The following is a 576,716-nucleotide window of genomic DNA, read 5'->3' as shown; positions in this document are numbered from 1 at the left end:
GTAGAAAAGTGAGGAAGAGCAAGAAGAAGAAGAGAGAGAGAGAGGATAAAATAAAGGAACAGGCGACAATCCGCCACAAATCCCCACACAGGGGGTGCTGAAAACATTGCTGTAGAAACCAAAGTCCTGTAACAGAAGATGGCACACTTTGCTGTTAGACGCCCATGGCAATGTCCTTATTCGCCAACCAGCACCGATTGGGGGGTGCGTCAACTCCTTAGCAGGTGACCATAAGTTCACAAGGGAAGGGGGGGTCCCTAACCAGAATCACAGTTATACAGGAGTGCCACGTAGGTCATCTCCACGTGCACGTATGTCGCAACTAAGAATAAACAACAACCCCACCCCAACACCCCTCAACTCCCCCAACCCCCCACCCCCCACCCTTCCCCCGGTGGCGGCGACCAGCATCCATTCATCACAACGTCATACATGTAAGCGGTTAAATTTGAAAGAGGTGTAATGCACGAAGCGCTGAGGGGCAGACCGCAGAAGGTAGACCTCGAGATAAGAATCTAACCAAGGGACCCCAGGTAAACATGAATTTTTCTTTTTTTTTTTTTTAAACCTTTATTGTACAAAGAAAGCTCACAAATACGGGCCTACAACCCCACGGGCTGGCCACCACACGGTAAAAAACGTAGCAAAGGAGAATAGGTTCTTCACAGGATATGGCACCAGGAGCACAGGAGAAACCACAAAGGCCATCGAGCAATTAGCACAAACAGGATAACAAAAGGTTAATTTTCTAATACGGGGCGGGGCAACAGAAGAATAACGGGCCGTGGAAGAAACAACAAGGGAGGGGCCGCGGCAAGCCGCCATTTTATGAACACAGGATGAAACAATAAGCCATACAAACATAGCTACCAAAGAATATACACATAATCGGAGTACAAAGAAGCTACAATGGCATCAGTCAAACCGCGCTCACCCTTCACCGCCCCCACCCAAAATGAGGAGACAGAACCAAAAAGGCCCCCATTGCAAAATACAATACGATACGCACCCCAACGGAAATAAAGAGACCCCCATAAAGGAGGAAGGGGAAGAGGGAAAAAGGGGACAAAAGAAGGGACTCCCACCAAATCACGCACCCCCAGGAGACAAGACAGAACAACATGACCCGGCAAGTGATATACCAAAAAGTCGATACCAAAATAACCAGCGTGCCACAATCAGACACACACCGGAATACGAACGCCACAGAAACTCCCCAGGGGGACACATGAGGAGAAGAGTCCCGAAAAGGTGAATACACAAGAGCCATAGAACAAAAAAAGGAAGAAACAAGGGGGGAAAAAGACCCCCCAATAGAGACAGACCCCCCCCACCCACCCCTAAGCCCACCCTGCGCCCCTGCAGAAGGCTACGGCCTACCCCCCCCGCAGCGTGCCTGTCGCCCTAATTAGAACCCGAAATATAGCGGAGCAAAGTGAAGTCGGAAACAGAAGACAAAAACGGGAAGGGCAAGGGAAGGGAACACGGGATGGGAGACACATACATACACATACACGGGGGAGGGCCGGGAAACAGGAGGAAACGCACCCGGCCACCCGCCTGAGTCGAAGGTCCAAGACCCCGGGAAGCCAAAGATTGTCAGGTTACAGTCCAAGAGCACCAAACAGTCACACATAACCATACCAGGACACGTTGACCATCCAAACCAGTACAAGACTACCGCACGCAGATGCCAGTGCACATCAGCCCTGTCCCTGTTTGTCCAAAGTGGGAACAGTCCGATCCAGCGAGGTCCAGGCCACGAAGAACAGAAGGCAGACAGCAGGAAAATCCAACGGCAGTCCAGAAAATACACGTGAAGGACAACACGGAAGATCCAGGAAAGTCACGAAGTGTAGCAAACGATGCAGGCACAGGTCCAAGGATATGTCCAAAGAAACCGACCCATCTGGGCCAGCACAGGAGAGATCGCCGGGCAGCGGCGGCAAAAAGGAACCGGGAGAGTCATGAAGGTCAGGCCGAGCAAAATCCAGCTCCCGGGCCAGAGGCAAAGGAGGCAGAGCCGGAGGAGGAGGCACCATCAAGTTCCGCACACCCACGGACGCGGTCGCAGCCGGGGCCAATTCCGCCAGGATAATTCCAGCCGCACCCCGCAACGGCAAAGCCACATCCGGCCGTGGGGGCCCGGGAGGCCCGTAGCGAGGAACCATCTCCGAAGTAATGACAGGCGCGGCCACCAAGAGTCGCCAGGAGAGCAGGGCATCCAGGACCTCTTTAAGTGTAGGAAAACCTTTACAGTATTCGTCACCCGGGCCATGCGGCGGGCCTCCAGCGCTCGTCCAGGCCCGGCCAAGACAATTGGGGTCGGTCGCCATTTGAGAGCCCAACAAGGCCGCGCGGCCGCCAACCTCCGCCGGGGCGACGGCAAGGCAAGTGTAGTCGCGCCGACCAGCGGCAGAGCACCCCGGGCAGGAAGGGGGGCCACTAGAAGAAAGGGACCTCACCGGCCACCCAACGCCGCCGGTCCCGTTCTCCGAGTCCGGACGGCAAAATCAAAATGGCCGGGCCGGAGAACAAAGGGGGAGCAAGCCGGATACACGAGGAGCTCCGGCAATGGAAGGCAGCGCCTCCACCAAAGGCCTCCTCACCACGGGAATCAGCCAGGAAGGACCTCCGGCCCACACGAACAACGGCCTTCCGACCACCTCCACCGCGTCCCGAAGGGCAGCACCGCAGGCTCCGTCCGGCCCGGGAGCCGGCAAGAAGATCCAGGCCAGTCCGCCTCCGACGCCCCAATACAATCGGGGGCACTGCACCGGATCCACAGCAGCCAGGATAACCGAAACAAGAGGTAAGTGCCTGCAGGGCGTCGTAGCACTACCACACAGCAAAGAGGGCTTCCCGGGGCAGGATAACAGCAGGATAAATGTGAAAATACAGGCGGGCGAACGGAGCCGAGCTAAAGCGCGGCCATCTCGGTCGCGAGCTAGGCTCCTCCCAAACATGAAATTTTTAAAATTCCCCAAAAATATATCTGACATTCTCTCCATACTCAACAGTCGCCACAACCGCGCGTGCCACAGCGAGATGGCCGGTGCAGACGGGTTCTTCCAGGCGGCTGCCAAGGTCAATTTGGCCGCCCCTAAACACAGCCATACCATGCGTTTATCAGCTTTAGTCTGATGTTCCAGCAACGGGTCCCTAAGCCCCAATAGCACATATTCTATTGAATTTGGAATCGGGTAACCCAGCACATCCTTAATGTGGGACAGGATCTCGGACCAAAAAGGTCGGATGGTGGGGCAATCCCACCAAATGTGGCGGAAGTCACCCAACATACCGCAGCCCCGCCAGCACCTATCCGAGGTAGTCGGAAAGATCCGATGTAGCTTAGATGGGTATAGATACCAGTCAAACAGAAGCTTAAAGTGAGCCTCCCTGAGATCTGTGGAATGATTATGTGCTGCCACATCCCGCCAGAGGCACCTCCACTCGTTGTCAGAAATGTCCCTACCAAGGGTAGCCTCCCAGTGGTCCATGTAACGAGGGCGGGGGGAAATCGCGGTATCTAGTAACATCCCATAAATTAAGGAAATCGTTCCCTTCATCGTGGACGTGCGGAGAAGAAAAGCCTCAAATTTCGTCAGTGGTCTAGTAGCGGCGTTCCCCACCGCCGTTGATGTCGCCCAGTGTAAGAGTTGAAGGTGTCGAAAGCGTTCAGTTGGCAGAACCCCATAATCTCGCATACAATTTTGAAAGGTGAGAGGGGTCGCCCCATGAAACAGGTGAGTAAGGGCTCGGCAACCACCCTCCCTCCAAACGTCAAAGGGTCCGTCATTCAAGGCTGGAGGGAAAGCCGGGTTGAAATGAATAGGGGTAAATGGAGATGGGAAGGTAGTCCACCGGTCATCACCACTGAGTGTGTCCCAGACCTTTAACACCGTGCTAGTCGGAGTGCTAATATATGCATTCCTGGGTTGGTCAGCCTTGGGTTTCCAGGCCAGGTCCCAAATGGATCTTCCTGCCACACACCGATCCATATGGAGCCAATGCTTTTCCGAAAGCTGTTGGGACCATTCCACCAGTATCCTCAATTGCGCCGCTTTATAGTACATGTGCATGTCCGGGAACCCCACTCCCCCCTCCGTTCGCGGACGGCGAAGCACTGCATAGGAAAGGCGTGCCCGGCCTCCTTGCCATACATACTTCAACATCAGAGTCTTAAGCCGACGGAAATAGTCTAACTCAACCGGTATGGGCAGTGCCTGGAAGAGATACAGAAGCTTCGGGAGGAGGACCATCTTGAGTGCGTGAATCCTACCCAGCCAAGAAATGTACTTCGGCTTCCACCTCTCAAGGTCTGCGCGTATCGCCGTCAACATCGGTGGAAAGATGGCCGAAAAGAGGGTGCCTAGGGTAGATGTCAGACGCACTCCCAGATACAGCAAGGAGGAAGTCGACCACGACAGGGGAGTAAGCGCTCGAAGTCGGAGCACCTCCTCGGGAGGAAGAGTCAAATTCAGAATATACGATTTGGCGAGGTTGACTTTGAAACCTGCCGCCATCTCAAAGTCAGAGAGCACCGCATGGACATAGGGCAGCGATAGCACCGGATCTCTAAGTGAGAGTAGCACGTCATCCGCGAATAGCGAAATCTTATGTTGTTCACCCGAGAAGGGGAGGCCCAAGATATGTTCGCTCTCCCGAATCGCAAGAGCTAATGGTTCAATACTTAAAGCAAAGAGGAGTGGGGAGAGAGGACATCCCTGACGTGTTCCTCGCGAGTGACTGAAGCGCCCGGATCTATGGCCATTAACCATCACCCTAGATGTAGGAGTACTGTAATTAGCCTCAATCATTCTTATAAAGTGGGGTGAAAACCCAAAGGCCTCCAGGGTGCGATGTAGAAAACCCCAGTCAACGCGGTCAAAGGCTTTCTCCGCGTTGAGCCCCACTAACACCGCCGGGATATGAAATCTATTAGCCTTCTCGATCAGATGGATCACGCGTCTCAAGTTGTCATGAGTTTGCCGTCCTTTTATAAACCCGGACTGGTCCGGGTGCACCAAGTCCTGCAGCCTCCCTGCGATTATAGATGAATATAACTTAGCGTCCAGGTTGAGGAGCGCTATCGGGCGATAAGAAGCGCACTTGGTATGATCTTTCCCCGGTTTGGGGAGAACGGTGATCAAGGCTTCGGCCATAGTCTCAGACGTTCTTCCCTCCGACGCCATGGTGTTAAAGAGGGAGACCAGGTAGTCGCAGAGGTCCGACGCAAACGTCTTGTAAAACAGGGCAGTGTAGCCGTCTGGGCCCGGGGCCTTGTGAAGTTTCAAAGCCTTGATGGCGTCCAGTACCTCCTCTCTAGTGATGGGGGAACACAGCAAGTCATTCCATTCTCTGGAGACCTGAGGTATCGGAGACCATTCAAAAAAGCAGACTGAGCCTCTGGGTCAAGGGAGTTGCCTGAATAGAGATCAGCATAAAAGTGGCCAAAAAGAGCCGCCTTGTCAGCATCACTGTGCCGCACAGAACCCGCGTGGTCCCTTATGCCCCCAATGTAGTCCTTCTCGCACTTATCGCGAAGTTGCCGGGCCAAGTGCCGCCCCACCTTGTTCCCCTGAGAGTAGGAGACACGTCGGAGGCGTAGGAGGGTGAACTCAGCCCGGTTGTTATAGTGGGCCCTCAATTTCCCTCTCACCGCCGTCAGCGGTCGGAGGGTCACCCTTGATGGGTTTGATTTATGCGCCTGTTCCAAAAGAGCAAGCTCCGCTTCCAGGGCCTCCCTCTCCTCCCTCCTAAGTCTATTGAGGTTGGCATTTAGGGCGAGGCAGGTGCCCCGCAAGGAGGCCTTACAGGCATCCCAAGTGACATATACCGAGGTATCAGAAGGCGGGTTAAGTGCCATGAAGTCCCCTATAGCCTTCCGCAGCTCCTTACAAGACACCTCATCCCGTATCAATGCCGCCGGGAAGTACCACTTTCGCCAACCGTCCCCTCCAACATGCCACTGCAATCCAAGAACCACCAGGCTATGGTCAGATACCGAGATCGGAAAGACACTGGATAATCGGACATCTCCCCTAAGAGCTTGACTAACAAAAACATGATCTATACGGGAGTAAGAACGATGGACAGAGGAAAAAAATTTATAGTCCCTAGTATGCGGGTGTAAGAAACGCCAGCTGTCCACCAACCCCAAAACCTCTATTTGTCGTTGCGTTTCAGCCGAAAAAACCCCCGAGTCTGCCCTGCGTGCTCCCGAACTGTCCATGTCTCTGTCCCACACCATGTTAAAGTCCCCCAAGAGGAACAAGTGCCCCTCCACGAAGTGTCCTACCCTGTCCAGCAATTCCTGCAAAAACCCATTCTGTCCAGCATTAGGGGCATACACAACCACAAATGTACACTGTCGACCATACAATGACCCCTTCACCATTAGCCAACGACCCTCCTTGTCACCGCTCACCCCCAGAGGCTGAAAGTGAAGGGACGCTCTGAACAGGAGGGCCACCCCTCTATGTTTGGTGGACGCTGACACCCTATAAATGAGGGGGAATTGTTTGTGTCGAAGTCTAAGTTCATCCTTCCTAGCTAAGTGGGTTTCCTGGAGGGCCACCACATCCAGATGGTGATCCAACAGGTACTTCCAGAGCTTTTGGCGCTTCTGCGGGGAGTTGAGACCTTTCACATTCCAGGTTCCTACACTAATAGGCATAGTGATGATGGGAGCCTCTGCTCTGCAAGCCTATCAGCGTGAACCGCTCCCACTCCCCGATCAGTGTCACCACTACTCCACATGCACCGGGGCCAGGCCCATCTCCAAGCATCCCCCACCAGCCCCCCCTCCACCCCTCTCCCCCCATCAGATCCGCACTCCCAAGCCTCACAGAGCCAGGCACGCATGATGTCCCGCAAAGCAGACCACACTGATGACATCTGGGTAAATACACCAATACAGGTGACCAGGCAATGTCCCTCCCCGGGAAACAGCACACCGCCCAACCAATGGTTCTAGGTCTCCCATCACCAAACAGCCAGTAATGATTAAATAACCCGCAGTGAGGCATAAGGCAGAGATCGCTCCAACGTGAGGGCCCCTGCAACAGACGCTAAAGAAGAACACCTCCAGGGCCAGCGGTACATCGCACACACAGCTTTGGGACGCCACCACCGTCCCATCCCCCCCACCCCAAACCCCAACACCCCCCCGCATCCCCCTTCCCCAGGACCCCCCACCTCCCGCCCCTCACCCATAAACTGAGCAACAATAGAAAATAACAGAAAGCACTGAACCTGTACAATGTCCTCAACAGTTCCAGTAGATCACAGTCCGCAAGATCCCTTCCGGACTGGGAATGGGGAGGGGGCACCAACTTGGTGACCCCCAGGGCCACGGTCTGGGGTGTCTTCTCCAAAAGTACAAACGCACCCCCGGGACCTTAGGGCCAGAGCCCCTCCGGCGCCAAACTGCCACAGATCCGGGATCACGCTGCTCCAGAGCTTTGCTGAGAATCAGCTAGCGTGGCGGAGGCCACTGACGCCACCGCATCGCCACGTTCTTGCATGCTAGCAGCGCGATCCGGCCGCCGCCGGCTCGGGGACGCACCAACTCTATGCCAAGATGACGACCGATGCTGTCTCCTCGATGCGGAGGTACGCGCTTCCTGGGAAGGAGGAATGTCGTCCAGGCCCAGCAGGTCCTTAGCCGCCTGAAGAGAGCGAATCTGCTCCAGCCGGTTCTGCCAGCGGAATATGATACGGAAGGGGTGCCCCCACGAGTAGGAGATGTTGCGCTCTCGCAGAAAGTCAGTCACCGGGCGGAATTCCCTTCTCTTCTGAAGCGTCGATGCCACCAGATCCTGGTAAAGCTGTGGACGATGGTCCCTAAATTGCAAGGAGGAGATGGCTCTGGCCTTCCGCAGGATGCGCTCCTTCACCTGGAAGTCGTGCACACAAACGAGGATGTCCGGAGGGGGCCCCCCTCCTCTCCTAGGCAAACCGACTCTATGCACCCTATCCACTCTTATTTCCTGCACATCCTCCTCGTCCAAGATCTGTAAGAACAGGGCCTGTACATAGCCACGCAGATCCCCATCTTCACCCTCCCAAGGGACCGCACGAATTCGGATGTTGTTCCTCCGTGACCGGTTCTCCAAATCCTCAGAGTGGGCCTGCAGATCCAGATTCTGTTCAGCGAGGCGGATGATGTCCTGCTGAAGCTGGTGCACGTCGTTTGCCACACTCAAATCATGGTCTTCCAGCGTTGCCACCCGGTCACCGATGCCATCTACATCTCTCCGTACCTCACGTAGGTCCGACGCCAATTGAGCACGGAGCTCCGATATGTCCTCCTTGATGGCGGCGAATAGCTCAGTCATAAAGGCCTTGGTGGGGGGCGCCTCATCGTCCGACTGCCTAGACGATCCACTTGCCCCGGGAGAGCCGTGAAGCCTTCAAGAAGCTGGGACTCCACAATGGCAGGTGACCTGGACCGCAGAGCTTTGTTCCTTGGTGAAAAATGGGGGAAGTGATGCCAAGGCACCTGGTTTGGGAGGTGAGATATTTTAAACGTTGAGCAGCACCTTTCTTGGCTTGGCTACGGAACACCAAGCGTCTACATAATCCATCTCAATTAGATATTGCAGAAGCAGAGGCCTGCAGACCTCCACTCATCAGAAGCCCCCCTGCAACCTCACTTAGCTACACTTTTCTTTACAACTCAAGCTACATTTCCACTGCTAAACCTCAAACCAGGGAGTTCAACCAGCCCTGTGTCTCATACGTTTGCAAGCACACTATCATGGAGTACCCACTGTCAGACAGAGATTAGTTCCATGGACTACTGACCTTCATTGGCACCAGAAGCACTGCAATCAGAGGAGGGATTTACTCATAACCATCTACAAAGGCGCACTGTTCACTGAGTATCTCTTGTCATCAGCCAGAAACGACGCTGAACTGATATTTTGTGCATACATTGGTACATTCTCTGCAGAAATGACCAACAACCCAATGGACATCACGACCTCAAAGGACCATGAGAATGGGACAATGATCATTGTTACTACATGCATCCCCCTGAAAAACTACTAAAATATCAAGTTCTAAATATTGTGCTACAACATTTCATCACAGTATGTAGACGTGGACTTAAGTATAGTTAGCCTATGTGTATTTATATATACTTATCTTGACAATATTTTGGCTACTGTACTATTTTGGTAGATGCCCACTTTCTGTAGAAAGAAAAGGGGTGAACATGGCAAGTATGGCTATGGTGCTCTTCTCAAGGTTCCTTAGAAATGTTATATGTTTGGAGTACTTGGTGACTTCTGCAGAGACATTCAAGCTTATCTATCATCACGGTACATAGATGTGGAGTTTACAATATTACATCTATAATTACCCAGGTATACTTACCGTGACAATATATCGATAATTGATTTTGCTATTATATTTTTGTACCAAGATATTCTTGTACTTTGTATTCAGCCATAATACCATAGGGGTTCTCTAATTCTCTGAACAGTGGGACCCTCCTGCATCTTGCATTAGGAACCTACACCAGTAGCAGCATCCTTTTGTGGTTGCTGATGCCTGTGTGGCACATGAATGCTCGCTGTGGTGTGGGGTTTGGAAAAAGGATAGCCTCATTCTTCTTTACACCTCCTCCTTCCCCTGGAACTCTTTTCCAATTGTCACCTCTCTCTTACGGCACAGTGGTCCTATGCTGCTGCAAAAGATCAGCTCTTTAAGTAGCCTCTGTTATCTAAGAAGGCCTAACAGCACCGCATGACTGTAGCTCAATTCCTTTCAGAGCAAGTCTTAGTAACTGCTTGCTAAGCATGATGTTCATTACCATTCATACAATCAGTGATATCCACTGCTCAATTTGTAAATGAATTAGTGCTTGGGCCCAAAGCTTTCCTCAGAAGCTCCCGGTGTTGCTGCCGAATGTTGGGGGTTGCCAAAAACTAAGGCTGTTGATTCTTGATTCCAACTCATGCCTCTTTTTTCTATCTCCCCTAAACTTCCAGTCTCTTTATCTCACTCTTGCAGATTCCTTTTCATCCCTGCTTTCTCCATTTGTCACAGTTTTCCCGCCTTTTTCTTCCTCCTTCTTTCCCAATTTTCTGTCTTTCTCACTCTTGTTCTGGATCAAAAATTAATGATGAAAAATAAGTCCCGGCCCCAAAATGAGCACTGGTGATACTTCACTTACAGCTCACGGTACCTTTTCTGCTTCTGCATTGGACGTCTTCGGAACATGGCTCTGAAGGTCTCTGAGGGTTGGTTGTAGGTTTTCTCAAGCATAGCCCACATGACTACAAGACATCAGCCCATTCTTGGGCAGTAGGCTTATGATCCTTGCTATCAGCCTACCAAAAGTGCACATTGCCTTTTACCCCTGTAGGGCCTTGTTTCAAACTACTGCTTTGAACAAACTCAAGAAGTTCTTTAGGCTGTCAGTACCCTTCTCCAATGGGAGCATCAGTACCTCCCTTGCATCTGATTAAAAGGGTAGAGGCTTAACAACAGGTGTGCCTTACAAAGATGAAGCATTCTGATCCAGTACCTTCTTCAGGGCCTAGGATCTCCTCTTGATAACTCCTGACATTACGACAAAAAGTAAAATCATGACCTTTCCTTAAAATGGGAAAATGGCCGGATGGAACTTGGAAGCTAAACAAACCGACCTAGTGAATTCCTATGATTATCTGGGAATGACTACTATTATAAAAGGATTCATTTTTGCTGAATGAAAAAAAAGTTACATTGGAAGCCGGGACTCAAATACAAACTTAAACACCAACATTATGTATGAATATAAGCTTCCAAGTTTGGAATTGCATTGCTCAATGAATTCTTTGTGCTGGAAAAAATGTGTAAAGAATACTTTAAGGGATCACAATCGGGCTAGTAATCTACAGGCCCCGATAAACTATAAACACGGCTAGCTTCTGTTTGATATGCACATGTTCGGGCCCCAACAATATCTGATATGTATTTTAAAACCTCAAACACAAAAGAGGTATTTAAGATTTAGGTTTCTGCATATTCAACTACTAAAGTTCAAAGTTCATGGAATTCCAACAATGTTGTATGATTCTGTAGATTATGTGGTGATAAGGTAGAAACATTGGAGTATATAATTTGTCTCTGTCCGAAATTATTACACCTAAGCAAGAAATATCTATGGGACTCTGTTAATGCTGCAAATGTTCGTACGACTAAGAAAGTAATGAGAACTTGCCCTACCCTTCAATCTGAAGATTTTTTGTCTCTTCATTAAATTCCGAGATCTCACATGTAATTTGATAATACAGTGCCGGGTCAAAATTCTAAAACCGATCCTCTTTGTCTGTACATGGTTGGTCAATTTTTTTATCATGGTTTTATTTATTTTCTATTTCGTTTAGTGTAAGTTATTTATTTATATACAATAAAAGTTCCCTTTTCCCTCTCTCAAGACTCCTGACATTTGAAGAGCCACCAAACTCACACATTGTGGAAACAGAAGCAGGCCCCCACAACCCCTTACTCTTTACCCCTCATGGTTTCTGGAAGTCCACAACCTTAAGGCCTCAGTAAAGGCAACTGGGGAAAACCTACACTTTCTGAGCGGAGGGCAGGGTCCAGAAAAGGGAGTCACAAAACTCCCAGATATATTAACAACAGTTTACCCTCCCTATATCATATGCATTCTATCGCGCAACAATAATATTGCATTCACCGCACCCACACCGACCTACCTACTGCATTGCATGGTAAGTATAGTTTACCTGGATGCGAAGGTAAGAATAGTAATTATATTCTTACCGTTGAGTTGAAGGAATATGTGATGAAGATGATGTAATACTGTTGGTGGTCAATGTTGTCAACCTTGATATAGTAATGTAGAACTGTAACAACCACCCAAGCAAAGAACATACTTGTGAGGAGGATGGCTAAAACCAGAGCCTGACTGTTGAACAGTTTTGTGTGGCCTACCATTGTGCACGACCTGAAGACCTACTGCAGGATCTCGCACATGTGTAAACCCTGGAGGGAGGCGCAAAGCAACCCTACTTCCCCCTAAACTGGAAGGATCCCATTTCAGCAAATAGAGATTGACGATGATGAGCCTATGAACTCGCTCAGCAGTAGTGGCAAGTTGTGATCTTTAAACCACCATGGATCCTGAAGCTGCTAGCCTGAAAATATTTGGTAGCTGAGACTCCAATTGAAGTGTTTGCCAGAAAAGGGAGTCACTAAGTAGGCCATCTTTCATCAGGGAGCAGTAGTTGCTACCGCAAAATAATAACTTTAGGAGCAATTCCATGGAATCCTCAAACACAAGTGAAGTCCACTCACAGAAATGTAACAGAAGCAAGAGATTTAGCTCTCCTGCCTTAATTTTGAGTTTTCTGTAGACCCTTCTACGGATCATCGTGAATGACCAGGAATTCACCCTTGGGGACCAAGCTGTACCATATCTTTCAAATATCCTCAAAGGGTATGTATCAGAACATTGATGACCTAACTCTGACATACCACAACTTCAAACCATCAAATTGGGCTGGCCAAAAATGTCAAATCCAAACACTTATATTTTAACGATCAAAACTTCACTCCATAACTTTGGATGAACCTAACCACACCTATTGGAAAGGATTGACATTTTCAAAAGAATATGGCTAAGTAATCATTATTTACATCGCAACTAATGTTTTCAGATTTACATAAAAGAACAGACGATTCAATAAATCTATTGTCAACAGACCATCAGTAGCAGCTTCGAATTATAACTGATCAACTGAAAACTAATTTACCACTTAACAATTACATTTTACATCTCAGTTGTAGATTACCATTATGTTAACAAAGTAATATTTTCTGACCAAAAACATACTCAAGGATAAGTGTGGAGGAAGCTCACGTGGTTGCCTAGAGAGTCGTGGAGAAAGAGGTTATTGATGGAGCGGTGAGTGGTGATCAGGGAATGGCAATGTTGGTGATTGCTTATTCTTGTGGATCTTGGACTGTCCGGGACGGTCTGAGACACAGTAAAGGACTTGGGAAAAGACTGGTGACTGGGTAGAAAACAAAAGCAGAAGGAGGAGCACAGGACTGCACAGGATCACACAGGAAATCAGAGGAGAAATGGGATCCAAATGGGAAAGCTTGTGCAAAGGAACTAGGTAAATAGAACTCAGAAAGGATAGGCAATCAAGAGTTGATTTAGCATTTAGAATAACTACACCCAGGTCGGATGTGAAAGACATACATAAAATAACATTAACAATAAAGGGAATGTTGGTTAAAGCACTCGGGAGCACCACACAGTAAGACTGAAGCTCAGTAAGTTCCTCACCCACAACTGCTGTTACTGATACTGACCCACATATAAGACATACATGCAATGACAGGGTCTGTGGAGCTGATACCTATGGTGATGTTATAAATGTAACTCAAAGACAATAGTCACAGTAGACAGGAAACACCACCTAGGTAGTCAGCTGTGCCCACGGATCCTGGTGATCAAACAGGAACACGCAAGACAGTAATAGCAAGGGTGTAGAACTAAACACAGCCACAATAGACAAGGAGCTAGCAAGGAGGATTGATTAACAGGAAAGAATGGAAATAAGGGCACACTAGGCAGAAAGCAAGTAACAAACATAGAAGGAAACTAGAAGCAAGACAGTAGAACAGGAAGACAGCAACTAAGGACTGACACAGAGGTAATGGGAAGAAAAGCAGGAACTGGGACAAAGGAAATACAGGAGAGGGGATTTATTAGTGCATTAAATAGTAATAGTTCAGGAATAAAAGAAACAAGGAATAGCTAAGGATCAGGAGTCAAGGTAGCACTGAAGACAGCACTAATTCAGGAAAAAGGAATACTATAGCTCAGGAACAGGAATCAAGGAAACACTGAAGGATAACTCTAGCTCAGGAATCAAGAGAGAACTCCAAGCAATGCTAATCAGGAACAAGGAGTAGCTGCAAGTCAGGAACAGGGACAAGGAATAACAAAACCCCAAAATCAAGGAATATCGAAGGCTCAGGAAACAAGGATATCAAAGTTCAGGAAACAAGGTTCGGTCTCACCAGAACACAGCTAAAATACCCAACTCTAGGCTGAGGGGCCCAGCTGCTTAAAAGAGATCACAGTAATCATGTACATCAGGTGTGAGCAGGCTAGCAGCAGCCAGACACAGGTGAACTGAATTCCTCCACCCATTCGTGGCCTGCAGGGGTGGAGGCGAAGCAGTGAGCAGGGGATTATAGTTAATGGAGTTTCCAGCATGAGCAGACTGGCTTCCACAAAACCTGGCATGGATTGGGAATGGCTGTCAATTCCCTAAGAGTGTCCAAATGGCTGGAAGTCAGGATATGCATGCAGGGGAATGTCTGGAAGCTCATTAGAACAATGGAAAGTCACACTATGCGGCCCCCTGGTGGTGGGCACGAGAGCGCAGGGAGCGAATCGTGATAGGGACTCTGTAGATCCTCACCTGTCCTGGGGTGTAAACCCCACCCAGTGACCTTCAATCTGAGGGAGGTGTGAAGGCTGAATAAGTACTGAGCAACTTGAAACTTTGCTGAACCATCAGACAGTCGTGTTATCAGGGCAGTTCTATAATCTTTTCTCTTTAGAATGTGTGATCTCAGAGTGCACCTTAGGGATGCATACCCAGCAACCACTAGAACTCAATCTTAGACCCCATAGTGGCCCTACATCTGAGGAGACCTGACCTGAAGAAGGAAGGTGCTGGTGTGATCTTTGTGCACAGGTCTGGCACCTGTGAGTTTAACTGTATGTCTTGGAGGCCATGTGGGCTACCAAATCTGATTTATGGGGCAGGAGAAAGTTGGCTGCTTGCACCAGAGTTGTGTTTGTAAAGGTTGTTGGGAAGCTTAGGCTCTGGCTCTGCTGAATTTGCCACCTTGCACTTCCCATTGACTTATTGGGTTAACCCTTAGGTTAAGAAAGGTCCAGCATTCCCGTTAGATAATGGCCAGTCCTGTGAGTGCTTAATTTGAGAGGGTGGTTGCCGACAGGGTCAGCTTTAGTGCAGGTGGCGCCCAGTGTAATTAACTTTTTGGGTGCCCCCCTTCTCCACAGACTCTCTCACTACCACCCTCTAGCAGTGCCCCTCATCTCTCCATAGCCCCTCTCTCACAAACTAACCCTTCTAAGCAACATACAATCATGACGTTCTAACCTATACTATGCAGTTTATATACATCTCTTTGACGACAGTTCATAGGTCACTTTGCTACATTAGGATTGTAACTTATGAACTACAAGTAACAAAAGGATCTCTGTGGCAAAAGCAGTAACCCACTGAGCTAGCCACATAAATACATTTCTGTGATCTGCATGGTACACGTTTGTTGCAGCAGGTACATTAACCCTCAGTGCTACTTTATATTGGTCAAAACTCCCCCTTGACAAAACTCCAATCACTCTCCAGCAGAAACATTAATCGAGCAATCTTGACATTTTTTTTGTTGCGTGAAAACGGCCGGACATGCAAGAAATTCAGCAACAGCAGGTGCCTTTAAACTCACAAGGTATTTCTATAGACAGCGTTCTCCCAGAGTATAGCGCCAGGTGGAGCTGCACCAGTCGCACCGCCCTAAAGCCAGCCCTGGTTGCCGATGGGAAGCACCAGCACTTATTTTTAAGGAACTGCACTTGGATTTCTGTATGAGCTATTTAGAAAGTGCAAAAGAGAGAAAAAACAGTTCGGAAAGATGAGGCAAAAGCAAGAGCAAGAAAAAAAGGGGCAGGGAGAGTCTGGTTGTAGTTCAGTTCAAATCACTTTATTTCGGCCACCAGGGCCATAAACGTACAATGTAAAAGAGAATAAAATGGATAAAAACATGCATAAAAAAGTTTTTACAAACAAGACTAAAATAACGGAACTGAATACAATATATAAAACAAGGCTTACACAAGCATATGGGGAAAAATCATACATCATGCTAACGCCCAATAGTTGTCTAAGCAATACATATGGTGGTCAGAAGTAAAAAGGAAAACCTTCCTACCAGGTATTCACAAAACAGTACAGCAAGGTAAAGCCTGGTAGTAAATCTAAGTAGAGTCAAGTAACAGAGGGAGGAAGGGCCTTCCTTCGGAGCACCTAGATAGAACCCAGGAATTTTGCAATAGAAATGGCTATTACTGGACGGCAATCCGCCCTGAGGATGTGAAGGGCGACCGAATAGCTACGTACACCAAGTAGCCTGCATACAGGGGGCTAGCCAAGTGCGACCAAGGGAGGCACAGCCTGAGTACACAAAGAAAACATGTGGGATGTTCTCTTCTGAAGAGTTATAAGTTGGACACATTGGGGCATATTATCAAGAAACGGCGTTAACATTATCTCCGTTTTAGCGGCAGAAAACTGCCGCTAAAGCGGCGATAATGTGCTTGATAATACGCCCTTGTGAATTCCCATAGAAGCCCATGTTCACACCAGAACATGGGCTTCTATGGGAATTCACAAGGGCGTATTATCAAGCCCATTATCGCCGCTTTAGCGGCAGTTTTCTACCGCTAAAGCGGCGATAATGTTAATGCCGTGCTTGATAATATGCCCCATAGTGCCTCTACCTCCAACACAACATGAGGTAAACACTCTGAGGGGTAAGATGCCTACTCAAAACTGGAAGTATAACTTCCTGTCTAATACAACTGACGCCAGATCCCAGAATGGTTCAAACCCACAAGTGGGCTTAAAGTCAATGAAATTACTAGTGAGTTTGGAGCAAACTGCTCTGCGAGATTCCTCAGCCTCTAATCGTGACCAATATTGCTTTTTCAGAAGGGTCTTAGGCAGGAAATTGGTGGAATCCAGATGGTCCCACAAATTGTGCATCCCGAATGAATACAGAGCCAACTTAATTTTCAAAATCCAGGGAACCTTGTTAAATTGATCCGCCTTCATGACATCCTTAAGACTTTTAACATAATGTACAAATTCTAGGGGTAGTCCATAGGCGTGTGTCTCCAGTACATTAAGGGACAGAATCGAATTATACCCGACAAGCCTGTTAGTCCCAGATCCATAAACAGTGGGAACAATGAAGTACTAAGAGGAAGGGAAACAAGATTTCTGAGAAATGTGTACTCCGTTCCAGCCAGTTCATCGTGTTTGGAAAAGCCCCACAGTTCAGCCCCATACAAGTAAGAACTCAGTGCTTTCCCTCGTAGATCTTAAGGGCAGGTAAAATAGGTTTAGTGTAGGACAAATAAAATTCCTTAAGTAACACACCAGACGTCTGATTAAGTTTAAAGGTTACCTTATTAATATGAAGGTGTCAGCACATACCCTCTGTGAATGTGACCCCAAGGTACGCAAAAAAATGAACCTTTTCAAGTGGGACACCTCCCAAAAACTTGCTTCCTGTGTCGATGCCCCGACGTTTGATTGCTCCGGCCGCCGGCTTCTGAGCAGAGCTCCAGGCACTGGCGCTCTTTCTTTCACAAATTAAGCAGACCTCCTAGGATTCTGTGGCCTGGGATGGCAAATTTTGCAGCAGAAAAACAATATTTGTGATCCCAAAATTAGCTGTATTTTTGCGGGAGGTAGAACATGTGCCTGTCACAAAAATACGGTACAAAAGGGGGTGGTGATGGACTGAGCATCAGAACCAATCAAACACTCACACCCAGTCAAAAGATCTGGGTTTGATCCATCACCGTTCTTTAGCCCACTCTGCCACCCCAAATCAGTCTGACCCTGTGCCTCATGGGAACAGTCCAGCCCGAACCTGTCACAAAAATACAGCTTGTTCCTTGGTCTGCACTACTGGAAACTCTGACATGTCAGTCTGTGAGCTGGCAGAGGTGCCAGCAGCACCACTCCTTGGAACTGGAAGGGTGCCTGATGCCAGAGAATTCATTTCTACATTTGAAAAAACTGCTCTCTCTGGCATCTGACAACCACTATTCTAAAGTAGCACAGGGAAGCAGAGGGTTAATGGAATACCAGGACACAAGAGACTCAGTACTCTGGGGACAAAGCAATGGGGGTGAAGAGAAGGGTGGGACAAGTCCCCTGGGGTTGTTGATAGAGAGGTAACTGGGGCTCATATATACATACATGCCAATAGACCCGATTCAGATGGGAGACTACCGATTTTTCAAGCCAAAAAAGGCTTTATTTCAGCTGTCTCCCACCTGAAATTGCATTTTCTACAATAGAAGTCAATGGGGAATTTTCATTCTCCCGATTTTTTACTTTAAATCTCCCACTTCCCTGCCCTAAAATGTTGGCATGTATGCATGTAGCGCAAATGCAGCCAGCATTGCAGCGCTTTACATTACAAAAAGTAAATAAATAAATAGTCAAGGGGTGCTGGGTGCCACTAAACAAAGGGCAGTGGGGAGGGAGGGACAGGGCCTGGCAAGAAAAGATGGTAATCAGAGAGCCTGGGGCCTGTGCTTTTCAAAGAAATTAACAAAGGCAGCTGACAGAGGAATTTAACACCTCTGCCAACTGTCATTCATCCTCCTTTTATTGGCTCATCTCAGTGCAGAGCCAACAAAAGGCTGATCAACCTCACTGTTTTTTTTAAAAAACGCTAACAGTTTGCGTGCACTTTTGTAAAAATGTCAGGATTTGAACAAAAGTGCTAATTTAGAAAATCGCAAAATCGCGATATCCTCGGGGTCTGATTAAGCACTGAGTGCGCTCTATCTTTCCTAGAAAGTGAAGCATATAATAACATAGACTGAGATACATGTAAAGCCACAAGCCCACATCTCCCCTGCCTTGAGGGCCCTACATTGGTTACCAGAATATCCACCTTCAAGCTGCTTTGTATCACCCACAAAGCAATACATGGAACAGGTCCACTTTTCATCAGGAATAATATCCCCAAATACATTAAACCAAGGAACATCCGCACTAAGATTGGCCCCTTGCCTCAAAATCCCATCATACGAGAAAAAAAAACATAGGTGGTACATCTTTCTCTGTTCAAGCAGCCAAACTATGGAATTCATTGCCCCAAACAAAAGATCCACAGATAACTAGCTATCTTATCTTCAGAAGATTACTCAAGAGGTGGTGGCTCTTCCCTACATGACCATCACACTCAAACACTATGGTACAGCACATCCCTGTTTTTGTAAACATTTATAATTTGATAATTATGTATGTATTTAGATACATGTATTTCTTTGTACAAATATGTATAATAACTATGTTTTTCAAAATATATAGATATTCTTTAGGTCTGCTTAACACATGAGGGCAGCCCTCTTGAGTGGTGAAAGTGGGTCCCTTGAACCCCCAAGACATCCCCCTACAGGCGGGTGCAGACACACACTGCACCCCACCTGCCGGGGGCTCTATAGCCCCTCTTTAGGTGCAGGCACATTGCCACCTGCACAGAGAAACAAGGAGCTGCTGTAAAGCAGCTGCTCTGTATTTCACTGTATGCGCTGCCCCCAGGGCAGTGCAAGTTCACGGCTACTCTGAGGGCAGCACATTCATCATAATAAGGCTCGCTTTACCTGTTTGCGTCCGGCACACCTGTTCATTGGCGCAAACAGGAAAGGTGCACCCTATTTGTAATAGGAACCTTTGCAAGAAACTCAGGTAAGTTATTTTGGCTGCTGCAGGGATCTGAACTTATCCAGAATGTTAGCAGATCTAATCTCAAACTGATCTGACTTTCGCTAGAGTTTTCCGACGCCTGTGGAATTCTGCAATGCAGAGTTTACCACACCCTTTACTAAATTTCAGCGAGTCAAAACTGCCAGAATCTAAGAGGGGAAAAGAGTGCACTTGATGGCAAGGATTCACATATTCCGAAACTTGCTTTTATTCAGCCCTCTCTAAATAACTTATAATATATTAACCAACATGTTTTGTTTACTAATATTTACATTTCACAAAATTTCTAGCATCATGGGGAAGCTTGACTATGTGCTTTTACTAACAGTAACTCTAATTCATTAAAATGGCTGCCGAAAACGCGGGAAACCTGCGCATGCGTCTGTCACATCTACGTGGCATGACGTACCTCTCTGCTTGGTGGGAAAACTTTGCTTCTGTGCACTAGTGCCAGAAATGGCTGCTTCAAATCTCACGTGGTAATGCTTATGCTGCAGCTTGTACTAAACTTGCTTGTTCTGCTTAATCATTAATGTTCAAGTTAAAATAAAGTAATGGGGATAGAGTAGACATAAGTGGTATACAGTGCATTCATTTATTTCTGTATTCCAACATGTTTCTTTTTGACTTTGCTACTAGCTCGTACTTTGGGCCTGACCCCTGATACATCTTCCATCTTGGTTGACTCTGCACATGCGCACCCTGACTCTGAATTTGCTGAAGCACTGGCATTGAACCCCTGCCAGCCCACTTCTTACCCACAATGTGCCTGGAAACCTGCTCATCTGACCTCTAGAAAGGAAGCTACCAAATACAATCTATTCAAAATGTGTACCAATCTTGTTGGGAGGAATAAAATCATGGGAAAAGTAAATTGTGGGTGGGGATTCAATCAATATGAATCAAATTGAAATTACATCATCTTAGTATGGTGCGATGACCTCTCCTCGTCTTTCCAACCAATCACTGAAGGGGAGCACATAGATTTCCAACTTTTAGGGGTGGTACATTGCCCTCAGATAGAGAAATTGTCCGACTTGTCCGAATAGCTGACCTGTCACTGACCCAACGCACTCAATAGGCGATCGGGAGCAGAGGTGCTGGTGGAGCACTCTGTCAGAAGAATCGATTACACAATCGGGGTATTAATTGGCTTTCCATAAGAGAGGGTTGTGACGCTGGCGTTTCACATAGCTGAGGTCACCTGTCCTGATCTGCACCTGTCTTTTCCCGTGGGCACCTGATTAGTCGGGAGCCTGGTCCTGGTCCATATTTTGCACCAGCCCGTGGCCAGGATTGGTCATTGTACCATTCTAGGTAAATATAATTTATGTGGTATGTCTTTGTGCTATTTCCCTTTCTTACCCTTTCCAGGTACCAATGTCTAAAGGTGACACTGTGATTTCTTACAAACTTTATGTCTTGCTGATTATATTCTTGCTTGTAAATTTATGGTCACAAGATTGTGGCTCTTTCCCATTTGATTCAGAAAATCTCTCACACATAAATGTTTTAAAACTTTCCCCAAGTCTGTGGTTATTATAAGAAAAGTAAATGTGTTTAAATATTACCTGTTTATGCTAACTCCCTGATCCACAGGACTTATAGTAAGGTGACAAGGATTGGTAAGTCATGGTTTCAGGTATAAATCCTAAATTGGACCTCTGGGCAAATTGATAGAGAGATTAAATTAGTAAATTGGTTTGGCATGAATACTAGTTCAATGTGTGAATGTTATATGGGCCCAAGGTGAGTATGGTAAATTTGAGCTAGTTGATCCCTGCCCACTCTATCCGTATACTTTTCTTGGTAGCAGTAATATGGTCAGGGATTAGTTAATAATAGGTAGTTAGTTGTGTATCGACTATTGAATATTGATTGTTTATTGATTTTTTATGTGCTAACCAATATCCGCTCGTATTGTTATATGTTGTCTGGAATATCCCGGGATAAAGGAAGCGGGTGGTAAATAGAAGCCACACTGCAGTGAGGTTACTTACCTTGAGGAATATGTGCGTAAAGTTGGGTGAAACTTGAAGCACTAGTTAGGGTTTATTTTTCCTAAGTATAATTGTGAGAGTGAATGGTAGCAAAGAAGTTCGCTGATGAAACTTTGGTTTTATATCACCTAGAAAGGGTAATTCTGAAGAAGTAGCAGGTTCTTTTTGCTTAAGTGAAGAGTAAACGGAAGGTTGTTTTACTCGCATTGTCTGAAGAGTAGGCGGAATTAGGTTTACTCGATGTGAAGGAAATTATCTTTTCTTTTAGTCAATCAGGCACAGTAGCAAATGTTTTATGTTGTCAATTAATGAAATGTTTAAGTGAATGTTGAAGGAAATTGAATTGTCATATTACCTTGCAAAGTAGGGAGTCAGTCGCGGTGCTGTATTGACGTCATAGAAAGCCGCGCTGAGATTGGTAGAAACAGTGGGTGTGTAGACATGAGAAAATTGTAAAGGAGGGGTGAGTGCAGAGAGTGAGATTCATGTCACAGAAAAGACACGCAATTATTGGTTAATGCTGCTTGTAAGTCTAAACCTCATTGGTCGTTGAAATTAAGAGATGCGCTGGTATTGGAGAATTATCTCTGCAAAGTAAACAAACTGAGTTAATTAAATTCATTGACATTACGTACAAAATTAAATAGCGGTATATGTGGAATTTAGATCCAGCAGTTCCAGGAAACCGTCCTGATAGAAAGTATTTAGGATTTGCAAGAGAACAACAAATGAGAGGAAGACCTTATATTATGTACTGAGAAAGACGAAAGATGTCGCTTTTCAAAAGAATAAAGAATTATGTAATTGTAATTGTAATTGTAAGACATACTTTTATAGTGCGAGCTGTCACCCAGAGGGTATCCTGGCGCTTTGACTCTACATACAATCACGCAAAGACAGAATCACACTGCCTTAGGGAAAAGGTGGAACTTCAACCCTTTTTTAAAGAGAGACAATTCATCCATATTTCTCAAGGAAAGTGGAAAGGAATTCCAGAGCTTAGCAGCAGTAAAACCAAAGGAATGGCCACCCATCCGTGTCCTCTGGATTCGAGGAACTTCCGCCAGAAAAGCTGAAGAGGACCGTAAAGGTCTGGCTGCTGAATACCAAGAGAAGCGGTCTTGAAGCACGAGAGGTCCCTGTCCATGGAGTGCCCTGAAAACTATACAAGATGCCTTGAAGCAGATGCGTTGATGGATGGGCAGCCAATGAAGGTCCCTAAGCGCCAAGGTAGATGAAGATGTGCGCATCCGGGAAAGAGCCAACTTTGCTGCCATGTTCTGTATCCGCTGTAGCTTTCTAATCAGGAAGCTAGGGGCACCCAGGAGCAGTGCATTGCAGTAGTCGAGTCGGCTGAGTATAATTCTGCGCACTACTTCAGGTCTAGCCGATACGGATAGCATAGGAAGGATCTTACGCAATGTCCGTAGCAGCATCATGCATGTCCCAATGGTCTTGTTAACAAAGACATCCAACTGGAGATGTGGGCCAAACATGACGCCCAAGTTACGGGCAGCGTCCGCTGCTCCGACCGTGACCAAAGAGGAAAATGGCCAAAAGTCCATGGGCAGAGGACGAGGGATTTTGTCTAATGAGCAATGCAGTACCTCTGTCTTGGATCCATTGAACTGGAGAGAATTATGTCGCAACCAGTCCGCCGTGGCTAACAGACAATGATGAAAAGTCTCCTTAGAGACGGCATCTTTACCTTCAAAGGAGAAGATAGTCTCCTTAGAGACGGCATCTTTACCTTCAAAGGAGAAGATAAGCTGCGTGTCATCGGCATAGTTAATTAAAAATTATTAAAAAAAGACCAAGTTATTAAAACTAGAGAAGGTATTATTATTCCACCACCTAACACGCCCGCTTCATAAATGATGGTAGCAAGGGGCTACCATACCTGTGTGTGGTTAGAAAACTGGATAGAGTATACTAAGGAAGACGGGTTTATGGCATTTCCAGAAAATGGTACCTTTAATGGTAGAATTTTGTACAACTTGAGAAATCGTATGAATAAATTAGATCCCAGACCAAGATTAACACAATATGAAGCTCTAGAAGAGTGGGAGACAGAGGCATTTGCGCGAGACAGGTCCAGAAGTGACAGTAATTGGAGTAAGTTTTACCCCAGATTCCCGAAAGAGACCAGAGATAAGCAAATGAAAAGGTGGAGACAATCTATGTTAGTAGAGGGATTATATCCTGATTTTACCACAGAGAACCCTTCAGGAAGTAAAGATACACGGAAAACAAAAAATGTAATGACTAGTGGTGATTCGGATGATGATTTATTAGATGACTTGTTAATAAGAAATCCACCACCTTATCAAGAAGAAACTCAGATAGTTACTCCTAGTGCTCTGTTTTTACACCCACCTTTAGTTCCGCAAGTTATACATGAAACCTCATTAGAAAAGGTACTTCAAGAGAGAGAAAAGGAAGCATTAAATAAACAGAGTAGTGAATTAATTCAGAAAATCTCCCAATTAAATACAAGTCCTGAAGCCCTGACAATACCTGTAACGATAGGTCCCGTAGTTCCTTTGTATGGAGATAAGCAAGTTAATTCTAAAACTGCTGTTCTGACTACACCCATAATTCAGCCAAGAAAAGAAACCCTAATAGTTGATGATCAAGCAAGTGAATGTGAGTTGGTAATTTCCTTAATGGATTTACCTTTACGAGAACCAGTAAGTGACTCAAACAGAAAAATTACACCCACATGTTCAAAAGAGGTACAGATTGAAACATCCTTGGGAACGAGGCATGCAACTGTAGTAAGTCCAGAAGAATTAGACAGATGGACTCAAAACATAGAGAAGCCTAAAACGCAACCAAAGGTATTGGACATATTTAAATTAAGGGTGGAATTAGAGGAAATGGTAGCGGGAAATGTGGGATTCGACAGACTGAACTCATTTGATGAAGACAAATTATTGTTTATATGCAGAAGTATTATTCGCAATACAAAAATATATCATGAAAAATGAATGAATTTGGCTTTGGAAATGGGAATTGACATTGGCAAATCAAAGGTATTGCAGAAACCATATAGAGCTGAATTTTCTGACAAAGATTTGGAAAACATGAATGTGTCAGGTCGTAAATTGCAGATAAAGGATTTTTTGTCATTGTTGGGGAGATTTAGACAAATGGAAAGTTAGATGGACAAAGAAAAAGGAAGAGGCACAGGCAAATAAAACGTCTTCTGAATAATTATTAAAAGAAGCAGACAAGGTCGAAAGGTTGCGTCCGATGAGAGAAGTGCCAGGAGGAGGTTATGTACATGTCCCATGGTCCCGACAGGATATTTTATCATTTACTATTGATTTCCCAAAGATTAAAGAAAAACCTGTAGAATGGGACCGACAAGTCGAAAGGTTCGTGAAGGTGTCGAAAGTATTGATAAAAGATTAGGAGGGTTTATTTGACATTGTTGTTCCAGCTGATTTGTGGTCTGAGTGCAAGATCACTGTAGATTGACCTAGTGAGGAGTACCCTAGAGAACAAAAGACAGGAGCTCCTTCAGGGGAGGTGATGAAGAAATGTAATCAGGTGATAACTTGTTTGAAAGGAAAAATTCCCCCTAAAGAAATGGATTGGACTAAAATAGACAGAACTACCCAAAATAAAGATGAATCTGTGCATGCATATTATGAACGCCTCTTGCCGGTATTTAAACAGTACAGTGGTTTAGAAAACATTGATAATAAGGACATGACACATTTTATTTATCTTTTTGTGTCTGGACTAAAACCTGAAATCTCCCAAACGATTAGAGAGCATAAATTGTGTTGGCAAGCAAATTCTGTCGATGAAATTCTCAAGTATGTAAAATACTGTGAGGATGAAATTGACAATAAACTAAAGAAATTAGAAGAAAACGTAATGTGGGCTAAAGTTAAAATGGCAGAGCAACAGGAACTGCAGTTGAGTCAGCAAGCAAATAATCTGAAAAAAGGGTAAGGCCAAGGGGACAGAAGTGGGGGCAAACCCAGAGGGAAAATGAGGCAAAGAAAAAGTTTCCTTGTCATGGGTGCGGAAAATTAGGGCATTGGAGAAATGAGTGTAAATTAATGCAGAATAATAATGTCCAAACTCAAAATTTAAATCCACAGACGCAGAATGAGGTGTTAATTAGACAGCCTCAACAGGCAATAAAGAATCAATTGTCTCAAGCCCCTATGCCAGATTTTGTGAGTCAACCCAAATGCAGTGTGGACACCGGATTTCGGGAGGGAAGTGGTTAGAAAAATACAATAACAACACAATTTCTTTTGCAGGACACATTTTTTTAATTTGAAGATTGACGGTGCCTGAGAGGGAGGGAGGAGGATTGCGTGCTTGGCGCATCCTTAACGGTAGATCAGTCAGGTCCTTACATTGAAGGGAAAGTGGAGGGAAATGATGTTACCTTTTTGTTGGACACTGGTGCTACCCGTTCTACTGTGAGAACAGCAGACATCCCAAATCTACCCCTCTCGGGAGAAGTGCTCCAAGTAGTGGGCGTTTCTAATAAACAAATTAGGACCCCTGTCACAGAACCTATGGAAATTTGTATTGGCAACTTCTGAGACATGCACAGATTTGTCGTTTGCGAATTGCTGACCATTTAGCAAAAGGTGGACATAAGGTATCTCCGGAGAAATTGCAATACTGTACCACCTCAGTAAAGTATCTGGGACACCAGATAGAAAGAGGGGTCAGGAGAGTGACATCTGAACGAATCAAAATAATCCAGAATATGAAATTACCCCGAACGCAGAAAGAAGTCAGTGTTTCTCGGAGTTGTAGGTTACTGCATACAGTGGATTGTGGGATTTGCAGTACTTGCAAAACCACTGATTCAAATGAGAAAGAAACAAGCAAAAGATCCAGTCGAATGGGACGATGAAAGCATGACTGCCTTTTTAAAATTGCGTAACAGTCTGTGTGAAGCTCCAGCATTAGGGATGCCAGACTATTCAAAAGAATTTGCACTATTTTGTGACACAAGAGACAATTGTGCACTTTCAGTCCTAACCCAGACTCATGGGTTAATGCGACGACCTGTGGCATATTTTTCTGCAACAGTGGACCCAGTGGCATCTGCACTGCCAGGTTGTCTGAAAACAGTAGCTGCAACATGCATGAGTCTTGAGCAAAGTGAATCCATTATTATGGGACATCCTGTAACAGTGTATGTTCCACATTCAGTCATGATTCTGTTAACCAGAACACGTACTCAGCACCTAACACCTAGTCTGATGACTAAGTATGAAAGAATTATCCTTGGCTCAGAGAATGTGACAATAGTGAGATGCACTATTTTAAATCCATCAACCCTGTTTCCCAATTCTCACTTTGAGGAAGTCGGAGAGGAAGTCGAACATGATTGTATCGACTTAACTGAATTCAGTACTAAACCTCGAGCAGACATACAAGAAGAACCTTTAAAAGATCCAGACCATAAGTTATTTGTAGATGGCTCGTGTATGCGCCATGAGGAAGGAGGACTACGTGCTACGTTTGCTGTATGCACTTTATCAAACATAGTCGAAGCATCCTATTTACCAAGAGTCAAGTCTGCAGAAGTAGCCAAATTGATTGCTTTAATAAAAGCATGCAAAATTGGGAAAAATTGGAGAGTAAGCATTTACACTGATAGCCGGTATGGTTACAGGGTTGTGCACGACTTTGACCAGCTCTGAATGCAAAGGGAGTTCATGAATTCTTCAGGAACTCCTGTCAAAAATGGACAATATATGAAGGAATTACTTGAAGCAATTCAATTACCTAAAGAATTGGCCGTGGTCAAATGTGCTGCTCACCAATCTGCAACTGACAAAGTGACAGCCGGTAATTGTTATGCTGATCAAGTGGCTCAACATTGTGCCAAATATGGCTGGCTGCTGTTCCTGGATTGGTCGAAGGCGCTTTAACAGCTCGCGGCCCCCGCTTCGCGGGCGCCGCTCGTAGCTGCTTTTGTGCGCTATCTACTTGGAGTGCTTGTTGCTGCCCTCTCATCGCCTGCTGCCAGCCGCGTTGAGATAGCCAGGAGGAAGGCTATTTGCTTGGTTTCTAATACAACCGAGGCTTACCGACAGGGGCTGGGACTGCGAGACCCAGGGTGCAGCGCGAGGAGATCTGAGCGCACCTGGAGTCTCTTCCCGCCCCTGCTCCGCCTCTGCTACCTGGCTGCTGTTCCTGGATTGGTCGAAGGCGCTTTAACAGCTCGCGGCCCCCGCTTCGCGGGCGCCGCTCGTAGCTGCTTTTGTGCGCTATCTACTTGGAGTGCTTGTTGCTGCCCTCTCATCGCCTGCTGCCAGCCGCGTTGAGATAGCCAGGAGGAAGGCTATTTGCTTGGTTTCTAATACAACCGAGGCTTACCGACAGGGGCTGGGACTGCGAGACCCAGGGTGCAGCGCGAGGAGATCTGAGCGCACCTGGAGTCTCTTCCCGCCCCCTGCTCCTACTTAAGACACACCCTCCACGCTAAGCGGGACGCGAGCGGGACGCCGGGCGAAGCCCGGGCAAAGGGCGGGCCGTCCGTGGCCGTCCGGGGACGTCTGAGGACGGGACGGGCCACCCCTTTAACATCCACGCCTAAATAAACACCAAAATATAGTACACCGTGGAGTTATAATTTCAGAGAAAGGCTACGATCTCCATCTACGTCTCCCTACCTCCAGAGTTGCGATACTAGTGGCTGTTTCCTCAGAAAACAAAAATGGGTCTTAAGAAACTACGTTCGCGGACTATTTTTATGAAGCGAATGGGAACTGAGGAAGCCGTTAGAAAATCCACTGACAACGGAATCAAAGCTGGTCGCAGCAGCCTGACCCCAGCAATCAGTGAATATTTCTCTTCTTTATCGGCAAAAAAGAAACCGGAAAAAACCATGCCCGCTCTCGAAAATAAAACACCAGGAAGCATGGAGGATAGATCTTGCTTATCGGCACCCCCCCATCTGTCTCATAATGTCAGCGATACTGTGTTCAACAACAATAATAAGTTTACACATATAATGAGAGACCAACAACCTGAAAATTCCAACACTAGTGTGGTGAAATCATCAACGCCTATCAAAAACTATGAGGGTGTACCGAAATCAGACGACTTGAGTATTTTAATTCATACAACAGAACAAAATATTCTAACCTCTGAAATCTTTATGACAAAGGGCAATGGGAGCCCTCAAACACAACCACAAAAAGACTCATGTCTATCCAACCAAAGAGACGGAGAAAACAGCCCAGAGCTTAAGTCAACAAATACAGATGCAAAAAAACTTTCTATACACGAACAAGATTCCTTTTTTGATCCATTTTTAATAGAAAGCAATAACCCTGAAAAATCGTCTATTCCCTTATCTAAGGCTCTCTTTACATTACAAGAAATTCTTGAATCAGTTCTTTCCTTCCTAGGAAACATCCTCGAAAACTCTGATCAAACTTTGGATGTGCAAATCGGCATTCTGAAGTTTTTAGTTGAAGAGAAAAGAAAAAAGGAGTCCTTAAAAAACACAGAAGGAAAATCAGAGAATACCAATCAACTAACGAATAAAAACAAGCAAACCATCTGCCATACATCTACTCAGACATCAGAAGATAATCTTAAATCAACTAACAATAGGAGAAAGAAAGATCATCTCAACGAATCCACTCTTTTCTCTCTGAAACGTCTGTTTAGAGAAAATCCCCCAAAAAAAGAAAAACAATACCCGATATTCAATAAAAAAACGGGAAGTGAAAGATCAGACAAGGATTCTACAAATGTAGGCGAGGAATCAAAAATTGAAATCAAATCAGATATATCTGTAAGAGAAAAGACACCTAACGCTACTAAGGAAGTTTCGTGTAAGGAAAAAAATAAAAGGAAGAAAAGACCTATGAGAAGGATTCATAAAAAGCAAGCACGCAAATTAAAATTTCAACAACATATAATACCACAAAAAGAACCACAAGTGAAAAATGATGAGAAAAGTACTCCGCAAAGTAGAAACAAAGAAGAATCCACTAAAAGAATAACAACAGACAGTAAGAAATCCTTGAACCCAAAGGCGGACGTATATCTCCCAGAAAACTTAGTTACTACGACAACAGAAGAAAACACTGTGAAACTCTCTTCTGAAAAAGAAAATTTCTGCTGGAATGCCACACAATCTAAGGTACTTCAATTTGAAGAATTATTCCCCACCGACAATAGCTCCCTTAACAGAAGCAGGATTTTACATCTCTTACAGAACGTAAAACCTCTCCAATTTATGACTAGCAGTGACATTGACCTAGTATCACAACCAATGCGAGGTCAAAGTAAAATTGCAATAGTCTCATTTTGGTCTCCAGTGATACCAAGTATCATTATGAAAGAAAAAGAGATAATATACCGATTTGGTTATGACATCATAGAGAAATCGGAGTACAAAGGTAACAAAAAACAACTAACCTTTAATAGTAACACGACTCTCTATTCAACACTACAATCGAAAGTGGGACAAAGATCCTCTGAGACCTTAAGACACCTTGAGGGTATCCAAAACAGAAATGCAGAACAGGGAGAAGAGACACTAAGAATTCGAGTAAAAAAAGGGGAAAGGGAAGTGTGGCATATGGAACCAAAGGAAGAATATGTAGAAAATAAGATGGAAAACTCATGGACCTGGCTACCAGGGATTCTAAACTATAAGAAAGGTTTTAACTATCTAAAGTATCCCGTTTAACCAAGGTCTAAAGATCATTTCGTGGAACATCGCTGGAAGAACAAACAAAAAAATGAAGGAAGTCCTCAGAAACCAACCTGACATATTGTCCCTGCAAGAAACCTGGGCAATAGACCCTTTTTTACAAAAAGGATACTATGTATACAATATTAATGCGAAAGCCTCGAATCGGGGCCATGCCAAAGGGGGACTGGCGTTTCTAATAAGAGAGGACTATTCGTGGGCCCAGGAGATAGTGGAAACCAGCAGTGAAAACGTGCAATGTATGAAACTGTCTCTGAAAGCCTCAAATTTGACTACAAATAAACCAACATTGTTTTTCAATGTATATGCTCCTCCAGGAAAAAACCACGACAGCTTATATGACGAGACCTTGCAAACTATTATACAAATAATTGAAACCCATACATCTTTACCCTATATAATTATGGGAGATTTTAACGGGAAAATTTCTTGTACAGAAATAAAAAAATGGGGAAAAATCCTGGAAGAAGAAAGCCTGGACCATGTAATCCCCCAATTCCCCAACGACATTCGATCTAATAAAAGAGGGAAAATGTTGTTGTCTGTATTGCTCACTATAAACGGAACAATTCTTAACGGGAATGTGGAAGGCGACATCCCGGCAGGGTATACACGACAAGGAAACGGGAGACCATCTATATTAGACTATATTATTTGTGGTAAAAACCAGCTCGAAACAATGACCCATCTCTGTTCAAATTTCACTCCAGAGAGCGATCATGCTGTTTTGCAACTTGTAACTAATTGTTCGGCTCTGTCTGATGAAGAAGGCTTGATGACCCTTGAGAGAAAGGAAACTTTGGTAAGCAGCGATCAGAGACGAATCTTCTGGAACCCCACCTCATTGAGTAAAATGACAAATCTGGTCGATCGACAACAGTTTTTAAGGAATCTATACTCAGAAGATCCTATAGAAAACTTCGAGACCATGCTCACTGAGCTTAAGGAGGCAATAATCGAAAGGAAACATCAAAGAACTGATATAACCCTAAAAAGAAAAAACAACAATAAAACAGGGAACTCATTGACAAAGAAAACCCTAAACAAATTAATACGCGCGCAATATCTACATTTCTCTCCCACTAAAAAGAAAGAAATAAATAAATTGAAAAACCAACTCAAGAGAGAAAAAATAAGCGAGAGAAAATCTGTTGAAGACCGAATCTGGGTAGAATTACATAACGCTGTGAAAGAACCAAACCAAAGAACGTATTGGTCTATAATAGCCAAGTTATCTGGGACAAAAAAGAAATTACATGCAGTACCTGTTCCTCCGAAAGAGTGGGAAATTTACCTGGCAGAACTGTACAAGAAAAACGGGGACAAACTACAGACAAACAGTCCAGAAAAGGTAAAGGAAAAATCTATTGAAAAAATAATCCCGAAAACTACTACTATAATGGTTGAAACTCATATTCGGAGGGCAAGAAGCTCAGGAGCCTTTGGTCCTGACCAAATCCCTATAAAGGCCCTACAAATAAACTCCAAGGAATGGAGCCTTTTTCTAACTCCACTCTTCAACCATATCTTTTCCTCTGGACTGGTCCCCAAGTCATGGCAAGGGAGTACAATAATCCCCATCCATAAAAAAGGTTGTAGAATGGTAGCAGGTAACTACCGTCAAATAGCCCTGATGGACGCGACCGGAAAAATCTTCGCGGCAGAGGTATTATTGCAATTAAAAAATTGGGCCTTTTCGAAGGGACTGATCCCTATGTTTCAGGCAGGTTTCAGACCCAAACATTCGGTCATGGACAATATTGCAATAATCCAATTTTTTCTGGACAAATACGTTACAATAAGAAAACAAACGGTCTATATGGCCTTCATAGATTATTCAACCGCATTTGATCGCGTGGATCGCCCTACCCTGTGGAAAAAATTGAGGAGGCTGGGAATTAATGAATACCTGTTACAGGCGATAATAAGTCTCCACACAATGACGTGGTGCCGTGTTCAAATGGGAGGCCAGAAAGGATTAACGAAATCAATAGACACCGAAAATGGACTTAAACAGGGCTGTCTACTAGCACCCATGTTGTTTTCGTTATATCTTAGCGATTTGCCAACACAACTGCAAAAGGGCTCAAGTCTGCCCCCGAAAATTAACCAACAAAGAGTGCACCTGCTGCTCTATGCGGACGATATAGTCCTTTTCGATCTCACTCCGTTTGGTCTCCAAAAATCTCTGGATATACTGTCTATATACTCAAATGACAACTATTTAATCCCGAATATAGGAAAAACCAAAGTCGTAGCTTTTTCCGGGAGGAAGAAAAGTGCCAAATATATCTGGAAGCTAGGTGAGGAAAAGGTCGATGAAGAGAAAGAATACATTTACCTGGGCAGGATTCTCTCCAAGAATCTAACAAATATACATCACATCGATAAGTTAACGAAAAAATCTGAAATACATGCTGGTGCTTTATCGAGATTCTATAACGCCACGGGGAGCAGACACTTTTCCTCACTAATAAAAATTTACAAAGCTAAAATTCCTGCGGTCTTGTCTTATGCCACGGAATGTATTCCAATTCAACAATGGGGCTTCATGGATCGTCAAGAGGGAAAAATCCTGAAAAAAATCATGAAGGTCCCTACAGCAACTCCAGTTCAAGTCCTTCGGCTGGAATTCGGAATCACTAGTGCCTTTGCCACGGCTGTGGCTAATATAATTAGATGGGCATACCAGCTACTACACGCTACGGAAGGAACTCTCCGGTTTTTGCTACAAAAAGAGACTTTTGGCACAGATATCGTTAATCAAAGTTTTATAAAGAACATGTCTGCGGCGTTTCAAATGGCTGAAATCTCGAGTGAAATTTTACAGACTTGGTCCACTTCACAATTAAAACTATTTCTTAAAAACTTTACTCCAAGGTTAAGTTATGACTTGGACTATGCTCATAGCTATAGGCTAAAAACATTCAAGCTATTTATAACAGTCATTGAGTATAAACATATACAGCCTTACATTTTTTACTGTCTCTCTCACAATGCAAGGAGGGTAATTTTTATGTATCGAGCAGGGATTTTACCTGTACAAGCCTATAAAACAAAATGGCTACCCGGAGATCACCCCAACTTATGCACGTTATGTTTAGGAGGTGAGCAGACTGTGGAGCACTTATTGTTCATTTGCCCTAATTCTAAGGTGGTAGCAGCTCGCGCCCATTACATTTTACCGATTTACAGATCCTGTAAGCTAACAAAGGAAAAAGAATTTTTAACAATGGCTATAAATCCCCCGAATGAATTTGTATGCTATAATTTGTACAAATTTTTTAAATCCATGTTAGCTTTATATTGATTATTGTAGTACTTATCTTACGTAATGTTATTCTATTATCTCATGTATATTTGTGGTCCTCGGTTGAGTACCAACACAAATAAAATCTTTTTGACTTTTGTGCCAAATATAAAAAGGCAATAAACAAGAAAATTGAAGCATGTGGAAACTGCTTTTGTGTGTTGTGACTACATGGGAGGAAGTGAGAGATTTACAAGGTGAAGCAGAGCTGAAAAAAAGGAAGACTGGCAGAAAATAGGGTGTCAAGTGAGACCTGAAGATGGCACAATAGTCTACCCAGAAGGGAGACCAGTGTTTCCTGACTGTATGCTTGAACCAAAGGCTAGAATGTACCATGGGGACACACACATAGGGAGAGATGCAATGGTGAGGTTGTTTAGAAGAGACTGGTTCAATGCGAAGTTCAGGAACATAGCAGAGAGTCTTTGCCAGAGATGCCTTACATGTCAACAATTAAACCCTAGTAAGAAAACTGTAGTGTGCCCATGGAAAATTGGGAAAGCAGAAGGCCCTTTCATTAGACTACAAATTGATTTCATTCAGTTACCTGCTTGTCGAGGATTGAAATATATTTTGGTCATTGTCTGCCTGTTTTCAAAATGGGTGGAAGCATACCCTACTCGCAGGAACGATAGCATAACAGTAGCAAAACTTTTCTTGCTGGAACTCATCCCAAGATTCGGTTTTCCAGTAACGATTGAATCAGACCGAGGAAGGCACTTTAATAATGAAATAATCAGCTTAATTTGTGAAGCATTAAAAATTGAGCACAAACTGTACTGTGTACTGTGCATATCGGCTTCTGGAGTGGTAGAACAATTGAATGGCACAATAAAAGCAAGATTGGGAAAGATGTGTGAATCTACCCATTTGGAATGGCATGATGCTTTACCTCTTGTTCTAATGGGACTCAGAAGCATTCCAGACAAGAAAACAGGCTTGAGTCCACATGAGATACTCATGGGAAGGGCAATGAGGCAAGCATGTGTGCCAGGACATCAACTGTTAACTATATCTGATGATTTAGATTTGGAGTACTGCAAAGAGCTGGCTGACCAAGTGCGTTCTATCTCTCACCAGGTTGGTGAAGACGCAGAAGCCAAACATTCAACTCCAGCACATGACTTGAACCCTGGAGATTGGGTTGTGATAAAGAATCATACTCAGGAATCTTGCCTAGCACCAAGGTGGGGAGAGCCACAGCAAGTGATATGGGTTACCACCACAGCTGTAAAGTTCAAGGGAATCCCAAACTGGATCCATGCAAGCCATACCAAGCGGATACCAGAACCTGACGAAGTTGAGGCTGAAGGTTGTGCAGCTGAAGATGTTGACAAAGAGCAACCGAGCACCAGTCAGTATGAGTGGATCCCAGTGGTTGACATACCTGAAATCAGAGTGAGAACAAGAAGTCAAACATACTTAGATAGTCAGACTGATATTGAGGACGAGATAGGCATAGAAGAACGTACTCAGATTGCAGAAATCCAAGCCAATGGTAATCGTGAGGAGGACTAGATAAGGAAAGAGCAATGTACTCAGACTACCGACACACCTACCAGAACTCCATTGTCTGAAAAGAGACAGATAGGTACTAGTCAAAACGCAGAAGCGGAAGACAATCAAGAATCTGCAAGACCTGTGCAGGACCAGACAGGATTAGTCAAAAGGATTCAGGACGAAGAAAAAATTCCAGGCCCAACAAAGTCATATCCTGAATCAGGTCAGATTAGGATAGAAGGATCAGTACAAGCAGAAGAGTCAACTGCAATAAGCCCTGGGGTAGGTGAGTTAAAGAGGAAACCTGAAGTTGACGAAAATCAAGTTGTGCCACAACTTAAAGAAAACAAAAGAACACTTGAAGAATCAGAAAGCACCGTACCAGCCAAAAGACTCACAAAAGGTGATAAATTACCTGGTTTTGTTAAAAGACTGAAATATCGCCTAGTGACAATAGATGAAGAACCTGAACAGGTGAACGAAGTGACAAGTCAAACTGAACCATCCACAAACTATCAAAGAAGGAAAAGTCCACGCCTGAAAAAGCTGAATAATAAATTCAAAGGCCCTGAATAGACATACATCATTCTTGAAGATTTCGAAAATCTAGAAATCAGTGATGAAGAATTGATTGTTGATCAAGATTTTGAAGAAGTGAGGCCAACTTGAGATAAAACACAGGAATATTCTGTGAAAATTCTCAAAGAGGGGTTAAGCCTCCTTAGTCAAAAATGGCTGATAAAAGAGTTACTGGAAACTCCAAAATAAGTTGTATAAAGACATGCTGTAGGATATGCATATGTAGTGTATTGATAGTACTTATAGAATGGCTAGGACTGACATTAGCAATACCGTACTTGATGGCTGCTAAGCATAATGACACTAGTATACACGGAAAGATAGCGCACCACAAACAAGATAGAGTAGACTTAGAAGCACTAGATGAGACAGAATTACATCACGTTAAAAACAGAAATGAAACTGAGATGAATGTATTTGCTAGTCTATTAGTATATTATGTAGAGACTATGCAAATTAGTGATTGTTATGTATGTATGAAATTACCTACTTCTGTAGCTGAAGGTGTTGCATACAATCATTTACCCCTGACTTATGGTATTTCCTGTAGCATATTAACAAGTCTGTTTTACAAAACTGGAAGGTTGCAGTATTATTATTCTAACATAGAAGTTATTTTTCCTGAAATTCCTATACGTAAGAGAATGAATCCTGTCCTTAGTGCTAGAGATGCCCAATTCTTTGGTGAATTTTTCCTAACAATGAAAGAAATAGATATTGCTAATGCACACAAAGACAATCTAACATATAGTTTACACAAAGAAGAAAAGGTATATTTTAAATTTAGTAGAGAGAAGGAGACAGGATTTCCATAGAAAAGCCACTGAAACGAAACCCCAGATACCCAAATGGGCTGAAAGGGAGGAATTTATGGCAACTGGCAAACCTCATGCTGCCATGTCTTTGGACTTTGAAAAGATGGGGAAAATCAGTCTCCATAGAAAGAAAACTGAATATAACAATGTATTTATTGGTTCCAGTGAAGGTGAACACAATTTCCTCGTAATTGGAGGTTGGGGAGTAAAAGGGGAACTGATCCAGTATTTCCTGGAGTTTATTATATCTATGCGAATAAAGCTTACTTTAAGCTGCCTGATCACTGGGATGGGAGTTGCTATTTTGGAATAGTATTCCCAAAAGTGTACCATGTAAAAAGAATCACTGAACACGAAAATGAACTAACCCGATATAAAAGAGCTAGTTTTGCAGAAATTTTAGGTGATATTTTTAGTGCATTGATACATTCAGTGGGAGTGGTTCTGAATACACAAAGAATTTGCAAATTATCTACAGTGGTGGATCGCTTATCGACTGACACTGCTGGAGGATTCTTATTGATCAATACAGAATTGGTTGCGATCAGATCAATGGTTTTACAAAATCGACTTGCTCTTGACATATTATTGGCAAAAGAGGGCGGAGTCTGTAGAATGTTGAAAGCACAACATTGTTGCACTTACATACCAGATAAAAGCGTTGAAATTGGAAGATATGTAAGGAACATTACTCATTTGAAAGAAGAACTGAAACTACTGGAAGTTGATAGTGCATGGAAGAGACTTACTGATGGTCTCTCTTCTATTGGTACTTGGATATCTAATGTAGGTAGAAGTATTGTAGATAAAGTACTGATGCCAATAATGGGAATATCACTAATAATTTTAGTGATAATGCTTTGGTGCAAATGCTGCAGAAATAAAAAAAGGTACACCATTAATAAGAAAACGAAGAAACGAAAAATTTATTAAATTCAAATGAAAGAGTTAAAAGGAGACATATATAAGCGAATGAAAGTTTATCAGAATAATGGGGGAAAAAAACGTACCAAAGTAATTGAAGAGATTGAACTGGGAGAGTGTTGAAGTTGGCATCTGGTTCCTTAATTTGTGATGATGTAAAATATCATCAAAGATGGGATTGATGGCGCAAGGATTCACATATTCCGAAACTTGCTTGTATTCAGCCCTCTCTAAATAACTTATATTATATTAACCAACATGTTAAATTTTCCGTAGGACCCTTAAGACCTGGTTGTTTCCTGTAAAACAAATTTGAGTATGTATGTTGGCTGTGCTTGTAGGCCCGTCTGTTCAGAGCACCTTGATGCCCTTGGGTTTAGTCCGCGCTTTTACAAATACTCTTTCATTCATTCATTCATTCATTCATTCATTCATTCATTCATTCATTCATTCATTCATGTTTTGTTTACTAATATTTACATTTCATGACATTTCTAGCATCTAGTGGAAGCTTGCCTATGTGCTTTTACTAACAGTAACTCTAATGCATTAAAATGGCTGCCGAAAATGCGGGAAACAATCTGCGTAGGCGTCTGTCACATTTACGTGGCATGACGTGCCTCTCTGCTTGGTGGGAAAACTTTGCTTCTGCGCACTAGTGCCAGAAATGGCTGCTATAAATCTCACATGCTAATGCTTATGCTGCAGCTTGTACTAAACTTGCTCGTTCTGCTTAATCATTAATGTTCAAGTTAAAATAAAGTAATGGGGATAGAGTAGACATAAGTGGTATACAGTGCATTCATTTATGTATGTATTCTAACATGTTTCTTTTTGACTTTGCTACTAGCTCGTACTTTGGGCCTGACCCCTGATACATCTTCCATCTTGGATGACTCTGCACATGCGCACCTTGACTCTGAATTTGCTGAAGCACTGGCATTGAACCCCTGCAAGCCCACTTCTTACCCACGATGTGCCTGGGAACCTGCTCATCTGACCTCTAGAAAGGAAGCTACCAAATACAATGTATTCAAAATGTGTACCAATATTGTTGGGCGGAATAAAATCATGGGAAAAGTAAATTGTGGGTGGGGATTCAATCAATATGAATCAAATTGAAATTACATCTTCTTAGTATGGTGTGATGACCTCTCCTCGTCTTTCCAACCAATCACTGAAGGGGAACACATAGGTTTGCAACATTTAGGGGTGGTACATTGCCCTCAAAATGGTGTAGCTTAGTTAGGCTCAGATAGAGAAATTATCCGACTTGTCCTAATAGCTGACCTGTCACTGACCCAACGCACTCAATAGGCGATCAAGGCGGAGCACTCTGTCAGAAGAATCGATTACCCAATCGGGGTATTAATTGGCTTTCCATGAGAGAGGGTTGTGACGCTGGTGTTGCACTTAGCTTAGGTCACCTGTCCTTATCTGCACCTGTCTTTTCCCTTGGGCACCTGATTAGTCGAGAGCCTGTTCCTGGTACGTATTTTGCCCCAGCCCGTCGCCAGGATTGGTCATTGCACCATTCTAGGTAAATATAATTCATGTGGTATGTCCTTGTGCTATATCCCTTTCTTACCCTTCCCAGGTACCAATGTCTAAAGGTGATACTGTGATTTCTTACAAACTTTATGTCTTGCTGATTATATTCTTGCTTGTAAATTTATGGTCACAAGATTGTGGCTCTTTCCCATTTGACTCAGAAAATCTCTCATAGATAAAGGTTTTAAAACTTTCCGGAGTCTGTGGTTATTATAAGAAAAGTAAATGTGTTTAAATATTACCTGTTTATGCTAGCTCCCTGATCCACAGGACTTATAGTAAGGTGACAAGGATTGGTAAGTCATGGTTTCTGGTATAAATCCTAAATCAGACCTCTGGGCAAACTGATAGATTAAATTAGTAAATTGGTTAGTCAGGAATACTAGTTCAATGTGTGAATGTTATATGGGCCCAAGGTGAGTATGGTAAATTTGAGCTAGTTGATCACTGCGCGCTCTATCACACTAGTTACAATGAAATTCAGATTTTGCCACGGAACACATACAAATCTGCATGATATTCCCCCAAAAATATGAATAGGTGCAATGGTTCACCTTATTTTCTTTCAGACACACTTTATCAGGTGGAATAAACAGCACCTACCCCTATGGAGTGGTCGTAATCTAAGCTGCCGACGTTCATTTCTCAGAAGAGAAGTGGCATAACTGGGACAATCAGAGGTTTCTTATCAAAGCTGCAATATGTTTACGAGGAGAGTACCAACCCTTCTCAGCAAGGCTGCTATACTTTTAAAGAGACATTACTGGCATGCTTATGATGACTACTATATATTTTAATGGGATTTTAGAGACACTTCTGTTGAGATGGAAAAGTCCTCTGCATACTGATGTACGTGCAATCCTGCCATGAGTGCCTTAACTGTACTAATGTCTGGATTCTTAGTGCAGATTTTTGTTGTCATATGTAAGCACAGATTATTGTGTGTGCATTATGCCTGGCCCCTGGATTGCAGTCTTGTTTAACTGAGAGTGGCGCCCAAAGCCCTACCCTCATAGTGGTGGAAGGCTACTGTTTTTACCAGGAGTTAAGCAGCACAAGTGCAGTGGTGGCAAAATACACTGTAGTGATCAGTAGGAGTAAACAGGCCATTTTTACCTGTGTCCCTGGAGTGAGGCCTGCAGGCTCAATTTTTAAAGTTCTGCTGCTGGGTGCTTAACTGACCCTTGGCCTACATCGGTTTGGCATGTAGTGCTGTGCAGTGCATATGTGGTGAACATTTGCTGGATGTATATGTACCTGTGAATGGTACACTACAGGGTTAGTGCATGTTATATACATATGCTGGGTGTAGGTGTGCCTGTGAGTTGAAAAATTCATGAAGGATGCAGTGCTGTGTTGTACATGTATGGTATATGCATTTGCTAGGTATGTTTGCCTGTGAATGGTGCAATACATGAAGAATGTAGTGCAGTGTGTGTACGCTATATACATGTGCATGTGTGTGTGTGTGCCTGTGAATGGTACAGTATATGACTGACTCAGGGCTCCATTTTAGGAGGCCCAGGGTTGCACAGAGACTCATGAGGAGATAGTGGAATCTCCTCAGACAGATGTATGGATTAGTTGCATTCCTGTAAGCTGGGAGAGACACACTGGAGAGAGGGAGAGTCAGGTTGCCCCAGTACACTTCAAAGGGTGCTCTTTGATTAAGAGAGAGGTCACAAGGAAGGATCCCATGCACATCTCAGGAAGGAGATGGGGCGGATAAAAGAATCATAAAGGGATAGGGCTAATGCCCTGGCTAAACCTTTGATACGCATATCACTGTGGTTGGCACTCAGATGTGAAACCCTAGTCCGTCCCATGCCTGTGTTGTGGGGCTATCAGCTTTGGAGCACTCTTGCTGTGACAGACTGCTATTTGGAGTAAGAAAGGGCAGAGGAGTGGGCTCTTCAAAAGGAAGCAGACCCCCAACGTAAACTTCAGAGACTCACATTTTGTTTCTGGAAGTGGACTATAAGAAGGGGATCTCCCGATCTGGACAGAATATACGCAATGGGAACGCCAACCCCCCACCACCATAGTGATCCACCCATGGTTACTTCGTAACCCAGACATTAGGGATGAACTCCATACACAAACGGGGAATTATTTAACTGAAAACGTGGGGTCTGTGGATTCTGCACAAATAGTATGGGAAGCATTTAAAGTGGTTGTCAAGTGATTAGCCGGTCGTTAAAGATGGGATACCTTATTAAGGAACATAAACTCTTGGTTAACATGGAAACTGAACTCTTGGAACGGGAGCGGGAACACTCGCAGAATCCTTCACCCGACACCAGCCATCGGCTTCTCCTGAAACAGGACGAGTTCAGGATAAAGACTAGGGCGCAAACAGTGGCCAAGTAAAATTATTCAACATAGATTATATGAACTCGGGAACAGGACTGGCAGGACACTGACGTGGCTGGAGAGGTGGGAACAGGGATCTAGATGGGTCCACGCGCTGACGACTGTGGATGAGGACACAGTAACACACCCAAAGGATATAGCGCACCTCTTTGCCGATCATTTTGAAAAGGTATATTCCCCCTTGACAAACTATACAGCTGACGACTCTCGTCAACTTCTCCAGGACAGCAATGTTCCATGTCTCTCGGACTTGAATAGGGACGCTATGGATACAGACCTCTCTACGGAAGAGATTAGCAAGGCCCTGGGACAACTTAAATCGGGAAAAGCCATGGGACCCAATGGCGTGCCAGTGGAGTTTTTGAAAGCTGCAGCCTCCTTGACCATACCGCATCTGAAAGCCATGTAGGATGAGAGCTTAGAGGTGGGGCAACTGTCCCTAGATCAGCGCCTGGCCACGATTGTAGTCATCTATAAACAGGGTAAACCGAAGGACGCTTGCAGCTCCTACAGGATGTTCTCACTAATAAATGTCGAGACGAAGATATTAGCAAAAGTATTGGCTAACAGATTAACATCTGTTATTACATCATTGGTTCATTCGGATCAGTCCGGCATTATGCCAGGGCGTAACACGGCTCTCAATTTACGTCGGGTACATAATGTGATTGCGATAAGGCCATACATTGAAGAAGACGTAGTGATCATCTCCCTTGATGCCTCCATGGCTCCATAGAGTGGCCGTATATATTCGAGGTGCTACAGAGGGCAGGGCTAGGTCCCAAATATGTGGCCTGGGTGAGACTCCTATACACGGGGGTATTAGGACAGGTGAAGGTTAATGGTTTCACTTCCCGAACGTCCAAACTCAATAGGGGCACGCGGCAGGAATGCCCATTGTCCCCGCTGATTTTTGCGCTTGTGTTGGAGCCACTTGCGGCCTGGATACGTAGAGACGTGATGGTGCATGGCCTGCGTTGGGCAGATGAGGTGGAAGATCGTATATCGCTATACGCAGACGATATCCTATTATATCTGTCATCCCCATACAAATCTATTAGTGTGGTTTTAGATATATTCACAAACTTTGGTAAATATTAGGGTTATGCTATCAATTGGCACAAATCAGTCATGTTCATGCTGACAGGGGAGGTGCCACTCCTCCCACCACAGTGTGCAATATCGGTAGCAACAGATGGCTTCCGGTACCTGGGGTTCTTTATTACGCCAGACCCAACCTGTTTCTATTATTCAAATTTGGCCCCGCCTTTAGCCAGACTGCGTGCAGATGTGAAACACTGGAGGACTCTGCCACTAATGTTGGTGGGGAGAGCGGCGTTGTTTAAGATGCAAGCCCTTCCCCGGTTTCTTTATGTCCTCTAGAACTGCTCCCACAAAGTCCCAGACTCGTACTGTAAAGCGGTTGAGAGTGAGATCATCACATTGCTGTGGGATGGGAGAGCCCCGAGAATTGCTAGGCAGAAACTGACGAAAGGCTGGTACGACGGGGACATTGCCCTTCCTGACTTACTACGGTACTACTGGGCGTACAGCTGGTGGCCGTTAACTATTGGCTGTACTACCCCCAGGATGACCCAGCATATGCCCTCGATAGATACCAAACTGACCGCTCTGGATATCTGGGAGCTCTTTACACTTCAGATAAGAAGAACTCAGGGAAATTCTTTGGACCAACTAAACTCACGTTGGACATCTGGCGTATAGTTACAGCTCGACTAGGTTGAGCTGGCACTCTCTCGCTGGTCATGCCATTGTGGTTTACTCAGAAGCTGGGAAGATTGGGGTACCATCCTGGATTCGATAAGTGGGACCTCATAGGGATATCCACAGTGGGAGATCTGGTCAAAAAAGGGGCTATACTGCCCTTTAAAGAGCTCCAGGAAAAGTATCAGCTAGCCCAGGGAGAACTATATAGATATTTACAAATCAGACACGCGTTACATACAGCCTTTCCGTCCCCTGCAGATATACCGGAGTCGTCGCCGCTGGAAGATCGCCTACCGGATGGACCCCTTAGATCTAAGCCAATATCCCTAATTTACAAGAATTTAAGCAATAACCTCCCGGATACCTTTCCGAAACTCAGGGATCGCTGGCAAGTGGATATAGGCCCTCTTGAGGATGAGGACTGACAGAAGGAGCTAATGTCCCCGCGTGAGGCGGCCATACCTCAGAGGTTTCGTTTGATCCAACTTAAAATACTCCACCGATCATATATTACTGGGATAATATTGGCCAAAATAGGGACCAGACCGGATGATGGATGTGTAAAAGGCTGTAGTCAACGGGCCACATACTACCATTCTCTGTGGACATGCCCCAAGGTACGCCCACTATGGGAGGGAGCCACGACTTACATGATTAAGGCCCTGGGAAAAGACATAACACTAACCCCACGACTTGGGATACTGAACATCTGGGAGGCCACTGACTTAATGGAGATCGAACAACAGTTCACAACTCTGGGGTACACACTGGTGAAGAGGGAAATAGCCATGGGTTGGGAAGATAAGAATCCACCCGTGTCACTCTATGGGTCAGGGAAATGGACAAATGCATGTTGGCAGAGACAGAGGTCTATAAGGCGAGGGGCTGCCCAAAGAAATGGGACAGGAAATGGTCACACTGGAACAAATACAGGGGGGACCTGTGTATCTCACCCGCGGTTGAAATGGAACTGCGTAGACAGGAGAGACTGATAGGAGATGCATCCTAAGTAACCTTGAATGATGTTTAACTGGAATATCTGATGGTAATGTGCAATATGTTGTTCAATCATATAATGTACTTCTGATTTTCATTCAATAAACACAGTTTATAAAAAATTTAAAAAAGAAGGGGATCTTGAGACCCCAAAAAAGTAAACTATCAAACAGCGAGTCGGACTGTGCAAGGCGGAGAAACTCTGCAAGACCTCCGCCTGCGACCATATCTAGGGTCCAAAGCTTCCCAGTCTTTCACTGAGTGAGGGGCCATCGCCCAGGGAATCTAAGACCACCTGCCCTGGAGCCTAGAGCACCAGTGCCTGCCTGCCTGCTTGCCAAGCCAAGTATGCCCTGCGAGGAACAGGAGAGCATTGGAGGGAGCAAGGTCCAGTGGGGAGTCCTACTGTGAGGTCTCCCTGTGCGAGGTGTGAGGATTCAGCTGTTCACCGATCAGGCTGTAGCCCTGTGCAGGACGGTTTACAGTGACCCCCGTATGCCAGGAGGGAGCAGCCGTAGACTGAGACAAGTTCTTTTTATTACACACAAAGGCAACACGCATAGACAGTGGAAAACACAGGGTTGGGAATAGACTGCAGCATCATGTCCATAGATCAGATGAAGAATTTATGTAGAGACAGAGGGTGAAGGATTCCCAGGAGTAGGGACAGAGAGGTCCTTTTTAATTTCAGTAGGAACCAGTTTGAGACACTGGACGAAAGGGATGAGGGTGTGGTTGACTCTGGGGAGGGAACCATGGTAGGAAAGAGAGCAAGCTCTAGAATCCCCTTAGTACAGATCTATCCCAGACATATGCAGAGTGTGTCCCCTAATGCATTTTCCAGAGTTTCACCAATAATTTTTTTACCTTTGGGGCCATATGTACAAACCACCCACAGGGGGAAGCATCATATGAGCTGAGGTAAAAGAAAAAGTAGTGCATCTGGATTTTTGTTGTATCCTTGTGCATAGTAAGGTCATTATTTACTATGCTTTAAAAGCTAAAACAATTCAATAAATAATGTAAAATTTGTTGTACAATGCACCAGGTGCACCAGGATACAACAGTCTTTTGTCAATCTTCAATGATTGTTAATCTTCAATGATTCCCTCACTACTACCCACCAACAGAGCCTCTCATCTCTCCATAGCCCCACTGTCACATGTATTAAATTTATTTTATAGCACCTTTCATACCACTATAGGGTGTCAGAGCACTTTAAATCACATAAAAACAACTAGAGAGTGAGGAAAGAGTATACCTGTTCTTTTCCCTGGGTAGTATGCCAATAAACAATGTGGACAAGTCCTTTAATGGGTTTGGGTCATGGTTTTTTGCCTAAACTCTCGAAAAAAGGAGCGCAAACAACAGAACGTTGTTTTAGGAAACCCCTCACCCACCTACCTAGTAGGTGGCATGCTTCATCATCGGGGCCCAGCTGGATCACCTAGTGCAATCCAGCTGTGCTTCAACGCCTGAATTACAGCGGAGCTGGTTGTTTGTGTGAGAAAACTGAAGTGCTATGTGAAATGCAGTTATGTGATAAAAATGTCTCTAGGAATATCCCTTATAAAAGTTTTAATGGAAGGGTCCTAGGACATGAATAAAAACATCATCAGGATCAGCGTGAGGTTTTAAAATGTACCTCTGTATCCCTTAAGGATTTAGGTCTAATAGTTTCAGCCTTCTGATATTTTAAAGAGGCTTTCGTCAGGACCAGTTGAGTGTTTGGCAAAAAACGGGAAAGCCACAGTGGTGGAAATATCAGCACACACCCTGTGCTGTGAGTGTGGTGGGATCTTATTACTAAGGGGTATTAAGGGATACAGAGGTATATTTTAAAACCTCATGCTGATCCCGATGATGTTTTTATTCATGTCCTAGGACACTTCCATTAAAACTTTTATAAGGGATATTCCTAGAGACATTTTTATCACATAACTGCACTTCACATATCACTTCACTTTTCACCAAATAACCTATTCCTCTGTAATTCAGGCGTTGAAGCACAGCTGGATTGCACTAGGTGATCCAGCTGGGCCCCGATGATGAAGCATGCCACCTACTAGGTAGGTGGGTGAGGAGTTTCCTTAAACAACGTTCTGTTGTTTGCGCTCCTTTTTAGGTTTCGCCTGGGCCCGGAGCTCCTAGCTCCGCCCAGGAGAAATCTTATGTCTCTACAGTGTACTCTTAGTCCCGCCCTCTGTTCCATTGGCTAGCTCCATAAATGGAGGCTAGCCATTGGAACAGAGATCTGTCCGTCAAGGCCGGACCAGATTCGGGGGCGTTCCCTACATTTTTTCCCTCTCCACCCACTTCTGTTCGTCATCACGGTGGTGGGTGGGTGTTATTTTTTTTTTTGGAGTCCGCCTGTTTTCTTCTTTTGCTAAGTGTTTGTTGTTGGAGTTGGCTGCAGGATTCGAGTTCCCACGAGGCGATCAGGTAAGGAGCATTTTGTTTGTGCGCCGTGATCCTTCCCCCCCTCGCTGTCCTGTGCACGTTTCCCGCCTCCCTCCCGCCGTCCGTGTCCCCTCCCGCCGTCCGTGTCCCCTCCCGCCGTTCGTGTCCTCTCCCGCCCCCCTCCCGCCGTCCGTGTCCTCTCCCGCCCCCCTCCCGCCGTCCGTGTCCTCTCCCGCCCCCCTCCCGCCGTCCGTGTCCTCTCCCGCCCCCCTCCCGCCGTCCGTGTCCTCTCCCGCCCCCCTCCCGCCGTCCGTGTCCTCTCCCGCCCCCCTCCCGCCGTCCGTGTCCTCTCCCGCCGTCCTTGTCCTCTCCCGCCCCCCTCCCGCCGTCCGTGTCCTCTCCCGCCCCCCTCCCGCCCCCGTGTCCTCGTAGGTGCTTGTTTACGTGTGTCATTCATTATTGACCTTTTTTGACCCCCCTCATGCAAATAGCTGGGCCCCGTCTGTTACATCCTCGGGGGCATATGCATTTTAAGAGCGACTCTTCAGCCTCCTCTGCGTGGCTCTGATTAAACTTTAATGTGTGTTTGGACGGATCTTGGCATCTTCTGTTCTTTTATTTCTGTTGGGACGAAATTTGAATCCAGTCGGATTCCAGATCAGGCGAGTAATTATTGTGCCCGATCTCGGCCCACAACACCACAGGCCGGTCCCAGTGAAATGTGCTGTAAACTAGTACCATTTGTAAACACAGGACATATCGGGGCCCTGGCCCTCACCCTGCATGCGTTGAGGGACAGGGTCTTATTTTCAGTTCCAATTGGCCTCATTACAAATTCCTCTGCACCCCTTCATCCTGGGCGGGACCTTGCTGGAGCCTGGAACTTTGGCGCCGAGACCACCGAGAAAAAAACCCAGCTTTTAACTTCACAAGTGAGAGGATGTGGCCAAGCGCCCAGAGCTGCCGACTTTAGAGCTGGGAACCCTGGTACAAGTTTCGGTGTCCGCTCAACATCATTTGATTCTAGGCAAATCGCGTAATCTCCCCATGCCTACCCCCCCCCAAAAATGTAGGCGATCTTGAGTAATGTAACTGGTGCTCATGTAAAGCGCTCCAATCCCTTCGGGTGGAGTTCGCGCTATATAAAACTGCACCATGAAAAAGGTCTTTAAAAATAAGCTATATTTGGTGGCGGGTCTATATGTAAGAGATAACATGCACTATAAGAATTCAAGAAGTATGTGATCGCATGGATAGTTACACTAATAACTCTTTACATAACTTGCGTAAAAGTGCTTATTTCTACCCAAAAGGAACCAATTTAGCATTTTTAGAATAACAAAAGATTAAGAAAAAACGGAAAGGTTCTAATGTATGCCTTGCAGTTTCCATACGGCTCCTTGATGTTGGTTTCATAAGTCACTAAATTGTTTTACAAGGACTGGAAATTTTAATATGCACGTAAAGCTCGGGTCTCTGCAACAACAGCAATGTCCTACTGAGCTATCTTGAATTGAATTCAAATATGTGGCCTGCATGTTACGTTCGTTACTGTGAAGCGGGCACATTGATATGATATGCTATTTCATGACGAGTCAAATCTGCACTAGACTGCACTCAAATCTATCCAGTAAGAACATTAACTACCAGAGTTACCTTACCACCATATATCCTGGAACTTCCTGGGGACACACAGATCTCTGCAGCAGGTGCCTTAGTCGCATGAGATAAATCAGAACAAAGTTGCTACCACATATGTTCTTTTTTGTTAATTACTCTGGTGGAAGAATTGAAGAAAAAATAAGTGCACTGTCAGAGTAAGCGCCTTATGTCTGCTCCTATTCTGTTGCCAGCCCTTCACGGCCAGTGCTTAATTTGTAAAAGAGTGCCAGTGACCAGGCTCTGATCAGAAGATATTGCCAGTGCAATTAAACATTGGTGCGCCACATACCAAGGCTGGTAGCCTTAAATCCACCCCGTGCCTCTTTAATCCACTACCAAACACACCCTGCCCTTTCATTTTACTCTTGCAGTTCCCTGCATTCTCCGTTTGCGGCGGTTTTGCCGTCTTTTTCTTCCTACTCCTTTCCGAACTTTGAGGCTTATTTACAAGATCCTTTCTCCCATATTCAAAGTGAGGCACTCGCGGCGCAAAGCTTGTAAGCCCCTTTGTGTTTTTCCATCTCCTGCGCCCGCTAAGTATCTGATGTGGAATCATAAGGGGTGGTCCCCAAAAATAAGTGCGGGTGGTCCCCGCCGGAAAACACAGCTCAAATTATGCAAGATGTCGCCTAAATTTATAGCATCGGAGAGTATTTTCCCCATTTCAAGGACTGATGGTCTTTACCTAGATGATATACTTTCTTGTACCAAGAAGAAACGACTTTTATTTTATCTTAAAAGGACACAGCCAAGCTAACTGAAGATATATATTGTATCAATAACCGTAGGACAAAAATACGAGTTGTCGTTATACAACTGTACGTTCAAGCTTTACTATCAATCAATTATAGTTGCAAATATCTTTACCAAAAACGTTTGTTTTGTCCTTTAAGGCAAGGACGCCGATGCATTCAGTTATGCCACTGAATGATTAAAAAGATAAATATCCACACGCAACGCCACTCACACACGCAACGCCACTCACACGCGCAACGCCACTCACACACGCAACGCCACTCACACACGCAACGCCACTCACACACGCAACGCCACTCACACACGCAACGCCACTCACACACGCAACGCCACTCACGCACGCAACGCCACTCACGCACGCAACGCCTCTCACACACCCAACGCGACTCACACGCGCAACGCCTCTCACACACCCAACGCCACTCACACGCGCAACGCCACTCACACACGCAACGCCACTCACACGCGCAACGCCACTCACACGCGCGACGCCACTCACGCACGCAACGCCACTCACACACGCAACACCACTCACACACGCAACGCCTCTCACACGCCCAACGCCTCTCACACGCCCAACGCGACTCACACGCGCAACGCCATTCACATGTGCAACGCCACTCACACACGCAACGCCACTCACACGCGCAACGCGACTCACACGCGCAACGCCACTCACACACGCAACGCCACTCACACACGCAACGCCACTCACACACGCAACGCCACTCACACACGCAACGCCACTCACACACGCAACGCCACTCACACACGCAACGCCACTCACACACGCAACGCCACTCACACACGCAACGCCACTCACGCACGCAACGCCTCTCACACACCCAACGCGACTCACACGCGCAACGCCTCTCACACACCCAACGCCACTCACACGCGCAACGCCACTCACACACGCAACGCCACTCACACGCGCAACGCCACTCACACGCGCAACGCCACTCACGCACGCAACGCCACTCACACACGCAACACCACTCACACACGCAACGCCTCTCACACGCCCAACGCCTCTCACACGCCCAACGCGACTCACACGCGCAACGCCACTCACACGCGCAACGCCACTCACACACGCAACGCCACTCACACGCGCAACGCGACTCACACGCGCAACGCCACTCACACACGCAACGCCACTCACACGCGCAACGCGACTCACACGCGCAACGCCACTCACACGCGCAATGCCACTCACACACGCAACGCCACTCACACACACAACGCCACTCACACACGCAACGCCACTCACGCACGCAACGCCTCTCACACACCCAACGCCACTCACACGCGCAACGCCACTCACATGCGCAACGCCACTCACACGCGCAACGCCACTCACACGCGCAACACCACTCACGCGCGCAACGCCACTCACGCACGCAACGCCACTCACGCACGCAACGCCACTCACGCACGCAGCGCCACTCACGCACGCAACGCCACTCACACGCGCAACGCCACTCACACGCGCAACGCCACTCACACACGCAACGCCACTCACGCACGCAATGCCACTCACGCACGCAACGCCACTCACGCACGCAACGCCACTCACGCACGCAACGCCACTCACGCACGCAACGCCACTCACGCCCAACGCCACTCACGCCCAACGCCACTCACACGCGCAACGCCACTCACACGCACAACGCCACTCACACGCGCAACGCCAGCAGCAGCATTTCTCCTGCGCCAGGCCACATCAAAGGCTCTGTGCCACTTTCACCCACACAGCAACACTTAGACACGCAACGAATAGAACAGGTACAGCACAGGCAGCAGCAGTGCAAGCTTCCCTCACACACAGAGCAGGTACAGCACAGGCATCAGCAGTGCAAGCTTCCCTCACACACGGAGCAGGTACATCTCAGGCAGCAGCAGTGCAAGCTTCCATCACACATAGAACACGTACAGCACAGGCAGCAGCAGTGCAAGCTTCCCTCACACACAGAGCAGGTACAGCACAGGCATCAGCAGTGCAAGCTTCCCTCACACACAGAGCAGGTACAGCACAGGCATCAGCAGTGCAAGCTTCCCTCACACACAGAGCAGGCACAGCACAGGCAGCAGCAGTGCAAGCTTCCCTCACACACAGAGCAGGCACAGCACAGGCAGCAGCAGTGCAAGCTTCTCTACACACGGAGCAGGTACAGCACCAGCAGCAGTGCAAGCTTCCCTCACACACGGAACAGGTACAGCACAGGCAGGAGCAGTGCAAGCTTCCCTCACACACAGAGCAGGTACAGCACAGGCATCAGCAGTGCAAGCTTCCCTCACACACAGAGCAGGTACAGCACAGGCATCAGCAGTGCAAGCTTCCCTCACACACAGAGCAGGCACAGCACAGGCAGCAGCAGTGCAAGCTTCCCTCACACACAGAGCAGGTACAGCACAGGCATCAGCAGTGCAAGCTTCCCTCACACACAGAGCAGGTACAGCACAGGCATCAGCAGTGCAAGCTTCCCTCACACACAGAGCAGGCACAGCACAGGCAGCAGCAGTGCAAGCTTCCCTCACACACAGAGCAGGCACAGCACAGGCAGCAGCAGTGCAAGCTTCTCTACACACGGAGCAGGTACAGCACCAGCAGCAGTGCAAGCTTCCCTCACACACGGAACAGGTACAGCACAGGCAGGAGCAGTGCAAGCTTCCCTCACACACAGAGCAGGTACAGCACAGGCATCAGCAGTGCAAGCTTCCCTCACACACAGAGCAGGTACAGCACAGGCATCAGCAGTGCAAGCTTCCCTCACACACAGAGCAGGCACAGCACAGGCAGCAGCAGTGCAAGCTTCCCTCACACACAGAGCAGGCACAGCACAGGCAGCAGCAGTGCAAGCTTCTCTACACACGGAGCAGGTACAGCACCAGCAGCAGTGCAAGCTTCCCTCACACACGGAACAGGTACAGCACAGGCAGGAGCAGTGCAAGCTTCCCTCACACACAGAGCAGGTACAGCACAGGCAGGAGCAGTGCAAGCTTCCCTCACACACAGAGCAGGTACAGCACAGGCAGCAGCCGTGCAAGCTTCCAACACACACAGAGCAGGTACAGCACAGGCAGCAGCAGTGCAAGCTTCCCTCACACACGGAGCAGGTACAGCACAAGCAGCAGCAGTGCAAGCTTCCCTCACACATGGAACAGGTACAGCACAGGCAGCAGCAGTGCAAGCTTCCCTCACACATAAAACATGTAAAGCTCAGACAGAAGTTCTGCTTGTTTCTTCTCTCTCACACTCACACACACACACACACACACACATGCACAGATATAGCACAGGCAGCATCAGTGCAAGCATCCCTTGCATAACCGGTGCAGCACAGGCAGCAGCAGGGTGCGCGCGCACACACACACACACACACACTCCCCCCCACCCCAACACCATCCCCTGCATAGAGAACAGTTACAACACAGGCAGCAGCTGTCCAAGCTTCCCTCACGTCGAATATTCCAGCACTGACAGCAGCACTGCTTGTTTCTCTCACACACCAGGATACAGCACAAACCGTAGCAGACAAGCTTCCATTAGTCTCAGTACAGGAAGAGCCTCCTTCATATTAATAATTATAATCATTATTAATGCAATTATTTTTAAATGAACATTCGTATAGCGTTAACAAACACTACCAAAACAAAATCTCTTGGTGCTATTAAGTCAACAAGGACTACAAGTAGAAAGGGCGTGTTTTATGCACCGCTTGCAGGTTGTCAAAACACATAAATTAAAGGCATTGTCATTTAGAATGCCAGTAGCTCTCAAAATCTCGCAAATACGAGACCTATTGCATTGCAAATGCTTGTTTCATCTGGTCAGTGTTTTAAATAAATACAGAAACGTTTGAACACCGGCTTTATTTTGCTTCCCAGGAGCAGCAGTCTGTTCTTTTTGTCCATTTGTTTCCCTTTCATTGATTTAGATTGCATTTTGTAGCGTCGTGAAAGTGTTTTGTGTGTGCTTTGTGCTCTTTCCTCGTAATTGTTTTCTGTTCTGTGTCTTGGATAAAAGGTAGTTGGCCTACAACCGGTATGTGACAATAGTGGTAAAATCCCCTGGCATAATAGTTTCTCAGTAATACATCTTTTCAATGTCTCAATGTGGCTTCTTTCATCTGATGTGAGCCCGCAAAAGCTGACCTCAGTAGCTCCACAGTTTTTTTTATTTCCATTACATCGCTCAGTTTCTTGCCATATAGATTATTCTGATATTCGATTTTATTCATTTGATTGATTTGGGAAACAAGTTGGAAATGTACCAACGGAGAACGATTCTCATATTTTCAGCCTGTTTCCGATTTTTTTTTAGGCTATTCAAGGAGTATTTTCTAAAATATATCTTGGTTTCATATTCCCAGGTGTGACAACACGTGTACAACGGGCACACGCAGAATTTCTCCCTAGTGGAAGAATTCTCTGCCAGAGTATACATCGTGTAACTTCTCCTGTGCTTTTTTCCTCCATGGGGAAAACATTAGAAATTCCCTTTCCTTAATCTCGATCGAGCAGGTTGCATGGCAAGGGGGCGAATGTAGCCGCAAAGTATTTAACGCTAATGTCTTTGTCGTGCCAGAACCTGTAAAATTGACTCAATTATCATAGAGAGACGCGAGTCAGGAAATAAATGAGATGTTTGACTAGCTAATGGGGCACATAGGTTACCACTCAGATCTATAGGTGTATGTGCCTATATAGCTATATATACTCGGTGTAAGTCTCAGCCTCCCCTCTCTGTATGTCTGAATAATCCATACATATATTGAGATTTGAATACTTGCTGCAGAAGTTACATCCATGCCATGTCATTTCCAGTTGCACACAACGCGACAGACACAACATATCTGCAGATGGGCTGGCTGTCTTTGCGCCAACGGCATACTAATGTTTCAAACTATTTGAAAGTTTATTCTCCCAGTACGTCCTGTCTGGTAGCTTAGATCTGCTACACAATTACAACGGCTTGGTTTGTTTTATTTATACGAAAGCAAACCGTTCTTGACTGGATAAAATGCGTACCACAACCGCCCGCGATAATAACGCTTGTCATTTACAGCGCTGTTGTGTTATAGAACTCGTCTGCAAGTAATTGCTGCCTGCTGAGCTCGTCCAGTAGGGTACCATAGGTCTCACATTTGCGAGAGATTAAGCTATTGCCAATGTAAGTGACAATGCCATTTATTTATCTGTATTCAAAACCAACACATAAATCAAAATTTTGTCATTTACAATGCCAATAGCTCTAACTTTTCAAGAGGCGAAACCGTTGCATTGTAAATGCTTGTTTTGAGAGTTTGGGCAAAAAACCATGACCCAAACCCATTACAGGACTTGTCCACATTGTTTATTGGCACTTTATATCACATACATACAGTGACAATGAATCATACATGTGTAGATCAGTGAATAGAAAATGTTACAAAAAAAGGCAAAGGGAACTACAAGGTGTTCGATTCACATGTCATCCATACTGGTAAGCATTTTATTAAGAGTGCTTGGTCTGGAGAAGCACAAACTCAGGATTCAAAACATAACACAGGGGTTATCATTGACTTTAATAATAAGGATCTATTTATGCACAATACAAAATACTGTTTAAAAAAAAATGCATGGTAGACATTCTTCGCGGCAGGTATATTAACCATCTGCGCTTCATTAGATAAGTCGGAGTTTCCACCGGACAAAACCCATATCTTTCTCCAGCAGGTACATTAATCAATGGAGTTATCTTGACACTTTTATTGCTGCCCAAAAACTGCTGATTATACAAGGAACTTCACAGTGCTTTTAAAACTGCTGCCTGCGGACCCCTGGGGGTCCACGGACCCCAGTTTGGGAACCACTGCTTTAAATCATTCAGAACAGTGCTAGGCTTCTTATCTGAGATGGCTACATCGCCATGCCAGTTCTTCTCACCTTTCTGCTGTCTGCTGGGTTTTTTGTCCGACACCCTCTATCTGCAAGGCACTATCCAATTGTCACTGTGCACTGCATTAAAAAGGTTCTCTCTTTTTACAGCACTCCGTACTGTTCATTCCAGAATCCTATACTCTGTTCCATTAAAAATTTAGATAGCCCTGATTGGAGGCAAATCCTAAGCCTTTCTAGTTGTGAAGGACTGGAACTCTCTCCCTCTTGAGCTACGGTGTACTCCAATCTTTGAAAAAAACACTCAAAACTGTTCTTTCTCCACTTTGGTAGGGAATGCACCTCTCCATTAGACATATCTTATTGCAAGGATGCCCGGTTTGCATATCATTTTCATTTATCTCATTAAAGAGAACAATAACTAAGCTCAATTCATTTAATATATTTCCACTCATTAGAGATTTAAAATATATTTACTTATTTTATTAGGATTATTGATGCTATTTTTCACCATTTTACTGATATCCAAACTAGGTAAGTAGCTTCTTGCAAAGCGGCTTCAAACAATACCATATAATTAATGGCCAATTGATATTACCTCCTGTGATGTCACTTCCTGTCAGGTTAATTTTTATTCAAATTATAGGGGCCTCACATGTTCCTATTCCGCCCGGGGCCCCACAAATCCTTGGACCGGCCCTGGCGGTATGGGTGAATGGTTATGGCGTCATAACGATGGCTAGACAATATTTTAATGGCTGTATTTAGACACACCACTGAGGTTCTATCACAACTAGGATCGCACAAAAATGCAGAAGAGTTCTGGGTGGGGATGGACAAGGGATTGCCGTGGCCATATATAATCATGTTGACACCTGACGGTTTGTGACGTCATCACTACGGAAGTTGCGTATAGGAGTCTGTGTCTGAGGTGCAGACGAGTAAGGGTTGTGACGTAGGTTCGTTGCGGTGACTAGCAACAGTGTCCTAGGTGACTTTGGGTGATGCTTTGTGACATTAACACTGCTGAGGACGGGAGCCGGCATTGTGACGTTACAGATTTTTATACTTCCGGAATCTACTACTTTGTCACTCCTTTTCACAGGAGACCCGCTTAGTGGATGCTGGCGTCCATGGAAAAGGAACCAACGAGGGAACACGTGACACCAATGCCTGTAAGATGCACGAGTGAGACCGTGTTGGTTGACATGTATCCTGATCTGGAGGGAGGTGACAGAATCCTGAGTACAGAGGGTGGTTTCAGGAGGCAGACTTCAGGACTGTAGCATGCTGGGTGCGAGTAATTTCCGATGGGTTATTGTCGTTTTTTGGAAATAATGAAACAGACATTCCATTTCCTTCTGTCTGAATAGTTATCGTTCTTCTTAGGATGGCCAGAGTAGGCAAACTGGCGCCTAAACGTATTGGTTACCTTCCCCTTGTCCCCTTGTGTGACTGCTAATTTTATAATGATGTCGGTCCAGCCCTTTTCCCCGCACCACCTGTTCTGTCCTTATTTCCTCTAAATTGCACAGCTTTTTAAAGCAGCCTTTTGTCTTTCAGCCATGTGGTGATGACATCAGAGCTTATCTCAGAAGGCCATCATTTAACATGGTGCAAGGACCAGCAAGCAGAAGGTCTGAGTCAAAAGCAGGGAAAACCAGGAGCTAGCAGAAAGTATGACCTCACTGCTAACTCAGTCTGAATCCTGAGGGTCCAGCAGAGAGCAGAGTCTGAAAACTCCTCTCACCTTTCAGATCAGGTATGATACATAATAGTATATACAATGTCACAATGTTGGACTGATGTGCCGCAAATCTAGTGATAGCGCCCCCAATGTAACACATTTCATGACCTACCCATGCCTGTAAGTAATTGGCCAATGTTGGCAAACCTCTATCAAACTATCAGAGGCAAAGTCCAGTTAAAAACCTCTGGAATTCCATATAGGAGAACCTTTCATTAGGGCTAAGGCAAGTCAGGTACATCTTAGATTTAAAAAAAAAAATATCTATTGATTTTTTTTTTTTTTAATAAGAGCCAGGAAACGTAGGGAATTACGACAGTTCGTCACCTTTTCCAAAAGTTAAACGTGACTGCAACGTAATAATTATGGAACAAGACTACTGATAACATTGATAAGAAATAACATTTCCTCTTTCTTGGCTAGAGAGTCAGACACAAGGAGTTAAGCCAGAATTAAACAAGCATTGGCATAGCCAATAGGTCTCGCCCTTGAGACCTGTATCACATTTTGGATAGCCATTTCATCAAAGAGCAGAACGAGTGCAAAAAGGAACTTTGTGGCCTTCTGCAGTTTAAGAAGACGTGATCAGCGCTTAATTTGAGCTAGTATTTGCAGGTTGGGCCCACCTGCACTTTTTATTTCCTCTCAGACTTTGATCCGGAGTAAGTGAGAGAAAAACACAAAAGGGGGAAAGAAGAAATAAGAGAAAGATGAAAAAACAAATGCAGAAAGTATGGATGGAAAATAATCTGCAAGACTGGGGTGGCCATTTCTTTGAACATTTTTTCATGTGAAATGCAAACACCAATGAAAGATAAGATCATCTTGTCCGATGAACGTGAATCATGCAAATTGATAAAACACACAAATGTTTCAATTTATAATTTTTTTAAAACTTGGATGTCAAACAGATGTAGTGTTTAATGTAGATGTATGTAAGGAAGAATAAATAGACTTATTTGATAGTAAAGCTCAAAGCGAAGAATAACAAGATATAAACACATCGGTGCCAATACATAAACAGAGGACAAAGAATGCTTTATTATGTAACATCTGCACACTAGTTAAGAGTGCATCCGACGACTGCTGGCTGCACTGTCTGAATAAATAATGCAAGAATGAGGAATGGTGCCAGGAAAATCTCCTAGGGCCCTAGCTACATAGACGTCCATCCTCTGATCAGACAAGACCTGCACATCGTTTATTTACAGTGGGCCAGAATTGACATCTCTTTGCGTGGCCTTGAACAGCACTAGTCATGTACCAGCACGGCAGCGATGTGAGACAACACAGGCCCGAGCGAGCTGCTCTGGATACAATCTGTAACCCGCTTTATTGTGCAGTGCAACAAGCGCACCAGATCTCTCTACACTGACACACAGCCGACTTGCTCACCTAGGGATGCTAGATTTCCACGTTCACATACTGCTCTCACACTCCTGCACCGAGGGGACTGCGCCCTGTTCACCCTAAGGGGGTCATTAGGATGACGGGCGGACTTTGCCCGCCCGCCATCCTCACGGGGATTGGGACCGCCCGCCATATAAGGCCCGCCATATAAGGCGAGGGTCCTGGGGGGGTATTAGGATGCGCCCGCCACTGTGGCAGGCGCATCCTGCATTTTTAGCATTGTGGCGGGCGGTGCTCTCAGCACCGCCCGCCACAATGCTAAAAATGCACATATGCATTTGCATAAACAAAGTGGCAGGCACCGCGCGGTGCCTGCTGCTTTGTTTATGCAAATGCAGGGGGTACCACAGGTACCCCCCGTGTGCACCCCCACCTCTCCTTCACTCTGGGGGCCCGCAGGGGACTCCCAAAGTGAAGACCGCATGCCTTTCCGTGGCGGTAGGCATCTGTTTTTGCCCATGTTCATATTGCTGGCAGTGTCTAATAGACACCGCCATCATATTAAACCTTTTCCGCCCGGGCCGCAAGGCGACCGGGGCGGAAAAGCGGCGGACGGTCTTTCTGTTTGCCGCGGTTCCCCCCCGCCATAGTAATATGGGGGGGGGGGAAACTGGGTGGCGGGCAGGTATCGATGTTTGACGGATCGCCACCGCCCACATTGCGGTGGTGATCTGCCAGACATCCTAATGGGTTTTATTTACAACAAGGGGTGGTGATGGACAGAGTCTCTGAATTAAGCAGAGTACTCTCACCCAGTCAAGAGATCAGGGCTAGATCCAACACCGTTTTTTAGCTCATTGCACCATCCCAGTTTCAGAACCTGGCTGTATGCAAATTAGTCTGTCCCTGGCCCAGTGCATCATGGGAACAGGGCAGACCAGACTACAAAAGCCAATTCTTACACTGGGAAGGAAACAAGCTTCCGGGGACATCCTAATGGGGCCCTAAGTTCCTGGGTTAGTCAGACGTTCTTCACTACAGAGTCCAGCAGCACACAAAAGCGTTTAACCATGCGATAACCGAGACCAACCACTACAAAGTGGAAAGCAGTCAGGTGGAACCTGGAGCGAGAGAGGACTGGACACAAAATAGACAATGGAGCAGGGGAGTACTTATTAATTTAGCAAGAAATAGCAAATAGGGGACAACACCCTCTTTGGGAAGGGCTGGGTGGCAAATGTCTGCGAGCAACATATTATTCCCAAACGTTTCCGTGACTAGGTTTCCCCAAAGAGTCCCAGATGTTGTTGTGCCTGTCACTGCGTCCCAACAGATTTCCCAGATCAAAATACAGGTCTCTGTTGTGGGGAAGATTCGGGAGACCTTGAGCACAGCAAGTAAAACCCTGCTCACGTTTACATCTCAAGAGGTCTTTCACCATGCAGAGCGGTAGGCAGCTGCCTTCCCTCGGGCCTCTCCGAGACAAGTGTTATTATCAGTCTGCATGCAGGGGCGGCTCTAGGCAGACCTGAGCAGGGAGCGTAGGTAGGGGGCCCTGGAAGAGGGGGTCCGGGCGGGGCGGAGCGCAGAGGCCAGTGAAGAGGGGGGGTCAGGGTGTTTGGAAGTGGAACAGAGCGGGGGGCGCCAAACCCCTGCCAGGGGCCCCCACACAAATATGTATCCATTCTCCGAGGATTATTATATTAAGGATATATATTGGCGTGGTGGCCCTTGGGGTTTGGTGGCCCTGTGCAGGTGCACAGCTTGCACATGCCTAAGGCCGCCCCTGCTGCATGGACGCGGGGCTGTGTGGTTATGGCTCATACAACCAGTGTGTGCTCTGCATTTTATTAACGTTTTATAAACAGGTTGTCGTTTTGTTCCATGCGAATCAACCGTCATATTGCTAGAAAAAGTGGGCTGGGCAGGCCAGACAGCATCACAGGCTCACCAGCCGCCTGTGGCCACATAACTCTAAGCCGGGCAGCATATCACAAGATGTGTAGTTCATGAATTCTATAGGATCACCGAGAAATGTCATTGTTTTTGCACTTCTGATGCCAGTATATTGTGTCTAGCTTTAAGGTTGGTATGCATATACCATATTGTGTATTTGTAAAGCGCACGTTCTTCCCCAAGGGTATCTTGGTATGAATAACAGATGGTTATTGTTACCCAACTCAATGATGCTCATTTATCAATCTCAGAAGGATGAAAGGCTGAGTGGACCAATCGGGATTTGAACCTGTGACCTTGAGGCCGAACACAGGTCCCTATAGTGGACGCACTAGACCGCTAAGCCACCAGACCCGGAGCGTGTTTAACCACAGTGCTTCGTTGGTGGCTGTTATTAGTGGAGCCTCATGCTAATACTTCCATTTATTAGTCCGACTTGTAGGCATGGGCGTCCGCAGAAATGTTTCCAGGGGGGCAACATTTTCACTTCATCACCATCCTCCGACATGATTGAGCATAAGTATTAAATACATTGTAAAAAAATCTAATAAGCTTAAATAAACAAAGAAACCCATAGGGGGAAGAGAAAAATCTTGTGAGGCGCCACAGCAGACGACCTGGCAACTACAATAAAACAGAGGGAAAAACTAAAAATTGCCGGAAAAAAACAAAAACATTCTAAATCAGGTTTATGTCGTTCTAGAGCATGGGTACTCACAAACTTTCTCTCCGGGGCCAAATTTACAGTGTGGTTTGTGGCCGAGGGCCGCACCGGTGGGGGCGGGGTCAGTGGGGGAGGGGGGTGGACCTAGAGCAACAAAAAAAAACTATGACCATGAGGTTGAACACATCCCCCTGCAGCGGATGCCTTCGTTCACCGAGCCACCAGACCCGGCATACACACATCTCTCTCTCTCTCTTTCTCTCTCTCTATCTCTATCTCTCCCTCTCACGCTCCCTCTCTCACTCTCTCTGTCTACCTCTGTCTCACTCACACACTCTCTCTCTCTCTGTCTCCCTCCCTCTCTCTCTCTGTCTCTCTCTCTCTCTGTCTCCCTCCCTCTCTCTCCCTGTCTCCCTCCCTCTCACTCCCTCTGTCACCCTCCCTCTGTCTTCTGTCTCCCTCCCTCTGCCTGTCTACCTCCCTCTGTCGCCCTCCTCCCTTTGTCTCCCTCTGTCTGTCGCCCTCCCTCTGTCTGTCGCTCTCCCTCTGTCTGTTGCCCTCTGTCTGTCTCCCTCCCTCTGTCTGTCTCCCTCTATCTCCCTCTCTCTCTGTCTCCCTCCCTCTGTCTCCCTCCCTCTGTCTCCCTCTCTCTCTCTCTCTGTGTCTCCCTCTCTGTCTCCCTCAGTCTCCCCCCTCTCTCTGTCTCCCTCCCTCTGTCTGTCTCCCTCGGTCTGTCACCCTCGGTCTGTCTCCCTCGGTCTGTCTCCCTCCCTCTGTCTCCCTCCCTCTGTCTCCCTCCCTCTGTATCCCTCCCTCTGTATCCTTCCCTCTGTATCCTCCCCTCTGTATCTTTCCCTCTGTCTCCCTCTCCCTCCCTCTGTCTCACTCTCTCTGCCTGTCTCCCTCGGTCTGTCGCCCTCTGTCTGTCGCCCTCTGTCTGTCGCCCTCTGTCTGTCGCCCTCTGTCTGTCTCCCTCTGTCTGTCTCCCTCTGTCTGTCTCCCTTTGTCTGTCTCCCTTTGTCTGTCTCCCTTTGTATGTCTCCCTCTGTCTGTATCCTTCCCTCTGTATCCTTCCCTCTGTCTCCCTCTCCCTCCCTCTGTCTCCCTCTCTCTGTCTCCCTCTCTCTGTCTCCCTCTCTCTCTGTCTCCCTCTCTCTCTGTCTCCCTTTCTCTGTATTCCTCTCTCTGTATCCCTCTCTCTCTCCCTCTCCCTCTGTCTCTCTGTCTGTCTTAGTCTCTGCCTCTAACTGTCTGTCCCTGTCTCTGCCTCTTTCTGCCTGTCTGTCCATGTCTCTATCTGTCCCTGTTTCCCTCCCTTTGTCTCCTTCTCTTTCTCTCTGTCTGTGTTTGCCTCTGTCCCTGTCTCGTCCTCCATCTGTCTCTGTCTCCCACCCTCTCTCTGTCTCCCTCCCTCTCTGTCTCCCTCCCTCTCTGTCTCCCTCCCTCTCTCCCTCTCCCTCTGTCTTCCCCTGTCTCCCTCTATCTCACTCACTGTGTCTGTCTCACTCTCTCTCTCTCTGTCTCCCTCTCTCTGTCTCCCTCCCTCCCTCTCTCTCCCTCCCTCGGTCTCCCTCTGTCTCCCTCCCTCTGTCTCCGTCCCACTGTCTCCCTCACTCTGCCTCCCTCCCTCTGTCTGCCTCCCTCTGTCTTCCTCCCTCTCTGTCTCCCTCTCTCTCTCTGTCTGTCTCCCTCTCCCCCCTCTGTCTCCCTCGCTTCCTCCCTCTGTCTCCCTCTGTCTCTGTCTCCCTCTCTCTGTCTCTCTTTCTGTTTCCCTCTCTTTTCCTCTCTCTCTGTCTCCCTCCCTCTGTCTGTCTCTTTCAGTCTCCCTTCCTCTGTCTCCTTGTCTGTCTGTCTCCCTCCCTTGTACCCCTGCATCTGTCTGTTACCCTCTGTCTCCCTCACTCTGTCTCCCTCCTTCTCTCTCTCTCCGTCTCCCTCTGTATCCCGCCCTATCTGTCTCCCTCTCTCTCGGTCTCCCTCTGTCTCCCTCTGTCTGTCTCTATCTCCCTCCCTGTCTCCCTCCCTCGGTTTCCCTCCCTCTGTCTCCCTCCCTCCCTCTATCTCTCCCTCTGTCTCCCGCCCTATCTGTCTCCCTCTCTCTCCGTCTCCCTCTCTCTGTCTCCCTCTCTCTCTGTCTCCCTCTCTTTCCCTCTCTCTCTGTCTCCCCCCTCTGTCTGTCTCTCTCCCTCTATCTCCCTCTATCTGTCTCCATGTCTGTCTGTCTCCCTCTGTCGCCCCCTTCCCTCTGTCTCTCGCCCTCTATCTCCCTCCCTCTGTCTCCCTCCCTCTGTATCCTTCCCTCCGTCTCTTTCCCTCTGTCTACCTCCCTCTGTCTCCTGCCCTATCTGTCTCTCTCTCTCTGTCTCCCTCTCTCTCGGTCTCCCTCCCTCTATCTCCCCCCTCTCTGTCTCCCTCCCTCTGTCTTCCTCTCTCTGTCTCACTCCCTCTGTCTGTCTCCCTCTGTCTGTCACCCTCTGTCTGTCACCCTCTGTCTCCTTCCCTCTGTCTCCCTCCCTCTGTCTCCCTCCCTCTGTCTCCCCCTCCCTCCCTCCCTCTGTCTCTCTCTCTGTCTCCCTCTCTCTCCCTCTCACTGTCTCTCCCTCTCGCTGTCTCTCCCTCTGTCTCCCGCCCTGTCTCCCTCTCTCTCTGTCTCCCTCTGTCTCCCGCCCTATCTGTTTCCCTCTCTCTCTGTCTCCCTCAGTCTGTCTCTATCTCCCTCCTTCGGTCTCCCTCCCTCTGTCTCCCTCCCTCTGTCTCCCTCCCTCTGTCTCCCTCCCTCTGTCTCCCTCCCTCTGTCTCCCTCCCTCTGTCTCCCTCCCCCTGTATCCCTCCCTAGGTCTCCCTCCCTAGGTCTCCCTCCCTAGGTCTCCCTCCCTAGGTCTCCCTCCCTAGGTCTCCCTCCCTCTGTCTCTCCTCTGTCACCCTCTGTCTGTCACCCTCTGTCACCTCGCCCCAGCTTCTCAGGCGCACACACACAGCCGCACCAGAGTACTTCACAGATCTTTAAAAGACCATTTACTTATTAATGAAGCTTTGATGTGAATCACCCGGCCCTCATAGAGCAGAGTGTCAGGCCGCGCTGCTGCGGCCGGCGGTGTTTGCTGACACTCTTTAATTAAAAAAAAAACACAGGTAGGATGTCTGCAAGGCACATTAAAGGCAGACGGCCTATTGCCATTCTTTATGTGATGTAGCAGAAAAATGACAATGGGCCTGTCCACAGTCTGCTCGAGGTCGGGGAGGGGCTGCTGCAGCCTCTAGAGTTCAAAGAAAAGTGGGAGAGGCCCCAAGTGAGAGAACATTTAAACTCCTGGGGCTTCTTGCAGGGGAACAGCACAGCCTGCTGTAATTGTGAAAATTAAGGGGACCAAAGTCGTCCGTAAAAGGAATGTTGATGGCCTCCCTGCTCAGAACACATGGGCGTCCGCTACAGCAACCTGCGCTGCCTGAGTGATAATACCACATTGTCACTGGGACCAGCACCAGACGGACCAGCGATCCAGGGGGAGGCAAGCGAACCCCCTTGTCCTCCCCTGCGGACGCCCATGCTTGTAGGTACGCAGCATCTCCCAGTTTTTGTATCTGTGCCCAGTGCTGTAGCAAAGGGTCAAGCACACTGCAAGGGCTGAGGCACGCTCCCCTGTAGGGCTCTACATGTTCACATGCTCACTTCACGAGAGCCCGGCACATTAACCGGACGGACAATACGCATAACCTTTGCTCTTTAAAAATGCAGCAGTGTTAAATCGGAGCCATTTTATCGCTCCGTGGAGTAGCAGGTTCCCGATAATTTTTCCTGGTGCACAATTCGCAGCAACTGCTCGGTGTTACTCCACGACGAGAGGCCGATCTACTTTGGCAGCAGCTCATGGGAGGGAGCGAAGTGCAGAGAGCCCAGTGGGCGGAGCAGCTCAGGGGGCTTGTTTAGTTTCCATGGGGACTCTGCTAGCATCTCTTGCCTACGGGAGCCTGCAAACCAGGAGAATATCACTTCCTGCAAGAGTAAAGAAAGGGCTCCCTGATGACTGGTGCTGCAAACAACACCAAGGGACGCACAGGAAGCGCGGCTGCTTCCGAGAGGTGTGGCTCCCTAGGCCATGAAACACAGGCAGGTCTGCGCCATCTGCGGAAACAATGTGAGACTCCTCATTATCCAAAAATATGAATTCCTTTGCAAAGAATGAATGCCAGGCAGTGTTTCTGTCCTAGTCTGTCCGGCTTTTACTTACTCAGACACTGGAGATTGCTAGCATCTTCCTCACATGGACTCGATCAGTGCCAGTGCCAAGTGCTCTTTCTGCGTCTGTGTATTTATGCTGCATGCCCCGGCCGAAAGGCAGCAGTCAGAGATGGTGAATAAAAAACATTAATAAATATCGGAGCCTTAGTTCAGCTCTAGAAATAACGAGTTCTAGGGTGATTGACGAAATGCCATGGAATAGTGTTTACTGTTTTAGCAATTGGCCTATGTCCTGTCGGGTGATTTATACTATGGTATGTATGTGTGCGCTTTCACAGTTGCTTTACAAACTATGTTGTTTTGCCAACTCTGCTTGAACAAGCACAAGCGCAGCAGGGGGAGGATCGTGCGCGCCTCGTGTGGCAGCGGGGGAAGGAGGGGTGCCTGGGCAATTCTCTTGCGGGAGTGATAATTGCTACCATATGACAGCCCTCGCTCCCGCAAGGGAATAACCACACGCGCCCGCGTTGCCATTGAAGGCAATGGAACGCGTGCACGTTTTAGCCTGAAAAAGGCAATCCATGGCTACAGGTATCTTTCCTATGCAGCGCATGCGCGCTGCGTAGGCGAGACCTAAAAAGGACGTGAAAAAAGACGAAAGACAGGTAAACAGTAATCCTAATTGTTAAGCATACAGGGGCACATGCATCAAGCCTGCATTTTGCGATTCCCAAATAGCAAATTTTACTGATTCGCTATTTGGGAATCAGTAAATGCTTTGCATGTAGGAATCGCAAAACAATTTGCGATTTCCTAATATTACCTAATTGCGATTCGGAAATTGTGAATTGCTATTAGGTAATGTGACTCCATTATTTCCTATGGGCTAGGCCCATAGGAGTGAATGGTATTGCATTCGCTAATTGCGATTACCAAATTTGTAATCGCAAATAGCAAATGCAAATCCAAGGGTGCCCGGGGGGCTAAAGCCCCCCTGAACCACCCCACAAAAAAAGGTAAGTGTGCACATGTAAAGAACACACATGCCATAAGGGCATGTGCACTACAGAGCACTTTGAAAAAAGCATTTTTGTGCATTTTTCAAAGCATGCCCATATTACCATCAACTTGAAGTTGATGGAAATTAGCATTTTCTATATGCACAGTTCGCATTTAGGAAAGGCTACATGCATCGACATTAGGGATTTGACAATTGCGATTCCCTAAATGCATTCGCAATTTAGGTAATCACAATTAATTGTGATTACCTAAATTGCGAATTCCAAAATCTCTATGCATAGAAAAAGGCCTTTTTCCATACGCAAACATGAAAAGGCTTGATTCATGTGCCCCACAGTTCTGTAATACGTATTTCTCACTTGAATTTAGGCAGGTACATCTAAAATTTGACTGACACTGCTTCATTTTTACAGGTTTTGAGAGACAATGGCCTGTTGTAAAATGTAGCTCAGTGTGTCACCTACGCAGCTATAGAACTCTTTATTTACTTTGGGGGATAGTCATGGTTCATATTACAAACAATGCCCTTGGGTGCAATGGGCAGGTGTGCCCGCTTTTTGCGCCCTTGTTGCACTTGGGTATTACAGAAGGGTCTGCAGACCCTTGGGCGACCCCTTCTATAATACATATAGCACTGATGCACATGTAGTGCCAGTGATATGGTGGGAGGGGGTTCCCTCATTTGCATGGAGATCTGGCCCCATGGAAATGAGGGAATCACTTTGCCTCTGAAACCACAGGGTATTACAAAGGTGGGTGCAGAGTAAAGTATGCACTTAGGAAACACAGTGACAATATGTCCCCTGAGGACAGCTCTCTTGAGGGGTGGAAGTGGGTCCCTTGGACCCCCAGACATCCCCCTACAGGCGGGTGCAGTCACTCACTGCATCCTGCCTGCAGGGGGGTTCTCTAACTACTCTTTAAAGTGCAGGCGGATTGCCACCTTCACAGAGAAACAAGGAGCTGTTTCGAAGCAGCTGCTCCGTATTTTACTGCATGCGCTGCCCCCAGGGCAGTGCAAGTTCCCGGCTACCCTGAGGGTGGCGGATTCATCATAATAAGGCTCGCTTTACCTGTTTGTGTCCGGCACACCTGTTTAAAGGCGCAAACAGGGAAAGTGCATCCGTTTGTAATAGGGGCCTTTGCAAGAAACTCTGGTCAGTTATTCTGGCTGCTGCAGATATCTGCACTTACCCAGAATGTTAGCAGATCGAATCTCAAACTGACCTGACTTTGGCCAGAGTTTTCTGACCCCTGTGGAATTAAAGCTATGCAGAGTTTACCACACTCTTTGCTTAATTTTAGTGATTCAATATTGCCGGAATTTAAGAGGGGAAAAGGGTGAGTAGCCAAAATATTGAGTTTAAAATATCGATATACAACAATATCGATGTTTTAATTTCGATGGTACAGAATATCGATGTGCAGTAATATCGATGGACAGAATATCGACTTTAAGGTAAGTAATATCGAAGTTAATAATATCAATATCCAATATATCGATGTTACTAATATCGAAATTTTGTTTAGTGTTATGTATTTTTATATGTATTTTATATATTTGTTAAACATGTTTTTTAATGTATGTTTAGAAATTAGTAATTTTGTTTACATCTTGCGTTTTAGTATCAGAGCAGGTTGTGGGTTTATAGGGGAATAGGGTGGGAAGTAATTTAATTATAATTAATTAATTTTTTAAAAAATATTATTGATTAATAATTAATTGTTAATTAATAATTAATTGGTAATTAATTATTATTAATTAGTTAATTAAATTAGATGTAATGTATTAATATTTATAATTTGTTGTTATTGTTAATAATTAATTGGTAATTAATTATTATTGAGTGATTAAATGATAATTAAGGCTCCCGGTTTTCCGTTTAAACTGATTTTTACATATAAATACAGACGGAAAACTTTTTGGTTTATGCCTGTATTTATATGTAAAAACGGGAAAATACTTATAAAACAAATGATCCTCCTGCCTCTGTGCTCCTCTGTAAAATCCGAGTCAGAGGTGCACAGGGGCGGCCAAAAGAAACGGGAAACTGCTGCCCTGAAACTGCTCCAGAGAGGGAGGAACTGAGAGCACCGTGTCTGCAGAGACACTCAAGCACCCCTCACAGCAGTAGATCACGCAAGATAATCGTCGGAGCAGTGCAAGCAGCCGATGTCCATTAAGAGGTGTGAAAACACCCCAGGACATCGTCTGCAGCGCCAACAACATTTTGTTTTGTGTTGTATGGGAGGGGGAAGGAGGTTGATGTGGCAGGGTGGGGGGGGGGGGCTGGGGGCCGAAATGCCTCCCAACTATTAGCACAAAGCTTTTAGGGTTCAGAAGAACTTCACCCTTTGTCTTTTATTTGTAACCATTATTTTATGTTTAGTACACAGACAAGGCATGCACACTGTCACGGCACCAGTCAGTGCAGGCACGAGCAGGGGGCTCTCTGATGCAGAACTATAAACATGGACATTCCTTTCCTGTGCTGACAATGGTGATTTTCATCCTCCCCTTAAAAAATGTCATTTTTGGAACCGTACCGATGGTGGGTAACAGAACAACGACCCAGGTTCATTTGAATGATAACTGAAAACGATTGCAAGGCAGCAGTGCAAACAAACACTAATGGGTTTATCATTGGTTTCGCGATTCTTTGGGTGAGTTGATACCCGATGTCCCAAAAATTATTATCAAATGTTTAGGATTGGAGAAGTCTAGTGTATTCTGTTTGCTTCTTTGCTAATATTATGCCTGGTGAGAACGTTTTTATACTTTTTGTTTCGACATTCCACCTTACAGCTGATATACATTTGAAGTAAAGTTGCTTTTAGGGGTCAGAAGAACTTCACCCTGTGAGAAGAGTGAAGTAGTGTGGCTCACTGGTTAGAGGCGGCAGACCCGAGAGCAGAGGACGGCCCGGGACCATGGTTCGATTCCCGGCGCGGCAGGTTTCTGGACCAGGGTCAGCGGACTCGATAATTCTCTTGCCTCGGTTCCCACTCTGATCAGCGATCACACTCGGCAACTCTGGGCATTAGCTTGCCTCATCTTCACTAACGGCCCCACCAGACCGCCGGGGATGCCTGGTCTCACCCTGGAGATACCCATTAAGGGACCATCTCTCAGGGAAGCCAGGAAGGGTTTCGCAGCGGTCGAAGCGCCTTGGGACCCTACGGGTAAGTAGTGCGCTATATAAATGCCTATACATTTACACATTTACATTTACACCCTTTGTCTTTTATTTGTAACTTTTCTTCTTTAGTTTAGTACACAGACAAGCCATGCATGCGCACTGTCCTGGGGTCTAGTCCGTATATGACAAACTTGGCCTGTGGGTCAATCAAAGTAAAGTGCGTGGCACGCCACAATGGCCTCTCGGGTGCCTTTCCTCGCCTTAGCCCTCTACCCTTTCTCCCCCCATCCCCTCCCCTCTCCTTCCATTCCAGCACTCGTGTAAAACAAGGAAGAGAACAACAGTGCTCCGAAATCGGACACTGCCAGTCTGCGAAGACACTGACAAATAAGGCTGCTTTTTATCACTCAGTGCTTTTCTTTTCGCTATCACACTGGTTGCTAATGTACAATGGCCACTCAGGCGCCTCTCCTCGATTCTTGCGCTGGTCTGTGCCTTACAGACGGTGTATACACTTGTGCATTAATTGCTAAGCTGCATATCCAAAAATAGTATTTATGTATGGACGGCATGTTTTCAAAAGGGACATTTTTACATTAGACGTGTTTAAGATGTTTCATGTACACCACGTTTTGTAAACACTCTTTAGAAAGTTGTTATGGTTCAAGGGGACATGTGGTTAAAAAGTGCAGTGCATTCTTAACAATTAGAAAGGGCAGAGCTGAACCACGAAAAGCTATACATTCAATCCATATATTCCATTTAAAGGCATGGTGCAAGAAGCCCACAATATTCAGGGAGCCCCCATTTCTTTAAAGGCCTATGAATATCTGAGATATGGGATGCTGTGGGGACCCACATATTAGACAGGGAAGACCCATGGTTTGTGTTCTGCCACTGGTCTCATTATTGTGAAAACGTGAGATCAATATTCTCCTCTTTCATACATATTTGTTCGTGTGAACAGACATTCACATCTGCTTATATATTAAATGTATTCTGATTTTTTTCTTCAGTCTGTTCTGTATTGACATTCCGATTCTCTTTAATAATTAAGGACACTCCGACCCTCTTTTTTAATGTGATGTCTCTATGGCATACTTTGTAATCACATATCTTTTGTTTACCAAATACGTACTCCCATTGTCCTGTCATCTTTGTGTGCATTTTGTGCCATAGTAGCATACTTAGGTCTCGCATTACTAAAAATTAGAGCTATTGGTGTTGCATTAATATTTGCAACGCCAAAAGCTCAAACTTTTACTAATGCGAGACCTATTGCATTGCAAATGCTTGTTCTATTTAATGTTTATTTAAGTGCTACTGAAATAAAAATAAAAACAAGAAGAGAAATAACTGTTGCACCACCTGTGCTCTGCATTTTCCCCATAGTGTCCATATCAAAGCACTATTCTGTACAGATAAAGATGCAGGATTCTTTAGATATTTTGGCGATTTACAATGCCTCGTGGGGTAGGTCGTCTTCTAGTGCACACTAAGAATGATCTGATATTCTTCAAGCAGACACTCTCTGTGATGGTCGATTAAATGTGAGTAAAAGAGGTAGTAATGCGTTTACATTTTGCAAGACAGCTGCGCAAATGGGACCTAATCAAAATCACAAATTAATGCATCTTTTCTTAGAGGACAGGGAAGAAATTGACTCCCAATATGTAAAGTGCACTAAGAATAGGCTCCAATAAAAAAAACCCAGCTATAACAACCTAGTGCAAGTGTGCATGTCAATTTAAATAAATATGGAAAAATACAAACTTTAGCTTTTTTTTTCTTGCGTCAAAAAATAAATGTGGATAAATACAGATAACATGACCCAAAAATAAATATGGATAAATACAGACGGAAATGTGAAAAAAATAAATACCATAAAACTGAGAGCCCTAATGATAATTAATATTTTGATGTGATTTATTTATGTGTAGTGGGTTTGGGTTTATAGGGGAATAGGGTGTGAAATAATTAAAATTAATTAAAGAGATTGTATTTATTTATTGGTATTTAATATTGATTAATTGTTAATTAATTAATTGATAATTAGTATTGTTTTAATTATTTCATAATAATAATTATAAATAATGTATTAATAAACATTGCTTATTCTTATTGCAATTTTGTTGTTAATTAATTAATATTTGGTCATTAATTATTAATTGGTAATTAATATTTGTTAATTCCTTAATTTATAATTATATCAATTGAATAATATTAATTGTTATTTATTTATTAATTGATATTTTGATTAATTGTGTTTGTTTGTATGTGTAGTGTGTTGTGTGTTAACCCCTTAATTGCTGCCGTCGGCCAACGGTCGTCACGGCCACTACCTCCCCAGTGCTGCGCACGACCGTTGGACGTCCATTCAGCACTAGTTCCAATGGACAGCGCAGCACTGGGGAGGTTTATTTACAAGCTCTAAAGGGGTTAAAGGGGGTAGCGTGTGAAGTAATATTTTGTTATTTAAGTAAATATTATTTATAAATATTTGGTATTTAGTAATATATTTTTGTAAATAAAATATTACATTTTTTTTTTTAAATATGTCATTGATAAGTATGTTAATATAATGCTTACGCTATCCAACGCTTTCCCTACTGTTGCACCCTCTGGAGTGCGAATAGTAGTTTTTACCCCTATGCTATCCAACGCTTTCCTTACTGTTGCACCCTCTGGAGTGGGAATAGTAATGTTTACCCCTACACTATCCAACGTTTTCCCTACTATTGCACCCTCTGGAGTGGGAATAGTAGTTTTTACCCCTATGCTATCCAACGCTTTCCTTACTGTTGCACCCTCTGGAGTGGGAATAGTAATGTTTACCCCTACACTATCCAACGTTTTCCCTACTATTGCACCCTCTGGAGTGGGAATAGTAATTTTTACCCCTACGCTATCCAACGCTTTCCCTACTGTTGCACCCTCTGGAGTGGGCATAGTAATTTTTACCCCTACGCTATCCAACGCTTTCCCTACTGTTGCACCTTCTGGAGTGGGAATAGTAATTTTTATACCTACGCCATCCAACGCTTTCCCTACTGTTGCACCCTCTGGAGTGGGAATAGTAATTTTTACCCCTACGGTATCCAGCGCTTTCCCTACTGTTGCACCCTCTGGAGTGGGAATAGTAATTTTTACCCCTAAGCTATCCAGCGCTTTCCCTACTGTTGCACCCTCTGGAGTGGGAATAGTAATTTTTACCCCTACGGTATCCAGCGCTTTCCCTACTGTTGCACCCTCATGGAGTGGGAATAGTAATTTTTACCCCTAAGCTATCCAGCGCTTTCCCTACTGTTGCACCGTCTGGAGTGGGAATAGTAATTTTTAACCCTACGCTATCCAACGCTTTCCCTACTCATGCAATATGTGTAAGTATATATATTAATTTATGTGCAGAGATTTAAATTTATTTTAAATGTATTTGTATTAGTTATTATTTTTTAAATATGTTTTAATGTTTATATCTATAATTTTTTTAATTATATGTATTTTTAAATTATTTTTACATTATTATTCATACATTTAAAAAAACAATATTTTTTACTTCGATATTTTTGTACTACGATATTTTTTTCTTGATATTTTTTGTACTTACCTTTATGTAGATACAACTTCGATATTTTTTATGTCGATATTTTTGTGTCGATATTTTTGTATGTCTATATTATGTCTGTCGATATTATGTCATACATTCGGGGAAAAGAGTACAATATTTATAATGGCATGCAGATTTTGCCACGGTATACATCAAAATCTGCATGATATGCCCCAAAAAACTCAGAATAGGTGCAATGTATCACCTTATTATCTTGAAGTCACACTTTTTTTTTAACAAATGTTATTGATTTTCATACAAAGTGCATGAGGTCGTTATTCTACAACCCTGTGAAACTGATAGAGATCGTGGGTCACCCGACCAACAATTTCACCATATAGTTCTCGGGCCCACAAATTTCAATTCACCATATACATTAATCAGGCGACCTCACAAATCTACCATCAGCAACCCTGATTCCTTCCTTTTATTTTAGTGTACCCGACTTACCAATCCACCGTTAAGGGTACCTATGACCACAATGGATCAGGGAGCTAGCTGTGAAGAAAAGTAGACAAAATACAAAACCCAACTTTAAATACCTTTGATTTTCATAAAATGACCATGGACAACTGAGAAGTTTTAAAGGTTTTATCTAGAAATCAGTTTCTGTGAGTATTAGGCTTACAGTTAAAAGGCAATCGATAATCATGATAACAAAAAAGAACATAACCATACAAGAAAAGTGTAAGGGCAATCATCTAAGTTGTAAATAGTGCGACAGGGAACACACTAAGTAGACCTAAAACTCAAAACTCAAGAATAGACATCTATAAATGAGCAAACTTATTCATGTACTAGAATTATACTATTGGGACGTACTTCATGAAATTGAGTGGAAAATTCGGAATCCTATACATCTATCGGAAGGGTGAGAAGTGGAACACGCTATAATTCTAATATTATTATTTCAAGAATAGAATTCGGGAGAAAATATAAACCACATCTAAATTCATAAACAGTATGGAGAGAATTGTGCTCTAAAAGGTAAGGTAACATAGGAACATGCTATGAAAAATTCAATGGTCATTCATATAGTAGATTGCGGAAAGCATGGAAATGATAACATGTGCAGAAGTATGTCTTTATTAAAGCAAAAACAGAAAATAGAGAGGTGCAGTATAGAGTTCTCAGCCCTATCTATATATTTACCTAGAATGGTGTGAAAACCAACCCTGGCCACGGATCAGTCAAGCACAGGAAATACCCCAAGGAATAGCAGTCATCAAGGGGACAGCAGGTGCAGAATGGACACCCCAGGACAGGACAGGAAATCCAGATTAGGATCAGGACAGGACCACCAAGGCACGACCAGCACCCGCAGTTTGGAAGCAACGCCTGCGCTCCACCCTCTCTGCAGCTATCAGTCAGAACCCCGATTGGGTTAGCGAACTCCCCAGCAAAGTGCTCCGCCAGCACTTAAGGTTTAGTAAAACCCTTAAAGTCTATGGTCAATTTCGGACAGAGTGCTCCGCAGCGCTCTGTAAATTCAGTCACCTATTGAGTGCGTTGGGTCAGTGACAGGTCAGCTATTCAGACAAGTCGGACAATTTCTCTAGCTGAACCTAGGCTAGATATACTGTTTTGGGTCAGTGTACCACCCCCAAATGTTGCAAAGTGTCAGAATCCCCAATTTCGATTGGGCCCAAAGTAGGCTAGGTTAACACACCAATCAGAACAGACTACTGTAAGCCTAAATTTACATTCTTGGGTACCGCCTAGCAAGATTGGGGTTCCCATGAGAAGTCACACTGAATACAATAGGAAGAAATACATTGTTAATAATGTAACACATTTCAGCTTCTCTGGCGGGGTGAAGGTGCATCTTCCCAGGCCCGTCTTGGCAGCGACTTTCTCTTGGCGCTGTGTCAATGCCACCTCGCTACTTCTGGTCCTGCGCAGTACTGCACTCCAAAATGGACTCCCAAGCACCCCATCACCCCTCCATACCGAGGATACATGAAAAGTAAGCGAAAACAAATTAAAACATAGAAATAAATGAATAAACTACATAACATGATTGTGTACTTATGATTTATCACTATAAAAATATACTATGCAATTATATATTAGTGCAATACACAATAACACGAGAGCATCTGCACAAGCTTCACCACATTATTACACAAGCAGCCATCTTGTGGCTATTACGCATGCGCACCCTTTCCCTCCAAAATTACAACTACGTCACGTCACGTGAGTGTGACTAACGCATGCGCAGAAGCAATATTCTAAACGGCGGCCATTTTAAAGACACAAATTAATCGTATTAGTAAAACACATAGGCAAGCATCACTAAGATACATGTATATAGTAAAAATAAAGGAAATTAGTAAGACGTACAATTGGATTACAGAGTTATACATGAATCGAGGTTCTTGATTTCAGCAAGTCGCGTAATGTGCGAAATCTTGCTTCATCAATCCCCTCTTTGATGATATTTACTATCATCACAAATAAAAATGGAACCAGATGCCAACTTTTTCACACTTTATGCATCTCAATCTCTTCCAACAAGCGATTCAATTTCTCTTTCACATCTTTGCTAGGGTGAGAATTTTTCACCTTTTTGTAAATCTGATTATTCATTTCTTCCAATTCAAGCTCATCCACACTCCGTTTCACACCCCTTCTATCCACCGTGTATTTCTTTGTGTTTTTGCGACATTTGCAACAGATGAATATGAGGAAAATGATGAGACCTATCACTCCAATTGGCATCAGCACCTTAAAAAATAAACTTCTACCTAAATTAGCTAACCAATGACCTACATTGGAGAGACCATCGACAAGTCTCTTCCAGGCACTGTCAACCTCCAGTGGTTTTAGTTCCTTTTCCAAATTAGTAATGTTTTTCACATATCTTTTGATCTGTACACTTTTGTCCGGTATGTAAGTGCAACAATGTTGCGCCTTCAGCATCCGGCAGACTCCGCCCTCCTTTGCTAATAAAGTGTCCAGCGCAAGTCTGTTCTGCAAAACCATTGATCTGATCGCAACCATTTCGGTATTGACCAGCAAGACTCCATGAGCTGTGTCAGTAGACAGCACATCCACTATTGTGGACAATTTGCAAATTCTGTGTGTGTTCAGAACCACTCCCACTCCAGGTATCAGTGCACTAAAAATACTACCCATTATTTCACCTACGCTTTCTCTTCTACTACGCACTAAGCCATTAGTGTTTTCATTGCTTCCAGCAATTTCCTTCACATGGTATATTTTCGGGAAAACAATGCCAAAGTAGCAGCTTCCATACCAGTGATCCTGCAATTTGAAATAAGCCTTGTCTCCACATATATAATAAATTCCGGGAAACACAGGTTCTGACCCATTTTTGAAACCCCATCCTCCAATTACCTTGTAATTGTGTTCACATTGACTGGAACCAATGAAAATGTTATTATAATAACTAGTCTTCTTGCGATGAAGACAAAGTTTCCCTTTCCTTTCGAAATCCAGCAACAAAGCAGGACCACTCCCACCATTTGAGGTGCCTTCCATGTTTTCAGCCCATTTAGGAGTTTTCTGTCTTTTGTCATTAGCTTTTCTTTGGAAACTCTCCCTTCTTTTCTCTGCCATGTTTAAGAATATTTTTTCTTGTTCATGTAAAGAACAGGTCAAGTTATCTCTGTGTGCTTCATTCAAGTCTATGGTACCTATAGTCAGAAAGTATTCTCCCATATAACGTGTAACGTCACTTTTTGTATTTACAGGATTCAGATTTCCACGTATGGGCAGTTCAGAAAATATCACGTCTGAGTTAGAGTAATAGTACTGTAACGGTCCTCTTTTGTAAAATAAACTAGCTAAAATGCTACAGGAAATTCCATAGGTCAAAGGTAGGTGATGATTAGTCACGCCTTCAGCTACAGAAGTAGGTAGCTTCATGCAGACATAGCAGTCTTCTATCTCCATAGTTTCTACATAGTAGCTTGGAACCGCTTCATGCAGACATAGCAGTCTTCTATCTCCATAGTTTCTACATAGTACCTTGGAACCGCTTGCTCGCCCAGGCTATAGCGCTGAGCCTGCGCTTGATTGATGTTGTGACTGCAATATTGTAATCTTGTTTTTACTCATCTGTACCTAAAACGGAATTTTAAACTTAAAATTGGATTTCCGCATTGCCCACACTCACCACCACAACACCCTACTGATTGGTGCAAGCCGTCAGAGGACACGCTCTCTGAATCGTCTCCCCGCGGAGCTAGAGGGAGGACACCACTTCCTGTTCCCAAACTGCTGGGCGGTTAGCGCTCTAGCAGCTGGGTCTCTCGGGGCTACTTAGCCCTCGCCTTCCCCGAGCGCGCAGCGATCGCGCGCAGTGGAGCCGAACCTACGCCGAAGAGTAGCCAAAGAGTGGCCCGTCTGCGCCCGTCCGCGACAGGACGGACGGGACCAGGGGCCACGCACCCTGCTCACATGTCCTCCCATCCCTCCCCCGTCCGGGTCTCCTCTACAGACTCTCTTATCAGGTACTCTTCTGATTTCCTACGTTCGCTTCGTCCACGGGATCAACTCCAATGTTTAGACAGTGGCTGGCCCTACCCAGAAGGACCTCTCTCATGTCGTCAGTGCGGTTTCCAAACCTCTTTCAATACAATTACACCAGGGCATCTTACTACTTCTAAAGCCACACATAAAGGCTGGAAAAGTTTCCTGCTTAATGTTCGATCCCTTCCACGTCACTGCATCGAAATATGGGATACCATTCGCTGCCACAAACCGGACATATGTTTCCTAACGGAAACTTGGCTAAAGCCCCACACTATCCCATCTGTTATGACAGGTATCCCCACAGGATACAAAATCCTGAGGCAAGACCGCCCGATAAAAACTGGTGGTGGCACTGCCATAATACATAAAGACAGTCTCCGCATCACCATATTAGAACAAGCTCTACTTCCTTCTATGGAAATTATGATCTTCAAAATAAATACTAGTAACAAACACCTCTGGAAGGGCGCTTTAGTCTACCGCCCTCCTGGCACTGATGCTAGTTTTACCCTGGCTCTCACTGAAATTCTTGCTCCTCACATGAAGGCTAAAGAACATTTCATCCTACTTGGTGACTTTAATTTCCATGCAGATACACCAGAGGACCCTGATACCAAGCTCTTATTGGAGGACCTTGCCCTACTTGGCCTACATCTACGAAATAGTGGTCCCACCCACAGAGGAGGCCATACCTTAGACCTCATTTTCACTAACGATCCATCAGTTTACTGTCATCCCCCCAAATTAGTATACTGGTCTGACCACAGCATGCTGGAATTTTCCTTCATGCAACTAACTAAACCTTCCGAACCCTCTGCTACTAGGAGCATCAAACGTAGACCATGGCACAAGATTTCCCCGGAAGCATTTGTAGAAACTTGGAAAACACCAACCTTTTCCGACTCTGATAACCCTGACTCGGCCCTGGCCAAACTTAACAACACCCTCCTCGACACAATAAACTTCTTAGCCCCTCAAAAATTGGTCAAACTACCTACGACTAATAACAAAAAAGAAATCTGGTACACTGAAGCTCTAAAAACTGAAAAACAAAAGTGTAGAAAACTAGAAAAACGATGGAGGAAGAACCACTCTAGTGAAAGTAAAGAGCTCTATCAACAAGCTGCCTCCTCTTATTACAACAATATAAAAAAGGCAAGGAAAACTAGCTTACAGTCCCAAATAGATGAAGCAGACAATTGTACCAGAGAACTGTATAAGATTCTAAGAAGCTTCACAAATCCTACAGCCTGCGAAAGCCCTGATACTTTTTCACAGGATCTGTGTAACAAAATATCATTATACTTCGAGGACAAAATTGATACCATCTATAATAAAATACTGGCCAAACACCCCAACAATACAGAGACGGTTGACGTTCTCTGCTCACAAACCAATTCTGAAACTTTCACTGACATTCCTGAAATTTCTAAGGACGAGATAAAATCTTTACTAAACACCACTAAAACAGGGTCCCCCCTTGATCTCCTCCCCCCGAGAGTGATGAACATGCTCTGCACTGATCTCTGCCCCTCTATCCAAAAAGTCTTGAACCTCTCTTTTACAGAAGGTAAACTCCCCCAGCAATGGAAAGAGGCAGTGGTGAATCCTATTCGGAAAAATGCCACCTCCCCATGGACAGAGCTCTCTAACCTCCGTCCCATCTCTCTGCTGCCGCTCCTGAGTAAACTGGCCGAGAAGCATGTTAACATCCACTTGTCCAGGTTCATAGAGGCGACAGGGGGCCTGGACCACTCTCAATCTGGGTTCAGGCCCAACTACAGCACCGAATCAGCTCTCCTCTCCGTGACCGATAACATCAAGATGTCACAGGATAGAGGAGGCTCAATGATTCTGGTGCTGTTAGACCTGTCGGCCGCATTTGATACTGTGTCCCACAAGATCCTCATGAGCCGTTTACAGGGAGTGGGCATAGGAGGTCAAGCCTTCTCCTGGTTGGAGAGTTTTTTGTCCGGTCGCTCACAATCCGTCAGCCTGGGACCATACCGCTCCTCTTCCAGGATGCTCACGAAGGGGGTGCCACAGGGCTCATGCCTAAGCCCCACATTGTTTAATGTGTATGTGGCACCCCTTGCTGAGATTGTGAGAAAATACGGATTCACCCCGGTGTCCTACGCTGACGACACCCAACTTCTTTACCCTTTCCATTCCTTCAACTCCAATGTTAGGGACAACTTTGCGGAAGGCATGAGGGCCATTTCCAACTGGATGGCTGTAAATCGCCTCCAATGTAACGTTGGAAAAACGGAACTAATGCTCTTTGGTAAAGCGTCCTTACTATGGTCCCCCGACTGGTGGCCCTTAGACCTGGGACCAGTACCCACCCCTAAACTAACAGTAAAAAATCTGGGGGTGAAGTTGGATCAAAATCTTACCTTGAAGGAACATGTGAACGCAGTTGCTGGGGCATGCTTTCACACTATTGGTCTGTTAAGAAGGGTCTTCCCTTACCTTTCAGACAATTATAGAAAGACCCTAGTGCAGACTATGGTGATAAGTAAAATCGACTACTGCAACGGACTCCTCATACAAGCCAACGAGAGCGCTAATAATCGCCTCCAGGTAGTCCAAAATACAGCAGCAAGAATGGTCTTGAATGCCCCCCCCAGAACCCCCTCTAAACCCCTGTTGCGAGAACTGCATTGGTTGTCAATACGACAACGCACCAAGTTCAAGATCTGTTGCATTGTTCACAAATGCCTGTTCGGGAAAGGCCCTAACTATCTGTCCCAAAAGCTACCCTTCTATAAACCTGACAGAGCCTTACGGTCAAGCAACCAACTGCTACTTAAAACCCCACTTGTCAAAAAAACCAGACAAGGTGGCAGAGCCTTTTCCCTGGTAGGGCCCAAGCTCTGGAATAACCTTCCTATTGGCCTAAGACAAACCCTTAACCATTCCTCTTTCAGGAAGAATCTAAAAACCGTCCTATTCCAGGAAGAATAAACACTCCATACATCTGCCTATAACATCAATTTCTGGTTTACAGCAGCCTTTCCATCTTGCGAGCAAAAGCGCGGAGATACCTCGTAAGGGGTCGATTCTTGCGCTATATAAGAATATAAAATAAATAGTGCACTAAAAGATTAGCGAAAACATTTAACTGTGTCTGGTTTCTAACTCCATGATAATGTAGTCCTTCCTCATCTGATGCTTCTAAGTCTCGTTTTGTTTGTCTGAGTGCTTTTTCACGTCTTTCTACACTTCGCGTTGTCAGTTCTTCAGTGTCAGTGGTCACAGTCTGAGTAGGGTCAATATTAGTATTTTTGCTTACCATAAAAGGAATGAAAACTGTTAGTCCTATCCAAATTATTATCACTATAGCTATACTACATATACATATTTTGCAGCATGTTTTGCAACAACTGCGTCTAGGCCTTCCATTCACGTTTGAATCAGACATTTTCGTTCAGAAGAAGATTTCTCAACCCCTCTTTGTAACTTTGCACAGTTAGCTTACTCTGCGCACTTCCTCTTCCTCTTCTGTAGATTGATCAGCAATCGGTTCTCCGTCACTTTCGTCAGTTATATCAAGATCCTCAAAATCCTCCAAAATTAAAAATGTCCATTCAGGATCTTGGTATTTTTCGTTCAGTCTTTTTATTCGATCACTCCTTCTTTTGGAGCTTTCTCCAGCTTGTTCTGCAATGCGAGGACTTTTTCTTCTTTCTGCAAGTTTTTCTTCTACTGTTTTTCTTCTCAGTCTTAGTTTTTTTTATATATCCTGGTTCAATATTTTTCTTTTTCTTGAGTCTTTTAGTGGGCACTGTGTTTTGGCTTTCTTCTAACGCTCTTTTATTTTCGTTTGTTTGTGGCACTTCTGTTTCTGTCTCTTCCTTTCCTATCTGACTAATCCCAGGTCTTGTATCTATTTCTTCTGCCTGGTTACTAAGCTGGCCTGGTTCAGGTGAATTTTGATTTTGGCTTTCGAGCGTCTCTGTTTCTGTTTCCTGAACACGTTCTTCTAATTCTATCTGATCCTGTTCAAGCACTTCGATCTCTTGATTTTCTTCTGCTCGAACTTTTGTACTAGTTCTAGTCTGTCTCTTTTCAATTTCAGGGGTCAGTGGAGGAGTATCGATCACCTGTTCTGTTCCTGTCTGACCTTCCTCTTCGTCCTCAGTTTTGATGTGAATCTCAATGATCTGAGGGTCTTCGCCTGTGCCTATCTCTTCCTCTCTATTCCACTCTCTATCTTCTTGGCTCCGCTCTCTTGTTCTGATTGGGTCTTCAGTTAAGTCGATTATGGGTATCCAATCATCTTGGCTGGTGCTCGGTTGTTCGTCATCAGCTACGTCAGGACCGGCGTCTGCAGACCCCTCAGCTGGACAACCTTCAGCTCCAGGTTCCTTGTCTGGAACTACTTTCTGTGTATGGCTGGCATGGATCCACTTGGGAACGCCTGCACACTTCACTGCTGTCGTGGTCACCAGTATTATCTGGCGTTTTTCTCCCCACCTCGGTGCAAGGCAACTTGAACGAGTATGCTTCTTGATTCTAACCCAGTCACCAGGAACCAACTTGTGAACTGGAGTTGTCGGGTTGGCGACGGCGTCTTCCCCAATCTGGCGAGAGATAGAACGCACTTGGTCACCCAGTTGCTTGCAGTATTCAAGTACCAAATCATCAGTAATGCTTAACAGTTTGTATCCTGGTACCCAAGCTTGTCTCATCACTCTTCCCATCAGGATCTCATGGGGGCTTAGGCCTGTTTTGCGGTCTGGAATACTTCTGAGTCCCATCAGTACAAGAGGCAAAGCAGTTATCCAGTTCATGCCAGTAGAGTCACACATTTTTGCTAATCTTGATTTTATAGTGCCATTTATTTGCTCTACTACTCCAGAAGCCTCTGGACGATGTGCACAGTGCAGCTTTTGTGTAATTCCAAATGCTCTACAGAGCTGAGCGATTATCTCCTTCTGAAAATGTCCGCCTCTATCTGATTCAATAGTGACTGGAACCCCGAACCTAGGTATCAATTCTTTCAGTAACAGTTTGGCTACGGTTATGGCATCATTCTGTGTGGCAGGGTAAGCTTCCACCCATTTTGAAAACAGGCAGACAATGACAAGGACATACCTTTTTCCCTCACAACGAGGCATGGTGATGAAGTCAATCTGAATTCTTACAAAGGGACCCCCTGATTTTCCAATTTTCCCCAGTTCAACTACTGTTCTTTTACCAGCGTTGAACTGTTGACATGTTAAGCACCTCTGGCAGAGTGATTCTGCTACCTTCCTGAACTTCGGATTAAACCAGGTCTGCTGAAACACCAGAACCATGGCATCCCTACCAGTGTGTGAATTTCCATGTATTAGTCTGGCCATAGAGGCAAGCAGGTGCCTAGGTAACACAGGCATACCATTTGGGCCCACAATGACACCATCCTCACGTCTTGGTCGACAACCAAGTTTCCTCCACTTTTCTTTCTCTCCCGATGGCACAGCATGCTGCCACTCTCTCACTTCATCCCAGGTAGGCACTTCTTCAAACACCATAAGTTGGCAGCTGTTTCCAGTCCCTTCCAGTTTGATATTTATGGACATGCGATCTTTAGCACACTGTTTTGCCACTTGATCAGCAAAATCATTTCCCAAAGATACAGCGTCAAGGCCTTTTTTATGGGCAACACATTTGACCACTGCCAATTCTTTTGGTAATTGGATTGCTCCCAGTAAATTTTGTACAACCCTTCCATTCCGAATGGGGGTACCTGATGAAGTCGGGAATTCTCTTTGTAGCCATAATTGGCCAAAGTCATGCACAACCCCATAACAGTACTGACTGTCAGTATACACTGTTAATTTTTTGTCTTTTCCCAATTTGCAAGCTCTTATCAATGCTATTAATTCGGCTACTTGTGCAGACTTTACTCCAAATAAACATGATGCTTCTTTAATGCTGTCTAAAGAGACTACAGCATAAGCAGCACTTAGGCCCACCAGTTCGTGTCTCATACATGAGCCATCCACAAAGAACTCCTCATCATGTACAGGCAAAGGGGTTTCTTTAATGTCTGGGCGGGGTTTAGTACTGAATTCTGTCAGGTCAATGCAGTCATGCTCGTTCTCTCCCTGGTCTTCTACAACCATTGAGTCAGGGAGTAGGGTGGCTGGGTTCAGTATATTACACCGAGTAATAACTACATTTGCAGCACCCACGAGAATCCTCTCGTATTTAGTCAGCCGACTAGGGGTGAGATACTGAGTCTTGGTTCGGGCCAGTAAAATTACAACTGCATGTGGAACATACACAGTTACAGGATGTCCCATTACAATGGATTCACTCTGCTCTAAGCTTGTGCAAGTGGCAGCTACCGCTTTCAGACATCCAGGTAATCCAGCAGCCACTGGATCCAAAGTGGCAGAAAAATATGCCACTGGGCGTCTAATCAACCCATGCTCCTGGGTTAAGACTGACAATGCACAATTGTCTCGTGTGTCACAGAACAGGGCAAACTCTTTAGAATAGTCAGGCATTCCTAAAGCAGGGGCTGTACACAGGCAGTCTCGTAATTTAGTGAATGCTGTTAAGCTTTCATCATCCCATTCAACTGGGTCCTTCGCTCCTTTTTAGGTCTCGTCCTGCGATTGCAGGCCAAAGGCCTGCTGTCGCAGAGCGAGACTATTGCAATCATTCTCCCTTTCAAGGACTGAAAGGGAGAGGACAAGAGACTGGCACGCGCACGCATGAAGCAGCCGGCCGGGATCAGGTCGCGCGCGTCAACACGCGCTCCGATTCCGGCAGGCTCTTCAGTCACCATGGATCACTCTCACGCACGCGCACACATATAGACCCACTCCCGACCCCCCTCACCAACTCACCAACTCACCGTGCTCTACACACAGAAGACACATGTACACAGACACACGCACACACACATCTCCCCACTCACCGGTCTCTTTCTCCGTGTTCCGTGTCTCTCTCTCCCGCACTGGTATCTGCTGGTCTTCACCCGGGCCCCCTCCTGGGACCCGGGACTTCCGCTGCCACTTCGTTTTCGCTCCGGGGCTCGCTCCTAAAAACGAAACTTTGGAATGACGCGCATGCGCAGGCAGCCCCCGCCCTCAGTTACAACCCAGTACTGAGCTGCTTTCACTTTCGTAGTCTTCCGTGTTCGCTGCGGTGGCTGCTGTTGTTTATACTTGTTGGGACAGCGTTGGACTTTTAAATTTGCATTATATCTGATTATCCTGCGAAGGGCTGTTAAGTTGAGTTCTGCGGCTTTTGAAACGTTTGGCAGCGTGGTTGGTAAGTTTATTTTTGGTAACTTTGGGCTTTTTAAAATGAAATGGTATGTTGTGGGGTTGATATGAAATTTTAGCGCTAAGGATTTACACATAGATTAGTTGGTATGTTTAGCGCATGATTAATTATTTTTAGTTATTGAAAATGTAATCCAACGTATATTTTTGAGCGGTTGCGAAAGTTTAAATGCGTGTAAAACCATTTTTCGAAGACTTAGGAACACGCTTTCAGCCGCTGCCGATTGTGTGCCTGCTGACGCTTCCCTCTTAAAATGGCAAAGATAGTGCCCCAGGGCCATGGGCTCGATGAGAGAGGCAGGCTCGTTCCGTTGTGCCCAGAGACAAGCTCGCCCTGTTGACCCCACAGACAGTCTTGCTGCACAGCACTCTGCTCAAGGGCAGACAATGAAAGAATCGAGGCTCATCAAATGTTCAACAGACAGTGATCCTGCTCACGTACCAAAGATGAAGGGTCCAGGGCCCCGAGAGGGCCGGGGTCTGTCTAAAGGCAGCAGGCGCCTACAGGCCACTCAAAACCAAACCCGTGGACACTAGCAGGGTAACCCCAGAATGCACAAAGTGTCACATCTGCAAAAAGACACACAGCTCAGATGCTGTGTGTGCGTCCTCTGCGCCATGCATCAGAGTCAAGGAAATAAACATCTCAAACCTGGCGGGCGGCTTCAAGGCACTGTGGCACTTTCTAGGTCGTGCACCAGCCTGTGATCTTGGGGCTATGTATGGAAAAGCAGGGCTATGGAGAGGAGTACTTGCGCGTTCCTGGCATTTAAACAGGGCCCCCTCCGCCCCCCACTTCACCTGGTAAAGCAGCGTGCAGGAGGGTGTAGCTCGCCGACAACAAACATTACATGTCTACAGAAGCTGCCAGAGTCGGAAGCTGAGATTCACAGCCTGCGCCCCGCGTCCTCAGAAGGACGTGCAAATACCCGTCCCCCTCTAGCACCTCGAGGCTGGTCACTCGGTCATGCAATACACTAACTCTCTCATCTGATGCCAGCCTGCGCCCCTTAACCCAGGAAATAATGGAACCTTTCACCCCAATGTAGGTGTTTGACGTTCACTTCTCTGCACGTCCACCGTGTTGCCTCCTAGACTTGGATGATGCTTTGTAAAGCGCCTGGAAGTTCCTCCTGTCGATCTAGCTCGCGCTACATCAAGAAACAAGAGGACTAGCAGCGCTGTCACGGGTGAAAGCCTCTCACCAGGACCCCAAAGGAAATAGGACCAGTAATCAGCACAACGCCCAACCCCGGTCAAAGGCCAAGAAACCAGTAGCGATACTCATGGAACCAGGCAGCGCTGTGAGGCTTTATTCTGGCTGGATCTGTGGAGAGTTACTACTTCCAAAGCGCGGTTTGCCAAACCTAGCTAGGATTACTAGGCACTATCCATAGCGCCAACGCTCCTTTACCACTGGTGCCCAGGACAGGTATGGCCCGCCGTCAAGGCACCAGTGGAAATCCCAAAGTGGACCCGGTAAATGTTTAGGGTACCGCCTGGTACCTCAAAGTTATCACACTACAGAATCAGGCAAACATTACAGCCAGTACCTTTAGGAGGGTGAATCAGCACACCAGGAATACTGGGGTGGGGGGGGGGAGGGGGGGTGCCCGCCTAGCGTCTAAAGCTCTGTTGTAGTGCTTGCTCACACTCTACTACTCACTCTCTACTACTCACTCTCTACTACACACTCTCTACTACTCACTCTACTACTCACTACTACACACTTTACTACACACTCTACTACACACTCTCTACTACACAATCACTACTACACAATCACTACTACACACTCCCTACTCTACTACACACTCACTACTATTCTACTACTTACTCTCTACTACTCACTCTACTACTCACTACTACACTCTCTACTACACACTCTACTACACACTCTACTACACACTCTACTACACACTCACTACTACACACTCACTACTCTACTATTCTCTACTACTCACTCTCTACTACACACTCTCTACTACACACTCTACTAAACTCTACTACTCACTACAACACACTCACTACAACACACTCACTACTCTCTACTACACACTCTAGTACACACTCTCTACTACTCACTAGTATTCTCTACTACTCACTCTATACTACACACTACCACACACTCACCACACTATACTAAACACTCTCTACTACACACTGTACTATTCTCACCTACTCTCTACTACACACTCTACTATACACTCTCTACTACACACTCTCTACTACACACTCTCTACTACACACTCTCTACTACACACTCTACTACACACACTCTACTACACACACTCTACTACACACACTCTACTACACACTCTCTACTACACACTCAATACTACACACTCAATACTACACACTCAATACTCTACTACACACCCTCTACTACTCTACTATTTTCTACTACACACTACTAAACATGCACTACTCTACTACACACGCTACTACTCAATCTCTACTACACTCTACTACTCCACTACTCTCTACTACTACTCTCTACTACTACTCTCTTCTACACACTCTACTACACGCTCTACTACACACTCTACTACACACTCACTACTAGACACTCTACTGCACACTAACTACTAGACACACTGCTCTCTAATACACACTCTCTACTACTCTACTACACACTCTACTACACACTCTACTACTCACTCTACTACTCTCTACTGCACACTCACCACTACACTCACTACACTCTACTGCACACTCTCTACTGCACACTCTCTACTGCACACTCTCTACTGCACACTCTACTACACACTTTCTACTAGACACTCTCTACTACTCTACTACACTCTCAACTACTCACTCTACTAGTCTCTACTATTCTCTACTACTCACTCTATACTACACACTACCACACACTCCCCACACTCTACTACACACTATACTAAACACTCTCTACTACACATTCTACTACACACTCTCAACTACTCTACTACTCACTCTCTACTACTCACTCGACTTCTCTGTACTAGACACTCTACTACACGCTCACTACTAGAGTCACTACTCTCTACTACACACTCTCTACTATTCTCTACTATGCACTCTACTGCACACTACTGCACACTACTGCACACTCTACTGCACACTCTCTACTACACTCTCTCTACTACACACTCTACTACACACTCTACTACACACTCTACTACACACTACTACACACTCTACTACACACACTCTACTATTACACACTCTCTACTACACACTCTCTACTACACACTCACTACTCTACTACACACTCTCTACTACTCTACTATTCTCTACTACTCTATACTACACACTACTACACATGCACTACTCTACTACACACACTCTACTACTCAATCTCTACTACACTCTACTACTCTACTACTCTCTACTACTACTCTCCTCTACACACTCTTCTACACAATCTTCTACACACTCTCCTACACACTCTCCTACACACTCTACTACACACTCTACTACACACTCTACTACACACTCTACTACACACTCTACTACACACTCTACTACTCAATCTCTACTACACTCTACTACTCTACTACTCTCTACTACTACTCTCCTCTACACACTCTTCTACACACTCTTCTACACACTCTCCTACACACTCTCCTACACACTCACTACTCTCTACAATTCTCTACTACTCACTCTACTACACACTCTTTACTACTCACTATCTACTACTCACTCTCTACAACTCACTCTCTACAACACACTCTCCACTACACACTCTCTACTACACACTCTCTACTACACACTCTCTACTACACACTCTCTACTACACACTCTCTACTACACACTTTCTACTATACTCTCTACTACTCACTCTACTACTCTCTACTGCACACTCACCACTACACACTCACTACTCTCTGCTACACACTCTCTACTGCACACTCTCTACTACACACTCTCTACTATTCACTCTACTACACACTTTCTACTAGACACTCTCTACTACTCTACTACACTCTACTACTCACTCTACTACTCTCTACTATTCTCTACTACTCACTCTATACTACACACTACCACACACTCCCCACTCTCTACTACACACTCTACTAAACACTCTCTACTACACACTCTACTACACACTCTCAACTACTCTACTACTCACTCTCTACTACTCACTCTACTACTCTGTACTAGACACTCTACTACACGCTCACTACTAGACAGTCACTACTCTCTACTACACACTCTACTATGCACTCTACTGCGCACTCTACTGCACACTCTACTGCACACTCTACTACACTCTCTCTACTACACTCTCTACTACACTCTCTACTACACTCTCTCTACTATACTCTCTCTACTACACTCTCTCTACTACACACTCTACTACACACACACTCTAATACACACTCTCTACTACTCTACTACACTCTACTACACACACTCTCTACTACACACTCTCTACTGCACACTCTCTACTACACACTCTCTACTACACACTCTCTACTACACACCCTCTACTACACACTCTTCTACTCACTCTACTACTCTCTACTGCACACTCACCACTACACACTCACTACTCACTCTACTACTGTCTACTATTCTCTACTACTCTCTCTATACTACACAGTACCACACCCTCACCACTCTCTACTACACACTATACTAAACACTCTCTACTACACACTCTACTACTCTCTACTACACACTACCACACACTCACCACTCTCTACTACACACTACCACACACTCACCACTCTCTACTACACACTCACTACTTTCTACTACACACTCTACTATTCACTCTACTACTCACTCTACCACTCTCTACTACACACTCTATACTACATACTCTCTACTACACACTCTCTATTAGTCTCTACTACACACTCTCTATTAGTCTCTACTACACACTCTCTACTACACACTCTCTACTACTCACTCTCTACTACTCACTCTCTACTACTCATTCTCTACTACTCATTCTCTTCTACACACTCTCCGCTACACACTCTCTACTACACACTCTCTCCTACTCACTCTCTCCTACTCACTCTCTACTACTCATTCTCTACTACTCATTCTCTTCTACACACTCTCCACTACACACTCTCTACTACACACTCTCTCCTACTCACTCTCTCCTACTCACTCTCTACTACTCATTCTCTACTACTCATTCTCTACTACTCATTCTCTATACTCACTCTCTACTACTCACTCTCTACTACTCACTCTCTACTACTCACTCGCTACAACTCACTTTCTACAACTCACTAACTACTGCACACTCACTACTACACACTCACTACTCTCTACTACTCACTCTCTACTACACACTCTACTACTCACTCTCTACTACTCACTCTCTACTACACTCTCTACTACACACTCTCTACTACTCACTCTCTACTACTCACTCTCTACTACTCATTCTCTACTACTCATTCTCTACTACTCACTCTCTACTACTCACTCTCTACTACTCACTCTCTACAACTCACTCTCTACAACTCACTCTCTACAACTCACTCTCTACAACTCACTCACTACTACACACTCACTACTACACACTCTCTACTACTCACTCTCTACTACTCACTCTCTACTACACTCTCTACTACACACTCTCTACTACTCACTCTCTACTACTCACTCTCTACTACTCATTCTCTACTACTCATTCTCTACTACTCACTCTCTACTACTCACTCTCTACTACTCACTCTCTACAACTCACTCTCTACAACTCACTCTCTACAACTCACTCACTACTACACACTCACTACTCTACTACTCTACTACACTCTCTACTACACACTCTCTACTACACACTCTCTACTACTCATTCTCTACTACTCACTCTCTACTACTCACTCTCTACAACTCACTCTCTACAACTCACTCACTACTACACACTCACTACTACACACTCACTACTCTACTACTCGCTCTACTACACTCTCTACTACTCACTCTCTACTACTCATTCTCTACTACTCATTCTCTACTACTCACTCTCTACTACTCACTCTCTACTACTCACTCTTTACTACTCACTCTCTACAACTCACTCTCTACAACTCACTCTCTACAACTCACTCACTACTGCACACTCACTACTACACACTCACTACTCTCTACTACTCACTCTACTACACACTCTCTACTACTCACTCTCTACTACTCACTCTCTACTACTCACTCTCTACTACTCACTCTCTACTACTCACTCTCTACTACTCACTCTCTACTACACACTCACTACTACACACGCACTACTCTCTACTACTCACTCTACTACACACTCTCTACTACACACTCTCTACTACTCACTCTCTACTACTCATACTCTACTACTCACTCTCTACTACTCACTCTCTACTACTCACTCTCTACAACTCACTCTCTACAACTCACTCACTACTACACACTCACTACTCTCTGCTACACACTCTCTACTGCACACTCTCTACTACACACTCTCTACTATTCACTCTACTACACACTTTCTACTAGACACTCTCTACTACTCTACTACACTCTACTACTCACTCTACTACTCTCTACTATTCTCTACTACTCACTCTATACTACACACTACCACACACTCCCCACTCTCTACTACACACTCTACTAAACACTCTCTACTACACACTCTACTACACACTCTCAACTACTCTACTACACACTCCCAACTACTCTACTACTCACTCTACTACTCTGTACTAGACACTCTACTACACGCTCACTACTAGACAGTCACTACTCTCTACTACACACTCTACTATTCTCTACTATGCACTCTACTGCGCACTCTACTGCACACTCTACTACACTCTCTACTACACTCTCTCTACTACACTCTCTCTACTACACTCTCTCTACTACACTCTCTCTACTACACACTCTACTACACACACACTCTAATATACACTCTCTACTACTCTACTACACTCTACTACACACACTCTCTACTACACACTCTCTACTACACACTCTCTAATACACACTCACTACTACACACTCACTACTCTCTACTACTCACTCTACTACACACTCTCTACTACACACTCTCTACTACACACTCTCTACTACACACTCTCTACTACACACTCTCTACTACACACCTCTACTACTCACTCTCTACTACACTCTCTACTACTCACTCTACTACTCTCTACTGCACACCCACCACTACACACTCACTACTCTCTGCTACACACTCTCTGCTACACACTCTACTACACACTCTCTACTACACACTTTTTACTACAAACTCTCTACTACTCTACTACACTCTCTACTACTCACTCTACTATTCTCTACTACTCACTCTATACTACACACTACCACACACTCACCACTCTCTACTACACACTATACTAAACACTCTCTACTACACACTCTACTACTCTCTACTACACACTACCACACACTCACCACTCTCTACTACACACTCTACTACACACTCTCTACTACACACGCACTACTTAGTACTACACACTCCACTATTCACTCTACTATTCACTCTACTACTCACTCTACTACTCTCTACTACACACTCTATACTGCATACTCTCTACTACACACTCTCTCTTAGTCTCTACTACACACGCTCTACTTCAGGCAGCAATAAAAACGTCATGACAACTTGTGATTAATGTTCCTGGTAGAGAGAGATCAGAGGTTTGTCTAGTAGCAGGTTTGACTCACCATAAAGTAGTGCAGAGGGTTAATCTGCTGCAAAGAACAGATCGGTGTTTGGGTGGATATCTGAGCGGATTCGTAAAGCCAGCCTTTACCAGCACTATAAAGCAAATGAAATGTATGTGAGAGAGGGCCTAAGGGAAGATGAGGTCCACTTTTTACACGGTGGTAATGATGGAATCAGAGGAGGAGGTGGGGGAAGAGGGATGCGGGGGTGTCCAAAAAGTATGTCACACCGGGCAGCACCACTGCTAAAGCTGGCCCTGTTTCTAGCTCAAGCGGCACCGACACCCATAGTCTAAAGATAATACCTCTGCCTTAAGTGAAGTACTCTGGTACCCAAGGATGACTAGCAAACAATATTATTCACAACGTTGCTTACTATTCAGCAACATTTCACAGTTTGCAAATCATCTTTATACACCAATTCAGAGTTTGCTAACAAATTAATGCAACACATTGTCATATACAATGCCAATAGCTCAAACTTTAATGCTGCGAGACCTATTGCATTGTAAATGCTTGTTTGGTCATGTTTATCAAAGGCTTTGCTAGGACTGCGAATCCCACAATCCATTGCCTGCAGTAACCTACAACCCCTAGGAACATTCTGATCTCTTTCTGAGTACGGGGTAACTGCATCTTTTGAATTATTCTGACTCTCTCTGAAGTGACTTTTCTGATGCCTTTTTCTATCTGGTGCCCCAGATATTTCACTGACTTTGAACAGAACTGCAATTTTTCAGGGGCCACTTTATGTCCCTTTTCACCTAGGTGATTCAGCAAGGCAATGGTGTCAATCACACAATCTCTATGACTTTTAGACGCCACCAAAAGGTCATCTATATATTGTACCAAAACAGACTTTCCAGGTAAGACTAAGGATTCGAGGCATTTTTTCAGGATCTGATTAAAGATAGAGGGGCTTTCGGTGTACCCTTGGGGGACCCTATTCCAGAAGTACACGTGACTATTGAAAGCAAATGAGAAAAGAAATTTGCTATCTGGATGCAATGGGATTGAAAAGAATGCATGACATAGGTCTATCACAGTGAACCACTCAGCATCCCAAGGAATCTGATACAGGATTACTGCGGGGTTTGGGACAATAGGACAGCAAGGAACAACGATCTTGTTTACCTTTCTCAGGTCCTGCACTACTCTGTACTTGCCACTAGGTTTCTTGATTCCAATTATGGGGGAATTACACGGGCTGCTCATCACTTCTTGTATGATGTTTGCTTCTAACAATTTCTGTATTTCAATGGCAACTCCTGCTCTCACTTCGGCACTCATTCTGTAAGGCTTGGTATTGGGGTAAACTGCATTTTCTTTCATGGCTATTTGTATGGGATCTACATTTGCCATTAATCCTACATCCTTTCCAGTAAAGTCCCATACTTCTGATTTTACTGTCTTTTGAAGTTCTTCGGGCAAGTCTTGTACAGTCATTCGTTTAATCTCTGAGTCAGGTCTGATTAACATTAACTTATAGATGCCATCTTCGTCTGGGGTCTGAATTTCGACGCCCTTTGGTGTGCAAAAGATAGTACAGTTCATTTTGCACAACAAATCACGTCCCAGTAAGTTTACCGGACTAGTGTCACAAACGACAAATCTATGCATTTCTTTAAAGTTCCCTATTGTAATCTCCATGGGCTCAGTAACTGGGGTACTAATCAATTGATTAGATACACCTACTACCTGGATTGCTTCTCCCGAGAGGGGTAGGTTTGGAACGTCCGCTGTTCTCACAGTAGAACGGGTAGCACCAGTGTCCAACAGAAAGGTGACATCATTTCCACCAACCTTTCCTTCAATGTATGACCCTGACTGGTCTACCGGCAAGGAGGCGCCAAGTACACACTCCTTGTCCTCCCCTCTCAGGCCCCGTCAGTACTCGTCGTCACAGAGAAAAGTGTAATTTAACAAATACTGCGAAGTTGCTGCATTTCTGTTCTCATTGCCCCCCCAGATCTCTATGTCGTCACCCTGCGGTGATTTTCCCTTAAAATTAGGTTTTGGCGCTCGGGGCACTTGGATTGTTTTTACCTGCTGCTGGGTCTTTCTTGTTCTTTCATTCTGCGTCTGTGGAATTAAATCAGGGGTTTGGGTATTATCATGCTGTAAATACGGACACTCGTCTCGCCAATGTCCAATTTCCCCGCACTGGTGGCAGGGAAATTTCTTTTTAGCTTCTTCTCTGCTCATTTTTACTTTGGGCTTTCCCCCACCCCCAGGGCCTTGATTTTGGGTACTCTTACTCAATTTACTTAATTGCTTTTCCTGCTGTTCTGCGAGCTTTACTTGTTCCCACATCACCTTTTCCTTGAGTGCTTTTTTCTTATCTGCCATCTCGTCCTCACAGTATTTTGCATACCGTAGGACGTCGTCTATTTTCTTAGACTGCCAACAAATTTTATTATCTTTAATCCACTGACAAATTTCGGGTCTTAAACCGTTTACAAACCTGTAAATGAAGTGAGTCATATCCTTCATCTCGATGTTATCTATGCCGCTGTATGTTTTAAACACCTGTAACAGTCTTTCATAAAAGGAGTGCACAGTCTCGTCCCTTTCCTGCGTGGTTCTATCTATTTTTGTCCAATCAGTTTCTATTGCGGGCACTTTTAGCTTTAAATGTTGAATTACTTGTTCGTATTTTCTCATCACTTCTTTAGAGGGTTCCCCTGTTCTAGAGTCCCTCGGGTACTCCTCACTAGGCCAAGCTATGGCTATTTTACACTCGGTCCATAAATTTACCGGAACTACGATATCAAAGAACCCATCCAAATCTTTCCACAGGCATTTTTGAACCTTTACAAACCTTTCCACCTGCCTGTACCAGTCCACAGGCTTCTCTCGTAATTTTGGGAAATCATTTGTAAAGGACACAATAGCCTGTCTGGACCATGGAACATGTACGTATTTTCCACCTGGCACTTCACGCATAGGACATAACTGTTCGGGTTTATCAGCTTCTTTTAGAACGAATTGAGGAGTCACTTGTTTAGATCTAGCCTCCTCTTTCTTCTTGGCCCACCTGGCTTTCCACCTGTCCACATCTCCCCATTTTTGTAATACTGTCAATAACTCTTTGACCTGTGCCTTCTTCCCTGACATGTTCAGGTTTTCCAGATCCTTGTCTGAGAAATCTGCTCTGTACGGTTTTTGCAAAGGTTTTGATTTCGAGATATCTATTCCCATACTAGCTGCAGTGTCAGTTAATTTTTCATGGAGTACCCTGGCATTTCGAGTAAGGCTCTTGCAGATAAACAACAGCTCTTCTTCTGTGTAGGTATTTAATCGATCTAATCCTACATTTCCTGCCATAAGTTCTTCTATTTCTACTCTCAGTTTGTAGAGATCTAGAGGTTTTGACTGAAGAGTTTGTTTTTCTAATTCTCGACTCCATCTCTCAATTTCTTCAGGAGTTACTACCGTGACACTCTTAGTACCCGAAGTTGATTCCATTTGAATCTCCCTCGCATTGAAAGGATTATGTCTTTTCTGCATCCTTTTTTCTGGTTCCCTAATGGGCAGATCCATTAGCGACACTTCAGACTCACATTCACTTGTTAAGTCGTCTACAATTAAGGGCTCTGATATCGGTCGGGCTACAACTGGGGTAATAACTTGAGTTCTTGGACTTCCCTGTCGATCCCCATACAAAGGAACCACTGGTCCAATAGTAACCGGAATTGTTAAAGACTCAGGACTTGCATTTAACTGAGAAATCCTCTGAATTATTTCGGCTCTCTGCTTAGCTAGTGCCTCTCGTTCTCTGTCCTCCAATATCCTTTCGACTGTATTGTCATGTAATACTTGTGGGGTTAAAGTTGGAGCACAACTCGGGGCAGTGGGAAGTGTTTCTCTGGGTCCTTCACCATTACTAGGTCTTGGGGGCAAAGTACCTGTGCCTAGGGATCTTGGTTCTTCCTCATATGGAGGGTTTAGGAACGGCATTCCTGAACTGGATGGTCTTGCCTCACCTTCGTAGAGAGATCTGGGAAAAAAGTCTCTTTCGCGGGAGTATCTTGCGTCCCCACTAGCTGGCATTCTTGGATAAATATCCCTTGCATCTACGGGACCTAAACTCTCGGTATAGGGAGGTATGAAGCAACCCCCTCCCACACTGGCAGATCTGGCCTCTTCCTGAGGCGGAGGTCTTCGAGAATTATCCCCTTCACTAGAAGGTCTATTTCTTTCATTGTAAGGAGGCGGACTTCTCATAAACAGGTCATCTAATAATTCATCATCCGACTCTCCAATAGGCACCCAATGTTTACACTTTTCGGTCTTCTTTTCCCCCCCAGGAGGACCACCCACTGGCATCATTGGAAACAGTCCTTCTACTATCATATTCTGTCTCCACTGTTTCATCTTTTTGTCACGGGTCTCTTGTTTTAGTTTCGGATCAAATTTAGTCAACCCTTTATCCATCCGGGGCTTATCCCTTTCAAAAGCTTCGATTTCCCATTCCTCTAGTGCTTCGTACTGCGTTAACCTAGGTCTGGGATGTAAATCATTCATTCGGGTTCTCAAATTAAATAAAACTCTGCCATTAAATGTACCTTCTGATGGAAAAGCCAATACTCCGTCGTCTTTCGTGTACTCCACCCAATTTTCCAACCATACACACGAGTGGTACCCTTTATCAAACATCATGAAAGATGCGGGAGTATTCGGTGGTGGAATGACAACACCTTCTCTGGTTCTAAACGGTTTGTCCTTTTTAAAATAATTCTTCACCTTATTTACAAGGGACAGTTTTCTCTTATTTCCGTACATAATGTCGTTTTTAACCCCTTAATTGCTGCCGTCGGCCAACGGTCGTCACGGCCACTACCTCCCCAGTGCTGCGCACGACCGTTGGACGTCCATTCAGCACTAGTTCCAATGGACAGCGCAGCACTGGGGAGGTCTATTTACAACGCTTTAAAGGGGTTAACACCTTTCCACTGATCGTTCTCAAACCCCAAATGTCGTGTATCAGGTCTAGTATGCGGTCTGTACGAATGCCACATACGATTTCTTCGAGTGACTTTGTTTACAAAATCACCCCAATCCAAGTGCGTCTCTTATTTTCGTGCGACCAATGAAATGCACGAATTCAAATAATTTAGACCAATGGGTGCGCGGCCTTTCGCGAGACAGGTTCTCACGCTTCGGCACTCACCCCTCCTTTACAATTCCAGCTCCGCTACGCACCCGCTGCGTCTACTAATCCCAGCGCGGCACAGAGTGACGTCAGAGCAGCTTTGCGACTGACTCCCTCCTTCACAAGGTAACGGAAACTTTCTTTCTTTCTAAAGTGCTAGTGCTTGGTTATTTAACAACGAATACACATTCGCCACTGTACTCAAGTGGAACACGCTATAATTCTAATATTATTATTTCAAGACTAGAATTCGGGAGAAAATATAAACCACATCTAAATTCATAAACAGTATGGAGAGAATTTACTCTAAAAGGTAAGGTAACATAGGAAATGCTATGAAAAATTCAATGGTCATTCATATAGTAGATTGCGGAAAGCATGGAAATTATAACATGTGCAGAAGTATGTCTTTATTAAAGCAAAGATAGAAAATAGAGAGGTGCAGTATAGAGTTCTCAGCCCTATCTATATATTTACCTAGAATGGTGTGAAAACCAACCCTGGCCACGGATCAGTCAAGGACAGGAAATACCCCAAGGAATAGCAGTCATCAAGGGGACAGCAGGTGCAGAATGGACACCCCAGGACAGGACAGGAAACCCAGATTAGGATCAGGACAGGACCACCAAGGCACGACCAGCACCCGCAGTTTGGAAGCAACGCCTGCGCTCCACCCTCTCTGCAGCTATCAGTCAGAACCCCGATTGGGTTAGCAAACTCCCCAGCAAAGTGCTCCGCCAGCACTTAAGGTTTAGTAAAACCCTTAAAGTCTATGGTCAATTTCGGACAGAGTGCTCCGCAGCGCTCTGTAAATTCAGTCACCTATTGAGTGCGTTGGGTCAGTGACAGGTCAGCTATTCAGACAAGTCGGACAATTTCTCTAGCTGAACCTAGGCTAGATATACTGTTTTGGGTCAGTGTACCACCTCCAAATGTTGCAAAGTGTCAGAATCCCCAATTTCGATTGGTCCCAAAGTAGGCTAGGTTAACACACCAATCAGAACAGACTACTGTAAGCCTAAATGTACATTATTGGGTACCGCCTAGCAAGATTGGGGTTCCCATGAGAAGTCGCACTGAATACAATAGGAAGAAATACATTGTTAATAATGTAACACATTTCAGCTTCTCTGGCGGGGTGAAGGTGCATCTTCCCAGGCCCGTCTTGGCAGCGACTTTCTCTTGGCGCTGTGTCAATGCCACCTCGCTACTTCTGGTCCTGCGCAGTACTGCACTCCAAAATGGACTCCCAAGCACCCCATCACCCCTCCATACCGAGGATACATGAAAAGTAAGCGAAAACAAATTAAAACATAGAAATAAATGAATAAACTACATAACATGATTGTGTACTTATGATTTATCACTATAAAAATATACTATGCAATTATATATTAGTGCAATACACAATAACACGAGAGCATCTGCACAAGCTTCACCACATTATTACACAAGCAGCCATCTTGTGGCTATTACGCATGCGCACACTTTCCCTCCAAAATTACAACTACGTCACGTCACGTGAGTGTGACTAACGCATGCGCAGAAGCAATATTCTAAACGGCGGCCATTTTAAAGACACAAATTAATCGTATTAGTAAAACACATAGGCAAGCATCACTAAGATACATGTATATAGTAAAAATAAAGGAAATTAGTAAGACGTACAATTGGATTACAGAGTTATACATGAATCGAGGTTCTTGATTTCAGCAAGTCGCGTAATGTGAGAAATCTTGCTTCATCAAAACAGCCTTGTTACAATCAACTACTTGGGATACAAGTAGGGCGGCACATAACAGACAGAGTAACAGTCCGTTTAACATGTTGGATTAGCATGATAAACATTCTCAGGTTTGCATATGTATTTGTATTCAGCTCCCGCTGCAACCACCCATCCCCCAACTACCCTCCTCCCTTCCCTCCCCCAGGCGTGTCACTTAAGTCCAAGTCGTTAATACTTTGTGTTCTGTTCCAGCACTTTCGTGCTGTGCTGAGCTCTGTGGTGAGGGTTTTGATCTTGACAGGAAGTCGCAGGACGATGCAGGATAGTGTCCGTAGGGACCCAAACTCTTCTCTCCGTTTTTCTGCCCCCCTGGTAATGGGAATTTTACGGTGAGGCCCCACACTATCTGTTGAATGGACTGTCTCCATACACTCAAAGAGGGCTCTTAGTTCCAACAACAGTTGCCTCCTGCGGATCCCAACATTTTTGAAGTCTCACCGCGGCGGCAGTTCCTTTACCGTGTGGATGGCAAAACTATGGAACAGTCTTCCTTTTAATCTACAGCAGGTTCTCTGTCATCCTTTAAAAGGCAACTCGAAACTTGGCTGTTTGACTCTATTTAGTCCCCTGTTACTTTGGCCTGCCTTTTACCGTCTGCTAGAGTGCCAGGACACTTCTGTTGAAGCAGTTGTGTGCTTTATTAAGTCTCATTTGATTTGATTTTGATTGATTTCCCAGGAGTTAAGCAGCACAAGTGCAGTAGTGGCAGCACACTGTGTAGTGATCAATAGGAATGAACAGGTCCTTTTTACCTGTGTCACTGGAGTGGAGCCTACAGGCTCACTCATTTAAAGTTCTGTTGCAGTGTGCTTTACTCACCTTTGACCTACATCTGTTGGTGTGTAGTGCTGCGCAGTGCATGTGTGATGTACATGTACTGGATGTACATCTGCTCGTGAATGGTACACTACAGGGTTAATGCAGTACTGTGCAGTGTGTATGGTATATGCATGTGCTGGGTGTATATTTGCCTGTGAGTAGTACAATACATGAAGAATGAAGTGCAGTGTGTGTATGCTATATACATGTGCTGGGTGTATGTGTGCCTGTAAAAGGTACAGTACATGGCTGACCCAGGGCTCCATTTTGAGAGACAAATGGCTGGCTGAATGTTGAATCATGAGGAGGTAGCGGAATCCTTTCAGACAGATTTGTTGATTGCTTAATTTCCATAAATGTGACACACTGGAGAAGGGAGAGATAGGCTTCTTCAGTTCACTTTAAAGGGTGCTCTTTGATTCAGAGAGAGGTCATAAGAGAGGGGCCTGGGCACATCTCAGGAAGAGGTGGGGGCTGATAAGAGAATCGTAAAGGATAGGGCTGATGCCCTGGGCTAAATAGTTGGTACACTTTTCACTGTGGCTGATATCCAGGTGGAACTCCAAGTCAGTCCCATGGCCTGTGCTGTAGGGCTATCAGCTTTGGAGTCACACCTGAGGTGACAAACTACTTTCAGGAGGAAAAGAGGTCAAAGAAAAGGGCACTTAAAAAGGAAGCAGACCCCCAACATACACTTCAAAGATTCAGATTCGAAGTCACATTTTGTGACTGGAAATGGACTATAAGAAGGGGAGTTGAGACACCAAAAAGTGTCACCTGTCAAGCAGCCAAACAGACTGTGCAAGGAGTAGAAGCTCTCCAATACTTCTGCCTGTGAACAGAACTGGGAGCCAAGGCCTCCTAGTCTCTCAGCTGATTGAATGGACGTTACTCTAGGAATCCAATACCACCTGCCATGGAGCCTGGATCCCCAGAGCCTGCCTGCTTACTAAGACCAGGGAACCACTGTGAGGATCCTTACAGATCTACACCTTGACTGAGGACCAGTGTCAGGACCTTAGCACTACTCCCCCTCACCTCACAATCACTGTTGTAAGGACCAAAGAACTTACCAAGCTTAGAGGAGCCACAAAGAACCTCCAATCGCTGTGGCAGCACAACTACGTGTGAGGAACTTGAGGACAGCCAAGCCCAGCCCACCTGGGCCACATGCAGAGAACTTGGTGGAGACAGCCGCTGCAGTTCCTGCGCCCATGGAGGGGCACGCTCATAGACTCCAGCTGTGTGCTCCAATCCCTTGTGTGTAATACTGATTTCTGGCTAGTGGGCCTTAAGAGAACTTGCTTGTCAGATAGAGCTCCAGAGCTGGAATACTTTTGGCTCTAAATGCAGAGTCGGAGGAGGACTGCTGAGACTCCTATTACTAGTGAGGCTTCACCTGAATGTCGCCTATAATGAATGGGGAATAACTACTATCGCTTGAGCGATGAGGGAGTGTGACTCAGGAAACCACCCAAAGAAACACCCGAGCCCATAAGACTGTGGAAGCTGTTTGTGTATGTTGCATTTCTCTTTGTGTTGGTAGCAGTAAAAATACATATTTATTTTTTCCTTAAAGTAAATATTTGGCACAGCAATAATTTTTTGCTTCTACTGCACATATTTTAAGTTGTGAGTCTTGAGTTCACCCCCTGTATCAATCACACCCCTGTGAAGCCTTGGACTGCTCGGCCCACGCTATTTCTGAGTCAAGCGTCGAAGGAGTACTTGGCCCAGCTGCTTAGGATCCATAGAAGGCTGGGGCTCAGGGACTTCAGGAGTAAAAGGCCTCAGCGCCCATGGCTGGGACCTGTAACTTCTGTTTGGCAGTGGTCCTTTGAAAGGGATTCTGAAAATTCGTGGCAGAGGTGGGACGCCTAACGCTTTTTTTTTTAAATTATACCCTAAGGCGACATGCATAGACAATGGAAAACACAAGGTTGGAATAGACTGCAGCAACATGTCCATAGATTTGCCCTCCCCAACCTTTCCCCTCACTTATTCCCTCCACCTCCCTCCCTCCCTCGTGCCACTCACCCCTCCCCCTCTCCTTATCCCTCGCTATTCTCCCACCCCCCCTTCCCGATACCTCACCTTATTCCCCCTTTTACCATTCTTCCCCCTTTCCGTGGGTATGTCCTCCCTTCACCCCGTCCTCCCATCACCCCTCCGTTATACCTCTTTATTCCTCGCTTCGATCACTGGCTTCCCACCGCCCTGTCGTTCGACTTCCCTCTCCACGTTTTCTCTTTTCCTCACCCTCTTTTCCCCTCTGTTGCCTTCCACCTCTCCCTGCCTGCCCTCCACCTCCCTCCCTCACCCCTCTCTCCTCACTCCTCTGGAGACCCTTCGGGGAAACAAAAGAGCAGCCCTTTATATAACTGGACATTTGGAGCAAAGCATGAGATGCCCCCTTCACTTTGAACTGGAGGAGGGGTGTCAATTTCAAGGGGATTTCATGTTAGCCTTTGAATGCCCCCTCCCACCCCCCCCCCCCTATGGAGCGCGCTGCTCTCGGCCCCATGTCTTGACTTTATGCCTCCAATAAAACACTCAAAGAATCGGCAATAATCCAGAAATAGAGCAGTTTATAGGGTGACAATGTTGTATACTCCACCCGCAATTTACTTACTTACAGATGACAGTATCGTGTGGCTTATGGCATTTTCTGCGTTGTCCCCTCTAGTCCCCCACCCCACATGTGTTTTGATGGGTGAACCGGAGCATGCTCTTCAACACAAAATACCAATTTTCAAGACGTATGTTGAACATTAAGAATGGAACACACAAATCTCCAAACGTGTTGGAATTATGATCCTTCTATTGTTAAGAAGATATTGTCATTTGATTCTTATAGTGCCAAATATTGTCTTATGAATATAGTGGGCGCTGTATGCAATGTTTATGTTATCACTGATATTTTCCAGGGATGGTGAGTTAGGTTTCTAAATTGTACTCTTTACGTCTCATGTTGCTGTTGATAGAAACAGTGTGTGCAATTTTTTTTGTGGGAAAGTGTCAATTGTATTTTTTGTTGTTTTTGGAGAGCATTTGTTGCATGTAGGGTGCACGGTGTGTACTAGGGCTCCCGTGGCCTTATGTAGCGCGGACCTGGATGTTGTTGTGGCGCTCCCGCTATCGCGAACCTGCATCGGCTTTCAGCCCTGCTACGATAAAGGTGAGTAAGCATGGGCGGATTTTGCGAATTGGCAATCCACGAAATTGCGTATTTACGGATTCGCAATCCGCAAAATCCGCGAACTCTCGCGAATTTGCGGATTTTTTATTTTTTTTTGTGTTCGCAAGTATTTCTGCCAGTTCGCGAGGATTTTGTACCAGTTCGCAAACGCGAACTTACTTTTCGGGTAGCAACGGTCGCGAACATGTTGTTTCTACATCTGGTTCATCACAGCACCCTCTGTTTTACCACTGCCACCCTCTGTTTCACCACTGCCACCCTCTGGCTCACCCATGCCACCCTCTGGCTCACCCATGCCACCCTCTAGTTCATCACTGTAGATTATGGGTGGAAAAGCACACCTGCCCTGCCTCAACTGACATAAATGAATTAGGGGCTGATTAATGTGTTACTGAATTTGAACTTCCTGGCTGCAACCTGCTTCCTTATCTGTAATTGCTTTCTCTGAGCCTGCTGTGAGGGTCAGAGCAGGGTCATAGGATAGTTGCAAGTAGGCAACTGAACTCTGAAGGGGCCCCTCAGGAAGCACTACAGGGAATGGTTACTAATGATAAGATTGAACTTTTGCACCTGCTGAGTGCTTTCAGTTTTGCAAAAATCCAAATATCCAGCAGCATCCACAAAAAGTAATCCTTCCAGGCAGTACAGGGAATGGTTACTAATGATAAGATTGAACTTTTGCACTTGCTGAGTGCTTCCAGGTCAAGATCCAAATCAAAGTGACCAGCACATGAAGAAAGCACTGAGAGGAGCCTGCTGGACAGGAACAGGAAGTTGGAGACTGTGGGGCACTTCCTTCCTCCCACCCCCCCCCAAAATGGACTCCTTGCAAAAAAAAGTGCAGGCAAATGTCAACCTGAGGAGTTATTCTGATAAAAATCATAATTTTCAAGGTTCATGCTGCCTGCTGGTGGATTTCTTGTGCGAAATTGCAAATTTTGCAATCTCGCAATTGCGAGATTGTCACTGCCCGCCGCATCTACGTTTTCGCAAGTGTTTACTCCCGCGAAATTGTATAGTATTCTAGTTGGCAAGTGCGACCAAGCAAAAAAATCCGCTTCGCACGGATTTACGAATTTTCGATAAGTTCGCGAGAGTTCGCGGATTGCGAAATTACCGAAAATCCGCAAAATCCGCGAGCGGAACGGATTTTACGCCCATGCTTAAAGGTGAGTGGTTAATCTACAGAGGAGAAGTTCCACCATTCTGTGGTGATGGGCTTGTCCTTGTCCCCCTTCCCTGACCCGTTTTCAATCTTCTCTCAGTGGAGAACTGCCACGATTTACTAACTGGGTTCGGGCTTAAGCTGCCTGGTACTCCCCACCCTACGGGGGTCTGACACAGCCAATCACATTGGCAGTAAAGCGGCTTTTTCGCCATCATTTTGAAAATTGAGATTTCATTTAAATGTTTGCTTTCCTTCCAATTCTTGCTCAAACTTCAGCCTTGGAAACCCTAATTAACCGAGCTGCTGTGCACAACTTGATTGTCGCGCTATTTGTGCCCCAGCATTATTATTAGGCAGTGTCCCTTACTTCAAACTAAAATGCCCCCCTGGAAAAGTCTAGGTGCAGAAGTAATTGTCCACGTAAATTATAGCCCCCGCTGTTCCTTAAGATGACCTTGTAGCTCTGTGTTTAGATTTTGACTAATTGGTTAACTGGTATCAAGCCAGCCTCAAATGGCATTCGGTCAGTGCATGCTAATATTGAACCCAATTATAGACTGCGTCGAAGTGGTATGCATGTCTTCAAAGAGAGCTATTTTATCTCAAAGCACAGTTATGCGACCTGAAAGGACTCTTCCACTGTGCAATAGAGTGGTATTTCTTTTCTTGCTGCTTAGATGTATGTACATTGGCAGACATTGCCCATTGCACGCCCAATATCTTATTTTGCTCAAACTGGAGTCTTGTGTTGCTGAAAAAGATCAACATTTCAAGAATAATGTGTCATCATTAACATAGTACATTTAAAATGGCCAGTGTTGGAGTGTAAAACGCTCGAGATTATAAAGGCTTGTGTCTCTTGGCCCTCCCCATAAGTCATTAAAACGAGAAAAGAGGAACTGCCTGCACCGCAGCCATTTATAGTTACATACTTCACCATATGCATTTTACACCCCCTCCCCGCCCCTCCATGTTTATCAGGAATAGTCCGGGTTTTTGTCAGACGTTTTGGCCCTTGCCACTGGAATGAATTGCCGCTGCCCTTAAGGCAGTGTTCAGACCACCTACAATTCCGAAAGCAGCTGAAGACCATCCTTTTCCTCGCCTATTAACTCACTAGAGGTACTCCACCACCCATATCTCGCTGAAGCGCAGAGATACCCCTTCGGGGGTCGATTCTAGCGATATACAAACAAACAAATAAATCGGCAGAAATTGTAAACACCTTCATCTCCCACCCGTTCACCCCCCCTCCCCCCCGCCACCCAATGTGATTTTTCGGTCCCAGCATTTTCAGTTTAGTTACTTGGATTTCTATAGGTGTTTGATACATTTAAATAGTAGTCATAAACAATATAGGTAGTCAGAATGTGCGTGTGGCTCTGTGTGTGTGGCTCTGTGTGTCTGTGGCTCTGTGTATGTGTGTGGCTCTGTGTGTGTGTGGCTCTGTGCGTGTGTGTGGCTCTGTGCGTGTGTGTGGCTCTGTGCGAGTGTGTGGCTCTGTGCGTGTGTGTGGCTCTGTGCGTGTGTGTGGCTCTGTGCGTGTGGCTCTGTGCATGCGTGTGGCTCTGTGTCTGTGTGTGTGTGGCTCTGTGTGTGTGCAAATGCAATACGTCTCGCATTTGCGAGAGATTAAGCTATTGGCATTGTAAATGACAATGCCATTTATTTATCTGTTTTCAAAACCAACACATAAATAAAAATTTTGTCATTTACAATCCCAATAGCTCTAACTTTTGCAAAGGCGAGACCGTTGCATTGTAAATGCTTGTTACTGATGTTGCATAATGTGCTTAAAAGCACCATAGTGCCACTGTTTCTAAAATATTTGGATGGAGACAGCCTGAATTCCCTGTAAATTTGTCCTTAAAGTCTATCATTCCCTCACATTGTGCACTGAGCTATTGCTTGTGTGTGCGTTAAAATATACCATTTGACTTACGTTTTGCAATAAATCCTTGGAGTAGAATAACATCAATAAAAAAAGCAATATGTTTTCTGTGCTTTAAAACACAACATATTGTGTTATTTTCCCCATCGTGAGTGCCAATTTTACATGTTGTTATCTCCATTTAGAGTCAGAACCCCTATACTTCGCGTTATGGGCCTCTCCAGGTCATCTTAGGACAGGTGTGGAAAGTCGTGGCTACTCAAAAGAAAAGTGATAAATGTGTGTAAAGGATTGCAAAGTATACATACTAACAGTATTGCGAAAGATTACAAAGTGAACTGACAGCAGAATTAAATCGAAATGTAAAGTGATAGCTAAAGGTTTTTTTTAAATTGCAAAATGGGCACTGGAAAAATACAACGTGTACCAGCTGGAATAGTATTGAGATTACAAGGTGTGCTAATTGGGACATAAGAGAAACTGACTGCTGAAACCATGGGAAGCCCCAGGTATGTTGAATGATTCCCCTGTATATTTTACATTTTGCCCCGCCTATAATTCTGTGCTGAGGCCTGCTAAGCAGAATTCTGTCTCATGTGTTCTTCTACAATTGTGTTTCTTGGTAATCCCAATACAGCGCCTGCTATTGTGGGACTGGTACAATAATGACCCGTCAGAGTTTCAGGTGGACACTGGGGAATAACGTCATATTAATATCTAGCTCATTTTAAGGCAAAGGTGAAGTCCAGTTCCGTCCCTGTCTATTGCATCTAGATCAGTCAGTTCCTGAAGGACAGCCTGTGCGACAGACGCCATAGCACCGCCACCGCCAGAGCAGGCTGAATCACTCCACTGTTACCAGAGGGAGACATGTGCCGACACCCAGCACCAGCTTACTGGTGCTACGTCGCCTCCCCAGGCTGATCAACCCGTACAAAATTAAGTGCCAGGACCCTTATCAGGAGGCCACTGCAGCTTGTCCCACCCATTGCCCCTGTCAGCGCTGCCAATGACAGTAGCAAACCAGCTACTAACCATCACACTCATACAAGTGCGACAATTCAGACCATTCCATGCCCCTAAAGCTATAAGTATAACATGAGCAGCAGGTAATAGTCATTTTTAATGTATATTGAATTAGTAAACAACTATTGTTTTGCTCACTCTAAATCAGACAAACAGCCCACCATGTGGCAGACTGTCATAAGTGCTGGTGCTGCCAATTAAGTGCTGGTGCCGAGCACCGGAACCCACTGACTCAAATTAAGCACTGCTTAATTGGAAATGTTAATGGAAACTTAATTCCTTCTTCTAGTTCCTCTTTAGATTGCCTGCGCATTCCATTGCCTGTCGCTCTTTTATTCCTAACTAGAGGCTCAATGCTGACTACCCAAAGTGCACTAGTCCTGCATGTGGAGGTGTGTATACGATGTTTCAGTGGAATGTGACAAAACCGACAAGAAAAATAACGACCTGCAACATTATTGCATCCAAAATATATATTACCAATATGTCACCAAAGTATGTATAGATTTACTGGTCCTAACACCACATCACCAGAAATCTTGGCGTGATTTTCGACACCTCACTCTCCTTGTCCCTACAAGTCAACAGGACCGTGGCCACATGCTGGGGTGTGATTAGGATACTTAATAGAATCCGTGGTTATCTCTCTCCCCAGGCGCGCAAACAGGTTGCAGTCGCTCTTGTTGGCTCCAGATTGGACTATTGTAACTCTTTGTACATGGAGTCTAACAAGAGCCTTATCCATCGGCTGCAAATTGTGCAGAATGCTGCTGCACGCTTTGTTTTGGCTCTGCCTAAAACATCATCTGCCACTAAGGCCAGGAAAGACCTTCACTGGCTTCCTGTGCAGCACAGAATTTCTTTTAAAATTCTCTGCTTGGCGTATAGAGCAATGGCGGAGGGACCAACGAATGTGATTGGTTCTTTACTCACTCGCTACGCTCCAACAAGATGTCTTCGGTCTGCTGGACTTTTCCAACTGGTTGTGCCCCGTTTTAGGCTGATGAGATGGGGAGCCAGAGCTTTTTCAGTTGTTGCTCCGCAGCTTTGGAACTCCATCCCAATTGAGATAAAAACGCTACCCTCAATTGACCTGTTCAAAAAGGAACTTAAAAGCTGGTTCTTCAGGAGGGCCTACCCATGATAGAATGCTACATGTAGTGACGAGCTGTTATTTTGATATAGGCGCCTTGACGCCCATTGGGCAAAGTTTGCGCACAATAAGAATCCTTTCATTCATTCATTCATCTCCTTACAGTGACGATATAGTGGCAGACAAAAGTCTGGATTCCACATTGTTGCAAGTCAATATTACGACCACACTATTCTAATTACTCCCCATTGCTTCCTCCTTTAATCTACCTCCTTGTTCATTCTTTTTATATGCTCTGTTCTCCTTCAGCGCTTTGAGGCCTTTTTAGGGCGGCATAAAGCGCAATAGGATAGGTAGCAAGTCATTGAGACTGTCTCTTTTACCTGCTGGCCTGTCTAATATCCTGATGTACTTTTGTGAGGTTCTCTGTGAAACTGGATCCCTCTGTTTATTTAAATAGGGTCATGCACCCATGCTTTGAAAGGTTCACTCAAGTAGACGTGTCACCCACAGATTGCAAAGTAGTGTTTGCGTTCTTGATGACATCATTGCATTCCAGTGTAAATGATATGGTGGTGGCAAGATATACTTAAATGAAAGAAATGTTGCTTTTAAGACAATAACATAAACATGTAAGTAATTGCTTTTCAGAAGATCAGTAATTCAATCTGTCGCATACAAAATATGGGGTGTGTTGTTTTCACTTTCCGGCTATGGTGATGAAATTACTCAAAGTGCAGAACTTGTTGCACGGACTTTTCATTTTCACCCACCTTCACATCCGCTGTAGGACTAATTTCCCATGGAGAAGAATTCTGGGAATTTCCTGCCATTTCTCACATCCTCAAAAAATCATGACTTGGCGTGGGCAACAAAAAAACTTGCAAATGAGTTTACTATTAGGCAGACACGTTCCATGGAATTAACCCGTGACACGACGAACACCCAGCTCACTGTCGCTAGCTCATCATCACGAGTCTCCGGCACGTATCACGGTACGTGAAAGGCAGCCTCTCCCTGGGTGTATTGCACTATATTTGTTATGAGTGCGACAACAAGCTGGAAGCTTGAAATGCGCCCTTCTGCAGCGTCACATCTTCAATCGTATGTAAACAAATGATGCAAGCACGTGGCTCCCAGGCCGAAGCAAACTGTAATTGAAGGTGGGGGGTGGGTGGCATAGAAGAGTGTCTGATTCCGGAGCCAGCCAATCAAAGCAGGAACACGTTCTTAGCTTGTTATTACTCTTTATTTTAAAGCACACTAACACTCATCCAAGCTGTAGAGCGTTGTAGCAAAAACTTTACAATAAAAAAAATGGGATGTTAATTGTTCGTTTACTTTAACAGAATACAATAAGAGGCTAGCCGGGTGCACAATTCACAATTTTTTTTATTGTGTGGCTGTGTATCGACAACAGAGATCGGACCATTGGCTTCTTCTTACTAAATTGCTTGGGTTCTCTTTTCCTTAAGATTATAGAAGCTATGTGGCCTTTAATTAAGACGGTCCATTGGGCTTTCATTAACAAAAATGTATACATTCACTTAAAACAAGCATTTGCAATGCAATAGGTCTCGCATTACTAAATGTTTCAGTTATTGGCGTTGCATTATTATCAGCCACGCTAATAGCTCAAACTTTTACTAATGCGAGACCTATTGCATTGCCTTTTATTTATATTTTGGTTTATAAAACATAAATAAAAGGCATTGTCATTTACAATGTCAATAGCTTAAACTCACGTAAATGCGAGACCTATTGCATTGCAAAGGCTTGTTCCCTTCTGTTAGGGAGCACTGAGCTTCTTTGCTCGGCATGTGGTTGGCATTGATGTTTGAGGGCCTCTTTACTTATGTTGCGGTGGTGCAACTTTATAGGCATGTAGAATTTCCATATTTAAGTTATCCATCTTCTACATGGTTGGTTTGTAGATTGGTGAAGTGATATAGAAGTGGGGTCATGGTGACAAAATTAACAAGCTACGCGTCCTGGAGTCCTACACATTTACCAGGCTTCATGCGTATGTTACACAACAATGTATTCACTCTGGCAACCTTGAAGTTTGTGCAATCATATATAATTACTGTTTTCTAGTTTACATCTGAATCCTGCCCATGAAAAAGTTACATAAACACCTCACTGTGCCCCTTTATAGATGTCGATAATGGTCTTAAAAGCCGTAATTGACACATTTTAAACCCAATATCTTATATGAAAGGCTTAAGAAGAAATGGCCTGTAAGAGTGCACTCCCTGGGCGGAGCTAGCGGCCGCGGAAAATGGCCGCATAGTCCCTGGGCTCCGTCGGCACCATTTAAATATCCTACTTTATCCTGCATCGACCTACCTTTTGTGACTCCCCCTACACCCCAGCGCATAGCGGATCGTGTGGAGACCTGGCAGACCCGTCCTGGGAGACATCCCCCCTGATCCGACGACGTTGGCGAGCCGACTCGCTGAGGCGCTGGGAAGGCCCGTGGTCCGCGACCTCGGGTAGCAACGAGTCCGCGTTGCGTGAGGCGACGTGCGGCAACGACTGGGCGAACACGCCGGAAGTGGTCGGAACTCCTGCTGGGATCGGCGCCGGGCCGGAGAAGACGCCGCGGTGAGTGCGGCTGCCTGTGACTGCACCGCGGACCCGGACCTCGCAATAACGGCCGGAGGGGCTGCGGGGTGAGTGTGGGGAGCACGCGAGGACTACACCGGACCCGGGGGGCCGAGGGCACACAGATCGACAGGCACGAGGTGTGCGCACCGCTGGGCAGTGGGTGAGAGGCACGGCAGAACTTGTGGCCCCCCCCTTTCCTACTAATTACAACAAAAGGTATCCAGGAGTCACAAACCTGTTATCGTACTTTAGACTAACCACTATATGACTAACAAATTAAATTGTGAGTTAAATACAGTTTGTATGTAAACACCATTTAAACACTCATACATATGAACATGCAACCAAGGTAGGAAATTTTCCCATCAGTTGTCGTTCTGTGCCACCACTGTTACATCATTTGGGTTCTCCTTACCCAGGAGTTAGTATGAAGGCAGTCACACTAGTTGAAAAGTGAGGACTGTGTGAGTCAGGAGACTGATGTTAGTTTTAATATTATTACTGGGTGGTGTCAGTATGGTGTTGGTATTTACAACTGAAAAGAAGCAGTGCAAGGCAAGTGGAAATAAGTGAGGTGAGTAAAATTAGGTGGAACTGAGTAGAATAAATATTTTTAATGTTTTCTCTCAGACCCCCAAGTTTAAAAACAAGTGAACAGTGAAAGAAAGTAGATTTGACATAATATCTACTCAGCAAGTGGTCGACATGTTTCTGCATATACCCCTACTGAGAGACATAGGCTGAACGCCCGGCTCGGGGTCTGTCCGTCTCTGGAGGCCGGTGCACAGGTACACACGGGACTGCTCGGCCCCCCCGCTCTCCCGCTCCTCGCTCTACACGTGGCCCGGGCCTTGCCGGGTTGCTACAAGCGCACACGATCTCTGGCGGGGGCGAACCTGCAGCTCCCCCAGCTAAGCTGAGACGTGATAGGATCTGCGACCCCTGCCTGGTGGCGGACAATCCTCATAGTGTGCCAGGCATGCCACCTTAGTGGTCAGACAGCGGCACCGGCAGTGTGTTTTTGTGGGCTGATCCTTATTCAAGCTGAAGCGCGGGCATTGCAGGACCCAGGGCGACATGGGGAAGGGAGACAGGACCCAGAGCAAGCTCCCATTCTCACAGCGAAGAGTGCAGGTGCCGAGTCCCCAGATACACCAAGATGAGGTACAGACAGCAGGGGAACAGCCGGAGGAAAACTCTGATATAAAGTCAATGCTTAGGTCCATGGAACTAAATATCCAAACGAATATCACGGCGCTGGGGACCAAGATGGACGCCATGTCATACAGAATGGACCGCATGGCGGAACGTCTCGATAAACACACGGAGAGACACGACATGGCGGAACGGCGCATAACGGAGGTGGAGGAGGCTCAATCGGACTTGGACACAGCGAGACGCCGGGCAGAGACGCTGATCAGGACTCTGCAAGACAAAACGGAGGATTTGGAGGCGCGGTCGCGTCGCTGTAACCTCCGCATACTTGGCCTGCCGGAGACCACCCAGACCGGACGAATGGAGCTATTTGTGGAAAACCTGCTCACTAAACTGCTGGGAGAAGGAGTGTTCTCGGCAATGTTCGTGGTCGAACGCGCACATCGGTCGCTGGGCCCACAACCTAATCCGGGTCTCCCCCCACGGCCGATAATAGCGAAGTTGCTGAACTACAGGGACAGGGACACTGCGCTTCGGCTAGCGCGGTCCAAGGGTGATCTGCACTTCGAGGGATCAGTGATTTCCATCTTCCCAGACTTCACGGCTCGGGTACAGGAGGCGCGCAAACACTTTGCGCCACACAAGAAACGACTCAGGGACATGGGGCTCGATTACGCGATGCTGTACCCGGCCAAGCTGCGTGTCAACAGGAAGGGACACTCGCATATCTTCACGGACCCTGCGGAGTTACAAAAAGCCATGAAGAAGTGGGCCCGAGACAAGCCGGAAGAGCAAGCAGATAGCCAGGAAGAAGCTGATCAGCAACATATGAACGACCAGGAGTGACTCGGCGATATAGGCTCTGTGGTACAGTGATTGCTAACTCTTTGTTCAGAGGTCGTGAGTGACTCGAGAGACTTAGATCCGGAGAAGCTCTACACAGACGTGATGTTACAGATAAGAGGGGATGGGGCGCTGGCACAGTTATTGTACATTTATTGCGTTAGTCTACACCCACAGTAATTGTTACATTCCACTGGACTATTAATGTTGGGTGGGCTATGATGGCCGCATTTGGGGGGGCGGGGGGGGGGGAGTCACTCCTGACATGGCTGGGGAACATGCAGATGTTGTTTCTAAGGTTGATGTGATGACACATTTTTGGTGGTGTGCGACGGGGGGTGGGGGCACAGGGCACCAGAGTTGAGAATTACTAGTTGAGACTGTGTTGGCTGGCTACCTTTGCCCACGAGCTTTGGCTAATGGGGCATTTGAACTGGTGGTTGGGGAGGGGCGGGTGGGATGGGGACCTGCATGGCCGAGTTGGGGTGGGTCAGCTGTGGGAGGGGGGTGGAATGTTGGGGTTTGTTTTTTAATTCGGGCTGTTTTTGTTGATGATCGAAAATGTGCTTTGCCAAGCTCTGCGGGGACCTCCCACTGTGTATGCTGCTGCTGCTCCCCCTCCGAATCACTTACTTGAGTGTGCTCTTGCAGTTTACTTGAATCTATCACACAATCTTATTACAATCTATCATGGTGGATAGGAATGTTACTGATGCGCTCACATCATTGAGGGGGCCGGAACCTACTCACTTAAGAGTTCTGACTTGGAATGTGAGGGGCTTAAATGACTTCAGAAAGCTACGTAAAGTCCTTATTTATTTGCGCAGACATCATATAGATCTCGCCCTCTTACAGGAAACACACTTACCTTTGACCAGCAAAATGCTCACTCACAAGGGTCTGGCGGATTGTAGTGTAGCTTCGGGCTTCACAACACACTCTAGGGGGACTCTCACTTGGGTTAACCCTGGCTCCAAACTCCAGTTAACACCCTTGGAGACCGACACAGAGGGTAGATATGTACTCTGCAGATGCAAGGGCAGGGGGCTGGATTGCATGGTGGTGAATGTGTATGGCCCAAACTTTGACTCCCCGGAGTTCTACGCAACGCTGGCTCAGAAATGCAGGCTGTATGAATGTTCTGGGATGATTTGGGGTGGGGATTTCAATCTGGTGCTTGACCCGATGCTGGATAGATCAGCGGGCCCTCACAGGAGCCCGTCGGCAGCCGCCACGGTGCTACAGACTGAAATGATGCGCCTGGATTTAATGGACGTTTGGCGCAACAGACACAATACCAGAGAGGGATACACGCACTACTCCGCCTACCATGAGATCCACACAAGAATAGATTATTGGCTTGCGACACAACTTCTGGCTAATAGGGTGAGGGATTGTCGGATTCTGCCGCGCACGCTGTCAGATCATTCTCCTCTCCTCCTGATCCTCGAACTACCGACGCCTAGGCTCCCCCCCTTCACATGGCGCTTCCCCCCCATATTCCTTACTAGATGACGTGTTCAGGGGTGAACTCGTAGATGAGATCCAAAACTTCTTTGATATTAACGTGGGCTCCGTGGAAGACTTCCAAACGCTATGGGAGACATTCAAGGTGTATGTACGCGGTGTGGCGATGGCAAAACACTCCAGCGTCCTTAAATCCATTAGACAGAGGCTCAAGCACCTGGAAACACAGCTGACGGATCTTGAACAGACATTGCAGGCAGACCCTAGCGGGGACGCTCTGGATCAGATTAAACAGCTGGTGTCGGAGTATAATGCGGAAGCTGACAGGGAGGTCCAACACATGGGTAAATACGCCACTGCACGCACTTATGGTGAGGGCGAGAGGCCTAGCTCCCTACTGGCCAACCTGGTCCGCAGCGAAAGATGTCAGCTTGTAGTTGGCGAATTAGTATCGAGCACGGGAGAGATCCTGACAGACGAAGAGCAAATAATTGACGAGTTCCGACAATACTACACCACCCTTTATGAAGCCAAATCTACCGGTATGGAGGGGGCGACAGACGATTACTTAGGTTTTATCAAAATGCCACAACTCTCGAACGCACAGAGAGAATTCCTCATGATGCCTATTCAGAGGGAGGAAATAGTGGAAGCACTAGACAGCATGAGATCTGGCAGTGCCCCGGGGGCCGACGGGCTGACTGTTGGCTTCTACAAGGCCTTCAGGGACCAGTTGATACCCTACCTCTCGACACTGTTTGACGACATATGTCTGGAGGGTAGTATGCCCCCAACCGTGCGTGAGGCACTCATTATCACTCTCCTTAAACCAGGGAAACCTCCGAATGAACGGAGTTCGTATAGGCCACTCTCTTTGATAAACGTCGATGCTAAACTGTATGCCAAGGTCCTGGCGACGCGTCTCGCTCTCTTGGCCCCGGAACTGGTTGCTCCAGAACAAGCCGGCTTCATCCCCACTAGGAATCTCACATTTAACATACGCACGGTGCTGGGAACAATGCAACACGTTAAGCCAGAGTGTAGGGCGCTGGCGGTATTTTTAGACATGGAGAAGGCGTTCGACTCCGTCGAGTGGCCATTCATGTCGAGAGTGCTGCGGAAGCTGGGATTGGGTGAACCCTTCTTACAAATGATAGGAGCGTTGTACTATGAACCATCAGCCAGAATCCGACTGGGCAACAGAGTGACGGACGCCTTTGCAATACGCAGGGGCACCAGACAAGGCTGCCCTCTCTCTCCGCTGCTATATGCACTTGTTGCGGAACCCCTGGCGTGTGCTCTGCGAGAATATCATAGTCACGAGGGAATCAGCTTCCCTACATACAAGATCTGCATATCCACGTATGCAGACGATACCCTTTTATACGTCAGGGACCCGGAGCTCAACCTATCCTCTGTGTTACGTGAAGTAGTGCAGTTTGGAGCGTTATCAGGACTGAGAGTAAACTGGAATAAATCTGTTGCATTTCCGCTGACCCCGGCGACGAGCAAGTTTGGGATGGATTATCCACTACAGTGGTCGGATGACCCGGTTCGCTACCTGGGTATACAATTACACCCTGACCCAGATATTCTGGTGAGGGAAAATTATGGAGTGGCATTTTCTAGATTGACCGATGATGTGGACAGATGGTGCAGGTTACCGTTATCTCTGTCGGGTCGCATTGCCCTGATGAAAATGATCGTCCTCCCACGGTTCCTGTTCCTGTTCAATAACATCCCGGTGACATTACCGAAGGTCTTCTTCAAGACACTGACACAGGCACTCACAAGGCTGGCTTGGGGAGGCAAGCAACCGAGAGTACAGTGGCAAGTTCTAACGCTTCCATATGAACAAGGAGGTTTAGGGGCTCCTGACCTGGAGAGATACTATAGGGTCGCACAAGCTACACATTTGCATACTTGGACGCACGGGGATCGCAATATCCCGCATGTGATACTTGAAACCCTCTTCACTGCCCCTCTCCCTCCGCCGGCTACAGTGTTTGAACCGGCTCCACGTCGGATTAGTACGTTGGACTCCATCACCGCGACAAACCATGCGTGGCATTCGTTGGCCCGGGGACAGGGACACGAATTACTGTATTCCCCGCTCGTCCATATAGAATGGGCAATCTGGCTCTCACCGCTACGAGAGAAGGGGGTCACGTGCGCACTTCGACAATTAGGCATACTCAAGCTGGGAGATCTATTCCAGGACGGGGCGGCGATTACCTGGACACAATTGGTCCATTTCCGGCCACCTGCCATGCTAATGCAGCGTTTCCACTATCACAGGGTGCGAGCGGCGTTACGGGCCTTGTTGGGTCCGGCCATGCGGGAGCCTCCTGAAACACCGGAACTAACGTACGTTATTAAAACCCCGTCCTCAAGCCACCTTATCTCCCGGATGTATAGGGCGGGCCAGCTTGGCGGGAAACAGCCTATCTCCAAAGCCCGATCAGCGTGGCAACGAGATCTGCAGGCGGATATAGGCGATTCCATGTGGGAGTACTGCTGCCGCAACACTAAAAGGGTGTCCATTAACGCTCGACATAGACTCATCCATTTTAAATTTTTACAAAGAGTATATTATACTCCTGAACGCTTACATAGGTACGGCCTCCGACAATCGGCGGAGTGCGAACGCTGCCACATCCAAGTGGCGGACTTCATGCATCTAGCGTGGTCCTGCCCGGGCATCAACAAATTCTGGGCAGACGTTTTTGAGGAGCTAGGTCGCAAACTGGAGTCCGAGTTGCCAGTTGACCCAGCGTTGGCGTTACTGGGTTATTCCAGAATTCTCCCACCGGCGATGCGTCGCCTGACAGATTTAGGACTAATTATAGCCCGGCGTCTGGTGGCACGGTGCTGGATGCGGGGACCTCTCCCGACTAAAGGTGGTTGGACCAGAGATATGTTGTATGGGTGCACCCAGTCACAGCTCTATAGCGAGCTTCTACCACCTGTCAGTAGACCGAAAAATTTCTGGGACCTGTACCTGACGTATGCTACCAATAAGGACGACGCGGATTCGGAACAGGAGGGGACGGAGGAGAGACAGAACAGGGACGAGAGCACTGAGGTTTGAGGTTCAATGTAATCGGATTGAGCGACTCGTGAGGGCCTGAGTGCGTTGCTGGGCGAGTCTTCAAGGGCCTTGAGGGTTTAGTGGATATGTGTCACTAGAGAACACTTAACAGTGAGCCACTTGCAGAGCGGGTCGACACAGGGTGAGGGGATCACCGAGGAGTGGGGCGGGTGGAGAGTGGGTTGCGGTCTGGGAGGGCGGGGAGAGGAGGAGCTATGGCTGTGGGAGTGAGGCAGAGGTGAGCGCAGGGGCAGTTAAGGGGGGGAGGGGAGGGGTTTGGGAGGGGTAGTTGTAAGAGCGGTTATAGAACTGGGTTTAGGGGTCAGACAGGAATACCACACCAATACATCTGACCGCACAGTGACGTTGAGTATGCACCAACAGAGGGAGGCGAGGTCGGAACAGGGAGGCCATGACACCTTGGGAACGTGAGTTAGGTAGTAGGGAAGAGGGACTGCGTCTACTTACCCCTGGGGGGCCGCTATTCTGCTTGATCTTCTGATCTTACTGTGATGGTGTAGATGTTCCTTTACATTGCTGCCGGCCTCAGGGTTGTAGGCGTAGAGCTGTGTGTATGTACTGACACCGAATAAAAGTTTATAACCCCAAAAAAAAAAAAAAAAAAAAAGAGTGCACTCCCTGTCTTTGCCACAAAAAGGTCAGTACAGAGATCTTAATAGCTTAACAGTAAAGAGTTAGTTGTAAGCAATGGCGGTAAACAGATGTTACCAACCCATTTGAGTTGTCTTCCTCGGCTATTATTTAAGCAAATGTTTCCTATTTGTAACACTATAACAATAAAGTTCTATTTTTTTCCATCCCAAATTCTCACTTTTGTTTATTAACCTTTGAAGGATGAAAGGTTAAATAAACCTGCTGTGATCCAAGAGTGTGACCTCAAAGGAGCAACTCAACTTCACTGTATCCTTATGCAGCTCTATGAGCAGTGATTATTAAAAAAACAAATAAAGGATAGAATGGAAATATCACGAAACCTTAAAAAGGCCCACAAATAAACCAATTCATTTCTGATATTCCTATTACAATCTCTATTGCATTTGTTTTTAAAACAACGGCGTTATAATAATTTATTGGACTATTCTTACTGTGTGCCGTTTTAAAGAGATATCTGCAACAGGTTAATTGCCATTGGTGTCATTTTGTCAGATTAAATGTAAAATGTACTTTGTTTTAATGACTCCCCATTGCTTCCTCCTTTAATCTACCTTCTTGTTCTTTCTTTGTATGCGCTCTGTTCTCCTTCAGCGCTTTGAGGCCTTTTTAGGGCGGCATAAAGCACAATATGATACGTAGCATGTCCTTGAGACTGTCTATTTTACCTGCTGGCCTGTCTAATATCCTGATGTACTATTGTGAGGTTCTCTGTGAAACTGGATCCCTCTGTTTATTTAAATAGGGTCATGCACCCATGCTGTGAAAGGTTCACTCAAGTCGACGTGTCACCAACAGATTGCAAAGTAGTGTTTGCGTTCTTGATGACATCATTGCATTCCAGTGTAAATGATATGGTGGTGGCAAGATATACTTAAATGAAAGCAATTTTGCTTTTAAAACGATAACATAAATATGTAAGTGATTGCTTTTCAGAAGATCAGTAATTCAATCTGTCGCATACAAAATATGGGGTGTGTTGTTTTCACTTTCCGGCTATGGTGATGAAATTACTCAAAGTGCAGAACTTGTTGCACGGACTTCTCATTTTCACCCACCTTCACATCCGCTGTAGGACTAATTTCCCATGGAGAAGAATTCTGGGAATTTCCTGCCATTTCTCACATCCTCAAAAAATCATGACTTGGCGTGGGCAACAAAAAAACTTGCAAATGAGTTTACTATTAGGCAGACACGTTCCATGGAATTAACCCGTGACACGACGAACACCAAGCCCACTGTAGCAAGCTCATCATCACGAGTCTCCGGCACGTATCACGGTACGTGAAAGGCAGCCTCTCCCTGGGTGTATTGCACTATATTTGTTATGAGTGCGACAATCAGCTGGAAGCTTGAAATGAGACGAACATTCTTTTAGAAAGCAATGTAAAAACCTGCCAAATGCTTATAATAAACTCGTACAAACACGAGCATTGCAGGGTGTTGCCGTTAAAATAGAGAGGGAAGCAAATGCTGTCCTACGCACCGCTAGCTCGCAAGAATGCCCTCTAGGCACTGCTAATTGAAGCACATACCGCCCACACTGCGATCAGCCTGCCCTGGGGCACCTCTGAGCAGGGCGGGGTCTCCAAGGGCGCCCCACACACCCGGTCTACAGTTCGTTTGACCGGGCCTGGTTTGTGTTTAACCCTGTGGTTGATCCTTCAACCCCTTCATCATCCTCCAGTCCACCACAAAAATGGTGACGGGAGGGTTTAAATTGCCATCATCCTTTGTGATCCCGAAGGGCATGCTAACACGCACGTAAACAACAATGACCGGGTGTATGTGGCACTGCTTCATGCGAATATATGACTTTACCACGAATACAAATACTCCGCATGGCATTACCACGCGAATTTTACTTCGCAAGTGGCTTTACCACGCAGCTTTTTAGAACGCAAGTTCTAACATCGCATTTAAAAAACGTTACGTTCAGCAGCTCTTACTTCCATCCACCATGGAAATATGCGTCAAAACACGTCTACCAAAACTAAAAAAGGACTACAATTATGACGTACACGCCACGTCTTTGGTGCGGCTCTTTTCTTTTACTTTTAAATGACACTGTAGTGCGTTTTTTTAATGTATGTAGCCTGCTCGTTTTATTTTTTATTTTTTTATGGGGGGGAGACCCCCCCAAACCCACGCAGAACTTACAAGCAGGACGACCAAAAGGAATACCACTTGCGTGGTAAAGACGGTCGTGGAAGGCACCCGCGTTGAAGAGACGTTTGCGGGGTAAGTGGATCGTTGATAACGTCATGCGTGGAAAAGACTTCGTTGTAAATGATGTTTCCCCTTCATGCCAGGTTTCGGGGCGTCGCACTGTCTGCTCGGCCAGACCTTTTTTACCTCCAGCTGCTTCCAGTGGAAATAGGCCCAGCGGGCATTTGTCGTCGTGGGAATTGTTTGGTTTCATTGCCGGTGAACAGAGCAGTAGCTTTATTCCTCACTCAGAGCTGTTACTCGCAAGCCCCGAAATACCCACGCCTGGCTGGGCCGTGTGCTGAGGTCGGGAGCACATGTATGTAGCAGTGTGGAGGTTCGGACGATCCAGGAATAAGACTACAGGGTCCCAGCTGTACCATGTGCTAAGGTTGGGAGCACATGTATGTAGCAGTGTGGAGGGCCGGACGCCCCAGGATACAGGGTCCTAGCTGTTCCTTGTGTTGAGGTCGAGAGCACATGTATGTACTCCTGCGTAGGGTCGACAGACTATTGGTATCATAACATAGTGCTTGTAATGAAATAAGCACAATGCACACTTCCAGAAAGTACAACCCACAGAAGAGATCAGTACCAACGCGCAGTTGCAACGGTAGTGGTACTTGTCCAATGTGTGTGTTCTGTAGTACGTTGAGGTCATGGAATAGGGTGGGGGGTGGTTTGGCTAGCTGCGAGAATCGGCGTGGGGGTCTAAGAATATTAAGTGTATTACGAGGGCACGTGGAGGCGGAAGTGTCTTCACCAGGCGCACTTGAATGTTTTTTCTGAAGACGAGTAAAAGCTCTTTGTTCGGTTGTGCAACCCATTAACACTTGACTCATAAGCCATAGAAAACAAATGTGTCCCTTTTAATGACACTGGCTTCCCAACAAAATATTTGAATGCTAGAGTTTGATTCCTACACAAGATTGATGAAATGGTGCTCTGGGCCAGAGACCTTGGCCGAACATGGAGTCTTATACAGGTGTCTTTTTATGGTCGAGTGGATGTTCTCACCCTAAATCATTTTGGGAAGAGTGCAGTCTGGTCCGTAGTGAAGCACACTGTCGAATACTATTTGTAAGTTGATGTGGACGGTCATTGTGCATATTTATGCCCACAGTCATTCTGATTGAGTCAGACATTGCCGTTCACTGGTAAAGTGTGTTATTTGCTTGCGATCTTGTATCGACTCATGATCCGGTTCACAGAAGGTGAAGTGATTTGCATCAATATATATAACATGCCATAAAGCTGTGAAATGTATATTGTAAGTGCAGCACCTCCCATTTATAGTAAACAACACAATGGGAAATGCATTCTAAAATACGACATTCTGAAGTATGAGCGACTTGGTTTGACTAAAAGATCCCTGATTCTTCCGTCAGTGTTTAGGTCTCGACTATTTATCACTTAAGTGATAAATGGACGACCACCACAGCACCACTCAGCACCACCTCTGCACCACCCCAGCATCACTCAGCGCCACTCCAGCATCACTCAGCACCACCACAGCATCACTCAGCCTCACAACATAATCACTCAGCGCTACCCCAGCATCACTCAGCACCACCATATTATCACTCAGCACCACCACATTATCACTCAGCACCACCACATTATCACTCAGCACCACCACATTATCACTCAGCACCAACACAGCACCACTCAGCACCACCACAGCACCACTCAGCACCACCACCACAGCACCACTCAGCACCACCACAGCACCACTCAGCACCACCACAGCACCACTCAGCACCACCACAGCACCACTCAGCACCACCACAGCACCACCACAGCACCACTCAGCACCAACTCAGCACCACCTCAGCACCACCACAGCATCACTCAGCACCACCACAGCATCACTCAGCACCACCACAGCATCACTCAGCACCACCACAGCACCACTCAGCACCACCACAGCACCACCACAGCACCACTCAGCACCACCACAGCACCACCTCAGCACCACCTCAGCACCACCTCAGCACCACCTCAGCACCACCTCCACCACAGCATCACTCAGCACCACCACAGCATCACTCAGCACCACCACAGCATCACTCAGCACCACCACAGCACCACTCAGCACCACCACAGCATCACTCAGCACCACCACAGCATCACTCAGCGCAACCCCAGGTTATAGGTGTCACATTTGCGAAAGTTATAACTATTGGCATTGTAAATGAAAAAGCTATTAATTTAGCTATTTTCAAAACCAACACATAAATTAAAAAATGGTCATTTACAAGACCAATAGCTCAAACGTTCCTAATGCGAGACCTATTGCATTGCAAATGCTTGTTTTTATTGTGTGACTGTGTATCGACAACAGAGATCGGACCATTGGCTTCTTCTTACTAAATTGCTAGGGTTCTCTTTTCCTTAAGATTATAGAAGCTATGTGGCCTTTAATTAAGCCGGTCCATTGGGCTTTCATTAACAAAAATGTATACATTCACTTAAAACAAGCATTTGCAATGGTCTCGCATTACTAAATGTTTCAGTTCTTGGCGTTGCATTATTATCAGCAACACTAATAGCTCAAACTTTTACTAATGCGAGACCTATTACATTGCCTTTTATTTATATTTTGGTTTATAAAACATAAATAAAAGGCATTGTCATTTACAATGCCAATAGCTTAAACTCACATAAATGCGAGACCTATTGCATTGCAAATGCTTGTTCCCTTCTGCTAGGGAGCACTGAGCTTCTTTGCTCGGCATGTGGTTGCATTGAGGTTTGAGGGCCTCTTTACTTATGTTGCCGTGGTGCGACTTTATGGGCATGTAGAATTTCCATATTTAAGTTATCCATCTTCTACATGGTTGGTTTGTAGATTGGTGAAGTGATATAGAAGTGGGGTCATGGTGACAAAATTAACAAGCTACGCGTCCTGGAGTCCTACACATTTACCAGGCCTTATGTGTATGTTACACAACAATGTATTCACTCTGGCAACCTTGAAGTTTGTGCAATCATATATAATTACTGTTTTCTAGTTTACATCTGAATCCTGCCCATGAAAAGATACATAAACACCTCACTGTGCCCCTTTACAGATGTCGATAATGGTCTTAAAAGCCTTAATTTACACATTTTAAACCAAATGTCTTATTTGAGAGGCTACAGAAGAAATGGCTTGTAAGAGTGCACACCCTGTCTTTGCCACAAAGGTCAGTACAGAGATCTTAACAGTAAAGAGTTACTTGTAAGCAATGGCGGTAAACAGATGTTACCAACTCATTTGAGTGGAGAAATGTGGCTCAATGGTTAGAGCGGCAGACCCTGATGCAGAAGTCTGGCCCGGGACCAGGGTTCAATTCCCGCCTCGGCGGGTCTTGGGCTCAATTTCCTCGGACCTGTTAATTCTCGCCTCGGTGCCTATTCTAATCATGGGTCCCACTCTGCAACTCTGGGCAATAGCTTGCTTAATCTCCACAATGGCCCCAACAACACTAGGATGCCTGGCTTCACCTTGGGGGTGCCCAGGAGTGGGCACTTCGGAGGGAAAGGCCAGGAAGGGTTCCTCAGCGGTATTCGTACAAGCGCCGAGATGCCTCCGGGTAGTCGTGCGCTATACAAGTACCTCTACATTTACATTTCCTCGGCTATTATTTAAGCAAATGTTTCCTATTTGTAACACTATAACAATAAGGTTCTATTTTTTTCCATCCCAAATTCTAACTTTTGTTTATTAACCTTTGAAGGATGAAAGATTAAATAAACCTGCTGTGATCCAAGCGTGTGACCTTAAAGGAGCAACTCAACTTCCCTGTATCCTTATGACGCTCAATGAGCAGCGATTATTAAAAAAACACATAAAGGATAGAATGGAAATATCTCAAAACCTTAAAAAGGCCCACAAATAAACTAATTCATTTCTGATGTTCCTATTACATTCTCTATTGCATTTGTTTTTAAAACAACAGCGTTATAATAATTTATTGGACTATTCTTTTTTTTTTTTAAACATCTTTTTATTGAAAAAACAAAGAAAAACCAATAACAGGTGACTTACATCGCAGACTGAAAGGGTGAGCAATATACATACAGGGCATAATGGATGGAGAACTATCAATAAAGCCTACTCATTAGCTACATCGGGTATGCGGCTGCACGACATTCAGGATAATCAAAAAAATGCCAACCACCAACCCCACCTCCCCTGGAAACAGGATAAACATTGAGCAGCAGTCCAGAGTAGAAGGGAGGGGGGGGCGCAGCAGTAAAAAGGTTACGAGACTACAGCCGCATCCCGAATACAATAACGGATGACGCAACAGTTGGCTAATTTATGCTAATAATACCCCCACCAGAGCCCATCCACCCAAAACACAAATTCGCGCCTCAATAAGACCACCTATATCAGGATTCGAAAGGATTTCAGACATAAAAACTACAAACACTAACAAGACGAACACCCCTCCTCCCACCCTGCACCCCTGCATATGGCTTGCGCCTGTCCCCAACTAGCAGTGTGCCTGTCGCCCCATCTAACTAGGTACTAAAAGTAGAAAAAGTGGAGGAGGACACCTCAGTACGGGCCCCTGGTCCCCACTCCCCAGAACCAAGAATCCCCCAGGATAAAACCCACAACTCTATTAGAGCGATAAAAACGAAACAGGGGGAAACAGTAAACACCACCCGACCTCCCGTAAATACAATGGTAGCGAATCCCACTTCAGCAAGTCCATGGTGCTAAGCCCCAACAATCAGTCTCATCCTTGACCCTGCTGATCAGTCATGCAAGCCCCTTCCGGACGGACTGTCGCCTCCGCAGGATAGTCAAAATGCCGAAACAGTTCAGTAAAGTTCCTTCCGAGGCGAGGCAAAGTTTTAAAATCACTGGGAACTCCATTGACATCGACAATGTCCCTCACCGCCATGAGCTCCCAACGTCGTTGTCTCTGCGATCGTAATTAAGGTGTCGGAGAGGGGTAAAACGCGGTTTCATCCCGTAGACAGTTCCCACCAAGAGTATCCGGAAAGGAAGCACCAAGTAATCCACACACAGTAGGCAATGATGGTGGGCTTGACAATCCAGAGAGAGCAGCAAGTACACGGTTGTCGGCCATCACACTGCCATGAAGCTCCGACACCCCTCGTGGCACAGGGCCCACTGCCGTTACAAGGACCTCCGTGGGTGGTATAGGCCGATCAGGATATTGCACCGGATCAGGATCCGGTCTCTCATGCCCATGTCCATATGTGACCGCTATCATTTTCTGGACAATGGACTCCACATGGGAATGTAGTGCCCCGATAGCTGCCAGTACAGTCCGCATCGATGGTTCAGACTCAGTCCGTCCCACCACATTTCGTTCCGAGTCGACCATAATCGCGTCCCCCAGAGGCACCGGACTTCCCCGGGGGAACCGGCAAAATTGGGACAGACTGTCACGGAGGGAGACTCAGGGCGTACCAAGGCCACAATCCACGCTCCGCTACCGCAAGCGAAGACCGGCGGCGGTAAACCGGGTCTCCGGGTCAGGGACCTCCACCCACAGCCACAATCGTGCCTCGTCAACCCTCCGTCGATTTTTAGGCCAGAGCAACAACCGCCGTCAAAATCGGGCTTAGAAAGTTCTCCACATCCAAGGACCGGACCCTGTCGATCACCCACGGCCGATGTTATTCAACTGGAACCCGGCTGGGCCAGTACTCGAGTCCCCGGCTCACAAGCTGGTGTACGCCCCAAACTGAAACTCGACATAACTCCGTCCACCAAGCTGGTAAAAGTCCCAGGATTGCTCCAAAGTACAGCACAGCAGTTCACACGCCCGGAGGCAGGGTGTAAATTCAGGATTAGTAGCAGGATCATCTGGCGGGGGATGGAGGTCGGGGGAGCCGGGAGCCTAAGCGGCCATCTTGGTTGCTAGCGTAGCTCCTCCCCCTATTGGACTATTCTTACTGTGTGCCGTTTTAAAGAGATATCGGCAACAGGTTAATTGCCGTTGGTGTTATTTTGTCAGATTAAATGTAAAATGTACTTTGCTTTTTTATTGATCTAAAATTGAAAAAAATAGTAACAAGCATTTACAATGCAACGGTTTCGCCTTTGCCAAAGTTAGAGCTATTGGCATTGTATCCCGAGCTACTATAAGTGATGTGATAGTCCATCAAAGACTGTCAGTAGTAAATACATCAGTGCATTAGGCAGGGTTGCCAGCAGTAAAGTAAATAAACACTATACATTTGCATTGCATCTACATTGCTTATGCATAACAGCCATAGCAGCAGTCACCATGCACCAAGGTAACAATATGAGTGATACATCTCTCCAACTTAAATAACAGCTTTAAATTTATTTTGAAGATGTAAATGCTTTTTCTCCAAACATCGCCCTGTCAGTTCTGAAAACACACACATTTTCGTCTCAAATATATGCATTTAAATTTTGACAAACTAATAATATTTCGACCAAGCAAAGGCTTTCATGTTTAGTAGGCTGCACATAAGAGAACTACTCATTGGTAGGCGGCGAGCTACTGGTAGCTCACAAGCCACTTGTTGGAGACGCCAGGTTTAAGTAGAAGGGAAAGCACTGTTGTGGAACTTGGCTGGTTCAATGGACTATGGGAAATAGGGTGGCTGCTGTCAGTCCCGGTCTGAGGCTAGATTTACAGTACAAAGAAAGGGGAAGTGAAAGGCCAGGCCATGGCTATTCTGAAAACGTTTCACCAGGGGTTACACGCCCTCTGTATCACGATCACCCGTCCCCTCACTCTCTTGTTCACTCTCTCTACACTCCTCCGAATCTCTTCCGTTTCTATCGCGATCTCCCATCTTCTCACCCCCCTCTCTAAGTCTTTTCCCCGTCGCTCTCTCTCTTCCCCTCTATTCACTCTACCCTCTCTTCCTCGCCGCCCCTCTCTCTCCGGCGTTATTCTATTTCTATCCTGCAAGCCTCTCTTCTTGTTCCGCGGTATCCATCGGGGATTCACCTGTTATCGAGCGAAGCTGGCCTGTTCAAACCTTTTGGATTCCAGCGTACCGCAACAGCCCAGTGAGTACTGACCAGCGGTACCAGTGGGGTCTACAGTATGAGCACAGGAGCACTTGCAACTCTACAGTTTGATTTCACACGCGCAGGAGCGCGCTGTCAATACTACATATTGTCGAGCGTAGGAGCGCTTAAATTCCTGCATTCATTTTTACACCTGCAGGAGCGCGTTGTCCTTTGTTGCCAATTGAGTGAGCACAGGAGCGCTCACCTTCACACATTTTATTTCTCACGCGCAGGAGCGCATTATCATATCTACCTATTGTGCAAGCGCAGGAGCCCTTGCATTCCTGCATTTGTTTTCACAAGCGCAGGAGAGGGTTGTCATTTGTTGCCGTTTGGGTGAGTGCAGGCGTGTTCACATTTACACATTTGATTTCCCAGCGCAGGAGCGCTTGCACATTGCATAAACCCTTATCAACCCTGGGGGAGCCTGAAGTGCCAGCACAGGAGCGCTTCCATGTATACCTTTCTACTCACACGCCCACAAGCACATTGTCTTTATTGTAGGAGTGACTCCAGAGGCTGTTCTCTTCACTGCTCATTTCCTACTTGCACAGGAGCGCTTATCCTTTCTTTATACACAACCTCCAATGGCTGTGCTTGCTGCCTTTCCCTACTTTTTGTTTTCTGGTTCCTTTTCCCCTGAACACCAAACCTCAAGTTTCCTTCTTAGTGGATTACTAACTGAGACACCAGAGAACAACCCTGAGTTTGATGTCAACCATTTTTGCAGGTTGCTGTTCCCAGATGGGTTCCCATATAGCCACGTAACATATACAACCAGGCCTACCTACAAGAGAACAGGCACTACAACGTTTAGGATTTCCTCTCCCGACCCCAACCTACAACCTGGTCGGTGCCATTGCTATCACTGGAGGACGGCAAGGGACGGTGGAGGTTGTTCATTTCGCATCTGTGGGACTGCTCCCTGAGCATAAGGTAAGGCTCGCAGAGCCCCTTCCAGGTCCCTGCGCTGTTAGCTATGCACTCAAATAAAACCGGGGGGGCAACAGCATACATTAAAGATGCATACAATCATAACACAAAATCACGCTAAATAAATGAGACACAATCAAGAAATATACAATAAATATACAATCTTCAAACAATTAGTACTGCTCTGCCCGTAGAGTGCGAAATACAAGAAAAATGTTAACTCAGTATTAACACATCCCAGGGTCACAGGAGTGTTGAAGGGAGGCTCCGTGAAAACTGGACTGTAATCTCTAGGCGAGAGGTAAACACTGTGAGAAAATGAATATTTTAGTGGTGTGGCCGCCACACTTTATCACTCTGATCAGCTGATTTACAATTCATCAGAAACGATTCTCAACTACGTCACATGAAGATTTAAGGAAGCGGGTCAAGGTTACTTAACAGACAGCAGCTTGCTCTTGATTTCTCCCTGAGCTGCCGTTACTATTCCTCTAATAACCTCTAAATCCGGCAAAAGGCACCAGCTGAGGATTTTGCATGGCGGACACAGTCTGCATTCAGATGGAACCGAGCTGCAGCGACTGGAGGGAGCCATCATAAAACAATATTAATGATTCCTTTTCTTGAAAGTGCATTTCCTCTGGAACTTCCAATTTGTATGGTAACATCAGGCAAAGGACATTCTAATGCGTCGTGTGCGTGCCCCTGCATACAAAGAAACCGCATTTACGGGCGGGAACCTCGTCCAATATCTTATTGCTCTAAACAGAACTTGGGTAGATATACTTTTTTTGTTTTCCAAACACCCAGATCGATAGCACACCTAAGTGTTGAAGCATTTTTGAATCGTAAAACTACAGTAATAAAAGACAGCTACTACATCGATTACCGAAATCCAAAAATGTCCTACCTGTATATGAGATCACTTCAAAAGCAGCAGCAAGAATGATGCAATGGCATCTTTCCCAAATTGATAAACTCGTGCACTGGCGCTGACCCGGTTTTATTGCATGTTGTCTAGCAAATCTGAAGATGGAAAACTAATTTGCAAAAGCACACGCTCTGCTAAAAAAGAGTCTTTTCTTTTTCTAGATTAGGCAAATAAGCAGAAGACGCAATTTTGCTGCACTCCCATGATAATGCAGGTGGGCTTGTACAACGTGTACATATCGTTAGACCCTCTCTTCAGTTACATAAAGATATGCATCGTCTGATGCTAAAATTGGAAGAACAGATAGTGTTGTACAGGATCTGGACAATCTTTACATACTTTCTGAAAACCCCTTCTCCAGGGAAGAGGGCGTTTTGAACTAAACCCTGGAGCACAAACGAGCCCAAGTACACAGCACTAGTATACAAAACAGTGCAGCAGAAACACCTGCACAGAAGCGAAGATTAAAGGTCGGGCTCCTTCAGGCCCCACTCTCTCTGCAATGCGTCAAATTAACTACATTTGTAGAGCACCTCATTCCCTACATCACACATGGTGTAAACTGGTCAACAGCTGTAAACCCAAGAGTAATCCTCATGTGGAGAAAGATAATGAAAAGGAGCGAGAGTGTCCTGAAAGGGGGGGGGTTGTCGGATATTATCAATGCAGTGTAAACAGGGACACTATTCCTAAAAGTATGAGTGGGGCGAGCGAAAAAGCATCCCTCAAAGAAAAAGGTGGAGAGAGAACCAAGAGACGAGAAAGCAGAGGAGTGAACTCTGCTGGGAGGGAGGAAAAACATCACATGAAACGATGTGGGAGTGAACATAATCGCAGTCGGACAAAGAACTATCCGCAGTAGTGAAAGAATAGAAAAAGTAAAAAGAGGAGAATGAAAAAATAGGTCAAGAAACAGGAAAATATAAAAAGGATCGATCAAAAAGATAACAAGAAACAAGTCAGGTCCCGGGCCGGCAGCCAATCACAGCGCGGCCCGGGGAATGACATACCCGGGGGTGTCCCGGGCCGGCAGCCAATCACAGCGCGGCCCAGGCAACAAGGGGCGGGACTTAAAAAAAGACACGGAAACGCCTCTGAATCGCGTCTTGACGGGGGAAAGAGTGATTGACAACCATGTCTTCCAATGGCTAGCCTCCATTTATGGAGCTAGCCAATGGAAGACAGAGGCGGGACAGAGCCCCATAGTGTAGATCAACAGATTTCGCCTGCGCCAACGCTGCTGTGCAGCGGACGCCAGGCGAAACCTAAAAATAGGTAGTCAGTAAATACAGCTAAAAACACACAAGTAATGGGCACTTTAGAGCGCAGTTAAAAAAAAGCGATTTAACTAACCAAATGCATTTGTATAGCTTTATACACAAGGGTTTCTAGGTGCTGGTCATCACACCCTACTGTCCACACACCACATGGATACTTTGCCTGGAGTGTGCGTTGCTGCAAAGCTCAGGATCATGTTCCATTGAGGCGTTGCCCAGTGCGTGCTTGTTGATGGACAGGAGAGTTTGTAACTTGGGGCTGGTGATTAAATCTTATTTAGCGTTATTAAACAAAGATAGTGCAACAAACTACTGCGTCCACTGCACGGGTCACAGGTGTGAGGCTCAGTTGGACCACTCGGCCTGTCATCATTCGTGGGTCGATGTACCCTGAGTTGGGCTTCTGTGTTTCTTTTCACCTGTAAGGCACCTTAGCTTTCCGCCTCAGTCAATCAAATTTTTGGTACAAGTTATAGTTTGCTTTGAAATAGTAAATATTGAGGGCGGCTGGTCATCTTTAAATAAATAAAAATAACTGTAGGGCTAGGTTTGGACCCTGCAATGAGCTCACATGGGAACTGTGCGACATTTACAGTGAAACTCTGCCAGTATTTGGCTCTCTTGCCTGTGCCACCCTGCTCTCTCCCTCCTCCCCTGTGACTCTCCCCTCTCGGTGCTCCCAGGCCCCACGTGTTCCCATGGAGACAACTTGGTCTGTGCAGCACTGCAGCACCTGGATGGGCAACCTGAGACAGCTGCCAGCCCACGCCCACAGGCAAGCCTCCCGGAGCCACAAGCCCCTGCGTGCGGGTGCACGCAGCGGGCACACGGCACTGCAGCCACTGAAGTAGGACGGTCCGTTTCATGGTGGCCTCGGGTTTCATTTCGCACACGCCCTAACCCAGGGAGTCTCGAGAAAGATGACGCTTGACCAAGGCAGCACAAGGGGCATTTTAGCTCAAGGGCGGCACATGTTTCGCAGAGAGCACACAATATATTGTTTTCAGGAAGATGGCATTTTATAGACACCTGTAAAAGTGGTGCTACTGAGCTCACAGGTTAAGAACGTTGGCATTGAGCGCGTTCAGTGTTATCGGGGAGGGGGTATAGAAACAAAGGAGGCCAGTTAACAGAATAAATTATTTTTAAAGATTGATGTTTTTTAGAGCACACTATCGACGCAGGCAGAGATCACTAGCCAGCACAATGCTTCGAGCCCACGCTGGGCTTTGTGCTTTTGATGTTTACAGCTAGATTCGTCTTCCCAGATCTGTAGGACCGTAGCACTCTGCTACAAATCAGTGGTGCGCTCGCATCACAGATGAACGGGGCGGGAATCGAAACCAGTGGTGCGCGCGCACCACAGAGGAGCGGGAGCGAGGGAGCCTGTGCTGCTGCTGCTCGTAACAGACACCACTGGGAAATGGGCGGTTTCATTTCTGAAGAGGCTGGGACATGCACACGCCTTTCACCAATGGCGTGCTGCCTTTTTTACAAAGACGCACGCAAAAGCCAATACCAGCTGACGAAAGCAAAAGCACACGCACGAGTGTGGTCAGCTATCAAAAGCCCCTACATGAGGTCTCTCGCTGCACAAATAATGCTGCGCACTGCAACACTAGGTGCGAGACCTAAAAACAAAGGTTTCAGGGATGTTATAATTAGGCTCAGACATCACTCGTACAAAACCAGAGAAATTCAGCAGTTATAGTTACCTGAGTTAACTATAACTTACGCACCCGCAATGCCCTGCTAATGACCTCACATATTACAATACTCATGACATAGTCAGTGGCATCACTCATGACATCATCCTCAGAACCACTCACACACCCACTCACACCTCTATACAACCTCACATACACCCACTCCCACACAACCACTCACACTCATTTACAGGCCCATACAATTACTCACACACCAACTCACTGATTCATAGTCACTCACTCATACAACCACTAACTTGCCCATACAGCCACTCTAGCACCCATTCACTCACCAATACATCCACTCACACATCCAGCCATAGACACTAAATCACCCACTCATACACTCATATACCCACTCGCAGTCAGTCACCCATACAGCTACTAACACACCTACTCACTCACCCATAGTCACTCATACAGCCACTAACTCACACATAGTTATTCCTACACCCACTCACTTACTCATACAGGTATTAACACATACTCACTCACCTATGCAGTCACTGACACAAGCAGACTCACCCATGCTGCCACTCTCACATTCACTTACCCACACACCCACCCATACACCACTTATGCACCCACTCACTCACCGATACTGCCACTCACACACCCCAGCACTGACCTATACAGCCTCTCACATACCCAGTTACTCACCCATACACCACTGACACACCTACTCACTCACCCCACAGTCACTGACTCACCCATACAGCCACTCACTCACCAATAGAGCCACTCAGACACCTACTCACACATTGATACATAGTCACACAGCCACTCACATGTGTTACAAATAGTATCACTTATTAGTAGTTCACAAATGATACTTATTTAACTTTTGTAGTATCTTAGTATATATCTTTAACACTCAGAAACCTTTAGGAAACACTCACAATCACTGGATGATGGCATCAGTGATGTCACTGACAATGTCATGTGTGATGTAATATGTGAGGTCATAAGCAGTGCACTGTGGAGGCGTAAGTTATAGTTAGCTCGAGTAACTATAACTGCTGAATTTCTATGGTTTTGTATGAGTGAAATCTGAGCCTAGCTATAATGTCCTTGTAACCGTTTGTTTTTTCAGTGAATTTCTATGGTTTTTTAATTCTATATCCGGACTATAACGTCCCTGTAACTTTTGTTTTTTTTCAGTGAATCTATACGTGTGTGTGTGTGTGGGGAAAAACAAATTAGGATTTATTAGCCCCCTGTAAAGTGGCCAATCAGAGAAAATCTGGAAACTAACAGCCTAGATTTCACTAAATTTGAACGCCAGTTTCTCAAAAATGGCAGATTGGATTACACCAAATCAGAAAAAGCACACTTTCTGGGTAAAGCTCTAGCTTACTGCCAATTTTGGTGTAATTCTGTTCAGCCGTTTTTAGGTCTCGCCTAGCGTTGCAGCGCATGCGCTGCTCGCTCTGCAAGATCTATTGTTGTCGGTTTGCTTTTGGAAATGGGGTTGAAGCTCCGCCTCTGCTTTTCATTGGCACGCGTCACACTTTATGTTAAACAAGCGCTTTTGATTTGCAGTGAGGCTTTATGGTCCCCTCCCTGTCTCCTTTTAGGCTCGCCCATCTAGACAGGAGATTTTGCTTGTACACGCTTGCGCATCTTCTGCCTTGTTCAATTTGGTGCAAGCTTTGGCGGGATTAGGGTTGTCAGCTGTTGTCAGGCGTGTGGTGACAGCTGAGCGGGAGCTGGCAAGTCAGTTCCTGAAGGACAGCCTGTGCGACAGACGCCATAGCACCGCCACCGCCAGAGCAGGCTGAGTCACTCCACTGTTACCAGAGGGAGACCTGTGCCAACACCCAGCACCAGCTTACTGCTGCTACTTCTCCTCCCCAAGCTGACCAACCCACCCAAGTCGTCGCCGATATGTATGTCATCAACACAGAGTCTCTTCTGCCTTAATTTGGTGCGATCTTTGGCGGGAGTCGGGTTCAGTCAGTTGTTGTCAGGCGTGTGGGCACGGCGTCTCTTCCGCTTTGTTTAATTTAGTGCGAGCTTTAGTGGGAGTCGGGTTCAGTTAGTTGTTGTCATGCATGTGTGCACGCTCGCGCACAGTCTCTCTTCCGCTTTGTTCAATTTAGTGCGTGCTTTTGCGGGAGTCGGGTTCAGTCAGTTGTTGTCAGGCGTGTGGCGACAGCTGAGTGGGAGCCGGCTAGTCAGTTCCTGGAGGACAGTCTCCGTGATTCAAAAGCCAATCGGGTTCCTGCCAAGGCCTCGCAGGAAGCGCATGCTAAGTAACTCTCCCTCCCTCCCCCTGGCTGTTGGGAAGCACTTTATATTTTTAAAGATACATTGTTCCTGCAGTCCTGTGAGGTTTCCTCCGGTTTAAATTGACTTGCCCTTTAGCTTTTGGCTACCTACCTTCTCTTTGTTAAAACCACCAACATGCTCTTTCCCTGGGCTTAGAAAATATTTATCTGGTACAGTGCCAACTTTGAATACAAGCCCCGATCTGCTCCTCAGTTTTTAAAGTTAATGACCTAATTTTGCATGCAAGGAGCCCCCCCTCTCCCAAAAAATCCCACTGTGAGGTTTGGGGTTTGTGGTAACTCTGCTGCAGCCCCTACCTCTGCGGTTCGCGCGCTACCTTGACAGGCGAGAACAGCGGATTCTCTGGAAGGTGGCCAAGATCACATGCACAGTATAAACATTTACACAATTTTTTTTACTTCATTTCGCCTTTAGAAATTCTCATGGTCTAATACCAACTAAACGTAATCATTGTATACCAATACCATATTTCTAAATTATTGCATAAATACAAAAACTTTTTTTTGTTAAATTTGCCATAATAGTGACTGGCGACTGATTGCTTCTTTATGTCCTTTTGTGGAGCAGCGCACAATCCTGCGCCGTTCGTTATTCAACCTCCAGCATGAGCTCCTGCATCCTCCTTGCCCAGCCAGAAGCAGCCATCTACCAGGCATATACTGCCTTGGTCTCGGCTCTTTTGTTAATATACACCCTACACAGAAAAGGTCACATCTGCTGTGACAAACGTTTTTTTTTTTTTATTTAGGGGGGAACTGAGAAAGGAAGCCCAGTATTGTATATTCTAGATAGTCCTACTTTTGTAGAAAGTTGAGGGATGTGCGAGCCGCACCAGAGCAGTTAATGCAACTTTAGAACTGGAGAACCAGGTTTGAGTCCTGGCGTCACTCAACATCTCGTGATTTTGGGCACATCACTTATTTTTCACGTGTTTAACAAATAAATGAATCCGAACTTGTGTAATGTGACTAGTGCTCATTTAAAGCGCTACGAATCCTTTAGGCCGTATTTGCGCTACATAATAATGCCAATAAAGTTACCCACTCGCCTCCAAAACCGCAATAAAATCATTCTACCCGTCTGTACTGCGCCCTCCAGGCACACGTCACACAAGATAAGTATGCAATAAATAACCAGTCCAGGTTGTGAATTTAGTTGCTTTAGGTTATTGGGCAAGGTGTCACCTATTGTGGCGGCTCGCTGCCATCAGACCCCAGAAGTTTAGCAGAGCCCACTTGCCTGCTATTGATTTATTTAGTATCTGAAGCTGAAGGACCTCCTATACGACACCTACCAACACTATTCACTTGTGACAAACATCTGTGAATTTGGGTAACTTAATCCCCGATTATTAAGTTCAAGTTATAAACTTTATTCGATTGTTCATAAAAACATCATAAAAGTGTACAGAATAAAAAGGAGGCACTTATGAATTAGTACAAAATCGAGGAATACAATACATAATAGTACTCGGATAAGTAAGAACATGGACTAGTAGCAAGGATTTGGGCCAACACTAAAAAACCATGCTTTTTCTGGCCCATACTGATTTTAGATTAAAGGTTGCGATAAAAAAACAGATATCCAGGGTGGCAAGTGCAAATAAAATTCTCATAGCATTAGCAGTTGTGGACACAGAATATTTCTTAAACAATGGTTTGAGGTAGAAAATAAGCAAAGATTTATACAGAGGGCATATTAACATGAAGTGCAACGTGCTTTGTTTAGTAATTCCGTCACACGGACAAGGGGTGGCAGAGTATATTTTCAGCCTCGGAAATGCCACCAAATTATGCACAATACCTAATCTCAGCCTCGTTAATACATATTGGTGAGGCTGTCTAGTGATAACATTTAGGTACATAGGAATCCCAGTCCCTTCTTCCTTGTTTGAAAAATAGAAAGCATGGGTAGAATAATCACTAGATTGTTCTTTACGTCTTTTATTTTTGTGCCTCAAAAAAACACCTTTAACCTCAAGCTTCGGTAAAACAGTAGCACACCTGGGGTCATCATGAACATCCAGATCAAAAAGTTCCTTAAAGGATGAAATGACATATTTTAGCCACGGAATCCGGTGGACATTGTCCAGGCGTAAACAGTCTTGAATTATTCCCCTGGTGAAGCCAGTTTCATCCTTTGACCAGATAGACCTCCAGGCCATTAAGGGCCTCAATCCGGTTAAGTCAGCTATATAATCCAACCCTAGTTCTTTATGGGTCAGTTCAATGGATGCCGAAGATGGAAGGCAGAGGAGTCTCTTAAGAAATAAGTTTTCCAATATTTGCAAATCCCTTTGAGGCCTGTGTCCCCAAACCCCTGAGCCGTAAAGGGCAATAGATGCACACCTATGTCGATAAACATTCAACATATCTGGTATGCGGCGGCTTCCTAATTTGGCAGCAAAACGAAATACACTTAGGGAAACCTTGCCCATCCTAGCTTTAACATTATGTTGTTCTGGGGCCCAAGATCCGCCATTATTAAAAGTAATGCCCAAATAACAAAAGTTATTCACAACCTCAATACGGTTTTCCTTAAAATAAAATGATTTAAGATTATTCACCTTTTTTCCACATGCCATGATGTAGGTTTTAGAATTATTAATTTTTAATTTCTTCCCCTGTATAAAATCATAAAAACTATTCATACGTTTCTGGAGGCCTATGGGGGTTCTCGAGAGTAAGACGGTATCGTCTGCGTAAAGCAGCACCGGGATTGGTTGTTCCTCGACTTGCGGGGCATCCGCTTGCACGTTTTTCAGTTCAAACTCCATCAAATTTATAAACAAGGAAAAAAGTAATGGAGCCAGGACACAACCCTGTCTAATGCCGGATTTTACCCCGATCTTCCTCGTGCACTCTCCCTCTTGACCATAGCGAATCTGGGCTGATAGATTATTATAAAGTCTTGCCAAAAAATGGATTATCGCTGCCGGAGCACCCATTTTGAGTAAGGTTGTCCACAGCAAGGTGTGATCAACCAGATCGAAAGCACTAGAGAGGTCCGCAAAACAAAGGAACAAAGAACCCTGTTTTGCTTTGGTGTATTTTCCTATTACAAGGTCTAGGTTGATACACTGCTCAATAGTGCCGAGGCCCTTCCTAAAACTATATTGGGAAACTGCAAGGATATTATTGGTTTCAGCCCACTCCTCCAAGCGTAGCAATAAAACCCTGCTCATGATCTTTAATGAGGAATCCAGGAGGGAGATAGGGCGGTAGTTCTTATCCTCTCCTGTATCTCCCTTCTTATAAATTGGCAGGATTATGGATTCGCTCCAGGTAGGAGGGGTGGTAACGTTAACTGCAGCATTAAACACTTGGGTCAATAGGGGGCTCCACAAGGCCAGATCTGTTTTGTATAGATCGACCGGCACCCCATCCGGTCCTGGGGCTTTCCCTCCTTTACTATTTCGAATTGCCATGGCGACTTCTTGAAGGGTAATCCCCAATGATTGATTGGATATGCTGAAGTTAAAACTAGAGCTATCCTGGGCCTTACAAGTTGGGTCAAAAATCCCGGTAAAATATTGGACCCAGCTATCCTCGCTAACTTGGGCGGTTAAAACTGGGAACTCCTCCTTCTGGAGGAAAGGGCTATTGACAGTGCTCCAGAATAGCTTACAATCCCGTAGTGCTGCCGCGTTGGTCAGGTCCTCCCAGGCTTGTTCTCTTAGTTCCTGTTTCCTACGCTTCAGCTCGTGTTTGTAAGTAGCCCTCAAAAGTATTACGACATCCCTATCTCTCGGGAGATTAGATAGAGCCCTCTTAAGATCTTGTAGCGCAGAAGTACAGGCTTTATCAAACCAGCCTAACGTGGCACGCTTGGTTATGCCCTTGGTGATGGTGAGACTTTTTAATTATGTTACCAAGTTCTTCGAAGTCGGCTATAATACAACTTGGGGCGGCATCAACTTCAAGACAACGAAGTAGCACTTTGTGACCTGCGCCCACAATTTTCCTTAGTAATTTATCGGAATTATTTCCACACCATTTAATCCGGATGCCATTTTGCCTACATGGTATAATCTCATCAATTTGCCTACATGGTATAATCTCATCAACAATCCTACCGTCACGACGGGTCATAGGACCCCAGATGAGAATTGACAAAGTAATGGCATTGTGGTCACTAATTCCAAAATCCACAATAATGGGGACCGTACAAAGGGGGACCATCTGTGTTGATATCAACAAGTTGTCAATAACAGATGCAGAATTTCTCCCTGTAAAAGTCGGAATAATATTACCCTCGTTATCCAGAGCAGGTTGATGGATAACCAGATCGAGTTTTAACAGGAGGGTATTAAGGGAGTCACCATAAAGAGTATGGGTGAAATGAGGCCGGTTCTCCCCATTGTCCCCATCATACCCACATACATTAGTATATGAGTAGGGACAAGTTCTGATATTGAAGTCCCCCCCCCCCCCCCAGATAATGTCATATGGCTTGTGGGTATCATTGCAGATTTTATTTATAGCTGACTCTAGTTCATCTACAACAAGGGTACTCACTGGGTCAAATGAATTGTTATAATGATTAATCAACAAGGTGTTCCGGCCCCCTTTATGTTCCAGCCTAAGTATTTGAGAGTGTGAGCCCACAGTGGAGTGGGATCTCACACGTACTCAGAAGTGCACAGACAATAAAATCAACAATCCACCTTTTGCCCTACCCATGGAGGATTCTTGCGCAGGGCAATTATAAGAGACAAAACCATCATGATGAATATCAGTCGTGGACCGGGTCTCCTGGAAACAGAGGATGTCAAACCCGGAGATAGACTCCTTCCAAGGGGGGTTGGTCTGCCACTAAAGTGGTGACGGTATCAATTGGTCTTTCAGGTGTTTTTGCATTAGCTAGTGTCCCCAAGGAGGATATTTTAATAGACAACAATTCCTTGGACAAACATTTCTCAAGAGAATTAATTTCAGTGTCAATGATAGTATTCGTCCTGATGAGGAATTTGTCCATACCTCCAGTTATAGATCCTCCAGCAAGCGAGGACTTACTCCGTGTTTCCCGGACAGCCATAGAGTCCGATGATACGTACAGGTGGATTAGGATCAAAGTAAGGGAGGTGGTCCGGTCACTACTGGTCACGAACGGGCACAAACGGGCCCGCCCTTGGCCCGGGCTTAGCCCGGCGCACACCCGCGCGCGTCCCGCGTGCGAGGATGAAGCTAAGTAGGAGTGGAAATGGAGAGAGGCGGGGCGGGAAGAGGAGCCAGGTGCGGATGATGACTCGCCGCTAAGCAGCCTGGCCCTCGCAGTCCCGTATACAGCAACACTCTTCAGCCCCTCGTCACGATTCTGCAGGGAAGCCCCGGAGTCAGGAAACAGACAGCTTCAGCACAATCCAATGCCTCGAGCGGCTCCCGCGGAGCGGGGGCCGCGAGGCGCTATAAGGTGGAGAGAGGCGGGACGGGAAGAGGAGCCAGGTGCGGATGATGACTCGCCGCTAAGCAGCCTGGCCCTCGCAGTCCCGTTTACAGCAACACTCTTCAGCCCCTCGTCACGATTCTGCAGGGAAGCCCCGGAGTCAGGAAACAGACAGCTTCAGCACAATCCAATGCCTCGAGCAGCACCCGCGGAGCGGGGGCCGCGAGGCGATATAAGGTGGAGAGAGGCGGGGCGGGAAGAGGAGCCAGGTGCGGATGATGACTCGCCGCTAAGCAGCCTGGCCCTCGCAGTCCCGTTTACAGCAACACTCTTCAGCCCCTCGTCACGATTCTGCAGGGAAGCTCCGGAGTCAGGAAACAGACAGCTTCCGCACAATCCAATGCCTCGAGCGGCACCCCCCCCTCGATTATTACATTTCCATCAGGGGTGGTAGGGAGTGTTTTTGCTTAGCTACTAAAAAATTTGAAATGTTTAAATAGAAACAAATTGCTCCCGACGAAGTACATTGGGGAAGAAAAAGCACTGAACTAATCACAATGGATTGTGCGGATCTGAGTACAAACAAAGTTTAAGGAAAGACAAAGTACATTTCTGAACGAAAATAGATGCTTAAATTGGACTAAATGGGATTAAACATGGCTTAGAGTTCAATAATGAGCATCCTTCTATGCGCCTGTGATAGAGACATTACAGAAAACATGTCTTTCCCCGGTCTGACATGCTTGGTGGGTTTCATTGTATGACGTCGTTAGGAGGCTGGAGGGGGAATGTGAGGGGACATCTCATACTGCACACGTTCACACCTGATTTCGCTCAACGCATAAACCAACAAATATGTAGAAGACAACCGTGCTGCATTTAGCAGTGCTATTCAAGCTGAGAAGTGCCTCCATCTTATCGGTAGAAGCTACATTCTATCTTTTGACTTAATGCACTACATAATATGGACTTGTGTTTATGTTTCTGTCCGTCCCCTCTTCCCAGGGTGATTTTGAAGGTGCATTAGTAAACAAGCATTTGCAATGCAATAGGTCTCTCATTTGCCAGAGTTTAAGCTATTGGCATTGTAATGACAATGCCTTTCATTTGTTTTCAAAACCCACACATAAATAAAACGCATTTACAATGTCAATAGCTCATACTCTAGCAAATGCGAGACCTATTGCATTGCAAATGCTTGTTTTCTATATTGTTGTTAAAATCCTATGGAAACTTACATGGGGAAAACATGTTTTGGGGCCCCCTTTTTTTCTCACCCCCACACTTGATAGATCACCCTGAACATTTCCAGGAAGGTGCTGAGGTAGATTTTTTTTGTTTTGTGTAGATTCGTCAAACGGCGCCAAAGTTATTAGCAAAATAAAAAACACTTGTCTTATGGAAATCCTGATATACCTATAACTACTATACATATATGTATGTAGAGTTAAATAATTTTGGAGTATAGGTAAAGAATACTACAGCTTGCTATAGAGAACTTGAGGCAGGGTGCAAGTTTTCCAAAGCCATGCAGGGGACTTTCTCCTTTCTAATAGGGAGCGTGATGAAAAACTAAGAGCCAATGTATCCAGCCAGCTGGGTGGCCTGTATTAGTAGGTAGAGATTTATAGCCAGTGGATCATAGGTTGATCAACGTAAGGCAGTGGCATAATCAGTCCCCTACTTTAGCAGCTTGAGCAGGGCCCCTCAGAGCACAGGGCACCGAGCCAAGTGGAGCTTGACAGAATGCCTTTCAGCTCCAGCTCGATTTGCTTGTTGCAGTGAATACGATGCGCTTTATGAGGGTTGTTGTACACAGGCCAGTTCCTCTTTAAGGCGGCCTGTCTGTTTAGGACTTAACCTCCAGAGGGCATCCAAGGGCTGCTTATTCTCCCAAGAGAGATAACGAGACGCAGCCCAATTGACTAAATCCCAACTCCAGCTTGCATCAGGGGATGTTTTTCTATTTTGATTGAAACTGTGTGTAACAAGAGAGCAAATCGGTAACTGTCTTTCTCTCTCCTCTCTTCCAATCACGTGCGTCTGCTCGGGTGTTGTATTCATGTGAGAAGGCGGGCCTGTAGGTTTCAAACCTAAATTTCTGTATGCTAATTTCTTTTATAAGTTTTAAAAGTACAACTGATTTCCCTATCAGACCTTTACATGGCAAAGCTTTGTGAATCACTTATTTTTGTACAGTAAAAATGCATACGGGCCAATGTAGAAAGCCCTGCCACGTCGGGTTTACTTTAACCCTTTAACCGCAACGGCCGGCGGCCGTCCGACGCACGCAAGGGGTTAATTTGAGCTCTTACAAAGGAAGAGCACCAAATGTGCTGTTTTTTTAGTATAAAACATAACTTTTTGATTAACCCCAATATATGTTAGTCTAAATTGTGAAAACAAATGGCACACATGAGGGTTAGTGCTTATCCAACTGAATGATTGTCTTGGTCCAAACTAGTGACATGCTAGCCAAGACAACTTTATTCTTGATATTTCAACTGTTCAGAAGGGACATATAGTGAGAGAGGAAGGCAGGGACAGAAGGAGGGGTGAGAGATTTAAAGGATAAATGGGCATAGGTGTTAGAAGGGAGAAAGGAGAGGGAGAGACAAAGGGATTTGGGAGAGGGTGAAAGGGTGAGACAAAAGGGGTATGGGAGAAGAGGGAGGGGAGTAGCGAAAGAGACGTGAGGCAAGAGGGAGGAAAAAGGCAAAAGGAGGGGAAAGGAGTGCAATGGGAAGAAAGAGACAAATCTGGAGAAGGAATACATGGGGAAAGGAAGAGAAAGGAAAATGTGGTGATTAGAGAGAGGGAGAGCGAGTAGAAGAGGGAGAAAATGGAAAGATAGGAAGGATTAAAGGATATGCCTTATAGTGAGACACAGGCTTGTTCGCTCACAGACATTCTAAATGAGCGTCCAAGTGCAGGGTATTTTTGTCTGGATACTCCCCTGACGTAAAGGTCCAGAGAAGAGGGAGAAAATGGAAAGATAGGAGGGATTAAAGGATATGCCTTGTAGTGAGACACAGGCTTTTTCGCTCACAGACATTCTAAATGAGCGTCCAAGTGCAGGGTATTTTTATTTGTCTGGATACTCCCCTGACGTAAAGGTCCAGGCCAGGTCATGAAGAACCGTTATACGATTGTATAAGAGGGCGTGTTGAGTCCAAGTCCATGAGAAAGAGTATAAAGCTTGGACCTGTATCCAGACTTCCATACATTACCAAAGCTTTAACGATACACTATTCAGTTTAAATATATTAAAAATGGTATCGCCCCAATATTGTGCTCAACATCTACTTTGTCTCCTAAAGACTGATGGTAAATTGATGGTGCTGAAAGGCAAAGGCATGAGGCTGAACTAAAAATAGGGAGCCTTGGTATTCGGGAACACCAGCATTTGCCAGTGGCAGGCTCCTGAGAAAAACGTTGAGGCCCTGCCCTAACGCTGTCACAAAATTAAACACTGCAAAGGAATACAAAGTTCTTAGCTGTGTCCCTGAAAAAAACAGTTTATAGCTCCTTTAGCTCAGGACTACGGCACTTGGTTGCTCTTATTATTTACAAGTGGAGCTGCCCCTTTATCGTAGCGGCAGAGTACTTTGTTATGTCGCAAAAGACTAGTGATTGATAAACTCCTTAAACTCCAGAGTGGAGCATTTGGTCGTGTGTGTAAACGAACGGGGATAATGAAGTGGCTGACGATTAGGGTGATTGCATTATTCTGTCTGGGGATATTGAGAGGAAATGGCCATTTCAATCCTCGGCAGAGTTCCTACCTACTTAGGGACCTCCTACGGTTTGAAGTGTAAATTTCAGTTCCTCTTTACTCCGGAATAATCGGTCCTAGGTCGCACCCCCTTATCTCCCCCCCTGCCGCTCGCGTCCGTTAGTGGTAGAGATAGCGGTCGAAGTTTTGGGCAACAACTTCTCTTTTCTGCGGCGGAAGAAAGCGCTCGCGAGCGACACGAGCAAGTGACAGCGACCCAGTCACACCGGGGCGTGCTCGGAAAGGTGGAAGTGAATCAGCCTCTCCCCGGCGAGAAGCTGCGAAGACGGGGCAGGAAGAGGTGACCCCGCACTACCCGGAACCAGCCGCATGCACTCTGCCCTGCTCGTAAACAGCTGGCCGAGGGGAGCGCGCGTCGAGCGGCCCTGCAGGTGGATACCTTGAGCTGCAAGTGTTCGGAAAAGCTTCTGTCAGCCGAGGCCGCGGGCGCACCAGGGTGGAGTCGAGAGTCGGCTCGCATCAGTTAGTCTCTTGGTGCTGTCGGCCCTTTCCCGGCTAGGCCTCTCTCTAGTCAGGGAGCAGCGATGGCTCGCGAGACTCTGACCTCAACACAGGCGCGCGGGGCCTGCTAGGGCCTCAGATGAGCCCGCAGTGACGGATCTTGCCTCCGGGATGGTGATTGGCTGACGACCGAACTGTTGTGGAGGACCATGGGGGACACACGTATGGAAGAGCTGGTGCAGGCATTCATGGCCAGCCCTCTGGTCACCTGGGTGAGTGAAGCTTGGCAGGCAGAGTTGTGGGCAATGCTTGAGACTTGCAATGCAGCTTTGACAGAGGGCTTGTTGTATATTTTTTATAATGGAAGATGCTGTATCTTTAATACAGGGCCTATCCTGAGGTGCAACATTAATACAAAGCACGAGGATTAGCGTTCAAAATTATATGATGTGCATCTTTATTTCATACAGCCCAGAAAGTGCAGAACTGTCAAATTTTGAGAATTTGTAAGAGGGAGAACTAACTAGCGTATTTAATAATGTTGCTGGAAGTGACGTCAAATAGTCTTCCATGTTAACGATTGGATTACGCACGAAGTAGCATGTAAAGAAAAAAATAACAAAAAAGAAATAAAAAAATTGCAAACGTAATTAAAGTAGACTCTTAGTCCTAGACTTTCTAACAAAGGTGTGACACAGCCTGTTGTGAGTGAGAGATCAACTCAGCCTCCAAATGTGTGCCACTCACAGTGTATGAGTTTTGAGGTCTCTGAAAGGTGCATAATAATGTGTTGACAGTACCATCTTTTATATGTGGCCTGAGTGTCAGCAGTAATACAGGCAGTGTGGTGAATGTCTGATACATACAGGGCCTGCTGTGGAGGTTTAATAAAAAGATATTTGTTTGGGGGACAGTTTTATTGCAGAGTGTCATGCAGTTTTCATACATGTCCTATATTTCTACTTATAAAAGCGACATTGCTTTAATACTGAGACTCAATGCATACACCGGTGGCATAACGCAAAATGATAGGACCCCCCTGCAGAATGTGACGAGAGCCCCAAGCCTTCCATATGTCACAGATATTCATTGGCCTTAGGCTGATTCGGGTTCTCTTGAAGGGTTGCCCCCACCCCTCTGCCCCAGGGGCCGCAGGGCCCTCAGTTATACCCCTGGCATACGCTGCCTCCATTGAGCTTTAATACAGACATAAGGTGCTGCTTTGGGACGTGACCTGTTGTACATCTTTAATACAGATTATGCAATGTAATAAATAGTCAGCTGTGCAGTCCTAGATCTAGATTCTAGACCAAGGTTTCCCAAATTGTGGGTCGTGACCCAGAGCTGATATTTGGGGGGTCGTGAAAGTTCAAGCAATACATAAAGATGTATTTAGATTCTATATGCATCCTGTCCCATTTGCTGCGCTTCAATAACAGATGTCAAATGTCAGGCAACGTCTTCTGTCAATTTGTCCTTCATGATTTTTTAGCACATTAATGTTTACAAACTTCTATCACTTTACAGTCAGAAAGAAAATTAAAGTGAATTATGTGACAATTTTCCTAGGGCAAGGCCAGCTTTAGCGTTGGTGGCGCCTGGTGCAACAATCATTTTTGACCCCCACTTGCCTCATACACCCTTCTCTATGGATTAACTCCCTACCACCACCCAAACAGGGCCCCTAATTTCCCCATACCCCTTCTCCCACGTTTATTTCATTTGTTTTATAGTGCTACTCATAGCAGCGTAGGGTGTCAGAGCACTTTACATTACAGACACATTATACTGAGACAAAAATAATACATGTGTAAATCAGTCCATTGGGAATGTTACATAAAACAGTAAGGATTACAGGGTGGAGGAATCATGTCATCCATCCATACTAGTAGGCAGCATGTTTTAAGAATGTTTGGTCTGGAGAAGCACATGCTCTAGATTTAAAATGTACCACAGTGCTTAGGGTGGCCTTTCCAATAAGAATGTATTTCTACCCAGACAAACCCTTTTTTAGCAACATTAGGATAATGAAAGACTGGGAAAAACCAAAATGTTGTAACCTATACCACACTCTTTAATGACAGTTCATAGGTCATTGTACTATATTAGGATTGTAATTTATGAACTGCAAGTAACAAAAGGATTTCTCTGACAAATGCAAGAACCATTGGGCTATCCACATTAACTACAGTTATATGACCTGCATGGTACACGTTCTTTGCATCAGGCTTATTAACCCTCTGTGCTACTTCATTTTGAGCCAAAAGAGCCACTAGACAAAACTCCAATCTCTCCCCAGCAAGAACATTAATCACCAGAGTTATCTTGACATTTTTATTATTGCCTGAAAACTGCTGAACAAGGTAAAAGCAGCAGGTACTTTTAAAGCCATACATTATTTCTAAACAGAGCGCCTCCACAGGTCAGCACCAGGTGCAGCTGTACTGATTGCACCACCCTAGAGCCAGCCTTGTTCTGGGGGTACAGAGAGTGTGAAAGGCAAGGCTGTATGATGTTATTTTTTGTTACACACAACAAAATGTAAATACCTGTAAATGAACTGTACACATTCTGCAGTTCAGATGGCAAAAATGAAATACATTTTTTTGTAACTCTGAAGTGTGATGGAAACAAATAATAGGATCAAAACAAATCAATACACTATATCTTAGTGGTGCGCAAATAATAAATATTTACTGAAACCCGGTTTCCCTAAATTATCATTGTATGCAGTATAGTTTTAGCAGTAAAACTTAAGGTCTGTGCAAATTTAGTGGCCATTTCAATGGAAAATGTGCTGTCTGTAAATGACAGCTCACTACCACACGCTTTAGTGACATAAAAAGATTGCATACCTCATTTACATTAAAGCCAGGTGGGTTGCAAAAATGTGTCATCCTAAAAAGTGGGTTGGTGTTTCTAAAACATTTGGGAAGTAAAACTTTAATACAGGGCCTGTGATGCAACTTTAATTCTGGGCCTTGTATTCATGCATTATGTGTTAATGTATGTCTTTTAATCATGTTTAATTAGCGGATTTCCATGATGCAACGGCATGTGGAGCGCAGCCGGGTCCTGTGATGCAGCTTTAATTAAGGACTTGTTGTGCAACTTTCATGCCGACCACTCGAAGCATTTGTGATTTCAGGCTTGCCATGCATCTTAATAAGGGCCAGTAAAGCAGCTGTAAAGTAGGGCCCAAAGTACAGAGCATTAGTATAGGTCTACTAATGCAACATTAGTACAGGGCATTATTGAACTCAGAGTATATAGCGTTACAGCCAGAGCTGTCCACTTTGAAACTGGGGAACCAGGTGTGAGTTTCTACGTCGGCTCAACATCCTGTGATTCTGGGCAAATCACTTAATTTCCATGTGCAAAAATAAATAAACGAATCTGGTCTTCTGTAATGTAATTGGTGCTCATGTAAAGTGCTCTAATACCTTTGTATTGAGTTTGAGCAATATAAAACTGAAAAAACCCAAAATAAATAAGGGGATGCGCAGCAGCTTAAATACTGCGCCTGTTCTGCATGTTAAATTCTGGGTTTGCGAATGAATCCTTAATACCAGGCATCTGGAGCAGGTTTGAAATTGAAGGTGAAGCTTTAAAACACTACTGCTCTGCAACTTTTAATACCGGGCATCTTGGACACATTTGACATTGGAGATGCAGCTTTAATAAGCACCTGTGGTGCATTTATAGGTCTGGCTTGACAGCGCCGTTGTCTGAATGCGTATTTTACCAATATTTTAAAATACGCAAAGTGGCTTTAGCTCAATCCAGAGGAGTATTCCTTTAACACTTCATGCTGTTTGCTTTTTGGGATTTCGTTCCACCACCCTGGAAGTGCTTCTATTGGAATGCATGAGAGACTATTGTACACTTAAAAGTTCACTCAATCTTTTCTCACTGCATACTGTTGGCTTTTTGGTATATTGTTTCACCTTCCAGGAAAGTGCTTCCATTGGAATGCATGAGGGACTATTGTACACCTACAAGTTCACACTGTTCGTAACATACAATTCTTTTATCTCCTTTATGAACTATCTATTGAAAGCAATCCGTTTTTGCTACTGTTTTTCTCAGTATTAGGAAAGTTAGTAGGCCAGATTTACTGTCATAAACTGCATGTGTAAATTCGATGCATGTAAACATCATTGTGAATGCCTTTCTTTACATGTGTCGGCCGACTAACCCTATAGGTGCGGGTGTCAGCCAATAGCCGACACCTCCCCAGTGATTGTGTCGGTCATAGGCCGACACTGGGCATGCACTTAATGGGAGTCCTATCTTTTATGACGATCAGGGCACTGGGTGCGCTGACGTCCAAATTATAGTAAAACGAGCCAATGGTGTTGTTTTTCTTCCACTGAATCAGTGCTTGGGCGGCAATCTCAACTCCCGAGCACTGATTATAACAAAAGAGGTGTTGTTGGAAAGAGAATCTCCTTTTTCCAAAAATACCTCTGCACAGTCTATCCCTGCTTGGGGACCGTCACAAGAGAGCGATCCCCAAGTAGGGTTCCACCCACTAGCCACCAGATGGGGGAGCGTCCCCTTCGACAAGGGCTTGTGCTCCCCCTAGCTATTTTTTTACGGTGTAGTCTTAAAGAAGCATTGTGGGGCAGATGGGAGCAATTGCCCCCAATCTGCTGCCCTGGGGGGAGGCAGAAAGTCCACTAGGCACCAGGGATTTCTTTTTTAAATAAAAATAGAGGGGTAGGGACTGCCCAGAATGGGCAATGCCATGCCCCCACCCCAAAAAGAGGAGAAGCAGTCTTGTCTGACCCCCGGGGGGACAAATAGGGGTACAAATTCCTACAACCCAGAATTGCCCCACGTTTGTCAATAAAAACGTGTGCCTCTTGTGTAGTGGGGCCTAGTGACAGCGACAGTAACTGATCAAACCAAGGTCAATGGGAGTCCATATGCAAGGGCTCCCATTAACCTTGGTTTGATCCGTTCCTCTCGCGGGCATTAGGCCCAGCCACAGAAGTGGTGCAGTGTTTTCATCGGCACAAGTGGGGTAATGCTAGGTGGTAGGAATCTTGTGGATTCCTGTGGGTTCCTGAAGTTTCCATCACAAAAATGTAAAGAAAATGTGTGAATTCAGGTTACGTTTGAGGTTTGCAGGGCATTGTGTTGAAAAAATCTCATGGGATGTACACAAGTCACCCCATCGTAGATGCCCCTAGGTGTCTAGTTTAAAAAAAATGACAGGTTTGCTAGGTTTTCCTAAGTGCTGGCTGAGTTAGGTCCAAAAATCTACAGCTACCCATATAAACAAGCATTTGCAATGCAATAGGTCTCGCAGCATTCAAGTTTGAGTTATTGGCATTGTATATGACAATGTGTTGCATGAATTTTTTTGCAAACTCTGTATTGGCTGGTGGTGTTTGTGCCTCGTGAAAGCGTGCACTGACAGATGGTGGTGTTTGTGCCCGGTGAAAGCGTGCACGAACAACTTATGGTGTCTGTGCCTGGTGAAAGTGTGCACTGACGGCTGGTGGTGTTTGTGCCTGGTGAAAGGGTGCACTGGCGGCTGGTGATGTTTGTGCCCGGTGAAAGCGTGCACTGACCGCTGGTGGTTTTTGTGCCTGGTGAAAGCATGCACTGATGACTTATGGAGTCTGTGCCTGTTGAAAGTGTGTACTGTCGGGCGGTGGTGTGTATGCCTGATGAAACCATGTACTGATGGCTAGTGGTGTGTGTGTGCCTGTTGAAAGTGTGCACTGATGGCTGATGGTGTGTGTGCATGGTGGAAAAGCGTGCACTGACATGTTTAAAAGTAAAGTGCGCCATACTGCGATTGCTACAATAGTTAATTGTGGATGTGCTAACAATTGATGCGTGCACTGATGGCTGGTGGTGTGTGTGTGCCTGTAGAAAATGTGCACTGATGGCTAATGGTGTGTGTGCCTGGTGGATGTGTGCACTGCCAGCTGGTGGCGTGTGTGCCCGGTGAAAGCGTGCACTGACGGCTGATGGGGTGTGCCTGGTGAAAGTGTGCACTGATGGTTGGTGGTGTGTGTGTGCGCCTGGTGAAAGCGTGCACTGACGTCTGGTTCTGTGTGCGTGTGGTGGAAGCGTGCATTGATCGCTGGTGGTGTTTAAATAGCAACATACTTGGGTCCAGCATAAAGAGCACTCTTTTTAAACGGGCATTAAGAGTGAGACAGCACACAATGATCCAATGGTAATTACTAGTTGAAGGCAAATCGCATATAGAACATTAGGAACACTGCAATTCTTTACATTGATTCAGACGGTCCTTGCTGCATTCAGGACATTATCAAAAATCAGTCTGTTTCGTGAGAAGAAATACCTTACATCCTAAACAGCTGTTTTAACAGAATGTTCCCGACTTTAAAAAGAGATGCCTAAAACGTTGGCAGGGAGGCAGCATCCTGAATTTAGGTTGTATGAATGTCACTTTATTGTTTAACTGAAAGAAAAAAGCTCAACTATAATAAACTCCTAGCCAACGCTCCAACACCATTCTGCCAGCTAAGCAAGCTGAGTAAGAAGGGATGTGCGGACTTTACCCGAAGGTGTCAGAGCTAATTCACAATAGAAACAGAACTGATACATGAGAACATTACTAGTGAACAAAATACAAAAGCAAACGTTACATTACATGAGGCAAAAGTGACAATGGTGAGCCAACAAAATACAAGAGGTAGCAAACGGTGCAATACAGGGGGAAAGTGACAAGTGTGCAGGTTACAAAAGCGTCAATAAATGGGGACACTCAAACACAAAAACAAACATTACATAGGCAATGGTGGCACTTGTGCAAGTATCTAAAGCAAACAAAATGTAGGAGGTAGCAAACGGTGTGATACAAGAGAAAAGTGATGTGTGTATGTTACAAAAGAGTTCACAGGTAAAAGGATAATACTGCAATACATGGCAGACTCACACACCACAAGAACACACTGGGAAGGCACTTCCATACACGGCTTAATTTGTGACGGTGCTTAGCACCAGCACTTAATTAGCAGGGCCGGGTCTACGCAGCTTTAGTGCACGTAATTGATTTGAAAGATTTTCCTCATTATTACGGCACTTGGCAGTGGCACTGTTTGATGTTGAACCTGTTTGTTTGTGACTCTGATTCTTCAGGTTCTTGTTAAGTTCTGTCTCCTGTTCTTTTCAATAAATGTTGTGCGACCCCGGCTCAGTGTTGCCGGTCGCCCAGTGGGTAGGGGCGTGGGTGGGACAATGATTTTGGCAGCGCTGGATTTTGATTGGTTGGGCGTTGGGGGCTGTGCGCGGAGCGCGGTAGGAGGCAGCGTGCGCAGATTTTTGGAGATTGCGCGCGCATTGGCTGCATTGCCACCAACGTAGCAAGCATACCCGCACGGCCGAGCCCCACTGAGTCGTCGTGGTTCAACAGCTGCCAGGAGCAAGCTTGATCGGCCAGGCCGGATGGACGGACGGCGTTGTTGAGGACTGGACTCGAGTAGCGGCTGCCAGCAGTGACTACTACTACGCCTACTGGCCATTAACAGCACTAGCAGCCACCAGGTAAGGCACGGCCTTGCAGGCCTAATCAGTTAGATAAAGCGTTCTGGGTCCTCAATTCCCACTGACTGCAGGTGTAAATGGGCAGGGCAACATGGCGGGATGGGTAGGTACATACATGCCGTAAACCGGATCCAATGCTAAGGTCTGTAAATTATATATAAACGTCATAGGAAGCCATGCTGGAGGTGGCGTGGCGGTGCCTTTTGGGAGCCAGTATGGTAGGTGCACGCATCTTTCTCTGACATGTGTAGCTGCCATGATGATGAATATGCGACTATGCCGCCCCGTGGGTGGCGGTGGCGTGGGCATGTTTGATTAATCATGAGTGGACGGATCCACAACCACTCATTAATTTATGGATGCTTGAACTAACTTTACACACTAGGCCCACCGGCCCAAAGAAGGCTTTTTGAAATGTAGTAAGCTGCACCCACATGTATCGGCAATCCCCTAATATAGCAGCGCAGCGAGAGCGTGCATGTTTGAGGAGTCTGCAGGGGCTATTACAGGCCAAACCAACCAACGCTGCTTTCTGTTTGGGTGCGTGGCAGTGGAGCCTCGTTCTGGGTCCTCAATTCTCCCTGACTGCTTGTGTAAGTGGGCAACATGGCGGGATGGTTAGGTACATGCCGAGAACCGGCTCCAATGGTAAGGTCTGTAATACTAGACAAACTCGAGTGTAGTGCTGGAGGTGGCGGTGCCTTTTGAGAGCCAGCGGGTTGCTGCCCAGCCAGGCCTGACAACACCGTGGTTTTATTGTGGCAAAAGTTTGCAAAGTCCTACGGTGTCCCACGAGGTCTAGCTTTCCTGCTTCTGCAGTTCAGGGATCTCTGTTTGGGGAAAACTTTCACTGGTAGTTTATCCCGCGGACCCAAACTGTCCTGAAGCAACCGATCTCTTGAGCAAGGCCTTGTAAAAATGAGTAACTTAATACCCATGCTGGACTCAAATAAATCTATCTACTAAGTAATTCCATGGCCTGGGGCTCAGACGTCCATGTGCTCCATCTTGGACTGTGGCTTAGTAAGGGGTGAGCAATGAGCATGAGTTACTGTGGCTGGCCGACACATAGAATCTCTTCTCTGTTGGCTGGTCCAGCACTGCGGCACCAGCTGGGCAAGGGCCAGGAGCTTGTAAATAAGCCATTTTGTTTTTCTCCTTTTGTTGGAATGTATCCAGTATGTTTTTTGATTGTTGAAAAAAAAGTACAAATAGTATATTTCCACATTTATTTACCGTATAAATGTACGCACACACTTTTATGTGTGTAGGGTTTTGTTATGCTAAATAAACTCTGATAGTAAAACAAAATACTCCTCAATACATTAGCATTGTACTACTTATGCACAGAGGTATCAACTTTTATGCCACAGTGATAATCACGTGCCATGGCCTTGAGTGCTTTACACGAAGAGCTGACTCCATGGAAATAGGAAGTGTGGACCACCTAGTCTCTTACAACCCACTCTAAATTCAACCAGGCGCCTGGAGTCGATTTAGGCACAAAATGCGGTCTGTGCGGCACAGCGCAAGCTGCCGGTGCACTGTCCTGCTGTCTGGAAACTTTGCATTAACTAGTTGAAAAGAAGGAATGAGCCTCCGTGCATTTCTCAGTACAAAGTCTTTGATCTTGGCAGAATAAATGAAAAAAACTTATTCTGGCTTCAAAGTACCAACTGATAGATGAAGAACCGTGTTTTTGTTTCAAAACAAGATGCTGCGCTCTGTGGGCCTGCATCCCTCAGGAGCTTAGTGCCTCCAAGTACCACTGCAGAGCATCTCCAATCTCAGAAAGAAACTGCTCCAGAGATAAGATACTCTTCTGTGGATCACCCAGGAACCGGAAGTACATTATGCCTGAGCAGTCTTTATACACCTAAATAAATATTACGTTATTATTAACTGCATCTAGATATGGATTTAAAGGAGTGCCCGGCATCCTAAAAAGCAGTATAAAAAATCAGAAGCAAAGATTTGCATATATGCATATAATTGATGATCTGTATATCCTCAAAATGTAGTTTGTGGTCCGTTGTATGTTTTAATCTAGTGAAGGAGAGCTGGATCAAAGCAAACACAAGGAGATGATGGACGGAGCTCTGAAACTTTTCAACCATTCACCCCAGACACAGATCTGCGTTTAATCTATCGATCTTTTGCTCACTGTGGCACCCCAGTTTGCAACCAGGCATATAAAGTCTTGACCCTGCTCCCCAAGGGAATAGTCCAGCCCGAACTGCCTGGCCCTCTCCTCCCTGGACTGGAAACAAGCATCCTGGACCGGTTTCGGGTTTTCACCCCTCATCAGCCAGGATAGCTTGAATCCACTGGCACAAGCAACCATTGCATGGCTTGGGAAGGGGTGCCGCTGTGCCTTTGTACATTTATAGGACATATCTGCATTTTCCTCCTGTGAGACTGACTGTCATGAAACCCAAAGTGTGCAGTCATTCCGAATGGCTACCTCTTAATCCGAGCTACACAGTGACTGGAGATGGTGGCTGTGAGTTTCTAGTGCAGAAGTGCAGGCCATTTTATCTGTGCCCTGTGGACAGACTGCTCACTACCTCTCTTCAGTAAAAGGTCTGTAACTCCCCATAACTGGTGTCATTTACTTACATGTTATATGGGACATCGATGTGTGTTTGTGTTTTGTATGTTGTGATTCACACATGAATAGTTGGCTTCATTCGGACCCCTACTTGTGTGCCGCACAAAATGGTGGACTCCTGTATGTGGGAATGGTGATGTCCAACTTGTGCAGCTCAGCTTGGCTGAACACCATTCCTGTTCCCACCTGAGTGACTGCCTGGAATCAACGTGTCCTTAGTTATTTTGAAGGTCATAAGAAATAACTTTGCTCGTAACTGAAGGGAACAGAATGTAAATGGGTGTGCTGTTTATTTTAGTATGAAACGAAGCAAACTAGCGAAGTACCTTTTCGAAGGCATAATGTGCAGTGTGGTGGTGGCGTGATGACGGTTGCAGCAGGTCACGTCACCGCGTGGTAGTAGTCACGGAAAGAAGAATTTTCTATAATGGAAGGTCTTTATTCAGGTAAAAGAGAGGGCGTGAATTAAGTTTTGAAGTGTCTTTGAAGGAGGAGAACTTTGAGGTCAGTTTTGAAGGCTGCCTCTCTCTCTTGCTCTCATACTCGCTCACACTCTCTCTCTCATATCGCGGCGGCAGCAGCAAGCACTTGATTGTAAGGGCCAAAGAAAGTAAAGTAGTTTAAAAAGTCCACCGCACCATTCTTGTAAGTGCATGAGGTGGCATCAAATTTACAGGTCCCTCTCGCGGCCTGCATGACTCCGGGGGAACGCGCGTGGTGGGGGGGGGGGGGTAGGAGGTCAGGGGTAATGAAATAAATACCGTAATAAAAATATATAAACTAAACTTACTGGATGCGGCACCTCCTCTGCCGGCGGCCGATCATGCGTCATAACATCACGTCTCCCTCAGCCCCCTCTCTGCCCGATGTCCCATCTGCTGGAGCCCCTCAGCGATGCTCTCCTCTTCTTTCTCCCATCCTTCCGGCGCCAGACCACTCACCCCAGCCGGCCCGGTCGGATTCGAGTGATTAGTTTGGCAGTACAAGCCTCGCACCCGCAAATAAACGCTGGCGTCGTTCTCCACAATGCACCGGTGTCCTCTGATTATGATGACCACCGCCACCACTCTGCCTCGAAAACCTCACACCGGCATAGTTAGGGGGTGCGGGGGGCCGGCACTGGAGGAGGCCTGGCCGAGGCCCGTTGCGGCCGCGGAGGCCTGTGAGCTGTGACTAGGGCGGCGCGGTGGCGCAGGGCAGCGCCTGCTTTACACATAAAAATCAGAGTTTTACAGTGCGGTGACACCCGTCGGACTGGACGGGACGCCAGTGACAACAGTAAATCAGAGATCAGGCCATCTCCCATTCGATCTAAGCAGTCAGTAGCACACACCATGATGCATTTAATGTACACCTGTCAGTTCGGTTGGTTTCACTTCCGATTATCACGACGTCATCAACAGGGCCCCCACCTCCTAGCCTCGCTCACAGAGGCCAGGGCCGTCAATCAGGTAGCGTGCGCGGTGCGCACAGCCGCAACCAATGACGGCCCTGTAACATTTTGGGCCAGCCTTCTCGCCGCCGCACCAGTGTGACCTGTGACGCATTACGCGCTGCGGCTGCGCGCTCACGGTCCCAGCCCCTCCCGTGACCCGTCTTGTCGAGGAGTGCGTGGACTGTGGAGAGAGACAGCCACCACCATTCAAGTTCTTGCCTGGCCTGGCCGGGGCCCTGCTGCCCTCAGCCCTGCCCTGTTCAGCGCTTTACAGTACTCACTGACTGTACTCTGTGTCACCCAGTACTGTGTGGCTGCGGGCGGCACTCTGCGCAACACGACGACACACACCACAATAATTGAGGTGAGAGAGAGAGAGAGAGTCGGTCGTAGCGGGGCCCGGGGGGAGTCGAGTCCAGAGAATGCCTTAGTAATTATTTATTCCAGAAATACTTTTGTGACAAGTTGTGCCCATCAGCCAGGATCAAAAATCACAGCTGTGATGACAATGCATGATATCTTCTTTCTGACTTCAAGCACAATTAGAAGCAAGACAGTCGATGGACGAGCTTGAGGATAATACAGTGCTTAGATAAGGTCAGGCTTGCATCCCCAAGAAGAGCTCTGCCAACACAGCAGTGTACAGTACTTGGCAAACAAACGCCAGGTGAAGAATTCTTAGATCGACGTGTAGTAGTGGGGGCATAAGGATGAATCAAGTGCTGGATACATCGTTGGCCAGAGCCTGTTTTTTGTAGCTCGTGCCAACTCTTTTCTAACAGTGTGGTTTATTTTCTACCTGAAACCAGAAGGCAATATGGATTACATTACTGACTTCTTGTTTTCACGGGTGTTGAGATGGGGGCAGACATACCAGGGTGGTGGGGCTTGATTTTATAGCTGAGTTTCAAATCGCTATGTGTGACTGTGACATCTTCATAATTTCAGTGTACTATGAGTGACAATGTCTTGCAAGCATAGCTGCCAAGGTTTCAGATTGCTATGTGTGACACTGTCATAATTTTAGAGCAATTATGAGTGACATTACGAGGACTATGAGTGACACAATATTGCGAGCAAAATCAAGCAATGAAGACAAGGAAAACATTTAAATATCAGAAATTATCCCCATTTGAACAACGAGAAATTCTATGATCATCTTAAAACTTATGCAAAACACCAGAAATGGAAGGGCACTAAACAGACACAGACTGTGTGACTACCGTATCAGAGGTCAGGCAGGCACAGCAGCTGTTAATAAGATGATATCATTGATCTGCTCATTCATGACCTGCGCTAGCCTAAAAAAGAGAAATTAATAGCATAGCAAGTGCAACTAGGTTGGTTATACCATCACTCATTCTCAGGCATTATTGGTTGCTAGTGCAATAAGATCAAAAAGAATGCTGGGAAGTGTCAGCGCAAAACCCAGTGGTGTTTTGCTCTTAACATGCAATCGTGCAAATAAATGAATAAATACAAATTGCACTATCACATAGGTGTAAAGTGAAGTCCTAAAAAAAGTTATACATTATATTATACTGGTTTTACACATATTAAAAGAAAGAATGGTGAGAGGCCCCGGGTCCGGCGCACAAGGAGGGGTTATCAAAGGGTGTAGCCCCCTTACTCTGACTTAGGAAGAAGGGTCCCCACTTCAGCCACTGTCAACCAGAGACCCCCATTTCTAACAAATAACCATTGCAAATTTGAGAAGGGTAAACATCTCAATGCCCATTAGATTCCCCATGTTAGACTATTGTTCTGATTTGTTACCTTTTGCCTCAAATTGTAAAGCGCTCTGATATACTTCGGGTTCAAGTTCGCGCTATATAAAACTATAAATAACTAAATGTAACTTTCATGACCGAGGTAACTGTTAGCAGCAATACTACGTGTCTCTGTCTCTCCTCGGACATCTTTGAAGTGCTCACCGTCCTTTTTCCCCAGCACCCACCGCCCCCAAGGGGCGGCAATCTGAGGGGTAGCCCCGGGCGCCACAAGCTCTAGCTACGCCGTTGATTAACCTCATATCTGCCAGCACAGAGATGCCACTCACTCACCACACCACTGCCACGTGCCCCATACGCCCGTCTCGCCTAGTTGTACTTGCAAAGGTCTAAACAGAGGATTAAAATCCCATAATACTAACAAAGGAATTTAGGGTAGTTGTGCTATGGAACGGCAAATGTTTTTGTATTGAAAATAATGGCGTCTAAAATATCCCCTAATGTGTGAAGGTGTTTGTAATGTCGTGGTCTAGTCTTTCTGTGGTTTAATTTGCTCCTCTTTGCGTGTGACGTATGCCGTAGCCAATCAGATTGCTTCTTTTGTTACGTAACGTAATGTAGCAATCACCGCACGTGTAAATGTTATATTGACGTCGGCGCTGAAGGTGTAAGGAGTGTCGCGCTAGTAGGGAGCTTCGCTTCGCGCATAATGTAAGTGCTTTTATTAATTGTAATGTGACTGTATTTTGGTAACAATGTCTCTAATTGTAATTGTTATTCTTATGTGATTATGTATATATAATGTACTTGTTATTTCGTGCTGTTTCAATAATATATGTTATCGTGTCATAATATGTGAAGTTATTTTTATTTGTAGGGACGGTATTTCGTTTGCAATGCATTAATAGGTATATAGAGTATATATGGATTAGTATTTGCTATATTTGTATTTTGCACTTGCAATTTTGTTACCTATGAAGGTGGCTAAACTGCTCTATATTTTATATGTAGTGCTTATATTGCGAGTACATTTTCAAGGTATTTAATTTATTACGTATTCGATATATTTGATATGTCTTTTTAAATGTAACATTGTGTGTTGTGTGTTTTTATTGTTATCACGGAGTGGTATTCGGCCATGTAACAAGATAATAATTTGAAGTGAGCATTTGTGTATTTTGCTGTAATATAGTAATAATAAGACATTAGATGCTAGTTTTTACAGTTGCAATTTTGCATAATGCAGTGTGTGGCTTATATACATTGGTGTTGAAACGCAAAAGTAATTGTGTTCACAGTGTTTAGCTTTAAGGCTACGAATGAAAATAAATTGAAGTACATTTGTATTGTAATAATGTTTTATATGGTATGTTAATATTGAAAGTGCAATATTTTAAAACGCAATGTTAGTGGTAAAATGCGCTGTGTATATAGTATTTTACTTTAAGGTATATATCAAAATAATGGTAATGTGCTGTTGGATTTGTTTTGTATTGCTTTAGTTAGTTGGCCGTTTTAAAGTATTCTAGGTACATAATAAATGTGTATAGTTGTGCTGTGGAGCGCTGCGCTGCAGAGTGGAGCGCTGCGCTGCAGAGTGGAGCGCTGCGCTGCAGAGTGGAGCGCTGCGCTGCAGAGTGGAGCGCTGCGGAGTGGAGCGCTGCGCTGCGGAGTGGAGCGCTGCGCTGCGGAGTGGAGCGCTGCGCTGCGGAGCGCTGCGCTGCGCTGTAGAGCGCTGCGCTGTAGAGTGGAGCGCTGCGCTGTGGAGCGCTGCGCTGCAGAGTGGAGCGCTGCGGAGCGCTGCGGAGCGCTGCTCTGCGGAGCGCTGCACTGTAGAGTGAAATGCTGTACTGTGAAGTGCTACGCTGTAGAGTGGAGTGCTGAACTGAAGTGCTGCGCTGTAGAGTGGAGTGCTGAACTGAAGTGGCTGCGCTGTAGAGTGGCTTGTTGGGCTGTGGAGCGCTGCGCTGTAGAGTGGAGCGCTGTAGAGTGGAGCGCTGCGCTGTAGTGTGGAGCGCTGCGCTGTAGAGTGGAGCGCTGCGCTGCAGAGTGGAGCGCTGCAGAGTGGAATAGTGCACTGTAAAGGGAGTGGTGCGCTTTGTGGAGCGCTGCGCTGTAGAGTGGAGCGCTGCGCTGTAGAGTGGAGCGCTGCGCTGTAGAGTGGAGCGCTGCGCTGTAGAGTGGAGCGCTGCGCTGTAGAGTGGAGCGCTGTATAGTGGAATAGTGCGCTGTAAAGTGAAGTGGTGCATTGTAGAGTGGAGCGCTCCACTCTACAGCGCAGGGCTCCACTCTACAGCGCAGCGCTCCACTCTACAGCGCTCCACTCTACAGCGCAGCGCTCCACTCTACAGCGCAGCGCTCCACTCTACAGCGCTGGACTCTTCAGCGCAGCGCTGGACTCTTCAGCGCAGCGCTGGACTCTGCAGCGCAGCGCTGGACTCTGCAGCGCAGCGCTCCACTCTGCAGCGCAGCGCTCCACTCTGCAGCGCAGCGCTCCACTCTGCAGCGCAGCGCTCCACTCTGCAGCGCAGCGCTCCACTCTGCAGCGCAGCGCTCCACTCTGCAGCGCAGCGCTCCACTCCGCAGCGCAGCGCTCCACTCTGCAGCGCAGCGCTCCACACTGCAGCGCAGCGCTCCACTATTCAGCACTCTATTCCACTATTCAGCGCTCTATTCCACTATTCAGCGCTCTATTCCACTATTCAGCGCTCTATTCCACTATTCAGCGCTCTATTCCACTCTACAGCGCTCTATTCCACTCTACAGCGCAGCGCTCAAACTCTACAGCGCAGCGCTCCACTCTACAGCGCAGTGCTCCACTCTACAGCGCAGCGCTCCACTCTACAGCGCAGCGCTCCACTCTACAGCGCAGCACTATTCCACTATTCAGCGCTCTACTCTACAGCGCAGTGCTCTACTCTACAGCGCATCGCTCTACTCTACAGCGCAGCGCTCTACTCTACTGCGCAGCACTCTACTCTACAGCGCAGCGCTCTACTCTACAGCGCAGCGCTCTACTCTACAGCGCAGTGCTCCACTCTACAGCGTAGCACTCTACAGCGCAGCGCTCCACTCTACAGCGCACTATTCCACTATTCAGCGCTCCACTCTACAGCGCAGCGCTCCACTCTACAGCGCTCCACTCTACAGCGCAGCACTATTCCACTATTCAGCGCTCCACTCTACAGCGCAGCGCTCTACTCTACAGCGCAGCGCTCTACTCTACAGCGCAGCGCTCTACTCTACAGCGCAGCGCTCTACAGCGCAGCACTCCACAGCGCAGCACGCCGCTTTACAGCTCAGCACTCTACAGCGCTCTACTCTACAGCGCAGCGCTCCACTCTACAGCGCTCCACTCTACAGCGCAGCGCTCCACTCTACAGTGAACTATTCCACTATTCAGCGCTCCACTCTACAGCGCAGCGCTCCACTCTACAGCGCTCCACTCTACAGCGCAGCGCTCCACTTTACAGTGAACTATTCCACTATTCAGCGCTCCACTCTACAGCGAAGTGCTCTACACCGCAGTGCTCTACTCTACAGCGCAGCGCTCTACTCTACAGCGCTCCACTCTACAGCGCAGCGCTCCACTCTACAGCGCACTATTCCACTATTCAGCGCTCCACTCTACAGCGCACTATTCCACTATTCAGCGCTCCACTCTACAGCGCAGCGCTCCACTCTACAGCGCAGCGCTCCACTCTACAGCGCAGCGCTCCACTCTACAGCGCAGCGCTCCACTCTACAGCGCAGCGCTCCACTCTACAGCGCAGCGCTCCACTCTACAGCGCAGCACTATTCCACTATTCAGCGCTCCACTCTACAGCGCAGCGCTCTACTCTACAGCGCAGCGCTCTACTCTACAGCGCTCTACTCTACAGCGCAGCGCTCTACTCTACAGCGCAGCGCTCTACTCTACAGCGCAGCACTCCACTCTACAAAGCGCACCACTCCACAAAGCGCACCACTCCACTATACAACGCTCTACTCCACTATACAGCGCAGCTCTCTACTCTACAGCGCAGCGCTCTACTCTACAGCGCAGCGCTCTACTCTACAGCGCAGCGCTCTACTCTACAGCGCAGCGCTCCACTCTACAGCGCAGCGCTCCACTCTACAGCGCAGCGCTCCACTCTACAGCGCAGCGCTCCACTCTACAGCGCAGCGCTCCACTCTACAGCGCAGCGCTCCACTCTACAGCGCAGCGCTCCACTCTACAGCGCAGCGCTCCACTCTACAGCGCAGCGCTCCACTCTACAGCGCAGCGCTCCACTCTACAGCGCACTATTCAGTGCTCTACTCTATAGCGCAATGCTCTATTCTACAGCGCAGTGCTCTACTCTACGGCGCAGCGCTCTACTCTACAGCACACGCTCTACTCTACAGCGCAGCGCTCCACTTTACAGTGCACTATTCCACTATTCAGCGCTCTACTCTACAGCGCAGCGCTCTACTCTACAGCGCAGCGCTCTACTCTACAGCGCAGCGCTCCACTTTACAGTGCACTATTCCACTATTCAGCGCTCTACTCTACAGCGCTCTACTCTACAGCGCTCTACTCTACAGCGCAGCGCTCTACTCTACAGCGCAGCGCTCTACTCTACAGCGCAGCGCTCTACTCTACAGCGCATCGCTCTACTCTACAGGGCAGCGCTCTACTCTACAGCGCAGCGCTCCACTCTACAGCGCAGCGCTCCACTCTACAGTGCAGCGCTCCACTCTACAGCCCAGCACGCCACTCTACAGCGCAGCGCTCTAGCGCAGCGCTCCACTCTACAGCGCTGGACTCTGCAGCGCAGCGCTGGACTCTGCAGCGCAGCGCTGGACTCTGCAGCGCAGCGCTGGACTCTGCAGCGCAGCGCTGGACTCTGCAGCCCAGTGCTCCACTCTGCAGCGCAGCGCTCCACTCTGCAGCGCAGCGCTCCACTCTGCAGCGCAGCGCTCCACTCTGCAGCGCAGCGCTCCACTCTGCAGCGCAGCGCTCCACTATGCAGCGCTCCACTATTCAGCGCTCTATTCCACTATTCAGCGCTATATTCCACTATTCAGCGCTCTATTCCACTCTACAGCGCAGTGCTCCACTCTACAGCGCAGCGCTCCACTCTACAGCGCAGCGCTCCACTCTACAGCGCAGCACTATTCCACTATTCAGCGCTCTACTCTACAGCGCAGCGCTCTACTCTGCAGCGCTCTACTCTACAGCACAGCGCAGCGCTCTACTCTACAGCGCAGTGCTCCACTCTACAGCGCAGCACTCTACAGCGCAGCGCTCCACTCTACAGCCCACTATTCCACTATTCAGCGCTCCACTTTACAGCGCAGCGCTCCACTCTACAGCGCAGCGCTCCACTCTACAGCGCAGCGCTCCACTCTACAGCGCTCCACTCTACAGCGCAGCACTATTCCACTATTCAGCGCTCCACTCTACAGCGCAGTGCTCCACTCTACAGCGCAGCGCTCCACAGCGCAGCGCTCTACTCTACAGCGCAGTGCTCTACTCTACAGCGCAGCGCTCTACTCTACAGCACAGCGCTCTGCTCTACAGCGCAGCACTCCACAGCGCAGCACGCCGCTTTACAGCTCAGCACTCTACAGCGCTCCACTCTACAGCGCAGCACTCCACTCTACAGCGCTCCACTCTACAGCGCAGCGCTCCACTCTACAGCGCAGCGCTCCACTCTACAGCGCAGCGCTCCACTCTACAGTGAACTATTCCACTATTCAGTGCTCCACTCTACAGCGCAGCGCTCCACTCTACAGCGCTCCACTCTACAGCGCAGCGCTCCACTTTACAGTGAACTATTCCACTATTCAGCGCTCCACTCTACAGCGCAGTGCTCTACAGCGCAGTGCTCTACTCTACAGCGCAGCGCTCTACTCTACAGCGCTCCACTCTACAGCGCAGCACTCCACTCTACAGCGCAGCGCTCCACTATTCAGCGCTCCACTCTACAGCGCAGCGCTCCACTCTACAGCGCAGCGCTCCACTCTACAGCGCAGTGCTCCACTCTACAGCGCAGCGCTCTACTCTACAGCGCAGCGCTCTACTCTACAGCGCAGCGCTCTACTCTACAGCGCAGCGCTCTACTCTACAGCGCAGCGCTCTACTCTACAGCGCAGCGCTCCACTCTACAGCGCAGCACTATTCCACTATTCAGCGCTCCACTCTACAGCGCAGCGCTCTACTCTACAGCGCAGCGCTCTACTCTACAGCGCTCTACTCTACAGCGCAGCGCTCTACTCTACAGCGCAGCGCTCTACTCTACAGCGCAGCACTCCACTCTACAAAGCGCACCACTCCACAAAGCGCACCACTCCACTATACAACGCTCTACTCCACTATACAGCGCAGCTCTCTACTCTACAGCGCAGCGCTCTACTCTACAGCGCAGCGCTCTACTCTACAGCGCAGCGCTCCACTCTACAGCGCAGCGCTCCACTCTACAGCGCAGCGCTCCACTCTACAGCGCAGCGCTCCACTCTACAGCGCAGCGCTCCACTCTACAGCGCAGCGCTCCACTCTACAGCGCAGCGCTCCACTCTACAGCGCAGCGCTCCACTCTACAGCGCAGCGCTCCACTCTACAGCGCAGCGCTCCACTCTACAGTGCACTATTCAGTGCTCTACTCTATAGCGCAATGCTCTATTCTACAGCGCAGTGCTCTACTCTACGGCGCAGCGCTCTACTCTACAGCACACGCTCTACTCTACAGCGCAGCGCTCCACTTTACAGTGCACTATTCCACTATTCAGCGCTCTACTCTACAGCGCAGCGCTCTACTCTACAGCGCAGCGCTCTACTCTACAGCGCAGCGCTCTACTCTACAGCGCAGCGCTCCACTTTACAGTGCACTATTCCACTATTCAGCGCTCTACTCTACAGCGCTCTACTCTACAGCGCTCTACTCTACAGCGCAGCGCTCTACTCTACAGCGCAGCGCTCTACTCTACAGCGCATCGCTCTACTCTACAGGGCAGCGCTCTACTCTACAGCGCAGCGCTCCACTCTACAGCGCAGCGCTCCACTCTACAGTGCAGCGCTCCACTCTACAGCCCAGCACGCCACTCTACAGCGCAGCGCTCTAGCGCAGCGCTCCACTCTACAGCGCTGGACTCTGCAGCGCAGCGCTGGACTCTGCAGCGCAGCGCTGGACTCTGCAGCGCAGCGCTGGACTCTGCAGCGCAGCGCTGGACTCTGCAGCCCAGTGCTCCACTCTGCAGCGCAGCGCTCCACTCTGCAGCGCAGCGCTCCACTCTGCAGCGCAGCGCTCCACTCTGCAGCGCAGCGCTCCACTCTGCAGCGCAGCGCTCCACTCTGCAGCGCAGCGCTCCACTATGCAGCGCTCCACTATTCAGCGCTCTATTCCACTATTCAGCGCTATATTCCACTATTCAGCGCTCTATTCCACTCTACAGCGCAGTGCTCCACTCTACAGCGCAGCGCTCCACTCTACAGCGCAGCGCTCCACTCTACAGCGCAGCACTATTCCACTATTCAGCGCTCTACTCTACAGCGCAGCGCTCTACTCTGCAGCGCTCTACTCTACAGCACAGCGCAGCGCTCTACTCTACAGCGCAGTGCTCCACTCTACAGCGCAGCACTCTACAGCGCAGCGCTCCACTCTACAGCCCACTATTCCACTATTCAGCGCTCCACTTTACAGCGCAGCGCTCCACTCTACAGCGCAGCGCTCCACTCTACAGCGCAGCGCTCCACTCTACAGCGCTCCACTCTACAGCGCAGCACTATTCCACTATTCAGCGCTCCACTCTACAGCGCAGTGCTCCACTCTACAGCGCAGCGCTCCACAGCGCAGCGCTCTACTCTACAGCGCAGTGCTCTACTCTACAGCGCAGCGCTCTACTCTACAGCACAGCGCTCTGCTCTACAGCGCAGCACTCCACAGCGCAGCACGCCGCTTTACAGCTCAGCACTCTACAGCGCTCCACTCTACAGCGCAGCACTCCACTCTACAGCGCTCCACTCTACAGCGCAGCGCTCCACTCTACAGCGCAGCGCTCCACTCTACAGCGCAGCGCTCCACTCTACAGTGAACTATTCCACTATTCAGTGCTCCACTCTACAGCGCAGCGCTCCACTCTACAGCGCTCCACTCTACAGCGCAGCGCTCCACTTTACAGTGAACTATTCCACTATTCAGCGCTCCACTCTACAGCGCAGTGCTCTACAGCGCAGTGCTCTACTCTACAGCGCAGCGCTCTACTCTACAGCGCTCCACTCTACAGCGCAGCACTCCACTCTACAGCGCAGCGCTCCACTATTCAGCGCTCCACTCTACAGCGCAGCGCTCCACTCTACAGCGCAGCGCTCCACTCTACAGCGCAGTGCTCCACTCTACAGCGCAGCGCTCTACTCTACAGCGCAGCGCTCTACTCTACAGCGCAGCGCTCTACTCTACAGCGCAGCGCTCTACTCTACAGCGCAGCGCTCTACTCTACAGCGCAGCGCTCCACAGCCCAGCACCAACCAGTAAAGCAAAAACGAAACTTTTAAACTGCAACAAAGTAACATAATGTAGAACTGCTCATGGAAAACTGAAACTGACATGCTGTTCACAGTGGATGCGCGTGACCTAATCCAAGTTGAAGATCTGCACGTTCACATCTCTTGTCTCTTGTCTGTTCCCCTTGAGTCCTTGAAAACTGAAATGATCACAATAAGTCTCGCAGCGACGGATCGCTTTGCAATCCGGTTCGCAGGTGCGAGACCTAAAAACTGGTCAGTTTTGAATGGAAAAAATGTGATGTATCCATGTTGAGTTTTGGGCCTGTTCCTGATGCGGGCATAAGGCCTACCCTCACAAGTGAGGCCCCAGTTTTATTGGAAGACTTAGAGGAATGCTGGGTAGAAGGAAGTTTGTGGCTCTCCGCAGATTCCAGAACTTCCCATCACAGAAATGTGAGGAAAATGTGTTTGTTTAGTCAAAGTTTGAGGTTTGCAAGAGATTTTGGGAAAAACAGCCTGGTGAGAGCCACACAAATCACACATCCAGGATTCCTCTAGGTATCTAGTTGTCAGAAATGTACAGACTTGCTAGGTTTTCCTATGTTCCGGCTGAGCTAGGGCCCAAAATCCACAGCTATCCACTTTGCAAAAAATTGGTCAGTTTTGGTGTGATGTATCCATGTTGTTTTTGGGCTATTTCCTATCGCATCCAATAGGCCTACCCGCTCAAGTGAGGTGCCATTTCAATCAGAAGACACGTGGGAGCCTAAAATAGTAGGATATATGTTATTATAAAGTGGATTTTGTTGCATGAGTGCCTCCCAAATGTAATCCAGTATGTAAAAAGAAGACATTTTGAAAAATAACCTCTAACATATGCTCCTACAGGTACCCACAAATTCAGAAATGTCCAAATAAACACTGCTCCTAAATTCCATATCCTGAGTCCAATTCAGAAATGCATAGGCTACCTTGATACCTATTTTTTCTCTACATATTTCACCATATGAATTGATCGGTACTCAGTACACAATGAAAAATCATAGTATGGAGCAGGTCAATTGTTGGCTCTGGGTACTTTGGGTTCTTGGAGAAACAACAAACCCTATGTATCGCCACAACCGAAAGGGCCTAGCGAACGTAGTGGTACATTGCCTTTGTAAATCGGACATTGTGACAAAAAGGTAAAGATGAAAACATTGTCACAACTGGCAGTTTTTCCCTACTTGTTTTCAGTATTTATTTATTTCAACACTCAAGGCTTAATTATTAGTCTGGCGAGTAGAGGACCACCAGCCTCGCAGGGCGTGACCGTGGCGTTCCAGCCACCGCCACACAGGCGTTCTAATCGTCATATCACAACTTTGGGCTTTGGACATCCATTGCACTGCCGCAGCCTCCCGGGAACTGCCATTCCCTGGTGATGGCACGTGGGCGAGGGCCTCAGTAATTTGCTGGTGGTGCCACTGCAGCACCACCATGCATATTATGAGTTTCAAGACCCCCAGCGGTGCCATGGAGGGCTTTACTCCATGAAAAGGCTGATGGTCCTGAAACAAACGGCCATACAGGGCCCCCTGATGCCTATTTTCATGGGATGCATGCAGGGGTGCACAATCTGTGCCCCCTGTGTGTATGCACCCACGTTCCAGCATGGCTTGGATTTTACATCCCATGCCGTGCAAAAAGTTTTTGGGGCGTTCCCATTACGGTGCACATTTTCAGAGGCATGGCCGTGAGACCACCCAAAAAGCCCTCCACACACCAGGAAACTCGTAATCTGGCGGGCGGTGCGCACACTGTTTTTGCTCCCTCACCGCCAAACTTGTAATCAGGCCCGATAGTTTCTTTGGGAAAACCTTTCGGGATGTACACATATCACCCTTTGCTGAATTCAGATATGTGGCCACTTTTCAGAAATATAGAGCTTTCCTGGATCACCCTTGGGTTTCACACTAGTTTCCACCACAAACTGGTAGTAGGCTGAAAGAACAAAAAATAGGAAAAATAGGCTACCTCTTTGAAAAATGTCAAAACTCTGGTTAACAAAAAGAGATTTTTTGATTCTGCTCTGCATATCTCTGAAAGCTGGGGAAACTGTGACTTTAGCACAGCAAACCATTTGTTGATGCCATTTTTATTAAAAAAAAAACCAAACACTTTTTAACTTTGGCACATGATATGACTACAAATGATGGCTCTAGGTTTTCTGATAAACACAGAACCATACTAGCCCCATGCATTTTTGAAAAATTGAGACTCGGGGGAATCAAGAGAGGGTGTAGACTTGAGTGAATTGTTCAACTTCTATTCCCTATAGTGCCCTGCACATTGCAAACTTGCAAAAAAGTAAACTATTTCACTTACTTCCACCTACTGGAAATGACCGAGCTTTGCTGCTAGCAGAAGATCCTACCATCCTTAATTCCCATCCATTCGCTGTTCATGAAAAATTACTCACATTTGTGCTTGAGCATTTCATACAGGACAGGAATGGGCGAAAAGCGTGGTCATCGTGTAAAGTCAAATATTGAAGGCCATTGTTTACACAAATGTATAGCATAAAGGATGGTTAGGGTTTTTTCCTCATGGTCACCTGGCATTCAGCAAACTCCATCCAACCCCAGACATTAAAAAAAAACTAGAGGCCCAGGAATACCCATGAAGGAATGACTTGCAATGCTCTAATGCCAGAATTTAGTATAGAGAAATATATTCTGCCATAACGATGTCTAAGATAATGTTTACTAAAATACTGTCCCATTGGGTGTAGATATTCTGTCACTAACTCCATTGCAGAGATATTTTTGAAGACAACATTTGGGGCATGACATTTAAGTTGGTTGATAAAATGACAATTATATTCTGGTACCACACCACTTGTAGAAATTGCACCACTGTTTTTTAATCATAATGCCAGACAGACAACAGATTATTGATACAAAATGCTATTCTCTCAAATTTGTGTGCTTTAAAAGTCTGAAATTTGCACTCAACAGCAAACGTTTCACCACCCTTTGTTCCCATAATTATCCCAATAAAATTACTATCTCTCTTGTGTGGGTGGGCATATCATACTGGAGAGGGACAGGTCAAAACACAAACCTGCATTTTTCAAGCCTGGTTTAACAGAAATTTGATAAATGGGTTGGCTGCAGTTTTTGATTGTGGGATCACCGGGCCCACAGGGAACCTTACCAATTCTAGACATTTATGAAAAGTAGAGACACAGAAAAATCCAGGGAGACATGACTTGCAAAGACTGCACTAGCTTGTGTTACTCAGAATGCTTTTGAAACGTCAGACTAGTGCTAAATATCACTGGGGCAGATTTACAAGCCCCTTGCAACACTTTTACGCCGCCTTTGCGTCACTTTTGTGACACAACAGCGACGTAAACAATGCACCACGTTGCGACATATTTACAACGTGACGCATCTAGTGAGATGCGTCACGTTGTAAAGCCCTGCGCTACATTATACCTGTTTCAGGTATAATGTATGCAGGTTGGGCATTCCGTCGCAAGGAGACCCCATAAAAGTGAAGCAATGAAATCAACAAGATTTCACTGAGTCCCTTTTACGTCCCCGCTGCGGAGGGACGCAGCACAGCAAGTATAGGGTGCCCCTAAACAGTGCTGGAGTTGCGTCGCTCTTGCGACACAACTCCAGCACTGCGTCACCTTTACGGCATCAGATGCGTCACGCATCTGTCTGATCTTGCACCATTGTGCGCCGCAATAGAAATGTGGCGCATCCATGGTAGGAAAAGGGGTTTCTGCAGTGACGCAAAATAACTGGCGCATCCCTGCTGATATGCAGGGATGCACCAGTTATTGTAAATCTGCCCCACAGTGTCTTTACATGCACGTCATAAACCATTGACATGTACAACCAATTCCAAGCTGCCTATTATCCGATATTCCCACTCTCATCATGATAAAACCAGCACACCACATGTGTGTACGGGCACAGTGTGTGGCAGAGGGATGACAAGAGGTCTTGGTTATGTTGTGTTGATTTTAGGGTCTACTTTTTTACAGAATTGTGCCATGCAGATAGGCTGCAGGATTTGATTTAGGCGCCAAAGAATCAAATGAGCCACTGGCATTTTTTAAAATCAGAGACTTGGTAATATACAAAGAGGTGGGATTTGTGTGGATATTACAAGAAAGAAGTCTCCCTCTAGACCTATATTCCTTTTCACTGATTTAGCACAAATTCAAAAAGTGGGCTAACTCTCTATTAACAACAAAGTACTAAGACAATTTACAAAATATATTTTTATTTCATTTCTTTTATCAAAAAGTTTTCATCATATTTCTCTTTTCTTCAATTATGCTGTATATAATGAACTCAACACATTGTTTTCAAACAATTGTATAGTCATATACCAGTGGAAAAGTACAAAGGAACAATAAATAATGAATAACCCCAGGTAGAGAGACAAATAACAAACTCACATTCTCTCATTCATACATTCGGGGGGGGGGGGGGGGGGCAACTACTGCTTCATTTCCACTGTCATTTAATTTGGTCGACTTGGCTGTGTCAATTTATTCAGTTTATACTTTTTCAGCATACTCGAGAAAATTGTGGGCAGTGTGTAGCAACTTCTAATGATAGGTGCTCCAATATTATAATCTGCTGTCCTTTTGGAAAGCGAAATTGCAATACACCGTAACTCCTCTTGTTTGTACACCTGGTGCAAAAAGTTATTTTGCAACAGCGGTACGCCGTGACTTTATTATCTCCGTTCGGTTCTGCACTCACTCCTCCCAAGAATAACTCTCCTGTGGCTGATCCAAGCAATAATTATTTCTCCGTGAGCCTCAATACATATTTTTCTTAAAGCTTCATTACAAACTTTGCCTGTCTTCACATCGTGCACCAACACCCTCCAGTCGACACTGCTTTTCTTACAAGAATTTTCCCCAAAACATCAAATATTGTTAAAAATTCAATGTTCTTACATTCATGGACATATACATTTGTTTGTAATCTCAACCCTGTCAACCAGCATAGATTCCTGGATGTGAGATAAAAACGTACTCTGAATGTGTGGATGGGCATTGTACTTGGCAAGTGAATGAGTAAATGATGTGGGAAAATCAACTTCTTTTTGGAGGTTTTTCTTTACTCCGTTTTCCTTGTTTGATCGCTACAATGTTGGGCCCTAGAGTCACCCAACACTGAGTAAACCATATCACATCCCCCTCCCTGCCCCACCCCCGAAAATTTCAAAAATTCTAGACCCTGGTAAACAATGGAGGAGTGACTTGCATGGATCTCACAAATTTTTCACAATTCACCGCATAATCCACAATCTGCTGCATAATTTGGAGATGTAACAAAAAAACTGTCACGCTTAAAAGGATCACAGGTAACTAAAGTACTGGTTCACCCTCTTTACTCTCCATTCCCTGTTCCACCAGCTATCAATCACCCCTTCTTGCCCTCGTTCATCCCGAGCTCTCTTCCACTAAGATCCACCCATCACTTTCTCCCCCATCGTACTAACTAACTCCATGCCCACTCATTCCTTCACCCGTTCTGTGTCTTCTGTGTTCTACGTGTAGCACGTGCTCTGCGTTTACCTTGTATTGTATGCTTAACTCTGTGTACTCTCTTCTACTGGTACTTGATTTACGTGTACTCGATGTTTCTTTGTCTTTTCACCCTTTTTAAACGCGCTACCACCACCTGAATGACTTCCATGTCAACCTTGCATGCTGTACGTGTACTCTAAGCCATGTGGCAGTCGTGTGCGTGTACTTTGTGCTCGGCATGTTTTCTGTACAATATACTTTTACCTTGTGTTTCGTGGCCTGCCTTGTTCTGTGGTCTCGGTGCTGTACATCTACCGCCTTCTTACCTGTGTTTTTCATGCACCCTTTCTACCCCGCGCTTTGCGTACACTAAGCTCTAAATATGGATTGCGACAACAGAGCCCTACTGTGAACTCTGCTGTGCATATACTTTTCAACATATTTCCATGTGCTCCATGGGAAACGGCCACTACAACGCGGCCGTTTCCACGGAAACATTAACCATGCATGCATTACAACGCATGCGTGGTTACCACGAAAGCCTTTACCACGCATACCATTACTACGAGGTACGTAGTAAAGGCATGTGTGGTAAAGGGTAACAAAAAAAAGGGGGGCTTGGGGGGGGGTCTCCCCCCCATAAAATGAAACTCACCTAAAAAAATGGAGAGATGTGCAGGCAAACGTCCGCTTCCTCTTAACGACGTACGACGTCACCACGGAAGTATTAGAGGAAAAGCCTATGCGAAGAAAAACCATTCCGTTGTAACGCATGCGTGGTAAAGGCATGCGTTGCAACGGAATTCGTTGTAAGAACACATATTCGTGCTCCATGTGTGGTGTATATTCTGTGTTCTACACTTACTCTGTGCTATACACACATGCACTCTGCTCAATTTACACCATGTTTCCCGGGTTTTACATGTATTTGTGCTCACTGCAGGGGACTGTGTTCGACCTCATGGTCACAGGTCCAAATCCCAGCATATTCACTCAGCCTTTCATCCTTTCCGAGGTAGAGAAAATTAGTACTATTGAGTTGGGTAACCAATAGACGTCTGTTATTCAGCGCCAAGATGCCCCTTTGCGGGTGAAAGTGCGCTTTAGTTATGCTATGTTACTATGATGAACTGCCCCCACCTAACAATGAAAACTATAACAAAAAAGCATTAGAACAGGCAGGGAAAAACTGACAGCATTACATAAACAAAAATACTAGAACACAATTTTGGTGTTAATTCTGGTTTTTATTAGGGTACTTCAGTGGTATATAATGTTTTCTAGGTTATATATAAGGTGATAAAAATGGTTATAACACTTTTTTTTATTATAACTTATAACTTTTAAACATGCTGCACAACATTCACAATGCTCTACAAAACATAATAAAAATGTTAACAAAGCCAATAGCTCTGTCTAAACACTTATGAGGCCCCAAAGGCGAGACCTATTGGCTATGCCAAAGCTTGTTCACCTTGAGGTGAGAAGTCAAAAAAATTCAATAGCATAAAGCCTAATCCTTTCTGTTTTAAATCCTTCTGCATTACATTATCTGTTACTTCAATATTGACATTGTTATCATCAGCGAAATCAAGCTTTTAAGCATGGACAACACCTTTATTTCCACAAGCAGGTTGGTCGATGCATAGGCTCAATGTAATCGAACATAAATGGTGAGCATAACAAGAATCACTGCTGTTGCCGTTTCAACAATTTTCATTCTCCATTTCCCAAATCATCTAGATGTTTAAGACCAGTTGACACTCCTGTTTCTGTTGAATTTTGGGCAGTTCCTTAACACTATTCTTTATGTGATCCATGTGTTCATGTATGATGAGATAAGTGTTAGGCTATGAGTGTAACATCCTGACCATACTGTAGCAAACCCCACCCCTTGGGCGACCATTCTACCATGTAAAAACATACTTTTCTGAGAGTCTAGCTGATTGGCTAACAGGTCTAAAGAGATGGTGATTTCTTCCAGTATCTTGGCATTGTGTCTAGTTTACCAGATAGCTTGCTCAACACCATAGTTGGGAAATAAAATGGAAAAGAATAGGCTTGTTTTGAAAACCTCGCTGCATCTCCACATTTGGTGGAATGGATATTCTGCAGAGTGTCTGAATTCAGGGACCACGTATCTGGCATAACAGGCTCCAGCCAAGTCTCAGGACAGAAAGGGGTGCATTTTCCTGTCACAGTTTAAATGAGCATATTCAGTTCTATGAAAATGCTTATGAAATAACATTTTGGTAGAGAAGAGGTGTTTGTAGGGGTTGGCAACAAAGGATATAGTCTCTAACACTCTTTCACTGACTTTGGCCCACAAAGATGCCCCAATTAGTTGAGTCGTTGTGTTTACAAAGCTGTCCATGCTCTGAAAAAGCAAGATGTAGAGTGTCTGCCATGTAGAATCTAGAGGGATTGTTAAAGTAATTTATACCATATATAGATGATGGGGATGTTCCTGCACCCTCTGGCAAACATGTCCATGGTAGCACAGATAACTCGGTTTTAATTTGTGCTGAGCGGCACTCTGATGAAATGCACCCCCTCCTGCCCCCCACGGAACGTGAGCAGGCAAATAAGTGCAAATCCAGCAGGAGGAAAGATCTATAATTTGGTGATTTTTCTCTAGCTACAGCAAGTAGGAGTTGTTCTTGTATACAGAACAGCAACTTCATTCAAGACAGTTGCAGTACAGTTTGGCTTTCTGGCAACTCCCCATTCCGCAGCCATGAGTTATCCCACCAGGAGCCAGAGCTTGAAGGTAGCGGCAAAGAGAGGAGATCAGAACCACAGAGGGATCCAGTATCTGGAAGACAGCTGCTGAACTCAGACTGTAGTAATGAAAAGGGTCAATGGATCCATCATTATGCAGCTGCAAGAAAGCATGCAGGGTTAGCTGGCCTCGGGTGTGCGGTTCAGGTACTTGTGAAGCGGCAGTAGGAGTGGTTCCAGCAGGTGGCTCTTGCCTAGGGCCCGTTGCAGGTCAGGAGGTGGTCACTTGTGGGAAGGCATTTCACTGGGGTGTACCACACTTGCATTGGGAGGAATGAACCCACGTCAGCAATCCAGAACCATTCAGGACTGCGTTGGTGATGAGCAGCACACTGTATGGTCCTCTCCAACTTGGCTGTAAGTCAGACTTCCTCTGATGCACCTTCATGTACAACCACACGCATGGCTGAGTGTGGCAGAGATTGGATGGGCAGTCACTTTAGGAAGCTTGAATCTGAGAATAAAAACTGCAGAGACAGCAACTTTTTTGCCAGTACTGAAAAACATTATCATCATTTAGTTGTAAGTCTAACTTGGTAACTGAAGCAGGAGTGTTTGATGGTAACATCATAGGGTAACTTTTAACTATTTCTTAGAGGCTCAGTTTGGTTCTCGGAGTTGGAATCACCGTGATTGAGCATACCGCTAAAGGCAAGATGTCTGGCCAAATCAGGTGGGTTTTGGAACAGATTTTTGCTATCGTATTCTTAAATATGGTGTTATTTCTTTCTACCTGTTGTGTTGGCTGGGGGTGACCAGCACCTGAAATTACTGATTGATCCCTAAAGTTTTACATATCTCCTGTGCTACTGTTGAAACAAAAGGTGTCCGCCGATCACATCAAATGCGACTCAGGATTCCGAAACTTGGGATGATTTCCCTAAGAAAGCACTTAGCTACAGTTATGGTATCTTCTTTTGCTCATGGATATGCTAACACCCACCTTGACAACATACAATCACAAGTACAGAAGAAAAAGAAGCACATTTTGTCATCTGCTCAAATGGGTCCAATGGAGGTGGGTGAGCAGCAGGGGTGGTCACTATTCCCTTTCTGATATTTTGTGCTTGGCAGAGGACACGGGGCTGGCAGTACTTCTGGGCTATGGAAGGAAAGAAAGATACATACAAGTGGGTTGATGTGGCACAAATATTATTGTCTTGTAACATGGCAATCTTCATGATACAACCATGTGAGGTTTAGGAGTAGAAACTTTGGTGCACCCACATACACTGACTGGGCTGGGTCTGTTGTACAATTTTATTTGATTCTGTATTCCATTTTGATTTTAGAGGCTTGCTCCTGTAACAAATACATATCTTTTAGGAAACAAACAAATCTGCCTGTACAACATACATTGCAGCTTCATCGGTTTGATAAAGACCAGCCACTATCTGTGGAATCAGAAAGTGCATGCCCTCAGGAAACTTCATCATGCAAATTATGGGTTGCAGCACATTTGACAACCATGCATTAGTGTGGGGCAAAAGCAAAACTTTCAGTAAATTCAATACATTCAATCCTTTTTTACACAGGGTACCGGCAAAAAGTTAGAAAACGTCTCTGTATCAATAGAAGCCCAAAATTGTGTGTGAGTTGAACTTATACTTTGAGTATGTGAACAGAGTTAGAAACTTTTTCTCGACAAGGGCACAAACTCGGGTGAGGGCAACAAGTTCAGTAACTTTTGCAGATCTCACATTGTGTAAAGGCAGACTTTCAGCAATTTTATGTATAATACCTACTGCATATCAGTAACAAACTCATCCACTTCCCTCCTTAGACATGATCGATCTACATAATATATAAATTTAAAGTTTGGTATCAGTACTTCTATAAGATTAATACGTGGGCTTTGTCACATGTTCAGTTACCACAAGAGCCCCAACAAACTCACTCTGAGGTGAGTTCCTTCCTGGGTCCCACAGGATACTAATGGAGGTTTCTGGAGGGGTATGGCACCATTGTTGCCCCCTTGACTGATCTGACTTCTAAGAAGTAGACCAAGAAGGTGACCTGGACGGAGGCAAAAAGGTGACCTGGATGGAGGCTTGCCAGAAAACCTTTGACTCGCTCAAACAGGCTATGTGTACAGTACCTGTGTTAAGGCCCCTGACTTTTCTAAGGAATTCATAGTCCAACAAGATGCCTCAGAGCATAGCATAGGGGCAGTTCTATCACAGCTCAATGAAGAGGGACTAGACCAATATTAAGCTTTCATCTCTATGAGGTTACTTCCCTGGGAACAGAGATGGAGTGCAATTGCAAGAGAACCCTTTTTTTGCTGTAATCTGGGCACTGAGGGAGCTGAGACAATTCTTGTTTGAGACTCACTTCCAGGTCCAGACTGACCCATGTCCCTCAGGTGGCTAATGCAAATTAGGGGTGAGTATTCAAAATTGTTGAGGTGGTCCATCTCCCTACAGTGAAACACCAACCTTGGTCAGACCACTCCAATTCTGATGGTCTATCCAGGATCTTCCACCTAAGTGATGAGAACGGTCAGGAGGTTGGGTAGCTCTCTCCACTTTCAGCTTGGGGTGACACATGTTAGACCTGTCAGCCTTAGGGTGGTCTTCCCTTAGACGTTTTGCCTACTTACCTCCAGTACTGGTGCTGAAATTTGTTTTTATTGGACTTAGGACATTGTGCACTTTACCACTGCTAATCAGTGCTATAGTACTTGTGCTCACTTCCCTACACATGCTTTAATTGGCTTACACCTTATTGGATATTTAATTTATATATACATCCCTTGTAGAGTGGTATACCATATACCCAGGGCATGTAAATTAAATGCTACCCACTAAAGTAGTACTTTAAAAAATGTCCCAGGCCTGCCACTGCAGCCCGAATGCAGTGTTAAACTGCCAATTCAACCTGCCTATATATAACCTTCTACGTTTCACATGTCCTGGTAGTGAAAAACTCCTAAATGTGTTTTTCACCACTGTGAGGCCTTACCCTCCATAGGATAACATTGGGGAGTCCTTATTGCATTTAACCACTTGGATGCTAAAGCAGTTCTTTATTTAGTACTTCATTTCCATTGAAATGAATGGCAACTCCATGACGAGTTACCCTTGTCATTAGCATCCAAGTGGTTAATACGCTGTCATTTCCAATTGGAAGCAGGTAGTTACATGATGTTTGGTATCTATGACAAATCAGAGTTTTCATTACAATTTTGAAAATGCCACTTTTAGAAATGTTGTCATTTTCCTTGCCTTAGCCCTTTATGCCTGCAGCCTGTCGTGGAGCGCATGACTGGGCATAGCTGATAGTTAGACTTTGTGAATTCCTCCCAGGCAGTCACACAATGTCTGGAGGCTTTAGACCATCTCGTAATGCAGAAAATCTACTGCTTGAACCCCCCACTTTCAAGAAGGAAAGATCGATGGCCCAATCCTTTTCAGGCAACGCTGTGAGAATCTGGAACTCACTTCCGCCTCAGCTCCGGACCACCTCCTCCTCCCAGGCCTTCAAAATGGACCTCAAAGTTCTCCTCCTCCAAAGACACCTCCAAATCTAATTCATGCGCTCTCTATCATCTGAAGGAAGACCTCCCATTATTGAAAATGCTATTGTCCATGACTATGGAAGTGCCTTCCCAGTGTGTTCTGGCAGTTTGAGTGTTTACCATTTATTGCAGTATTATCCTTGTACCTGTGTATAGTACCCTTTTGTAACTTACACACGTCACTTTTCTCTTGTAATACACTGTATGCTACCTCTCACTTTTTGTTTGCTTTAGATACTTGCACAAGTGCCACCATTGCCTACGTAACGTTTGTTCTTGTGCTGGAGTGTCTGCCATTTATTGCAGTATTATACCTCTACTTGTACTTTGTACGCTTTTGTAACCTGCACACATATCACTTTTTCCTCCTGTAATGTACCGATTGCTACCTCATGTATTTTGGTTGCTCACTATTGTCACTTTTGATTCATCTAACTTAACGTTTGCTTTTGTAATTTGTTCACTTGTAATTTTTCTCCTCATGTATCATTACTGTTCCTTTTGTGAAGCGCTCTGACACCTTCGGGTAAAGTCCGCGCTATATAAAATCGCATAAATAAATAAATAAACACGATAGAAGGAGTAGGTGTGACTCAATGGTCCATCTGCTGGCAAAATGAGGGTGACAAAGCTGAGCACAGCCTCACTTGCAATGAAATAGGGTGTGCTCTGCCTTCACACAAAGGGTATAATAACCCCACATTGTCACTGCAGCCAACTTGGAGCCTGGGCAGGGGAGTCAGATAATTCCATGCATGTAAAAGAGCCTTTCTAGAAGCTTCTCCTGCCTTCCAAAAGAAGGGCACCAGGGCATAAAAATATGACCTTCAGACCCACTCTTCAGCTCACTACTGGACCTGTGGAAGGACTCTGAGAGGGCTGCCTGCTGCTGTAACCTGATGTGCACTCTGCAATACTGCTGCTATACCTGGAAGGACTGCTTTGCTGTCTGGAGCCTGCCTTGAACTCCCAGAGACTAGCCCTGCTGTTGAGTCCTGCATCTTCACCTGCATCCAGGATTACCAGAGTGACTACAAGGGCTAGTTTTTGGACCTCCTGGTCAGAAACATAGGGACACAAAAGACTCCCATGATCTTGAATTCACACCTGGACCCAGCCTGAGTGAGTCCTGAACCCTCAAAAGGTGTTCCGCCAGTCCTGGACCCTAGGTTGTGGTGCTAAAGGTGCCCAGCTTGCAAAATCCGCAAATGAGGACTTGGAATTGCTCACCTGTTGCTTTTTTTTCATTTACTGAAGGCGTTCTGGACTGCGAGCACCAAGGACTCGCTCTTCCTGTTGCTGCTGTTTTTTAATCTTGTTTTAGCCTTCACACCTCGCGGAACCCGCTTCGCGGGTCCCGCTTCGCCTGCATTCATCTGGGACAGCGCTTTGGAAACTTTGGCGCTTGAGCTCCTGAGGCGGTGGTGATAGCAGGGCTGCGAGCAAGGGGAGGCGCAGGACTTCCAGTCCCAGGAGCGCCTACCCCCGGCACCTACACCAGCTGACCCGCTCTCCCTGCTGGCTCCTCCCACACCTCAGCGCAGCTAAAGGCAGCTCGTTACTTGCCCTGGTGGATTGCTCACCTGTTGCTTTTTTTTCATTTACTGAAGGCGTTCTGGACTGCGAGCACCAAGGACTCGCTCTTCCTGTTGCTGCTGTTTTTTAATCTTGTTTTAGCCTTCACACCTCGCGGAACCCGCTTCGCGGGTCCCGCTTCGCCTGAATTCATCTGGGACAGCGCTTTGGAAACTTTGGCGCTTGAGCTCCTGAGGCGGTGGTGATAGCAGGGCTGCGAGCGAGGGGAGGCGCAGGACTTCCAGTCCCAGGAGCGCCTACCCCCGGCACCTACACCAGCTGACCCGCTCTCCCTGCTGGCTTCTCCCACACCTCAGCGCAGCTATATATCTTTCACTTGGTACCGCAACGCGGGAGCGCGCCGGGAGAAGCCCGGGACAAGGGCGGGACCGTCTGAGGCCGTCAGAGGCTGCAGTAGGCTGGGCTGGGCCTTCTCCCTTTGATTTCTGTTTTGTTATATTTTCGTTTGGTATTTATTCTTGCAGGCAAATATTGCATTTTGGGGAGTCTTAATCCTGGTTATACCTTTACTACACTTCTCTTATGACGGCCAAAAAATTACGTTCTGGTCGCGTCTTAGTAGGGAAATCTGGGTCTAAAACGAAATCTAACCCTTTACGCAATAAAATTACGTCCTCCATGCAACTGAAAGGCCAGTGTCAGCTTTTTAACTTATGGGACAAAGGAAAAGATAAGTTACCTGAGTTGCATCCCCCGAGTGAGGGTCTTGATTATAATGTTTCGGAAGCCGCTAATATGGTTTTTAACGTATCATCTTGCCTGAGTGTAGTTCCTAGTCAATCTTTGTTAATACCTCTTAGTCCGGAAACATTAAGGGGTTCATGCTTGATTTCAAATGGCTTACAACCGGGCCCAATTTGTCCTTTTGAGTCTGTGAGTGGTAAGGATTTGAAATCTGATAGTATTATTTTCCCCCAAGAGTCTTTGGTGGAAGTTCCCAATGCTATAGTAACTACTGGCCCTTTGTCAGTTTTGCCAGTTAATTTGCCGATCCCAGACAGTGATTTTACATTACCTGACATCGATTTAACAGCTCACAAGAATCGGTTGATATCCCTTCAGGGGAAAGCTAGGGCTATTTTAAATTCTAATGAAGTTATAACTATCTCAAGCACGGGTCCCTTAAGTAGTACACCCTCTAATAAATTGGATTTTTCCCCCGCTCAATTAAACTTTTCCTCTTGTTCTGGTCCTATTCTGAACAATGCAGCGGAGGGGTCTCCAAATGCTGATGGGAGGTTATTATCTAAATCTTTATTTTCTTTGGAATCTATATTTTCTTCGATTCTGAGTCTACTTGAAAAATTTGTTGGAGGTTCTGAATGTATTTTTGACACGGTAAATCAAATTTTAAAAGTGCTTTTGCAAAGTAAGAACGGTCCGGTGTCTGATTGCCCTCCTACATTTGTCAACTCGATGGAGATCTCCAAAAAGATTCCTCCAAGTGTTCAAGTGGAATTGGATCCAGTTCGTCCTTCTCTCGTTAAGGACGGCCAAAAAGCTATGAATTCAGTAGCACTACCAGCTGATCTTAAGATCCGCAAAGCGGCATCGGCTGGTATTAATTGTATAGCTTCTATTAGTGATAAAATAGAGGTAGTACCCACGTCCCCTACCGATCATAAAATTGATACTCCCTCTCTGTTTCCTATATTTTCCGTACAGTCAAAAAACGAGGAGATTTTTATGGCAAATACTGGAATGGTTAATGAATCGATCCCCTTAAAACATAAAAAGATTAAAATAAAGAAGAGAAAACCCATTCGAAGATTCTCTAAAAAAAGACAGAGAAAACTCTTATTTGACAAAAGTGTGGAACCAATTTTAGAAAATTCCCCTCAGGTTGTGCAGTTGCCTGCCCCTGTAGAAGTTATGATTGCCTCCCCCAAAGTGGAGTTTATCTCCTCAGGTCTTGGTCCTATAAGTTCCACTAATCCTTTTCTCCCCAGGGTTACTTCACCCGCTGTTAATCCTTTCCTTTCCTGTCTTAACCCATCAGCAATACCTTATCAAGTTGCTACCAAGGTTACTTCTCCTTCTGCTATTCCTTCTTGCTCCTCTTTTAATCCTTCAGCACGACCTCTCCTAGAGGCACCCCCAATTGTAGTCAGTCCACCCAAAGAAAAAATAACTGTAGATACTTTTTTTCTTGATTTTTTGCCCTTATTTGATACTGATTTAATTCTAAATAGATCTGCCCTACTTATTTGTTTCAAAGAGATTGAAGGCTTAAAATTAATTCAAACATCTGATTTGGATGTAGTATTCCTTCTTAACTCTTTGTTAGGGAGATCCACAAGGGTGAAATTTCATTCTAAAGTAGTGTTAAATCTTATTCTACAGTGGGCTGCGGAATTGCAAATTAAAGGAATAGATGTTATTCCATATTTTGGGGAAAAACGAAATCCACAGGCATTCCCCAATCAGTCATCTTCTCCCCATCAGGGTTTGAAGTTGTCGGATTGGTCTAGCTCTCGATCAGAGGATTTAAAAATATGTGTGTCCAGGAATGAAAGGCAAGTGTTGTATAAAAATCCTCCTTTGAAACAAACGTTGAAGGATGATCAATCTAAATGGAGTTGGTTACCTGGAGTCTTAGCAAGCAAAGCTACTTCCGGCCTCAATCCGCATTTAAATTTTTAACAAAGAGCTGAAGATTATTTCGTGGAATACAGCAGGTTTTAAAGATTATAATCATCATTATATCATTAAGTTAATTCGTGCACTCTATTCAGATACTTGGTGTAGAGTTCTACTGGGAGGTGAACGTGATTTGTCTAAAATAATTTTTACCTCTAATGGGTTAAAGCAAGGCTGCCTTTTGGCTCCCTTGCTGTTCTCCCTTTATACAGTCGACTTACCTGTTGCTCTTTCAGCGTGCGCTGGTATTGCTCCGTCCTTGGGGGGGGTTCCAATTGCCTGCCTTATGTATGCAGATGACATCCTGATCCTGGACCTCACCCCGAAGGGCTTAAATAATCGCTTGCAGGCACTGTCTGAATACGCCGAAAACCATTACCTACTGATAAACACGGCAAAAAGTAAAGTGATGTGCTTCTCTGGCAGGAAGAAACCTAAATTTCTTAATTTTCCTTGGTGTGTGGGGGAGCAAAAATTGGAAACAGTAAAATCATATACCTTCCTTGGTAAAATTGTAACAACTAATCTAAGTGACAAAGCCCATATAGACAATAACTCCCGAAAGGCTATTTCACAGGGAAAGAGTTTAGTAGCCTTGTATAAAGCTACAGGGAGAAGGCATTTCTCTATTCTTTTAGATGTATTTAGAGCAAAAGTCCCTGCCTCCTTGTTATACGGTTTAGAGTTAATAGAGCAAAATAAATGGAGTGTTCTTTCCTCCACGGAAGGGAAAATCTTGCGTAGTTTACTATCTGTTAGTTCAGCAAATTCAACTGTTTCCATGAGACAGGAACTTGGCCTTCGTAGCAGTTGGGCTCAAGGTTTAGCTGGCTCTATTCGTTGGGTAGTAGGCATAGCAAAAAGTGAGTCTAATACCTTGAGATGTCTTATAAAAAATGAATTGCTGGGAAATCTAAAGGAACATTCCTTGATTGTAAAAAACTTTAGATTTGCTGTGGCTCAATTGAAATTGGATGAAGAAACTTTATTTTCGTTATCCTCTTATCAATTAAAATCTTTATTGAAGACTTCTTCATGGGAATTGGGGTTTTGTCATGACAGAGATTCCCGGCTGTTAAAAAAAGGTTGTACTCCTGTTATTGAGTCATGCATCTTGCGGAAAGCGCAACCTTATATGTACTGGAACATCCCTCATGGCGTTCGTCGCTTAGTGTTCTTGATAAGACAAAACTTGCTTCCGCTGAAAGTTCTTTATGCCAGATGGTATGGTCACTCTCCACTCTGTGATCTTTGTCAGATGCATGTCCAGGACTTAAATCATGTCATTTTTGTTTGTCCAGTCCTGATGCCCTATAGGCGTAGATGGTTACGTCCAATTTGCCTACAACTTAATATTCTTTCTGCCCTGTCATTTCAGATGGCCTTGATTAACCCTCCTAATGAAATGTTTTGTTTTAAATTGTACGGCTTCTTTAAATGTTTTTTGGATCTTTATTAATATGTTATTCTTTATTTGTGTTTAATGTTAAAAGGACATTCTATGCATTTTTCTTTGTATGTATATTTTGGTTTTGTGTGGACCTCGAAAGAGTTCCTTTATCATAATAAATAAAACTTGAAACTTGACTTGGAAATTGTTTGGACAAAAACTGCACTGAGAACCAGGAAGAGACTGGGACCAACCAGCTCCCCTAACCTCTTAGGTGTCTTCACGGCTTCCCCCGCTCTGTTCTTCTCCACAGCTACAAATTCTTTTCAGCATTCCTTCGCAAAAGGAGTATCTGACCTTGTGGAACTGGTTTTGGCTATAGCTCCATGACTCGTCCCGCTGAAAATATTCGACTTCCATTTTGACGACTAAGTCCTGACGTAGAAATCTTCAACACAGCTGCAACCATGGCAATCTGAAGACGAAGCTCTCTCCTCGAACACCTTCTGTAGACTTGTCCCGCTGCACTTTACCTTCTCAGACACTTTTTCTCATAATTTCTTGTAAGTCTGAGGGTAAGTGGTGACCAGACACAATCCCCTTCTTGCATCCGAACAACGCTTTATCACGGTCGGCTATATTTTTCGACTCTGACCTTAGGTCACAAGACGAGATGTTTGTGGTTGGCACTTTGATCTTTTAGGTGCTAGTTTTCACTAAAACTTTTTGAAAATTCATAACTCTAGTTTTATTGATTGGTGTCAAATAATTTATTAAAATGTACTCTATTTTTCTAAGTTGGTTTGTGTGCTGCATAAATTCTGTACACATTGCCTCTAAGTTAAGTTAAACCTGACTGCTTTGTGTGCCAAGCTATCCAGGGTTAAGCCCAGGTTAATTTAGTGACGTTTTGGGGTTCACTTTGCAAGGGATTGTGGCTGTTGCTTGACCAGGGTTCACACCCTAGTCAACCGAAAACCCAATTTCTCACAGCCACACTCTGAATAACTAACAACACAGGAGTGGGTCTGATCACTGTGCTGGCTGAGAACAGGAAATCTGTTTTTTACACTTAAACTGTGCTCTCATTTTAGTTAAGTTTGCAGAGGCAGTGTGAGATTGATTTAAGTACTTGGATTCGATGAAAGCTCGTTGAAAGCAGCGTTTTCCTCTTCTCCAGCCAGTAACATGATGGCATGCAAGAGGTGGAAGGAGCAGGTTTGTCCTGCTTTGTCAGAGAAGCAGATGGCGGAAATTGTGCAAGAGGCCCAGTGCAAAGCTCTTTCAGGCAAGAGAAAACAAATGTACGTCACAACAAACTTCGTCGTTCTCATCTTCTCATGACTCAACATCTTGGCTGTAGGAGAAAGGGGAAGCGCGAGAATTGCAACCTAAGAGAGAATAAACTTAAAGACACTAGCTCCTCGACTTCTGGTTCAACATTAGTGAAACTAGCCATCGCAGGTTGATCTCCCTTTGCATCAATCCATTACAGATGTGATCCTAGAGAGTGGAAAGAGAGCCAAAAGATTTCTCATCCTAGGTTTGTGTACAAGGGGAGGCGTAATTGATTCACCTGTTGCTGCCCACGGCCGGGCTTGGCTCCGCTGTTTGTTTTCGGCCGGGCTTGGCTCCGCCATTCTTGGTCCCTTGCTGTGGGTGCTCCTGGCCGGGCTTGGCTCCGCCGGGGGACGCTTGTAACTACATCCCCCAGCAGCCCCATCGCGGCAAGGACGCCGCCGCCGCACTCGCATTGAGGAAGCGCCGGGAGGCGCATAAAGGAGAGCACGCCTCCTCGTCCCGCGGGACGCGCGCGGGCGCGCCCGGGAGAAGCCCGGGACAAGGGCGGGGCCGTCTGTGGCCGTCCGGGGACGACCAGGGACGGGACGGCCCATCCCCCTTGGCTGTAACTGTGAGTACCAGCCCATACTCTTAGGGCTGAAAAACTGTTCATCAAGCATCTGGCAAGTTTTGTGTGGGTCTTGCACTTCTGATCCCTTGAGTGCTGTTTTGTAACTGTTTGCTGCTTTGACCCGTTAGCAACCATGTCAATCCAAACTACCAACTATCTGCTGAAAGTTGTCAGCAGAATTAACTGCGACAGAAGAAAATCGCTAGGGAAAGGCACCTTACCTGACCTTCCATCCGACCTACCAGTGGATTCCACTAATGAGGGCAGTAACAATATGAATTTGGTAGCTGAGATTGATAGCATCAGTACTAATGTTGATTCCGTTTCTGCAGAGGCCCTAGATGATCTCACTGTAGCGGAAGACTTATCTGAACTAACTGAGACTCTCAATGGTACCCCACAACAATCTACTAGGGCTACACGTTTTATGAGAGCATGTAGGAAACCTTCTCTTAAACGGGGGAACCACTCGGCCAGGAAAAAAAAGGACACCGCCCCAAGGAGAATATTGGCGATCAAGGGACCTCTACCAAGGACAATTGTGTTACTATTAATATTAACCAATTTGACCTGTTAGTAAGTTGTATCGATGACAAACTGAAGTTGGTTGTGGAGCCTTTATTAGTTAAAATCGATGCACTGTCGGCTGAAGTATTTAGACTAGGGGCTATGGTGGATCAACATGTAGCCAAATTGGATAATCCCGTATTACCAATCAGAGTTGATACATGTTCCCACCCTGCACCTAAACCAGATAAGGGAAGGCCTCACTATGTCAATACTGCTTCCTCTGGCCCAAATGCAGGAAGACAACCACCACAGGCGAAACCTGTTTCGACTTGCCCGAAACCACTCCCAGCACGTAATGCGGGTCGTTCTGTGCAGGCACCGGTGGTTATACCGGCGGCCCCAGGGCCTGCAGGTGTAAATTCCAGTGCAAGTACATTACCAGCACCAAATAGAGCTTGGCCCATGCAATCGCCAGTTGCACCAACTGCTGTAGCAGGGCCCGGTGGGGTGTATGTAGGTATAAATGGCCGCCTAATAGACCTCCCACCAGAGTGTGTACCTTATGTTGTGGTTTTAACTAATGTCCCGCCTTTAATCCAGGCTCCACACCATCAGGAGTCCGGAGATTCTTTAAAAAATAAAACGGTCTCATGGTTAAACCGTCATTGTGGCTATCCAGTCAACTACTCTGACCAAATTATAGCTATCAGAAGGGTTAACTGGATCGGTAACACTAGGAAGACCTGTGGGGGTGACTGTGTGATAATTAACTTTAAACACCCCCAACATGTTGCAACGGTCTTACTCAGAGCAGCTGCCTTAACACAGTCCGAGACTGATGTAGCCGCAAGACCTTTGGGCTACTTTTACAATCATCTTAACAGGTTGCCTTCCGCTAGTTGTAGAGACGGGGTTTCCAACTCTAACGTCATATCCAATGGCAACAGGCCTTTGTTACCTACTTTCAACCCTGGTTTTCCTGATGGCAGCTCTGTCTTGCCCTCGCCCTTGTTGAATCCTGTCCCCAGTGGTAATAGATTTGTAACATATACTACTAATCATGCACCTAACTGCGATAACATTTTCTCGCCGGTTAATGGGATGGTTTATCAAGTCCCAGTCCAGAATAGGTACCAGTCCCTGAGTTTTTTGGACCAAAATGATTGACATCAGATGGGGCCTGGGACTGGGAGGGATGTTACTCTGAGTTCCATCAAGAACAATGCAAGTGAGGCGAGAGAGGACTTATGTTCTGCAATTATGGGCAATCCTGAAAGTGGGACAGTAGTTCATTGTGTAAATGAGATTGTGGAGGATACAGTGATTGCTACAGGGATTGCCATAGGCAGTTGTATAGATGCACCAGGGTCAGACCTGAGTAATAGAGGTAATTGTTCTAATAATACTGTTGATATCGCCAATGATTGTCATCCTGTGGGGGTTTCTATGGCAAGTTGGAACATTGCCGGGGGGGGCATCTAAGGCATTTACAGTAGAATGGGAGGAAATTGTAAGATCCTACGATATTTTATGCCTGCAAGAGACCAATCAATCAATCAATCATGCCATTTGTATAGCGCACTACTCACCCGGGAGGGTCTCAAGGCGCCTGGGGGGAGGGGTATGCTACCGCTCGAACAGCCAGGTCTTGAGTTGTTTCCTGAAGGCGAGATGGTCCTGGGTCAGCCGAAGGTGGATGGGGAGGGAGTTCCAAGTCTTGGCAGCCAGGTAAGAGAAGGATCTTCCTCCGGCGGTGGCTCTTCGGATGCGTGGTACGGCTGCGAGGGCGAGGCTGGTGGACCGTAGCTGGCGGGTGGGCGTGTAGAAGGTCAGGCGGTCGTTGAGGTACTTGGGGCCCAGGTCGTGGAGAGACTTGTGTGCGTGGGTGAGGAGCCGGAACGTGATCCTCTTGTCGACGGGGAGCCAGTGCAGGTTCCTCAGGTGGCTGCGTCGGGGGACATCCAGGATGAGTCGGGCGGAGGCGTTCTGGATGCGCTGGAGTCTTTTCTGTAGCTTGGCTGTGGTTCCGGCGTAGAGGGCGTTTCCGTAGTCCAGTCGGCTGGTGACGAGTGCCTGGGTGACAGTCTTCCTGGTATCGGTCGGGATCCATTGGAAGATCTTGCGAAGCATACGCAGGGTGTTGAAGCACGATGAGGAGACGGCGTTGACTTGTCTGGTCATCGAGAGGGAGGGGTCCAGGATGAAGCCCAGGTTGCGTGCGTGGTCGGTTGGCTTGGGTGCGGTGCCCAGGGCTGGGGGCCACCAGGAGTCGTCCCAGGCGGAGGGTGAAGATCCCAGGATGAGGACTTCCGTCTTGTCCGAGTTCAGTTTCAGGCGGCTGTCCTTCATCCACTCGGCGACGTCTTTCATCCCTTCGTGTAGACAGGTTCTGGCGGTGTCGGGGTCTCTGGTGAGGGAGAGGATCAGCTGGGTGTCGTCGGCGTAAGAGATGATGTTGAGGTTGTGCTGGCGTGCGATGGCTGCGAGAGGTTTCATGTAGATGTTGAAGAGGGTGGGGCTGAGTGAAGATCCTTGCGGGACGTCGCAGATGACTTCGGTGGCCTCGGAGCGAAAAGGGGGAGGCGGACTCTTTGTGTTCTTCCGGCGAGGAACGAGATGATCCACTCCAGTGCCTTCTCTTGGATACCGATGTTGCTGAGGCGCTGGACTAGGGTGCGGTGGCAGACCGTGTCGAACGCAGCGGAGAGGTCCAGGAGGATGAGGGCCACTGTTTCCCCCTTGTCGAGCAGGGTCCGGATGTCGTCGGTGGCTGCGATGAGGGCGGTCTCGGTGCTGTGGTTGGCTCTGAAGCCGGACTGCGAGGGGTCGAGGGATCCGTTCGTCTCGAGGAAGGCGGTCAGCTGTCTGTTGATGATCTTCTCGATGACTTTAGCAGGAAAAGGGAGGAGCGAGATGGGGCGGAAGTTTTTGAGATCGGTGGGGTCCGCTGTAGGATTCTTCAGGAGGGCGCTGATCTCGGCGTGCTTCCAGCTCTCCGGGAAGGTGGCGGTGTTGAAGGAGGCGTTGATGATGTTCCGGAGTTGGGGTGCGATGGTGGAGTCGGCCTTGTTGAAGACGTGGTGTGGGCAGGGGTCGGTCGGTGATCCGGAGTGGATGGTGTTCATCGTGCGGGCTGTGTCTTCGGTGGTCACCGTGGTCCAGGTGCGAAGGGTGGCGGTGGGGGGCATTGGTTCGACGGTTGGGTGCGTGGGTGGGGCGCCGAAGCTGTTGTGGATGTCGGCGATCTTGCGGTGGAAGAACGAGGCGAGGGAGTCGCAGAGGTCTTGTGACGGAGTGATGTCGTTGGTGCTGGTGCTGGGGTTGGAGAACTCCTTGACAATAGTGAAGAGCTCTTTGCTGTCATGGGCGTTGTTGTCCAGTCGTTCCTTCAGGGATTTCTTCTTGGTGGTGCGGATGAGCTGGTGGTGCTTGCGGGTAGCGTGTTTGAGGGCAGTCATGTTGTCGGTGGTCTGGTCGAGGAGCCAGGCTTTCTCGAGGGTGCGGCAGGTCTTCTTGGAGTCCTTGAGGTCGTCGGTGAACCAGGATGCCTTCTTGCTTCTGGGTCTGCTGGGAGGGTTCTTTAGTGGCGCGAGGTCGTCGGCGCAGGCGGTCAGCCACTGTGTGAAGTTGCGGGCTGCTTCGTTGGGGTCCGTTGTGTTGGCGGGTGGGCTCTGGCTGAGGGAGGTAGTGAGCTGGTCTGCGGTGATCTTGCTCCAATTCCTGTGAGGTACCTGTTGCGGGTGGTGGTGGGTCGTGGATCTTTTGAAGCTGAAGTGGACGCAGCTGTGGTCGGTCCAGTGGAGTCCGGTGGCGTGGCTGAAGGTGATGTACTTGCTGGAAGAGAAGACGGGATCAAGCGTGTGGCCGGCGTAGTGGGTGGGGGTGTTGACCAGTTGCTTGAGTCCGAGGTTGGCGAGGTTTTCCAGCAGGGCAGTGGTGTTGCGGTCCTTGTTGTTCTCCAGGTTGAAGTTGAGGTCCCCGAGGAGGATGTAGTCAGTGGAGGGGAGGGCGTGCGGGCTGATGAAGTCTGTGATGTCTTCGCTGAATTGTGTGCGTGGTCCCGGGGGTCTGTAGACGAGGGTGCCTCTGAGGGTCGTCTTAGGGTCGGTGTGAATCTGGAAGTGGAGATGTTCGGCTGCGGCGAAGGAGTCGTTGGCGTCGGTCGTGATGCGGATGGTGTTCCTGGGGACGATGGCGATGCCACCTCCGGTCTGGTTGATGCGGTCCCTCCTGATGATCTTGTACCCGTCCGGGATGGCGATGGCGATGTCGGGTGCAGAGGAGGCGTTCATCCAGGTTTCCGTGAGGAAGGCGACGTCCGGTGATGTAGCGTCGAGGAGGTTCCAGAGTTCCACGGCGTGTCTGTGGACGGAGCGGGTGTTGATCAGGATGCACTTGAGGTGGTTGCTGCTGGTGTTTGTCTTGGCGGGTGCGGGGCAGGTTCGGAGGCAGGTGAACTTGCAGGTGCAGCAGGTGAAGGGTCCGTGGGTGCGTCTCGGGGTGGCTCGGCAGCAGGCGTGGGTCCGGCCGGCATTGAGTGCGTTGAGAGTGGCGGCGTCGTAGGTCAGTCGGGTCGTCTTGCCTCGGCGGGGAGGGCCAGGGGTCCTGGCGCTGGGCGCGGGCCAGGCGCGGACGGGCGCAGACGGGCTTACCTTTGGCGCACCTTCGGCGCTCAATCGGCGCTCCCGCTGCGCGCGTCCGCTGCGCGGTCGCTCTGGGGGCGTCATAAGTAAGGAGCCGGGAGGGAGGAGCAGCTGGGTGGCGGGAGCGGGGCGGCAAATGGAATCACAGGGGGGCGGGGCCGCAGGGAGGCAGCGGCGGGAAATTCCAAGAAGCAGCGGGCAACGGGAAATTCCCAGGAGCAGCGGGAAATTCCCAGGAGCAGCGGGCAGCGAGCAAAGGAATCTGCAGGCAGGAGGCGGCAAAGGCAGGCAGGAGCGGCAGCAGTGAGTGGGGCGACCAAGCCCTGTGGAGGAGACGTGGTGTGTTAATAAACCCAGCCTCGAAGGGTATACATGTTACAGTTTGGATGCCTCTGAATCTAGACATGGTAGGGCAAAGGGAGGCCTCCTTATTCTTATCTCAGTAGATGTTAAGTTGACTATCATTAAACACTTGTTAGTCGAACCACACTCACAAATCTTGTGGGTACGTCTACCGGATAGCACTAATGTGCTTTTAATTAATTTTTATAACAATATTTTTACTAATTTTCGGCACCAAGTGATAGATGAGTTATCCTGTGCCCTTATGAAGCTGGTAAGCGAAGCAACATGCACTTTTATTTTTGTTTGGGTGGGGGATTTTAATTTACAAGTATGTAGTTTATCCTCCTCTAGGGTCTGCGGGATCCTAACTAACAATGGGGAGAATATGGCCCACTTTCCACATAATGCCTATGGAGAGGCAATTAATAGCACTATGGTCTCGCATGATCTAGAGCTATTGAGTACTGTCCAGGAGGGAAGTGAGTGCTCAATTCCCACCTTTACTGGAAGGAACGTGAGCTCCATCATCGATCATATTATGGTCTCATCTAACTTGGTACCCCATTGCATAATCAAAGTAAAGGATACATCCTCCCTGAGCAACCATAACTGTGTTAGCTTGCAAATAACTACATGGATGATTAGAATTGAACCACCCACTAGAGTACTGGTAAATATAGAGCCGCATAGACCCAATGGGGTTAGGCTGAGATGGAAAGGTGAAAATTCGGCCACAGTGGAACCTTTAATTATAAATAAATGCATGATGGACATTGACATTATCCTATCTCAAGGATGCCCGTCTGCTCAGGTTATGACTCGTTTTCTTAATATCAATACTGTCATTAATAACATCTTCACGGGGAAAAAAGTAGGCAGAGGAGGGAAAGGGATTGGATGGTTTGACCATGCCTGTACGTCCCTGCTCTCACAACTCAAACAAGCTTTGGCCAATACCCCAAGGGGCAAGGATAGAGTCAAACTCTTAAGATTTTGTGGTAAATAAATAAATAATACCCTATTTTTGACTAGGCATATATCATAACAGATAGCTCAATAAATAAGAGTCAAGATTCGAGGTAGTAGGAATTTCTGCAGGTTTATTACAGCATAAGGACAGGATCAGGACAACCTGCATAGGAACAGGGGCCCAGCAGCTGCTGGGGCTGGGTCTGGGATGAGCGCGCTAACTTCTAATAACAATGCATGAACTTATATACATAACGCAAACACATAGCATCACATTGCAGTAGGCGTAGCAGTGGGTGGAGCAGAAGGCGTGACGCGTAGCAGTCGCGAAAGATAAGAGTAAAAGTAGGTGTAACTGGGCGTATACATAGACATGTGGTGCAAACGAAACAGAATATGTCATGAATGGGGCGGAAACATTGGAGGGGGCTACCTAAAGAGCCGGGACCTCTAACCTGATGGTGCGCGCAAACTGGCAATGACGTGTTACGAGGAGAAGCTGGGGGCTATGAACTCTGTGCTAGGAGCAGAGACTAAAGTCTGGAGGGTCGGAGCGACATGTACCTAAACCCTATCTAGTATCTGATGTTTAGGGAACATGTTGATATAAACTAGAAGTCAAGAGGGGAAAGGCTAACTTGATTCTAAGACTGGACCATGCATTATTCTACATGTAGTGCGTGATGAAGAATATTAAATGACCATTAAATGCAGTATTTCTCTTAACATGGAGCCGCATTGGCTAGACAATGACGGAAACTATTGATGCAGTTCAGTAGCTTAGGAATGCAAAGAAGGAGGACTAAACTGATAGCTGGAATCATAACATACTCTTGGCAGACTCAGAGGCAGAGCCAGGCTGCACCGGGCACTGCGAGGCAGGAAGTAAGTGAAAGGTCGAGGATACAGGTGGGGGCTGCATCGCTCCTTAGCGAGGCTTCAGGAGACAGGAGCTGAATCTGATGTCCAGGCCCTGTCGAGGCCTGGAAACGAGGACTTTATAATGGAATAACGTGCACACTGAGAAACGTGGCAACGTAGCTTTACATAGGCCTGGTATTCGTAGTATTCACGAGGACTGGAAACTAACATACTAGAGGAGGACACAACTGTAATTGCGTCATTAATCAGACATGGGGAATAACATATGCATATTGGTCATGCACACATAACATATGATGGATGAGGCGTAGGGACACAGAACATGGCAAAATTTACTTTTCCACATTCCCTCCTTGTCACTACGTTTCCATCAGGAAACATCAATATTCATGATACCATCTATCACTTCATATAGTATCATTTGCTCGTCTCGAATTGTCTTGGAACGGGATTTAGAACGGGGCTTGGGACTAGGAATACAAGAGGTAGCACAAATGCCGCAAATCGCAGGGCCACATTGTATACAGAGGCAGCAGCTGAATATGATCGCTACTGCAATACTTAGAAAGGACAGGACTTTCCATCCCCATGCGGAAATTATATTCCAGAACCAACCGGACCATGTCCAGGTGCCTGGATCTTGGTGTAACAGATGGGCAATTTTATGAAGTCTGGTTATAGCTGAATAAACAGACGGCGCGTTATTTGGAATGAAAACGCAACAACTGGATCCGATGAGTCTACAGGCCCCGCCCCTATCGGCCAGTATGACGTCAAGGACGAGACGATTCTGGAGCACAACAATTCTCATAAAGGATTGCTCTTCGGTTAAATTACCTAGAGCGGAGGCAGTCTCATCTACTACTGCTTCAAGGGTTCTTGTTAACCTACGGATTAACTTACTGTTTACAACTGTACCTAAATAAGGGAACACACCTTTGTCTATATCAATGAATTGCTCTGCGGCAGTTTCAGTATAATCGACAATCGGGAGGTTTCTCTTGTGTCTAGTATGTACTAGGAAGGAATTCCTATGGTAGTCAGGTGGGGCTAGAAAAACAGGTGGCAGTAGGAAGGCAATGTAACAGGTTCCCTCCCAATCGAGGGGCAGATGAACATATGCAGTTTGACCACAAACAAAATAAGAATGACGTGAAGCTTTAAAATTAGATTTCCCACTGTCACTATACTGGATAATAGTAGTACAATCACTATGTCCTACGTGTACAGAACCATGACTACGGACACATAATTCGCCTTTGACGGGTAGTACTGAAATAGCAGGTGAGTCTGGAGTAGTATCAGACTGAACATTCAGGACCATGAAATTCGACGAATAATTACCTAAATTATACACTTCATTTTCTAGATCTAAACCTGTTCTGTGGGGGAAACCTTGCTTGTCTGGGAAACATGTACTGTTAAGAAAAGACATATCTGTTGAGGAGGACGTTAACGTGGACCATGCTCCACACGAACCATTATGTGAAAATGGATAAGGAAAGAGTGGCAGAACTCCCTTCGGTGTCTGGAAAGGGGGGAGTCGACCACACACCCAACAATTAGTGGCATTGCTGGTCTGGTGTGAGTAATGTAACATACGGATAAATGAATTGTTACGCATAGCGAGGCGGTATGAATATTCGTGAGGAGGCAGATCACTAAACGTGTGCTCTACTGTAACATTAGCAGACTTATTTACATGAGGAATTGGAAAATACAGGAAAAATGCGTAACTGGTGCAGGAAATCATTATGCTGATGAATAATATGAAACTTAGAAAAACGATACATTGAATTGAGTTTTGACTAACTCTCTCACTATGGGGGTCTTTTTTATACATGTCAGAAACAGTCTAACCGTTTCACCTAGGGGAGGACTTATACAATCAAACTGACTGACTTAATTTACTAGACCTTAACTTTTGCTTATACTCCTGCTGCGGAGTTTTCTCTAACAGGGAAGGGGTTGTAGCAATGTCTTTTGCGGGACAGTCCTTGAAAACAATATTCTGGCAGTCCTTCGAATCCTGGGAAATGTTCTTTAAGGCGGGTTTCAGTCCTTTAAAAAGTTTAACGTGAGAAAGGTGTATCCATCCTTTTCGGCCTTCCAACTTCACGGCTGTACGGGTGGTGAGGAGGACCTGACGGGGCTCCTTCCAACGTGGCTCCAGCGGACTTGATCTGTCAAAGTTTCGGATCATCACCAGCGAACCTGGAACGATTTCATGCGGTGCCACCTCGGTATTGTCTGGAAATGCGGCAGCAACCTGTGAACGACATGAGTTGAGGGCAGACATCAAGGAAGCTAGGTAATCTGTCAGCATATTACATGAAACATCAGTAATACTTCGGGGTCTAGGAGTACCCCACATGTTAGGGGGGCGGCCGAATACGACCTCATACGGGGACAGACCTGATCTGGAATGTGCGACCATGCGCATATAAAACAAAGCGACTGGCAGAGCTACTAGCCAGTCCACACCCTTTTCTTTACAAACTTTGGCGATTCGAATTTTCAGAGTCTGATTATGTCTCTCTACGAGACCGGCTGCTTCAGGATGGCGTACACAATGGAACTTCCACTGGTACCCTAACAAAAGGGAAACGTGCTTCATGAGTTCAGATGAGAATGGCTGACCGTTATCAGAATATACGACTCTAGGGAGTCCATATCTGGGGAAGAATTCACGAACCAACTGCTTGGCAGTGGTCGCGGCTGTGTAATCTGGGACTGGATATGCTTCTGTCCATCTGGACAAAGCGCATACAACTACAAGGACATACTTGAAACCTCGACATCGCTCCATCTGAATATAATCCATCTGGAGGACTTCAAAAGGGTGGTCAGGAGGCTGGAAACCACCTTGTTCCACCGGGACACTTTTACCTGGGTTAAACTGACAACATATCATATAGGTACGGACTTTCTGTTTGGCTGCAGCTCGTAAATGCTTGTTGAACCAAATGTTCTGGATACTGTCTAACATAGCTTTTTCTCCTAAATGTGCTGGACTATGTGCGGTATTAATAATGACTTGAACCATAGAGTCGGGGAGAAACCATGTGGCTCTACCCTTCGTTAACCATCCTTGATCTGTCTGGACCCCTCCTTGTTCAGACCATTTCTTGATTTCTTCAGGAGTAGCATGTAACTGGATGTCTATGACATCTTGTGTAGGGTCCTTGACTGTCATACATGTAGTCAGATCTGGAGTATGTGTCATGTTAACTGGACTGTCTGGAGTCTGTGCTGTAAGCTTGGCTGTGCGATCTGCTAGATCATTACCTTGGGAAATAATGTCAGTAACTTTCGTATGTGCTTTGCATTTCATGATAGCAATGGATGTTGGTAAATGTATGGCATCTAACAGAGCTTGGATAAGGAAACCATGCTGAATCTTGGTTCCATGAGAAGTCATGAAACCTCTCTCTTGCCAGAGCACTCCGAAGTCGTGTACAACTCCGAATGCGTAACGTGAATCTGTGTAAACATTAACTTTCAGGTTCTTGGCGTGTATGCAGGCTTGTGTCAGAGCAACTAGCTCTGCTGCTTGAGCGGACAGGGTATCAATACGGTGTGTTTTAATAACTTCAGTGTCAGTAGTCACTGCATACGCGGCGACTAGTTCTCCTGTACTAGTTCTCATACATGAACCATCCACATAAAGGGTCAGGTCGGGATCTGGTAATGGAATATCTGTCAGGTCTTGTCTTGGCTTTGTCGTAATGTTAACTATTTCCACACAGTCATGTGGGTCAGGATTTGAATTAACTGATGGTAACAGTGTAGCAGGATTCAGGACGTTGCAGCGTCTAATTTCTATGTGTGGCTGAAACAGTGTCAATTCATAACCTGTTAAACGTGCAATTGTCAAGTGCTGAGTTTGTGTTCTGTTTAAAAGAACTTCTACGGAGTGTGGAACTTGTACTGTCAGGGAGTGTCCTAAAACTATGGAATCACTTTGTCTGATAGCTAGTGCTGTGGCTGCAACTGACTTAAGGCACGCAGGCAACGCCTGGGCGACTGGATCTAATGTGCTCGAAAAATAAGCACAGGGCTTGTATTGACCTGCTTGATCTTGTGTGAGAACAGATAATGCTGTACCTTCACGTTCAGTAACAAAAAGTGTAAAAGGCTTACTGTAGTTCGGTGTAGCTAGAACTGGAGCTTGGCATAAAGCTTTCTTTAACTCGTTGAAACTAAGTGTATGTTCAGATGTCCAAGGGAGGACAGTCGATACGGCTGCCTCCTGTGTCGTTAACTGTATCAGTGGCTTGGCTAGAAATGCATACTGGGGAATCCATTGTCTACAATAAGAAGTAAGGCCGATAAAGGCACGCACCTCCTTCTGGGTTCTGGGCTGGGGAAGACTCGCTATTAACTGGATACGGTCTGGTGTCAACTGCCTACCCCTCTTGGACAGCAAGTGTCCTAAGTAGACCACTTGCTGGACACAGAATTGAAGCTTCGAAGGGGACACCTTGTGCCCCATCTCGGCTAGAAAATACAAAACTGTAAGGGATGCTCGCTCGCAATCACGTTCAGAACGGGCTGTGATCAGTAGATCATCGACATACTGGAGCAGGGCAGTGTCAGTTGGCATGTGAATATTATCTAGTTGTCTCTTAAGTGCTTGACTGTAAATACTAGGGCTTTCTGTGAAACCTTGAGGAGCGCGTGTGAACATATAGCTCCTTCCATTTAAACAAAATCCGAAAAGAAACTGGCTGTCTGGATGAATGGGAACACTAAAAAATGCGTTCTTGAGGTCTATGACAGTAAAGAACGTGGCTTCGGAATCAATGGCTGTCAACAGGGAAGAGATATCTGGGACAACTGGGTACTGTGGAATAATACATTTATTAAGCTCTCGTAAATCAATCACTAATCGATATACTGGAGGTGCATTTGGATCAGTACGTTTCATGACTGGAATGATCGGAGAGTTACATACATTGGAGTCAGTTTCTACAACTACTCCTTGAGCGATGAGCTCGTCTATAATTTTGGATAAGGCTGCTACAGCCTCAGGTGGCAATCTATACTGCCTGATTCGTGGTAACACTACACCTGGTTTGAGAGTCACACGATGGGGTGTGATTTGCATGTAACCTACATCAGTTGGACCTTGCGCCCATAAATGCTGCGGAACATTAGACAGTCTTGAATCAAAATCTCGTAATACATAGTGACCCTTAAAGTCACGTAGGAACAATCGTATTCCCTCTGGGGAACAGCAAATAACTGCACCTAACGCTTTCAGTGTCTTAATGCCTAACAGATTTTCTGGACATGACTTAGTAAGTAACAGATCAGTAGTGCGGGACAATGGACCTACTTCTAGAGTAACTGGCTTTGAAATTTCGTTAACTATCGGTTTTCCTGAAAATCCAAGGGAAACATTTCTTGAGCCTGAGAGCGGAGCCCCTGGAACTTCGGCATGACTAATTGTGGTCCTACTTGCCCCTGTATCAATCAGAAACTTTCTGTCTTTCCCTAATACTTGACTGTGTACATAGGGACCTTCTTGATCTACAGGTATCTCGATGAGAGGCAAGCCTACCTCCCTCTCTAGGCTGTTTCATGAATATGGCTGGTACTCTGGATACTCAGACTGTGCATACTGGTACATCTGCGATGTGACATGCTGTGTTGCAGCAATAGGCTGCGGTGCTGTAACTGTCTGTGGTGCATTCTGTGACTGAGGAGTCTGTGAAACTTGTTCTTGTCTAGGCGGACGTGGTCTTTCTTTAGTCTTACCAGTAGCTATGTTGTGTTTCAGAACTGCACACTCATTTATAAAATGACCTGGCTGTTTACAATAATTGCAGTTCCCTTTAACGGGAGCTGCAGGATGACTGGCTTGATTCAGACCCCTCTTCTGACTGTCTTGAGGAACAGATTGTGCAACTAGCACTTTCATTTTCGTGTCTTTCATACGTTTTCTCTCGTGTTCTTGCTCTTCCCTGATTCTATTCTGGTGATACTGAAGCATCTGGAGCATCTGGGACGGAGTATTTGCTTGCCAGGTGCTTTCGACTTTCAAAACTCGATTTTTAATTTGTGGGCTTGAATTCTCGACTAATTTAGTAACAAAAAGGTGAGGGTATGACTCACTACTTGTCTTGAGACCACTGTTGATACTAAAGCACTTTTCAAACCTAGAATAGAAATCACTAATATCTTCATCTTGTTTCTGTTTACAGGCTGAGATTGCATCCCAGTCTTCTTTTCTAGTTGTCAATAATCTGGGTAAAACTTGAATTAATAATTCTGGTAATTCTTTACATTTATCTCCAAGACCAGTACCTGGTACTCGTGCCTTGTCCTCAGCTTCTAGAGCTGTCCAATCGATCTTTTTCTCTCCCACCTCCCATTCTTTTTCCTTTAGCTTTTCATACACCCCTGCGGGCAACAGGACTTTTAACATTTTAATGATATCTGGGTAAGTGTATTCTCCCATTCGGAGCATGTCTTTTAATTCTCGATGGAACCCTGCTGGATCTTTGTCATGACAAGGAATTAATTTCTTCATCTCGAGAAGTTCCATCTTTGTGATTGGAGTGTATACAAACACTCGTTGCATTTCGCCACCCGTTCCTCTGACTGGGTGGACTTCTCGTAACGGATTCTGTTTCTCTATGTAGAATGATTTACTTTCTGGGGGTGAGACATGAACAAAATGCGGATTCAAGAACGTTCTATATTTGTGACGTTGTTCTAGAATGACACTAATTAAATCGGTACCTAGACCTCTCCATTTGTACTGGAGTAACTCGTTCAGGATATCATGTAACGGGCCTGGATCAGAATGTTGACCCTCATACAGAGTAATGAGGTGCTGGATCATATACATACCCACCAGTCGCTGCTCGGCTGGGGGCAATTTCAGAAACATTTGTGCCACTATTTCGTCTGGAAAAGTGGTAGAATCAGTAATCCATCGGACTGCTGATCGGGCTATTTCTTGTTCATGCATGGTACTTAACTCACTATAACCGATTCGTGATTTCAGAATGTGATCGGTAGCTTGAAATACTTGTTCTAGAGAACCTTGTTCTGGTGCTGAATGATGGAAAATAGACTTGTGTTCTAGACGTAAATGGCGATCTGGAAATCTGGGTTTTCCTACGTACGCTATTCTGGCGGTATTCTCGTCGTCTTCCTCTTCAGGATCGGAGATACTTTCTTTCTCGCTTACTTGTGCTGCTTTACGCTGTTCGTGTATCTTTATTATTTCTTTACGGATTTTCTTGTACATACTTTCCATGGCACCGACGGTCTTGTGCTTACCCTCGGCTATATTATCACTCCACCTTGTCAGGATTCTCATTTCGGCAGAATCTTTAGACGGGTAATCTTGTTCTCTTATTAGACAATTAATCAGAAACTTTAATATCATGAGCTGAATCTCGGCTTTCCTTTGAGACATGGCATCACTAATACTTTCTGGATCATCCCCTGTACGGATGAAACGATATATTCTGTCTAGATCTTCTTTCATATTCGGTAAGGTGACTAGATACTCGGCCACCTTTCTTACGCGGAACGAATATAAAACCATATTATCCTCGCCTGGGACTGGATCATAGACACATTCGGCAAGGGATTTTCTTATTTCTGCTACAGTCTGATGTCTAGGCGTACGCTGTGACGCTTGTGCATGTAATTCGGCTAACGTTAAACGCTTGTGTGGCGGCGGGGTTTGAGGAGGACCTCCTCCTGCGGCCCCTAAACTAGAATCATCGACGGACATTCTTCGTGGCGGAGCAGGAAGTTGAAATGCTGGCTGGACCGGGGGTACCGTAGCAGGTACTCCGGTGTCTGGAAGAGCGGGAAGTGCCTGATTTACAGGGATTGGCGGAGCGCGAACAGGATTTGCATATTCTGGGACTGTGTCGTCCAAATAGGACGAAATAAAAATATCAGCTGCGGTCTGTTTGTGACGTAGCTTGGTCGGAACTAATGGTGGCGGGAAATTACTGGATGCCTCTGGGGTCGCTTTTGGCAAGCCCTCGGCAAGAAGAGGATACATACCCTTAATAAGGGCATGCCTCTGTCTGTCTGACTGTTCGGCTTTGACTTGTTCACCTATCTCGATTAATTCTCTTTCTTGGGCTCGTTCTTGGGATTCTCTACTTAACTCTGACCTTCTGACTTCCTTTTCGGTTCTTCTATGCGCTTCTTTACGCCATAACTCGATGGCATCTTTCTGTGACTGTCTGGCTTTCTTTTTCCATAATGCTTCTTCTACTCGCATGATACATTCGGCATCCCATGTACCCGATACAGGCCATCTATACTTTTCTTCTAACTGTTTGGTATACTCTACCCATAAATCTAGATACAATATGGCACTTATGCCATGTTTCTGATACATAAAATGACCTGGACTGTCCCTCGGCGGAACAGGAACTGCTTCTTCTAATAAACCCTTTCTAGTTTTTAACTGACGTAACTTGGAAAAGAGCGGCATTGTAAACTTGAATCGGAACACAATACAATACACAAAGAACAATAACAATTGGGAAAACAATTCAGGCATACCACGACATTGAAAATACATTAAACAATATCATAACATAACAGTTCGAACAGAATATTACCTGGAATACTGAGAACAGAAATACAAGAATTTTCTCGAGAACGGAACAGACTAGAGTTACTGGATGCACTGCTGTAACAGTACGGAACATACCGGTCCCATAAAGGGACGCATCAAGACCCGTATCCACCTAGGTGAACACTTCGTTTGTGAGTCTGGGTACCACCAACCCACGGACCAGGAGTCAATTTAGATTGGTCCTGTCTAGATACTACCCCAGCAATGGTACTCACCGGGCAGCACGGAACGGAAGGCCTCGGGCTGGACTGGACTGATGACGACGACGGACGACGAACTTCGGACTTCAGTTACGGGTGGGCCTCCGGATACCTCGGACCTTGGACTCTTGGCTTGGGCTCTGGTCGGGACTCGCCGCGTTCCTCCACCGTCTCGTTTGGATGCTGGACCGCCTCCTCCGTCTCCTCCGTGGGCCTGAGGGATACTTGAAGCAGAAATATCTGCACTTGGCCAGTATGGTTCCGTCACGACTGCAGAGGGTCAGGGGGTCGGCGTGGCTTCACCGACGCGTGGGGAAAGGGCAGGTCCCTGTTCGGGCGCCATTATGTGGTAAATAAATAAATAATACCCTATTTTTGACTAGGCATATATCATAACAGATAGCTCAATAAATAAGAGTCAAGATTCGAGGTAGTAGGAATTTCTGCAGGTTTATTACAGCATAAGGACAGGATCAGGACAACCTGCATAGGAACAGGGGCCCAGCAGCTGCTGGGGCTGGGTCTGGGATGAGCGCGCTAACTTCTAATAACAATGCATGAACTTATATACATAACGCAAACACATAGCATCACATTGCAGTAGGCGTAGCAGTGGGTGGAGCAGAAGGCGTGACGCGTAGCAGTCGCGAAAGATAAGAGTAAAAGTAGGTGTAACTGGGCGTATACATAGACATGTGGTGCAAACGAAACAGAATATGTCATGAATGGGGCGGAAACATTGGAGGGGGCTACCTAAAGAGCCGGGACCTCTAACCTGATGGTGCGCGCAAACTGGCAATGACGTGTTACGAGGAGAAGCTGGGGGCTATGAACTCTGTGCTAGGAGCAGAGACTAAAGTCTGGAGGGTCGGAGCGACATGTACCTAAACCCTATCTAGTATCTGATGTTTAGGGAACATGTTGATATAAACTAGAAGTCAAGAGGGGAAAGGCTAACTTGATTCTAAGACTGGACCATGCATTATTCTACATGTAGTGCGTGATGAAGAATATTAAATGACCATTAAATGCAGTATTTCTCTTAACATGGAGCCGCATAGGCTAGACAATGACGGAAACTATTGATGCAGTTCAGTAGCTTAGGAATGCAAAGAAGGAGGACTAAACTGATAGCTGGAATCATAACATACTCTTGGCAGACTCAGAGGCAGAGCCAGGCTGCACCGGGCACTGCGAGGCAGGAAGTAAGTGAAAGGTCGAGGATACAGGTGGGGGCTGCATCGCTCCTTAGCGAGGCTTCAGGAGACAGGAGCTGAATCTGATGTCCAGGCCCTGTCGAGGCCTGGAAACGAGGACTTTATAATGGAATAACGTGCACACTGAGAAACGTGGCAACGTAGCTTTACATAGGCCTGGTATTCGTAGTATTCACGAGGACTGGAAACTAACATACTAGAGGAGGACACAACTGTAATTGCGTCATTAATCAGACATGGGGAATAACATATGCATATTGGTCATGCACACATAACATATGATGGATGAGGCGTAGGGACACAGAACATGGCAAAATTTACTTTTCCACAATTTGACTATAAACAGGCGCTATCCAAAAGAAAGAGGGAATTACAGCAGGAAGCCTGGGAGCATCTTACCCAGGCAGCAGAAACTGCCGATAGTCGCTTGTTTTGGTCCACTGTTAACTCCCCTTTCCTCCAAGATGATAAAATCCCGCATCTTTCATCTAATGTAGGCAGCGAGGACTGGGTGAACCATTTTTCTGAGATTTTTCAAGATAATACCATGACGGCCAACGAAAACAGGACTTGGCCGGTAGTACCTTTAGATATTACGTTGGGAGAGGTGGAAAACGGTATTAAAAATAGCAAGGGGGGTAAGGCCCAGGGGCCAGACGGGGTCCCGATAGATGTTTACAGGTCTCAACCGCAGCTTTGGGGACCAATACTCACATTGGTACTTAACGCTGCTGTAACCACCATGATTCCATCAACATGGGGCGACTCCATTATAGTCCCAATTTATAACAAGCATTTGCAATGCAATAGGTCTCGCATTATTTAAGTTTGAGCTACTAGTACTGTAAATGGCAATGTTTTTATTTTTATTTATGCGCTATTTTAATTTTCTTTGCATAAAAAGGTACATATAAAATATATGTGTTGTAGAAAAGTCATTTATGCAGTATTTACATTTTCTTTGCATAAAAAAGTACATATACAATATTTCTTGTAGAAAAGTTAAACATTTTAATGATGTGCCTAAATAATTTTTATATGTACATTCTATTTGCAAACGGATGGGGTGGGGGGGGGGGGGGGGGTCTGAAAACTGAAGGAGGGCCTCGGGCCAGAACATCCTAACAATCATATTTTTTCATGTTTCAAATTATTTGTGGACACTTTTTCCAAAACAACATACTTGCAATTTAACAGCGAACAACAGGCTGACTCTATTTGGCCCCACCCCCTTTTGCGCCTATGACCCCTGTCCTCACGCCCTTCCCAGTGGAACTCCGGGCAATTTGTGGTATCCCTTAGTAAATCTTTTTAATTTCTAGCACACGAAAGGAGACCACAGTCACTTATGTGCCTGCGTCACCGTGGTGGATTCAAGAAGCTTCCCACGGCGTCCAGTTCTTACTGGAAAGCCGCTGTTATTGGCGAGCTTGCACTGATCCTAAACAAAGTGGTATTTTCTGTGTAACTGGTCCCCCCGGCCAGGGCAGACTGAAGTGGCTCTAACCAGATTTCTACTGCTCCTTGCTCAGTAATTGCTGCTTCTACATGCCGGCTGCAAACCTGAAAACACCTGGAGATCTTTTCCGTCCGTCTGAATTTCTTGAATTTAGCGGTTGTGTTTTTAATTTGCTACATTAAAATATTAATGAAGCACTCAACAAGAGGAACAATAAAAAAATACACCCTTTACATTTGTTTCACACCATACTATCCCACTGAGACACCCACACTGCCTTCAGCTACAACCCAGTTGTGCCCGGCTATATATACCTGGATGCAGCTCAATTCAAATTATGCACAAGAGTGATATGCTGCCTGGAAAAAAAAATACCTTCCTGGAAAAAGCACCGTTTCAGCAAGAGAGACAGAAAGAGACGGGGCAGCTGACAACGGCAGATGAGGAAAAGCGGACTTCAAAATGAAATTAATCATACCTGAATACACTGGCACCTGAAGAACCTCCGCAACAGAAGCAGGCTGCACGATCGGGCACCGACCAGTTCTTTGCTTGCCGCTCCTGAGATGCATGCTACACGAATCACGGGCAGCCCCCCTGGTCCCCCCACATTGGCAGGCCACAATCAGTGATGGATGCGTGCCACACAGAGACGGTACAGACCTGGCTGCCTTCAGCTCGAGGGGTGGGCGGGGTAATCATGTGCCTGCGGCTGCGCAGAGGCAGGCCCATTAATCATCGGACCTCCAGGCTCCAGTTCGTGACTGCTGTGCGCGAAGCGCTCAGAGAGGTGTGTGATTGTGGGCTCGTCACCCAGTTCAGCAGTAGAATTGTCCTGCGACCAGGAAGTCAGGCAGGCCGGGGGCGGTACTGCGGGACACCTCTGTGACGTCATTCCCGGGCCGCGCTCTGATTGGCTGCTGGCCCGGGACCTGACGTGCAGGAAGAGGAGCCGGCAGCAGGAAGTGGCGTGAGCTTTGCGGCCCCGGGGCTCCCGTGACCAGAAAGGAGCCCTGGATACTGTTTCCCTTAAAGTCCCGGTCCCGAGATGGGGGACCGGGTGAAGACCCGCGGGGCGAAGCGGGCGCACTGAGGAGGCGGGGCTCCCATGCGGAGAGAGAGCCTGCAGCTGCGGAGGAAGGGAAGGAGCCTGGAGACCCGGGGAGCGCCCGCCAGACACCGGTGAGTGGAGCCGGGAGGAGAGGGGCTGGTGTGTGTGAAGGGGTCTCTGTGTATGCGTGTAGGTGCGGCGGCGGCGACGGGGGGTGTGCCTGTGTATGCGTGTGTATGTGCGCATGCGTGAGTGCTGTGTATGCGTGTGCCTGTGATGTGCGCATGCGTGAATGTTGGTGCGCGTGCAAGCAGCTGAATCCAGCCGGGGAGAAGCGCGTGACAGTTTTTTGTCCGTCATTCCCCCGTGTCAGCTCGCTATAAGTCTCCAGCCCTGGGTTTCAGGGTAGCTGTGCTTGGCGTTTCATGCAGTTTTTCCACCGTCTGTTTCGTTGTTACATGAATCTGTAATATCATAAATAGAGTCACGGATATATATGCTTTGTTTAGTATATATTTTTCTGCCATTGTTGGGGGCTTCGAGCCTTTCTTGCTTTCCTCTTCTTCTTCTCCTTGATTTTCCCAATTGGGGTACACATGTGCATAATAGTATGCTACATTTTACTGGCCATCAGTCCATTCCCATTAGGAATTATATATGAATTAAATGACAGTTAATTGAAGGGGATCTGGCCACCATAGTAGATGTAAATCACTTGCTAGTAAATATCGGATTTGGGATTCAGGTCAATAGTCCTCTCTCGTGCTCCATTGGGAGAGATGATTTAGTTAGATTATTGTCACCTTATTATTTTAGCATATGCACTTTACACATACTACTGTTGGCTTCATCTATAGTTTCCATCTAGTTGTGACAACTAGTGGGTCAGAGGCACACATAGGCGATTTGCAGATGATAGATGTAATCAGCATATCGGCATGGGCGGAGTGAGAGACAGACACACGTATCAAAACTGATATTCCCGGGGGGTTGAGTTAATTTGGCGCTGCGCCTTTGGGAAATATACACAGAACCAACCATGGAGAGCTACTTGGACTGTAAGTACATGGGTACTGTACTTACATGGTGGAAGGCAAACAACAGCATTGAGTAGCGCATTTGAGCAGTTAGAGCCACCTTGAGTAATACGGAGGTTCCTTAATTTTGCATTTGTGCGGATATTGTTCATGTTTTATCTGTGAAGCTATGTATTTTCCCGTGGTGCCAAGTTTTGTAGCTGCACATATTCGATCCGTATTTCAGCGTACATGATATGTGTTCCATAAAAGTATTATTATCAACTGACGCTGTCAGCAGTGTGCAATATTCTTCAGCCTTTGCTTTGTTTTGCTTCACTTTGGATATGTATACCTGTCACTGCACTATTTACACTGTGCTGTTCACACACGCCTATATTTTTTATAGTGAACAAGAGCTTTGGTAATGGGCGACAGTCGGAAATGGGGCTCAAGCGCCTAACTGTTGCTCATCAGCACTGAGTTGTGTGCCTCGATTGCAAATCATTGTAAATAACTTACATTTTGTTGTAATTATTTTTTTAAATGCTGTTTAGTTACCCACTATGCAACAAGATTAAATTTGTGACGGATTTTAATACTAGACGTACAATTTTGAGGGATGTATGCCAGTAGTATGTTTTCACGGTTTACTTAATTTGTAGTTCTTGCACTATCACGTGATAGGCACTCGGGTGTATTTAATCAGGTTTAGCCAACAACGCAATTATGTGAGCAAGGCCACCCTGCTGGCCGAAACGCGTCATCCCGTCCTGCATGTTGCGCTGATGGAATGAAAATAAATACATTTTGAAGTATTCCAGCCTGCGGTGAATTATATTTCCTGTGTCCGTTTCTCGTGGTTGGTGAATTTCAACACCAGGAGAGGGTGTCTGTGCGCTGTACATACAAGAGAATGAGGTTACACACTTCAACAACACACATTAAGACTCACCCGCGAATGAAGCGCGAGTGATTATTAATATGAGAACAAGGTTTTCAATCCCGGGCGGAAGTCAGGCAGGCCGGGGGCGGGACGTGAAGACACACCGGAAGCCCGGGCGGGCTCCCGTGAGGTGAGAGAGCCTCGCACGCACAGAAGGAAGAGACCGCCGCCGCCTGCAACGAGCCCTCGCCTGAAGACAAGTACCGGTGAGTGGGGGCCTTTACTGAGCCTTTACTGAGCTGCGAGGGCGCGGGGCATGTGTGTGTGCGTGGGGCGGCGGGGGGCTCTGTATGTGTGTGAGCGTGCGTGTGTGTATGTGTCTTGGAGTCTGTGTGTATGCGTGCGTGTGTGTATGCGTGTGTGATGACTGCGGGGGGGAGGGAGAGAGTGTGTGCGAGCGAGTGTCTCTGTGTGTGTATGCGCATGCATGCATGTGTGTATGTGTGGGGATGTGCACGGCGCGGGAATTCTTGTGAATGTGGACGGAGCCGACGTGCGCCTGCAAGCAGCTGAATCCAGCCGGGGAGAAGCGCGTGACAGTTTTTTGTCCGTCATTCCCCCGTGTCAGCTCGCTATAAGTCTCCAGCCCTGGACGCATCCTTCGGATGCGAATTCCAGGGTGAGACCTAAAAAGGGAGATAAAGCCCTGGCAAGTAATTACCGGCCCATCAGCCTGCTCGACTCGTCTGTAAAAATTATGAGCAGAGTTCTGCTTTTCAGATTAGAAGAGTGGGCTGATGAGAATGGAATACTTGCAAACTCACAATATGGATTCAGGAAGGGTAGAGGGACCCTAGACCAGTGCCTGAATTTGGAGTTGTTGATAGGCAAGTATACCAGAGCCAAACCCGGTAACATCTATCTTTGCTTTGCTGACCTTAGCAGTGCTTTTGATTTAGTTAATCATTCACTTCTTTGGACAGTTTTGCTCGATATGGGTGCCCCGAAAGAAATTATCTTTTTTCTCGCCAGACTATACAGTAAGCTGAAAACATGCGTTCGGTATGGTATCAGTGGGGAATGTACTAGTAATTTTAAAGTTCAACGGGGAATTAGGCAGGGTTGTGTCCTTGCGCCCTTTTTATTTACCCTCTTTGTTAATGGGGTTGAAGCCGCCTTGAAAACCATCAAGGCTGATGCGCCACAGGTTGCAGGGGATAGTGTCCCAGTTCTGCTATATGCAGACGATGCGGTACTCCTATCCCGGACACCCCTTGGTCTGCAGCGTCTGATGGACAAGTTCACTGAATTTATTGGGAGCAGGAGACTGCTGGTCAACAAGAATAAAACTCATACTATGATCTGTGGGACCAAAGTGGGCAGAAATCACCCCTTTTTAGGTCTCGCCCTGGAATTCGCATCCGAAGGATGCGTCCAGGGCTGGAGACTTATAGCGAGCTGACACGGGGGAATGACGGACAAAAAACTGTCACGCGCTTCTCCCCGGCTGGATTCAGCTGCTTGCACGCGCACGTCGGCTCCGTCCACATTCACAAGAATTCCCGCGCCGTGCACATCCCCACACATACACACATGCATGCATGCGCATACACACACAGAGACACTCGCTCGCACACACTCTCTCCCTCCCCCCCGCAGTCATCACACACGCATACACACACGCACGCATACACACAGACTCCAAGACACATACACACACGCACGCTCACACACATACAGAGCCCCCCGCCGCCCCACGCACACACACATGCCCCCCGCCCTCGCAGCTCAGTAAAGGCTCAGTAAAGGCCCCCACTCACCGGTACTTGTCTTCAGGCGAGGGCTCGTTGCAGGCGGCGGCGGTCTCTTCCTTCTGTGCGTGCGAGGCTCTCTCACCTCACGGGAGCCCGCCCGGGCTTCCGGTGTGTCTTCACGTCCCGCCCCCGGCCTGCCTGACTTCCGCCCGGGATTGAAAACCTTGTTCTCATATTAATAATCACTTGCGCTTCATTCGCGGGTGAGTCTTAATGTGTGTTGTTGAAGTGTGTAACCTCATTCTCTTGTATGTACAGCGCACAGACACCCTCTCCTGGTGTTGAAATTCACCAACCACGAGAAACGGACACAGGAAATATAATTCACCGCAGGCTGGAATACTTCAAAATGTATTTATTTTCATTCCATCAGCGCAACATGCAGGACGGGATGACGCGTTTCGGCCAGCAGGGTGGCCTTGCTCACATAATTGCGTTGTTGGCTAAACCTGATTAAATACACCCGAGTGCCTATCACGTGATAGTGCAAGAACTACAAATTAAGTAAACCGTGAAAACATACTACTGGCATACATCCCTCAAAATTGTACGTCTAGTATTAAAATCCGTCACAAATTTAATCTTGTTGCATAGTGGGTAACTAAACAGCATTTAAAAAAATAATTACAACAAAATGTAAGTTATTTACAATGATTTGCAATCGAGGCACACAACTCAGTGCTGATGAGCAACAGTTAGGCGCTTGAGCCCCATTTCCGACTGTCGCCCATTACCAAAGCTCTTGTTCACTATAAAAAATATAGGCGTGTGTGAACAGCACAGTGTAAATAGTGCAGTGACAGGTATACATATCCAAAGTGAAGCAAAACAAAGCAAAGGCTGAAGAATATTGCACACTGCTGACAGCGTCAGTTGATAATAATACTTTTATGGAACACATATCATGTACGCTGAAATACGGATCGAATATGTGCAGCTACAAAACTTGGCACCACGGGAAAATACATAGCTTCACAGATAAAACATGAACAATATCCGCACAAATGCAAAATTAAGGAACCTCCGTATTACTCAAGGTGGCTCTAACTGCTCAAATGCGCTACTCAATGCTGTTGTTTGCCTTCCACCATGTAAGTACAGTACCCATGTACTTATAGTCCAAGTAGCTCTCCATGGTTGGTTCTGTGTATATTTCCCAAAGGCGCAGCGCCAAATTAACTCAACCCCCCGGGAATATCAGTTTTGATACGTGTGTCTGTCTCTCACTCCGCCCATGCCGATATGCTGATTACATCTATCATCTGCAAATCGCCTATGTGTGCCTCTGACCCACTAGTTGTCACAACTAGATGGAAACTATAGATGAAGCCAACAGTAGTATGTGTAAAGTGCATATGCTAAAATAATAAGGTGACAATAATCTAACTAAATCATCTCTCCCAATGGAGCACGAGAGAGGACTATTGACCTGAATCCCAAATCCGACATTTACTAGCAAGTGATTTACATCTACTATGGTGGCCAGATCCCCTTCAATTAACTGTCATTTAATTCATATATAATTCCTAATGGGAATGGACTGATGGCCAGAAATGTAGCATACTATTATGCACACGTGTACCCCAATTGGGAAAATCAAGGAGAAGAAGAAGAGGAAAGCAAGAAAGGCTCGAAGCCCCCAACAATGGCAGAAAAATATATACTAAACAAAGCATATATATCCGTGACTCTATTTATGATATTACAGATTCATGTAACAACGAAACAGACGGTGGAAAAACTGCATGAAACGCCAAGCACAGCTACCCTGAAACCCAGGGCTGGAGACTTATAGCGAGCTGACACGGGGGAATGACGGACAAAAAACTGTCACGCGCTTCTCCCCGGCTGGATTCAGCTGCTTGCACGCGCACCAACATTCACGCATGCGCACATCACAGGCACACGCATACACAGCACTCACGCATGCGCACATACTCACGCATACACAGGCACACCCCCCGTCGCCGCCGCCGCACCTACACGCATACACAGAGACCCCTTCACACACACCAGCCCCTCTCCTCCCGGCTCCACTCACCGGTGTCTGGCGGGCGCTCCCCGGGTCTCCAGGCTCCTTCCCTTCCTCCGCAGCTGCAGGCTCTCTCTCCGCATGGGAGCCCCGCCTCCTCAGTGCGCCCGCTTCGCCCCGCGGGTCTTCACCCGGTCCCCCATCTCGGGACCGGGACTTTAAGGGAAACAGTATCCAGGGCTCCTTTCTGGTCACGGGAGCCCCGGGGCCGCAAAGCTCACGCCACTTCCTGCTGCCGGCTCCTCTTCCTGCACGTCAGGTCCCGGGCCAGCAGCCAATCAGAGCGCGGCCCGGGAATGACGTCACAGAGGTGTCCCGCAGTACCGCCCCCGGCCTGCCTGACTTCCTGGTCGCAGGACAATTCTACTGCTGAACTGGGTGACGAGCCCACAATCACACACCTCTCTGAGCGCTTCGCGCACAGCAGTCACGAACTGGAGCCTGGAGGTCCGATGATTAATGGGCCTGCCTCTGCGCAGCCGCAGGCACATGATTACCCCGCCCACCCCTCGAGCTGAAGGCAGCCAGGTCTGTACCGTCTCTGTGTGGCACGCATCCATCACTGATTGTGGCCTGCCAATGTGGGGGGACCAGGGGGGCTGCCCGTGATTCGTGTAGCATGCATCTCAGGAGCGGCAAGCAAAGAACTGGTCGGTGCCCGATCGTGCAGCCTGCTTCTGTTGCGGAGGTTCTTCAGGTGCCAGTGTATTCAGGTATGATTAATTTCATTTTGAAGTCCGCTTTTCCTCATCTGCCGTTGTCAGCTGCCCCGTCTCTTTCTGTCTCTCTTGCTGAAACGGTGCTTTTTCCAGGAAGGTATTTTTTTTTCCAGGCAGCATATCACTCTTGTGCATAATTTGAATTGAGCTGCATCCAGGTATATATAGCCGGGCACAACTGGGTTGTAGCTGAAGGCAGTGTGGGTGTCTCAGTGGGATAGTATGGTGTGAAACAAATGTAAAGGGTGTATTTTTTTATTGTTCCTCTTGTTGAGTGCTTCATTAATATTTTAATGTAGCAAATTAAAAACACAACCGCTAAATTCAAGAAATTCAGACGGACGGAAAAGATCTCCAGGTGTTTTCAGGTTTGCAGCCGGCATGTAGAAGCAGCAATTACTGAGCAAGGAGCAGTAGAAATCTGGTTAGAGCCACTTCAGTCTGCCCTGGCCGGGGGGACCAGTTACACAGAAAATACCACTTTGTTTAGGATCAGTGCAAGCTCGCCAATAACAGCGGCTTTCCAGTAAGAACTGGACGCCGTGGGAAGCATCTTGAATCCACCACGGTGACGCAGGCACATAAGTGACTGTGGTCTCCTTTCGTGTGCTAGAAATTAAAAAGATTTACTAAGGGATACCACAAATTGCCCGGAGTTCCACTGGGAAGGGCGTGAGGACAGGGGTCATAGGCGCAAAAGGGGGTGGGGCCAAATAGAGTCAGCCTGTTGTTCGCTGTTAAATTGCAAGTATGTTGTTTTGGAAAAAGTGTCCACAAATAATTTGAAACATGAAAAAATATGATTGTTAGGATGTTCTGGCCCGAGGCCCTCCTTCAGTTTTCAGACCCCCCCCCCCCACCCCATCCGTTTGCAAATAGAATGTACATATAAAAATTATTTAGGCACATCATTAAAATGTTTAACTTTTCTACAAGAAATATTGTATATGTACTTTTTTATGCAAAGAAAATGTAAATACTGCATAAATGACTTTTCTACAACACATATATTTTATATGTACCTTTTTATGCAAAGAAAATTAAAATAGCGCATAAATAAAAATAAAAACATTGCCATTTACAGTACTAGTAGCTCAAACTTAAATAATGCGAGACCTATTGCATTGCAAATGCTTGTTTATAGAAGGGGTTAAAGTGCAGAATGTAAATAGTTTTTGCTACTTGGGGGTTACTTTTACTAGTGATGGTAGGTGGGGGTACGAATTAACGAATGTCCGAACTAAAATGAGCAAAAGCTCTTCTGGCATTTTTAAATTTGCGTCTAAGCTGGGGGATAGGCGAATCAAGGATATGCTGGAAATCTACAAGGCACGCAGTGTATCCATTGCCCTTTACGGGGCGGGGCTTTGGGGCTACTGCAAAATTGATTGTCTACAGATAGAAGAAAACAACTTTCTTAAGAAATTACTGTGCCTCTCTAAATCTGCTCCAACAGAGTTGATCCATAGAGAGGCAGGGGTTTTTCACCTAACAGAGCTCGCCTCACTTAGGCCTTTATTGCTTTATCGAGCAATTTGGCTTAAGGAAGAGACCGAGTTCAATCAACTTATAATTAGGGACTGCCTTGGATTAGACAACTGTATGCAGATACCGTGGCTTAAATATGTTGTAGATTGTTATAAAAGTATCTTTGATATCAATTTGTTGTTAGAAAACTGCCCCCCTAGAGGTCTTGCGAAACAGGATCTTAAAAAGACTTTCATGTCACATAAAGCTCTTAAACGTTCAGCAATAACCAATTCCCTCGCTACTGTTAAAACTTACAATAAATATATTGCTGTCGAGGGATTCCAACGTTATCTGAACGTAGTAACCTGGCCAACGCATAGGTTTGTATTGACCAGATTAAGAGTTGGCATTGCTCATGTACTAGTGGCTTTCCCACATCCTAAAAAGCCCCCTGTGGGTCCGTGTCCCTGTGACGGACATTCCAAGCAAAGCACAATGCACTTTATGCTCATCTGCCCCCTATTTCAGAACGTTAGGATCTCTTTTTTAAAACCATTATTTCTTAAGTATGGAGTCTTAAATGTGGAGGATGCTATGTGTTTGTTGTATAATTTGGACCACCCCGATATATGTTTTTATACTGCCAGTTTTATATGTAAATCTATGGCTTTTAGAAAAAGTATGAGTTTTTAATTATGTTTGTACTTTTTAACTCTGTTGCCTGTATGCTGTGCTTTTATGGTCATTTCTACCATGAACCGAATAAAGCTTCATGAACTGAACTGTGTACAAGGTGTATTGATTTTAGGGATCAATGGATCATTCCACGGGTGGTGCAAATTGATTCTCTATTCCAGTTCCACTATCATCAGCATAGGATTGCACAGCGAGGATCCCAGTGGATAAGAAGCAAGCCCCAGAAATTGCATGCATGATGCAGCTAGCAAACTTGCAAATGTGAATGCTTCTTACATTATCAAGGATGTTAATTCTCCCTTCAAAGCAGTAGATATATGTTTGAAACTGGGTGCTTTTGAAATGTACCTGTCATTTCACCCGGTTACAGAGGCTTTGCGATGATGTGAGGAGCTTTCTTTGCTGCCAGAGTACACCTACATACTCGTTTACCACATAGTAATACAACTTTTCTTCTGGGGTGTCTATTCTTTGGGAAACAACGTGAGAATGGAGTGTAAATAAACTTTAAAGAAAAGAAGTATGCAGGAACTTTGAACAAAGGCACTGTCAAAGTCCTCTCATTTCTGTTCTCCATCTCACAAGTACTCTTCATTGTGCATGAGTTGCCAAGTCCCATGATTGATTAGCATATTTTCAGGCTGTCCCGAAAAGCTACATTCCACCATCAAAATTCAGTGCTCCTGACTATGCTGAGGATTGGTTAAGCTATGTGATTGAATGTTGCCTACTTTCTTCATAGATACTAGATAACGTCTATTTGAGACATCTGAGCTTGTAAATGTAAATGCCAGAAGGGTTAACTTATCCTCTTTCCCTCTAGCATGACGTCCTTGAATCACTGTATGTCCACTGAATACAGCACGAAATGTCTTTTATGGAAAAGTATCATGAAGTGCAAGCCAAACACACACACATTCTATTGTTTCTGTCTAAAGGGATGTGAGAATATTATCCACTAATATTTCTAGCTTCAAAGTGTACCCAGCCCTGAAACAAGCACACTACATTGTGACAACAGGACCCTCCAGACCCTCCAGAAAGTCTCCTGTGTGCCTTCCCTGGGTTACTTAATTGCTTTTCCATACCTGATGGGTTCCTGAATCCACATCCCCCATCAAACTGTTTCACCAGAAGTACCTGAGATTTGTGGTTCATTACAAGTATGCAGTAAAAGCATTTAGCGTAAAGGCAGTCTCGCAGGTTTTAACCAAGCCCTGGCTATGTTTATGGATCTTCTTCAAAATTGTTTTTCATTGGTCTATACTTTGAAGATGGATCTTTGCATTGACCACTCTTAGACAGCCACTCAGGAGTCTGTCAAGTACGTCCAACCCACTGGTTCTTGATCAGTTGAGTGACGTCCCAAAACTTGATTTTCATTGGGGCATGTTTTTTGCACTCTGCAATACTCAGTGTTTTTGTCAGATGCTCAGGCTATGCAGCTCAACTTCTACTATAACTTCTTCAAATAAGGCAATGGCGTTGAGTGCAGAGTCATGTGGTGGTCTGTGTTTTTGTCAATCGCTTGGCAGAGCTTTACCTGTACCCTCGCAGTTTCTATCAGAATGTTCTTTAGGTCCTGAGCTCAAAATGATATTGAGGCATCAAATTCAGTCCTGAGCTTTGTCAAGAATGCTGTTCAGGGGGTACTCCCCTGAGCCAACCTCATTTCTTTGCTCCCTCCCTTTCTTATGCTTGTGATGCAGATGCCGTAGAGCAGTGAGAGATTGTGGCATTCCATGAGATTGTGTTTACATTATCCATCGAGGAGCAGAAGACATCCTTCAGTCAGGATAAATTAAAAGGAATATGTGAACTTTGCAGGCATTTCTTCCTTCAGTGGCTAAGCGAGTAGTTCTGGTAAGGGAGGTCAACCTGGATTGCTCAGCCTTGCAACAAACTGATGAGTATACTGCCAGGATATTGAGTTTTAAATATCATGTTGCCAGTAGAGGCTCCTGGAGGGAGTGCTGCCGGGCTGTGATGCAGGGCGGGGGAGGGGCAGGGTGGGGGTTAGTAAACTCCGGATTATGGTGTAACAGAGGTAAGTATACATATAAATAAATAAAACGAATTTCATTGCGCACGCTTCATCGCATTTGGCGATGCAGCGCGCGCAACGAAATTTGTTTTATTTATATATTTGTATACTTACCTCCAGTAGGCCATAATCCGGAGTTTACAACCCGCCACCCTGCCCCTCCCCCGCCCTACGTCACCGCCCGGCAGCACTCCCTCCTGGAGCCGCTACTGCATGTTACCAAAATCTTGTAACCAGAATATCGACTTCCTAAATATTGTTAAGGTACGCATATATAGGTTAGTATATTTGAATTCATTTTAATTCCCACTATAGGTACCTCGACAATATATACATCTTTACGGTATGAAGGTGTGAATTTATGAATCGTATGTCTATTGTTACCTATGTATGTGTATGTGCATATATATATTCATCTTTATATATATATATATATATATATATATATATACACACACACGCACACACACACACACACACACACATATATATTGCTTCACAATATTCAGTGGTTGATATTCTGGCTGGGATAATTTTGTTTGACAATATCGATATTTTTGTGCTCGACATTCTGACATACAACTCCGGTCATGGAGACCAGATTCAAGGTCTTTTTGATCCTGGTCTTCTGTTGGAGGTCCAGTTGCTTTGGCTTTGAGCCACTCGCATTTCGAAATGACCATTATAACAAATAAGCAGAATCCTCTCTCTGAAGCCTCTGAGGCTTTCAGAGTCTTGGTGAACATCCACCTCTTGAAACCACTCCACAAGATTTCCACATCCTCATGTTAGGGAGTCAGAGTCTATTTTCCTGCAGTGGCAGAAGTAGCTACTTCAGACATCTTCACATAGTTATTGTGGTGGTCCTATTTTTGTAAAGGGAATAAGTCTATTTGTTGAGGCACATGGAATTGGCTGTAGACCCCATCAATGTTGACTTGGTTGTTCAGAAGCTGGGGCAACTTAGTCCTGTGTTTATTAGTTGGATGTTGGGCATGCAGTCCTTGAGGTACAGGGCCTGTGAAGAGAATTACCCTCTGTAGTTCTACCTTTCCATTTATTACTGGGTCACTGGAGATATTTATCTGTGTGATATACTATCAAGGAATTTAAGCCGTTCTTATTGCATTTTTTGCATTTAGCATGACTTTATTTTCCAGGTGTGGCACTTTCAACTCTTCATCGGTAAAGTGTATAGTAAAACAAGTAGAATCTATCTGTGGATGTGAAATTCCACATTCTTGGTGACCACTACTACAGTCAGGAGGCTGGGAGCATTGGGAGATCTCTTCTAGGGATCTATTCTTTTTTATTTGTTGTAGGATTTAATTGTAAAGCCTGATCCTTCATTTAAATTTAGAGGATTTTCTGTTCATTGTTCCCCAGGTGGCGGTGTTGCTATCATGTTTCCCTTCACATTGCCTGAATCTGACAAAAGAACAGACTCTCTGGATGTCAGAGTATCAATTCTGGTGCACTTGGAAAGGTCCGTTAAGTTTTGAAAGTTAGATAGTTTGTCACTTTTGGGTGAATCAGGTTGGGGTACATAGGTTTCAGCTGTGACACTAATCAGATGGACCAAGTCATCCATTACTTTTGAATACAGTTTTGGGTATGTTTTTTTCTTGAGGGAGTTCATAGCAGATCGATTAGACTGATTTCAGATTCCTGTTTAGAGGTGCTGATAGCTGCATTGGTTGACTTTAGTAAGGCACAGATCTTTATGGTTCATCATGCATAGATTTCTAATTTGTGTACATGCAGGTGAGGTGCTCAGGGACTCACAGTTTGTTGTGGGAAAGGCTTCAAGTGGTATAAAACTTCCCAGCCGCAAACCCAAAGCAATACAATTGTGTGTGGCGATCCCTCTGCTAACATGGATTTGGCCCTTTCATACATCATGGTTCTCTTGATTACAAAAAGTCACGGTGAATGATTTCAATGAGGTCACATCTTTGAGGTTCTTGATGTTGTCATCAATTGAATTGAACAGTAGAGTTGATGATGACCAACATCCTTTACCATATCGACCACCACCACCTACCACAGCTAGCGGCACAGACATTGGTCATAGCTATTGTCAATGAAAATGGTCAATGCTACTGACCTTTAGGAGCACCAAGGTCATGAGCAATTTCATTGCCCATAACAAGTGCCACTGATTAAGGACATCGCCTTGGACCACGAACAGCATGGACCATGAATATCACTTTTGCCCATGACTATCTCCTTTGATTTTAGTGCTGCTATGCCTTACCAGTGGAATTCACACTCTATATGAAGGGCAATTAGCCCAACATACCCTCTAATATCAAAACCTCTAGTCATTGTCAGCACCATGTAACAAGACCAACACCATTGACAATTCTTACAGATACATTTCTTGATGTATTTTCTTTGATGTTAAAGCATATTTCCTTTCTGCATCTGCTGTTCATATTCCATGCAGATTTAGAAGAAAAACTCGATGCAGAAAATAAGGAGTTCATATTCCGGACTCTGCTGCCGCTTACGAAAGGAGAGCGCATTAATTCTTCTGCCATAGTAACAACTTCAAACAAAGACAAAAACTTAAGGATGATGTTAGATCAAACTTCATCATTATGCTGTCAAACATAAAATATCAGCTAAAGTTGTACATCCCAATCAACAGGGCTGTGACTTTCCATGACTGCAGATTTACAGCTTTCTGAAATTTGAAAAACATTTCCAGTTTACACCAGGAAACGTGACCCATTCTCCGCTTTTCAGGTCTAATCCATGAAACATTGTCTAAATTCTATTCGGCGGAGGCACTTCCTGAATGTGTAATTGTACGCATTGTACAATTTCTGATGGTATCATGGAGTTGCCTTTGGGCAGTGGCACTATTTTTTCTTTACAGGAAAAATATTTTTGCCATACACAAATCCTTTCACTGGTTTCTTTTTGTAAACGATATTTAGGGCAGTATATTTCTATTAGACGATATTGTGGATATGATATCTGGCATCGTACCCTCTTTTGCAACATCAAATCTCTTTGAAAGTCACCTCTGTTCACTAATTTGCTTCACATGTCCAGTTGCCGGCTTTAAAGTGAACAGTTCTTATACACAGGATACTTTATAAGCTGCCATACATGTGTTATCATATTTTTTTCTTATTTTCATGGCTTTTTGTAGCACGGTCCATGCTTCAAGGGCGTGAGGGCTGCGTATAGAACAAGCACTTGCATTACAATTTATTTCATGCAGTCATTCCATGCACAAAAAACATATTTTGAGTCACTGACTGTTTGCCAAACATTTCTGATTCTCCGCACAGTAACAGATCGCCCAGTTTACCCCTTCCTGTATTGCATCGCAATCGCATTTACGCAGCAATACATACCCATGACGAGGTACCTAAGAGCATTAGTGGACTGGTAGCACCCAACACCATAGATTGTGATTGGTTGGAAATGTGTTGGTTTCCAGTGTAGCCTACGTAAGAACATTTTTGGAGGCATGCTTGATACCCAGAGTGATGCTCTTCTCCTGTCATATGTTTGTGTACTTAACATGTACTGAAGAGAAGGGAAGAATAGAATGCTTGACCTTCCGTTATTTTCATGTCCAGTTGAAAGGGTGTGAGTTGTAAGTATGGCCTATGTGGAAAGTGTTTTAATGTATATGAGGTTTTTGAGAGCCAGTAGTGGGTGTATTGTTCTCACCATCCTTGTGGGAAGAAGAGGTTCTTCTTCTTGGGTTGCTGAGAACCCAGTCATCTGATGTCCTTGCTCTTTTTGTGGGGGAGTTTGGATCAGTTTAGTGATTGGTATAATCCTGCATAATCTGTTTAAGAAGAGACAGGTTTTATCCAGACCACGCACCATTTTTGTGGCAATCCTAACCATGTGACTATTCGCCAGTCCTTGCAGTCTTCCAGGACTGATGGTGCCATTTGATTTTACCACACCCTAAGTCTGCCCATCTGTGCAAATGCATTCCTTTGTTCTAAACAATATAACAACGTTGCAATCAAATCTGGCAGCGCTTGTGCTGTCTCATTCTCTGCAAGAAAAAGAGAAATGGAAAACAGAATTAGGAAACTTTTATGCAGAAACATTTGCTATTTTGAGGTTTTAGCATCAATTTCAAACTTATTTTAGAAGCATAACTTTTTTCCAGTTTTGGGTTACTTTTTATCCAAAATAACATCGTGATGATGTTGGTGGTGGGATTTTATTTTTCTAATGTAGAAGGAGCTTCTTCGCCTAATTCAAATTCTGGAAATAGAAAAAAAATATTTTACGGATTTGCAGGGACGGCAACAGTCCCTCTTTGTTGGATCCAGATGCACACTGTGGGGCGGGGCTGGGCTCCCCGTGATCTGCAGGGCAGTGGCTGGTCTGAGGCAGCCGGAAGAAGGACGCTGCTGTTCTGACCCCTTGTGGTTTTCTTGCAGAAGCCGAGACAGAGAAACAGGAAATTGCTGTCACGACATAGGGACGTCACGGGGCAGGGTTCAGACCACCTGCAGCTAAATCAGCAGGCCTAAAAGTAAGCCCACCAAACTTGCGGAGGGGCTTCGTGACGGACACGGCCTGACGTCATCTGTCAGCACACAATTCAAAATGGACGTCAACTGAAAACTATCGTGCGTACCCAGTCGGATACATACACTCTGAACCCTCACTTGTCATTTAGAGAGTCATATAACTCGGAGCGAGGGGAATTGTTAAAGTCGTGAAAACAACCGAATTAAGACCTTTCATTGTAAATCCCAGTTGTTTTATAGATAATTAGATTGATTGTTATATTAAGTTCTATAATAATGTATTGGGATATTTTTTGAGTGACAATAATCCGAACTCCCGTATACAATGTTTTGTAAATTAGGCATATTTATATAGTCATCCTGATAAGGAGACTAACATGGATTGTAATGGTACTGTTTATGCCAATAATAAATCGAAATGTGGCCTATAAGGGAATGCATGGATGATGAAAATGGGCTTGCTTTCCACAAGAGCCTAAATGTTTATTCCAGGTTTATACATGAAAATGCCAATAAAAATATATATAAAAAAAAATACTGAATAAATGTTGTAGTGCCCCGGTGTGGGCCTGTAGAAATAACACGCTGGGACACATACGCTTAAAGTGGTGGTTAGCTACGTACTGACCACGCCCAGAGCCCTGGGCTATTTATTTGCTCAGTGGCGCTACCGCGCTCACGTAAGGGGGATACCAACACTCTGCACGCCTCAGGGGGAAACACACACGAGTCAATGGGAGGGGGCGTGTGCTGCAGTGGTACGCCCCACTGGCAGCAACACTACATTCCTCCTTTACCTAGGGATGAAAAAAACAGGAATATACGAAACATTCAAAAGCTCAAAGTCTATCTCTCAAAGTCCATCTGGTCGGTGACCATGTTGTAGTCAGGGGATGGCAACATCCATGTGATAGCTTACAAAATGTCTCTGGTTCACTCTCTGATTAACCTGCAACATGATATAACAATTTAACTACAAAACAGAACAGTCTTACTTCAGTTCTCGGCGGGGTCAGCCATCTCGATCACTTCAACGCCAGCACTGTGCCACAAAGTCGCGATATCTCTGGGAAGGCTTTGGGCACGGACGTAGGCTGTATCTCGTCTGGCTTCGGCTTTCCCCTGTGGCTGCAGGTGGTTCTTCCAAGTTGCTGGGTTCCTGAGTGGTGGAATTCTCCACTGGTCTCTCTGTGATCTGGATGCTCGGGACATCGTCCTCTGCTTGGTTGGCTGCAGTGTTGGTTTCCACGGAACTTGAGGGCCGATGAGGAGGGGCCGGGTACCACTCATCTTGGTCGCAGTCTATGTTCTCCTCGGGCACTTGCTTGAAAAATGAAACATTTCTAGTGACAGACTCGCCGTGCCTGGTAGCTGTGATCATGGTCCCATTTACCTCCATCACAGTCCATGGGTCTAGTTCAAAAGGCATGCGGAACTTTCCTCCGGGGTGACGGTCTTTCACTAGAACCTTATCTCCGACTTGTATTGGACTATCCATTGCTCGCCTTCGTCGGGACGCCTCTTGATTGGTTTTGGTGCGCTGCTCCATGGACCGGTTCTTTGGGTGAGGGGCGTGTTCCCACGTAGGGTGGTGCGGGATGGTGTCTACTACGACTCTGTTGAAGGAGAGTCGGCTCGGAGAGACTCCTGTAGTGCAATGTGGGGTCAACCGGTATTCTCTGAGGAACTGGTAGATTGCTAGTTCCAGACATTGGCCGTCGGCGACTGCAATTTGTATGGTCTTGTTCAAAGTCCTCATTAGGCGTTCGACCTCTCCATTAGCCTGAGGCCACCGGGGCGTGATCCGTCTGTGTTTGATACCTTGGCTGTGGAGGTATTCCGTGAACTCGCTGCCGTTAAAGGGGGGCCCGTTGTCGGTGCGGATTTCTTTCACAAGCCCATGGGTGGCCAGTATCTTTTCGAACTTCGGTATCACTTCCCACGTTGCGGTTGACGACACGATCTCTACTTCCGGGTATCGGGAGAAGTCATCCACCACCACGAGCATGTACTTGCCTCCAGGGAGGCTACCGAAATCCGCGCTCACTCGCACCCACGGGGACGTGGGGCCCTCCTCGGTCACTATTGGTGCCGGAGGGTTCGGGAGGCTCGTCGCTAGACACACTGGACACCTGTGGATCACTTCCTCCACAGCTTTGTCTAGCCCTGGAAACCACACCTTGCTCCGGAGCCTGTTCTTGGATTTGACGATTCCTTGGTGCGATCCGTGTGCCAGGACCGCTGCTTGTTGGGTCAGACTGCTGGGCAGCACTAGGCGAGGGCCACGCAGGAGGCACCCTTCTGTGGAAACGGACAGTTCGTGTCGGACTTGATACAAGGCCTTCAAGATGGCTTGGGCATCCAAGGTGCGGAATGATGCCGGGCTCTGGAGCGCCTTCCAGTCACCGCTCTCTATGGCATGGATCGCGATCTGGAGGCAATCATCGTCCTTGGTGGCACTTGACACCTCGTCCAGAGACATGGGACGTGGTCTTGACCTTTCGACGATCAGTCGGACGTACTCCTCGGTGTCTGCTGCTTCAGCTGCTTCTGCATCAGAGACAGGTCGGGCGTGCCTCGATAAGTAGTCCGCAGGGTTGCGCGAGCCGGGCCGATACTCCACTGTGAACTGGAACTCCTGCAACTGCAGCACCCACTTCTCGATCCGTGGTGGAGGGCGAGAGGAAGAGCCTTGGAACAGTGGTATCAGGGGCTTGTGATCAGTCACTACTGAAAAGGGGTGTCCATAGAGGTAAATGTGGAAATGGCGGCACCCCCACAGGATTGCAATGGCCTCCCGCTCTATTTGGGAGTAGCGTTGTTCGGTGGGTGTGAGGGTGCGGCTGGCGTATGCAACGGGGGCCCACTCCCCGCATGGTTGACGTTGCGATAAGACGGCGCCCAGGCCAGTGGGGCTGGCGTCTACAAGCAGTTGTGATTCGTTCTGAGGGTTGAAGTACACCAGCGTCGTGTCGGCTGAGAGAGCCGCTTTCGTGTTCTCGAACGACTCCTGTTGGTCCGGACCCCAAGTCCAGGCGGTGTTGGATTTCGTGAGATCCCGGAGTGGTCCAGTTAGGTCGGACAGGTCCTTTATGAAACGCCCGCAGTAGGTCACCATGCCTAAGAAACTGCGGACTGCGGTCACTGAGGTGGGTGCGGGCGCGTTGTGGATGTCCTGGACCTTCTCTGGGTCTGGGCCTACTCCTTGGTCGGAGAACTTATACCCGAAGAAGCTTATGTCTCTTCGCAGGAACTCGCACTTGTCTTTGTGAAGAGTCAGCCCTCTCTCTTTTAGGCGGTCGAACACTGCGTGGACGCGCCGGATGTGTTCCTCCAGAGTCGGGGCATGCACCAGGATGTCGTCACTTACGTTTAGCACCCTGACGAGGCCTTGAAGGACATTGTGGATAATGTTCTGAAACACTTCGGCGGCGCTTGAGATGCCGAAATTTAGCCTCGTGTATCTCCACAGGCCAGCATGGGTAGAGAATGTGGTGATTGGGCGTGAGTCTGGGTGAAGCGGGATCTGGTGGTATCCTGATCTCAGGTCCATTTTGGAGAACCACTTGGACCCTGCGAGCTCCCCGATGATGTCGTCAATGGTCGGCGTTAGGTGACGTTCCCTCTTGATGGCCAGGTTGGGGAGTCGCATATCCACACATATCCGTACCGCATCGGGCTGCTTCGGTTTTTTCGCTACCACGATGGGGGACACCCACGGGGTGGGCCCGGTCACACGTTCGATGATTCCCGCTTGTTCCAGCATTCTCAGTTCAGCTTCTACCTTGGGTCGGAGGTGGAACGCGATCCGCCTGTGTCGTAGAGCGACAGGGGCCACGGATTGGTCAATGTGGAGCTGGACAGGAGGCCCACGGAGGCATCCGATGCCCTCGAACAGCGAGGAGTGTTCAGTGACCAGATTATCCAGGCCTTGAGCTTGTACGGTCAGGGCAAAGTGTATGAGTCCAAGTTCACGTGCCGTCTTGCAGCCAAGGAGGAACCCTGACCCTTCTTGGGACACATAGACTTTTGTCTGCAGTTGCCTGGCGTCGTGGGATATGGTAGTTCTGAATACCCCGCACAGGCGTAGGGGCCGCCGAGTCCCGTAGGCAAACACCTGCACTCTGGTGGGGTGAAGGGCGGGAGCGTCCACCAGGTCCCGGTACACGCTGGCCGCCATGAGGTTTATCGTTGCACCGGTGTCGATGAGGGCTCTGACCGCCTGGTCGTGGACTTGGACAGTGCACATCGGCTCGGATGATGATGCGGCAGTCAGGGAGTTGAGCATGCGCACCACGTGGACAGACGCAGCATCTTCTTCGTCGTCGTCCATGTCGCTGCCGGGTGACGTGTCCGGGAGTGGCGCCACCTGTCGCGCCCTCCTGGGTGGGCCGCTGAGCTTCTTCCGTTGAGACGACAGACAGACACTCGCGAAGTGGTTGGCCTTGCCGCATGCACTGCAGATTTTCCCTTGAGCTGGGCAGGCTCCTTTGTGCGGAGTGGCACCTCCACACCACATGCAGTTTCGATCCCGGGTGGACTGGGAGTGATGGGGCTGAGTGGTCTTCTGAGGCCTCGACCGGCTATCTGGACGTTGCGTCCTGACTGCGCACACTGGCTCCGATTTGATCTTGACGGCCGGGCCTGGCTCCATGTGGGCCGCTCGGGCTTTGGAGAGCTCTTTGGACCGTCCTAAAGTGAGTATGTCTCGCATGGGCATGGCGTCCGTTTCGAGGACTCTCTCTCTCAGCTTCAGAGATGCGCACCCCTGAATGAACTGGGCGCGAATTTCGTCTTCCGCGTCCGGGAGTGCACACCTGCTCGCCAATTTCTTAAGGCGCGCGTAGAACACATCAACCGACTCCTCAGGGAGTTGGCGCGCTTGTCGGAGCAGGAAGCGTTCGTAGTCTGCGCTGGTGAAGGGTTCGAAATACCTGGTGATAGCATCCCGCAGGGTGGCGTACGTGTGGGGCGGGTCGCCTTCCGTGATGTCCTTGGAGATGTCGTGGATTGCCTCTCCACCCAGGTGTAGGAGCATCGCCCTGCGTCTCTCCACTGCGACGTCAGCCGCAATAAAGTAGGTCTCTAAACGTTCCACCCACTTTTTCCATCGAGAAGCCTGGGAGGGTGGCGTGCCGGTGATGGAAAGGGGCTCCAGGGGGGGCACATTGGCCATGCTGGCGGCAGGAAGGTCAAACGGGATACACCCACAGCACCTGTGGGCAGAGGCAGGTCTCTCAGGGCCACACAGGTACAACAGGAAGGAGCAGGCACCTCCGGGGCACTGGCAGGCTCCACTCCGCCAGAAGCGTGAGGAACGGCAGCCTCACAGCCTTGATGACACGCCAGATGCGTGAGGTAGGGCCGCCGTGTGAGCCGCGCATGCGCGGGATCGCTGGGCCGACGTGCGGGCCTGGCGGCGCGCTGGGAGTGGATCGCGGGCCCTGGGCGGCAGTAGCGAGACGGAGGCAGGGCACAGGGGCAGCCGTGCGGAGCGGCAGGCAGCAGCCCGTACCTTGTGGAGGCCACGTGGATGTGCCGGAAGGCAGCGCCGGCAGCCGGCAGGTAGGACGATGTGTTGTAGGGTGGCGAGGTAAACGCTGGATTCTCCTCCGCTGGAATCTCCTCCGCTGGGGAACGGGCGGGCCAGGCGAGGGCAGGAGACGTGGTTGAGGCTGCGGGGCGGCCTCGGAAAGCAGGGAGGCGCACCGGCCGTCAGGAGGCGTGCCGCGGGGCAGCGGGGCCGGGTGTGGGTGACCGGCAGGGTCACGGAGCAGTAGGGCACGCGAGGGGCAGGGGGCAGACCCCCTCGTCGCCAATGTAGTGTCCCGGTGTGGGCCTGTAGAAATAACACGCTGGGACACATACGCTTAAAGTGGTGGTTAGCTACGTACTGACCACGCCCAGAGCCCTGGGCTATTTATTTGCTCAGTGGCGCTACCGCGCTCACGTAAGGGGGATACCAACACTCTGCACGCCTCAGGGGGAAACACACACGAGTCAATGGGAGGGGGCGTGTGCTGCAGTGGTACGCCCCACTGGCAGCAACACTACAAATGTGAGCCGTCTGGTTGATGTTTGCATAGGCACAATCTCGAACCCTCTAGTCTAGCCAACAGAGACAAGGAAACAGGAAATGCAATTTGTAGTTCGGGCCTGATAGTGGACTGGCTATCATACTTTGTAAAGTCGCAAATCTATTAGTCTGAAGTCTGTTTGTCTAATTGGGCTTCGTCCTCTAGATCAAAAGGCTCTCCCACCCGGATCTAAATTGCTGCCCTTCGTGCATATGTAGGAAGCATTGGCAAAACCATTAGTTCTCGCCTTTGCAAGAGCTAATACCTTTGCCAATGTGTTTTAGTCATGTTGTACACCAGCACGGCTGCTGTTCAGCATAGCTAAACGTTTATAATATAGAGGAGAGTGGGAGAGTGGAGTGGACTGTTACGGAGTGGAGTTTCATGGCTCAGTGTGAAGTGGGCATAGAGTGGCGTAGAGTGGAATGTCATGTCGTGGAGTAGAGTGTCGTAGGGTGTAGTAGCTTAGAGTAGAGGGACATAGACTAGGGCAGAGTGTTGAAGCGTGGAGCGGCGTAGTGTGGAGTACAGACAACACATTTTCAATTGAAATGACAATTACTTTTGCACATATAGTTTTACTGATAAAACTATGCAATGCGCAATCGATAATGTGTGGAAAAGGCATCACCTACTGTGCTGATTTATTTTGATAATTTAAAAATATTTGTTTCTACCACACTTCTGAATTACAAAACATCTAAATTGTTGTGTGCTAGAAAAAAAAACCTTTTCTTTCCCAGTACCCAACAAGATTGTCACAGAAATCATCTCACTTTGAAGTCAGAGAAAGAAAAGTAAACACCAAGCTTCCTCAGAAGACCGAGCCTGACATTTGACCTCTGTCTTTCAACGCACAGCAAATGTGACAAGTTAAGAACAAAATGGAAAGGCCTGTTTACAGAAAGCGAGTACTCGAGGAAGAATACAAGGAGCGATGATAAACAAGGTTTGCTCCTCATGAACGACAAAGACATGCTGGAAAGCCTAAAACAAATAAAGCCAGCAAATAGAGTGCCAGAAAATGGGAGTTACTGTTGGCAAAGCCAATGGTAAGAAATGGCAGAAAAGGAAGCTTTCAGAATGCCCACAAAATGTATTTTCGCAGCCAGACAGCTGTGCTGTCTGTTAGGCTTCGACCTAAAAAGTTGTTTTGTATGGTTGGCCTCTCCATTTGCGTTTAAGTCTGCTACATTTACACTATGGTAATCCTTTTTAGGCTCTTTTAGTAAGGATTTTATCTTGTTTTGACAACTGGATTTTGTACATATTTGTAATGTTATTACAGTATACCTCTTGGTTACCTTGTAGGAAACCTTATGACCAACACAGTAGGTTTGAGCTGGTTACGGTGACAGCCAATAATACAATTTATAGACCTGATTGTTTAAAATAAATATTATTATTATATTCGTTATGGTAAGGTAACAATAAAGGCAGAAGTCCTGACTTGTTGATTGTGAAAAGCATATGTTAAACTGAATAGGTATTTAAGGGTAGATTATTATTAATCCGTATCAAGGGCTACATAGAGGTATTTTGTTACATGAAATGTCATAATTAGCTTTGTAGGGAAGGATGTTGATGATGGTACCAACTAAGACAAACCCTATGGGGAGAAGACTTGCACTGTAATAATTCTTGCTAGAATCCTTTCTTAGCTGGCTTCCAGGATCTTGTAATCAAAGAAATCATCAAGTATTACATACATCCATATATATAAATATATATCCATATAGATACATAGAAGCCCTTTAAGTCAGCTCTGGTCTGCCATCCGTGTGTCTGTCATTTACACTCTGCTTCCATCCATAAGAGCATACTGCTTGGTGTAATTATTCAGTCCACATAATTCATTGGCGCTTTTTCCCTGTGAATGATAGCATTTTCTGATCCATCTGAAAATTAATGTGCTTCAGTGTCAGGGCTGGTTGGCCAGTTTTTTAGTTTTTAGTGTTATTCTTTTGTAGTTTCCCTCTCATTTCTTTGCTTCTCCCCATTTTATTTAAATTGTTCTTATGAGGAAACTACAGATTCCAGAAGGCAGTGATAATGGGTCGCTTGTTTGCCCCTCATTTCATCTACAGTGTCATGCATCCTATGTGGCCACTTCCTCTATACCAGGAGATCATTATTGAACACTGTGTCCATAGAGTATCATTGTATTACCATTCCAAGATGGCCAAAACTTTGTTTATAAATGTGGCAGCTATGCTGGGACTTTAAAACAGCAGTAAAATATGTACAATACCTCTGCAAGCTGGACACCCGCTTATATGTTTAGTTTAGTTATTGCAAGCATACACTCTTGATGTTTAAATGGCACCCTGTTTTCTATTTTAGATCTCACCTAGATGGGCATGGCCTGACTCTTCGAGACCTTTTGTTTTCTGTCAGTGAGCTTAGAGACTGTCTATTGCTTACCTCTGGTTGACTTTATTGTCACTCTAATTTGCTTGCTTCTAATTGGTCAGCTGCCATGGGCTTCCTACCTCTTTATGTGTTTGTGCCTCCCCAGGAGCTTAGAAGCATTACATTCGACCTTCTACAACTCATTTTTGTAGGTGCTACATATTCCTTTGATTTTAAGCACTCTACAGAGTGGATCATTTTCAGCAGGCTCCTTTTGTGTACTTCTACTCCTTCCGCTGCCCATTTTCTTGCTCCCAAACCCCTTCCTTCCAATTGTTGTTGCGTGCCATCCTTCAGTTGTTGTGTGCCCCCTCCTGCCCTCCCACCTTCTGTTGTTGTGTGCCACTAGCCGCCCTCTCTCCTCTGTTGTGTGCCCCCACCCGCCCTCCTTCCTTCCATTGTTGTGTGCCCCATCTCCCCTCCTCCTTCCATTGCTGTGTGCCCCCACCCTCTCCATCCTTCTGTTGTCGCTTGCACCCCCACACACTCTCCCTCCTTCAATTGGTGCTTGCCCCTGCCCTCCCTCTTTCCGTTGTTGCTTGCCCCATAGCAAAAAAAAGCTCTATGATCTGACAACATTGGCCTCTTCAGAACACTTTTAAGCTCCACCCGCCCTCTATGTTGTCTTCCTCCCCCGTCCTTCCTCACACCAGTAATCAAAAAGGCTTTATGACGCAGCCAGCGCTGGCCGCATCATAGAGCTTTTCTAGTTTTTAGTCATGCTGTACAGCAACCGTGCTGTTATAGAACGTGGTAAAAACATTGACAAAGCCAATACATCGCATAGGTGAGACCTATTGGCTTTGTTAATGTTTGTTCTGCTTATATTCTTTTAATTTATCTAGCATATGTTGTTGAGGTTGTGTGTGTTTTATTGCAGGTGTATCAGAGGGTGAATGAAAGAATGAATGAGTTAATGAATGGATGTATGAATACAAGATGAGTGACAGAGTGCATGTATGATGACTCATTGAGTGCCTAAACCCAACAGTGACACAAAAGGCACTTTCATTCATAAGCCAGACCTATTGGCATTCCCATTACTTGTTGTTTCAAGGATTTGACAGTACCTGTGTATGATCTGTATTGACATGAATCATGAGATTACCAGACGAACCACTGGGTGAATGCACAAGTGAAAAAGGGTTACATTGAAGAGCCTTGCAGAGATCCCCAACAAAAAAATTGGGGTTCGGAGGTGAAAGAACTTACTTGAACGGCCGGCTTCGGCCCACTAAGTCAGGATTTAATCTAAGACAGTGCCCTAAAGTGCACCCTCCAAAAGGCATTGAGTGAAAGCTGGTGATGTACAGTTGTATGCTGCTGAAAGATCCGACAAAATCAGCATGCCAGTACCCATTTCCATGCATGATCTTCCACAAATCATTGATGTCAGTGTCACTACCACCTCTTTGACAATTCCAGGCCAAACCCCAGCTTGGAAATTTCCAAGAAGACCTGGTGCTTCAACATAGCCTAGTAGCTGACTTGTAGCGAGATTTTCTGGATAAGGAATTAATGATATTAGCTTAAAATTTCTGACTCATTGGCATCTAAAGGTTATTCTTGTTTTAGGACTGAGCAGAACAACACAGCTTTAAAATCTGCAGGTGCACATCCCAAATGAAGTCAGATATAAATTATGCATTAAAGTAACAGGCCACCTTATCTTTCATTGTCAGTAACAGAAGCAGATCCTTTTCTTCTACTATGGGTGAACAACCTCTCCTAGTGCAAGCTGGTATCCATGACCTTTTATAGCTAATCCATTAATCTCTTAATGCAGCCCAACACATCATCCAGCAGGCACAAATGATGTTCACAGTACTTTACATGCTGTGGTATGATAGAAGCAAAACAAACAGATGATGGACGGTATGCTGAACAATGCAAACATTCACCCCCAGTCAACAGATCTGGGTTTATTGTTTTTTTGCCCACCACGCCACCCAGTTTGGACCTAGTCATTTGCAATTCAGTCTTGACCCTGTTCCTCATGGGAACAGTCCAGCCCGAACTGCCAAGCCAGGTCCTCCCTGGACCAGAAACAAGCATCCTAGAACCGGTTCTGGGGTAGCACCCCTCATCAGCCAGGCTAGCTTGAGTCCAGTGGCGCAGTGTGCACGGGACCCACGTCTGGGCATACCCTTCCCACTTAGGGCGAAAAAAGCAAAAAAGAACAGATGATGGACGGAATTCTGAACAATGCAAACGTTCACCCCCGGTCTGGACTGTCCCCATGGGGAGCAAGGTCAAGACTGATTTGCATATGGCTGGGTCCAAACTGGAATGGCTTCGTGAGAAGAAAAACGGTGGATTAAGGCACATATTTCTGTACTGGGGATGAATATTTGACATTGTTCAGCATTCTGTCCTTCAATTGTTCTTTTTGCAGTTGTGTAATAGAGGTACAGAGGTACAGAAGTGGTTATCCCCCAGTTACCTAGAAAGTCTTATTTGAATCTCGTATTGTGATTTGATAGTCGTGCATGTTGGTGTCATCCAAAATCCGCAACACTTGCAGTCTTTTGGGGCATTGATGCCATTGAAGCTCTTTAAATCTCTACCAAGGTCATCTATAAGCAGACTCTATTGTTTTCTTGGACCTTTCTGTTTTCTTGAGCAGTTTTAGCCTGGCTACGTAATCCTATTCAATTTTCTGTTTTTTGTATCTCCAAGCAATCGGAAATACATTTGTCTCTAGACACTGCAGCACTCCTTTAGTCTTCCGCTTTCTGCCACGCTTTTCATCATTTCCTTTGACTGTTTATTTACCGGGGCTTCAGGAAAGGTCTTCCATACTTTTTTAGCCTGCTTTAATAAGCCTGCATACTGTAAGAATTGACCAGCCCCAATCATGAAACACTTCTGTGCCTTCACAGAAGTGACAAACCAGCCACTCGGAAACAGATCTCAGTGTGTCACCTCCTTCCCACCATCTTGCCGTTCACATATCCCGGGCCATCTTTATCAGTGGCCAAATAACCACAATTTAATTTCCATTCAAAAGAGGGGTTTGTCTCTTGACCGTCTTTTCCACTCTGTACTATACCAGCTCTACCTGACAGATAACATACAAGCTCTGGGAACGCATAAGTCCGCCTCATAGGGCGTTTTTCCCAGTTGTTGCCCCTCTGGTAGTCAACTGAGTGCTTGAATTGAGATGCCTTATAGTACAACTCAGTGTCCAGAAATCCAAAGCCTCTCGTTCCCATAGTAGTTTCAGAGTATCCTGCCTGACTCTGCGGCCCAGACCATGACACCAGGAAGTGATCAAGCTCTGTGAATAAACAGACCATAACATCAGGAGGTGATCTAGCTTTCTGAACCTTGCGCAGTAGGGGACATGTATCACTGCAAATCAGAAAGGCAGCACAGTAAAACACATTTTGGCTGAGGAAAAGCTGCTTTCACAGATAATAGGGCTTATCGAGTATTATGATATTTTGCTAACAGACAAAACATTATTGAACTGGTTTAAGATGTAGAGGGAATGATCAAGAACTGTCTGCGGTTTATGTTCTTCTCAGCTCCAGAATCTCCTCTACTAAATTGGCCATTCCCTTCTAAGCGGATTCTGACATCAAGTATTTATACCTTTTCACAGGAGAGTGATTGTGCATATAAAATACATAAATGCAGACCCTACTACATCAGGATGTAGCTCTAAAAACCTTTCTGCCCTGCCCAATAGCTATTGTGGGATGATGAAAGTGGTGAGAAAATTGCTCTTTCTACACAGATGAATGTGCCAAAACCCTCAGCTTGTGCCTGTTTGCTTCTATATAGGGGCCGATTCCGATCTGGGTCGTAAAGCACTCCAACCGAGCCGGATCCGGGCTGTTTTCCGACCAATCCGGACCTCCAGTCCGACCGAGCGAGTACGATGCGGCCGTATGCCGTCGGACTTGCTTCGGTCGGACTCCCATAGAAGTCAATGGGAGCCGGTCGTACGACGCGTACATGGGCTCCCATTGACTGAATGGGTACGTCGCGGACAAGTGCGCCTCCTACAGTGGGTACGCGTCGGTGCCATCCGCACCGTACTTGCCTGTGTTGGAGAGACCCATGGGTCTCCCCTGCGTCCTAGTTGTAAGGCTGCGGCTAACAGGGGGTCTGACGTGGACCCCCGAAGTCCGACTCTGGGAGCTATTGCGAGCCGGACGCTCTGACTCGATCCGGCTGTCCGAATCGAGCATCGTACTAGCTCGGTCGTGAAACGTCTCCATTGCGTGCCACGGGTTGCTTGTGACCGAGTCATCAACTCCTCAGACCCATAGGAACTGCTCAGATCCTCCCCTCCGAGCTGTTCAAACAGGTGAAGGGAGTTAGCATGGGGGCCGCTTGTGCCCCCAGTGTAGCTAACCTGTATATGGGTAATTTTGAGCAAAAGTCTCCATTGCGCGCCACGGGTTGCTTGTGACCGAGTCGTACGGAGCGGTTTCGGACCCGGAAACGATTCGGGCGGAGATTTCGCGCTTGTTCCCATCGTACTTTGACGTCCGGACCTATGAACCACTCAGACGGAAATCCAGCCTCCGAATCGGATCCGCTAATGCCGAACCCGATTCGGTGCCATTCCTACCGAGATCGGAATCGGCCCCATAGTATTCACAACATACCCCCAGTATCACCTTTGCCTCATTGTTTTATGGATTTGTCATATTTACACTGCACAGGTTCCGTTGGTTTTCTTTTTTCTGGTGGCTGTTTGCCTTTTATATTTGAATAGGCTTTTCTCTTTGCTGCTTCTGTGCAGCCAGTTCAGGATGCCTCTGCCTTGTCTGATCAGCTGCTGACCACAGCAAACTTTGGCCTATAAATGTCTGCTTCAAGAGAACTTTTGGAAGCTGTTTTTCAAGGTACTACTCCTTCCTCAACCTTGTGTTTTTTTCTTCTTTTTTGCATCCTGCTTGTCTCTTTGGATATACTGTACATGCCTTTTTAGGTTGTGCACTCTTTTTTCCTCTGCAGCAGTCTCCCTCTCCTTCTTCCATAGTTGCATGCCATCATTGAGTACATGAGTCAGAACTTCCAGGTGCACTTCCACCAGCTCTCAGGCCAGAGACCCCTTAAATGACCTCTCCACCGAGTCCCAGAGAGCTCATGCGATGGGATTCTTCTTCACTGACCCTCCAAGCATGTCTGGAATTATGCTTCTGGTTTCTCCATTCCCTTTTGCTTTAGAGTCCAATAGGTGGGTGTTGCCACGCACGTCTATGGAGCTAGTTAGGGCTTGTTACTGCTTCCCCAGAACAGTCCTTTGGGGGCCTTGCCTCTGATCTTACTACTTCCAATGTCAAGGTCATGAAGGCAGTGGCAGGAACAGATAGTTCACTGCCCTCTAAGATTACTGTTTACTGCCTGTAGTTTCCACTGCTTGGCCTTCTGATGGCCCCCTCACAGCAGATAGGCTGCAACGGGTCAACCTTTGTGATGTCAAGGTGATGAAAAGGGTCATGATGTCAATTTTGCTACCCCAAGGTATTTTGACAAGTCAACATTCATGCATCCTGCTTTAAGTTCTAAGCCTACTTTCGATGCCACCACTGTCTACTTTCTAGTGTCAAATAGGCTCCCTCAGATTCCACCCTCTTGATTTCAATGTTCAAACGATTGGTAAGATCTCTTATGGTGCTTTTCCACTGCTACAGTGAAAGTTCTCTGTGCTGCCATTTATAAAGTGGGGAAAATTTAACTCTGGAAACCCTCCCATGCAAAGGCGTGACAACTCCCATAGGCGCCATATTGTTTAATATAATTATTTATTAAAAACAGCTGTAAAAATCAAGCATCTCTAAGATCTTCTAAACAACGGCAGATATGTGTGCTACAAAACGTACAGCAGTTAAAACGTTAGATGATTACATCATGGAGGGAAATCGCTCACTATGAATTTTTGGTACTTTGATGTACAAAGAGCTGCTCTTAACGAGAATGGCGCTGTATCTTCAGAGGATTTTTTATAAACAAGCTCTCTTTTGATTCAGGCATATTTTGGGGTCTGATTCAAGGTACTGAATGATGGGGTCTTTGTTCGAGCTGTTCATGTTCTCATCAGGAATGCAGTGCCTCTTTCACACAAGATTTCACGATGAGCTCCACTAATAACTCTTGTTTCTAATTATTTAGTGTACAAGGTTTGTTTTTTAAAAGAAGCGTTTGCTCTGTGATATGCTTCAAGGTGAATTTATGTGTCATATTCCCGATCTGCACTAACATACAATTGTACATAAAGTAGACGGGTCGTCAGAGAGAGCCTTTGAAACTGAGACAGACTTTCACTTCCCCAGTTAAAATCTCAGCCTTTTCTTGTGAGTAAAATTGATCTCCCCTTTTCACTCACTGGCGAGGCGCCACTTAATTAGTAGATGGCCTTCATATATTCTGAAATGTAATGCTGGCCTACCAGGTCTGAGACTCTGACCCTGCAGATAGCTTATCCTGCGCTGCCCACAGCGCTCAGATTGTTTTGTGATGCCTCTGTACCTTTACACCTTCGAATCCCAAGTCTGTGACTTTCCTCATACAAAATGATTTCACTAACGAAGGCCAGTAATCTGTATGGAGTTGTATTTCTGCTTGATTTCTGTCCCAAACTCTATTGACCTGGGTGCTGGTTTCGTTTGGAGGACCCTGAGCTCTTGTTGCATTTTTACTATAGTATATATTTTTTAAATGATTTTTTTTACTGTTGATGCTGAGCTACATCACTCAACTTGATCATCACGAGTGACGATGACCATGAGCATTAATTATGGCTTTGAGCATCCTAATGGACCATGACCAAAGCCACTGAACAGAAGAACAACATCACTCAAAACTTGTGTCATTGACCATGAGCATCAGTATGACCATGTTTAATACCGTTCACCAGTGCCTTTGACCTTCACCAACACCACCAAGCATGTCCACCTTGACTGATTATGAACAACATCATGGACCTTAACCTACCATTAATTCCAGCACTGACAATGACTAACGCCAGTGACACTGCCTATTACCACTGGTCACGGACAATATCGTTGACTGTAACTAACATGTCATCCAGGACCATTGAGCATGCTTAAAACCATTTACCATGACCAGGTCCACTGCCCAAGGTCAGCACCACTGACAATCCACAGCAAAGTGCATCACAAACATGATCATTCACAGCAAACAACATAACTGACCATGCTCTTGGTGTCTTTCTTTTTCAGGTGAGGACATTCGAGGATATGGTGGAGGACGGAGATGAACCTCCCTCTCCCTACCTGGAGGCCCAGACAGCACCCACTGAAAGTCAGCAGGAATTTCTCTGGTTATCAAATGGGGCCTTCCTCAACAAGGTGATGAGAACGATGTGAGTACAAGCAAGATTATCGCTATCCAACCTTTCCCGGTTCTATCCTTAACTTTCTGCCTCCTTGTCCTTTGCCATGATTCTGCAGCTCTGCCATTGCCAACTCCTGTAGGTTGCTGTGTGATCTCATCTCAAGTAATCAAGCAAATGAATGACATTATAGCCATCTGTGGCAGCGTTGAGAAAAAATGAATCCACTGGCAGCCACAGGGGGAAGTTCCTTCACTCTAGGGTTAGTAGGGTGGAAATAATTCTGCCTGCAGGTTTTTCTCCGGATTTAGCACTTAATTCACAAATCAGAGAATTTTTCAATTGTGCTGAGCTCTAAATCATACCATTACCAAACATCATAATGACAATTGAAACCCGCCCTTCCGCTTTACATCCCTTTGCCCATATATTTTATTTAACTTCTGTTTACTTGTTTGGTACAACATATCTTAACTAAGGCCAGATAGTTTAGTTTTAATACTTCACTATCAGTTGTATGTCTCCATGTCCTGCTTTCCTGCACTGTAGTGGAGGAAATTCTGCAGATGGATGTTTCTGTGAAGTTAGCACTTCCTTCAGAAATCAGAGGCTTTCCTTTATCTGTCTGCTCAGACTAGTGACTGGGTTAGAATATAACAGCTGGTTGATCCTGGTAATGGCATCAGATGGTCACATGAGTTGATGAAAGCACAATTCAAAGCAAAATATATTCGGGAAATGGAATGAATTTGTAAGTTCTCGTTTAGCTTGTGCAAGAACTCCTTAGTGCTGAGCTCAGAGGCAGCCAGAGTCTTTCTTTGACATGTTATTTTCTTTTATTATCTATAAGGAGCCCTCCCTAATCTTTTATCAGCTCGTAATGGCTATAGGTTTCACAAGAGTAAGAGATCTATTACATAAGAGGTAGTCTCAAACTCTGAAGCAAAACACATTTACGAGCTAAGTCAGATTAGGCTCTTCTTTTCTCTAGGCTGGGAACTCAGGGCCTGATTTAGAGTTTGGAGGGCAGGTTGTGTTACAAACGTGATGGATATGCTGTGCACCTTATTAGAAGTGCCGTATGATATAATGCACAGGTAATAAGACAGATAGGATATCTGTCTTGTTTGTGATAGAGTAACCCATCCACCAAACTCTAACCCACGCCCTCGAGAGTCTGCCTTGACCCACAGCAAATCATTTAATTGTGTTTCTCTCTTTTTTTTCCATTGAAGAAAAATCCCTTTTCAAGAAGAGCTTAGGTAAGACCAGCCTCCATGGTTACATTATAACCATAGTGTGCAATATGAAGCATGACATTTTTGTCTTTAATTCAAGACATAGAAGAAAACTGGAAATCCTTTACTGATCTTCCTTGTAGGGCTACTTTACCACTGACATCTATAAGGCAGGCTGTTTCCACTGGCTCGTACACTGGCCTATCCAGGTCAGTGGGTAAAAGCTTGACAAGCTGTGCTCCATCAGGGGCAAGGATCTGTCCATGAATGAAAGACAGGCTAACCAACCCTAAATTCTAGAACTGCAGTTTCCCCCAGAGTCCTGGTGGGACTGTTAGACGAGGAGCGGGAAGGAAGGGGAAAGTTAGGGAGTTTCTTTCAGGAGCTCATTGTCTCTCCATCCTATATGGCCCAATCATGTGAGTGGCCACTGGTCACTGTCTAACCACAAAAAGAGATGTGGTCTGAGGCCAGGTAGGAGCAAAGAATATCATCTATTCCTCTCCGCCTACTGCCCTCTCGTAGGCGCATTCGATGGTCTAGTATGAGAGTGGCAGCCCATCCCTTCTCTTCCCTTCCGAGAGTCAGGCCTTGCAACTGGTGTATTTCTCACTTGTCCTCTGTCTTCTTTTTCTCTTGCAGCGACCCAAATCCAAGGACACTACGGAGGTGTCCAAGAGCGCGAACCCAGCAACAACTTTTCATCCTGCGCCAGCACCTTCAGGCTTTCTACCAGGTAAGTGACCCAGCATGTCCCTGCATTAGAGGGAGAGCAGTGAGACTCTAAGTTCAGAGGGTTTTTACCAACGGGGAAATCAACTCAACAAAGGGCTATAAAGTTATCCCAGCCCTAAAAAATCAATCCAGACCCCTTAGAGAGGAATCGATAAAATCAGAGCGAGAAGGAAGTCCATAATCCCAGAAAAACAGGGTCCAATCAGAGAAAGGCGTACAGACCTACAGAAAGGAGAGCACAGATTCTCAGGGAGAATGCGAGTAGAACAAGGCCTCAGAACACCAGAGAAACTTAAACCCAATTGCCCAAAGGAGGGAGCCAGGAAAGAGGCAGCAGGCAGAAGGGCAGCCACAACAAAATGTCATATAATAGGGTCAGTCCAGACAACAGAGGCTAGGCCACCATAGGGTGAATCCTAGAAGACTTCTAAAGAGGGATACACAGGCTTCAAGAGAGACTGAGAGAGATGCTCATTTACATAATATATTGGTCACAGTTCGCCCACCCTCCACTCCCATATTCCAAGCTTTAGTCCACAACTCTCACTTAGAAAACTTTGTGTCTGGAGCAAACGGTGACTAAATAGAGGGAGCTCACAACCTTGCAGCCATAGAAAGAAGGGAAGCACTTCCGTCACTGTGTTTGAATGAAGAGAGCACACACGTTTATCAACAGTTAATGGAATTGGTAGGCACTTAAAAGATTTTGAGATTAAGCCATGTGGAGAATGTGCACATATTTTGTCAGCTTGTGGAGAGCTTAGGTTAGGCTGCCAAAGATTTATAGGTGGATCTTCAAGCTCTGAATGGGTGCTCCGATGTCTCTTTAAAGCAGGGAAGCAGGGACTGGGACGGTTTTGAGGACCAGGTGGTGTGTGAGATCAGTCTTTCACTTTTTGTGAGATGACAGCACTCTCATCCTAACACTATTACACTATAGCACTTAGGTCATCATACTAGGAGCGGCTCTTTTGTGTTAAACATTATAGTTTGGAGGCTGCCTACTCCTAGCACCCTGTGCCTCTAGTTCCCTTCCCCAGGTCACCCCTGAGGTTTTGTGGTTAAATGGTTTTGAGCCTGCCCTCGACCGATATTGGTGCAGGACAATGCGACGCTCCTCAGGACACTGCACTCTGGGGTCTTGCAGCTGAAGAAATGCAACTCTTAAAGTAGAGAGCTAATAATGCTTTGAAGCACAACCCATTTAGAGACGGAAAAGCCACATTTTTTGGTCTCTCTGATAGCGGGTTACAGATTATATTTCGGCAGGAGGGATAGGGGAAGAAGATTCCTTTTAGTGGCTGAAGTCACTGAAAGTGCTCTACCTCCATTCATAGACTGTTTAGCTTTAGGCACTTGAAGAAGAAAGAGTCCACTGATCATAATGAACTTCAAGGTTTATACCAACTGAAATGATGAGACAACAATATTTGCCTTTGATTATTTGGGGCTTTATGCACAAAGCAAAGGGGTCTGTATAAGACCTGTTCTTTCACAGTAAAACAGTCTGACTATGTCATAGCCGGTGAGATATGGTCTCTTTTCTTCAGACCAAGCATTAACCTGAATATAGAATTTTTAATCAATTGTAGGTTCTGCAAAGCATAGTGTAGAAGATCTAGGTAAAGCTTATTGCATTAATCTGTTTCAGTAGAGACAGATGCATTCATAGTTTGGTCCTTATGTGGCAAGGAGAAGAGGCGAAGAGTTTGTTTTTGAGTTCTTTTTTGAAAAATAACTAGTCACTGTGTTGATTTGGTGATTCATTCTCCACTGTGAGTCAAATCTGATACTATATATACTCAGTTTATTTTTTAAATAAGTGCTGGTTTGTCACTGAGAGACAGCAGCCAAAACAGACGCTCCCAAATAGGAGATGATCTGAAAAGCCAGAGGATTTCTGCCTTATCTCTGTTCATTTAGGTTGGTTGAAACACAACCAGTTTTCAGCCATGTACATTGGGCTAAGTTGACCAAAAGTTTTAGAACAATTTGTGTGTTATTCGTGTATGTGTAAAGTATAAAACCAAATGATTGGATGAGATGAGCCAGTGAAATGAATTAAAGATTGAAATGTAGCAGAGGAAGAAATGAACGCCAAGGAACTTGTTAGAACAAGATGTTGGGTTCTCTTTGTAAGCAAGTGCCTGAACCATTTGGGGCTAAGTCTTCAACAATGAGATTATCCAGTCTAGACAAAGGAATATGATGGTCTGTCGTGCCAACTGCAGCCAACTAATCCAGTAGGACCATTGCTGCATTAAAGGCCCCCAACTGCACACTTAGGCTTCCATCAGAAATACCGTCCACAATGGACTTAGTACTATGTCTTGAGTGGAAACCTACTTGCATTATATGTAGCAGGCTGTTTTCCTCAATATGATCGGAGAGTTAGGGAAAAACTATTTTTCCAGCAGTTTGGTCACAGAAGGAAGTTGGGAAATTGGTTTGTCATTTGAAATATTGGATCTAGTAATGGTTTTTATGCAGAGGGGCATTTCAGTTTACAAGGGACAAGTCCATGAGACATTAATTAAGTTTCTTACATGGTATCATCTAATAGCAGTAAGCAGATAAAGCTTGCCCGGGAAGTTGTCTGCTGAGGAGCCAGACATTCTTGTATTTCGTACAAGTTGGGCAGTGTTATCTTTTCCAAGAATAGACAGTAGGAAAACGGCTGGTCAGCTGTAAGGAGGAAGAGTACTAGTTAAAGTGGTGGTGGTGTTGGCTGTACGTACAGCAATCTTTGATGTAACAGTTGAGATTATTTTCCTAAAAGAAATCCACAATTTGATTGCCTGTGGGTGTAAAGCCAGAGAGTTGTGGCAACATGTGAAGGTCTTTCAATTCCTTAATGGTAGAAAATATGGCAGCAGCCATGTTAGGGGCAGAAAGATATTTTGGGGAGTAGAAAAAGGCAGTGGTTGACTTAACAAGTTTGTATTTGTACATTTGTCATTTGAGTGTGAAAGAAAGAATTTAATCTCAGCGTTGTTGGTGTTCAATGTTTGAGGTACTCACCCCATTTCATGTAGCTCAGGGGAAAATCAAGTATTTTTAGATATGATTAACACCTTCCATGCTCATGACGAGCTCAGCTCGTCATGCAGTACACTGCTCGTGTGCTCAAGAACACTGGGAATCAATGAGTTCCAGAGCTGAGGGAGAATTGCTGTAGCATTGATGTGGTTAATTTCATAGAAACTTCCCTCTGAGCAGATCAAACAAAACGTTGATTGTAAGCTTCTAATAGTAATTGGGCATCAATATCTAATTCAGATTCCTTAGGAGCTAGCCAGAAAACAAGGTGCTATATCAAAACATCCTTCCATTTTTTACATATCATTCTTTGAGAAAACCGAGTATTGTGACTGGCGGCTGTGTCATAATGCCAGACGAAGGGATTACAGAAATGGTCAGCGGAGGATTGACCATAAAAGATGAAGTTTCTGAACAAACACTATCCAGAGCATGACCATAGTTCACAGTTCATATAAGCTCTACTGCGGTGCCTTTCATGAACTTTGATACTACCCATATTGAGCACCCAATGGATACTGACACCTTTAATTATCGGTGGAATGACAAGAATGTAGATCAGCAGTTACCTGAAGATGAGGCACTTAAAGATCTGTTACATGCCTGCCCTGAGAATCAGGGAGCCGATGACTAAAGAGTCTCTATGTCGAAACAGCGGGGTAAGGGCAGTTTGCTACATGCTAGACCATTCCATCTAATGATTTGTCATACTTCTCAGAACTGAATATGCTTACTTTACAAAGGTTTAATATCCCTCTCCAGACTGCTTCAATGCAATTGTTGCTTTAATTTCAGACTGATGTGTTTTAATCCACAAAATGGAGCTTTCTTTTTACTTTAGGAGTAATCACAGTTATTTTTCATTTTAAACTTGATTCATTTTAAAAGAGTCGTGGGGCCTCACTTTTACAAGTCACATTTTATTGGGTGTTGCTTTTACAAAGAAACTTTAGGGTATTTCTCTTTACGGATGCACTGTACCCTACAATGCCCTATTGGGGGTAGTGTTGGCTAATGGTGTAGACCCTTTTCATGTGTCAATCAGTCCGACCCTACAAAAGTGCATCATCTGCACGGACGCGCAGCGGATATGCTCAGCGAATGCGCTGACCAGATGCAACACTGATAAGCCTATGGCAAACCAGTCTTTGCCTGTCCGTGCCTGGTCACCACCTGGTACACTATATGTCTATCAGCAGACTGGACATCAGAGTATTCAGGTATGGGCAAAACTGTTTATTCTTAACTTGAACCTATGCCTGATCGTTTGAGGTTTACGATTTTAACCTTACTATCGATCTTATCTTACTAACTACAGACTGAGTCCATTCTCAGTCCTGTTATAGCATGCACATTAAACCAGGAACCTCGTTTTATCACTCAGCAATCTTTAGAAGCTTTGTCAATACCCACAAAGAGTAAGTCCTCAAACATCTCTGGCATGCTCTGTAATGTTCACTCATCAGTGGAGCATAGGGCTGAAATCTGCTATTTATCTTGCAAATGAAATCTTTAGATTTTCATTCATTATTGAACCCAAACTAACCTTGGATAGTTCGTCAATTTTGGACAAACTAGTTCCTTAGGCTCATAAAATCCTTCATGTTATGAGGTAAAATAGTTGGGATAGTCACTGCTCTATATCAAGGCTTTTTGTTGTTAAAACAGAACTACTCCTTATCCCTACAACAATGTGACAACATGATAATTACACCGGATAATTAGTATTCCCAAGTAACTCTCATTTTAATTTACCTTCCCTCTCACTCTTCTTCTGATCCACTCAATTTTGTTAGAGTTATCTCTGTCTTCAAAAAGATAAGGTGTGTTGCTGGGTGACCTTTAGCTGTGGTTCGAAAGCCTCCAGGTCCTTCTTAAAATTTTGAAGAAAACATGGTTGTTTTGAAACTAAGATCAAGTTAATCAACACCTTGGTCTGATCATTTTTTATACCCCATATTTGCCTCACTAGATGACTTACTTATTCACAGAGCCTTTACTTTTTGTTGGATTGATCATCTAGCAATTCCGTTTGCTGTCCATCTTCCCTTGATCAAGAAATATATTCAGAGTAGAGTGATCATTGTTCAGCGAAAGCTTATTTTCTACCATAATACAGAATGCTTCCCTTTTACCTAAAGAGTATTTTGTCATCTTCATTGTGCTCCAAAAACCCCATTGCAGTGTAAAATGAAATCTTGGCTTCTCTAGAACTAAATTCTTCTTAGACAACATTACTACCATGATTGCTTCTGTCATTTCAAAACCCTCTAGGAAAGACTGCTGTGACACTAGAGACATTTCTTCCCCTGGAGTTGTCTCAATTTATTGAATTAATCTCAAACTATTGTCCTTCCAGGTCACCATTAGACCTTGTCCCAGCAAAATATATGCACAAACGTGCAGCTGCACCAGTAGAAGACTTTCTCTAGCTTTTCAATCGTTCTCTGAAATGGGTCTTGTTCCTCAGGCTGAGAAGAAAGTTGTGATCAGACGTTTACAGAAAAAACCTTGTTGGACCCCTCACATCCTTATACTTTTAGAGCCATTCCCCTCTTCCCTGTTTGTTAAAGCTAGTAGAGAAAATGTTTTTTGTCAACTTCAAGATTTTCAATCTATCTATCAATCAATAAATCCGTACTTGTAAAGCACAGCTTATCACCCTTGAGGGTATTCAGGTGCTGGGTTGCTGGGCTCAGTCAAAAAGCCTGGTCTTGAGTCTCTTCTTGAAGTTCGTCAGTAAGGGTGATATTCGGAGGTGGAGGGGGAGGGCATTCCAGGACATGGCGGCGAGGTGGGAGAAGAAGTGGCCTCTGCTGTGGCCACAGTTGATGCGCGGTGTCCTTGCGAGGGAGGCGGAGTGAATGTTTCTGGATGGTTGGTGGAAGTTCAGGTGTTAGTTCATGCATGCTGGTCCTTGTTCATGGAGGGATTTTAGGCATGAGTCAGCATCTTGAATTGGCATCTTTTCTGGATGGGGAGCCAGTGCAGGTTCCTCAGGTGTGGGGTGATGTGGGTCCATTTGGACATGTTGAAGATCAGTCTGGCTGCTGAGTTCTGTATTGTTTGGAGCCTTCTCATGAGTTCAGTGGTGGTTCCTGCATACAATGCTTTGCCGTAGTCCAGCTGGCTGGTGATCAAGGCTTACATGACTGTTTTTCTCGTGCTGATGGGGAGCCATTTAAAGATTCTTTGGAGCATGCTGAGAGTGTGGAAGCAGGTGGAGGAGACTGCATTGATCTGTAATTTCATGGTGATTTTGCTGTCCAGGATGATGCTGAGGTTGCAGACATGGGCTTTCGATGTGGGAGTGGGTCCGAGTTCAGCGGCCACCAGGTGTCGTTCCAGGGGGAGGAGTGATTGCCAAAGATCAGCACTTCAGTCTTGTCATTGTTGACCTTCAGCCAGTTGGCCTTCATCCAGTCTGCGCCATTCTTCATTCAGTTGTGGAAATTGGTCTTAGTGGTGGTGTGTCTGCTGAGAGTTAGAGGATGAACTGGATATCATCTACATTGGATATGATGTTGAGATTGTGAGATCTGATGATGCACGCTAGAGGTGTCATGTAGGTGTTGAAGAGGTTGGGGCTGAGGAATGAACCTTGAGGGATACAGTAGATGGTGCTTTGGGTACTGAGATGAAGGGAGGCAGGTGGATTCTCTGCGTTTGGCCAGTGATGAATGATGCAATTTTGTAGACTGCATGAATATTCTCACATCCCTCTAGGTCTGTTTTGAACCTGGAATGCTCACTGAACTGCTACTGGTCGCTGCCTAACACAACATTTGAAGATTTATGAATGCAAAAGTGTCTGGGGCTTTAGTCCTCCTGGACCTTATTTCAGCCTTTGATAGCAATATTTTTTATGTCAGACTGAAAGACTTTGACATTACCCGTTTAGCACTAGCTTGGCTGAAGGATTTTCTGAGTGAGCATCCTCAGACGGTAATGATTCACCCTTTTACATCTGAATGTAGAACCATTGAGTGTGGCATGCAACAGGGCTTGCTTATATTACCCTTGCTTTTCAAAAATTAAATGAGACCATTAGTGTACCTTTTCAACTAGTTAATAGTAAGATTCTACATGTACTCTGATGATATTCAACTTGTATTCAACTTATTGTCTCATTCAAAATCTGATTCCCTTCTCTCAGAGTATAGACTCGTAGATCGTTGATGGATGGCCATTAACTTTTTAACCCGTTTGGTGCTGCGGATGGCCCCCGGCCGTCCCACGTGACGGTGGACCTGTGCGGAGGACAGCCGGGGGCCGTCCAAACCCCGTCCACTGATTAAATTGCCCGCACCACAGCGGAATTTGCGCTGCGGTCGATTGGGGAAAATTAAATGTCAGCAAAACAGAAATTCTTTTAACCTCCCCAAAAATACAGTTCCATGATCTTGGCATACAAATTGACTCAAAACTTAGATTCAACTCCCTTGTAGCTAAAATATCTAAGACGAGTATCAATTGTCTGTAAATTTTAAAGAAATGTTTCTTATTCTAAGATAAGGAATTCAGCACCTCTGTGATTATTGCATTAATACAATCTTGATTGGACTTCGGGAAAGTCGTACTCTTAAATACACCTAAGAGTTTGGTTACTCAACTCCAACTTTTTCAGAATGCGCGCACTCTCCTACTTTGTGATTCTAAAAATTTACTCCATCTCTCCTGTCCTCAAAACTTTGCACTGGTTACTAGTACACAAGCCCTGAGGATTATGCATAATGCAATTTTCATACATAAATCTGTATTTCTTGAGACAATTTTACTTGGTACAAGCCAACCAGACAGCTTTGTTATAAAAAATAAATTCTTGCTATAAGCTCCCAGATTTAAAACCGCTCCCTTCTAGACAATTCTTTTTTGGCCTCCGCAGTAAAAGTTTGGAATTCTTTACCTTTTTACCTAGAGAGTTAGCCATCACCTCCTTTCTTTGAGAAAGCGTGAAAATGTTTCTTTTTAAAGCTTATTTTTGGATTAGCAGTTTTGTTATTTTATCTTCATTCAAACACTTAGCTCACCCAAAGGAAAAAAAGTTTTTAAAGAGTAGTTGGCTAGATCCCCTCCCCAAACTCTGCTGTTATCACTGCAAGTATCCTTCATAGATTACATGTGACTACCGGAACCGTGTACGTTTTCAAACATTCACTGTCATTAAGTATTTGAAATTTTCAGCTGACTTGTTGCATTTTGTGCATAGCATTATGGGGGACTTTCTCAACTTGCGCTGAGAATTCTTTAAAGTTTTCAAGCAAGAGAGATCTATTAAAGTCTGCTGACTTCAGAAGTTGTTCAAAGTGTGTTTCTGGAAACTACCAACAGTGAGAGGGGTTGGCCTAACTGCTAAGGCGCTCGACCTCGGACCTGGGGATCTGGGCTCGAGTCTCGGTAACGACGCCAAAAACCCCCTGTGATTCTGGGCAAATCACTTAATCTCCCCGTGCCTAAAATGAAAGTGTATTACCAAAAGGGGGGTTGACCCATGAAAGTCACTGGGACCTGGGTAGACAATGAAAAGAGCTGAAGGGGCCCCAGTAATCACACACACAATTTGATCAACAATTATTCAAAACATCAAAAACCATACATAAATGAGCTAACATTGTTTCATTGCAATGAAGCTAAGCAACAATAATTTGCTATGAATTGAGGTACAATAAAGGTCTATTCTAGATATCGGTGCCCTGGGAGGGGGAAGGGGGTACGTGCAATAGGTGAGTGTAGGGGGGGATAAGTGACATAAATACAGTAGCCAAAAGGGGGCTACACAAGATTAGGCACATGGATATGCATAAGTCAGACCCATCATAACGTTAAATCACGTTCCCGTGATCGGCAGGACCAATCCTCTAGTGTCTCACAGGACGTGTTGGCGTAGCGTGATAAGGAGATATGACCGCATCTAATGTTCGGTTCAATATCTGCAATTACTTCCTCCGTGGCTGCTAGTCACACGGGAACGTGATTTAACGTTATGATGGGTCTGACTTATGCATATCCATGTGCCTAATCTTGTCCAACACACATACGGTCAAGTGGAATTTTGGACTTCGTCCCATTTGAAAAAATTGGAGATTATTGTCCTTGGTGCCAGACATATCTGGACCTGCCATCTTTCAATCTATTGAGGACAATATCTGTGTTTGGAACACACTGTCTAAGAGGCCCTTCTTCCTCCACCGTCTACAAACAAGCATCCTGGTTGGTGTCCCTATCTCTGTCCTGATGAAGACCCCACTGCAAGGGAACTAATTAAGCCTGCGTTTCTAAAGGGGTCGAAACGTCGACTACTTTTGTTTCCAACTTCATTCTTCAACATTGTGTTATTGATTACACCTTTTTGAAGTCTGGTTTTTTTCGAAGCTAAACAACAGAATGTATGAATAGCCAGTCTATAAGTTGTAACATAGTTTTGTACATAGTAGTGTGTAGCCCCCTTTTGGCTACCGTATTTATGTCACTTATCCCCCCCTACACTCACCTATTGCACGTACCCCCTTCCCCCTCCCAGGGCACCGATATCTAGAATAGACCTTTATTGTACCTCAATTCATAGCAAATTATTGTTGCTTAGCTTCATTGCAATAAAACAATGTTAGCTCATTTATGTATGGTTTTTGATGTTTTGAATAATTGTTGATCAAATTGTGTGTGTGATTACTGGGGCCCCTTCAGCTCTTTTCTTTAAAATGAAAGTGTGTCCTCATGTAACGTAACTGGTGCTATGTAAAGCGCTCTGATAACTGATTCGGTTCGGTTCTAGTTCGCGCTATATAAAACTCTGCAAACAAAACAAAAATAAATAAATAAATACATCTGAAAATAGCTGGAGAACTAATATAACAGGTAAAAAGTGTTCCCTTGCCTTAACTCAGCTCTGTGCATTTTAGAATATCAAGGTATCTGTTTCATGGATTATTGTTACAAGAGCCACAATGAAATAAGAACGTTTTATTTTCTTTAATGATATTAGCGCTTTCCACATGGGTCTTTTTGTTTTGAAGTTTTCTGTTGTTGCTTATGAAATTCATCTGATCATGAATATATGTTATACTGCCTGCGAAGAGCAGAACATGACAACTATACTTACAATTAATCCTCTGGCAAGCATTGAATATGAACGGGAAAAAATATAGGATTTTTTATGAGACTTGTACCAACAATGGGATTGAATTTTCTTTAAATCGCCCTAGAATCAAAACATTTACTACCTACCTCCAATTGACTCGGAACTGTGCATTCAGTTGACGTCAGGACAGTAGACTAACATTCCATTTTGAGAACAGAAGAAGATACAGTTTGAATGTTTGTATTTGAATTGTGATTTAGGTTGGTTAGTAATTTCTGCTCAGTTTACCATTTTTACTGTTCAACATAATTAGCTGAGCTCATTGAGAGCTCCTTTGGTTTGATTCTGGACAAGGAAATGCTTCTTTGGATTAATCTAGTATCCATATAATAGCACTTTCAGTTTGATTTTTCACACAAGTACATGACCTGCAAAGGGATTGTTAATCTATATCTTTTGGTGAGAAATTGCCTTTACGCACGCCTTTATTTAAAACAAAAACTGAACACCAAGTTCTTTCACTAAATGCGCATACTTAGGAAGATAAATTGATTATAGAAAACATGGATGGTAAAGACTGCCAACAAACAGAAAATGTAGATGCTTTCTGGCTGTTTACTGTCTATAAACTCTATGCTCAGAGTCCTGTTTCTCTCTATCTCCTTGGCTCTCAGGAGGACCTTCAGCAGCTGGTTTTGATGCCCTTCCCTGATATTACTGTTTTGAGCCAAGATCCACTGTCAGGTAGGAACGTATGGGCCATGACCATTTCCTACATGTGTTGCAACTCTTTGTGTGGCTTTTGTACGTTTCTTGCTGTGGAAAACCCAACCTAGATGCTTTGCGATTGTCTTCCTGTGGTGATTTTCTTCTTTTCACTGTTATCATGAATGCTAGGCTCATTCTTTATTCTTATTTACATCTATGTCTCCTATCTTGCCTAATTTTTTCCTGAATTCTCCCTTAAGTGATTGTTTTTCGGGGATGTGTTGCTGTTCTTTCTGGGCTTTTGGTATCCTCACTACTGCATTCATTAGTTATACTTTCTTTCCATCCTCTTTTTAATTTTTTTTTTTATTGAGCAGAGCATATAGGAAAGACAATTCATGGTTATATGTTATAGAAAAGAAAACGAATAAAAAGAAAAAGATTAAACTCCTTAAATACATTTCAAAAGAAATCATCCTTTGATATACCTCATTATTCAGTTTGTTAAGCATAATTCAACAAGTTTATGAACCTGAGTCCTAATCTTTAACCAATCTTTAACCAATCGATAATGCTTATATCATCTATTAACAATGACAATAAACTTAAATTGCGCAGTCAGCAAAATATTTCCAGATCGCTGAAAATGTTTTAGTTGCCCCCACATATTTAGCATAAGCTTCTTCAAACTTTTTAGTACGCCTCAGCTTATTGAACCATTTCTCATAAAGCGGAGCTTCCAACAATTTCCATTTTTGTAAAATTAAAGAGTGAGCCCCCAACATTAATATAGCTAAAAAATACCCCTCTGATTTATACAACGTAACCTCCGACTTGTTATACCAAAGAGGGTGGCCTCTGCTATTGGAGCATACATTTTCTGAATTGCCCGGCTAAAATCCCCAAAAATTCTTTCCCAAAACAACCCTAGTTTAGGACAGGGGAAAAATATATGCCGCCATCCCCTTCAGTTGGGGTGAGACAACGAAAGCACCTATTTTCCACTTCAGGATAAATTCTATTTAGGGCCTTTGGAGTGTAGTAGGCCATCCAATCAGAAAGCAAGGCCATTCTTTTAAAATTGGCGGCCTTATGAGCCCTCTTTCCATCCTCTTCTCAGATCTGTTCCTATTTTTTGATGCAGGGAATTGTACAATAGTCTTTTCCAAGGAACTATCAGCACCTAGTCCTTCATGTAGGCATCACAGGCACTGGGTGCATTGCTCATATTTTGTTTACTTCTGCTTCTTCACCTGTTCTCTTTTTGCTTCATTACACACAGTAAAAACTGCACTTCAACCCTGGCCTAGGTTGAATATATTTGGTAATTACTAATAACTGAGCTGACCATCTGGTATACTTTTGAGGCAAGGGGCTACAGCTGTACATGGCGAATCTGAGGGTCACTTTACAGTATTAGGTAGAGCCACCTGTTCACTCACTGTTAAGTGTTCCAATATATATCAGAGTACCCGATTAGCTTGCAATGAACCAAAAACTGAGTTTAAGTGCCATATGGTATTGTTAGCTGTTAGCTCTCAGGGGTATCCATGGATTTTTGTGTGAGGAGGAGCATGTTTGTGTCTGTTATTCACTCTGTCTCTATCAGAAGTAATCGCTGGTCTTTTTCCCTATATTTCAGAGCAAGGTGTGGAGGAGATGCGCAGACTGCTACTGCTGCTGCTGGGCTGTGCTGTACAGGTTAGTCCAGAACTTGTGTTATGTGCATGAACTTACTTTGAGTGTCTGAAAGTACTAACTCACTTCTATATCTTTCATTTTAAAGTGTGAGCGAAAGGAAGAGTTTATAGAAAACATCCAGGTTCTGAATATCGAGACGCAGAGAGCCATTGCATCCCACATCCAGGAGGTAAGGACAACCTGACACAGAAGCAGCAGACCTATTCACCCTCCCCCCCCCCCCCCCCCACACACACACAAATCTCATAGGCCTCGAGTATCCAGGGTATATTTCACCTCCACTCATTCGATGCAAATATTACATACAGGTTCAGGAACTTAAATTTAACATGTTCATCCAGCAGACATATCCCTTGGGTTACACAGATATTACAGATTGAGGCACTCAAGAGCAGCTATATCACTCAGCATGCTTATAACTCACAGGCTTCGGACGGTATACATTTTGTTTTTGATGCTCAGATAGCTTTTGACATGGCCTATAAAAGCAGAGCATTCTCCCAGATTGCCCAGATCTCATTGACGTACATCTAAGACAATGTTACCGTTTTTCATGTCGCGCGGTGTACAATAACAGAACAGTCTTTCATTTCACATCTTCTCTGCCAGAGATCTTATGTGTAACAGATGCCTGCCTCAATTTCAGTATTAAGAAAGATAAGCAGCACAACACTTGGACAGAACAGTTAATCACACTATAATTAGTATGATTACACCTGCCCTCTGAATGACTTCTGCCTTTAGAAAATCATCTGTAAAGGACTCGATCCAACCAAAAATAGGTCAAACCTAGATGCACAGCTTTGTATTTCTTCTTAGCAGTGTACTGGACACAGTAATATTGGAGAATGGAATCAATGTGAAGTGCTGCAAAGCGAATTAGTTATAATTACACCAAACTGATGTGTACAGTTAATTACAATTGATGTAGTCTGGCATTCTGTGAAGCTCATGCTGAGCAGTGTTTATTTAACATCTGGGGTTGAAACATTTGCTAACATATTAGTATTAATCCTGAGATACTCACTGGCAAAATCATGATTTTTTTGTCGCACAGAAACACAGTTTGATGGTGATATCCAGGCATCACAAACAATTGACTGGATCTGGTGATGCAAAGCAAGCGGTGCAACTCCTTTGCACTGCTGACAGTTTGTCAGAAATAACTTCATATATCCTTTAAAAAAAGTGTGTTATGTCATTCGGACTGTCAGTGTGGAGATTCCAGTGAGGTGACAATGGAGTGCTCATAGACTCGACTGGAAGACGAGTGCAGGGGCTACTCTGGGAGGAAGGTAGTAATAGCCTCCCTCTTCTGCTGTTCTGCCCCACCAGCAGAGGAATACAACAGCGCACAGTACCTGCTGTGACCGGTGGAGGCTGTCTCTCTTGAACTTGGTCCCTCAATGGGCGGCTGGTAGCACCAAGATTACCAGAGGCTGTCCAGAAGCGCATAGGAGTAGTGAAGCATAGGGCCATGGCATGACTAGACCTGCATGAGTACTTGGATGGTTCCCCAGAGTACCCCTGGAGGGCATGAGATGCCAAAGGCATGCCAGTGGGTTCCCTTGAGTGCGTTGTCATTGGTATCTCTCTGCAACTGTGTATGTGGTGCATGTGCTTATGCCTCACTGATTGTGGCACCCTTGGTGGTGGATCAAAGTGGCCGGCGGAGAGAAGAAGACCTAACCTGAGAAGTCATAGAATCATGGCAGTCTAGAAAAAGTGCAAGGAGATGCCCTAGTGAGTTTTAAATGCTTTGTTGTGGACAATATCTTGAAATTGAACTTTCAGTAGAAGACCTTGAATATTTTATGGCGGGAGGCAACCTTCCATGTCCTAGGAGTCCCATCAACAGCCTGCCACATGATTTAACATGCAAAACAGAGAGTAAGCTAAGAGAACTTCTAGACCTACATCGGATCCTCAACAAAACTTGGTAAAATGTACCTACTGAGTTACAAACAAATAACGACAAGGTGGAGAACACAGATGATGGACGCTAGTGGTCATCCCTTGTTCCGCAGAGCTGAGAGAGGGAGTTCTTCGGATTCTTAAAAAAGAAGGTGTTCTTGGGTGAGAATAGACTTCAGCTCTTGCCTTATTTGCACTCTGACACATTGTGTAAAAACTTGAGCTTCTAGCAGTGAAAAAGGTGTTGATCGCCATGGATCTTTTTGCATCTTTTGGCTTCTCCCTGAAACTGAGAGTTTAAATAGGGGAAATCATTATGTTTTCATCCTGGTGGAAGCTATCTGAACCTTTTTAGAGGATCTTCTCAATGGCCATTGGTGATATGTTTTCCTGAAAATAATGTTTGTGGTTCACTGCTGGGGATTGTGGTGTGGCAAGGGGCTTAAAATCCTCCTTCCCAGGGACCCTCTGGAGGGAGGTGGTATGGGACTAGCAGTGTTTAATGCTTGATCTAAATAGCTTTTCTGGTGTCCCTGCTTTCTCTTCGTCCTTTGTCCATTTTTTTTACGTTACAATGATTTGTCGGTAGCGTTACGTATTTATAAAGGGTCTGTGAGTATAGTCTGAGATCACACCTATTTGGGGATTCCTAATGTTTGCAAATGGTGTATTGAGACTGGTTGTGGCGCCCCATGTGGTTGCCTAATAGATCGGAACCCAAAAAAGCTTGGCAGAAATATCAGTTTATATAGTAATATAGCAGTTTATATAGCGTGTGCAAATTTCTGACTTAAGTCTTCAGAAACATGCAAAGCTACCGGCCCATCCGCAAATGACATCTGTTGTCTAATGCGGATTTTAATTTTTTGGGCACTCTTTCAAGGAACTTTTTGAATAAAATTATAAGAAAAACACACCACAGCAAAAGATTTATCAATATGAAACATAATTTGGTGAAACCAGCAAGTTTGTCTTTAATGTGTCAACTCGTGCAAACATAAACATTCACTGACTATGCATTCGCTAACATATTAGTGAAAGAACTGTAGTGTTTGTCAATGCTGGTTCTTATTTATATGAAGCCAGATTTGGGTAATGATGTTTTTAATTATAATGACTGATGATGCAGTGCTTAGCGAGTGCATTTTAGATCTATCTTTCAAGTTTTATGTGAAATTGTATTGGTAAATGAATGCTTCACACCACTTATACAGAGTGTATCAACATTTACTAAGGAAGGGCTATGACTGCGTTTGCCTTTTGTACCGCTTCTTCTGTGAAGTTTCTACTGACATTACTTCATTATTTTTAACTATGAGGTTGAACTCATCAATCAGTGTAGCTCTCTTAATTATAAATTAGTGTTTAGGAACCTCTTTAATCACCCACCTCATATGATCAGTACATTTGTTTGTTTCCAAATGCCTTGCTCTATCATCTAGCCGCTTATTGTTGACTTTTGTTTTATAAAAGCCAATCAGACCCACTTTACGTTATATTTCTACATTAATTATAGGTCAGGATTGTTTAAATTCCTGCCCATTAGGTCAAGTGACAATCTGCTGACTTTTTGGACATATGTTTTAGAACATTAGAAATGTAGTCTTTTTACCTCTCACAAATTGACTGTACTTTAATTGGTACCATTACATCTTAAAATCTACAGGCCAACATATAAAGGACTGGGGCTCACCCTAGCTTTTTAACTCATGCTTCACAGGGACCACGTAGTCACTTATCATCCCAAGTTCATATTAAAAAAACAGAATTCTTAAATATATATTAATTTATATCTATAATATATGAATTAATGTATTGCAAACTCTGCAGTAGAATGCTTTCGTCCAAAAACCAAAGCTATCATATCTTTCCTCCCCTAATCCATGTTTAGAGCCGACCGCCTTATTTCATGAGTCATATTTCTGGCTGGAACAAAGCTTGGCTGATCTGGGTGAATGAGCACTGGTACTCTACCAAACCATTTGTCAATAACTTGGTGCTACAGGTATCTGGGACTAGGTATATATGAGGCGAGGTATATCCAAAGTCCATTTGGCATTAACTTTATCTGATTTGAGTCATACTGTTAGAAGAGACTTACACATTTAACAAGGTTGAAAGACCTTCTTTTCTGCTTCATTCTATAGCAAAGTGCCTGTAGCAGCATTTTTCCCATTGCCTCTATTCCTGCTGCTTTACTTCAAGTCATATTGTTAATGATCTTTCAGACCTCAGGTTCAATTATGACTCCTTTTAGTCCCTGAAGAGTAGCTAGCTCAATGCTGGTCAGCTTACACTCCTCTTGTGGTCTATCCACACGTAGCCTTAGTGTCCTCATTTTTGTGATAGCAGCCTCTTCAGGTAGTATTTCTGTTGAACTAGCACCAGCAGCAATCTTCGTCTGGTGTACTACCATTCTAATTTTTACAGATATACTTGTTACATCCATTCTGGTTTTCTGGTTCCAAATCTATATACATGTCTCACACTGGTGCAGTAAAAACACATGCACAATAAGCATAACCATCAAAATAAATTACGAGTTGGCCTTGATTTACATTTTGGGTCAGTGCTGCTTCCTGAATCTTTAAATTGGCCTTATTAAAATGTACACATGTGAACACATATGGTGGAGCACCATTCTGTGCTTTGTGTTTTCTTATCTACATAGAAGTGGTGTTTGGAACTTGTCTGAATTTTAAAATAATTAGTCTCTTTCAGGATGATTTTCTTAACTAAATTATTGTAAAAATGTTTAAAGGGATATATTTAAAATATGCCCCAGGATCTTGCATGTGCACAGAAATATTCTACTTTTTACAAAATCAAAGAAAACATCCTGGAAGGGTAGCCCTATTGAAAATGGTCTCCCTGTCCAAACTGTTATATGGCCTACAGAACTACCCCTTTGAAATCCCAAAGCATTTTTTATCTGAAACTAAATGAATACTCCCGAGCCTTTTTTACTCTCCCATAAAATACTCAGAGTAGCATTCAACAAATCTGTGCACACATAATACAACAGGGGACTAGGAATGGCATGTAGATTGAGTTGACAGAACTGAGAGAACCAGTCTTGCTCAGGGTTCTCTATGGAGGGCAAGGTTCACCGTCCTTCCTCCAAGTCACTGAAGTGGTCTTTGACTGTTAGTGCATTGCACTGAAAGGGACAGGCTGGAATTAGCATGTAACCCATCAGATATTCTGGCACACGACATGTCTCGAAGAAGTCAATGCACTGGATGGATTCTCAATTTGGACATCATTAGTATATAGAGGGTGGGTGACAAATGGGATCACTACCATATGAATTCCTTCCTAGAACTTCCTGATGAGTTTGAATTGCATAAATCCCAATCTTATAAATATCTTGAATTGAGACCTGCATTAAACCATCACGGAAAGACAGCGATGTATATTCCAGAATATAGGCCACAGGAAAAAACGAACAATGTGACCCCTAGAAAGGAAATTAATTTCACAATATACTCCTGCCTTACAAACATTAATACCCGAAACAGTTAAAGTAAGGCTTGGCCGAGTGATCAATGCTGGCTCCGCAGAAGAAAGTGACTGGCAAGATGCCAAAATAGCCACTGGTATCATCACAATTTCAGTAATGCTCCGACTCATACAATTCAAATGTATGCACAGGGTATAGTTCACAGCAGCGCATCTCTGGAAAGCGAGCAACATTTCTTCTCCATAGGGCTTTAGACGTTGTATTTCCTTATTTGATATTAGTTCCTCCAGGCCTTCTAATAGGATTCGGGCGAGGTCCGGAAAAAAAACACCCTCAAGACATTGTTCCTGTAAAATTGGTTTGCATGGTTCCTCAATGTGTTAGAGCATGTGTACACATTCAATGTTTCCCCAGCTGATATTCTGAGATCTCTATTGGCTGTTTTTATAGCCAGGTTATATTTCTGAACTGGTTGTTAGCCTACTTTAATATGCTGAAAGCTTATCAGCTTTGTTTCCTCTCTCAGAGCATACTTGTTGAATGCTTAGTCATGTATGGGCCTCATCGCTTGCCACCAACATTGCTTCTAGCTGACGACTTGTACATCAGAGGTTTCTATAGTGAGCCTTGACCAAATTCTCTTATTTTCTTGTTCCAATCTGGTTGCCTCAGTCTCAAATTCTAGATATCTCACTTTGGTGAATTTCACAAATGTGGTTTTGTGTTAAATTTTTCCTGCATCACTGCTTTATCTGCCTTCCATATCACTAACCACGGCAGGCCCTCTGTCTCATTCTCTTTAAAATAATTATCTACAGCTTCACAAATAGTTGTGTCTCGTAGCTCGATTTTGTTCAATCGCCAGATTTCTTTTGGAGTAGACCCCCTAGGGGTGGCCCTCCTTGTCAATATTACTGGGGTGTGGTCAGAGAGCACCTTAAAAAAAGTATTTATGTTTTACAACAGCAACACACATTAGTTACATACAATTTATCAGTTGCATTCAAGAAGACAAGCCATTTATCTATCTTACAGATGCTGTGCTGCACATTTACTGCATGTCTAAATGTGTCTTTGATATGCTTGTTTAATTATAAATATCACATTTTAAATGCAGTTACCATGTGGGTATACCAGATACTGTCACGTTGCTTACATTGACTGGTTCATTATGATAGATGCCCTCCCAAATGGCTCACTTCCTAGTTCACTTATAGGTAATGTAAAGAAACACAGAGGGCCTGATTCACAAAGGTACACTTACACTTTTGCACAGAAGCTTTTGTTATCCTCATTAGGGCCATAGATTGAGACTATCAAGGATGGATATGCATAAATTGTGCCCTGACATTCTACCACTTAGCCCTCACTATCCGTGTGTGATGAACCAAGATGGCATGGGACACCTGCTTTGATGAGTATAGCCTCACCTTTAACCTTAGATGAGGCTTTGGAATGAATCTGTATAGGGTTATAATTTGAAGCATTCAAAATCTGAGGACAGATGATGGGTTTATTGAAGAAAGACGACATATGAACCCAGTGCAGAAAAGCCTTATGCTTCAATTGGGGATTCAGCGTCTGGGTGTTAAGTGTCAAAAAGTTTAATTTTCGGTTTATGTGTGCAAACTCATTTTTCAATGAGAGGGATGTCTCTAATCTTGAATAATCTTAACACCCTCTGTAGAAGCTAGAACCTTATCTATCCAGTCAATAAGTGTTAGTCTGAAGAGTACTTGTTGGTACGATTTCCCAATGTCACTTCTCACCATAGTTTTTGCTTTGACTTGGTGTTAAATAAATAAAACAAACACAATTATCAGTAACCACCACAGTTAGCAGTAATCTAGCATACAAAAGTCCTATTGTGTTAATATCAAAGTGTAGAAACAAAACAAAATACCAATAATAATCTTTATACAAGTTGGGTTAATCTTACCTAATGTGGGTCAGCTCCCAAACTATCCATGCCTGAAAAGAAAGACCCACAGCCTGACCTTTTTTTATTGATTGTGTAGTGCCAAACGTAATTTGACTAATGGATCTTTTTGTTGACCTTGAAAAAGTGGATATGAGGCAACGCATCTGGTTTCAGCTTTTTCCTGATTCGACTCTGTGGGTCTTCTTTAGAAGGATACAAGTCTCTTCCGATTTTTCTATCGGTTACATGAAGAGCCCTTGTACATTCTTTTCCAAATACTCATCTGGAATCATTTCTGGTACTCCTCAAATTTTCATGTTATTGCAGCAGGTTGTATTGCCATCATTGACTCTGTCCAGAACTGTCTAATGTAGTTTCTCTAAATATTGTATCCTGATCTCCACTTCATGTTAAAGGTGCTCAACATTCTGGTTTGAGTGATCGAACTCTGTCAGTGATATAGTAAAGTTCTGCCGTAAAGCAGACATTTCTGTTTTTTCAACTCTCCCTTTAGGAGGCAAATGTCTGCTTTTGTATTAGAGACTTCCATATTTCTACCCAGATTTGCCTCCATTAACAGTTCTGTTATCTGCAGAATCTGTGATGCTGGGCCTCTTGCCTGATTGTCTCTGGACTACCAGTAGGTCTTTAATGCATGACGATTTCTGCACCTTAGGTTTGACTGCCAACATATCTCATTGTGAAGCTGCCTCCATGTTACCGTTGGTGGCCCCCCAAAAAAGTGGCTAATTGTTAATGCTCAGAATTTACTGGACCCATGCTAGTGTTAAATACCAGCTAACGGTCCTGGGCAGTGAGCCCTTTCCCCCTGTGCATACACTGTTCTTCTGTTGTACTCTCTGTGGGTAAGGGTTAGCCCTTCCTGTGCCACCCAGGACATCCTCCCTTCAGGTGCCACCTCCAGTTTTGTCTTTGTTTTCGGACTCTCATTAGTCTCTAACGATTTTGGGTTCTCTCACACTGTACGATGGGGCAAGCCTGGCTCACTCATGTTGTCCAGGGACTCCGGAGCCCCCCTCCAGGTCCAGTCTCCCCATCAGGTCCAAGTGATATTTGCTCCAGAGCATCAATGGGCACTCATTAGCCTCCAATCATTCGACTTCTTTCACTGTCTTGCGGCGGGGCATACCCAGCTCAATTTCCCCAGTCTAGAACTCGGGTGCTAAGGTCTGGGTCCGTCTCTCTGGCTTGTCCAGGTGGCCTTACCTGTGACAGGGCCTCCTGTCTCTTGGTTCTTTCAATTTTAAAGGCCCTCTGTATTCCACTAGAATTAATTTTCATAAGTGCTTCGCTGCTTCATCCCCTCAGGGAGACAGTTCACATTCCAGTTGGTTCGCCTCAAATTCATTTAGGCTAGAGGAAGAATGCCCGGTATTGGGAGTTTGGCGAGGACCCAGCTACATGGGTTCTCCTTGCAGCCACACTCCTGTGTTTTAGCCTCTTTAGTCGCAGTAAGGGGAAGTTTTCCCTAGGATGGCACTGGATTGGAGAGTCCCAAGAAATTCTTAGAGTTTATAGCCCTCAGACCGTAGAAACTTTCTGAGTTGAGTGATCCAACTCCATCAGTGCAATGATGAAGTCCTGCTATAAAGCAGGCATTTCTGTATTTCATCTCTTACATTAGGAGTGGATTGCTTGTTCAATTCTAGACCCTGTCCCCATTCCTTGTAACCCAACTATTTCCTATCAAGTAAGTTCTTCTGTCTTCTCATGTGATTGGTAACTTGACCTGGCCATGGTGTGATAGAAGGCACAGATTGTGGAATAATTGACTGCTTGAGCAGAACCAAGAATAAAGTGTGCTATAACTATTCTCATTCTCATACCCTGCCATTTCAGCCCTGTGATTGAAAGGATTCCTAAATGTTAATTACAGAGACATAGATGCACAAAGTGATTCAGTCAGATTAATTTTCTAGTGTGGTTTGTGTGACAGAACTGTATGTATCATGCGAAATATCAAACTGGAATGAAGCATGTGAAGTAGTACAAGTATACCTTACAGAATAGATTTGCAGAAACAGAGCTCTGTAATGCAAAGCAGATCTGTTTGTGTCTGGGTTGTGCAAGTATGAATACTTTCTTAGGTGGAGAAATGTCCTTACAAGATTACCTTTCCAGATATAGGACGTACTCAACATCCACTAAAGGTGTCATGCACTTCATTATTACAAGACCAATACATTAGAAGAATATAAAAGATCCTCTATGTAAATGTAGCATTTTATTTACCTCAGTGGAATGAATGCCTTTGGATAGGATATTGGTCCCTTCCTTCCATAAGGAGGACTGAAAGTGGTGGCATGACCTGGGGTGTCAAATAGGAGAGTTCTTCCTACCATGAGAGAGGGTGATTGGAAATCAGACTACCCTATGTGCTATCTTCGCCTAGATTGATAGCCCATCACAATGACTCCACTTAGTTTCATGACTGTCCAGGAACTGCATAAGTCTATTTCCTTTTCATAGAGCAGACACAAAATTAGGTTGCATCTAGTTAGAGTAGATTGCACTGCCACATTGGACAATATGTCAGGGATTTGTTTTGGGGTATCATGCCTACTGTACCGTTCAGATACACTCTTTGGCTCTACTACACAAAGGTCAGTCATAAGAGGTAAAGCTTATACAGGTGTCAATGTTTTTTTCAAATACATGTTAATTATATGTTATAACTGAAGAAAGCTGGAGCTCGTGCAGTGGTTGGATGGCTCGGAGGAAGTGTCTTGAACATACTTAGACTCTGCTTTCTCCTTGACTGCCCTCACAGACATGAGGGATGTCTTGAGGGCAGATGTCAGGTTGGTAATGTAGGCCAGTTCAAAATTTATTAGCAAATATGTGGTCTCTAGTAGCAATGGCGTTAGCATTCTGTCAATGTTAATCATGCCCCCTTCTGCCTCATCATCATCATCATCATGACTTGTGTTATTCATCTCCCCTTCCTTCTTAGACATGGTGAGGCATCACCCCATTGTAATGGTGTATTGTAGTGTATTGAAACATTTATATAATGCTTACTAACCCTGTGTGGGGCACCGCAGTGCTTGCATATAACGGCAGCAAGCTGTGCCATGTAGGTGTGTGTTTGGAAGGGTGTTGTCTTTGTTTTTGATCCTGTGTGGCATGTGTTTCCTTGTCATGCTTGATAACCACTAAGGTACTGTTATCCTGTTATGGGACATAGTGCTTCACTGTGTGGTCGTTAAAAATGTGTGTGAGACAGACACACACTTTATGGTTTAGCAACAAATTAGTACTGTGAGACACAACTTTATTGTATATCAAAGCTCCAGTGGTTTGGTAGAGGCACTGGAAAATTCCCTTTTATAGTCTAAATGCACACTCAGTTACTTTTTATTTATTTTTATTTATTGCTTTTTTAAATTATACATTGTACACATTAGTTTCACGTGTTACATGCTTCACAGTTATCATACGTATGGCAAGACATCCCAGGAGGTGACTTGTCTGTCATCGTTGATAGTCACAGCTTGTGGTTCGGGTGGGAGAAACTATAGGCGGTAGTAATGAGTGGTTTATATTTGAACTGAAAAAGGATCATAATACAATACCTTTTGCTCAGCCCAGCACTGTTTGGGTTTACACTGTAGCAGGTGCAGGGCTCACGGTGCTCGTTGATAGCTGCTGACCATCGAGGCCATCTCACATGGTTCAGTTGTAGTTGACTGCTTAGGTAGTGCTGCTCCTGCCGACCCCTTCTTGGCGGTTCATGGCCGGTGGGATTACTCTATGGTTGTGTTGTGGGTTCTTCAAGTCAGTTCATATCAGTGGTCTGCAATTGGGTACTTACAGACCCCCAGCATTCTTCTGTTTGGAGGGCCGTACTATCAGCGCTTGCCCATCTGTGGCCTTCCTCTCTTCAGCAGGGATGGGGGGTCTCTCGGATGATCTCCAGTGCATCACTGTGGCTCAAGCCATAACTGAATCTAATTCCATAAATCAAGACTGCACGACAGAATCTGACCATGGACGAGCACGTCCATGTCATGTGTATAAAGGCTGTGTCTGTCGTGTGGAATCTGGGGCATTTTTTGTTCATTGTCAGGACAATTGTGTTTTGTCTGTGAGGTATGTGGTGTGCAGATAGTTGAATTGTGTATATCAAAATCTAATGTTCCTGGATAACCTATGTGGGCAGGACAGTATGTAGTCTCACTCTTTGTCTCTCAGTTCTTGTACTATTACTCCCTCCCAGGAAATCATCTGTTTTGCCAGTGAGTTTGCAGTCATCATCTGTAGTGATCTATTTAGCCAAGATGTAAGCTTCTGTCCACTGCCAACGTTAGTTGAACTTGTTGGACATAATATTTTGGGGGATCTGTGTGGTTGCCCTCCCACATAGTCTGTAGAGAGCATGTCAGTGTCCCATAGATTAGAAATTGTGATGGACAGGGGTCTGTAGGAGGATACATCTACCTCCAACTTTTGATCTATGACTTGGGATTCTTGACTGAGGTTGTGGAAGTTCTTAGTTGGGTTTGGATATCCTCCGCTAATTTAGAAGTTCTGACTTAGCTCTGTGGTCCTGAATGGGATACAGCTTCCTGGGTAAGCTGGGCTATAGGACTGTGCTTAGAGGTACGGTCTGGCTGTAAAAGAGATTGTTGACTGTGTTTGGGGATTTTGGTTGGGAATGTGGGACATTGCTTGAAGTTCCTGACTCTGGAGTTCTCTCTGTATAGTCCAGACTGGAGAGGATGGCGTGGAGAGAGATGGAATCAGCGTACTTTCTGGGGGTACTGGTTGGATTGTTCTGGCTTGAATTAGAGTTCTCACTTTAGGAGCATTTTGTTGAGTCCCGGGTCATGAAGGAGAGGTCTTGTTGTTTCTTCAAATGCCAACCTTCTTCTTTATTCTTGCAGATGACCCAAAACTCCAGCTATATGTTCCCACTACAGTGCTCAGACCTGGCAGATGTCTCCCGCGAACACCTGGAATTCACATTCGAAACACTGGTACATCACCTGCAGCGCCTCTTGCGGGAGGCAGAGGAAAGTTCAGAGGTGAGAGGTTGAGGCTCACAGTTTGTGTCATTTCTATTATATGACCTTTATGTCTCAAATGTGTAAGATCTTCTCTTGTAACTGGGTCTAGGGTGGGTTTCCTTTCTGGCACCTGTCCCTCAGGTGCATTACTTCCTTTGGTGGTACATGTCCTTTATGTTGATTTTCCCCCATGTTATTTAATTTGTTATTCAGATTCCAATGGTATATTATGTTGATTATGGGACCCTATCCACCTATATGATTTATTTTTGTTACTGTTCTCTTAGTTGTTTTTCTTGATTTGTAGTATCTTCACCCCAAGTGTATTATTAGTTCCTTTGTGATGCACACCCCTCACATGTGTTAGTTCTTTTGTGACATCAGTTGATCTATTGTGCTTATTCTTTTATGGCATCTGTCACACCAGTGTGTTTGTTTTTGGTGGTACATGTCCTGAAGGTGTGTTACATCTCTTGTGTTGACTTTCATTCTGGTGTGTTTTCTTTGTGGTACATGTCCATCAGGTGTGTTTTTTCGTTTATTTTATCTGTCTTTCTGGTATGTGTTTTTGCCAGCTGTCCCTGATATGTTAGTTCCTTTGTGATACCTATCCCTTGTTGTGCATTTTAGTTCTTATTGCCTGTCTCTCCTGTTTTATAGTTCTTTATGACACGTTTCTCTCAGATGTATATGTTGTATTACAGTACCTAAACACAGGTCCCTTTGTTTGGTCTGTCTGTCCTCAAGTGTGTTTCCGTCGTAGCTCTCCCTCATGTGTGGTGGTTTCTTAGCGGTGTCTGTCTCACATGGTTTTTTATGTGCTGTACCTGTTCCTCAGGTAGTTTTGTTATTTGTACATGTCCGTCATTTGTTTCTTTTGATGTACATGACCCCTAGGTGCATTAGTTCATTTGTGTAGTGCCTCTTTTAAGTTATTTCTTTGTGGTACCTGGTGTGTGTGTACATGCCAGCCTTTGTGACACCTGGCCCTCAGGTGTGATATCATTTTTTGTTTTACTTGTCCTTCAGTTATGTTTGTTGACTTGTGTTTTCCTTGGCATGAAGATGTGTCCTCTGTGGTGCCTGCCAATCAGTGGTCTCAGTTCCTTTGTGAGGTCTGCCCCACAAGTGTGTTTAATTGTTGTGTTTGTCCCTTAGATATGCTTCTTTTATGGTGCTTGTGTCTAAGATTACTGACCTGATTTTGCCCCATTGTCTTCTAGAGTATCGCAGAGCTGACCCAGGAGAAAGAGCTTTTTCTTTCCCAGGTGCCCTCTTCAATCCTGAGCTCAGACGTGCCACTCTTCGACTCCTCAGTAAGGGAGAACCGGCAGCACCTAACCGTGCAACTGGCCGATGCCAAAGCAAAGCTGCGGCGTATGCGCCAGGAGATGTGAGTAGAACAATGCTGATGAGCTGCTTACCTTAAGCCATGGGTGCATTCTGGAACTATTAATATTCCTGCTTATTGTGGATACTTCATAATAGGCCCATCTTACATTCCCTTGTGGAGAAACCTAAGTGGCAGGCTCCCTCTGTTAAATGAGAACGCAGAACTGTCACCAGTCTTCCTTGTCATGGAGATTTAGGATTAGAGAGACAGTGTATCTTTACCCTGAGGCTATTTGAGAACAATCTCCTGAGTCTCTGTGTAGTAGAACACTCATAGAAAAAGGTACGTGAGCCTTTTCCAGCTCACTTTGAGCTCTGCTCTGAGAAGACCCCAGATTGGTGGTGTGGTGAAATGTGAGCGCTGAGTTCGGGACTCCTGTATAGTGGTATGACTTTCCAGAGTTTGGTAGTAAAAGTTATGAGAGGTTTCCAGGACATCTTCTGTTGGATATAGGATTTTTGAACGAGAAATTCCTGGGCCTACACATTAGCTATAGTGTTACTCTGACATGCCCCATAGATGAAATGGGATTCAAACTGGACTTAGATTGTTGACTTGGCTTCTCTCCTGTACCGTTATGAATGTAACCACTTCCTTCTGATTTTATCTCTAGGGAAGAGAAAGGAGAACAGCTTTTGGACTATGAACAGGAAGTACAAGATCTGCAAGAGGAGCTGAAAAAGCTACGACAAGAGGTAACCTTCCTGTCACCCCTCTTTTCTCTAGAAAACCTCTAACCATATGAAAGCTCATTAGTCAAGTGCACCATGGGAATTACAGACATGATCTTCTAAACAGCTCCCCGTTTTCCATCACACAAATACATATTTCTTTGCCTCTGAAGATATGGCCATACCAATGAACTCACTGTTGTACACATAGCTTCAAAATTGGGCACAATAGTAAATATACGGCATCCAGACCTTGACATAATGCTTCAAATGTTGTCTCCATAACCAAACTCAGTACTCCAGAAACTATCTTTAGAACTGGATACCAATCTCCAGATGTGAACAACAGAACACCTGATGAGTCTTGGAGAAGAGGACAAAACATTGCAAATGGAGCCTGTAGACCTAACCACAGTATTTATGATGCAGCCCAAGAATCTAGCAGTTATCTCAAGATGTGGCCTTGAGAACTGGACTCAGTACTCAAAAAAGCAATGCCCAGAATTGGACAAATGGCGTATACGTCTGGATTGTTTTCAAGAAAAAATGTCATAACAATGGGCTTCAAAGAGCTAAATTATCTGCCCCGCCTTCTCTTTCTCTACTCTGTTTTTTTAATTCGGGTCCTGTGATTCAGAGGCTTACCAGCAACAGGTACTCCAATACCATATACTCACCTGGGCCCATAAACACATACACACAACCTGGCAATGAACCGCTGGGGTCAATTGTTTATGATTTCCTACTATTTCAAGATTAGTCACTTCTTATTTTCAACTAACCTTTCACTGATCAAAAAGTTTTTTCCTCTGGTCGATGAAGTATTTTAAATCTTTATCTAAATTAATTTCATGTGAACCATTTACAAAGTACAGTACAGTCTCGTCACTCATAGGAAGAAAAATGTGATTAATTAATCATCAAACACTTACTTTTATATCTTGCAATGACATATGCTCAGAAAGGAGAGGGTAGAGAGAAAAGAACATTGGCATATACACAGGAACTATTTACCCAGGATGGTGTGAAAACCAACCCCCTAGCCAGGGAGCTGAGAAGGGCCCCCGTGAAAGATCAGGCGACAAAGGTTTCAGGACAGGAATCAGGACAAGATAGATTACCTCTCTATCACCGACGCTCACGTAGCACCCCTCTATGACACTCTCTTCCTCCTCAAGATTCTTCCACGATCTTCTTCTAAGTAAATTAATTTAAGATAGATGGGTCTGCAATCGATTCTTCATCAGCATTTCTCGTCACTCCAACAGAATCCCGAGCTCTGCAGCATTCAGCAAATCTCCGTCTCTGGTTCACTCGGACAGCATCCCGATCTCATGCTCACTAACTACCTAAAACTACCTCAATTATACCCTACAATATTCATGTACCTCCCAATAATGTTTCGATATCATGAAACTACTAACTCAGATTGGACAGGCAAGGGGGGATGATCATCACACCATACTTAGGGGTCGATTAGGATCGCGGACGGACTTGAGTCCGTCCGCGACCCCTGAGGAGGAGGGAACGTCCGCATGGGCTGCGGCGTTCCCTCGATCTGATTAGGATGTGACCGCCAGGGTGGCGGTCATATCCTCTATCTCTAACATTGCGGCGGGTGCAGCTTCAAGCTGCACCCGCCCCAATGTAAAAAATGCATGCACAGCATTTGCGTGCACAAAGCGGCAGGCACTGCGCGGTGCCTGCTGCATTGTGCACGCAAATGCAGAGGGGTACCATAGGTACCCCCCATGTGCACCCCCCACCACCCCTTCACCCAGGGGGCCCGCAACGGGCCCCCGAAGTGAAGGTCCGTATGCTTTTTCACGGCGGAAAAGCCGCCGTGGAAAAGCATAGAATTGCAGACATCCTAATATGCCTGGCAGTGTCTGATAGACACCACCAGACATGTTAGTGCTTTTCTGCCGCGGTCGCCTTCCGACCGTGGCGGAAAAGCTGCGGACAGATTATCAGACCCACCAGCCATCCTAATTTGGCGTTGGGTCTGTGGAGGCTCCGCTGCGGTTTTCCCGCGTCCTCCGGGCCGGCGGTGGCTTCCGCCGGCCCGGAGGATGCGGGAATTCCACAATCATAATGACCCCCTTATTTTCCAATTTATTCTTTTCAGTCCATTGTTAAAAATTCCCACCCCTTTATTTTTTATTCATAAATCTTTATTTCCCACCCATATTTACAACATATTTGAAACAATTGTAAAATTTCTCATGTATTTCTATTCATTCAGAGGGCTTGAGTACTGGTTCCCAGGGTATGTATTTCTTCCGTTCTTGAACTGTGTTCAAGAGTCACATCACTTCTTCCTGCTCAGTCACACCGCGCATGTGCGAAGATCAGGTGGTTAACAGACTGATTCATACAAACAAAACTACTTCAGTGCACTATATAAACACAGAGGGAGGCTCTCAATATCTTCCCCTGTCCAAGAAAACTTTAAGAATATGGGATTAGGCCATCAAGCATCAAATTCAAGTGACTGCGGAGCAAGCCCCAGGAATAGACAATGCATGGGCAGATGCCTTGAGCAGGACATACATGGAATATAGCGAGTGGGAACTTAATCAGACTCAATTCAATACCATTTTTCAACTCTAGGACAAGCCTAAATGTTATCTCTTTGCAACAAATTGCAACAAGACATGCCTCTGTTATGCCAGTAGACATATACTACCGGGTCATAGGGGAATGTGTTTTTGATAACTTAGTAAGAGACATTAGCTTACTGTTTTCTCCCTCTACCTTTGATCTCAAGAGTCATAAACTAGATGAAAAACGAACCATGTGGACTGATACTAAACCCCTGTGGTAGCTAAAACAGTTCTGGTTCACAGAGCTTCTTCTCCTATAAGAGCAATTGCACATACCCTTATTACCCCTACTGAACCTGCTTTCACGCTATTAGGTCCAAATACTGCACCCGGATCCAGCATCTCTAAGCTTACCAGCATGGCTCAGGAATTCAATTAATTTCTTCGTTTGAAAACTTCAGATGATTGTGGAGAACATTTGGCACAGGCTAGAATAAATATTATGAAGTTACATAGAAGAGCTGTGGTTTGTGCACTCATCAGAATCTATATGTAGTTCACATCATATTCTTCCATATTATTCCTCTCAGGCCCGAGTCTTACTACAGTTAAAGTACACTTTGCTGCAGTGTCACGTTACAGAAGGAGACAAAATCAGCCTACACTTTGGTTGTAAAGAATTATAAAAGAGCTCCTGAACTGATTATTTCGTGTTTTTCCACTGCTGCAACAACCACCAGATTAATGGCAGCTTAATACTGTACTTTCTCAACTCATGAAAAGTCCTACTGAACCGATGCCCAAAGCATACAAAAAATGTCTTTCTTGGAATCCCACTCTCCTCTTCACTTCAATCTCCGCAAGAATAGTAGGAGTAATTCTGTTTTTTACAATTAAAGAGCCGTATCTGCATTTTCCCAGCAATGTAGTCATGTTACAAACTAATCCATGCTTCATACGGAAAGTACCATAAGACCTGTTGTCCTGCCATCCTAAAAACTTTTTTCAAGAATCCCAGTATGCCAGCAGAAAAAAACGCTTCACATGCTGGTTCTGTGGAGGTGTCTAAAGTTTTACTTAGAAACAACTAGTAAATTCAAAAAATAGGTGCCATCTCTTGTAGTTAATGTTTTAGGTAAGGGCAATCTATTTCCAAGCTAATTGTAGCTCTTAGAGTGTCTGCTGCCATTACATACTACTATGATAAGGTGGACCACTGTTTATGAGGAAGGGTTTTAGCCCCTTCAGTTAGAAGTGTATCTATATACCAGCAGGACTGTTTGATGGTGTTTCATTGACAGGCATTTGCCTGGCTGCAACCTGGATGAACAGGCATATGTTTACAAAACACGGTTTAAAAAATATATATATATATATTTTATTTATAAACAATAGGATCCACCCATGAGGGATTGCGATACAGAATTTAGATCAAGGGTCATGTGTGTTTCCTACATCGGTTGGAAGCACATCATGTTTCTTAAATACCCCTCACACACCAAAAGGGCCTGTGGTGTCATGCTTCATCATAGGGGTCTTCGCGTCCCTCTACGGAACGCTGCGTGCTACTACCAGCGAATTCGCGGGAGCACTGATGTTTTTCACTATGTGTGGTGTGAGAGGGTGAGTGGTAGGGTAATGAGTGAGTGATAAGTGAATATTAAAAGATACCTATCGCCTGGGGAGTAGAAAAATGTAATATTCCATGGTGCCGGTATTATTAAAAAGGTGTTAGGCAGAGGTGTGTTGTGTTGATGTACAAGACCTCCTGTGTGTGTCAACATGTTTCGAAGCGTGCTGCTTCTTCTTCGGGACGGGTTCACAGATCCCTACCCATCTCACATAGAATGTGTGACAATGTCAACAATGTATATATATGTCCCACAAACATAGACACATATGCCTAGGTGGTAAAAACCTGGGACCTGGAGCAACTCATTTATCGTGTCCTCAAGCAACTAATTCATCAGGTGAAGACTTACATTGCAAAGCCACAGAATCAGCACAGTTCCAGCACAATACTTCAGCATTAGATCTTTAATAAATTCACATAATTGATTTATTCCCTGACATCAGGCTGGGAAACTCCTCTAGTCAATGTTAACATAGCAGTATTTCAGTACAGCAAATGGTCAAACATTCATAGACTACCAGCAGCCATCCACCTTATATTATGACCTAAAGTCCATCCAATGAGGTGCAAGGGCACAGAGTTTCAACCCTCTTTAGAGCTTCCAACTGATGCATTTTGTACTGCACGTATTGAGGATGGCAGAGAATCTCCAGAGTTTTGCTGTTTACTCGCAAACCTTCAAAAATGCCTTGTTTGGGAGTCGAACACCCCCAGCCACAAAAGTAAGAAGTGCTTGTTCCTTTCTTTAGGTTACTGGGAAGTTGATCCCTACATGTGTTCCTTATATTTACCTGTCATCATGGCTGAATCCTTGAGATCCTTGTTCAACCCAGCTGACCCTGGTGGGACACAGAAGATCTATGTTGAGGAATGTCCAAATAAAATGAATTTACTGCCTTCACAAGTCAGTTCATGTACCTAGTGAATGTTTCATCATTGGGGCATGTAGTGGCAAAACTCTGAATGACAGAGAGGGTCACCTCCTGAGAGCTCTGAATGCTGTATCCACTGGTAAATCTTCATTCACAAGTGTTGCTTCTATCACATCAGGAAAGGCTAAAAACACAAAATAGCCAAAGAAGCTAGTTCTTCAGCCGAGCTACAAATTAAAAGCCCTCCGCAATCTGCCTTAAAAGCCCTCCGCATCTGTCTTAATGACTTAGACGTCTGCCTTTTCTGGCTCAAAATCTTAAAAAAGTAACAGGAAAAACCCTCTTCTAAGGTAGTTCCTACCTCTTCTAAACATGTGAATAAATTAACGTGGCCATGTGCCTTACTGTCCAAGTCAAAGATCAGGCTTCCTCAGTTGAAACTGCTGACAAAAGCTACTACACTGACAAGCTCATATTGTCGAACACACTACTGTGTTCGACAATATGTCACTATTGTCGAACACACTACTGATTACCAAACCGTTACATCCGTTAAAACTTTGTATGCCGATGAAGTCTACCCCATTACCAGCTAACCCTCAGCCACAGAGATCTTCATCACCATCAACAAGAAAGAGCTCATCAAGGATAGCTGCACCGTCATTGATGCCCTTATCAATGAAGAAACTGTTGATGATATTTCCATCGACGACGATAAAGAGGACAGAATCGTACATCTGCAAGAACAGCTTTTTCTTCAATATTGCTAACCACATCGTTGACAGCAGTATTTTCCACTTCAGCGACCACTTTGTTGACTCTGTCTATTCCACAGATACCCACTGCCTACCACTTTTGTCTTTGGTTTCTCCCATTAGAATCACACTTGCACAACCACCATACCTGCTAGATGACTGGTCGACCTCACAAAGTGATTAAAAAAGAGAGAGTGATGGGGATAACTTTTGTTCCAAGGAGGAAGGACTTCATTCTAACGCATGCTTCCAAGCAGAGTGTCCTAATGATATTGATGTACCAGGTGACATGGATGATGAGGAACAGCTTCCATGTTGGGCCTCAGACATTCAGGGTGCCTCCAAGGTACCCATAACTGCCTATAGTTCAGGTTCCGTTGTACTTTTCAGACATAATGAAGCAAATAATTAAACACTTCCATGAAAGAATGCAACCACCTTCTCCTCAAATACATTATGTGGCATCAGGGCAACCTTGTCAATTCAGAGACCATTTTTTTTTTTTTAAAGAAACTTTATTGTTATAGTACGGAGATACAAACATGGGCCTACAACCAGTCCGGCCGGCCGCTATTCAAATCGATTAAAAAAGTAATGTAGTATAAAAACATACAGCGGTCCGGAGTTCAAAGGCTGAGTAGCATCCAGGATATATCATATAATGAGAGTACCATGCAATAATAAGGAGCTGAGACGGTTCATTTTATAATAACGAAAAATAAAATGAAAATCAATGTCGCATAATCACACACACCCCTAATACAGCTAACTAAAGCAAAAGATTTACGCCAGTGATGTACATAGATGAAAAAGATGGGGGAGGGGGTATATGAGTCAGGATAGATGCAATAAACACCAAGCAATCATGGCGAACTGGCCCCACCCCTCAAGGCGAAACACAATATGGGAGACATGGAAGACGACGACATCGAAAAAAGAAAAGGGCAAAGGGCCATAGAAACAAAGATAGAACAAAATAACAAACCCATCCCCCAACCCTCAACCCTGCACCCCTGCAAAAGGCTATGGCCTACCCCCCGAGCAGCGTGCCTGTCGCCCTAAATAAGAGACCCGAAATACAGAGAAGAAAAAGAGAAAAAGAAGAGAAAAAATACAGGAGAAGGGCCCTCGATCTGGTCATCCGGCCCCTCCCACTTCCGCGTGCAAAAATCGTATAAACAGTAATGGTAGAAGAAATACAGGTAGCAGCAATCACGTATAACGCAATCAATGACATCCCCGCTAAGCGCCCCTCAAATCACCATCAACCAGTCATGAGTCCCTCCATGTTCCAATCGAATTCACCCCTGGCCTCGTTTGTCAATAGTACCAACGTTGAACCATCCGTCAAACGGGATACAAAGTAGCACAGAGGGTCCGATTACACCGGGAGGGTCAGGCAGTGTCGCCGCTCCATAGGAAATTTCGCCGATGATGCATGGCGGAAGTCTGATTGGAACAATGTCAACACCGCCAACAGTCTCGAGTCCGAACACAGTCCCGCCAGACACGGAAAGGGAAACACACGATGCGGGAAGCGCCAAAACCCCGACGGGGCCGCCCAAGCCGTGTATCGATGCTGTTCCTCCACTTGCCGATCAGAGAAAGGCCCCGGTGAGACAATCACATGCGCTACAGGTGCATCCACAGTAAGCTCATGAACCAAATCTATCCACGTCTCTAAGAATGTAGACTCATCCGGGGAATACGTCGATGAAGCAGAGGCAGACACATCGGCGCCTCCTTGAGAGCGATCCGTGCCGTTACAAGATGGCGGGACAACAATGGCGGCCATCCTGTGTCCCAAGTCTCGGGCCTCCCGGATCAGGGCTGTCTGCAGGGTTGTTAGTGCAGCCAGTATATGTTTGGGCGTGGGCGGTTTCTCACATAGCCAGACCCCGGGATTCTCTTGTGCACTGGTTTCTCTGCCCGGGTGAGGGGTGCACGGGAAAGTATCATCCGCCATTGCAGCCATCACGTTCTCTTTCCCTTCCACCGCACCTCAGGAGCGGGTCCGACCCCCGGGATCAGCAGGATTCACAGCGGGATCTCAATAGCCAGGGCAGGCTGCAGAAAGGAGAGTCACCGAAAGGCTAAACAAGCTCCCTGCTGCCCGGGAGTCACCCACCGGTGCCCAGGGAGGGCTGTTAACATAACCGGGTATCACACCGAGGGGGAACTGGGCATCATGGACTCTCTCAGTCCCAGCTATTTCGCACCTCCCGCAGGGCAACCCACTAATGGGAGTGGGTTGGTATCATCTCTTCCGGCTCGCAGATCTCAGGTTCACTCCGACCGGCGTCCCATCGCGACCAGAGGCCGCTGGTGTTGCAAGCACGGCCGGACACTCCCCTCACTCCAGATCCCGGCCTCAGCACCTCGAAGGCCGCCAAAGAGACGGAGACAGTTCTTCGGGTCTACTGCGCGGTGGAGCCTCAAAAGCAGATGGTAAGTGAATGCTTCCCTTCACCTACTAAAATTAGCAAATACTGCTCAGGTTTATCGCCAGGATATATGTGCGGGGCGGGAGGGCTCACGGAGCCAAGCGGTTATGCAGCCATCCCGATCGCCATCTTGGCTCCTCTCAGAGACCATTTTTTAATATTATGACTCTGCCAAATGTTTAGGAACCTTCAGGGGACATAGCACCACCTAGGCCTCTAGAGACATCTCAGGACATGGATTCTAATGCTGATGATGATGATCATTCCAGTCATCGTAGGACAATATTCCAGATGATTCTTATCAGGAATGGGATTTATATGTTTTTGCTAAGGATCCTAGTCGAACAACCACAAAGAGCATCCCCAACAGATGACATCCATCAGTTCTGTTATCTGTTCGATAAAGCCTCACAGAAATGTAATTGACCAGTTGCTAATGTAGAGAAAACTTTATTCCTGTTCAATTTCATTCAAGATCTGTAACATCTATTCTGAGTTTTCAAAACTGAACCTTCTGTGTGGAGAGGGTTTGACCTGAATGCAAAATCCAGTGACTGGAGCAGAACTCATAATCCAGCCAGAATAGAAATACCCTTCGCCTGTCTATTTGCTAAACCAAATACAAACTGACTGAGTGATATCTGCAATTGGGCAAATAAGATCACACAAGCCACCTGCACCATGCGTGGTCCCTACTGACCATGAGGATAAGCTCACAGCTACAAAAGGGCTAGAGACTCTCTGTCTTTTCTGCAACATCACTGAAAATAGCCATTGCCACCGCTGTGCTATCCAGATACAATAGACTAGTGATACACAAAGTACGGCCCGAGGGCCCCTTGCAGCCCTCTTGACCTTTACATGTGGCCCCTGGGCAGCAGCAGCACTGGGCTCCTGTTTACTTGACTCAGCACTAACATGGAAAAAATGTTGAATATACAGCAATCACTTATGTAAAGGTTAATTGCATGTAGGGAAAGGAAGTAGCTAGGGCCTTAACTTTAGAAACACCTTTATTTCTAAAGACAGCCACTAGATATACATGTTTGCTTCCCCTACATCCAATTTACACCCCCCGCTGGCATCAGTGTGATCCCTGCGAATCACAAATTCCGAGTCGCTAAATGAAATGTACAACAGTGTGTTTAACACTGTTTGCGATTCCCAATGGGGTCGCAAATTGCGAGACTCATTAATATTAATGAGCCTCTCGCAATTTGCGAGCCCATTGGGAATTCCAGGCCTCCCAGGGATGGTGGCCCACTGGGCACAGCAGACCACCATGTCAGGGACTGCTTATAAATAAAGCTGTTAAAAAAAAAAAATGCAGCCCGTATTCCATGCATTTAAAAAAAAAGAAAATGAAACGTTTTCGTTTCATTTTTTAAGGGAAGGCAGTGGAACCTGGAACCACTGCCTGCCCTCACAAAAATAATTTTGCTTGCATTTCCCTTGGGGACCCCTTCCCATTTGCGAATGCATTACCATCTACTTGAAGTAGGTGGTAATTGTGAGTGTTTTGCGACCGCAATTGCGGTCACAATACATTTGTACATGGTTTTGAGACAAGCTATTTGGAAGGGAATGCCCCTTCCAAATAGCGAGTTGCAAAACCTATTTAGCAAGTCGCAAAAACATTGTGACTCATGAAATAGGCTATGTAAATGGCCCAATAGGTTTTTGCATGCTCAAACCGGTTCGCGAACCCATTTGCGCATATAAATACGGGTCGTACATCTAGCCCTTAGTATTTTATATTGAAGGAATTTGCAAAAAAGGAAAAAAATGAATGGGAAGGTTGGTGCTGCATCTCAGTGACTAACTTTTAAATTGTTGGTTTTATTTCCCAGTACGAGGCTCCTGCTCCTGCCAGGGCCAAACTGGAAACCCAAAGTAGCCCTGGCAAATGGTTTCAGATCAGTCCCCACACGGTGCACCCAAGTGCGGGAGTGTGCCAGACCACTACAAAGGGGGCTTTGGGAGGCTCTCCCCCTCAAAATATTTAGGAAACAATGGTGCATTCTACAACACATTTTTCATTATATATTGAATTGTATTAGCTTTTAAAGAATAGTAAATGAAGACCTTACTATGCATCAGGATGCGACAATCTTTGTTGGGGTTCTTCAAAGATTCCCTTATTATCACCCTCCAACAGTGCCTCTCCTCTCTTCTTATCCCCTCTGTCACATGTATTTCATTTGTTTTACAGCATCTCTAATACCATTGTAGGATGTCAGAGCACTCTACATCACACACATATAGAGACAATGAATCATACATGTAAATCAGTGTATAGACAATGTTACATAAGGTAAAGAGGACTACAAGGTGTAGTATTCACATGTCATTCATACTGGTAGGCATTTTTAAAGAGTGCTTGGTCTGGAAAAGCACAAACTCAGGATTCAGAATATAACACTGTGGCTAGCACTGACTTTAACATTAAAAAATTATTTCCACCCAAATAAACCTTTTTAGCAGCATCAGGATAATGAATGACTAGGAAACAAACATAAGTTACTATCTGGTACCATGCGGTTTGCAAGCAGCTCTTTGATGACAGTTTATAGGTCCCTCTGCTAGATTATGATTGTCACTTATGAAGTGCACAGTAACAAAAGAATCTCTGTGATAAAAGCAGTAACCCACGGACCTATGCACATAAAATACTTCTTTTTAAAATGCATGTTACACGTTCTTTGCAGTAGGAATAGTAACCCTTTGTGCTACATTAGTTAAGTCAAAGCTGCCACTGGACAAAACTCTCGTCTCTCTCCAGCAGGTACATTAATCACTGGCATTATCTTGACACTTTTATTGTTGCTCAAAAGCTGCTAATTATACATGAAACTTTGCTGTGCTTTTAAAACTGCTGCCTACGGACCCCCTGGTGATGTTTTACGGACTCCTGGGGGTCCGCAGACCCCAGTTTGGGAATCACTGTCCTACATCATTAGGGATCATCATCAGGACATAAGGAATTATGCCTCAGAGAATTTTTTGCCAGTAAAGCATCCACAGGAGAGTGGAGGAAAAGTAGTTATCAAAAAATCAAGGGATGTTCGAATAAGGTGGTCAGCAGTGACTGAACCCTGGTATCAGGTAAGTGGAGGAATCCAGATGGAATGAGGGTCATAATCAAATTTTCCATTACGGAGACCGCAAGTATCAGGATTGTTGTCTCCGTAATGGAAAATGTGATTATTTCCAGTGTGTTTAAAGTTCTTTCTCTATGGCAGACCATGCTGTTTTCCCCAGACCCAATTGTGCGGTTAATCAATAAGCTGCTCTCACCAGGGGCTTCCCGGTGGATGACATATGCCAGGTCACAAGGTCATGTTTGCATACTTTTGCTGAACATTGTTGCCTCACAGCCTTTTACGCAGGATAGATACTTTGCAAGGGCAGTGTTGCATGACTTCCTTGATTAATCAGCACTACTTAGTCCCACCTCCCAAAGGGTGTTGCTATGGAACTCATTTGAAAGGGAGGAACCTGCTGGAAGATGTATCTACCCAGAAGAAAAAGTTACTTACCATCAGTAACAATATTTCTGGTGAATACATTATTTTTCCGCTGATTCCTCATTGTCCTCCCTCTTTGCTGAGGAGGCAATGTCATGATTAATAAGATCCCCTGGTCTAAAAACATATCATCTGCTAAATGTGTTGCTATCATTGATTCTCTTTCTGTTCCTGTCTGCATGTCTAAGTGGGGTTCAGAAAAAGAACCACAAACTGACTACGTCATACAGGTTGCCCCCTTATATGCTAGGATGTCTGGGGCAAGTGGAGTTGCATCGGAGTGACACTGGAGAGCTAGGGAAAAAAGTTTTCAGATTCCGTCTGGTGTCTTATGATATTCAGAAGGTGAGGAATCTTGTCGGAAGATAATGTAACCACCAAAGATATTGTTTTGGAAGTTAAGTAACACTTTCACTTGCACAATCAGGCTATTCCTAGCTTACACCATCCCAGTTAATCACATTTTACACAACCCCATTATATTCCAAGTTTGCATAACCACAGTATATTCCATTTCGCAAGATTTTCCCGATATCACAATTTCATTGTTTTCCTAGTTTGCATAATCTCAGTTATTTCCACTTGCACAACCCTTGCATTTCATATTTTACATAGTCACATTATATCATACTATGTACATTTATAATAAATTTCCAGTTTGTGCAGTGTCCATCTAATGAGGTTTGCACAATGGGAGCATATTCCCGGTTTGTAAATACGAGTATGTTCACAGTTTCTCCACCCAATGATATTTGTTGTGTATTTCTAATGGAATAATCCAAGTGTTTCTCAGCTTCCTCATTTTATAAATTGAAATTACTTAATTCCCAGTTTTTCACCTTTGATCTCTCACAGTGAGGATAGTATTCTTAGAGTAAGACTCTGAGAATAATAGTAAATACGTTTTGACAACAATAACTGTGGCATTTCGAGAAGGCAGCAAAGCCTTTGTGTTACATTTATCAATCATACATGTCCTTATTTTCATCCATTGCATCCTTATTTAATCTGCATGCATTCTGTAACATAGCCTTCTATTTACGCAGCAATCAAAGATAATTCGTTTTTCAAGGGGGTCGAACATCTGGAAGATTTTTCAACATTTGTATAGTCATCAGGCATGTTTTTATACTTTCTGTTGGATCAGTAGACAACTTATCATTAAGGATGGAAAGTTTCATATGTATATCTCAGCAACGGTCCATTCTTGCATATATGCAATCCAATCAACTATATTTGGTGTAGTTTTTTTTAATGATTAGTGATTATTGATCAAACACATACAGTACAAGTACATTAACAGAGGCATATTAGTAATCTGAATGTTTGAGAAAAGTCAATCAGCATCACAGCAGAACAAGTATTGTCTCCATCCAATCGTAACCATATGTTTAGCCGGTCCTCTTACTCCGTTAGCACAACGCACAACACCACAGGGTTAAGGATTAACAAGTCCCTGACATCCCCCGCTGAGACATCCCAGCTCTGGGTCCTCCCCATTGCAAATGATTATGTCGGTCTCAGGTAGTAGTGTGGGATCATTGGTCGCATCCGGCACCGAGGCGCCCCCATCCCAGCAGTATTTTTCCATAAGCTTCCATGTCTTGTTTCGCTACATACACCCTAAGGAGGCCCCATATGTGTTTTGGTTGTGAGGTAATCGGGCGCATCAGTTGATAGGTTTCAATTTGATCATTGCAGACTGTCAATTCTCGAAGCCAGTCGACAAGCCTGGGTGTACTACGGCCCCCCAGTGCATTGCCACCTTTTGTTTGGCCAAGACTAATGCTATCGCTATGAAACGCCTGGGTCCTTTGGGAGTATCTTTGACGTGGGCCAGTAGTGTTATGAGTGGGTGGGCTGGCAAACAATGATTTGTCATCTGAGCCAGCAGGGCTAAAACCACCTCTTAGTAAGCCAAAACAGGATGACACCCCCACACCAAGTGGAGGAAGCCAGCATGTTACACCACACAGTTCATGCAGCTGTGAAAGCGTGATGGATCTACATAGTGTTGGTGAGCTGGTGAAGTGTTTCCTCTGTGTGAGTATTTTCAATGTAGCAGTTTATGTTGATTCTGGGATAGTCATCCCGTTTGGGCACACTAATATCGCCAGTGCATGTCTGACAATGGTGCACCCAAGTCCTCATTCCATGCTCACTGAGCAGGCACTGCCCAATCTAATGCTTCTGCGAAACAATGACATATAGAAGAGACACCCATCTCATCATATCAGATAAGGTTATCAGCTGAGTCACTGGTGCATTGTCCATAGGTTCCACAGAGTAACCCGGAATTCCTTCCTGAACTGTGCTGCTGGGCCTGGCAATTGCTAAACTATGTAAGGTTGTAGGATTCCCAAGTGCCTGAAACTGGTGCAGTGTAAGGAACTGTCTGCCCATGTACAAGTGGCCAAATTCTGATATGACCATTTTATGCAGGATTTTCTGTATCGCCTGTTCAGGGTGAGAGGTAGCAAAGGGTTGATTAAAAAGGGGAGTGCTGGAGAGTATACAAAGGAGCCACCCATTCTTTTGCGTAGTGTTCCCCATGATCAACACGCTGTAGCTTCTGTTTTCACCTCCTTCTGAGGCCTTGGCAACCCCAGAGTAAGAATCACTGCTAAAGGGGCATCATCCACCTGGTCTCGTTCAGGTACTAAGTAAGGAAGACTTGCATCAGGATAATGTCAATGATCGCAGAGTTACATTGTGCTGCTTAATAATAGAGTTCCACCGCAGTGACTTCAAATCCTCCATTCTCAAAGGGGAGAGTTATCATGTCCCAACATATCCTAGCATACCAGTTGGCCTAAAGAAGGTCTGATCGAGAAGGATTTAAGTGTATGAAAAAAGCGCTTGTTAAGTGCGATAGGGATATTTTGGAATAAATAAAGCGGTGTAGGCAATACCAATATTTTAAGCAATGCCACTCTGCCAATCAGGGATAATGTAAGTCTGAAGCAAGTGGCTATTTGATGCTGTAGCAAGTTAATGGTACAACCATAGTTTAGACGAAGGATGGTCTCCATCTCTGTGTATGGAAATTCCCAGGTCTAGGGCTCTGTGCTATTAGTTTTTGGGAATATGTGTGTTTTGTCCCATCCAATGCCAATACCCAAGGGTCTACCAAATCTAACAATGTCCCTTATCAGTGGGAATACGTTGTTTATCTGACATTTCATGAAAATCGAAATATCCTCCATATACAGTGATAATATTTTCCCAGAATGGAAGGAAAGCCATCTATGTAGGTACCTTTTGGGAAGGTGTTTGGTCAGGGGGTCCATGACTAGGATGAAGATAGTGGGGATATGGGCTATCCTTGTCAGAGAACCCAATATATCGAGAATGGGTTGGATAATAGACCGTTTACTGTAACTCTAGTGGTGGTGGGGTTTGCATAGAGCAGCTTGGCCAGTGGCAGGAATCCCATCTAAACATCACAGCGCCTCAGTGTTTCCATAAGAAAAGGCCACTACAGGGAGTCAATCACCTTTACAGCATTTAGTAACAGCACCGCCCTTTAAAGCTTAGGACTCAGCTGGTGTAGAATTATGAATACTGTGTGCAAATTGTTTGACGTAGACCTGCGAGGAACGAAGCTATACTTCCCCAGGGAAACTGTCTTATCGAGTAACAGGGACGGTCTGTTCATAATCGCCTTGACAAGGATTTTATTATTGCAATTGGGCAGCAATATTGTCCTGTAGGAGGCACATCAAGTAGCATTTCTCCTGGACTTGGGGATCACATAAATCACTGTCTTGCTTAGTGTTGTAGGGAGCATTTCATCAGTGAGTGCCTCTGCGTATACCTCCAGGAGATGAGGTGCCAGTGTATGTTTATAAGTTTTGTAAAAATCAATTGTGAGGCCATCCGAGCCCTGTGCTTTTGCCCCAGCTAAGGCATCAGTGGCCGCCAATACCTCTTCCACCAAAATTGGGTGACTTAAGATTTTTTTTTTTATATAAGCTTTATTTCGATACATAAATATCTTAAAAGCAGTACATACATTAATAGAAAATACGTTATCAAGGCCAACAATAAAATACATTTGTAATTTAAAAAGGATAAAACAATCGGACTGTTACAATAAATAGTTAAAAAAGAATCAAATTGAAATGGAGAGCCTTTTTGAACGAATCAAACATGACCATTTTAAAAATTTTGAAACACCACAGACAATAGGGGAGGATGTATCAGTCAATAAGATGCGGAGGGCCACCAAGTGCTGGCGTGTACCTAAAAGTCTACACAATGGTATGAGCCAGCGCCTCCTTGGTGCACAATAGTCCGGGCATTCAAAAAGAATTTGTGCCACCGTCTCTACCCGTGTCAAACACAAAGCACAGAAGGGCGAGGACTGGGAAGATGATTTCCACCTGGACACCAGGTTGCCTAGAGGTAAAATGCCCACTCTGAACTTAAAGTAGAGAGCCCTATCCATTGAAATAGTGATGAGGTCCAGATAAGGCTCATATGCCACCACGTCTTTGATTTTTAAGAATGCTGCAGTCGAATTGCAGTGTCGTGGGTTGCCAATGAGTTTGGAAGATACCCAGTCCCAGTATAGTTTCTTCAGGGTGACCTTGGGAGGAGCAGATCGAGTAGCCCAAGAATCATCCAGACCCAGCTCCCCCAGGAGACTCTTGACATCCCTCAGCCATTTTATTCGGCGCCATCCCTCCATTGCAATCACCTCAGACAGACCTGCTGCATATGAGGCTAGCTCAGGGATCCTCCACAAGCGAGCCCACAAGAGCAAGGGCCGGAGTCGCGCCTGGTCCGCGATTGGTCTGCAGCCCGAGTCGAGAAACACCGGAACTGTGGGTGTGCTCAATGGAAGAGCCATAAGTTCTTTCAGGAATTTACTTTCCACTTTAGCTAATACCTCAAGGTTAGAGGTGCCCCACAACTCCGCCCCATACAGGGCGGCAGTAACCCCTCAAGCTTTATAAATGTCTATAACCGGGGAAATGCAATGTTTAGAACTGTTAGTGGCTGCTGCCCAACCAAACCAAGGCCACTTCATCTGGGAAGTTGGAGAGAGAGTCAATAGGTCCTACCACTCGAGTCTCTTATAAGCGCGTATAGCAGGTCAAACTCAGCCAATATGTGGTGCAGCGTTTGTATTTCTAACATTAATATATCTTTTCTTCCAAGTATTTGTAGATGATTCTGAATGCAAACTGATAAACACTTATCTGACTGTCTGTAATCTGCTCTGTTCCCCACTTTTTCTACAGAACCGTCAGCTGCTGAGCGATGCCCGCCTGGTCAGAGTGTATCGGGACGAGATGGATGCCTTGCGTGAAAAGGCTGGCCGTGTAGACAAGTTGCAGGCTGAGGTCAAGTCTTACAAGGAACGCCTGCCCAGCCTAGAGATATACAAGGGAAAACTGGAGGTGAGATAGTGAAAAGGGTGTGTAAATAGGTGGAGAGACAAGAAGAGGTGTCAAAATATTTATTGGTAGGTGAATATTAATATGAACCTCAGGCACACCCATTTTTGACTAGACCTGCCATCTCTAGGTACACACACCATACATGTTCTACACCTTGCTTCATTCTCCACAGTTTTGTGAAGTGAGTACTAAGTAAAAAGAAAATATTCAGTACATCAATAATAGGTGTGGTCCCTAACCCACAACCTTTGCTTCCAGTAACCTCGCTTTCAATGTGCATCAGTTCTCTGAGCCTTTTCTCGCATGTGGTTGCCTTTATGGTACTCATTACGAGCGACCCAGTTAATTGCGATATGTGCTCTAATTGCTGTTACTGAACATATTGCAAATATTATTTTTGTGACAAATATCAGTTGGTGAAATCTGCTGATATTTATCAGGGAAGAATGACAGGTATTTTTCGGAACATGTGGCTTTTGTTACGGTAAGCACCAATATCTGCACATATTTCTCCCAAAATTCAGGATTGGTTGGTATTTATCACATCCAATAAATTTCGACTCAGTAGAGTCAATGTTTATCAAGTGCGATAAATATCAAACATTTACCGTGCCATTCCATTCCTAATGAGAGCCTTTATGTATTCATAGTACCAGAGCTAATACAATGAACTTGCCTTCATGGTTGTCTTGCTTTTTTGTTTGACAGTATGCCAGAAAATGTACCTTGCAAGTAACTAAAGGTCTCACTCTGTCTTGTGTAATTTCTTGTGATATATTGTGGATCAACACACAATTTTGAGCCACTGCCCAATTGGTTGAATCTTTATGCTGGTGGGCTTTGCAGAAATGTTTTGTCTAACAATTACTGGATGTCTTGCCCTGTATGGACTACTTACCTTGAGCAATGTTATATTGTGTGGGCCTTGCTCTACTGTTTACCCGTGCTACAGGTCTAAAAATCAATAAAAACGTGTTTCTCGAAAAAAAATCTAAAAGGTACTTTTTCTTCAAAACATCCATGGAGGCAGTTGATGCAGAGTCCCATGCACCAACAAACAAATATGAATTCAAATCCAAATACACGTGTAGCTTGCCGTTTGTTGAGAATGATGACCCTCATTTTCTAGAGCTTCAGTGTGTTTGCACTAGAGTTTGCACCATTTTCTAAATCAGAAATATGTCTTTGGGCAGCATCCAACCTATGTGCCTGTTTATCCAGCCTTACCTGCTGGACTGCAAGACTGGGTGGTCCCTTGATAACATAAACACCGGTTTTAAATCAAAGACATGCATTGAGCCTCTGTCCAGAACGTTTAATCCCTTTATCCAACTTCTTTCCCTCTGCTTCACCACCATGTGTCATGTTTTCAGTATTTCCTGCTATCCAATGAGGATTCCGATTACTACTTGTCACTTTGCCAAAAGTTTGCTAAAAACATTTAAGGTAGCTAACTTGTTTCTCCGTTGTAAGCATGTCCTCCCCATTTTTCACTATGCTCAAGAGCGCTTCCATCTTGACCTCCACTACTTTAATGTCATGTTATATGTTGCCTGTTTTAGCATTAAGATTAATCTGTGAAGAGTTAATGGGTTGCTGCACCATCCTCTTCTCCCTTTTGTCAGCTCTCTCTCATCCACAGAATCGTGCTGATTTACATTTCCCTTCCATTAATCTTGACACTACTTTTCCATTTGTGGTGCTTATTTTATATTTCACATGTCTGGATCCCATAATTTCTATGTTTTGTTGTGTCGCCATGTGCCTTAATGTGCATTGATGTCGCACTTCGTTTATGGTGTGCTATTTCATGCTTCCCTTTTTTCTTATCTCCTTGTGTTGATTTTAAATGTTCATTCTCCTTTTGCTCTGATAAACATTGTCCTACTTTTGTCTGCTCCACTTTTCTCTTCTGTCATGCCGATTCCACTTTCAATTTCTTTCTTATTGAGTTTATCTTCCCCTTCTCTTGGTATTCTGTCATATTTTTTGTGCTGTTTCCATGTTTCCTTTCCTGTTTACAGATTCCACATTATCCAGTCATTAAGATTTCACATTTTCTGTCTTTTTTATTGATTTACCCTTTCCCGTATCTCATGCTGATTCCAATTTTCTCTACTCTTAAGCTGATACACATTTCCCATCTAATTCTGATTCCTTCCACCTACTCTTATGCTGATTTCACCTTTCATTCTCTTATTGTTCTGATTCAAGGTTCTTTTGTGTTTAGTCCATGGTTTCCTTATGCATTCTGATTTCACATTTTGGCTCTTTTCTTCTGATTCCACCTTTCTCTTCTCATATACTAATTCCACCTATACCGTCTCGTGTTGACTCCACCTGTTCCTTCTGTCAAGTCTTTTCCAGCGCCCACATTTCATACTGATTTCACAATTCTCTTCTATTGAGCTGGCATTTTCTTCCTCTTGAGCTGATTTCTCATTTTCTTTTACACATGCCAATTGCACCTTTCTATTATTTCATGCTTTCTCGACCTTTCCCTTGTCTCATACTAATTTCACTTTTTCTTGTTTCAGCTTTACTTCCGCCTAATATTTTGACTTTTTAGTCCTATTCTGCTGAATAAATGTTTCCACATTTATTTTCTCTTGGAATTCTATTCTCTTTTTTATCTGTTACTCATTCCTAGATTCCCTTCTCACATATTACCCATGTGCTCCCTTCTCTTTGGAATTTCTTATCGACGTTTGCCTTCTCTTGTGTTGCTTCTGTACTTCCATTCTCTCATGCCTAATCCACATTTCCATTTTTTTTCCAATTTTTGTGCACTGATTTAATATATTTCTTCTCCTATACTGGCTCCACCTTCCCCTTTGTTCTTGGTGCGGCCTTTCCTTAACTCTTGCTGATTCCACCTTTTTTCTCTACTGCTCATTCCATATTTCCTTCTCACAAGTAGATGTCTCGATTTCCATCTCTATTGCGTATTCCTTGTTTTCTTCCCTCTAGTTGATTTTATGATTCCCTTTTCTCATTGGTCTTTTGTAACACTGTTCTCCTTGGCTGTTTCCAGGAGGAGAGAGAGTACTCACAGGCTCTGCTGGAAACCAAAGCCATGCTAGAAGAGCAGCTGGAAGCTGCCCGCCCCCGCTTTGATAAACTGCATGAGATGGAGAAAGAAAACCTGTTCCTGAAGTCCAGACTGCGGGACCTAGAGCTGGTGAGTGTTCTCCCTTACACGCGTTCATATCACTTGAGAGCCTGAATCTTCACTTCGTGTGCACCTGATGTGAATGCTTGAAAAGTATACCTTAAGAGTGGGCCTAACCCCCATTTCAGCTTATGGGAGAATCTGAGCACCTCCCTCTCCTCATGTGGGTGTCTAGAATCTCTTCATTAGCATAATTGGAGGGCCTACATTTCCTCTCTTCTCTCATGAGGTGCTTTAAACTCACCCTGCACACCAGTGGCGTAACGCAAAATGGTGGGGCACAAGTCTCCCATATCTCACAGATGTTTATTGGCCTTGGGGCTGAATGGCACCCCCCTGAATGGTTGGGGAACCCTTGAGACTTGGGGGCCTTGAGTGCCACAAGGGCTGCTGGGGTCTGCCTTGCACCCCTGCTGCACACGTGTCGGCTTAGAGCCCTTCGGTACATGCCCACCCCCACTGTGTACCTCATGTGAGTGAAAGGTCATCCTAAGCCTACACACAAAAATTGATGGGAGGAATAATTAAATTAAGTAGAATAATATTCCAACCAATCGTTCTTTTGCCCTCCATGCCATCTTAGTTTGGACGCAACCATATGCAAATCAGTCTTGACCCTGCTCCAATAGGAACAATCCATTCCAAACAACCAGGCTAGGTCCTCCCTGAACCATAACACAAGCAACCCAAGACAGGTTTTGCCTTGATTGGGGCTGGTCGGTCGGGTGCAGCTTGATTCCAGTGGCACAGTAAGCATGGTTCCCATGTCTGTGCATACCATAATCCTAAACCTATCATTTTAAGGTTTACCACCACTACTCTTCAAATGAGAGCCCGAGATACACCCTGTGTTTAAGACCTGCTACCTCTACACCTCATTTGAGGGTATGATGTTCCCCATACACCTCATATGATGGCCTACAATACCCTGCAACATCATCAAGGGTCTAGAAACACTCATATGAGGGCCTACAGGCGCTCTGTATGTCTTTTATGTTATGGCCAGGAACCATCTGTATGCCTTACTTTACAGTCTAGAGCCAACCTGCTTCAATAACGATGGGACCTTAACACACCATAAACTTCATGTGAGGGCACAGGGCTCCTCCTCTAACTCCTGCCAGGGACTACTGAGCTGCCATAGATCAAGTTCATGGCACTGTAGCTGAATTCATCACTTACCGGCATTATCTTCCACCAAGGCCAAGGACAACATCTGAAGTGGCCTGGAGCCTGAATGCTTCCCTATGCTTCAAAAGATGATGGTGTTGCGCAGGGATTTGTTATTTGCTTTTGGGTTGCTGATTCTCTTCTCTTTCTGCGATCCCTAGGAGCGGGAATCTGACCGTCAGAAGGTGGAAGATCTGATGCAGGAGAACCTGTCACTGGAGGTGGAGCTAAAGCAGAGCATAGGAGAGACCATACACCAGCACTGGGATGGAGAGTCAGATCTGGAGACCTCCACAGAGTGTAAGTAAGCCCAGTATACTTGTAGCATGAGGGTAACTATTTAGCAGCACTAGGACATAGACTCTGATTTCTTAACCACAACAGAGGGTAGGTAATACCTCCCCAACACAGAGGTGTGAAACTACCAATGTCTTGTACCATGTGAGGGAGTCTTACTTAAAGGTTGAGTAAAACATTAGGAATTTAGGACAAGGGGGTGGGTAGAAGGGTAATCTATATCATTGTGATACTGGAAGAGCTGAGGCCCTAGGAAAAGAGACATTGAAGGGAGTGAGATACTTTAGGGAGACAACTGGCTGTGTTACAAAGAATTTGACAGTAGGTAGTCTATGAAGCATTAAAAGACTAGGGTGTGAAACTATTGGTGGTGAGAAAAACTGCAATAGTGGTACATAGGGATAACGGGGTCAACATCCTGATACAAGTTTCTAATCCCAAAGTTTCAACTGACAGCTTCACTAGCTGTGGTGAACATAGATCAAATAGAGCAGAGTGGGCCAAGTCCTAGAAAATTTAAGCTACAAGAGCGAAGCGATAAGTGTATATGTAAGTACATAAGTATTAAATAGGTAAGTACCATCAAGGTGCATCAAAGTGTAAATCAAGACAAACCGCCATCTGTGCAAAGAAGCAGAGAAAATATAGTGAGCCAGATGGACCCAACTGTTTGTAAGTAGAATGTGCTCAAAAGTTAGCCTACTGTTAATAGTTAATGGGGCCTGTACTGCTGGAATATTCTGTGGCAATTGATTCTGTAGGCTAACACTTGCAATCTTTATTGAACTATCTCCTGATTGAAGACAAAGTATATAGGAAGGACTTGGTGGCCTTAACCACCACTTTTACCATAAGAGAGGGTCCTATCAAAACTCACAGGACAGAGTTACAGGTACTGGTGATTGACTCAGGTCCAGTGGCCTTCCAGCAGAAGAGAGCCGTACGAAATGGCACGCAATAAAAATACTCCTTTTTACCGCCCCTTTAATTCAGAGTTTAAAAGCCCCCTGACCGTCTTACACCAAAAGGCATCATCAGACCTTTCACGTATGTCAAGTAGACCTGACTGTTTTTAGTGTATATTTGATTTCCTAGACCACATTATTTGATTTTCTGGGCCTGGAGGAACATGTAGGCATTAAAGAAAGAGATTGCAGAGCCTTGGGGGTCTGTACAGGTTAGTGGGGGAGTTATAGACCTACATTGTTCCAGCTTATTCTTTGAAACTCTGTCTGATTAAAAGAGTACATCTAGATAGACATGTGTCCCCTATTCCCAGCAACTGGCCTAGGCAACTGAGTAGGAAATCAAGATTTGAGTAGCAAGTGCCACAAACTCACCAAATAGAATCAAAACTGCTGGACATGTACTGTCCCTTAAATAAAGAATATTCTCCCTTCTGTTCATGATGACCATCTCCTTTCACTTAAAGGAAGACAAATCTGATTGAATTTAAACTCAGAGGATGAACCTGTAGGAAAAGAATAAAGAAGAAACATATGACATGTGTTCCCTAAGGTTAAAGTGCAGTGGAGGTTCGATGAATAAAAAGAGTAACATGCTGTTTACAGAGCTGCACTTCAGAGGCTTACTCATTTGGTGAACACACTTGCTATTTCAATTTTTATCAGAATTATGACAGCTTCAATCTCTGCGTTCTTGAACATTCCTCTCCTTAAAGAAGAAAATAATTATTAATAGCTTTTGTATTAACCAGGCACTTTTACAGGATTATACTTAATCTGCACCTGTACAAAGCACCATAACTATCTTGAATTCCTACCTGTTAGGCCATGGTTATGAGTGGGTTAGTGTTTTCTGACCCCCTGTGCAAACTCCTGTTTGTGCATGGGTTGGATTTGCCAGTTGGGTAGTATTTAATGCACCCGGGAATTACCAACCATGTAACCTAGGTTTGCCCACTTTCTTGGTGAACTTGAGTGCTTCTTTACGAATGCTGAAGCTATGTGGGTGGTCCAATAGCTGCACACAGAGCCAAGCCGGGTAGAGCATAGTGTATTTGATATATTTAGCTCAAAGGAGTTTTTAGTGTCAACGAATGCAGGGGACCCTTCTCTTGTGCTAGCCACAGAGCGGTGTCCTAGTTGCAACAGTTCAGCAGTTTTGCAATATTTGGCATGGAGGGTCTCCCGCTGGTGGGCTGGGGCCCAAAGACCTGTGTGCCCTTTCCACCACTAATGGTTCAGAGAAACTATTTCTGCTAATGAGTTCAGTCAGTAAGGATTCGATAAAGGGCTCTGGCTTACACATGGCCGTGGTTTCTGGAAGGCTTAAAATGCGAATGTTATTTCTCCACGATCTGGATTCCAAGTCTTCATGTTTTGCTATGACCTTCATGAGATCGTGTTTGAGTCGCTAAACAATATCTTTGATGATTGGGCTCTCGGCTTCCAGATTTTAGATCCTGGATTCGGATGTCTTTAAGCGTGCCCCCTGTTTCTTCAACCTATCTTTCATGAGGTCCATATTTGCGTTTAGTTGGTCTATCTTAGTGTCAATTCCCTTAGCGCTGGATTTCATCTCTAGAAGGATTGCCTTTATATCCCCTTCCTCACTGTCGCAGTTGCCTGGTGGCACCAGGTAAGTCTGTCTAGACCATGTTTACTCTGTTTGAGGTCAGATTTTCCCATTTCAACAGCTATGGGTGGACTTTCTGTGTTGCAAGTGAGAGGAGCTTACAGGTTCTGGGAGGTGTTCTTGAGAAGGGGTGCAAGTTCCTTCGTCCTGAGCTTCAATAGATAGCCAACAGTTGGGGGCTACTCTGTACTCCACCAAGCTCCTCCAGAACCTCAGGGTTATGCCTTTTTTTGTAGCCCCAATTTGCTCTCTAGTGCATTAATCATGGCGTTAAGATGTTGATTCATAACCCCTTGCAGGCATGTGACCCACTCCGGTGTCACTTACTGTGCAGCAAAGGGTTCCCCCACAAGGAGCAACAGCAGGGATGGCCAGTCAGCTGTAGTTAAATTGTAGGCACTAGGTAGTGTGAGCCCCTTGCAGTCTCTCTTCTGTGACCTTGAACCTAGTAGGTTCTAATAGGATTTGGCCTATGTCATCGCCCAGGTACTCGGGCGGCTCCAAAGACCATTAAATCTTTCCTGCAGTGCCTGTGGTCTTAAGGGGAAGCAGGGGACAGGGGGATGAGGTAGTGTGCCGCCCACTTTTTGCTGATTTGAAGGGCTGTCTCTCCTCACCTCTTCACGCATAGCCCCTGGCAGCCTGACAGAGCAGCTGTGGGCCAACTCCGCTGCCACCATTGATAGGCCTGCTGCAGCCAGGATGTAAGTTGCAGGTCCTCGGTTGTACAGTAATCAATGCTCCGTTGTCTGCGCCGGTCGAGATCGCCTCTTAAAAGGCATCCCAAGTGTAGTATGTAGGATTTGTAAACCTAGGCGGCCAACTGGCTGGTAACTAGCCCCGTCCCTATTTATATATAATTTTAACATTAATCTGTATTTATAAAAAGAAAATATATATATATATTTATTGACTGTTTTAAATAATGTAATTAATTTAACATTATTTCCAATAGGGTTTTATTTTAAGTCCCTACCTACATTATTTTCTATCAGAGGGTGTTGCAGTGCCAGTGGTAGGGCATGTGTAGTGCTGGACTTACTAAAAGAGTGTAAGTTATGACAAAAGTGTAAGTTACACGTGTAAGTTATTACAAAAGTGTAAGTGACTACAAAGGTTCAGTTTGTGAATACCGAAAAGTAGTAAATTTACTCCAAAGTATAAACTTACTCAACAGTGTAAGATACCTTTGTGAATCAGACCATAAGGAATTAAATATTTAGAGAATAAAAGAGCTAATGATTGATGGTGGAAAATAACACAACACCCGCAAAGAGGGAAGCATGGAGTTTAAAATGAGGCAGACAAGTTCAAGTAGCGAGAGAAGTAAAACAATCAGTAAGAAAATGGGCCGAGAGCCAATCGTGGAGTTGAAGCTTGCACTGAGCATGCATAAACAAAGGGCCCTGTCTGTGTCACTTTTCGAACCTGGCATTTTCCTCCCCAGCTGTTATGGCATGTGTCTCCTTCTCCTGGACCTCTGTAACACCTCCCCCTCCCATTCTCTTGTGCTCTCTCTATCTTGCTGTTTGTCTCCATCTCTCACGTTATCTCTCCCTCTCTTTCTCGGTCTTCCCAATTTACTCTCTCTTCTTTTCCTGTTCGATTTTTTTTAATTGTTTTGAGTTATACAATTTGTCATTTGCTCTGGTGCTACACCCACTTTGGCAGTTACAAAAGTTACACAATGAGTAGAATGTTTCTCTAAGTCATTCCTTTACCTGTTCCCTATTGCGGCCTTTAACGTATTTCTTTCTTTTCTTCATTCCTCTTCCCCAACTTCTCTAAATATACATCTCTTTACTCTCACACAGCCTATGAGGAGATGAAACCTCTGAGTTATGAGGTAAATGAGGTGTCATCTGGCCAGCTGCTGAGTCTGGAACGAGAGAACCAGGAGCTGAGGAGGCGCCTACAGGCTTTAGAAGAGATGCGTGCCTGCCAGGACCAGAAGGCGACCAGTGCAAAAACCCAAACTCTTGAGCAGGAGAACCGCAGCCTGGCCCAGTCGGTAAGCCTAAAGGAGCCGAGTCATTGTCTCCTCTTCTGTCTGATGGATTATATCTCTGTTCTAATTGCAACTTGAAGGGGGTTCTTAAGTTGTTTCTTTCCCTGTCTTATGCAGCTATGTATTTGTCTGTGTATTGATTGATGTTGTCTTGTGCTGCTTTCTAAGTTTAATATTGGTTTTATAATTTAGCTGAGATTAGCTTGTTTTACATTTAGACTTCATGCGTAAATCTGCTGTATTATGATAGCAACGCTTGTATTTCTATGAAAAGTTGAATCATGGAAACATCTGCACTACAAATAATTCGTCCTGTATTAAATATTGAAAAATAATGTCATTTTTAATCCTAAATATCCATTTTGTTGTTGAGTTAGAAATAAAAAATAAGAGCAAAATTACTTTAGTGGAATTTAGGTTTAAAGAATTTTATAGGTGCAACACAAATGAACACACATACAAAGCGTGTAAGGTATTAGGTCACTGCGGCTAGGGCCACGCTCTTGACGTTACATCTACAAAAGGACACTCCGGCCACACACCAGTCTGCAGCGAGATCTAAGAGCATTTGACGTTGCTATAATGGAACAGATTTTTCTTCTCGAACTGCCCCTCCCCCCCCCCCCGACCACAACTCCCGGATCCCCTTCCCCCCCTCCGCCCTCCCCCCCTTCGTCCAGTGCACAGGTCCGTCCCTTGTTGTCCACCCAGGACACTGTCGGCCAGGGAGATTGATCTTGTGTCTATTCAAGTGGCTGGTTCTGCAGGGGCCGTGAGCCGCAGGAGGCGAAGGTATTTGGGACAGGTGAGTTCCTTGAACTCAGTGACCAACAAGGACTGAAACGGCTGCCAGAGATCGTCAAACTGTTCTATATCCCCCGCCACTGTGAGCGATAGTTTTTCCATGCCCAAGATATGCCAAAGCCTATGGAGCCAGCCCGTGATAGAGGGTAGTGTGGTAGTGCGCCAGAGTTGCAAGATGTTTTGAACCGCCGAGCCTAATGCTATGGCTATCTGTCTGCCTCTGCGGGATTTGAGTGGATACATCAACCTGTTCGGGAGTCCCAATAGGATGTATGCTGGGAAGCGCGGCAGTTCAGTGTCGTAATGGGAATCTACCTCATCTAGCACTTCCTTCCAATAAGATTCTAACAGTGGACAGTCCCATAGAATGTGTGTCAGTGTGCCTACTTGCTTGCATCCCCTCCAGCAATCGCTGTCCTTACTCCGGTCCATTTCATGTACCCGTTCTGGCGTATAGTACCAGTAGGTAGAGACCTTCGTTAGTGTTTCGGTGAGTCCCATATGAAGTCGAATGCCTTGCTCTGTAATAAATCTGATCCCATTCTTTATGGCTCAATGTCCTGACCAGTTCCCGTTCCCAGCGCTCCCTCCCAGTGTTGAAAAATTTGAGGAAGGTGGTTGCAATAGTTTGTAGAGGTCCGTAATCAATTTTGTATCCGTCTTGCGCGTCATGAGCCACCTTTCATACGGGAGTAGCTGCCTATCAGCCGCGTCCCGCACCTGCGGGTCTAGCGCCCAATGGCGAACTTGCATGTAGCGGAGTCTTTCAGACTCTGGTAATGAGTATACCTGTCGGAAATGCGGAAAGGGAATGACCCCTTCTGGGCCATATAGATGGCACAGGGCCCGGCACCCGGCCGCTCACCAGTGGGTAAAGGCGCCCCTCTCCATTCCCGGAGTAAAGTCCGGGTTGTCCACCAGTGGCGTAAGCGGGGACCGAAACGTGGTAAGGTTGTAAGCGGTGTTGGTGGCATCCCAGACGCGCAGGGGTACTCTGGTGACGAAAGAGGCGTATAAATTCGCGGGGCGATGAGGTCTGTGCAGAAACGGCACCTCCTGCAGGGGGCGGCCCGCCACCGCTTGGTCCTGGAAAAAGCCAGTGCTTATCTGATTCCCACCTGCTCCATTCTACGAGATATCGTAGCTGAGCTGCTTGGAAATATTTGCGAAGATCCGGGATTCCAAGCCCTCCAGCCCCAGGGGCCAGCATAGAGAGCGTCCTATGCATTCTGGGCTTCCTTCCCTGCCAGATAAAACGCGAAAGGTCTGCTTGTGTCTGTTGGATCCACCCAGTGGGTGGTTAAAGCGGTAGTGCCCTGAACAGGTACAGAACCTGGGGCAGGATCGTCATTTTCACCGCCGCTATTCTGCCCAGCCAGGAAAGGGTGCTACGATTCCACCTCCCCAGCTCCTCCCGGATCTTTTTGCCCAGCGCAGTGTAGTTGGCTGTCACCATGGCTGGCAAGGTGGGAGCAAGTTGGATCCCCAAATAGGGTACCAAATCCGATGACCAGAGCATTGGGAACATGCCTTGCAGGTAGGATCTAGTGGCCGGGGCAAGGGAGACGTCCAGGGCCACCGATTTCCCCATGTTCATTCTAAAGCCTGCAACCGCAGCAAAAGAGTCCAGCTCCTCAATGCACGCCGGGAGAGCAGACCGGGGGTCATCCAACGACAATATAACATCGTCCGCGTAGGGGCTTATAGTGTGAGTAAAAACCTCCGAGCCGAACCCCCGTCACCGCCTGGTTGGTACGTATCCGTTGGGCGAGGGGCTCCATATAGAGGGCGAAGAGTAGGGGCGAAGGCGGACATCCTTGTCTAGTACCCCTCTCAATGTTGAAGCTCCGTGAATTGTACCCATTCACCCGTACCACTGCGGTCGGAAACTTATAGCAATTGAGGCTCATGGATCGAAATTTCTCCCCTATACCCACCTTCATTAACACTTGTTCAAGATAGGGCCAGTGGACTCGGTCGAACGCCTTTTCAGCGTCAACCGCTAGCATCATTCTCTCGCCAGGGATTCGGGAGGCTTTCTCTATGAGGTGGACAATCCTCTTGGTGTTATCCACCATCTGACGTCCAGGAACAAATCCCGCCTGGTCCGGGTCTATAAGTCCCGGTAGGTGGGGGCCTAGTCGGGCTGCGAGGATCCCGGTGTACAGCTTGAGATCGACATTTAAGAGAGATATCGGTCTGTAGGAGCCGCAGAGTGATCGGTTCTTCCCCGGTTTGGGAATGACCGTGATAGAGGCCCTCAGAAGGTCAGGCGGGATGGCTCCCGGGGTGGCGAACGAGTTAAATAGGCGGGTGAGGAGTGGAGCCAGCGACGCGCAGAATGTTTTATAAAAGAGAGATGTATACCCGTCCGGTCCTGGAGCCTTGCCATGCTTAAGTTTGGCGATGGCAGAGATCCCCTCCTCAATCCGAATGTCTCTTTCCATGTGATTTGCCTGTGGAGGGGTAAGGGACGGGAGGGTGACCGAGGCCAGATATGCCGATGTCGCGGACTCATCCGGTGGATCCCCGGTGTAGAGATCCGCATAAAATCCGCAAAAAGTTTAGGCAATATGGGTGTCTTCCGTGACCATTGACCCTGTGGGGTCAGAGATCTCCTTCACCATCTGACACTGGTGCGTCACACGGAGCCTGTTGGCCAGTAGTCGGCCACAGCGGTCCCCCCCAGTGTAGTAGGCATGGCGCAAACGCAGCGCAGCATACTCCGCTCGATCCATGTCCAGGGCCGTTAGGAGTTTCCTAGCCTCTTTAAGCTGCTTCCAAATATGGGGGGACCCCGTCCGACGGTGTATCTGTTCGAGCTCGCAGACCCTTTGGGTGAGTTCCTCCCTCTTGTCCTGTCGTTCTTTATTCTCGGCTGAGGAGATGGCCAGAAACTCTCCCCTGAGGACCGCCATCAGGGCCGCCCACCGTGTTGCCAAGGAGGTATCGGGGTTATCATTGTGTGATATGTAATCCTGGATCGCATCTTCTATACGCTTAACCACCACCTTCCTATGCAGCAGGGTATCCCTAAGGCGCCAGACTCTGGGAGGGCGGGACACCGGCGGCAGACAGAGCGTGGCGGTGACCGGGGCATGGTCCGATAAGGATATCACTCCCAGCTCGGATGAGGAGACCAGAGCACGCACCGGGGTCGTGACCAGAAGGTGATCGAGCCGCGCGTATGGTTTATGTGCGTGGGAGTAGTAAGAATACCCCGGATCAGCGGGATGCATGGAGCGCCAGAGATCGTGGAGGTCCATTTCCGACAACAGTGCCTTACTTCCGGCTGAGAACTCCCCGACCTGCGGGGAGCGTTGGGCGGATCTATCTAGGGCCGAGTCGAAGACCATGTTGAAGTCTCCCCCCACAATAATGTGCCTATCTGGTGAAGCGGTAACATCTACCATAGCCGATCGTAAGAAGCGGTCTTGCTGGTCATTAGGGCTGTACAGGGACCCAATCGTAAAAGTAACCCCCCCGATCCAAAACCGATAGACCAAAAGCCTGCCTTTGTGTTCTGCATGTTTGTGAAGGACTTCTCCCTTGAAGTGTCGGGCCACCAGGATTGCTACCCCCGCTGTCTTAGTAGTGCTAGAGGAAACAATTGTGTCGGGAATTTATGGGAGCGCAGCCTATGAGAGTCGCGGGCCAGCAAGTGGGTCTCCTGAAGAAGACAGATATCTGCGTGGGTGCTCTCGAGGAGAGACAACACCGCTCATCTCTTGACCGGGTTATTTAGGCCCCTGACATTGAGAGTTACCACCTTAAGAGTTGTGGGAGGCATGAGACATAGTGGAAGTGAAGGCGCAGAATCTCCCCCCGAGTGGGGCGAGGAGCAGAAACGCCGCTGAAATTAGTAAAACCTTTACGGTGCACTGGACGACCCACCCTCCCCTCCCAAAGCTTGTACCCGGCACAGCACACTGGACGACCCACCCTCTCCTCCCGGTTCCCCTCCCCCCAACCAGAACTCCCCCAACCTCCCCCTTCAACCCCCCCCCCGCAACCCCAACTCGAAATCCCCCCAACTACCCCCCACCCCTCCATCCCGTCTCCCTAACTGGTCCCCAAACGCCATTGTCCAAGTCCGGTCCTCAACGGACAAGTCTGTGGTAAGTTACTTAAGTGGACGTTCAGCCACTACACACCCATCCACCACCCCCCCTCCCCCAGGACCCCCGAACCTGCATTGTTGTGAAAGCTGTGTTGGTCTCCCCCCGGAGTTCTCTCAGGCCGTCAGGGCAATATCACTAGATGCCGTGTCTCTGGCCACCTCCCGGACCACACTGTCCATCTCTGCTCGCTTTAGTGGAATTTAAAGTATTGGTATACTTTAAATTCAATTGCAAAGGAAATGGAATGAAATCATATCTAATCTAGCTTGTGAGATTGCAGGAATGGAATTTCGTTTATATAATACTGGGGGGAATAGAGACTTTTTCACTATGGAAAAATGCCCAGCGTTACTTCTGATCAATGAAAGTGACATATTGTTCCTTCAGAATAACGGAGTTAGAGTCTGATTTAGAATTTGGCAGATTAGATACTCCATCACACAGGTGACGGATTTCCCAGTCACCTTATTTTACAAGTGCATGATATGCAAAGTCACGTGTAATAAGGTGGACGGGATATCCATCATGTTGTAACTGAGTGACCAGTCAGAAAAATTCTAAATCAGTCTCCAAGTACCTTTTTATGAGTGCCCCTTTAATTTCACCCTGGTAGTACAGCAAACTAGAACTTTGGCAAGTCAGATCACTCTATCCATGTCCTGTTTTCCCTGTACTCGACCATTCTAAATTATCAGTATAATAATTTGTCAAAATTGTTTGTAAGAGACTGAAAAACAGAGAGTTCAGACGAAACTTGAAGCTTGGGGTTTCCTTCTGGAGGCTGCAAGGATGTAGCCTCCTCCATACATAGACTTACTGTGATTCAAGCGGTCAAGGCTTGGAGTCATTCTGAATGCAAGCATTATTCCTGTATAGGAAAGGCATATTCTTATTGCAATTCATCGAGCGAAGGGTTTCACAAGCTTATACAGCAACGTATACTTCCTTACTTCCGGTGTGCCACTGGAAATTAAGTTAGAGTTTTAGCTGTGCACTTCCTTGCCAGCTATTTAAATCCGATGCTGGCGCTGACATGCAGCATATGTGTGCAACTGACACGCTGACAGCAAGCCAAGGCAAGCCCATCTGTGCCCGTCTGTATCTGGCCGTCACCAGGAGCCAGGACCCCTGCTCCTTCATCACCAGAACTCAGGCACTCTGTAGGAATTATCTATTTTTCGGATAATCTGCATAAAGTTGATAAATTGCTTAAGGCCTGTGCCTCTTCATAAACCTATTACTGTGGTCTCTTTCCTCTCCAACTGGAGGATCCGTTAGCTTGTCTACACTATAGAGTTAATTGTTCTTACAAGGTTTTAAATGATATAAGTGTATCATCTTGGCCGGTCTTTTCTGGTAAATCTAAGACAGCTGACATCCCTACTGCTGAACAAAGTATTTCTAATTCCACTGATAAGTCCTTAGCTTTTAAGTGGCTAGACAGCATTCTAATAAATGTCGATCCCTTTCTAAGCACGTGGTTAACCTTTGGGTCTTTCCTCGACATCACCTGAGGTTGGGTTCCTCACCGAAACCTGGCCGAGCCCTTCCTCTGCCCCTGACATTTCACTGGCTCTCGCTAATAACTACTGCATTTTTAAAGTGAACAGACTGGGTAGGACAGGAAGGGGAATAGCCATCATTTTTAAAGACACCTTTAAATTGTTGATAATTGATGCATCACAGGTAGACTGAGCAGAGATATGTATATTGAAATTGAAACTTTCTTCTAAGGTTTGTTGGAAAGGCGCCAAAGTAGATCATCTCCCAGGGCCAAAAAAGGAGTTCAGTCAGCATCTTATTGAACATATTGCACATCATGTTTTGGCCTCTAATCAATTTGTTCTTCTGGGTGATTTCATTTATCACGTGGATGACACCACCAATTTAGAGGCAAGCCAATTTATTTCAGATTTAGTTACACTTGGCCTGCACCATGGACCTTCTCATGCTGCAGGACACACTTTAGATTTAATCTTTACTAAGGCCTTATCTCTGACTTGTGAAACACTGCAACCTTTACATGGTTGGACCCCCCTCAATGGTTTCAGGATTCGCAATCTAAAAGTGACGGATAAACTACCTAAAGTTCATAAAATGCTATCCAGACACTGGTGCAAAATCACTCCAGACTCTTTTGCTCAGGACTTTGTTTACTGCTACTTCAGCAGTGTCATATGTTGACCAAGCTCTTTCTCACTGTCACACAGGCTTTCATTTGGCCTCTGTCAAGATTGCCCTTCATAAATTGTACCCCAATTTCAAACAGGGTTTCCATACACCTTGGTGCCTAGCTGATCTAAGGACAGAAAGCATCTTGTGAAAAATGAGAAAGGCGGTGGCGGCACTCTAACACTATGATTGATAGGGAAGTCTGTAGAGCAGCCTTAAAACTGCACCATCGCAATATAGACACGGCTTGGAAAATTTCCATTTCCAATCAAATCTGTCAGGCCGGAAATTTGTCTAAAGTGCTTTTTAAAGTGCTTAACGATTTCCTTAATCCAAGAGCTGGTGCACCAAACATGCAAGTGTCACAACCCCTCTGTGATGCTCTGGAAAAGCATTTCGATGACCAAATCAAAGTCATCTATCAGAACTTTCCCAGTTCGTCTGGGGCGCCTAATTCTGCCTTGACCCCTTCTGATGGGGCCTTAGGCTTGGGAACGTTCAGGGCTTTTTCATTAGAGGCAATTCAAAAGGTGCTTGTAGCTGTCAAATCTGGTTCTCCTTTAGATATCTGTCCTTCCAAGATCCCTGCTGCTCTCGCTAATCAGCTTGCCCCTGTGGTTCTTTCCTTATTCAAACTGTCAGTAAATACTGGGAAAATTCCTTTAAGGTAGAAGGTGGCTCAGGTCATGCCGATTCCAATAAAGGTTAATATGCCTCCTTTCGTCCTTAGCAACTATCGCCCAACCTAGTTGCTCCCTTTGCTGGTCAAACTATTGGAAGGCCTAATAAATGATTAACTCACGGAGTACCAAGAGACTAATAAGATTCTCAATCCGTCTTAATCTGGCTTTGGACCATCATATAGCACAGAGACAGCTCTGGTTTGCTGTCACTTGAGCGCCTCAGATGCGCTCTTGATACTAATGGTCCATCTATGCTTCTGCTATTGAACTTGCCCGCCTCATTTGATATGGTGTCCCATCCTAGGTTACTTTGCAGGCTGCAAGAGATTGAAGTCCACTGAACTGCTCTTCAATGGCTTGGCTTGGCGATTTCCTTTCCAATGGAACCCAAACCATCACCTTGGGTTCTTATAAATCTTGCACTCTGTTGGTGGACAAAAGGATGTCCCAGGGCTTTGCTTTTGAACATATATATTGCACCTCTTGCCAAGATGGTTAAAGCTTTTGGGTTTGATATTATCTCTTATGCAGATGACACCCAGATTATATAATCTCTCTGGACAACGATTTAGCCAAAGCGAAAAAAAACTTTTCCACTGGGATGACAATAGCTACCTGGTTGATGGAAAACTGTCTTCAGCTGAACGCCGGGATAACTGAGATCATGCTGTTTGGCCGCGCCCAACAATATGGAAATCTGATTGGTGGCCCATGGAGCTTGGCACAGCCCCTACAGCTAAACAGGTCGTCAAGAGCGTGGAAGTCTGGCTTAGTCAATCTCTGACTGTGAAAGAGCAGGTCCGTTCAGTTACTGCTCCTGGTTTCAAATGCTGTGTCTTTTGAGGAACGTCTTCCCACTTCTTCCAATCACAGTGAGGAAAACTTTAGTGCAGGCTCTTGTTATTTTCCGTATGGACTATGAAAACGCCTTATTGGCCTCAGCTAATGAGATACTGTTATCAAAACTACAGGCCATTCAGAATACGGCATCCCACCTCATTGGTAATCTCCCATCTGGGACTTCTTCTGCTCCCCTTCTTCGTTCCTGTTTTAAACATTTGCTGCCTTACGTATAAGGCCCTTACAGGAAAATATCCTAGTTATCTTGACTTGAAGCTTTCTCACTATTGCCCTCCTAGACTTCTCATATCCAGCGATTAAGCATTGTTAACTGTTCCCCGGGTCAGAAAGTCCCTTTCTTGGGACAGGTCTTTCTCCTACCTACTCCCTCATTATTGGAACGAGCTACCGCTACACAGTAGAACATGTTCAGATTACTTTCTTTTTAGGAAGAGACTGGAAACAATACTGTTTTAACTAGCTGGCCCTTTTTGTCTTGACCTGTGGTTGTGCCGAGATACCCATGCCAAAGTGATTCAGGCGCATTATACATTTTTATAATATAACATAGCATACAGCTGTTAAAATGTAGTGTGATGCTTACCCATTTTACCATATTGGTGGTTGCATTCTATTAGCTGACAATTATTAGGATTTCAGAGTTATGCTGAGATAATTCTGCGGGAGAAATGTTTGTAAGCATTTTTCACTGATATCGCTTTTAGCATCTGTAAAGTTTTAGTAGCTGCAGCAGAGCAAAGCGAAACATAATTGAGTTGCATCAAGGCTGCTTTTAATTGTATTTACTGGAGTTTTACTAAAGAGTTCTTGTGGAGACCTAAGTAAAGCTAATTTGCACAGTGTAAACACAATATAAGGGGAAGACAGGGTAGTTATGATATGGAACATTTAGCTATTTGAACATTGCGCTAAGTGCGCCTGAAACTGTGCTTGAAGCAGGGCAGCGTATACAGAGCTGAAACACAAACTGGTCACACAGCGATGGAGTTAAATGTTCGTGATAGTTGGATGAAAAGTGTCAGCCTGCTGGCTTGAGGAGAATGCAAATGAAAGCCTTACCCCTACCCATGTCTTCTGCAGTCTCCCTAAAGACAGTAATAAAGCTTAAGGTCCCATAGTCTTTCCTTTTTGTTGATGTAGTAGTTTTGAGTCCTTATGCTCTTTATAGAATATGTGCTTGAAGATGGCCCCCACCTTTGACAGTTGATATGTCACACACTGATATGAGTGTACTTTTCCAGGTGAGGGTACCGTTAAGATACACTGAACAACAATCACCAGAGCCTTTGTTGACCCCCTCAGCTTCACCGACTCTCCTGCCCTCCACGGCACCACTCAATTTTTTTCCATGGACAACATCTACCTGTGGTCATCTTTGATGTTTTTGTATTGAATGCAGAACATATTTCATCCTCATAAGGTGGAGCAGAGATCTGGTGCGCCTATCCTTTTAGCTGAAGGAGTACCTAGTGACTCTCCTTGCCCTAATATGTTTCTTAGCCATCATTAGATGCTGTACATAGGCTGAGATTTGAATGGATAGGTTTGGTACCCCCTCAGTAGGTGTGAGATGCAATTTGGTGTGAGTGATAAGTGAACGTAATTTCCAAAGGTGTTACTCCTACTACTGGTAAGTGACACTGTGGGCCTCTGTCAAAGCTAACAGTTCTCCAGGACTGGATATTTCAAAGCACTGCTTCCTACAGTGCAAAACACCCTGTTGTGGTTTGAATGGACAGTACTAGCCCCGTGTATTACATCCACAACCGGGGAACAAGATATGTTCTGTTGTCAAAGGAGATACAAAGATTTTGGATATGGTCAATAATAATGTGGAGTTGTCAGTAGAGAGTGTTACAGCAATGCGCAACGATGTGGCAGATTGACTGAGGAGGCAATACTCAGACACACGAGAGGGAGATAGGCGACAGGCAGTTGCATGTAGTATTTTAAAGATGGGGCACTCCACAGTGGGACTTGTTTGCAACGGACCAAAACAAGAAGTGTTTCAGGTTTGCAACCAGATAGGATTGCCTAGGATCGGGAGGTGCATTTGCATTCAGCTGGACAGGAAACTTACTGTACGATTTCCTGCCAATTCCTCGGATACCTAGAGTAATATGCAAGATCAGGAGGGAGCAGTGCAAAGAAATGATTGTGGCCTTGGCACGTCAATATTGGTACCCAGATTTATAGACCGTGTCTGACAAACACCAATACAATTCGAGACAGATTTATAACTACTTTCAGGGTGCAGCTAAAGGGTACTTAACCACAAACCTTGGTCCCTTTGGATAAGAGCCTGGCTCATCAGGACCTGGAGTTTGGGCATTTATCAGTACACAAAGATTGTTAAAGGGATTTTCAAAGCAGCTAAAGTCCTTTCAACCATCAAACTAATATGAAGTGTAAATGCTTTGCTACATGGGCAGAATAAAGAAAAGCAGTGTTCCCTGGAATTGTCCTCTCACCCATTACTACCATACCTTTTGCAATTGTTCAAGTCTGGCCTATTCTTGGCTTAAAACCTGGCTGCAATTTTGTAATTTCTGAGATCTACACAAAAACTACTTGAATTCTGAAAAGAATTATTAAATAATTCGTGAAAAGGTTATTTAGGGCATTCCCTTCTAAGGTTAAATTGTCATCAGAATGGCAGCTCAATACAGTGTTGGTGGCATTGTTGTGTGCACCCTTTGAACAAATTCACTAAGCTTTGATACAGTGTCTCTTTTGGAAAACAGCGTTATTACTACCAGTTACATCACTCTTTCCTGTTAAGAATCTTTTCTGCATTTTTTCAAAGATGGATAACATTGAATACAACCCCAATGTGTATTCAGTAAGTGCCAACAACGTTTCACATACAGCTAAATATTTTGCTTCCAACTTTTTTCCAAATCCCACCGCACAAGCTGAAGGAACTTTACATTCTCTAGAGTCTAGACATTAAAATATATCTCAGATTCTGCCTTTACAGCACAAAGCATTTCTTTCAAATTGATCATCTATTCATAGCTTTTGACCCTTAGAATAAGGGCTGGCTGATAACAAAACAAACTCTTAATGAAATTAGTTGTTGCTTGCATTAGGTTAGCTGATAATTCCATGAACAGATCTCTTTCAAAAGCAGTCAGAGTTCATTCAACTAGGGCTATGGCATCTACAGCAGCCCTTTTTGCAGAAATACAGCTCAAAGAGATTTGCAAAGCTGCAATGTGGAGCAAAAGAGGCTTAAGAATGAGATTCCCTTTAAGGCATCTCTTTATAAAGACAAGAATCTCAAAATGCTGAGATTTTTAAACCAGGTATGCAGAACTGAGCGCCTAGAAAATATCCTTTAATTAACTTTTCCTGCAATTTGTTTTTAAATATTTGTCTGATTCCTCTCGTGCAAATGTGTTGTTCATAGTAAGAACAATACTGATCCTGGCAGCACTTGTGCATCCACATCCTTAGATGTTTCCAGACGGTCCTCACCTATTACTTATGCCACAGGCGAGATTCTTGTACAGACCAAATGATCTGTTTCGAATGACCAGCCACATTAAGCTATGTGCCAGGGCGGTCCCTCCGGTCTTGGGATGCTGGTTTGCTGGCTTGCCCCCGCTTTAATATCTCCTCCAAAGGGGGCAAAGCCTTTTCCACAATGATTCCTAAACTTTGGAATAAGCTGCCGGCAAGCCTTCGTAAGGAACCTGTCCTCCTCCCACTCAGGAAGAAACTATAAACACTCCTTTTTACTGAAGCCTGGGGTAGAACCTAGGCCAGGTTGGGATGCACACTCCGGCAGATGTGCCTAGGTTGGGCTCTCTCTCATAGCGCTTAGAGACCAGTAGGTGATAATGCGCTCTAGAAATCCCAGTTAACAATAACAATAACATTCACCATCACATCCTCCCTATGCTGAAGCTGACAGCATTGCCTCTGGATAACTGCAGTACAGATAATTAAAACTTCCTCCAGAAATTGTATGGACCTCCTCACTGAGGCTAAGGCTCAGTCTGCAAAATCTGTGTTTATGGTGTTTGTGTAAGAACATCGACCCAAGGGTGTACTAAGGTTAAATGGTACCGCCACACTTTCCTAATTTAGCCAAGTTGCCCTACCATTCTCTTCCATTAAGATTCATGCCTTGTGGGCTTTTAGTCTACACTCAGGTGAGAAGTGTTTCTCCTCTATGAAAACTGATTATGGTCCTTTCCAAACTGATGCCTCTCCATTTGAACCCAAGTGCAAGTCTGATCTCCAACACCTATCTTTAAAATGAGCTTACTTGGTGGCCATTGCATAGCCCAGTCGGTTGATAAGATTTCCTTTGAACTAACCCTTCTTTCATACAGAAAAGGCTTTCGGATTTTCGCAAAAATGATTTCTTTATGTGTCTCTTTTACCTTGTCATTCCTCTCTTGCAGAGATAATTTTGTACATCGTGAATGGTAAGATAACCATTAGACATTACCCTTATAAATCTAAAACATTTGTAAATCCATGCAACTATAGAGCAAACTCTACAGAATTTCTAATCATTTTTTATGGAGGTGGATAGTGTCAGGGTGTTCCATTTGGTAGCAAAAGGCTAACAATCTCCAGCTACGCTTCATGCACATTCAGCTAGGAGTAGGCCTGGAACTGCTTCTCTTCTCAGAAATGGTCTCATTGGTAGATCTGCAGACTAGCCACATTTATGTCTACCCATCAGTTGGCCAGAAAGTACTATTGTGACCCTGACTCCAGAGTTCGCTTTGTATTTAAGCATCATTTTGTTTGCTTTGCCCATCAAATTCCTTGTGTAGTGATTCTCACCAAACAATTTTCAAGAAGGAGCTTGCTATTTTCTTCAGTTCCTATCTTATGATGGAAGAAGAAAGACAGAAATGTAGACCGGTAGCAGTCAATTACCAGGGTTGGTTTGCAAAAAGGATTTCATAGTAACATCAAATCTACTCTTGTTGTCTGTAATGCCACTTGGAACTCTGTGTTAGAAACCCTTTATTGAAAACTACCCATCTAAAAGGTTATGTCATTCTCCCGCATCCTCTTCCATCCTATGTGTCTTCCTGCCCTGTATGTCCTCATATTAAACATATCCCTCGCCACCAGCGCATGTGCATTTCCTCCCACACCTCACCCACAGCTGCAAGGGCTGGAGCTGCACAAACCGCAGTTCCTTGAGCGTGGTCTGGAATCCATTGTGAGCCCAATTTTCTCAGGCCTGTGTCTGAAGGGAAGGCAGGCATTTCCTGGTGTCTCTTAGGTCCATGGCAAGCTGAGAGAGGCAGGAGTGAGGAGTGACAGTGAATTGCTATTGTACCACCTCTCTAGAGTCTCTTCAGAGCCCAGGGTGTTGGGGAGCGGTGTCTGTCTGAACACTTGTTTCAGATCCTGGTTTTGTACTGCTCTGATGTCAGAGCAGTGAAAACATTAACTTGGGTTACACTTATCTGCCATCAGAGCAGTGAACAACAGCTTTTTGAAATCCATGTTCTCAATAATTGTTTCTTATGAAAGCCATGCAGTGCCAGTTACTTCTACGTCATGGATGCCGCTGTTAAATTGATAAGCTTGCCATCTGCTTCCACAAAAGAAACCAGACCTCAGGCACAGAGAAATCAATGAATACAGCCCTCTTGTTTAGTGAAAAAAAGAACTGAGGATAATTGATACTGCATGGTTCTGTGGGTTTCTGGAGTAGTCTAACTGCCTTAAAGTAAAGAATGCAGTTCTTTGAATTAGGGTTCTCTGTCTGTATGTTTCATTTGTTTACTTTCCCTTTTTCAGATCTGGTGTTTGCACAAAAAACTGAAATTTTCAGCATAATTGTTACTGACCTTTTTACTGAAACTGAAATATTTTACTGGCAGGTTAATAAAACCGACTATAAGTTATGACGTTTTGACTGAGGACAGTGTGGAAAATCAGGGAAGGACCCTATATGCTGCAACGCGTCTACTGGTGGGGCTTCCCACGGTTTGGGGAGGACACCTCACTGCCCGGCAGCTGGCCGAATGCACGGACGCTGGGATACTCACTATAGGGGACTGCTATGTGAATAACACACTGGATAGCTTTGCAGACCTGATGAGCGAGGAAAGCCTGCCAGGCTCCCAGTTTCTGACATATGGAACCTTCATGAGCACAATACGGCTATTTGGGGGAGGGGGCTAACCCCAATCACACAATACTGTCCAGACACTGCTTACGTATGGAGGTGGGAGGTGGGAGAAAGCTGGTCTCTTGGCTATACAAGCCTATCCTCTCAGTGGCAATGATGCTGATGAATAGGGTCCAGATGTACTTGGAGGATAAACTGGGATGTAAGGTGATGCCCAGGGAATACATATCAGCCCTACAGCCCACATGCCACATTTCAAGAAACACCAGATTCATATATATATATACACAACTCAATTACCTCCATGCTACATATCTCACCCAACACAGACTGAATGTCATAGAAGGCACTACGGACAAGGCATGCCCCTGATGCTCCATGATTGATGCAGGATAGTGGCAGAATGTTCTAATAGCCTTATAGCCCTTCGTAGCAGGGTTATACCGGCTATTAAAGTCCTGTCCCTTGTTAAAGTCCCTCGCCTTTGGCTCGGGCCTTTATCACGGGAGCAGGCCTTTAATAGCCGGTATAGCCCACTACGGTGGGCTATAAGGCTATAATAGAATATGGGTCTGATTTAGGGAAGGGTGGTACCTTGCAATTCTCTGAAACACTGTTGGTAACACAATTTTCTCCATTTCCACTGGCACTACTGGCGGCACAAAATCCTCTAGTGGACATGTCATGTACGGTGGAAATTATGCTATCAATACTTTTCGTAGGAATCAACGTTACTACACATCTCAGTTGTATCCCATATCTTTCAAATGCCCTTTTGAAATAATTGGCATTAACATGAGGAAAGATCATTTGTCAGGGACAATCTTCCCATATCTAAGTCTTCTGTTCTGTTCAGTTCTGTCATTCCCCCTCCCTTCACCCGGGTCCTCCGCATCACTCGTAGGTGCTTATCATGCCAGTAGTCATGGTAAGTGAAGTTTTGGGGATGAGTGAATGAAGAGTAAAATATAGAAGAGACAGTATCTAGTTAGAGCCGATGATTACAGGTGGGGCCACCCACCTGTAATCACAAAAGGGTGAAAAAAGAGAAAGATAGAATAACTGTGATAAAGGGATGGAAATGAGCCATCAAGAGTGAGATAAAGGGGCAGGGAGTTTCTGATGGTGCATTAAAGATGAATAAAGTGAAATCGAGACTAAGCAGCCCTCATATCCGGCACCCTGATCTCCGATAGTCCCAGCACCGGCCTTCTGAGCAAAACTTTGGGCACAGGCACTTATTATATTAAAAACCTAAACACTGCAGTTTTTTTCTTAATATGTATTTATCTATTAATAATCTTTGTGGGAAATACATTTCTTTCATGTATTCTGCTATTCTGCTGTAGTTTTAGATTTGGTATGTCTTGCGACCTTATTTGCGATTATATTATTTGTTTTATTTTTATATTTTTTACATCATACAGTGCTAACTTCTTTTTGATGAAGATGTTTGTTGTACTGTTATTTGTGAATTTATCTGTGTTTTCTTGTTCTATTGCCTCTAGGATAGACCTGAGAAGTGGGTTTTTGGACAATGATTATGAACCTATGAATTACTTGGTTTTCACAAGTGTCTTTTGTGTTTCTCAGCAGATGTATTTGCAAATGTTTTTGATTTTGGTGTGCGTCAGATATGCACTTTACTTTGGTCTATCAGTTTGTTAGGGTGTTGTGCCTTGTGTACACATGTGTTTTGCTTTTTTGAAATATGATTTTTGGAGGTTGTTAGTATGCAGGTGGCTACAGTGTCTATGGCATTTATTAGAAATAGACTTGAACAACAAATTATCTTTTAAATGGTGCAAGAGAGTGAGTGTTGGTTGCACATGTTTCCTCCTATTTGTTTGTGTCTGTGGAGTTGTTTCTGATTTGGTGCTATGCTAATTTACTACACCTTATCTCCATTCTTGAGATGGATTATCTGAAACAACGAATTGTCTGCTTTTCTGAAATTTCTCTTATCTCCTCTTCTTTTGTTGGGCCTTTAACAACTCTTTGGATGTAGGTGGAAAGAATAGAGGAGGACCTACGCCAGGAGAGGGCAAGTAATGAGTCAATGGAGAAACTGAATTCCACCTTACTCTTGGAGAAGGGCAGACTGGAACGAGCCTTGCAGACATTACAAGACCAGGCCAACCGGGAGGTGAGCACTTGATCCCATCAAAGGGCCAGTATAGACTTCAGAAAATGTTTATTTGAAATTATAACTAGGTTTTACATTACTCTAGAGTTGGATGTCTCATAGTTTAAGGGATGCCCCTTTACAAGATGGCTTGAGATCTCTGTACAGGCCTCCAATAACTAACTTCAGTGAGGAGTCCATGGTCTCTTTGCAAATTTAGATTCTGCAATTTTTCCTTACTACTTCTGCTCTAAGGTGAGTACAGGTGAGTACAGTCACACTGAAGCGAAGCACTGAGCTGGCTGCAGAGGTCTGCTCTGTGCTCAAGTGCCATTCTGGTTTCTTCCATGGGGAAAGGGACATGTAGTCTGCTGAGGATAGTCTTCCTAATAGTTCTTGTGCTCTGGATTGCACCCCGGCTTCGATGGGCCTTACAGCTAAAGACATGAACAGTAACTTGAGACCAAATGTATCGCTGATTTGTCTCCAGCCTTTCTTCCAAGGCTGCGTCTGCACAGTGCTCAATAGTTCCAAAGAACTTGACATTTTTAGTCACTACCCAAACCAAAAGAACCAGGTCCAAGTCTATTCTGTTGTGTGGGTAACCCCACCACTGCAAAACATGACCACAACGGTTGGCTTTCAAGATACAGGCACCTAAATGTAAATGAATACAAGGACCACCCAAGTTAACTCTCATTAGTCCGTCTAGTACTACCAAAAACCAACAATGCCAAATGGACCTAACTTGTTGTTTGGGCTTCAGTGACTTTGGACTGTAGACTGTCTCCCTAGCCAGGCACCAGTGACCAGACACAAGGTAATCAGGACAACACCACCACTAACATATGGAGTGTACCAGGACTTTTCAGGGTGAGGTCCTAGTTGGCACGGTGTGAGTCTTAGGGATCAATAGTTTTAGAGTTGGTCCATTTTCACTCTGGCCTCTAAACAATTTTAGAGGGACACACCTCTCATTCTGACCTCAGTGCCTATGTGCCACTTCAGATTGGTCTTGAACATACATTGGGCCCAGAGTACCCTGTTCTGTGTCACTTGCTGACCTTTCATCCAAATTTGTGGGAGATTACACACATTCTCCCACTAAATATAAGACTGCAAGTGTTCTGAGAGATCTTTGCACTGACCTGAGCAAATCATACATCTAGTTCAGTGTACAGAAGATGTTTTTTTCATATGAATATATACTTACCTGCTAAATAAAATCCTTTCCTTTTTCTGAAGTAAAGCATTGAGTGGATAACGATATTACTTAGTATGATTAACTTGGCCATCTTGAATCTGAATTTCTAGCATCCTCCATGTTGCCAAATAAACTTTACCTGCTTAGCTCTGCTAACCTGAGAGCATTAAGTGACCAATTGTTTAGTCATTTGCAGAGTATCACTATTTGGCTTGGCACACTGTACAGCAACCACTGACTGCCACATGACATCAAGAAAGTGTCTCACAGCACTCCACTCCCAGAGACCCTCTCCAGCTTTCCAGACATCACCCTCAGCAGCCCAAGGCGGAGGAATCATAGGAAAAGTGAACATGTGGCGTTGCACCACGATCTTTCCTCCTGTATTAGACACTCTGTATAAGTCAGATCCGGTCTTTAGGGCTCAAACCCTCTTAGCACTAGAGACTCAGTTACAATATTTAGTTAAGCCAGGGTTGGTAAAAATACCCTTGCCTTATGTTGCAGAGATCCAAAGTTGTCATTGCCTTAGGTAGTGAGCAGGTGCATTCTTCTGGGAACAATGGTGTATTCCCTATGTACAGTGAGGTTAAGGAAGTCTCACTCCCTGGTGGAGGTCATGGAACCATATCTTAATTTGCTCTGGTGACTCTCAAAACTTGCACAGGGCAGTGAAGCCTAGCTCCTCTTGTAAGTGGTCTCTCTCGCAGCCCCAACCTGACCACGCAAGTCCGTCCCCTGATTCTATCCTCACAGTCATCCCCAGCTCCCATGCTGTGCTGGTGGTTGTTTAGAAGGAAGTGACTGAGCAAGCAGCAGTCATAGAGTCTCACCACAAACAAAATGTGAAGGAGGTCATTGTCCCCAGTGCTCAGGCATATTTGCACTACCGATGCTTTTTGTAGGCACAAAAATACTGGAAACATCTATATAATCTAGCCCTCACTGAGCCTCCTTTTCAGGCCAGATGGCTTCTACATCATTTTTGGAAAGTTGACCCAACACCAGAGTTCATGACCTTGCCATGTTTCCTGTCGGTCTATATCCTCTGGGCTCAAGGCCCGAGATAGTTTGTCAGACAGGGTACTCCATTCCAAAAGTAACAGAGTGTCCTGCCCACCAAACCCTCAGTCAACGTGCCTCATTTAGAGATGGTCAGACATTAGGCATTCTGTCTGCAAGCCCGATTGCCTCCATAGAGCCAATACTTCCTCCAACAACCCAAGAGTACTCCAAGATTGTGGGGATCCTTTCTATTTTATTTTTCAGAAACAAACTCCTGCTTTGGAAGTTTGTTTCTGAAAAAACGAATACTTTTTAAATGTTTAGTCAACGACTGACTAAACCATTGGCTACTGTCCACCAAACTTAAGTACACTGTAAAAATCCACTATCACAGGGGTTCTTTTCAATGTACAGAGAAGACCGCTGGGCTGGTGGTCATCAGTAGGTTTGGTGGACAAAATATTCTCGAGACAGTGAAAGTAATAACCTCCACCATCCAGACGGACACTGCTCCGTCCACCAAACTATAAATCAGGCCCTCAGTTTCTGCTTGATTCCCCCTGTCTGTTTCGCTCTTAAGGAAAGTATGGACCATGGTAGTCTGGTCAAACTCATCTGATGCTTTGGACGAGGAGCAGTCGGATATGAAGTTCCCAAAACTCCCATAACTCACCTCTGATTCATGCATTGTTTGATCCTTCACGCTGTACTACATTTTAAGCTTAGACTCCATGCCTAATGATGTAAGTTCGAAGCTTACTGAGATGGGGGCCTGTCCAGTCCTTCCTCCTCAGCTTTCCAGGGTCTCTGGTGCAATTCCCTCTAACGCTACACCATCTCTTGGTGTCCTAGCACCAATCCCAGTTTTCAGCATGCACTACACTCTACGGGCGCCACCTGCCCTTACTCAACTTCTTGCTTTGGACCCGTTCCAGCCATTCCAGCAGTGATCTCATGAATCTATCCGTGAGGCCGGCCCAAGAGGCCATGTTTGAGGGAAGCAAGCATGGACAATACGGTATACTATAAAGACCTGCACACAACAGAGGCTACTATTAGATCATGGCCAAACATGTGGAAACACTGCTCCTCAAATCCCCAGTGTCTCTATAAGAATATTGGCCATTATACAGCAGACTCCAATAGGCTCTGAAGGTCGAGGGAAAGTATTCCCTCTGAGCCAACAATCTCAAAGTCTTTGGACAGTAGTTATCAGTCTCCCAAAGAGTGCCCAGTCACCAGTAAGTCTCAGCCAGTGATAGTGATGGCCATTTCACCACCCTTCCAAAAGGGCAAGGAGTCAATAATGAAGAATCATCTTTAATGTAGGCAACACTTTCAAAATCAACATTATTGCATGCAGCACAATGAACGGCACATATGACAAGAGTTTTCCCCCAAATGCAGAGATCTCCGTATGGTAATCTATAGGGAAAAGTTCCCTATAACTTTACCACATGAACATCTCTGCCTGACTTTTAAGTCTCCCTATGGTAAAGTATAAGGAAAAGTAGAAACGTTTATTAAACATAGAAATAAACATAGAAAATGCAGTAAACATATTTTTTTATTAAATATTAATGTACATTAATTGTATGGGTTTATGCCCAATGTAGAACAAAAGAAATATTGATTCAGCATTAATAAACTTAATTTTCGATTAACAATGTAATACATTAAATATATAACAGTAAATTAAGATTATGTTTCTCAAGTTTAAGTTAAAAAATAAAGTCACACCTCTGCGCCCATCTCAACACCACCTGATTTGGAGGATAGACATTTAGATAGCATAGGCAAGGGTTTTTCCACAATGGCAGCCACTACTGTTAGAGCGAACAATTCTCTAGCAATCCTTGGCTGCTATGACTGGCAAATGTGGTCAGAAATTGCTCTGTTCATAGATCACCTGTCTGGGGATTTAAGGATGGAAGCAAAAATGATTCTGCAGGAGAGTGAAAGAACCTCATCTGAAGTTAGTGACTGTGCATTGGATATTGCTTCTACTAGTTTTCGGTAATTAGCCAGTGCTGCTGTCCTCTGCAGGCCAGAGTGGCTAAAAGCTACTTCCTTCAGAGCTATTGTCCAGAGTGAGATACTAGATTTGCTTTATGACAGAGAGGCATTATTTGGTAAACATATTGACGGTGCTTCACTGTGAGTAAAAATGAATACATCAGCAAAATCATTGGATACTCTGCAAATGAGGCACATGCCTTTTCGAGTAATAAGAAGCAGCGGTCTATTTTCCTATAGATGGATATCAGCCTTATTGACCTCAAGAATACCAGCCTTTCAGCAACAATACATGCCGCAGTACCCTCACCATTACAGCCAGCTACTGTTACAGGCTTGTAACAAACAAATGATAAGAAGGAAGCAAACTTCTTAAGGACGGGATACAAGTACAAAGCTGTGACAATGTGAAATTACCCAGCTACTCACAAACTCTGATTGCAAATTATTTGGAGTATTGGAAATTATTAGCAATTGACAAGTGGGTTTTAGATTTAATAGCCTACTGCCATACTGTAGGGTTCACAAGAAAACCACCTCATGCACCTCCAAGAGGAGCGTCCCTGCCTCATCTCCAACAATACAATTGTAAATATCAACAATGCTCTGCAAAGGTACTATAGAAAGGGTACTCCCCAACTAGAACGGGACGGGGTTCTACTCCTGATTCTTTTTAATCAAGTAAAAGACGGGGGAATGGAGGCCCATCTTGGATCTGCAGAGATTGAACAAAAACATAAGATAGCAGTCATTTTCCATGGTCACTCTTCAAGAGATCCTCTAACTTCTCAATCACAGAGACTACATGACAACTCTAGATCTCCAGGATGCCTATTTTCACAACCCAGTTCACCCAAAGCATCAAAAAGTTTAGAGATTCATAGTATCTATATCAGTTCAGTGTCCTCCTTTTTGGACTCAAATTGGCCCCTCACATTTTCACAAAATGTGTGGCTTCAGTGGCAGTTCATTCGAGATAGAAAGGTTATCAAATATTCCCATACCTCAACAATTGGTTGATACAGGCACCTACAGGTTGAGATACAACCAACGGTCTAAGGGGCTGTCGGACTTGACCCTCAACCGCAAAAAAATCGTCACTTCATCCATCACAAACTATAACATTTTTGGGAGCTATTTTAGACATCATATGGGACAAAGCATATCTAATATAGGACAGACAGGCCAGACTCAAATTCTTAGCAGGGAAATGACTGAAAAGAAGGCATGTTTCAGTTTGCCTCTTCAAATCCCTTCTAGGGATAATGTCATCTTACATTCCTCTGGTCACATTTTGCTGTCTTCAAATGCGAACTCTATGGGAAAGTTAGACAAACAATGGCTACAAACTAAAGGCTCTTTCGAGAACATCATTCAGATCACTCTGAGCATGAAATAGTCCCTTCCCTGGAGGACTCAAGACAAGAATCTTTCCATAGGATTAAGTTTCCTACCTTAAAGGGATGATCCTTGACAGGCGGTGGGCTCCCCTTCAGGATTTAAAAACCAGGGGGAAGTGGGCTACACAACACAGAACTCTTCACATAAATCTATTGTAAATCAAAGCAGTGACAATGAGTCTGCAGTCCTTCCTTCCTAGAATAAAAGGATCATCAGTGCTGATACGCACAGGCACTACCAAAATCCATGCATTACATCAATAAACACAGTGGCAGAAGATGTCAATCACTGTCTCATGAAGCTCAGAAGATTTGGACGTGGGCACTGAAACAGTAAGTGAAGTTAAGAGCAGGACATGTTCCGGAATAAGGAACGTTATAGTGGATACATTAAGCAGAACCAAAATCAGAGCTCAACCAATATACTCTAGACAATATCTTCGCTCTTTGGGACAGACCACATCTAGACCTGTTTGCGACTCATCAGAATTGAGCATTCTAGTTCTAGGTAAGTTAGCAACTAGAGCTGGGGTCATGAGGAAGTGCATTTTTGATAAGATGGTCCAGGATCTTTGCTTACTTTTGTCCCCCAATCCCATTGATCCCGAAGCTTCTGAACAAGATGAAGTGAGAGCAGTGCAAGATAATTCTAATAGCCCTAAAATGGCCCAGACAGTATTGGTTCACCAGACTAATCCTGCTATCAGAAAATCTGCGCATTTCCCTAAAATCATTTCCAACTTTAGTATCAATGAACCACAACCAAATACTTCATCCGGATCTGACATCCTTACACTTATCAGTTGTTTGCAAGCCTGAATATCCAAAAGGAATGTAAGGAAATTCTTGCTAAGGCCAGGGATGATTCCGCCAACCAAACTTTTCAACTTCAATCTGTTTATGGTGTCAAAAGTCACAAGCAGCTCCGCCTGAACATATTCTGCCCTATGTGCTATATTTAGCCAATACAGGTCTGGCTCATACTTCATTTAAAGTACACTTAGCAGCTATATCAAGATTCCGAAATCATCTGGTTCAACATCTCTGTGATCCAATAGGATTTATTGAAGAAATCTTTAAAAATTATTTTCCTAGCCTTCCCCCCAATAAACAGCCTGCCCCATCTTGACATCTTGATTTAGTCCTTTCACAGTTGATGAGGGCTTCATTTGAATCCATTCACAAAGCTGAGATTAAATTTCTGTTGTGGAAAATAACATTTTTATTAGCCTTGATGTCTGCAAAAAGAGTAGGTAAAATATATGCTTTCATTATTAAAGAACACTTTCTATAGTTCAGAGATAATACAGTGATATTATGGACCAACCCCAGATTCATTCCAAACGTTTCAACATACTTTCATCTTAATGAACCTATAGTACTGAAGACATTCTTTCCAAACCCACAGCATGCTGTGGAAAGGACGTTCCACACATTAGGGGCCCGATTACGATGTCGTTAGGAACCTGTCCCGAACGAATCGGTTCTGGAATAGTTTCCAAACGAATCAGGTCCGGTGAGTCTGGACAACCGATTACGATGCTTCCCAACATCGTTTGGTCGGACTCGCATTGACTTCAATGGGAGCCTGTGTTCCAAACGAGAACACAGGCACCCTTTAATAAAAGGCGTGGTTGGGGAAAACCTTGCACTCTGTGGCAGGCACCCCATGGTGCCTGCCACATTAGGTATGGTTGGGAAGAGGGGTCCCTTGGGTACCCCCACGGGCTACATTTGTAAGTCTCAGTATGAAGGGGGGCCTGCAACGAGCCCCCAAAGATAGATTCTGGCAGCTGTTTCGTCTCGAGCAAACCAAATCGGTACGGGTGTCCAAATCGGTCTTCGTAATTGCTCGTCCGGAAACCGTGTCCATAGAGCTGTGTGAATCAGCTATGAAAGACTCGGGCTGTCCGAATGCCTTTCAGAACTGTGTTGATCTGCACGAACGGTTTCCGAGGAGCGTAATCGGTCATTGGAAAATCTGTACAATTTTGTAGGAAACAAGGGTTCCGAATCGGATTCTGCAATACCGAATCCCATCTAGAGCCTTTCCTAACAACATCGTAATCGACCCCTAGATGTTAAAAGGTGCCAAATATTATATGAGCACCATACACAACAGTCCAGAAAATATGCCCGATTATTACTGGTTGCTTATGGTAACCTTCAAAAATGGTTTCCATTCTCTAAACAGAGTATTGCACTGTGGATTGCTCAGGCTATCCAGTTTTGTCATCGTACAGCCGGAAAACCTCTGCTGGCTACGGTACAAGCGCACTTTACAAGAAGTGTCTCTAGGTCTACTTCTCTTTTTGCTGGAGTGTTTCTTCAAGACATTTATAAAGCAGCTTCTTGGAAGAGCAGCACACGTTTACGCAGCAATACTGTCTGGACGCAATGGCGCAGAGGAATGCGGCAGTGGGATGAGCAGTATTGTCTCATTTATTGCAACAAGTTGAGCCTTTATTTCTTCTGTTATCCTACCATTCACTACTTTGTGTTCATGATTATTACTGTGCATTGTTTTAACTACTAGTTATTCTGATTCAAGCATGTGAATCCTTTAAAGATCCAATACTGGAGAAGAAAATAAGTTACTTATCTGTTATTGTGGTTCTCCAATATTGGCATCTTTCATAAATTCACATGGGACCCATCCTCCTCCCCTTGGAGGTTCACCATATCTGATGGGATGATATTTCGTTCCCACTAGTGCTTCAAAACCTAAGGAAGTGAAGCCTCTGTAGGCAGTGTTCTTGAGGGGCCTGTCGCCCGATTGGCTGGAGTTTAGTTCTTATAAAATGTTGTGGATAAGTTACTGTAGGGAGTGTTTTCTAGCCCTTTTGGGCTTTGTATAATCTGTACTGCTTTTTCAATTGCACCATGTGACTCCCACCTTGACAACGGAGAATGATTCACGCATGTCGATCTATGAAAGATGTCAATACCTGAGAACCACTATTACAGGTAAGTAACCTATTTTCATATAAGGCAATACAGTATATATATATATATAGATATATTTTTTTTTTGGGTACTGCTGTACTCCTTAGGCAGTACACAGTACTATATGCATTTTCTTTTTAATGTATAGAAATGTGTAAATATTTGTCCCTATCTATTACCACTTTAATAAAGTGGTAATAGGTAAGGGAAAAATATCAAACCTAATACTTACCTACATTTAAGGACGGAACTCAGAACATAAACAAAATGTACCTAAAAACAACATGGCTGCCTTAAACTTATGTAAAGGGAGTCATTAGCCAATCCCATAATCGAAATGTATAGCAGTACTTCTGCATAATACCAGAAAAATGTGCAAAAATACTGTATCCTCAGCCATAACTAATTTAAAATGCCTTATAACTTAAAAATTACTTACCTGTAGCAAAGTGATCCTCTGCGCAACATAATATGTAATTCTGCCAAATTTCATGTAAATCCTTTCCTAAATTTTTGTGCTACGCAAATACAAAAGACTATGGAAAATGCATTGTTGGAAAATGCGTTTTGGAACCCCCCTTTTATCGCTGCACCCCTATGACCAATCACCGTGAAACTTTGCATCGCCCACTAATTATAGAAGGAATAATAGGTCTGCTAAGTTTATCTATATATGTATATATGCATGTGTGTATATATATATATTTATATATATACATACATACATATATACATACATTTATATGTCCCATTGTGGAGGTTTGACAGGAATGGCAAACCCAACCTGTTATTAATTTCGGTTTCCTGCAAAGGTTACTCAGCACAGCATACAAGCCTCACGCACGAGTAGGTTGTTCACTCTTTATTACTGCTCACACTGATAGGGAATTTGTCTGTGTGAGCATTAATAAAGAGTGAACAACCTACTTGCAAGTGTGGCTCGTGTGTTATGCTTAGTAACATGTGTAGGAGGCAGAAATATATATCTAGTTATATTTTTCACTATTTAAAATAATTTAATTTAAGATTATTTCCTTGGAATTTAAATTACAACTCTAACTCCATTATATTTTATGAGAGGGTGGTGTAGTACCTGCGGTTGGCCATGTGTGATGCAGAACTCACTTCAGCTACTGTTTTAGTTCCCTTTTTAGCTCCCTTCTTGGCTATTGTAACAGCTTGTGAATAGCAATGGGCTTACTCTTTTGTATAGTGGCGGCTGCTCCCGGGAAGCAGCAGTGGGGCGGGGAGGGGGGACGAGGTGGAGGAGGGGAGGTTAATAAAAAACACTTACCAGCTGGACGGCCATTGCCTCTCCTCCGTCCTCTCTGTCCTCTTCCTGGCTTCTTCTCTGAAAATCGGAAGCAGGAAGCATCCAGGCTCCCAAGTTCCTTATAGCCAATCACAATGCTGCAATGCAGCATTCTGATTGGTCTGAGCGCTGTGGTTTGGCACTCAGCCAGGGAATGGGAGCCTTGGCATGTTCTCCACCCCGGCAGGGTAAAGAACAAGCAAAGTGTGCATGAATGTTTGACCGGCAAACATTCATGCACACTTGCATAGTGCCCACCACTCCTTCCTCAGCTCTGAGAGCAGAGCAGATCCGCCTGCCCCGCCAAGACACCGTAGCAGGAACAAATAAAACGATAATAACGTTGAGTTATTATCATTTTATTTTTCCATTTTTTTCACTGCGAAAAGTAGTGGGGCGACGTTCCTCTGCCTTAGCAGAGGAGCTGCCACTGCTTTTGTGAGTGGGTAGGCCTCCTCTCCTAAACCCCTCTCTTACCCTTATTTAACCCTACCGCACTCCTTCCTAATCCCTTCCCCTTTAGTCGTATGTATATCCCATTTTACAGTCACGTCCCTATGTCCCTCCTACATTTATCACTAACATGAATACCTACGTATGTAGAATCTCTGCTGTTGGGGCGAAGAACTCCTTACAGAAAAAGATAGTAGAGGTGGAGACGGAAACTCGTAGTTTGTGAACAGCATTTAGTGATACTTTTGTAGTACTATTGTATTATATAAGACATACTACAAAATTCGGTTTTTTGAATAGACCCTGCAAGCATAATAGTGACATTAATCATTGTATTATTTTTTAAACCCCTTATTACATTTCTTCAAAAAATTAAGGGCCTTATTTATGAAAACTGCTGCATTGCTGCGTGAAAACAGCAATGCGACAGTTTTCACTGCGCCCTCCTTGTGACATGATTGATGCGCCATATTTACTGTATGTTGCATCATGTCGCAAGGAATGACAGATACGTCAGTATTACTGTAGTATCAGTCGGCGCAAAACTGATGCATTGCTTGAGTTGTGACGGAAGCGTGACGCAGTCCAGCAATACGGGGAGGCTATGACTATAGCACTGCGTCAGTCTTACGCCTGCAGTGAGGCAGGCATAAGATATTGACACAATGTATCCTAGAAGTGGCGCACTGAAATCTTATAGATTTCAATGCGCCACTTCTAGAGGCTTTTGGCGGGGAAACGCCCAACCTGCATACATTATACCTGGCACAGGTATAATGTGGTACAGGGGTTTAAAAAGTGACCAATCTGCCTAGATGCGTCACTTTGTAAATAGGGCTCAACATGGCGCATTTTTTTAGGCAACCGATGTGTCACAAAAAGTGACGCACCTGCGGCGCGAAAGTATCACAAGGCCTCATAAATGAAGCCCAAATTGTACATTTTTACTTCATATAATTGACGCATCTTACACAGTTAAAAGATACAGGATATATAGTTAAAATAAACAAGATAAAACATTTAACATAGATAGGTTGACACACTTGTGAAGTTTTCCTGATATGTACATCTCAAGTTTTCCTTAGGACTACGTATCAGCTATGTTCTTTTTCCTGTGATATATTTAAACATTCATGTGTTAAGAGCCTTTCTGTGTTATTTTATGTTTTATAAGGAAAGTGGATTCTGTCCTGTTTGTCCCATCTCTTACTTTAACCTTAACAGGGACAATATGTTTTGCTTTGCACTCTGTTTAAGGTTATTCCTCTGTTATTATTCTTCAGTTATTGTATCCAGGTGGATAGTTTCAAAAATAATTTTCCACTGAGATGTATTTCCTCGCTGTCGAGGTATGGGCTGCTTTCCTGTTTTCATGCTGTATTTTCTGTGACTATTATAGTACATGCCATGAGACTCACTCTACATCTTGCTCATGCAACCAGTAAAACAGTTCCACGTAAGCTACATCAGCTCTCTATAACATTGAAAAACACTCACATGAGAGACAATAATTGAAGTATAACGATTGAGTAACTAACCCATCAAAAAGAGCTCTCAGCAAAAACAAATTGCTGTGTCATACCTAACATAATCGATGAATCCAAAGGAGACACTTTAAATATTTCATGACAATTAAAAAACAAAACAGAAAGGATCCTTACACAAGAACATTAAGATATGCTACAATGACAGAAAGAATAGTATAACTTGTATATTCTTATGAGCTCATCTGTCTGTCTGTTGTCTCCTATTGTTTTACGGGTATTTAAGAATATTGCCTTTTCTTTCAGTCCAAAGAGCTGACACTGCAGAATGAGCACCTGAGCCGAACCTTGGAGTCGCTTCGCCAACGGTCCCAGGTGGGCACTGACATCCGGGTGAGGGACCTTGAAATGGAAAATCAGGTATTACATGATGCCATGGCAGAGAGCAGTGTCCGCACCAGCAAGTTGGAATATGAGAGGACACAGTTGCAGAGAGAAATGGAGGAGCTGAAGGAGAGATCGGCCCAAGCAGAGCAGGCTGAACTGGCTGTCCAGCATCTAGAAAGCCAAACCAAGCTGCTGCAGAAGAAGACCCTTGAGCAGGAGGTGGCTTTCAAAAAAGCAAGCTTTCTGGAGCAAAGAGTTCTCGAGCTTGAGGGGAAGAACACTAGTTTACAGCATACAGTAGAAAATCTGAAACGAGTTGCTAATCAGCTGGAGGTCACAGAAAAGGAGAACATCCAACTTGAAGAAGAGTATCTTCTTCTGCAAAAGATGATGGAGCAGCAAAAGCTGGAAAATGTTTTGTTGAGGCAGCTTGAGGAAGAGAACCAGGAGCTGGAGAAGGAAAGGGAGAGCCTGAAGAGGAGCCTAGAGGTACTCAGGACTGCAGCAAAGAAGGGTGAGCAGAGGGAACTGAGCCTACAGGCTGTCCAAGCCGAGAGCCAGAGGATGCAAAAGCAGCTGGAGAGTAACCGAAGGAAAGCAGAAGAGGCTGAAGCAGAGCTACAGGAAGCAGAGGATGAAATTCAGTGTCTTCGGAAAGGCCTTGAAGAGCAGAAGAACTTTGTTCAGCGCCTGGAGCAGGAGAGGGAGACCCTGGAGTTGCGGCTGACCCAGGCAGAGAAGGACAGAAAGCAACAGGAGAAGGAGAGCCGTCGCCTCAGACAACAAGCTGAGGCCAAAGAGGCAGCTTTGGAGGAGCAAAACGTGAAGCTTACCTCCTTGGAGCAGCAAAACAGGCTTCTAAATGCGGAGGTTGAGCGGCATAAAGAAGGCTGTGCCCAACTCAAGGAGCTCCTGCAGGACAATCGTGAGCTGAAACAACAGGTCTCCTCAGATGGCAAGACTTTGGCTGCCTTACAGGAGGTGAGTCAATGCTTTGGCCAATATTTCATGGTGCATTATCTTTGGCCTGTTCTAAATGTCACTAGATATCTGCTAATATGTCAGGGCACATAACTAAGGGTGGCAAGGTGCATAAACACAGCCATGTTATAGTGGGGAATGATGCTGGAACACTCAGGGTGTTATCTCTCAGGTTCTTCAAGTGATAGATAATGCAAGGAGCATTCAAGCTCTAGGTGAGTGGTAGTAGAGTGCAGAAGCTCCTTCTGTTAGTGGCGTGAAGAGAAATGTGCACAGGTACAGGCTGATAGGGAGTTGTAGGAACAGTGCATGAGCTCTGGTTGCTAGGACGATGTAAAGAATAGGAAAGAAAAAAAAGCTCTTGGGGAATTCTATGGAATAGTACAGGAGAGTTGACTATCAGGAGCTGTAGCCAATTTTGAAGAATTGTTTTCTTTTGAGAACTATGGTCTGAAAAATGATTTTTTTCTTATGTATAAAGTGCTTCATACAGTAATTCATGCTGTGTCTAAGTACTTTAGGTTCTTACTATTACCCAGTGTAATACTATTTGGTACTCAATGTATCTACCTTCAAAGGACACAGGCTGAGTTGGCCTTTGAATGATTGAACTTCTTGACTTCCCAGTCACAACACATGTCAGCATCAACTGCCCACCATCAATGAGGCATCACAGATAGGAGCAGGAAGTTACACCAGTTCTGGGTTAACCAGGGCAGATGGTTCCCTTGTAATCTTCTAGTGCACAATAAATGAACACTTAATGAGTGCAATGTGTACTTATAGCATTGTTTAATCAGCTCAAACATGTTTGTTAGTACAGTGTTACAGAGAAAGGAGTCTCAGTGCTAATTTGAAATAGGAAAAGCCATTCATACTTTGCACTTACTGGTGCTAACTGGTCTGAAAAGGAGATGGGGTCTCACTCTTGAAGTAAACCTTTGACTACAAAAGCCTGAACATTTGACTCCTATGCTCATTTACATCTAATTTGATGTAAATATACATATTTGTGCACCACGTTTACACTCTGCTTTTTAAAATAAATTTTCAGATTACTCCATCATTCAAGATGGGCTAAAAAATCATTGCTATAATTATTTACACCATGAAGTTAGAAAATAATAAAACACTTTCCACTCCTCTAGATCAATGTAACGCATTCATTTATTTAACCGTAAAAGGCAACTGAACTACACAGGATGAGGAATGAACATTATATACACAATTCTCTCATATTACGTGTAAATTAGCTCTAAGCTTTATACAAATTTATAGTTGCAAAGAATCTTTTGTTACAAGGTTTGGATGTAATTTGAATGGAGTTGGTTACAATAGTACTGTTAACATATAACCTACCTCACAAAATCAGATCATTTTGCTTTGATTATTAGTAAATTCCCATGTTGACTTTAGTTTGTACTTTGATGTCTATGCACTAGAACTCTTTAAGGGAGCTGTTTTTCATCAAAGCCTCTCCTCCCTCCTTTCTGTGATAGGACTGAGAATTTTAGGTATCTTCTCTTAGTTATCTTCTACACATCACAATCATATTTTCTGACAGTCCTACCTCACATTCCTTTGCACCAAGCAGGGAAATGATGTGCTAATCTTCAGAATCCTGCCATTTCACCTGAGGCATATCATTTTTTAAACTCTCTGTATTGAGGTTTTTTACACAGCTTATCGCGGTTACATTTGCACAGGCTACATAATAGTTACAACTTTGGTAGTCAGTGATTCCGGTTACATATTCTACTCCACAACAGGCAGCGCAGTACAGGTAGCGTGTCAAGGTGGTGTGGCATTGTAATGGCCCCTTGCAGGGACTTGTGATGGTGCCCACTGACCATGTGGAGCAGGGCTTGGCTTGTGGCGTTTGGGACTCAGCAAACACAACAAGATGATGGAAGAAGTGCTGAAACTTTTCAACAACCAAAGGAAGCCCATTAGCAACTCGAATAAACATGTACACAAACATGAATACACCACTGCCCTATACACAACATGCAGTCCATGAAGTAATTGCATCAAAACCATCACCATGAGTTTATTGTTTGAATTGTGTTTTGTTTGTCACAATGGGATTGTACATTAGTCATAGTTTAGAATGGGGTTTATTTTAAGTATGGTGCCATGATACATTCATTTATCACTGTGCATTTTTTTTATTTTTGTAAACATAAAATGTTTGTTTAAAGTGAGCACGCATTTAGTGGTGAAGTGGGTAGCACTTTGACTTGGTGATGGTGTTGATGCAATTACTACATGGACTGCATATAATGTATAAGTCAATGGTGCATTTATGTTTGTGCAGATGTTTATTCCAGTTGCTAATGGGGTTCTTTTATACTACAGCCACCCCTGACGAAGGGCTTTGTGCCCAAAATGCATGGGTGAATGAATGACTCTACAAATATCCAGGTTGTAAAGGTAACTCTAACATGTTGCAGGAAAAGGCCTGGAAGGCATGTCTTCAGCATTAAATGAATGGAATCATGCTGCCTCCCTGTGAACTTTGTAGCATTTGGGAATAAAATGGATCACTTTGGATTACTTCGTGAAAAATTGGATTCATTGGTTAATTCTTGATGGCTTATGCCTATATAGAAGTACAACTTCAATCTGGTGGCTTTTAAGGATGCCAACAATTTTTCTTACCCAAAATTCCCTGCCAAGGTGAAAAATTGGTTAAAAAATGATTTTCTTACATATCTGTGGCAGAGAATTACATAATGCCTGGGAACAGCAAAAGCCCCATCACCCAAGGTTTCCACACGTCTGCTCAAAAAATCCTCACCACTGTATGGGTGGGCCTATTGTAATTGACAGGAACCGTACAAATTGGTGACCATGTGAAGTCAGTATAGTCTAAATGTATTCTTCACAGGTTCTCATTTTTGGGTTTTCCTGCCCCATGCAATAGGCCCACAGACACAAATGGCCTACTGTTTTTAAAAATAGTTAGTCTGGGAACATTGGATGGTAGGGCTTGTATGATTTCTCAGAAGTTATTGAAATATGTGTCACATAAAAGTGAAGAAAATTAGTTTTTTCTGTACCCATACTTTGAAATTTGTGGGGAATTCTGTATGATACAGATTCTTAGAATGTATGCAAGAGACATCGCTGTGGATTTCCCATCTCATGTACATTTCAGGAATGTCTAGGTGTGATAGAATTCCCTGAGTTCAAACCAACATTCTGCCCAATTACTGCAGAATTCCCTTATGGACTCTCCCTTATCAAAAGCATTGCTTAGTGTAAAGAGTGTAGATCCCTGTTCAAGCCTATGGAAAACCCATCCATGTGTTTAATCCCACATATTTTTCAATTTAGTTTTGGGTTGATATCTACAACCAAAACACAAATAACCTAAACTAGCTTTTCACTTGCAGCTGCTTTCCAGATTTCCAAAATGCATCCATATGTCGTGTAACAAAGTTTGGGGTAAAGTCTTGGCAGGAATGTGTTCTTGTGTGAGGGCGAGCGGAGGAAATGACCATGTTTTAGAAAAAATGCCAACAATCGGACAAACTTCATGTTCAACGCAATCTCCTGGCCAACAAATCGGGGTGTGGGAGATGTTCCACCCGATAATAGAAGCCTAAAGAGGTTACATTTAAACAATATTTGGTTGTGTTATGTTTCCATACAGCCCAGGATGACAACTGTGACCAAAAGACAGGTACCCTGAGTGAACAGTTTCCTAGCTATCGTAACAGAAAGTTTTAAATTCTATTAATAACACAGAGGCAAGGATTAGGCTGTTCTTTCTTTATTTACTTTAGCACCAGCAGCCATTAACACTACACAATGCAACTATAAAACAACATTTCCCAGGATTCAACAGGAAATAACAGAAAAACATTCCATCCTACAGGCAGCATGCCCCTCAAGACCCTGCACCACCGCTCTATCCTCCTCTTTCTTTGTGCACAAACATCCCCATCATCCGAAATTCACCTATGTTTCGTTGAGCCTGTCCCTGACATACAAGGCACAGCATAAGTCCTCACTTGGAGAAAGAGGAATTGATAATGAACATAATAAGTCTATCAAAAAATATGTCCAGTTATGTTTGATATAACATGACTGTCTCCATAAACCACAATGTATGTATACTCTAACATTGACATGGCTCAAAACGGTGTGTATCACTTACAACGCAACTTTTACGTCGTAATGCTGTTACAACGCAGCTATTACAACGCAGGATCCATTACATCGGATGCCATTACAACGCATGGCATTACATAGCAGATGGTATTACAACGCATACCATTACATCGTAAGTATTGGTAAGTATATAATTTTTATTTATTTTATTTAATATTATATAATTGATTTAATTATTATTAATTATAAATAAAAATAAATAAAAATATTTATTTATGTTTTTAAATATTATAAATTAAATTTATTAATTTAAGTAATTTTTTAAATAAGTATGAGTATAGGAGTATATGTTTTGGGGTACTGAGGTATATGTTTTGGGGTGTTTGGGTATTTTTAGGTTTTAGGGCAGGGTTTGGGTTTTGGGGTACAGGGGTGTTTTTAGGTTTTAGGGTTTTGGGGTACAGGGGTGTTTTTAGGTTTCAGGGTAGGGTTTGGGTTTTGGGGTACAAGGGTGTTTTTAGGTTTCAGGGTAGGGTTTGGGTTTTGGGGTACAGGGGTGTTTTTAGGTGTCAGGGTAGGGTTTGGGTTTTGGGGTACAGGGGTGTTTTTAGGTTTCAGGGTTTGGGTTTTGGGGTACAAGGGTGTTTTTAGGTTTCAGGGTAGGGTTTGGGTTTTGGGGTACAGGGGTGTTTTTAGGTTTCAGGGTAGGGTTTGGGTTTTGGGGTACAGGGGTGTTTTAGGTTTCAGGGTAGGGTTTGGGTTTTGGGGTACAGGGGTGTTTTTAGGTTTCAGGGTAGGGTTTGGGTTTTGGGATACAGGGGTGTTTTTAGGTTTCAGGGTAGGGTTTGGGTTTTGGGGTACAGGGGTGTTTTTAGGTTTCAGGGTAGGGTTTGGGTTTTGGGGTACAGGGGTGTTTTTAGGTTTCAGGGTAGGGTTTGGGTTTTGGGGTACAAGGGTGTTTTTAGGTTTCAGGGTAGGGTTTGGGTTTTGGGGTACAGGGGTGTTTTTAGGTTTCAGGGTAGGGTTTGGGTTTTGGGGTACAAGGGTGTTTTTAGGTTTCAGGGTAGGGTTTGGGTTTTGGGGTACAAGGGTGTTTTTAGGTTAAATTAAATTAATTATATTATATTAATTACATTTCTTAATTAAAATAATTAAATTAAATACATTATTTTAAATAATTTAATTTAATTACAATCAAAAAAATATTTAAATTAAATTAATTTAATTATATTAATTAAATAAAATTAATTACAATTTTTATTAAAATTAATTTAAATAAATAGATTTAAATTTATTAAATAAAATTAATTACTATTTTAAAATGTATTTTAATTAAATTAATTAAATTAAATTAATTAAATTAACTTAATTACATTTTTTTTAAAAAGGTATACTTACCTATACTTACGATGTAATGCTATGCGTTGTAATAGCATCTGCTATGTAATGCCATGCGTTGTAATGGCATCCGATGTAATGGATCCTGCGTTGTAAAAAATCCGATGTAACGGAATGCGTTGTTATAAACAGCGTTGTAGTGACACCAATCCCTCAAAACACATGAGATGATACTTAACTCTAATGAAGGGAGGCTAGTGCGTCACCCTGTTGCGCTAAATAGGGTAGGACTAATCCTCGCCTCCGTGTCCTTAATAGAATTTAAACATTTTGTTACGATAGCTAGGGCATTTTTTATTCTATGGTAGAACCCGGAGACGAGGATTTGGCTAGTTTAATGCTTGTCCACCACCAAAGACACCATATTAGGAAAAGGCTTGAAGTAAAACCTCTAAAACATAGACTCTGAAGACCAATGTGCCACATTGAGGATATCATCTAAAAGTGATCCAAAGGAGTATGTTTTGTAGGCCATGGCCCCTCAAACTGAATGAGCTCTAAACTTGGAAATATAAATGCCAACTTCCTGCATGGCTCATCTAAAGCACCTGACAATAGGGGGAGAAACTACCGCTCTATGCAGTTTGGTAAGGACAATGAGCAGTTCCTCATGTTGACAGAGGTCCGATGTCATAGATTCATAGGCCTTAATTGACTTTACTTCACACAACTTTGGAACCGGTAGAAAAATGGGGTATGACACAATCCTAGAATTACATTTGGTTCTCCTGGAAACATGAAAAGTCACTCTATCCCAAGTAAATACTCTACCTGTAAGGTCCAGAACCTGTACATCAAACACTCTGCGGCATGACACCTAGCAAAGCAAGGTAGCTAGTGTCACTGACAGTTGTTTCTGCGATATGTATTTATTTACAGGCCATGATTTAAAAAGACGTAAGACCTTATTGATGTCCCATAATGTAGAACACTTGGGCCCAGGAGCAAAGGATAACTGAATACCCCGGAGAAACTTTCATAACAAGGAATGCTCACATACTGGACGGCCGCCCATGGGCCCACGACCCACTGAAATAGCTTATCTAAAAGTATTGATGGACCTGTAAGCTAAACCCTCAGAAGCTAAAGAGGCTAGGAAATTCAGAATGTGGACAATGTCAGACCCCACGGATCCACTTGCCATTGGTGGCCCCAATCCAACCATCTAGACCAGGCTGCTTAGTTCACTATATCTCTTATTGTGCTATCCGCCGAAGACTTGGAGAGAAAGGTTGCAACTTCTTGTGAAATCCCTGTGACCGTCCAACGTTCCCGGTAATCCACCAAGCCATGAGGCAAAGTGACCCTGCATGGACCAGGGGGTGTGGATTCCCCAGGGGATCATAGAGAAGATCCAGAAAAAGGGGTAGAGGGATTGGAAAATCCCAAAAAAGTTACATCAGACCTGGAAGCCATATCTGAGACCTCCAATTCGGGGAGATCACAATAAGGTCTGCCTGCTTCCTCCGAATCTGGAAGGACAGTCTCATGATCATTGAGAATGGGGGAAATGCATATCCGCTCTCCTTGCTCCAATCCTGGAGAAAGTCATCAGTCTCTACCGCATTCGCGTCCAGGCGCTAACTGCAATGCCAATCCAATTAATGGTCTAGGTGTGAAGCAAACCGGTCCATAGTAAAAGGACCCCACTGTGACTGAAGAGCCTGAAACACATGGGGATTGAGATTCCATAGACTGGCGTCCTGCCAATGCCAGGAGTGCCAATCTGCCACCTAATTGGATGTCCCTGGAAGGTGTTCCGCCAAGACCGAGATGTGTTTCTCTGGACAGTAATTCCACATGGCTCGGTCCAGGTCTGAAAGGGCTTTGGATCTCATTCCCCCGTGGTTGATGTACCGGACTGCCGCTACATTGACCATTTCTAGAAGGACAGAACACTGAACCTTGTCGTTGGCCCAACATTTCACTGCAAAGGAACCTGTCATCAATTCTAAGCAATTGATATGACCATTTTCCTCTGGTGGAAGATTCCCCACACCGCGCCCCCCAACCCGAGGAGCTTGCACCCGTCTCTATTACGAGGTTGGGTTGGGAACCGAATATAACTCACCCTTTCTACACTTCCATGTGGGTGATCCGCCATTGTAACTCCTCCTTTGCCTCTTCGGAGAGAGGAACCGATTGGGAATAAGTGAGACCCCGCCGTAGGCTGGAAATCTTGAGATGTTGTAACTCCGATAATGGAGAGGACACGAAAATCCGGCGTGTGTTGATGAGGACAGTAACCCCACTATGTGGGCAATCTGTCGAAGGAAACTACCTGCTTGGCCATGGTTTGCTTTAATTCATGTCTGATCTTCACAAGTTTCCGCGAAGGGATACATAGGGTGGTCTTCACCAAATCCACTAAAAATCCCAGGAATTGAATCGAACGAATAGGGGTCAGGGAAGATTTCCGCTCATTGATCACGAACCCCATGGATTCTAAGAGACTGACAGTCATCTGTAGGTGAAGGGACAGACGGGCCGGACACTGGTCCATAATCAGAATGTCATTCAGGTGTATTATCAATCGGAGACCTCAAGACTGTTAGTGTTCTACCACCGGTCTCAACTCCTTGGTGAAGGACCAAGGAGCTAACGATAAGCCAAAAAGAAGGATATCGAACTCGAAAACCTGGGAGTTTCATTGGAACTGCAGAAAACGCCTGTGAGGTGGAAAGATGGGGATCGTGAAGTAGGCATCCTTCAGATCCAAGCAAACCATACAGTTGTTGGGTTGCAATAAATCCCTGAGAAGATGGATGCCCTCCATCTTGAAGTGGTGGTAAACCAGCCACTCGTTGAATTTCTTCAAATTGATGATGGGTCTTTAGCCTCCGTTAGCCTTCTCCACTAAGAAAAGGCTGCTGAAGAACCCCCGATGGTGTAAGGACGTGAGTACAATGGCACCATTCACTAAGAGTTGAACGATCTCCAGTTCCACCAAGGTCGCTTGACTGTGGGAAAAAAACAGGGGTATAGGTTTGCATAGATGGTGGGAGGCCCAATATAATTCTATATGGAAGCCCTGTATGGTCGGAAGAACCCACATATCCAATGTGAGGTTTTCCCACCAGTGAAAGAATTCTGCCAATCTCCCTCCAAGTTTTGCTCCTTCGGGAGAACTTACTCTCACCTGTAGTGTTGTTATAGGGCCCATTGCCCCTGGAAGCTCCACCGGAACACCACTGTCAGGGGTTCCAGAGTGCCCCCTAGCACGACCAGCGCTGACAAAAACACAAGGGCAGAAAATGTGTTTAATCGAGGACAGAACCTTCTAAAGCTAATTGAAAGTATTCACAAATGTTCCTAGTTTGTGACTAAAGGGCTCACCAAAGAGGTTCCCTTCGGCAGTGGGGCCTTCCTTGTAGGTAGCTAATTCCTCCAACTTCGGGTCAATCTTTATTAAAAGAGACCTGCAGCTCTCCGTTGATAGGGCGCGATTAACATTCCCCAGGACAATCAGCACACGTTGCGCCCAACCTGTGAGAGCCTTGGGAGAGATTAGGGTGCCTGAAGTCCTGGCATCTTCAGTTCTGTAGTAAGGGATCTCTGTGTATAGTCATAATCTAGTGAATAGTCCCGCCCATGTGCGTGGACCCCGGAGCAATCAAAAATAATCTCTTAAGGTGTCGTAAAATGCAGAACTGCGCAGACACTTAAGAGAGAATTAAAGACAGATAATGCAGCCTATATCCACAGGCTACACTGTCCAGTACTTCAACTAGAAATTCCACCAAAAATCCACAAACAGCAAAGCCTGTCCAGATTTCCCTTGCTTTAACAGCAACAACCCTCTGGAATGATAGAGAGAAAGACCTGGACAGACAAGCCCCATAGGCTGCCATTATGTGGCTCAAAACAGGATACTGTGCCTTTAAGAGAACCTTCCAGAACTTCACAGTATCCCAGAATGCACTGCAGGTCCCTTTTACTTTCAGTTCTTTTTTCTGGCTCCTGCTAGCAGGACCCTGGAGCATTGAGCTCTCCCTTTTGGGATTTATTTTTGTGATTTCTCACTTTTTCAAGTGTTTTTTGGTACTTTGTTCAAAGTACTTTGGTTAATTCTTCTTTGGTGTGCTTTTGGGGCAGTCTTTTTGTCGAATATGCCTGCATTATTTGACAAATGCCCGGAGTGTTCCAGGAAGAAGGCCAAGACTGACCCACATGAAGTGTGTATCCTCTGCCTTCCTTCCTCTCATAACCCTGATGAGTGTGAGATCTGCCAGGGATTCACAACCAGGACCCTGAGAGACAGAAAGAAGATCAGGCTCCAAGGCATGGAGGAGAGAAGACTGCAAGCACGAGGTGGGTCTGGAGGGGCTTCATCTGCCCATGCTGAGGCCTCTGGGGGGCTCCCCAGAGGCAGGAAGTCCAGCAAGCGTCCCCATTCTCCGTCGGCGTCGATTGCACCAACTACGGCGTCGAGAGGGATGACTACAGTCTGTTCCCCGTCTCCCCAGGGCTCTGGGTCGAAGCGGCATCGACGTTCGACGTCGAGGGTGCTGAACAGACAGCCGTCGACGTCACCGGTGACGGTTTCGTCGTCATCCTCGTCGGCGTCGAGGACTCGACGTCGACGGGTGGCCCGGCGTCGGCGCTCGCCGTCGTGGCGACACCGCCGTTCGCCGTCGGCAAAAAGTAGAAGAACGTTATCGAGGGGATCCTCGGCGTCGAGGGGGCGATCGCCGTCGAGGCGCAAGAGATCGCCGTCGAGGCACAAGAGATCGCCGTCGAGGAAGAGGTCGCCGTCGAGGCACAGGAAGCCGTCGAGGCGAAGTCGATCGACGTCGAGGCGATGCAGATCGCCGTCGAGGCGGAAGCGTTCGCCGTCGAGGGACAGGCGTTCGCCGTCGAGGAAGCGCAGTTCGACGTCGAGAGGCCGACGCTCGCCGTCGGGTCACGTTCTTCGACGCAGGAACGGCGCAGAAGGCGTTTGGGCGCCAGGAGTCAGTCTGACAGGCGTGTAGTGCCTAGGAGAGACTCTCCCACATCCCAGCCTGATAAGGAGGGTGGGCCACCGGGCTCGGTGTACTCCCTTGTTTATACCCCTCCTAAGCCGGGGACAGTGACGCCTCCTCCTCCGCCTCCTTTGCCGAGAGGGCTTCCTCCGCGGGTCCCTACTCTGCCACCTCTACCACCTCGGCCTCAACCTCAGCTGCCGGTTGACAAGCCTCCACCGCTTCCTCCGAGGTCGGTTTCCCTGCCCAGGTACCCGACTCCTCCGAAGGGGACCCCTCGGCCGAGGGGACCACTCAAGCCACAGTCTCCTGTCCCGGTGGAACCGGCAGGACGACCAAGGCCACGGAAGTCGCGATCCCGCTCCGGACGGAGAGGGAGGTCACGCAGTCGTCACAGATCCTCGACGAGGTCCAGACGGCGCCACAGGAGGCGCAGATCACGGTCCCACACGGGCTCTTCCAGGACGAGGTCCTACTCCCCGACCTTGTCAGACTCCCCGGGGACTAGGGTGTCTCCCGTGGATGACATCAGCACGTTCCAGGATGTTCTCCTGAAGGGGTGCGGCGAAATTAGGAATCACGGTGACGGCTCCCACACCTACGACGTCCGTGATCTTTGAGACACTTCACAAGAAACATTTGTCTCGCCCTCTGCTGCCGCTCGTGCCAGGCTTGGTAGAGCCAGCGGAGGAGCTGTTCCTTACGCCTGCAGTAACGAGAGCTGCTCCATCCCGTCTGCTGAAGAAATATAGGGCTCCGGATTCCGACCCAGCTTTTTTAAGGTCTGACCCGGTTCCGGATTCCGTTATAGTGACGGCAGCCAGAAAACAACATTCTACCTCTCCGTCTTCTACCGTGCCTCCGGATAAGGAGAGCCGATGGATCGACTCTAATGGCAGAAAGGCTTGTGGGACCGCAGCAACGGCCATGAAGACCGCTAGCGATACGGCTCTGCTGGGACGGTACGATCGTTCCCTGTGGGAATCTCTCCAGCAGTTCACGGAACTCCTGCCACGGGACAAGAGGGAGGATTTCCTAGAGATCCTAAAGGAAGGAATTCTGGTTTCGAACCAGGTTATTAGCGCGGCTGCGGATGGTTCCCTGTTGGCGGCCCATGGTTACTGTCATGGGATCAACCAGCGAAGCCATGCTTGGCTCAGGCTCACATCACTCAAGCCGGAGGCCCAGCAGCGAGTGGCTAATCTGCCCTTCTCGGGGGAGACCCTGTTCGGGAAACATGCAGATGATGAGATGGCCCGCATGAAGGCGGAGGCAGAGACTCTGACGGCTGTGGGTTTGGAGAAGCCCAAAGAAAAGAAAGCCTACCGCCCGTTCCAGAGACGGTTCGGAGCGCAGGGCCGAGGGCGAGGACAGGCTTCGGGACTGCAGCAGCAACAACAGCAGCAGTTCCGGAGGCCCTTCCAGAAGCGCCAGAAGGGTAGAGGAGGTCAACAGTCCTCTACAGTGAACAACGGCGCGGCCGGGTCTCGACCCTGAGCTGTTACTTCCCCTTCATCCGTTACCCGCTCCGGTGGGGGGAAGCGTCCAATTTTTTTTGGCAGAGTGGAGAAAAATTACTCAGGACAAGTGGGTGCTGAATATTGTTTGCAATGGATACAGTCTTCGGTTCACCGGCCCGCCTCCATCGATCCCTCCAGTCAGCTCGCAGTTTCAGCTGCGCGAGCTTCAGGCGGAGGCCGATATCCTGTTGAGGAAAAAGGCGATAGAAGTCGTACCTCTGTCTCAAAGAGGAAGAGGTCTGTACTCCCGGTTCTTTCTGGTCCGCAAGAAGGACAAGAACGAGTTCAGGCCCATTCTGGATTTGCGACAAGCAAACAAGTGGATTCGCAGAGAAAAGTTTCGCATGCTGTCGTTGCATCAGATTTATCCTCAGCTGCAACAGGGAGACTGGCTGTGTGCCATAGATCTACAGGATGCATACTTCCATGTGCCCATTGCACACAAACACAGGAAGTTCCTGCGATTCCAAGTCGGCGCCAATCATTATCAGTACACAGTACTGCCATTCGGATTGAAGTCTGCGCCCAGGACATTCTCGAAGTGCATGGCAGTGGTAGCCGCACACCTACGGAAGAACAGGGTGTTTGTCTACCCGTACCTGGACGATTGGTTGATCAAGGCCTCCTCCTTCTCGGAAGCTCAAGCGCACTTCCGGAAGACGTACGTTCTCTTGAACAGGCTGGGGTTGCACATCAACATGTCCAAGTCTGTCCCGACTCCGGTCCAGTGCATACAGTACTTGGGAGCCTCCATCAATACGCTGTCAGCAAGCGTGTCTCCTTCGGAGGAGAGACGGTTATCACTCCTTCGGAAGGCTCAGGCTCTTATGACCGCTCCATCTACAACAGTGAGGACGGTGTCTTCTCTACTGTGGTCGATGGCCTCTTGTATCTTCCTCACGCCACATGCTCGGCTGCACATGAGACCATTGCAGGAGTGCTTGGAGGATCAGTGGGATCAGAGGAAAGGATCTTGGGACAACAAGATACGACTGTCTCTGCATGCTCTTCAGTCTCTGAAGTGGTGGTGTTCAGCGGAGAATCTCCTGAGAGGGGTTCCCTTCCACAAGGACATTCCCACACAGACTATTGTGACGGATGCGTCTCTCCACGGCTGGGGGCGCATTCCGGAGACCTACAGATTCAAGGGACGTGGTCCCAGATGGAGTCCACGTACCACATCAATTTCCTGGAACTCAGAGCTGTTCACTTGGCACTGAAGGCCTTTCTTCCGTCCTTCCGGACCAACTCGTTGCTTGTTCAGACAGACAATACGACCACGATGTATTACCTCAACAAGCAGGGGGGGTCGAGATCGCGCACTCTGTCGCAGGAGGCGCAGGCGATCTGGCACTGGCTTCTGGCCAGAGGACTGACGATAACGGCCACCCATCTACCAGGTGTGCAGAATGTTCAGGCAGACGCACTGAGCAGACTGATCCAGGAAAACCACGAATGGGTCATAAATGACGAAGTACTAGGAGAAGTCTTCGCAAGGTGGGGGACTCCAGACGTAGATCTGTTCGCCACCGCCGAAAACAGCAAATGCCGAGACTTCGCCTCCAGGTACTACCAACCAGGGACGCTGGGGAATGCGCTATGGATCAACTGGTCGAACAGCTTTCTGTACGCTTTTCCACCCATTCCCCTGATTCCGGCGGTGCTCATCAAACTGTCCCAGTCCACGGCACGGATGATCCTGATTGCCCCGGAATGGCCCAGACAGTGGTGGTTCACGGACCTGCTTCACCGGTCTCTCCTTCCTCACATACGGCTGCCGTGCAAGCCGGACCTTCTCACGAAGTTCGGGGGCAGATGTTGCACCCCAACCTCTCGTCTTTGAGTTTGGCGGCATGGCTCCTGAGATAGTGCAATATGGCCATCTGAATCTACCAGAAGATTGCATGGACATACTGAAGGAGGCTAAGCGACCTTCCACTAGGACTTCCTATGCTTACAAGTGGAAGTGGTTTTGTATCTGGTGCAAGTCCAAGAACTATGACCCAATGACGTGTAAGGAAGATGTCATCCTTCCATATCTTCTACATCTGGCGCAGTCTGGCCTTAATGTCCATTCCATTAAGGTTCATCTGGCTGCTTTGACTGCCTACAGGAAATGCCCTTCACAGACTTCCTTCTTTCAGATCCCTGTGATCAAAGACTTTTTGGAAGGCTTGAAGAAAGTGTTCCCTCCTGTCCGGCTTCCTTTGCCTTCATGGGAATTGAATGGTGTGCTGTCCAGATTGATGAAGGAGCCTTTTGAACCTATTCCTAAGGCTTCGTTGCAGCACCTGTCCTGGAAGGCGGCGTTCCTCGCGGCCATTACATCGGCCCGCAGGGTGAGTGAAATTCAGGCGTTGTGTTGCCAAGAACCTTATACTGTATTTCATGCTGCTAAGGTTGTTATGCGTACTCACCCTAAATTTCTTCCTAAAGTTATATCTGACTTACATGTTAACCAGACCATAACTTTGCCTACGTTTTTTCAGAATCCTTCCTCTCCAGCGGAAAGGTCCCTGCATTCCCTGGATGTCAGGAGGGTGTTGAAATTTTATCTGGATAAAACCAAGGATATTCGTAGGTCAGACCAATTGTTTATCAATTATGGCTCAGTCAGGACAGGTCTTGCTACCTCTAAACAGTCCATTTCTAGGTGGATTGTGTCCTGTATACAGTTGTGTTACCAAAAAGCTGGTAAGACCTTAGGGGGTAAACCTAAGGCTCATTCCACCAGGGGTAAAGCTGCCACGACTGTTTTGCTCCGTAATGTTCCTATTGCAAAAATCTGCATGGCGGCCACTTGGAAGTCGGTCCATACCTTTGCTAAGCATTACTGTCTGGACACTGATGCCAGGGCAGACGCTCAGGTTGGGCAGGCTTCGCTGCGAAATCTGTTCGCACAGTAGTGGTGTTATTTCTCTTTTCTCCACCGCCGCTTTGGTGTGGGCATGGGCTTGCCATTCTATTCACTAGATTATGACTATACACAAAGATCCCCTACTACAGAAGGAGTAGGTTCTGTCCTGTAACTCCAGATCTGTAGTAGGGGTATCTCTGTTATAGTCATAAGCGCCCGCCCTCCTCCCCGGTGGAGAGAGATATTCATGTAAGGAATGCTACAGGTCTGGCGTGTTACGCCTTCAAAAAGAACAAAGTAAAAGGGACCTGCAGTGCATTCTGGGATACTGTGAAGTTCTGGAAGGTTCTCTTAAAGGCACAGTATCCTGTTTTGAGCCACATAATGGCAGCCTATGGGGCTTGTCTGTCCAGGTCTTTCTCTCTATCATTCCAGAGGGTTTTTGCTGTTAAAGCAAGGGAAATCTGGACAGGCTTTGCTGTTTGTGGATTTTTGGTGGAATTTCTAGTTGAAGTACTGGACAGTGTAGCCTGTGGATATAGGCTGCATTATCTGTAATTCTCTCTTAAGTGTCTGCGCAGTTCTGCATTTTTCGACACCTTAAGAGATTCTTTTCGATTGCTCCGGGGTCCACGCACATGGGCGGGACTATTCACTAGATTATGACTATAACAGAGATACCCCTACTACAGAACTGGAGTTACAGGACAGAAACTACTCCTTATGCCCAGTACTTTGAACAAGGGGCCTGCAACATCTAGCAACTTATCCTGGCATGATCGCCAGGATCTATCTATCCCCTTTTTGGGTTCCCTCACAAATTTCGCTAGAAAGGTGGACACTTTTGAGTCAATCTTTGGAGTGAGGGCGACTTTGCCTTCAAGAGACTGGCAAGGACACTCCTTCCACGGGCGATTGCGCACCTCCTTGTCCAGTGGCTTGCACAAACTGGTTGCCACATAGGAAACCACTTTTGGGGCAGGAGACCAGTCCGCTGAGCATGGATGTACCAACTCATCATCTGGATCCAGAAAGTCTGGGTCTTGGGAGGAGCGTATGTGGACACGTCCCCAATCGAGCCCGAAGGCCGCTAAGATCTGGATCGGTCTGATTCTCCATCCGAAGTATTTGGTGAGTCATCCCTGTTCCGAGGCGCGGGTGGAGGTGGGGAAATGGAGAAGGACGCTGAGGTGCCAGGTGTTGGATTTAAATCATCCCACAGCAAGGTTTGCGACTCCATAAAGACCTTTTTTAAACATGCAAACGTGTCAAGGTCGACCCCTTAGTCTTCTGCACGCATGTGTTTAGTGTCTGCTACATGTACCTCTGGCTGCCCTAGAGGTAGGGGGCCTGGGGCCCAGATGGTTCTTCCCTTGGGGCAAGGGGTCTTTGGCACAGCATTGCAATGCAGAGTATTTTCTGCTCCACCGCAGAAGGACGACAGGTCCAAGGAGGATCTAGACCGGCACTCCCGGTCTCTTTCTCTGCATGGTGACGAAAGGAAGCTTTCTACAGCAAATAGCCTGTCAAAGCAAGAGGGAGTCCCCCTCTAACATATAAACGCACCTTAGGGAGTGCGACACATAAGAAAAATAACACAATCACTATAATTTAGTATTTTATCTTTTATTGCACTTTATTCACATACTCACTTGGTCCTGAGGAAAGCCAGTTTAAAACAGAAGGCCTGGCTGAAACATGTAGACCACACAGGACGCTGGAGGTCATAATCCGCACTCCACCACGTCCGTCTGCCTTTTTAGTAGCTAACAGGGGCCCAGTCATTAAAAATTTTACTTACCCTCGGGTACTGGCACCCACTGTATAGCTTTTTAATCTTCACCTTCTCACCCATTACACTGCACACTCAGCAGCATACCAGCTCCGCAGTAATCTGGCGTTGAAGCACACCCGGGACACATTCGGTGTCACTGTGGTGGGCCCGATGATGGAAGCATGCCACCAACTAGGTTGGTGGGTGAGGGCTTCATGAACAAACCAATGGGTTTGCTGGCACGCGTACTTCATTGAGTCTCCCCACCTTTCCCTAAATTGCTAGTCCTTTTTGATATTGACTGCTTTAAGTATGAAATTATCCATGATCTGGTAGAAGTTATTATCAATTGGGAGCTAAGTAACCTCCCCCTCTTCCGCATACCCTCAGAGCCATACATGATGGGGAACCACAAACCACTAGTCAGTCGATAGAGGGCAATAGCAATGGGGGGTGGTGGAGGGGGTCTGGCCCCACAATACACAGATCCTTAGAGGAACACTTTATGTTAGGCTACAGAGGCCCAAAGGACTCAAACAATCTCTTCTGACAGTGTAGGGATCAGTGATAGCCGCCTGGGACGCGTCCCAGCAATTCATCTTACCCTCCTCGTGAGTATCTGGGACGAGTCCCAACTAATTTGTCTTGCAATCGCCAGGCGGTGGCTCTGAAGCTCAAACGAGTTGCATTTGCGATAAGGTTCTCAAGTCAATCAAAAAACTAAAATTATTCAGCCCCCATAATTGCTTGCAGCCGGCCACGTCTCACTGACAGTTACAGGTGAAACAGACGCGGGGAGGGGGTTCTAAAGCTCACTGAGCACAAAATTGACAGAAGCGCGGGCCCTCTAGCGGCCGGAGGGTGCACCACCCTACAAGGCTTTCGAGAGCAAGAGCGGCCGCCTAGCACGCTGAGAAACATTTCCGCGGCCGCGTTAATTAACATTTCAAGATTAACGCACTGCTCGAAAACCAATGTAAAACACACAGAAATCGTTCAACAAAAGCAATTCGAGACAATAAAGGGTTTCAAATAAACATGAGTAAACAGAACGTTATGCGGCACTTAACCCATGCTGCTGGAGCAGTGAAGAAAGAGGAGGATGGAGCAGAGGCACCGTGTCTTGAGGGACATGCTGCCTGTTCATTGGATGGAATGCTTTACTGTTATTTCCTGTTGAGTTATGGGAAATTTAGTTTTATAGTTGCATTGTGTATTGTTAATGGCTGCTGGCGCTAGAATAAATGAATCCTCACCTCCGGATCCTGAAATAGAATTGGGATTTCACTTGCAACAGCTTTCAAAGTTTTCAAAATGCATTACTCTCAGTATATTTGCTAGCACCCTGAATCCACAGAAACTGATGCATGTCGTTTACCAACAACATACATAGAAGACCCAGAGGACCAAAGTTGGGGGACAACCCTTGGCAAGAATTTGTTGCGGTGTGCATGCGACTGGTGGAAATTACCATGTTTTAGAAAAAAATGCTAAAAACTGCTGTTTGTTCAGGCCAATCTTGCAGCCAGTCTTGCAGCCAGCCAATCAGGGTGAGGGAGTTATGACACCTAGTGATAGAAACCTTAGGATGTTAAAAATGTGTAGTGTTATTGTATGTTTCCTTGCAGCCAATGAGTTAGATACCTGTAATCAAAAGACAGGTTCCATACATTGACATCTTGCTTGCTTTCAAAATTTCCAAAATGCACTACACCCAGCCTGTGGGCCCCCACTATTCAATGAAGAACGTATATGTCCGAAGACCCACAGCAACAAAGCTGAGGGTCTAATCTTGCAAGGGGTATCTTCCTACATGAGGGAGACTGGAGGGAATTACCGTATTCTAGAGAGCAAAAAATGCATTTGTTTTCACAGTGTTCTACTGATCTCTCAGTCAGGGCTGCAGCGGTCTGACTTACACCAATAGATTCCTTGGGTCGTTCAGAATTAGAAAATAGGTTTTATTTCTTCCATAAAGTCCTGAGTTAGAAATCTCTCATCAAATGAACTGTGCCCCTTAAACAGTGATTCTTCCAAATGTCATCTGTGGCAATATTTAATGATTGATTGTGCAGACTACATTTCCTAAGAAAACCTACACGTATTAAACATTTTCAGACTCTAGACAAGCAACACTGCATTTTCTTGTTTAATGTTCAATATTCTGTTATGTTTGTCCACTTGAGAAATGCACAACATATTAAGCAAATTTGTTTAAAAAGATTAAACTATCTCCACATTTTGCCTTATAGCTTCAAACTACAATGAGATAGATATTAATGCAGGGTTTGCACCAATACATAGCCCTGAACGTATTGAAAAAAAAAGGTAGCTTTTCACTTTTCTTTTTAAAATGCACCCTGTTTTCCTATACGGAAAACGGGCTGCATTACAAAATAAATGTAGGTTTATTTAAAAAACAATCACAGACATTGGTGGTCTGCTGACCCCAGCAAGCCACCATCCCTGTGAGTGCAGGACATTCCCAAAGGGTCTCAAAACGAGACCTACCTCATGAATATTATTGAGGTAGGTCTATTTGCGCCCCCTTGGGAATCACAAAGTGTGTCTAAGAAACATTTGTACATGTATGTTTGCGATTTCCTAATTGCGAATCGCAAAAATTCGCAATTAGGAAATCACAAACTGACTTTTATGTACATCTGGCCCATAGAATCTATGGAAGTGCAAAGAGACTAAAGTGCTATAGGTGCTTGACCAACTTCATGCCGATTTTTCTAAAGAAGCTCCAGCACAGAAGTGTGTAAACACCTGTCAGTTATGGAATTTAGGGGCTAATTTAGAGTTTGGCAGAGAGGTTACTCTGTCACAACCCGATTTAGAGGTGAGCCGACCGACAATATGATGCCAACTTAGACTATTTTGTCTGCGTCGCCTGCTGGAGTCTGGTCTGATGGAGATAAGCCATCCTACTGGCCGCCCAATTTGGAATGGGTGGGTGGATGGCTTTTTTTTTGCTGTTCGTCCCTGCCAGCAATAAAAAAAAAAAAATTACCCCCACCACATGGGATAAGACTCTGATAGCTTGGGGGTCATTAGTCTTACTTTTTTCAAAAACTCCTGCTTTGGGAGTTCGTTTTTGAAAATACATACAACTTTGTAAAAGTTTGTTTGTCGGCATCATGTTTGACGGTGCAAGTGTTCAAACTTTTACAACATTGACAGGAACTGCCATGACGGGAGTTCCTGTCAGTGTTAAGAGATGTCTGTAAGGCTGGCAGACTTCTCTAAATTTAGGGGGGTCGGATGTCAATCAGGGTGATTGTGTAATTTACTCCATCGCCCTGCCGGACTTTACACCATCCTCTAAAGTCTAAATCAGGCCCCAAGTCAGGAAATGCTTCTATACGTCCTTCATGTAGAAGAGTCGGGATTTAAGTACTTTTTCATCAGAGGTTTCTTGCTACAGAAGGATAACTCACTTCAGAGCCTCACATAGAGATCAAGCATTTATGAATGTTGTGTTCAGAACATTTCTAACAGTTACCAGACAGACCTGCTTTACATATATCAATTAATCAGGTGTTTGTTAAGCGCGACTACTCACCCGTAAGCGTCTCATGGCACTGGGGGGGGGGGGGGGGGTCGCAGGTTCCAGTCCATCAAGGAGGGGTCTGTTGAAGATCCAGGTTTTGAGGTTTCTTGCGAAGATGGTGAGCAATGTTATCTGTCTGAGGTGGAGCGGAAGGTTCCGACCGCGATGAAGGAGAAGGAGCGGCCTTACGATCTGGTCTTTCTGGTGCGGGGGACCACGGCATAGGAGAGCTGGGCTGATCGTAGGGTCCTTTGGAGTGAGTGGAATTTGAGTTCGCTGTTCAGGTATGCTGGTCCAGTGTCGTGGAGGGCCTTGTGAGCATGGTTAGAATCTTGAAGGTGACTCTAGCTTCAATGGGGAGCCAGTGGAGTGTGCGCTGGTGCTGGGAGATGTGGCAGTGTCTTAGCAGGTTGAGGACCAGTCTTGCAGCGGCATTTTGGATGTTCTGTAGCTTGTGGATGACGTTTTTGTTTATTCCGGCATAGAGTGCGTTGCCATAGTCAAGCCTGCTGGTGACCAAAGCGTGTGTGATGGTCTTTCTGTGTTCGAGGGGGATCCATTTGAAGGTCTTACATAGGAGGCGGAGGGTGTGGAAGCAGGAGTACGAGACAGAGTTGATCTGGCGGTCCATTTTGAGCTCTGAGTCCAGGATGATTCCCAGGTTGCGTTTGTGGTCCGTGGGGTGGGTGGGCTTTCGAGGGCGGGGGGCCACCAGGTGTCGTTCCAGGCATCGGGGTTTGGGCCCATGGTGAGTACTTCAGTTTTGTTGATGTTTAGTTGTAAGCAGCTGTTTTTCATCCATTTGGCGACGGCTTCCATGACTTCTCGAAAGTTGTGTCTGGCGGCGTTGGGTTCGTTGGATAGGGAGTGCATGAGTTGGGTGTCGTCTGCGTATGACACAATGTTGAGTCCGTAGGTTTTGACGATGGGGGGGAGAGGAGCCATCTAGACGTTGAAGAGCATAGGGCTGAGGGAGGACCTCTGGGGAACTCCGCAGGTGTAGGATCGAAGAGGAAAGGGGGGAGTCTGACCCGCTGCGTTCTGCCGGAGAGGAAGGAGCGATCCAGTCAAGGGCCTTGTCTTGGATCCCTGCGTCGTGAAGTCTGCGTATTAGGGTGCAGTGAGAGACTGTGTCAAACACTGCTGAGAGGTTGAGGAGGATGAGGGCTGCTGTTTCTCCTTTGTCCAGTAAGGTATGGATGTCGTCTGTTGCGGCGAGGAGGGCGGTTTCCGTACTGTGGGTTTTTTTCTGAAGCCGGATTGGGAGGAGTCGAGGATGTTGTGCTCTTCGATGAATGTGGCGAGTTGGCTGCTGATGGTTTTCTCAATGACTTTCGCTGGGAACGGGAGCAGGTAGATGGGTCTGTAGTTTTTGAGGTCGGTGGGTTCCGCCGAGGGTTTCGTCAGGAGGGGCTTGATCTCAGCGCGGTTCCAGTCATCAGGGAACAAGGCGGTTGCCAGAGAGCGGTTGATGGTGTGGCAGAGCTTGGGTGCGATGGTGTCGGCGGCTCTGTTGAATGTGTGGTGAGCTAAAAAACGGTGATGGATCAATCCCTGATCTGTTGACTGGGTAGGAGTGTTCTGATTAACTCAGATACTCTGTCCATCACCACCCCCTTTTTGAAATTATTTTGGCCACCATGAGTGTGGAAGGGTATGCTCAGACATGAGTCCCTTGCTCATTGCACCATCAGGATTCAAGCAAGCCGGGCCGAAGACGGCTGTAATGCCAGAAACCGGTCCCCGGAAGCTTGTTTCCTTTCCAGTGAAGAATTGGCTTGGTAGTTTGGTCTGCCCTGTTCCCATGATGCACTGGGCCAGGGACAGACTAATTTGCATATAGCCAGGTTCTGAACTGGGATGGTGCAGTGAGCTAAAAAACGGTGATGGATCAAGCCCTGATCTGTTGACTGGGTAGGAGTGTTCTGATTAACTCAGATACTCTGTCCATCACCACCCCCTTTTTGAAATTATTTTGGCCACCATGAGTGTGGAAGGGTATGCTCAGACATGAGTCCCTTGCTCATTGCACCATCAGGATTCAAGCAAGCCGGGCCGAAGACGGCTGTAATGCCAGAAACCGGTCCCCGGAAGCTTGTTTCCTTTCCAGTGAAGAATTGGCTTGGTAGTTTGGTCTGCCCTGTTCCCATGATGCACTGGGCCAGGGACAGACTAATTTGCATATAGCCAGGTTCTGAACTGGGATGGTGCAGTGAGCTAAAAAACGGTGATGGATCAAGCCCTGATCTGTTGACTGGGTAGGAGTGTTCTGATTAACTCAGATACTCTGTCCATCACCACCCCCTTTTTGAAATTATTTTGGCCACCATGAGTGTGGAAGGGTATGCTCAGACATGAGTCCCTTGCTCATTGCACCATCAGGATTCAAGCAAGCCGGGCCGAAGACGGCTGTAATGCCAGAAACCGGTCCCCGGAAGCTTGTTTCCTTTCCAGTGAAGAATTGGCTTGGTAGTTTGGTCTGCCCTGTTCCCATGATGCACTGGGCCAGGGACAGACTAATTTGCATATAGCCAGGTTCTGAACTGGGATGGTGCAGTGAGCTAAAAAACGGTGATGGATCAAGCCCTGATCTGTTGACTGGGTAGGAGTGTTCTGATTAACTCAGATACTCTGTCCATCACCACCCCCTTTTTGAAATTATTTTGGCCACCATGAGTGTGGAAGGGTATGCTCAGACATGAGTCCCTTGCTCATTGCACCATCAGGATTCAAGCAAGCCGGGCCGAAGACGGCTGTAATGCCAGAAACCGGTCCCCGGAAGCTTGTTTCCTTTCCAGTGAAGAATTGGCTTGGTAGTTTGGTCTGCCCTGTTCCCATGATGCACTGGGCCAGGGACAGACTAATTTGCATATAGCCAGGTTCTGAACTGGGATGGTGCAGTGAGCTAAAAAACGTGATGGATCAAGCCCTGATCTGTTGACTGGGTAGGAGTGTTCTGATTAACTCAGATACTCTGTCCATCACCACCCCCTTTTTGAACTTATTTTGGCCACCATGAGTGTGGAAGGGTATGCTCAGACATGAGTCCCTTGCTCATTGCACCATCAGGATTCAAGCAAGCCGGGCCGAAGACGGCTGTAATGCCAGAAACCGGTCCCCGGAAGCTTGTTTCCTTTCCAGTGAAGAATTGGCTTGGTAGTTTGGTCTGCCCTGTTCCCATGATGCACTGGGCCAGGGACAGACTAATTTGCATATAGCCAGGTTCTGAACTGGGATGGTGCAGTGAGCTAAAAAACGGTGATGGATCAAGCCCTGATCTGTTGACTGGGTAGGAGTGTTCTGATTAACTCAGATACTCTGTCCATCACCACCCCCTTTTTGAAATTATTTTGGCCACCATGAGTGTGGAAGGGTATGCTCAGACATGAGTCCCTGGCTCATTGCACCATCAGGATTCAAGCAAGCCGGGCCGAAGACGGCTGTAATGCCAGAAACCGGTCCCCGGAAGCTTGTTTCCTTTCCAGTGAAGAATTGGCTTGGTAGTTTGGTCTGCCCTGTTCCCATGATGCACTGGGCCAGGGACAGACTAATTTGCATATAGCCAGGTTCTGAACTGGGATGGTGCAGTGAGCTAAAAAACGGTGATGGATCAAGCCCTGATCTGTTGACTGGGTAGGAGTGTTCTGATTAACTCAGATACTCTGTCCATCACCACCCCCTTTTTGAAATTATTTTGGCCACCATGAGTGTGGAAGGGTATGCTCAGACATGAGTCCCTTGCTCATTGCACCATCAGGATTCAAGCAAGCCGGGCCGAAGACGGCTGTAATGCCAGAAACCGGTCCCCGGAAGCTTGTTTCCTTTCCAGTGAAGAATTGGCTTGGTAGTTTGGTCTGCCCTGTTCCCATGATGCACTGGGCCAGGGACAGACTAATTTGCATATAGCCAGGTTCTGAACTGGGATGGTGCAGTGAGCTAAAAAACGGTGATGGATCAAGCCCTGATCTGTTGACTGGGTAGGAGTGTTCTGATTAACTCAGATACTCTGTCCATCACCACCCCCTTTTTGAAATTATTTTGGCCACCATGAGTGTGGAAGGGTATGCTCAGACATGAGTCCCTTGCTCATTGCACCATCAGGATTCAAGCAAGCCGGGCCGAAGACGGCTGTAATGCCAGAAACCGGTCCCCGGAAGCTTGTTTCCTTTCCAGTGAAGAATTGGCTTGGTAGTTTGGTCTGCCCTGTTCCCATGATGCACTGGGCCAGGGACAGACTAATTTGCATATAGCCAGGTTCTGAACTGGGATGGTGCAGTGAGCTAAAAAACGGTGATGGATCAAGCCCTGATCTGTTGACTGGGTAGGAGTGTTCTGATTAACTCAGATACTCTGTCCATCACCACCCCCTTTTTGAAATTATTTTGGCCACCATGAGTGTGGAAGGGTATGCTCAGACATGAGTCCCTTGCTCATTGCACCATCAGGATTCAAGCAAGCCGGGCCGAAGACGGCTGTAATGCCAGAAACCGGTCCCCGGAAGCTTGTTTCCTTTCCAGTGAAGAATTGGCTTGGTAGTTTGGTCTGCCCTGTTCCCATGATGCACTGGGCCAGGGACAGACTAATTTGCATATAGCCAGGTTCTGAACTGGGATCGTGCAGTGAGCTAAAAAACGGTGATGGATCAAGCCCTGATCTGTTGACTGGGTAGGAGTGTTCTGATTAACTCAGATACTCTGTCCATCACCACCCCCTTTTTGAAATTATGAATGTGTGGTGGGGGCAGGGGTCTGTGGGGCCCCCGGAGTGGATTGACTTTATCGTCTTCAGTATGTCTTCGGTGGTGAGGGCTGTCCAGTTGTCGATCGCTGGATTCAGGGTGTCGAGGGTGGTTGGTTAGGGTTCAGTCTGTTGGTTGTCTTCGTCGAAGTTGTCGTAGATGCTCTTAATTTTGTAGTGGAAAAAGATGGTGAGTTTATTGCAAAGGTCTTGTGAGTGAGGGATGTCGGTGGACTCGCTGGTGGGTTGGGCAAACTCCTTGATGATGTAGAAGAGTTCTTTGCTGTTGTGTGCATGAGTGGAGATTCTGTCTTCAATCGCTTTTTTCCTCGTTTTTCTGATGAGTTGGTGGTGGGCGTTGGTGGCGGCTCTGAAGTTGTTGTGGGGTTCTCTGGATTTGGTGTTCCTCCAGGCCTTTTAGACTCTCGAAGTTGGGTGGCGAGCCATCTAGCTTTCTTGGTGTGGGTGTTGTTGTTTTTCTTGAGCGGGACTATGGAGTTTGCGCTGTTGGAGATCCATCTGTACAGGGTTCAGGCTGCGGTGTTGGGGTCGTCATTTTTCGTGATGGTTGGGGTGGAGTTGCTGAGTGATGAGGTTAGCTGGTCGGTGGTGATTCTGGTCCACTTTCTTCATGGGAGCAGTTGCTGGTGTCTGTGGATGGTGGGTGTTCTGAAGGTGAAGTGGACGCATCAATGGTCAGTCCATGGGAGTTCGGTGGTGCAACTGAAGGTGATGGAGTTTCCTGTTGTGAAGAGGGGTTTGAGGTTGTGTCCTGCTGAGTGCGTGGGTTCGGTCACGATCTGGCATAGTCCAATGTTGTGGAGGTTGTCCAAGGGGGATGTGGTGCTGGGTTCCAGTTGGTTGTCGAGGTGGAAGTCGAGGTCTCCCAGTAGGGTGTAGTTGGTGGACCCAATGGCATGCGGGGAGATGATGTCCGTGATGGAGTTGGCGAAAAGTCCGCGTGGTCCAGGGGGTCGGTAGGTGAGGGTTCCTCGGAGGATGGAGGTAGAGCTGGCCAGTATCTTGAAGTGAAGGTGTTCCATCAGGTCTGTGGGCTCGTCGGGGAGTGTGCTCAGGCGGAGGGTGGATTAGTGGACAATGGCGATTCCTCCTCCCGGGTGCCTGGGGCGATCCTTCCTGGAGATCTTGTATCCTTGGGGAATGGCGATAGCTATGTCCGGTCCTGAGGTGGTGTTGGTCCAGGTTTCGGAAGAGAATGCTACGTCCAGGGTGGTGCTGTCGAGGAGGTCCCAGATATCTGTGGCGTGTTTGTAGAGGGATCGGACGTTGAGGAGGATGCATTGCAGGGTCTTCGGTTCGGTTGTGTTATTGCGGGCGGGTTGCACTGGGTCATTGGTCTTGGCGGTGCTGCAGGTGTGCCGGCAGCGGTGATAGCTGAAGGGTCCGTGGGTGTCGGCTGGTGATGCTAGCTTGCAGTTGTTGTTGGGGCCTGGGTTGAGAGCGTGGAGTGCCATAGAATGTCAAATCAGGGTTAGCAACTGTAAGGAGGTTTCCATTGGCGTCATTTCACAGAGTTGACCTAAAATACCTACTTTTGAAAACAGCCTTCTTGTTAGTAGTGATATTTGTGAAAAGGGTCAGTCATAAACAAACTTTATCGTGTACCTTATATCGGATCTTATGAGGACATAATTGTTTTGCAGATAAACCTACCATTTATACTCAAGATAACTGCAGACTTTAACTTGATGCAGCCGGTCTTGCACCCAACTTCTTTCCACATACAACCATCACTACACTAATAATATTTATGCCGTTTGGACATTAAGAGATGTCACAAGGTTTACATGGACAGTTCAAAGGACTTATGTTAAGCGAAGACAAGGAATCCCAAGAAAGGCTAATCCTTATCGAAAGAATTGATTGCTCTCCAGTTTGGAGCCTCTGTGACCCCTGTTGAGCCAAAGTTGTTGAAACTCTTTGTGGTGCAGTTGGAGTACACTCTACCAGAAAGATGGCTGTGGAGTTTTTTTACAGGAGTCCTGTTTACAGATATCTACAAGGCTGCAGCATGGAAATCTTATCAGCCTGCACATAACACTAAAGTATATATAACAATGCAAGATCTGAGACAGCATTAGGACAAGTGGTGCTGCTGGAACTTTTCAGTTAAGGAGAGCCTCATTTCTAGATTGAACACAGAATTTGCAGGCGTTCGTGGCACGACTTGTTTCTTATGAAGAACTTAAAATGCAGTTCTAGCGTGACCACACCTAGGCCAATGATTCAGTATTAGTCACTCCCAGGGTATAAACCTCATGTCAGGTTAAGCTTAAGTAGCCTCTTACTCAAATCATCTTGGTTATCATAGTTTCTAAGAATGCGTCTCCAGTAAGACTGGTTTCCAGCATAGTTTTGCATTTTATAGCCATTCCATGAAGTTGGCTAAGTAGCCTTAGAATTGCGACAGTGTTTATTGGTAATTCATTCACACTTTTTTCTCTCTTGAGTTAATCAGGAGGACATAACCACACTTTCAATATATATCTTCCAGTAATTACTTTTCATAGGTCCTCCTCATAAAGAGTGGGGCGTGTTTTTTCTGATCTACGTGCAGTTAGTTTCCTGGTTATTACCTTATCCGTTTGGTTTACCTCAGGTGGAATTCACAGGTGAAGCCTGCTGAAATGTACTGGGGATACATGCTCGGCAAATACATTTACATGGGAATTTTGGTGCACAAAAATACCAAATTCTGCATGTTATGCCTCATTTTGAAGCGCACTGCTTGTAATAGGCAATAATTATTGCACCTTTTAAATTCCAAATCCTTGGGTATCAGATCTTAAAAGGTGCAATCATTATTGCACCTTTGGCCGGGCTACAGGTAAATAGAGCCCTAGTAGCCTAGTGCTAAAGTACCTTGTAAGCAAGGACTGTGAAACTATGGGCAGGTTATATACATTATGAGGCATTAATATGACACTTTCTGTGGCATTTTTATCTGGCTATTATCTGGGAAACGCTGTGCCACAAGAACCTCTAGGCCTGCTCTTATTGTGCATAGCAACAGGCTCTGGAAGCCTAAGAGTCACAGACAGAATGCTGAATGTTTGGCCTCACATGTCAAGAGACTTCTTCCTGCTGCCTAGCCGAACAACCCTGCTGGCATAAAACTAGAAAGGAAATGTAGCGCGGCTGCACACAATACATATGTTTCAATATTAGTTATTCCTAGATAATATTGCTCATGTGAAGTTGAGCTTAAGTTCCCTCCTTGCCATCTTCCACTCACTTGGCACTGCCTGGTAGTCATAATTTAAGCATGTGATTCTATGAGAGATCCAGAACGTAGAAGAAAAAGGGCCCAAAACGATTCCATCCTATATTAGTACCTTCCCTAGATTAACATGGGACCCTCCCTTTTCTCCTTTCCATGATTTTGTTCTTCTTCTTTTCACTTTAATGTGCTTTGAAACTCTTTAGGGAATCCGCAGAGGGCATTTGCCTAGAGCAAAGATTCTTAATCTGTAGTCAGGGGACATCTGGAGATCCACGACATCTACTCAGGGCGTCCACTACTGCATCAAATAGAATATAGTATGGACAATGAGTTGCCTCAATTCAATTTAAAAAGCTCCAACCTTCCCATTAAAATTAAAATTCCATTTTTTTAAATATGTGTTTGTGAACTAAATAAAATGTTTAATCGTTTTTGTATTCATTAGATGAATGTTTGTATCTCTATTTTTGTTACTAGTTTTGCTATTCAAATCATCAAATTGCTTAGGTAGGCGGTCCCTGGCTTTCAGCAATGACTCAATGGGGGTCCTTGGAATCCAGTAATATTTAAGTAGGTATCCACAAAAGTCAAATGGTTAAGTACCACTGGCCTAGAGGGAAAATCCAGATTATCTTGACTACCCCAGGACTTCAGATTTATCCTCACAGTCCCGCAGTCCTTTACACAGCACAGGCTAAAGTGCAGTTCTACAGAGACTGTGCAGGACCTGCGTAAGGAAAAGTGCAGAGATGCCAGCAAACGTTTGGGCACAGTGCAAGAGCTTTTACTATTCATTATTTTGCCATATCTTTTGTTTCAGGACTTGATGACGGAGAAGGTGAAAGTCCAAGAGCTCGAGACAGACCTGACCAAACTGAGAGGACAGCTGGAACGCCCCTCTCTATGTAAGGAGCAGCAGAGCTCAAACAGCAGGTGAGATAGCATCCTTGAGGGTGTCACAGGTCGCTTGGTCCCAGGCATAGATGTCAGGGGTAGATATTGGTAGCAACTTCCATCCTTGGCTTGATTTCTTGGACCCCTGGCAGTGCCCTTGTAGACTCACAGAGGCCATAATGGAGGTAGCAGGAGTGCTTAGTTTGTAAAAGAATGAGAGCTGTTGCAAATCTCTGCTTAGAAGCATGCACCCACACTTTTAAGTGTTAGCCCACCGAATACCAAGGCTGTGTAGTCTTCAATTCACCTCATGCCTCTTTAATCCACTACCAGACTTTCCGTGCCCCTATATCTCACTCAGATTCCAAATTTCTTGTTTTGTAAAGTTTTTCCATCTTTCTCTTCCTCCGTCTTTAAACTGCTTTTCCCTCTCTTTCTCTCAAAAAATGTCTGATTCAGAAAAATAACTGATGGTCCCCAAAAATGAGTGCCAGTGGGCCCCACTGGCACTACCAGCTCAAATTAAGCACTGGGTAGCAGGAGCAGAAAGCAAACAGGGCTCTTTCTGCTGTGTTCACTTTCTGCATGTCACTGTTGACCCAGCACCAACACTGTAAAGTTCTGCCCCAGCCCTCGTAAGTTATGCTCATTTAATGCAAGTGCCTTCACTTTTCATAATACAAAATCCAAGGATGAGTAACATCATCCTCTCTTCATCACACACTCCTGGTCAACCAAGAATAAAACAATTCTGTATATGCTTTTATAAACATATACAGAAATTACTAGGAGTATCATCTGACCCCCTTTACGTGTCGTTTCCACCATACTTTTTTACGTGATCAATGAAAGACTCTTTGAGCCTGAACAGTTTATTTTGACCATGGGGCACTGAAAGAGCCTCTCCCTTCCCCGTCTTTATGGGTTCCATGAGGGCTTTCTTCCTCTCGGGTGTCTTCTCAAGCAATATGGGCTAAACTACCTTCCTGTCCTTATTGTAATTTGCATTGTTTTTCTCTTGATTCTCTATTTCCCTTAGTGAGTATGGGTTTCACTCAACCCTGGGCTGAACTTTCTGTGGGTGTTTCCACGTTCCATAAATGTCCTAAGGTTCTCCCCTGAGTTACAGTGAGTCTGAAGATGTTTCCCCTATCCAGACCGTTTGACGCTTAACTCCTGTACCAATCTAGCCATTCATTGAGGCATGGGTCCCTATGTAGTCCTCTTTAGGTTTGTTCAACCTTCTTAGTATGTGACAAACAGTTATCTGCAACAAAGTATAGGATTCATAGTCAGAATGTCATCGATGAGGAACTGCATCTCACCAGACTAAGCAAGAAACCTTTCCCCAAAGGCAGCTACATTATGATTCTACCTAGCATCTGCCCTGACTGGGTATTTAGGCAAACAGAAGTTCTTCACGAGCAAGTACTCCACATTCATGCATTATTCTTCTTACATACTGTCAGTCACATGCCTGTCATAGGTCACATATAAGAACCATAGAGCCCACCAGGATTAACTCAAAAATCTAACACCTATTTGTAGCTCGGGTTAGGAGCGGGTCAGGAATGACACCATAAGCCCGGTATGCTCTCTAATCATTGATGGTGCTTTCATCAAGTGCTTTCATATATGTTTTTCTGAAGAAAGATTCTTATTCCAGACTTCAGGCAAGACAGTGGGTCTTGTTATCCTACTCCTCGGCTCCAAGTTTAAACTCTCCCTTGCATCTTCACTCCTACAACTTCTTTCAAGCAGACTATGCCTCTTTTATTATGTCACCTTCTTATCAACCCGTAAGACCTGATTACATGACAGAACAACAACTCTAAAACTGTTGTGCTAACCTCAGTCACCCAACATCAATCCTCCACAGACAGAGTTAATAGCATATAGGCAGGCCCCAGGCCAGGTGCAACCCAAACAAACCCTCAGCACTAGCTGTGGATAGATATTGTTTCCAATTCTTGCAATTTCCGCAGTCCCTTAACAACAAATAGGAGGCAAAAAGTGTGACAAAGAGTCAGCCCTTAATTGTATCAGGGCCAAAGTGTGTGTGCCCCAGCCATTTTGGTGAGTCAATGTCTATACTCCCAGAGTTTTCAGTGACGTGGTTCCTGTGTATAGTTCAGTTGTGCAAAAACACTTCTGTAGCAAAGTGTGCTGCACTATGCATTTACTAATGTCTCTTGTTTTACAGAAGTCAGTATCAGAGCCTGGAGAAGCGGCTGGAGGTCTCTTTCAAAGCAATGCTGCAGATGAAGGAGGACCAGCTCAGTGTGCAGCGTGAGCAACTGGGAGAGCTTCTCAGTGTCAACCAGCAACTGTCTGAGGAGTTGCAGCGGGTGAGGGAGATACAGTCTGTGTTCTTGTGACCTTCCACCAAAACCAATACTTGTGCAGCATTATCCTCAACTTGTGCTATTAGGACCCCTAACCACAAGCAGCACTCCACTACATCACCTCCAGCCATCTACCTCCCAGCATAGCCAGTGCTTAACTCCCACCAGTAATCTCAAGTTCTCTTGCCACTGTCATGTCTCCAACACTATCACCCAAACTAGGGCTCTTTAATCCTGCACAGTGCAAGATGAATTGCAAACCATAACTTACACACCATTACACCAAATGACCTCAAATGTGACATAAATGATCTCACTAATGACTATTAACTTACCATTAAAATTATGAATGAGACCACTGTGGATATAATATAGCATGGACATTTAAAGCTGTAGTGTGAGAACCTCTTTTTAATAATTAAAAAGGATCACTGACATAATATCGAATACAAAAATATAGGCTTACCAAAATATCGATGCCAAAATATAGAATGCAAAAATATCGAATTCCTATCTACAAACAGATAAGTACAAAAATATCGAATCAAAAATATTGTTTTAAAAAATGTAGTTCGTCAAAATATCAATTTTTTTTAAATGTCTTAAAAGTAATTTAAAATTAATGAAATAATAAATATAATTAACTAAAACATACTTAAAAATACTTAAAAAACTTTAAAATTATTAAATAATTAATTCATTACCACTCCAGTGAGTGCAACAGTAGGGAAAACGTTGGATAGCGTAGGGGTAAAAATTACTATTCCCACTCCAGTGAGTGCAACAGTAGGGAAAGCGTTGGATAGCGTAGGGGTCAAAATTACTATTCCCACTCCAGAGAGTGCACCAGTAGGGAAAATGTTGGATAGCGTAGGGGTAAAAATTACTGAATCGATATTATATTACTTACCTTCAATTCGATATTTTTCACCACTATATTCTGTCCATTTGATATTTTGTCCATTCTATATTTTGACTTCAATATTTTGGTAATTCGATATTTTGAATTCGATATTTTGACTTGTTACCAATTATGGATAGTGTGAAATCATAGTGATTGATTTTGGTGTGTGAGTTATGGTTTGCATAGCAAGTGTTTGCCCTATGGTCTATAGAGTTAGCCATAGCGGGAGAGTTTCAGGGGCTTTCAGTTTTATTTCATAAAATAACTTCACTTTAACTGTATCTTTAAGTGAATTTCAGATAATTTTAAAGACAATTTTATGACCGAAGCTAACCAAACCTTCCTAATAACAATATTTTGTAAATGGAAGGGAAGAAGTGCTTCACTGGTGACTTGATAAATGTGGTAGGTTCTTTGAAGTTGTGATCATGAACGATAGAGCCTCTGTATCATGCAGCAGCCAACCTTTGTTCTGCCTGACCTTCAACTGTGTATAGTGGGGGTTGACCATGACCAGGCCTTGCTCAACCCCACCTTGAGGTGAATCACTGTTGCACGTAGTGTCCCATGTAGCCAGCAGCCACCTGCATATGTAGTGGGCAAGTTAAATCCAATTTTAGTATCTCAATTGTTGTGCAAATCTGTCTTCAAATGGTGCCAGAGTTATTAGTAAGCCAATTTTTTTTTTAGTCCAGTTCCCCTTTGACTTCAGCCCCTGTCCCACCTTGTTAGATCTGCATGACACCTGGAATCCCTAAATGGGCTCAACTTGATATACTAGTAGAAAACTTGACATGTAAATCCCTGATGAAATTTGTGCAAATTTGTCAAAGGGTGGCAAAATTATTAGCAAATCAAAGTTTTTTGCCCAACGTTAACCGTGTTCCCCTTGACTAGTATCTACTTGAAACTAAACATATCAGAAGTAAGCCAAATATGCTGATCTACAAAATTGCACTGAATTTATTTTGGTGCCATTTTCAAAGATTATCCCCTCCTCCCCCTCCCCTGTGCTCCCTCTTTAACCTTGCTTCCCTTATCAGATCTCATTGAAAACTGAAAACCCTGTGCTGGGCTTAAGTGGCTAACAACCTGTAAAATGTCAGACTCATTCATTAAACAGCACCATCGTTATTAGCAAATTAACATTTTGACTTCCCACTCCTAGACTGTAACGCCCTTTATAAGTTTGCATGAAGCAAAAACTCAAAATCAGTGGCTTGCCCCTCTAACTTTGATCCCTCGACCCCAATGCTGGATCTGCATGAAATTTGAGATACCTTCATTAGTCTTAACATGTTATCAGCCTACCCAATATCAAGCATTAAAAGGGACTACCGTTATTGGCCAAGAAGTACATTTTGACCCCCCCTTCCCTTTATCTTTGCCTGCTTTTAAGGGATCGTCCCAAAACCTACCATACATACCTACGAATTACTAAATGCATTATATGTCTGCCAGATTTAAGATGAATTGGTCAAAGGATACCACAGTTATTAGCAAATGAAAAACATTTGACACCAGGCTTTAACTGTTCCCTCCCTTGATGGGACTTCACAACTTTTACCATAGCAGTGACCAGCCTGACATACACCAAAGTCTCAGTCTTAGGCCTGAGCCTTGCATGGCCCCCTAAAACAGGCAAACACAAAAAAAGTCTACCTCAACTCTGAAGAAGCAATCTAAGAGAAGTGCAGAGCTTATTTTATACCAAAGAAGAAGCCTGGGAAACCCACACACCATTACCTTCACTCTCCCATCACCGCCCAGTCTGTTCAACTAGACTCAGACTAGGAACCCTCTGTAAACCTCCCAGATCCATATGAGGACCACATTCTCAAGTATGATGGTGAAAACCCCTGCAATGATCATAATGTAGACCCTCCAGATGACCTACCTTTGGAGTCAAATCCTGTTTTACCATCACAACGCGATGACACAGCAGTATATCATACAGTCATGCGACAAGCGACAGATCACCATAAAGTTAAGCTTCATGTGGTTGAAGAGGAGAATGATCCTTTCTAAAAAAGAGTGGTATGTACAATTGTTGTCTATGCCGGAGGGCATACTCAAGTTCTCCACAAAGAACATCAAGGATCCAATGAAAGTATAGGTGATCACACCATGATTGGAGAAAAATAAAATCTCTGTAAATACCCATACATATTCTCAGAAATGTTCCACCTGATTCTCTTGCTGTCCACAAAGCAAGCAAAAGGGCATTCATGCAGGGCATGGGGATAATACTCCACCAGATAGGCAGAGCAAGAAAATTAATGCTGTGGTTAAGAGAGTAGTGAGTGGTGAGGGCTGCATGCCGTGGCAACTCACCAACTCCATCTCCGGGTGTGATAGACACCAGTGGAAAGCGTTAGAGGTGCTTGTCAGGCACCTTCCTGTAACTTACAAAAAGTGGGGGAACAACATTTACCAATGGAACAAGATCATTTCTAACGTAAACATCAGTTGTGTCCAGTAGCAGCAGGTGTGCCATCGGAGTGGAGGGGCGGGGATGACGGACTAAGAAAACAATAAAACAAAATGTCAAGACAAAAAGAACTTACCTGCCGCATCGCACCCTCCGAAGTGCTGCACTTCTCTTTCTTCCTCCTGCAGCTTCCCAAGCCTCCCCTGCTGCCAGGCCTAACACTGCTCTCATGCATGAGAACAGTTTCAGGATTGGCCTTAGTGTCCTTGATTTGCACTCCCAGGGAGACTGGGAGACTGTGACTTCTGTTTCCAACCCAGCAATTCAGCCGGGGTTGGAGAAAGCTTCACTGCGCATGACGCTTTGGCGAGCCTGAGACAGCCGTCCAAATCGCCATGCGCACTGAATCACAGTACTATCCACTCTCCCTCGAACCTTGCCCCGCAACAGCCCTGCCCTCCTGCCTCATTGAGTGGAAGAAAAATAAAACAATAATAAACATGTTTTGGTATTGTTTTATTTGTTGTGGTGACACTCCACCTCCATAGCCGAGGAGCTGCCCCTGGGTGTTCCCAAAAAGCTGTCAATACTGCGTCACCACACTAACACTAACATCCTTCGTTACCACCATGCCTGGTTCCAGAGTATTTAGCTTCCAGCAAGAGGCACCACAGCATTTCATCAGCTTGCTCTTCAGTGGTTAACACCTCTTTGGACTACAAGTCGATCCCATTCTGAAAAAAATTAAAAAGGACATCGACAGCAAAGCCCATGGGAGGTTTCCCAAAATAGTAATGCAAGGCAGGGTTTTGTCACTAACAAGAAAGGGCAGCAGCAAAATCAGCAGTTGCCTCACAACTTCAGCCTTAACAGGCACAGTAGCTAATTAAAAAAGTTCTGGTGTCCAAGCCTTACACCAAAGACGACTTCTGTGGCTACAGCCGCGTTCTGTCCCTTGCCATCCACGCCGAGCTGTAAAATGACAAAATACTGTGCCTGGAGTGGTAAAAGGCTTTTGTCATTTTACAGCTCAGCCTGGATTGCTCGGTGCTGATCCTGTGTTAAACTCGTAGATAGAAAAAGAGACATTTGAGGTGAGCAAATTGTGAGTGTCGCTGGTGTTTTAGGGTGTTCTACACAGGAGCTGCTCTCCACCTAAACTTGAGAACTACCCAGAGTTCTCTGCCTCCTAGCCGGATGTATGTCAGTACAACGCGATCTAAAAGATCGCTGTACTTGACAACGCGGGCATTACAACGCAAGTCGTTACAACAACTTGCGTTGGAGGGCGCGGATTTTGGAATATTATAATTTTATATTCCAACTCCAGTCCACGTAACAGTAGGGAAGGTGTTGGAATATAAAATTACAACATTCCTTGCCCAACAGCGCCATCCAGCACAAGTCGTAGTAACGACTTGCGTTGAAATGGCATCGTTGTAAACGATGTTTACCTCCTAGCCAGTAGGTAGTCATAGTTAGGACCAAAGTTTCCACAGGAAGATAATTTTTTATTTTGCCAATAACTTTGGCGCCGCTTGATGAATCTTCATGTAATGTTTCCAAAAACGTCCCCTTCACGGTTCAGCTGCTGTGTTGAAAGTTTCTAGGTGATCCATCAAGCCGTAGCCGAGAAAAAAAGGGAGGTCACAAAATGCTTTTTTCCCGTGTTATGTTTATGGGGCCTTTTTTTAACATAACTACAGCCCAAACCACTGAACAGAATTACACCAAATTTAGCAGAAAGCTAGATGTTGTCCCAGTAAGCTTGCTTCTTGTCATTTGGTGTAAATCCATTTAGTAGGTTCAGAGATATTTAATTTTAAAAAATGTAGACACCTGGGGACGCGAGTGGACTCTTAGATCCTACTAAAAGTATATATATACCCACTACAATCCTGCTCCACACACATTCCCCAAACAGGTACAGACATGCTGGGTGAGAAGGATCTTAATTTGTTTTACAGTTGGCTCATGAATATATATATTTCAACCTAGTACCCTCTACCTAGTACACTCTACCCTATTTCACTGTATGAAGCTTTATTCTATGCCACTGTACTATACGCTATTCCACTATATACCACTCCACTCTGTCACTACCCTGTACTCCAGTAACACTCAATGTTATTCCACTCTACACCACTCCACTTCACACTACTCCATGGTATGACACGCCACTCTACGCCACTAAACTCTGCGTTATTCCACTGTATGACACTCCACTCTACACCACTTTACAGTATGCTATTTTAACTACAGTCTACCCTACTCCACTCTACCCCACCCCACTCTGCAACACTCCACTGTACAGTATTCCACTGTATGGCACTATACTGTACGCCACTCCAGTCAGCCCTATTCCACTGTACACCACTATACAGTACCTCACTCTGTGCTACTCTACTGTATGGTATCCCACTCCAGTGTACACTTTTCCACAGTATTCCACTCCAGTGTACGCCACACCAGTCTACCCCACTCCACTGTACGCTACTCCACTGTACACCACTACACTGTACTTCACTACACTCTACGCTAGTCAACTCTAGAACACTCCACTCTACGCCACCCCACTCTATGCTGCTCCACTGTACGCCACCCCACTCTACGACAAACTTAAAATACACAAACATTAGAAATTCTTCAGTTATAGTTATACCTTAAATTTACGCACCATTCTTAAATTTATAAAACTTTGTTCTTTACCTACATACAAAGGTTAAAGTACACACTTAATTAAATGTCTAAACTTATACTTCTACCTTTAATTTATGATTTATGAGATACCTTCAAACTATTATACCTTACATACCTCTGTGCAAAGTGTATTCAACAGCATAGCCACACTACATTAACTATAACTCGCCACTCTACCATACACTGTGTTTTCACAAAAGATTTGATTTGCAATAGCATGACTGTTATTCTCAATAACATTATTTTATATGGTATAACGGATACAATTTAAAAGGTTATAAGCAGTGCATGGAAAAGACGTGAGTTATAGTTAACGTAGTGTGGCTAGCAAGTTGAATTCACTGTGTATGGAGATGCTACACCATCCCGCAGAGAACTTCTACGTGTTTGCCTTTAGCAAGCCCTTTTATATTATCTTCGCACGCAGCAATCCTATACCATCCTGCACAACTAGTGATTCTGTGCCATTCTTTCATGCCAGCATTCTTACACCAATGAATACAACCAACCATTCAACACCAAATTCCACAGCCAGCACATATACACCATCCCCTAAAACCAGTGCACTTATACCATCTTCTACATCCTATGCTCCAACACTATTCTATGTAACCTGTACTTCAACCCTTTCTTACTGAGATAGAACTCACCACCTCCCACAATCAGCCTTTCTGCACCATTGTACACAACCAACTGTCATACATAATCTTCCAGTCTGTACTCTTACACTATCGTTCACAGCCAACACTTCAACACCACCCTACATCATCTCCCATTCCAAGGTCATTTACAGTGCCCCCCACAAAAAGCATTAATACCTCACTTGCCAAAAACAGTGCTTCCACATTATTCTACTAACTTAGTGGTTCACCTATCCCACACAATCAGCACTCATACAATTCCGTAGTCAAAACTATGTCAAGAACTTATACTACAGCATCCAGTGCAACCAGTGTTTCAATCACATCCCTGGATGCTAGCTCTCCTTACCTGTTCTCAACGACCCCTCCAAATGATTTCTTCTAAATGTGCTTTATTGTAAAATGCCCCACTGTCTGCCTTTTACACCATGATGATCTTTTCTTCTTGACAGGTCAAACGTGCTCAGCATGCCTGGAGTTTTTTGCAAGAGACACAGAAATACACCAAGCCTGGGAAGGAGCAAGTTACCAAAGATCTTCATTACCAATGTGCTGGGGAGGAGAAGGGCGTTGAAAAGGACCTTGCCAGCTTGGCTTCAGAGAAGGAGGTGGTGGGCCAGATTCACATCAACCAGTCTGGAAATGAGAAGTCAGCTGTTGATACCAATATTAACCATCCTGTGGATGAAGAAAGTGTCAATAAAGAGTCATCTGGACCATTTGGAGAAGAGAAGATGCTCGAGAAGGAATCCTATAGTGGCCTTTGCAGGGTCGATCCTGGGACTGAAGCTGTAGGCGGCCGTCTGATTGAGCTGGAACGCAAAGTAAGGAACACGCTGTATCTCAAAGGAAGGTTTTGCAGGTCTAGAAAACATCCATCACCCAACCACTTCAGCAAACCTCCATCTCAGTACTGGCACATGCAAATAACCCTGCCAGTGCCTCTTAATCCTGCATAACACCCTACTCATTTGTAACTAATGCAACTGAACTGCTTTGCTAATGCACCTGAATTCTGACCTGCAGCAACACCTGCTGTTCCAGTATTTCGTGCCTCACTCCCAGTCTTGTCAAAACACATTAATTTAGATCTGTAACATCCCTGCATTTGTATTTTGGCACACTGCTTTGACATTGCACATCATTGCTGGCCTGCCTTATCACATAGTCTTCCCATTTTGGATCCCACATGCAGCTCTGTCAGACCACCTTAAGACACTTGCTATTCTAACAAAGGGCACACGTGCTATTCTAACAAAGGACACACTTGCTATTCTAACAAAGGACACATGTGCTGCTCCACCAGACAAGTGCATTCTCATAAGTTTGTCATTTCTCATATAAGCTATATATTGGTGACCTCTCTCTTCTATATGCTTGACCCTACTGACCCCTCATTTCTGTGTTTCCTCTCTATGCAGAATGCAACCCTAGCAGCAGAGAAGAATGCCTTGTTGTCACAGGTGACGCAGCTGGAATCACAGTTGGGAAATCTGCAGTCACAGATTTTGATGCTCCAAAAGCACAGCCTGTCCCTCCAGGAGCAGACCGGTGGCCTTCAGGCTCTCAATACCAGGCTACAGGTGAGGAATGAACTGTTGTTGCAAAGGTAACAGCTGAACTCTCCCCTTTAAGTAATTTAAATTCAGAATCTTGCATTTCTTTGGTTTTCCCCAGTCTAGACAGCTAATGCTTTTGACTTTTTGCTGTAATACAATTTATTAGAACTTCCTAAATTCCAGATTCAGTCCCTTAAATTCATTCTGAATTCTACTCATGTGTGTTGCTGACATTTGAGAGGCAAGATCACCTCAACTCCTATCTGTTCTCCTTGCACTGGTTACAAATGCAAGAGCACGTAAAGCAAACAGCAGTATTCTCAGTCCACAGAGCACTTGAGCTACCTCACTGTTCGTTTTTAGCAGCAACGTTTTTTGTTTGAATATTTTTATTGGGTTTTAGCATTCGTTACAACATTGTTAGATTCGTGCAGTGGTGTAATGTTACAAAGGGTACATTAACAAACAATTCCACAGTCACAATGCCATATAGATGTATTGTACTGTCCAACCGTGATTGGGGTGATTGGTCCACGTGTACACATTACATGTCGCTGCACCGTCCATGTCATGCACTGCAGATGGGGGATTGGGCAGCTGCCTACACTGGAGCATCTGGAGTCTTCTGTGCTCCACTGGGTATTTGTGCTGGCCGAAGGAGCTCACCACCCAAAATAAGTCTGAAGAGCCCATCCAAGTAGAAACAGTGTTCTTCGAGGGAAATGAGGAGATTGGTAGGTGTATGTGTAGGACCAAAGATGAGAACAATTGCCCATGCACAAGTATCTCTGGTCTCAAGAGGATGTTAGTACAATGGGGGAATCTGTGGATACGAGTTTCATAACAATCACCCATAGTCAGATAATGCAAAAGATTGGAGACACTAGCACTTGTATAAGGATTCATTGAATGTGGTTACACAGCCATTTCAGCAATGTAAATGCAGACCTGAATATATGACGTTACAACTCAAACAATTACAATGCATGCTTTTACAACACAGTTTTTACATCGCAACTACCATTACATCGCATGATTTTACAATGCATGCCATTACAATGCATTTTTTGAACTACCATTCCAACGCATTCCAACACAACGCATACCATTACAACGCGTAATACTTTTAGGGCAACAGTAGGGTAAGTGTTGGATACTGTAGGGGTAAAAATTACTATTCCCACTCCAGTGAGTGCAACAGTAGGGTAAGTGTTGGACAGTGGTGAGGTAAAAATCACTATTCCCATGTACCCCAAAACCCAAAACCACCCTAAAACTAAAAAATCTCCATTACTTATAAGCGTTGTAATGGCATGCGTTGTAATGGTATTGCATCAAAATATCTGGCCACTCGAAATCATTGTTAGACTTGGGGCCGATTCACAGAACTAACTTAAGACAAAATCCTACTTACTACCATTTTGGTATTCCCAGAAGGCACCTACTCATTTTGGTATTCACAGAAGGCACTTACTCATCAATGAGTAAGTGCCTTCTGTGAATACCAAAATGGTATTAAGTTTAGGATTTTGTCTTGTTAGTTCTGTGAATCGGGCCCTTGGTTCACATATCATTCTACGTGATTGGTTATTTTATACTTTACTAACCCTCCAGTTACTCTTTTCCTCTTATTATTATAGGTGGAAAACTCTGCACTGAGCTCCCAGAATGCCTCTCTCACCTCCCAGGCTTCACAGCTCCAGAGCCGCCTGGCTGTGTTGGAGGGGGAGGAGCGAGCAGCCTCAAAAGAGCGGGATGAAACCAGGGCCCGGCACGAGGCTCTGCTGAAGGACCATGAACGACTGGCCCAGCTTCACGATCGCCAGGGCGCCGATCTAGAGGGACTGATGGAGAAGCACGGCAAACTGAAGGTGGCTCAGCGTGCCCTGGAGCTCGAGCACAGGGACCTGGAGGGCAGGTATGACCATAGTACGCCTGAGGGTCCTGGGTCACATAATGGCCGAAGTGACAAAGAGCAACTCACTAAATTCTGTGCAATATTTTATAAACAGTTCTTTGTACTCAAAAAATATTTCACTTTTTAAATTAATTCAATATGCTTTTTAAACAAATTTGGTGCATTTAAGAAATCTAAATCTGTACACTCGTAGGTTGTATCACTTCTGTGCATTATCTACACAAATCAGTGCACTATTTTAGCCATTCCCTGCCCCTCCTTATTGATTTTGTGGAGTTTGTTAATTGTATACATATTTTTTAATTCTTGCGCACTTTTGAAGTGGCCTGTTATTTTTTAAATAATTTGGGTTTGAAGAATTCAATGAAGAATAGTGCACATTCTAAAAGAATTATGTATTTTAGATAACAGTACTATAACACTGATATTGACCATGCCATAAAGTGTTGTGGAAATCATATACCTGGTATTAAAATTATCAGCCGACCATATTCCAATATTTTAAACGTGGCAGATTCTTAGGTATAACCTGCAAAAACGTATATATCTTTAATGTAAGGAAACACAAACAATCTCCACCCACTTACAGGATCCCAGGACGTTTTTTAAATGGTACCAAAAGAAGAACAAATGAAGGGAAAAAAGCAATGCCTATACAGTCATCAATTGTTTCTATTTTTTATTTTATAATTCAACTGTAGAAGAAAAAAATCAATCAAACATGAGAAAAATAAAAACGTGTTTCAGTCTAATTTAGTAGCTTTGCTGCTCAAGTTAGTTAGTTTGCTCCTTTTAACAGTAAAAAAGAGGAATTTATTTTCATAAGTATGCCTTGCAATATAGAAGAAAAACTGAGCTATTACTTTCAAAGGACCACCACAATCCCATCATGCAGCACAATGACGGAAGCATCTCAAAGCATGCTGTTTTACCTCAGAAATTCATCCCTGCTGAGAACCCCTGCTGATGTCCCTAAATCCCTTAGCTGATACCAAGGAATCCGGACAAAATGGAGAAAAGGGGTTCGAGAAACCAGGACTGGATTCACCCTCTAGGTAGCTTTGTCTCAGCAAGCGATGCCATTGAGCCCCTCTATCAAGCAAACCCAGGACTTCGGGTAATGGGAGACCAGCGGTAGTTTAAGAAGATGGTGACAATCAGGAGCTTGCAAGAGGGTTCATTTAAACAAGTCAATAATGGGTATACAGAGAGCGAAACGCTTACCCATCATAGTGACAAAATGTGCTGTAATGATCTCCTGACCAAGCAGGAGCCCCAGAATGCCAGAAGACTGTCACGTCACCAGTTAAATACTAAAGCGTAAGCAATCATAAACAAGAAGACAACAGGACAGGCAGACCTTGGAAGTGGAACTAAAGGAAAACCTTATCTGCGGGGTGGTGAAGATAGCAAGAAAGGGAGAAAATAAAAAGGTGCATAGATGGTAAATTGGTTTGAGTAAAACAGTGTGGGAAGCTACAGCAACTATGCAAAACATTGCAAAGTGCCTGCTCCACGTTGGCAGTGGCCTAAAACCTGACCTTTGCTCCTAGTTAACTCGGAAGTGATCAAGTAACCCAAGAAGTGAATGTGTGTGAGGAAACTGTCTTGTGCGGTCAAGTTTTGCTGTAAGCACAGTTTCCAGAGCTCTGTTCTCCAGACTTTTCACCTTTTCCCGATCCTGCAGGTGACTCAATGTACCTGAGCCATTTTAAATTTTTACAAAACGCAATTCTTCCCTTATGTGGTAATGACCTTCACATCATTCTCCCATATAGTTGGTTTCTAGAGTCTGGTCCTAAATGATATATGATGCTGTTGGACATTCCAGAGAACTTACTGTTTCTTGACAGGCAGAAGTCCAGACTACAATACCTCTAGAAGGCCACAACACCACGCTTCCAAAGGGACAAACACTTGGAGCATGCTCAAAGTCGTAGCTCTAACCATAATTGGCAAATTTCACTAGATGGTGGACTGAAAGCCTTTTTCTGTCATTTCATTTAAATTGTGCTTGTTTCAGGGAAAACACAGTTAAAGTGAAGTTATAGATATGATTACACCTCTGATATTCACCAGTTAGGAATTCCTCTGCAACCACAACTCACCCCCAGTGCACTTACTGCTCATGAAGGCACACGACGTTCCAGCTCACATCACAGACAACATTATCAATGCCATCACTTGTTACATCACATATAACCTCACCACTGAAATCGTTGATGGCCTAGGCAATGTTACTCTGTACAACCATAACATTTACGTAAATCACACAGCATCTCTTGCTACAGTTATTTAAATGTCACTGGGCTCACCATTGAAGGTGAGCCAGCTGTGAAGCTAAAATCATTCTTCAAAGAGACTCATAATACAAAGTCTGCCTTTCTGAGAACTCCTGAGAAGGTGATGCAGCAGAGAGAGCTTTGTTTGGTAATGTTGAGTGGGACCTGTGTCCACACAGGAGCTGGGTGCAGGGCTTGGCAGAAAGCCAGGCCTCCCTTCAGCCCCCATTCATATGGCTGAAGGACATGCACTGTGGGCTATGTCCTCAATGAGGCTTGGCTGAGAAAGTTAATGAATGAGAGCCCTATGCTCACCTACCTCTGTGCACAACCAAAGGCAGTGTGAAGGGTTTATGTCCATACTGGGCTCTGTAGAGGTCAGGCGAAAGGAAAGCCGAGCTCTCACTCCCCAGTATGAGCGTCTGATAGCCATGTGCAGTGGGCTGTGTCCACAAGGAGGCCCTGTGGCCATCCTCCAGCTGAGGCCACATGGGTATGGTTCACAAAAGGGCTGGGCATAGTACTTGGTCAAAGGTGAGGTCATATATCAGAACAGTTAAGTCATCTGTAACAAGTGGAGTTGAGCAATGCATTGGGCAATGGGTTTTAGCTGCATAGATATCCATAACTGTTGAATTTCAGTGGTTTTTCAATTGAAAATCTTATTTTTAACTTCACTTTAACGGTGCTTGTTGGGTGAAACCCAAGGTTATCCAGTATTGGGGTATCTTTCATAGATTCACAAGCTTAGAATCATCCCCACCGACGAGGTGGGAGTCTCGCGGTACAATAAAACATATACATTATAGTCATAATAACATCACACCATAGGCTATAGTAGATAGCAAAGTCACTATAGTAGCCGATATTAGTCCTTTTGCAAAAAGAACCAAACTTGGAAACCAGCCAATAAGGCAGCAGCCCCCTCTTAGAACCTTCCCCACAGAGAGGCAAACCCTCAGATTTTCTACCGTACCTCGTGTTAAAGGGAGTCTCCCTGAGCTCTGCTCAGTTTTTTCCTTAAACCTTTCTTCTTGAGAAAAAGAATGTCTGATTCCAAGAAAAGTTTGTTTTTGTCCTGTTCTTCATGTGGGAAGAAGAGATTACACTTTGAGGATCCACATAAAGAAGGTATCTATTGCTTCTACCCAGCTCACAAGGTCAAGGACTGTAGGATCTGTAGAACCTTTCCTGCCAAGACCTTGAAGGATTGAGAAGGACGTCTGCTGTTTTGGTTGGAGAAGTTGAAGGCATCATCTGAGGTGGTATCTGAAGGTGAAGGCAGTATAAGTCCTCAAGCCTCCACCCCCTATCCAAGAAGAGGGATAGATCTGGGGATCCTCCTGAGAAGCTGAGTAAGACCCTGAAGAAATCTCATTCTGAGGTCGGTCACTCTTCCTCAAAAACAGAGAAATCCTCATTCTGAGGTAAAATCTGGAGAAAAGGTGAAGGTTTCATTGAAAACGACCTCAAAATCTCTTCTTGAGCCTCCGTCTACAGGTCAAACATCTTCGTCGACGAGAAAATCTCCACAGAAGGTGAATGGATCTTCAGTGTCGAAGAAAATTCTATTGTCGACGAAATCTCCGTTGACGGCGCCATCGACGATTGCCCCAACACCGTCGACGATTCTCATCACGTCGATGCCTCCTTCGTCGTTGATGATCCCATCGACGATGCCTCCGCCGTCGACGACGATTCACCCTTCGTCTACAAGTATCCCGTCGACGATGCTACAAGTTTCGCCGACGGGCCTGCCGTCGACGACGCTTCCGTCGACGAGTCCACCGTTGATGACACTATTGTCGACGAGCCCACCGTCGACGATGATTACACTCTCAACGACGAGTCCACCGTCGACGACAACTTCAACCATGACGTCGACGACCACATCGTCGACGATGTCTTTTCCGTCGACGACATCCATGATTACAAAGTCGACAATGCCGTCTATTACAGCCAACTCGGCAGAATATTAATCGCCATCCACGTATATTTCAGCTACATTGAAGTGTAAAAAACCCGCACCTTTACAAATTACGCCAATTTTGAGCTCCAAATTATCATCTACCAGGCAATTTTACCATGATGTGTCTCACATTTCACCTTTACCTCCTAGCCATTATTTGGAGGAATCTGAAGTTGATGATGATCCCTTTGGACAGGCGTATGATCCTTCTCAACTCAGAATAAAATATCAAGAGGATGACGAAGAGGAGGAATTTTATGAACCATGTAAGTCTTTAAGAGGACCTCAAGAATTGTTCCATCAAGAGCCAATGGTTCAAAAGCCTGTAACTTTGCTTCAAGACCTTACAGCAATGTTAAAAGACTATAATAGCTGTTTTCCTCCAGTCGCAGCTCCACAAAAAGCTTCTGCACCTACAGAGATGCAACCTGTGGCCCCTGCAACACCAGTTTCTGAGCCCCAAGTAATGTTGTCTTCACAGTTGCTGCAAGATGATGACGGAGACACGGTAGCAGAAGATGGAGAAATTCCTAATTCACCCACTACCGTAGATGAATGGGACAAATACCTGATCCCAACACCAGCTTCACCAGTTCCTCTAGCTGTGGACTCCCCTCCTGAAGACATAGGAGGTTTCCATGGCATTATGGAAAGGGCAACTTCTAGATTTCATCTTTCCATGCCTGTACAGAAAACAGAGTGTTTTCTGTATGATTTTAAAGATTTGAACAGGAAGTCCACCCATTCAATCCATATAATTGATCATATATGGGAGGAGGGAGTAAAGATCATGAAAACTCCATTTTCCATTCATGCGATCCTCCCTAGGATTGACAAAAAATACAAAGCGCCAGATGATGCGCCTGCCTGCCTTTCGGGTCACCCTAAACCAGACTCCATTATCTCTCAAGCAACGCAGAGAAAATCTCGGAATCCTTCCTCTCCAATAATAGCTCCACCTGACAAAGATGGTAGGCGCCTTGACATCATAGGCAAACGCTTTACCACCATGGCAGGCGCTACAGTTCGGGCTACAAATTGTTTCGCTATTTTAGGCAGATATGATCGACAATTGTGGTCAGACATTTCGCCTTATATAGAATATCTGCCTGATGACAAGAAAATAGAGGCAAAGAAAATTCTCATGGAGGGTGAAAGAGCCGCTTCTGAAGTCATAGATATCTCTATGGCTATAGCCTTTCTTGGATTTCGTCAACTCGCCGGGGCAGCTACCCTTAGACGTCAGGGCTGGCTGAAATCCACAAATTTTCGCCCTGAAGTCCAAACAAAAATCCTGGACATGCCTTGTGATGGCGACCTCTTGTTTGGCAAACATATTGATGAGGCACTGCAAGAAATAAAGGACACAGATACTGCCAGATCATTAGGTACCTTGCAGTACAGAAAGACACCTTTTTGAGGAGCAAGGGGTAGAGATTCTTACTCCTTTCGTGGAGGTTACCAGAAGTACCAACAACAAGGGAGCCAGGGTCGATACGGATATAATTACCAACAACAGCAGCAAACCTATAAGAATCCTCCGGCGGCCGTTTACGGGCAACAAGACAGGAAACGTCAACCTCAGGGCAGAGATTCTGCCAGAAAACAGTGTGCACCTGCACCAGATACGCCTCAAGCATTCAAAATTCCAAAGATTTCCCAACATCTCAAAAATTGGATGAAAATAACCAAAGACAAGTGGGTATTGGATATAATAAAATTCGGACACACCCTGGAGTTTACCAAATGTCCCCCTCCTCATCCACCTTTAAAGAAAAGCCCACTGCATCTTTCTCTATTCAGAAAAGAGGTGAAAGCTATGTTGTCAAAAGGGGCGATAGAAAAAGTTCCTCGCGCTCAAAAAGGAAAGGGATTTTATTCTCGCTTTTTTCCGATAAAGAAAAAGTCTGGGGATTGGAGACCAATCTTGGACTTGAGAATGCTAAACAAGTACCTTCAGAAGAAATCCTTTTGCATGGTAACACTCCAGGAAATTCTTCAGCTTCTAGATCATGCGGATTTTATGACAACTTTAGATCTCCAAGATGCATATTTCCACTTCCCAATTCATCCCAAGCATCCAAAGTTCTTGAGATTCACTGTGGCAGGTGCACATTTCCAATTCAAAGTCCTCCCATTTGGCCTGCGCTCGGCTCCAAGAGTCTTCACCAAATTTCTAGCTCCTGTAGCAGCTCATCTCAGGCTGCAAGGCATCCAACTATTCCCATATCTGAACGACTGGCTTATAAAGGCTCCATCCTTTCGTCAAGCTTCTCTCACAACAACAAAATGCCTGGAAATGTTTCATTCTCTGGGTCTCTCACTAAACGCCCAAAAGTCAAGCCTCTGTCCTTCCCAAGTAATTCAATTCCTGGGAGCAAAACTAGACACTATTCAAGACAAAGCAAACTTGTCCACAGACAGAATATCTCGCCTCATCTCTCTGGCATCAGATCTTCTAAAAAGAAAGTTCGCTTCAGTGAGAATTATCAAATCTTTTCTAGGGATTTTATCGTCAGCAATTCTGCTAGTGCCTCAGGCGCGGCTAAAAATGAGGCCAATTCAAGAGGAGCTGGACAATGAGTGGCTCCAAATCCCAGGTTCGTTCGACGACACAGTTCAAGTAACTCCAGTTATGAAAGAAACGCTTTCTTGGTGGAGGTTTTCCAAGAATGTCTACGTAGGGCTCAGTTTTCAGCCTCCAATTCCGGATTTTATCATCACTACAGATGCTTCCCTAGAAGGTTGGGGTGCCCGTCTTCAAGACCTCAGCATAAGAGGAAAATGGTCTTCAGCAATGGCAAAAAGCACATCAATTTATTGGAGCTTCGAGCAATTTCACTGGCCCTGCAGTCTTTTCTACCTTGACTCCAAGGGTCTACAGTCCTCATCAGAACTGACAACACCACTTGCATGCATTATTTAAACAAACAAGGGGGCACCAGATCTCACATTCTGTCCCAGGAAGCTCAGAACATCTGGAAGTGGCTTCTCTTGCACAATATTGCAATCAAGGTGTAACATCTTCCAGGAGTCCAGAACACCTTGGCAGACACTCTTAGCAGAACAGCAAAATCTTGCCACGAATGGGAGCTGAAGTAAATGATTCTGGACATTGTCTTTCGGAGGTGGGGCAGACCAAATCTGGATCTCTTTGCCACCAAGAGCAATCGGAAGTGCCCTTTCTTTGCGAGTTGGGAACCAGAGAAGTGCTCCTGGGGAAACGCTTTCATGATGAGATGGACGGGAATTTTTGCTTACGCGTTCCCTCCTTTTCCTCTGATTCCGAAACTCCTACACAAGATAAAGAAGGAACCATGTCGCATGATTCTGATTGTACTGAAATGGCCACGTCAGCACTGGTTCACAAAACTTCTCCTTCTCTCCAAGTGCAAGCCATTCCGCCTTCCAATACTACTGGATTTGTTAACAATGAGCAAAGGCCAGATTCTTCATCCTTGCCCAGCTCAATTACAACTCCATGCTTGGTTTCTGGATTCACGAACTTCCAGGATGTAAACTTACCTCAAGAAATTAGAGACATTCTGAATAAAGCAAGAGCCCCTTCGACATTACGGACCTATGCCTTAAAATGGAAAAGATTCTGTCACTGGTGCTGCAACAACAATTTGCATCCGCTGGAATGTTCTTCTGATAAGGTTCTGCCTTATTTATTGTCATTATCTAAATCTGGTCTAACGTTCGCTTCAGTTAAATTGCATCTGGCCGCAATTTCCACATACAGATGATCCTCAGGGGCGGCATCACTTTGTTCCAATCGTCTCATTAAGCAGTTTCTGAAATGCCTTTTCAGAACTTTCCAGCCTATTAGAGCTCCTCTTCCAGAATGGAGGCTAAATCTGGTTCTACAGCAACTGATGAAACATCCGTTTGAACCCATTCATAAAGCAGACTTAAAATATCTCTCATGGAAGACAGCGCTCTTATTAGCACTCACCTCTTCCCGTCGAGTGAGTGAAATACAGGCGTTCACTATAAAACAACCATATTTGAAGTTCACCAATGATTATGTCCTTCTGAGAACTAATCCCACGTTCATACCTAAGGTTCCTACTTCATTTCATCTCAACGAACTTGTGATCTTGCGGACTTTCTTTCCTAATCCGTCTTCAGCAGTGGAAAAGTCATTGCATGCTTTGGAAGTCAAAAGATGTTTGAAATTCTACATATCCCGGACTGTGTCCATCAGAAAATCTGACCAGTTATTTCTCTCGTATGGTGGTCACAAGCCAGGATCAGCTGTGTCAAAAGCTACTATTTCAAGGTAGATTGCATCCGCTATTCAATTCTGCCATTGCAAGGCAGGCCATCCATTGTCAAATAAGCCTAAAGCTCATTCCACCAGAGCAGTGTCCTCATCTACAGCATTGTTCGCCGGTGTGTCTCTGGACAAGATTTACCGGGCTGCAACCTGGAAAAGTGTGCACACTTTCACTCGGCATTATTACCTGGATCTGGCAACAGAAGCTGAGTCAGCAGTCGGGCAAGCAGTACTACGAAACCTTTTTAGATAAGGTAAGCCTTATGATAAGAGTATATTGTCTCTGCCATTGTATATACCTATTGTTGTGTACATGTATGACTTACTCTTTATGTTAGTACAGATATGTATATGTGTATGTATATATATATATATATATTTATTTTTTTTGCACTGGTTTGGTAGGGTGTATTTTGGATTCTTCTTATGGTACCCACCATCCACTATGCATATATAGATATTGTTTACTGCTAGCTACTCTGATTCTAAGCATGTGAATCTATGAAAGATACCCCAATACTGGATAAGAAAACAAGTTACTTACCTGTAACTTCAGTTATCCAGTATTGGTATCTTTCATAGATTCACATGCGACCCTCCCTCCTCCCCGGAGAGGCTTACCTTATCATTATGACATACTCATTGTCACTTGTGCTACGAAAATCTAAGGGTGCGTAAAAGAAGGACCTCAGACTCCACCGATGCAGTACACTCCCGGACCTATGGATACTCTGCCTGGAAGAAGGACTGCTGTGTAGCATAAAGAATTGCCACTCTGCTGGACTCCTGCTTTGCTGAGCTGGCCTACTGCCTGATGCCCTCTTACCTGGGAGTGAGAAGGACTGGACCTGCATCTTTACAACCCAGAACCGGAGTGACTCCAAGGACTTGTTGGCTTGGCTCCTGATTGAAGTCTCAGTTACATAAAAGATTTCAAAGCCACCTTCTTCAGCACCTGGACACTGCCATCCGTGAGTCTGCCCTGTCAAGTGGTGCAACCCAGTCCTGGACATTGCGAGGAGCAACTCTTATGCATTGCCTACTGTGCAACGCATCAACTCCATTCTCGGCGCATCATGGCCGTTGCGCTCCTCGGAACCAACAAATCGCTTCTACAGTGTGGACCGCCATCTACGCATTGCCTCCCATTCACTACGCTACTCGTCTTCGATGTCAACGCAACCAGGGTACTCTGCAGCGGGCCAAGGCTAGTTCCTGTATCTGGCCCACACTCCATCGTGGTCAGCCTGAACGTTTGCTTGTGATCTGGTCTGGGGTGACCAGATAGCCCGGGTTGGCGCTTTATGCTTTTAAGTACTACTTTTCAGTTTATTCTTAAAGAAATAAATAACTCTGATTCTCCTTATTGGATTTTTGTTGTTTTGGTCTTGTATTGTTCATTAAAATAAGCTCTATATATTCTAACCAGGTGTGGTATCTTTTTGTGTGGTGTGTTCACTGTTTTATTTTTGTAAGTGTTGCTCAAATACTTAACACATTGCCTCCAAATTAAGCCCAAGTGCTCTGAGCCAAGCTACCAGGAGGTAAGCTCACTTAGGGTGTGTTTGTGTCTTACCCTGCCTAGGATTGTGGTTCCTGTGCATACCTCTGGCTACCAGAAACACAATTTCTAACATTGGTGATCAGCAGTGAGGATAGGACTTGTATTTGTTTAGTGCCATAGTGTGACTTGGTGTATTCTACCATTCCACATTTAAGACCAATTTGAGTAAAGTCTCCCTGACCGGCCTTTTGGCTTTTTCAAATACATTTTAATTGGCTGATGTGTCTGTGACCCCTACCTGCAGAGATGGAGTTTGAGCTGGCCAACATGGTCAGCTACACCATGGCCCACCTTAAGGAGTTCGATCAGGACAGAGGTCTGCCTGCTAAGAGGAATACTAAAAAATCAGAGCTCAAGAAGGCCACTCGTGGAGCCTAATTGCTGCCAAGACTGCTGTTTGCCCGTTTCCCCTGCTACAGGAGTAGCATTGCTCTTTGTTAAAGTGCCGCTGAGAGACCTGTACCAACGCGAGGCCGCAGAGGAGGACGAGGCGCTGGCCCCGGGACTGCGAGGACCAGCAAACACCATCTCCAGCTGGTCCTCTTCCCGTGAGCGCCGCGCCCCCTTCCAGTGCCCCGCCCCCAGCCTAGCACTACAACTGCACGCGGCTAAGCATGAGCGCAAAATCCGCTCCGATCGCGGATTTTGCGGATTTTCGGTGAATCCGCGATCCGCGAACTCTCGCGGATTTACCGAAAATCCGCAATCCGCGATCGGAGCGGATTTTGCGGTCAAAAGTTCAAGCGAGCCTAATTAACGATGGCGCCGGCAAGCTGCCAGCGCCATCCTGCAATAGTTACTTAATTAGCTTCAACAGGAAGCTCTAATAGATAAGATACAGCAGGGGCTCGAGCGCCTGCTTTATTTTAACAGTTGGAGCTTCCTGTTGAAGCTAATTAAGTAACTATTGCAGGATGGCGCTGGCAGCTTGCCGGCGCCATCGTAAATTATTTCAACGGTGGTGTCTTCTTGAATAAATATGAAGGGCAGGGTTCATTCGGGCACGACGGTCCTGGCACAAAAAAATAAACCTCAACAGGAAACACTTGCAGATATCAATAAAGCATGTGCCCTAGTTGAAGCTTAAATTCAGTGACTCATTCATCAGCCCAAAAATTAATCTGCTGCTCTGATCGGTCTCTGCCCTTTTATACACACAAGAGGCATGCTCGCATGGACGCCCCGTCCGTTTGGCCCCGCCCACACACTCGAGGTGTGCACCGTCTTCCTGCCATTTACCCACTATGATGGACATTTCACTCAAGGGACCCCTGCGCACTTCGGCGCGATTGCATAGTAACACACACTTGGTCGCTGGAACTAGTTGAAGCGCAAATGCAGTGACTCATTAATCAACCCAAAAAAAATCGTGAGCGTTGGGAGGCTGGGCAGATGTGCCTTCTTCCCAAATATATCATCGAAAATCCGCTGTGATGCTGCTCTGATCGGTCTCTGACCTTTTAGACACACAAGAGGCATGTGCGCTCGCGTGGAAGCCCCGTCCCTTTGGCCCCGCCCACACACTCGATGAAGCCCCGCCCCCAAATCCGCAAATCCGCTAAATCCGCGGATTTTGCGGATCCACGATCCGTGGATCCGCTAAATCCGCGAATCGTGGATCCGCAAAATCCGCCCATGCTTACACGCGGCACCCGCTTCGCGGGTGCCACTCGTGGAGCCTAATTGCTGCCAAGACTGCTGTTTGCCCGTTTCCCCTGCTACAGGAGTAGCATTGCTCTTTGTTAAAGTGCCGCTGAGAGACCTGTACCAACGCGAGGCCGCAGAGGAGGACGAGGCGCTGGCCCCGGGACTGCGAGGACCAGCAAACACCATCTCCAGCTGGTCCTCTTCCCGTGAGCGCCGCGCCCCCTTCCAGTGCCCCGCCCCCAGCCTAGCACTACAACTGCTCGCGGCACCCGCTTCGCGGGTGCCACTCGTGGAGCCTAATTGCTGCCAAGACTGCTGTTTGCCCGTTTCCCCTGCTACAGGAGTAGCATTGCTCTTTGTTAAAGTGCCGCTGAGAGACCTGTACCAACGCGAGGCCGCAGAGGAGGACGAGGCGCTGGCCCCGGGACTGCGAGGACCAGCAAACACCATCTCCAGCTGGTCCTCTTCCCGTGAGCGCCGCGCCCCCTTCCAGTGCCCCGCCCCCAGCCTAGCACTACAACTGCTCGCGGCACCCGCTTCGCGGGTGCCACTCGTGGAGCCTAATTGCTGCCAAGACTGCTGTTTGCCCGTTTCCCCTGCTACAGGAGTAGCATTGCTCTTTGTTAAAGTGCCGCTAAGAGACCTGTACCAACGCGAGGCCGCAGAGGAGGACGAGGCGCTGGCCCCGGGACTGCGAGGACCAGCAAACACCATCTCCAGCTGGTCCTCTTCCCGTGAGCGCCGCGCCCCCCTTCCAGTGCCCCGCCCCCAGCCTAGCACTACAACTGCTCGCGGCACCCGCTTTGCGGGTGCCACTCGTGGAGCCTAATTGCTGCCAAGACTGCTGTTTGCCCGTTTCCCCTGCTACAGGAGTAGCATTGAAGAGGTGTGGCGCCGCGGCCAGGGCGACTGACGCTGGAATCTGGGGACCACGGTTCGATCCCCGGCTCCGGCGGCAGGTCAGCCCAGCACCATGTGACTCTGGGCAATAGCTCGCTTAATCTTCCCGACGGCCCCCCAGCGCCTAGAGACCCTTACGGGTGATTAGCGCTTTACAAATGTGGACTTTTACTTTACTTTGCTCTTTGTTAAAGTGCCGCTGAGAGACCTGTACCAACACGAGGCCGCAGAGGAGGACGAGGCGCTGGCCCCGGGACTGCGAGGACCAGCAAACACCATCTCCAGCTGGTCCTCTTCCCGTGAGCGCCGCGCCCCCTTCCAGTGCCACGCCCCCATAACCTCGCACTCCACATAAGCGCCATCTTGACCGCGCATCGCGGGACGCGCGCGGGGCGAACACCGGGGCGAAGCCCGGGCAAAGGGCGGGCCCGTTGTTGCCCGCTAGTGCCCGATAGAGACCGGACCGGGCCATCTCCTTTCCATCACTGAACTCGAAATCAGGTAACATCATGCCACCAAAAACAAGGAGCACCACTAAGCCAAAATCCAAACACGCACAGGAGGTTGCACAAGTAACAGGTCCCATCTACCTATTCATTTCGCGGGTCCATGAGACAATAAGTAAGAAAAAAAGAGAGGGGCTCTTAATTACCCAAAGGGAAATGGAGCGCCAATATACTTGAAAAGTAAAACAAAAGATTTCCCAGTGGGATATACTATTTCCTGCTCATAGATCAGGGCTCAACTTCTCAAACACCATTCACACCATTCATTTTCATGGAACGGGAAAGCACTCACCAGAAGGAAAACCACCTAATATAATACAGTAAAAAATATAGTAAAAAATGTACACTTTATTCTAAAATATACAACACTAATCGATAAATCAAAAGATAAGAGAACACTTAAAAAACACAATTGAATACACAGTTAAAAAGCCACCTAATGTGGACGTGGAGAAAATTAATCTAAAGAGACACTTGAATCTGTCATTAGTCCGTCATTTCAGGCCCTCTTTTGTCAACACTACGAGGAAAAATATTCCTTTCGTTCAGTTAGAATGTTGGCAAGCCGAATATGACTTCGGAGTTGGCGTCGACGCGTTTCGGAAGCTTAAGAATTGATAAGGGCTTCCTTCCTCAGGACGGTTTGTATACGTTTTCTCCACAAATTGATAGACAACCTAATGTGTAAATAACATAAAATATGGCTATTAGTACCCTCTTCTATTTTACACTTATTACTATTTTTGACATTGCTATTTTGGTTACACACAAAGTTTATGCTCATTTTATAAATCACGATAAGGGCGATAACAACAGCAACAACAGTTCATAATCCCTGTGGGTTTCTCAGTAATATTGAGGCCTTGTTTTTTACATAATTGCCATGCGAGATACTAGATACTAAGCATCTCTTACACAGAGTTGGTTATACACCCAGTTACGTTCATAGGAAAATTTTTTTTAAAAGTAACATAAACACAAAATAACATGTCAGGCTGACAACCAATTTATGTGTCTAGATCCTCTTTTTGCACACTGCTTCCATTGCGTTTTCACCCTGCGAGATTAGCATCTACCACACGGGGTCCTAATTTTTTTAAAAAACAACAGAATGGCTACACATCAGAGCAGGATAACTACACATAAACGTTCCCAGTTAAAACACACATCTTTACATCTAAAGCCATATGTCCATCCATTTTCAAACCTAATTACAACGTAAGAGACCTTTGTTCTTTTTCGCTTTCTATAAAAACTTTTTGCCTTTTGGTTCATGTTATCCACGTTCTATTACAAGAAATACCACATTCATACTTCAATCATACTCACTGGCAGCGATAATACACTAACCGGAATGATTGTTATTTTCGTAAAGGGGTCACCCAATGTTTGATGATCCTCAATTTTGCACCCGTCACAGTCACCTGGCTTTTCTTTCCTGCCCCACCTATGAGTTAGAGCAATATTAAATTAGGTATAAACTTACATTTATTCGCTTATCCCCTAATGTGCTAGATTAGAATTATATTCACCTTCATATTTTGAACGATGTTTTTTATCATGACACTCGTCTTTTTCAAAAAAAGGGGATATTTTTCATCAGGAGGAGGCTTTAAACAATCCTGCATTTATAACAGAAATACACCATATTATGATTCCCTATATAGTTAACGATTATTGTTCTAATCTCTGCAAGATTTAAACAGGGGAATACCTTAACAGTCGCTCAATGCGATCTTTATTTGGAGTTATAGGTCTTATAGAATTTTCAGGTGCTGTTCATTGCTGCAAAAACGGAAAAAGGCGCATTGCGTCAGCTTAAATCCAGGGCGTAGTTTAACTTATCACCCAAGTGTCAAAGTTACGTGTTTCATCTTACCCGAATTATGTTGGGTTTCTATCCATAAATGGGACTCTTATCTTGCTGCTGGTTAAAATAATACACGGTGCTGCATGCAAAAAACAAATAATGAGAGTTTTACTAAGGAGTAAATTTAGAAAGGAAAGTTTAGCATATTCGAGTCTAAACACCCATTCCGCTTCCGGTATTTGATCTTACCCGGAATACGGCACTCCCGTTCCTTAATTGGAGTTCTTGCTCAGCAACCGGGTACTTTAATACGCGTGGCTGCATGCAAAAAGATTAAAAAAGTTTCACTAAAAGTTCCGCTCGGTAACGGAGGCTTCGTTTGTTTTAGTCTGAACACCCATTCCCTGGCTGTCCTTACCTAGTGGATGCACACGGCTCGCGTTCCCGGTGCTCTGTCTTGTGGCGTTTTTTCAATCACCGCTGTCGTAGGAAAATGTTTGCACGCCCCATTCGACGTCGCATTTTAATCTCGTATGGAGATCACGTGATTTAAAAAAAGGTGCAACATAAATAACATATCGAGATAAAACATTCTGCGTTTAGCTAAAAAATGTATCAAATAATATTAGTTATTTTTGGATTATTTTTTGCTCAATTTTAATCCGGACCTTTTATGAGGGGATAATTTCCCGATTCGAATACAGCCATGAAACTTGATACAAATTATATTCATAGCGATGAACAGCCAATAAAAGAACACCACAGCTTAACAACATCTAAATAGAACGGAAAACACTGTAGTTATTGTCCACTTAGAACAATAAAGTTCATTCAGGAACAGTCGCTTTCGCTTTATAAATAAATAAAAAAAACAGACCAAAGCGGGCGAACCCATTAATACAGACCCACCCTTTTTTTAAATCACGTGATCTCCATACGAGATTAAAATGCGACGTCGAATGGGGCGTGCAAACATTTTCCTACGACAGCGGTGATTGAAAAAACGCCACAAGACAGAGCACCGGGAACGCGAGCCGTGTGCATCCACTAGGTAAGGACAGCCAGGGAATGGGTGTTCAGACTAAAACAAACGAAGCCTCCGTTACCGAGCGGAACTTTTAGTGAAACTTTTTTAATCTTTTTGCATGCAGCCACGCGTATTAAAGTACCCGGTTGCTGAGCAAGAACTCCAATTAAGGAACGGGAGTGCCGTATTCCGGGTAAGATCAAATACCGGAAGCGGAATGGGTGTTTAGACTCGAATATGCTAAACTTTCCTTTCTAAATTTACTCCTTAGTAAAACTCTCATTATTTGTTTTTTGCATGCAGCACCGTGTATTATTTTAACCAGCAGCAAGATAAGAGTCCCATTTATGGATAGAAACCCAACATAATTCGGGTAAGATGAAACACGTAACTTTGACACTTGGGTGATAAGTTAAACTACGCCCTGGATTTAAGCTGACGCAATGCGCCTTTTTCCGTTTTTGCAGCAATGAACAGCACCTGAAAATTCTATAAGACCTATAACTCCAAATAAAGATCGCATTGAGCGACTGTTAAGGTATTCCCCTGTTTAAATCTTGCAGAGATTAGAACAATAATCGTTAACTATATAGGGAATCATAATATGGTGTATTTCTGTTATAAATGCAGGATTGTTTAAAGCCTCCTCCTGATGAAAAATATCCCCTTTTTTTGAAAAAGACGAGTGTCATGATAAAAAACATCGTTCAAAATATGAAGGTGAATATAATTCTAATCTAGCACATTAGGGGATAAGCGAATAAATGTAAGTTTATACCTAATTTAATATTGCTCTAACTCATAGGTGGGGCAGGAAAGAAAAGCCAGGTGACTGTGACGGGTGCAAAATTGAGGATCATCAAACATTGGGTGACCCCTTTACGAAAATAACAATCATTCCGGTTAGTGTATTATCGCTGCCAGTGAGTATGATTGAAGTATGAATGTGGTATTTCTTGTAATAGAACGTGGATAACATGAACCAAAAGGCAAAAAGTTTTTATAGAAAGCGAAAAAGAACAAAGGTCTCTTACGTTGTAATTAGGTTTGAAAATGGATGGACATATGGCTTTAGATGTAAAGATGTGTGTTTTAACTGGGAACGTTTATGTGTAGTTATCCTGCTCTGATGTGTAGCCATTCTGTTGTTTTTTAAAAAAATTAGGACCCCGTGTGGTAGATGCTAATCTCGCAGGGTGAAAACGCAATGGAAGCAGTGTGCAAAAAGAGGATCTAGACACATAAATTGGTTGTCAGCCTGACATGTTATTTTGTGTTTATGTTACTTTTAAAAAAAAATTTCCTATGAACGTAACTGGGTGTATAACCAACTCTGTGTAAGAGATGCTTAGTATCTAGTATCTCGCATGGCAATTATGTAAAAAACAAGGCCTCAATATTACTGAGAAACCCACAGGGATTATGAACTGTTGTTGCTGTTGTTATCGCCCTTATCGTGATTTATAAAATGAGCATAAACTTTGTGTGTAACCAAAATAGCAATGTCAAAAATAGTAATAAGTGTAAAATAGAAGAGGGTACTAATAGCCATATTTTATGTTATTTACACATTAGGTTGTCTATCAATTTGTGGAGAAAACGTATACAAACCGTCCTGAGGAAGGAAGCCCTTATCAATTCTTAAGCTTCCGAAACGCGTCGACGCCAACTCCGAAGTCATATTCGGCTTGCCAACATTCTAACTGAACGAAAGGAATATTTTTCCTCGTAGTGTTGACAAAAGAGGGCCTGAAATGACGGACTAATGACAGATTCAAGTGTCTCTTTAGATTAATTTTCTCCACGTCCACATTAGGTGGCTTTTTAACTGTGTATTCAATTGTGTTTTTTAAGTGTTCTCTTATCTTTTGATTTATCGATTAGTGTTGTATATTTTAGAATAAAGTGTACATTTTTTACTATATTTTTTACTGTATTATATTAGGTGGTTTTCCTTCTGGTGAGTGCTTTCCCGTTCCATGAAAATGAATGGTGTGAATGGTGTTTGAGAAGTTGAGCCCTGATCTATGAGCAGGAAATAGTATATCCCACTGGGAAATCTTTTGTTTTACTTTCCATGAGACAATAAACCAGAGTATAGCCCTCATGGAAAAGAGAGTGTCATTAGATCTCATGACCGCAAATGCGAAGCGTTCCTCCCTGGGTGCTATAGCAAACGCTACCTCTCCCATTCATCTTAGCACACAGAACTGTTCTCTTCCAATGACTTTATTAGCTCCAGAATTAAATACAGTACCGTCGGTAGTTAATCTCTCCGTCACACAGTCTGAGTCAGATCTTTCCGTAACATTTGACGACCTGGAAACCACTCCTGACTTAGCCGTTTCCCATACTCAGGGGGCCGCCCAGCTAAACGATAACTCGTTCCAACAAGATGAAAGGGAAGGAGCAATCTCAAATAAACATCCACAAATCACTGAAGAATTAGGAACTAATATCTCGAGCTCAGAACACCCGATAACTCATCCAAATCCCACTACGTCACATAGCACACTACTTCTCCCAGTAACCGACCAACCACACAAGGCAATTTCAACTGACCATCTCGAAAACCAATGTAAAACTTGCAGAATCACCTCGCAAGTCCTTACCACAACGAAAGATCTACTATACCAATACCTAAAGCCTATCCAACTCAGCATTAGGAATCTTGAAGCTCAGCTATCTGTAATCTCGGCGATTCTTCTAGACACAAACACCCGTATAGATACAAAGGGTCAGCGGAATGTCTCACAGCCACCTAAAAAACAACACCAAGAGCAATTACAGAAAACAGTGAAATATGCTAATCCAACGCCTTTAGCACAGAAAAATCACAAACAAAGTACTTCACTCCCAAAGGCGGTAGCCAAAGCGCCCCAACCCCAGAGAGAGAAACCTCCTCCTATATCCACCCAGCAAACAGTAAATGTAGATCCAGACATGACAGATACCCCAGGTCCGTAGACAAATACAGACTCCAGTAGAGCCTGCCCAGAAAAAAGGGATGACATTTTTCCATCGAAACCATTGCCCTCTCAACTGACTCCTAAAAACACATCCAAAAAACCGGTAGCAACTAGACGCCCTGCCCACTTGCCTCCGGAAGCCACCCCATACACAATAGTCCTCACAGGTGTACCCGAGTTAACAGATGACACACCCGAAACGGCATGGTCACTTAAGAACAAGGCCATGCAGTGGTTAAGCATCAACAGACCTCTCGAATCCCACCTATCCGGAGGGGTCACTACAGCCCGCAGGGTAGCCTGGATAGGCAAAACTACAAAAACAATCCGCGGAGATTGCATTATTGTAACATGTAGAGATCCCTCAACAGTGGACTACATCTGTGCCTGGCCTCAGCTCGAAAAAAAAGGGGGGATTGACGCTTGTCATCTCTCCTTTTTCTATCCCCCAGCTAAACAACAACGCAACCCCCCACCCTGGTCATGGCACCAGTTCCCTAAAGAACCTTGGAACCAAGAGCCATGGTATCAAGTGCCATGGAAACAGACGGAATATTCATATGACTATGAAGGTAGGGGTGGACCGAGAAATAGGCCCAGAGAACACCAGAGGCCCTACTGGCAAGAAAGACCTTATCAAACCTACGAAGGCTGGCAGGGCCTCCCAACTCGAAACCGTTTTGATTGTCTCGAAATGGTCGATTGACCATTCAGGGACAAAACGTGCCATCAGCAAGTCACAGCCATTGAAGTTTCATCTGAATATTCCTGTGTCAAAACACGACAAACACCAGGCATCACGTCTGCTAACAACTTGATAAGACCAGCACCCATCATGACGGAACCCTCAACCCAGAGACTTGCCATCGCTTACTGGAATGTTGCAGGGCTAAACACAAAAATAACTTCCTCATCATGGCTGGATACAGCAAAGAGTCACCAAATTCTGTGTCTACAAGAGACCTGGTGTACAACACCACTCCATTTAGCTGGCTACAAAACTTTCTTCACTCTAGCACTATCAGGTACTATGGGCAGACCCAAAGGTGGTCTCATGACCTACATTTCCAATACCCTCCCCCTCACCGTGAAACTGTTAAAGGAAACACCCGTCTTCCAAATCGTACAAATCACACAGACAACAGCATCGAAAGGAAATCTATATCTTCTCATAAACTACTACAATAACTCACGTCCTCTGGAATGTTGCTCACATCTAGACGTGATAGGCACATACTTATCTTCATTCCAAAAAATCAACAATAATCGCACAATCTACTTCATCTGGGGTGGAGATTTCAATCTCACACTGTGCCCAAAGCACAAAAACGGGAACTGCGGTCTTTATAACGAACTTGGAAACCCCATTGCACACTTTGTGCACACCATAGGTGGTAACAAATTAAACGAAATTCTGTTTACTCTAGATCTTGACTTTGTAAACGAACTAGTGATCCCGGAACAGGCTTTTCTACCCACCTTTCATGGGCGAGGATGTTCGTCTACCATTGACTATATTCTAGCCTCAAACTCGTATAAAGGGCAATTAAGCAACTACAAGATTGGGTCTAATCCAATCAGCGACCACTACCCACTTAGTGTGGAAATACACATAAAACAAGTCGAGATACTCCCCATAAAATCTAGTTCCCTCGATCAACAGTCGCTGGCGTTGAAGAAGTTGAACGGATATGCAATTAAATGGACTAAGACCGACCCGAAAGAGATGACTCAAAGGATCCTCGAAAAAACACACATCTGGTTAACCAACTGTTTGTCCCCTGTGACACCCCCAGAACTAATTGTCACCTCTTTTCAAAACATCCAGGTTGCAATAAGGGACGAGCTATTCATTAATCCAAAAAATAAGCCCAGACTTCGCACCACGAGATGGTTTGATTCCGCCTGTCGGAAGGCCCTCACATCTCTCAAAGAAGCCTTACACCAGCAACCGAGAGATCCTCAAAAAATTTCCCAATTGAGGAAAAAGTACAATACTGCTCGAAAAAACTGTAAAAAACAGATTAAGCAAGACCTATGGCTCCGATTACATGAGACTGCACTAAGGAAAGATAGTACTGCCTTCTGGCAGAACATAAGATCACCATTCTTGACCAACACCAGTGATCTCGACCATCTCGACGTGGCAATAACTGAGAACGACTGGGTCTCTCATTTTTCAAAAATCTTTGAAATACCATCAGATGTCGTACCAACAATCCAAATGCATGAACCCGATCTGGTTAAGAGTAACATCTACCCAATCAACCTACGTTTTAGTCTAAATGAGGTTAGAAAGGCAATTAAGGCTTCAAAAACAGGCAAGGCTCCGGGTCCAGATGGGGTCCCCATGGATTTGTTTCTATATGACATCGATTATTGGTCGAAAATAATTACACGGGTCATGGCTGCAGTAGTTTCAATCGGTCTCTTCCCCTCATGGTCAACATCAACACTACTGCCTATTTTCAAGAAAGGGGACCGAAACGACCCCGCGTGCTATAGGCCGATCTCCCTTCTGGATTCCACTGGCAAGATTGCAGGCCGAATACTCCTGGACCGACTACAATCCTGGGCCCGGGAGAATAACATCATCACGGATCTGCAATATGGTTTCCAGAAGGGGCTCGGAACGGTTGAGCAGGCCCTAAATCTCGTCCTCCTGGCCGGAAAGTACGCACGCGCTAAAGGAGGCAACATCTTCCTGGTCTATGTAGACTTAAGCGCGGCGTTCGACTGCGTACAACACGCTAAGCTTTGGCAGATCCTAGCGCACCTCGGAGTGGATCCACCTTTATTAGCCTTCCTAAGAGAACTATACACCAATGCAGAAGGCCGAGTTCGATTTGGCACCGGCGGTGAACTTTCACGACCCTTTAAAATCTCGAGAGGAGTAAGGCAAGGATGTGTACTGGCTCCCTTCCTGTTCAACCTATATACAAACGGGCTTGAGCAGGCTATGCTGGAAGGGAGCCAGGACCTCCCGCAGATAGACCACCGCCCGATACCCATCCTCCTGTACGCCGACGACTCTGTAATTCTTGCACGGACTTCTAACCAACTCCAGCTGCAGCTTAATAAGTATGTGAGTTTCATGGATTCACTTGGCCTTAAAGTTAATATCAAAAAGTCTTTTACAATGAACATTGGCCCAAGGCCAAGAGTCTCCAAGCCCATACTTATAAACAACACCAGATTAGAAAAAACACCTGTGTACCCATACTTGGGCATCCTAGTAGACGACACAATGACCTGGCGCAAGGCAGTGGAAGCTAGAAATCTTAATTTTCGCCGCGCTACCTCAGCACTAACTGTTTTTTCAAGAAAACTAGGCAAACCAGCCCCAGCGGAATTGCTAACTATATACTATGCAAAATGCCACAGTGTGGCTACCTACGGAGCAGGTATCTGGGGCTATGGATGTATTGATCAATTCCAGGTCACCGAAAACGACTTTATAAAATACATTCTATCTCTCCCCCAAAGTTCCCCGATCTTAGCCTCGCATCGGGAACTTGGGATGGAATATATTGTTGACTCCATACGAAGCCAGCCCATTTTATTGTGGCAGCGAATATGGTGTAATCCCGAAAGTCACATTACCCGCTCCCTTATTTCCGACTGTCTTGGCCTAGCGCATTTGCGGAAAATTCCGTGGCTGAATTATATCTATAAATTCTTTGTAGATCTTGACTGTGAGCACTACTTCCTCGAACCACCCTCAATTGAAGACATCTCGAAGAAACAGTTGAAACGAATATGTATGGGCCATCTAAGGGAACTCCGCAATCAAGCAGAGATCACTAAAATTCAAAATGAAAGAATTTGTAAACTGCAGACAGGGAAACTTATTCAGCCCTATTTAACATACTTCCTATCGAACTATGAAAAGCTCCTAATTACAAGGCTCCGGTTTGATCTTTTCTATCGACTGGTCTCATTTCCGGAAACGAAGAACTGGTCCCGTAATCTAATGAGCTGTCCCTGCGATGGAGTTTCTGCACAATCTACGATCCATGTAGTCCTTTTCTGCAAATATTACAGATCAGCAAGAAAAACATGGATCATTCCTATTCTCCGATCTAATGGACTTAGACAATCGCATTCAGCACTTTCCCATTTACAATCCCCGAAATCTCCACAAGAAGCGAAACTGATAGCTACCTTTCTTAAAGTAGTTATATCAACACGTCGCAAAGTTTCTAACTAAACATGTATTTGTTTCTCAATTTAGAGAGACTATATTACCATCCCGAAACTCCATCTCTGTGATTTTATCTGTATACTATTTTTTTTATTTATTGATTTAAGAAAAAATCTTTTCTCCCTTTTTTCTTAAAAAATGTACTTTTTATGATTATATGATTCTATAATCAAATAAAAGTTTATGAAATAGAAATAAATAGGCCTTGAGGTCATGGGCAGAGGCCCTTGAGACCCCAGCAGATGAGGAGGAAGAGTTGGATGAGGAGGAGGAGTTGGAGCAGGAACCACAGAAGGGTATTGGACTGCAAACCTGTTGAGGAGGGGGTAACATACTCCCAGGATTAGAGATCCCTCCCAGGGCACTAAGCAGTGTGCCTTCCAGGAGCCTGTCCCCAGAGGAGCTGGAGGACAGATGGCAGGAAAGGAAGCTCAAGTTGGAGATGGCCATATTAAAATTGGAGAAAGAAAGATAGAACCTTAGAGGAAAAAAGGCTGGTCACGGAAACAGAGCTAAAGAAATTGGCTATGGGGGAGAGAATTGCTTTGGAGTGATTGACTCATGAGAGGAGCTGGATCTCAAGACCAGGCAGGCATAGTCCAGCAGTGATGGTGGCAACATGCCTGCAGTGCCTTGTGATGGCAAGAGGGTCCACATTCCTAAAGGTCTGGTGACTCCCTTTGTGGTGGGAGACAATATTGATAAGGGGTTTTAGGCATATAATATTGCCTTATTGATGCACATGATTCCTGAGGATGGCTGGGGTGCTAGTCTGTGGGGGCATATCCCTAGCGAGGGGAGGAACACCCTACAGGCCCTGGAGAAGAAGGACCGGATGAGGTATCCCCCATAAAAGAGTTCCTTATCAGGAAATATGGTTTGACCTAAGAAAGGTATAGGCAAAAGTTCAGGGACAGTCAGAAGCTGGCCCAATGGACCTGGGTGGATTGTGATGAGTCTTTTTGGAAAGCACTTAATGGTTGAGTGAAGGGCCAGTGAAATGAAACATTATCAGGGATCGGATAACTTGATTGCAAAGGGGCATATTTTAAATCTTTGTTTTCAAGATTTACACCGACATTTGATTGACAGTAAGCTTACTGACCCCAGGGAGCTTGGTAAGGAGGTGGATCCCTGGATTTGCGCAAGGGTCTAAAAGAGGGTACCTGGGAGTGACCCCAAGAAGGGTGGATCAGGTTCCCCCAGCAGAGTGATATGGGGGTCAAGGAAGCTACTGACAGGTCCCATACTAAGGGGGGAAAGAAAGGGTTCCCATGCCCCTTCTGTGAAACCTGAAGGAGCTTCTGGTTGGCAGTGGCTCAGGGCACCCCATTTATGTATTTTTTATTTATATAGTTTTATATAGCGCAAGCATGACCCAGGTGGGTATCAGAGCACTTTACAAATGATCAAGGACAAAAGAGAGGGAGACCAGTGGGTCAGTAACAATAGTATGCAAGATACAGGTGTACACAAGATGAACAATATATCGCAACACTGCAAAAGTATATACATGAGCATATAAGAGTAAAAACAAATAGAGGTGTTGAAAACAATCATGCGTTGCACCCCCAAAGGTTTTGCCTTCCTCCTTTCCTTTTCTGTTTCATTCGTTTTTGTTGGCGTTAGCACTTTACCACTGCTAACAAGTGCTAAAGTGCATATGCTCTCTCCCTAAAACTCTTCCATAGGATAACATTGGGATTACCATATTACTTTTTTAAGCATACTTGCTATATGGGACGATATGATTGGTTCATCTTTGGGGTCTCTAGACTCCAAATTTAAAATCCTAACTTATGGTGAAGTCGGATTTTAAATTACAGTTCTAAAAATCTCACTTTTAGAAATTGGTCATTTTCTTGCCTTAACCATTTGGTACCGGTCTATGATTGCATTTCTGGTGTGGGTGACAGTTGGGATTTGTGTATTCCTCTAGACAGCCACACACAATGGGAGCTTAGGTATGACTTAATGGGACATCCAGAGTAGGATGGGATGGAGGAGCTGGCCCCAGGCTCATTTACACCTGAATAGGCTGTGTCCTGTCCACACACAATAGGACTTATCTACCCTACATTGTCACTCCAGCTAGCTTGGAGCCAGGGCAGGGGTGGAAGAGTATCTGCATGCTTCAAAGGTATGCCTCTAGAAGCTTTTCCCCACTTCAAAGGCATAACTATGTATTAAAAAAAGGACTTCAGACATCACCAACTCATTACACTCCTGGACGTGAGGATACTCTGCCAGGAAGGACTACTGTGCTGCTACAATGACTGATACTCTGCTGGACTCCTGCTGCCCTTTTGCCTGGGAGTGAGGAGGATTGGGCCTGCATCTCTACAACTCAGAAATCCGAATGACTCCAAGGGCTTGTTGGCTTGCCTCCTGATTGGAGTCTCAGGGACATAAAAGACTTCCAACTTTCCTGCTGCAGCACCTGGACGCTGCCATCTGTGAGTTTATCCCGCAAAGTGGTGGTAGCCCAGTCCTGGACTCTGGGGAGTGGGTTTGAAGTGCTTCTCCAGCAGAATCCACGCTTCAACGTTGAAGCAAGGACTCGGAACCGGTGCATATCATCCACTGCGGTTGCATCCCCGCCATTGCTAGGATCGACTCTGACACATTACCGGCTGCACTTCGCATCGACTCAATTCCCGATGCATCATTGCCTTTGTGTGGCTTGGAACCAACGCGGCCACTCTACAGTGTAGACAGTCATCGATGCATTGGGAAACATCCTAAAGCACGATCATTGAACCACGACTCACCTGAACAACGAGGACAGAATAACGAAGACTGCTGAACAACGTCAGCCGGAACAACGAAAGGCTGAACAACGAAGTATAACGTATCCTGTATAACGTCACTCCTCAGAATTAAGGGAAGATTAGTGGGAGTGTGGGGGGTCTCCCCCCAACAAAAAGGATAAATAAAAAAATATATATAATGGTATGCGTTGTCAAAGCATACTAAAATAGAACATTTAGATCAGTTTTTTTTTTAAAAAGTGGTTCACGCAAGAAGTATTGCAAGTACAATAGTGCCATCTAATGGCCAAACACGAGATGTTTAATTTCGTGGTTTAGGAAGTCGTGCTAAAAAAGGTAGTGGTTAAAAATAGCTTGTGGTTAGGCTTTCGTGGTTAAGGCAGTCGTGGTTTAGGCAGTAGTTGTTTAGACATACAACCAGATGCATTGCCTCACCTGCACTCCGCATCTCGTCTTCGACGCAACCAAGATACCTTGCAGCGAGCCAAGGCTGGTCCCAGTATCCGACCCACGCTCCATTGCAGTTGGCCTGAACTTTTGAATTTGACCCGGTCTAGCGCGACCAGATAGTCCAGTTTGGCATGTTATGCTTTTAAGCACTACATTACAGGGTTTTTTATTCATAACTCTGGTTCTACTTATTGGATGTTTTTCATTTTGGTCTTGTTTCGTTCATTAAATTAAGCTCTAATTTTCTAACCAGGTGTGGTATCTTTTCTGTGGTGTTTTCACTCTTTTACTGTTGGAAGCATTGCACACATACTTAACACATTGCCTCTTAAGTTGAACCTGGCTGCTCAGAGCCAAACTACCAGGGGGGGAGCACAGGTTACTTTAGGGTGTGTTTGTGATTTATCCTGACTAGGATTGTGGTTCCTGCTTGGATAGGGTGCATACCTCAGCCAACCAGAAACCATAATTATGTTCTTTTTTAAGTAGCATTATGCACATTTAAGAAACAAATATGTGAACATGTGCAATTTTTCAGTTCATGGTATTAAACAATGCTTGATTCCTTGTACGTTTATAGAATATTGTTATACTTTGTTGACTCTAAGTTTCTCTGCAAACTCATACAGTGATTTATGTTGTTTTATTCAGAAGGTTCTCAAGTGTGGATTTAATTGGCATTTTCTTCCTGATATCCCCCCGTTATGCTTGAAATCTGTCTATTCACCACCAAACATCCTGTTAGTGTCTTAGAACACAACAGATTAACCATTGTTCAACAGGCTCAGCCACTCCCCGAGGGTCACTAGGTGAGTGATCAGACATTTTGATTGGTGGCTACAAGTTTTTCTCACTGATGACATCTTTTACTTGCATGCAGGTGCCCCCAGAAAGTCATCTCTTGCTCACAAATGACTGCTAGTTTGCCTAAAAGCTACACTTAAAGCCCCACAAGAGTCAAACAATGTGTTATCTAACATGGTGTTGTCTTTCGAGTCTTTTGCAATACATGTCCTTTTTTGTTATGTAGGTACAACCAGCTGCTGGCTCAAAAAGCCCACTTAGAGGAGTTGGAAGGGTCCTTGAAGGAAGAGCAGGAACGTCTACAGCTGGATGCTCGGAGGCAAAGAGCACTCGAGGAGGACCACTTAAGGCTTCAAGAGGACATGGAGAGGTAAATGTCACACAGCTTCAATCCTTCCCACACCCTCTTGGTTCGTGTTCGATTTTCACTCGAGGCCCTTCTGAAATTAATATGGTCCTTCATCCAGGGATGCTCTGTAAAATTCATAAACAATAGAATATCTTCGCACATGTATATTGCACAGTGGCCATCATTGTTGTGGAGGTATGGTTCAGGGACACTTTCCATTGACAAGGCATTTTTGATTTGCCTATGACCTTAGATTCAGTGGCCAGCTTTGCAAGAAATTTGGCATTCTCTTGGCTTTGTGGTTAAAATCCTGCATGTCAATTTTCGTGTAGGTCCTTGCAGGGGAATAAAGTTAGAGGGGGCAGGGGTGCTTTGTGAAAATAGTTGTTTTTTCTAATTTTGACTCCCATAAGAAATCTTGCTTATGCCTACAGGTCACACTGCTGAATGGATTTATACCAACCTTGTTATTGAACTTAATATTTACTCACACATTGTGTTTCTTTTGGTTTGCCATAAATCTATTTAGTAGTTTTTTTCAGATAGAATCATTGCATACAATTGCTGCACAGCCTCTAAAGGACTCAGACAAATATGTTGTTCGCAGGTGTCTGGATGCTATGAATGGCCCGGGAAGGATAGTCAGTACTTCTGTTGAACTTTGTCGACGCGTGCTTGCATTTCACAGAATTCTTCAGTGATGGATATGACATTTGGATATTACATTTGATTGCTCCCACAGGTTCAGTGAAAAGGCAAACTGTTAAACGCTATAAGAACAGTAGAGCTAATGCATGCTCTTTGGGGCTATTGACCCATACTAGACAGTTTCTGCATCAATTTAGAAAGTTTAGAGGTTATTCTAGAGAGTTGATGTATAGACAAAGCCTTCCCAACCAGTTCAGCAGGCACCCTAGTCCTTTCAAAACCATGGACATGGATTTGGCAGGCACTGTGAGGGTCAGGAAGGGCATTATTACTCAAATTCCTCTTTCCATGCTACAACGGCCACTAAACAACTTTAGTTTGTTTGCCATTAATGGTGGCTGCCCAACAAATGGGGGACAGGATTCAACATTTCCTCCCAGGTTGGCAATCTATCATGTCTGACAGATGGTTCTTGAGAATAGCTCAAAATGGCAATGCCATCATAGCTTTCCTTCAGCCACACCCACTATTCCTTCCACACCAGAGCAGATTTCCAATGAGCACCTTTCCATTCTGTTATAGTAGGTACCACTGTTGCTCTCAAGAGGTGCCATTGAGAGGGATCTGGACTAAGAAGAGTAGGAGGTTGTTACTCTCACTGTTTCCTCGTTCTGAAGAAGGGTTGGATCTCTAGCCTCTGAATACCTTCCTGTTGAAGGACAAATTAAAGATACTCACCTTGCCCACCTAGGCGACTGGTGGATGTCCTTAGACATGCAGGATGCTCTTTTTCATATATCTTTCCTGCAGTCCCACAGACATTATCTGCAGGTTATGGTAGGCCAGGAAGATTTTCCGTTTGTTATGTTCCCTTTCGGCCTCACCAGTGTCCCTTGGATGTTCACAAAAGTGATGACAATGACTGCAGTCCATCTTCGGAGGTTAGGGATATCAGTATTCCCGTACTTCGACAACTGGCCGTTGAAGGCAGACCTGCTAATGTTAGCCTGGGACCTCCTCTGGACAATGTAAAATCTCTCAACATCATTAGGGTTCATTATCAACGAGCCAAAGTCCCACCTGACGCCTTCACAGAGGCTTCCATTCATTAGAGAAATCCTGGCTACAGTGGAGTTCAGGGCTTTCCCTCTGCTGCAGTGAGCCCAGGACATTCAGGCTATGGTCTTGAAGTTTCTGGCTCGGTCTTGGATCATGGTGGGAGTTGCTCTGAGGGTTCTTATCCTCTTAGCCTCCTGCATCATTTTTATCAGTTATGCCAGGTGGCACCTGCATGCGCTGCATTGTACTTTGAAGTTCAGAAGGTTCCTGCGCCCAGGAAATGTGGCCAATACCATCTAGGTCCCAGAGGAGACAGATTGAAGTTTGCAAAGGTGGCTGCTTAAATACAGTTGATCCAGCAGCAGGTGCATCTCCCTTCCCCTCCCAGAGCTGATGTTGGTGACAGATGGCTCTTTTCTGGGCTGGGGAGGTCATGTTGGGGAGGTGGAGATCGGGACTGTGGTCTCTGGCAGAGGGCTGACCCCACATCTGCTGGAGTTGCAGGATATTTGTTTGTCTTTGAAACCTTTTCTCTCATCCATCAAGGGTAGGCTGGTCTAGGTTCACACGAAGGACACCACCACCATGTGGTACTGCACCAAGCAAGGCAAATAAGGGGCCTTGCTGTGTCAGCGTTCCCTTACCAATCATCATCCCATGAGAACACGTATTTCAAATTTTCAGATATTCCTGACCTTATGAACATGTAATGTGTTTATATAATGGATGCAAGCATTATTGGCAGTTTGTTTTTCACTTCGAGCTTCTAAATAGCTCAGGGAAAATACACCAAACCAACGAAATGCATCAAATGAAAGTTCACTACAAACGTTTGTGATTTGGTGTACTTTCATTGAAATGTTTTTCTTGTTTTCATGGCTAAAATTGTCTCTGGGTTATTCCATGTTAATGGTTAAAAAAAAACTTTGGGAACCGCTGTCATAGCTTTTATCAATTTGATCAGTTTGCAAATCTCCACCATCTTTGGGAACATGAAAGTCAGTATGTTATACTGTATTTTTACAAAATGTGTTACAAATTGTTTAATGAGCAAAAAAGCTTTCCTTCTATAAAGAGAGAGTGCGTGTCCCTGTGTGTCCCCATCTGTCTGTTTCACCAGAAGGCATGTGGCTCATTCCTGATAGTAGGTCTAGATACTTCCTACATATGAATCTTCTTTGCCGCTCTTTTACCTTTCACTGATCCTCTTGATAACTCCTCTTTTACAAGATGTTTTTCTTTTAAGGCAGCTTGATGAGCCATCTGCAGCCCTTGCATGCTGGTATACATTATTTGTATTTCATTACTATACACTTGTTTGTATTTCAACCCTCTTCGTTTTCATGTATAGTTTTCATATTTTTTTCCTTTAGGTCGATCAGTTTGTCAGTGATATGTTCATAACATGGTAGGGATAGGAAGCATTTTGGTTTTCTTACTGAAACCAAGCGTGTTGTATTCTCTAATCTAATGCTTGTATTCTGTGGGCCAAGCCCTGTAGGATTACCTAATGGGTAGCAGTGCATCTTTATCGTTAATATTGAGAAGGCTTTAATATCCAAACTTGAGTGCATTTTTGTGAGGAAAATTATTTGTTGATACCATTTCCAGTAAGGTCTTAATAGGGATATTTTCAGCAACAATCCATTAAGTTCTTGAAAAGCCTTTACAAGCCTCACTGTCCTGGCTCTACCTCAAAATAGGTTCTTAGGTGGGTCCAGTTTTTTAAGCAGGATGTAGCTGTCTGTTTCTTTCCCCTAGTTTTCGAGTTGTCATCTCTGTTTTGTGCTAAGTTCCATGTGATGTATTTCTTTAGATTGGTAAATTTCCATTCACATGTTTCGAAGCTATAAGTGAAAAACAAACTGTCTATTGTTTTCTGGTCAGTGCTTCTGAATATTCAGAGGAAACCATGATGGGGAAAGAAGACAAACTGCCTTGTAACCCTGGTTTTCCATGAGTATCTTCATTAAATTTATAAACAATTCATATCCTACCTGCCCGAAAGTAAAGAAAAAAGGAAAGATCCCTTATCTAAGTTACCTGACACTATGAATTAAGGTCCACTTTCACTACCATGCCCTCTGAAATTCTGGTGCAACCTTTGTGACATCGAGATTTTTGATTAAGAAAATCTTGGTAGGTGGAGGAGTGTACGGTGTAGGGAATCAGATTCTTTTGGGTGTCTATATGATCGGTTTGTAAAACCCAAGGGGCTCCAGCTTGGTTTAAAAACCATATCTTTTTATATTATAGTGGATATTGAAGATCCATGCTTTTTATTTTGGTCAGTGTACTTTTTGATGGCCACGTGGCAGTCAAGGTATAGCTGGTTTAGATGGATTAGGGTAAGGATTGTTTGGTTTTATAGATTTTCTCTTGTGAGGATTCACAATTCACATATTTTTGGTGACCCCTTGTATGTGATGTGACTTTTCATGGCTTATGAAGTAGATGTCATTCAAATGTTGAAATTGTTATCCATATGATTCAAATGTATTAACTTTGGCTGATATTTTTTAGAGTTGTGGATACCTTTAGAGACTTTCCTATGTGTGATGGTTGTCTTCTGCTGGTACTCGCATGATTTTGTTGGGGTATCCAAATGCTGTAATTAGGTTATCCTTTCTGGGTGTACATAGGTTTTTCTTCTTTACTGTTAAGTCGCTATGCAAGTGGTTTGTGGTGGTTGCATTTGGTGGCTTTCCATTAGTTGGTTATGGCTATTTTTGTGGCATATTCATTTGGTTTTTGGTTGCCTTCTCAGAAAGCTATTTTATGTGTTTGCCGCATTGAATGTTAGGGTATCAATAGTTTATTTGGTGATTGTGTTTGATGGTCATCTTTGTTATTTTTAGTGGTTGGATTTGTTCTGTATCCATACAATATTTGGGCATCACCTTTAATGTGCTATTTGTTTTTTCTGGTAGGACAATCTTGAAATTCTTCCTAGTCGCTGCATTGTCCTTTACCGGAGGACTTACCTTTTCCCAGGCCTTAGCAGATGTACTCTACCACCATGTATGTAGCATAGGCTACCTCCTTCTCTAGCTTTACCTTGTAAGTAACTGAGTTAGATTTAACTGTCTCTCTCTCTGCCATTTCAGGTTGAAAAGGTCATTTAGCCAGGCAGGACAGGAGCAGGAGGAGTTGCTGGTCGAACACCGTGCTCTGAAGAGCCAGCTTAACACTCTGCAGCTAGAGAAGACCCGCATGGAGGCAGAGTGCAGTGCCACCAGAGAGCAAAACCAGCAGCTGGACATCCGTATCACTAAACTTGGAAATCAGTGTGAGGTACGTACGGGGTCATATGTTAGCTGTGGAGGAAGAGAAGAAATATGATAAAAGGGAGTACAAAGGACAAAAGAGAAAAATGTGATTTAAATCAGGCAAGTGTATAGAAGGTGCACTGACCCAATCCATTAATTACAATAACCAGAAGCAAACGTAAGTTCTGATTACCCCAGTATTGGAACTTTCATAGATTCCCATGCTTTGTATCATTCCCCGTCGTCGGACTGGGAGTCTCGGTAATAAAAAATATCATAGTAGTAGGTACAAAAGAGAAAGGAAAGGCCTAGGCCTCATTCCCTTTTGTAACATATCAGCCTCTTTTTGTAAAAGAGACCAAACTGTAGGCGTCAGCCAATCAGAAGAGCCTCACCCTTAGAACCTTCCTGAAGGAACCTCAGAGCCTCAGATTTTCTACCGCACGTTGTGCTAGGGAGTCTCCATTGAGCTCTGCTCTATTTCTACTCTTTAAAACTCATTTCTACAGATATTTCTTCAGAATTTTCTTCAGGTTTCTTCAGGAAACTCTTTCTTCTTCAAAATGTCGGAGGTTGAGAAGAAGAAAGCCCTTTTCAAGCCCTGTTCCACCTGTGGGAAGAAAAGGCTGTTTGTGGAAGACAAACACAAGGATTGCATCTACTGCCTGTATCCAGATCACAAGGCAGAGGACTGTAAGATTTGCCGCACTCTCTCCACCAAGACCTTGAGAGATCGTGCTGGAAGGCTTCTTACATGGTTGCAGAGGCAGAAGGAAAGGAAACATGGAGTTTCCAGTGATGAGGAGGAATCGGCGTCCTGTGCTTCCTCTAGCAGGTCAGTGAAAAGGGGTAGAGGTTCCCCATCTTCCTCTATTGGGCGCCCCTCTAAGGCTTCAAAGAAGACCCCCAGGGAGTCTGATGGCCGGGGTTCAGGAGGTTCCCCCCACCACAGTGGGTCGGGCAAGGCAGAACTGGTTTCGCCTCCTAAGGGTGAGAAGACTGACCCAGCCTTCAAGAGACCCTCTTCACACTCTTCAGAGAGGAGTTCCAAGTCCTCTACGACGAAGACTTCGTCGACGGTGGCTCCGTCGACGACGAAAATGAAGCCCAAGCTCCAATTGGTCCCGTCGACGGGCTCGTCGGCGGGAGCGTCGACGACGAAAGCTTCGTCGTCGTGTAAGAAGAGCTCGACGACTGCAGCGTCGACGGGAAGTATGCCGACGACATCGTCGAAGACATCGTCGACGAAGAAACCATCATCATCGTCGACGACGGTGTCGACGACGGCAGTACCGACGACGACGTCGACGACGGTGTCGACGACGGTCATGTCGTCGACGAGTGCTTCGACGACGACAACAATTTCTACATCGACGGCGGGCTCGTCGTCGGTGGCGTCGACGACGACATCTACTATTCCTATCTCGTCGACGAGGATTTCACCGGCGTCGACGGACCAACCAACGATACTGGCTGCAGAGAGAAGGGTAACAATATCTCTCACAAGGATCACGCCTGAAATGACATCCCCAAGGAGGGTGACCTCATTACCCCCAACGATGTTGCTAGACCAGGAGTACTCTGAGGGAGACGGTCAGGATGGCTTTGATTATGCGAATAGCCCATCTCAGCTTCTCATTAAAAGTCAAGAGACGGACTCAGAGGAGGCATATGAACAAGGTGGAGGTGACTACCCACAAACAGACCACTTAATGGACTGTGAATCACAAGACATGGTTTCAGTCCCGACGTCCTTCCTGCATGACCTGCACAAGATGTTGCAAGACTACAAGTCCAAGGCCGAGCGACCAGCGCCGAGGAGGTCTACTCCGTCAACACCAGTAAAGGACCACTCTTCAATTGTCCCTCCTGTACACCCAGTGCAGACTCCTCCTCAACCACAGCGGCCAGTGCCCCAGGCTGCGTCTGGAACAGCGGATGATCCGGATGGGGATCATGATAATGATACGGATGCGTCATCCGGTGATAATCAGGACTCGGATCAGGAAGGGGATGAATACAATGACTACATCATCCCGGATCCAGCTTCGCCCCACCAGGACCTAGGTGATTCTCCTCCTGCTGACATTGGCAGTTTTCACCAACTGATGGAACGTGCAGCCGGCCGATTTAAGTTGGTATTGCCTGCGGAAACCACAGACTGTTTCTTGTACGATTTTAAAGACACTCACCGCAAGACTACGAGGTCCATTCCGATTGTGGAACATCTATGGAAGGAGGGTTTGAAGACCATGAAAAACCCAGCGACGGTGGTCCCTGTGCTACCGCGCCTTGACAAAAAGTATAAAGCGCCGGAGGATGGACCGGCTGCCCTGACAGGTCATCCCAAGCCGGACTCTGTAATCTCACAAGCGGCGCAAAGGAAGTCACGGAACCCTTCTGCTCCCTTGACAGCCCCTCCTGACAAGGATGGACGGCGGCTGGATAACACAGGCAAGAGATTTTCATCCATTGCTAGCCTTCTGGTTCGCGCCGCCAATGCTTTGGCAATATTGGGACGATATGATCGCCAGTTATGGTGCGATATAGCTCCCTATTTGGATCAGCTTACACCAGAAAACGGGCTGGAAGCCAAGAAAACCTTGCAAGAAGGTGAAGCGGTCTCCATGGAGATAATAGACTGTGCCATGGACATTGCCACAACGTCCTTTAGAGCTTTGGCAGGAGCGGCAGTATTAAGACACCATGGGTGGCTAAAAGCGACTTGGTTTCGGCCAGAAATCCAAAACAAGGTCCTTGATCTACCTTTTGATGGCGAGGCACTCTTCGGCAAATTGATCGACGACACGCTGCAAGACATCAAAAAGGACACGGAGACAGCTAGATCGCTGGGAACACTCCAGTACCGCAAAACTCCTTTTAGGGGCACAAGAGGCAGAGGTGGCACCTACAGAGGCGCATACCAACAACAGCGCTATTCTTCGAACAGCTCTGGGTACCAGCCGAATCGCCAGTCATACCAACAAAGGCAGGGCCAGTCCTCTGGTTATTCACGGCCTTACAACAAAGGCAAGCAAGCGGCCCGTGGACGAGACTCGTCCAAACGCCAATAGCGGCCTTCTGGCTCTGCCTACTGCTCCCTCCTCCGAGAGATCATCAGTTGGAGGCAGGGTGTCAAAATTCCTTCTGAACTAGTCCCAAATTACATCGGACCGTTGGGTGCTCAACATCATCAGACGGGGACATACTTTGGAGTTTACGGAAGTCCCTCCACCCAGACCCCCATCAGCCATCCCTTCAAAACATCTGCATCTCCTGCGGCTAGAGGTACAACAAATGCTCCGCAAAGGAGCGATAGAGCCGGTCCCCTCCAATCAACAGGGCCACGGTTTCTATTCCAGGTTCTTCCTGGTGAGAAAAACGCAGGAGAAATGGCGTCCCATCCTGGACCTCAGGGAGCTAAATGCCTATCTCATCTCCTTATCCTTCAGGATGGTATCCCTACAGGACGTTTTGGAAATGGTCAACCCGGGGGATTATATGGCCACACTCGATCTGGAGGATGCGTACTTCCATATCCCGATTCACCCAGCGCACAGAAGGTTCCTACGCTTCACAGTAGCCAAGAGCCATTTTCAGTTCAGAGTCTTGCCGTTCGGCCTTCGCTCTGCTCCAAGGATTTTTACGAAGGTGCTGGCACCTGTAGCAGCATTTCTGCGGAAAAACCACTTCCAGGTCTTCCCTTACCTGGACGATTGGTTACTAAAGGCCCCGACCAGAGCATTAGCGCAGGACGCGGTGCAGGCTTGCACCACTCTGTTCCAAAATCTGGGTCTCACCTTGAACATGGAGAAATCCACGCTGCTGCCGTCACGGACAGCGCGGTTCCTGGGAGCGATGTTGGATTCGCGGCTCTCAAAAGCATTTCCTACTCGAGAAAGGGTACAGAAACTGCAAAGATTAGCAGGAAGCCTTCAAAGAGAAAAGTGTCTTTCTGTACGCAGCTACAAGTCGCTGTTGGGGGTGATGTCATCTTGTATACCCCTGATCCCGCACTGCAGGCTCCGGATGCGCCCCCTGCAGGAGCAACTGGACCTCCAGTGGCAGCAAGTGCACGGATCGTTCGACGACAAAGTAATGGTCACTCGAGAGATGAAGGAGGCGGTGCTTTGGTGGTCGAATCCACAGAACTTATGCCAAGGTCTATCCTTCGCAAGCGTTCCATCACCTCACATACTGACGACGGATGCGTCATTGGAGGGATGGGGAGCAGTGATGCAGGACCTGCAGGTCAGCGGCCATTGGTCTCCAAGCGACCAAAAGCTACACATCAACCTGTTGGAGCTGAGAGCGATCAGGCTAGCCCTTCAAGCCTTTCTTCCGCGTCTCCAGGGTTCACAGGTGCTAGTCAGGACGGACAACACCACGGCTATGCATTATGTGAACAAGGAAGGAGGGACGAGGTCACTCCCCTTGTCGCGAGAGGCTCAACAGATTCTGGAATGGACCATTCTTCACGGAATTTCTCTAAAGGCGGAGCACTTACCAGGAGTGCTCAACGAGGGAGCCGACAGGCTGAGCAGGCTCGCCTCAGTCAGTCACGAGTGGGAGCTGAAACAACAAGTAATAGATCTACTCTTTCAAAAATGGGGCACACCAGAGGTGGACCTTTTTGCAACGCCGACCAACAAAAAGTGCCTAGCCTACGCCAGCAGGTTCCATCACCAAGGCTCATTGGGCAATGCCCTATCGATAGCCTGGACGGGGAGGTTTCTCTATGCATTTCCACCGATTCCCCTGCTTCCTCGTCTCCTCAGGAAAATGAGGACGGAACCATGCAAGCTCATCCTTATAGCCCTGGCATGGCCAAGACAATTCTGGTACACCGAGCTCCATCTGCTATCGCTAGTACCTCCGATAAGGCTGGAAGATGTTCCGGATCTCCTGGCAATGTCCGAAGGACAAGTTTGGCATCCAGACCCAAGATCGTTGCACCTGACTGCATGGCTCCTGACCAGCGAGAATACATGAATGTTCCTCTTTCTAATGAGGTCAAAGACATCCTCTCTCAGGCAAGGGCTCCGTCCACAAACAAAACATACAGACTGGGGGAGGAGCCAAGATGGCGATCGGAACAGTCGCATAACCGCCTCGCTCCGTGATCCCTTCCTCCCCGCCACCTATCCTGTATTTCATCCTGTTCGGGGTGTTCCGAATTTGGTCACCAGGGAAGAGCCTTCACTTACCATCCTTTTCCGGGGCTCTGGCGTGCAGTCATTCCGGCGTTCTGCCCTTGTCGCCTTGCTGGCCTTGTCGCCGGGGCCTCGAGTGCTGCGCCTGCCCGGAGATGTTCGGAGTGCCGGCGGTCCGGAACCGGTGGAGAGACCCGATGGTGGGAGCCTGAGAGCCGCGGGCCGGAAGCCCCGGAGCGGACCCACCCCCGCTGGTGGGCCACCCCGTATGTCCGATTGCCTGCCGGCCCGAAGAAGAGAAGCCGCGCTGTCCGGCACCCCTCAAGTGGGAAGCCCACTCCTGTTGCTTGTCCCGCCCGGGGTCCGGTGCTGGGCTCCCCCCGAGTGTTGTGGGGAGCACGCCCGTTCTTCTGGTGACTCTCCTTTCTCCGCCGAGCGCCATCCGCCGCGGATCGGCTGTGTGCCCTGGGGCTGCCGGTGATCCTGGTGGACTTGGAGGCGCCCGCGACGATGGCGGCGGGCGCTGTGCTTAAGATGGCGGATGGCCCCTTGGAGTGTCTTTCTCCTGGAGACGGGGAAGTTGCTGCATTTGCTCTCTCCGGCCCTCGTTTGATTCGGGCGGCCCCTACTCGGAGTGCTGTCTTGTCTGCCCTGGCTGCTCTGCGGATCGACCTGTCCTCGAAATGCCGAGACTTGGAGTCGCGGATCGCCGCCATGGTTGCTCCGCCATTTTGTGACGCGGTGTCGTCTCCCCGAATTGTGGTGGTTGAAACTTCTCCGGCTGCTGTGCTGGGATCTCCGGCTGGGTGTTTGATTCTATGGGATCAAGTGGACCCGGTGCCGATGCTGCAGTGTTTCCTACATCCTGATTTCTTTGCTTCGTGCTGGACAGTCCAGGTATTGTGCTTGGCCACGTGGATCGTTGAGGTACTTTTGCATTCTGACTGCTGCCGAGTTCTCCTGGTTGCTTCTTGTTGGCCGGGACGGTGTTTTGCGGAGATCCCACTGGCTTTCCTTGACTGGTATGGACCCACTGTATCATGCTGCTTTTCGGCCGTGGCGAGGTCTGGAAGCTCGACTCTTCATAAAAGTGGACAGGGGTGATTGCGCCTGAGTACCTGTGGGACCCTTTTAAATGGCATCTCCAGGCCTCGTTATTTTGGTTAGTTCTTGTTTCCATCCTTGTGCGGGCTCTTCTCACTGTCCTTTTCGCCCTCGATTAGTGATCCGTTGTTGCGAATGGGGTAGTGTTCTATGTTTCGATCGCTGGCTCCTCTCCTCTCCCTTCCCTTCCCTTTTTTTTTTTTTTCCCTCTCTTTCTCTCTCTTTCTCCTTTCTCTTTCTTGGTTATTACTCCCTTTCTCTTTCTTCTATATTTCGGGTGACTCTGGGCGACAGGCACGCTGTTTAGTGGGGTAGGCCGTAGCCATTACAGTGATGTAGGGTGGGGGGGTGTTTGTTATTTTAGTTTGTTTTATTCTATGGTCCCTTTTTGCCTTTTTCAGGGGGTGGGCTATGTCCCTTTGTTTTAACTCCTTTGTTTCGTACGTGTCTGCACTTTCTCCTTTTTCGGGGCGGGAGGGCTGTACATGTGGCGTCCACTTTATTTGTTTGCTGAAATTTGTCCTTTATTTTTGAACCTTTGATGGGCGTGGGATGTCTTTGGGCTTCGCCCTACTAGGGTTATTTGATTGAGTGGGGGGCTGTCTCCCTCCCGCCCCCCCCTCTCTTTCTGTATATGTTGCATGACGCCCCGGTAGATGTGGTTGCTGCCTCCTCTATAAAATGTAAAATGAAACCTTTCTTATCCTGGCGCTCACTGTTTAACGTCTTTCTTTCACGTTTCTCCTGTATTCATTTTATTGTACGCATTGATGTTGCCTTTTTGAATCTCCTGATTTTGCGGCCGGCCCCTGTGGTTGTAGGCCTGCGCTTGTACTTATACGTGTCTTTCAATAAAGGTTTAAAAAAAAAAAAAAAAAAAAAACATACAGACTGAAGTGGAAAAGATTCTGTATCTGGTGCAAAAAAGAAAAGATTGATCCTTTCACGTCAAAACCTCATCAGCTCCTACCTTACCTACTCTCGCTAGCTAAGTCTAATCTGTCCCATTCTACTATCAAGGTTCATTTAGCGGCAATTTCGAGATTCAGAAGATCTGATTCTGGTCCTTCGTTGTGGTCTGCAAGAATTGTCAAACAATTCCTCAAAGGCCTGTTCAGGGTCTATCCGCCAGTGCGATCTCCTCCTCCAACATGGCATCTAAACTTAGTCCTGGCTCAACTAATGAAGGGACCTTTTGAGCCGATTCACCGCTCAGACCTAAAATTCTTATCATGGAAGTTAGCTTTACTCTTAGCCCTCACATCAGCGAGGCGAGTGGGGGAGATGCAAGCCCTAACTATCCAAGAACCGTTTTTGCAGTTCAAAAAGAACACTACCATCTTAAGGACGAACCCAAGGTTCATTCCCAAGGTCCCCACCGACTTTCACCTAAATGAGCCGGTCATACTAAAGACATTTTTTCCGAACCCAGTCACTCCAGCAGAAAAGACATTGCACACTCTGGATTTGCAACGCTGTCTAAAGTTCTACATGGACCGAACCAAAGACTTTAGAAAATCTTCACAATTGTTCATTGCTTTCGGCGGTCCAAACAAAGGTCTCCCTCTGTCTAAACAGGGGATCTCGAGATGGATTTCAAGTGCCATTCTGCATTGCCACAAGTTAGCAGGAAAACCTCTAGTGGGCAAGATCCGTGCTCACTCGACGAGATCAGTGGCTTCTTCTACGGCCCTCTTTGCGGGGGTACATATCAAGGACATCTGCAGAGCTGCTACCTGGAGCAGCGTGCACACGTTCACTAAGCATTATTGCTTAGAGTCATTGCAGCAGGATGACGCGGCTGTGGGCCAGGCTGTCCTGAGAAACCTCTTCAAGTGATGGGTGAGCTTTCCTTTCTATCCCACCTTCCATGGGTGACACATTTTGTACTTTTCTGGCTAATGTTATGGTATACTGCTTTACAAAATGTGTTTATGGTGTTTACTGCTTGCTATTCTGATACAAAGCATGGGAATCTATGAAAGTTCCAATACTGGGGTAAGAAAACAAGTTACTTACCTGTAACTTTGGTTCCCCAGTATTGGTAACTTTCATAGATTCCCATGCGCCCACCCACCTCCCCGGGGAAAGCTCAGCCTTCAGCAAGTATGGTGTCTAGCACACTACGGCTACGAAAATCTGAGGCTCTGAGGTTCCTTCAGGAAGGTTCTAAGGGTGAGGCTCTTCTGATTGGCTGACGCCTACAGTTTGGTCTCTTTTACAAAAAGAGGCTGATATGTTACAAAAGGGAATGAGGCCTAGGCCTTTCCTTTCTCTTTTGTACCTACTACTATGATATTTTTTATTACCGAGACTCCCAGTCCGACGACGGGGAATGATACAAAGCATGGGAATCTATGAAAGTTACCAATACTGGGGAACCAAAGTTACAGGTAAGTAACTTGTTTTCTTCCCTTAGAAACCCTCCCTGGTCACCAAGTCATGATATGAAGTGTGTAGAAGAAAGGGTGTGCGAGGCACAGGGGATTGTGTGTACACACCGACCATAAGTCCAAGGTCTATTTATTGGTTCACATGGAAGTTGGGTTGCCCAACTCACAAATTTCTGCAAATTTCCCTTAACCCGAAGGTAGGGCAAAATGTTTTTGTTTGCTTGATTAGAGAACATGTTGTGCTAGTCTGAGAGTCACATATTGTTTTATCTTTTCTTTAATGATTGAGCAATTTTCTGACCCTGGTGTCTTTTATGGTTTATCCAGAGTTGGTGTGCACTTTCACTGAATCAATGTGGCATCAGGATTTTTTTAGGTGGGACGAGATGTATGCTCAAAACTTGTAATGTAAAAGATTTTTTTGAGTATCTGCCAATCAGGTCCGGTATTTCATTCTAATTTTGGTCCTCCATGTGATTGCTGTTGACATAGCACTATTTCGTTTTTTCTTCTAACATTTGAAACCTCTTCAGAAAAGTAACCCAAGTCGGACCAACCCTTACCTTCCACTATTGGTGTAATTTTTTGTGTTGTATGGTGGGATGTTTAACAACCATAGTAGTGCAGTGTGAATGGAAAGCGCAACATTTGGGACCTGCTTATACCTTTTGGCTCGCTTGACAAAGCTGCATGAAATTTGGCAAACAAGTTCTAAGATGGATTGACGTATTTTAGGAACGGTTCAGGCTATTTTATCGAATTTGGTCATACTTAATAGCCATCAGAAACACTATTCCTGTTTAAGAGCAATTCTACCGTAATGCAAAATCTCTATCACCAATTTCGTAAAGTATATAAAATAAATCTCATTAAAATTTCAAAATGTTTTAAAAGGCTGACGGATCTGACTATCAAGTAATTCCATTTTATTTTTCCCCCTTTTTGTAATTAATATTTAGGAAAAAATATTTAATTTGATGAAATTTGTGTCTACAATACTCAAACAACCATTAAAAGACATAGAATAAAAGATAATTGTCTCCATGGCCATGCAGTCTCACATAGAGGAAAGGCTGAATGGTCTATAAAAGGCAGCCAAGTAGGTGGGAGACGGAATGCGCACGGGAATGCTCCCCAAAAGAATGGCAAGACATTGTACATAGAGCCAGGGCCTCCTCCAGTAACAGGGCAGGCAAGGAGATGTTACTTAAAATAGAGCATTCTTGGTACTATACCCTGGACAGGGTGGCAAGCTGGAAAACAGGGGCAGGTGCTCATTGCTGGTGTCACTGTGGCCAAATAGGCACCTTGACCCATCTGCTGTGGGAATGCCCTAAGATACAGCCGTTTTGGGATGCCACACTGCATGACGTCAACTCTACACATGACACGGACCTGCCACGATTTCCCAGTTACATATTATTAGGCCTTCCGAATACCCTAACGTATCCCCTTCAATCATTCCGGGGACGATCTATCAGGCTGACTTTGGGTCGACTAAGCAAGTGCTGCTGGCTAGGTGGGGTGGAGAGGATGTCCCAACCAGATTAGATTGGCTACATAAGCTATGGGATGTGGTGGGAATGGAGTAAATAATGGTCAACATATCACAAGGACTCTCCCGCTTTGATAAAATCTGGAAATCCACATTGAAATTCTTATCTACTGAATTTAAGAAGCTCACATGCCCCATGTATCTCTGTGTGCTCGGGCTTACCAGAGATCCCACCCAAGACTCCAAGACATCCCCGCAGCGGGAATGCAACCCACAAGATGAAGCCCACTAGAGACATAAGACAGTAACTGGAACTGGTCCCCTTGCCCCCTTCCTCCTCCTCTCTTCTTCCTTGGCTATCGTCTCCTTTTAATTTCTTACTCTATAATGTTTTCCCACCGGCCGGTTGGTTGAAGGTGGCGATTTTTGTTCTGAAAATACAATAAACAGATGTTAACCATAAAAGGCAGCCCATCTCCAGAGCCCCAGAAATTAGCACAGTGGGGGTTAGGCTGTTGTTAATTTTTTTGTCTCTGTGAATGGCATCCCTTTCAACAGACATAAGGGGTCGATTACGATGGCGGAAGGACCGTCACCACCAGCTATTCGGTGGCGGTCCTTCTGTACTCTGACCGCGAGTCCCCCCCCCCCCCCCCCGGCAAATTAGGATGGCGGGGGAATTTCACCGCGACCATGGCGGTCACAAAGACTGACCGCCACCGAACCACCACAGGCAATCATTATGATTGCCTGGTGCAGCGGTATTCATTGGTAAAATGGTGGCGGTTCCTAGCAGGCACCCTCCGCCAAATTACGATGATGGCTGAAGACAGCCTTCCCACGGCGGTGGAACCGCCATGGAAAGGCTGGCAGGGATTGGGTTTGGGGGCCTGTTGCAGGCCCCCCAGTGTAAGGGGGGACGCATGGTACCCCCTATATTTCACAGCACTACGTGGCAGGCACTGTGCGGCTGTCAGCAGCAACCACCGCAATGTTAAAATGCAGGATCCGACCGCCACATGCATGGCGTGTGCAGTCCCGGTTTATACCAGGCTGGCGGACGGACTTCAGTCCTTCCGCCATCCTAGTGAGCCCCATAGTTTTTCTGAAGCGCTTACTGCATCATATAAAATTATTTATCATCATCATAGTTGTTCTTCATGGATAAAATAAGTCAGATTTTCACTTTGCCTTTATCCTCTGAGCTAAAACCTTCCTTTTGGTATGAATCTGGCTAAAACATGGGCCAGGCTTTCTTCCCCAATATATCTTTAGTGAAGTATATGGATAATCAGAGTATCATACAGTGTATGACAATAATCAAGTATTACTGATTATGTTACAAGCATAGCATATGCAATCAAGGTAAATGTTATCAATTTAGCATATCAACATCAGGGCCGGACTGGCTACCGGGCGTTATGGAATGCTGCTGAGCTGGGGGCTGATTTCGTTGATGGGGACCTGCGTGTACTGAACGAAATTCGTTTTGCTTTAATTATTTTGCAGTACACGCAGGTCTCCATGAACGAAATCTGCCCCCACCGCAGTGAAATCAGCCCCCAGCTCGGCAGAATTCCAAAACGCCCGGTAGTTAGTCCGGCCCTGATCCACATTCAATTTTATTAGAACTTCTAAGGAAATTTAGAACTATTGCCAACTAACCCCCGTTACCCTCCTGGTTCCCCCATGCCTGGTTTTCCCAAGTCTGCCAGTCTTAAAAATATATTTTGTTTTCACCATTGTCTTTTATTTTTGAATTGTGTTTTTGTATGCAAATATTTTTTTCTGTAAGTCTGGATCTAAGGAAAGAAACATATTGACAGTCCTTGCTAGGCTGTTGTGTTGCGGGACTCTACAGCGACTGCAAGGTGCTATTCCCTAGATTGCTACCAGCCAGTGCATTGAAAGCACCAGACCCCAATGTGAGACTCCCAGAGATCCTCCAAGGCTATCCTGCCTTTTTATTGAACGTTTATAGGGTATCTCAAAGTTTACATGAGATCTTACCATCAAGAAGGTTCCATGAGGTCAAGAGGACCTTCAGTGTCGAAAGATGATGAAGTTGAGTGGGTTCTGGGTTTCAATTCAACTTGATTTGTAAAGGGTTTTAGATGGCCTTCCATGCCATTAGGGCAATGATGTCAAAGCATTGTTTATTTCAACCATAACATCATGGAAAGGTATTCCATCAAAGGTGTCATCACAGAACTTTAGAGGCTATGAGGCCAGATGTGCACCATGTTACTGAGAGGTCTGTGACATGTTATGTTACGCAGATTTGTAGAGCTCACTATTACCTGGGAGGGTACCCTGATGCTGAGCAGGTGTGAGTCGAGCCACACCTGTGGGGCTTAGTCTTCAGTTACTTGCAGAATTCAAGAAGTGAGGAGGAGGCTCTTATGTGTAGCAGCAGGTCATTAAACGATTTAGTGCAATGTCAGAAAAGGCTCGACCGCAGAATGCGGTTTTCCATATGTGTGGGATTTGTGCAAGTAGGAGTTTGGATAAACAAAGATGTCTGGAAGGTTTGTGAAGGCAGATGCAATTGTTGAGGTATTCTGGGCCAGTGTTATGTAGTGCTTTGAAAGTGTGGGTGAGAAATTTGAATTGTGCTCGTTTGTGAATGGGGTGCCAGTGGAGCTCCTTCCAATGTGGTGTGAGTGTAAGTGCGGCAAGGGAGGTGAGAGTGAATCTGAGTGGTCTGCAGACTTCTGGTGAGTTTTTGTTTGATCTCAGCATAGAGGGTAGCCTATCTTGCTTGTGACCAGGGCTTGCATGACAGTTTATGGGGTTCTGAGTGGGAGCGATTTAAAATCTTCCTCAGCATCTTCAGGATATGGAAGCATGAGGCGGTGATGGGAATTACTTGGGCGGTTATGTTGAGTTTGCTGTCAGTGGAGATCCTGAGGTCTTTGGCGTGGGTATTGGCAGTGGGTGTTGGTCTTAGCTTTGTTTGTCACTAGGTGGATTACCACGTTGAAATGCATATCCCAAAGATAATGTTTTGGTCTTGGCTGTGTTTAGAGCTAGGCAGTTTGTTGTTCTTCATCCAGTAGGTGATTTTAGTCATGCAGTATTGAAATTGATCCGGGTACTGGGCGTTTTGTCCATAAAAGAGAGAATGAGTTGCGTGTCATCGGCGTAGGAGAGGACATTGATGTTGCGAGAGCAGATTGTGCTGGCGAGAGGGATCATGTATGCGTTGAAGAGTGTCACGCTCAAGAAGGATCTATCATATCTCAGCAGATGAGGTCGTAGGAGTTGGAGGTGTACGTTTCCAGGCTGACTATCTGGGTTCTTATGGTCATGAAGGAGCAGATCTGTCGGAGTGTATGTCCTTGGCGTAGGCATTGGTTAAGGATGGGGTAAAAGACTGTGTCAGATTCCGTGGAGGAGTCCAAGAGGAGGCCGCCATGCCATCTCGAGCCATGCAGATTTCATCTGTGGCGGCAATGAGGGCAGTTTCCATGCCCTGCTTGGGTCTGAAACCAAACCGACTGGTATCGAGAGCTGTTGGTCGTTGAGCTATTCGGTGAGGTGCCTGTTAATGATTTACTTTAAGACCTTGGCTAGGAATTGTAGCAGGAATATCGATCTTTAATTGGCGAACGTAAATTGGTCCGCAGAGGGCTTCTTCAGCAATGAGTTTCATGTTTCCAAGCATTTGGTAAGGCCGCAGAAGAGGTGGAGGCATTCTGAATAGGTGTGAGCATGGCGCTGATGGGTTGAAGTCCTTTGGAGGGATCACTGACAGAATATAGGAAACGCAAATATTGTGTGGACAGTATATTGTGTCAAAAATATTGAGACCAAAATATCGAGATGGGAAGTGCAAATAGGTAAGTATAAATGTACTATTCTTAAAACCACATCTATGTACCTTGAAGATGTACATATCATCAAAGTACATATATGTAGAGTTGTATATAGTAAAACTTTACGTACCTATAGAAACTTATCTTCACAATGTTTTTGTCCTCGATATTTTTGACACAATATTTTGTCCCACAATATTTGTGTTTCCGATATTTTGTCTAAATACCGGATGGATGAGTAGATGGCAGAGTGGATGGCAAGATGGATGGATGGCAGAGTGGTTGGATGAGTGGATGGATGGCAGGGTGGATGGATGGATGAATGATGAATGGAAAGCAGAGTGGAGGGATGGATGGCGGAGTGGATGGTTGAATGGATGGCAAAGTGGATGGCAAAGTGATTGGGTAGATGGATGGAAAGACGGACTGATGAATGACAGAGTGGATGGATGGATGGAATAGAGAAAGATTGAATGATGGATGAAAGAACTAATGGATGACGGAATGTAAAGGTAACATGGTTGACATCAGCGGGTGAATGGAAAGGTAAAAGGATGATGGATAGATGCTTGAATGGAAGAGAGAAGGGAGCTCTTATGGGGAGGGTTAGGCTCACTTGCTTCGCTTACTTTGTGCCATCAGAGGTTTAGTTCAAAGTGGGCGGCATTTTAAGTCTCTGAAGGTGTCACATGACATGGAGTAACATGCTGTCAGTTGTCGGGATTGTCTATGAAAAACGGGCAGAGCAAATTCATCATATCTGCAGTACCGTTGGCAGGCTGGCAGGAGTGAGCAATAGCGGGTCACATTCCAGGAGTGCCCCTTAAGAGCCAGTACCAGGACAGATTTGCCTCTGAAAGGCTGGTGGAGCTGGTTGAAATTTAATCACATGTAAGACCAGTGACTGAATTAGTAGTAGTGCTGTACACATTGAGTTTCATGTCTAAAAGACTGTCTGAGATGGGGTAGATTCAGCCATTTCTCAGCCTTGCATCCGAAAGGTCAAAAGAATTGGGGCAGAATCCCTCACATCCCAAGCACCATCATACATCTGATTGACTGTGATTTATCACTTTGTGAATAAAGTAAGTAAACATAAAAAACAGACCCAAGTATTTTTAGAGCACACACTCCCAGAAGGGATCATAGTGCTATTAACAAATAAAGCATTTTTCTTGTTGCTCCCTTGAATGGTTATCATTTTATCCTTCTCTCAAGGATGACAGACTAGGTAAAGACTCTGAGATACGACACTGTGAATGCAGAATCAAACATTAATCTCTGCAATGGATACATTAGTGTCAGCGGGGAAGTACAAGTGGCTATTTCTAATTATCCAGTATTATGGGTGTCTTTCATAGATTCACATGCCTGAATCATTCCCCGTCGTCGAGATGGGAGTCCCCGGTACATAGAAAAGTAATGTCCTATAGACATTCATAGAGAGAAGTAGGCCTAAGGGCCTTGGCTTAGTAGCCTATCTATGTCCTTTTGTAAAAAGGACCAAATTCTGAAGGTAGCCAATCAGCTACCACCTCCCTCTAGAACCTTCCTGCCAGGAGCCTCAGTCTCTCAGATTTTCTACCGCACGTTGTGCTAGGGAGTCTCCACCTGAATTCTCCTCAGGTTTCTTGGATTTATCTCTTTTCTTCACAAAACTTGGATATTTTCTTCAACAAACAACAATGGCTGATCAGCAGAAGAAGGGTCTGTTCAGAGCCTGTTCATCCTGTGGTAAGAAGAGACTGCACGTCGATGACAAGCATGAAACTTGCCTCTACTGTCTTTATCCTGACCATTCTCCTAAAGAATGTAAGATTTGTAGAACATTCTCTACTAAGACTCTTAAAGACAGAGAAGGGAGACTGCTCCTCTGGTTGAACAGACTAAAAACCAAGAGATGATGTCATGTCCTCAGATGGCAGTGAAATGGCTTCAGTTTCATCGAAACTGTCCTTGAAGAGGCCAAGGGTTGCTTCCCCTAGCCCTACAGACGTTCCTCCTAAAAAGACTGCCACAAAGTCTTCTGAGGCAAAATCTGTCACGTCTGTGAAGGATGTTCCCACCTTCAGAAAGCCATCGCAGTCATCGTCGACGAGTTCGTCGACGTTTTCTTCAAGAAAAACCACCTATGTCTCCACATGGAGGACGACGGTGTCGACTACAATGGCGTCGTCAGCCTCTTCATCAACGACGACGACCACTCAATTGTCGACGGCGGGTAAGTCACTATCATCGATTGTACTGATAAAAAAGCAATCGACGTTGATCAAGGTTCCGTCGACGTCATCGTCGTCGACGACGACACCGTCGACGACGAGACAAAAACCGTCGACACCTACACCGTCGACGAAGACGCCATCGATATCTGGCGCACCGTCAACGAAGACATCGGCGACGAGTATGCCGTTGACGACGAAGGCACCGTCGACGAGCACACCGTCGACGGCGAAGCCACCGTCGACGAGCACGCCGTCGACGAGCACGCCATCGACGACGAAAGCACCGTCGACAGGACCGTCGACGCAGACAGCACCGTCGACGATAACATCGCCGACGACCGCGATGTCGACGAAGGGACCGTCGCCGACCTCATCGTCGACGATTGCTACACAGTCGACGCCAGCACCGACAATGACAGCAACGATGACGAAGTCGTCGACGACAACGTCGACGCCATGGAAAAAAATCAGAATTACTACCGCCAGAAAAGTTTACAAAAAGCCCTATTACACCAGATTTAACATATCCAAGTAGGGTACAAAGATTACCCCCATCTTGTCTGCTACAAGATGATGAATCAGACGATGACCAGTTCGATCAAGCTACTAGCCCATCGGATCTCATTGTGAAATGCCAGAGCACAGATGACGATGGAGATGAGGTCATCTTTACGGAAGAGACCGTTCAGGCATAAGTCCAGACACAAGTCACTCCTATGATCTGCCTTCCAGCATCTATAGTCACCGATCTACAATTCTTGATCCAAGACTATAAAAAACGATTCCCTGAATCACCAACGGCCCCTTCTACGGAGAAATCTCCGGTATCATCCGGACCGCAACCATCTCCAAAAACAAGACCACCTCCTTTGGATATTCCTCCAGAGAGGGAAACAATTCATCACGTTCAATCTTCTGATGAAGAAGGCTATGACCCAGAAGAAGGTGAGGTTCAAGACGACCTGTCCAATAACAGAGACGATGAAGATTATATCGCTCATTCTCCAGCTACGCCTGAACCCAACACTTCGGAATCTCCGCCAGTGGATATTGGCGGATTCCATAATTTGGTAGAGAGAGCAGCCACTAGATTCCACATGACTATGGAATCACATGAAACTGACTGTTTTCTATACGATTTTAAGGATCCAATCAAAAAGACGGCTAGATCAATTCCCATAATAGATCAAATTTGGGAACAAGGTCAACAACTAATGCAAACACCTGCATCGGTTTCAATAGTGGTACCTAGACTAGATAAGAAGTATAAGGCACCAACAACAGCACCTACCTGCCTTAATGCACATCCCAAGCCGGATTCTGTAGTCATCCAAGCCGCACAAAAGAACTCTAGAAATCTGTCCTCTCCTTTGTCAGCACCACCAGACAAGGAGGGTAGGAAATTGGACGGCATCGGCAAACGTTTTTCGACAACGTCAGCCATGACTATCAAGATAGCCAACGCCATTGCGCTACCAGGCAGATACAACAGACAATTGTGGGAAGACATTGTCCCGTACCTAGCAGACACACCTGAAAACTTAAAGGATGAGGTTCAATCGCTCCTTAAGGAGGGACAACTGTCAGCATCGGAGATCATCGATTCTGCTGTAGATATCGCAATGACAGGCTTTAGACAGCTAGCAGGTGCAGCAGTTTTGCGCAGACAAGGATGGCTCAAGGCAACATCCTTCCGCCAGGAAGTCCAAACCAAAGTATTGGACATGCCCTATGACGGACAACACCTATTTGGAGAAAAAATAGATGAAGCCTTACAAACAATCAAAAAAGACACTGACACAGCACAAGCTCTCGGCACATTACAATTCAGAAATCAGTCCTTTCGAGGGCACAGGGGCAGGGGCCAACCCTCTTACAGAGGATCATATCAAGGAAAATCCTCCTATTCCTACAATCAAAGCCGTTCACAATATCAGCAGCGGCAACAGCAACAAGGTCGTTAAATCTCCTACGGGAGATCAAACTTCAGGGGGAAAAACCAGAAGAAACCAGCCGGCGGACGCCAATGACCGTTTTCAACGGCCAGTCCCTCCACCATCTTGTTCTTTCAAAATTGGAGGAAAATTGACACACTTCCTCCACAATTGGAGATTAATAACGACGGATCGGTGGGTACTCCAATTAATCCAACACGGACACTCATTGGAATTCAGTTCAATCCCCCCGTTAACTCCTCCTCGCAAGATTCAACACAGACACCTATGATTACTCCTTCAAGAAATCTCTTCCATGTTAAAAAAAGGAGCAATAGAGCGAGTTCCATCAGCTCAAAAAGGGAAGGGATTTTATTCCCGCTTCTTTCTCATACAACAGAAAAAGAAGAAATGGAGGCCCATACTAGATCTCAGGGCACTCAATACATTCTTGAAGAGCCAATCGTTTTGGATGGTAACCATCCAGGAAATCTTGGGATCTCTGGAGGAAGGAGACTTTATGACGTCTTTAGACCTGCAAGACGCATATTACCACATCCCAATACACAGGCGCCACAAAAAATTCCTAAGATTCGCAGTAGCAGGTCAACACTACCAATTCTGTGTCCTCCCATTCTGCCTCAAATCAGCGCCTCACATTTTCACGAAATGCCTCGCTCCTGTGGCAGCTTTCCTCCGTCAGCAAGGACACCAGGTCTTTCCCTACCTGGACGACTGGCTGGTGAAGGCGCCATCTATGACAGACGCACTAATGTCTTCCAACGCCTGTCTCGATATTTTCAAACGTCTAGGTCTAACACTCAACTACAAGAAGTCAACTCTACAGCCCTCCAAGGTTATAACGTTCCTGGGGGCAACTCTAAACACGACCTCTTCCAAAGCATTCCCATCTCAGGAAAGGAAACACAAACTAATCACTCTGGCCACCACAGTGTCTTCAAAGAACACCATCAAAGTCCGTACTTTCAAGTCCCTCCTAGGGATGATGTCCTCTTGCATACTACTCATTCCACACTGTCGGCTCAGAATGCGCCCCCTCCAGGAGGCCTTGACCAAACAGTGGGCACAATGTACAGGTTCTTTCGAGGATCACATCATCATTACTCGACAAATAACCAAGACATTACTCTGGTGGAGGACAGCCAAGAACCTATCGAAAGGTCTAACGTTCCTGATGCCTGCAACTCCACATGTCATAACTACAGATGCTTCTCTAGAAGGATGGGGGGCAGTCCTTCAAGAATTACGAATCAGTGGCAAATGGACAGAACAAGAAAGGAAACTACATATCAACCTCCTGGAACTAAGGGCAGTTCTCCTATCTCTCCAAGCCTTCCTCCCTCGCATCAAAAACTCAGCAGTGCTTGTAAGAACGGACAACATGACAACAATGCACTACTTGAACAAGCAGGGAGGGACACGTTCGCTGACACTATCTCGCGAATCGCAAAAACTCTGGAACTGGCTAGTACACAACAACATCAAATTAACAGCAGAGTATGTCCCAGGCAAGGACAACGTCATAGCGGACGCTCTGAGCAGACAGAGGTCTCTGTTCCACGAATGGGAACTCAACCAAAAAGTGCTGGACGACATTTTCTCGGAATGGGGGAGACCGCAAATAGACCTCTTTGCCACCAAGGGGAATGCCAAATGCCACAACTTCGCAAGCTGGCATCTCCAACCACGGTCACTAGGAAATACATTTTCCATCGCATGGCGCAACGTGTTTGCGTACGCATTTCCGCCATTTCCCCTGATAACAAGAGTCATTCGGAAAATGAAAACGGACCACTGCACCTTGATCCTCATTGCCCCATACTGGCCGAGACAGCATTGGTTCACAGACCTCCGTCGCCTCTCAGTCCAACCAACAATCCATCTGGGACAACATCCCTCTCTACTCTCGATGTCCAACGGCCAAGTACTCCACCCGAATCTGAAATCTCTCAGATTATCGGCATGGCTCCTGACTACCGAGAGTTCTACCACCTAAACATCCCGCAGGACTGCAAGGAAGTCCTATCTAAGGCAAGAGCTGTCAGCACAAACAAAACTTATTCCTTGAAATGGAAACGCTTTTGTGTTTGGTGTATGGCCAACGATCTCCATCCCTTACGGATCACTCCAGAGCAGTTACTACCATATTTATTACATTTGGCACAATCAGGACTTGCCCATGCCTCTATCAGAGTTCATCTGGCAGCAATCTCCCGCTTTACAAGAACTTCAAAAGGACCCTCTCTATGGTCCCACAGATTAATAAAGCAATTCCTTAAAGGGCTCTATAGATCATTTCCACGGCCACGAAGGGTTCCACCAACATGGCACCTTAATGTGGTACTCAACCAATTGATGAAACACCCGTTTGAGCCCATCCATAGGGCTGATATCAAATACATTTCATGGAAAACAGCACTTCTTTTGGCTTTGACCTCAGCGAGACGGGTCAGTGAGTTACAAGCCCTTTCCATACAAGCTCCTTTTATGCAGTTCAAAGAAGACAGAGTGATTTTAAGAACTAATCCTTGCTTCATTCCTAAAGTCCCCTCGGACTTCCATTTAAATGAACCACTCGTACTCAGATCATTCTTCCCAAATCCCAGTACTCCAGCCGAAGGATCCCTTCACTCTTTGGATCTAAAAAGATGTCTTAAATTTTACCTAGACAAAACAAAACATCTCAGAAAAACGAATCAGCTTTTCATCGCTTTCAGCAGACCAAGAAAAGGCATGCCACTTTCCAAACAAAGCATTTCACGATGTATATCATCTGCAATTGCCTTTTGCCATGACAAAGCCGGACGTCCATTACACTCCAAAGTCCGAGCTCATTTCACAAGAGCTGTGTCCACATCGCCGGCACTATTTGCAGGGCAGCGACCTGGAAATCGCCGCACACATTTACCAGGCACTGCTGCCTGGATACGGAACTGATGCAGGATGCAGCTGTGGGCCAAGCTGTACTTCGCCATCTATTCCAGTAAGATGAGCCTTCCTCCTTCCCACCATCCTGTACTGGTATGCACATTTATTTACTTTATTCTTTGTACTTGTTGATGGTTACTAGTCGCATGATATGTATTATCTCAGACTGCTCATAATGTTCCATCACAAATGTGCATAATGTATTGCTTGCTACTCTGATTCAGGCATGTGAATCTATGAAAGACACCCATAATACTGGATAAGAAATGCGTTACTTACCTGTAACTGCAGTTATCCAGTATTGGTGTCTTTCATAGATTCACATGCAACCCTCCCGCCTCCCCAGGAAGGTCTCATCTCTCCCTCTATACCATATATTACGTCTACCTAGCTTGGTGCGTACGAAAATCTGAGAGACTGAGGCTCCTGGCAGGAAGGTTCTAGAGGGAGGTGGTAGCTGATTGGCTACCTTCAGAATTTGGTCCTTTTTACAAAAGGACATAGATAGGCTACTAAGCCAAGGCCCTTAGGCCTACTTCTCTCTATGTATGTCTATAGGACATTACTTTTCTATGTACCGGGGACTCCCATCTCGACGACGGGGAATGATTCAGGCATGTGAATCTATGAAAGACACCAATACTGGATAACTGCAGTTACAGGTAAGTAACGCATTTCTTACACCATTGCTCTTTTTCAGATTACGCGTGACATCCCACAGGATTCCTCGTCATCACTCCTGTTTAATATGTGTACCATCCTGTTAGCTTATCTGATTGAATCATTCAGATTTTTTATGTTTTTTAATATTTACAGGCAACAAAATCGTCAGGCACATAGAGGCTGCTGCCGTTCATTTGCACAATTGTATAGCAGACATAAATAGATGATGGCACAATAACTAATTTAAATTAAACAGTGACAAAACTAAATTTCCGCTCTCTGGGACACAACCACCTTACTGGATTAAACTGCAAGAAAGAGAGGATGGCATCTCACTCTACGTGGGTGACATGCTCCTGCACCTCCCCGCCGCAGACATGGGAATTTCCTGGTACGTCCGACTACTGTAGGAACTGGGGAGGGTATCTGGCTTATACACTACCTGGGAGAAAATCTGCACATTCCCTATATCTTTGAAAAAAAAGGAGAGGGGCTCCCCTACTCAAAAGGGACAGAGCACCAATAGACTCAAAAGTCAGAAATCAATTCTCCCTTGAGATACTTCAACGTGTGCATACACAAACAGATATCCGCATCAGTCATAAACAGTCACCCACACCTCATCAAGGTAACACACCACTCAGGATGTTAAGGTACTTATAAAAATATTTAAAGAAAATCCCGCAATATTTTAAATAAAAACATACAATTAAAAACGTTCCAAAACACATTCAATATAAAAAAGACATAATATATTACAATTTTTCAGAATGACAAAAACTCCTACCGCCCCCTGGAAAGGAATACAATGAGACACTCAAATGTGTCTTATAGGTGTTAATGTGTGATAATAGACAGCACACCGCAGAGGAATTAATTCTCGGTCCCTGTATATTTACTGCCTTTAACAAATTTAACAAAGATGCTGGAATTTTTGTTAAATTTGTTAAAGGCAGTAAATCAAATAATTATCACAAACTAAAACCTATAAGACAAATTTGAGTGCCTCATCGTATTCCTTTCCAGGGGGCTGTAGGAGTTTTTGTCATTCTAAAAAAGTTGTAATATATTATGTCTTTTTATATTGAATGTGTTTTGGAACCTTTTTAATTGTATGTTTTTATTAAAATATTTCAGGATTTTCATTAAATATTGTTATAAGTGCCTTAACATCCTGAGTGGTGTGTTACCTTGATGAGGTGTGGGTGACTGTTTATGACTGATGCGGATATCTGTTTGTGTACGCACACTTTGAAGTATCTCTTAAGGGAGAATTGATTTCTGACTTTTGTATTCCAGATATCCCTGAGCTACAAAAAGCACCGACTGTGGTGGCACTGCTGGGCATTTAATGGTAGACATCCGTGCTCAAATATCTGGGCGTAAACATCTACCATAATGACACAAACACTTGAGAGGGTAACTTGGAGGAATACTTTGGGCTTTGAAAGGAAGTATAGCCTTTTGGATTGGCTCAAACTCTCCATCATGGCCTATTTTGTCTGATGCAAAATGCTGATGCTGCCGCGTGTGCTCTACTAATTTGCAAATTTCTCGATTTGGATTCCTCAAAACTGGTTTGAAACCCTAACTTCACTCTTCAGGGAATTGATCTGGGATGGTGGGCACCATTGGATGTCACTGCGTGTACTACAACACCCAGTGTGAAATGGGGGACTGAGGGACCCAAATTTCAAGATGTACTATCTAGTGGCCCAAATGTAGTGGCTGACTAGGTGGATTGTGAAACGGAATCTCGTGGAACTGACAACATTACTCAACCATGCCAGTAGGAAACGCTAGTCGCTATCTTGAAGGGTACACCCAATTCAACAAGCTAAGCTTCTCAAAATAGTGATATATTATTGGAAGCGAGCAGTCAAGAAAAACCTTATGCGCCTGTCACTCAATCTAATTGCATTATCAACCCCCATGGGCAGGTGCTTGGCTGCAGGATGACTACGGGAATAGACTGCTGTGCTGTACGACTAGACACTGTGGGAGATTGGTTTGCCGATGGCACACTTAGAAGCCTGACCTGTATGGTCAATGACAGTGGGCTGCTGGACACTCAATTTCTGGTTCATGGAGCCGTACTACACTGATTAAGGCATATTTCGAGTGACAGGCTGAACCACAGACACACAAACTACTGCAGGCTCTTCTCACCTTTGGAACTGACACAGGCTGAAATATAAAACACTTTTATTAATGACCGTAGACACACTGGGGATCATGCAAATCAGTTGGAAAGATAGGGTAGGTAGACAGCTCGGGGATAAGGAATCGGTTTGCAAGAACTAACTTGCTTTAACACTTGTGTCCTGAGAAGATTGGTGCGCTGTCCAAGAAGACTTTATACTGTAAATGCACATGGCTTCCTTTATCTAAGGAAAAGGTAGCATATGAGACAGGGCTGCACATGTTACTAGAACAACAGTTATTGTAACATTTCATTTGATCATTATTTCCTACCTAAAAGCGGGAGTCCACTTGACTTGATGAACATAATATTGTGTACGTGTAATGTAATACTGAGCGTAATTGTGCATCTTGAAAAGTCATATGTTTTATGACATTAAAAGCTGGTACAGAAATATTGGTACAGACCAAAAAATATATATATTTAGAAAAACAGATTGGATGATTGTAATGCCAAACTCCATTGGCTGCAGCAGCCAGGCTTATATGATGTCTCCTCCACCAAGAACATGTGACTTCAGCAATGCAATCGTTGAACTGGGCTCTAGTGAATGGATGGAATAAGTTAAAGTCGCTCTGCTTGGTCTAAAAAGTTATGTGTTGTGACTTTGAATCCCATGTGACAAATCAGGTTCAATAGCACAAGCACTGTGAGCTGATCAGCATGCTGTATACATTCCATCATTCAAACGGACGAGGGTTGTCAGCAAAGGCTTTTCTCCTGTGTCTGCCTCCTTTTGGAATATGCTGCCTCTTACTACCCAACAGAGCGTGGTCATTTAAAGCTCAGAAAAGGGAAAAAACCTGCTTATATCATTAACATTGCAGTCTTGTTTATGCATTAATGAGTGTTATTGTTTTTGGAAGTCCAACAGCGCCTTGAAGCCTGAATATAGAATGTCATGTTTGATAAATACCCCAAAATGTAAATGATGAGCAATCAGCCCTGGTCACATGTAAGGATTTTAACAAATTGAAAAAACTGTAACTAAAATATATACATCTATATATATTTATCTTATTGCTACTGTTATAGAACAAGGCTCAGTGTACACCTTCCATGTCATGTAACTTTTTGAGAGTTACGCAATATATTCTTCCAGTTAAAGTTTATAGATTTTTTGAAGCCATCTCAACGGCTAGTGTCCCCTGCTGGAGAGTAGGACTACAGAAGTGGTCAGGAAATTATAAACCTATTTAGTAGCATTAAAAACCGTCCACCATTACACAGATGCTTCCTGTTGACAGGCAAGCAGGCCCAAAGTAGCTGAACCAGTATTCTTCTCTCAGCACTGGAGTGAGCACTTATCCTATGAAGTGACAAGCAAATGTGCACCGTTGGGCAGCTATGCCGTGGATGCAGCCAGTGAAAGCGGTGCTGCAAAGCTAGAACGAAGATTAGGGGACTGTATCCTTCCACCCAGACAGAGGAGGGATGTACGCTGCTGCTGTGGTGGTCTACTGCCCGCCACATTTAGAGATCTCAGCTTTACTGGCATAGGTCGGTGTGCCATCACAGTAGCTCCCGCTCTGGTGAATCCTCTGAAGGGGCTAAAACAGTGCTTTCTGGGCAACATGTTTAGTAGGACCTCACAGCAAAGTTTTGAATATTTCGCCTTCTTTCCTGTTATGTTATATTAATTTGCATAGCTCACTAATCACCTGAGAGGGTATCCAGGCGCTTTGGCAGGTGTGTAGGGTTGTGTTCTCTAAGGTGCTTTTACGAAGAGCCAGGTCTTCAGCTTCTTGTGGAACTCAAGAAGTGAGGAGGAGGCTCTTATGTGTTGAGGGAGGTCGTTCCATGTCTTGGGTGCGATGTAGGAAAATGAGTGACCTCCAGTTTTGCTTTTGTGGCTGCAGGCAATGTGTGCGAGTGATAGTAAGGCAAAGCTTAGGTGTTTGGTGGGTTGGTGACAGTGTATGCAGTTGTTCCGTTATTCTGGCCCTATGTTGTGTAGGGCTTTGTATGTGTGCGGGTGAAGTTTGAATTAGCTGCACTTGTGAATAGGGTGACGGTGAAGCTTCTTGAGGTGCAGTGTGATGTGGGTGCGGCGTGAGAGGTCCAGTATGAGTCTTGCAGCCGTGTTCTGGATAGTCTGGAGTCTGTGTAGAATTTGTTTGGAAAGTGTTGCAGTAGTTCATGCTGGTGATGAGTGCTTGCATGACTACTTTGTCAACCACGCAAACTCTGTTTCTCTCCAAAGCTCATGGCCCAGCTGAAGGGGAACCTGGAGGAGGAGAATCGTCACCTGCTGCAGCAGATCCAAGCTGTGACTCAGGAGAACCGGACACTGATGGAGAGGACAATGGAGAGCAAGGACCTGTTCCACGAGGAGCAGCGGCAGTACCAGTGAGACCACTATACTATGATCCCACCAGACCACAACCTATGAGCTTTCTGTTGCCCTCTTTTTCTACCACCATAACTGTCTAGTGACCCTTATTTCACTCTGATTTTCTCTCACCCAGGGATAAGCTGAACGAACTACGCAGGGAAAAGCAGAAGCTGGTGGAGAAGATAATGGATCAATACCGTGTTCTGGAACCTACTCTTCCCAAGTCCAAGTGAGTGCCCTCTCTAACACACACCTGCAGGGAGTATGTGGTTCTCCTTCATCTCCATACATAGACTTTTATCTACTTTTTTCCTCCTGAGGTGTAGCATCACTGTCATTTTGTCATTAAGAGCATAACTTCGGTGGTAGGGTCACTTGGTTGCATACTCCAGCCATCTTCTGTTTGGATTCAGAAAAAACTTTGTAGCATGGAAAAAACGTTGGCCAGCAATAGAGGGAGTACTGTAAGCAAATCCTAAGTCATCAGAAACTCAAAGATCATCCCTGGCGTATGCTACTCACAAATGTAATTCTTTGCAATGCATTCCACCCAATTATTCTGGGCACTACACATTTGGCATCTGTGCTAAGCAATCTCAAATTTCATATTGACAGCACTTGCCATTGGTTGCAAAGTTGTTTTCACAATTAAAAGTTACATTGCCTATATTTCTTCTTATCTTTTGTTAGATTTCGAGGCACTTGACATAGAAAATCATCTGTAGCAAAGATGTCCATTGTTTGCCCTTAGGACATAAGCTGAGTATGCTTAATGCTAATTGGTCATTACCAACAAACAATACTGTCAAGAGTGACATCCATGTTGACACTTAAGTGGATAAGAAGGATTACACAATAACACTTTCCTCGGATGATGCCCCTATGTCAAATAGTTTTCGCTCTCTTCAACACTTTTCTTACAAGTGCAGGCCTCATCCCAAGAAAGTGTTTTTGGTTTCTAAGAAATGGACAGCTAAGACATGGATGGTGCTGCCTCCAAAAAGGTCAAAACAGTTCTAGTACTAAAGAGTATAGCTGATTGGACTAATTTTTCAGTGCCATCAGGCTTGAATGCACGTTTTACCCATGAGAAAGCACTTAAACATTTTGGACCTTGAACAAAGCTCCTTCTTCTTCAGCTAGCATGTCAAAGTCACTATACAAGCATATCTTGTGCTCGCTGTAAATCTGCCATACCTACGCAACATTTAACAAAAGATGTCTCAATGTTGAATCCTGTGATTGCTGCCGGAGTACATCTTGATGAATCTTTCTCAATTCAGGCTCTCTTGTGACAAATGCTTCTGGAGACTTTGTATATGTGTAGAGTTTCGGTTTTCAATGAAAATTGATTATGACCAGTAAAAAACCACCAAGGGTAATTTTTGCTTATCTTTAGATACTGGAAAATACAGAATTTTCCTGCAGGTTTACTGCTTTGGAGCTCTCTAGTGTCAAACAGTATAAATGCAGCCACTACCTTTAACCACTTTTCTGTGATGGATGCTTGCGCTATGACCCACTCAGGCCATTCTAAACCAATTAATATGCCCTCGTGGCCATCCGCAAGGCCCCTGAACTCCTACGACCTACGTTGACTCCCTTTTTTGAAGAATGGCTCACATCACACGGCTTCAGATCACTGTTCACAGCATCATACTGCAAAGTAGACTGCAGGTTCCCACCTGACCTCTGGGCAGATTCTCCCGCCAGAGTGGTATAACAATTATGCCATTCTCCTTCACTGAGAGAGGGACAACATTTTGCTTTCAAAAAGCTCAGGATCACTGTGCATACATATGCCTGCAGGTGACGAAATTTCTTTAACTATAAGGACTTTGGGGACAGCAAAATGTGCTGCTGTATGAATAAGCAGCTAACAGTTTTCATATTAATTTCTTAACAAGCATATCCCTTATGACCAGCTAGAACAGGAACAGGATCAATAAAACTACATTTATTAGCCTACAACTTTCTTTTGATCTCAAGGCAAACAAAAGTTCATAGTGACACTGCCTTGCAATATCTGAGCTGGCTTGCAAATTCTGAGCATTATATTTATATGTCTCATGTCCTAAGTAAACAATCGGCATTCGGCAAATTGCTGCCATTTGTCCAACGAACAGAACACAGGAACGTGTGTTAAAAACCTACCATTAATCTTTTATTTTTAACAATGGAATCTCTATGCGTTGTAAACATATCTCCATTCATTCACATCCTTCACAGGTGGTGGGACTGGACTGCTAGAAAAAGGGATTTGAGTGTTGGAAAATTAGTCAGGCAGGGGGGTTAACAGAAATAATGCAAAGGTATTTGAAAGAGTAAATTCCTTTGAAAGGATTCAAACAAGAGGGTTAAGAACAGGAAAGAATGTAGGAATAATTGAATACAGGAAAGTGTAAGGAAGGAAGGAAATAAAGGCAACTTTCACTATAAGTCCTGGAAAAACACCATCCCAAGATATCCTTTGTCTTCCCAACTTTTATTCTTCAGTTACGGAAAAACGAGCCATGCCGATGAGTTGTTCAGCAAGATATTTTTACTTGCCAGTAAAGCAGAGGAAGACAATGCATTTCGACCCCACTCGGTCTTGATCACGTGATAGCAAACTGCCGTTATGTGTTTTTAAAGGTATTATTACATTGTGAGAAAAATGAAAGACATGCTCATCAAAACAGTGCATTTCAGAGCTTCAAAATTCTCATAATTACAAAAACCAAAACAATAAATGCAATCCAAACCTCTTCTTCCAAATTTAGACACTTCATTTTGGGAAGTGGTTCACATGGAATTCTCATGATTAGTATATAAATAAATAACGAACAGAGACAAATTTGTTTGTTTTAAATACAAATTATTCCAAACTGTGATGTTTATCATTTGTTAATTCATTTGCAGTTAGAATATAGATGTCATTCACTAATTGTATCAAACATTAATGACAATCAAGCTACAGTAACCAATGTTTACTGCTCCTACAGTCTTTCCATGTAAGATAATGCAAACATTAAGTAAATAGATTTTAAATTACTGTTTAGTACTAACAGTTAGAAATGGGAGAATGAAGCCGTAGTGGCAACATTTGACATTAATAATTTTTCTGAAATCCCTCAATTTAATATATTTTGTTGTTCCCAAGGTAAAGTGCATGCAATATAAACAACTTCTGAATTCTATCCAATGTTCCCAGATCACACAGTAGTAGCTAATATAATGTTTCATGATTATTCCACTGCGATCCCCACATATTTCCTAACAAACTTCGAAGAGGGTGGAATTGTAAATCCCCAAGAAAGAAAAAAAAATGATAAAACAAGTTCTTAATCTCGAAAATCAAACCCTAAAAACAATAGCTACAAATAACTCCACTAAGGTCAAACCAGGTTATGTACTTCCCAAATAATCTCATAGATCTACTGATAGTTCTGCGTCTGCAGTCATCCCCACTGGGGTCATACTACCTTCCTCCAAAATCATTTGTGATTTCAGTCTCCTCAAGATGACTTGCCTATTTCCTCTTTTAGGATGTTTGGGAATTGTATCTAAACCAAAGAATTTAACAACTTTCTAATCCCCTGCATGACATTGATTGAAGTGCCTTGCTGTGCTGTACGTTTCATCATTGTTAGTAAAGGCACACCAATGTTCCGGGATTCGTTTTTTTACTGGGAAAATGGTAGAACCTATGTACCACTTTCCACAAGGACACACAATGGCATATACTACATAGTCAGTGCTGTAAATTTTAAATTTGTTAATTTTACATATTATTGTGTGTGCTGTAATATCACAGATTCAATATTTTTGCTGAACTTGCAGGCCTTGCAGCGACCACATGCTTTTAAGCCTTTAGGTTGTGGGAGCCATGTTGCTTCCTTAGGTTTTAAGTAACTATGTACTAACATATCTTTAAGTGAGGTGTTTTTTTGTTACGTAATTATAGGGCCCTCCCTTATGTTGTTCTTCAAAATTGGATCATGTTTCAAAATGTCCCATCAATTCACTAGAATTTTACATAAATCTTGTTCCCCTTCTGAGTATTTTGTGAAGAAACGTATCCCGATTTTTTCGTTGATTTAGGGTTTCAGTTGTTCAAATAGGATTTTTTCCCTACGTACTGAGTCAGCTTTCTTTTTAGCAATATCAAGATGTTTCTTGGAGCATCCTCTCGCTTTAAACCTAGTAATCATTTGATCACAAGCTAATAAATATTCCTTATCTGAGCTGCAATTTTGTTTTGCTTAAAGAAACCCCCCATAGGGGATACTCCACCTAAAATTTGGTACATGACTACTGTGACATGAAGAATAGCACTCCCTGAGGTCTTTTTCCTGAACAGTTTTGACTGTAAAGAATTGTTAATTACTGTTAATTTCAAGTCAAGGTACTCCACACTGTTTTACTGTGGGTCATTGTGAAACGTAAATTTACATTATTGGAATTTAACTTGTGTAAAATCTTGCAATTCACTTTCCTAACCATTCCAAATGTAGAAAACGTAATTGATGTACCTGAGCCAGATAACTGTCAGACCACCAAGACATCTCTGTTCGCCAGAGGACCAGTTCCTCCCACCAGCCAACCAACAAATTGGCATAACTGGGGGTGAAACAGTTCCCCGTGGCAGTTTCTTGTGTTTGCCTGTAAAAGGACCTTATTGAATAGAAAGATATTCTCATTCAAACCGATGTTAATCATATCCAGCAACATATGGGTATGTGCCCAAAGATTAATGTCTCTTGCCCTTAGTAAAGATTTACATGCAGCCAAACCTTCTTCATGACGAATGCTTTTATATAGACTCTCGACATCAAAGCACACCATTGTAGACTCTCAACATCAAAGCACACCATTGTGTATGATTCTTCCCATTGTAGGTTCTCGATTTTTGCAAAAAAATATTTTGCCTCTCTTAAATAAGATGTTAGATCTTTCACAAAAGTGGCAAGAAAATGATCTACATACATGGAGGTGTCTTCAAACAAACTTTTCTTGGAGGAAATTATTGGTCGACCTGGTGGACGAGTTTTGTGTTTGGGAATTTTCTGAAGCAAATATAATGTTGGTAAGACTGGGAAATCATTTTTCAAAAATTGCATCTCCTCCCAAGTCTCTCTGGCCAGAGAAGTGCAAACCTACATAGAGGTGGAGAGGGGCAAGGGAAGAGAATTAAGGAGAACATTATCAGTTTCCACCAGATAAAATGGTGAAAATCCTTGGAGCAGTACTTGGATTTTCACTGTTGCAGAAATTATGCCACTTATGAAGGGGTTTACATTTGATTATGGATATAGAGCAATATAGGTACAATTTTAAGCACTATATGCAAAGGTCCTATTTTTTTTAAATATCTTTTATTGCTTTTTCTGGTACGTTGCTCACAATACATAACATCCGAAATGACATTGTATCATTACAGCACATAACCATATTAGAACATTTGTATGGACGACACAGCGTATATCTACATGCTTTCTATTGTGTCCAGCAGATGCTTATCCTAGGGCGCAGCCTCTGAGAAGTCACTCATCATAAAAGTGACCTGCCCCTCTGGGGAAGGGGAAGAAAAGGAAAATAGCAAATAAAAAGTAAAAGTGTGAAAGACCTGTCCAGGATCAATGCAGTATAGGAAAGTCCAAGGTGCAGTGCCAACAAGGAGCTACATGAAGCAATATATGTGTCTAATCCTTCTATCCGCCACAGCGTTGGGTGGTACAACATCAAAGGAATTATCCTGCTTATGTGTCCTCAGCAAACTACATCAGTATACAGTTTTACTTCAGAATATTGATAATATGCAGCAACAACATCCAAGTAAAGGCAAGAGATAAGATATGCATATCTCGATACTCAGCACATTGAAACCAATTTCCAAACGAAACAACAGTGGGACACTAAACAAGAAAGAAAATCAAAACATAAAATAAAAAGTGGGTCCATAATTGAAAACTCAATCGTGCAAGACAACGCTCGTGTGGTATGTACCGTGTGGGGCTAGGAGGTGTGTAGACATCGCAAAGGCAGGACTAGCATGGGAGGTGGATGGGACAATAGCTCATGCAACGACTATGTCTCGCCTGCGGCATATCGGGAGCAGAGCATCTGGTACTCGGAATAGATGCTCTCCAGCATGACCTAATAGAGGCGGCTCGCATATGGATGCGGGACATGCAGGGGTCACTCGGGGGCCACCGTCACCAGCACTGCCACTCTCTCCGGTAGGGTCGGCTATGGTGTGTTTATGGAATGCTGAGCCTATGACATGCATGGTGAAAGGCCTTCAGAGTGTCATCCCAGGACTGTGCTATGGGGTATTTCCTTAATCCCGCTGTGTTAAAACCTGAGTCGGGTCGGGGACAATCGGTATTTGCCCGGCGGTATAGCCTCTGTGACCCTCTAGTTATTTAATCAATGAAGAGGCAGGCGCTGGAGACTGGAAGGCAGGAAACAAGGTTTTTATTCTCTCCGGAGGAGACAGAGACTTTCGTCTGTTTCGTCCTTCTGTATACGCCCAATATGCATATCTCCCAGGTGTGCTGCAATACCTCCCCGACACTCTCCGCCAGAGAAGCCGTTACTTTGCGCCAGTATGTTTGCAGCAAGGGGCATGACCATAGCATGTGTAAGAGGTCTGCAGCTCCAAGCGTACATCGTGGGCATGCAGATGTTGTACGTTGGAAATCTTATCGGGTGACAAATACGCGCGGTGAATGATATAGAACTGTGCAAGCTTGAAGTGGGAGTTGCGCGGAACATTCGTGGCGCCGGCCAACACCACTGCCCATTCCTTATCCGTCCACGCTCGCCCCCTGTCCTCCGCCCATTTGTCCCGCAGTTTCTGGGAAGAAAACTGTGTATGAGTGAGGAGCGCCTGTGCGAGCCAGTGTACCACATGAGACCCACTTCCCATGACATGTATATATTGCACTAGTAGGTGTGTCGGCAATTCCCCGGAGAGGTCACCCCAAGCATGTGTTAGCGTGCATACGAGCACTGCATGTAGAAGAAATTGCCCCGCTGGAAGGCCCGTGTCAGCAAAGGGAAATAGCGATCCTTCCTCATACAAATCTACTAAAGTGTCTACCCCTGCCCGTGCCCACTGTTCCAGCGCCACCTCTGTGACTATTTCCCGCTCTTTGGGCGTACCTATCAACGGGAGTACCGGGGCATATGGCAGCACTTCTTTGGTGAGTCTCAAGCTTCGCACATAGCAGCGACGCGCAACTGCTAAATGTAGCATAGGACAAGGAGTCTTAGTCAGCGGGTGAAACAGGGTGTGCACCTGTGTTAGCATCAAGACCGTGGTGTCTGTAGCAGTATCTCCCAAATTTTCCCCGCTTAGCCAGCCGGCCACCCACTGCAGCTGTGCCGCCAAGTAGTAGAGTTCCTGATTGGGAACTGCTAGGCCCCCTGCATCCGTTGATGCGTATAGCGTCGTCAGCACTACTCGGGGTCGTCCTTTATTCCAGATAAGGCTCCTAATGGAAGTTTCCAGCTCGTGGAAAATGCGTGTGGGGACGTAGACTGGAAGATTGGCATAATAATATAATAGCCTTGGTAACACTATCATTTTCGCTAGCGTGATCCTACTGGGCACATTCAGGGGGAGGGTCTTCCAAAACGCCATTTGTGCTTGCAAGGAGGAGATCGCCCGCACTAGATTGCCTTCCAATACATCCGTGATGGTTCTATAGATATATATTCTCAGATATCGGAACATGGTAGGGTGCCAGGTCAGGCGCCCGCCATTAACTGTGATGGCACATTCGGGCTTATCTGCGTTGAAGGAATACACTCCAGATTTGGCCCAGTTGACTTTAAGTCCTGACATTGACTCAAAGGTGCGGAATATATCAGACATGACTAATGGGAAATGGGTCAGGTCCCTGACATACAGTAGTAGGTCGTCGGCATACAAGGACACTGTATGCAGACCGTCTGCTAGGGGGATCCCCCAATCCATATCGCGTTCACGTAGGATGGCCGCTAGCGGCTCCATCACGAAGGAAAAGAGCAGGGGGGATAAAGGACACCCCTGCCTGGTCCCCCTCCGAACACGAATGGTATCCGACAGCAGCCTACCGGTGCGAACCCGCACTGTGGGCCTCCGATACAGTAGCTCCACCATTTGGATATAGTCGTCTCCAAGATCATACTTCTGCAGCACTGCTACTAGGTAGGGCCACACTACAGAGTCGAAAGCTTCCTCTAGATCGAGCACCAAGCATCCCGAGTGAGGCCATTGTTTTGTGGCGAAACTCTGCACCCTAAACAAGAGCCGGATATTAAGAGAAGTGCTACGAGTTGGAACAAAGCCATTCTGGTCGCCATGGACAAGGCTAGGTACCAGAGGGGCCAATCGCTGGGCCAGTGCAGAGGCTAGGATTTTGTCATCTGTGTTTAGGAGGGCCAATGGGCGATAGGAGCCCAGGCATGTGCTGTCTCTACCAGGCTTCGGGAGGGATATTAGGGTGGCTTCATTAAGCGTAGACAGAAGGGAAGAATCAGCGATAGCTGCTGCATACACCCTGAGGAGTTCCGGAATCAGGATTACAGAATAGGCCTTATAGAACTCTGCAGGCAGTCCATCCGGGCCAGGGGACTTACCATTAGAGAGGGAGAATATGACTGTGCGCAATTCATCCGGTGCAAGTGGGGTCCCTAATTCATCGCGCTGCGCATCTGTCAATGTGGGCATGGTAATATTAGAGAAGTACTCAATTATGCTAGCAGCAGGAACCTGTAACTTAGAGCGGTACAGAGCCTCATAATGCTCCACAAAGGCCCCATGAATGTCTCGCTGCGTGTACACTGCAACACCCTGCATGGTATTTATTGACGTCACCGGTGATGCCATAGCGTCCTGCTTGATCAACCACATCAGTAGTTTGCCTGGTTTGTCTCATAGATGATGAGTGCGTGCTGAGTGGGCAGCATAGTTTAAATGTTTCAGCCTGTCTAATAGACGCTCGTGTTCCGCGTGGGCTTGCAACAGTGACTCATCGTCGCCCCCCTCCGCTTCTTGTTCCTTCCCAAGTAAGTCGGCTTCAATGTGCGCTAGTGCCCCATCCAACTGCTTCTGCATGCCCGCCTGCGTGCCCAAACAGTGACCCCTAGTGAGAACTTTAAAAGCATCCCATTCAATTTGGGGGGTAGAAGCTGTATGGGTGTTTTCCTCTAGATAGTGTACAATGCTGGACGACAGCGAGTCGCAGAACGGGGCATCCAACAATAAAGCAGGTTGGAGCCTCCAGGTGGGTATAGGCGGGTGTGGGCGCTCTCAAGCTAAGTCCAGGATATGAGGGTTATGGTCAGAATGTGTTCGGCCCATGTAGTAAGTGTCCCCAACGTGAGGGAGCAGGTCGCTCGTTAACATGTATCTGTCCAACCTTACATGCAGTGTATGCGCACCTGAGTAATAAGAGTATACTTTAGTTTGTGGATTACGACTCCGCCAGGCATCACGTAGGTCCCATTGTGCGGCCCAGGCCTTTAGTGCTTTCATGGCCCCATGTACCGGTGCTCCAGCAAGGGGTGGAAAGGAGCAATCTAGATCAGTGTCTAGGATGCAGTTGTAATCGCCCCCCAGTACTAAAGGGACACCACACCGTGCCAGGGCGCTAGGATCATAGACAGGCGTGTGAAGAAGTTCTCCTGGTCAGTATTTGGGGCATACAGTGATGCAAGAACAATCAGCTGGCCATCTAGCTTACCATGTGCTACAACATATCTGTCGTCGGGTTCCACCTGGGAGTGCGTGACCGCGAGTGGGGTTCCCGGGCGCACCCATATTAGTGCCCAGCGGGCATATGCCGAATATCCAGTAGCAAACAGTTGCCCCCGCCACCTACGGTGCAGCACCTGCAGTTCCACGCCCGCCAAATGCGTTTCCTGTAATAAAGCTATTTGAATGTGATGTCGTCTAAGGTAAGAGTAGATCTGATAACTACGCGCTGGTGTGTGCATACCGCGTACATTCCATGTACAAATTGTAATCGCTGACATTATGCTTCCGATGGATCATCTTACCTCTACCCTCCCTTCCACCCGCGACATGCAGCCAGCCCAGCTCCCCCACAGGCCACACTTTCAATGTCATAGGAAATAGTTTAGCGAGCACTCTCAAGGGTTGCACAAAAGAAAGAGAATTGAAGCACAGTTCACCCAACGCGTAAGGCAAAAAGGAAAACGAATACATAATACCAAAAGGGCGACAGCGTAACATGCCATCGTCCAAACTCTCTAATGAGGCAATGAACATCTAGTTCCAGGGGGGTTGCCGTGCACTTGGCGCGACCGTCTCCTGTGCGTCCGTCACTCAACTCCTTGCTCAGGCAGTTCTAGGCAGCCAAGGGGAAATGTACACATCGTGGTCAGCCGAGGAACCCATGTTTCGTAATGCACAAGTCTCAATGTCCGGGTCTCGCTGAAAGGCGAGGCTCCTCCCATTTCACCTCTCGCATCAAGGGAGGGACCGGGCCTGTCATTGTCGCCCAGCTATAGGACAAGTCCACTGCTCTGCAATCCCCCCAATGACCATATCAGTACTTACTGCTCAACACAACGTCATGGCAGAGCGTAGTCCACAGCTGGTCTCCGAGTGGTAAACTCTCCGTAACCAGAAGCCACTTGATAATAGTCCGCTACACAATCAGTGAATCAGATCAGCCGTTTGTGGAGTGACGTCTGGGGGCTCCGTGGGCATTTGCAAGTCCGGAAGTCCATAAATGTTCTCATCATCGCGAGGGCATCTTGTTGTTCACTATGGATCAGCTCCGCTGGGGGGCTTATCTCTGCCGCTGTGCGCACCCGTCGCGCTGGTGACAGCCTGTTCCTGCGACGTCACCGGGGCCCTCTGATTCTCAGTAGAGGGGACGATGACTGCGTCGTTCGGGAGTCCGCGGCCATCCCAGCGTCTAGCCAGGTCTCGACTTCTTCCGGAGTGGCAAAGAAGTGGGTTCTGTCCTGTGCCACCACTCTCAAACGCGCGGGGAAGAGAAGATAATATTTCAAGCCCAGTTGACGGAGCCGTTGTTTAACAGCGAGGAAGGAGTGTCTTTGGCGTTGTACTTGAATCGTATAATTGGTGAAGAACATGATTTTAGTTCAGGATTCTGAGGAGCATTGGGCGGGGGTTAGAGCCCGCCGGAGGTGGCCTGGTCTGCACTCGGTGTGCACGCTCCATGACAAAGTGTGGTGACAATGTTCCAGGTGGTAGGAGGTTTCGCAACCAAGCTTTCATGTGTGCCGCAGGATCCCTGCCCTCCCAGCGCTCTGGTACTCCTACGAGTCATACGTTGTTTTCCGCGCCCTCCCTTCTGCATCCTCAGCGCGGTCTTCTAAAAATTCTGCTCTGGTGAGGAGGTCCTGTACTTGCTTATCCGCCTGCGTGACTCGGGGGGTAAGATCAACCATAGCATTCTCCAGGGTGGTGGTGCGTTCCGCCAGCTTCTTATGATCAGCCCGCAGGTGCGTGAGGTCAATGGCAACGCCATCGATTTTGGTTTCCCGGGAGCGCGGGTGAGTTGTACCGACTCTTCTAGGCGCTCCATAGCCGCCAGCATCGTGTCCAATTTGGACGCCGTCTGGTCCAAATCCGCCGATTTCATTAACTTTTCGCTCTTCCCCTTTGTCTGCCATCGCCAGGTCTAGTTCTGGTGCCCCCACACATGAGCAGCGAGACAAGTTGCGTGCAGGCGGCGCGCGTGTAAAATGCCAATGGCCTACACCGATCCGGACTGTCTCAGAGATGAGCCGCAGGGGGTGAAGAGTTAGCAATCGCTGCCCTCCAGCGCAGCAAGGGTGCCGATCAGCAGTCAGCATGAGTCTTCGTCCGGGACCTGGCAGGTATCTCCAGGAGGCAGCAGGCCAGCAGCCTCACACATGTGCCGCACTAGCGTGTGCTGTGGTATAGGCCCCCCCCGTCTGCGCAGGCAAGTCTCTGGGGTGCATAAACCTTTTGGCGATGTCAAGGCCGCGTGGTGGTGGCAGTGTTTCGCAATGCCCAAGTGTCCCTGTCAACAAGGCGGCCTCTCAGACCAGGGGAGGCATACCTGTTAGGTGTCCGCTCTGCTCGTGTCCCAGCCTCAATGTGCCACCTCTACCACAGCGCCAGGCATCCCCCGCCGGCGACAGCCGCCGCGAGCTCCCGCCTCCGCTCCGCCGCAGTATCAGGGTTTTGTGGGTGGAGCTGATCCTCGGCACCGCGTAGATTGGCAGGCCGATCCAGGTATCACGAGGGTGTTGGCAACCTGAGCGCCAATTGCAGTGCGGCCAGCAACGTCCAAGCGCCTCCAGATTGCACAGGGCACTAGCTCATCACTGCCTTGCCGGAATGGTAGGCTGGGACATCCGCCCCGTGGTGGCCGCAGCGTGCTCTCCGGCACAACCCTCAGTGAAGGTGTTATCCCGGTCTGGGGGGGGGCACTCTCGCTGGGTGTCCTCACAGGGGATAAATTTGGCTCCAATTAGCCATCCCCCCTTCAGCGCCGGGATCCTGCGCTGGCGACGGTGTCTTCATGCCCTCGCTACCGCTCCGTTCCGTGTGCCGCGGTATTGGGGCCTTGTGGGCGGAGCCAATCCCCGGCTCCTCGTAGACTGCCACGCCGGGCTGGGCACCACCTGTGCGGCAGCAACACTCGCGGCGGCCCCGGTGCGGCCAGCGACGGCCGATCAGCACCAAACTTCCCAGGGCAGCTGCTGGAACCCCAATGTTGCTCCGCCAGTAGTTTAGGCCGGATTAGGATAAGTGTGGCGGAGATATGGCCTGAGCAAGGGGAGCTCGGATCGGAGCTCTACCCAAAGACGGCCGTCGCCATTGCGTGCTTAGCCACGCCCCCAATATGCAAAGGTCTTATTTTAATCTTATGCACTGGTCCACCAAACATACACCAAGTCACACTTACTGCATCTTTTGCGCAATTGGAGGAACATGCTTAATTGATACTCAATTACAAGTAAAATATTATTGTTGCAAGACCAAAAAGACATCTTGACCCAAGCTCAAAAATCAATGCTTTGTTTTTATTTTGCTTGTACACACTTGGCAACTTGATCTGTCCTCCAGTTTTTCAGAGTTTAATGTTTAACTCAACATTCTTTGGTATCATGAGGTCCTTAAATAGCTGAAAATGGGCAATAAAGTCAACGCTGTGCTGAACAGTTTGCTCCAAAGTATTTCTTGCCCTTGGCCCCAAAAATCTTTAAGATGGCACTGCCCAGTTATTTCCCCAAGGTCACTTTTTAAATGTTTAAATGTGTTTTTTTCTGAATCGAGCCACCAGCTGGCAGGATTATATAAGGCATTTTTAATAGACTCAAATGTACAAACAAATTGTTGGTGGTAAGTGTCACCTTCATGCATGCCTCCTACTTTCTATCAGAAATGTGTTTGCTTTTTCTTCCCATATAGGAAAACTAACTGGATTGCTGATAAAATGAAGAAACTTATCAAGCCACGGAAGGAGGGGGGGCGCGACAGGTGGCGTGTCCCAGCCATGGAGTTGGGGAGCACTGATAATCTGGTGACACTGCTACACCAAGAAGGAATGGAGCATACACCAGTACAGAGAGAAAGGGGTGAGTGGTTATCTGTAAGACCCTATTTATCTGGGAATTTCGCGCATCTGCTACCTGTGCTGTATATATACACGTGGGAGATGGCAGTTGGCTTTGGTTGCTGCCTATGCCACATTTTTCTTCTGTGTGAGGAAGCTTTGTCTGTGGCTTCTGCACTTGTGTTTGCATAAGGTAAGCTTGAACCGATTTGAATAAACATAAGGAAACCCTTGTAAAACGTAGTTTTTTTTCTAACTGTGGGTAGATCTTGTTCACATGGGCTCAGTAATAACCACCTAGCCCGCATTCTGCAGCCTCTCATGGGTCCGTCTCTGTGACCCCTGCATATTGCTGAAAAGGGAAAACATTAATTCCAGGAACGTATATATTGGCGTTTAAGGTGTGGCAGTGAAAACGGTATGGAGTCACAAGGGGCGGACTCATCTCATAATGTTGTTTTAGGTTTGTAGATTAGAGCCAGTCAACCTCTGGCCAATCATTGGCAGTTGCAGGGCTCTTGAGTCTCCTGTAGCTCAGGACATGGGATTCCATAGAGGCTGTGCAGCAATGGTCACGCCCCACCATTGTTCTAAGTGTTGCACTTGGCTTCATCCAGGAAAGTAGAACACACCAAGGCCTCCCTGCAACATCAACATTGAATCCACACCTACCACACAAACTTGACTTTACAGTGGTTTACGGAGAGAAGGGGAAGGAGAGGGGCTCAAGTGGATGACGTGTGATTGAGACAAGCAACTCAGGCTACCAGTAAACATCAAAAAGCAGGCTACAAGCGTGGACTGTACATACTAGTATGTATGTAATATTTCTATAGTGCAAACCCAGCCAAGAGGCAGCGGAGCATTGTACATGGTCAAAAACAAGCATAAAGTCACAAGCGACAGGAGAGGTAGCTGATTTGTGAACTGATGCACTGTGATGTGGTGTTCTTTAAAGAGGTGTGTCTTTAACTCTTTCCTAAATTGGAGCAGGATCACGACGATCCAGATGGGTACGGGGATATTATTCAAGATCGGGTTGGCATGATGGAAAAGGACTGCTGCCCTATTTTCCTCTAATTTTACTTATCGTAGTCTGCAGTCTGATGGTTTCTTCGCTGCAGGTGTGCCGAGAACCGTGTAGGATAATGAGCTTGTCTGCAAGATAAGCGGGGGTTCTGGTTTTGATGGCTTTGTAAAGTATGCAGCTGGTTTTGAAGATGGTATGGGTTGCCAAGGGAGCCACTGGAGTTTCATCGGGATGGGGGTGATGTGATCATATTTCTTCCGGCCCTGGATGAGACATGCTGCAGCTTGCAGGATGTCCTTTTGTGGTGCCAGTGTGGAGTCTGGGAGGCCATGAGGCCATGAGGCATGGCATTACCACAATCCAGATGCAGGAGTACGAGGGCTTGAACAGCAGTTCTGAACTTACTTACTGTAAGAAATGGTTACACTTTCTTTAGAAGAGTTAGCTGATACCAAGTTCTCTTTTTATTTGGCAGTGTGTTCCTTGAGGGTGATGTTGGTATCCAGGATGATTCCAAGTGATATGGCATTCTGTAAAAGTTGGGGTTCAAAGCATCAAGTTTAGCTATTATTCCTTACATATATTCATCAAAGCTAACTTAAACTGTAGGTGTGCCACCACTCAGGCTCTACTGTTAAACAACTCTTAAACTCAGGGAGAGAATTGGAGGGGCCAATCCAGAGAAACTATAGAGATTTGCAGGAGGAGCCCCAATTGTCAGTCTCCCCCATGGAATATGTGTCAGAAAATCAGTGTCAGACATATAGTCTGACGTGGCTACAGTGCCAAGGACTATCCATTCTACATATTGTTGATGGAAGAAGAGCAGAGGAGTATGGCCCCGGGAATTAAGTGGTGAATTGACTAGTCACTCATAGCAGACTAAGGATTGAGCTGGTTGCTTGCTTGATGGAGTAGAACATGAAGACTTGAATTCTGGCCAAGTCTAGTGAAGCCAGATTTGGATTGATCATTAAAGGTCAGATGAAAGCCCTGTCATATCTCCCAAAAATCTTTCCTGGCCGTTTGTGATTGTGACATAAAGTGTTACACTCATGGCCTTCCACCTATCACATTACCGTAAGTCTGAAAAAATATACTTTTATGGTTACTAGTGAGTAATAGTTTTCTTTACTATCTTTCTTAACTCGTTGATAACAGTTTATTGCAGAGTTTTGTGTAGCACAAAATTGCCAGGGACTCTACACAGCATACGAATTTAGTAAAGTTTGCTTGTGGAGAAAACACAGGCTAACTACAACACATTTTCAATGCCTTTTCTGTAGCTGTGCCCAGTCGGGACACAACATTGTGTAACAACTCTGTATTCATGAAGTAGTTGTTTTGTGCCTAATTTGTGTGTGAAATATGCTTGTGCTATCTATTCTGGTGCTGTGCTGTACCCATACTTGCATTAAGTATTTTTTGCAGACAATTCCGTCTTCACCCAGATTCTTGCACTAGATTTTTATGTACCTTCACCCAGATTCTTGAACTAGATTTTTATGTACCCTTTTTCCAGGTGCCAAGGGTGGGCCTTTCAGTGCCCCCAGCTCCCCTGTCATTCTGCGCCGGGCCAGCACTGCTGCCATCACTTTGGACCCACACCGCCTCCATGCCCATGTGCATACTCGCAAGCTCAGCTCTCGCTTGTCGGGTACGCAATCCTTCAGCCCAGGCGACAGGGCCAGCATACCTCGAGAGCGCTTCCGGCAGAGGCGACAAGGCTGGCAGGAACGTTCGGGGGAGGAGGCTGCACCAGGTGCTCCCCGTCCAGTCAGCGGGGACAGTGGTGTCCTGGAGGAGGAAAGAGGTAAGGATCACATTTGAGGGTTTCATAGACATGGCTTTTCAACTCACCCACATCCCTATTATAAATAATAATTACTGTGGCCAGTCTCTTTTTAGCCTTGTTTCCCCTTTGTCTGTCTTGTGGTTCCTGTTGCTGTTTGTAACCTTCGTTCTGGGAGAGAGTACGGCCACTTGCCGTGCCATCCAAAAGAAGGCCATTTCCCGTCATCCCTCCTTTTCTTAAGTCTCATACATTGATCAACCTCACCATCCGGTTGTAGGATGTTTCTCCAGCATCTTCTCTTACACAAACTCATAACCCTGGGAAAAGTTACAGAAAGGAAGCTGTTTGTGTTAAAAAACATATTGATTTGAAGTGAATCATGTACTAGAAACAAAAATAGAAGATGCATTTTTCGATCAATGGTATCATCTTCAGGACATCCTTGAATCTAAATCAACAGTGCAGTAGTTTTAATAATTTATGAATAAGTGAAAATTGTCTTTGTTAGTAAATGTTTACTAAAGGTCTGAAACCTTTCTTTGTCTTATAAGCGTTTTCGCCACCAAATTCATATCCTTTGAATACTTCTCCCACTTTTTGTATCAATTTCTGTTGTGTGCCTAATGTTGGTAAGGTATTATTATTATTATTATTATTAGCACTTTTAGAGCTTATGGCTACCCATAGGCATCCTTACGCTGGAAGTAACCGCACATAATTCTCAACGGGACAGGTATCCTGTTACTGCAATATGTTTTGAAAGAGCCATGTTTTAAGCCCTTTCCTGAAGGGGAGCAGCCGGTTTTCGGAACGCAAGGGGAGGGCATTCCAGAGTAAGGCAGCTCTGTATGAGAAGGATCGTCCTCCCACTTTTTCCCTTTGGATGCGGGGAATAATAGCTAGATGAACAGAAGAGGAGTGCAGTGTTCTGTGAGGGAGATTGAAGGAAAGCTAGGATGGAGAGATCACAGGACCATTGCCCCACAAGGCCTTGTGGGCAATGCAAAGAGACTTAAACCTAATTCTCTCATCTACAGGCAACTAGTCCAGGGAATTTAAGGCCTGTCTGACAGACTGCGACCTAGGGTTGTCAAGCAACAATCTGGCAGCACAATTCTGGACCACCTGAAGTTTCCTAATCGTTCCTTTTGGGATCCCAGGTAAAGGCGGTTACCATAATCCAATCTGGATAAAATGAGGGCCTGGACCATTAGTCGCCTAGCAGTAAAGGGCAGAAAAGGGAGTATCTTCCGCAACATTCTGAGTAGACCATAGCAGGTGGCCGCAAGCTTTACTGCCTGATGGTTGAATTTAAAGGACTTATCTAGCCATATGCCGCCAAGACTCTTGATGGAATTTGTGGGTGGAGGGGAGGGCCTAAGCAGCTTGGCCAGTCCAGTACCCGATCCAGCTTAAGATTGTTGCCCAGGATCATAAGCTCTGTTTTGTCTCCATTGAGTTTGAGACAGGAGTGTTCCATCCAACTTGCCACCTTCTCGAGGCAGACCTCCAAGGAGGGGGTCTTGTGCTGGGTTTAGAGAGAATATCAATTGAGTTTCATCAGCATAGGTGACTATCAAGATCCCAAATGGTGAACAATGTCTGCCAAAGGTCTCATATAGACGTTAAATAGTGTGGGGCTCAAGTAGGATCCCTGAGGGACTCCACACTTGAGTGGCAGGCTGTCGGAGAGACTACCGTCTTTGAATACCTGAAAAGCCCTTTCTTTCAGGAAGGATTCAAGCAATGTGAGGGCAATCCCCGAGATTCCCATGTTCATTAATCTTTACATAAGTGTGTTGTGATTAACCGTGCAAACGCAGAGTTCAGATCGAGCCGGATGATAGCAGCCGATCCTCCTTGGTCAAGTAATCTTTTAGATTCTTCAACCACTGCTAAGAGAACAGTCTCTGTGCTACGTTGGGGTCTGAATCCCGTCTGAGTAGAGTGGAGTAGGTTATGACTTTCTAAACGGTCAGAGACAATCTGGTTGACATATTTTTCCGATTTCTTGCTAATCAATGGAAGGCAAGAGATGGGCTGGTAGTTCCCTAGCATCAAAGGATCCAGGTTCGTTTTTTTTAACAACGCTTTGACCATAGCGAGTTTCCAGGCCACAAGAACTTCGCAAGTGATAAGAGAGATTTATAACTTTGAGAACAGCAGGAAGAATCACTTCAGTGACTTTGGCTAAGACGTGCAGGGGGCCGGGTCAGAGGGGAAGCCTGATTTAATTTGGTGGAAGATCTCTGAAAGCTTGAGAGGATCCATTTCCAGAAATTCCACGAGTCTAATATCAGTGGGGAGCAGGTGAGGGTCTTCACACCCAGGCAATACTGTGGGAGTGGCAGAGTGAATTAGATAATAACTGTATTGAATTTTCTTGTGGAAAAAGCTGGCAAATCATTGCATAATCTAGGTTGCAATGCTGAGTTAATACCAGTGGAAGGATTAAGTATTTTTGGCAATGTGAAAATTTCCCGTGGGGAGTTTCCTGCCAACTTAATTTTTTCTTCAAAGTACAGTCCTTGTGCTTTAACAATTTCTACTTTATAGATTTTAATGGCAAGTCTATAACTCTGCTTACTTGCTTCCCCCATACTTTTTTCTCCATATTCTCTCTGTTCGCTTAAAGTTTTGTTTTAGATCACGCAACTAGGGATTATATACCAAGTGGACGTTTTTTCCTTAGCTCATCTGGTAAGAGTTCATTGGGGAATTATCTGATCCAGAGAAGATGCAATCCAACGAGAAAACTTGTCATATGCAGTGGTAGGATATTCATCTAGAGAGGGTCTGAGGTCAATAAGGGATTGTTTCCAATGTTCTAATGACAGTCTGGAACACATGCGGTCCTTGCCATGAACGGAATTGTAGTAACACGATGATGACCCCACTTCCCAAGTTATTGGGATCAGGAAATGGTCCAACCAGATTACTGGAAATGGGATCAGGAAATGGTCCAACCAGATTACTGGAAATGGGAAGAAAACTCTGAGTCGTTCGTCATTAGACAAAACTGTGTCAAGCATAGGCCCTTTGTCATGAGTGGGCCCCACCGCCCTCTGTGTGAGCTGAATGACTGCCATATCTGGAAGCAGAGAGGAGGCTTGTGGATGCAGGGGCTCATCCACATGTATGTTGAAGTCTCCTAGTAAAGGGAAATTGGGTCTACTAGCCATATTAGGGGTCACTCTGGCAGAGAATGAAGAAATTTGCCATAAAGGCCCAGAGGTTTATAGATGAGGATACCTGAGAATGTGTTAATGGGCGTTAATGAAATAGCGAACGACAAGCTTTCGCAGTCAGCCATTAGGTCGGTTTTAATGCTGCAGTTACAATCATCCTTCAGAATATCTGTGCCTCTACTGAGTTCATGATTTCTATGTTTAAGGGGGTAGCCTTGAGGAAGAGTTTGGACAAGGTCCGGCTCAAGTCAGCATGTTGCCATGTTTCCGTTAAAAGCAACGCATCAGGTCGTTCTTCTTTGAGGAAGCTAAAAATTTCTAATTTGTGTTTGGGGATAGATCTACAATTGATTAAATACATTCTGAAGTTAATTTAGGACTTAAGGGGGGGTTAGGGGTAGTGGTCAGTTGGGGTGAAAATGAGCACTGACAGCATGATACTGCTTCCTTATGTAGGCACATTGAATGGAAACAATTATTATTCACCAATCCCCGCAATGCTAAGAGTTGATTAATGGAATACATAATCTTACTTACATTAGAAGATGTGGAATACCTGTCCCCTTGTCCTGGTTGGACGTGCGCAGACGGGCTTGCCCATGGCGCGGCTTCAGCATGCCAGCGGCGCATCCAATCATCCGGTCTCATTTTATTGAAGACCCTGGGAGACTGGAGGGCTAATGAAAATGGCATCTCCAAGTGTCTAAGTAGTGAAAAAAAGCAATCTGCCGAAGCAGTAGCTTTCAAGTTAAAAAGGTTCAATAAAAACAGTGCAATACAGATTTTTAAAAGCAAGGTGAGCAAATTCAATTCCCAATGTATTAGCCTGAGTTCCCCTTCCCCACAATGAGAATGGAGGTCATGTGCAGCGCTAACCATGCATCTGTGCATAGGGTCTCGTTTTATATAAGACGCCAGGAGACTGGAGCGATAACCAAAATGGCGTCTCCAAGTGTCTCTGTAATGCAAAAAGTAGTCTGCCTAAGCGGTGGCTTTCAAGTTAAAAAAGTTCAATAAAAACGGTGCAATATAGATTTTTAAAAGCAAGGTGTGCCAAATTCAATGCACAATGTATTAGCCCAAGTTCCCCTTCCCCACAATGAGAACGGCATTATAGGGGATTGACTGTAGGGAGTTAGAGAGGATACCCAGGCTAGTGAGCTATTGTTACAGAAAAGAACCCTTTTCTTCTGAAATGGAGGGTGATGTCTGATGGGCTTACTGAGTTGCAGGAAGAGTAGGTGTGGAAGTCTCTCAAGGTCTTGCATAACTGCAGCATGATTCCTACTGGGAAACAGGGGGTTGCAGACTTCAATGTATATGAGTTAAATCTAGAGAGAGAAAGAACAGGTGCAACATAGTCTGTAAATTATGTGAAAACCCAATGTGGGAGGTGAAATTATGTGCAATATATGTCCTAGAGCTTTCCCATCAGTAGATCATGTTCTCCAAATAGCATTACTACCGTTCTGCATTGACCTACTATTATGTTCCCCCTGCAGTATCTCCAGAGGACCTGGATCACACCCTGAACACAGAGAGTTCTGGATCCAGCAGGGAAGGTAAGACACGGCAAACAGCACCGTAGACTAGTTTTGACAGTATGGAAGCCTGGATGTGACATACAGTGGTGGAGGGCGATAGGTCAAAAGAATAGTTGTGACAGAAGGGGCAACTGGTACATGAATGTGAAAGCATGAGAATTGGAAACTGTGTGCAAGCACAGGACATAAGGTGTGCAGTATGAAAGACCAGATATGAAATAATTGAAGACGGGCAGTATGTTTCAGTATAAGGATTTGTTCTTTAGATACATATAATGTACAAACATAGCACCCACTATGGCCAGAGGGCTCCTTTGCATGGGTGCTAACTCACATGTCTAGGAGCACCAGCTGACAAATCCTGGTGCTAAAGAAGACTAGAAGTCTCCCTAAAAGGGAGAAGTAACACATACTTAGGGCCCCATTAGGATAACGGGCGGGTCGCAGTGGCGATCCGCCCGCCAAAAACCTCCGCCCGCTCTGCATTTCCCCCTGCCACATTACCATGGTGGGTGGACCCGGTGGATGGAAAGACCGTTCCATGCACAACATGGCAGGCACTGCGCGGTGCCTGCCATGTTGTGCATGGAAGTGCACAACATGCCTTCCTGGCATTGTAGTTGAAGACAAGGTGAGAAACCCAGTATACCCTTGGGCCAGCAAGGGACTTTGTTCAATTTGTTAATAGCAGCAAATAGGGGACTCTAATTTATTAAGAACCCACACTACTAAACATTAGTGGCTGAGAAAATTATTTCTAAAACAAGACAATAATGTTACCACACTAACAGAGTAAATGAATACAATAACCAGGTTTTTTTAGTCAAAAGATTATTATTTTCTTGAAGACAAAAAAAATGTATATTTGATTTAACAGGGTACAAAAAAATGCATTTCAAATATACAAGGGGTATTTCATACACTCCTATAATACATAAGAAAGAGAGTCCAAACTGCTGAAATAAAGCAACACAATGACTTCAGCTCCAAGATAAAATGAAAATCAATCGTGATTGATGACTAACGTGCAGAATTGTACTCAATAGTCGACGTTTCGGTCTTTGCGAGATTATTTCATAAGACCACTACTTCAATTGTAGCTGGTGTGACGTCACGATTTGTCAAGTTGTGTAGCGAAGCAGCAACGTTGTCTGCATCTGCGGCGAACAGCGTATTTTGGCAATAGCAGCTAATAGCTAGCCAAAATACGCTGTTCGCCGCAGACGCAGACAACGTTGCTGCCTCGCTACACAACTTGACAAATCGTGACGTCACACCAGCTACAATTGAAGTAGTAAACCTCTTGAAATTGAATGGTGGCTGTTTCTTTCTAACTACATCCTAAGTACTTTCTACATTTATGCTCCTGAATCTAATATTGACAGTGTCCCCACCACCTGATTTACATCAGCCAATACCACTGACCCAATTAGGAAGTGGACTCTACATGGTGTGCAAGGGTCATCACTTAGATGCATAAAGCCTATGTCCTGATGATGGTCTTATGAAATAATCTCGCAAAGACCAAAACGTCGACTATTGAGTCCAATTCTGCACGTTAGTCATCAATCACGATTGATTTTCATTTTATCTTGGAGCTGAAGTCATTGTGTTGCTTTATTTCAGCAGTTTGGACTCTCTTTCTTATGTATTATAGGAGTGTATGAAATACCCCTTGTATATTTGAAATGCATTTTTTTGTACCCTGTTAAATCAAATATAAATTTTTTTTGTCTTCAAGAAAATAATAATCTTTTGACTAAAAAAACCTGGTTATTGTATTCATTTACTCTGTTAGTGTGGTAACATTATTGTCTTGTTCCTGGCATTGTGGCGGGCGGTGCTGAGTGCACCGCCCGCCACAATGTTGGGAATGCAGGATGGGCACATTAGTATGGCGGGCGGACTTTGTCCGCCCACCATACCTGTGGGAAATGGGTGTGGCGGTCCCCTACATCCCATGTTGTGCATGGAACTGCAGGGGGATACCATAAGTACCTCCCATGTGCACCACCCAGAATCCCTGGGGGCCCGCTACGGCCCCCAATGTCAGAAACTGCCTGCCTTTCCGTGGCGGCAACGCAGGTCCCCGCTTGCCTGGTAATATGGATGGCGGTGTCTACCAGACACCGCCACCATATAAACTGCTTTACAGCCCGGTAGGCAATCGGGCGGATTGCCTACTGGCGGAAAACCGGTGGACGGTCTTCCTGTCCGCCGGGGTCCACCCCCCGCCATGGTAATGTGGCGGGGAAATGCAGAGCGGGCGGAGGTTTTTGGCCGGCGGATCGCCACTGTCATACGGGCTGGTGGCGATCCGCCCGTTATCCTAATGGGGATTTTTCAGCAGGAATCAAGGCAAGTATCTCAGGGATGTGGTTGCGTTTTTCTACGGTGCAATAGAAAGACATACATTTTTCATAGCACGAGACAGCAAAACATAAAAAGGACCATAGTATGTCATGTTATGTTTTGTCACAGATATTTTGTATGTTACACATCTGCTATTTTCACTGGATCGTTGGTGCTGTTTGGTGTATAACGCCTTCTGATAAGTCAGCCCAAAAAGTACAATACTCTGGGAATGGGAGTTGTGAGGGGGTGGGCCTTGTTACCCTCATCCCCAGTCTGTTTCGGTGATTTCATACACTTATTTTAATTGGGGTTGTTGGATCTCCAGAGTATGCATCAATTAGTTTAGCATCTATTGCTTGCTCTTTTTGTTTAAGCATTCTTAGGTGGTTGTGTGTCTTGGCTTTCAAACATCATGGTCTCCCTGCCCCTGAACTTGATATCTTGTGGTTGTAGATTATCACCACGGAATTCTCATTCTCCACCTACTCACAAAGAACAAGGAACAAATACTTCACCATAACCCAGAGTCCCTTCAGGGTGGTGGAGAAAAGGACGTGGCCTCCGACCACCTCTCAGCAATCCTACTGTGTGGGGCTTACTGCAGGCAAAAGGATGTCTTCTTGGCCCCTAACGACCCTCAGCAGACAAGGGGACTTCATCCCCCAACCAGGAGTACGACAGGAGGCGCGTTTGCAGAGTAGTGTAGAAAAGGGGCGGGGGGGCCTCCAGCGAGTTGCCGGCTTTTTAAAATATTTTTATTTTTTAGGATTTTTTTCTTTTTGAGGAAGAGGGGCCATGTGGCACCGCTTCCCTCAACCATTTTGGGCTCCAGGGACCCCATCCCTCATTTTTCATTTCAAATCCATTTTAATCCGCCAGGGCCCAGCCTTAATTATTATTATTTTTTTTAATTCAAAGTGAGGGGGGTTGAGTGGCCCCCCCTCTAAGGCTATTTTCAGCCCTGGGGATCCCATCCTGCCCTTTTTCTTTTTTGTTTAAGGGGAGGGGGCTGGGAGGCCGCCCTCTCAAGGCTCATCTCGGCTCTGGCACCCATTCCCCGGGGCATGGCCACCTCGTTGGCGACCGCAGGGGAGTGTGAAGGCTCCCGAGGTCACAGCCACCTCCCTCCTCCTGCAGGAGCTGACATTGCTTTTTACACAAAAGGAGCTGCTGATATGCAGCTCCCTGTGCAATAAAACAAACTGTTTGCTATGGCATGGCGGGAGCAGTGTTCCCGCCATGTCATAGCAAACTGCAATGTTCCAGGGGTGGTCACACCTGGACATATCTGGAGCAGGCCCTGAGGGGTGATAGTCCTCAGGGCCATGTAGGGCTCCTGGAGGGGGGCCACGCGGCCCCCCTTCTTTATTCAAATTTGCCCCGGGGAAGTGGTGGGCCCCGGGGTCCGCAAATGACCCCCTTAATTATTGTATGTGTGCCCCAGGGATGTGGCAGTCCCTGGGGCTGTGTGGGTGGCTATAAATTAGCCCCGGGGAGGTGGTGGTCCACGGGGCAGGGGTGGTCCGTGAGGCTCCCCCACATAATTGGAAATAGCCCAGCAGAAGTGGCTGTCCTAGGGCCGGCAGGCGGGCGCATTGGGCCCGCCCGCATTAATGATGAAAAGTGCCCCAGGAAGGTGGCGGTCTCCGGGGCTTTGATGAGCCTTATGAGGGGGACACCATGTGCTCCCTCCTATATTTACCTAAAGACCCCAGGACCTGGCCCACCTGGGGGTTATTTCAGAGCAAGCACAGGAGCATGCGCTTTTTTTTTTTTAAACATTGCCGCGAATTCGTGAATATCGCGATTTTGCATTAAAATTTTAAATCTGCGAAGTACTGAATGCTGCAGAAGGGAAAGCCAAACTTCACAGGAAAGAATGACAACCTATCAACTCTAGCAGCCCAACTTCATAAACAACCAACTGTCACAGTTCACTTGTTTAAAATAGTTCTGGAAACGGGCTGTTTTTAAAAACATTGTGGTACAAAACTATTTATAAAATATTGACATCAAAAATATCGACTTTACATACTCATAATGTAAAGCATCAAAATAATGACTACAATAATATCGTAGTCCAAGATATCAATATTATATTATTAAATGTATGTATATACGTATATTTATTTGTAAATTATTTACATTTAAAGGTACATTATTATTTAAAAAGAATATATTCAAAAAATGTATACAATTAAAAAATATTTAATAATTAACATATATAAAGTAACAGATACTTCTTAAAATACATGTAACCTGATTTGTTAAACAATTATATAAAGAAATATGTATAGTGTTAATATATAAATTCAATGAATGTGTATATAAATTGTATCTATTGTATGAATTTATGTATGTATGTATTGTATGCATTTGTATATAAATAGAAAGTATATAAAAATATTAAAAATATAACGTTAATAGTTTAGGGAAAAATGGAACACAATACAACATTAAAATATTGTTAATTTTGATTTCAAAATATAAACCCAGTCATAAATTATTTAACTATTATATCTTTTTAATGAACTATAACAAAAGGGTATGTTTTTAAAAAGTTTAAAAGTGGATAACCTAAAATAATTAAACAATATTAAATAACGAATATATAACAATATATATTTAAGATATATTTAAATTTAACATGCTGAGTGCACAGGAGCTGACATATTTTCTTTTTATTGTAGATCTGGTGTTTCCAATTCTGTTGATAAAATAAATAAACAGAAGTTGACAAAATTAATTTGCTGAAAATATGTAAACAAATCTAACTCCAATTCAAAATATATATTAAAATCATTACAGATTAAAACAATTTAAAATGATGTAATGCAAACCCAATTTCACAAATAAGAAGGAAAATACATAAATTGGCAGGAGGCAGAATTACTTATTCTAACTCCAATCCTGCAAACGTTGTAAAGTGCATATGCTTGGAAATCTAGTTCAACAAACACCGAGGACAATGCAAATATATAGGAGGATTGGTTTTAATAGTCTAACTACATTCCAACAAACACTTGAAAAAATTGATATATTTTGGGGTAGTGGTGAGATTACCTTCCTAACTCGAGTTCAACTAACATTGAGGAAAGTGCATACATTTTGGGGGTCAGATTTATTATTCTAACTCCAGTCAAACAAACATTGTGAGGAGGGCATATGTTTGGGGTGGCGGGTGCGGATAGTTAGATTTAGCATACTATCTCTAGTACCAAACATATTTGGAATAGTGCAATATTAATAAAAATGGTTATAAAATTAGTTACAGAACCAAAAATGTTTCAATTCATTTCTATTTTTTCAAGAAGCAATCATTCTTAATTAATATTCATTTTACATATTTATTTGCCCCTCAATAAAACTTCAACTCTAAACGAAAAATATATTTAAATACCTTAAAAATAACTAAAGATGTAAAAAAATGAAGTATTTAACAATTCACATAATTATTGTAATAATCAACTAAGATGAAATATTATATATTATATTTAAAGTACCATGCAGCCAATGCCCCCAATAAAATTCACACCCCAAAACAAAAATGGATTAAAGTAATTAAAAATAACTAATCTTGTAAATAAATATTTACAATGTAAACATTTATATAATGGATCATTTAATATCAGTCTTATATATGGTAAATAAAATATGTCCAACCCAGACCCCAATAAACATCATAACCCCAAAATGAAAAGAATTTACATTTTTTTTAAATAATTAAACATGTAAACAAATAATAACTATTTAAAAATTGCATAATAATGTATAAATCAATGAACATTACAAATATACCATAACAACGACTACCTGTCCAAGCCTTCAACAGACTCAACTACCAAACGGAAAGAATACTTAAATAATTTAACATGTAAATAAAAAAAACTACTAATCGAATAATAAACATTATTAATAAAATAATCATTAAACATCATGTGATCTATATTTTAATTAAAATACTTCCTTCACAAATTCCCATAAACCCAGCAATCAAAACGATAGTTAAATTTAAGATAATTTTAATATAAAATTATTAAATTAAATCTCACAGTAAAATAAAGAAATAAAAGCATAATAGTTTATATTAAAACAGTATTATAGTAAATAATATTTAGTAACCATTTTTAAAGAGCTAAGCTTACCTATACATACCTTTGCTATTTTTGTCCATAATACATTATCAGTCATGATATTTTTACCACAGTGATTTGGTCACATGATATTTTGGAGTCAAATCAAGGTGGAATAACCTGGTAATTAAGGGGTTGATTAGGATGGCAGGCGGAATCACATCCGCCCACCACCTTATCGGGAATTGGGACCGCCCGACAGGCTGTCAGGCATTATGATGCAAATGCCTATACTTTGCATTGCTGCGGGTGCTACTGGCTTCAGCACCCGCCGCAATGCAAAAATAGGGATACCTGACATATCTCTGCACTACGTGGCAGGCACCATGCGGTGCTTATCGCATGGTGCGGGGATATGTAGGGTGGTACCATAGGTGCCCACCAGTGCCCATATCAGAGGGCCATGGGAGAAGAGGGGCCCGCTGCGAGCCCCCAAAGTCAGTTTCCGCTTGCCTTTTCTTGGCAGGTTAACCACCATGAAAAGGCAGGCGGAAAGGGACATCATAATCGCTACGGCGGTGTCTGGTAGGCACCACCACCGTTGTAGGGATATGATCTGCCTCCGAGGCACTGATTCACCGGTGGGCTATAAATGAAAGCTCAACAACAAGACACTGCAGATCGTGTTCAACACGTTGGAGAATTCCAATCAGATCTTAAATCAACAAGAAATGGCAATTTTATGCAAGTAGACAAGCATAGACAGGATTGTGGAGGAATGTGTTTTTGATTCTATGGTGAGGACATATGCCTACTGTTTTCCTACTTTGTTCTTGTCCCCGAAGTTTAGGTGAAATAGGTTCATTCTGATTGCTCCAACCTGACCCGAACAATATTGGTTCACAGACCAACTTAATCTCGTAGAGGTGGCTCTTATTTCTGTAGACTGTATATTCCTGTAGACTCTAAAGACATTGTCATCTACACAAGGGCATAATCTACCAACAGCAAATACAAGGGCAAAATAGAAAAGGTTCTGTATCTGATGTTCTTTTAAAGGTTTTCTCCCTTTTTCCATCCACATCATCAAATATTCCCTTCTTTCTGGAGTTAGCACAATTTAAGCTGGGTTGAAGCACCTACCAGTTTAAGCACGTCTCACAGCCATAGCAGGTTTCAATGCACTCCTAGCTGCTAATCCCTAGATGCACCTTTAAGAGTTTGTCCAAGGTCCTTTCGGAGCTTTCACACTGACTTGATGTCTACCTGCGAGATGGGAACTTAACATAGTCTTGTTAGACTCGAAGTGAAGCCCATTTGAACCAATCCATAGCGCAAGTGTTAAATACATGTCATGGAAAACAGCGTTAATTCCGCGACAAGCACCAGTCATGTGAGTAAGTGAAGTTCAGCTTTCATAGTGAAAGAGTTCCTCCTCTTTATCACTATAGGCAAAGTGATATTATGCACAAATCTGCATTTCTTTCCAAAGGTACTGTGGAATATTCATCTTAGGGAACTAGTCGTACTCAAAGCTTCCTTCCCAAAACCCATGTAGATGCAGCAAAGGAAGCTCTGCGTGTTTTTCATTTGTAGTAATATTTGGAGTTTTACTTTAATAAAAAAAAGAATTAGATCTTCAGGAAATGTGTCTGGCTATTTCTGTCATTCGCAAAGCCTCAGAGAGCGTACCCTTAATCGAAGCAAATAATTTCAAGGTGGGTGGCAGTAGCCAATATATTCTGCTATGCGAAAGCAATTGTTACACTCTAGGAGGAGTGTGGCAGCCTCAGCAGTTCTCTATGCTGGGTACCCCTTTCGGACATTTGTCAGGCAGTGACTTGGAAAAACCACCACACATTTACCTAACAGTACTGCCTAGATGCAGGGCTAGTACAAGCACTTTTTGATCATCCTTCGATAAGGTGAGTCTCTTTCTATTTTTCCTACCATCTGTCATATTGATGTCTACGATAATGTTTTCGTACAGGTGAAGCATGTGAATATATGAAATATCCAGTGCTGGAGAAAAAAATTGCCTATCACTGCAGTTCTCCGGCATTGGTATCTTTCATAAAGATTCACATGCGGCCCTGGCTCCTCATCTGAAAGAGGCTCACCTGCAACTAGATCTTCTTTGCACACTTGTGCTTCACATCCGAAAAGAGATGACCTGTGGGAGGATGAACCTCAGGGCACTTTCACTCTATTAGCTGAAGTGCAGGATTTTCATTGAGGTGAGTGTGCTACTAAACTGACCCTGGTTTAAGTTAAGTTAGGTAACTTGTATTCTCATCAGTGGCGGCCACTAGTTCGGATAATCAGTGGGGCAGGGCAGAGGGGGTTTGAAACGGGTAACCGTGGACTTAGTGTTAATTTGTTAGAAATAGAACATGACAGAGAGTCCAACCTCACAGTCCATAATTGCTCATAATTCCCTTGCCTCGCCCTCTCCTGTTTTGTTGGTCTCTGTTGAGGACTTATGGTAGCCTGGCACAGTCTCACTTATGTAATTTTTTCTGTGTATCAATCTAGCTTTGTTGTGATGGTTGAAGACTAGATATCTCCATAGGGAGAGCTCTATTTCAACCATTCTGCCTCTTATCCTCATAACAGGTGACAGTCACCTCGTGAGGGAGTCATAGTCATAGGCATAGTCAAAATCCTTTACTCGATCAAATACAAAATGATCATAAAAGTACATTTAAAAAAGAAATGAAAGGATTTTCAATATTCAATTTCATTTAACATCCGAAATATAGTAGTTCATTTTCATCTTACTAAAAACATTTTTAAATTAGATCTATAAAAGATTGACCATTTACAAGGTTTTACTCCTATTACATACTTTTCATCCAGTGACTGGTTCTAGTGCAGACTTTTTCCTTTTTTTTATGCTGCCCAGAGAAACGAAGCTAGAGTAAAACAAGTCAAAGGATCTGATAGACTCTTTAAAATATATAGTGCCACCCTACATTGTTTAAAATTAATTTTCTGCAGTATCGGTTTTAAATAACTGGTCCTCTCCTTCTTATACATCGTGAGAAAGTCGCATTAGAGAATTAGTCAGTTCAGGTAAGACAGTCTTTTGTCAAAAGTTAGTAGTTCTCTATGTGGTGATATATGTCTCGCCTTCACTAGGCTCTGCTGGCGTTTTCTAAACTATATGAAGCTGCTTTGGTGAGAGAGATTACCTGAGCGTTTGTCCACAGGCATGTCCTCAAGGCGATTTTTGAAAAAGGTTTATGTACTTCTAGTTGTTCTGGACAATGAGTTTATGTTATGAAACAACAAATGGTCCTGCTTTGATTTGTCCTCTTTCCACTACTGGACAACGAGTGAGCTATGCACTCCCTTGATGTATATAGGGCCGTCTTGCTATGCTTATTTGCTACGCTTATATAGAACCAGGGCCTTCGAGCCCTCAAAGTCATCTTTTGTTACATCTGGGCTAGTGTGGAAAATAAAGAAATCTCCTTCGGCAGTCGCTGTCAGGAATAAGTCTGCGGGGCATATTATCAAGGGATTTATCTCCGCTTTTTTGGCTTTAAAAGCCAAAAAAGCGGAGATAAAATTATCTCCCTATCAGCAACAGGGTGCTAACACGCAAATTCGCATGTTAGCACCCTTTTTCTCTACGCTTCCCCTCGCATCTCTAAAGAGATGCAAAGGGGACGTTCCAGAGAAAAATAATAGGAGAAATGTTGTTAAGCGACATTTCTCCTATTATCAAGGATATCGCTAACCCTGTTAGTGATAAAAAAAAAAGCAGCGCTAAACACGGTTAGCGCTGCTTTTTTTACACCTGGTATTTTCCTGACTTAGCCATGATATCCTATGGAAGGTGGATATCATGGCTAAGTTTGTGAGCCCCTATCATCAAGCTAACGCCAAACTTCGAGAGATTATCGTTGGTTTTCCAGCGATAATCTCTAATTTGGCAGTTAGCGCGAGGATTTTTATCACTTCTGAGATAAGCGTTGCTGATAGCACGCCATCTCAGTGATAAAAATCCACGCTACCCGGCGATAATTATCCTAGCGCTAAGTGCACTTAGCGATAATTATCGCTGGGGCTTGATAATATGCCCCTGCGTTTGTCGAATGTTAGGGTTTATCTTTTTTCCTCTTCTGCACAGATTCAGGCTACCTCCACTAGGGATATGTTTGCAGCTTGAATAGAATCTAGAGGGGGTTCCTTCCATAAATTTGGAGTTTGCAAATTTGGTACCCCAAACATTTTTGTCCAGCATTACCAAATTGCTGTATCCCCTGGTCTGGAGTTTGCCTTTGTTGAATTTGTACTTTTTTATATGGCCGATTGCATCCATCACAACTGATTATTGTTTCCAGAGTGTTGTGAATATATTTGCTTTCCATTCTCTGTGTGTAAATCAAGATCAGCTTGGTGTGTCCAGTATACCTAAGGATTGTGCTGATAACGTTATACGAAGAGATAATGGCTCAATTATTCACCCGTGATCTTCATTACTCATAAAAAGTGCCTCTTCTCACAACTCCACAACCTTCTGTCCAGCTGTATGCTTCACCACTCAACAGATGTTTGGAAAAAGGAGGGAGACAGACAGTGTCTTAATATGTGCAGGTGGGGAGCACCAACACTCATTTGTGGTGACCTGGGCTTATTTTGAATCCTAAAACCAGGGCACGAGTCGTAGGTACATGACGTGCACCCACTATTTTCACAGGGTAGACGCTGTTCACCCTGCCAAGATGTTGGGCCCCATAGAAATATGTTGAACTTGTTCCAGTGTAATTTTCAGACACCTGGACATGTTCAACAGCTCCTGCGCGTTGTTGGCTTTCCATTCCCAGTAGCAACGTGTAGGCGGGTAGGGGTTTTTTTTCACCTCCAGCTGGGCAAAAGACAAAGGCAGAAGTTAAGGGGTCATCAGGCCTCCTTTTGATCGAGTATCGGACTGGAGGTGTCCTGGAACCTCACACTTACATGCAAAGGAAAGGAAACAAAAGCACACAGCTTGTTATCTCTTCACAGGTACTTAAGAGATGCATGCTTTTTACTTTGTCCAGTCCCTGTATATAAGTGCACGCACTGTCAGAATGTCAGATGGGCTTGTCTTTCCTAGTATTTACACAAATAGCAATTGAAATAGCACTCTTTTATTTCTTTGATAGTGCTACTCATTTCAATACAGTGATAGAGCTCCTTATATAACATACACCGTATCCATTCAAAACAAATCATGTAAGTGTGCAAATCAATGTTTAAGATGTGTTTATATGAGATAGTCAGGGTTGCAAGGTATAGGAGTCAAATGCCCTTCATAGCTCATTGTGGTCTACTAGAAGGATTACAATTTATGAACTGTGAGTAACAAAAGGATATTGGAGTTCAAAGCAGTAATCCACTTGCCTATCTGCATAAAATAAAAATCTGTGATCTGCATGTTACATGATGTGCTTTGCAGGAGACAACCATTTTTTAAAAACATATTTTACTGAATTTTCAGCTGGCATATGCTATAACATACACATATCAGAGTACTATTGCATAATTAAGTGGTACATTTATGCTCACAACATTTTATAAGATGTACACCATATGTGTTGCAATATCATGAATAACAAACCCGAATAAGGTAGCAACAAAATAGGGGTTAAACAATCCCCAAATGCCCCCCCCCCCCCCAGAACAGTGGGTGATTATGTTTTGCAAGAGACAACTTAATCTTCTATACTTCTTTGATTCAAAATTGGGACTACACAAAATACAGATCTCTTCAACAAATGTGTTAACCTCCAGAGTTGTCTCACCATTATTATTATTCCCTGGGATGTATTGGGCACCTCTGCAGCAGATGCCTTAACCCCATAAAATATTTAAAAATGCAGACTTTGCAACCAATTAAGCAGAACAGATCTACTACCATGCTTTTCCTTGTTGCCAATTTCTTTGTGGCAGGGCTTTAAAAAATGTATTAGTTGAGGCCCAGATTTTGCGCTAGGATTGCTCCTCTTTTTTTTCGCACAACCCGACTCCAAATCTCAATTGTTAATTATCATAATGCACTTTAATGTACTCATGGTACACCTGATAAACATACGTGTGAGATCTTAGTTTCTGATGTCACTTCTTGTGATGTCACTTCCAGGGAGGTCCCTTCCTGTGGTGCCACGTGGAATGTCACGTGTTTCGTGACATCATGTGCTATGATGGCACACGTCATGATGTCACTTGCATACTGCCTAACTTGATAATAAAGCAGAAGGGAGAAAGGTAGAAAAGAATATGAAGCAAAAGATACAAAAACGGTGACAAAGGGAGAAAGCAGGGGGTGAAAAAACCTGTAAGACTAAGGTAAAATGGCAAGAAGTGAAGAATGGTGGAAGGGAGGTATGAGATGGAATCAAAGCTAGACAGCCTTGATATTTGGCCCTGGCATTCAGCACAGCAGATGGTAGGTTCTTAAGGAAAACGATGCACCCCTTCATATACATATTTAAAAATTATGCACTGAAGACCAAGGCTCATGTAGGTAATGATAAACAGAAAGGTAACATGGCCTCTCCTGGAGGTTCTCTGTCTATTTCCAACAAAAGGAATAACACACAGAGGTTGCTTGTGTCCTGGCTGAGGCAGAGCCTCGCTAAGTAAGGGCTGTGGCGAGGAAGTTCGTCGTCAGGCTAATAAAGACTAGAACTAAGTAATGGGGCACTTGGGCTGGTGGCTGACTGATGGGGTAGTGGCTCATTCGGAGTCCGCTGGACGCCACCCCGACTTGCTTGTGTTTGTTTCTCTCGATTCCCACATCAGAATCTCATGTGTACACCCATTTTCTCTTTCTCTCTCTCCAGCCCTGTCACTTAGTGAGGAGAACAACTCGCCGACAACTTTGAAGCTGCCACCGTGAACTGGAGCCCCGTTCCCAAAAGACACTGAGAGAGCCTTCCTGCTTCGGATCGAGTCATTTCGAAGCCTAAAGGACTTGTGTGCCCCTGGGAAGTTGATATGCCACTAGCATGGAGAAGATAATAACCAGCTTTGCCTTTCAGCAGTGGGCTCAGGACGAATTTCCTAATTGAAATGGAAAAACTTTCCGAAAACCAAGATGCAATCTCTCCAAATTTAAGGAGAATACTTGAATTCTGACTTACAGAAATGTGCGACAGGCCAGTCCAGAAAAGAGATTGTTTGCTTTGAACATTCTTCAATGAAAAGCAGCTGTCACTCAAATGGAGATAGTTATAAAGCACTTCAGAATTTTAATTATTGGTGACATTTATCAAACCGTATCACACAGTAATTGTGAGCATGCGCTATTAAACTAGGTTTGTACTTCAGCTGCAGTCCCTGCCCCAGTTAGCATGTGTCTTCTCACAGGGCTGTTTGATTAATCAGTATTACCTTTCCCTGCCAGCAGATGTCCCTGTAAGAGCATTAATTTATATTTATTTTTTTACTTTGTTTTTTCTAACGCATGAAAGGTGTATGAGGATTGTATTGACTCACTGTGGGTGGCGCCCTGAGCTTTTTCCTTCATGGGTATCACTCTGCACCATGACGGGTGCATGGTTGCAATGGCCACAGAGGTGCAGTTTGGTGTTGTGTGACGCAGCGCTTAGCAGTGCGATGGATGGAGAAGTGTGAGACAGAGGTGCCAAGTTTATGTTTTGTGGGTTTTATTAAGCCGGCAGCATTAATCAGGTCTTCACTTCCCTTCATGGTATTTCTTTTGCTCACAGTCCACTAAGCTTGTTATTACTGTATATTGTTGCCCATTCTGAGATTTGTATGTTTATTTTTTGCAGTGTTATATAGCGCAAACTCGACCCGAGGGCATTGGAGCCCTTTACATGAGCACCAGTTACATTACTACACATGAACACAGTCACTGTTTGGTAGGCACGGGGAGATTACGTGATTTGCTTAGAATCACAGGAATCATTGTTCAGCGCTGACGCAGAGACTCGGGTTTGGTTCCCCAGGTCCAAAGTTGGCAGCTCTAGTTGTTACGCCACACCCCAAGCAGGTAGAGGTTGGAAGGAGAGATGGTCGAAAGATCATATGGGATGGATTTTGTTATTATCATCCCATATATCATTGACATTGTGCGATGAGGAGGGGTCATACCGTGGTCGGTTGGGACCTGCGGTGGTGGACTATATTATAGTCCTTTGTTGGCCAGCAGTCAGTGGCACATGTCTACAGTTATCTCATGGCTGTTCAGCTGATGATGGATTGTTGGTTGTTGGGCACTGGTACAGTACTGGGTGACAGATATGACCTGTAGCAGTTTTGTCTCATGTGAGCATGAGAGGCCAAGAAGCCTAAAGGAATTATTATGCAGCCCGTTTGAGCAACAGGCAGCAGCATCATTTCTGGGTGCCATGCTTTTGGTATTAGCAAAGGACAGAAGGATTATTTAGGAATTTACATTACCATATAATACCAAGGCTAGACACAGGTCAGCCCTTTATAACTTATCTGGACATAGAACGTTGTATGCTGGTCAGGCTGTTCCATATCTCTGCACTGTAGACTCCGCATTGTAATTGAAGGACTCATTATTGTTCCAGGGCTTGTCTCACAATTAATAAAGGAATAGGGGCATATTAGCAAGAACCTTGTTAAAATTATCGCCGTAAAACGGCGACAATGGGCTTGCTAATATGCGTTATAGAATTCCAATAGAAGCCCAGGTTAGATGTCCTGCACATCTAACCTGGGCTTCTATTGGAATTCTATAACGCATATTAGCAAGCCCATTATCGCCGTTTTGGCGCCAGTTTCCTGCTGCTAAAACGGCGATCATTTTAAGGAGGTTCTTGCTAATATGCCCCATAGTTATTTGGTAACAATCATGTTTTTACCTCTCTTCTGAAATGTAATTGTTCCTCGATGCTTCAAATCTTGGCTGGTAGTTAGTTTGATACTGACTTGTACCGAGAAAGCAGTGCCTCCTATGAATTTCTTACAGTAAATGGTATGACGATCCGCGGTACAAGTGTGTAGTGCAGTGTCTTAATTTGTTTGCAATGCTTGAATTTAATTTATAGTTATATTGGTCCTTTTCTGTGGGAACATCTGTTGATGATGCAATGTGCCTTGAACATTGCTCATCTAGCTACCAACTAGCTAGTTAGCCCATGGCTTGCTAGTCGGTCCTTCGTGGTCGCTGGGGTGGAGAAGTAATCCTACAGCAGCAGTTTTGAAGCAGCATTTTAGATTAGTTGCATTTTGCATACAATAAAACTGTGGGTGCCGAGGTACAGACTATTGGCAAAACTGAGCTTAGAAATTATAAGTGTGAGGGAAGATGTGCCACAGTGTTTTCATTGTGTAGAAGATGCTTTTTATGACCTTCTTTATATATATCAAGGATAGGTCTGAATCATTGGTTACCCCTAGGTCTCTTACCTCTCTTGATGTCACTGGAGGGGCCTCGAGTTTCTGGGTTCATATGTTGGTAGGAGGGTGTTTGGACCATTGTCCACAGGTCATGATTATTGTCTTTGTGGTGTGAGCTTTAGATGGTTACTCATTATAGACATGCATTTAAGGAACAGAGGAAGTCATAAAGTCTTGACTTGTAGCCGTCTTCCAGGCCATCCATTTTTTAATAATGTTTCACATATCTTCTGAGCTGCAGCAGGGAGGTCAAACAAACTAATCAGGGCAGACAAAGGGGTTAGGTACATTTTGAATAGAAGAGCAGATACGATATACCCCTGAGGAACACCACAATGTTGGGTATTATGTCTGATGTGAAAGGTGCATTTATAATAGTAAACATGCAATAATAATTGCAACAAAACAATGAGTACAAAAATACAGTTATGTTAACTGAGGAAAAAGCGCCAGAGTCAACACATTATTACAGAATAGATCAAATAGGGAGTCAATCTAGCTAAGAAATAACATAAAGAAATGTGCATTTGATTTTTTTTTAAATCTGGTAATTCATTTTACCCCTAGGAGAAGAAAGTTCCAAAATGTCACATTTCTTGTTAAAGTCTTAGCAAAGGTTGATTGATTAAAGAAAGTTGGAGTTTATCAAGGCAAAGGATGTGCAGCTCACTCCTGGAAACTTCGGCGCCTCCTTGATGCAAATCAGGAATGTTTTTACAGGTGAATAGTTTATGTGCCTGGGAGCAAATCACAAACAGCAACCTGGTCTCCGTGAGAAGCCAGTAGACTGTGTCCAGGAGCAGGTGGCATAATCTAACTTGATGTCACCAACCCCTTCTCTTATTACTTGGCTTTCCCTCTCAAGGGTCATGCTATGTCAGTAGAAACCCCAAACTGCCAATCGTTATCACTGTAGAATTTTTTTCATTTCCCTCCGAAAGGACTGTGGTACATTAGCTGCACTGACAATGCCCCCTCCTTCCTCCTAACATAACCCATGCCCCAGGAGTTATCATAATGAGAACAGAATGTAGGTTTTCCACAGTAGAATGGATACTTTTGCAGTGCTTCTGGCCATCGCCAACAAGGTTTAAACCTAACAACAAATTGGGATCTCCCTTCTTCGAGACACTTTCTTCAGCAGTCCTTCAGTCTTTGGACAGCAGGTGGCATTATATAAACCAAAAGTACTCAACGCCCAATATGTAAAGTCCTATATGTTTTATATGCATCCCTTGCATGTCACTTTATGTACTGTTTGAGAGAATATATGTCTGTTAGTTTATATCTGAGAATATTAATAAAGCAAGGTCTGATTTTAATATTGTCTTTCAACTCATTTACTCATTTGACTTGTGAATCTCATTTGAGCTCACACTGAAGTTAAGAACGGTTTTCCATGTGTACACACAAACCCAACAGCGGCGGACGACAATTGTTTGCACCTAAACCAGTAAGTGACATTTAGTGTCCTGTGCATATGCTTCCGGCACTTCCATCCGTTCAGTGCCACTGGAGACCAGAGAACCAGAAAACCTTCAAAAGGAAGGTGTACCAGGAAACTAAAAAGCCTTTACAATTCGCAAGATTTTTACAAACGCAGACCGCAGGACATATTCGTTTACCGACAGGACGCGGATCCTGAGCAGGGGCATTGTTTGGGCCTCTTACACCATCTATGGATGGGATGAATAATACCCCTTGATATTATGAATGCCATAAATCATATAATATAAATATTGTGAATACGCTACACTACATGCTAAGCCCTGATGAACTTCCTAGGCATCCAGGAACGAAATGCATTGGCTGATTTTTAGAAAATAACGGTTTTCCATGTGTGAAGGCATCCTCAGTGTTATGCCACGCTAGTAATTGCAGCTGCTATGTGATCAACTTGCGACTTTCCATTGATGTCTGTTCGGAGGCCATCTATTGTGAAATTGTCGGTGAACAATCATAGCCAACACGTATTTACCAAATAAGTGACTGGTTCATCAACTACAAATTATCTACTGTTTGTCCTAGATAAACATAATAATCAGTTATTGCTGTTCATATAATACAGAGACATTACTGGAATTAAAAGTCTAGAGGAGTGAAAAAATAGTAGACAGTGATAGCCATGTGTTCCTTAGATGCTTTTCTTTATAAACAGTTTACATTGTTAGTATAAGTAAAGATCAGACAAAAAAGTGCCAGTTGATGGTATTTTACTTTCCTCTGTAACATCATCTGTCACTGTTGTGAAGCACCTATCTGATAGAGACTTCTAGCTGCAGATTCCTTACCTTAGAATATTCCTCAGAATGGATCAGGAAAAGCTTCAAGAAGTACTGCACACTGGTGGGTGGGTCATTCGGCATGGCATTCACGCCGGAAGTGACGTGCGTGGTACATATATAGGAACCGCCCGGTATGCTGACATCAGTTCTTTCCTTTCCACACCAAATAGCACTGTCTGGTCTGAGCCATTCCTCAATCACTTTTTGACCGGCTCTCTTCAATGTTTTGTTGAATTGTTTTGAGAATTTTTCTCCTGGTGTGAGGTGTCACCCAAGAGACCAGTTGGTTTCAAACCATCTGGGTCTGTCACAGGCAAATGTCGGTGACAGACCCCCACTTTGTCTGTTTGTGGTGCTTTGAGCAGGACCACGACTCCAAGACTTGTGAGCCCTGCCATGCCATTCATCGAAAGGTACTGAGGGAGCGCTCTTCTAAGCTTCTGGACATCCAACATTGGTTGACTCTGTAATGCTCGAGGTCACAGTCACGCATAAGGTACCAGTATCGTACGCAGAGCCCTCCCCACAGGTCGTCGATGCATGCCAAATCGTTGGGGAAGTCAGACAAACATAAAAAGTCCAAGAAGTCAAAGGGGTCTTTGATTCTTCTGCGTCCATCGAAGTCTGCCAAGGAGACGCAGGAGCGTTGGCACTCCAAACCACACAATTCAGCAGAGCCGGAACCTGGGTCCGCTCCGCACTTCCCCTATTTTCCCGCAGCTGGAGCAACCCCGCCCAGTTGAAGAAGTTCTATGAGGCCATACACTTCATATTTGGGCACCTTTGGGCCCCATAGGCACGCTAAGAGCCCTACTTGATCGACGACCGGCAGGTTTGCCCTCCGCACCAGTCGGGCTCCATGAATTCCATGCTGAAGCCAACCCCCTTCCGAACCCCTACTTCCCTTCAATGAAGCCCTTACAGACATCCTACTTGGGGCCTGGTCCAAGCCCATCACAGGGGCTCCTGTTCATAGAACGATTGCCCTCCATCATCGCCCTGCTCCTGGGGACCCTAGTACCTTTCCCAGCACCCCACCCCGGAGAGCTTGGTGGTCCAAGCCTCCACATCCAGAATTAACCTCAACTCATTCCCTACCACTCCACTTGATAGGGAATCCAAGAGGCAGAATATCTTTGTTAAGAGAATGTTATCTTCCACCACCCTAGCACGGCTGTCGGTGAACACTACGTTCCAGGGTCGGATTGGGAAGGTGGGCAGTCGGGCATTGGTTGAAGGGCCGGTGCCTAAGGTTGACATGTGGGCCGTTTTTCTAAGGGTCTCTGTTTCATTCCTGCCCTGCCAGGCCATCGCACTTCATTCAATGGTATGCCGGCGAGGGTGGCAAGATTGTCAATCGGCCTTACTTGGGGCCAGGTGTTGCTCCATTTGTTTGGCCATTCTTACCTCGGCCCCCCTTAGCCCGTGGGGCCGGCTTGGCCCAGAAGCAGTGTCTTGCACCTGTCCCCTCCCTTGCCGGACCATCACATTCAGGCAATGGAGGGTGGGATTTTCCTGAGGTTCAACATCCTGTGATTCCGGGAAATCACTTACTCTCCCAATGCCTAAATTAACAAACAATAGGTTTCAACTATGTGATTAATGATACTTTTTTTGTTGTAGTAAGTATTAGCTTGGTGAGCACAAATGAAATGCATCCGACAATGTTTTTTAGCCTTATTGTGACCCTTTAATAACTTTAAGAATGTCTCTACACTGGGGAGGAGCCTAGCTCGCGGCCGTGATGGTCGCCCTTTAGCTCGGCTCCCGCAGCCCTCCATCCTGACTGCCTATCCTGTCTTTTATCCTGCCCCGGGACGGCACACTTTTGGGGAATTGGAAACATTACGGCTTGTTTGTGCTTACCATCTGACCCCGGGGTCTCGGCGTGCAGTGGCTCCGGAATTCTGACTTCCGAGAGATCGGGGCCTCTGCGAGACCTGGACCGGGACCTGGCCGGTGGGATCCGACGGCTCTCGGCCCCGGCCGAGAGCGAGAACCAGTGTTGGGAGCCGATGTGCGAAGATCCCGGTGATCCTGACCCGGACCTGCCCTGGTGGTCGCGTGGTCGACGTGGGTGAGAAGCCCCGGGACCTGATTCTGAGAGGGGGTCCCCCCGCCGCTGCTTTGTCCGGCGGCCCTGGTCCTCGGGGCCCGGACTCCGCTTGTTTGGGGCACCGGTGCTGGTGCGGGCGGAGACCCGTTTTGGGCGGACATCCTTTTGGCATCGAAGCCGCCCTTGCTGGGACCCCCGGCGCTTGTAAAGTCCTACATTTGAGAACTGTTATTTCCTGGGGTCCTCGTGGGCGGCGATTGGGCTGATTCACGAAATGGCGGCCGGCCCTCTGGAACGAGAGTCACCCTGTGGCGGCGGGCCCGAGTTGCCTGATCATGTGGGGATCGGATCTGGTGGGCGTGAGCCGACAGTCAGAGATGTCCTGGAAGCTCTCAGATCCCTGCACGCTTCCCTCGCCCTGGGCGTCTCGGTGGGTCCGCCACGATCCGCCGCCATTTTGGGCGGCCGTTTCTTCTTGTCGCCCTCTTGTTTCGATGCCTCCATTGCCTCACCCCCCTCGATTGACCTGAGTGTCTCCACCACTGATCGAAGATCGTGTAGTATGCTGGTGACTTTGGGGCGCCCTGCTTTTCAAGGTTCGGACCCCGGGGACTCGGATGCTGTACAGCGACTCTGTTCGACATTGTTGCCTGGAATTGTGGACGGACTTCCTCCTGCGCCTGCTTCGATGACTTTGCCTGTGTTTAAAATTGGGACCACCTCGCCCGCTTTAGTGGCGCAACTGAACTCCTGTTTCTCATGGCTCGTGCTTCGATTGTTGATGCATCGATACTTTCGATTTGGACTACAGCTCACTTGTCGATCTATCTACCCCCCACGTAACTATGCTAGTCACCATTCCACTCGATTATATACGGACTTCATATTTAGTATGTGGTTGTACATTTCCATGTGGTGGGTGGGGTTTGTCGCTCGGAAGGGCTGGGGGTGAAAGGTACGACTTCTGCTTGATTCCCGGTATGCGATTTCGTTGCACAATTGTCTCTGATCGTAGAGGGGTGGGGGGTCCCCTTCTCCTAATATTTTGTGGCATGTGATGGGGTGTCGTCCTGGTCCGTTTTTGATTGTACTTGTCGGGTTGGGCGGAGGGCTGTGGCCTACCGTTTGTATTATAGTTATTCTGCTCCTCCCTCCTGTTTTCTTTCTCCGCCTTTGTGGCCTTTTTGTCTTGTTTTTCTTTCTTTCTTCTTGCTATATTTCGGGTTCTGGTTTAGGGCGACAGGCACGCTGTTTGAAGGGTAGGCCGTAGCCTTCTACAGGGATGCAGGGTGGGTCGGGTTCTGTTTTTTGTTTGTCTTCTGGTTCTATGGCCCTTTTGTATCTCTTTTTCGTGAGGCCGCGTCTGTCCCGACCTCCGATGGTGTGTTTCGGGTGGGGGTATGGCATCGTTACTCCTCCTGCTACATTTCGGCTGTCCTTCCTTCCGATTGCCATGCCCCAGTTGGACCGCTAATCCTTTTGTCTCCTGTCCTCTCACCACGGGGGGCCGTGTCGGCGTGTCTTTTACCTTCTTTTGTCTTATTCCTTATTCCCTTTTATTGTTTGGTTTTTCTTCCCTCCATTTTCCCTTCCCTTCCTCTTCCCCCCCCCCTACCTAGTCCCCCTTCCCTTTTTCCTTCCTGCGTCCCAGGGGATACTGTGACGGGCGGGTTTTCATGCATTGTCTTCCGATCCCTCTGTTCTGGCTTGGTGGTGTCCCGGGTGGTGGGCGTGTTACGAGGATAATGCTCAGGGGCTGACTGTATCTCACATATCCTGATTTTTTGACTGCGTTGTGTTGTCCCCCTGATATTTTGCCCCATGCCCCCTTCTTACTGTTGTGGTTGATTATGGGATGTCGGATGCCTCCGTATTGCGAGTGTGCCTGTCATGTGTCCTCTCCCCTTATTGTAAAATTAAGCCTTCTTTACTCCTGTGTTTTGGCCCTTTAGTTTCTGTATTTCTTCTCCCCTATTACGATTGTACGGCCTCTGCTTTGTATTGATTGAATATGTACTATTTGCCTGATGACTCCTGACTGTTTTATACACTGCGGCTGGCCGGCTTGGTTGTGGGCCTCGATTTGTCTTTTTTTGATATCAATAAAGGTTTAAAAAAAAAAAAAAAAGAATGTCTCTACACTAACAAATGTTAAACTAACTCCAGCTGGAAAATACCGTCTAATATTTTGAAATGAAGGCGGCAAGAGCTTTTAAAAAAGAAATGTTGAAAGCAGCAATTCCTGTTTTTGGGATAATATTGTGAATGTCCTAGGGGCATTAGTTATGGGTAAGATCATTGCCAGAGAATAACAGCAAATGCGGACAGCTTTATTGGAAGCAAAGCAAAGAAAGTGAAATGCAAGCATTGTTGCTAGTGTTACTTGTAGATGGTTGTTTCCTAGGAAGAGATCTTATCATATGTTTTAAAAGTTATGGAAGTCTTCAAACTGATGGCCTGTAAACAGTGAAAATGGCTCTACATTAACAAATGTTAAACTGATGCCATTGCAAAAATAGTGTTCAATACTTTGAATTGAAGGCCCCATGTGCTTAAAAAAAAGTAGTATTGAAAGCTGCAATTCAAGTTGTCGGGCTAATAAATGTCCTGTGGGCAGCAGTTACAGGTGGAATGTTGTCAGAGAACCTCAGCAAATGTGGGTTGCCTTTTTGAGATTATCTACTTTGTGTCATTAAAGTGTGTTGTATGCAAAGTAAGATCTAGCAAAAAGTTTACAAACACAGTTATGTAGATTTTGTGCTATTTAATCGGAATCGGGGTGAAAAATAGTGTTGTGCATGAAGTAATGAAACAACATACAGTAAATATGGACAACTACGAATAAATTGACTGCAAAATGAACTTGTACACCAAGCTTAAGTAGAAACAGAACCCGAATGGGAAACTACAAAAGCAGTTATGGAACTCGAGAAGGTTCACTCTCTAGCTACGGCAAGCAGCAATGGGAAGGAGCCTACAAAATGACCAAAAATAAACATTAAACGCTTGAATACCTTCGGAATGAGATTGCGATATAATACAAGCATTGGTAATGCATAGGTTTAGACTATGTGATGAATAATGAGCTGGGTCTGAAACAGGGACGAAAGAACGAACGAAAGAGGATAGCTCCCTGCAAGCATCACAGGAGTAGACAGGATGTGGGCCGCAGCCAGAGCTGCTGACTCGAAAGCTGGGGATCCTGGTTAAAGTCGGTCGTGCAACATCCTGTGATTCTGGGCAAATTACTTAATCTCTCCGGATAACGTATGCTATATAAATCTGCTGCAAGGCGAAAGAGGCAACATTTTAAGAAAACATAGTTCCACCACATTTCAGCTACGAGAAACTGATAAGAGAAGCAGACGAGGAACAAGCAATGGTAAATGCAGGAAAAATGCTACAGCGAATAGAAATGGAGGAAAAGTAGGTGGCAAGCACATGAACCAATGAAAAGCCATGAAAGAGAGGAGGCGGGATGTAAGCCCTTTTTAAGTTTAGATTTTACAAGCACTGCCCAGGCGAAACCTAAAAAATACTTACCATATGTAAAACTATTAAAAAAATAGCAATTAGAAAAAAACTGCAATTTATACTTTATAAGATTCTGAAAGGGCCAGAGCATGATAATTAGAGAGCAATCTTTATATAAAAATACTCATGTTCTTTTTTGACATTAACATGGTGTAGCGACCTGGGACAGCGACAACAGAAGGGGTGGACACAGAGTTCAGTGAAACAAAGGTCCGATACCACATCTCATTCATTATACCCCCCACAGAACGTCAACAGTGACTTTGAGATACAAGAAGAGGAACCAGATCACTGGCCCTTTAAGGGAGAGTGGAGCCGAGAGTGGGAGGAGTCACGACAAGAGGAGGAGACGTCATATACCAGGGACAACGAATCAGGTGTGTGCTTGTTCACCAGGAGGGAGCGGAGCGGAGAGGAGAGAGAGCGTGGAGAAAGGAGGGCGTTGGCGGAGTTCGAGAGGACGGAGTTCGAGACGACAGAGACGAGGCGAGGAGAAGACGAAGCGGACGGAGAGAAGCCAGGAGGCCACCGACACCGCGGATCGCCCAGCCATACGCCCGCGGGAGGTGTATGGCTCAACCAGGTACGCAACACTATTAAGGGTTGGGTCAGCCGTAAAGGAGGGCTCTGGGAATAACTGCAGTGTTTACCCACCTTTTTGGTCTGGTGTTCCCACCCCGAGCACAAACCCCTCACAGCCGGCACTTTTAGTAGACGTGGAGCACAAATGGTTATTCCCCTCACTCCCTACCCTTTAGTATTGTAAGACGTCTGGACATCCCACTCATACTGTGTATTTCTCCTTCTGTTCCGACTGAGAGACAAAGACGGAGCCAGACGAGAAACCACCTCGACGGACACCCGAGAGAGGCCGTCGACCAGAAACAGTGGAAGCCTGTATTAAAAGAACCGCGAGGAGTAGATCGCCAAGAGGAACTGTCAATAGAGGAAAGAAAAGCTCTGATCTTTTGTTTGCCAAAATAAAACCTAAGAAGACAAGAATTCACGTTTTGCCTATCTATCCCGACCCCGTTACAGTGGTGGAGAATGCGGGCATAGGCACCATCTCTGAAAAAAAGATGGAAACAGTAGTAGAACAACTTGTAAAAGGTCAAGAAAAACTCGAATGGGTTCTAGAGCAACATCTGGTATCCGCCCAAGCAGATAGGGAGGTATTGAAAAAAGCAATTGAGGGACAAAGGGAACCACCCTGGGTTGATCCCGCGGTTAGGTCTGGAGCAACTGAAAGAACGATGTCACACGGAACACCGGCCATTTCTCTACAAAAATATAGAACCGGAGAAGATCCGGATGCTTTCTTATTAAATTTTGAAAGAGCCGCCCGAGCTTGTGGCTGGCCAGTAACGAAATGGCCTTTCTTTTTAGCACCACTACTGGGAGGAGAAGCTCAGGCAGCTTATCAAGTGGCCAATCCAAATGGAAACACTGCCTACGCCGACATAAAAAGAATCATTCTCGATCATTTAGGTCTAGACCCCGAAGCATATCGGCTTCGCTTTCGTAAAGAAAGGGGCACAGTGGGAGAAAACCCCAAAACTTTATTTGTCAGGTTAAAAATGGCCGCAGACAAGTGGCTTACACCTACTACTAGCAGCAAAGCGGAGATACTCGACAGAATATATTTAGAACAATTCCTAGAAGCCCTCCCCTACGCCACGCAAAAGTGGCTTCGACAACATCCGGGTATAACCACCGCTCAAGCAGTTGAAATGGCCTCATCATTTTCAAGAGCACAACCGAAAAAAATTTCAGCTGACTGGGAGAAAGAGAAAAAAATGGTGATCCGACCGGAAAGAAATGTTCCGAAAGGAAGAGAGCCTGCACGACCTCGCACCTGGAGAACTGAGAACCCGGGAATATCGGGACCGCAGTGTTTTGATTGTGGACAGTGGGGCCACATCGCTCGATTGTGCCCCAAAAAGAGACTAGAAGAAGAACCCATGGAAGTTGGGTATCTCCCTAAATCGGTGCTTTACTCGGCGGGATTGGGCGGATCTTTCCGAGTAAGTGTAAAAGTTGGCCAGAAAACCCTAATAGCATTGTTAGATTCCGGCTGCCGCCAGACGGTTATACAATCTCAATACGTAAATCCAAACCAATACATCACTAATGGGAAGGTTAATATTAAGTGTGTCCATGGGGATGTCAAAATGTACCCTATAGCCAATATCACCATAGAACACACAGCAGGACCCCCACACATAGTAAGGGTGGGTGTAATGTCAAAGTTGCCTGAAGACTTAATCATTGGGACTGATAACCCCGATTTCTTGACTATGTTTAAGAAAACCCTAGAACTAGGTCAGGCAGGTACACTTAAAAGACTGCCCATCGCAAGGGAGGAACACTGGGATCCATCTGTACAACCCCAGAAGGCCACTCTAAAGTTTGTAAAATTGTCGAAAAATGCAACTTCTCCCAAAAAGGGTTTGGCTAAAGCCGCCGGATACGATTTATGTAGTGCTTACGACTATGAATTGCCGGCCAAAGCAAAGGCATTGGTCAAAACAGACCTACAAATCGCAGTACCACCAGGCTGCTACGGTAGGATAGCTCCTCGCTCCGGTTTGGCCGCGAAACACTTCATAGACGTAGGAGCTGGCGTCATTGACGAAGATTACAGGGGTAATGTAATGGTCCTTCTATTCAACCTGGGAACGGCCACCTTTTTAGTACACAAAGGAGAACGTGTAGCCCAGTTGATATGCGAAAATATCGCTTCCCCTACTCTTCAGGAGTTGGAAGAGTTGGACGTCACAGAGCGTGGTTCAAACGGGTTTGGGTCCACGGGAGATAGAAGCCATTCAGTAAACGCAGTTATTTCCCCCGACCCTTGGGTTCTCGATAAGAGCTTCAAATTTGCGCAAATCAGTGACTCCACTCTTTTTCATGCGTGGGAACAGGCCCACCAACGGTCCGTTGAATCTACAACATACCCAGCCTTCGTGATTCAGGAAGAGTTGCTATATAGGATAGGAAAAGAGGGAGACTCTCCTCAGCTCCTGGTCCCCGTGTCGTTCAGAGAACAGGTCCTTTTTTTTGGACATAGCCACTTAGTTGCAGGACATAGCGGCACAGAAAAAACGACCCAAACTATCCTTCGAAATTTTTTTGGGCCAGGGATATACAAAGACACAGAAGAGTATTGTAGGACTTGCGACATATGTCAGAGGTTGAACATGAGCAGACCCCCGGCTGTTCCTCTGCAGCCTTTGCCGGTCATTGGTAAACCTTTCGAACGGGTTGGAATGGACCTGATTAGACCATTGCCAAAATCGCGCAAAGGTTTCCAACACATATTGGTTGTGGTTGATTATGCCACTAGATTCCCCGAGGCTTTTCCCTTATCTACGGCCAATTCCAAACAAGTGGGTGATAAGATGATCGAACTATTCAGTAGGGTGGGATTTCCGAAAGAAATTCTGACGGACCAGGGCACTCCGTTCGTTTCTAAGTTGATGAAGGAAATATGCCACACATTGCAAATCCACCAGATCCGCACCTCTGTTTACCATCCCCAAACGGACGGACTGGTGGAACGTTATAATCGTACCTTGAAAACCACACTCCGTAAAATGATGGAAGTCAGCGGGGCTGAGTGGGACAGGATGTTGCCGCTAGCATTGTACGTTATACGGGCTCAGAGACAGTCCAGCCTGGGAGTATCGCCCTTTGAACTCCTCTACGGGCGTCAACCACGCTCCCTCTTGGAAATGACTAGGGATGCTTGGGTTAATGAAACCTCAGAGGAGACTTCGGCGACTCTTGATTATGCCCAGAACCTGAAGTCTAAAATAGGCAAGTTGAGGGAACTAGCGATGGTCCACCTTGAGAATAGCCAACGTAAACAGAAGTATGACTATGATAAGGGGAAGAAGTGGAGACAGCTCCAGGTCAACGACTGGGCCTTGGTTCTCCTGCCATCGTCTTCGCAGAAATTCAAAGCTGCATGGACAGGTCCATATAAAGTGGTTGAGGTGATAGGTAGAACTAGTTATAAATTGCAAATCACTCACACCAAACAACAGTCTTATCACATCAACCTGTTAAAAAAGTGGTTGGGTCCCCCGCCTGCACAGGTTAACTTAACTGAGGCCGCCTCGAATCTAGGTTCTACAGTTGAACTACTTCTCCATAACGAGGAACTGACGGTAGGACAACAACTGGAACTTAAACAGATTCTTGAGAGTCACGCTGGTGTTTTCTCGAACAGACCAGGGCGTACATCACTTACCGAACACTGCATTGTAACTCCACCTGATAAAAAGATTAGGATGAGACCATACAGAGTCCCGGAGGCTAGAAGGGCCGCCATTAAGACTGAAATAGACGAGATGCTTCGCCTTGGGGTTATCCGACCCTCAAAAAGTGATTGGTCTAGCCCCATCGTAATGGTCCCTAAGCCTGATGGTAGCAGGAGATTTTGTATGGACTTTCGCGCCCTTAATGATATATCACTCTTTGACGCATATCCCATTCCTAGAGTGGATGAATTGATTGAGAAACTTGGCCACTCTCAATACATCACTACCCTGGATTTAACTAAGGGTTATTGGCAAGTTCCACTCAGACCCGAGGATGCCAAAAAAACGGCGTTTTCAACAGAGGAAGGTCATTTTGAGTTTACGGTACTCCCCTTCGGACTTCATGGGGCACCGGCAACTTTCCAACGCCTTATGAACACTGTCTTAGCCGGATTATCTGACTGCACGTCAGCTTATCTGGACGACATTGTAATCTACAGTCCAGATTGGCGTACCCACTTAGAACATCTGACCAAAGTACTGATGGCTCTCAAGAATGCGGGACTCACTGTGAACGCAAAGAAGTGCAAACTGGCCTTTCAGAAGGTGAAATATCTTGGCTATGTACTAGGCCACGGGTTGATTGAACCGCAAATTGAGAAGGTCCGGGCGATTGCCGACACTCCTTTTCCTGCCACTAGAAAAGAATTGAGGTCTTTCCTCGGACTTGTCGGTTACTACCGGCGGTTTATCCCACAATTTGCAGACATAGCGGCCCCTCTTACTGATGCCCTGAGGGTTACCGGGAAATCATCTACGCCGGTACGTCCATCAGTTGGAATGTTGGAAGCCTTTCGGATACTGAAATCGATTATCACATCTACACCGGTACTCTCTTCACCGGACTTCTCACGGCCGTTTTCGCTACATACGGATGCATCTGATTTTGGGATTGGGGCGGTCCTATCCCAAGTGGGTAGCGACGGTCAGGATCATCCAATACTGTATGTTAGTAGGAAACTGTTTCCTCGTGAACTTAAATATGCTACGATTGAGAAAGAATGCCTCGCTATAAAGTGGGCTATCGAAAAACTGGCTTACTATCTAGAAGGCCGACGTTTTGAACTGTTTACGGATCATGCCCCACTGTTATGGATGGCTCGCAACAAGGCGAATAATGCTAGAGTCATGCGCTGGTAACTATCACTACAGCCTTACGTATTTTCGATCCATCACCGAAAAAGGCGTTGATAATGTGGGTGCTGACTTTCTATCCCGTCACCCACTCACCGATCGTGAGTGTCCAGGGGGGGAGGTGTGTAGCGACCTGGGACAGCGACAACAGAAGGGGTGGACACAGAGTTCAGTGAAACAAAGGTCCGATACCACATCTCATTCATTATACCCCCCACAGAACGTCAACAGTGACTTTGAGATACAAGAAGAGGAACCAGATCACTGGCCCTTTAAGGGAGAGTGGAGCCAAGAGTGGGAGGAGTCACGACAAGAGGAGGAGACGTCATATACCAGGGACAACGAATCAGGTGTGTGCTTGTTCACCCGGAGGGAGCGGAGCGGAGAGGAGAGAGAGCGTGGAGAAAGGAGGGCGTTGGCGGAGTTCGAGAGGACGGAGTTCGAGACGACGGAGACGAGGCGAGGAGAAGACGAAGCGGACGGAGAGAAGCCAGGAGGCCACCGACACCGCGGATCGCCCAGCCATACGCCCGCGGGAGGTGTATGGCTCAACCAGGTACGCAACACTATTAAGGGTTGGGTCAGCCGTAAAGGAGGGCTCTGGGAATAACCGCAGTGTTTACCCACCTTTTTGGTCTGGTGTTCCCACCCCGAGCACAAACCCCTCACAGCCGGCACTTTGAGTAGACGTGGAGCACAAATGGTTATTCCCCTCACTCCCTACCCTTTAGTATTGTAAGACGTCTGGACATCCCACTCATACTGTGTATTTCTCCTTCTGTTCCGACTGAGAGACAAAGACGGAGCCAGACGAGAAACCACCTCGACGGACACCCGAGAGAGGCCGTCGACCAGAAACAGTGGAAGCCTGTATTAAAAGAACCGCGAGGAGTAAATCGCCAAGAGGAACTGTCAATAGAGGAAAGAAAAGCTCTGATCTTTTGTTTGCCAAAATAAAACCTAAGAAGACAAGAATTCACGTTTTGCCTATCTATCCCGACCCTGTTACACATGGCTTTTCTGTCTTTGTTTAGTTTAGCAATTAGTCACGGATGAGTGAGGCAGCTTTAGAACAAATTTTAAAGTGCTTTTATCTTACATTGACTGTATAAAATACATACTGATCAGAGGAAAAAATACAGCCTTTTGGTGATTTTCTTAGTTTTCACACTGGCCAGGATATTAAAATACAGGTAACGTCAGTAAAAAAACAGCCAGGTGGCAACCCTAGCCAGATCAGGCATTGTGCACATTAGGCCATTTTTTTTCACCTCGCCCACATGGCCAAAATGCAGTGCTTTTAGTTTTCACCAATCTTACTGATTCTATAGGATTTAAAATGCTTAGGTTACCAAACATTTCTCTAAAAATTAGTCTAATGAGACTAACCAAATTATGTTTCATGAAAGTGCTTGATCCGTAAATGTGGGCCACTTTTTTGGCACTGCCCAGGGTTAATTTCAATCTCAATTCTAAAAAACTAAATGTGTGGCTGACCATGGTTAGGCACCTCAGTTTCAAAGTACACCTGTTAATGTTTGTGCACAATGCATCCGGAGTTTGCCACACATATGCTCCACTGTAGAGACAGATACAAACTTTTAGGAACAAGGATTGTGCACCAAAGATGGTGCACCAAAGATAAAAGTCCAGAAAGCTTCAGATTTTGTCAAAATTAAGTCCTGTATTTTTCAATCTCTAAAAAGCCTCAGCCAACGCGTTTCGTTCCTTTCGGAACTTCCTTAGGGCTCGATAATCTCTTAAGGTTCCAATACAGCGATCAGAGGGATAGAATAGTCCAAGTGTTTTTCTCAAAGAAAACACATATTCTTATATATGTCTCTTATTCTGCATCCAAAAAGAATGTGTACAACTTTATAAATAAGCAACCTTCTTTCTCCAGGGTCAGAGAGAGTTCCAATATGTTGATTTGTGATTCAATCATGTTGAAATATAATATCTATTATAATATTTATGGACTTGTATAAATTATGAAAAAGTATTTTACAAAATGAAATGAAAAATTGTACTTTTTTCAGTGATGTTGGCAGTATTCTCTTAGTGAGTTTATAGACTAGCCTTGGCGCTCACATTGGGTTTCTATGATTAATTCTTATGTATAAATAATTGTGGTCATGAGGGAGTGTTTTCTTTAGATTACCTAGAGTACACTATACAGGGGCTCACAAGGGTGACCCAGTAACCAATCTGGTACGTACCTAAAGTACATGGTATCAATTTAGAGAGAGAACAGCTAGGCTCTGGGCCTGATTAGCAGGGCCACAGCCATACTAAAGTTGAAAAACCAGGGAATCACAGCAAAAAGTGGGGCTAACCATAGGAAGCAGACCCTACTCTCCTACACCTCCTTCCATCATGGGCACCCAGTGGGAGGTAGGATACGCCATCACTTGTCCCAGTGGTGGTCAGTGACATCAGATTGCTGGATTCTACAGATCATCCAAAAAGGCTACTACCTCCACTTTGCAACTACCCAACCATCCATGCCACCCACTTATGTTCAACTGATAGAGGACAATAATCTCCATGCTCCATCATGAAGTGCAGGTTCTTTTGGCCAAGGGAGCCATAGAGAGGATGCCTGCATCAAAAGTAGGTCATAGTTATGTTTCCTGTTACTTTCTGGTACCAAAGAAGGATGAAGGACTTTGTCCTGTCCTAGTCCTGCACCTTTCCAACCTTTTTCTGAAAAAGGAGAAGCTCAAAATGCTCATGCTTGCCCCAATCCTGTCTGCCCTGGACCCGTAAGACTGGATGGTAATGTTGGACTTGCAGGATGCATTTTTCCACATCCCCTCCTGCCTGCCCACAAATGTTACCTGTGGTTCACAGTGGACTAGGAGCACTCTCAGTTTGCCACGCTTCCTTTCGGCATTATCAGCCCCCTCGGGTGTTAACAAAAGTAATGCCGGGGTTGAAGCACATCTACGGAGGTCAGGGGGTCTAGTCTTCCCTACCTCAATGATTGGCAGTTGAAGGCCTGCTCGCCCCAGGCAGTCGTCTCTCACCTTCAGACTATGGTGAACCTTATGCCCTCGCTGGAGTTCACTATCAATGTACCGAAGTCACACCTGACTCCCTCTCAGATGCTTCCTTTCATCAGAGCCATTCTGGAGACGTGTCATTTCGAACCTTTCCTCTCAAGCGGCGAGTTCAGGATATTCAAGCTATGATTCCTATTTTTCAGCCTCTATTCTGGATTTCGGCAAGACTAACTCTGAGGCTGTTGGGCCTCCTGTATCCTGTTTGTAACTCATGCCTGTTGGCATATGTGGGTTCGCAGTGGCAATCGTAGGTCTAGTGAGCACAGCATAATCGGAATCTCTCCGACATGGTCCAGGTCTGGGAGGGAACTGTGAAAGATCTGCAATCTGGGTATACGAGGGCTCTATCTTCCATTTAGGAAGACTCTTTCCCTCAATGAAGAATTTCCACCTACACTCCACATTAGACTTTATTTATTTTCCACAGCCCCCTTCTTTGTGTTGATACATTACCTCAATGGGAGCATGGGTTCTGGACCTTTATCTCGCTCTTAGTCCCCCCACTTCTTTTGATTGATATTCCCTTCCATGTAGGCCAGAGCATCACCCTGTCTAGCTTCTTTGCTCTGCCTCATCCCTCCAAAGAGGAGGAGAGACTTCACCATCTGAGCCCTAAAAGAGTGTTGTCTTTCTAATTTGACTGCACAAAAGAGTTCCGGGTGGATGATGAATTCTCCATAGGCTAAATAGGAGCTATAAAAGGCAAGGATGTGGAGAAACAGACGATCTCGAGGTTGATAATTCTATGCATTAAGAACTGTTACGCATTGACCAAGAAGCAACCCCCTGAGGGATTGCAGATTCACTCAACCAGAGCCAAGGCGACCACTACGTTAGGGCACAACATCCCAGTCCTCGGCATCTGCCAGGCAGCAAAGTGGGCATCCCTCCACACGTTCACCAAGCACTACTGCCTGGACTGTCAGGTCTGTAATGACAGATACTTAACCCGTTTGGTCCTGCTAGACTTTTTTCTTTTGTTGGCTTTGCAGACCCACCTCCTGGGAGTAATTGCTTGGGCATCTATTCTAAGGTAAATTTATCTACGGCTAGAAGTCTCTATCAGATGAAGAAGTTGCTTACTTTCTATAGCGCCTTATCTTGCAGAGAATCTATCTAGCAGCAGATTCCTTACTGGCCCTCCAATCCTCTGTGCTCTGTGAACTGATTATGGTGTAAGGGACACCCTTCTGAGGCCTTAGCTTGTCACACCAATGGTCAGCTCCCATCGTGGCTCCGCACTCATGGTATGGAAAGTCGCGAAATTAACTGATGTCAGAGCGAAAGGGGGGGCGCTCTCTAGAGATACCACACAAGTTATTTCCGGCATTAACAATGCCGACGTGGAGTCAAATGACGCCACCTACTGGTGCGCACGGGTACTGCTTGAAAATCTTCCCGATCCAGTCTGACACCTGGGGAATATTCTAAGGTAAGGAATCTGCAATTAGATAGTCTCCACCAGATATGGTGTTACAGAAGATAAGTAATATGTTTAACATGTTCCATCTTAGAATATTTACTATTACATTATTCACTAAGATTGTTTCTATTCAGACAATCTTTGACTGACAACAATAAAATTAATTTAATGATGTATGTATACATTTATGTATATTATTAATTACAATTTAAATGTAAAATATTTTACAAACATTTTTGACAAGCTTCTGCTAATGTAATTCAACTACTTTTCACGAAACTATTGTGAACATTAACCAATGAGCTACTAAATTAAGTCATTCTCAGACAACATTTTGTGTTAATGAGCCTGATTCATTGTGTAACTCTGTAAATATGGTAAATGAGGTATCTGTTCATGCTGAATTCTAGGGAGTTTCGTTAAGAAATAAAAAAAAAAATTCTGACTGGATTATTTGTGGAGAAAGATTGTTCTATGGCACATATGTAACCATGATATGTCAACAGTGGGCATTTTCTGTGACACAGTAGGCATATTCTTTGACATAGTAAATCTAGTGTTCACTCTCACAATATTTTTCATATTCTCTGTCTAGAGAAACTGCCTTTTCTGAATGCTCACCTTACAGTTGGCGTCTTTTTATGAAACAGTTTTTGCTGGGGTTAGATGTTGGTGCACTGTGACACTGCTTTTCATTTGAATAGTGCTTGTGCTGTAAAACAGTACTGGTTTCACCCCAGTGGTCGTTTAATTTTCCTATAGGGCCATGGTAATGGCGGAGGAATTACGCCAGTGGTATGGATGTTAAATGTCATACGTGGGCTGTAGAGTGTATTCATATCACCCACATATGACCAATATTTTTTCAGTTTAGGAAATGTTTATTTGTTTAAAGAAAGTACAATACAAAGATAATATAATAGTACAGTAGAACCAAGTGATATACATGTGATGCATATAAAAAAGCAGTAAAATTTGTATTTTGTATTTGTATGTGGATTTATAGAGCGCGATTGTTGCCCGGGGGCGTCCAAGCGCTAAGGAACCAACAGATGTTTTGGGCAGAGGCAGGGAAAGTTAGCATGGATTACTGTGAGGAGTTGAAAAGAAGTGTCTTGAGCTGTTTCCGGAATGAGGAGAGATTGGGGTCAGCTCTCAGATGAAGAGGAAGGGCGTTCCACAGCTTGGAAGCGTTATGGGCGAAGGTCCTACCGCCTGATCTGGCTCTTTTTATTCTGGGTGCGGTAGCCATAAAGGTCTGGTTTGAACGGAGGTTTCTGCCTGGATGGTAGTGGGAGACTAGGTCGCGGGTGATCATAGGACCTGTGTTCCAGAAAGCCTGGTGGGCGATACATATGGCTTTGAAGTGGATTCTTTGGCGTACTGGCAGCCAGTGTAGACTGGTCAGGCCAGCTCTGACAGATTGCCGACGTGGGAGCTGGAGCAGTGTCCGTGCTGCACAGTTCTGCACTGTTTGAAGTCTCCGCAGTGTGTAGTCTGGCGCAGCGAGGTACAGGATGTTGTTAAAATCCAGGCGGGACTGGATCAGACCCTGGATGGCCACCTGCTTAGCCTCCATGGGTAAAAGATGAAGAACTTTTTTAAGCATCCTAGGAAGGCCAAAGCAGGTGGCCGAAAGTTTGGTAGCTTGTATATCAAATGAAAGGGATCGGTCCAGCCACACCCCAAGACTCCTGATGTTATCCTTAGGTGCTGGGGGAGTGCCCAGACAGGGTGGCCACAGGGAGTTGAAGAAGCTTGGATCAGCGGGGCCCAGAAGCATCAGCTCCGTCTTGTCCCCGTTTAGTTTGAGTGATGAGGAGGACATCCAGCTCTTTACCTCCTCAAGACACTTACTGAGTCCTCCACTCATAGGCATGTTGGCCTCCTGCGCCAATGAGACCACCAGCTGGGTGTCGTCCGCATAGGAAATGATCTTAACTCCATACGGACGAACAACCTCAGCCAGTGGCCTCATATAAATGTTGAATAGCGCAGGGCTTAAAGAGGAGCCTTGTGGGACCCCGCACCTTAATGGTCTACTAGTGGACACTGATTCACCGTCGAATACCTGAAAGGATCTGTCTTTCAGGAAGGACTCGAACCATAGCCATGCCTTGTGCTTGATGCCAATACTAGACAGACGGTTCAGCAGGATGTCATGGCTGACCGTGTCAAAGGCCGCGCTGAGGTCAAGGAGGATCACTGCCACTGATCCCACTTGGTCCAGGATTTTTCTGGATTCCTCGGTGACCATGAGGAGGGCGGTCTCAGTTCTGTGCTTGGGTCTGAAGCCTGTCTGGGTGGGATCTAACAGTTGGTTGTTTTCAAGGAAAGTGACCAGTTGGCTGTTAATGTATTTCTCCAAAACTTTACTCAGCCAGGGGAGTAGGGAGATTGGCCGGTAGTTGCTGAAGTCTGAGGGGTCCAGGCTGGGTTTCTTCAGCAGGGCTTGAACCATGGCCCGTTTCCATCCAGGCGGGACCGTGCCGGAGGAGATAGAAGCATTCAGGAGGTTCATTATGATGGGCAAAGTGACCTGAGATGCCGACATTATAATGTCTGGTGGAGCTGGGTCATTGGGGGAGCCAGATTTAACTTTCCGGGCCACAGATTCCAGGGACACCAGATCAAGGGGGGGGAAGTGGTCCAGTGTGGAAGGAGGCTGTGGGGAAGGGTGTGCCAAGATTGTGTTAGTCAAGGCTGGGACGGAGGTGGCCAAGGGGGGGAAGGAGGCATACATTTTGTTGACTTTTTGATGGAAAAAGTCTGCCACCTTGTTGCAATGTTCTGAGGATTTGGTCTCAGGCAGGCTGGGTGGTAACTTCGTGAGATTTTTTACAATTTGGAAGATCTCCTTTGGTTTTGATTTGGCTAAAATGATTTTGTTAGAGAAATATGCAGCTTGAGTGACTTTGATTTCTTCTTTATACTCTTTAAGTAGCGTTCGATATTGAGTTTTTTCCATTGGTGAGAAGTCCAGACACCATTTTCTTTCAGCTTTCCTACATAGGCATTTCTTTGCCCTAAGGGCCTCTGAGTACCAGGGTGCAGTTTTGTGGAAGCGTTTCAGTGTGTTTTTTCTTTTAGGAAGAGAGTTATCAAGGGTTTGAGTGATCCAGTCTTCATATGTCTGGTTAGCTAGGCAGAGATCCTTATTATAGAGAGGAGGGCTGCTAGCGAGTTTGGTCGTCCATTTATCGACTGGAAGGCGGGACCAGGCTCTGGCTATTCGTACTGTGGGTCTGATGGTTGGGGGCTTAAATGAGGTCCAGGTAAAGGGGACTAGTAAATGGTCAGTCCATGGGAGGGGGATTGGTGGACTTGATGCCAGATCTGCACAGTTGCTGAACACAGGGTCCAGCAAATGGCCCTTGACGTGGGTTGGAGACCTGACAACTTGGGTTAGTTGCAGAGCTGGTAGGTCATCTATAAGCATGGTCGCCGTGTGATCTGTTGTGGAGTCAAAGTGAAAGTTAAGATCACCTAGCAGGGTGAAGTTCGAGGAAGTGCTGATGCGTTCAGCCACAATCGGAGCAAGAAGATTGTGGAATTGCTTGGGGGGACCTGGGGGGCGGTAGATTAAAGTTCCTGTGAAGCAGTTGTTAGGGGAGAGTTCGAGGCTGAAGGCTAAGCTCTCGCAGTCAGGGATGGTTTCCGGGATAACTCGACAAAGGAACTGGTCTTTATAGATGATTGCTAAGCCTCCTCCTCTACCCTCAGGGCGGTCCTGCCGAATGATTTGGAAGCCGGGAGGGAGGGCTGTAACTACCGCAGGGTCCGAGTCTGTGGCCAGCCATGTTTCCGTCAGGAAAACAATGTCTGGCATACGTTCTTCCAGCAGCAGTGCAAACTCTGCCCTGTGTTTAGGCAGGGATCTACAGTTTACCAAGAACATACGGTACTCGTGTGTCTGGTCTGGGGCCGGCTTAGGTTTAAGGGTTGATTGACAGGTGGGACAAGTATATGGGATGTCTTCTGCGTGAGGCAGATGCTGATAGCAATCCCATCCATGGGGTCTCAATCCAAGGAGGGTATCAGCGCTGTAATGCTTGAGCTTTGCAGCCTGAGATATAGGGGGGGTGGCCCTAGGCCCGGTCTCGGCGCGGACGAGCGCAGACGAGCTTGCCTTATGCGCGCCTTCGGCGCGCAATCGTCGCGCCCGCTGCGCTCGTCCGCTGCGCTTCCGGAACATCCACATATTTGTAGGGAGGGAACAATGCAAGGGGCGTGGCCTCGAAGTGGGAGTGTCCCAGTCAGGGAGAGGGGAATGAAGTTGGCGGGAAAACGGCGATTTTGCCCTTACCAGTGCTCGTTTTTCAGCAGGAAGGGGTGCCTGCACACTGTAGTTGTGTAACAGGGAAGGTGAGTGATTTAAAAAACAAAGTGAAATTTACAGTTTTTAAAACAAGTTATGCTCATTTTTCCTTGCTACTCCCGGCTGTGCCTCAGGAGGGTTCAAAAGTTATCTAAGCACTAGTAGTCAGCGCGCCTTTTATAACTTTGGAGGGGGGGGCGTGGCCTCGAAGTGGGCGAGTCCCAGTCAGGGAGAGGGGAATGAAGTTGGCGGGAAAACGGCGATTTTGCCCTTACCAGTGCTCGTTTTCAGCAAATAACGGTTCATTTGTAAAAGAAGAAATGAGAAAATAAAGAGATAGAAGAGATAGAGAGAGAGGAAGAGAAGAGGGGGGAAAGAGAGAAGAGGAAAGAAGAAAGGGTAAGAGAGAAGAAGGGAGGAAGAAAAAATGGTAGATAGATAGGTTTAGAGATCAGAGAGGAGGGGGAGATGAGAGATAATTAGAGAAGGGGAGCCAAAGAAGATCAGATTTAACATTAGAGGAGACAGAAGAGGAGGAAGCAATAGAGATCCTATGTTCATCACAAACAAAGTTCCACCAAGTAAGAACAGATAATTTGGAATTATCCTTCCAACAAGATAAAATAACTTTAAACGCAATAGCAATAAAAAGATCCAGTAATCTAACACTCGAAGGAGCAATATCAATATCTACTGAAGCAGATCCTAAAAAAACATTCAAGAATGATAAGGGAATAGAACAATGAAATATACGCATGCAAATAACCCAAACAGAGTTCCAAAAAGCTAAAACAGAGGGACATTCATATAATAGATGTTTAAGTGTACCAGGGAGTGAAGAACAAGACCAACATAAAGTATTGGAAGAAGGAGAGAACTTGGCAATACTAAGAGGGGTGAGAATGGCTCTATGATAAATAAAATATAATGATTGAGTAATGCGGGCTGCAACAGAAGTCTTAAACAATTTGTTCCATATACAATTCCATTCATCAACAGAGAGAGATACAGACAAATCAGATTCCCAAGCAAGCTCATTTGCTGACTTAGACCGTTCCAAACCATTTGAAGACAGTAACTTATATACAAGAGCAGCTTTGGGTTGACGCAAGGAAAATAAAGGATAAAGGGGGGTGGAAGGAGAGAATGATGGTAGAGTATCAGAGGAAGGAAAGGTCGATAAGTAAGAAGTTAGAGCATCAGTAATAATCCTATATTCCTTGAGAAAAGACATGGGTAGATTATACAAAACTTGCAGTTCGGAAAAAGACATAATGGCATTATTGGCAAAGAACTGATGTACAAAGACAATATCCTTTTCTTTCCAGTATTTGTAATAGAAAGACCTGCCCTTATATTTGAGAAATTTGTTATACCAGACACAAGATGACAAAAAACATTGGAGTGGAGATAAGTCTTTAGCAAATATATCATGCAGTAGAGATTGTGAGTATTTTAAAACTGTATGCTTAGATAAAAACGAGCAATTAGACATAAAAACCGTATGTTGAAAAGAAAAACCTTGTAACAATGATCGTTCAAAGGAAATCCATTTAGGAATTGGGGAGTCGTGAAAGTCAAATGCTAAAGAAAACGATTGTTTAATGAGGAATGCTGAGTGATAAAGCTTGAAATGAGGAAAACGAACCCCGCCTTCCAATTTAGGGCGTATGAGTTTGTGTAGGGCAATACGAGGGTGCTTATTGTTCCACAGGAATTTGGAGCAAATGGAGTTTAAACGGGCAAAATAAAAATTTGGAATTTTCATGGGGGAGCATTGATACAGTATATAAGATGTGAGGCCTAATCATCATTTTGATGGTATCAAGTCTACCCCACCAAGATAAAAATAAAGGGGACCAACTCTGAAGGAGGGATTGAATTTTCTGAGTGAGGGACGCAAATGTGGCTTTAAGAGTGTCAATAAGGGATGGTGAAAACCAGATGCCCAGGTATTTGATTTTGGAGGGACACCATGCAAAATCAGTGGAGGAAAACATGTATTGGTAACAAGTAGAGTTTAAAGGTAGTACTTCAGTTTTAGATAAATTGAGTTTATACCCAGAGATTGAGGAATAAAGGAGGACTTCGTCCAGAAAAGGGGGAAGAGACGTCGCAGGATTAGACATGTAGACTAAAATATCATCAGCATAGGCAGACAATTTGGTTTCAACAGAGGAAAGTTTAAAACCAGTGATTTGGGGATTACAACGAATTCGTTCAAGAAAGGGTTCAAGGCAAAGTATGAACAGTAACGGGGATAAGGGACACCCTTGTCTCGTTCCTCTACCTAAGGGAAAGAATCTAGAAAATTGGTTATTAACAAAAATACTGGCACGGGGAGCTGAGTAGAGGAGTTTGACTAAGGAAATAAAAGAGGGACCAAAACCAAACCATTGCAAGGTGCGAAACATAAATTGCCAGTTAATACGGTCAAAAGCCTTTTCCGCATCTAAGGAAAAGGCAGCTAAAGGGGCTGTAAAATGTTTACTATGGGAAATGACATTAGCGAACATACGGGCATTGTCAGCAGCAAGTCTGCCTTTAACAAATCCAACTTGGTCAGTTTTAATTAAAAATGGGATAATAGAGTCAAGACGGGAAGCGAGGATTTTGGCAAAAAGTTTACAATCATAATTGATCAAGGAAATAGGGCGATAGTTTTTACATTGGGAATGATCTTTATCCGGTTTGGGAATTATGACGATAAGTGCATCCAGGAAAGAACCTGAGGCCTTAGCATTAGCAATGAAGGAGTTAAACAGTTGTAGTAATTTAGGTACAAAAATAGCATGGAGGGCAGAGTAAAACTCAATTGGTAAGCCATCTGGACCAGGAGCCTTTGATTTTTTAAGGGAATTGATGGCCAAAAGAATCTCTTGAGAAGTAATATCCTTTTCTAATTGATTAAATTCATCAGGGAGTGTGGGAGGAGAGGGGAGAGTCTCAAAAAAAGAAGATAAATTTTGATCTGTGGGGTATGTATCATCGGTATATAGATTATGATAGTAGGTGTGAAAAACCTCTGCAATATCTTCATCAGAGGTAACTAATGAATTTGTAGATTCATTCAGGATAGGGCCCACAGTTTTACGCTCAGATTTGATTTTTAGGTAATTTGCCAACATTTTACCAGCCTTATTCTGACCTCCATGAAATTTAGATTTAATTTTCAATAAAGTGTTACATGCGTCAGTTGTAGCTATTATATTCAGTTCGGATTTTGCTTTAACAAGATTATGGAGGGCAGTAGAATCTTTGGATGAGAAGTACAGATGTTCCAGCTTCTTAATGGATGTGAGTTGTTCCGAGTATTTAGATATATTAAGTTTCTTCTTTTTAGAGACATACGAGATTGTAAAAGCTCTCAGGGTAGCTTTGAAGGCATCCCAGTTATTTGGAACTGATGTGTCCGTAGGAACATTAAAAGTAAAAAAATCAGCTATAAAATTCTGAACCTCCTTCATAAAAACAACATCTGACAAAAGGAAGGTGGTGAATTTCCAACGACTGAATCTGGAAGAGGTAAGGGTAAGATCAAGGGTTGCAAAGACGGGAGCATGGTCCGAAATAAAAATAGAACCAATTTCAGATTTATGTAATGTGGGGAGGAGAGATTTACTAACTAGAATATAATCAATTCTAGATCTAGTATGATGTACATTCGAATAAAACGTGTATTCCAAAGTATCAGGATTACAAGTTTTCCATACATCATATAGGGGACGGGAGGAGATGGCAGATTGGAAACATTTATGGGTTTTGTCAGGACGAAATTTAGTGGAGGAGAGTCTATCAGAGAAAGGATCCAACCACTGGTTAAAATCACCAGAAAAAACAATATTGGGACAGTCAATAGAGGAAATGAGAATTTTAACCTCATTCCAAAATTCAGGAGAAGGGCGGGTGGGACCATAGATGTTCAGAAAAACCAGTGTCTTAGTTTGGATAACAACTTTAGCCATAACCCAACGGCCTTCAGTATCAGCTTTGGAGGAGAGAATTTGGGCACATAAACCTTTGTGAAATAAAATTGCAACACCTCCCTTGTTATTAACAGCAGGAGAATAAACCACTTGACCCACCCATTGTCTCTTGAGCTTAGAAGATTCCGAATCCGTACAGTGGGTCTCTTGAAGAAAGGCAACCTGTGAATTAAGCTTGGATAAATGTGACAATACCTTTTGACGCTTGACAGGATGACCCAGACCACGAATGTTCCACGTGACAAGATTACACATGATGGGAGGTGAGGAAGGGGGCGAACAACCGGGGTGAACACATTGCAGGAGAATAACCAAAAGAAAAGAGATAAGCAAAACAAACATTAGATAAATAGAAAATATCCAAGAAAAGTACATTAATTAGAAAAAATATGCCAAAAAGTACCATAGACAAACTAACAAGGAACGAATAACAAAAATCAAGGAATAGAACAGTCAAAAAAGAAAGAAAGGGGAAAGAGATGTCGGACAAAAATACAGAGTGGTAGAACAAGAAAAGGAGGACTAGAAGGAGGAAAGAAAAGAGATAGAAGAAGGAAGAGGAATAAGTAGACAGATCAAGGCAAGAATGCCAGATCTGAGAAGAACGAAAACACCAAAACATCTGGAGCGAGGAGACGCCAAAGGAGAAGCGGACCCCCCCAGAACGTCAGGAAAGAAGAAGAGAAAAACCAGGAGCAGCACAACATAAAGAAGGAAAACATGCTGAGGCTAGAGACAGTAGAAGAATTCAGCAGAAGGCTGGCAGAAAAAGAGAAACAAAAGATGCCTAAGAGAGGCATCAGGTGGTAACGTCCATATTAGGTGAAGAGGCAGATTGCAGGTATTCGTGCAGCTTCTGAGGATCGTCGAATGTGCGGGTACGACCATTATGGGTGATTTTGCAAAGGCAAGGATGTAGAATTCCATATTGAATGTTTAACTGTCTCATCTGAGAACGGAGATTCAGAAATTCCTTACGGTGGGCATTGGTGGCATTTGACAAGTCTTGAGAGATAAAGATGTTATGGCCCGACCACACAAGGCGACGTTTGAGCCTGGCAGCTTTGAGAACAGTCATTAATTCAGTAAACTCGAGGAAGAGGAGGTTGATACCCCGAGGCCTTGAGGCATTAGAGGTAGGACGTCCAAGACGGTGGGCTCTCTGGATATTTAGTGGATGAGCACTTGGTTGAAGGTCTAGCAGCTCATGCAGGAGTCGACACACGAAAGACACCATGTCAGACCCCTCAAGATTCTCCGGAACTCCGTAAATACGTAGGTTGTTCCTACGATTGCGATTTTCAAGGTCCTCTGTGTGTAGTTTGTGCTGTTGAATTTCCTTTTCCAGGAGGGGTATCTTTGTGGAGACATCTTGAATATCACTAACACGCTGTTCCAGATTCAAGACCTTGCCTTCCATAACAACCCACCTCTCTTCAATCTGCTTGAGTTTCTCATTGGTGGCAGACATAAAGGGTTGGAGACCTCGAACCTCCTCTAAGATGGAGTCCAGAATAGGATTCTGAGAGGTGTGAATCGGAGAAGGGGGGTCATTCTTGGGGCGCTTGGGCGTGGTTCCTGTTTTCGACGACTTCAAGCTGCCTGTGACATGCGTCATTATTCCAATATAGGAGCACACCAGGACCACAGAAGAAAAATGAGTAAAAAGGAGGATTGTTGCGAAGAGGCAGCACACAAAAGTCACCAAGCGCAAAGGAAATCCTCAAAAAGGAGGAATAGAAATGACTCAGAAAGCTTGCTCCAAAACCTCGAGGAAAAACCACGTAAAAACGTAGCGAAATAGCGTAGTTCAGACAGGCTGCTCAAAGTAGCAAGGTGAGGGAAGCCACAATAGGTGATACAGAGAGTATATCAGCAAAGCGTTCATAAGAGGTCATAGGGGTAAAAGGTAGCACTGAAGCACCACTTTCCGGCATTAAAACAAGTAGGAATCCAGCACACCCCTGTAGCAAAATTGGGGAAATGGCGGTCGTCCCCCACACAGGTATAAAAAATTCATGGTAAGAAAAAGTATTCACAGAAGGAGAAGCCTGTGGTGAGAATACACCATACCTTATGAGGGGATGCAGTTTAGGTGGAGCATGGAGTAAGAATCGCTCTGCAGACCTCCTGAGGCGACGGTAAATCCTTGACGAGAGACGCGGGCTCCCCGGCTCAAAATGGCGGCCGCCCACGTCCCGATACCGTTGTAGGAAGAGAGGCTCAGAAGACTGCAGAAACTGCGTTAGAAGCCTCAGAACTGCATGATATCGCCGCCGCACATGTTCCGCTGAGTGAAGATGTGGAGTTCGGGCCTCAAACAAGAGGAAGCAGGGCTAGAAAATCATTCGGAGTCCGTCACTCTCCGGAGCTCACGGGAGAGCCGCCATCTCGCGTTGGCGCGTAAGCCACGCCACATATGACCAATATATATGGCTACTATGGGCTCCACAGTGCTCTGGCTAGGTCGCAGTTTAAATGTTCTGCATAACGGATGGACAAGAAAAGTGCATTTGCCATATAGGGAAACCTATTTGATATATTATACATAATAGCCACTCCTAAATTGTACCATGTAAACAAACAGAACAGGGTGCCAGATATGTAAAAAGGAGTTACACTATAAGTCCGATTCACAAGCTTAATTTTGGAGTACATAAGTAGCACTCCAATAGTACTTTTTATATAACACAAAATGCAATTCATCAACCTCCGGACATCTCAGCCTCTGCCTCTCCTGTGTTTTTTGTTCATATTTCTCCGCCACTTGTACATTGATCTCCACACACATAAGTATACATTTCTATCGTAAATGCGGGAGAGACAAGAAGGAGTGGCTGGAAAATTGGGAATTCTTACAATAAAATGGGTGCGGTTTAGGGAAATTGAAGGAGCGCTTTAAGGAGGTACATGTTAATACGAAACACTCACAAAATAGTAAGACAGTTGGTATTGACAAAATACACTTCTAACTCTACAACTTCAGCTTTAACAGAGACAAAACAGGCTCAAATGTACTCCAAAACCAGCCTTGGACTAAGTCAAAAACCACATAGCCAATCACATGTACAGCAATACACTCATAGAAATCAATAGAGGCAGCAAATAAATGTAGGGTGTGAGAAGTTGGCCTGATATATAATGTTCACTATTCTAGTGAACACTTTGTATCAGTCCAAACAACCCTTATTGATGTTTGGTTGTAAGTCAACCTGATAGACCAGCTATCCTAGTAGCATGGACACGTGCAGTCTTTAGGCTAAACTCTAGAGGGCGTGTTAAGCCAGCTGTTTTACCATCACATTTACCCCTTGAACACCAAGTGAAAGGACACCACACAAGTTGTTATGAAAAATAAAGTATATTTATTTATAACAAGACTACCCGTGGTCTTTATGAGACAGGGAGCTAAGCACACAACAAAACTCTTAAAGAAATACTTAAAGTCGCACACTTTACACAAATGCCCGAGGGGCACGAAAAACCATATACTATACAAGTGGAATGCGAAATACTAGCAGGTAAGTAACTATTCTCATAGGCTTTAGGATCGCTAGGGCTGGACTACTGAACCTTTAGATTACAAGCAGGAGGCCTAAGGACGTCGTGTGCAGAGTGGGAACTCTCACGCGTAAGGCGGGAAAAAGTCTTGGAGGCTAGTAAAAGCAAAGTTAGTATTTTCGGGCGAACCCGACTAGGTAGGTCAAAAACGAAAGTGGATCTAGACACTTAGAGAGTTGGTCTACGCTGGAGCACCGGAGTACTCGGTTTACCTAGCCCAGGGGCTGCGGCTGCATAGGGTTCAAATGTCGTCGGGTTTCTTCGTTGATGAACCAGGAGCCTGAAGGAAGAAGTTGCTGGCAGGCGACCAGTGAAGAAGTTTGTGGGGATCCAAGCCTGGATCGGGGAAGAGGAAGACCTGTAAGCAGAGGGGACCAAGTTCTGAATCACTAGCCAGTGATTTAGGTGGGCACCAGAGTGGCACCTGGCGAAGTCACCTCGACCAGGTGAGTGGGCGCTGCTGGGCTCTGCAGTCTCTCGGACCAGGAGGTGTTGTCGGCGACCAAGATGGAGGTGTGAGCTGTCCCACGAAGATATCTGCTGTCGACGTCGCTGGACCAGGATTGGGGCAACAAGTCTTGGCAAATGCAAGCCCACGCGGTGGACTTAAAATGGCGTCTGGAGTGGACCAGGAGGGTCCGGGGTGCTCCTCTGTTGGAGGGGAGCAAGGGCCAGTCTGGAGCAACCAGACCAGCGGTGTTTGTCGTCGAAGTTCGTCGTCAGAGGGCCACTAGCCAACGGGCAAGCGACCTGGACAACGCGGTGAGCAGCAAAGAGCAGAAGGGCCCCACGCAGATCTCGTGGATGCAAGGGGGCTGAACTTCGGTTCTGGAGCTGCTCAGGGTTGGGGCTTCTCTTACCCCAAAGCACTCGGTCGAGGGTCACTCGGGAGTCGTGCTGGGCAAGCGTCATGCAGTCTTGAAGATGGCCGGTCCCTCGAGGTCTCGTCACACCCACGGGTCTCAGCTGGGCTGAAGATGCAGGTAGAGGTCAGAGGTGCCAGGGAAGCCGGTTCTCGTTGAGCAGGGCAGTCTTGATCCGGAGGAGAGACTTACAGCAGACCGTGATGATCTAATTTGGAAGGGGGCCTGCTCCTACCTTTATCCTGCAAAAGGGGGCTGGCACGCGACTAAGTCCTGCCCTATGGGTGGGACTAGGAGGGGGCTGGAGTGCCCCTGGAACTGGTTCAAGCCGGCCTATGCACAGTGAGCACCGGGGTGCCACGTGCAGTCACCTTCCTCTAAAGCCCTGCCTACCTAGGATACACAAAATCCTGTCTGGGACGGTGCTGGCACCGCCCCTGGCAGGAAACCCTTTGTCCTTGCCTCCCGCGCTGGGAGGACTCCCAGCAGCAGGAGGGCAGACTTGTGTCTCGGTGGCAGCATCCATCTTGTGGAGCTGAGGCTATGTCTGACTTTAACCGGGGTTACAGGTTACCAACATGTCGTGTCCCTCTAGAAGGGTGGAATGCTAACCCCATCGCCAGAATTGGCGAGGGGTTAGTATTCCAATTCTTATGACACCTTACTCGACATGTTTTGATAATGTTATACCAAAGTTAGCATATGACCGCGAGGTACATAATGCACTTAAGAGTATATGGTATAGCGTTATCATGGAACAGCTATTAGGACTTGGTTCCGCAAGCTGCAAATGGGCTCAGCTCATGCCAGAGCACCATTTCACATTATTCCACGCACTCTGCCTTCAGGATTGTTAAGGCCTGCCATAGGAGTGACTGATAAGAATATATGTGTCCATTTTAGGTTTAGATATAGGAATACTATATCTAAAGCAGAGGGTGATTACACCACCTTGCCCCAGCTGTCAAGCAGCCAGTTGTGTCTGGTTTAGTTAGTCAACCCAGGGGTGGCATAATACATGCTGCAGCCCCTGGGAGACTTCTGGGTACACCTCTGCCCTGGTTACAGGGACACAAGAGAGGGCCCAGTGCCAATTCAGTACCTGGGTACAATTTGGAGTAGAGAGAACAGCTAGGCTGTGGGTCTGATTAGCAGGCCCAGAGCCAGGGAAAGTCGGAAACCAGTGAAGCAAAAAGCAAAAATCTGGGTGATCATAGGATTGCAGACCCTACTCTCCTACATGACCCCCCCCCCAAACTTTGGGACAATAAGCTAACCTTGACCAGGTGAGTCTTCTTGCTCTAAGTGGAAATACCTGGAGAGCCCATCAGCATTGCCATGATCAGTACCAGGTATATGCTCCACTGTAAAATCCATCCCCTGTAGGGAAATGGACCACCTAAGTAGTTTGGGGTTTTCACCCTTCATCTGATTTAGCCATAAGAGGGGCTTATGGTCGGTCTGAATTTTAAAGTGAGTGCCAAACAAGTATGACCTCAACTTTTTCAGGGCCCACACCACAGCAAAGGCCTCCCTCTCAATAGCTGACCAATTTTTCTCTCTGGGGGTCAGCCTTCTGCTAATAAAAGCAATGGGCTGGTCGTTACCATCAAAATTCAGCTGAGATAGAACAGCTCCCACACCCAACTCAGAAGCATCTGTTTGGACAATGAAGGTCTTGGAGTAGTCTGGACTCTTTAGGATAGGTGCTGTGCACATGGCCTGCTTTAGGTCATCAAACGCTTTCTGACAGCTTGCTGTCCACTGAACTTTCTTTGGCATCTTTTTACTTGTCAGGTCATTAAGTGGAGTCACAATGGACCCATAATTCTTGACAAATTTCCTATAGTAACCAGTCAGGCCCAAGAAAGCTCGAACCTGAGTCTGGGTGGTTGGAGGAGCCCAGTCCTTGATGGCCTGTATCTTGCTCTCCAAGGGTTGAACCTGGCCTCCACCTACAAGGTGGCCCAGGTATACAACCTGTGTCTGCCCTATCTGGCACTTAGTGGCCTTGATAGTGAGACCTGCCTTTTGCAGTGCCTCTAACACTTTCCTCAGGTGGACCAGGTGATCCTCCCAGGTGGAACTAAAGACAGCTATATCATCAAGATATGCTGCACAGAAGTTATCCAACCCAGTGAGAACTTGATTCACCAGCCTTTGGAAGGTGGCAGGTGCATTTTTCAAACCAAAGGGCATTACCACAAATTGATAATGCCCACCAGGGGTAGAAAATGCTGTCTTGGGCTTGGCCTCCTCAGCTAACCTGATTTGCCAATACCCAGCTGTCAGGTCAAATGTACTTAAGTAGTTGGCAGAAGCCAACCTATCTATAAGTTCATCTGCTCTTGGTATTGGGTGGGCATCAGTCTTAGTGACTGCATTGAGGCCTCTGTAGTCTACCCAAAACCTCATCTCTTTCTTACCACCCTGGGTGTGAGGCTTTGGCACTAGAACTACTGGGCTAGCCCAAGGGCTATCTGAGGGCTCAATGACTCCCAGCTCCAACATTTTCTGCACTTCTGTCTTGATGCAGTCTCTGACATGATCAGGCTGTCTGTAGATTTTACTCTTGACAGGCAGACTGTCTCCAGTGTCAACTTCATGGGTACACCAATCAGTTTGGCTGGGTGTCAGAGAGAACATATGTCTAAAGGATTGCAGAACTTGTCTACAATCCTGTTGCTGAGGTTCAGAGAGGCTGCCACAAAAGACAACACCATATACTGATCCATCATCAGGATTCTGAGTGAGCAGGTCTGGGAGAGGGTCACTCTCTTCCTCCTGTCCCTCATCTGTGGCCATGAGCAAGCTCATGTCCTTCCTGTCGACATATGCCTTGAGCCTGTTCACATGGAGCACCCTGAGGGGGCTCCTGGGAGTTCCAAGGTCCACCAGGTAGGTGACCTCTCCCTTTTGCTCAATGATGGTGTGGGGCCCAGACCATTTGTCTTTGAGTGCTGCTGGGGCCACTGGCTCCAGCACCCACACTTTCTGTCCAGGCTTGTACACAGTCAGGACAGCCTTCTGGTCATGCCAAGCTTTTTGGAGTTCTTGGCTGGCCTCAAGGTTTTTAGATGCCTTCTCCATGTATTCAGCCATCCTGGAGCGGAGACCAAGTACATAGTCCACTATGTTGGTTGCAGGCTTTTTGAGAGGTCTCTCCCATCCTTCCTTCACCAAACACAGGGGTCCTCTTACAGGATGCCCATACAGAAGTTCAAAAGGGCTGTAGCCAACCCCCTTCTGTGGGACCTCTCTGTAAGCAAACAAGAGGCAGGGTATCAGGACATCCCATCTACGCCTGAGCTTTTCAGGTAGTCCATGAATCATCCCTTTGAGGGTCCTGTTGAATCTTTCAACAAGCCCATTGCACTGTGGATGATAGGGTGTGGTGAACTTGTAGTTGACACCACATTCCTTCCACATTGCAGTCAGATATCCTGACATGAAGTTTGCACCTCTGTCAGAAACAACCTCCTTAGGGAAGCCCACTCTGAAGAACACTCCAACTAGGGCTCTTGCCACTACAGGTGCTGTAGTGATCCTAAGTGGAATAGCTTCAGGATACCTGGTGGCATGGTCCACCACCACCAGTATAAACTTGTGCCCTGATGCTGTCTGGGGTTCCATTGGACCAACAATGTCAATCCCCACTCTTTCAAAGGGAACCCCCACCACAGGTAGTGGTATGAGGGGGGCCTTTGTTGTGCCACCTGACTTACCACTGGCTTCGCAAGTGACACAGGAGCGACAAAACTCCTTGGTATTCTCATTCATGTGAGGCCAGTGAAAGTGTGAGACAAGTCTGTCCCAAGTCTTTGTCTGGCCTAAGTGACCTGCAAGGGGAATCTCATGGGCCAAGGTGAGAAGGAAACCCCTCTGAGACAAGGGGATGACCAGCCTCCTGGTTGCACCAGGCTTGGGGTCTCTTGACTCAGAGTATAGGAGTCCATCTTCCCAGTATACCATGTGGGCACCTGTGGCGTTCCCTGCAGCCTCAGCAGCAGCCTGCTGTCTGAGGGGTTCAAGGGAAGGGCAGTCTAACTGTGCCTTCCCCAGGTCTTCTCTGGAGGGTTCCCCTGAGCCCAGAAACTCAACTTGATCAAGTTCAAGCTCTTTAGGCTCAGTTTCCCTCAGCTCTTTCAGGTCAGCCTCCTCAGAGACTTGATCCTCAACCTGGGGCAAGGGGGAAGGCAATGCCTTAACCCTACTGCTCTTCTTCTTGGAAGGTGTCTGGTCCTTTGTTCCAGGATCCAGCACCTGTTCAGTGGGGCATCTTCTGGTCTGTGACCTAGTCACAGCAAGCACATGTGCTGGCAAGCCTAACATTTCCATGTGAGTCCTCTGCTCCACTTCTGACCATAGTGATGACTCCAAATCATTGCCCAACAAACAATCCACTGGGAGGTCTGAACTAACCACAACTTTCTTTTGGCCACTTACCCCTCCCTAGGAGAAAGCAACAATCGCCATACTATGACTGGTAGTGACGTTGCTGGCATTGGTCACCAGGAAATCTGTACCTGGCATGATCTGTCCAGGGTCCACAAAGTTAGGTGTCGCCATGGTGACACTGGCACAAGTGTCCCTATAGGCCTGAGCCATCTTGTCATTTATTAAAGGTGTCTGCCTGTATTTGCCCAAAGTATTGGGACTGACATCAGGGGACATATCCATATCCCCTGTACAGACAAGGACAGCCTTAGTGAGTGTGCCAACTAAGTTGTCAGACCCCTCAGTTCCCAAGGTTAACCCAACTATTCCCTTGGGAGGTGCACTACCACTACTGACTGTACTAGGGCGTGCAGTTGCCTTAGGGGCTGTAGTGGTAGGAGTTTGCCCTCCTCTTTTGGTGCACTCACTAAACCAGTGAGACTTACTTTTACAGTACTGGCACCACCTTTTTGACTGGCCTTTTTGAGTCTTCTTTTTCTGCTGTGAAGCCTGACCCCACCCTCTTTGGTTTGTTGGGGACCTGTTGAAGACTTCTGGTCATTTTGTTCACTCTTGTTACTACCCTTTTGGTCTGCTTTCTTCTGACCACCCTGGTTCTGAGTCTGGTTCTGCTTGACCCTTGTTCTGACCCATCTGTCTGCCTTCTTTCCCAATTCTTGGGGAGAGGTCAGATCTGAGTCCACAAGGTGCTGATGCAACAACTGGTTCTGACAGTTATTTAAAATCTGCTCTCTCATGATCAGATTGTACAACCCTGTATAATCAGTAACCTTACTGCCCAGCAACCAGCCTTCCAAAGCCTTAGTGGCACAATCCACAAAGTCAGACCAATCCTGAGACTGAATTTTCTGGGTATCCCTGAACAGCAACCTGTACTGCTCAGTGGTTAAGCCAAACCCATCAACCAGTGTATTTTTCAGGACTTGGTAATTGTTAGCATCCTCAACTCTAGTAGTGAGGAGCTTATCTCTACCTTTGCCTTCAAAGGAGAGCCACAGTATAGCTGCCCACTGACTTTGGGGGATGCACTGGACAGTGCAGGCCCTCTCCAAAGCAGCCATCCACTTGTGGATGTCATCCCCTTGTTTAAAGGGGTTCAGAAAAGGGGTGGTGATGAACAGAGTGTCTGAATTAAGCAGACCACTCTTACCCAGTCCAAAGATCAGGGCTTGATCCATCACCGTTATTTAGCTCACTGCCCCATCCCAGCTCAGAACCAGCTATATGCAAATTAGTCTGTCCCTGGCCCAGTGCATCATGGGAACAGGGCAGACCAAACTACCAAGCCAATTCTTCACCAGAAAGGAGACAAGCTACCGGGGACCGGTTTCTGGCATTTCAGCCTCGTCGGCCCGGCTTGCTTGAATCCTGATGGAGCAGTGAGCAAGGGACTCATGTCTGAGTATACCCTGCCACACCTATAGTGGCCAAAAACGATTCAGAAAAGGGGGTGGTGATGAACAGAGTGTCTGAATTAAGCAGACCACTCTTACCCAGTCCAAAGATCAGGGCTTGATCCATCACCGTTATTTAGCTCACTGCCCCATCCCAGCTCAGAACCTGGCTATATGCAAATTAGTCTGTCCCTGGCCCAGTGCATCATGGGAACAGGGCAGACCAAACTACCAAGCCAATTCTTCACCAGAAAGGAGACAAGCTACCGGGGACCGGTTTCTGGCATTTCAGCCTCGTCGGCCCGGCTTGCTTGAATCCTGATGGAGCAGTGAGCAAGGGACTCATGTCTGAGTATACCCTGCCACACCTATAGTGGCCAAAAACGATTCAGAAAAGGGGGTGGTGATGAACAGAGTGTCTGAATTAAGCAGACCACTCTTACCCAGTCCAAAGATCAGGGCTTGATCCATCACCGTTATTTAGCTCACTGCCCCATCCCAGCTCAGAACCCGGCTATATGCAAATTAGTCTGTCCCTGGCCCAGTGCATCATGGGAACAGGGCAGACCAAACTACCAAGCCAATTCTTCACCAGAAAGGAGACAAGCTACCGGGGACCGGTTTCTGGCATTTTAGCCTCGTCGGCCCGGCTTGCTTGAATCCTGATGGAGCAGTGAGCAAGGGACTCATGTCTGAGTATACCCTGCCACACCTATAGTAGCCAAAAACGATTCAGAAAAGGGGGTGGTGATGAACAGAGTGTCTGAATTAAGCAGACCACTCTTACCCAGTCCAAAGATCAGGGCTTGATCCATCACCGTTATTTAGCTCACTGCCCCATCCCAGCTCAGAACCTCGCTATATGCAAATTAGTCTGTCCCTGGCCCAGTGCATCATGGGAACAGGGCAGACCAAACTACCAAGCCAATTCTTCACCAGAAAGGAGACAAGCTACCGGGGACTGGTTTCTGGCATTTCAGCCTCGTCGGCCCGGCTTGCTTGAATCCTGATGGAGCAGTGAGCAAGGGACTCATGTCTGAGTATACCCTGCCACACCTATAATGGCCAAAAACGATTCAGAAAAGGGGGTGGTGATGAACAGAGTGTCTGAATTAAGCAGACCACTCTTACCCAGTCCAAAGATCAGGGCTTGATCCATCACCGTTATTTAGCTCACTGCCCCATCCCAGCTCAGAACCTGGCTATATGCAAATTAGTCTGTCCCTGGCCCAGTGCATCATGGGAACAGGGCAGACCAAACTACCAAGCCAATTCTTCACCAGAAAGGAGACAAGCTACCGGGGACCGGTTTCTGGCATTTCAGCCTCGTCGGCCCGGCTTGCTTGAATCCTGATGGAGCAGTGAGCAAGGGACTCATGTCTGAGTATACCCTGCCACACCTATAGTGGCCAAAAACGATTCAGAAAAGGGGGTGGTGATGAACAGAGTGTCTGAATTAAGCAGACCACTCTTACCCAGTCCAAAGATCAGGGCTTGATCCATCACCGTTATTTAGCTCACTGCCCCATCCCAGCTCAGAACCTGGCTATATGCAAATTAGTCTGTCCCTGGCCCAGTGCATCATGGGAACAGGGCAGACCAAACTACCAAGCCAATTCTTCACCAGAAAGGAGACAAGCTACCGGGGACCGGTTTCTGGCATTTCAGCCTCGTCGGCCCGGCTTGCTTGAATCCTGATGGAGCAGTGAGCAAGGGACTCATGTCTGAGTATACCCTGCCACACCTATAGTGGCCAAAAACGATTCAGAAAAGGGGGTGGTGATGAACAGAGTGTCTGAATTAAGCAGACCACTCTTACCCAGTCCAAAGATCAGGGCTTGATCCATCACCGTTATTTAGCTCACTGCCCCATCCCAGCTCAGAACCTGGCTATATGCAAATTAGTCTGTCCCTGGCCCAGTGCATCATGGGAACAGGGCAGACCAAACTACCAAGCCAATTCTTCACCAGAAAGGAGACAAGCTACCGGGGACCGGTTTCTGGCATTTCAGCCTCGTCGGCCCGGCTTGCTTGATTCCTGATGGAGCAGTGAGCAAGGGACTCATGTCTGAGTATACCCTGCCACACCTATAGTGGCCAAAAACGATTCAGAAAAGGGGGTGGTGATGAACAGAGTGTCTGAATTAAGCAGACCACTCTTACCCAGTCCAAAGATCAGGGCTTGATCCATCACCGTTATTTAGCTCACTGCCCCATCCCAGCTCAGAACCTGGCTATATGCAAATTAGTCTGTCCCTGGCCCAGTGCATCATGGGAACAGGGCAGACCAAACTACCAAGCCAATTCTTCACCAGAAAGGAGACAAGCTACCGGGGACCGGTTTCTGGCATTTCAGCCTCGTCAGCCCGGCTTGCTTGAATCCTGATGGAGCAGTGAGCAAGGGACTCATGTCTGAGTATACCCTGCCACACCTATAGTGGCCAAAAACGATTCAGAAAAGGGGGTGGTGATGTACAGAGTGTCTGAATTAAGCAGACCACTCTTACCCAGTCCAAAGATCAGGGCTTGATCCATCACCGTTATTTAGCTCACTGCCCCATCCCAGCTCAGAACCTGGCTATATTATATTATATTATATTATATTTTAAACATTTGTAAAGCGCATCTGACACCTTGCAGGTTTCCTGGCGCTGGCGAATACTCTTAACTAAGGGGAACGGCAAGGAACAGGTGAGGTTGTGGTTTAAGGGAATAACCACGTTTTGATGCGTTTCCTAAAGGGGAGGAGTTGTGAGATTTGACGGATTTCAGGAGGCAGACTGTTCCACAGTTTAGCCGCTGCGACTCTGAAGGATCTGCCCCCCGTCCGGACTTTGTTGTATCTGGGAACAATTACCAGACAGGCTGAGGCTGAGCGTAGAGTTCTGGTAGGGGTATACCAGTTGAACATGGCCTGCAGAGGTTTGGGCCCAGCTTCGTGGAGCGCTTTAAAGACGAGGCAGAGGGACTTGAAGGCCACTCGTTGTTTGAGTGGGAGCCAGTGTAGCTCAGCTAGGGCCGCTGTGGCTGAAGATCTCCTGGTCCAGCCAAGAACTAATTTGGCTGCGGCCGACTGAACTCTTTGAAGTCTGTCAAGTAGAACAACTGGGGACTCAAGTAGCAACGCGTTACAGTAGTCGAGTCGAATTAGTCTGTCCCTGGCCCAGTGCATCATGGGAACAGGGCAGACCAAACTACCAAGCCAATTCTTCATTCTTCTATGGCTTGGTAGTTTGGTTTGCCCTGTTCCCATCATGCACTGGGACAGGAACAGACTAATTTGCATATAGCCAAGTTCTGAGCTGGGATGGTGCAGTGAGCTAAAAAACGGTGATGGATCAAGCCCTGATCATTGGACTGGGTAAGAGTGGTCTGCTTAATTCAGGCACTCTGTTCATCACCACCCCCTTTTCTGAATCATCTTGTTTAAAGGGGGGCACTATCTTACTCAGGTGCTTAGTATCTAAACCCCTTTCTTTATCTCTTGGGAGATTGCTGCCACCAGTGGGGACTACCCCACTCATCTGCTGCTCTCTAGCAAAGGCAAGCTTCTCTTTGGCCAGGGCAAGTTCTTCCCTTTCAATCCTCAGATTAGCCTGTTTCATCCTTGCTTCATGCTCTCTTCTCTGAGGGGAAGTCAATCTCCTCTGGGGAGAATTCCTTCTCCTCTGAGAAGAGGCATTAGAGTGCAGAGATCTATTGGAGTCCCTAGAATGAGATCTATCTCTTCTAACTCCAAGGTTAGGCCTCATTAGGGTCAGCACTGGGGGTCCCCCAGCTCCTTCCCTAAATAGGTCTAAGTTGGCCCTAGTAAGTCTGCTGACTAACTCAGACCTCTTGTCTGCCTCATCCCCAGAGAGGTCCTCTTCTTCCGCCTCCTCAACTGCATTTTCAGTGTCAAGGAGGTCTGGATCACCAAGGGCACCCTCTAAGGCTGGCATACTCCCATCTGTATGAGAGGCTTTCCTAGCATCATATGTCTCTAAGAGACCTAACAGAAAGGGAGTGGTGGGGTTAGACCCCTGTTTCAATTTCCTGGAGGTACACAAGTGTCTCAACTCCTGGAAATTGAGAGCTGCATATCTTGAGTTGACCTGTGGAGGGTCACTAGCCACTAGGGGAGTCTCTGAAGACTCTCCATGGGTAGACATGCTTTTCTAGTGAGGTGTAAGTGGTGCACTTACCTACACTATTTGTTTGCCTACTGATCCCTTGCTAAGAGTTGTAGTTTAGGGTGTGCTAAGCCCTAGGAGCTACAACAGCTGGTTCAGTAGAACTCAGAGTATTCTAAGCTAAGTTATATGTACCTTAGTACTTATGTGATCTTTCAAATGATATTCTTAGGATACGTGTGGTAAAACAACAGCAAGCTCAAATCCCAACCGCTGCTCACCAATGTGAGAAGTTGGCCTGATATATAATGTTCACTATTCTAATGAACACTTTGTATCAGTCCAAACAACCCTTATTGATGTTTGGTTGTAAGTCAACCTGATAGACCAGCTATCCTAGTAGCATGGACACGTGCAGTCTTTAGGCTAAACTCTAGAGGGCGTGTTAAGCCAGCTGTTTTACCATCACATTTACCCCTTGAACACCAAGTGAAAGGACACCACACAAGTTGTTATGAAAAATAAAGTATATTTATTTATAACAAGACTACCCTGGCTCTTTATGAGACAGGGAGCTAAGCACACAACAAAACTCTTAAAGAAATACTTAAAGTCGCACACTTTACACAAATGCCCGAGGGGCACGAAAAACCATATACTATACAAGTGGAATGCGAAATACTAGCAGGTAAGTAACTATTCTCATAGGCTTTAGGATCGCTAGGACTGGACTACTGAACCTTTAGATTACAAGCAGGAGGCCTAAGGACGTCGTGTGCAGAGTGGGAACTCTCACGCGTAAGGCGGGAAAAAGTCTATGGAGGCTAGTAAAAGCAAAGTTAGTGTTTTCGGGCGAACCCGACTAGGTAGGTCAAAAACGAAAGTGGATCTAGACACTTAGAGAGTTGGTCTACACTGGAGCACCGGAGTACTCGGTTTACCTAGCCCAGGGGCTGCGGCTGCATAGGGTTCAAATGTCGTCGGGTTTCTTCGTTGATGAACCAGGAGCCTGAAGGAAGAAGTTGCTGGCAGGTGACCAGTGAAGAAGTTCGTGGGGCTCCAAGCCTGGATCGGGGAAGAGGAAGGCCTGTAAGCAGAGGGGACCAAGTTCTGAATCACTAGCCAGTGATTTAGGTGGGCACCAGAGTGGCACCGGGCGAAGTCACCTCGACCAGGTGAGTGGGCGCTGCTGGGCTCTGCAGTCTCTCGGACCAGGAGGCGTTGTGGGCGACCAGGATGGAGGTGCGAGCTGTCCCACGAAGATATCTGCTGTCGACGTCGCTGGACCCAGGATTGGGGCAACAAGTCTTGGCAAATGCAAGCCCACGCGGTGGACTTAAAATGGCGTCTGGAGTGGACCAGGAGGGTCCGGGGTGCTCCTCTGTTGGAGGGGAGCAAGGGCCAGTCTGGAGCAACCAGACCAGCGGTGTTTGTCGTCGAAGTTCGTCGTCAGAGGGCCACAAGCCAACGGGCAAGCGACCTGGACAACGCGGTGAGCAGCAAAGAGCAGAAGGGCCCCACGCAGATCTCGTGGATGCAAGGGGGCTGAACTTCGGTGCTGGAGCTGCTCAGGGTTGGGGCTTCTCTTACCCCAAAGCACTCGGTCGTGGGTCACTCGGGAGTCGTGCTGGGCAAGCGTCGTGCAGTCTTGAAGATGGCCGGTCCCTCGAGGTCTCGTCACACCCACGGGTCTCAGCTGGGCTGAAGATGCAGGTAGAGGTCAGAGGTGCCAGGGAAGCCGGTTCTCGTCGAGCTGGGCAGTCTTGATCCGGAGGAGAGACTTACAGCAGACCGTGATGCTTGGATGGTGCCTGCTGCTGCAGGGTGACTACTCCTTAGTCACAAGGGAGAAATCTTGAGAAGAGTCTTGAGTTCCTTTCGTGGAAAGTCGGTTCAGGATTCAAAGATGATCTAATTTGGAAGGGGGCCTGCTCCTACCTTTATCCTGCAAAAGGGGGCTGGCACGCGACTAAGTAGGATCACTGAAAGAATATCGACTACCACAATATCGAGTACCCAAAATATCGAGGTGAAAATATCTACTACAAAAATATCGAGTTTGTATGTACAAACAGGTAAGTACAAAAATATCGACTACAAAATATCGTTTACAAAAATATCGTTGTAAAAAATATCGACTTTACTAAAAACAATGTTTAATTACATTAATATAAAAAATTAATTACTAAAATATAATTAACAATACTTAAAATAACTTTTAATAATTAAATATTTAATGAAAGTAAAAAAAATATATATTTTTAATCATATTTCTTAAAACATATATATATAGTAACAACATTTAATTAAATAATAGGCAATATTGTATATGTACCCCAAAAACCCAAAACTGACCCTGAACCCTAAAAATACCCCTTTACCCAAAAACTAAAAACTGACCCTGAACCCTAAAAATAACCCTTTACCCAAAAACTGAAAACTGACCCTGAACCCTAAAAATACCCCTTTACCCAAAAACTGAAAACTGACCCTGAACCCTAAAAATACCCCTTTACCCAAAAACTGAAAACTGACCCTGAACCCTAAAAATACCCCTTTACCCAAAAACTGAAAACTGACCCTGAACCCTAAAAATACCCCTTGACCCAAAAACTGAAAACTGACCCTGAACCCTAAAAATACCCCTTGACCCAAAAACTGAAAACTGACCCTGAACCCTAAAAATACCCCTTTACCCAAAAACTGAAAACTGACCCTGAACCCTAAAAATACCCCTTTACCCAAAAACTAAAAACTGACCCTGAACCCAAAAAATACCCCTTTACCCAAAAACTGAAAACTGACCCTGAACCCTAAAAATACCCCTTTACCCAAAAACTGAAAACTGACCCTGAACCCTAAAAATACCCCTTTACCCAAAAACTAAAAACTGACCCTGAACCCTAAAAATACCCCTTTACCCAAAAACTGAAAACTGACCCTGAACCCTAAAAATACCCCTTTACCCAAAAACTGAAAACTGACCCTGAACCCTAAAAATACCCCTTTACCCAAAAACTAAAAACTGACCCTGAACCCTAAAAATACCCCTTTCATTTAACATAATTAGCAATTAATCAATTAAATAAAATTAATTACCAATTACATTTTAATTAATTAACAAACATTTTTTAATTAACAATTAATTAAATATTACTACCAATTATTAAATTAACATATTTAATTAATTATAATTAAATTACTTCCCACCCTATTCCCCTATAAACCCACAACCCGCTAGAGAAAATACATTATTTTAATTGACATAATTAGCAATTAATCAATTAAATAAAATTAATTACCAATTAAATTTTAAATAATTAACATATATTATTTAATTACCAATTAATTAATTATTACTACCAATTAATAAATTTACATATTTAATTAATTATAATTAAATTACTTCCCACCCTATTCCCCTATAAACCCACAACCCGCTAGAGAAAATAAATTATTTTAATTGACATAATTAGCAATTAATCAATTAAATAAAATTAATTACCAATTAAATTTTAAATAATTAACATATATTATTTAATTACCAATTAATTAATTATTACTACCAATTAATAAATTTACATATTTAATTAATTATAATTAAATTACTTCCCACCCTATTCCCCTATAAACCCACAACCCGCTACAGAATTAAATTACACAATAATTAAAAAAATAATTAATTAAAAAAAATAATAAAATAAATTGACACTTTTCACACATATTATAACATAAACACACTATAAATAATTAAATATTATTTAAAAAACTATATTTTTTACTATCTAGATTATATACTTGGATATTTTCACTGTCTATATTATTTACAGTCGATATTACTTCACTTACCTTAAAAACGATATTTTGGCTGTCGATATTCTGTCTAGTCGATATTTTCTCCAAACGATATTTAAAACTCGATATTCTGTCCAGACGATATTTTGGAGTCGATATTATGTCTGTGCACCGACTAAGTCCTGCCCTATGGGTGGGACTAGGAGGGGGGTGGTTACACCCCTCTCCTTTGCCGGGCTTTTCCCCAGATCAGGGGCTGGAGTGCCCCTGGAACTGGTTCAAGCCGGCCTATGCACAGTGAGCACCGGGGTGCCACTTGCAGTCACCTTCCTCTAAAGCCCTGCCTACCTAGGATACACAAAATCCTGTCTGGGACGGTGCTGGCACCGCCCCTGGCAGGAAACCCTTTGTCCTTGCCTCCCCCGCTGGGAGTACTCCCAGCAGCAGGAGGGCAGACTTGTGTCTCGGTGGCAGCATCCATCTTGTGGAGCTGAGGCTATGTCTGACTTTAACCGGGGTTACAGGTTACCAACATGTCGTGTCCCTCTAGAAGGGTGGAATGCTAACCCCGTCGCCAGAATTGGCGAGGGGTTAGTATTCCAATTCGTATGACACCTTACTCGACATGTTTTGATAATGTTATACCAAAGTTAGCATATGACCGCGAGGTACATAATGCACTTAAGAGTATATGGTATAGCGTTATCATGGAACAGCTATTAGGACATGGTTCCGCAAGCTGCAAACGGGCTCAGCTCATGCCAGAGCACCATTTCACATTATTCCACGCACTCTGCCTTCAGGATTGTTAAGGCCTGCCATAGGAGTGACTGATAGGAATATATGTGTCCATTTTAGGTTTAGATATAGGAATACTATATCTAAAGCAAAGGGTGATTACACCACCTTGCCCCAGCTGTCAAGCAGCCAGTTGTGTCTGGTTTAGTTAGTCAACCCAGGGGTGGCATAATACATGCTGCAGCCCCTGGGAGACTTCTGGGTACACCTCTGCCCTGGTTACAGGGACACAAGAGAGGGCCCAGTGCCAATTCAGTACCTGGGTACAATTTGGAGTAGAGAGAACAGCTAGGCTGTGGGGCTGATTAGCAGGCCCAAAGCCAGGGAAAGTCGGAAACCAGTGAAGCAAAAAGCAAAAATCTGGGTGATCATAGGATTGCAGACCCTACTCTCCTACATAGGGAAAAAAGGAAACTGGAAATATTTGTTTGTTGGTGGAATATGCAGCTGTAGATACCAATGCTGGGCATATCCCTGCTATCTAGTGTTGAGCTTATACACGTGCAAATAGTATTTCTTGAAGAAGAAGTCTATAAGTGACAAAGCATAGTGACCCCACCTCTTACTAGTAATGTGCATGGGAGTCAGCTCCATTTTTAGATTGGCTTTTGTCCGCTGTCAGGTTCAAACATGTCTCACCAAGCTCCTCATACGCTTCATGGTGTTGTCACTAGACTCGTTTGGGTCCTCTACACTAATCAGTGTAAGCAATCATCTTATCTTCTCTTCATCTCATCCCAACGTGTGACTCCATGACCAAGACCTTTCCGTATCTCATTTAGGGCTTTGCCCCTCCTGGGCACCATTTTATGTTCACACCCAAGAATATTCTATCCATGTTGGAAAAAACTCTATTCAGGTACTGCCCATAGTACTGCACCAACTATCTGTGGACAGACTTCCATCACATGTGTAACCTCTGTTTCCAGAGCACAAGACCTTCTGTTCTGTGTGCCTTGCCTTCCATAATAAAAAGACCTTGCATTTCCATCAGGCTTGATGCATTGCGTCTGCTTCCATGGCGCATCACTAAGGCGACAACTCTCTGGCAAACAGGATGACGAATCTGAACTTCAGCCAGGGACATCCGTTGTGGAAGGCCACATTTTCACCTTGCAACAGATGTCTCCTCCCCCTCATCATTCATCGAAGACGGCTGCCACGAGTAAAAATGTACTAGCTCCTCCACATCCCCGACACTGTTCAAAGGCTGAGCATCATCCTCAAGGGTGTCGAGCTTCGAGCTCAGAAGCCTGCTGGGAGGCTTCTGGTCTGCCACTACCAGAAGGCCATGGTTGGCACTGATATGTATGTATGTATGTATAAAATTTATAAAGCGCAGGAATCACCCCCGAAGGGGTATCTCCGCGCTATCATTGCAGGAAAGCCAGATGACTATTGTGCAGTAGAAAGTTACACCCTAAATAGTGTCATCTTCAGAAGTTTCCTAAAGCGTGCAAAATTGGAACATTTACGTAAGTCCACAGGTAGAGTGTTCCAAAATTTCGAGGCCAGATGGACCACCGTTTTACCGCCAGTCCTAAGCCTCTTAAAACGGGGAACCACTAACAAACTTTTCTCATCTGACCTAAGATGACGATTGGGACAATAAACTTTGAATTTATCTGTCAAATAGCTGGGGCTTGAACCATACACAGCTTTGTGAGTAAGGCATCCAAGCTTAAAATTAATTCTTTGGCGGATGGGGAGCCAGTGAAGTTGTTTTAATAAAGGGCCAGCCGGGGTCCGAGGAGGTTTTTTAGAGCCATGCACGCGGCCACATTTTGGACAATCTGCAATCTGCTGAGAAGGGATGTGTTAGCAGATGCCAACAAGGCATTGCAGTAGTCCAAGTGGCCAATAATCATTGCCTGAATCAAGGTTCTTCGCATCTCGAGTGGTAACCAGCAGAACACTCTACGCAGAAGGCTTAAGGTATAGTAACAGGTCCCCGTAGTGGTCATGACTTGGTCCCTCATAGATAACAGAACATCTATGCGAATCCCAAGATTTTTTGCCACTAAAGTTGGAACGGGGGACGAACCTAATGACACATGCCACCACCTGGGGGACCATACGGCCTGAGCTGTACCAAACAGCAGAATTTCCGTCTTCGACGCATTTAACTGCAGACAATGGTCTGTCATCCATACTGATATCGCTAACATACCTTTAGCAAAATGCTGCTCAATATCCTCAGAATCTTTATCAAAGGTCAAGAGCAGCTGGGTATCATCAGTGTAAGAGAAAGGGGTAAAACCCAGCTTCCTGAGGATCTTATCCAGGGGGGCCACGTAGACATTGAATAATGTTGGGCTGAGACAAGAGCCCTGGGGCACCCCCTTTGTGAGTTTTAAGGTTTGTGACCGAAAAGGTCCCAAGTTGATGGTCTGAGTCCGCTGGTCAAGGAAATTGATGAGCCAGTTTAGTGCCTGTCCCTGCAGCCTGGGCTCTCTCAGTTGTATCAGCTTCTGATGAGAGACCGTGTCAAAAGCTGCAATCAAATCCAATAGGACCAGTATCACTGCTTTGTTATCATCCAGCGCCACTTTGACATGATCCGTAACCCCAATAAGAGTTGTCTCTGTAGAATGGTTTGGTCTAAATCCAGATTGTGAGGGATCCAAGATGGTATGGCTATCCAGATAGTACATAAGCTGAGTGTTAACAAAGCTCTCCACCATTTTACTCATCAAGGGGAGAAGCGATATTGGACGATAATTTGAGAGTGTGTCATCCGATAACTGATCTTTTTTTTTATGGGAATCACTTGAGCAGATTTCCAATCCAAAGGTAGAAAACCTTCTTGTAAGGAGGTATTCAAGATCTTTGTAATCGGGGCGGCTAGGAGAGGAGCAAGCTGAGCATATTTGTGCGCTGGCATTATATCTAGTGGAGAGCCTGATTTTGCAGTACTAAGCATGGCTTCCACCCGAGATATCTGGATAGCCTTAAAGCTATCCATGCTCACCTTTAGATCCTCAGCTACATTGGAGCCCAGGTAATTGGACATTACTATTCTCAAATTTTTGCTGAAATTGACTATAAATCTGATTAATTTTCTCATCCAGGAACAGAGCTATGTTGTCACAAAGGCTCTGCGAGGGGGTGGTCTGTAGGGCACACGCTGTGTGCTTAGAGAAAAAGTGAAGGACTTTATATAGTTCTTTAGCAGAATTTCCAGCTCGGTTCAGTCTTATCATAATATGATTTTTCCGCGCCCTTTTGAAGTTCTTGTGATAAACTGCAAGTGCCAATTTAAAACGAAGTTTATCATTTTCACGTTGAAATTTCCGCCATATTTTTTCCAATACCTTACAACTGGATTTTTCCCTGCGTAACTCTACAGTATACCATTCCTCATTCTTTTTCCTAGGTTTGTTTGTGCAATATTTCAGTGGGGCCAATGTATCAATTATTGTACTAACATTATTATTAAAAACCATCAATTTCCTAGTACTGTCCATATGTTCTGTGCTGCTTCAGACCCAGGGCTCTCCCAGCTCCCAGCAGCAAAGGCTGTTTAGAAACCACAACATTCAGCTTTGACCACCTTGTTGGTGCCGGCTTCGAAAGCACCCTCGAAGTCATCTTCTGATTTGAAGCCCTCACAGCTGAAAACCAGTTTGGTGCCAACAGGCCAGTGGCCATCTATGGCACCTAAACGCCTGGCGTCCAGAGCACCATTTTCCTTCATGTCCGAAGAGCATGATCAGCCCATCCTACTGCTACTGGTGGGCATCAAGCTAACTGTGTAAGGGTTCCCATGTTTCTGGGCCGATAGCTCGGAGGAAGCGTTTCCGCATAAATGGTCAATTGATCTTTACAGTATATTAAGTCATCAAGCCATTCCTTAAAATTTGTCGCTTTACCACGCCCCCACCTGCATGTGATTCTTCTTTTCTCTAATAAAAGGCTAAGTGCAATGTATTTCAGGAAGCAGGGCTGTACATCCGCTAGGTGTCCCAACTGTGCCATCAGTGGGTTGAGATTCACAGTTTTGTCAATCATAATAGAAGGTGCATGGTATACCTCTCGCCAATATGTCGGTAGCTGGCCACATGCACGGGCAAGGTGCAGGAAGTCTGCTCCCACCATGCCCCATCTCTGACAGAGGTCCTCTCAGCAGAGATTATATTTATGTAGCCGAACAGGTGTGTAATAAATTCTGTGCAACAACTTGTAATGTATAATGCAGAGTCTGCTGCTGTAAGCAACACGCCCCGTATGAAGTACCGGGTTATTTAGAACCCAGCGGTGCCAGGGGACGCACCCGAAGACTTCGGATTCTCCTGTCTCAGACTACAGAAACACAGAAACTTCTTGGTGACGTCAAAGATCAAATTTATTGGCTGCAACCAGTAACAGGTATCCTAGAAGTACAACACAGTGTATGTTCTCAGGATACTGCTCAAACTTACAAAGCAAGTCGTCCCTTTTATACCAAATAATATGCTTCAGGCAAACATTCCTTATTTACAGTTGACCATTCACATATTTTCACGACAAAGCAAATGCAGCATCATGATGACAAGCTCATTTTTCAGTTCGTCCAGCCCATAACCAATTATTAGTCAAACCCACCATTCTTCATTAGGTAGATCGAACGGACCCCTAATAAAAACGGGCACCTCCTCATCATAAACAGGTCATAAAGAAAGAAGCAGAGACAGGTGTGAGTAAGATAAGACATAGCTGTGTGCAATAAAAGGTTTATGGTGTCTTGTGTCTTGATCAGTAATCTTGATCAGCTACTGGGAAAAGACCAAGCTTAACAAGTTTGGCTTTAGGCAAGAGGGTCGCTCGCTCAGGTAATTCAGAAGTCAGCTAAAGTGTATGTGTGCTTGGAGACTCGTTCGGCCACTGTCCTCAGCCTATGTGAGGGCAACCACAAAACGGCTGCCGGACACAAAATGGAACCCGAGGGTTCAGAACGGAATCTTTGATTTCATGGTGATCTCGTCACTCGAACATGACGAAAATACTCGTGCATCTTACACTCGCCATTTTCGGTCTGCTGTTACCAAAATCGTCATGATACGACGACTTTTATGGAACGGGTTCAGAATTTCAGTACCTCAGACCGTCCTTTTGCCCTTACATAGGCAATAACCTACACTCACGCTAATCTGAGTCTAGGTCTATATTCATAAAATCATTGAGATGTTGCTGTAGCATCATCCTATTACTTAGCTCGTCTCTTGATACAGGTTTCCTTACACATGATGTAGCACAAAGGCCACATATAGTAGGAGCACACTGTACGCACAGACAGAACAGGAAAAGAATGGCTAAGATCATCCCAATGACCATCAGAATTTTCCATCCCCAGACAGATAACAGTTCCCAGAACCATCCCATCAATGACCAATCTCCTTTATCCACATGTACAGATTCGGATATATGTAGTTTGGAAATGGCCTGGTACACTGTCGGAGCATTATCTGGAATGAAAACACAGCAACTTGATTGGATCACTTTACATACCCCACCTCGATCTGCAAGTATGACATCTAACGCAACTCTGTTTTGGAGAGTCATAAGACGATCCGACTGGAGCTCAGCAGTCAAGTTACTAAGGGCACCGGCAGTTTCAACTACGGTGGACTCAACCACCCTCGTTAATTGCCGTATGTTCCTGCTGTTCACCATAGGTCCCCAAAACGGCAGAAAACCCTTCAAGAAATCTCCCAATTCTTGTCCTGCAGTATCTTCCTTACTGAAGACACCTCTAACTACCCTTGTCTTGTGGTAATCTGCCGCAGCGGTGTAGGTGGGAGGCAACAGAAACGAAACAAAACATGTGCCCGAGAAGTCAGGGGGCAACCACGTGTATGCTCTATCGTAGCAGATGAAATAAGTACCTTTAGCTGCTAGGAATGAAGGGGAAGTCTGGGACGTAAAGACATACGTCTCATTGCAGATACTCTTCCCTAGCTGAGCGCTGGGATTTTTGCCATTACCTTGCAGACATAGATGACCCTGATGGGGTACAACCCAAATCGGGGAGGATCTTTTTGCTTGCTGGTTCTCACTCAGACTAACTCCATATCCGGTTACGTTCCATCCAATATATGCTAGTGTCTCATCTCTCGGGGTAGTCTCATTGGAAGTAACTCCTCCAATCATATCTACTATACCCTTAACTAGAGCACTATTCTTTGGATTATCTTTTACAGAACATAGGGGGTCGACTTCACGAGCATAGATGAACATCATTCTGTATGCCCACACAGAACCATTATGGCTGAATGGCAGGATCAGATAAGGGATACCTTTATCAGTAGTATGAGGCATAAGACCACACACCCAACAGTTAGTCGTGTTCACTACTAATTGGTGTTGGTGCAAAAGCTGAACGAAGGAGTTATTGACGAACTCTAATCTTCTAACGGACTCATGTTCAGGTAGAGGGTGAAAAGAATGTGCAGAAACGGTAGAAGGAGGTATGGGCTGTGTAGTGGGTGCAAACGTCACTCGAAAAGAGAATACAACATATCCTATTAAAAACATCATTACACTAAGCATCATGCAAATGCATAATATCAAAAAACGTTTTCTGGTCATCGTTATACACATTTTGGCCTTAAAGTTCCTCTCTTTGGCAGGTCTCTCCATCTCGAAAAACTCCATCCTCTAACGTTGCTGCTCGCGGAGGTAGGGTGTTCCGTGCTAAGGAATGCGTCTGTCAGTCCAGGGAACTCCCAAGGACCAACCAGAACCGTCGACCTTGTGTCTTCGGCTTGCACTCCAAAGACTTGTCGCCCGCGACCCTACAGCTGAACCCGGATGGTGGTTCGAAAAACAAAAATCAAAATAGTTTCTCAGATGAGAGAGCTGCACTTTCAAAAATAGCAAAGAAAAAGATTTTGTTTATTTGTCCATAGTTCTCGGCCTCAGATTATAACGGCCTTTCCCTGGTAATGTCTCATCACGAAACAACAGGTCGGGCTCAGTAGTGTCCAATCGAACTGAAGATGGCACGGCTTTTTGCAGACGATCGTCGTTTTCACGCTCAGATTTTTGTCCCCATTAAACGTGCATCGCTGAAAGGCAGAAAACGAGGCACAGTCTCAGTTTCAGAATCTGCAATACCCTCCTGGACCCACCGGTCGTACGGCAGAGGCAAAGGGACCCTCTTGCAGTGTACGCCATGGATCCAGTTATTTTTCCCTTGCACTTGCACTGCAGATCTCGTGGACAAAAGCACCAAATAGGGGCCGATCCAGCGGGGTTGATCGTTCTTTGTCCGCTGGAAGTTTCTGATTAACACCCACTAACCGGGATCGATGACATGTCCTGGATCTTCAGAAGCCTGAGGCAAAGTATCGTGAACCTGTTGGTGTAAAACACGCAATTTAGCCGTCAAATCATGCAAGTAATCGAGCAGTACAGGGTGTTCAATCTCGCTGAATTTCGTCGGCATCGGCACTCCCCATATGTTTGCCGGACGACCAAAGATGATTTCATAGGGACTAAGTCCCACTCGTGAATGCACAGTCATCCTAGTTGATAAAAGTGCTAATGGCAGAGCATCAGGCCATTTAAGACCAGAGCTCGCTTGTATCTTGGCCAACTTTAATTTGAGGGTGCCATTATAGCACTCCACTAGACCAGCTGATTGGGGGTGATTTGCAGCATGGAACTTCTGGCGGATTCCTAGCCCTTCACACACACTCTTCATCACTTGACCCACAAATTCACTCCCATTATCACTCCAAACCATTCTCGGCAAACCATACCTAGGGAAAAATTCTTTGACAAGGGCTTTAGTTGTGGACAAGGCAGTATTATCTTTTAGGGGATATGCTTCCACCCATCTTGAAAAGGCACAAACAACAACGAGTACGTATTTCAAGTTGTTGCACCTCTCCATGTGGATGAAATCTAGCTGCAAATCCTCGAACGGATACGTTGGAGGCGCAAAATGACCAGCTGGAGTTGGAGTTCCCCTACCAGGATTGTATTTCAGACAAACCATACAATTTTTAACCACATTCTCTGCACACTTGGGAATTCCAGCATTTTGCCATACTGGAGTCAACAACTTACAGATCCCTTTCACACTGATGTGAGCCATTCCATGCACCATCGTAACCACTGCAAGTACGTACGCATCGGGTAACAACCATCGCTGATGCTCTGACAACTCAACCCAACAACCATTCGCATCCAATTTACTCGTACTTTCTCACCACACACTCAATTCCTTCTCTGTAGCTTCAGCTTGAATAGACTTCACACTATCTATCGTATCTTCACACATTCCAACGTCACCAATCCATCTTGCAGGGCCCGCAACATACATTCGACTCATCACGTCTCTTGCCGTTTCTTTCGCAACTTCATCAGCAAACGCATAACCGCGACCAACGTCGTCAGTAACCTTCATATGTACACTGCATTTCACAATCGCAACTTGCAACAGCAAGGTAAGTGACTCAAGAAGCTCATTCACCAACTGACCATGCTGTATCTTAGTTCCATGAGACGTGAGGAACCCACGTTCCTTCCACAATCGTCCAAAACTGTGAGCCACACCAAACGCATACTGGCTGTCAGTATATATGGTCACTCTCATTCCTTTTGATAATACACACGCTCTCGTAAGTGCAATCAACTCTGCTGCTTGAGCTGAATTATGTGGGATACGTGCAGCTTCAACAATCGTATGCAAAGTTGTAACAGCATATGCCGCAGTCGTATCACCATTCGGAAGCTTGAAGCACGAACCATCCACCCTTAAGGTACCATCACACTTCACCAGAGGAGTGTCCCTAAGATCTATTCTCCCTTTCGTTTCTTCTTCTGTCCTAAGAAGGCAATCATGCTGTTCAGGAACATCTGTCCCCGCTACAATCGGCAACAACGTAGCTGGATTCAACGTGCTGCATCTTTTTATGTGCACATGACTCGCTAAAAGTGTCAACTCATAACCTGACAATCGAGCACTAGTTAAGTGCTGTGTCTTGGTCCTGTTTAGCAAAGTGTCCACTGCATGTGGAACCATTACAATCAATGTATTATTCATTACCAAACCAGCAGACTGCCGACTAGAAACAGCTGCTGCCGCAGTGGCTCTCAAACAACTCGGCAACGCTCTAGCTACCGGATCCAAAGTCGACGAGAAATACGCACATGGACGCTGCTTGTCCCCAAAAGACTGTGTCAACACTGACAACGCACATCCTTCTTTCTCATGGACATACAGTGTAAAGGGCTTACTGTAGTCGGGGGTACCCAACACAGGAGCTGAACACAATGCATCGCGTAATTCCGAAAAACTTTTCTGACAATCATCAGACCACGGGAGGGGGTTTGGTGTATCTTTACAGGTTAATGCCACCAAAGGTTTGGCCAGCAGGGAAAAGTTCGGTATCCATTGTCTGCAATATGACGTGATACCCAAGAAAGCACGCACTTCTCTCTGTGTAACTGGCACACTCATTCTCGCAATCGCTTGAATTCGTTCTGGGGTCAACCTTCTTCCCTCCTTCGATAAGGAATGACCGAAGTAGGTCACTTCTTGTCGACAGTACTGTAATTTCGAGAGAGACACTTTATGATGTAAATCAGACAAATGACGCAACAACGACAAGGTGGCTTCTTTACAAATCTCCTCGGTATCTGCAGCTACTAACAAATCGTTGACGTACTGAATCAGAGCAGCACCATCAGGTAAAACAATCGTATCAAGCTGTGTTTTCAAAGCCTGACTATATATTGATGGACTCTCACAATAGCCTTGAGGAGCTCTCTTAAACCGGAAGCTTCGACCTCCTAAAGAGAAGCCGAAAATATCCCTACTCTCCTCTGCAATCGGGATGCTGAAGAAAGCATTCTTCAAATCAATCAGCGAAAACCACGTGGCTGAAGCTGGAATCATGGTCAGTAAGGCAGTGATATCAGGAACAACAGGAAATTGTGGTACAACGATTTTGTTCACCTCTCTAAGATCGATCACAAATCTGTAAACGGGTGGCTGCGAGAGTCAGTGCGTTTTAAGACAGGCAAAACAGGGCTATTGCAAACGTTACCTCTTGTTTCTTCAATCACATCCTTTTCAATCAAATCATAAATGATCGCTAGCAACGCCTTTTCACCTTCATTAGAGATCTTGTATTGGGGAACGCGCGGCATTTTAACATTTGCTTTCAACGTCACAACATATGGCGGTATTTCCAAAAGACCCATATCATTAGGACCCGTAGCCCACAGAATATCAGGAAGAGATGACAATTCTGTCGGAAGTTTATCCTTTGACAAATACATCGGGGAGACCACTTTCTTGCCCAATGTGGGTTGTACTCCCGAAGGAGAACAATACAATGTCGCATACAATCGTTTCAATAGATCCAATCCTAACAAGTTCTCACCACAACCTGTCATCAGAATAAGGGGTGCTTCGAATTCACAAGGTCCAACAGAAAGAGACATAGGACTAGAAATTCGGGTACCTAACCAGGGCGCCAGAAAAACCTACTGAAACATTCGTCTCGCCAGACAAAGGTGCGCCAGGGAGTTTAGAGTGCATAATAGAACTCTTCGTAGCACCAGTATCCAACAGAAAAGGCTCTGACACACCTGATGTAATCACCTCAACATAAGGTCCATTCTGATCTACTGGAACTGAAACAACTCCCTCTCTTTGTCTATGGCTGTCCTAGCAATCATCACCTTCCATATTCTCACCTTCTGCATAGTAGTCATTAGCATAGTGCTGGGTCGTCCTACCAGACGCGTTATTCTGCTGATCAAAACTATTCATTGAATTTTGAGGAGGAAATGGACGCGCGTTCTGACGTCCTCTACCTCTAAGAGCTTGTGGAACGCCCCGACCTCTTGCGCTAGAAACACCATTCATGCGCTGTAACAACACAGGGCAGCTACTTTGAAAATGACCCTCTTCTTTGCAATATGCACACTGATTAGGGCCTACAGGAAAACGTTGTTGAGAATGCTCGAACCTTTGCGAATTGCGCTGAAACAGCTGAGGTTGCTGATAGTCACGCTGACTACTACGGGGCGGATACGCTTGCTGTAAAAGAACCTTCGTTTTTAACTCTTTAGTTTTCTTGTCTGCTCTGTCCCTCTCATCCTTATCCCTATTTTCGTAGTATTGTGCAGTAGCCAATATCTGTGCTGAAGAGGAAACGGCCCAAGAACTCTCTGAATCTTTCAATTTCTTACACAACTCGGGAAGCAAATTGTGCACAAACTTGTCAACAAACAACCGTTGACCACCTTCAGTACTCAGTCTTGACCACTGTGGTCGATAAACGTTTCTTCAAACCTAGTGAAGAAGTCAGACACGGTTTCCTCTTTCTTCTGCTTGCATGCAGACAATTTATCCCAATTTACACGCATTGCAGGCATTAAAGTCTTCATGTAAGTAACGATCTTACCAGGGAGTTCTGCTACTAAAGGCTCAGGTTTAGCACCGCCTACTTGTCTGTCATTGGCCGCACTAATATTAGCCCATGTGTCCCCTAACTCCTGCGCATGATCCGTGTGACGAATCAATCCCCATAAAGGCTGCGGAACAACATTTCCAAACAACATGTCTATATCAGCTAGATTCATAATACATGAGTCTGCAGTCTGTGATAACTCCTTATAGAACCCTGCAGGATTTTTACGAGGGTCAGGTAAAGTCTGCTTAAGAGCCAGAACTTCAGCACGTTTCCATGGAACATGTACCCAAACACGCTGAAAGTGAGGCTGAACAGGTGGATTAGCGGCTAGATCCCCTTCTTTCCAAACTGGGGGAACTTCTCTCATTGGATATTGTCACGCCTTTCTCCTAACAGAGGGATCATGTTCAAACAACGACCGAGAAATACCCTCACTCCTAAACGACAATACTGTTGCAACTGCTTTCTCAACATCGGAACCCACAATCGTTCCTTTCGCTAACTCGAACCGTACACGGCACAACTCAGGTGGATTGGGTTCCAAATCATTATCCTCCAATTCTTCACAAAGAAAAGCACACATTTTCTCAAAAACATATCTCTGCTTCGGTGCTTCCCATTGGCGAAAGACATCCATAACAGACTCTAATTCATATCTTGTGGGGTCTGTAACCCATCTATGTGCCAAATGATCCAATATTTCCCGCTCTCTAGAGTCTGGTATTTGACTACGCAACTGTGTGCGCGTTGAGACAGGGGTCATACTCCCTGCCCCAAAGAAGGGAGATAGAAGACTAGCAACAGTATCAGTCATTCTCTGTCGAACAGAAGGAGAAGTTGATAAAAGAACAGGAGGAAAGACAGAGTGAGGCAAAGCAGACGCAGAGGCAGTATCAGAAGGAATATCGGGAATGGTAGTCGATACAGTAGGCAAAGTCGTAGGAAGTGAAGGCGGAGCAGGTAGCAAAGTTGGCGGCCCTTGAGGAGGCTGCGCCATAGCAGTAGGAGCCAACTGAAGAGCAGCTGGCAGCTGTGGAAGAATTTGAGGCACAACAACCGGAGGTTGCACAACTAAGGGTTGCGGAGGTGCTGTAGCACTCTGCGCATAAGGGGGTGGCGAACTCAATAAATGTGACATTAAAGGATCTTTCTCAAGTTCCTTTGCTGCATCTTGCTGAAGAAGCGGCAGAACTGGATAGCATTTATCAATTGCCATTTTACGTTGCCTGTGCAACTGCTCACTCGCTTGTTCTTCTTTGCTATCTTTAAACTGTATAGCAGCTTGCATTATCGAGATACCGTTTTCTCTTTTATTTCTCTTTGTTAATTTAATTTCTTTTTGTTTGGCTTCCTTTCGCCATAGGCGGAAAGAGTCAAACATCGCCGGCCGGGCTTTCTTCTTGAAGAGTCTAACTTCCAGATTATCTAAAATCTCAGTGTCGAAGCTACCATATTGGGGCCACTTTAGGACACCGTCCTTTTTCGTGTAACGAATCCATACTTCGTTATATGCGATGGGGCCCACGCCATGCTTCACATATAGTTCATAGGTTGGAGTTCCAATTGGAGGAACCGGACACGAGTCCTCCAATCGGGAATCCCTACTTCGACCACAACAAAACAAATTTCCAAGTCTGCTAAGACCAGGCATCTTCGCTCACTAGTCTAGCTTCAAACTTCAAGGGAATATCGAATACGATAGTCTCATGAATACACGAGTCCCTCGGCTTTGGTACTTGCAAGTTCCAAATCAAAGATCCCAAGGGGATACCCAAAAACAAAACTAAGGACTGGGAGACGCTCCACTCATACTTAACTGAGGTATCGATGACGTCACCAGAAGACTCGTCAATCGTTTCGCTCTACAAATCATCAAAGGGTCCAAGACAGGGCGATAGTCAGGGCAACAGTCCTTCGTAGCCGTCGGAAAACGGGGAACCTCGCAGCAAAGACTTTCGGACCACGATGACATACAGGGGTCGATGAAGTGGTTGGCCTTCCTCCAGAATTTCCACACGAAGCTCCTCACGAACCTCTGGCTTGGACCGGTACCGCTGAAATCGCCCCACGTAGGGCGCCAAGTGAAGTACCGGGTTATTTAGAACCCAGCGGTGCCAGGGGACGCACCCGAAGACTTCGGATTCTCCTGTCTCAGACTACAGAAACACAGAAACTTCTTGGTGACATCAAAGATCAAATTTATTGGCTGCAACCAGTAACAGGTATCCTAGAAGTACAACACAGTGTATGTTCTCAGGAGACTGCTCAAGCTTACAAAGCAAGTCGTCCCTTTTATACCAAATAATATGCTTCAGGCAAACATTCCTTATTTACAGTTGACCATTCACATATTTTCACGACAAAGCAAATGCAGCATCATGATGACAAGCTCATTTTTCAGTTCGTCCAGCCCATAACCAATTATTAGTCAAACCCACCATTCTTCATCAGGTAGATCGAACGGACCCCTAATAAAAACGGGCACCTCCTCATCGTAAACAGGTCATAAAGTAAGAAGCAGAGACAGGTGTGAGTAAGATAAGACATAGCTGTGTGCAATAAAAGGTTTATGGTGTCTTGTGTCTTGATCAGTAATCTTGATCAGCTACTGGGAAAAGAACAAGCTTAACAAGTTTGGCTTTAGGCAAGAGGGTCGCTCGCTCAGGTCATTCAGAAGTCAGCTAAAGTGTATGTGTGCTTGGAGACTCATTCGGCCACTGTCCTCAGCCTATGTGAGGGCAACCACAAAATGGCTGCCGTACACAAAATGGAACCCGAGGGTTCAGAACGGAATCTTTGATTTCATGGTGATCTCGTCACTCGAACATGACGAAAATACTCGTGCATCTTATACTCGCCATTTTCGGTCTGCTGTTACCAAAATCGTCATGATTCGACGACTTTTATGGAACGGGTTCAGAATTTCAGTACCTCACGTTTGCATACAGAAATCCTGCCACTGCTTATCTGTGAGAGGTGTGCCCAGTCCCATCCCACCCGGCACGGGCATGGTCTATTTGTAGTCATGCTTCCCGTTGGGCAGTATGATATACAAAGGATACAATACATCTTGTAGAGGTAGACTTAAGTAGCGCATGCAATGTGTCCATTGTGCAAGGCTCCTGTGGGAAGTCCGGGGCAGCAGCTTTAACATCATGATGTAATCGGATGTAGAGAAACTGGTCCAGTGGGTCGGTGGTTTCTTTGTAAATAGTTGGCTGCTAGTTAGAAATGTGCCATCAGAATATAGGTCGGCCCATGTGATAACCATGACCTTCTGAAGCATCTGTCTACATGCTGTTTCATGTGTGACTGGAATAGATGGGTGATAATGTTTACTGGGGGTGAATGTTTTGCCAATGTGCAACATTCCGTCCATCACCTTGTGTGTTTTGTTGTGCGCCCTATGTGGGAAGGGTATGCCCAGACGTGGGTACGTGCTCACTACACCACTGGAGTCAAGCTATCCTGGCTGATGACGGCTGAGAGCCAGAAACCGGTCCCAGGATGCTTGATTCCAGTCCACGGAAGACATGGCTTGGCAGTTCGGGCTGGGCTGTTCCCATGAGGCACAGGGTCAAGACTGATTTGCATATGGCCATGTCTGAACTGGGGTGACGTGGTGAGCAACATAACGATGGATTAAACCCAGATCTGTGACAGGGGGGGAATGTTTTGCCAATGTGCAACATTCCATCCATCACCTTGTGTGTTTTGCTGATAATGTTTACAGGCAAGTTTAGTAAGGACACATGCTATTTTGTTCAATGCCGCAACAGTACTGGCCACAGTTGAATCTGGTGGTGCCCCGCGTGTCCCCATACAGTAAGTGGGATGTATTGGGTTCATGTTCCCCTGTTCTACAGCTAAATGTGGCAAAAAGGGGGTAAGTCGGTGCCAATGCGTGGCATAATGCGCCTGGGCACACAAGTAATAAAGTGCAATGTCAGGTGCTTCAGAGCTCTCCCTACAAAAGGGCTGTGTTTTTGTGTCCCAATGCAAACGAGGCTGTCCTTCCGCCCAGGCCAAATGTATTAACTGGGTCTTTAACTCTTTGAATAGTGTCGACCCTGCGGATAAGGTTTGTTTATTGAAAGGTAGAGAAATTTCGAGAGCATTGCCATCTTCATAAGAGCTACTCTTTCTGCCAGGGAGAGGGGCAGTGATATCCAGCGAGTGATGTCATATGTAATAGTAGAAAGAGCTGTGCCATAATAGGTCCGAACAGTAGATGCCTTTCCTCTAGTCACCACTGTACCCAGTTATCGGAGCTCAGTATCGCACCAGGTCAGCCGATAATCAGGGAGGAAGTGCTTTGTGGTCGGGTTGAGAGGGAAGATATTAGATTTTTCCCAATTAATCTGGATGCCAACTAGTCCTCTGAATCGTAAAAATTCCTGCAGTATCCCATTCAGATTATTTTCGGGGGTCCCTTAGATATAGTGTAATCTTATCCGCGTATAATGACTCCAGTAGGTGTCTAGTGGGATATCGACATGCGTATTCTCAGTGATGTTGCCTGGGCTTGCCTTCGAGGGGTTCCACCACCAACGCGAAAGCAACTGTGAGAGGGGACACCCCTGCCTAGTACCCCGAGTGATGCAAAACAGAGTCGACACTGCACCATTTATCGGCACCCTAGCTGTCGGTTTTGAATAAAGGTGAGATATCAATACCAGAAAAGAAGAAGGAAATGCCATACGTTGGAGGACAGACATCAGATAGTCCCATTCTAAGGAATCAAATGCCTTTGTGATGTCTAAAAAGGTCACCACCGCAGCAAGATCAGGATCTATGTCTTGTATTAGTGCAAACAGCATGCGCAGATTATATGATGTAGAACTCCCAGGGATAAAGCCTGACTGGTCTGGTTGGTCCAGGAAAGTCATAAGTAGACTGAGACGATGGCTAGTATTTTGGCAAGAATTTTGTCATCTCAATTATTAAGAAAGAGGCATCTATTTATATATAAAGTTCTATATAGCGGGAACATGATCCCGAAGGATATCAGAGCGCTTTACAAAGATTGCAGTCATCTGGGCATTTCCCGGGTTTGAGTAGAGTGATAATTCTAGCTATCTTCATAGAGGACGGAAGCTTGCTGCAGTTTCTCGCCTCTTCGAGTACAGCCTGCAGGATCGGCGGGAGCGTGGCAATATATGGCTTAAAAAAATCGACTGGGAGGCTGTCAAAACCTGGAGTTTTGCTGGATTGCAGTTGCATTATTGTTTCCTAATTTCTTCTAGTTCTATATCTGCAGCTAGGAATTCTGTCTTTCCATCAAGTAGCCAACCCAGTGCAACATCATCAAGATAGACGTCAATGTCAACGTCCTGTGTCCGACTCGAGGTATACAAGGTCTCATAAGAAGTGGAGAAGACCTGCACAATCTCCGGAGTATCTCTTACTAGCAAGCCAACCTGAGCGCGAATTTAGGATTCACTTATACTTCCATCAGACTCCACTTAGCCGCGTTTGCCGCTTACCTTCAAAACAGAGAACACACTTACCTATTCAGGGTTCTGTTGTAAAAGCCTTTATAGAGAACTCAAAAGGGGCAGTCCGCTGCGTGTGCCACCTGCCTCTGTTTGGAACCTAATCATTGTTTTGACAAGACTTATGGGCCCTCCTTTTAAGCTATTCCAGTCTTGTACATTACCATTTGTTTCCTGGCTACAGGTAGCCTTCCTAGCAGCTGTCACCTCCCTCAGGCGTGTCAGTGAGCCTCAGGCTCTTACCCTCCAAGAACCTTTTTTTCCAAGTACTGGACAAAACCTAAATTCCTCCCCAAGGTAGTCTCTAGTTTCCACCTTAACCAAACTATTGCACTCCCTGAATTCTTTCCACAGTCAGTAGCAGAAAGGGGTCAAAAAAGCCCTCATGTACTGCATTGACAGAATAAAACCCTTCCATAAGACAAACCAGCCATTTGTCTCCTTTTCCAAACCACACAGAGGAAGTGCTCTCTCAAAAGCATGAATAGCACAATGGTGGATGAAATGTATTCAGACATGTTATGCTAAAGCTAAAAGACCTTTGACTATCCCCCAAACCACACTCAACCCGTAAAAAGGGGCCTCTAGGGCCTTATTGGGTAACATTCCGATAGCTGACGTGAGCAAAGCAGCTACCTGGTCTACTCAACACGTCTTAACCCAATATTACTCAGTGGATGTCTTAGCTCGCCAATAAGCTAGTGCGGCCCAGGCTGCCCTTCGTACACTTTTCTAGTCTTCTGCAACATTCTCTGGCTGGCCACCGCTTTGGGGAGGACTTCTTTAAAGTCTATGCACAGCAAGCATATCTACAGCTACACATGCCACAAACAGAAAATGTTACTTGCCTTGTAAGCATCTGTTCATGGCATGTAAGACTGCAGATTAACATGAGTCCACTCTCCTAGCCGGAAGCCTTTTGGTGCTGCAGGGACTTTTTCTTGCTTCTTTCTTTTCATGGCCATCTACATTTGTGTCTCTATGCTCCATATACATTCTCACCCTCAGTGCTGGACAAACAATCTAACAATGGAACTGATGCCCATGCATACTACTAGCAGTAGGTGGAGTCATTATACTCTGACTCGAAGAATTATTTAAAGAAACACAACTTGCACATGTAGGTGGTGTACGTATTCACAACAGGTGAATCTACAGCACTACATGCCACAAACAGATGCTTATAATGTAAGTAATATTTTCCTTATGGCTTTATCAATTTGTTTTTTAAAAACATTAAAATATATGTCAAAGTACATTTTTCGCTTTAAAATATTGTTTTATTTTTTAAGTTAGCTATGTCCTAAAAACATATTTCAGCATGGCTCTTAGCTCAAGGAACACACCTAGTAATGCAAGTAGGGAGGACTCAGACTGCACACCCTTTCATAGATTAAACTCATTAAACACCAACCAGTCATCTGCATGCTGATCACACTAGAAATTATCTCACACATGAAACACATTTTTGGGTTCACTATCTGGGTGAATTTGTAGCTTTGCCCCTCATTTTTTTTTTTCACAACAAATTTTATTGGTAGGATCAGGCAAGAAATACGCGTGGCTCCCCACAGTCAGGAGAACACCACCAAGCATCATGTTACAATCGCAGCACAGGACCAAGCGTCCAACCAAGCAGTCAAGAAAGACAAATATAAAGGAACATCACTATGCCTTCTCCCACCCTTATAAACCCCAACTACCCACTCCTCCCAACTCCACCCCTGTGTCCCACCCTACCCCCTTGCACGCGTGTAGAAATCGCCGTTGTGTCTCATCATGATATAAGATTCGTAGCATAATGCAAGAACTTGCCAAGAACATAATTCTAGAGATCTTCCTCCAGTTCCGCTGGAGGGTCAAGTGTCAGCCCCCTATACTCAGCCCACCTCTTCCATATCTTGAAATGTTTGCGAGGGCAACCCCGTGCTTCAAAAATCGGTCGTTCCAGGCCCATGCAAAAGTCCAGTCCGGCCTTCCAAGAACACAGGGGGGGGGCCCTCACATCCTTCCAAGCCCGGGCCAGGTCCCTTTTGGCTATCACCAGTCCCAGGAGCAGCAAGTGTCGTTTATATATGTTTCCCCCAACCCCCTCTAAAATGTGGAGTAGACCCAGGCGATGGGTGCGAGGAAGAGTCCAACGCAGTACCTCCGACAGGCAGCCCCATACACCCCTCCAGAAACCTACCAGCCTCGGGCACGACCATAACGTATGGAGCAAACCGCCCACTGCATTCCCGCAGCGCAAACATTCCGGGGACCCAATCAAGCCAGCCTTCCACAGTCGTTCACGGGTGAAGTAGGCCCTATGGAGAATTTTGAATTGGATTAGTCTAAGCCGTATAGCAATGGCTGCTCCCTTAGGGGACTCCAGAGCCTCCCTCCAGTCATCTTCGTCAAGGGGGCCAACATCAGCTTCCCAAATCGCCTTTAACGGAAGAAGGGTGGAGGAGCAATGAGTGACCAAAGTCTGATAGATGCGGGAGACTTTCTTATCTCCCAGATCGCCCATAAAGACTTTTGCCTCAATGGGACTAAAATCGGGAAGTGAATCCAAGTTGGCAATACTGGGCATCAGTGCGTGTCGAAGTTGTAAATACCGAAAAAATTGGGACTGGGGCATATTGAACTCAACGCTAAGTGCCTGAAAGGACTTGAGCGTCGTTCCGGACATCACATTTCCCAGTTGCGAAATCCCAATCGCATCCCAGCCGTCAAATCCTGATAAGGCCGACAACTCGGGTAACAGACCATTGTGCCATAGCGGCGTCTCAGCGGTCAGGCGACCCCACCAGCCCATGCGGCGCAAGGCCTGCCTCCATATGGCAAAAACGAGGCACGTGACCCTCGGCAGACCCCGCCGCAAGCGGGCCGAGTAAAGGACCGTGTGGAGCGTGTTGTCGCCCATCAACGAGCGTTCCAGGGCATAGGCCGGATCCCCTCTGTCGCCATACCACCAATCATTCAGGATAAGCAGATGAGCGGCCTGGTAATAGGATAACAGGTCCGGGGTGGCCAGGCCTCCGCAATAAGTGGACAGGAAGCACGTACGTAGTGCCACTCTGGCCGTCCCCCCAGCCCATAGAAAGCGGCCCAAGATCGAATTGACCTGTCGGAACCACTGGGGTGCAATCGGATAGGGATGATTCTGCAATTGGTAGAGGAGACGTGGGAGTGCCACCATCTTAAAAATTGCGGACCTGCCAAATATAGAGAGGGGCATTCGAGACCAAGTCTTGACATCTGACTGTACTCGATCCCAAACTGGCACTACATTGCGCTCCCAAGCAACGTCCGCCGATCTCGACAGGAACACCCCCAAATATTTCAGGCCATGCGTAGCCACCTGCAGCCCCAGCGTCCAGGGGTCCGTCACGTCGTCTCCATCAAGCACCCAGAGGGTAGATTTACGCAGATTCAAATAGAGACCCGAGACTTCCCCAAAGACTCGCATAATTTCCAGTAAACGCGGCCCCGAGCGCTGCAGATCGGTAAGAAAGAAAAGGACATCGTCCGCGTAAAGCGCAATTCTATCCGTTAAGCTGTCGTTCCATACAAACCCCCGCATTTGCGCATCTATACGTACCCAGGCAGCCAGCGGCTCCATAAGTAGAGCAAATAGATAGGGGGAGAGCGGGCATCCCTGTCGAGTCCCTCGACCAATTTGAAATGTCTCCGATACCGCCCCTGCAACCCGCACCGAGGCCGTATTGTCCGTGTAGAGTAGCCTGATATAGGACAGGAAAACCGGGCCTAGGTTTAGACGGGACAATAGTGCAAACAGGTATTGCCAGCTAACAGAGTCAAAGGCTTTATTCATGTCAGCTAGCAACAGAGCCGCCCGCTCCCCTGTGGCTCCCATGGCGTCAACCGCCGCCTGTGCGCGTCTGATGTTGTGTCGCGTCGCTCTATGAGGCATGAACCCGGCCTGATCCGGATGCACTAGGTCTACTATATGTGGGGACAAACGATTCGCTAGAGCTTTAGCCAGAACTTTAGCCTCAATATTAAGTAATGAGATGGGGCGATATGAGTCGTGCCTCTCCGGGGGTCTACCTGGTTTCTGAAAGACCACGATTTCGGCATGTCTCCAGTCTCGGGGCAGCGTGCCCTGTTCACGCGCAGTCTCAAGCGCGCGGTGATAATGGGACCCCAGCTGTACATGAAACATTTTAAAGAACTCACTCGGGTAGCCACTCGGGCCAGGGGCTTTCCCGGTATTAAGCTGTCCCAGGGCATCGCCCAGTTCCTCAGCCGTAAGGGGCGCATCTAGGGCCTTCCTAGTTTCCTCAGACACTACCTTGGGGGGCAGGTCCTCGATAAATTTAGTCACCTCGTCAGCTGACAGGCGGTCGCATGGGGCGTATTGGGTAGCAAAGTATGCGGCAAAACTCGCTGCTAGTTCGACTGGATCAGTAAGGACCTCACCGTCGGTGGACGTGAGTCCTGGCAGCGCAAGCGGCTGGAGGTGGCGTTGGCAGAGTCTATGAAGCATCGTACATGACTTGTCCCCCCATTGGTATATTCTACTGCGAGTGGCCAGCCACGCCTGTTTAGCCTCATCGAGCAGGACAGATGCATAGGCCTGTTGAGCCTGAAGAAGTAGTCGCAACCCGACGTCATCCCCCCCGCGCGGTTTTGCTGTTCCAAAGTTTCTACCTGCGTGGCCGCTTCTGCGATCAGTTCCCGCCGCTTCCGACGCGCCGCGGCACACCACGCAATGTCCACTCCACGGATAGTGGGCTTCATGGCCTCCCATACCACCCCGGCATCGATGTCCCCTACGAGATTCTCTTGCCAATATTGGTCTAACGCTTCCCGTAAGTGGGTCACGTAGGCAGGCTGCTGGAGATGCCACGAGGACATCCTCCATCGAAACGGTTGGCGTTGTCGGCGGAGTTCCACCCTAATCGATACCGGGGAATGGTCGGACAGACCCCTAGGCAAGATGTCAGCACTCTTCACTCTACACAAGCAGCCGCTAGGCACAAACACACAGTCCAATCTCGAATAGGAGCCATGCACAGCAGAGACATACGTATATTCACGTGTGGTAGGGTGCATGTGTCTCCAGGTATCCGACCATCCCAGTCCCTCAGTCATAGCATGCAGTCTGGTGTAGGCGGGGGGGGGGGCAGCGTCAATCACTTCCCGACGCCGCCGGCGGTCCACACTCGCATCCATCACGTCATTCCAATCACCACCAACTATCGCCAGGGATTCGGGGATGTCCTCCCACACTGTGAAAAGTTTCTCAGCTAGGGCCCATTGCAGGGGAGGGGGGCATAAACACTCCCAAAGACCACAGATTCAGTGCCCACCATGCCCTTGACAAAGATATAGCGACCCTGCGGGTCAACCCACTGTTTTTCATGAACGTATGCCACCCTGCGATGTATCAGAATGGCCACTCCCCTAGATCCGGCATGGAACACCTGGTGGTAGCCAAACCTCTGTAGGCCCAGCACTTTCGAGCCCATCATGTGGGTTTCTTGGAGCAAGAAAATGTCAGCACTCTCATTTTTTCCCCATCGCAATACTGCACCACGCTTGATCTTGTCAAGCATCCCCCTGACATTCCATGTGATCACCCGCAGAGACGCCTCGGGGAGTCTATGAGTCCTATCAGCCATAATCCAGTGGGACCCATCCAACAGAACGTCCTCGCCATTGCCACTTACTACGCACAGGAAAGAACACTACAGCAAAACACACGTGCAGTCCCACCCTCCCGCCCCAGAACCCCAAGAGAACACGACGAGCAACTCTCGTCCCACCCCGAACCCCAGAACCAACCATCAACTGAATGTCATCATTGTCTTGATCAAATTGCAGTCCCAACTCAGTGGCCCTGTCTCCAGCCACCCGCACCCCACCACCCCCCACCCTATACCTCAAAAAACCATGAAGTACCTGTCGCGGCATGGGTGACCCCGAGTCCAGAACAGAGAGCCCTGAGCCAGCCATGCCAATGGATCCCAACTCCCCAAGAAACAGTAATCTCATCCCTCCTCCCCCTAAACCTCCCACATTCGCAGGAGAGCATTAGCCCCTTATGTGTAGTCCCCGAACCCCCACTCACAATTCCCCCTCCCGTTCAGTGATCAGTCGCAAAGCAATCCTGAGGCAGCTATGATGCCACCAGTCCATCGAGCCCCAATTGCCCGTACTCCTGTGGCCAAAACCTGCAGTGACAAGTGTTCAGAGGAGCGCAGAATCATCAGATCTGGCCATTATCCACCTCAGACTGGTCCGATTCTTCGGTCCTACCACTGGCCTGGGCGCCGCTGAGGGAGGCCGACCGCTTGCGTGACCTGGATCGTCGGTTCCTCTTGGGCTTGGTCCGCTCCTGTGACGACCCTCTCGAAGGCCCCGGATTCAGCCCCAGCTGGGGATTCGGCCAGACCCTAACCGTCTCGTCGGTCCATTTGAAGAGGTCCTCCAGCGTATCGAAGAACAGTGTACGTGATTGGAAAATCACCCTCAGGCGCGCTGGGTACAACAGAGAGTATTGGAGTTTAAGACCTCGCAGTTTCGCCTTGGCGTCCATGAAGGATTTGCGCTGCTGCTGTACTAGCTTCGTGTAGTCGGGGAAGATCATTATCTTACGATTTTCATAAAGAAGGGATTCCCTGGTTCTCGCTTCTCTTAGAATGACATCCCGGTCATGATAATTCAGCAGTCTAGCAATCACTGCCCTAGGCCGTTCACCCTCCGGTGGCATCTGCGACAGGGCGCGGTGTGCGCGTTCAATAACAAAGCAGGTAGATAAAGCCTCCGGGGGCAGCCAGGTCCCCAGCCACTGCGTGAGAAATTGTTCCATGTTACCCTTCTCACATCGTTCTGGAAAGCCAATGAAGCGGAGGTTGTTGCGGCGTGCGCGCCCTTCAGCGTCCTCAACGCGAAGCGCCAGGCCTCGTTGCGCCGTCTCCATTGCCGCCATTTTCTTCTTAAGTGTGCCGACATCATCCTCCACAACCGACACCCTGGATTCAGTCTCCGTGATCCGTGCCACAGCATTCCGCAAGTCTTGACGCAAGAGGGTGACATCTGCGCCCACCGCTCCTATTTTGGCATTGAGCATATCCCTTGATTGGGTAATGGCCGCCATTAGTGCCGCGTTGTACGGCCCTCCTCCTTGTTGCTGGCCACCACCTGACGACCCAGGGCCCCCACCGGGCCCGGTGAACTTGTCGATCGTCACCTGCTTGGTGGGGCCGCCACCTCCCCTGGTCATGGCTGCAAGTCTCTTGCGTACTGTCTACCACGTATGTGGGGATGGCCGTTTAGGGACCTCAAGCCCCTTCACCAAGTATAGCAGGGGAGGGCCGTGTGAAGGCAGCTGGTCCCTCAGCGGGCCCGGATAACTGAATCTGCGGTGAAGCCCTGTGGTCAAGCAAAGTCCAGACAGGCCCCGAGACCAGCACTCCACCCGCTGACAGTCAGAGACCCCCAATCCCCCGTGGGCTGTGTGGCGTCCCTCTCACACCATTCCCGGGCTCCTCAGCGTCAGCCCCAACTCCAGCAGAGCCCGGGGACCCAGGGGGGGGGGGGGTACTCACGGTTTGTCCTTGGGCACTTGGCCAGCCAAGACGCTCCGAGCTGTTCGCCGTCGTCCAGCCACCGCCGGGGCTTCCAGGGCAGGCGTGCTCCGAGCACCGCAGGGCAGCAGCAGGTGGAGGCGCAGGCTCAATCGATGGGGGTGCGCAAAACTCGAGGCCGCGGCTGCAGCCCGATCACAGGGCCGCCGCAGCGGAGCAGGCAGTGCTATGGCACCAGGAACGCACACCTCTCCCGCAGGTCCCCAGGAGGAGAATCTCCGATCGTCCCTCAGCCCCAGGGCAGCAGAAGTTCAGCGGCGAGTGGCGGGCCAGCCGACCCACCCATAGGCCGTTCAGCCGGGGACCGCCAAAATCGAGGTCCCGGCGCCTCTCCGGGATACCAGGCCGCACTCGTCCGTCCCCCGTTTTCGCGCGTCCAAGCACCAAGGGTCACTGCCGACGGCACCGGAGGATCCTCGGCGCCACCAGGAATGTCCGCCCCACAAGTGAGTGAGCAGTGGGTACGGGGACTAGGATAAATGTGTCGGATGAAGTGCGGGCCGGCGGGAGCTCTAACAAGCTGCGACCGCCATTGCCGCTCGCGTAGCCACGCCCCCTTTTGCCCCTCATTTTGAGGAACAATTGTTTGAGGAAGAGAGAGAGGGTTTACAGGCAAAAAAAGATCAACATCTTTGGCATGTCCAGGGAACATCTTTGGCATGTCCAGCTACTGCTTTTCTTCTGAAGTGATCCTTGACATGCTTGCGAGTGAGAGAAGGAGTTTGACTTAGAGGCCGTTCCTAGCCTATCCCTGCCCATGTCAAAATACTGGCTGGACTCATTTTTATGGCCACTGGGTCACTCTAGAGGGTCACTTCTGACATGTAGGCTTCTCACAGGCAAGCCAGTCTCGATGTTTGCGCCCTGCATAGTCACTGGGGGGAACGCAAAGGGCAGCAAGAGAATTCTATGCCTTTCTCTATTTTCCTTTTGTATTAAACGAACTCCCTTTACCATGTAACCTCCTTTCCTATGTTTATGGAGACAGCCACACACAAGACTGAGACATCTGTGTGTAGGACAGAGATCTCTGTCTACCGGTACAAACCTGAAATTACATAGAGCCGGAGGAATTTGACTATTTTGAGTCATCCTGTCACCACAATACCATTTTTCTCCATCTTTTACTGATAAGGAGTAGGGCATTATTTGCTAGGGTCGCCAACTACCCTCGCCTCTATGGAAGTTCAGAGGCCCAGCAGAGCCTACAGTGCAGGGCCAGATTCGGAGGGGGAGTGGCATGCACTTCTTTGGATGTCTATATTCACAAATAGAAGGAGTGCCACAAGTATTAGTAGGATCTTTGGTGCTGCATACATAGTAATATCCAGGATGTACACAAGGCAATGTGTGTGACACCAGACCATTCTAAAGAGAATCAAATCAACCATGTTTGCATTGCCAATAAGTTCTGGAGGTCCCTGCAGGATGTGAGAGCGATGAGAGGAGTGGGCATGGTATCAGACCATCACCTTGTTGTGGCCAGGCTAAAGCTACAGCTGAAGAAAGCATGGATGGAACTGGCCAACCAATGCCAGTGACATAATGCCACCCTCCTCAAAGATGCACAGAAACAGAGTGAATACTCAGTCACCCTCAGTGAAAGTTCCAAGTCCTGCAAGAACTAGAGGACGACAGAGACCCAGCAGAACGCCATTGGGAGATCAAAGAAACACTAACATCAACCTGCCAGGAGCTAATGGGTCCCGAAAAATACCACCATAAAGAATGGATGTCCACTGAGACTCTCTACAAAATCCAAGAGAGAAAGAAAAAGAAAGCTGCAGTCATCACCAGCCGAACAAGAGCAGAAAAAGTGAAAGCTCAAGGAGAATACACCAAAACCAACATTAAAGCAAAGAGAAGCTAAAGAGCAAACAAGCAAAGATTCATCAATGGTCTTCCCACAGAAGCCCAGGAAGCAGCAAGCTATGGAAAGCTGAAAGAACAGTACAACATAACAAGCAAACTCTCTGGCAGATACAGCAAACTAGAAAGACTTGTTAAAGACAAAGCTAGGATGTCAATAATGGGTACAAAGGCCAACAATGAAGATGGGTGGAGCACTTTGAAGAACTGCTCAACCAGAGCTTCCCGCAGTCTCCACCAGACATATAACTATCTGACAAGGGGGGGAACATCCTTTACAACGCAACTTTTACAACGCACTACCATTACGACGCAACTTTTACAATGCAAGTTATTACAACGCATTGCGCTGGAGGGCGCTCTAGGATAGGGAATAGTTTAATTACTATCCAACACCTTCCCTACTATCCACGGGGACTGGAGTTGGAATAGTAAATTAAACTATTCACTATCCAGCGCCCCCCAACGCAAGTCGTTGTAACGACTTGCGTTGTAAAACCTGCGTCGTAATGGCATGCGTTGTAAAAGCATGCGTTGTAACGTCATACATCCCTGACAAGGACTTACCAATCGACTGTAGCAGACCATCAGAGAAATGGGAAGGCAGCAGGACCAGGCTACGTTCCTGCAGAGACACTAAAGGCAGACATTGAAACATCAGTAGACATGCTCTACCCCATGTTTGGAAGGATCTAGGAAGAGTTAAAGGTGCCATCAGACTGGGAGAAGGAATACCTCATCAAGATCCCTACGAAAGGTGACCCTAGTGATTGTGAAAACTACAAAGAGATCACTCTTCTACCAACCCCAGATGTTAGAACTGGGGGTCTCTAGTTGGCAGAGGTAGGTACCACTGTCCAAATAGGGACCCTTGCTTCTAGTCAGGGTAAGGAGGAAACCATCTGACATAACCCCTGCTCAACCCCTTGGTAGCTTGGCACGAGCAGTCAAGGCTTATCAAAGGCAATGTGTAAAGTACTTGTACTAAAACTCACAGTAACACAGGGAAAACACCACAAACGGACTCCACAACAGTTTAGAAAAAAAAAGGTATTTAATCTAAACTACACAAGAGCAAAACAACAAAAATCCAACATACACAGTTTAAGAATATGATTGCAAAAGAGTTCTTAAGGTTCTTAAGGTTAGCAGTAAAATTATCCGCAGTTGCGTCATGTTTTAGCCACAGTACCTTGGGCTTGGAAAAAGTTCCAAGGACAGAAGCTGTAGCGGTGAAAAACAAGCGATGCGTTGCTCCTGAGAACCTGGGGAGGCGTTAGCGACAGCCCCGCTGCAGCAGCGGGCATGTTGCGATGAATCCGGTCTGTATGGGGAGGAAGGCCACTTGTATGGATTCCGGTGCGTAGGTTCTGTAGGAAGTTTTCTCCCACAAAGGCACGATGCGATGATTCTCGGGTGTTGCGACGATCTCCGGGGCGACGATGCGCGGTCCAGCGGCGATCTTTCTCTCGCAGCTCCTCGATGCGATGGCTCTGCGACGATTCTCACAGCGACGTGATGCAATGATTTCACCCAGCAGACAGGCTCGGCGACGATGTTCGCAGCGGCGGAAATCTTCCCTCTAACGAAGGGTACGACGTCTTCAGGCAGCGGTGACAGACGCTGCGACGATCTCGGTCTTCGTAGCGGCGGACATTTTCTCACTCGGCCGGGATTGCAGTAGATTTTCTGTAGCAAAGTCTTTAAAAGCTTGATTTCCAGCTCCCCACCACAGGTACAACTTCCAGAGGCACCACACATGGGCCAATCACTCCAGGAAGGACAGAACTCTCTCAGCAGAGCTCAGGGAAGCTGGGGTGAAGTCCTTTTGTTCCTGGGACTTCAAAACAGGGAGCCAGCTCTTCTCAGGCCGTTGGAGATTCCTTCAAGCAAGGGGACACAGCACAAAGCAAAGTCCTTCCCCTCTCCTTGGCAGCAAAGCAACAGCAGGTCAGTCCAGCAGAGCAACAGCAGGACAGTCTTCCTTCTTCAGTTTCAGCGTTCTCCTTGGCAGAGGTTCCTTCTTGATACCAGGATGATCTAATTTTCTGTTGTCAGGGGCCCTGTACTTATACACCTAAAAGTCTTTGTTCTCTTTGTGCAAGTGGGCCCTGAGCCCGGTCTGAACCAGTTGTGGGTGTTCCTTGAGCACTTTGTTTTTCTGGCTTCTTCTTTCCTTTCAGAGTGAGGGGCAGGGTCGTCAGCCGCCCAGCAGGAGGTGAAGCCAGAATTGTGGAAGGCAGGCATAGCCCTATTCAGGCCCAGGTGCTATCTCCTCCCACCACTCAAGTTGCAAATCCAGTAATTCAGCCCAGGGCTGACGCAGCCAGCCTTCTGGGGGCTCCCAAGCCCCTGTCACTCTCAAACCAGACAATCAATTCACATACAGGCCAAGGCAGACAGAAAGGTCAGACAAGAGAACAGCTACTTTCTAAAAGTGCTGTTCTCAAACACAGGATTTAAAAACAACCTTTCCTAAAAGATGTGTTATTAAATTCTGAGTTCAGGGATACCAGACCTGTATGTCCTATCTTGTTCCTATGAGAAGATATACTGGTAGCCACTATAGCCAGCATCCCCCATGATAGCCTATGGAGCAAGATAGCCTTGCAGCAGTGAAAAACGAAAATGGCTGTAATTCACTACCAGAGCATGTCACCTGCACAAGTACATGCTCTACCTTTCACATACACTGCACCCTGCCCAAGGGGGTACCTTTGGCCTTCCATAGGGGTGTACAATGTGCACAGAAAGGGAAGGGTTAGGCCTGGTCAGTGGGGACACTGACCAGGAGGACATGGCAGTTCACAGACTGCACACAGGCACTGCGGTAGCAGGCCGGAGACACCATTTTAGGGCTACTCATGTGGGTGGCACAATCAGTGCTGCAGGCCCACTAGTAGCATTTGTCATCACCAGCCCTGGCACACCCAGTGCACTTTACTAGAGACTTCTTGGTGATACAAATATGCCAATCATGTATATCCAATCAAAATAACAATTTACACAGAGAGCATATGCACTTTAGCACTGATCAGCAGTGGTAAAGTGCCCCGAGTCCTATTGCCAACAGCCACGGGTAGGAAAAATAAGGGAGGAAGAAGCAAAAAGTTTGGGGATAACCCTGCAAGAAGGGCCAGTTCCAAAACAACCCCCTTCCAGCCTAAAGTCAGGGTAGACCAAACGATACTTCGCTGGGATTCCCTGCTTAAGGCAATAGAACACGGAAACTGGCCCAAACAGCAGGGCACTATTCCTGTTTTATGCCGTCCTGAACCCAGTTGGATCACTCTATCCATACTCTCAGGGTCCACCACGCCAATCCATGTGGAACCCTTCTCCTCACCTGTGGACACCATCTGTGCAGCACCTAAACTTAACTTGCTAACAGGTGTGTCCCAACACAGACTGCAAGCCACAGTGACCACCGCCAGTGATCAGGGATGGGACCCAGGCCTTATGCCTCTCAGGGCTCTCAAACCCCTGTGGCGTCAGAGGGTGGGGGGCAGTAGCCCCAGGTGCTTGGCACCCTTTGTCCACTCCCTCTCTTGTCAGGTCAGGTCTGACATCCTGGCACTGACCCACCAGACCCGGACTTGTATCCGGCAGCTGGACAGGAGGCTTGGGTGGGCTTCCCCACAACCGGTCCTCCCCTTCCTTGGGGCTCTGTACCCTCCCACCTGGAGCGGTACCCCCTTCTAGAACAGCCAGGGCACCTGTGGTAGGTGTCCTGCACCATTCACCCACAAGTTCAGGGGTTATATCCTGCAACTGGTATCCCAGGTCAGGGGGGACACCCCGGACCTGGCCCTTTGTCAGAACTCAAGTTTATACACTTTAATGGCTTACCAAATTCTTGCACGGGAACAGAGATGCTAGGTCCCAAATCCCGCTCGGCAATGTTAGTAGCACTTGTTCAGAACCTCCAAATCATTACCTTGGGGGACGGGGGAATTGGATAAAATAACAAACAAAGAAGAGACTGGTCCAGAATGGCTCCTTCAGTCAGCTGTCCGCAGACGTCGTTTGTTCTTTAAGTGGAACCTGAAAATGAATACAACATTACTACCTTAACTTCTACTCTACTCTAGAATTACTCTACTGTGTATCTCACCCACCCTAGTTCTTCTGGACCTTGCTTCTCTTCTGATTATTTGTGAGATTCTGTCTTCCTCGCCAGTTAGTTGTTACTGATAGAGGAAAACAAACATTAGTTCCACCTGTCTGCTTATTTCTAATTAGTCTATTCATTTTATTGTAAGTGCACTTACTCCACTAACTGAGGAGTACTTCTTGTGAGAAGTTGGCCTGATATATGATGCTCACTAGTTCTAGTGATCACCTTGTATCAGTCCAAACAACCCTTATGGTGATTGGTTGTAAGTCAACCTTATAGACCAGCTATCCTAATGGTAGTATGGACAAAGCAGTCTTAGGCTAAACTCTTTTGGCATGTGAAGCCAGCTGTTTTACCACAATATAACCCCTTGAATACCAGATGAAAGGACACCACACAGGTTGTTATGAAAATAAACAGTATATTTATTAATAACAAGACCTCTGAACTCTTTATGAGGTCAGAGGGCTAAGCACATGACAATCTCTTAAGAAAAACACGACAAGTTGCACAAAATTACAATGGTGCCCTAGGGGCACGACAAACCATATACTAAGTAAGTGGAATGTGAGAGTCGATAAAAGGAATGGAGCTGTCCAGAGGCTGTAGGATCGATGGGACCACGCTACACTAACTCTAGGTAAGTAATAGGAGGCCCACGGAACGCGTGTGCAGAGTGTGAACTCACATGCGAGATGCGTAACAACATCTATGGACAGTACAGTTCAAGTTGAAGGTGAGTACGGACAATCCTGACTAGTTAGGACAACAACGACGGTGGAATTGGACACTAGGACAGCTAGACTACCCTTGAGCACTGAAATGCTCTCGTTACCTCACCCACGGGCTGCGGGTGCAAAGGTGCCAAAGTGTGTCGGGTTCTCGCGTTAAAGTCAATGGAGCCTGAAAGAAAAGATGCTGCAGGCGACCAGGAGGAAGATGTCCGGGGCAATCCAAGGGTGGATCGGTGAAGAAGAGGACCTGAAAGCAGAGGGGACAGTGTTCAAAGTCACTAGCCAGTGACCTGTGTGGAACCAGGAAGGAACCAGGTGCTGTCGTCACGATCAGGTGAAGAGTGGACGCTTGACTCTGCAGCCACGTGGACCAGGAGGTGTCTTCGATGACCAGGATGGAGGCACGAGCTGTCCCACGCAGGCTCTCGCTGTTGGCGGTGTTGGATCCGGAGTTGGAGTCAACAGGCCCTGGCAAAGGCAACCCACGAGGTGAAGGGAAAAGAAGTCTGGTGCGGACTAGAAGAGTCCGGGGGGCCCCTCTTTTGGAAGGGAGCAAGGGCCAGTCTGGAGCAACCAGACCAGCAGCAAAGATTTCAAAGTTTGTCGTCTAGGAGGCCACTAGCCAGCTGGCAAGTGACCAGACAACGCGTCGAGCAGCAACCAAGCAGAAGGGCCTCACGCAGATCTCGTGGAAGCTGGAGGGCTGATCTTCGGTGCAGGGGCTGCTCGGGGCTGGGGCTTCTCAATCCCCAAAGCACTTGGTCGAGTTTACCTCGGGAGTCGTGCTGGAAGCGAAGTGCAGGTTCGTTCAAGATGGCCGGTCCCACGTGTCTCGTCGCACCCACGGGTCTCAGCTTTGCTGCAGATGTAGGTTGAGGTCGGAGAGGTCTGGGAATCTGGGTCTCGTTGGGCTCTGAAGTCTGGATCCTCGAGGGAAGACGACAAAGTGAAGCCGCTGGACGCTTGATGGTGCCTGCAGTTGCAGGGTGGACACTCCTTGTCCACAAGGGAGATTCTTCAGTCTTCTGTGGAGCAGAACGTCGAAGTCCAGAGTTTCTTCTTGTAGAATTGTTCAGGATAATCTAATTTGGAATGGGACCAGCTCCTACCTTTATTCTCCTAAAGGGGGCTGCACTACTGACTAGGTCCCTCCCCTGGGTGGAACCAGGAAGGGGGGTGGCTACACCCCCTATCCTTTGTCCGGTTTCCCGCCAGAGCTGGGGCAGGGATGCCCCAGCAACTGGTTTGAACTGGTGTATGCACAGGACACCTTGTGTGCCCCAGGCATGTCTCATTACTTTCAGGCCTGTCCTACCCAATACACAAAATCCTGTCTGGGGTGGTGCTAGCACCTCCCAAGGCAGGAAACCCTTTGTCCAAGCCGTCCTCGCTGGAAGGACTCCCAGCAGCAGGAGGTCAGACTTGTGTCTGTGGTGGCAGCATCCATTTTGTGATGCCAAGGCTCGAGTTAACTTTAACCGGGGTTCACAGTTACATACATGTCGTGTCCCTCTAGAAGGGTGGAATGCTACCCCCGTCGCCAGAATTGGCGAGGGGGTAGTATTCCAATTCGTATGACACCTTACTCGACATGTTTTGATAATGTTATACCAGAGTTAGCATTTAACCGCAAGGTTGATAATGCACTTAAGAGTATATGGTATAGCGTTATCATGGAACAGCTATTAGGACTTGGTTCCGCAAGCTGCAAACGGGCTCAGCTCATGCCAGAGCACCATCTCACATAATTCCAAGCACTCTGCCTTCAGGATTGTTAAGGCCTGCCATAGGAGTGACTGACAGGAGTATATGTATCCATTTTAGGGTTAGATACAGGTATACTATATCTACAGCAAAGGGGTGATACACCACCTTGCCCCAGGTGTCGTGCAGCCAGTTGTGTCAGTTTTAGATGGCCAGCCAGGGGTGGCATAATACATGCTTCAGCCCCTGGTAGGCCCTGGGTACACCTATGCCCTGGATACCTAAGGTATACTGTACAGGGACTGATAAGGTGGCCCAGTACCAATTGGTAAATGCACCTAGGGTACATGGAGTCCATTTTAACAGAGAGAGCAAGAAGCCTGGGGTCCTGAATAGCACCAGCAAAACACCAGGCAAAAAGTTGGGGGTAACCATAGTCAGATATCCACCTTCCTACACTTCTTTATTTGGGTTTCTGTCTTTTTCTTTCTGTACTTTAAGCTGCTGTCTTTTTTAATGCGTCTTCTCTTTTAAAACCTGTTTTTTTCTCTCACAGGTCTTCTTGCGTACTCGACGTCTGTTCTAGTGATTATTTACAATTTACATGCAGTTAATAATTAGCTTTCCATGTACTCTAGAAGCTGACTAATTTTCTTTTCTTTTCCTATCACAGGTTTCCTGAATTTTCACGAGTTCAGTTCAGGTAAGTATTTACAAATTTGCAAGTGACCTTTTTATTTTCATTCCTTGTGACTAATGAATTTGAAACTAATTCTTTCCTTTTCTTTCACAGGTTCTCACAACCACTCGACTGCAGTTCTGGTAAGTTTTGAAAACACAGTTCTTAAACTCTGTGACAGTTTTTACTTAGCTCTGAGTTCTGCTTTTTTCTTCTGCTGCCCGAACGTTAACCTTGACGAACTCTTAAGCGGACAAACTCTCGAACGCTCTCCGACTCCTCCGACCTTCAGCTCGTGGAAATACTCGCACCGGAAACTGGTGCAGAGCACGCTGTAGATCACGGTCTTCTGCTCTCCGAACACAATTTGGGGAAATTATATTATTCACGTGACTAGGAAACTCTGGGGAATGAGCGCTAACTATGACAACCTTCCTGACTGAAACCCTCAGTGAAGTGCGTCGTTACAAGGGCGCTCGCGCCGCACCTCTACTCTCCTGCAGCTGTGGGCTCATAGACTAGACCGCTCACCTCCAGTTCTACCTTGGTGGCCATCTTATGTCTCCAACCACGGACCAGTCCGGTCCATGTACTGCAGCTAAGGAACTCCTGCTCCTTTGTTAAAGAACATACTTCGCAAATACTGGCACCTAATTTAGCGGTCCTGACAGTACCCCCCAACAAGGTAGTTCCTTTCTTTCTTCGTTTTGTGGGGAATCGTTGATGAAAAGACCTAATTAACCTAGGAGCATGGACATCCTCCTCCAGTTCCCAAGACCGCTCCTCTGGACCATAACCTTTCCAGTCAATTAAGTAGTACAGTTTCCCTCTGGACCTTTTGGAATCTAAAATTTCTTTTACCTCGAACTCAGTTCCTGTCTCTAGCTGAATTGGTTTTGGAGGTGTTTTGGTTCTAAGGTCTGCGGAAGCCTTTTTTAACAAAGAAACATGGAAAACTGGGTGAATCTTTAACTTAGATGGTAACTTCACGCGATAGGTGACCTGATTGATTTTTTCTTCCACCGGATATGGTCCAATGAATCGGGGCTGAAATTTCCGGTTACCTTTTAATCTTAAGTTCCTAGTGCTTAACCAGACTGGATCTCCTGTAGTCAGAGTTGCCCCTTCTCTTCTTTTCTTATCAGCATAGCCCTTATACTTTTCCTTAGCCCTTGCAAGATTGTCTACTGCCCTTAGCTGTATTTTGTGCAAATGCGATACTGCTTCTTTAACTGCTGGAACTGAGATATCAGTTTGCCGAATCGTTGCATTTGGATGCCTGCCATAATTTAGGTAAAAGGGGGAGTAACCTGTCGAGCTGTTCTTCGCATTATTGTGGGAAAATTCTGCCGGCCACAAATAACCCGACCAATCTCCCTCCTCTTTTAAAAGGAATAGTCGCAGATACTGTTCTAATTCTTGGTTCACCCTCTCTGTCTGCCCATCAGTTTCTGGATGATTACTAGTGGAGAATCTAACTTCCGTTCCTAAACCTTCCATAAAAGCCCTCCAGAAGTGAGACACAAACTGAGAGCCTCTGTCTGAGATCATTATCTTCGGTATTTCATGTATCCTTACAATCTGGCGGCTAACTGTTTGGCAGAGGGAAGCCCCTTTAGAGCAGTAATATGGGCCATCTTGGAAAAAGCATCTACCACTACTAAGATAGTATCAAACCCCTGACTATTGGGTAAGTCTGTAATGAGATCTAGCGTGACTGTATGCCAAGGGTATGGAGGAGTGGGCAAGGGTTGCAAATGACCTCTTGGGGCCTTCCGTTCTGACTTTCCCTGAGCGCAGATCTCACAGGACTTAACATACCTCTCGATATCTGAAGCCATCCTCGGCCACCAATAGTGTCTCTTTATCAACTCCTCGGTTTTGGCTTCTCCTTTGTGACCGGCTAATTTATCATCGTGGCTTTCTCGCATTATTTGTTGTTGCAATTCAGCAGTGGGAACATACAAGGCCTTTCGATAGTAGGGTAATTGCCGGATTATCTCTCTATTTGGATCTTCTTTTGCCCAATCCTGCATGGCTTCTGGACTCATGACTTTTGCGACATCTTTTTCTAAACTGATCGAGGTGGTGGCCCCAATATTTTTTTCACTCGGGATGATTGGTTGATTCTCTGTAAGGGTCTTCTGTGCTTCTGTGCCTATTCTGGACAATGCATCCGCCTTCCCATTTTGGGCTCCAGGACGATACGTGATCACTAAATCGTAGTCTGCAAAATATAAAGACCATCTCAACTGCCTAGGTGTAAGGGTTCTGGCAGTTTTTAACAATTTTAGATTACGATGATCTGTGAACACAGTCACTTGATGTTGAGCCCCCATCAGGTAATGTTGTCACTCCTTAAAGGCGTCCTTAATAGCTAGTAACTCCTTCTCCGTGATGGTGTAATTAACCTCGGCCGAAGTTAATTTTCTGGAGCGATAAGCGACCGGGTGTAACTGACCTGTGGTTTTGTGTCGTTGGGATAATTCTCCACCCACCGCTTGATCGGATGCATCCGTCTCAACATAGAAGGGTTCAGCAGGATCAGGATGCAACAGGACTGGTGCTGTGGTGAAATCCGTCTTCAAAGACTGAAAGGCTTCCTCTGCCTCTTTTGTCCATTCGAACTTGATTCCTTTTCTCAGCAATTTGGTAAGAGGGAGAATCTTCCTGGAGAATTCACTAATAAATCTCCGGTAGAAATTGGCAAAGCCAATGAAGCTTTGGACTTCTTTTACGCTTGCAGGAGACTCCCAGTTCATTACTGCTTCCACCTTTCTCTGATCCATCAATATTCCAGAAGGCGAAAGGACAAACCCCAAAAACTCCACTTGTGACACATCAAAACCACACTTTTCCAATTTCACAAATAATTTGTGCTCTTGTAGTTTCTTCAAAACCTCTTTTACTTGCTCGTGGTGTCTTGACACATCAGATGAGTATATTAAAATGTCATCTATGTACACAATTGCACATTGGTCTATAAATTCCTTCAAGATGTCATTGATGAAGTGCTGAAAGGCAGCCGGGGCATTGCACAACCCATAGGGCATTACCTGATATTCAAAAAACCCAAATCTAGTCCGAAATGCCGTCTTCCACTCATCACCTTCACGCATTCGGACTAGATGATAGGCGCCCCTCAGATCTAATTTAGTATAAATTTGGGCTCCCTTAACTTGGTCCAAGAGTACGGAGATTAACGGCAGGGGGTACCGATTCTTTTTAGTAATTTTGTTGATTGCCCTGTAGTCAATACACGCCCTTAAGTCTCCCTCCTTCTTCGGCACGAAAAATAATGGAGACGAGACGGGAGATTGGGAGGGCCGAATAAATCCATTTGCAAGATATTTATCCAGGTACTCTTTTAAATGATGGTTTTCCTTTTCTGTCAGCGCGTAAACACAACTGCATGACAAGTTAGAACCCGGTTCCAGATCTATCTTGCAGTCATACACTGGATGTGGAGGTAGCTGTTCCGCCTCCACTTCATTAAACACATCTTGGAACTCTTTGTATTCTTCAGGGACTTCTACAATATTTATTACACACATGGAATGCCCAGTGGAACACAGAGATAAGGCCGGATTACCTTCCAAAGTTTTCTCCACCGCACCAAAACAATTCTCATGGCAATACTTCGAGTTCATCACGATAGTTCTGGAACTCCAGTCGATTGTAGGATTGTGTTCAGTAAGCCACAGAAGACCTAGGATTAATTGAAATTGGGGCGCATCTATTAGATTAAACTGAATCCTTTCCTTATGCCCATCACCTGAAATCAATTGAATCGCCTCTGTGCGACTTACGATTGGTCCTGACGAAAAGGTTGGTTCCATCCACCGCTCGGACGGGCTCACTTTTACTCTTCTTGATAGCTTGAATGCCCACCTTGGCCGCAAACCTTAAGTCGCAAAAGTTCCCTGTGGCTCCGGAATCGATCATAACTGATACCTCCATCAGAATGGTCTCCCTGAATCTCACTTCCATGGACAGGTTCAAATGTGGAGCCGGCGATTGCAGTGTGTTCGCTACTCGATGTTCTTTTAGAGTTATCTCTTGATTCGCATCCACCCGTTCAACTCCTCCCACGGGTGGTGCCGTTAGTTTTCCTTCAGCTTGGAAGTGTTTCTGGGCTTCTTCGGACAATTTCTAACGAAATTCCCCCCGGATCCACAGTACATACACAAATTACTAGCTCTTCTTTTATCCTTCTCTTCCTTAGATAGGGGGCCTCTGATTGTTCCAATCTGCATTGGCTTGGTTCCTGGTTGGGTCTCAGTGCTTCTTGTGCTATCAGATCGAGCTCTATCAAATCTTGGAGTAATTGTTCTAAAATCTTTCTTCTTTTCTCCTCTTCTTTCTCCCTGACGAAAGTCTATCTCCAAAACTAAGTATATTAGTGCCGAAATCTCTGTGGGTCGATTTGGAATTTGGGCCAAAGTATCTTTTAATTCATCTTTCAATCCACGATAAAACACCGCAGCTCTCTTGCTTTCTGGCCAATCAGTCTCGACCACCAACTTGTTGAACTGGGCCAGGTACGCTATTAGATCTCGATTCCCTTGTCGCAAGCCGAGTAGTTCATTATCCACCCCCTGGGATATCCGCCGTCTGTCAAAAATCCGAAGGAATTCTTGTTTGAATTCTTCAAAGTTCCTTAGTAAAGTATCATCCCGGGAGACTAAGGGCATCGACCATGAAGCTGCGTCTCCACTTAGATACGAGAGTATGAAAGCTACCTTGGACTGCGCATCAGGGAAGATCGAAGGGTGGCACATAAAGTGCAAGGAGCACTGTGAAAGAAATATTTGCGCCTTCTGGGGATCCCCGTTAAATCTTTCGGGAGCCGCTAATGGAATGACAGGGGACAGGGAATGAATTACTTGGGTGGTTGATCTATTGGTAGCTTCTAATACTGGATTCATTGCTTCCCTTTCTATACTACTGGATGACCTAAGTCTTAGTGCTAATTCTGCAGTTTCTTTCCTGGCACTGACTACCTCTTGTCTAAGGTTTCGATTTTCTTCTCTAACTGCTCCCAGTTCTTTTTGTATCGCATCTAAAATTGTTCCTAGGGATTGCACATCAATTCCTTCCGTCATCTCTGTTCAGGTGCGAAGGCAACGTGGGCACTTCACTCTGTCAGAACTCAAGTTTATACACTTTAATGGCTTACCAAATTCTTGCACGGGAACAGAGATGCTAGGTCCCAAATCCCGCTCGGCAATGTTAGTAGGTCTTGTTCAGAACCTCCAAATCATTACCTTGGGGGACGGGGTAATTGGATAAAATAACAAACAAAGAAGAGACTGGTCCAGAATGGCTCCTTCAGTCAGCTGTCCGCAGACGTCGTTTGTTCTTTAAGTGGAACCTGAAAATTAATACAACATTACTACCTTAACTTCTACTCTACTCTAGAATTACTCTACTGTGTATCCCACCCACCCTAGTTCTTCTGGACCTTGCTTCTCTTCTGATTATTAGTGAGATTCTGTCTTCCTCACCAGTTAGTTGTTACTGATAGAAGAAAACAAACATCAGTTCCACCTGTCTGCTTATTTCTAATTAGTCTATTAATTTTATTGTAAGTGCACTTACTTCACTAACTGAGGAGTACTTCTTTATTTGGGTTTCTGTCTTTTTCTTTCTGTACTTTAAGCTGCTGTCTTTTTTAATGCGTCTTCTCTTTTAAAACCTGTTTTTTCCTCTCACAGGTCTTCTTGCGTACTCGACGTCTGTTCTAGTGATTATTTACAATTTACATGCAGTTAATAATTAGCTTTCCATGTACTCTAGAAGCTGACTAATTTTCTTTTCTTTTCCTATCACAGGTTTCCTGAATTTGCACGAGTTCAGTTCAGGTAAGTATTTACAAATTTACAAGTGACGTTTTTATTTTCATTCCTTGTGACTAATGAATTTGAAACTAATTCTGTCCTTTTCTTTCACAGGTTCTCACAACCACTCGACTGCAGTTCTGGTAAGTTTTGAAAACACAGTTCTTAAACTCCGTGACAGTTTTTACTTAGCTCTGAGTTCTGCTTTTTTCTTCTGCTGCCCGGACGTTAACCTTGACGAACTCTTAAGCGGACAAACTCTCGAACGCTCTCCGACTCCTCCGACCTTCAGCTCGTGGAAATACTCGCACCGGAAACTGGTGCAGAGCACGCTGTGGATCACGGTCTTCTGCTCTCCGAACATAATTTGGGGAAATTATATTATTCACGGGACTAGGAAACTCTGGGGAATGAGCGCTAACTATGACGACCTTCCTGACTGAAAACCTCAGTGAAGTGCGTTGTTACAAGGGCGATCGCGCCGCACATCTACTCTCCTGCAGCTGTGGGCTTATAGACTAGACCGCTCACCTCCAGTTCTACCTTGATGGCCACCTTATGTCTCCAACCACGGACCAGTCCGGTCCATGTACTGCAGCTAGGGAACTCCTGCTCCTTTGTTAAAGAACATACTTCACAAATACTGGCACCTAATTTAGCGGTCCTGACACCCTTCAACCTAGGCTCCAAAGCCTCCAGGTCAGACAACACCTGAACCTGGCTTCCCCACCCAGGGACCAACCCCGGCGGTGGAACACTTGCCTGGCGCACCAGGACTTTACTCACAGATGTGCCCACACTGGTAGACAGTACCCATCTGGCCAACACAACAGTGTGGGCCAGTCCACCCCAAGGGTGAGACTCCTGCCCCTCTTCTAGGGGCAACCCTGTCCACCAGGACAACCAACCACAGGGGTCACTGACAGCTGTCAGTGATGAGAGCCAGGCCACGTCCCTGTCAGGCCTCTTTAACCTCTGTGGTATCGGAGAGTGGGGGGCAGTAGCCCCAGGTGCCTGGCACCTTCCTTCCACTCTCCCTCTGGCCAAGTCAGGTAGGGCATCCTGACACTGACCCACCAGCCCAGGGTCTGTACCCTCAGGCTGACTAGGGGTTACGGGTGAGGCTCTCCTCTCCCTACCCCGCCTTCTGGGTTCCCGCACTCTCCTCCCAGGAAAGGTGCCCTCAGAACACAACTATCCTACCAGTTGAGGCTCTCTCCAGCAACTGGTCTCCCAACCTAGGGTTTAAACACTCAGGTTGCACCGGGGTCAGAGGCGAGGACACCTTCCCTCTGAACCCCCTTCCAGAGCGCTGCACCCTCCCTACTGGAGGGTGCAGCGCTCTGAAAGCCAAACTGGTCAGGACACTGGTTACAGATGTTCTTCCTTCCAGGTCAGGCAGATCCTGAACCTGGTCTCCCAACCCAGGGACCAATACCTGCGGTTGTGCACTTGCCTGGCACACCAGGACTTCTGGGGACTCACACAATACCCCCTTGAGGGTGACACATGACTCATGTGTCCCGTGACAGTCTGCCTGGTGCAGATTTCCTGACCCCTGTCCACCTGAGAGTTCGCGAAGATCCCCCAGGACAGGAGTGGTGTCACCATGGTCACTCCTGGGAGACTCAGCCCTTTTGGCTGGTCCCTGACCCACTGGTTCTCCCACTGGGGACTCCTTCCCCCTCTCACCCCTCAGTCTGGACGTCTGCACCCTCCCAACTAGAGCGGCACTGCCAGACACCAGAACTGATGGATGCCTGGTTACAGGCACTCCCCGTTCAACAGACACTAGGAGATCCTCCTCAAATGGCCTACTAGCACCTTCTAGGCCCCCAACCTGGTGTTCCCTTAAGTAACCCTCCAGGCCCTGAGACTGGGTTTTGGGCACCGTGAGACCCACCGTCCCACACTCACTCCTTCCCTACTGAGACCGGACAATGGCCCCTACACCCCTCCCACTACACTGGGACCTAACTGGGCTACACTGAACCTCTTCCACCTCACAGGTCTGGAAGATATCTGTTCCACTCCTTTTGGGATCACTCCCCAATGCCTCCTCAGACTCTCTGGAATCCACCAAGAGGTCTGCCTCCAACGCAAGCTCTCTGGGATCAGAGAACTCACACTCCACCGGGTGTTGGCATAGCTCTGGAAAACAGGGACTTAAAATATGCTCTTCAACAAATGAATCACACAGCCCCCCACAGTTGTTAACCAAGCTACCCTTTGCCTCACCCTCCAGTGCCTCATACAAGCACCCCACACCACTCTCCTGAGTCTGGCAAGACAGTATCTGACTGGCTCTATCACACAACCCACACTCTTCTGGCTGGTCTTCACACACACACACCAAGGTTTCTACCATGGGGGACCCCCTCTCCCTGTACCTCACATTTAGGGTCAGTAGAGTGTCCCTCCCACCACTAGGAATATGGTCCCCTGTGCCAGTCCCCCAATCTACTTCAGGGACACTGCACTCCACTGGAACTACATCATAAACCTGAACCCCCTGGTGTATGTCGACCCCTTCCCTCAAGTCAGGTGCCACATCTCTGGGTGTTTGTACCTTTCTCTCAGCACTAGATATCATAATCATGCTGCCACCATCTGAGCTGGACTCCACCTCCAACTCAACAAAGCTCACTTCTTGGGCTACACTTTTTTCTTCGGTCAGCAGCAAGGAGCCGCTCATCTTTCTCTCCCTCACTGTCAGAGAAGTCCTCCTCCTCAGAATCGTCTGTTAGTGTTGCTTCCCAAATTCTGACCTCATGGGAATACAGCGATACAAAAGGGGATGAAGGACGGAGCGTTTGAGCAAATCACTCACCCCCATTCAACTGATCTGGGTTTAATCCATCACCATTCTTTAGCCCACTCAGCCACCCCATTTCAGACATGGCTATATGCAAATCAGTCTGACCCTGTGCCTCATGGGAACAGTCCAGCCCGAACTGCCAAGCCATGTCTTCCATGGACCGGAAACAAGCATCCTGGGACCGGTTTCGGATTCATAATCCTCATCAGCCAGGCTATCTTGAATCCAGTGGCCAAGTGAGCAAGGGACTCACGTCTGAGCATACCCTGCCACACTTAGGGCGAACAAAGCGATACAAAAGGGGATGATGGACAGAGCATTTGAGCAAATCAAACACTCACCCCCAGTCAACTGATCTGGGTTTAATCCATCACCATTCTTTAGCCCACTCAGCCACCCCATTTCAGACATGGCTATATGCAAATCAGTCTGACCCTGTGCCTCATGGGAACAGTCCAGCCCGAACTGCTTGTTTCCGGTCCAGGGAAGACATGGCTTGGCAGTTCGGGCTGGACTGTTCCCATGAGGCACAGGGTCAGACTGATTTGCATATAGCCATGTCTGAACTGGGGTGGCTGAGTGAACTAAAGAATGGTGATGGATTAAACCCAGATGAGTTGACTGGGGGTGAGTGTTTGATTTGTTCAAACGCTCCGTCCATCATCCCCTTTTGTATCGCTTTGTTCGCCCTAAGTGTGGCAGGGTATGCTCAGACGTGAGTCCCATGTTCACTTGGCCACTGGATTCAAGATAGCCTGGCTGATGAGGATTATGAATCCGAAACCGGTCCCAGGATGCTTGTTTCCGGTCCAGGGAAGACATGGCTTGGCAGTTCGGGCTGGACTGTTCCCATGAGGCACAGGGTCAGACTGATTTGCATATAGCCATGTCTGAACTGGGGTGGCTGAGTGAACTAAAGAATGGTGATGGATTAAACCCAGATCAGTTGAATGGGGGTGAGTGTTTGATTTGTTCAAACGCTCCGTCCATCATCCCCTTTTGTATCGCTCATGGGAATACAGGCATGCCTCAAGATCCCCCTTGTGGAACCTCTCTCCACAGGCAGCCCCCTCGCTTCACAAAAGGCTTTTATCTCCTCCACTGTGTAGATATACAGGTGGAAAAAGTTGACTTCCATTTTGGCAGGACTTCACAGGTGCAACACTAGCCAGAGTCTCAGTATCCCAAAAAAATACTTCCAGGAGGACACCAGGAAAAACAAACAGTATGTGGTTGCGTAGTGGTCTGCACTCACTAGTGATGTACACCAATCACTGTGGGTCTAGTACAAATACAAGTTCAAATCCCACCGCTGACCAACAATGTTAGAACTGGGGGTCTCTAGTTGGCAGAGGTAGGTACCACTGTCCAAATAGGGACCCTTGCTTCTAGTCAGGGTAAGGAGGAAACCCTCTGAGATAACCCCTGCTCACCCCCTTGGTAGCTTGGCACGAGCAGTCAAGGCTTATCAAAGGCAATGTGTAAAGTATTTGTACCAAAACTCACAGTAACACAGTATAAACACCACAAACTGACTCCACAACAGTTTAGAAAAATAAAGGTACTGCAGTCACTCGTGCAGGCGATGATGCTCTGGAGAGGTCTTCATCTATCTAGGCAGTGTCATAGACCAGCAGGGCGGCACATACGCGGACATCAAGGCAAGAATCGGCAAATCAAGGCTGCCTTCATTCAGCTAAAGAAGATCTGGCGCTCCAAGGACCTAAAGCTGCAAACCAAGAGCAGGGTTTTTAACACCAATGTAAAATCTGTCCTTCTGTATGGAGCAGAAACTTAGAGGACAACAGTGACCACCACCAACAAGCTCCAGACCTTCATCAACACCTAAGGAAAATCCTTCAAATCTGAGGACCAAACATCATAAGCAACAACAACCTATGGCATCAGACTTTCCAAATCCCTGCTCATGAAAAAATCAGGAGAAGACGCTGGGGCTAGATAAGTCATAGTCTCTGCAAGCCCGCATCAACCACCACCAGGCAAGCCCTGACCTGGAACCGTCAAAAGAAAAGGAAAAAAGAAGGAAGACCAAAAAACACCTTGCACTGAAGCCTCGATGTTACACCTGGAGTCAGATTGAAAGAGATGGCTGTAGAGTCATGGTTGATGGTCTATACCACAGGAGGGGTAGTCGGCATAAGTAAGTACTCAGCTTGTCCTCAAACCCAACTTCATGGCAACCCCCAACTGACAACATTGCCCAATAGTTTCCTGAGGACATCCTGGTCAACCCTCTACGCTCACTTGAAAGCATTTGAGTACAAGCAAAGCAGAGAGCGAGTTAACGAATTGTGTTTGATAATGTAAGTGTGTATCTGTTTTGATAATGTTGCCCAGTCATCTCTGCAGTTGAATGTTTTTATATTATGTCCCTGTATCTTGTGTCTTATTCTGACCAGTGCAATTAATAGATTTTATTATAAAATCATTTGATTACAAAGTAATGTTATGTTGGTACAATGAAAACATTTTGTGATCTCAATGTATTAGGTAGCTAGCCTATCAATTACCATATTGTGAACATTGACTCTTGTTGCCATTTAACCTGAGTGTAAGCTGACATTACTTTTACTTGCTTTCCCACATGCAATGGTTTTCTTTTATAAACTTCAAACGCTTTTTAAATTACTTTTTGTAGGTCTATTTTTCTAATGGTATATCTTTATTTAATAGATACAAAACAAAACCCAAAGGGAATTCTACCACTAAATAATTTCCTTTGTATGCAGCATGCTAGGGGTCCTGGTGCCTGATTTGGGTTGTCTGCCCTAATCTAATCCTACCTACATGTTTACATTCCAAGAAAGATATCCTGCACAGAAAGTTTCGTTTACAGTTTTTGGAATCTTGGCTGTAATGGACATTACTTGAACACTGTAACTAATGGAAGGTGTTGCTGAATATTATTATGGTGCAGGGTAGTCAAAAATCTTCACAGTGTCAATTATTTATTTACTGTTCTAATTTCCTTTGAAAGTATTTGAAAGTTTCTGAAATATATGCCCTTGTGATTTCTTTATTGTGTTTTCATTGCTTTACAGTGAACAGAGCTAGCCAACCGACACCAAAGCAGAAGCCGGAACAAAGAACTATGAGAACCTCGACTGCAAGACCTACACAACAATTTTCAACCACTATTGAGGAGGAGGAGCCAGGTACCAGCAGGGAAGGTACACTCGACTGGAGATGAACTGGTTCAACCACCAAAGGACTCCAGGCAAATGCTATCAAGCCCACTTTTGGGGTGGAAGAATTAGACACCACAAGTAGATGAACAAAAGGGCTCTTTCTGGCCAAGAATAAGAGATCTCAGTGGTGTCACAAGAGCCAGTCGCACCCTCACATGGGCCTCTACTTACACCTTTCATAACTGCAGAAGCCCCCATAACAGAGGGGGGGGGGGCTTTAGCTGCAGTCCCTGCTCCACTTTTTCCTCCTCCAAGTGCTATCCCTGAAGAGCAGCAGTTAAGGGACACATTCACCCAGACACCCCTGAATCCTCATGTGTTGCCCCCTCTACCAATATATACATATTGTAAAAGTTTATTATCATAGGTGCTCACGTGTAAAGTGAATTTTCAAATGGTTTTAATGCCCCCGGGGTGTGGTCCGCAATACTGGCTACGCATCTAGTTGGGGTAGCAGTGAGGTTGCTTGTGGTAATGTTTGTGCTTGTGGGATCTGGGTTGGAGGTGGTTGGATTGTAAGTATTGTAGAGAATTTCACTTTATGGTTTGCGGGAGGTGCGTGCCGCATAGGATGTGGTGCTTGTCCAAATCCTGTGCATGTCTTGGCCATGGAGATTGACACTGACACTTGTTTGTTATTGTCTCTATCATCTTCAAGGTGAAGGCATGTTGTCTTACATTTTTTTCTTTGAAAGAATGAAGATGTTCATCATGCATTCCACAATGTTATCCAATGCACAAGTCTGCTTGTCAGCCATCTAAGGGAATCCTTTAAGTTAGCCTGCAGTCTCACAGAGAGCTGCCCCTATGTCATGAACATCCCTCCATCTAGTGAACTACTGCTGGAAAATTGATCCGCCAAGAGGGCAGTATTTTGACATGCCAATGATCCAAGCCTCTGCTTCCCAGCCGGGATGCGTGTAAATCTTACTTGGCCAACAGGTTGTCCATCAAGGACAGAGTTCCCATCCGGGAGGTTGTGGGAGAAAATTGATGAAGTGGAGGTCTTCTCCTCACTAAGGATGTCCTCTCATACAGATGACTGAGAGAAGACTCGAGATGAATCAGCATGGAAGGAGTGTGTAGGGGAGTGACCTGAAGTGCCTGCCTTTGAGCGCTGGCTAGAGGTGTGCCCTACTGGGCTGGGAGAAGCATCTGTGGCTGCTTAGCTGGTGGCTCGGGACTAGCACTCCTCAGGAAAGACATTGGAGGAAGGCTGCTGGCAGCAAGGGAGGTGGCTTTGGCTGGTGGTTTCTGTGTGGGGTCAACATTATTTTCTTCTGCCATGTCCTGTATCTCCTCCTCCTCTCCTTGTTCTGCACTGGCAGCCACCAACATAGCTGCTTTGAGAAAGATTGGACTTTCTTCTAGGATTGTCTACCATCCTTGTCTTGTGGTTGGTGGAGCATCATTGGCAGGCTCAGTGTCTCCAGTGCCTTCAAGAGGAAGATGACAAAACAATTTATAAATCTGTAAAATAAAGTTTATTTCAGTACTTCATCAGACGTGTTTCACAATAGATTTCTGAAAGAAGTCATGCTTTAATTTAGTACCATGAGAGCATAATTAAACATATGAAGATAAGGGTTTATCACACCTACACACCATACTAAATGGATCCCTGTGGCATGGGGGTTGAGCCGGTTTGGGGACTGGAGGAGGCATCTTGTTCGAGGGACACATGGACTTTGGGGTTCATTAACATCACAGCGCTAATCCACCCCCGCAATACCTACCAGAAAAGAACATTGCATGCTGGGACTTGTAGGCGCTGTACATGAGGCGACCTGTAAGAGGTATAGGCGATTGGAACTCACCTTGGGGGCGGAGCAACTCTCTACGAATCAGGATGGAGCAGGATATTTAATCCCTGATACACGTCTGCATCCTGATACACACACCCCCGGCGCTGAAGAAGGCAAGATGACGCCGAAATGCATTCGCCATTGAGGGTGTTTCAGAATCACCACGGCTTGCGTTGCAGAATAAAGGCGCTTCCAACATTTCCCCTGCTGTGGCCTCTTCTCTTTCTTGAAGGAGGTGCTTGGATATATTTGCAGCGCAAGCTCCAGTGTCGCGCTTAAGAGGCACCCGCTTCTTCAAGAGGCCCTGAACTCGCTGGTCTCCGCTTCGGTGGATCTTTGTTTGGAATCTGGGTTACCGGAATGACCAGGGCTCACCTCCTAGCCCGGGAGGAGATGGGGCAGTGCTGAGGTCACTCGACATCACGTCGGGCGAGGCGGATTTCCAGCCTTGCCCCCGCAAAATGGATCCCTGTGGCATGGGGGTTGAGGCGGGTTGGGGACTGGAGGAGGCATCTTGTTCGAGGGACACATGGACTTTGGGGTTCATTAACATCACAGCGCTAATCCACCCCCCGCAATACCTACCAGAAAAGAACATTGCATGCTGGGACTTGTAGGCGCTGTACATGAGGCGACCTGTAAGAGGTACAGGCGATTGGAACTCACCTTGGGGGCTGAGCAGCTCTCTACGAATCAGGATGGGGTAGGATATTTAATCCCTGATACACGCCTGCATCCTGATACACACACACCCGGCGCTGAAGAAGGCAAGATGACGCCGAAATGCATTCGCCATTGAGGGTGTTTCAGAATCACCACAGCTTGTGTTGCAGAATAAAGGCGCTTCCAACATTTCCCCTGCTGTGGCCTCTTCTCTTTCTTGAAGGAGGTTCTTGGATATATATATATATATAGCGAGAGCATTGAGAAATGCTCTTGCTTCCATGAAGAGAAGCAGAATTGCTTTTGGGCAGAAGGAGCTGCATGTCAGCAGAAGAAGAAGCTTCCGAACGTTTCACAAATTATTTAAAGTGGAAACACGATAACCTATCGTCTAGAAAGAAATACATCCATCAAAGAAAATAGGTCTGTTCCTTGTCAAGAATGTGAGACAGAAACAGGGGGTCATCACTAGATGCAAAATATATTTGTTCTGAAGAAGGTCTTGAAGATAAAAATAAAAAGACCGAAACGTAGACTACAAAGTCCCATTCTATTTTTATTTATTATTCAAGTGATTTTCTATTAGTATTAATTAGAAGTCATCTTGTTGTATTGATTTTAGTTTGGGCTTTCTACTCTGACGTATTATAGGAGAAATTGTTTGATTCCTTTTTCATCTGACTGCATTTTTTAATAATTGTATTTGAAATGTACCCTTAATGATCTTACAAAAGAAGATACATAATAAGAAAAAATAACTTTTTGATAAAAAGAACTTCCCGTGTTGCTTTCCTTTTGTTCATTCATTTAATTATTTTCTGGAGTGAAAAAGAACTAATATCAGACATCAATTTAGTTGGCCGGGTTTTAATAATCGTAAATAATCCGAGGTCTGAGAACCAATTAGTTGTAATAAATTCCCTTGCTGGCATTTTTGTTGACTCACTGTTCCAGTTGCAGTTGGGATTCTGTGCAAACCTGTGTGAAGGAGGTACTCATTGGTCAAAACAGTGACAAGGTGAACGTAGAAGAATTTATTGGTGTAACTCATTTATCCTAAACAGCTAACAACCATTGACAAAATCAATACTCCTGCCTGTTTTTAGGTGAATGTCAGTTTTTTGTGTTAAATTTCTGTATTGAATCATGGAAAGCCCAGAGAGGAAACAAAGTACCAGTCAGATTGAACTCTATGGGAATCACAGAAATTTAGATTATGTGTTTAAGCTACACCCTTAATTACATAGACCATACCCCTTATGGAGACCCACTCATTTTTCTCAGCCCTAGGCTGGCAGAAAGGGAGACAGGGAAGAGGAGAGATGGGTGTAATGGACAGAATCAATGCGAACAGGCTGGTAGAGAGATGAAGGGATGAGGTGAAGGGCATTACATTCAAAAGACAAAGATGCAAGAGGGCTAGAATCCACCCAAAATGGTAGGAGACAGGGAAACTGTTGAACTCTGAAATGCAGAGGTTCCTAATGAAACTTTCAATAATTTGTTGTGTGCCAGGCAAGCTTCATCCTTCCTAGTGGTTTTGGGGTTTCACCCTCCTCAAGAATACTTTGAAAAATGGCAGAGGATAGTATACTATCTTTGGCCCATTTTCCATACAAAGTGGTCTAGAGGTCACATGTGTGACCCCTTCTCACCAGTTTGCACCACCTGATTGTGCCTCATTGTCATGTAAGAGCTGCACTCCTGTCTTTTCCCTTCTGTGAGCCCCACTTTCCCATATGATCCATTTTACTCTTTCAATCAACACACGTTCCTGTCTGCAACATTCGGCCTCATTAACCCCTTGGGCACGGCCGCGATTCTGCACCTGTGCGGCGCTTTTAATGAGTGTGCGGGTTCATGACGGCCCCCAGCCGTCATCAGCACACGCCCACCGAGGCGCGGTGCATGACGGACGGGGGCTGTCATCAGCATAGAAGGGGTTAATCACCTCTCTTTATTGTGTACTGTTGTCTAGTGCGCAACATTCTGCTCTCTAAGCTCCTTTTTTAGAACACCATTACAATCCCATGTGTACTGTGCCTGTCTCCTCTCTTCATAGTGGACAAAACAGGAGCATGCGCCATTTGCATGTGGGTCCTATTGTAAATATTACTGCTAAATCAGGTGAAAATTCTTTTTGCAACTATTTCTGCCATAATTGCAATGGTCAGCGGGTCACTAGTTTGAATCGGCTATTAATTAAACATATTTTTAAAGCGGCAAATGTGTGAAATTAAGCGATTTATTAAAAAGTTATTGTTCTATTTACTTTTCTTTGCAATTGAAGCATTTCCACAATCCCAATGGATGTGTTCCTACTCAAGCGTAGACATTGTCAGTCTAAAGTAGTTCAATCTAATTAATATATGTCTGCTTTATACCAAGGGCTCTCAATGTTTTTCAGAAAAGTAGACATTGTCAGTCTAAAATAGTTCAATCTAATTAATATATGTCTGCTTTATACCAAGGGCTCTCAATGTTTTTCAGAAAAGTAGACATTGTCAGTCTAAAATAGTTCAATCTAATTAATATATGTCTGCTTTATAGCAAGGGCTCTCAATGTTTTTCAGAAAAAATACATTATGTTCAAACTCGTAAAAAGGAGATATTGCAACACAGGAGGTGCACTTCATAAAAAAGGTTCTCTCTTTGTACAACACTCCTTACGTTAATTCCAGAATCCTATACCTGTGCCATCGAAACTTTAGAGGTCCCTGATTGGAGGGAGATCTTTCTCCTTTCTAGGTGTGCAAGACTGGAACTCTCTCCCTCTTGAACTATGGTGTAACTTCAATCTTTTGCAAAAAACACTTAAAACTGTCCTTTCTCCACATTAGTAAAGTCTGCACCTCTCCTTTGGATCTCTCTTAGTGCGAGGATTCCTGATTAGCATATACTTTTCATTTATCCCATTCATTAGAATAATAACTAATTTTAAATTGTTTAATATATTTCTACTTAATAGAGATGTTAAATATATGTACGAATTTTATAAGTATTACTAATGACATTTGTAACCATTTTATTCCTATCCAAATTAACTAAGTAGCTTCTTGCAAAGCGGCATCAACAATGCCATATAATCTGTAATCTCTGAATAAACTGCAAATTTTACAAAAAGCAGGAGCTCGTCTTTTTATAAGAATTCCAAAGTTCAAATCTGTCTCACATGTATTGTTGGAGCGACACTAGCTTCCCATTAGAAAGGGAGTAGCCTTCAAGGCACTGTCTACTGAGCACAACATAGGTCTTGGGTACCTTAAGAGAAAATTCATATGGAGCACACCTATGGAAGCTCTTCGATCAGCCCCCTCGAGAACAGTGCAAATATCTAAAATAATCTAAGCGTCCTAGGGTGGCAGAAGCTTTATCTCCTTACTTGCAAACTTTGAAACAATAACCCATTTCAAAGCCCAGTTAAATTGTACCTGTTTTATAAAACAACTTAAAACATGGCTTTTTTCAACTATGTTGCCCAATTAGCTTTATTTACTGTTACAGCTGCAGATGCCAGCACCAAGACGCCATTGGACATTGGCACGTTCTATAAATAATATAAATATCAATATATATTTAATGGCCAATTGAAATTACTTCCTATGATGTCACTTCCTGTGAAGTTAAATCTTATTCAAATTATAGGGGCCCGCATGTTTCTATTCTGCCCAGGGCCCCTTGAATCCTAGGGCCAGCCCTGCCCTCCACAGTACCACTTCAGCGGCACTGCTGATGGCAGATAAGGACTGCTACCCCACCAGCCGCCACCCTTTTCAGCCTCGACATGTCAACCCATGCCTGATCAAGCATACCAGGCTGTTGAGTGCCACCCGGCCTCTACCATACTTTATGTCACCTCCACAACAGGAAGGGCGGGCACAGTCAAAGGTATAAATTAATGCTGAGTGACCGCTCATGGTCATTTGGCAATACCCAGCTCTCTGTGATTCATTACGCTGTGCTCTGTACCTGTAGTGGCCTGCTCCTCCTGGGCTGCCCCGCCTTACACTGGTGACGAGGTCGGTCTTCTCCCCACGTGCAGACGACACTGACGCTGGTACAGTGGCCAGGCAAGTAGGTCTCCACCACGACGTACGACTGCCATCAGGAAGATACGGGACCCCGCCTACAGATGTGTGAAGTGCAGCCTGGGTCCAGTGGTGTAACGAAACTTGAGGGGGCCCCCCTGCAAAGCACATGGAGGGCCCCCCCCCCCCCGGCGGCTCAGCTCACTACCTAACTACCACTTTGCCCTACCACCCAGAAATCTAGTATATATTGTGTGAGTGAAAAGCAAGGTAATCTATAATTTTCCCCCTTAATATCTGACGAACACCCATCTCGTATAGCGTGGCCCAAACCCGAACACTTGTAGAGGTTAAATACTTTTCTAGCATCGAGGGATTACAATATAGTGTCCTTCCCGCTCCTTCACATAATATCAATGAGATATACTCCCTCCTTCGTATTATCCCTGCACCTACAGCCCAGATTAAAACCAGCTCCATGCACATGTATAGGCAACAGAAGCCTCCTCAACCAGCTAATTTGCCTGGATCCTGGACCTTCATATTGGCATCTAGATTGAGGAACAATGTGGGCTACTACAAAGCACATAGCTTTGGCTTCTTATTTGGTTTGTGAAACAATGAAATAGTGGCATCTCAGATCAATGGGCTAACTCCACCACCGTCAGAGAAGCCAGCCATTGGCCAATATGATTATCTCTGGTTTTTTTTCAATCTTAAACATATGCCCAAAGAAGGTCAACACCTTAATGTGGCCTACATATGCTTGCAATTCAGATTTTAAATGTAAAAAACATTCAGTGGTTTTAATAAAAATAAAAAGCGTTTCAGTTGCGCCATGCATTTAGTTATTATTCAACAGCAATAAATCACCACCTAACAAAGCACTTAAATTGCAGGCAGCTACAATGTCACTTTATAATGGCAACTTTAACAAGCAATGGCAAAGCCAATAGGCCTCGCCTATGCACAATCTATTGGCTTTGTCAATGATTATAAGACATATTGGACAGCCGCTCATGCTGCTGTGCAAAATGGCTTAAAGTCAAGAAAAAAGTGTTATGACGCGTCCATTGTTGACCTCATCATATCACTTTTTTTAGGCCATGTTGCACAGCACACACTCTGCTGTGCAATTTGTTAAAAAATATGTGGGGGGAGAAACACAAAGGGGGAGGGAGCAGCAATACCGGATAGCAGGAGATGGGACTATAAGGAAAACAAAACGAGGAGGGAGGGAGTACCAGACGGGGGCAGGAAGAGTTGGAGGATGGAAGAACAATATTACTTCGTTCCCGTTGGGAGCAGCGGATGGGTACTAATTAAGTTGAATCAACCTGTGCTTGGCCTGTGCTCCACAGAAAGAAAGGGAAGTGAAGCTTGGCCTGCGCTGGCCAATTATGAGGCTGCAAAGAATAGTAACACTGAAGTCAGTAAATGGTAAGCAATGGACGTGCTCCAAGCCCCTCATTGTAAACAATAGTGTCTCACAAGTGAGAGCGCATGCAGTGCCTGCGCTGTTGCAGGCTTGACCTAAAACGGGGGAAGGGGCGGAATAAATCACCATATAATCTGGGACCGGCAGTGCAAGTAATATAGTCAATAATTAAAGTTTTCTTACAAAATAATATAAAAGTTCCCTTTGAATCAGCTTTGTCACAGAAGAGAAAGGACCTCTGTTTAGGTATAACTGAACAATATGCATAGACTTTGTACAAGCACTCAAAGCGAGTCGTCTCGTGAACCTGGTTGCCACACCGTCCCATGCTGTGTGTGGTGTGTGGGCGCAAAATGTGAATGACAAACATACCAATGGATGAAGCCTAGCGACCAAAATCCCTCTACATATGTATATCATGTATCGATTATGTGTAAGAACAGTACTCTGGGGAGAAAGCAGCAAAAGCTGTCTCCAAGACCAACCCAAAAACAAAGCTCCGAGTGTTTAACTGCATCTTGTTGTATCAGAAGACACACCAGGCATGTGCTGGAGCAGAGACTCGCCTGGAAATTGTCAGGTCACGTGTTGGTATCACATACTCCCTATGGGGAACATCGTTTACGACACGGTTTTTACACCGCAGTGCCTTTACCCCGCAGCTATTACAACGCAAGTCGTTACTACGACTTGCGCTGGATGGCGCTGTGGGATAAGGAATCTTGCAATTTTATATTCCAACACCTTCCCTACTGTTACGGTGACTGGTGTTGGAATATAAAATTATAAGATTCCTAAATCCACGCCCTCCAATGCAAGTCGTTGTAACGACTTGCGTTGTAAGACTTTCGTGGTAAAGGCATGTGTTGTTACAACATGCTTTGTAACAACGTAATCCACTCCCTATATGTGAAGCCAACAGCAACCTCCTATCTTCGTCTTAAGTAGCTTCATGCTGTGGAAGGTGAACATAGAGGTGTTTCAAGGCTGTGGTGGGGTACTTTTTCAATATTTTTGTTGGGTTCTTTCGATACAACTTTTGACACTCGACGGAACAGTGCACTGCCACCAGCCACTACAATCACAGTGTGGAATAATAGCATTTTTATTAAAAAAAACGCTTCATACCACAATCTGGCCTTTCTAGGCACTGTTGTTTTTCCCAATTCATTGATACTCAATTCACTGACCTCAGAAGCATGCAGAGGCCTTGGCACCATTCAAACTCACGGCCTGCAGATCACAGCATATGTCAGCAGCAAACATTGTTCTGTTAGTGAGACATTATGCGGTGTCTGGTTCCTTAGCTCTATCCTCAGCACAAAGCAGGACCTTTCATCTGTCCATATGTCTTTAGACTTCGAGCTGAAGGAACCTGCAGCCCTGTGAAGTCCCAGAACATCCTTGCAACATGCTGCAGCAACAATCGTTATTTCTAGGAGACTGGCTCTTCAAGCACTCAAAGGAGAGGTGTGCTTCCTAGCGGTTCTTGCTATTATCCATTAAGAATACATGATTTGGTTTAGAATGTAATTTTATGCATGGCACAGTTTGCAAAGTGGATTGTTTATATAAGCTCTAAATGTTTGTCAGTTACGGGATCTAGGCATAGGGAAATAAACACATTCACTCAAGAGGACACATTTTGAAACCGGTTCAGATGAGCTGAGCCAGTGGAGAGGATGTGCACAAATCCAATGACTGCCGGTTACCAACGGTTGTGCTGCAGCATGTTAATCTCGCCAAATATTCGTCCTGCCATTACCTGTCCTCCAAAACAAGATGCCGGCTAAACAAACCAGAGCACCGCCCAATGCAGTCCACACACTGGGGACGCCTGTCTGTGCTGTCATTATTGAATCTATACGCGGGCTCCAGGGTTAAATTAGATCGCAAAATCTGGCCCCAATGTATTCATTTCTATAGTTCTTCGAAGCCTCTTGACTTACTCTGCTTGCAGTGTGTCCCTGGGTTGAACCCACTGACAGCTGCAAGCAGAGGAAGTCAAGAGGCTTCGGAGAACTACAGAAATGAATACATTTAGTGGGTTGCTTTGAGCCACCACCCACGGACCACTACAGTGCGGCCGCCTCGGACAGTCCCAGACATTCAATCACTCACCTGAGGAGGGCTGAGGTCGGCCTGGCCTGCAGCAATTATTTAAATCATGGTCTGGCCGGTGACGGACGGTCCGGGTCCCGACTCTCGGGACCTTCTTAGTCTGTGGCGTGGCTGCCTGGCTGGGACGGGCATGGCTTGGGATCGGATGCGTCACGTCAAGTTACACGTACTTTGAATTGTGCTTCAGTGCGCAATGCACATGACAATGGACCAGGCCAGCCCCACCCACCCTGAAGACTGCGCAGACGCCAAGACAATAAACTGCGCGCCCTCAATTTAATTTATGAGAGCCTCGGACGCCCGGCCGGGTCCTTGCGCGTGCGCAGTTGAACTTGCACACCACTGAGGCCCCGCCGGTGCCCGGCACTGTGCACCATTTAACTTATTAAGGAGGCATACCGCGCAGTGCACACAATCATGATGAAGAGGCGTGTGCTTCCAGCTCCACTTCTGAGTTTGAGTGAGGGGGCCCTCGCGGGGCCCCTGAGTACGAGGGCCCCCCCGCAACGCGGGGGCTGCGGGGGCCTGTGTTACGCCCCTGCCTGGGTCCAGGACCGTGCCTGTAGTGTGTGCCCCTTCTGATCCTGTGGCACAGGTGGCGCAGCCTACTTGTCGTAGAAGCTGCCGCGAACCCACCACTGCACCGCAGTGCCACCTGACCGCGAGAAGCTGCACCAGGACCCTTCTTTAAAGTTAGCTGAGGAGGCATGTGGCTTGTTTCGAGGCTCAGAGACCGCAAGTGCCCAAAAGGTGTTTTGAGTGTGTCTGGGTGAGTCAGGCCCTCCCTATGAGCCCTATTTAACACAAATAAATGCTGCATAGCTAGAAGACGGTGAAATGAAGTAAGCACACAGGGTTTAGAACGGAGAACAGTTCATCCAAACGCTGCTTTCCATTCAGTTTACAGAGGGGGAAATAGGAAACTGAGGACACCATCTGAAATCGAACTGACACTATTGAGAGAGTGTGCTGAGAGGTGGCACCTAAATCCACTACGAACATCGCAATAAAGTCCTGGTGCAGTGTTGCACTGGGTTTGCAAGGGAAAAAAATAGATAATAGAATGGGCACATAAGTAAACATGATAAGGAACGGATATCTCAGTGCAGCAAGACGAGGCACCACCTTCTCAACCAAAGTTGCACACGTGTCTGTCACAGCGTTGCAGCTGTTTAGCCAGTTATTTGATCCCGCTATGGCTACCCCACGCTGGCACCATTGGATAGGGTGCTTTCAACAATATTTTCGCACCACGCTAGACTGAAGGAACAGTGAAGAGGTCCATGTTGCTTCATATCGGCGGCGCTAAGTTGTATGACCAACACAGCCACGCAGTATTTCAGTCACCAAACAACCCGATAAACCTTCCCAGAGGAATGGAAACATGTGCAAGTCGAACCACTCCTCAAAAAAACGTCCTCAGACCCGGAAGAGCTAAAGAACTATAGGCCCATCTCCCTACTCTCCTTCCCTGCTAAAGTTTTGGAAAAAGCAATTAACCGCCAACTCACCAACCACCTACAGAACAACCACCTCCTGGATTCATCCCAATCCTGGTTCTGCCCAAATCACAGTACAGAAACCACCCTAATCTCAACCACTAACAACATCAGGTCTCCTAGACCAGGGAGAAACCTCAGCCTTGATCCTCCTCAACCTCTTAGCAGCTTTCAACACCTTGTCCCACTACTCCCTCGTAAACTGACTCCACCAGATGGGGATTAAGAGAAACACCCTCAAATGGATCGCATTATTCCTCACCAGAAAAACCCAGAGCGTCCACCTTCCACCCTACACCTCAGGCCCAAGGATATCATCTGCGGTGTCCCCCAAGTATCCTCACTAAGCCCCACCATATTCAACCCCTATATGGCCCCTGTGCCCACCCTGGTAGGAGCTATGGTATGAACATCATATGCTGACGACACTCAGCTCATTCTGCCTCTATCCCTAGACCCCGCAAACACCAAGGCTAACTTCCACCTGTGCATGATCAGTGTCACCAGTTGGATGCAAAACAACTGCCTCAAACTCAACACTGACAAAACGGCGGTACTTATCTTCGATACCAACACATCCCCTTTGGATAAGTTGTAGACAGGGAGTAGTGTGTCATCGCTTGGGCCCCTCCTGTTAGATCTCTTGTGTGTTTGGGAGAAAAAGAACTGGACCAACTTGAACAGCTTGGGGTGCTTGAAACAGTGGCAGGACCTACCCCATGGGTATCTCCCCTCGTGATAGCCCCTGTGGCCAAACAACCAGAGCCATTAGACTATGTGTGGACATGCGGCTCCCAAACAAAGCAATACGCCATGAACCACACATCATCCCCAATATAGACGAAATAGTGGCAGACCTCAACGGAGCTTGCTGGTTCTCAAAGTTCGATCGTAATCCAAGCTCCCACCATCTCGACGAGCTGAGCAGATATATAACATTTTCATATAACGTGGGCCTCCATAGGTACAGATGCCTCAACTTTTGGGTTTCATCCACCACTGAAGTCTTTCAGGATATCATACAGGAAATACTTTCAGGTTTAGACGGTGTGCTGAACGTGAGCAACAACATCTTGATTTATTATAACACCCTAGTAGACCAATAAGTGAGGCTGAGGGCCACATTAAAAAGACTAGCAGACTGTGGGCTGACCCTCCAAAGACAGACAGTGCTCATTCTACACAAATGCAGTTGTGTTCTTCGGATACCGCTTGTCAAGGACGGACTGCAAGTTGACCCGAAGAAAGTAGACACTATATGAACAGCAGTTGTCCCAGGATATGCATTGGAGGTGAGAATCTTCCTGGGGATGGCCAGTTACTGTGGACAGTTTATCCCCAATCTGGCGAACCCCATCAGAACCCCTCAGGGCTGTGACTAAGCACGATTGCCCTTGGGCATGGGACAGCAAGAGTGACTGAATGTTCAGGATGGTAAATGAGGCGTTCCTTGAAGATGCAAAGATGGCGTAATTTAACATCAGAAGCAGGACAGAGCTGGTGGTGGATGCGAGCCCTGTGGGCCTTGGTGCCGTCCTGCTGCAAGAAAAAGAAGGGTCATGGGTTCCTATCGCCTCCGTCAGCAAGGGCCTCACTGACACCAAGACGCAATATGCCCAAATCAAGCACGAAGCACTGGCGACAATGGGCTTGCAGACACTTACACCTGTATCTCTGTGGAAAGAAATTACGGGTGGTGACCGACCACAAGCCATTGATTGCCCTTTTTATCGGCAGCACCAGAAATTGACCACCACGCATCGAGCAATGGGCTGTGCAGCTCCAACCCTACTCTTTCAAGGTTGTGTACTGACCAGGGGTCAATAACTCTGCCTGTACAGACACCCGGCTACACCAACAGATAACAGCACCACGGAAGAAGATGAAGGTGCAGAATAATTTATAAGGATGATAATCCACAAAGCCTGCCCATGGGCACTATCTCTAGAAGAGATCCAAGAAGCCACCGAAAGTGATGAGAGTATCTCCAAAGCGAAAGAGGCACTCCTTAAATGTCAATGGCGAAGCTTCTTGGACGGTGCAAAAACTCTCACCGCTGATTAACAAACAACGATGAATCATCTGTGGAGAATGGGAGACGGGGGTCAGCATGAGGAAGGAAGGTCCACTGCTTCAAGGTCGACAGATTGTGATGTCATGAAGCCTGAGGGCTCGAGTGGTCAGGTTGGCACACCAGGGACACCAGGGCATTGCAAAGACCAATACCCATCTCAGAGACAAGGTGATATATCTGGCATGGATAAGTGGGTCGATAAGAAAGTCTGAAGCTGCCACTCATGTGCCATCACAAGTGGAGATCCAATTGCTGCCCCGGTAATCACCGAAGAAGCCGGCACAACACAGTGGTTGTGTGTGAGCATGGATTTTGGCAGTTTTCCCGTCGGTCGACTCGTAGCTGTAGTAGTGGACAGCCACACCAAGTACCCTGTGGTGGAACTAGTACGATCCACAGCATATGGGTACATCAAGCCTGTGTAGGAATTCCTGATGAGATAAAACAACAGACAATGGACCCCCCCCCCTTTCAGGTGTAAGAATTCCAGTCTATCTCAGCAGTTTGAACATCTGGTAAGGTGAGCACACAGTGGCCACAGGCCAACGGGAGGTAATGCACTTCATGCGCACCCTGAACAGAGCGCTCCAATTAGAGTAGAGCACAAAGAAGACGCTGAGTGCTGCCTGCACTGGTTCCTGAGAGCTTACCAGCAGACGCCGCACAGCACCACAGGGTGTGCGGCCAGTGCTTAATTTAAACCGGTTGTTTCCGGTGCTCAGTACCAGTACTTAATTGTGAACACCAGCACTTGCCACGGTCTGCCACATGGTAGCGCTGTCTGGCTAATTTAGAGATTACCACAACAACACTTCATTATTAATTCAATATACATAAAAAATACTATTTACATGCTGCCCAACCTATCGTATAGCTTTAGGGGCATGGAATAGTCTGAATTCTCCCACTTGTAAGAGTGTGATGGTTAGTAGTTGTGCTGTTACTGTCATTGGCAGCATTGCAGGGGCAATGTGTGGGACAGCTGCAGTGGCCGCCTGACCTTAGCCCTGGCACTTATTGCTTTACAAATTAAGCACTGTGTGCCCCGAGTGACCTGTTAATGAGGAAATGCGCTCAAGATATCATCCCGACTGGACCCCCGTGGTCAGTGACATTCAAGCTACACAGGAGAAGCAGCACGCCATGAACGCCTGCATCACCCCACCCCTCCTCTCGGGCCTGACCTGCTTCCAACTAGAAGCCACCCCGGAAGCCTCATTATATGACGTGCATGTCACCTGGGAGGTAATGCTGGCGCCTGTGAAAGGGGAGAGTTCTGGTCTGTGAAGAGGCCTCAGAGTACTTTTTCTCTTTCTATTACTGGCAGGAGGACTGCATCCTGCCTGTCCTTTACGAGATTATTTTTTCACTGGGCCCCTTGTCTGTGTGTTTTTTTATGTTCAAAACCTTTTGAAAACGCCCTGTGAAGTGGTGATCAGTTTGCTTAAAATGTATGTGTTGTACGTGCATTACTCGGCACTACAGTCAAAGAAATCAAGATTAAAAAGAAGATATGAAACCATTTCCTACTGATAAGGCTTAGGAAATGTGCATTTTTACACGTATAAATGAAACGAATAGGATTAAAAGTCGGTTTTTAATACAATGTTGGAAGGTGAAAGCAAAAGTAAGGAAACTACTAGATATCCACACTGTTCTGTAATTTCATGGTTGCTAATATTTTTATTTTACTTAAAAAGCGTTCACCCAATAACTAATTTCCTTCTGGGCGTGGAGGCAAGAGAAATCATCCAATGTGATTTCCATTGCATACATTCTACTAGAGGAAAAAACAAAAAAGGCAGAGGCATCACAAAGCATATGGTGCTTCTGTCAATGGATACAATGTCATAGAAGATTTATATGAGAATTGGAGCGGCCTAGGTACATGTTTCTGTTCACAAAAAATAGTAAATCTGCACTTGTGCAGCCCCTGGGAAGGGGTAGAATGAATTAATGTTTTTATAGAGCGCAACGTTCACTCCAAGGAGCATCTTGGCGCTAGCGGAAAACACCTGAACATCTGCAGTAAGGAAAGCTTAGCTAAAAGGTAAAAATATGTTTTAAATGAGAGATAAGAGAGTGTGGTCTGGGGTAGCGAAAATCCAGTTTTTTAGAAGTTTTTTTAATATAGGTTCTGTTTGCGTATGTCTCAGTTGGGAGGGCAAGAGGTTCCAGGCTTTTGTTCCCAGGACAGCCATTGCCTTACCCCCTCTTGATTTTAAATGAAAAGTGGGGGCTGCTAAAAAGCTTTCCGAGGATGATCGCAGGATGCATTGGGTGGTATATGGTCTAATTCTAGGTTTTAGGTATCTGGTCCTGTTGCCTTTGTGGCCTTATAGGTGATAGTTAGGATGTTAAAGAGAATCCTTTTATGGATAGGTAACCAGTGCAGGGCTCTGAGTGCTGCTGCTGAGGAAGAGCCCCTAGGCCATTTGAGTACTAGCCTCACTGTCGCATTTTGGACTACCTGTAATCTTTTTAGGACCGTCTTTTTTGTTCCTGCGTACATGCTGTTACAGTAATCCAGACGTGACAAGATCAAGGCTGCTGCAACGGTTTGCCTAGCAGTTATGGGAAGAAGATCAAGGAATTTCTGAGGATTTTTATTGTGTGAAAGCACTTACCTGCCACTGCGAGAGCTTGCTTGTGAAAAGATAGTGTGGAATCAAATTTGATTCCTAGATTTCTCACAGTGTCCACTGTGTTTGAGGGTGGAGCCGAATTTGGAGGCCACCACTGTTTGGGTATGAAACAATTGGATTTTCCAAACAGCATGATTTCTGTTTTTGAGCCATTACATTTGAGATGATTACGTTTCATCCAATCCATCACTGCCATTAGTCATTGTTGAAACTTCTCTTCAGCTGCTGTAAAAATCAGCTGCGTATCGTCTGCATATGCAATTGATTCCACTTCAAGTGTGGCCATCAATGTGAGGAGTAGTGTCATGTAAAGATTAAAACGAGTTGGACTCAAGGACGAACCCTGAGGGACCCTAGATAACAACCGTTGTTCAGTAGATCTGTAACTTCCCAATGTTACTATATGATGCCTGTTTTCCAAGAAGGATGTAAGCCAGGCCAATGCCTTATTTGTGATCCCACTATTTACCAGCCTATCTCTCAAAATATCATGAGAGACCGTATCAAACGCGGCTAATAAATCCAACCGAATTAGTACCGCATCCTTGCCCTGATCTAGTGCAAACTTTAAAGTTTCAGTAGTGTGAAGCAGCACTGATTCAGTTGAATGGCCAAGTCTGAAACCTGATTGCTTAGGGTGTAGGATGTTAGCTTCTTGCAAGAAATCATTCAGATGAGTGTTGACTATTTTCTCTGCTATCGTACTCAGACATGGCAACAACAAAATTGGTCTGAGATTGGAGAGCGTGGTAGGGTCAGAAATTTTCTTTTTTTGAAGTGGCATCACAGACGCAATTTTCCAATTGTCAGGAACTTTCGATAACCTAAAAGTGGAATTCTTTATTCGGTTAATGATCAAATTTAAAACATCTACAAGTGCATGTAGGATTTTGGGGGACAGGGATCAAAGGGAGAACCTGACTTACCGGAGACATGTACTACTTCTTGAAATTCACAAACATTCCCAGTGGTACGATTGGAAAGCTGGGGCAGGCTGAATGTTCCCCTACGTATAATAATCAGACATTGGGGAAATGCAGCCCAGGGTTTAGGTGCACATGTTTTTTTATTTCTTTTCCCCATGGAGGCACCCCTTCCAATGCCCTCCATATATGTTTGGAGATGATCCGCTCCCCTTCCCAAGCTGGAGGGAGACTTACTCCAGCCGTAGTGCCAGAGTAAAACTCCAAACATTTCCAGGGTGGGAAAGGGAAAGATTGGAGTTGTTAATTAAGTACCAACAAAACTCATTTTTAGACGCACCAGCAGTGCAGTGTCCCTGCCCATATTTACAAGGCCACATTAAGTCACCCTGGGTGACTTTTCAAGGCCTTGCAAATATTGTCCCCTTTCACGTATTCCTCTGCGTGAAAGGGTCATACCATGGCTATGTGTTGCTGTGGGTGTTCCCACGCAACATCCATGGAACCTGACATATTCCCAGATTTACAAAGTTTTGTAAAGCTGGAAATGTGTCAGAATCTTACGCCTCCCCAGGGGAGGCGTAGGAGTGGCACAACGAGGAGAAATAGTTGTATTCTCCTCATTTTGTCCTCATTCTATGTGTGCTGATTTCTACCTTCTTTAGCTTTTTTCAGTGCAAAAAATCAGTGTTTACGAGGTCTGGATTTTCACGCACTTTTCTTGTAGAATTAGCAGTGGCGTGTTTAGCTCAAGATTTCCACTAAAATGTCGTAGTCATATGGCAGCTCGCTGCATTTCCCTCTGGTGATACATGAATTTACTGCATCCCTCCATGTTTGCAGTTTTGTAATGAACTGTTGCAAACACACTTTTGTTATTTTTGCATGCAGATCTTCAAGAGCTATTAGCGGCTATTGTTATTGATGATTTGTAGCGTACACGATCATGCACCCCTAGAGATGCCTTGCTAAATTAGCAGAAGGAAATGCCTAATGCATGTACAGACCCTGGTTAAAGACCCCTGAATAAGATTTATCTTCAGGGTGCTTGTTAGAAATGGGTGCCTCTAGTTGGCAGAGGTAGGTACCCCTGTCCAAATAGGGACCCTTCTTCCTAGTTAGGATAAGGGAGTTACACTCCTAAAATAACCCCTGCTCACCCCCTTGGTATCTTGGTACAAGCAGTCAGGCTTATTCTAGAGGCAGTGTGTAAAGCATTTGCACATAACCAACAGTAATACAGTGTAAGCACTACAAAAGGATACCACACCAGTTTAGAAAAATATCCAATATTTTTATACACTCAAGACAAAACCAAAAATGATACAAATCCACAATACAGTACTAAAAAATCTTCAGTTATCAAAATAACCTTGAAATACAGTTCCTTGAAGTCGACAGCTCAGTCCGGGGCTATCACGGTGTCGTGAACAAATAAATCCAAACACTTCAGGCTGACCGCGACGTGGTGGGCCAGCTACAGTGTCGCGAAGACCGCAAAACAGTACCTTCAGAAATGCAGGGCGTCAGCGACCTCTCGTTGAGCTTCCAAAATCACGGCGTCCACAGGCATCGGTTCCGGAGGTTGGTGCAGGAGTCGTCAGGCCCTTGAAGTCACACGCGTTGCAGATTGAATTCCTTGCGGTTGAAGTCAGGAGAGCTGGCGTTGGGTGCTGCGTTGCGAAGTGCAGTGGTGCAGCTTGCGATGCCCTCAGGTCGCGGTGCGAGCAGCAGCTCGGTGGCGGCGTCAGATGGCGTCGTCTGTGAGACCAGGGTCATGGTGGGCAGTGATGCGGTGCTGGCAGGTCATGGTGCAGGCAGCGTCGTCTTCATTGCTGAAGCCCTGTCGTAGGCTGACGAGCTGGAGTAGATGGCACCGGCGTCGGCAGGCCAAAGCTGTGGTGCGGGATGAGGGTGGTGCATCGTGTAAATTTACGAGCAGTGCCCTCGGTGGCGTGAAGCGAGGCGATGCGGAGTGCAGTGCCCACAGGTCGCAATGCGAGCAGCGGCTCGGTTGCGGCGTCAGCAGGTGTCGTCGGTGAGACCAGGGTCGCGGTGCGGCATTGCGGTGGTGCCCTCTGCGGCGCCTTCAGGACACGGAGTTGGCAGCGGCGTCGTAGACAGCGTTGGGTTGCCTTTTCTTTCGTTGCAGCACAAAACACACAGTCCCCAATGCTGTGGGCAGAAGAACTTGAAGTCTTTGCTGTTCCTGAGACTTCTTGATTAGGGGGGCAAGCTCTACCTCAAGCCCTAGGAGAAACTCACGTAGATAGATTGCAGAAAGTTCAGTCCAGTCCTTTCACTGCTCAAGACAGAAGCAGCCATTGGAGGCCAACCCAGCAAAGCACTCAGCAAAGTGGTAGTTCACAGCTTCTCCAGCTCTCCTTCTTGGCCGTCTTCTTGGTCCAAAAGAGGTCTAAAGTTCTGGGGTCCAATATTTATACCACCAACTCCTTTATTGTCTGAAGGCAGAGAGTGTCTGTACCCAGCCCAAACCAGTTCTGTCCTCTCTGGCGCAGGTTCCGGGCAGGAGGTGGAGACTGCATTGTCCAAGGCAGACAGGGCTATTCAGGTGCAAGGGAAATCTCCTCCCATCACTCTAAATGCAGACTGGGCCTATTCAGGTGCTAGTGACAACTCTTCCCACTACTCTGAATTCATCCCAGGTCTATTCAGCCCAGCCCTGACTCATTCAGGAAAGGCAGGACCCACATCAGTCCCCCCCTCTCCCCCCCCCCCCGGTGGCCATCTGAGAGAATGCACCTCCCCAACTCCGGTCACTCCAAAGCCAGACAGTCAATATGCATCCTAGCAGAGGCACACAGGATGGCTAAGCAAGAAAATACCTACTTTCTAAAAGTAGTATTTTCAAGCACAGAATGTAAAAATCAAGTTTAGTAAAAGATGCAACTTTATTTTCTTATCTGGTCCCAATGGGAAGTTATATTTATAAGATGTTATAAATTAACTGCCATGCTTTCATATGGTCGATACAGAAAAGGGGGGCTGGTGATGAACAGAGTGTCTGAATTAAGCAGACCACTCTTACCCAGTCCAAAGATCAGGGCTTGATCCATCACCGTTATTTATCTCACTGCCCCATCCCAGCTCAGAACCTGGCTATATGCAAATCAGTCTGTCCCTGGCCCAGTGCATCATGGGAACAGGGCAGACCAAACTACCAAGCCAATTCTTCACCAGAAAGGAGACAAGCTACCGGGGACCGGTTTCTGGCATTTCAGCCTCTTCGGCCCGGCTTGCTTGAATCCTGATGGAGCAGTGAGAAAGGGACTCATGTCTGAGTATACCCTGCCACACCTATAGTGGCCAAAAACGATACAGAAAAGGGGGTGGTGATGAACAGAGTGTCTGAATTAAGCAGACCACTCTTACCCAGTCCAAAGATCAGGGCTTGATCCATCACCGTTATTTATCTCACTGCCCCATCCCAGCTCAGAACCTGGCTATATGCAAATCAGTCTGTCCCTGGCCCAGTGCATCATGGGAACAGGGCAGACCAAACTACCAAGCCAATTCTTCACCAGAAAGGAGACAAGCTACCGGGGACCGGTTTCTGGCATTTCAGCCTCTTCGGCCCGGCTTGCTTGAATCCTGATGGAGCAGTGAGAAAGGGACTCATGTCTGAGTATACCCTGCCACACCTATAGTGGCCAAAAACGATACAGAAAAGGGGGTGGTGATGAACAGAGTGTCTGAATTAAGCAGACCACTCTTACCCAGTCCAAAGATCAGGGCTTGATCCATCACCGTTATTTATCTCACTGCCCCATCCCAGCTCAGAACCTGGCTATATGCAAATCAGTCTGTCCCTGGCCCAGTGCATCATGGGAACAGGGCAGACCAAACTACCAAGCCAATTCTTCACCAGAAAGGAGACAAGCTACCGGGGACCGGTTTCTGGCATTTCAGCCTCTTCGGCCCGGCTTGCTTGAATCCTGATGGAGCAGTGAGAAAGGGACTCATGTCTGAGTATACCCTGCCACACCTATAGTGGCCAAAAACGATACAGAAAAGGGGGTGGTGATGAACAGAGTGTCTGAATTAAGCAGACCACTCTTACCCAGTCCAAAGATCAGGGCTTGATCCATCACCGTTATTTATCTCACTGCCCCATCCCAGCTCAGAACCTGGCTATATGCAAATCAGTCTGTCCCTGGCCCAGTGCATCATGGGAACAGGGCAGACCAAACTACCAAGCCAATTCTTCACCAGAAAGGAGACAAGCTACCGGGGACCGGTTTCTGGCATTTCAGCCTCTTCGGCCCGGCTTGCTTGAATCCTGATGGAGCAGTGAGAAAGGGACTCATGTCTGAGTATACCCTGCCACACCTATAGTGGCCAAAAACGATACAGAAAAGGGGGTGGTGATGAACAGAGTGTCTGAATTAAGCAGACCACTCTTACCCAGTCCAAAGATCAGGGCTTGATCCATCACCGTTATTTATCTCACTGCCCCATCCCAGCTCAGAACCTGGCTATATGCAAATCAGTCTGTCCCTGGCCCAGTGCATCATGGGAACAGGGCAGACCAAACTACCAAGCCAATTCTTCACCAGAAAGGAGACAAGCTACCGGGGACCGGTTTCTGGCATTTCAGCCTCTTCGGCCCGGCTTGCTTGAATCCTGATGGAGCAGTGAGAAAGGGACTCATGTCTGAGTATACCCTGCCACACCTATAGTGGCCAAAAACGATACAGAAAAGGGGGTGGTGATGAACAGAGTGTCTGAATTAAGCAGACCACTCTTACCCAGTCCAAAGATCAGGGCTTGATCCATCACCGTTATTTATCTCACTGCCCCATCCCAGCTCAGAACCTGGCTATATGCAAATCAGTCTGTCCCTGGCCCAGTGCATCATGGGAACAGGGCAGACCAAACTACCAAGCCAATTCTTCACCAGAAAGGAGACAAGCTACCGGGGACCGGTTTCTGGCATTTCAGCCTCTTCGGCCCGGCTTGCTTGAATCCTGATGGAGCAGTGAGAAAGGGACTCATGTCTGAGTATACCCTGCCACACCTATAGTGGCCAAAAACGATACAGAAAAGGGGGTGGTGATGAACAGAGTGTCTGAATTAATCAGACCACTCTTACCCAGTCCAAAGATCAGGGCTTGATCCATCACCGTTATTTATCTCACTGCCCCATCCCAGCTCAGAACCTGGCTATATGCAAATCAGTCTGTCCCTGGCCCAGTGCATCATGGGAACAGGGCAGACCAAACTACCAAGCCAATTCTTCACCAGAAAGGAGACAAGCTACCGGGGACCGGTTTCTGGCATTTCAGCCTCTTCGGCCCGGCTTGCTTGAATCCTGATGGAGCATCACCACCCCTTGTTGTAAATAATTTTGTCCACCCTAAGCGTGGAAGGGTATACTCAGATGTGAGTCCCTTGCTCATTGCACCATCAGGATTCAAGCAAGCCGGGCCGAAGACGGCTGAAATGCCAGAAACCGGTCCCCGGAAGCTTGTTTCCTTCCCAGTGTAAGAATTGGCTTTTGTAGTCTGGTCTGCCCTGTTCCCATGATGCACTGGGCCAGGGACAGACTAATTTGCATACAGCCAGGTTCTGAAACTGGGATGGTGCAATGAGCTAAAAAACGGTGTTGGATCTAGCCCTGATCTCTTGACTGGGTGAGAGTACTCTGCTTAATTCAGAGACTCTGTCCATCACCACCCCTTGTTGTAAATAATTTTGTCCACCCTAAGCGTGGAAGGGTATACTCAGATGTGAGTCCCTTGCTCATTGCACCATCAGGATTCAAGCAAGCCGGGCCGAAGACGGCTGAAATGCCAGAAACCGGTCCCCGGAAGCTTGTTTCCTTCCCAGTGTAAGAATTGGCTTTTGTAGTCTGGTCTGCCCTGTTCCCATGATGCACTGGGCCAGGGACAGACTAATTTGCATACAGCCAGGTTCTGAAACTGGGATGGTGCAATGAGCTAAAAAACGGTGTTGGATCTAGCCCTGATCTCTTGACTGGGTGAGAGTACTCTGCTTAATTCAGAGACTCTGTCCATCACCACCCCTTGTTGTAAATAATTTTGTCCACCCTAAGCGTGGAAGGGTATACTCAGATGTGAGTCCCTTGCTCATTGCACCATCAGGATTCAAGCAAGCCGGGCCGAAGACGGCTGAAATGCCAGAAACCGGTCCCCGGAAGCTTGTTTCCTTCCCAGTGTAAGAATTGGCTTTTGTAGTCTGGTCTGCCCTGTTCCCATGATGCACTGGGCCAGGGACAGACTAATTTGCATACAGCCAGGTTCTGAAACTGGGATGGTGCAATGAGCTAAAAAACGGTGTTGGATCTAGCCCTGATCTCTTGACTGGGTGAGAGTACTCTGCTTAATTCAGAGACTCTGTCCATCACCACCCCTTGTTGTAAATAATTTTGTCCACCCTAAGCGTGGAAGGGTATACTCAGATGTGAGTCCCTTGCTCATTGCACCATCAGGATTCAAGCAAGCCGGGCCGAAGACGGCTGAAATGCCAGAAACCGGTCCCCGGAAGCTTGTTTCCTTCCCAGTGTAAGAATTGGCTTTTGTAGTCTGGTCTGCCCTGTTCCCATGATGCACTGGGCCAGGGACAGACTAATTTGCATACAGCCAGGTTCTGAAACTGGGATGGTGCAATGAGCTAAAAAACGGTGTTGGATCTAGCCCTGATCTCTTGACTGGGTGAGAGTACTCTGCTTAATTCAGAGACTCTGTCCATCACCACCCCTTGTTGTAAATAATTTTGTCCACCCTAAGCGTGGAAGGGTATACTCAGATGTGAGTCCCTTGCTCATTGCACCATCAGGATTCAAGCAAGCCGGGCCGAAGACGGCTGAAATGCCAGAAACCGGTCCCCGGAAGCTTGTTTCCTTCCCAGTGTAAGAATTGGCTTTTGTAGTCTGGTCTGCCCTGTTCCCATGATGCACTGGGCCAGGGACAGACTAATTTGCATACAGCCAGGTTCTGAAACTGGGATGGTGCAATGAGCTAAAAAACGGTGTTGGATCTAGCCCTGATCTCTTGACTGGGTGAGAGTACTCTGCTTAATTCAGAGACTCTGTCCATCACCACCCCTTGTTGTAAATAATTTTGTCCACCCTAAGCGTGGAAGGGTATACTCAGATGTGAGTCCCTTGCTCATTGCACCATCAGGATTCAAGCAAGCCGGGCCGAAGACGGCTGAAATGCCAGAAACCGGTCCCCGGAAGCTTGTTTCCTTCCCAGTGTAAGAATTGGCTTTTGTAGTCTGGTCTGCCCTGTTCCCATGATGCACTGGGCCAGGGACAGACTAATTTGCATACAGCCAGGTTCTGAAACTGGGATGGTGCAATGAGCTAAAAAACGGTGTTGGATCTAGCCCTGATCTCTTGACTGGGTGAGAGTACTCTGCTTAATTCAGAGACTCTGTCCATCACCACCCCTTGTTGTAAATAATTATATGCTTTCATATGGGTCAGATAGCCTTTCAATAGGGAAAAACGAAATTGGCAGAAGTTCACTATCAGGTCATGTATCACTCACGAGGGCATGTCCTACCTTTCACATACACTGCACCCTACCCACAGGGGTACCTTGAGCCTACTTTAGGGGTGACTGACAGGTAAGAAAAGGGAAGATTAGGGCCTGGCAAGTGGGTAAACTTGCCAAGTCGACATGGCAGTTACAAACTGCATGCAGACTCTGCAGTGGCAGGTCTGAGTTACCTTTTCTGGGCTACTCATGTGGGTGGCACAATCAGTGCTGCAGGCCCACTGGTAGCATTTCATTTACAGGCCCTGGCACACTCAGTGCACTTTACTGGGGATTGACAAGTAAATCAAATATGCCAATCATGGAAACAGCAATCCATAACACAATTTACACAGAGAGATTATGCACTTTAGCACTGATCAGCAGTGGTAAAGTGCCCAGAGTCCTAAAACCAACAACAGCCAGTCAGGAAAAAATAGGAGGAAAAAGCAAAAAGTTTGGGGATAACCCTGCAAAAAGGGCCATTTCCAACATTGCTTCTAAATCCCTTTTTCACTCATTTTTCTCAATGCCTTACTAACATCATATATACTTTATTTCGACTTCAAGTAACAAAAGTTCACTTACAGTACAGAAATGGTATTAAAAATAGTACAGTTAGGTGCAGATCTTAAGCCAGGCCTATTTAAGACGTACAAAAAGTGCAACAGTGATGAAGGCAGTTCTGACATTGGTAGATTGACTCCTAGCAGTCATACAGGCCAAAATGTTTTTTATACATCAACCTTGTAACACAAAAAGAAATGAATAGAGCAATACTAGATTAATATCATTACTTAAAGTGCATATCATAAAATGGAGTAATTACAGTTGGATCCAATCGATAATGTTATTAAACTAGCAATAATTACCCACATCATTTCCTTTGTTCCAATGACAATTAATAGTGAACTGTGTAAAAATGACCCTAATAAATACTTTAAAAATCAGCAAGACCATAATAAAAATGCATCAAATATAAGAATATAAAAATCATCAGATACAGTAAAACAATAATGGATCCATAATAGTAGCAGCAAAGTGCCAATGTGCAAAATATTACATGATCAGCCCCTGAAGGGCACCATCTACAAAGGAATTTTAGCAGTACTCTGGCGTAGGGAAAACTTAATTTGTTGGCTGTTCTCTGGGCCCTGCCCCTATTACCCAACATTTGCCCCAAGAATGTTGCCACTGCACAAGCAAATAGTGGCCTGGCTTCTGACTTCAGGATTCTCAATGGAATGCACCTATCTTTAGTGGGGCAAACTTATTTTATAACCAGCTACTGGCTGTTTGATAGGACTACTGAGGTGCCCCAAAAAGGTTGCATTGTAATGCAGAGGGGGTTATGATCGACGTCTGTTGTATCACCAATCACCATATCATCTACCAGATACCACAACCTCGGATGCAACAGGATGTAATCGATGCTGCGTTGTCCCCCTGGTCTGTTAAAGGTGTTGGCCCCAAACCTGTCTGATTTGTTCCTGCCATTAACTGCCCGACAGCCAAACTTCAGAGTAATAGCTTTGGCTTGCAGGACTATTTGGGTCCACTTTTTCACAGGCTTCAAACCCACGGATGGGACACGCCACTTTTTTTTCTTCTTCCAAGGCTTTGTGCATCACGTCCCTATCAAGGGGTTCAAAAGTTATGTTAAAATCCCCTGCTATTATTAGAGGGGGGAGAGGAACTTCTCAAACTCAGGTAATCTGCCAGTCTAGAAATAGTCACCAAAGGTCTACCCTTCTGGTGAAACTTACATAGACATTCAAAATGTCAATAGTAGTATTTGTAAATCCCTTGAGGCGAATTTCCATAAAGTCCGGATTATTCATGGTTAGCGGTTTGATATTTCTACAAAGGTCAATTTTAACCCACATTGGATGACCCTTTTTGTTTATAATTGCTGCTACAAAGAAGCTAGCAAAGCCAACCTTATATAGAGGAACAATGCTACAGGTCTCTTGGAATAGGCATACATAAAAGTTGTCCATAACTCAGACCAAAGCAGGAGCAACAGCTTGTTCTTGATGCCCGCCACATTCCATGATACCATCGAGAACAGTGGGAGTGCTTCTTCACTCATTTGTCTATATAAGCTAAACGTCACACAGTTATAATTGATACTGTCTACGGGGGTCGAACCACTAGTTAGTTTATTCTGGTGTGGAGTCTCTTGAGGGATGCCCGGAGAATCCAAGGACACCTCCCTAATCCTTAAGCCCACGGGACAAATAGCTACACCTAAGGGCACTAGAGTGTCCGAGATAGCAAAGGGTAGCATGAGAGACTCTGGCAATACATCTTGACAGGCATGGATGGAGTGGTCAGCAATCTGTCTACTCTGCCCTGCAAGTCAATCGATCTCCCTTAGTGGTGAGTTGGTTAAAGACCCCTTCATGTGGTCATTCACCATCTGTGGTTGATCTACGGGTAGTGGGCTACATCTAAACTGGATAGCTGAAGGGGCAGGTTGACATGTTCTAAACTCCAGGGCAATTAAATCCTCAGCCAGTTTTCTATTAACCAGGATCAACTGCAGTCAATCACTGCCAGATATGGGAAGAACGTGCCTTCTAACCCTAACAATGTCTTCCCTGATTAAGGATCTGCACCCTCTCACTTGCTGTATCCAGTGAGTCAACTTATTTCTCAGGGAATCTCTATTCTCAAAGCCTATCTTATTTATGTATTTATTTATTTAAAGAGTTTTATATAGCGCTGGCTAGACCCGGAGGTATCAGAGCGCTTTACATGAGAAACAACAATGTAACAGAAAATGTTC

General features: G+C 45.5%; 1 protein-coding gene across 1 annotated transcript; it reads left to right on the top strand.

Annotated features, from left to right (window-relative positions):
- Positions 1-143,595: 143,595 nt before the first annotated feature.
- On the top strand, positions 143,596-459,941 carry LOC144781589 (protein Daple-like). The gene is made up of 28 exons (XM_078660504.1): positions 143,596-144,161; positions 235,843-235,985; positions 237,836-237,929; positions 248,720-248,789; positions 250,396-250,454; positions 250,540-250,623; positions 262,660-262,800; positions 264,006-264,175; positions 264,789-264,870; positions 281,873-282,031; positions 285,066-285,212; positions 286,535-286,673; positions 291,083-291,279; positions 308,041-308,178; positions 320,284-321,345; positions 350,335-350,447; positions 352,612-352,756; positions 359,882-360,253; positions 360,851-361,012; positions 362,629-362,906; positions 390,318-390,461; positions 395,255-395,441; positions 421,554-421,699; positions 421,819-421,914; positions 435,100-435,266; positions 437,797-438,087; positions 442,760-442,819; positions 456,066-459,941. Exons 1-28 carry the CDS (start codon positions 144,099-144,101, stop codon positions 456,119-456,121), a joined length of 4,965 nt encoding a protein of 1,654 aa, XP_078516630.1. The 5' UTR covers positions 143,596-144,098; the 3' UTR covers positions 456,122-459,941.
- Positions 459,942-576,716: the final 116,775 nt, after the last annotated feature.

The sequence above is a fragment of the Lissotriton helveticus genome, chromosome 9 (assembly GCF_964261635.1).
Source record: "Lissotriton helveticus chromosome 9, aLisHel1.1, whole genome shotgun sequence".
Lineage (NCBI taxonomy): Eukaryota > Metazoa > Chordata > Amphibia > Caudata > Salamandridae > Lissotriton > Lissotriton helveticus.
Note: the sequence above shows the minus strand (reverse complement) of the source record. Positions and strands in the feature narration are given on the sequence as shown.

Excerpts from the sequence above, each read along its gene's own strand:
- LOC144781589 (XM_078660504.1), top strand. The coding sequence starts at position 144,099 with ATGGGGGACACACGTATGGAAGAGCTGGTGCAGGCATTCATGGCCAGC. Across the intron at positions 235,986-237,835 it reads AACAAGGTGATGAGAACGAT|CGACCCAAATCCAAGGACAC; the intron begins GTGAGTACAAGC and ends TTTCTCTTGCAG. Across the intron at positions 286,674-291,082 it reads TCTGGAGACCTCCACAGAGT|CCTATGAGGAGATGAAACCT; the intron begins GTAAGTAAGCCC and ends ACTCTCACACAG.